The sequence below is a fragment of the Columba livia genome, chromosome 5 (genome assembly GCF_036013475.1).
Source record: "Columba livia isolate bColLiv1 breed racing homer chromosome 5, bColLiv1.pat.W.v2, whole genome shotgun sequence".
NCBI lineage: Eukaryota > Metazoa > Chordata > Aves > Columbiformes > Columbidae > Columba > Columba livia.
This window is the reverse complement of record NC_088606.1, coordinates 41070071-41646786: the sequence shown is the minus strand read 5'-3', so window position 1 is coordinate 41646786 and position 576716 is coordinate 41070071. Positions and strand designations below refer to the sequence as shown.

Sequence of the window (576716 nt, the reverse complement as noted above, 5' to 3'; positions counted from 1 at the left end):
AACAATGGAAATCTCCTGTAGAAAGAAGCTGGCAAGCTGTCAGTAAGGGAGGAATAGCTTCTACAGAAAATTCTTCCTTTTGCTTTTGATATAATAGACCATAGATGGTTGCACAATGGTAGCTCACACCCATCTAAGAGAAATCAAGTGACAACCCTCTTCCCAGTTGTGGCACTGAGAACAGGCCCCATGCTCTTCTGGCACTGCCAAGCCAAGTGGTTTGAAACAGTGGAGCTCTAGGTCCTGTGAGAACACCTAGACATCATGCCTAAATATATGGTCTTCATCACTGCACTCTTCTCAGGTCTGGATCCAGTCCTCTGAACTCTGCACAGTGTTCTGTTTTGGTGCCTCAGCAAATCTGCATGTGTTGCCATCTGGTTTGTTCCTATGCAGTACCTGAACTTCTTCCAGACCCCTGCTTTCCACCCTTTTTCCGTGTTGACTGGAAGAGCCTGCCCAAATGATCTGCCTCCATCTCCTGTGTTTCCCCTGGAAATATGTCTAGCCTGGATGAATTACTATTCCTTGTCCTTCCCATACATCTGTTTGAGATATGTCCAATTTCTTCTCCTCTGCCTTAAGGCAATGCCTTCTTTAGAAAGCGTGATGTCTTGGGAACACCCCAACACTTCAGCAGATCAAATGCAGCTTCTCTGTCACTGTGACCCTGGCAGCTCCCTCAGCTATTCTCCTGTTTCCAGTTTGAAGATTTTCTCTGTTCTCCACTTTGCATCCTTCCCAACCACACCATATATATAACCTCTTCTTCCAGCCCCACTTCTGAGATTCATGCACAATGATGAATGTCTGTAGATGTTCCTCCCCATTTCTCTTTGACCTGTCTTGTTTTGTTCTCCATCCAGCAGTCTCCTCCATGCACATGGATTTTATTGTGCAGTCTATCACATCCCAAATTTCATCACTTGTCATTCCTTGACATTGAGTCATTCCTGTTCCTGGATAAGGGAGGAAAAAGACTTGCCCTTACACTGAAGCATGGAAAGCTGGTCTCCTCAGCCTTTCAGGATGCTCAGAATACTCTCCCCTTTCAGGGAGGGAGGAAACCCCTCAGCGAGGCAGCAGATTAAGCCTTTCTCTGCAGTACCACAGCAAGATCTGGGAAAGCTACAACTATTCATAAAGTACTTAATTTTATAAAAAAAACCCATCATTTTTCATCCTCAGGAGCTTTAGATTCCTCACTGGGCTCAAAACTGAGTTTGTGACTAGTTGTGATACATGGGGTAAACTTTAGCATCCAGATAAAATGCGTTTTTTCTATAGAAACCACATATCTTCCGTACCATGGGGAAAACAGCAAAGAAGATAAAGTTTGTTTTTGAAATAAAGAAATTACGAAATGAACGGAGGGTCAAATTTGAAAATTGCTAATGCTATCATCCCCCTGCTGGACTTTTTCTTGATGATGGACTACTAGGAGAGAAATCCCAGCTCAAAATCTGCCAATGAATTGATTTTCTATCTAAAAGGTCAATCACTGTTTTCAGTCGTAGAGTAAAAATTCCTAAAAATTTCAGTACGAGATCCCCAGGCACAAAATCTTGAGAAACACATTTGTTCATGCCCTTTCCAGAACCCATCTGGGTTACATGGGAAGCGGTTTCTCTGGGAGGATCCCTTCGCCTTCTCAGCTGGCCAGGACAAATGGGAGCCTGTCCAGGCAGCCAGCTGGAAGCTGAGATTTTGATGTGGTTCTTCCAAGCAACATTTTGCACCTGGAAAGAGTACCTGTAATCTTGAGGGCCATGGCTTAAAAATTAAAAGTTAGATTTAGGAAAAAGACCCAGAAGGTCATGCTGGAATCCCTATGTAGTGCAAACCTGGATGCTTTTCTGCACCTTTGCATCAGCCCAGGTGCAATACTTCACTACTATGTTTATCTGTTTCTATAGATGTATGGATTTTTGTTTGTTTGTTTGTTTGTTTTCCTTTTGCTTTCGATATGTTGAATCCTAGTTCATGATGACCCTGTGCTGTTTGGCACATGTATCACTGGAAACCTAGCAGATTGAAATTATCATCTCTCAGCCTGACAACTTGACATCTCATTTCTGAAAGTGAAACTGGCACAGAGGTAAAATGTCAGTGACATTAGGCACAGTTCAAATGACTGTTCCTCCTTTATTTTCACAAAAAGACACGTGTTTTCTCTTAACAGCTACTTCTTCGCAATAGTAAAGACATGCAGTCAATAGAACAACTGCTTTATCAAACTCAAACAAATTCAGCTCTTGGCCTCCAACTAATCATTAATACAATGTTTATCCGTCCCGTGTTGCAAGAGCATAATATGTTCCAAATGGGAGTTCTTGAGAAAAAAAAGTCCTTCATTGCCAACCCTTCCCCCTCCTCATGGCGAATATTTTTGTTAAGAGCTTCAGGAACTGGAATTTCTCTAAGCAATATCCTATCAACATAATCTAGCTCTCCTTCCCACCCCCTGCCCCCACACACATTTCGATTAAAGTTACAGAAATTGTGTGTTGCACAATGCAAAGACACTTGACTTCTCTCCTTTATAGTATGTGCGGAGGAAAGCCCCTCTCCTGCTTCCCCTCATTCCAGCTTGAGCCTTAGACATTCCAGTAAATAAATCCAGTATTCATGCTGGAGAGAGATATCAAACATCTTCAAATCAAACACCCATTTCTTAATTATTTTGTCCCCAAAAGGTCAATGAACACGTTTTTTCTTCTATGGCTTGAGGGGGTGTTTGTTATTTAATGTTTATTGAGTAATACCACATTTCCTATTCCTGGAATCTTCCCATTCTTGCAATGCTTCTCTTAGTGCGAGGGAATGTGCCGCATTTCCTCAAATCTCTGTTGGGCATCCAGGCAGGAGATACACTGTGGGGTAAAAACCAGTGGGTGATGGTGAAAAATGAAATTTCAAGGTTGAAGCACCTGAGTGACAGAGAAACAGGACATAAGGCCATAGTTGTCCTCCTTCTGGTGGAAGGACTTATCTGGTGAAACAAAATGGACTTTTTGCTATTTTTTTCCATTGCTTCATGACACAGTGTTGAGCATGTGTTCCAGAGACAATGGGAGAGGGAACCTGCCGTGGGTCAGCTTTGCACAAGGTTTCATCTTCACCAAACCATGGAACAGCCTGAGGGGGAAAAAAATCCTTCACCATTTAATCTGCAAACTGCTGAAGGCTTCAGCTCAATATGTTTGTTGAAGAGGGAATGAAATGAAATGAAATGAAATGAAATGAAATGAAATGAAATGAAATGAAATGAAATGAAATGAAATGGAGAGAAGCAAAAGAGACATCTTGAGTCACAAAGTCTCATCCTCTGCAGGCACCAAGCACAGAATTATTTTCAAAACACGCATAAATCATCTGCTTTTGCTTGGGAGATAGGAATTACTACAATGTTGCTCTTAAAAAAAAAAAAAAGATTAATGATTTTTTTTTTTCTGTTGCAGAGAGGAATGTAATCTATGAATAACAGTGCAGTTCCCCAGATTGCTCAAATGAAGTGGATTGTTATGCTTATTCTTCAAAACGCAACCTTTATTCAAGCTTTAGATTCTTAAACCTCCAGCCAGCAGAGTGTATTAGTCTTGCTGACTAAATAAAAAAAAAAACACAATTATATCAGATACTTCCTTTTGACATATTGTCATAGGCAAATATAAAACACCTCTTAACTTTATTCAAGGAGTATATTATTTAATAAACTAAAAAGCAAGTTTTTGATATTGCAGATACTTTTGTTCTTCTAGTTCTTACATGACCCATCTGTAATATTTCAGCTTCCTTCAACCTCCCCAAGCACGGCTAGCAGAGCCAGACTCAGTATGCCCTTGGGGTTCCCACCACTGAAGTTCAGAGAAGTGCATCTTCTCTGTGACCTCCTGTGGCACCCTGATTTCCCCTTTTGAACACCACAAGGACCATACAGGCCTTTTTTTGCCAAGTTGCTACATTAGGTCATCATACCCAGAAGTTAATCTATAATTCCCATGTCTTTCCCAGATAATCGTCTTCCAAGATGCCATTGCCATGAAAGTAACAAGTTCAATAGGCAGTGAGCACAAATAAACGCCATACAAATAAGTTTTATCTTGGTGACTGAAAGAACCCACTGGATAAAGCAAAGAGTTACAGAGTGAACAAAGGAAATTCCAGATGAATCTCTACTTCCATCTATCTTGTCCAACAGCAGCACGCAAGAATATGCTAGGAGTCCCAGTCTTAAATCTTAACCTCAGCTTTTTCATGCTTTTGCAGAATTTATAGTTACTGTGATCTATTAGATCACTTTAAAACTCATGAACTTCTGCTAGAGATTGGAAAAACAACATTATTAAATCCAGAAGGTTCAGCAGTCAAGGGAAAAGATAAATCTGTTTCAGAGCTTTCTTCCTAATCGGCTTAGAGAAAGAGAGGGAGTTGTGTGGGACATGGCTTTCCAAAAGGTGCACCATGAGTCCTAGTAGTGGAAAAGGGAAGACTGTGACTTCTCTGGGTAGCACAAAATCACCCCTTTCCTCCAGGAAACAGCACAACTGTACAGGGGTGGTGTGCAGTGACCTGTTGTGCTTGCTATGAAAAGTACTGGGACACTGATCAAATTGTGCAGACACAAAGAGACTCACCCTAAACCACAATCTTCCTCTTGCAGACGACATGGACTTAGGCTTACCACACTGATATCTCTGTCCTCAACAGCCTGTCCGGGGAAAGGATGAACTTCTTAGTGCTGGCATCGTTGTCTGACAGGCAGTGGATGATGTTTATGGCCATAATATCGTGGTGCCAAGAAGCAGGAAGACATTGCCAGTTTAAAGTGGGTCCAACTCCAGTGTGAAGACCAGCTCTGTCCTGGATGAAAAGGTCTGGAAGAAGCACTCTGGCCCCAAGCCCACCAGGACATACATCAGCTCACTCCTCACTCAGCAGGGAGCTCATGGAGCACATGGGGCCAGCGTGCCATGCCTTGTCCTGCTCCCACATCTCCTCTCCACCTCCTGCTGCGGCAACAGCCCCAGTGACTCTGCCCACAGGTTTCCAGCCAGCCTCACATCCTCCAGCACAACCCGCCTGGGGACACAGAGAAGCCGGAGTGATCCTTCCAGGGGCCCCGGGGGAGCTGGGGAGCCTGGCCCCATGTCCCCTTGCTGACAGATGCCATGGTAGTCTTCTCACTAGATGGAGCTAGCGGATGGATGCTGGCAGGGCTGTCCTCCCTCCTGGAGTTACCCTGCAGCCATGGAGAGGGTACATGATCCCATGCAGAGCCCCTGGCTCCTCAGGGCTCCTCCATGGAAAAGGAGAGCTTTTCTTAAGTGTGGAGGAGAAGAGGTTTCGATGACTAACATGTTGGCTCGTGCAAATTCAGAAGAAGATGTGAATGAAGTTTTTACAGAATTCTGGGTTCAAATGAAATTGGGGAAAAAATAACACTGCTGCAAAGCCAGCTGTCTCTGGTACAGGAGGAGCCAGACAGAGGAAGAACCAGAACGATGCTGGAAACGCTGCTGCCCACAAATGTTCCAGCAGCGATGAGGTAAAGCTCTGGAGTAAATTTCCATTGTCTTCCAAAAGCAAAGTAAACATTTGGGGGATTGCTCAACACCAGTTCTGCATGGACAGGGGCAGAGCAGAGGTGCAGTACAGGCCTAAACTGATGCATCTGGGGTGTCCAGAGGTTGCTCCTGAGTTCAGTCACACTTAAACCTGTTGCATATTATGCACAAGAAGGTGCTGGACCCACAGGCTATCTCAGTCCCTGGCTCACAACAGTGTCTTGCAAGGCAGCCGGATTAAACACCACAGTACCACCTGGAGTACACCTCCCACACCTTCTTCTCTTAGTTACCCATGTCCCAGCCACCCTTGCTCAGCACCCTGCAGCCAGATGTCCCTCCCCAGCTGTCGGTTCCCTCCACCCCAGCTTCCTGCTCCCACTCCTGGCCCAACAATCTCCTCTCCATGCTGCAGCTGCAGCTGCTGCTGCAAATCCCTCACCAGCTGGGACACTTCCATGCTGCCACCCCCACCACTTCGGCATCCCCACCATCTCTGGGCCATTCTGAGGTTTCAGCCCTTCTGCTTTTGTAATGCTTTGGTGAATGCTGGACTTTTCACACATTTTCACAGCTTCTGTACATCATCTCATAACCTCAGTAATGCAGTCATGGTCACCACCACCAGTCATCACCATCTCATCTTTGTCAAAGTCTATTTGGAGAGGAAAAAATGGGAGTTAGGAGATATGTCTTAGCAGAAAGCCAGGTGAAAACCTACAGCATAACTTAGAAGGGTGAAACAGGTAATCAGCTCAGAGATATCCCACTTCCTATCCAAGAAATCTGTTCTGGACACTTTCTGACTCATTTGTTGCTGTGACCTCTGTATCTATTTTTTGATGATTTATGAGGAAATGTTAAAATTGGTCAGGGGGCATTAATTGGTGACTAGTACTAAAAATGAAACACCGACGCCTTTCTGAGCATGAAGGAGAGTACTCCAGGGACTGTTCATTCTCAGATATTCAAACACCCTTGAGCAGTTTCTGAAAGGAATCGGCATTTTATCAAGGACATGATATGTTGGGTGTTAGCCAGACTTCAGTGAAATGCACATTCAGATTTAATCATTATTTAACAGATTTTTTTTTGCCTATGAGCAGAATGGTGTTGACCCTGCTCAACACCAGAGTAGCAGCTTTGTTCTCAGGTATGGCTACCCTCCCTTCATGGACGTCTACAGGCTTTCTCCAACACAGGTCCACAGTGGAAAGCCCAGGTCACCCTTTGGACAAACTATCTTGGAAGCAGTGGAGCTTGGCTATAGGAGCCAGCGGCTCTTGTTCAGGTGCATCCTGCAGAGGAGATTATGGTGCAGTGACAGCGGGTTGGGAAGCACGGGATAATGATGTTTCTACACACTTCTCTCCCTCCCTGAGCTCCCCCAAAAGCTGTCACATGAGAGCCAAGACTTTCCAAGCAGTCACAAGCACCTGAAGATGGCTGCAGCACCCAGGGCAGTGCTGGGCGCCCACCACCTGCGCCAGCATAGGATCCCTGCATCCCCAGCCTCCCGCTGGGATGCAGCATTAGCTGAGCCCCGGTGCCTGCCCAGGCAAGGCGGGGGCTGGAGCAGGTGACACACTTCACGCTGCGCTGCCAGACGCTGGCAGGCCCATTACAGGCTGTCCCTTTCCACTTGTCCCCCTCTCCCTTTCTCGCCCATGGGCCAGCGTTGTTCCCTGAGCCCAGGTCTGTCACTATTAGTCCCCTGGCATATGGAAGCTGTGATGTCCCTGGGCACCACTGCCCACGCATGGGGCTTCCCTTCTGACACTCCTGCATTCAGCACAGCCCGTGCTGCAGTCGCAGGGGGATTTTTACAAAGGGCAGAATGCTTCCTTTCAGCAGCCTGGGGTCAGCGCAGGGCTGCTTCGCTCTCAGAGGTCAATCATTAGGATGCTCAGAGATGGCTGGGATGCTTGGGAAGGGCAGGGTACTCTCCACCCCCCTGCTTCTCCCAGCGCTGTGCGTTGTCACTATGATAAATGAGAGAGTGAGGTGGGGAAGCTCTTGACTGCGCGTGGCCTGGGCCCCTGGGGGTTCACAAACTACTGCAAAGCGGCAGCTGATAAAATGGTAACTAATTCAATTAGTGAAATCTAATTTAGGTGGGGAGCGGATGGTGACTTTGCCAAGACCATATGGGAAACCAGTGGTGTTTCCATATAGAAGAACTTAATTTAAACAATGAACTCATGGGTCTTCATAACCCAGCAGCCAAAGAGCCCCCAGGAAGCCCTGGAAGGAGTTGTGCTGATTAACCAGACAAAAGCCTGGCAAGTCCGGGCCGGGCGGGAGGAGGCGAGGGGGAGCGGGTAGCAAAAACGATCCAGGTTCAGGTTGTGAACGTGGCCGAGTTGAAAGAAATCCCACTGTCAGAAAACAGTGTTTATCTCCTCACATATCCCCTGCCTGCTTCCTCCCAGCAACATGAGCCACGGCCGAACCCCAGCAGCCCAGCGGGAGACGGCAAGAGGCTCGGACGTGCGAGGTGAGAAGGAAGAGCGGGATACGTGCTCCTCATCAGTGGGGAAACCGCTCCTAGGAGAAATGCCAAACTTCTGCAAAGACTAATTAGAGTAAAAGGCTTCCTGTCTGTCATTGCCCTGCTCCCTCCAAGCACACCAGGCACCTGCCTTCAGAGATCCTGACCTTTCGGGGCGGGAAAACGCTGGCTGAGTGGTGGAGCAAGAGGAAAAGGGGGAGCCTCAGGTCACAGGCATTTCTGGGAGAAGAAGGGAATGGCAGAGCCAGGGTGGAAAAATCTTCAGTTGAGGAAACTGAAATGGAGAGAGACCCTCTGCCTGCTCTAGGGGAATCATGCTGCAAAGTCCACAGGTCATAGCAAATCTCACCTTTCCTAACAGAAAATGGATACAAAAAAAAAGGATTTTAGTTTGTTTTATTGAGCCCCTGTGGAGTTTGGAGAGGGTCCTGTGATTGAGTCCTTCTAGCGAGAGTCTTCCCAGCACTGACACTGTGGGCGTAAACCTTCATAGAAATCGATTTCTAGGTCTGAAAACCTAGAAAGTCCTGCTGAAAAGGCTGGCTCACTCCTGTGGTTAAGGACCAGAAACAGCCCCATGTGATGAAAGCAACTGAGCACTGCAAACAGCAGACAACTCAGGTAGCAAATATCAGACACTTTGACAGAAAATACTTACAAAGAAATGCTCAAGTAGTTGCCCACGACTGTATCTCCAAGGCACCAACATCTGTTGGGAGCAATTAGGGTTCAGCAGCAGGCTGGGAAAACTCCGGGAGAAATTCCAGCTCAGTTTCTACTGCAGTTTAAGTCCATACAGAGAAAGCTCGTCCTGTTACAATACTGTTTCACCAAGCAGGCGTGCTCCAGCATACGGCTGAGGGCTGGTGAGACACGTCCCAAGCCAGGCAGGAGACCCGCACGTGTCCCAGCCAGTGGTGAGCTGGTGTCCACTGCTTCCTCGGATGGGGAGGGATCCGAACACTTGCATTGTGTGGAACGTGAGCCTGAGAAGGAAGCTTTCCACAGCTGAAAAGAGGGATCCAGGATTTTTTAATCTTTTTTGTCCAGTTTTGTCTATGAAAAGTTAAGAAGCAAAAGAGATCTGGGCTTGCTTGGTAAGCTGTGAGACAACGTGAGTGTTCCTGGTAACAACCACAAATCATGCATTCAGCACTAATTCGAGCCCACTGTACTCACTTCTAATGCTGTTCTCTTTGCGCTCGAAGGCAGTATTTTAACGAAAACATATACACTGAGAAGGTTTTCATAGGCTTTGTTGGTTGGGTTTTTTTTGGCAGGTGGGAATTAGAAAACACAGAAACTTCTACAAACCTTTAATATTTGCTGTTTACTCCCAAAATGGCCAAATTGAAAAGCTCTTCAGCAATGGTAGGGAGGAACGAAAAGAACACGAGAGATTCTGGCCTCAGACATGACACAGGGAAAGCTTAAGGGAGTCCTTGATCTGAGGAAGAGGTGCTGTGTCTTATGGGAGCTCAGTGGACAGGAGAGGACAACACGTCCTTAGTGCTGGCAGCACGCTTGGCCCCCAGAGGCTCCACTGTGTGCAAACTGCATCTGTCTTCTGCACCATTCAAGCAGTTCCCTCTGCCACCTGCCCACCCTGAATGGCTTCCTGAGGATATTTGCTCCCTCCTGACACGGAGCTGCAATGAGCCGGTGCCCAGAGGAAGCTGGTGGTGGCTGTGGCAGATCTCATGCATCAAGCATAGCCCAAGCGGGGTGAAGGGAGTCACTGCCCGTGCTGAGATATTCCTGCAAAGGAAGATGAAGCTCAGGAGAAAGGTCAGGAAAGAGGTCAAAGGCAGATACAAAGGGTGAAGAAAGGATTTGTTTGCTTTCCAATTCCCCACCTCCTCATTTATAGAAAACTCAAGACATTTCAACACTGGTGGTGTTGAAAGCTGTGGCAAGATCTGACCTTAAGTTGTGCCATGGGAGGTTTACACTGAATATCAGGAAAAATTTAATCATGGAAAAGGTTGTCAGGCACTGGGACAGGCTGCCCAGGGAAGTACTTGAAACACCATCCATGTAGGTGTTTAAAAGCCGGGTAGACGCAGTTCTTAGGGACATGGTTTAGTGACAGTGTTAACAGTTGGACTCAAGGATCTTGAGGACCTCTTCCAATGAAAATGATTCTATGATTCTATGAGGTGGCAGCAAAGGCATATTGGCCTCCACCTCAGCATGGCCTCCCCCAGTACTTCCATCCCCATTTGTCCCCCATGCACAAGTGTATCACTGGTGTGGCTCTTTCTGATACCATACTCCTTTGCCAGCCACATGTAGCTGCATTAACCCTCCCTGAGCTTCAGACTGGGCTGTTACAGCTTCTTCATCCACTGACTTAGTCCCAGGAGTCGTTAGTGCCAAGACAGCAAGGACATAGTAAGCAAGGTCTTCATTTGTGACACCTAACTTCACATATGCCATGGAGGACCTTCTATGGACCTCTTCCCCTAGGGAGACTGCAGAAGAAGATGCACTCCAGAAGAGCTAAGACGTGAAGTTGCGGAGAAGGACCTGGAGGTGCAATGGAAGAAGATACAGGCTAAAGATGTGGCACTAATGCCTATAAAACATTAGTGGCTGTTTTATACGAGCCCTCATGTGAGTGGGTACACAGCAGAATTGCAGAATTTGTGCTCATTCACACTTTGGGCCATTTAGGTACCAGACTGGTCACTATTTGTGCTGGCTACTCGTGTTCACAAGGGCCAATATGTCTAGTCAGTCATCAGGACACAAAGATATGGCTATCAGCTATATGCCAGAGGAGAGGAAGCTCTACATAGAGATTACATCCCCAAAGGATCCCTTGCCAGGAGGAGTCTTCCTTTGAGTGAGCTCGTTGGCATCAGAGATGTTTTATGCAGGCAGAAAGACACAATATACCTGCAAAGGCACATGGTAGGGTAAGGATAAGAGTTGTCCATCTTCAATATATAACTGATGAAGAGGCACCTCAGAAAACTGAATTGAGACAGAATGTAATGCGATCAACTCCTGCCATGTACAGAAGAAAAGAGAAATATGTCACTGCGATGGAACCCCTGGTGGCCTTTTAGTGCATCAGCAATTGAAAGGTGGGCAGCTCTTCTTGGACACCCGACAGAACCTGTGTAATAGCACGGACACTACTAATTAATAACATGATGGATTTAAGACTCACAAGAGAGCAAGGGAAAACCCAGAGCGGGGCTTTCTGTAGTTTGTTTCTTTTATGCACCACTGGAACCAGGAAATAGATCAATATGGAAGTTTAGAAATGGTCTAAGGCTTCGCGGAACTTGCATCAGAGTGGCCCAGTGCCTAATACTACCGTAAGTCGCAAAGGTCATACACTGAAGTGCTGGTTTCAGACAGCGGCTCTGGGAATTTCAGAAAGCTGTTTAAAGGAACACTCCAAGGGTTGGCCGAGGTACTGATCAGGCTGTGCTGGAATCTGAGTTCACCCCACAGATATATAACAATCAATTTCGTTGTTTGTGAACCATCTGCAACAAATGAACTTTGTTGGCCTATCTGAAGAGTCAGAAACTTTTTGAGATGGTTGTTGATGGAAAAATCTCAAGTTTTAATGGGGTTCACTAAGAATCGTAGAATCATAGCCTGGTTTGACTTGCAAGGGACCCTCGAAGGTCATCTAGGTCCAACCTCCACCTGCCACTAGACCAGATTGCTCAAAGCTCCATCCAGTCTGGCCTCGAACACTTCCAGGGCCTGGGCATCCACAGCTTCCCTGGGCAGCCTGTTTCAGTGCCTCACCACACTCATGGTGAAGAATTTCTTCCTTGTGTCTAATCTAAAACTACCCTCTTTCAGCTTAAAGCTCTTGCCCCTTGTCCAATCACTACATGCTCTTGTAAAAAGCCCCTCTCCAGCTTTCTTGTAGGTCACCTTTAGGTACTGGAAGGCTGTTATAAGGTCTCCCTGGAGCTTTCTCTTCTCCAGACTTCTTCTCCAGAAGTCCAATATGGGGAAAGTGAGTTGGTCCTTCTCCAGTGTGAGGTATTGACCAGTCACCTGCAACCACACCAAGGGCTCCCTGCATCAGACAGCTGCATTTTTATTGCATCATCACATAAGAAATGAGGTGACAGGGTGCTCAACTGCTGGTGCCTTTGTCAGCAGAAGGAACTTGCACTGCGGAAGTACGGAGAAGGCCAGTGCATTCACAGGGACAAGAATAAACTACGTTACAATAGGATTTGGCAACAAATGCAAAGCATTGTTCCTTTTGCTGTTGTTGAGGGTGCGGAGGAAGGCACAATTTCTCACAGAGAAGTGACATTTCAGCTCAATTCTCTGTTCCAGATGGAAAACGCAGAGACAAATAAGGCTGTATCTTAGCCTCTGGGTTTCTCCGAATTGGGTTGGCTTGGTTTTGTTTCCAACTACATCAGAGGCTGGTTTTGTTGTTGTTTAGCTTCATCATAACATATTTATTTTAGCTATAACTTGAAAGTGATGGGTTCTGATGGTCAAAGCCCTGCATTAGATGCCACCAGCAGCTCCATCCCACCCTACATGGCCATGGGCCTTGGTGTGTCTTGTGGGATGCAGCTCCTTGGGTGGCAATCCAGGTTCTGCCTGTTTGAACTGCAAATTTGAGCAGACAGGCTCAGATAAAGGCTATGGACCAAATTTTGAAAAGTATGTGCAACTGCAAATGTAATGTTTTAAACTGCTGAAACAAGGAAGAACATTTTCTGCCTGTCTCAGTGGCAGGAAATAATGTGTTCCTCTCTAGCAGATCTCATTAAATGCACTGTTCAATGTAGTCAAGGTTTAATATATACTCACATATCTCTAGTTTGATCTATCCATGTGCCTGTCTTGTTCATTGTTGGCAAAACCACGGTTTTTTTCGGAGCTCCACTCAGCCAGTGGGGCTGGTCACTCTTGCATGGTGCTTTACAGGACAAGCACCAGTTTGATAAAAACAAGTTTCCTTTCATGGGAACTGTGGGCTGGGTAAAAGTCACCATCACAGCAAATTCTGCACTTTTAATTGCCTGTGCAATTCAACAGCTTGTTTAAACTGCCCTGAAAGCCTGACTGCTACTGACAGAGGTGGGAGCTGAGCAGCCAGCATAGGCGGAGTGAATGCACAGGGGGAAGCAGAGGTCACAGTCTGGTGGGGCTTTCCCACAAATGCCCCACGGAAGACAGGAACCTTTCACGATGGGCCACCTGCGTGCGGTAACCTCCATGTTATGGGCAGGCTTGCATGCCATATATTTCCCCTATTAGTTTTGCCTTAAGATAACCTTCCTGAATGCAGAAGACAAGATCCCTGGCAGGCATACTGGTGGACCCAATGCTCACACCCTTGCTTTTATTGGGTTTAAAGAACAAGGATATTGCCAAGTCATTCCATTGTTTAAATAGCCATTGATGAAAGAAAGCAAGAATCAAACTCAGACATCTTAAGAAAATTTATCTTGATCATTGTATATTATTAAGACAATTGTTTCCTAGTGGGCAGGACTATGACTGCCCACAAAGCACAAGCTGCCTGTGCTCTGTGCTTTCCAGGTTATCTGGTTTTCTGTACCACACGTTCCTGAGGAATGCATCGACTCACTCTGCTTCCTGAGGGACTCTGCTCACTCCTCCTACTGAGGGGACTTTAGTACTGCACAGGTTCCACCAGCTTTTCCTGTGTGCCCTGTCTGGAGATCCCAGACCTGGCTGCCCATCCCCAGGGAAAAAAAAAACCCTTACACACATTGCAAAACCTTTCTCTCGAAATTACCTCACCACACTGCACAGCAACTGCTCTGGTTTGATGTTCAGAACATTTCCTGAAACAAAAGGACATTGTCATAACCAGGGACTTGTACAATGCGCTCTACAAAAGGAGGGAAGGAAAGTAAATATAGAAAATTGAGGAGATATTCAGCATTCTGAGAGACACAACGAAAGGAAAACTGCCAGGAAATGATTCTACAATGGGGCCAAATCCAGAGTCCTTGGTCCATGGTACTTATTCAGGCAACCCCCTCCACTAGCAGCTGAACTGTGAGTGCACAGCACTCCTGGAAATGGGGGCAACCCCAGCCAGAAGTTAGTGAGAACCTTTCCACTGAGTTTGAGAGCCAAGCTCTTGTTTTAATATCCAAATAAAGCTTTTAGGCTGCTAGCTATAGACTTTCAGTTTTGGTGGTCTGAGCCTGGCTGGGTGCATTAGTATCTCTGAAGATATTAACACATATATTTTAATTCACATATTCATATTCACTGCACACAGAACCAGAGGATGTCAGTACAATCCAAGCACATTCACCACCTTGTCATCTGGTGCAGGCCAGTCACCTTTGCAGTCTCTAAAGTCAATGGAGGGAGAAAGGGAAGTATTTCCAAAGGATAATTCATCCTATCCCAAGAGAAATGGTATTAGCAGGGGGAAGAGAGGTTAAACTGCCATTTAAAAATGCCTCAATGGTCTGCCAGAAAGCATAGACAGATGACTTAGACTAAACACCTATCTGCTAAATAAAAAAGGGATGATTCCCACCATCATGGTCTAATCCGATAATACAATACAGATGTGTAGAGCCCTAAGTGACCAGATGGTGAATTTATCATACTACAATGTAGTTTCTTATAATATAAATTCAGGCTGATGAAATAGTTGATTTGCTCAACAGACCATCTCAGCTTCATTACAAGAGCTAGTCTGGAGCCATCACAATTTGTCTCAGGGCCCCACTTTTATTTTTAGAAAATATGATGGTCTGGAAATGAAAGATTATGTGCAAGAAATAATTTTTGGTCAATTAATCTAAGGTTCTCTGTACTGAAAAAGAATCCTAGCATCCATTTTTTCCACACTATGTGCAGAAATTATATTTAATGCCAAATTTCATTTAAATGAACAAAACCACTACAAGACTACAATACATTAAGACTGCTAAAGATAGCCTCTCCCATCTATTCCCCTGTGCCTCAGAAGCAATAGTTTTGTTTAGAACTAGTAAAACAGATTTTGCTTCAAGCCTCTTTGGGTCAGGGAGCTACCAAAGTGCTCAAACAAAACTATTTTGGGTACTGTGGGGACTCTGAAAATAAAGAAGAGGGTGAATTTTTTTTTTTTTTTTTTTTTTAAAAAAAGGTCTGTGTGAATTATTCTACCTGGTGGAAGCAATTCCCTACAACTCGAGCATGGTCAGCGCACAGCTGGCTTCTCCCAGGGCAGGACACGAACTAGCTCCAGACTCATGACTTGTTGCATCTCCCTTGTTGCCCAAGGCAGATTCATGGCAGATGCCACTGTCTCCCAGTCCTGCAGTGCACAACTGTCCCATGTCCCTGGTTGCCCCACAACTCAGAGCAAGCAGGGTGGCGCCGAGACCTGCTCACCTCCCCATGATGCACACAGCAAGCACACATCTGTGATGCCACCTTCCCTGCTCAGATGCAGGACAGTGTGCAGGGCCAAGCCTGCTGGACAGCAAAGTCCCAGCGCAGATGATCCCAGGGGACAGAGCAACTTGACCTCACATAGCCTCAGGGAGATATTTTGGATAGGGGGCCAGTTGCCTCCAAAGCACCAAAGGAGATGTCCTTCAAGAGAAGTTGTGTTTTCAGTGGAAGATCCTCTGTGAACACAGTACCTGGCCACATGTAAGTGACTTTTGTTTCCAGCAAAGACCAACCCAGCTCTGCCCCACTATTTGCTGAGGACCCCTGGACAAGTGCTGCAGAGCCAGGTCACCCATAAATGCACCTTCACTAGGTCCAGTGTGCTTCTGAGAAAGGCTCTGAAGATGTGCATGCTCATATGGCATCCACAGAGGATCTTTTTTGATATATGCTGTCTGCCCAGGGACTTTTCCACTCAAGGAATTTTTTCCAGCTGTGTGGAAAACCAGTAAGAGCAGGCATTTGTCCAGCATTTTCAGAAGTTGTGCCTGTGTTAGTAGCTGGCATTGCTTCATAAAAGAAACATCGTGTTGAAAATAATGTAAAAATTCTTTGGTCTATTAATCATGTAGTTTACGTAGCTTTGTCACTTTTAAAGGTTATATGTAATGGCAGAGCTCAGAAAAGTGACTCTTTGAGGAGAAATGCAAATCAGTAATTCAGGTAACTGCTGATCACATTTCCTGAGTCATGACTTTCCACTGAGCCAGTGGCCTACTGCTCTTGCTTTGGATCTTGCTCATGAAATTGTCTGTCCATTCAAATTTGGTCATCCTTTCATCCATTTCTGTACCCCCATGGAGCTTTTCTTCATAATAGCCTAAAGGGGAAGAGCCTAGAGGACTGTCATGATGGTAAGAATGAAGATGCGTTGGAGATTTCAGAGATAATACTTGAAAAGCAGGGGACGTCTGGGCTACATAACATGACTGTCACAACTTACGTCCTCCAAAAGCCATCCTAGTCCTGAGGGCAGCTTCCACTGCTACTTCTGTTCAAACCGTCTCTCCATTAGCGCTGGTGTCCCATGCCTGACAGACCTGGGACACAGAGGAAAAGTCCCTTGGAAAGTACTTCATAGAATCATAGAGTGGTTTGGGTTGGAAGGGACCTTAAAGATCATCTAGTCCAACCTCCCTGCCATGGGCAGGGACACATTCCCCTAGACCAGGTTGTTCAAAGCCCCATCCAGCCTGGCCTTGAACACTGACAGGGATGAGGCATCCACAGTTTCTCTGGGCAACCTGTTCCTGTGCCTCACCACCCTCATGGTGAAGAATTTCTTCCTTGTATCTAATCTAAATCTACCCTTTCTCTGTTTATAGCCATTACCCCTGGCCCTACCACTACATGTCCTTGTACAAAGTCCCTCTTCAGCTTTACTTTGTGGACTTTGTTGCTGTGTGATGGCTGTTTTGTGGAAGCAATTTTCTTCTGGCCAGAGGATGCCTTGAAGGGTGAGATCTGATTGCTCTCTAGCCACAGGCATCACCAAACCAACAAAAGGACCTGGGGTTTGGTGGTTTTGCATGTGTGTGTGTTTGTGTTTGTTTCCATCTTGATCTGCAAATTTCTATGTGGCAGGAGGGCTGCTGAGGGCTGCTCTAAGAGGTGGAATTTGGATGGTGGGAGGAGGAGAAACGCAAAGAGAAGGCTGATGAAGAGCCAGAGTCCCCTGTTAAAAGCACAAAAGGAACATAAATGGCTGGTCTCAGTATTACTCAGTTCCTCCCCGATCTTTATCTGTCTTATGCACATTTAAATAGATGTCCACTCTCTCAATTACCTCCTGCTACCAATAATTTTATAAATTACAGACAGGATAGCTTGAGACACAGTGGCTTAGTCTCAACCCAGTAATAGTCCTTTGGACATTAGTTTTTTATATTTCCACCAGACCAGTTTTAAATGACACCAGCACCTTTCTCTGTCTGAGGCTGCCCCATACACTGCATGTCAGATGTCAGGAGGAAATATTCACCTCCATCACCCATCTCAATACATCGTCTTTGCAGTCTTACACAGTCCAGTCTATACTTACACATCATTTAGCTAATCTAACAGCAAAGTATACAAATTGTAGTTAATTCTTGCAATTATCTCTCTCATGGCTTCACTCCCTTTTTGACTTCTGCTGGAATAAATCTAGACAAATCTAGTCTCACTCAGGAGAAATAAATTGTTGGATAAAAGTGGAAAGTCAGGCAGTATTTGTCTCTACAGCTCCCTTATAATTTTTACTGGTTTTTTACCCTGGGTATTTTGCTTTACTTCATGCCCCTATTGGCAATAGCCTGTGTGCAGGGCCAAGCATGGGACAGGAGAAGTTTAGACATGCCATGGCAGAGAAACACTTCAGATGTGACTGTTTAACCTCATGCAACCTGCTGATACCCAGCTGCTTCCTGCAGGGAATGTGGGAAAAAGGAAATGCCTCCTCTTCTGGTCGGTTGGTGCTAGGGTTTCACCACGCAGCCGGCTGCTCTATTGGCTCTTGCATCCCCAAACAACAAGAGCGTGGTACCAAACCGGTTCCCCTGCGCAGTGTGCAGGAAGGCAAGTGAGGGCTGACACCATAGAGGCGGTTTCTCAACCAGTAGCATGCCCTGAGCAAGGCTGTGATTGTCCCTGGGGATCCCTTTTACTGATACACAGAGGCCGCTGAAACAGTCGAAAAGCATATCTTGCAGAGGAAGAAGCATGTTCTTCTCCACTTTGCTTACAGAGGCAGAGCCCAGTGACACCTCCAGGACATGAAGCAAAGCCACCATTCCTCAGGGCTGTCCTCCTGGGCTTGCTGTGCAGTGCCCAGGAAGAGACACCCCAGAGCATGGCAGTGCTGGATGAGTCCAGCCCAAGGCTGAAGAGGAAAGCTTCTTCTCTGGCCTGCTCACCCTTCTGTATTGCTGACCCTTCCCAAGCCCCGAAATGTAGTCTGTGCATTTCCCTTTTGAGATGGATCTCGTTTTTATTAATTTTACAGTAAATCGCTTCCCCATTTCCTTTGTTTATGCTAGGTGGATTCGGTGGTTTCCATCTCCGTGTGACGCAGAACTTGGCACATGAGCATAACCCATACCATCACTTCATCATATGCATTGCTGACACTCCAGCTCTAAGAAAAGAAGGTAAAAGGGCTGGCTCCACGCTGTCATTTCCCTTCACTCTTCTGTGTCAGGTTCAAATGGAAACTGCAGCCTTGTGTCCCTCAATCCCTTCCTCCTTCTAGCAGGACAATCCCGAATGTCAGTGCAGCACTGCCAGACAAGCACCGCAGCTTACCAAGTACAGCTGCTCTGCGTCTCATCTGTTTCTAATGCCATGAATCTTGCACTTCATCTGGAAGAACTCTGCAGCTTGGAAAGGACGAGTAGCTGGTGGCATCCCCCGCCTTCCTCAGGAAAAGTGGGGGTGAATAGCTGAACCCAAGGATGGTGGGTGTACCTGCAGTGTGCTGGCTGTGAGTAAGCTTGAGGGGTCTTCTCGCTGTGCAGACACCCTCTGAAACCCTAAAGTAAGCAGCCTGGGTCTTGCCCTTGAGCAAGCACAGCCTCAGACCCCTCTCCCCTTTGCAGAGCACAATAGTTAGAGGGTATTCTGGTGCAATAATCACAGAGGATTAACCCAAAGCATGAATGAGTGAAATACACACCACAGCACACATCCACACCTTCCCCAGGGCTGGAAAGGGAGGGGGGAACTTCAACTTCAGTGCCATAAAGCACAGTCATCAGAGCTTAGCCACAACTATGGGTCCAAGCCTTCCCCAGGGGCCTGGAGGAGACAGGGAGCAGGCAATGATCTTGCCCATATCCCAAGGCAGAGGAACAGGTGTTGTCCCTTCCTCCCAGTGAATCACAAAATTACCACCTAGTCCTTTATCATCTAGCAAAGTCTCTTTATTCTCACACCTCTCACACTCTCAAGTATTGCTGCAAAATAATAACTGCAAGAATAAATGCAGAGGATACTTTCTGCCACCTTCAGAGACGAGAAAAGCCACCACACTGTCAGCCCAGGCGAAGGCAGCATCCTCTCCCTGCCCTCACTCTCCTCTGCCCACTCCTGCTCCTCCCAGGGCTTTGAGCCCCTCACTGAGAGCAAACAGCTGGCCATCACTTTTATAATTTATTAGCTTTCTAGAGCTTGTGTCCCAGTCTTAATGTCATTTCAATGCCATTTTTATTGTGTGCTGAATAGCAGGCCTGTAAAGCTCCCCCTCGCAGCGACAATGCTGCCATGCCCGTGCCAGGCACTTTTCTTCCCAAGGACCTGGTCAGTCTCAATCCCTGAGGGCACCCATTGCTGCAGGTTAAGTGTCTCCATGGAGATCTCCCCAGCTCCCTCTCCACAGTCCTTCCCTCTTATAGCTGTTTTTTGTAAACAGCATCCCCATCTCAGCTGGAGCTGGTAACTGTCCGCTTCACCGTGGTCACCTGCCCACCCAAGTTGCCTCGCAGCCTGCTTGTTGCCTGGGAAAACCACAATGCCACCCTTTGAAAATAACCCACATGTGACAGAGGGCTCTTTTCATCCCTCGGTTGCTTTTTTTTCCTACACCGCTATTATCATGTTTGCCTGGATCTCTCAGGGCAGCTGCAGCATCACGCTGCCAATGAGGACTGTGCTTGTGCATGAAGGGAGTGTTCAGGGAGAGCTTGTAGGAGGGAGGCTGAGGGGCTGCAACTCCTAAACCCAACTCCTTCCTCCAGCCACATTGCCCCATCACTGGAAGGGCATTGTGTGCCCAAGGCTGGGCTATTGGGTAGTTGTACAGCCCTTCCCCTCACACACACCCACAGCATGTCTTGATCACGCCTGAGAAATCAGGAAACGGGTCAGAAATTTCCCCAGTTCCCCGGGATTCACCTGCTTCTTCAAGCTCCACATAGTCCAAAGGTCCCATCTCCTATCCATTATCTTACATACACCTTCTGATGTCCACCAAAGACAAGTGAGCCCTGTGGGGAAAATCACTTCTGTCATGCTTACCCAGCAGCAGTACAGCCCTGCCTTGCCTTAGTGCTGTCATGAAAAGCACCCATGCCTGGGAAAGAGTGTCCTCTCCCACAGGACATTTTTAAAGAGTTTGTGGAAAAAAATATGGAGGAGTAAATGCACCCATGTTCCTTACTAATCCATCACCTTGTCTCTAATGCAGACAGATGGCACGTCCCCAGCGTATCGCTACAGTTACTCTGCTCCTGACACTATTTTGGGGCTGTATCTTCACACCAGTGAACCATTCCAAAACAATTTCTCCGATGTATTTGGAACAAACAGACCTTTCTGTGACATGCCTGTGCAACAGCACCTACTGTTCATTGCCAGGGTATTTTATGTACTCAGCCCCAAGGAAACCTGCCTCTCCCTTTCTGCAGGAATGCCTCTGACAAGCTCAGCTCCCTGCCCCCTCTCTGAGCAGGAGGGAAGTACTGGGGTTTGCTGCATGAGGCTATGGGGGCCATGCTGGCATGAGTACATGCACCTAATGCTCAAGTTGCCGCTGGTCTTTAGGTGGCCTTGAATCCATCACTTCATTGCTCGAGGCCTCCATTTCCCTCAGCGGAACATGCAAATAACACTGGTCTCCTTTCAGAAGGATTTTGAAGCCTTTAGCTAAACACAAGCTAGATAAGCCTCTGTGAATGGATGAGAAATTGCATCTGTAGTTTCCTGTAACAGGCAAGACAGTACATCCTTGGAGTTTGCCACTGCTGTAGCAGAAAGCAAAAATATTTCTAAAGTTGCCCTGGGCAGAGTTTTGTCACCCAGCTGCTCTTAGAATAACTCAAACCAGTAATGGCAAGCATGACTTACCATCCTTCCAGGTTCACCCTGCTTTGCCTCATCCAGCTAGCTCCCAGAGGGTCCTTTCCTGTTTCTGATCCACAGACATGTTTATCTGACATGCACACAGGCCACAGAAGTGCAGATTCACAAAACATGGCTGTAGCGAGACCCGTGCAAACTCCTGTCCAGCAGCCCGCAGGAGTGGGACCCCTCCCAGACCCCTGGCACACACCCTGGCGCCTGGCACACACCACATCTGCCAGACACTGAGTGTCACAGGTGTGCAGGAAGTACCACATAAAACATGATTGTGATAAAATAAAATCTGTTTGACAGGGATGAAGCCACTCTGGTTGTTTCTGAACTGGGGTTTGCCCAGAAAGACAGACAGAAACTGAGATGGAGGAAGGAGGTCCTATAAAAAAGTTCTTCCTATAAAACAATTTCAGGACTGGAAGAGTCTATTTACCTTTAACAGCTGTCTCCAACTAAGCTAGACACAAACACTCCTGTTTATTTCATCTCTTTTGTGACCAAAAGGTTCAGGGGTAAGTTTACATGCTTTAGAGTTGCAGAGGCCCAAATGCTGTGGGTCCCACTGTGGTAGTGGTTGCAGATCGGAGCCTCCCAGATCACCATAATAGGCAGATGATCAGAGTCTCTCCCATCAATGACAAACCCGGGGGTAGCTCTCCCCTCCTGAAGCTTGAGCAGTCTTTGGGTACACACAAACAGCTCAGATACTCACACAGTGACTCCACACCCTCTGCCAGACCCGCATGTATCCCACTTGTCCCAGGATCATTGCATCTTGTCAGGTCTTCCGTAATATCTGCCCTACAAGAGCTAAAGGTGCTCCCATTTGATGCAAAAAAGGACAATCAAGAAGACACAGCACCAGCAACAAGTCATGTGGAGAAGGTCCTCCAGGTCTTTGGGGGAAACCCAACACTGCTTTTGGAAGAGTGACATGGGAAGGTCTCTCTTCCGTTCTCACATTCTTGCTCCTACAACATGGAGTGATCCCATCTGTTGAACATGGAGAACTATCACCCTTGGGTAGAGAAGAAAGCTAAAAGAATGGACATACAAGTGAAGCACAGGTACAAAAAATGGTGGAAACTTATGAAATCATATTGTCCTCCCCCCACACTTAGTCAATATAGGATTGTTCTCTGCTGTATTCCAGAACAATGCCACTTAACCTAGATGCAATCACACTGTAGGAACTGCCAAACACAATGCAATGAAGAGCAGAGAATGAGCTCACATGAGTTAATCCAATTCCTGCAATAAAACAATCCAGGGCTCTGGTCTCCGTCCTGCAACGTTTTCCCGAGCCAACCCTTCTGTACCTATGTGCTAACACTGAAACAAAAGCTGCTGAAATAACCCAGAGCTGGGAAAATGCAGCACAACAATATCAACAAATGTTCTTGCTACTAAAACCATTGCTTTGTTCAGGTGGAATCCATAAACCTTGTTATTCACAGATATTCAGGGAGCAGAGCTTTATTTCCAAGAATGCTCACAGAGAGGAAATCCATTGTGTAGGCCAACATGAATAGGCCCTAGCATGTGCAGTTTGTATGGGAAGCATCCAGGTGGCTAGTGAGAAAATAGCTTCTTATCAAATAAAGTAATGCATTACAAACAGCTACTGATGATTCCCAAGTAGTTAGAAGGCATCCCCATCTGTGAAGCATACATCACTCAAACAGTAGCCCAGCACAATGCCACAGGTCAAGGACACTGCAGGGACCGCCAGCCACAATGTGGCAAGCACTCTCCATGACCCACAAAATCCATCATCAACCAAAGTGTCCACGCTCACTATTTGCAAGACATGTCTAGAGCAACAGAAGGGTGAAAAGGAGTACCCCAAATATTCCTTGGACTGATATCTTACAGTTGCCATACATATAATAGACATTAAAAGGGTTAAAATGTCAGTGTAGGGTCCATCAAAACACGTTCCTAGTACTGACCCAGGTAGCAAACCCATTTCTTCCTCCTTCTTAAAATCATGTAGCTGATAAAAAGCAGAAAGACTTTCATCACTATTATGTATGCGTAATTAGGTTTAAATTGCAGAGCAATGAGTTCTCAGTTAGCAAGTGCACACACGCACACACAGAGCTTTTTCATCTATGTGACTGTTACCAAGAAACACAATTTCTCAGCCAGAGTTTGGGCAGCAAATACAAAAATGCTTTTAGATAATTTTGATACAGGAACGCAAAAGGATGCACAAAAATATGACCACCAAGCGCAACACATTGTAAACAGGAGCATAAGTAAAATAAACAAATACATGTCATTTCATCTGTCTCACAAGTTGACTCAACATGACATTTCCTCTTGTAGTGAAGAACATTGGAGAAAAGAGATCCTATTTATACATACTGGAATATATTTGGGTACTTTTTTTTTCTAGCTCTCTCGGCTATTTTTGCAGTTATCATGTCGAAGAGTTAGAGGCTTTTCCCCCTTTCAAGGTCAAGATTTTCTTTCTACTTGATCTCACAGGATCGTAAGGCAGAGTCTTACATCCTTAAAAATGACATCGCTGTACAGCTGTGATCACTGACCCAGCCATGTGATTTTACCACAAAATCAAACGGGAGACTAGGTTGAAAACAGTAGCTCTAAGTTCAATACTACCAGCTTTTTAAAAGCATCTGAGGCAACCTCCATTTCTCCCATGCTTGCTTTCTCCTCCTGAATGATGCTTTGCAGCTGTGTCTCTTCCAGCAGTGAGGCAGCCGGGGCTCCCTGGGGATCCCATTTACACTCTTGCTCTTGAATGGCTAAAGTGGGAACACGCGTCCTGTGTCTCCAAACACACATGCTCGCACACACAGCCCTGTGAAGCCCTGTGGGTGGTTTTCATGAAAGAGGAAATTTTGGCTAAAGCTTCTCTTGCTCAGCCTGCCTTGTAGAGAGCAAACACAGTGCTGATCCCAGCCGTGTCCCTCGTGCTCCCTGATGCTGTGGTCAGGACTGAATGCACACACAGGGACTGCTGTGCTGGAGGCTACCCACCCCAGAGCAGAAGGGAAACAGCAATAGCTGCTCACCCCCTTGTGCGTGTTTCCATCCAGAATACTTGAAGCACGATGCACACAGAATAAGAATCACAGGGAAGAAAAGAACTTGACCCGCTCATCTAGCAAGCCAGCTGAATGTACCTCCTGGGTGCAGGATATGTGTTTTGAGCACCAGGTCAAGCTAGAAGTGTCAGAGCATCCTGCACAAAGTCATTTGCCATGAGCAGCAGAGTATGCCAAGCACAAATAACACATGAAATCCTACTGAGAAAGCTGAGCTTGCTCTGAGCTAGGCACCATTCTGCGGCCCTTTGGGAAGGTGGCAATGTGAAGCCAAGGCTCACTGTGGAACACTGCATGTCTGTGTTGAGGGAGTTGGAGGAATCAAGAAATATTCTTTTTTTCTGACAAGGAGATCAGGGAACACTGGCCAAGGCCAGCAATTCCCCGTAGTTTCCTGTTCACAATGAGTGATGCTGCAGCACTGAGCAAATGAGATTATAGTCATCAACAGTTCATCAGCTCTGTGAGAAGGGTAAAAGTAATCACCTTTGCTCATCAAACAAGGGTCCTGAGACAGGTCAAGTGCAACTACAGCAGTGCTAGAAGCAGCACAGCAAATCTCTGCCCTGGGTCTCCAGGGTTCGCACTAGGCTGGGCCAGCAGCGTGGTCCATCAGCCGTGGTCCTCTGGGCAAAGCTGTCCCTTTGAGCCAGTCAGCTAGAGACAGCTAGTAGGGAAGGAGCCAGGAACAGGACCTGCACTTCAAAGCCATTGGCTGTGAATTACCAACTCAGCTGTTGTCCACACAACTCCCCACATCACCCTGGTGCTTCCTCTTGTGCCCCTGGCAAGGGGCTCCTCGGGCTCGCAGCTCACTGTGGCTGCAAGGTTGGCAGGAAAGGCTGACCTAACCCCGCACCAAGCGGGCCCTCAGACCTATTGTCTTGAAATCAGGGTAATGATGGATGCCTAGGATGTTTCATCATTTCCCAGCACTGTTACGAGGCCCACATTTAAACCTCATCAAAAACTTTTTGGTTTCCTTTCTGATTTTTTTGTGCCTGGAGTGCTGGCCATACCTTCCCGAACCTTTGTTCTCCTGTTATTAAACAAGCGGTACATTTTTTTGGAGGATGAGTAGTACTGTGAAGCAAACCCATTAATTAACCACTTGCATTAACTTTGAGACTCCAGTGGGGTGTTTGTTGCATGGGACATGTCTTTCGTGTCCTCTCTGTCCCTCTCCCCATCCACCAAGGCTCCATCACTCCTTTCTCAGCATTTTCCCACACTTGCTACAGGATCAAACAAATGAAAGCTGGATGAGTCAGCAATAGAAAACAGGGCAATGAGCTTTCAAATGCATTTGATGGAGCAGTTAAGACACAAAGGTAAGAGGCTGAGAGGCTGAGGACCCTGGGCTGATCTTACACAGAGCCCCTGGCCACAGCAAGGCTCCAGGTGAGGCTGGTCATGGTCACCACAGCCTGGTGGTGTCCTCAGGGCCTGGCATGGTCACTAGCTGGATCCTTCTTTGTACAGGAGTGGTGCATCTTCCTTGTGCAAGGGAAACACACATCTGTGCACACAGACAGGCACGGCATGATTTCAGTATTTGCCCCTCTTCATTTTCCATAATCCCCTTCTGTCAACATTTTTCCCCAGGTTTGTGCAGAAATTAATACCCTAGGTTTCCAGTCTTGACCAGGACTTTTCCATCAGTGCTGCAATAAGTGCTTATACAAATAGTAATAGCCATACCACCATCATTTGGAAAAGAGTTTGTGCGCAACAACTTGCATGTTTCAGTAGCTAACATAATAATGCAGCAAGTACAGCCCTCCTTTGGGTCCGGTCCAGGTGTTTGTCCAAGAGGTCTCTAGGTGCAGCTGTTCTCACCAACAGACCCAGATCCATTTAGTTATTGCTGAAATTGTGCCATAATCCTGCTTACAGATTTTGTTTTTCTTCCTTGAAAGCACCTGCTCGAGACGCATGGCCGGTTTTATTGTTAGATAGTCAGGAAAGGCAAAAGCTGAATTCTGCTTGCAGGCATTTCATGGAGTAAGGCCAGCTCTCACGCTGGAAGCCCCTCTCCTGCAAGTTCTGCAAAGAAATGCATCTATGTCTGCTCGCCAGACTTGCTTTCTACCCACAGTACATTTGAAATAGTACGAATTAACCTGTCTCATGCATATAGGCTGGCTTAAGAAAATGAAGATCACTGAAGCAGTGAGTGCAAGGTAGATATCTATAAGAGCTTTGGCAAGTAACTCAGATAGACCAGAAAGGGACAGGATGCGCTTCTCTTCAGAAAATGAGATTTTTCTCATCATCTCTGTGGTCTTGATCCATAGTACAAGTTCAAGTAATTATTTGCACAGGTTGTTAAAAGCGCGTGAAGGAGGTTAAAACCCGGTGACTCCATCATTGACAGGAGCAGTGCAATTTGGGAAGAATAACACCGTCATTCAGCATGAAAACAACCTACATGCAGACAATCCTGATGCAACCATCGGCACACGGGAGCAGCCGGGCCTCCTCTCTGGAGTGGGAGGAAACGCGCGGCAGCCGCCGGAGGAGGCAGCTGGCTGGGGTCAGGCGGCACGTGCAGGCCCGTAACGCTGGAGCTCCCAGAGCCAAGAAAAATATCTCAGCCATGCTTCCTCTGTGCGGTTGGTGGGCAGGACAGCCCCACTGGTTTCCTGTGGACTGGTGGGACAAATGGGGACATTTGTTGTGCTTGGAGGCAGCCGCCTGCCCACCAGCACCCACCTCACAGGACGGAGCTCTGTGGCCGTTGGCCGAGCAGCAGCCATCATGCTCACCAGCGGTGCTCGGGCTTACCAGGGACCTTCAAAGGTCATCTAGTCCAACACCCCTGCAATGAGGAGGGACATCTAAAACTAGATCAGGTTGCTCAGAACCACATCCAGCCTGACCTTGAATTTTTCCCGGAATGGGGCCTCTACCACGTCTCTGGGCAACCTGTTCCAGTGTTTCACCACCCCCATTGTAAACAATTTCTTCCTCATGTCTAGCCTGAATCTCCTTTCTTTTAGTTTAAAACTGTTACCCCTTGTCCTGTTGCAACAAGCCCTGCCGAAGTCTGTCCCCATCTTTCTTATAGGCCCCTTTTAAGTACTGAGAGGCCAAAATAAGGTCTTCCTGGAGCCCTCTCCAGGCTGAACAAACCCAACCCACAGCAGAGGTGTTCCAGCCCTCTGATCATTTTTTCCCCACAGATCTGCCCCACAGGCTGGTACGCTCCTCTGGCACCCACTCATGCCTCTGGGGTTTATACCCAGAATATATAGTTATTACTTTTCCCCCCCTCCTATCATCTTCATCATTCTGGCCTTTCTCCTTTAAAGCCCAACAAGCCAATTTCCCCTTGCCTTGCTCATACCCATGTAGGTGCAAAGTAGACCACCAGCCTGAAGGCACTGAGAGTCTTGCTGCCATCGAAGAGAACCGAATAACAACCTCAGCTGCCAAGAAGGGGACAATCAGGGTCAACATTCCCAAAAGTGAGCCTGGTCAGCTGTACCTCAGCTGCCCTTTTGCAGTTCTGCACCTGACTCACAGAGCCCATTTCGCTCCCATTCTTTTAAAAAAAGAACTGTAGTCATCTTGAACAATCTTCCTAATATTGGGGCTGGACGGACCTACCTTCTTAAAGGTAATTGCAACCCACTTAGAATAGGCAAAATTCTTCAAAACTACCAAATAAAGTCAGCCCTTCTCACCAATGTGGCTGTTGTTGTCCAGCAGACATTGATGTGCTGTGAAGAAAACTCTGTCATGCGCCACGGTTTCACAAAAGCATGAGAAAACATTCACAGCCTTCTCTTAGATAAGAAGCCACAAACAAATCAGAAACAACAAGCCAAAACTCAATTCAAGGTTTACTCCAGGATGGACGTCTTGCTACGATAAATTAAGGTGTTTTTCATTATTAAAAATAAACAAAGCAATGAAAGTGAACCATGTCACCATTCATATGCTTAAAAAACATCTTTAATCTGCTTGGGAAAATCTTTTTTTCCCCCTAACAGGAAAAAATATTAGTTGTCCAGATAACAAGCAAAACAAAATCAACCAAAGGGCATCAAGAGACTTCCTGAAATTGAAAAAACAATGTTTTGTGTAACAAGTTTAAAAAAAAAAAAAAACATACGCAGCAAGCAGAATGATTCCTCCAGCTTCTTCAGGTCGTCAGTGGTTTCAGGAACATGAGGAAGAACTACACAAGCAGTCGAATGTTTTATTTAACCTTGCAGCATTTTACAGCTGTCCTAAGCCTCTTCCTTTCTCCCTTCCCCCCCCCCGGAAACCATTTGTCTTTCTAATGCCTTATTTTTAACAGCTCAGCTCAGCCCCAAAGGGACATGTGTAAAAACAACAAAAGAACCTAATCTGGCAACTTTGGGGTTCCCAGGACTGAAATAGCAAGCCTGATGCAAATCAGGATTGAGGCTGGTTTGCAGGAGGGAGGGAGACCACCTCCTCCGGCAGAAGGGGGGATGGAAGGAGGCAGAGCCCCACGATGGGCAGCCCAGCCGCTCGCCTGCCCTGCGGCTGGGAGGTGTGGGCAATGCTAGGCCATGCTAGCAGGGAGGCTGGGGGACCCCATTCATCCTGTGGTAAATCAGCCCCTGGAGATGCGCGGGGAAGTTTGCACGATGTCTGCCCAAACTCTGCCTGGATCCCAGCCAGGACTGGGAAACTTTCATTCTCATGAGTTCACAAATTCCACCTACAAGCGCCTGATTAAAACAATACGGGAGACGGCGTGGCATTCTCCCCCACGTCCCTCTCCCTCGGCCGCTGCGCTGTGAAACCACAGGAAATCATTAGCTGTGCCTAGTAAGAACTTCTGGATCCCCAAAAATTATTCACATTTTATGTACTCAGAGCTTTTTCGGTTGTATAAAGTGATTTGTGGTTTCCACAGGTTCGTTTGTGATGCCGAGGTATGCAGTTTCTAATGTTTGGCCCTGTAGATATAGCTTAGCAACGCAGAGTTCGAAGGCCTCTTGTGTTACAGTTACCCCAGTTTTAAGTAGCATGCTTGGATGCAATCAGGCAATTAATTCAGGAAATTACATCTGCTCCCTAATAAATACACAGAGAAGCAGGTCCAACCGTAGCACATTTATGACCCAGTTTCGAATGCAGTATCTGAGATGCTGAAAGACACTTTCTGTGAATATTTACGGCAGGAGAAGTCAGTCCATTGAATGTTTGCAAAGAGTAATCCCTAGACAGGTGTAGTGCTAGCCAAAGCAAACTGATTTAGAAATGTCAACATATATTCATGGATTATTTCCCCAGCTCAAGCACTTATAGTAAACGTCAATAGATCTAGGAATAGGGTTCAACTTGCCGGTAAGGAAACCTCGAGCCTTGCAGCAAACACATGTATCACAACAGGAAAAAAATTCAAACCTGCTGACTGAAGGAAACCCCAAAAAGAGCGCAATGGGAGAGAAAACCGCAGTCAAATCCACATCCACATTTTCTGGTGCCATTCTGCCAAGGGAACATTGGCAATCTGTGGTGCTTTCAGCATATCTGATCCCCCTTGCCAGCACAAGGTTGCTTTGTTAGGCAAGGTGGTTCCTGGCAGCCTAGAACCAGCCCCCGCAGCAGCCACCAGCCACCAGGTGAAAGGGGCACATTTCCCTTCTGGACGCGCAGCACGTGGGTCTGGGAATGTTCCTAATGCTCACCTGCACCCTTTGGCAAGGTGACACTCCCACACCTTTCCTCCTCCACCAGACACAGGACTTGCCCATGTTCTACCAACAAACCGATCCATCACACCAGCCTGCTGGCCAGGAGCAAAAAACTCCTCAATGGATAAATCAAGCAAAATACGGCATGTCTGTGCTGCACACCATTCTAATGCCACGCTTCAGGCATGCAAACCAGAGTTCACCCCTACTACCTCTTAGAAGAAAACTGTCTTCAGGACAGAAAAGCAGCCCAGGGTTTGATTTCAAAAGCTGCCTAGCACAGAGATCCCTCCCAAGGCAGGGCACAGGCAGCAATGTGCAGCCCAAAGCAGCTCTGGGCTGGCTGTGAACTGCTTCATCCTCTCTCTAACCTCTCCCTCCCTAAGCAGCCTGTCCAGGGCAGGGTACAAGCCAAAACTGGGGACTCCTGTGCAGGAAATGGACACTCACTCGCTGCTGGTAGCAGAGGAGACAAGCTATCAGGGAGCTTCCATCTCAACTGAGGAGGCTCAGCCATATCCCCTCCTAGCTGACAGAAGCCTCTGCCCGAAGGAATAAGTTATATAAGGAGTCATCATTAATAAAAATTTATATAATTCCTTTTTTTTATTTTATGGATTTTGTAGACCTGATACACGTATCCTGCCCTTGGGGCCCATTCCCGGAGCACAGATCTACCTCAAGCCCACCCAGGGGGCACCAGAGCATGGCCACACACACAGTCCCTGCGGGGACTGGGCTGGAAGTTGCTCTCCACATAAACCTGAACAGCCAGTGGATGCCTCCATCTTTGTCCACCTAAGTTTTGGTACAGGATAAGAAACATGCCAGAGGCCACAAATCTCCATATTGGCCGCAATCTCTTCTGCGGTGTCATTCTCGGTGTAAGCCAGCCTGGTGCTGACTGCAAGTCTTCCCTGTCCACGTGGCTCAGCCACAGGAAAGCTAATTTTTAATGTGACTGACACCCTGTTTACACCAGGGAACCTGCTTTGATTGCAGCTGGCTTTTTGCTTCTCCCTGCCAGCCCTGTCCAGCACAGCACATAACCCCTCCTTGTATTCACTGCGGGAAGCACTGCCCTCTCCCCTGCCCACAGGGACAGGCCACCATGGAGCCATGAAGCACCTGGACAGCAAGGAGATAAATCCCCCAGCTCTGCTGCCTCTGTTCACTCCACATTCCCAATCAAGGGCTTCATCCTGAAAAGTCACCAGGCCCCTCTTGAGCCAAAATGCACTCACTCAGCTGCACCATATCCTGACAGGATGTCAGCAGTAAACAGTAGGTAAATACTCATGCTTCATCATCGGTCGGTATTTGTTGTTTTTAGAGACCTGGACTAAAATTCCCACTAAAAAAAAAAATATATGTATGACAAAAGTAGCTTCTATTTTCTGCCTATGGGAGAGCCATACAAAGAAAGCCATTTCCTTCATCATTATTGCCCCCACAAAAAGGTTTGATGATGTTTGTGCTGGCTTTTTAGATCTTTTGCATCCATCTACTTAATTCTTGGGAAAATATTTGATTTATTTACAAACATATTTTACAGATCAATAAAGAACTGTCCCTGTTCCCCACCAGTTTTTGCGTTTTTCAACGTGTGCCTTCACTGGGTGCAGTGAAATGAGTCAGGAAGACCCGTGACCATCACCAAAGTACAGAGCAGGCACCCACCCCTGGCATGACCAGTGCTCGCACAACTCAGATTTGGTTTTGGCAAATAACTGTGGGTGGCATTTGGAAGCGAGCTTTTTGCAAAAAGTTAATTCCTGCAAAACTGAAGGAGTAAGGGGGTACAGCAGGCAAAGCCTTACTCCAGCATGACTAAAACATCAACAGATACTTGCTGGGAATCGTTGGCAGCATTTGCTCAGAAAAGGTTATTGTTAGACAGTATAATTGATATTAATGTCTAGGGTTATTTCATCTGATTGTATCAGCAAAATATGGCATCACTGGGTAATTACTTTTAACATGATTTTCATGGGAGAGCAGTCGATGCTGGAGAACAGTTGTCTTTTTAAACACAGCAAAATACCGCCTAATTATGAATTAAACTCCAGGCTGAGGCGAGCTAGCCGCCTCCGTATTGAGTTTGAGCAAGCAGCACTTTCCCATTAAACTTTGGATGATTCTCATAATCATTTCTCTATGGAAGTAACACTTTTCTGAAAAAATAATGTTGTTAGCATGCAGAACATTGAAATGATACAATAGCTGCCTGCTCGGAGCTCACTCACCACCTGTTTTTCCTTGTTTTGTTTTCTAGCCTCTAATTACTGAGCAGAGTCAATTCCTAATGAGGCAGTTTGATTTCCTGTTTTTCGTACTTCTTGAGCCGCTTAAAGAGCCCGTCCAACATAAAAGGAACCCCTTTCTAAACAGGTTTTAAATTAATTATAATAACCTTAGTGGTGGTTGTTGTTGTTGCACTGCATGTGTGCATGTGTGTGTATGTGCGCATCTGAGTTTTCCGTGGCTGTGTTTCTCATTTAATGTTTCCACATGAAACAAGCCTTTTTTTTTTTTCCCTCTCCTGTTTCCCCCCCCAACAATGCAAACTTGAAATTCTTGTCCAGGAAATTGTAGCCACAGAAACACTGTGTCTGGGGCTGAGGAGGAAAAGGTGGTGATGTCATGAATAATTGGGCTGTGAGAAAAGATGGAGCATGAATAAGGAGGGAAATATTCTGACGTCTGTCTTTAAAGCTGGGAGATAAACACTTGTTGTGAATGGTACATGCTGGCTTCCAGAATGGCTGATAGGAAGAAGAACAGTATTAAATGACCACTCAGAAATATATGAATGATGCTAATGAGGTCTCTCAGCCCCCTCCTGGCCCCACCAAACACACGTTACGCCTCTCAGCTCATGTCTCGGTGCTTCCCCTGTTGATACCAGTGGCACTGGAGAGCTGCTGCCATTCCGGGAATTTACAGAGGTCTTAGTCCTCCTCCTGCCTCTGTCCCTGCCTGCTCCCAGGACCCTGCGGCACGACGAGGGGCTGCTGCAGACTCGGGCTGTGGGTATGGGGCAGTCATGAGCTCTGACCTTGCCCCAGAGGTGCCTCCAGATACTGCTTCTCTCTGGCTAGCCACGGGGAACTCATGGACGTGGTGCCTCGGTGCAAGGATGGTATGAAACTATGCCAGTCAGAGCCTCCTGGCACAGCAGCAGCCTTTGCCACCATCCACCTGCACTTTCCCAGCATCCCAACTCTCCTCATCCTGTCCCAGGGTGGCGTTTGCTGAGACCACTCGCAGAAGACACCTGAGGATTTTGCTACAGTGTCAACTCTCCCACCAACTTGCTCAATCCATTCTCCAGCCCAGAGCCTTCCCAGAGGAATTTCCCACGGGATGCTTTATGTGTAGCAGAGCCCTCTGCCATGCCTCAGTATCAGGGACCACAGCATCAAGAAGGTGGCCAACAACTGAATGACAGCTGCTCAGAGGGCATGCAGTTCAGCCCAGGACCATCATGCTGGGCCCCTCAACAAGCAGACAGGAGAAAGGCACTCTGTGTCCCAGAAGGTTTGGAGGAAAAAACAACAGGCTTGCACCAGTCAGCCCCTGGACCCGCTACATTCACAAGTGCTGGAGTTTCGCTGTAGAAATGGCGTATAAAGCTCATTGGAGGAAAAAAAGAAAAAAAAATAAAAGGCAACCTGCTGCTAGAAACATAGAGAAATCCAATCCATGCTATAGCTCCAAAAATTCAAGTGAGCCTTGGCTGGGGAGGGCTGCATTCCAACCCCACCCAAATCATAAAGCTGAGAAAACTTCAATGGGCTCCAGCTTCTGGATTATTATTATTATTATTATGACAGGGTTTTCCTCTCAGGATTCAGACTCTCTCTAAATGGTGGGAAAAAGGGTTTTACACAACCTCCAGTCTCCACATGACAAAGTGACTGCCTATTCCTACAGTCATCTAAACAGAATAGACGGAATAAGCTATTGTCTGTGCTCAGAAGTCAGCGACTGCACCGGCACTTGATTGGTCCAGGATGTAGAGGAACAAAAAGGTCATTGAATAAAAGAAGAACAATACTTTTCATTAAACAAATGAGCTTTTGCTAATTTATAACATGTTTGGTTTGGGTATCATATACATCAAAATGATGTAATTAGTAAATGTCATTTTCTGGAGAGAGAGAGCTCAACAGACCCTTAATGATGGGAATTTCCTGCCCCAGACTGGAATCTCTGGGCTACCAGGGCATCATAAAGATGCTGTATTTCACTAATAATTAGAATAGACACAAAGTGGAACCTAGATGTGTGACAAGGGAAAAAGGAAAAAGTTCACCTACTGCAAAGGTTAGTTGCACTGCAGGATTAATGAGAGAAATACAATGGACTGAAGGTTGATTAAAAACTGTCTTGCACATTCTATATCCATTGTTTGAAACATGGAATCTGAATTGGTCCTGCCTTCTAATATCAACATTGCTCAAACACATCACCATTTGGCTCCAGCCCTGACAACTCAGCTGATGATTTTTCTGTCATGGGCACAATCATAAATTCAGCTCCTAAAGCACCTCAGTCAGAGGGATGCCCAGACTGGGACAGAAGTTTTGCAGCACCTTGCTGAACAATTCAATTGCAAGGGTGATTTTCAACAAGAGACCTCCTACACTTCATGAAATTGCTCCGCTCCCCTACATGCACACAGATATACACAATCATGTTCACAATGCAAGGCTCACTCATGCCACTTTCCAGATCTGAGGCAAATTCTGCTCTCATGATGCTTTTCACTAAAAAGGGAGTCAGAAGTACTGGAGACTGCATAGGAGACCTTTCTCAAGCAGTGTCATTCCAGGTTGTGTAAAGCCGTATCTCAAGACTCCTGATACTAACAAAGCCAGATCTGCTGCAAGACATGAGGAAGCTAGGAACATACAGAACCTTCTTATTAAGGGAAACAATAAGTATTTTGCCCTTTCTATGCAAATTAGACTTGAAACTAAGCTGAGAGTAGATTTGTCCAAGCCCACCAGAAAGAGCAGCTGGCTGCAGCAGTGAAAGCCAAAATGTCTAAACCCCCTCCTCAGGTATGTGTCTGCCCTCTTCAAACAAACCTATCAGTTACATCTGATAGACACCCAAAGAACCTCCTTGCATCTCTTCCTCCAGATCCTGGAGCTAGTCCTGACACAAATGTTGTTATAATGACAGAAAAAATAATTGTTTCTGCTTGCATTGTAGAATCATAGAATAGTTTGCATTGGACCGGACTTTTAAAAGAGGTCATCTAGTCCAACCCCTCTGCAATGAGCATGGAGATCTTCTACTAGAGCAGGTTATAAGGGATGACAATACACAGCAAATAGCCAGCGGTCTACCAGACTCAAAGGGTCTACCAAAGAGGCTATGCCCTGACTGAGTTGTCCAGACTTGGGAGATGACAGAGATCCACAGATTTGTTTTAATTTCATTTGTTGTTGACCCCTTCAGAAGAAGTATTGCATCAATTTTTGGATCCAAAGCTCCAGCCGCAGCATGAAGATCCTCAGGATGCCCCAAGAGCAGCACAGCACACTCTGTTCCCCAGGGCTCACCAGAGCTCAGCTGCTGTCAAAGCAATGCCTGCAGGGCAGGGTTCTGAGCTCAGTTGCCACCTGTAAAATGATTTCTCACATGAAAAATCCAATAGGCAGGTTTATGAACAGAAATCTCCTCTGGCAACAGCTACGGCATTCTCTGAGCCATGTGATAAATATGTTATATTAGTTCATGTTTCCTTCATCGCAGGAATTACTCAGGCACATATGAAACAATAACACAATTTGGAAGAATGTCCTTGATCATTTGTACTACAACTTTGTTCTTTGTGGCAAATTAAGTGCATGTGGGAACTAAAGAAAAAGCCCAAAGGGCCAGTGAATACTAATCACAGAGCCTCTTCTGCCAGTAATGGACATGTCTGAGCTGGAAATGTTTAACTGTTAGGGATTTTCACCTCTGTATTAGCAAAGGAAGGACACCTCTAAATGTGACATTCTTCTCCCCAGGAAATACCCTTACATTCTCTGCTAGCTCAGAAAGGAAAACACTCCACTGCAAATAATTTACTTCACACCCGCTTCTTTCCTTTACTTTAATTTGCTTTTTCAAAAAATCTTTCTGCTGCCAATTTTTTTCATTTATGAAGATTAACCCAGCAATTCCCACATTTGTGAGCACCTTCAACGGAAATCTGCTAAATTAATAATCCTGAGCCAACAAAACTACATTCTGATGGGCCCTGGCCGAGCTGGCTGGGTTTGTGTGAGTGCAAAACAAAAGTATGTATTTTCTCATTGGAGGTAGAGCTAAAAAGCAGGAAAGGTTATCATGCATCCGTTGATTTGCTGTACTTGTGTCACCATTTCTGAGCTCCTAGCAAAGCTACATCAGCATGACTCTCTCTGTGTAGCTGATGTGCAGCTGCTCATTTCCCTCAGAAGCTCCATCATGACCTGGGCTGAGGATGCATCAGGTGGCAGCACCCAGCCTCTCTGGCTGGAGGACACATAACTGTTCCCAGAGACTGGAGAAAGCTGCACAATGTGGCTTTTCTCTGGCCACAGGACTGCGTTAGAGGACGTACATTGTGCAATCCTGCTTATGCACTGGGCTATTTCCCCAGGCGATTTTCAGGCAGGTACCTCCAGGTTAACACTCCTGATCTCAGGTGACGCAGGGAAGCCTGACACACCGGAGCAACCAGACCCCAGCAGCCCTGCAGGGAACAGGGAACTGCAAGACCCTCACTTGGCTCCTGCAACCCACCATAGACAGGGACACGGGCGAAAACCACAGCCAAGTGCAGGACATATTCCAGTGCTACCCTGCCTGCTGGCAGCTCTCCTGGTTATAAGGGGAGCAAGGATGCAGCCCATCCTGCACAGCCAGGCAGATACTAGCGTATGACACACCAGGACAGCAGGTAAAGGTGTTGACTCACCTTTTTCCAGCAGACTTCTCGTTTACGGTAAATGAGAGTGTACAGCCTGCTTTCAGTTCCTCTAAGTCACACTCCAGTTTAACTCTGCCTTGGGCTCACCAGGTGGCAAGAACACATCCATAATCTCAAGGTAATATCAGTTCTCTACAGCTACAGCTAATTTAATGCCACAAGAGTGATTCAAAGAAATCAGGTTAATGGGCTGAGTGACAAGGCTAATATCTGGGGAGTGAAAGGAAACTCGCTGTGAAGATGAATAGCCTATGACTGCTTGTGAGTATAGAGACATGTGGGTGGCTATGTACCAAAGGAGTGGGTGGCTCTTGTTTATTCCAGTTGTTTCCTACATTTTTCATGTCTGGATAGACAGAAGCAATAAAGATATAATTCTGGTTAAACATTTATTTAGTGTCTATTTCGAAAATATACCGCTAAGCTAACCAGCCTCTTCTCATTGTGTCAGTCCAAGGTCATCTGGATTTGGTAGAGTGCATGTTCTCACAGGTCCCTCACCCAGTCACCACTCCATGTCCTCAAACGTTTTGCGGCCCTTTCCTGTCACTTTCTTATGGATGAAGGGATTAGAAGCCTGTGCAGAGCTCCAGAGATTACAATATTGCAGACCTGAATTGCAGGCACATGAGTTTCATCCCCAGTTCCTGTCCTAAAATCTTCTGACACTCCACCCATCCATTCATAAAGGGAGGCATAAAAATAAGAGCAAGCATAAGAAAGCTAAGTCTATTGAGAACTTCACAGGTTCAGCAGGCAGAAATGACCACCTCCTGCATAACACGGGGCCATCAAATGTCACTTGAGATTCAGTCCCTGCCTGTGCACGTAGCAAGGGAGGGATTTTTATAACCATGCAATGTCCAGTAGGTATCCTGGAAGACCAGTAAGTTTTCAGCATGGATATGTATATGGCATTGGTGTGGTGTCGGTCTTTGCATGAGTTTGGAGCAAGAGATCATCAGGAACAGATTCTAAGTGTTAGCTGTTACCAGTAGGCTCACAACCAAACTCCACAGGAATCATCATATATCTATGAATTTCTGACAACTTATTAAAGCAACTCAGGTTTGGGGAGAAAGGAAGCATATGCTAATGATAGGTCTAATCAAGAAAGCTCATCTGAACAACTAGCACACATTCTCCCACATGTCCTCACACCCAATTTCCAGGGAAGTGACCACAGCAAAGAAGTCATTGCTCCCCCAAGTTTTCATACTTCAGTTTCCTCTGATTTGTGAGCTGCTTTCCTGATAAAGAGCTGGCACAAGCAGCCAACCATTATCTCATCTCCACAGAAACAGCTTCCTTCACCAGACTAGTTATCAGCAATTGCTCACAGACGCTGGAGAGCTAGGTCACTATGGAAAACCTCTTTCAAGCCTCAAAAAAACCCCAAAAAACTCTGATTGATGCAGAACATTAATGCACATTTGCATGTTTTAATTAGGCTTACACTCCGCTTGGTGCTACTCTGTTCCCCTAATGCCTTATCTTTGCAAATATCCCGTGGCAAAGGCCATCCAGCACCCCAAATGCAGTAAGATCTCACCCAGATGGAGGTGAGGAAAATAGGATCTAACAGGGCAAATCCTGATGGAGAATGGTGCCCTGAGCTTGGCCAAGGGACATGTTCCCATTAGCGTGGCACTACATTAGGACAGAATAGAGACAACAACACAGGAAAAGAAGTCAGGGACCTTCTGATTATCCCTACATGACTTTACCAGGTATAGACACAACCTTGGCACTCCAGTTTCAAGGACTTCTAACATGGCAATGACTTATGTCATTTACTAACCTTTAGGTCAATGAAAGTAAATTCATTTTCATCTGTTATCAGCTGAGAGCTCCGTGTTTCACCCACCCCTCAGGCCTTCTGGAGTACAACCCTCATGCCTAATGGCTGCTAGAAACCAACAATTTGGCAGTCTCTGGCAGAATCACCAGCAGAGCCTCTGGCTCAGGGAACTGGTTGTGACTTGTGTCATCTCTCCGGGTCACCACACATGTTAGTGACCAAAAGTCACTGCCATCTATACATACCACCCATCTCATCTACAATGAATTTGATGGTATCTGCGCCCCTGCCAATGGCTATCAATCCACATGCAAAGCCTGCAAGCATCTTTTCTGATGGGTGTAGTACAAACTTTCTAGCTCTACTGGCTACCTCTCCACATTGGCATGAATGAATATTAGAAGAGCAGTACAGAATAGCTTTCACTGCTGCTTCTTGTGCTGTAGTGAATCTGTTAGTAAGAGAAGGTATCAGCCTGTAAATCTGTGTGCCCAAAATCTCCCAGCAACATGGAAATCATGGAAAATAAGCTTGGAGCACTGCAGGAACCTGGCCTGAATTGCAACCCACTGGCACAGATTTCGGTGGACCCTTTCTTTGCTTTTACAGTATCTGATAGGATTACAGACAGCACAATTCCAGGCTCTACACAAAGCACTGAAAAAAGAAATAAATCTGTACCGAGTCTGTTGTTAGAGGTGCTTTGGAGTCCACAGCAGTATAAGGCTTGAACTCTTCAGCAGATTTCTAAGCAACAAAACTTATCAACCTCTGTTATTTTAGGAGTGAACTGAAACCACTTTGGTGTTGATACACCACAAACACCAACCATGTTGGGATTATCTCTATGTTTTGCTAAGAAAGCTCCTTTTCTTTAAGTATTCTACTTGTACAGCAGCTTTCGTTGGTATTTCCTCATTCAGGCTACAGTCACACAGAGTATGAAGATCTGTATGAATCACTTTTCTAACCATTCTTGTTGGCTGTTGAATGATTGCTCAGTTAGAAGCGATGTCAACGAAAGTAACATGACTAGCACTTTTAAGATGGAGCTCTATTTCACCAGTTTGCCTATCAGGTAAATAAGAAGAGAAACAAAAGTCAGGGCTGAGAACCTGTTCTAGGAGCTGACGACAACCAACACACAGCAGAGGCATGTAGTTGTTGGTTGCTTTTTTTCCCAAACTGTCGCTTTCAGAAGAGCAGATATACCCATGTCTGGGATATTACAGGTCTGTGTGCTCAAGCAGGCTTCCTGGACACCTCTTTAGAACCAGCCCCCTGCTCTACACCACACAAAAAAAGTACCTCCACACTTTTTCTCCTTTCCCACTGTTCTTATGTCCTTTGTCAGCTTTTCTTCATTCTTTGTGCTGAAATATTTACAGGCAACAGCACCTTACCTGTCCAGCACTTCTTCTCCCCTTAGACATCCAGCACATCCCACAATCTCTGACCCAAGCTGCAAACTCCAAGCAAAACTGTACCAGCAGCAGACCAAGGATAAGCTTCTTCCCTCTCACGCAGTTCATTTCTCTCCAACTCACTGCTCTTATCCTGTTATAGTGCTGGCTAACAACAGAACTCTGGCCAGTGCAGTATTTTCCATCATGAGGAACACCTGCACCTAGGTTTAGGAAGAGCTTCTTGGCAGGACTGTCTTGCCTTGAGTGAGCATAGTGATGCCTCCTTCATTAACAACCTTGCAAGAAACACAGAAGTACATTAGCAGATGGATGTATTTCCTACCTTTAACGATTTCCCCACTGTTTGCAGGATGAAGAGATATTTTGAAACAGGTCCATCATAGAGGATATTTTGAGAAATTACACAGCTCCTGTGCCATCTACCCCAAGTGTACCAGTGAACTGTGTCCCCCCAAGCAAGAACAGGCAGGAGGGAACAAGCAGAATTTGCACTAGCAGTCATATCCCTGCCAGAGTTTTATCTCCAGCATCTTCTGTCATTCCTTCTCTGCTAGAGCTCCACTGGTGGCAATCACTGCTGGAGAGCTAACACAAGGAAAGCTGTCCCTGGTGATTTTTCTGCCCTGTCATCTGCATGTCATCTGAGAAAAAGCAGATATCATCGTGGTTAAAATTCAAGGTGACAAAACATAGACTGCCCTTCCATTCCAACTGCTGCTACCATGTCTGATGGGAGAAGGAATGGGAAATAATGAGAAAAAAGACTCAAAGGCCTTGCCAAAAATCTCAAATAGAAAAGCTACATCTAGGAATACCTTAAAGCTGGAATTAGCTCTTGCAAATAAATGCTCACTGTTTTCATCAGTTTGAAGACTCAGCAAAAATTGATCAGCTGTGAATTGTTTCTAAAATGAGACAAGAAGCAGCACTCATCTGCAGGGGGGTTGCAGCAAGCGTGGAGTGAAATTAAATACAACATAAGACTGTGGCCAAAACTCTGAAATGGGAAAACAAGCAGGCACCAAAATAAGCAGTTGTACAATATATTGTGTGAAGTGCCTTCAGTGGGCAATTCATCATGAACAGAATAAAACATTTCCCAGTACATGAGATAAAGCATCCCAGTTTGGTGATATTCTCCAAAGACTTGAGCTGCCACTTATACGTTTCAAGACTGAAGTCGAAAGCCTCTGCTAGATCCTAGATAATAAACACACTGGACATCTAAATTATTATGTCTTGGCATTTGACCAGCAAAATGTCCACGCAAAACCGTTTGCCAGTAAATCTGCCTTCTGCTTTTAAAGCTGGTTATTCAAGGGTTAACAATCAGCTACCCTAATGAATTAATAAAACCCAGCTATTAAAAACCATTGATTCATCACAATATCTATTTTGGAGCATTTTGGATGTATAAAGAATAAGATGGAAATGCTTTGTAATCTACAAAGAGTTTTTTAGTTGTGGTATATGTCATTTTAAACATTCCTTCCTCTACTTTTGCTGCAACACTCCAGATTTTGTTACGAATAGGCCTAAACCAGAATTTTGCATTAGACTCTGCTTCTCCCACAGTTGAAAACGTGCTCAAAATCCAATCCTCAGTGCATAACCTGATTTTACCAATTTATCCATTCAGCATCATGATTGCGGTGCAGATCCCTGGCTTAATCCAGATATCCCAGCTTGCACCTTTTCTGGGTTGTAGCGATGCCTTTTACTCAGGTGCCCTGCTGTGGCATCAGGAAGGTTTCAATAGAAAGAGTGTCAAAATGCAAGCAACCTATGAGGCTGGATTTCTTTATGCCTTGTAGCTAGTTCTGCAAGTTTTGATCATAAGGATTGTGCTGCTAGCAGAACTGGGACACCCTGATCCTAATCTCAGCCAGCCATCTTGAGCACTGGTCAGTGGCTGATGCTCGGAAGTGCCACCCTTTGCTCCCAGCTCTGTCACAGGCTGCTGTGCATCAGGACAAAACACACCACCCCAGCTCTACTCAGGCATGAAGGAACAGATTAATTTCACCTCACTTTAGCTTTCTAAAAATTAGGGATCTCACATGATCTAGTCATGCAGGTTCCTCTGGAGCCGGTGGAGAGAAGGGTTTCTGAAGATGATGATTCACCCTGTGTTGCACAGAGTCCCCTCCTAGAATGAGCAATATGGTCCTGTCTCTCTCTGTTGACTCAAGAGGAAACGTAGATAATTCACGTAGCCTATACGCCTATTACACAGCTAAAGTAAGGTAACGCAAACCCCGTCCCACGCTCTGAGAAGAAGGGTTTTCCACCCTGGATTTGTGTGTGTACATACAGGAAGAGCCACACAGAATGGGCCTATGCCTCACCCCAGGCCTTTAAAAGAACCAGTACATCAGCCTTACCCAGCTGTTTGATCTGTCCATCATGGCAGCTACTTCGCCTCCAGGGTGGATGCTGCTGTCTGCCCTCCCACAGGGGAAACGGTCACCCTGGAAGACTTTAGTGGTTGCCCCCCATAAACAGCCTCTGGCAACAGGCACCCTGTGACAGACTTCCCCATTCCTCCCTGCCAGCAAAGGGTGCCAGCACAGCCCTACCTAAGAGCAGAAAAGAGCCTGATGGGGAGACCTCACAGTTTCTCAGCTCAATAAAGCCTTCTGTGTAAGCTGCGAAGGAGCATCTCCCTGACCAACCATGGGCACAGAGCAGGAAGGAGTTGGTACCCTCAGTGTACCATTGTTTTGCATCATTTAACACTCAGTGATGAAGCATTTATTTCTCATCCATTTGGGGCTCACTTTGTGGTCAAGTACCAGATTTCTTCAGTCTGCTAAATTACCTGATGAAACTTTTGATTTAAAGAATACAGCCGGGAGCCCAGGCAGGCACAGCTCTTGCCAGCCAGCTAGATCTGCTGTCACATATGACTGACAAGATATTTATGCTGATGGGTAAACAGACAGAGAGACAGATTCATTAATTTTCTTCTCCCTTGTCCCATTATCTAAGCCTCTGTGCCATCCACAACCACTGGAGTGAATGTTCATTTCTGTTCCATTGTCATACTAACTACTGCTCTAGTTTAAGTATTCTTTTGAACCCCAAGAACAATGTGCGCAAGGCGCAAATCCATCCCGCTCCTCCATGGCTAAGTAGGGCCATTAGACAGAAGAAACAATAGAAACGCAGCGGGTGCTCTGTGTTTGCTCCCTGCATGGCCGCACACAAAGACAAAAAGCGAGGAGGGCTGGATGGGCCAGGGACGGGTATTGGATACCCTGATGCACTCATTCTCCTAGCATCCCCAGATCACAAAGAAAAAGAGGTCTTGCTTGGGCCTGCAGAGGCTACATCAGTCACTGGGCACAGGACTTCATTGTCTGGTTTGTTTTGTTTCCCTGAACAATATGTCACATATTTACTTTCCTCTTGGAGGGCTGATACTGGCATAAAATAATCACCACGTTATGTCAAAATGTCAGCATGCCACATCGCCACATCTCCACATGAGGCTGCCTCATGGGCCCCCACTACGATTTCTGCATCCAATCATTTCCCATAAGCAGTGTTTGCAGAATGTGAGACCTTCTTAAAATAGGACAAACTCAGAAATCCTGGAGCCGGTGGCAGCCCTTGCTCATGACTCTGTCTTGAGTGACTCCATCTGGACAATCTAGGATTGCTTTTGATGGGCTGTGGAAGCAGCTGCTCCCGGTTAAAATCTTTTTTACTAGGAATAAATATAAATGCTGCGGATAAAAAGTCAATATGGTCTTTCTCTCTCTTCAGTCATTAGCAAGTTTTACCTCCAGTGAAGGGATTTTAAAATGGATTTTCTTACTTAAGTGGCCAGCTGTATTTTAAATACTTTTAACTTTTACCAGCGTGCAGCTTCAGAAGTTACAACTGCCTTGCTGCAGCTTATCCTGGTACATCAGCAGGTGCAACTCCACTGAGTCCCACAGACGTTCTGCTAGCGCTGGCCTCTACATCTCTCCAGAAACTCAGTCCTGGGCTTTCAACAGCTTCTGCCCAACACCAGGCTACCAGGAGAGTGAGGAAACCAGAAGAGCTCAGCAGGAACCTGGTGCAGCCACCATGTCTGATGGCAACACACCCCCTGCTACAAGGGACCAGCCTGGTGGAGGTAGATACCCTCGGGTGGGTGACAGTGTGTCACTGACCTCTGGTTGGGTGCAGGGTTGGATGCCATGCACCTCTGGCACCCTACTCACTCAGCACTCAGTCCTGCCCTGCTGGGGCACCCTGCACGGGGCTGTGCCGAGGCCGAATGCGTCTGACTGCAGGTCTTGCTCTGCCAAATCGCACATGCTGGAGTCCTGAGGCTTTTTCCTCTGACTGTCTGAAGTGAGAACCACAATGCTGGGCCCCTACCAAACATCCTGCGGGCTTGGTGTCGGGGACGGGAGAGGAGGGACTGGTCACGCAGACGGAGCGTAGATCCACACCACTTCCCCAGGGAAGGGTTAAAGCTGCCTTTTACTCTTTTTCTGTGACAGATCTCTTTACTCAGTGCTATATAATATAGCCCCAAACATATTCTAAGTAGCTAAAGGCTGTCCAGCCATCTGTCTGAAGACACAGACCTTCTGAGGCAGGAGTTCCCAAAACCCAGCCCATGGGAGCATGCAAAGGAAATTTTTCCCCTTTAACTGAAGCCAGTCTGTACTTGTTTTGTTATGCTGCTTCAGGACAGCATCCCATCCATGAACGTCAACACATACATGACATTTATATGAACAAAACCCTGAGAACCTCTGATCCAAGTGAGACATCTACATCAACTCCCACCTGCCATTCTCAACCAAAACTCTGAGGTTCAAAAAAAAAGAAAGATTCGGTCATCTCCCAGGTACCTACTCAGTTCCAGCCATAGGTTCTTTTTATGAGAAATCCCAATATTATCCAGCTATCTTAGGTAAAAATGCCAAATGACTGCATGACTTTCTTGCTGATTTTCAAAGGAAATTAGGCTTTTACAGACAGGTGCATTTGCAAATGGCATCCATGGCCTGCACTGAATTAAGGAAGAAACAGATCCATAGCTAAAATATGTACATATCTATAACTTTTTTTCGTATTACATGTTTCGTTTTATGTATTTATTCGGATTTAAAGCAATAAAGGTGCCTTTCAAAGGCACTCCCAGCACAATAAATTATACAACAAATGCAGTCAAACAAAATCCCAAAAGTACTGAAATTGCCTGCTCCGCAGGAAAGGGGCCAGCCCGACACTGCTCTCTTCCTCCGTGAGAGAACTGCCCTGTAACTTCCTCATGCTGTATTACTCATTCAATTTTCTCATACCCCAGTGATGCCATTTTCCCTCCCTGAGACCTGCGGAGTAATATCGAGAGAGATCCACTGTTCTCCCTCAGCTTGGCTCGGCATGTGGTGTGGTGGCCAGAGGGAAACCCACAGTTTGCCCTGGCGTGGGGCAGAGCAGCGTACGGGCAAGCACCCACGTTGCTTTGCTCTTGCTGCCAGGGACCGCAGCACTGCTGCAGCTCAGAGGCCAAGGGGAGTTGGCCCCAATGCCCAGCAAAGTGCCCCCACAAGGAGGGCTGTCCCCCGCAACAGGAAAGTAGAAGGATGGGGCCCCTCATCTCACAAGGTCCCTATGAGAGAGGCCCAAGCCAGCCTTGCCCCACGCCCTGCGGTAATAAACCATGCAGGCAGTGCCTTTGTGTCCTTAAAAGACAAAATCCCTTAAAACATGCAAAGTATCTGTTAGTGGGTAAAATAAAAGGAATCAAAAAATGCCACAAACAGGAATCTCAGGACCACATGTACAGCTGCCAGTGGGGCTGAGGGTCGGCCAGGTTGTCACTCCCCATGATGTTCAGAAACTGTGGCAGTAAAGAAGAAGGCGAGATTGGTGCAGTTAGTGTCTAAATAAATAAATAAATAAATAAGCGCTGTTTAATGTTTTATTTACTTTCCAGCTCTGCTCTGTGCCCCAGCAGAGGGTTTCTGCCGAGGTGAAGCCCCAAGCTGGGCGGCTGTGCTGGTGGGGCGCTGGGCTGGGGTAGAGGTTTGGAGCTGCTGTGGCATCTGGCACGAAAAAATGTCCCGGGAAGCTGTTACATTAAATGGCCAAATCGATTTATTGAATGGCAGGTGTTAGCTACAAACAGATGGAGAACATAAAGGCATAAGCGGGCATTTGTATGGAAAAGAAGCCATCGATTTGTAGAGGGAGACTCAATAGTGATCGTTACAGCCTTGAACAGAAATGTTCCCATTTCCAGGGCCCGGGCGCGGGGCCGCGCGGGCAGAGCGGGTGGCGGGAGCGGAGCGGGGCCAGTGCGGAGATGGGGGGGGCGCTGGGTCCGGGCCCGGCGCGGGGCGGGTGCGTGGCGCCGCGTGGCCCCTCGTGGGCGCCGCGCCCCTGGCCACGCGGCGTGGCCGGGCGGCTCGTGGCAGCGCCCGCGCGGCAGATGAGGCACGCGCCGGCCTCATTACAATGAGAATGGGCAGGCTGGAGGAGCCATGTGGCAGCAACAGTTTGCAAATCCCCCCTCCTTCTGTGCAAATCGGGAAACATTTCCAAACATTTGTACCCCAAATCGACCACATTAACACCCCTCGGAGCGGCGCTCCCTGGAGAGATGCTTTGCGCTATGGACATTTAGGCAGAAACAAAACAAGCAAGAGGGATTTTTTTCTTTTCTCTTCTTCTCTTTTTTTTTTTTCTTATAGGCTTCTCAGTGTGTGTCAGCGCTGAATCGATGCGCAACTTTCTAGCTAAAGGGTTTAAAAGCCATCGGGGAATCCGGCTTACAAAGTGAGGCTGTGCACATGGAGGGGCTGGCGAGCGCTGAATAAACGGGCGAGTTGCGAACTCGGGGATGAAAGAGGCGACCAGCGGAGCCAGCCCCAAAACGCAGAGCCAGCAAGCAGAAACGATACCGAGAAAAGCGCGCAAGGTGCATAACAAAACATATCACAGAACAGGCACTGGGGATGCTGTACTGAGCGACAAAATCAATTCGACAAATTTGACCAAACGCGGGGCAGCTCGCGGGGCTCTGGGATTGCCAGCAGCCGCTTTGCGAGGGGCGTCTCAGAGCCCCACGGCCTCGGGGGTGAGGCGGGGGTGGCTCCTGGGGGAAAGGCGGCTGCAGGGCACGGAGGTGCTGGTGCGCTGCTCCCCGCCCCTGCGGCCGCCCGACCCGCTCCGAAATCAGTGCGGAGAAGAGGAAGGCGGGCGGGCAGCGGCTGGCTCTGGGGGCCGGGTGGGGGTGTGAGCGGCGGCGCCCCCGCGGGACCGCGGCATCCGCACCGCTCCCCCAACACAGGGAAGGGCTGGGGCCGGAGGCTCTGGCCCCGCCAGGTTAGGGGGAAGCGGAAGACACAAGACGCCCCCAACCCAGTTTGACCCGGCCGGGAAGCCATGCCAGCCTGGCTGTGGCTTCGTGTTGCTTTAGGGGACAGCCTAGGACACCTCGTGTGCCCGACCGTGCGGGACGGGGAAGGCAGGGGCAGCGTCCAGTGTCCCCTTCCAGCTCCAGTGTCCCCTTCCAAAAGCCCCGGGTGGCACCATGGCATGGCCGGAGCACCTTGCAGGTTCTGCCCCCGCCGCACCTGGGTACAGGTGCTCTGTATCTGTAGGACCTTGAAAGCAGCCCAGCAGAAGCCATGTAGAAAGCCCCCGGTGGCCGCGGCATTACTTCATGCATGGACTCACCCCCGCGGGAGCTTCCCCCGTGAGGCGGTCGGGCAGATTAGAAAGCACGCAGCGATCAGAAAGAGAGAAAAGCGGGGCTGATGGCGGGGGGCGCGACACAGGTGCTCACGGCTGGGTTTGTTCTGGCGATACCGAGCCCTTCGCACTACACCCGCACCCCTTTCCTGAGGTCTGCAGCCTGGGAGCGGCGGGACACGGGTGGGAGAAAGGAGCCGTGGGAGTTCGGGCACGTCCCGGGTGGGGAGCGCTGGACAACCTCCCACTTGGACGGAAAAGGACTGGCTGGCATGGGTCTGGAGGGGGAGGGAAGGCTTGGGCGGGCTGGCAACTTTCACCCGCCCGGAATTAATTAACGTTGTCTCGTTAGCGAGATGCGTTTGGCCTGGCCACGCGTATGCTGAGACGGGACAGCCTGGAGATAAACCGACAGCAAATGGGGCGCCACAGGCCGGGGGGGAAGCGCCCTGACCTCCAGAAAGTGAGCTGGACGGTTGGGGAGCAGGGTGGAAAGACTGGGGAGGCGGCGATGACGATCGCAGGGCGAGTCCGACCACTGTCCAGCATCCTGGGCAGGGGCTGCTGGTAAAGCCAGGAGCTTCCCCCGCCCCGAGGACGTGCACCCCCTGAAATGAGCCGAGGCCCTTCAGAGAGGTCACTGGGCTGTTGCTCTCCAAACTGATCCGGGATGGGGCGCTGGGGACAGGAAAGGGTTTGCAGGAGTTGTGCTTCTAATCTGCTTTCGATCGACTTTCAGGCTCAGTTGTTTGATACTATTAATGCAATTTTTTTTTTTTTTTAATCTGAACTTCGTGTGCGTGTGTGTCAACATGCAGCAGGTGGTTTATTGTATACCCCGGTTATTATTTTATTACGAGCTCTTTTTATAGCTGCAATCATAATAATGCCCTGGAGTTTCAAGGAGGATTTTACATCTGTTTTGCACCACTCACTCGAGCTTCTGAAAATATTTGTTTTGGGAGGGGGACACGTGGGGAACGAGAGCGACTTTTGCTCCTGCCGGGAACGAGCGAAACTAGGTGCAAAGTTTGACTCGAAAAAATAGCGGCCCCCTAAGGGTGGCTGAGCGGGCTGGGGAGCACTTGGGGGGCTTGCACCCCTCTTGCCAGGTTTTGGGGAAGGTGGAGGTGGGAGCGCTTCCCCAGCCACCAAGGTGAACGCCGCCAGGATGGCAGAGAGGTTTGGCGGAGCTGTGAAAAGCAGAGATCAGCTTGTCTTGCTTTAACCTACATTAGCTCCGGGTCCATATGGTAGATGCTGCCTGTGGATCCTCAGCACCAAAGCGAGGCCCTATTCTTGCACGCCGCCCTGCTTGTGCCAGATGGTGCCTGGACCAAGTGGCCATGCGTGGGGTGGCTCTGGTTAGCCTAATAAACGTCCAATACAAGTCAAAAATCAAAACACACACATACTAACATCTGCTAGAGCCTGCAGTACCCAGCTAGCCTTTCAATACTGAATTAAAGAGCCCCACAGCCCTTCTGTTCCCCTAGGTTAGACACTCATTACCATTTATCAAGCACTGATGTTATCTGGCCTCTCATTTTATTTAGTACCGAAGCTATTAGCATCAGATTTGATTTTGACAGTTGACGCTGCTGCTGGTAAAGCCGGGATCTGGCCGGGCGGATCGCTGCAAAATTCCGAGTTCATCGGCGGCGACACATTCCTCCTTCTCATTTGTTTACGAGGCCGAGACAAAAGAGCTTCTCGCCTGTGCCTCTGCCTTGCGGTTTATCTCCATCACGGACACGGCACACGTCCGTGCCCGCCGTGGCCACGGACCCCCCAGGCGACAGTCGGGCCGCTCCGGACGGAGCCAAGACCAGGGCGCCCGGCCCCCTCTGCAGCCCCCCGACATTGCCAGCGCTTGTGCCCTCCGGCTCCGGCTTTGCCTGGCGCAGCCGGGACCAGGAGAAGTTTTAATCCCCCTTTGGCGACGACCCCGATTCCTGGCCTGCCCCCCGTTGGCCCGCCAGCCCTTCCACACCCACCCGCGTTGGTGGCTGCCGGTCGCGGCTGTGTCCGTGGCTTTTCCCCGCGGGAAGCTCAGCTATTTCTCCGCGGAAGTCGTGACGTGCCCTCCCTGCCCTCCCGGCCCGACCCCGGGCGTTTGGCTGCACATGGGCCGCATCCCGGACCACAGCTGGTTTCCAGGAAAAGCCACCGCTTTGTTGGAAGTGTACGGGGAAGCGGGACGGCAGGGGAAGTTTAGCTGAGCTGCACCCTCCCCACGCTGCCTCCAAATAAGCCAGATCCCCTGCTTTCATTCTTTATTTCTCCCTAAAATAGTCTGGACTGAGGAATTAACGCCACAAGAAAAGACCCTTCGGGAGAGCACAGGAGCTCAAGGGCGGCCTGCGTCGCTCTGCGCCTCAGTGCTGCTCCCCAGGTGATCCACGGCGGAAAGGTCTACAGCCTTGCGAGCCGGGCGCTGGCATAAAGGTGACAAGACCTCATTATCATACAGCTGAGGGTTTATCTCTCCCTCCCCCCCACTCCGGCCTCCCATCCATTTAACAAGCTGAAATAAAAAGCCACATGAAAGGCCTTCTCTGTGCTTGGCTTTAATGAGGGACACGCGACCCAACAATAAGCGCACGCTGCAATCAGGCCAAGGGCTTTACTGGCACACGCCAGACCGCAGCCCGGCACCGGCCACCGCCAAGCAGCTTGACACAGCCCCCGCGCCCGCCCCGCTTGCCTGCAAGTGCCCGAAGCTCCCCCTTGCTCGTCTTTTTGTGGGGCCGGGGCAGCAGCAGGAAAGTCAGGCTCCCTCCCCGCCGCCGGCCCGCCAGCCAGCCTCGGCCACCTCGCTTCAGCGCTCGTTTGCCGCCGATTTCGGCAGGGCGACTGCAGATCCCCGCCGTGCCCGTCTCCCTGCCACCACCCGCCCCTGTTTGCCCCCTTCCCCGGTGGGTTTGGGCGCCTCGCCATTAGCCGGGGTCGGGAACAGTGCCGGGCCTGCGGCAGGGGCGGCCCCCAAAGCAAGCTGCTGCGCCCCGGAGGCGGCGGCGGGGCCGTTCCGGGTGCCCGCCTGTCGGGCAAGCACCGTGTTACTTTTACTTTCCACCTGGGGCCAGCTCTCGCCAGGCAGAGCAGGTCATGCCCGCCGGCCCGGCCGCGGCTGCGGGGCGCAGCGCTGCCCCGTCCCACCGCCCCGGGAAGCGGCCGGAGAGAGGATGGGCGGGGGGGCCGTGAAGGGCGCACACACACGTAGCTATCGGGGGGAAAGGAGCAAACAAACAAACAAACTAACTAACAAGCGTGTTTTTTAAACATTTCATCCTCTTTTGTTCGGGCGCTGTGGAAAAAGCCGCTCTGCGGAGAGGCGTCTGATTTTCGAGGGAACTCTCCCAGTGTGGGCGCCGTAAATATCTCAACAGATGCTTGGCTTGTTCGTAATCAGCTCGGCTCCTCGGCGGTCAGAGCGGCAGCGGCGGCGGCGGCAGCAGGGTATTAATTCTGGATATGAGGGCTCTCCGCAACATTTGGTTCTTTTTTTCCAGAAAGGAAAGATGGAAAAGGGGAGGGATCGGCCGTGAGTCTGACTGACAGTTTACATAATGAGCTTGTGAGGATGCGAGGCAACTATATAAACAGCTCGAAGGGAAGCAAGTTTTCCATTTACTGAGCGCTGCTAGCACCGGTTAAAGGAGGAGCGGTTCCACACTAAGCACTCCCCTCCGCGTCTCTCACCAAACCCACCCGGCTTTGGAGTTTATAAAGGCGACGACAGCGACCAGAGGTCGGCGGTTGGCTGCAGGATTAATTCCCAGAAGGGGACGGATCGACACCTGGATTTTACCTTCCGATTTCTGCTGGTGCTCGGGGAATATTTGAAAGAGCAGGTTGCTCCAGAAGAATCGCCGTGACGCCTCTCTTTTCTCCTTCGACCGAGAAGCGGTTGCTTGGACCATCTGAGGAATACAGGAGGAAAACTAAACCTATTAAGAACTGGAAGCTTGAATTACACAAGGATGACAGCCTTGCGCATCTTTGGCTTGACGTTTCTGTTAATGATTTTGCAGCAGGTAATCGCACATCGAAAAAAAAAAAAAAGGGTTCGCGAAATGTAAAGTGGGTGATGGAAACAAGTTTGCATGGCAAAGCCGGGGTAAGGTCTGATTTGGCTATTTTGTGTGTCTCCCCTTTGTGTAGAGGGTGTCCAGCTCTGGCGTCTTCCAGCTGGAGCTGCACGAATTCGTGAACAGCCACGGGTCTCTGGCCAGCGGGAAGCCCTGCTTTCCCCACTGCAGGACCTTCTTTCGAGTTTGTTTGAAGCATTTTCAGGCAGTGGTCTCCCCGGGCTCCTGCACTTTCGGCAGCGTCATCACCCCGGTCCTGGGAATAAACTCCTTCAGCATCAAGGATACAGAGAGATTTGACAGTCCCATTAAGTTGCCCTTTAACTTCACGTGGCCGGTGAGATTCCACTTTAAACCCGATTGCGATGGTGGGGCAGGAGGGCGGCAAGGGAAGGCTAATCGCAGCGCGCTGTTAATCTGTAATGTAAACAAACTACTTTCGCCTTTAGACTTAGTTCCAGAACTTCCTTTAAAGAAGGGAAAAAAAAGGAGGGGGGTGGGGAGGGAAAGGGAAAAAAGATGCGATGTAAAAAGCGCATCCAGCGCACAAGCACTGGGGATAATAAGCGTTATTTGTTAAGAGAACTAACAGCACAGGGCGGGGGGACCCGCGGTCTGTCGGAGGGCGAGGGGGAAGCGCGTAGCCGCGGGGGGAGCGCCGGTGCGGGGCCCGGCGGGCCGGAGCGGGTGCCGGGGGGCTGGGCCGGGCCGGGGGCGGCGGGAGAGCCCCGGGGTGCCGGGCGGCCGGGCTGACGCTGGTTTCTCCCCTCCGCAGGGCACCTTCTCGCTCATCATCGAGGCCTGGCACGCACCCGCCAACTACCTGCCGGAAGGTGACTACAGCCGCGCGCCGCCGGCAGGGGGCGCCCGCGCGGCGGGAGCGCCCCTCGCGGTCCCTCTGTCCCCCCCGTCCCGCCCCCCATCCCGAAACGGTTAACGGCCGCCCCGGCTCAGCTGTTTATACTATAACTGCAAGGACGGCTTTATCCCACCATCAGGAGCCGGTCCCCCCACGATATCCATCAGGGGCCGCTTTGATTCTGCCCCGGCCTAATCTCCAACACAATTGCGTTTCCTCCGGTTTATTTTTGGCGTGGGAAAGCGAGGCGGGCTGCGGTGAGAAAGCCGGGAGGCTGCCAGCGAGCCCCGGCCGCCTTTTCCTGTATTTTACACCTTGCTCGAATTCCGCCCTTTGGAAAGGAATAATGGCTTTGGGATGTTTTTCTGAGCAGAGAGGAAAAGGATATTTCACGGCAGCCCTCGCTTTCAAAGGCCCCTCCGCTGAGCCCCCCTGGGCCGGGGTTAGCGCTCCCGCCCCGCACACCGCGGTGGCCACCTCTGTACGCGGGGCATACCCTTACGTACATACATACGCACACATACGTGTATATATATATATATATACACATATATATGTATATAATTGCCAGCTCCTCTCCGGCGGGGGCAAGGGGTGCCTCGCCGCTCGGGGCGGGTGGTTTTCGTGGCGCGGGGAAACGTTGCCGGCGATGTCCGGGGGCCGCTGACGCGGGGGCCGCTTCTCCCGTAGGCTCCCGGCCGCCGTCGGAGGACTGGCTCATCAGCCAGATGTCGATCCAGCGGTCGCTCTCGGTGGGCGAGGACTGGTCGCAGGACATGCAGAAAGGCCCGCTGACCCAGCTCCGCTACTCCTACCGGGTGGTCTGCAGCGAGAACTACTACGGCGAGAGCTGCTCTCGCCTCTGCAAGCGCCGCGACGACCGCTTCGGACACTACGTCTGCGAGGCGGACGGCAGCCTGGCCTGCCTGCCCGGCTGGACCGGCGAGTACTGCACCGACCGTAAGTGCCCCCCGCCGGGCGGCGGCTCTAGGGGGAGCGCGGCGGGGCTCCGGCGGCACCGGTGCCGCGGGAAGCGGAGTGGGGGGCGCCTCGCTGGCCCCTGCGCACCCTCGGGCCGTGGCGGGCATCAGCACATGAGGAACGTGTCCCGTTCTGGCTTCCCTAGGCCTGCCCTGCCCTCCTGGGGCGTGGGTGCCCATCAAGGGGCCTTGGAGCAAACGCAGCCCCCAAGGCAGCAGGGAGCCTGTTTGGCGGAGGGAGCCGGGACCCAAAAGCACATCCCCTTGTCTAACCCTGGCTGTAGCTGCCCTCAGTCCTTAAAACACGGTGGCTTCAACGCGGTGACAAAGCACCGTGCACGGTACTGGGAGCTGCTTGGGGCCGTGTTTTCATGCTGACCTTTCCACTCCCTGCCTGGAGAGAGAAAGCTCCACGCTGAGGACTTTGGCCCGTTTGGCTACAGCTGCCAATGCTGCGCTTCACCCCTGCAAGCGTGAGCAGCAAATAAAGGGCTAGCAGAGAAGGGATCTTGGCCAATAACCCTAAATCAGAGATATCTGTTCCAAGTTAAAATGCTAGCCCCTTGCCCACACAAACGCTTCCACTGTTCCTGCTGTCAGGGGAGATGAGACAGGTGTTGCGATGTGGTAGTGGGAAACTTTGCGGTGTGCTTGGAGTCCTGTTGGGTTCTTTTAGCCTTTCATTAGCACAAGGCAAACCTGCCTCCTCTTGTTCCTTTTCTAGCAAGAGTTCATGTTTGTTGTATAAACAGAAAAACTAAAGGACAAGTTGTCAAATGTTGGCTCTCCTTGTTCACTTCCTCCTGCCGCAGAGCTCCCCGCACTGAGAATTTTTAAAACAAACCTTTGAAAGTGCAAAACTGGTTTTCAAAGTATTTTTTGTTAAAGCTGGCATTTCCCCTTTTAAAAGCGTATTCTGTAGTGCCATGTTTATTTACCTAAAATTTCTGCTTTTTTATGTTCTCTTTACAGCCATCTGTCTGTCTGGATGTACTGAACAGAATGGATATTGCAACAAGCCCGGAGAGTGCATGTGAGTAGACGGAAATTGCAATCTGAACTTCAGTTAAGATGTCACCTTGTAATAGAAACTTAAACTGTTTTCCATGTCATTAATGTTTTAATTTGACTTTTATTCTAGCTGTCGTCCCGGTTGGCAAGGCCGCTACTGTGATGAATGCATTCCTCATATAGGCTGCCGCCACGGGACCTGTAAAACACAATGGCAGTGCATATGTGATGAAGGATGGGGTGGCCTCTTCTGTGATCAAGGTTAGTTTTGAAGGTTGTGCCTATGGCTCTAGACTGGGTATTCGTTGGCACTGGACTAAGGCATCTGACCCATCGGATCTAGAAATAAATTTCCACAAGGTAGATGTTCGTAGGCATCCGTTTGTACCGCGGCTGTCTTACCAATATTTATAGTAATTTTGGTTGCAAACAAGCAAACCTTTTTGGTAACTGCAGTTTTTATCTTGAAAAACAAACAAACAAAAACCCACAAAAAACAAACAAACAAATAAACAAAACAAAACCGAAAACATCTTGGATGATTGTTGAACAGGCAGGTTTTCTGCCTGATCCAGCTAAGTTTAACTTATTCCCTGTACAACTATAACAATTTACTAAACAGTTTCCAGCAGCAGTAAACACTATCATTTGGGCCTTCCTTATTTTGCATACAAGGAAGTTAACTCATGTGATAAGTCTGGAGCATGAGAGAAAAATCATGTAAGCAAGAATGAAAAGTACAGGTTCCATTTTAAGGTACACCAGACCACTTCCACCTATTCAACCCATTGAATCACTGAACCATAGCCAGCTGAGCAGTCATGTCCTCAAGGCCATATATGCAATGCTGGCACTGAAATCCTTAAGTGCTCAAAGCAAGCTAAGTGTTTTCAAGACAGTTATAGGATTAAGATGTAGAAGTCTGAATTAAGCAGGAAAAGTAAAGTTGCAGATTTCTTTTTCTGCTTGTAGTTATCTATTAACCAGCTATATTCCAATTACTCAATGGTATTTATAGAGTTTATAAAAATTTTCTACTTATATTCTATGAACTTGTGTGCTTAACCTCTGTCTCAAATTTAAATGGGGAAAAAAAAAAGGACCGTCAAGCTTGGCAGAGCAATTAGACAGTTTAAACTACTAACTTTCATAACAAGAGAGCATGGTAAATAAACAATAAAAGATTTATAGTGTTTGTTTAAATTTCCAAGCCTCAACATTTTTATTTCCACCCTGCCTCCCCAGAACAAGCCTTGAAGCACACCTTCTAGAGGTGGGGCTCACCGCTTTAGTATGTGACATGTTGTGCACAAAGTGTCTAATGCTGTGGTGAGTCTTTTGGAGAACATATATTTACCAAGTATGTTTTCTGATTTAGTATCTAAATCCCATTGCAGCTAATGGGTTTATGCACACAAAAAAGGGAGAGTGTACCAAAGTGCTAAGAAAGTTAAATTTTTGCCAGGTCTCTCAAAATGCAGAGCTCATGTATTACAGTAACAGATGTAGCGAAACATCTAAAATCAATGATAATCTGAAACGTCTGATGATTACTGATAATAACCTGGATCATCTCCAATATTCCAATTGCTAGAAAAATTAATTCATCAAAAATTCTGCCATTTTGTTGACTAAAACATTTTTGCATGAATGTCTTTTCACAGCTGTCAAAGATGTTTTCTCTAACTCCTGGTATCTTTGCAGATCTGAACTACTGCACTCACCACAGACCATGCAAAAACGGAGCAACTTGCATGAACACTGGCCAGGGCAGCTACACGTGTGCCTGCAAACCCGGCTTTACTGGTGTTGACTGCGAACATGAGATCAGCGAGTGTGACAGCAATCCCTGTAGGAATGGCGGCAGTTGCACAGTAAGGGCATTTTAAATGTAAAGTATGCGAAGCAAGGCCCGGTATCCCTTTTCAGAAATGGTTCTGTAACAACAGAACGGGAATTCGATAGTACACAGGTTCATTACTGACGCTCACCACTATCAAACTGAACCCTTCCCAAGAGGTGTCAGGGGAGGAAGTCTGTTACAGGAGGAGATGTATCATCTAGATTAGAATTAGTCAACTGATCCTTGGGTTTCTGTGGCAGCCATTATGAGAGCTTGGCAAGATCCAAGGTTGATGAGGGAGCAGATCTGTAAAAAATAAGCTTCTCAAACCAAGGTTCATACAGGAATGCCCTAAGTCTGTATTTTAATAACAAATAAAACTTCTGCTTTCTGCTATGGGAGTGTAGTGCCAGACAATATGAGGGCAATCAGCTGAAAAGCTTTCTGCGAAACAGGGTTCTGCACTTTTAGTTTCCTGCAGTCTAGTGTTTCAGGCTGGTTTTGGACCCAGTCAATGATTGATTCTATCTCTTGATAAAGACTGATTGATTATATATACCAAATGTAATCTGATGCAGATACCAAATGTAATCTGATGCATGTTTAGATTGAAGCTAATGTCGCAAGACCCTAGCTGCCTTCTCCCAAGGCCTTGGAGGTACACCACTTGAAAAGAACTAACAGTTTTGTTGTGATCTAAGTGGTGGGACTTATCCATGGCAAAGCAATGTAAGCCCTTGTAAAAAAAAAAAGAGCTCTTGTGCTGAGGATAAACAGCCTGATCACAGCTGCGTAGGTTGACAAATGCCATTCTGCTCTGGGAGGACCGCAGTGATCCCATTACACAGTAGTGGTGTTAGTAATGTTTTTGCCCAGTTGCCTGTAGGCTCCCTACAACTGCATCTGCTCTGCTTGTGTGGCTGCATGATTACTGCTACGCACAAGTATGGCCGGTTCACAGCTCCTACCCCTCGCAGTCCAGCCTGCAGTTATTTACTCCCCAAATATTGCTTTTGCCACATCAGAGTGTGGATGAGAAGGGACAGAACAGCGCTCACTGCTGACCAGAAAGAAGGGTGCAAGCAGCTATCATTTGGTGGCATCAAATAACAGTGCTCTCATGTTGTGTTTTGCAGGATATGGAGAACGGTTATCACTGCCTGTGCCCCCCTGGCTACTACGGCACTCACTGTGAGCACAGCGCTTTGACGTGTATAGATTCTCCGTGCTTTAACGGCGGCACATGCTTGGAAAAAGAACAGGGGGCCAGCTACGCTTGTGTTTGCCCTTTTGGCTTCACAGGGTCGAACTGTGAAAAGAAAGTAGACAGGTGCACAAGCAACCCCTGTGCAAATGGTGAGTTTTTTAATCAAAAAAATCTCATGTCTGACTCGTTTGTGCTTTTCAGTGCAGAAGTGATAGAAATCCAATCTGACCTCTACTCTTCCTCTAATACATTAGTCCCTGTCCCCCACTGTATTCCACATCTACCCTAATGTTGGTCTCCTGCTGAGGGCTGATTTCACTGGCATTTTCTGTGCAACACAGCAATGCATGAGGTTTATGATGTGATGGGGAAAAAAGTTAGTAATGAAATTAACTTCATTATGTATTTAGAAGGGGCATATTTTAAGGTATAATTAGGTAAACTAGAAGTAACTTTCAGATGTGCAGTTGTTTTGTAAAATAACCTGCCTTTTCTTGATATAGTATGAAATGTTTACCATGGAGAGGTTTAGGCTTCTGAGTGAAGTGCATTGCAGCCTAATTTTTTTTAATTTTACTTTTGTTTCCTCAGATGGTAATTGCTTTTACCTTGGCCAGATTCGTGTGTGTCGTTGTCGTCCTGGTTTCTCTGGTCAGAAATGTGAGATAAACATCAATGATTGTGCCAGAAACCCATGTTCCAATGGGGGAACTTGTCATGACCTGATCAACGATTACACCTGCACGTGCTTGCCAGGCTACAGTGGCAGGAACTGTGACATCAAAACCAGAGATGAATGTGCGTCTGGGCCATGTGAGAATGGAGGCACGTGCTACAGCGGACTCTATAGTGCCAACTTTGTCTGCTACTGTCCTTCCGGCTTCATGGGCAACCGTTGCGAATTGCCAGTGTATACCGTTCCTGTTACACTTCCTCCTAAACCAGTCCCCTGGATTGCTATATCCATGGGGGTGGGGCTGGTGGCGCTGCTCATACTGTTCTGCATGATAGCAATGGTCATCAGGCAGATGAGGATGCACCCAGAGCAGGACTTGGAGACAATGAACAACCTGTCTGACTTCCAGAAGGACAATCTCATCCCAGCTTCCCAGCTCAAAAACACCAATAAAAATAAAGACCTCGAAGTGGACTGTGGGCTGGAGAAATCAAACTACAAACCCAAGAATCATAAACTGGACTACAATCTGGTAAAAGACCTGACAAGTAGAGGGACACAGGAAGACAAATATTACAAAAGTGAAAAATGTTTAGGAGAAAAGTCTCCCCTCAGACTACACAGGTGAGAATGCAGTCTTCCTTCTAGTCTTTCTTAAGGCCTCTCATCTTCACACCAGTCTAGAAGCAGATGAGAAAATATGGGGAAAAACAAAACCTCGAGGAGGTAATATACAGAACCAACCAGAGCAAAGCCAGGAATCTTCATGCTGTGCTATGTATCTGACGGCCAAGTGGTATCCTTAGCCAGGTCAATTAGATAGTTTGTGCTGGGTGCTGCTCGTATGGGTACTGTGAAGGAGAATGAGAGTGGCTAGTCCGGTGGTGAAAGTACGAAGTGTCTTTCCTTCCTCAGCAGATATTGGAAGAAGAACAATAAAGGCATATAGTGATTAAAAATAAGCATTTTGCTTCTTAAGAAGGCAAAATGATTTGCTTACTGAGAAGAATGATAGAGTAAAAATAACTTTTCAAAAAAAGTAAAGGTCAGGTATTCACTGGCTCATCAGTCTTCTGATATGTTGTGTACTGAAAGTCTTGTGTGGGGTCTGCTTGTGGCTGTTTCACTGAGGGATCTGAGGAGCACACTATTAGGCTGGACATGGCAGAAGCGTAGGAAGACAGTAACTATTCTTTACCTCCACTTCTCTAGTATAATGTCCTGCCATCATATAGAACATGTGAAACTTCATCCTCTGCACTCCCTCCCACACCTCCATGGCTATCTCATTCCACTCCTCCATATTCATGGTAGGTTTTGAGAGTCAGGCTTGTTAGCAGACAAATAACATTCTTTCCTCTCTGCTCTGCCATAGTGAAAAGCCGGAATGTAGAATATCAGCGATATGCTCTCCAAGGGATTCAATGTACCAGTCCGTCTTTGTGATAACAGAAGAAAGGAATGAGTGCATCATAGCCACAGAGGTAAGTATGTACACAGGTGAACAGGCATAAATGCACAAAGGGGCAAATTTTCCTTTAGAATTGCATCTGAGAGGATTACTCTATTTCCAGGGACCCAAGATACTTCCCAGCATTCACCTCTTCTCTTCTGTGGCCCACAGGAGTGTCTAAGCAAACAGAGCATTCAGTGGGGAAAAATAGAGAAGTTAGCAGCTCTGATTTTATTAAACCAGAGATATTGAGTTTAGATAAGTCATTGTGAGATGAAAGCATGGAACATCAGCCCATAAAAATTCAGTACACTGTAGCATATTTCCTCTTAAATAGGTAGTCAGCAAAAATTGAAATAATAATAATTCATAGGCCCATTGATGTAAAGCCATGGGTTTTTTCCCATTACTACAATGGATAATCTGTGTTCTGGGAAAACAAGCAAAGCTATAGATTTCTAGCAGAAGATGGAAGGTAGCAAAATGTCTTAGTGGACAGGCATAACAGCAATTTAGGAAGTCTATAATAGGTTAATTTCAACTTCTTGGCGTTTACACTCCAGCTATATATTCTCTAACAGAAGTTAATTCTGTTTCATATGTTAATGATAAACCTGTCTAGATTTTAATGTTATTTTGAAAAGTCAGAGGACAAAATGTAGAAAAGGAAGGGCCGAGCATTGTACAATCCAAAGAATTTTAAAAGCAGCTATTGAGGAATTGACCAGTTCCTGAAGAATTACCGACCCGTTGGAAAAAGGCCTAATGGCAGTTAAAAGCAATTTAACATTATCCAATATCTGCCTTGTTCAGCGTAGCCATTTGTAGGACTAGTGTCGGGTAGTTTCAGACTCCAGGAAAGGTAAGCTCTCTGTACCATATAGCAGTGATCTGTGAAGTCAGATCTGCAGGATTCTCTCTCTATTGCCAGCTTGGATATCAGATTTCCTCTTGAAGGCAAGCTGGAACACAAGTCAACCAACAATATTAGAAGTTTAAGACTAACTGAAAGGATTTTCAAAGATATAAATGACAGCTAGACGCTTCATTCCCATTAACTGACCTAGATACTGTATCTTCCTTTGAAGATCTTGCTGATGAAAGCCAGACTCCCAGATTTATATCAGGCATCTCCAGCAGTATTTTTATTTTCATAGTGACAGCTCCTGAAACCTCTTTGCACATCATTCAGGCTTAATGCTTCTGAACACAAGCCATTTAACTATACCATATGCTTTTTTCAGAGACCTAATATTAAGCACTCAGATTTGTAAGCTTTACCCTAAGCATTCTTCCCTTCAGGCCGGGTAGAAAGGCCACTCGTTATACAGATGACTGGTTTCCTGGTGATTCTCTGTCTCTGGACCCAGGCAAAAGCATAGAATGCTGATAGTTAAACTCCAGTAATGTCTGGGTTAAATTACTTTGGTTTAACATACTTGAATCATAATGTGTTAATTCTGCAGTACTCTGTACGTTGTGCTTCCTTCTCATTCCTGATATTTTATCTCCTGACAGGTATAAGACTGAAGATCAGCCCATTTGCACCTCAGATTTGGTAATGCCAGTAGATGGACGTTCCTGCTGCATTGTTTACAATTCAGAACTGGAGTGGACTGTTTTTAATTACATGCAACTTGCTGCTCTCAGGCGGAGGATGGAACTGGGTGAACTGGACAGACTGTGAATTTACTGAAAGATGCAATACACCTTTTTGTTCTTACTGCCCTTGTTTGAAGTTTGATACCAGAAATCTGATTGGCTGTAAAAGAGGGGAGGCAGAGGGAAGAGAGAGGGGTTAAAATGTTGTTGTTTAAATTCGTTTTTAAAAGATACTGAGGCCAGTTCCTCATGGACAGACCCCTGGCTTTCCAGAACTCTGGTTATGGGATGTGCCAGTAGACGAGCAGGCACTTAACTATCACGGATGTTGCCATGGAAGGTGTAAAGAAAGACACATTGCTATGCAGATAATGGATACAGTATAAACGAGGTCTGATTTTTTTTCTGGGTTTAAAAGTGCCTAAAATGTGTCAAGAGAATCTAACAAGCCCAAACAGAGACTTGACTGCTCCTTTTGCAGTTACCTGAACAGTATTGGGCAGGGGTGGTTGATACTTCTGCCACACATCTATTTGGGTCTCCTCTCTCCTGCTGCATGTGCTGGAGACAGTGTAAGGGGCAAGAGAAGGAAGGAAAGAGGAATATTGAATTTATGTGTCATCTCATTTGGTGATGCTTTGGAGAACTGATCGACCCAAGCCACAATATGAGACAGAATTTTTGTGGATTTAAACATTCGAGAAGGAGAAGTTGTGATGAGGAATGTGTACTGCCTCTTCCCCATTGATAAGGAGGAGAGGCATGATCCCAGCTCTGTTTAAAGCCTTACAAATGCGTTTAAAATCAATCGGCTCCTAGAATCTATATGTGCTGAGCTGCATCAGCTGTTTTCATGCCCTTTGCACTACCAGTGATTGTGAATAGACATTACTATTTCTTCTCCTTCCTCATTCTCTCCCCACCCCTTATTTTGACATAAATCTGGGGGGTTATGTCGTGTTTTTGAATTAGGTGCCACCTTCTACTGCAAGTAGTCTCAAAGTTGCAGCTGTTATTTTCTGAAGAAGTGACACCCCCAATTTCGCCATCTCTTTGCAAAACTCCAGCTCCTGTCCTTCATCTCAGTTCCAAATGCCCAATAGCGAAGCACCCACTGAGATGCCCTCTGCCAAGACAGGTGGAGATTAGAGTTAGAAGGTTCAGGGCTCGTCCTGTTTCTTTCATACCCATCCACCACTACATGGAGAAGGGGAAGGCTCGCCCCTGGAAACCAGGGGTGTGCAGAAGCTCTTTTCGTATATACAGACTTACAACAATAATATCGGACACCCAATGGAAAGTGCTGTGACACTGATGAAATGAGACTGTGGCGTGGGGTAGAATGAGGAGGGAGGAAACAAGATCTCTTCGAAGAAACCTGGACCGTGCTCTCTCAGACAGCAATATTCCTGCCCTTGTAAATCCTGTTGTTGGACTAGCCCATCTACTGCCATGAACTGTGCAGACAAGACCCCTTCATAATGTCCGCTACTGACCTTCTGCTCTGACCACGTAGGACCATTGTGAAGATGACCTTCAGAAATCAATAATATGGGTTTTAGTTTGTCTGTTTGTAGTTTATTTTGAAGACTAGTATTTCAGTAATTTAAAAAAATCAGAAGCACTGAACTTTCTACTTTTTATAACATTATTTTGTATATAATGTATATTTATAATCAAAACAGAAGTGTAAATATGTTTATTACTTCTCATGTAATGTTTTTAATGTGATGACAAAGTTTGAATTTTATTTTTTTTTTCAAGCAATGAAAATACTTTCCTGCTACTACGACGTTTACTGTGGTTTGTCCTTTCACACTTCAGGTTCCATGATTCTGTGACAGCCAGGGTTATGTGAAGCCCCAGAAGTGAGCTTGTCTGCCTGCTCCCTGCAGTCAGCCTCACACTTACATTTTGCACACCAACTGCTGTCGGCTGCTTTTATAACCATTTACTGCGGTCAATTTGTTCAGATGAGTGGCATTCATCTGACGGAAAAGTTATACATACAGTGATATATTATATAATATTGAAATTGTATAAATACAAATATATATTCTCTTGCTATGGAGTGGGACTGAACTGCCAGGGCAGTTATTTTTATTAACTTTTTACTCTTCCATGGCAACTTGTGACATGGAAAATACTGATTTAATACCATTTCAAAGTGGCTTGTGGCTTAATAAATGTGCTGGCCTGGGGTTCACTTGTAGATGATTACTATTTTTGTAATCCCATTTCTTTAAACACTTTCAGTAAGACCCAGTCTTGCCCTACTCAGGTCAGCAGCTACATCAGCGCCTGCAAGATCGTGTCCTTGTTTGTTTGATTGCGATGGGTAAGACTTGTCTTTCACTTGTGGGATTAGGGGGAGTTCCAGGCTTTCTCCTCCCAAGTTCCCTACGCTGCACCAGCAGCCATGTCCTGCCAGGACATCGCAAAGTCATTGTCCTGCACAGCCCTCTGGGAGGACTTCTCCACCAAAAGAAGTGTAAAAAGCACACTTGCACAAAACACTCCCAGCAGGTTTAGTAGCCTTTGAAGTGTATACATGTACAGACAATTAAGTCTCTCACTAGATCAGTCAGGTGCAATACAACCAACATCTGAATGCACAAAAGCAGAAAACTATAAGAACAGGAAACCACTGCTGCTCTATTTTAAACCCAGGCTTTTTGTTGTTGTTGTTGCTGACAAAATGCCAGAAAAGCATCTTGGTGTTGGATGCCTTTCCTATCTTTCCCCAAAATGAAATCTAACCAAAATTTGCTGGTTTAAAAAAGAAAAAAAAAAAAAAAGCAAAACAAGGAACCAACCGCAAAACCAACAATGGCATTAAAAATGCACCATAACAAATTATTTTTACTTTGTTATTAAAATACCACAAATAATGGGTTATAAGGGTCCTTCCGAGTCTATTATAAAGATTACATAAAGACTATTTCCTTTAGATGGTTTTATTTCTCCCTCTTCAGTTCTTTTCTTAGCCAAATTAACTTTCAAATCCCAGCCAATTTCCCCAGCTACCATAAAAATAAATTTAAGATGAAACTCAGAAATAAAAAGCCACCTCCCCCTCCCCAAACATTCACCCTGTAGAGCAAATTATGAAAAACAAGCCATTGACAAAAAGCCGAGCAGATGCTCCCTGCTTGCAGTCCTTCCTCGGCAATGTGAAATAAACCCAACAGATGCCTCTCTTAATTGAGCACATGGATTACATACACACATGCACTCTGTCCTGCTTAAAACAAAACACACACAAAAATTAAACAGGAAAATAGCCAGAGAACTCTTCCCAAAGCCTAGGCAAGCAGGAATGCTAAGATCAAAAAAGACTCAGCTCTTCCTGCTCAAAACAAGACAGGAAACCGTATCGGTAGACAGAAGGGAGTTGAATCCATTAAAACCCGTGGACCTGATTATGTAGATCCCACGGGGTAAAGCAGGTACAACACATGCCTTTGTGTATCCACACAGGAGAGAGGAAAAAAAAAAAAGCATCAGCTTGCAAGGAAATCTGTGAATATTTACTGGAGGCAGGACCGCACTATGCAGCTACCAGAATAGATCACAGATCCTACACAGGAAAAACAGGAGCGGTGCCTGCTTCCACACAGGAGGAGATGGAAAGCATATGTGAATCTGTGCACGTGTGCACATCCCCAAGTCCTTGCCAAAGAAACTACAAGCAAATTAGCTGAACTCATAACATGACCTGGATCTAACCCACATCTTTGGCCAAATATTTCCTCACAGAGGGCTGCTGTGCACTGACCGCTCAGCGGTCTGCCCCACCTCCCCAGCAAGTGCATCTCAGAGCCACAGTGGACAAACTCACTAGGAGGAGCTCTGAGATCCTTCTGGGCTGTAAAGACTCAACCTGAATTTCATAGATTACTCTTGAGGACCACAGATAAGGTCAGGACCATAAATGTACTCACAAATCATTACTTTTCTCATTACAAGCTTATAGAGTTCTCAGACCCAACCGTACAACTAACTTCTCTCAGCATCATTTGCACCAGCTATGGCAAGATTACAGATTTGGCTCAAGGGCTGCACCTAAACTTGGCTTTCAGTTTGAAAAGATTGCACAAACTCACTTAAAAGCAATGTGAGAAAATAACAGTTTTAAGAATGGACTCCTGACCCTGAGAAACTCTTCGATGTTTCCTTGTGTTAGCACCTGACAGAAGATATTTCACAGCCACGCAGGGCACCTCAGTCTAAACAATTCTGAGCTGGATCGAGTGACAGGGGTGTTGCTCCGTGCAGTGCTTTGCTGGAGCCCGTCATCACTTACCTCTTTAAGCACTCCGCCGATTAGGGGAAGCGATGCCGGGATATACCCGTACCTACAGCACCCACTGGTGCTGAGACAACATGCAGCAGGACTGTGCTGATGCAAACACAGCACAGGGCACGGAGTTCAGTTAAATTAGTGGTGATGAGGGATGCTTGTAGAAATTAAGCTTGATACAGGACGAGCCTAAAATGGGTTACAATGCAGAGTAGATTTTATTATGCACAATACTTGTCCAGCAACAGCTCTCACTGTTGAAAGAGCTGATGAGAATGCCTAAATTAGTTACGGTGCAACTGCAACCATCTAGTCCAACAGATGAAACTATCTCTGTAAAAACACAGTTCAAGTATTTTCATTGCTCCTCAGTCTTTTTTTATGAGTTCATGCTAAAGTGTGTAAGGCACAGCAGGTCACTAGCAAGCCTGTACTGCAGCGGCTTAAGTGACAGTTACGTATCTATGTTTGCCGGTCATTCCCTTATCTCACATTCCTGATCCACAAATACATATTGATTTTACACAGTAGATACGACACTCCCAGCACATTCTGCTGACAATCCAAACTCCAGTTGTGGAGAACTGACATAATTCAGCGGCCCTGTGCCACCCTTCACTGTTTTCATAACTTCAATTTTACAGCCTCTCTGGAAAGTCAACATCAAGATTCCTCCCCTGCTCCATACTCTGTTTAGGTTGTGCCAGCTCAGCTCCCAGGGCTCACAGGCAGTGACTGCTGGATGGTAACACCCAAAGCAGTGACATTTCTTCTTGGTCACTCTTGCTCCTGCTCTGTCTCTGCCCACTCTGCTCTCAGACCTTGTCTGGACAACAGCATGACTCAGCACTGTAAAACTACCCTTTCTCTTTCTCCTCCCTCCCCTGGTCTTACCACCACTGCCATCCTCACTCTCCTTCCCCTGTGCAGCTTTGGGGCATATTTCTGCAGCACGGTGGTCTGTTATGCAGCAGGGTTAGGACAGGACTCTCTGATTCACCAGGTAAACGATCATGTACAGAGCAATAATTTCAGGTGCTAGAGCAATTGTTCCATGCACAGCATTTGATTCTGGGGACCAGCATGTACCTTTGCCATGAGGTGCTCCCTTCTCCACAGACCGATCAGCCATCTCCTTCAATGTGCTCTTCAGCCCTTAAGAGATGCAAAGAAGAAGAGACACAACATTGATCTCCTTACAAGACTCACCCAGCAATCACTGCCACCGGGAGGTCTTCATTGCCTTCCAGCAACCCACCATGCAGGTCGCTGAGGGACTCGGTGGTGACAGGCTCTGTGCAACTCTCCAAGCTGCTGGGCTGCACCCCTGGGCAGGAAGAAAAGCAGGTAAATTTGAAAAGTGCAGGGCATGGAGTGGGCTGGAAAATAACTGCTGCTCCCCAACTCTCCATCTCATCGTCCTCCCCTCTGACTGGGTCACTTGGGGCTTATGGTTCACATGTCATGTGAGAGGGAAGACTTGACAGCTAAGGCAAATTGAGTGGTCTGCATCTGGAGTTAACGTAACCCTGGATATTATGTGATCCAAGGATGACTTTATCTCTTCCATATGCTGTAGAATAGTGATGGACTTGCCTCTCACACAGATAGTAGTACAGTACATAACTAACACAGAGAGGCTTAATCCTTCTTCAGTACCTCTGTGGGCATCATGCCTTTCCTCCTGCCAAGCAGGATGGAGACAGTGCTCAGGCTCTATCTGCCCCTGCAGCTGACCCACCCTGCAGGCTGCTCTGCAGGACGACCAGATCATTCCTAGGAAGAGTCTCAAGGTACAAAACAGCACCTTGTCCATAGTCATGTTTTGCAAATACACAGATAAATGAGGAAAGCATGCAGTTGGAGGAGAGGCTGTTCGGTGATGGCATCTTTTATCTGTGCTTTATGGCTTATTGAGTTGTTGCTGGCTTCACGATGTTTTATTGATTATGTTTTTAGCTAACTGCCTAGAACGTCACAAAGGCACTATGTTTGTTTTTACAAATTAAATTAAAACAACTCTTATTTAACATCCAGACAGATCTGCTGATAGTTGGGTTTATAGCTGGAGAGGCCATCACCAACCAGAACAGGACGAACATTCCCGGCACATGCAAGAGCTCTGATGATCCCTGTGCTTGGGCACGTGGCTCCCATTGTGGTTTGTGAGCAGGGTCAAAATTCCTGGTGCAAATATGAAACACTGTGAATGTTAAATTCCTTTTCACTGTTTAATATTTGCCTTACATTTTCTGCTTTGGCAGAAAATGCCAAACTATTGCCAAAGCATTTTTGTTCCTGTCCATAAATTCATTTGCTCTCTGGAAGATTGTCAGCAAATAAACACAAGACAATCTCTACAAAATGTATTGGAGGAGCAGGATTGCAGAACACACACAGGACAAACGTGTGATAATTACAAAAGTAGTGGCCTTGCTCTAATCCATTCTTTTAGTTCAGCACACTGCGTCCTGGTGTTATTTGTTCATCAATAGCTTCTCCTCCTCTTCTGTCTCCTTACAGCACAGAAGCTCTTTTCTTCCTCCAGACCCCCTCCCTTCATTAAGATTACACTGATTTTTCACTCTGTCAATGGTATGTAAGTTTTGTCATAAGTTGCTTAGGAGGAGGTTTTTGAAGTTCTCCAAAACCCCAGATACAATCATAGCGCATGGCCAGGTTTCTGGAGACAGAGTTCGCACACAGGAACAGGTAGAAATGCCCATGTGCTTACCATTATGAAAATCGCCCTTTTTTTTTTTCATGGAGACAGCGAAGTTAAGAAGCCCTTACATCAGATACACATTTTTCATACGCAGCAAGGAAGGATTTCCTTGCTATTCTGGCAGTTGCTCCACAAACTGCTCTCAGTCATCTTCGGCAGATGCAGGTTCCTCTCACCTCACTGCAGCCATCCAAGCGTGAAGCATCTTGTTTAAGCCAACCACGCAGCTTATCTAGGGTTCACAGAGAAAGGCTGGCCCTTCCAGCATTCTCCCATGGAGAGGCACCTGACGTGACTGAGAGCAAAGGGTGACTCTTGGAAGGGCCAACACCACTAACTGAAACCTGACAACTACCTTTAAGATGGTTCGGGTTGTGCAAGAGGCATCCTTAGGTGTGAATGTGAGGAGCAAGCAATGGTCCTCTGAAGGGAGCGAGACATGGATGCTTAACCCCTACTTTTCCTTGAGACAGCCTCTCCTTCGACCGCTGCCTGTTCCCCTCTCCTGACACATGAGATGCCGTTAATAATCCAGGATGGCATTAATAATGCTAACGTGACTCAGAAGGATGTTGCAAGGGCTCATTCATCTCCTTCAGAGTCCTCGCAGCTGCAGAAGTGCAAATAAGCCTTTACCAGCCTGGTGTTACTGTTCAAATAGCCACTCAGCATAAACAGCACCTGGGCAAAGCAGGCAGCACGGAGGCAGACACGGCCTCGCCACCTCCCCTCACGGTGCAGCAGCGCTTTCCTTGAGTTTGCGCCCAAAGCGGCCACATCGTGCTGCCATCATCGCTTCCTGTTTGTTACCTCGTGACACCATTTCCTGCTTCCTGCCCGATTACGGCCATGCCAACTGTTTTTCCCAAGCCTGAACCAGCTTCCCAGCACCCCCCTTTTTGGCTCACACAAAAATACCACCATGGACACAGGCCTGGTGGCGGGTGTGCTGCTGGCTGCCATGTGAAGCACAGCTCCCTCCCTCCACCGGCACTTTCCATGCTTGGGTGTTCAGTCCCAGCCTAAAGGAGCAAATCTCACATACTCTGTAAAATAAATGAGGTGCTGGCAACTCCTGGGGTTTGACTACAAGTAAGCACATGGCAGCATGGTGCCCTGTAACATGGGAGGGAGGTGGACAGAGAAGGCGATGATCTGAGGGACATGTATGTCACAGGGCTTTCCATTTACTCAGCAACCCAGCGCTGTGCTGGCTAAAGCAAAGGCAGTGGGAAAACACATTAAGGCATCAAAGTACAGGGAATTAATGTGGTATCCAGTAGCTAGTCCCGGTTCATCACCGCCACAGCAGACACTTTCATAGCTCAGTTTGTTTTCAGCATCCAGCCACTTCTGGTTATGTCTTTCTGTGCTCTATTTAGGGCCTTTTAGCACGTGGTATTTTCTCTCAGTACTTGTACTGTTTCAGCACCTGAGGCAGCTGAGCTATTTCAGTCTCTCCCTGAACATCAGAATCTGTAACGCTGAGGTGAGTTCCCTGGTTCTGGTGGGAGGAACGACTTCTCCTCCTACTCTCTACACCCTTATTTAAGCACTCAAGGACCACATGGACCCACAAAAGGGTCCCTTTCCTAAACCCCTGGAAGACTGAGGTTTTCTTACCAGTCATGTGATGGTGTATCTGAAGTCCTAACAGGATCCCGTAGAGAAGGCTGGCAGAAAGCAAACACTCTGCATTTCGATTTTTAAAGGGCTGGGGGTGGGACACACAGAAGAGCAACCTGCATTTAATAGTTGTTCACAGTAAAGCACGCAGGAGCTTCCTAGGAGCTGTTACGTAGCTCCAGTCCGTGCTTTTACCTGCTCTCCTGCAGTCACCACCAAATAACCTGTCACAGCTAGATTAAGTGAATCCTCTTTAGCATCCAGTACCCATTTGAGGGCTTGACCCAGCTAATACATATTACCAGTTACTTACTGAGTCAGGTCACTACCTTTCAAATAAGGAGAAAAATAAATAGCCTTTCCAGACATATGCCAGAGTCACGTGCCTATTTAAGCTTAGCAGAATGCCAGTGAAACCATGAGCTGGCACTTTATTTCCTCACATCTCACGTACAGTAGGAAAAGAAAAAAATGTACCCCTGTTCCTTCACCTTTTGCCTGTCCTATTTAAATTGTAAACTATTCGAGGAAGGAAATGTCCTTTGCTGCAGCTTTCATAGTATTCAGGTGCTTCTGAGATGCAGCACAGGAAAGACCCTGGACATCCTGAACTGCAGAATGAAGACAGCAAAGTGGCAATAACTGAGCTATGACCAAAAAACAATGAAAGCTGATTTCCCTATCTGACCCTAAATGAACATGACATATGCATGCTTTGAACTAGCTGTTTTCTTACTAAAACACAAGGAAATGAGAGTATACCACTATTAGTGGTCTGATGATAGTACACAGCTTTATGACTTCCATTTGAGTGCATTTGTCAGAAATCTGAGCAAAGTAGCAGGGCATTTTCTGGACATTAACTTTGTTATGGACCCTACCTTGAGTAACTGTGGAGCATGAAGCTGGCAACAGGCTGGAGAGGAACAGATCATACCACGTGAATCCAAACTGGCAACATGTAAGAGTGGGTGAGAGCTCTGGTGGTTGAAGCAGCTCTTACCGTACATCAGCTATGGCTCTCACATTTTACCTTTGGAAAGCCAAGTACGTTCACCTGTGCCAGGGGACAGGGAGAGCAGCAGGAAAGGGGAGTAAGTATTTGCACCAGTTCCAAAAGCCTCACACACGCATGTGCACACACATTCCCTTGGAGCCAGAATTGAGCATCCCTGACCCGCGCTGCATAGCCAGCAGAGGTCTGTAGAGTAGCCGCAGGCTGAGACGGCAGCTCAGAGGCTGTGAGGACAGCTCAGAGGCTGTGAAGGTCCAGGATAGGCGGCAGACTGTGTCTGCCCATCACAAGAGGCATCTTAGCTGAATAGAGCTGTCAGAGAATCTTGTAAGTGAAGACACAACAGTGCTTTGTCATCGTGCACTCTGCTTGGTGAGGGATGGAGCTGTGAGGCAAATAGAGAGTAAATAGTCCTCTGCTGCATGGCCACAGGCTTGTACTGTTGCTGTGAGCAAGTTTCGTGGCAGCAGAGAAAGTTTACTAAGGTGGAGACTATGGGTGCATTATTGCATGGTCACAGATTGAAGATGTCTGGCCAAAATACTTTGTTAACAGAGTTAGAAGGTTTTGCACAGCTCTGGGACAGAAACAGCAACGTCACAAGTGTCCCTGTAAATAAGAAAACTGTATCACCATGGGAGGTGCACTGAGGCATTGCAAAATGCTGCCTGCAAGGACAGTTGCCAGGTTGGGGTCACCGGAAGAGGGTTGATGGCACTGAAACCCACTTCACAGTGTGGGTGAGGTACAAGAATGCGCCCCTGCAGCCAAAGGAGGCAACTTGGGCATTTTCAATGAGACTGTAACCTAATGCCCTTTCCCGCAGCTGTAAGAAATGGAAGAAACTCCACCCTTAGAGAAACCCACAGAGATCGGGAATTTATACCCTGGCCTTCAGTGACTTATTGTTGCATGGCACATGGTGCAGCACACCAGGTAACACACATCAACTCAGTGCCAGGGTTCAGTGCCAGGAAGGGCATCTCTCTGACAGTCACTGTTCACGTTTCAGCTTCAGACTGTGGCTCCGGACAAGGGGCAGCAGGAAACAGCATCATTTCCCCTCAGTATCAGATTTCCACCCCAGGACCCTCCTCCACTCTGCTCCCCCAGTCACAAGCAGGATTCCTGGGCTGCAGCTGTCACACCAGGAGGAGCTTTTCGGTGGCAACAGACAAGATAACAGAGAAAGAGGCCTGTGTGGAAGACAGCACATTGCATCTCTCCCCAGCCTGCTATAGCAAAACTGACTGAAAATAGCTGGACTACAAGGCTGTGGAGCAGCCACACTCTGGTCTGTGCTTTGAGGGGGCAGAAAGCTTTCTGGTTTTCTCAGTTGTCTCGTTGGTTTAGGAGACACCCGTACATGTAGCCATGTGGCTCAGCAGCATCAGTGGGGTCCCTGGTACCCAGCTCCAGCTGCCTGTGGCAGCCTCCACCTCGCAGCCTTGGGTTTCTTCCCATTCATTAACATGTCAATATTAATCACTGCCACAGGGCACAAAGGAAGAGGGGCCAGGGGTTTTGCAGGTTTCCAGGAGACGCAGCACGCGTGTCAGTGGGACCACAGGCTCAAAAGCCTGACTCCCAAGGCAGCCTGGAGGTGGGTGGGGAAAGCAGGCCATGTGCTTCTCTGGGTTTGCTTGAAGATGTCACCATGTCCCCTGAGACACCAGCATGGTCACTTCTGCAGCATTGATGTTTTGGGGTATGGCTGGTTGACTTTTGATTTATTTTTCTCAGGCTTGCACACACGTTGGAAATTATACCAGTGAAGGAGCAGTTAGAGTATTTTAAGGGATATTTGCAAGTCTACAGTACAAGGCATCAGCATGTCATGGCAAGCAGCTGCATTGTGCACGCTTACTTTGAAGAGGATTCCTCACTGTCCACCTCTGCTCTTCTTTCACTCCAGCTCCTATTTCATTTCTTCAGGCCATGCCACCTCCTTCCTGAGAATAATGAACTGCAGCTCTCCAAGATTTCACTTTCCAGAGAGGCAAGTGGCATGCAAGGAATGGATGTGCAACCACACAGGATACCACAGGCAAAGACCCCACACCAGACTCACAGAGATCAGCAATTTCCCAGAAAGGTGGATGCCACCCTTTATATCTTTCTCACCTAATTGTTCACTTCCATAAACACCACCTTCATCCCAATGCTGTTAGTCCAGCCACCTCGCTGTGTCCTGTGGCCGTTAATGCCGCAGGGCTGCAGTTGCCAAATGAAAGGGAACATGTCTTTATGCCAGCACACACCTGCCCTGAGGATGCTGAATAGCCCCAGCTGTAATTTTCTAGGGCTGGATGATTAGGTCCAAAATGCCTTTGCAGTAACCTGTGCAGTATTTGATGCACACATCTTGTGTTTTCCTCTTGTTCTCTGTTTTTTTATATATAAAAAGCATTGCTGAATAGTTGCAGAATGCAGTTTTCCTGTAACTGGGATGAAGCATGTTCTGGAGTGTGAAGAAAGCTTGTGCTAATAGTACAAAGAACAAGTGCTGATGAGACCTGGAGCTCATTTTTTATTTCTGAGCCAGCTTTCCTACTAATGTAACTGTACTGACTCCAACAGAGTTACATAGGCATAAATCCAGATCACAGGAATTCAGGGTAAGGCAGCTATTCCCTCCCTCCTCTCCCAGCTCCTATTGTTCTGGCTCTGCAAAACTTGCCCTTCCTCTGTCCCTCACATTCTCTATCAGGTATCATTATCCACTGTGGGTTACAGCAGGTGTTTGTACAGTGCTTTGGGATCCTCTGTCAGTGGAGGCCACGTTACCATTAAAGACAAACACCTCTCCTCAGTTCTGCCCCCCACCTTGCTGTCACTGTCACCTTGCAGGATGTGTCCAAGTGAATGGCACAGTTCCTAGACTGACACAAGCTGAGGGAAACACTGAGAGCCTCCTTCTGGCTGCAAAACCAGACTGCCAGAGCAGACTGCCTGTCCAAAGAGGTGCTACCACACCATGGCGCTGTGGGTCCTATGGGCACTCCAGTTCTCCCACTCTAGCTGAAAAACATTTATACTGAGGAGACAAAAGAATTAAGAGAAAATAAGAAGGGTTGGCCTTTACGTGGTGCTCCACGGGGTTCAAAAGGTTTCAGCATGGGTTCATTTTTTGCCTTTTCCTCCCTCCATCTCAAAAAAAAGGACTCAATATTCTCACACAGGTATTTTCACACGTAACACAGACATGTTCATAAAAGAGACACAAGCCATGCCATGGAGGACTGTTTCAGTGCATGGCCATTTCTGCTTGCCTGGCAGGTGAGACACACACACAGGTTTCCCACTCGCAACTACCTCCTTCAGGGAATAGTTAGGCTTTCACTGACATTTTCCTCTGGGGCTGTGGGGACTGCTCAGGGGATGAAACAATGTACAACTTAGCACTGCTAGGTGTCACATGAGTCTTTTGAATAAGTCTGTGAAGAATTCACTCCTCAGCTCATAATTAAGTGTATTATATCTTTATTACTGGTGTACTGTGGGTTTCCAACAGGCCATTGTCACTGCCACAGGACTTATGCTCTTCAAATCACTATGAATGCCGTACAGAGACAGCAAGGTCTCCTGCGCAGCTCCTACTGGGATTCTCCAAGCACAAGTCACTGCTCGGTACACGATCAGCTCTCTACTTCCAGTGTTCACTTAAACATTCATCTGCCATAAGGGATGTTCACAGGGTAAAGGGAGACACCATCTTTCCCAGCTACAACTTACCATGGACACGGTGCAATAAATAGGTATTTCTTGGAGAGCACTCCAAAGCTGGAGCAAGAAAAGTGGATGAGATGCACAGCAGAAGGATATTTTGTGGTTGTCATTGTTTTATGTTTTGTTTTTCTTTTTAATTAATATTTCATTACTTCCATGCTTCCTCTTTATATTCCAGGTCAGCAGCTGATCGTGAAGTTTGAGAACGACTATGAAGGATGAACTCTTATGCTTTTCAGACCACAGAGGAGTTCACTTTTGATCTCTTTAAACCTACTCACTGTCACTTTCTTGCAGAGAAATTCCTACTAGCTCATGATGACATTCCTGCCAGACTCTGAATGTCATCATATGGAGATCTGCTCCCACACAGAAGGGTGCAGAAAAGATGATGTGCTAATGAGCTACCTTCTTATCCCTGCTGTCAGTTCAGTGACTCTCCCTCCTCCTCTTCCCTTCCCCTGAACCGCAAATGTAATTGCTTTCCCGCAGCACTGCAAAGAGCCCAGTCCATCTGCAACTCTGGAATCCCTCCAGAGGGCAAAGTCTTGGTTTTGCACTTCAAATTATCTTGTCTTTTCTCTAGAGAAGAAGGCAGGAAATACCAACCAGGGCACTGATACAGCCAGACTGAGCAGTTGAAATGAGGCCAGCATGCCTTTTGCCATCAGACTACCCAGGCTGTCCTCCTGCCAGCGCCCAGCAGGCCAGGGCAGGCCTGTTGCCACCATGTCACTAATAGTGTCATTCTGCTTGGCAGTGCACCTTGTGCCTCTGAGCCTGCTCCCCTCATGCCTTTCTCAGTACATTACCCGGTGCCCAGCAAGCTGTGGAACATCTAATACTTAACTCATCTCCCATGCTCCATAAGGAACTTCACAATTTCTGCATGCACAGGGCTCAGATGCAGGCAAACAGGATACTCTGACAACACTCACACCAGTTGCCACTTAAATTTGGCGAAGCCACTTTCCCCTCCCACTCTTCCTAGGTGCAGAGTGGGGTTAACACTCATCTGCCTCTGAGAGGGATAGTTAGGCTCAATTAGCTGGAGTAAGATGAGTTCTGCTCACTACTAGAGGACACTGATGCAATGTCTGAGCCTGCTCAGGCAAGAGGTATGCTCAGGCTAGAGGCAATGAATACAGCGAGGTCGGTGCCATGGTTCCATGGTACTTGTGGTCTACTGAAGGCATAAAATCATTTCAGGTGTCATGGTTATCAGCATCTTTCACATCATCTCTCCATACACAGATTAGACTTGCTGAGAGGCAAATGGTTCTGCTTAGGGCCCTTGGAAATGAATGAGGAAAATTAAAGGTTAGCAGAGGAAAAAAAAACCTGGTAAGTGAGAACCCTGCATGGGAAGCAGAGCAATTTGCCAGCTCAGTTTTCTTAAACAATAGGTACAACATTTGACAAAGAACAGTATCTAAGCAGTTGTTTTAAATTCTCTCATATAGAGGCAACATACCAGGAAAAAGATTTGTCAATAAAAAATTGATGAAAACCAACAATGCTCTCAAACTGTGTTTGTCCCCAGCTCCCTTGTTTATGAAATCTATGCCAGCCTTTTTTAGCTTTTTCAGTTTAAAGGGTCATATTGAGAGCTCAATGCTGTTTTCTACCCTGCCATTGTTTCTCAGTTTCTCATTTATAGCTGCTTTTTTTGACTAGCCTGGTCACAGAGTATGAAATTATTTGTTTTCACATCTACTGCACTAGGTTCTCAGCAAACAGCACAAAAAACCAGAGGGATTCGGCTTGTAACTATTTTGATCCAATGCCTTCTGGGAAAAGGCACATGTAGCTACCAGCTGGCCTTCCCACATGGATTTCTCCCACTTTAGGGCTCTTTAAATGTTCTTCACTGCTAATGCTCAGCCATCTGATGCAACCTTTGCTACATATATCACCAATAGTGCAACATGCCACAATGACCCTTCCGCTCAGGTACTGAGTCCTCTCGCCTCACAGTGCATTCCAGCATGAGCAATATGGAAAACACGAAGTTATTGCACAACCATACCATGACACCTTTCTTCCATTACCGCCAGCACAGCGCCTTGCAATTCCTTTTTAATTGCTCTCATAATCTTCCTCTACCACATATATAACTAAAGAACATCCAAAAATAGCTCAAGGAAAATAGGCAAATTCTGTTATGGGAAAGTGGCTGAAGTTCAACAGAGAGTTTACCTCTCAGGCAGAAGGTTTCACAGGGGATGCTATGGAGTCTAGTTTTGACCCTTCTTTGGTGCAGAACTCATTATCATGACAGATCTAGAAGACCACACTTCAGCTGATGTTTGAAAGAAGACGCACAACAGAACTATGTTTATGTTCAACATGCACCAAATCACCCTGGCTTGAAGGGAGGAAGAGACCCAGTTCTTGGCTTAGATTTGCTCTCTCCTTCTTGTATCACTTGACTGCAAGAAGTGCAGTATGTAGGCTTTGCATTAGATGAATGGAGGTCTCATCAGCTACATCCACCACTGCTTTGGGCCACTTGATCACCTTGCAGCAAAATCTAAATCCTTCCTGCACTTGCATTTAACCTGCCTATCCATATATCCATCCACAATTACTTACTCATAGCCAAACCCTTGACATGAAGGAGCTGTCTGCTCCCCTCCCCTCTGTCTGCTCACCCATGGAAATCCGAGGGCTAAGAAATCCCAGGGCTCTGCTGTGCTGCTTTGCACTACGTGGCAGTACCAACTGGGAAAGACAGTTAAATGAGGCAGCTAAGGGGCAAGATGAATGCTTGGAGGTAAGTTTGCTTGCCCTGCTCATTTAAGCCAAAATGTATAAGCTCAACTCTTCCAGCAAGTCTGGAGAGGCAGTGAGTACAAGCTGAGACAGACTGAATGTGGTGAACTTTCCCACCAGCTTCATCTAGAAGACAACAGCCATCCACAGCCTTTGTTCAAAGAGATTTCATACTTATAGGCTCCCATTTCAGTACAGAAGGTAATGAAGCAGGGGATAGGAGTAGGTGGCCAAAGAGTTAACTAGAGATGCAACATTAAATGGTCCCTGGACAACAGTTTGATCACCTTGGCCATCTCCAGGATTGTCAAGAAAAGGCGCTGGCAGATTTGGAGGGATTCTTCATACCTCTGACTGTGAAGGCACCTGTTATGCATAGACTCACTCAAATTAAAGGAATCACTAACTGCTTGATCTGAAGCACATGATTAAGTTCAGCATTAACTGATTTAAACACATTCTTAACAGTCTTCACCCAGGAACCACTGATAATTTTGATCAAGTCTTGCTTTGGTAAGATCCTTATTTTCTTGTGTAAGCTTTAAAACATAGGGGGGTCTTATCTTGACAATATCTGCGCAGAAGGCCAGTCCATGAGTAGGCAGAACAGTGACTGTCCAGTCCTGTTGGAAGAAGGAGAATATGGAATAAAGCTAAAGATTTTGGCATTAGCATGCAGTAACAGAGTTTAGGAATAAGCCTCCACCCACCAAGATCCTAGAGAGCAGAACAGTCCTGTCCTCTCACCCTGCATCCACCTCCACACGAAGCCCCTCTTCCCTGGGCAGTGCCCAGGTGCTCCAGCTGACATGGCAAGCAACCTGCTGCCAGAGGCTGGGGCTCAACACATCCTGGGGTCTGGTAGCCAAGCGCTATGGGATTGGAGGCTGTGAGATTAGAGAGCAATTTTAAAAAGAGGAAACAATTATCCTAAAGAACCATTAGCCTCTTAAAGGGCTACAAGGCAATAGCCTTCATATCTTAGCTGGCATTGATTTCCTAAAATGGGACTTCTACTAGAGAAACCTAACATATATTGGAAAGCCCCCATTGTACTGCAACATGACATGTTGTAGGCCACAAAATTAAGAAGTGGTTGTGCATGTCCCAGCACTGTCGAGAGCAATTTCACATTCATCAGAACCTGGAATGCAAGCAGCCCTACAACCACTTTGTTATGATTGTCTGGGGGCTATGGGGTGAGAGTTTATTTATTTTCTTACATGGACTCAAGGAACTGGCTTCTATCCCATGCACACAGGTAACAGGACAGAGAGTCTCTCCTTAACAGTGCAATCTGTACCAAGGTGAGGTTCATGCATCTTTGAGGGTTTGAGATACATATGTTAGCTGAGAGTTCTGAAATCTTATATGAAGGATACCATCAAGGGAACATTTCAAGGCTTTTCCTTGAGACAAGAGGAGGAAAATACCTATAAAAAAAAGCTGACGTTGTCAGCTGCTGTCCTGGCACCAGTCTAGTGTTCCCAACTCACAAAAATCTGGCAGTGCTCCCCTTGGCCTGGTGTAACCTCAGGCTAAGTGTAACATCAGAGTTAGTAAACAGGTGGTGACGATGCCTCTGCTTGTGTGCAACATTCCAGTCCAATCACTACATCACGTACCAATCACTCAGGTTATGACTTTGATATTCCACTGACACCAGTCACCAGCCTCCAGCGTCCGTGCGAGCAGCGTGCCCGCAGCTTCAGCCTGCCACCGGAGAAGATACCCCATAGTCAGCACCACACACCTCCCTGCCAGATCCCATGCTGGCCATTAAACAGAGAGGGTGCCCTGGTAAAATCTGGATGCAGATTCATCCAAACTACATCACATTTCACCCTGTGTTGTTATGACTGCTGGGTGGCTCTGGGCAATGAGTGCTACAGATGAGCTACAGGTGAATTACTTATGCAGATTACTTGCAAAAAGCACATAAGCTATATGAACCTCTCTTCTCCCTCTTCTCCCCCTCCTCTCAAAAAAGTCTTGTTGCTTTTCAAGAGCCCAATAGGACCAGATGTCTGTATCCCACACTAGCCTTGACTCCAGACAAGGCATATAAACTGCACTTGCATTCCAATCTGGTGACATTGTCACTATCACCACGCACAGACAGACGTAACTAAGCAGAGTATTTGGCAATGGGAAGATACCACAGCACCTCAAACTACTGAAGAGCTGCTGACAGCTGACTTTAGAGGGGGAAGAGAAACGAGGAAAACTCTGTCCTTAGTATGAATAGATGAACTCCCAAATTCAGCATGGCTAAGTTTAGCTTCTGCTCTTAGGTCAGTTTCAAAAAGCTCAGTATGTAGGAGAGCCTGAGATAAGATAAAGTTAGGAGCATGAGAAGAATTAAAATCTGCAATGGAGAAATGTCATGGCAGAACTGGTTAAGGTTAGTGCCAGGTCAGGTTTAATAGCAAAACCAGAGCAGCTGAAGAAAAACAATCTCATAGGGAATATGGATGGATAAGAATCAGCCAAGAGAGAAGCAACACCAAGACATGGTCAGGGAATGCAGGAAAAAGTTCAGACTATGCCACTGCAGATACATGCATGGAGGAGTGACCCAAGCACACATGGGAATTGGCTAACAGTAAATACCTTGTTCTCTGAACACTGGATGCTGTTTTCACAGGAATTAAAACACTGGCAAAGCATGACAGTTCTTGTGGAGCAGAACTCTGTTTGCTGGTGCCCACAGACCATTGATAGCTGAGGAACTCCTAGGTGGAACTCAGTGCCTTCACTAGTGATCTTAACAAGCCAAGAGCTTGGTCACTGCCAACCTCTATCATTTTGCTGTCAATCTCACAGCTACTGTGTGGCCCAGTGCCTGTCCCTTGAGTCACCATGTTCCCTGCGCAATGTCACATGCGTCACTTTCCTGTTGACTCTCAATGAGGAGCACGGACCACAAATCTGAACTGTAAACACTTCTCACACATGGCTTACATGGGGAGGAGGTGCAGCAGGAACATGTTTGCTGCACCGAGGAAAGCTGTTGAGTTACCATTCCTTATCATACATTTGACCCAGAGTCTGGCAGTGGCCTTCTCCCATTTGCACTGGGAGCAGGAAGCTGTGACTGATTAAGGGGCTGGCTGCTCAGGCTGCAGGAGCCCTGCTTGCTCAGGCATTCAGACCCAGCATGGCAACACAGCTACCATTTCATGCAAAATGCACCTGTGCCTTATTATGCCCAGGCCAAAAAGGCAAAGGACACTGCCTCTGGGTAATGACTTTTTGTTTCTGCCTGGAGAAGGGAAGTGAAGACAGTGCCTCCAGGTGCAGGCACATCATGATGACACAAAGCTAGGGCAGCAACGCCAGTGATCACAGTAAGCCCAGCTGGTACAGCCACACAGGCCAAGGCTCTTTGCCCTGAATGTGCCGTGAGTCACAAGCAGTAGAGGTGGAACAGCCCAGCTGCTACCAGTCTTCATACGTGCCTGGAGTCACCTTCCCCGAAACACACCCCCTTGTGCAGTGTGGCCACAGGGAATTCACCCCAATTTATGACAATGTTCTGACTCACCCTGTTGATCAGCCTCTCTCTTTGCAGCCACTACAACAGCAGCCTTGGCCAGGCAGGCAAGTGCCTGAAGCCTGGCCATGGGTGTTCCTCCTACCTGCCTTCTGTTACCATCACAGCCTGTGACTTGATGCAATATGCCCTCACAAGCCTTCTGTTTCCATCTTAGTGCAGGACAGCACAACCATTCTGCCACATGGCCCAGGTTTTTCATACAGCACTGAAAGGAAACATTTCCTCCACAAAAAAGAGCACAGTAAGACACAAGTATGGCTATTTTTCTTTTCAAAGTCAAACCCAGACTTCAAAGAGGCTATGACCAGAGCCATTGCAAATCTGGTAAGAAACCACAAAAATCATGGCTTCTCTTAAAAAGAAAATAAATTTTATATCACTAGAAAAATTCTGTTCCCACATGGCCTGCACTCTCTGACCTCTCATTCCAGAGGGCTTGGAAGCATCATATCTCCTAAACTGAACTGAAAGAGGTTTATGTTGAAATCATTTTATCTTTAATAGCTTTTTAGTATTTGAGAGTCATGATACACCCCATGACGGAAGTGATAACGCCAAGCTTTCAAATGCTGCTACAGAGAACTGCCACAAAGGTTATGAAGCACAGAACAGACCAGGACCACCCAGAATGGGTCACAGCCAACATGTGCAAAAGCTCTGCCCAGGCTGATGCTTTTCCTGTTTTGATCTTGCATGTGGTTGAGCGTAGGAGGACAGTACCCATTACTGGCCATACAGAAAGTCCAACAACTACTGATTACTTTTGAATACTCTCAGCTGTCTAGCCGTACAAGTTCTTGCTGTCCCAGCATGCAAGAAGGTGGCAGGCACTTGAAGCACATGGAGCAGCATGACTGGCATGCAGGTTACAGGCAGGAGCATATCCAGCTTTGGAGAAATGCTCAAGAACTGACCACTGGCCCACAGCATGAAAAGGATGGTCTGGACAGACCGCTGAGCAGCACGTTACTTGTGCATTTTTGCTCCTGGCTGAACGAGAGCATTGCTATGGAACCTGTACGTATTCACACAAGTCCTCCATGCCTGTTATCCTGGCACTCAGTTTTGTCTTCTGGGGCAGAGAGGCAGCCTGATTTGACACACAGATGCTCTCTCTGAATTAAAGAGCTGGCAGAACTTGCTTATCATATTTGCCAGGGCACCACAAGGAAGACAGGCAATGCTTAGCAGGTGTGCAAGTTATTTTCTGGCTTATTAAGTGTTTTTTCCATAACATTTTGTTCTAAATAAATAGCATTATGCTTTAAGGAAAGTGGTGATCATTGGTGCGTTCTGCTCCTCGTCTTTGGGAAGAGCACCTGGAATTATTAACGGCAGATCTTCAGATCTGCTTGGCTAATCACAAAAAGATGCAGCAAAGGAAACTGCAGACCTAGGTTACCAAACTAAAGGGAGAAGAAAGCAGGGGTTTATTTTGTAACAGATGAGAACCAAGGGCCCAAAACCTAAGTCTTAATAATACTACAAAACCAAACATGTTAGCTCACATAAAAACACATCTATTTTTCAAACTTCAAACAGTTCTCTATACAGGTGCCAGAGGTACTAAAATATAAAGACAAACATTTTCAGCTGTTTATTGTAGGAATTCTCTCCAGGACTGCAAATTCCTTTCAGACAGGGGGACGGTTCTAACATCAGAACGCAAAATTCTGCCCAGTGTGGCCATCTTTAAAGCACAGTCTTTCAGTATTTGTCACTAACAATAAACTCTTTCATATAAGCCACAACTTCAGGACAATTTAGAGGCTTTTTCACAGCAACCAGACTTCTGATAATTTGAGAAATAAGCATATCTCATTTGCTGATACAACAGCATAAAACATTTTGTCTTCCTCTGTATTAAGCATCACGTTAACCAGCTCGGTTGCTTACAGCAACAATCAAATGTTCAAGAGAGTGAAGTGCAACATAAGAGAGGCATAGTTGCACATCAGAAACTGTAAAGGAGAAAGGATCTGGTGAAGGAGCAGCTTCTCATCAAGGTAGCTGCTTATGTCTCTCCACACTGATCCTCAAGACCCACATGGTGAGTGGTTGGTTTATTTCTCTGATGAGACAGGCAACACACACATCCTCCTGTCCTGTGGCAATCCAGAGTCTAAACACTGCTGCTGCCCTCCCTTTTTGCCTTGTTAAGGATTTGGATGAGACTGTAGCAGGTCTCTCTCAGATGAAGACTCTCAGTGGCTGCTGCAGGGGTAAATCCTTCCTTCTGGCTGTGGCAAGGAGGGACGGGGCTGCTGGGGACCAGCTGCTCTCTTTACAGCAGTGCTGGCTGGGAGAGGGACAATTTGGTTCCTCTTGGTGCTGCTCAGTCTCATTCCAGACTTTACCCTTCCTCTCTTGCTATGGGCCTTTCTCAGATTTTTTTAGATCTGTGGTTTATGGACTTTGTTCCCACAGAGAAGCCTCTTATGCTGTTGTTACACTTGGGAACCTGCTGCTTCTTGTCTTCAGAGTGTTCCAGCTATTTCTCATCCTTTTTTAAAGCTTGGTGACAGGTCTTGTTGTAGCTCATTTCTCTGCTGGCAGCTAGAATGTGAATTTCAGCCACCGTCGACCCTTCAAAATTCCAGAACATGCTGTAATGTCACTGGGTTTGGGCTTTCTCAGAGACAGGGGTTAAGATGGTGCTTCAGGGTTTGCATTGGTTCTGCAGCTTTTGCTTTGCTGTTAGCACATCAATCAGATATGTCAGGTCACTCAGTTTGTGCCTGTTTGGGGCTTTGTGGTCATTCTCTTGCTAGCTGTATTTTGGGCTTAGTAGAAAATGAATCTGTAACATCTAGGGCACAGAGGAGCAATGCTTGGTATTAAAAAGCTGTGACAATGTGGCCAAGAACAGCTGCAAGCAAGTCAGGACAAAATGTTATCATTGCCAACTGATGAACCCTTTCTGACACCACAAATCTGAAGAAATTCTGGGGCTTGGCTCCAGCTGACTGAGGCTACTCTCTAGTTATTTCCCGTGATGCTCTTTAAATGGAAACTTTCTGTTCTTCAAACAAGAGCATTGGGTGGAAAGGTACTGTAGGTAATAGATATAATTACATCACACAATCTCTGTTGCATCTAAGCCTACATAAAGTAGTTATTTGTCTGTTGTTGGTTCTTCCTCTGGAAGAATCAGGGGTGCAATTTTACAAACTTGCTGTTCTGCAAGTTAGGACATTCTTTTCAATCTCCAGCTATGCCACTCACGTCCAATTAATGCGCATGTGTTTTTGTGCCAGTTCAGTTTGAATAACAGTTCCCTTCTCCTTCTCTTTCCCCCGGTCACCAGAATAAACCCCATGATGTAAACCAGTCCTATCTCCGTGTTTACAAATGTCCAGACTAAGCAAGTCCAGCATCCTCCTGGAGGCAAGGCTCTTCATCCCCTTGATCAGCCTAATGGCTCTTCCCTGTTCTGTCCACACTTTTGTCTCTGTTTTGAACTGTAAACAGCCTTTCAGTTGTGCCTTCAGCACGGAATTGTGCAACAGCATTGACTGTTGTTGATTTGGCAGGTGTTCCCCTCATGAAGCCTGGAGCCACACTGGAGTGTCTCCAAATAACAGTACCAGTCATGTCCCCTTTGCAGTTCCTGTCTGCATCTTGCCTAATAACCTGTTGTACATTACACTAATAAACATTTCGCTGAAGCCTGGACAAACTGTATCTACTGCACATTCTCTTCTCTGCAAATGTCAACTATTGAAGACAGCTGTGAAGTCACTCTGCAGTGATGTGTTTTATTAAGCCCATTGTGTATTTCAACTATATTTGCATCCTGAGTTATTCTTTCTGTGAAAGCACATAATAGAATGATTTGTGTGTTGTTGAGGCCAGTCTAACAGGTCCTCAGTTTGCAACCTTGCATTTTATTCTTCATGTCTCAAAATACAGGCACTATTTGCTATTTTCCAGGCATGTGGTACCTGTCCCACTTAGATATATTTACATTCCTTGCTAAGAAACTCTTGGTTTGTGTCTGGTTTTTCACCTTCCTTGACACAAGCACCAGGGGGTTTTAGAACTGTGATTTTGCTTCAGATGTGGCAATTTTTTTTAAAGCCTCATAACAATCACCATCCTTGTATTGGTTTGCATCTAAGCTATCTTTATTCTTGAGTCATGTCACCGCCTGTTGTCTCACTTCTTTCTTGATGCTCTTTTTATTTGACTAGAGAGCTTCTTATTGAGTTTTCAACTCTTTGCAATGTGTAAATTACTCCTAACTTCCGCAGCTCTTCCTTCATTGCATAGCAAAGTGCCAAAACAGGTTTCTCTGTTGCATTATCCCTTTTCTATCCTGTATGAGCTCCCTGTTACTTCTTCAACCCGTTTTGAAATCAGCTGGTTACTTCCCTAAACACTTTTCCTTCTGTGCTTAAGATGCAAATCATAGGTTGCTTTCTACCTTCAACTTAAAATTCTGAAGGTCTTCCACATTTCCGTCTTTGGACTCTTCAGCCTACCTGCTGGCATCAAACAGTTCCTTCAGGTTTTTCTCAAATCCACTTTGTTAAAATTTTAGCTGTAAACCATTTTTCTTCTCTTTATACTGGAAGTGAAACTAAATCACCTCCTGAAGAGAAACTAAGTGACAATGTTAAATCAGCCCAGATAAGGTGCTGACATTTCCAGCGAAGGCTGAGGTTCCCAGCCCAAGCCATGGAAGCCCATGCCACCTCTGTCTATGTCTCACCCTGAAGATGCCAACATGGACATCCACATGACTCCTCAAAACACCCTTCCAGATGACAGCATGGTGTTGGGGCAGCAGCGTAAGGCCCTGGGGAGTGAACAGCAGAGACTCAGGCTGCACCGAAGGATGAGCCAAGCCAGTTTCACAGCTCACAGCCTGGCAAGCAGGTGAGCTCCTAGGACTGGGGTGCTGTGAGCTCACGCAGAAGGGGTTTCCAGCAGGTCTGTAGTCAGCTTTTATATTCAGTATCCAATTGGCTTAGCCCTCAAGTTGTGCTAGTAGAAAGTCTTTGAGCTTTCCTACTCTAAAAGAAGAAAAGACAAAATACCCTAAGCTCCTGCTAAAACCCTCCACACAGTCTCCTCAGTCTCTGCTCGCTGTATCTGCCTTTAACCAAGGTAAAATCCAGTCTGAAATTTGAGTTCTGATTCTTTATGGAGAAACTTTTTATGTGCCAGTGCTGGGGGGGCCTCAGTATCAGTCAGCAACATGGAATGTGACAGAGGGGTGGGGTGACCAGAGCACCAGAGACCAGCTCGTGCCAGCAGCATCAAAACTGCCCAACCATTTGAAGTGAGAATGGGAAGGGAAGCTGGCAAAAAGTATAGTGCAGCAGATCACTTTGGTGGACAAGACTCAAAAGACAAAGAGATAATGCTGAGTTTTCTTCAAACAACTTCTCAGTTGACTACCAGGCCACTAGAGATTGATGTTCTTTGGATCTATGGTTACCTTTTTTGCCCCTTATGTAACGAGTTCAAATACAAATCAAATTTGTCATGGCTCAAGTCAAGTTTGTCATTCGCATCTGTGGGCACTCAGTAGTCATTGGGATATGAATTGGGCACACTGCAAAAACTGACAGCACAGCTGACAGCACTCAGAACTGCAGCAGCCATAGGGACAAACAGACTGAACCTGCAGTGGGGCAGCAGCAGCCAACGTTCTGTCTTGCAGAAGGACCTCCCAAATTATTAAACCTATTATTAGTGTTGACGGGCAGGCCACCTAAACATGGAGACTGTTTTCACTGCTTTGTTTGATTTCCATGTGAATGGTCCTTTGTATGCACAGTTTCCATGTTGTCCTAGATATGCAGGCTTTTGTTTTTCAGCCTGGTGTCCTTACAGCACTGCACCCTTAGCATTAGTGTTTAGGGTCATTCTCCTTAAACTGCCGGAATGTCCTTTGGCATTTTCTCTCTTTTGTTTGCTTGGGACTTTATTTAACCCAATGAATTAAAATGCTTAACAACAAAATGCATTCCCTTTGGATGTAGCAAACAATGCCAAATATATCCCTGCCTACTCTTCCACGCATTATTCCCAATCCCCACGCTTTGACAATGCTACTTCTATAATTCCACGTTTGAAACAACGGTGACTGCATATTTATATGAGAGATTTGTAAATGCCACAAGGATTGGATTCATCAAACATGAGTAAGAAAGACCCTTGGTGATGCACATGGATATGGCATCATGAATAGCAGGGGCATTGTACTGATTAACATCACTTTAAAATATCTGTGGCATTGTTTGACCTTCACCTCCAATTGCAGTAGCTGTAATTTTTACTGAAGTCTTAGGGAAAAGGGGCAGATTTATTTTTTAGATTCTCCTGTCTGCTCGCTATCGAGAGAGAAAAGCAGTGCCAAGCTTTTGGAGTAAGATGTGGCAGTACCTGGAAACGGACTGGCAATCCTCCTCTCCCCGGTCAGTATTTTCTGAATAGAACAACTTTTGCTAAAAGCCAGTGTGTACCCTCAGCTTACTGAAGCAAGAGCCTGAAACGCACGATGAAGCTACCGACAGTTTCAACCCACTGCTACGTGTCATGCCAGGCCTGGTGATGGGGTGACGGAGTGATGGCTCTGGGGTGATTCACCACTATCCTGAAAAACAGGCAGCTCTGGCAATGGGTTAGTCACCCAGCACTGAAACGGGAACACTCATCTGGGGAAGCAGAGCACCTACAGCCGGAGAGAAACTAGCTCCTCCTCTTCCAGGAACCTGGAAAAACTACTTTCAGGATGTAACAAATAAAGCTACAGTAGTCTTTTCTCCTTCCTAAAGGTTTCCAGGTCGAAAGAAATATTCCTACCGCTGCTAAGCATTTTGTTTTTAAATTGTAATTAACAGAGCATGACCATTATCTTCCATTCCTTTTCACCTTTGTCACTTTTAAACTGTTGAAGTCCTATGTTTGTTTGTTTGGGGTTTTTTTTGTTGTTTTGTTTTGTTTTGTTGTTTTGTTTGTTTGTTCGCTTTTTAATCTTGTTGTGTAATACTCCTGAATCTACATCATGTTCCTTAACAGTTAAATCCGTTGCTGCTCCACATCCTCCCTCACACCTATTTGAACATGTCCTGCGGTTTAGTTTGGCAGACTGTTCTCCTTGCCTTATGAACACCAGCTCCAACACCACTAACAGACACTAAATCCTCTCCTTGGTATCCACCTGCTTTACCTGTGTAGCCACATCTATAGCATCTGTCAGACACTTCCTCTGCTCAGTCCTTCACCCCTGGTGATCTTCATGCCCTTTGGTTTATTTAACTGAAGTACAATAAAGGTACAGTCAGAAACAAGAAATGGATTAATGAAAGCTTGAAACTGAAGAAAATTCCTAACCTCTTGCTGTGTATGTCACAACTTCAGTAACAGCCTTCCCCCAGGCTGTGCTCCTAATGATGGAGCAACATCCCAATGCCTTTACATAAGAAAAATGGCGCTTGACTTCAAAAGGAGTTTCTAACCTCGTACCTAATTGATCTGGGTGTAACAGCACTGAAGGGACCAGAGATCTGCCATGTTTAACTGGTGTGGGATCTGAAGCTGGTCCCCTAAGGCTTTTTCCTTTTGGCATTGGCTCTCCACTGCAAATCTGGCCTAGCCGTGTAGCAGAGTGCTTTGGCCAGGTAAGATGTACAGCCCAGACAGCTCTGCAACAGAAAGGGGCAATTTTTCTCCCCCATCAGCCACTTTCCAGTACTCTATTCTTTATTTTTTTATCCAGTTTTCCTTAGCTTGAACCAGCAGATGTCTAGTTCTTCATTCGTAAGACATGCATAATCCAGTGCATTTCTCAGATAAAGGAAATTCACATCCTGGGGAAAGCTGAAGAAAGAGGCTACAGTAGATTTCTTTACTGGTATCACAAAGACCAGGATCTAGCAAAGGCTTCTTCAGCTTATTTCTTAGACACCGATTTGTCTGTCACTGTTTGTGCCCTTGCCCGATAAGGATGATGCAGTTACAGCCAAATGTTTAAATGCTTTTAACACCTACATACTGGGGTTTTGTTCAGATGGCCTTGATTTTAGCAGGAAAAAAATAAAGAACTAAATATGAAAAATATAAGCTTGCTGCAATGAGACACAGAGGACTGGCTTAATTCCCAGATTGAACTGGTTTCATTTGATTGAAAGGCCACATTATTTTAGCATTGACACACCACACAGATAAGGCAGGAGTCTTGTATCTTAGTAGCCAGGATCCGCAAGACTGAAAATGTAAGACAAGAGATTTATTTCTTATTTTGCCAAGAAGAGCTTTGATACAGACAGCTGCTATGAAGAACACTTTCTAGAGCACTTTCTTGTCTGTGACTAAGGCCTCCGAGTACGGCAGCTGTACAAAGAGGGGATGGATTCACATTCCGCCCGTGGAAAGGGACTGGTGGGGAAGGAGCAAGAGGCTGTGAGCCTGTAATAGGATGGGTGTGTGGTGTGAAGGGCTGGGAGGATGCAGAGCTGACCTTTGAGCCTGAGTAAGACAGACAAGGTGACTGGGAAAAGTGCAAGTGGAGAGGAAAATTAAGGAGCTCTGTTAAGGCTGACCTTGTGAAGGGTCATCCAAGGCAACAAGTCAGAGAGTCCGTCACACAGGGAAGGAGAGACAGGCATGCAGGGCAGAAGTGAGAGCCATGCAGGCTGTTGATATCACTGTGGTGATCGCGCCAAAGTACAGGGAGCACCCACCGTACTCTGTGTGCACTGCAGCTGGAATGCCCAGTCAAGTGAAATGGAGAGGTGGGTGCTGGTTGGATGGGACCCAATAGGAAACTAAAGAAAACACTGTAAATAGATTGTTTGGAGCGATTAGATGCAGAGGACAAGAACAATAATGAGAAATACTTCTATAAAAATATCTCAATGGCTTTGCTTCTCATTCTTTCCCCCTCTTCTTTCTCCTGCTACCAAAATGAACAACTTTGTAATCTGAGCCCACCTCTTTAGATGGCTCTTTAGCGGACACAACCTGCTTAAAGTTGATTTACAGATGAGTTTCCATCTCATACACAGACAGCTCTTGGACCCATGTACATAAAAAATGTTGTGTATTACAAGCTCGCACTCCAGCCTGGCTTTAGTACCAGGGGAAATTCACTCAGCTGGCTGGATGCAGCACCATTTCCTTGCATTTGTGTGGATTTTTATTGCTCTGTTTTGCCTATGTGCCTCACGCCTCAGCCCTGTTGACGTCAGGAGCTGCCGCTTCACCCAGTTTAATATGAACTGCTTGGTTTTCCAGCGCAGCAGTTCACGTTCTCGGATGAAGCCTGACCCGGGAGCGTGGGGCAGGCTCCCGAGGCGGGGTTGCCCGCGCATTCCACCCGCTTCGGGCACGGTGCGGTCTGCTCCGTCCACCCCAGCACCGCGGCGCTGGCCGGGCCGGGGACGAGCAGCCGCTGCCCCCTGTGCACAGGGATCTGACAGCGGCTGGATCCCTGGCTGGTCCCCTGGGGTCACCGGCGGGAATCCCGCGGGGTTCCCCGAGCGCTGACAGGACCGACCGACCGACCCCTCGGCTGCCACCGCGGGCCCTCCCGCCCTGTCCCCGACCAGGGGCCGGGGTCTCCTCACGCCGCGCGCGCCCGCCTGACGCAACCCGCGCCCGCTCTGCCCCACGCGCGGCGAAACATCCCGCCCGCCTTGCATCACCCGGCGCGAGCCGCGCCCCCCGCGCCGGGCGGGGGCGGGGCCGGCGGCCCGGGCGCCCTTTAAAGCGACCCGCCATCCCCCGGCCCGGCACCGAGCGCGCCATGAAGCGAGACCCGCTGCCCCTGGAGGAACGGCCTGAGCCGCCCGCCCCGCTCCTCTCCGCCACGGTCCCGGGGGAGCCGGGCGGCGCGGAGCTGGCGCAGCCGGTGTGGATCTTCGGGTACGGCTCGCTGGTGTGGAGGCCGGGCTTCGAGTTCACGTCGCGCAAGGTGGGCTTCATCCGCGGGTACAGCCGGCGCTTCTGGCAGGGAGACACGTTCCACCGCGGCAGCGAGAGGATGGTAAGCGCGGGGGCGGCCGCTGGGGGGGCGCGGGCTGGCGCGGGCTCGGCCTCTAACGGGTGTCCCCTTGTCTCCCGCACAGCCCGGCCGGGTGGTGACGCTGCTGGAGGATCGCGGGGTGAGTGCGGGGACCGGGGCGGGGGCGTCCGCATCAGCAGCTGCACACGGGTCTGAGCAGCCGAGCGCTCTGCTGCCCGCCGGGGTCGTGGGGGCGCGCGTTGCCCCCCTCTGCCCTGTCACCAGCTGTGCAGAGACCCCAAAGCGGGGCAGGTGGCTTTGAAATACCGCTGGACTCGTCCCCTGCAGCTACAGCATCTGGTAACCACCTTGCTCTTTTATTTTTAGGCATGCACGTGGGGTGTAGCCTACGAAGTCCGTGGGGAACAGATTGCTGCATCACTCGAGTATCTCAACATGCGAGAAGCTGTCCTGGGAGGCTATGACACCAAATTGGTGAAGTTCCACCCTCAGGAGAAAGATGCAGAGGAACCCATCCTGGCTCTTGTTTACATTGCAACACCCCAGAACCCTTCTTACCTTGGCCCAGCGTCTGAAGAAGACATTGCAGCTCAAATCATTGTCTCAAGTGGTTGTGCTGGTCATAACATTGAGTACTTGCTGAGACTGGCAGACTTTATGCGTTACTTTTGTCCTCAAGCAGAGGATAAACATCTCTTCTCCATTGAAGAGGCTCTTATTTCCATCCTTCCATGCCTATACTGCACAGAGGAGTCTCCAGAAGAAACTGAAAGTGTCCCTCAGAAGTCTAAGGGTTGAAGCAGAAAGCTGTTTTTGCAGGATCCCAGTAGAAGGGACATAAGGGAGAAAGCAAGGGGGACAGTCAACTCTGATAAAATATACTGGACTGAGCAAATAAAGGGAGAATTAGCAAGTAGTAGGGGAGGGAGGAAGTGGAGTAAAATGCACTTGCTGTAGAACTTGATTAGTACCTGTTACGCTACTTACCTGTAGTACCATGATAGCCGTCACCGCTTTCCAGATGGGGAGCGGGGATCTTCACTGGAACTTTGCTCTGTAAGACTTGCTTCCAGGGGTCAAACCTGAAGCACTAATTTTCTTTAGAGAAGAAAGAGGCTCATCTATTCTGTGCACTTTTTTTTTTAATAATTTGAAAGCTAGTTGAGCAGGACTTGACTGGGTTTAAGCAGTATGTATGTAATTCTACCTCAGACTGGCAAAAAGTTGTTTGTGTGGTGCTGGAGACTTGGGCAGGGTCTGCCAAATAAGACCTTTTTTCCCCTGCCATGTCTCACCTCCAGTACAATGACTGAAAAAAGTATAAAACTGTAGAACCTGACACTAAATTTCAGGACTTCTGTGCAATATGAAGTGAACCAGTCTCTGTAGGCTCTTTAGATCCTACTTCCTTATGTTGTGAAGGATCACAGTAATGCACTTATTTTCTAAAATGTTGTATTTATTGTGTGTTGTATTTCCTTTTAGGAGGGGTAGCAGAACTGCTCACATGCCACAGTGGTATGTAGCCCATATTCAACCTTGCATTTGTGCCTTCTAGTTTTAAATTAGTTTTCTGAGGAGTTAAGCCTGCTTTAATGACAGAAGCTTTTCTCCAAGCTTCCCTGACCTTGTGCTGCTACAGACTCGACTGACTCCATAAGAAATGGCCCTGCCTGTGTGGGCAGCCTGTGCTGTCTGCAGGGAGGCTGCCTGGATGCAGCAGCACTTTAACTAGCCCTGTGCTGGACGAATGTCTGGTGCTTCAGGATGATGTGGGTTTCTGCAGAAGTGTTGGAGGGTTCCAGTTCCACACCTGGGAGTCTGTCACGCTTTTATTTGGCTGCAAAGGACCATGACTGAGCATATTTGCAAGCCTTTGAGCTACTGCAAAGCCTGCCTTGATTGTACTAGGCAGAGCCACTGCTGCAACCTCCGACTCTTCAGCTTCACATATTAACAGCATGAAAACCCATAGTATTTAGTAAGAAAACTGCTGCTACTGCAACTGCAGCAAAATAGCTCTTGAGAGCTGACCCTTGGGACATTTACCTTCTCCCAAATATCGTGTCTTTTTTACTATTAAAAACAAAAAAAGGATAGGGACTGTTTCTATTACTGCGGCTTGTATGTGTATGAAGTGGTACTGTGCTGTGCCCAGTAATAAACTGACAAAGTTAGTCTTCTGTACTTTGGTCTTTTTTGTTACTGACTTAATTAAAAAAGAATCAGTTTGAACTTTATTTTTTTTAAAGCAAAAACAAACAAAAACCTTACTAGATAATGCTGTTCTAGTTTTTGTGTGTTTTGTGGCCAAAAATAAAAAGGCAACCTCACTGCTGTGCTACTGGAAGATACTCACTGACTCTCTCCCTTTGAGACTTGTCTCTTCCCAGTTTCCTGCTCTTGTTGATTCTGGAGCGCTGGTGCTGGCAGCAGAGACGAGCCGGCCATCCTGACTGTACAGGGCAGGCACAGAAATGTAATTCTCCCTTGGCAGGTGGAAGGATTCTTGTTCTGAGTGTAACTTGGCGTTGCTGGTTCCAAGAAGTAATAGTGAAAGGACAGGAAGGTGCCACCCCCAGCCAGACATGCTGACTGCAGCATGGGGGATGGTGATTTCTCTTCTGCCTGGTGCACCGGGCACTGTGCTGCTGCCTTTCTGAGTCCTCTGGTTACCAGCTGCCTCCGCACTGGCAGATCACTGTACCTATCTGTATTACCTGCCTCACGACCTGAGTGATGAAGTGAAAACTAACTGAAACAACTGAATTTACCACTAATTAAAGGTGGGTCCATGTTTCAAGGATAATAGACTAGAGAAAACCACACTTTCCCTGTTCTGTGATGGCTCTTGCTGCAAATGAGCAGCTGCATCTCCCCATGGGGAGATTCCCTCGGCTGGAAAATCAAAGGGTTAAAGAATCAACTTACCTGTAGGGGAACATGCCCTTACTAATGTGGCTGGGGTCAGGTACCAAAATATCCCCAGATAACACCTTCACGCCTTTCAAATATACAAAGGTACAAAGATGCCACTGACAGGAATTAACAGCAGATGCCCCCTCACATGGAGGGCCCCTCGCTTTGCCCATCCTGGTTACTCTGGGCTGGCCCCATGATCTTTCAGAATTGCAGTGAGTACTTGTGAAAAAACCATCAGCACTAGGGATGTTCCTGCAGCTGCTCTTTCTTCTTCCCTTGATAAACTAAGTATTTTAAGCACAGATAGACTTCACTAAACCATCATTTTCTTCCCAATGGGTTCTTTGCAGTGGACTTCCAAAGCCCATGCTTGTACTACTACTCAAAGACAGGACCACGGTGGCTTGTCTCTGAGGAACCAAATGTGAGGAACATGCTGCTTGGCGGCAGCCATACAGCCATGGCGCTTGGGAGTGATGGGCCAATGGTGGCACACAAGGACAGTGTGCTACCCCACAAATATTTCACTACAGGCTTCCCCTCGCTGTGTAACAACTCGCCAGCCCAGGGGAAGCAGCTGGCTGTGGACACAGCTCCAGCTTCTGGCAGCTCCACCACCGACCTGATGGCTGACCTGGGAAAGAGCACTCACCTCATCAAAGGGTGAGACAACCGCCCTCATTTGAAAAGTGCTGCCAGACATTTCTGAAGATGCTTCCCTATCTAGTGGCTTCCTCTTGCATATGCAGTTTTCTCTGATTTCCCTGTGACAAGCTCGTGTCTATCAGGTCACCTCACATTAGAAACTACTTGCAACAGAAACGTTTACAATCACTATCAATCACAAACTTTCCAAGTCTAAAATCAGCACAATTCATGTGATTTCAATCCCTTCTTCAGCCTTTTCCATTTTCCTTCCCAGCAGTTCCCACACAGCCCCCAGAACAAGGGCCTGAGTCATCATTCCCTTGAGTATATTAGGACACGACCAACCCAGCTGCTTTGCAGTGGCACAAACAGCTAAATAAAGATGACAACAGTTAATCCAGCTCTGGCCTTCATATGTAGAAAGTGCTCCTGAGGGTACATAGTCCTTAATAGGAGGAGAAAGGATAAAAAAACTCAGAAATTGTAAAAATATTCCAGACAAAACCAGAAGAAAAAAATCTCTGGTTCTTAGGTGCTACAGTATGATCTCAGTTTCAAGGTGGAGTGTTGAGAACTGAAGAGACTTCACAGCAGTAAATCTCTACCAAGGTGATTCCAGCTTTAGTAAAATGTAGTTTAAACACAGCATCGCCAGAGTGTGAACTTACCCATGCTTGGTCTACTTTTCTAGATGAGATGCCAGGTCAGAAAATTAGTGATCCCAAACTCTTATTTATGGTTGATGGCCACACAGGCACACAGCTCAGTGAGGGCAGGAGGTGGTAGAAGAGGATGGTGGCCTAGGAGAAGGGTAGGGAACAGACCAGCATTTCTCAGCTGGGCGCAAAAGCAGCTAATGGCTTAGCTGAGTCTACTTGAGGGTACATCTGAGCATCCAGCACAGATTTTGAAGGCAATGGTGGAGCCAGCGTGGGATTTCAGTCCCGGAAGGAGCCGAAGGGCAGAGGCACAGCTCTGCATGTGGGCCCACAGTCTCTTGAGGGTCCCTGGGGCTCTGCCATGTGCGGCAGGGAGAGGCTTGCAGGTGGTGTGCAAGTCACAGGGAATCAATGCCACACACTGGATTTAGCAGCTGTTACGGGAGCTGCAGCTGGTTGTGTGTAGGACACGTGTTGTTCCATATGTGTCTGCTTGCCGCTCAAGAGACAGGCTGAAATGTGGATTTAATTACCTATAGATGTTTCACAGGCAAAGGAAAAGCAAAAGGTAAAAAAACCCAAAGAATGTTTTTCTCTGCTCCTGGACAGCATCCACAGCCCCAGACGGGCTGACAGGCAGGTGCAACAAGCAAGCAGCCGGTGAGCCTCTGTTCCCGAGTCTGCAAAGGCTGCGCTGACAAGCGCTCCTGTCTGCAGCAGGGGCTGGGCAGCGCTGGCTGATCACCACATACAGAACACGTGTCCAGAAACGGCCTCTGGCTGGGTTACAGCCTGTTCTTCTGCTCCTGCTACCAGGAAAAGATTGGATAGTGAAGCAGGGGAAAGAAAGGAGGTCTACTGGCTGTAAGGCTGTGCCAGGTCAAGTGAAACTGACTTTGCATAAAATACCCAGCACAAAACATTCAGATGTGGTCACCTGTGCACTTCTCCATATAACATGTTCCAGATAGTTCAGTGACAGAATGGTAGCACTGCCAACATGTCCCAAAACCTGGGAAGGAATCTAGGCCTGGAAATCCTTTGTGAAACTTTAAATTGGCTTATATCACATTCAGCTCAATAACCTCATCCCAAAAGCAGAGGGGAAAATGAATGAGCAGTATTTGGTTGAGAGATTTTCTCCAAGTTGGACTTCTTGCTTTGGCACTGCCGGTGTTCCTGACATGCCACATACTGCAGTACACTAAATCCAAAGGGTTTTTTCAGAACTCAAGGACAGATGCAACATAAAAACGTGCAGTCCCAGCACCTGACTGGGCAGCGACGTGTCCCCGGCACGCTGCCCAGCCCAGCCCAGCCCAGCCCGGCGCGGCACGGCATGCTTCCCTGCGCTCAGGAGGAACAGGAAGGGATACAAAGTAGATTTACAGTGAGGATATGGAAAAGCTACACTTGCAGAAAAACCAGCAGCCACTCAGCGAACTTTGGAATTTACTACTAACTGGTTGCCTTGGCTTAAGTGAAAACCTCTCTAATTTATATGCTGTATTAAGTTATGAGAGAAGCCCCATATGGCTTTGAAAGAGCCTCAGGCCCGGGCGGGCAGGGAAGGTGGAAGGAAGTGGGCATTCTGGACAGCACTGGGGAAGCTCTACATGCTTTGTTTACAAACCCTGTACACTTTTTGTTTGGCTTTTGGATGTGTTTTGTTCTTTCCCAACTCCCTTTTCATAGTACCATAGTGCCAGCCACACTGATGAGTGTTTATGCTTGTGAATTCCTGAAGCACAGCCAGTACCTTGAACTCCAGAGAATGAGACTGAAATAACGTAAAAGGTCAGGGAAGTTCAAAGCTGCCGTTTTCCTAGCTGGGGACACCACACTGTTCCCAGACCATGCTGGGCTGCTCTGGGGACACAAAAACAAAGACTCCTCTCTTATGTCCTCCTGTTTACGCTGCTTTTTGACTCCCTCACCTCGGTGTTCTAACAGGACTCATTTCCATGAAGCTTCAGTTAAAACCACCAGAGATCAGTTTGGCCTGAACCTGACAACTGAAGAGACACCTGATGGCCACTGGCACTTTAAACTCCTGTCACGAAAGGAAAGGGGAGATTTTTATCCCAACTGCTCAGCCCCGGTGGCTCACATGGTAGCAGCGAGCCCCAGAGTTCTGCTTCGTCCACAAACATCTACCAGCTGTTGCAGCACCTGGACATCTGCAAGCGCTTCACCCATGGGAAGACAAGTCAGAGGATGACTTCTGGAGAAGAGAGGTCTCATTCAGCCTTGCTGGCTAGCAAGCCTGTCCTTCAGAAACATGACGAATGTGCACTTGGGCTGACAGGCGGGGTACACACAGGTCAGCTGTGCCGTGCAAGCAGACAGTGTGCAGAGCGGCCGCAGCAGCCCCCAGCGCATCGGGCACACCATCCCCCGCTCTGCACCAAGCCCTTGCTTGTACATGCTCAGAGCTGCAGATTTCTGCGGAGCAGGGTTCGGGAGCACGTGCACACACACCACGCAATGTGCTCACTTGCGTGGCATGGCCCCTGCCCCACGCACCCTCACTCACCAGTGCAGGGGGGCTGGGAACGGCCAGGCGAACGTGAGCACTGGGTTTCACCAGCTGATGGCCTCAGAACTGGAGCTACGGACTGAGCGACACCAACAACACAGACAATATCGAAGTAATTTCACAGACTCACATCCAGCCCACTTGCAGCAATTATAACCTCATCTACAAACAATCCACCCCGGGGGCAACCGCAGCCAGCTTGCTGATATTAAACTCTCTCTACACAAAGCCATATGTGACATTTGAAAACATTTACAAAACAAACTAAAAAAGCAGCCTTCTGTGCCCTCCTTGTGTAGACGGCACACCAGCCTCCCCAAACTGGAAGCTGGCACCAATGAAGTATGTGATGCCAAGGCAGGGAGGGCGCAGGCGCTGCTCTGGCCCTGAGGACAGTGAGTGAGAACAGGGGCTGCCCGGGGATGCGTTTACATTACCTCTGCTCACCCCGTGAGCACCTCACACCGAGGCAGCGCTGGCCTGTGTCCTTTCATGTGTCACCAGCGCCGCAAGTGACCTCCCAGGACTGCGGCTGACACGGCGCTGATGGGCTGCGCAGTGTGGGAGGTCCTGTGACAGACAGCTGGGGTCAGCAGCTTTGTCCTCAAGGTGCTCCTGCAGACACCGGGGGCTGAAACCTCTCACTTATGTTTGGTTTCCAGTGGGGTGCTCATTTATTTAAGTAAAATTGAGCCAAAAGAAACAGCAAGCAGATTGGTGGATTATACAGAAATTCATTTTAGATTTTACATACATTAATTCTTTTGGTCTGCTGTATAAAAGTATGTTTTTCTCCAAGATGTTCCTCTCCACAACACACAATCCCATTTTTAGAGGGAAAAGAGCAGGAAAGCCCAGCTCGCTGTGGCCATGACACTGCTGTTCATCTTCCCTCTGACAGTGCTTGTTAAGAGACTCGATTACCTCCGGACCTGTTAGGCAGGAGCCGTATGAAACCGTGTCTCTTGTTGCTGCACAGCACAGTCAATTCTGGCAGCATTTGTGTCTATTGCTAGAAATACATCCTATAATTTGAGGGCAGACGAGTTCAGGACTGAGGATGAAAATTAACTGTGGGACTAGCCTCATTCAGGATAAATATCCACCTTTTTTTTTTCTCCCCCCCCCCCCCCCCCGGAGGATTCTTGCCTCATTTCATGGATGGGAGAATGATAAACATGAACAGCCGTTCAATTCCTTTTTCTCCTGTATGGTCCTATATTTGGTTATGCACACCTTGCTCCAAATGCAGGGGAACTGTTTCCCATTTTGACTTTTCTCTGGCAAATCACTAGAGCAACCTTTGCACTTCACTGTAGCACCTTTGCAAGCTTTAATTCCTCTTTGCAAGACCTTTGTGAAGATGTATTATTTCCATTATAAGATAGGGAACTGACACATCAAGAACATGGTTTCAAAAGCATTCAGTGACTCCAAATGCACAATGTGAAACATTGAGGGATGATGTTTTTCAGTGTACTGGGAACTGTACGTTAGATACTCAGAGATACCATTTCAGAAAAAAGATAATGTGTGCTTATGTAAGCATCATGATACATCATGATACAAACATGCCAGAGTCATCTGAAATTTTCATGGACACCCTTATGTTAGTCATTGCCCAATGAGGATCTGTGTGGTTGCAAGTCTGGTCATTTGCTCTCGGTGTTCTTAGACCGACACATATGTAAGCTTGCATAATATTTATTTCCCAACTAAAAATTAAGCTCAGAGTAACATCTTTATATAGCTTGGGGCATTTTTCTTTTCTATACATCACTCGAATTTGTGGCAGTCCCTCAAGCTTTTTCAGTTCATGGCTGAGGCTCACAGCTGCTGGCGGTTCCAACCTTCTCACGTGTTTATTCCTGTAACATCTCAGACACAAGATCTGTTTTAAATTAAAAAATGTAAATGACATTACTTTTCTCATTTGCTATCAATTATATCGCTGCAAGGAAGAGCTGGACTCCTCTAATCTGTCTGCAAATATTCTACCAAACCAGCTCTCACTCTTAACATTTAGCTATTTGATTCCAGACGGACACAATGATCCATAGCTAAGGACAGCAAACCGCAGGGTAACCAAATTACATTAATTATACAATACATACCTCTGATTGCACATGCTAATAACAAGTTATCAAAGCCGGGGAAGCAAGTCGCCTGGAAAACTCATCATGGTGTGTTTCAAAAACACATAAATCACTTGGGGTTATAGCAGCCCATAAAAAGAAATCGCCGTGACTTCCAGTCTCAAATTAACACCAGGTTTAAAAAGCTACTTGCACTTTGCAGACTCAGCATCACGATGTCAGTAGGTTTTCAACTAGTTGATAGGAACTGCGCTGAGTGACAACTTAGCAAAAAGTTAGACAGCAATTATGTTTTTCTTGTTAACTAGATTAAATACATATCACAATAAAATTTTGACTATAAGTTAACAGCAAAACAAGGAATACAAATTATAGACAATAACTTTTCCCAAACTCTGAACATGACAGAGAATGACGAAAGACTGCAATCACCTGGACAAGCACACATCATGAAGCCAAATTGCTTTTTTAGCAACACTTCAAATACAGAGATTGAAATTGTACCATTATGCATCTTTACATCTATTTCGGGTGTTAACCATTTCAAAGGAGAACTGTAGTACTATGGCTGTAACTAAGATTAAAACTAATAAAAGTCTGGATTAATCATCAAGAGAGGTCTGAAGGAATGCATAAGTTGTCCACAAGTGTTCATGTGAACTCTATGGAAGGAGCAGGAGCAACAAGACGCAGAAGAGTCCTCACATCTAGACCTGCCAGACGCAGAGTGACCAAAAAAAAAGAGATTTTTTAATGTTAGTTTTCAAGATTCCCCAGAAGTTCATGCAGTCTGAACATCCCTTCTGCTTCCTCTGCTTGCCCTGGAGCTTTGTCACAGGCGATGAAGAGGCACACAGGGGCGTGCCTGGTGACGTGCCATTGTGTTGACTGGGCAGCAGCAGCTGGCTCATCAGCACGCAGCTCACTGCAGTCATGTGCCACAAGCCAAAGGCAGTTTAAAAAAAATAGCAGCAGCGTTCAGCCAACTACCTGTGAAATTTGCTGACTACTCCATTCTTAGAAAGCCCAGCAACCTTCTCTTGGCTGGGTGAAGCACAGGAACACCCCGTGCACTGCCATTCCAGGTGTCAGGTCACTATGGACCAATGCATCCACACTCTCTGAGGAAGTCAGACAGTTTCTAGTGCTACTTTGATACTAGTTTAGGCTCATTTATGGAGAAAAGATATTTGAATTCAAGAATGATGTGAATCAGGTAATAGTTTTTCCCAATTAACCCTTAATGCAAATGCTCTTTTTCCACAAGGAGCCCGCCTAGGAGGGGAGTTATTCGGGAACATCGTTGTAGAGTAAGCGTCATAAAACCGCATGTCCACACGGCAGGTGTAGGATTCCGAAACATACCCACTATCCTGAATACAAACTCTACTATGATATCGGGGGGAAATCGTAACATCAGAATTAAAAGAAACCAGAAAGACAGACACCTTGAAGACAGACATCATCTTCTCATGGTATGGAGAGAGGGCTCCTGCCTGTGATTCCTAGAGGAAAGCCCAGGTGGGAAGTTAAGGTGTAGGGATACATCGGAGGAACTAAAAGAATAGATGAGGGGTGAGATAAACAGGAATGGCTTCTCATAGTAGGACCACATTTGTTAAACACATCTTGAGAAGAAATCCACTAGGTTCCTTGTTATTAATAAGAAAATTCGAATAAATTTAACAAATAGTCTGATCCTACACATCAGTTTTGTGTGCCAGTCCAAACCAGTAGTAAATTTCCAAATAGGTTCTTCTAATCTTTGAGCAACAGTAAGTGTGTTTCTTGATTTTTAAAAACTTGGTGAACATTCACAGTAGCAATGCCCACAAAACACACTTAATGCTTAATCTTAGCAGTTCACATAGTGCTGAGATGCAAGGATATGAGGGTCATGTGTTTAAAAATTGACACCTTTAAACAGGAACATTTCTCCTGCAAACCTGAAAGCCTGGAAAGACAACACATGGGTCTTGAGAAGAGTTAGGTAAGGCAAGGAGCAGGTAGGCAAAACCAGGTGCTTGCAAACAAAGGTCACAGAGCCAACAAGGGGCCCTGTCATCGCCGAGTGCCTGGAAGGTCACATCACACTTGTGTCCTGCTACGTACAGCCGACTTAACACAACAAGCGATACTGTCGAAGAAGGAAGAGACAGCCCATGGGGGAAGCTCGAGAAGGCATAAAAGTGGCGTTTCAATGTTTTCCTCCCCTACCTCATTCTATCAGTAATGCTCATCAGGGAAGGAAGGAAGGAAGGAGTCATTGTGTCATACCTGAAGAATGAAACACTTCCTCATGCCTGAGGTGCAAAAGAATTCCCTCAAATGCCCCTAGAAGAACATGATGTAAATAAAGGTTGGTACTAAATGACTGGAAGACCCATTAGCTTTGGAGTTACTTCACTTTCTTGAGGGAAGAGAGGCAGGAGCTAAGAGGAGGGTGAAGCTGGAGGAAACCCAACTCACCATGCATTCCTCCATTTAATAAGGCGTTTGTTGCTGGCTTTTCAGAGCAGCAACTGCTAATCTGAGTGCTACAAGACAGACTTGTTTACAATACAGACCTGCTGGTTGAATCTGAGAGCTGAGCTACCTGTATCATCCTAATAACGATACTCCAGAGGGAAAGAACGAATCGCCCTGTCCCATCTCTCATTCAGTGCTACGCACTTGGTGCAGGCTGCAAATAAAAAAATCCTTCACAATTCAGTGATTCCTTACACCTAGGAGTGTAAGATGTGATTGCCTTCATTTTAGCATGTATGTCTCAGTTACACTTCACATGCGAGTAGCAGCACTTTGGGTAGTGAGTTACAAATTGTCTTCTCTGGCCACTTGAGCAGAAATTTGCCCAGGACAGCAGGGAGCGCATCGCGGAGCAGGAAGGGGAGCACCCGACACGCTCGTAAGGCCCCTTCAGAATTAGAATGAGTGTTTCAGACTGAACAGTCAACAGAAAGTAAAGACAGAGGCTGAAGTGAGAAGCTGAGGAGCCTGTAGGTGCATCTGGGAGCAGAAGCAGGCCAGCTCGCTCCACCGAGATGAGGACTGGCAGTGCAGTGGTCACAGGGCAGCGCTTCCCAAATGACACCGATCCACATCCTGCCCCCAAGTGATTATATCAATTGTGCTCAGCTGTTCCTGAGCTATGATCAAAGCATTGCTGATCCCTGTCCGTTCTGCGCAGAGCTTTTCCCACTGAGTTTTGTGTGCCTCCCCCCTGGGAAATGCTGCTAAAGGAAATACTTTGGGAATATGGGAATAAAGCAAGATAGAGCCCCAAGGCAGATAGGCAGCTTTCCACAAAAAGAGCATGAGACAGCAAAGAGCAGACACCCGGTGGTGGGGACAGCACGTGACAGAACGGGGAATGGGCACAGAAATAACACTACATTTGTACAGAGCAGTATTAATAACCTGAAGGCAAGAATTAAAGCAGTTTTGGGTGAAAACCCTCCTGCAGCAACCTGTTTAACTCTTTGCAGAATGACGACAGCTGATAAGGACAAGAGACTTGACCCATGACAGAAAATGGCTTGCAGGCTAATCTAAATCAAGTGCAGATTAATTAAATGGACTTCAGTCGATCACAGAACAATTAAAAACAGAAGTCAGAAGAATTATTGAAGACACCATGCCATTACAGAGCCAATTTTTAGGCAGCAGTAAGAGGTTGTTTGGAAGGGACTGCACAGTGACTGTACAGCTAAGAAGAATTTCTGAGGACAGTGTGATGTGAGTGCCTGGCTGATACAAGTGACACTGAAGAGGAGTTGAAAGGATACTGCAGAGCTCTGTTTTTACGTGATAATCGTACACCTTGGCTTTCATAGCCTGTAGTGAGGAAGGAGTTCTTCTCTCACTCCTTTGAAGCATCACTGCTTCTGGTTTTTTGTTTGTATTTTCTTCCCCAGCTTTTTTGGTTTGCCATCCTCTAGGGTGCTGATGATTAACCACATCCAGAGAGGCAAACATCATCAGTGCTTGTAATGTTGCATGGTACCAGTGGCCTGGCTGGTGTGTCCTGGCCACATGCTCAAAGGGTTAAATTCGGCACTGGAGGCCACAAGGAAATCCCTTTCTCTGGTCCAACTTCCCTGTAATATTTTTTGATAGAAGGTGATGGTTTCAGCCACTCTTGCTCTCTTCCAAAGGAATATTGCAGTTGCAGTTTTTGGTCTTTAAGACTTAATTTTGTCATTGCTTGGGAAAACTCTGTTGACCATGTGTGGCAGTGGGAAGAACAGGTGTTCTGAACTAAATCCCTTGTGGGCTAAACTACAACATTGTGTATGAGGGTGGGACACAGCAGCACCTCTTAGTCTTCATGTCTTCAACAGTAGTATTCATCAGTGAACTGTAGATAACAGTTTTGTAGTAACTGGTGAGTGAAATGCTATAACGAATTGCATGAGGAATACTCAGCATTCCCAACATCCCTCAAAACATACTGGTATCTGTTTCACCATTCCAGCTTAAAACACAAACTTGGTTCATTTAGTATTCTGTTTCTGCCACTAGCAAATACCTTGGTCCCTCAAATGAAAGTGTCTTTCTCTGCCATTAAACTACAAGACAAGTGGACAATACACGACTGGAGTAAAAATGTGCTCAGACTTCAAAGAACAAAGCTCCAGTGTGAACGCCCATTTGAAGTGTTCCCCACAGCGCTGAACACAAAACTACCTCCACCTCCATAGAAAAAATTCCCAATCTTTGTCTTTCTAGCACTACTTCCTTCCCCAAATCAAGAAATTAAAATACAACAGCCATCACATGAATTCATCCTTGATTAATATCACAGAATCTCAGCTCTTCTGCGATGCACAATACAAAGAATGCAGAGGTTTCAATTTAACTTTTTGCAGATGTTGAACTGGATATGATCTAGCAGTTCATTTACTTCTCCACTACATTAGATCTTCCTGAATTTGTTAGCCTGACACAAGTTCTGCAAGCAGCCAGGCTACTCCTTTTGCCACACCTTGTGATGTCATTTGGTATTTCTTTTGAAGATTAAATTACTTTAAATATTTTTTGTATTATCAGTTCTTAAAATATCCATAACTTAATATTCCCAAACTATAGCATGCAACAGTACATATTACATTCTTGCAATCTTTTCAAGTTACGAATTTATTTTTTTCTCTCCACTTGGATTACAAATTGATGCAACTGGCCGGCAGTTTGAAAATCAAGCCTGCACACAAAAAAGTCTTTTCCCACTGGGGAAAAAAAAGGGGGAATGGGGGGAGAAAAACTGTACAGAATGATGTTCCAAAAATGATCAACTGTATTGAATTCAACTATCATAGTTCACGTACTATGTAACTATGCATATTAGGCTTGCTTCTGTTTTCTTGCGATTTGCTGCATACCTACGCCAAAACAGATTACAAGAGAATTGGTGAATACAGACATGTGGTTAAGTGTACAGTGGAAACTGGAAAAGGTTACAAACATGATACCTGTCAGAGTGCAGACATTCTAGAGCATTACACTGAGCAGCACGTGTCTCTGGATGCGTTTCCAGATGCACTCCCTCCATGTTTCCTTTCATAATCCTCTCATTCATGCAGCTATTTGCATTAAAAACACAAAGACACTCATTTACATAAAATTATCTCACTCCATTTTATTTAAGATTTTCTTCTCCAGTTAGTAAAAGAAAGATGTGTCTCTCTTTATACATATGTACAAGTTCAGTTATAAAAATAGACAGCACATTCAAAGAGAAAAAAAGGCTTGGCATTTGTCTGATTCCCTCTAAATATCATATATACATGTGAATAGGAGGGGAAGGGGGAAGTCTTCATGAGTTAATTAAACACTACCTCCCCCTCAATTATCCCCTGCAAATCTGTTTAAAAATCAATCTAACTAAGCTCAGTTCTGCTATTTTCAGGTGTGCAAATTAGAGGCAGAGCCAACAGGAAGCACTTGCTCCACACTGTAGGACGCCAGGCAAAGGATTTGGGGTTGGAAAAAAATTATAGTAATAAAAAAAGTCATCTTCTGCTGTCACAGCCCAGACCTGCAACTCAACTCGCTTCTCTCTCACGGGATGAAAGTGCCCCAGCAGAACAGCCTTTTAATTCAACGTGTCAGGCAGAAGAACTGCCCCACACCTGAATCTCAGTGCAATGCAGACAACGCTCACAGCAAAGCAAGGGGCTACGGGGGGGTTGTGCATTGAGAATGGGGAAGGTGGGACCAAAGACTGAGAACACAGATGGACGCTGGCAGCGCTGCCCTTACCAGCCTGACGGGACACGGCTACTGGGACCTGCACAGCGCGGTGTACTCGGCCACGCTCATATGTGTGATGGTCACAGAGGTGAAGAGAAAACACATTGGAAGGACAGTCAGCGGATGGCTGGGGTACGAGACAAGTTTTTTCCCAGGATTTGGCTGGAAGGGGGAACGGCACAGTTCTCTCTGTCTCTCTCAGGACTGGTTTTCGTGGCTCTCCTCGCAGCGCTGCAAGCTGCAGAACCATGCTCTGCTGTGGCACAGGGAGAGGAGCAGCAGCACACTCTTCCTCGGCACTTCAGCTTCCCCTCTTCTTGAGATTTGTACAAATAGAGCCTCACTTTGTTTCTAAGCTTCTAAGAGTTTTGTGCATCTCAAAAGTGAGAGAAGTAATTCTGAACACAGCCAGTGTTCACGCTGATGGGAAGTCTGAAATGCAAACCAGACCACTGGCTTGTGGCTTCTTCCACTGCGTGAAGCAGGGGCAGCACTCCTGCTCTCACGAGGCCCATCAGTGCTCTCTGTGTTCTGTGGCTCTGAACCTGTTCCTGACAGATGGTGCTGGAAACAGTCCATTCCCTGGAAACCACCTGAGATACCTTCCTTTGCGTTTCAAGCCTTTAGAGAACCCAGAGGCCCACATGAAAAGAATCCAAGATTTTTTTGATCACACGACATCTTCAGCTTAGCCCCCATTACCCCTGCACGTACACTGACCAGCTGCCAGCATGGAAATGACATGGATCCTCCTGGGGTTCAGATACTGATTTCTTAGGATAAAACTAACGCTGGGTTCCACCTCAAGCTACAGGAAAGAAAGTACATGGGTGTGACTTGAAGCACACACAGGTGCAGGATATTGCATGGAGTAGCTGGATGCTTTCTTGGGAATCTTTGTCAGATGTGTCAATAGAACACAAACTGACACTCCCCCCCAGTTACCCCAGACTTCCGTCCCTCCTTCTTGCAGTGTCTGCAAAGACAGTTTTTTGGAATACACATAGTCAAAGTGCTCACATAAACCACCCACTCCCATTGTGCTTTGATTTTCTGTTCACACACGTGCTGGGCAGCAACAAGGCATGGTTTGAATGCCTTCAGCTGGCAGGGTGGTCTACTCTGAAAGCCAACGCGGTTCAGACAAGCTTTGGGGGTTCAAAATTACTACCGACCACCTGAGGTGTGGGCACCTTTGCTTTGCTTCCGAATTGGAGTCTCTGATATGAGACTGCTGGTCAGGTTTAAGCTTTTGGGGGTCCCACAAACACTGTTTCCTTTGCTCAAAGGGGAGCTCAAGGGAGAAGAGGCGCTTGAAGGTCCAAAATCTGCAAGTCCAGAAGGCCGAATAATTGCTGTTTGTAGAGGGCTACTTGCAGACATGCCTAGCAATGGAAAAGAGAAATCAAATGCCATATATTATTTCACTTGTGACTCTTCAACGACAAACAGTATACTAACAATCAGTCCTAAGAGCACCCTGTATTCATGATTTATCAGAGTCTAATGGAGAGGGATGTCCCTAAGATACAAATCATCTTGCAGTTATGCCCTGGCCACCTTCAACTGTTGTAAAGCTGAAGCTCTATCACCACCAGTTTAGCAGATTTTGGAGCCTGATACTGTAACTTAAATGTGACAGCAATACAGGAAAACCAAAGCCATGGGATAAACAACACTATCCATTTTGTCTGGGCACCAAAATAAAAAACAAGAGGAAAAATACATGGTATGGGACAATTCAAAGGGCAGGTGAAACTTCTGCAGGACTAGCCTCTCAATGTCATTTGCAGTGCAACTGGCTATCCTCTCACACTTTTACCATGTCACATTGTGTATTGACTGGATCTCAGAATATAACAGACAAGCAATACCAAAATACACATTTTTTCTATTTTTTGACAGGCTGTAAACAACAACCACCCAAACTCATGTGGCTGGTTCTGCTCCGGGTAGTCTGCTGCCTCCCCTTCCCCACATACCTTTAGAGACGTTGTACCCGTACGCTGCGTACGCCGCTGCTGAGGCTGCTGCTGCCCCTGCTTTGGCACCTGCCATCGCAGCTGCGCTTCCCGCTATTGATTTCCGGCTTCTGCCTTTCCCAGTGCCGCCTTTTGATCCACCGCCCGCACCTTTGGGACGACCCCGGCTTCGACATGACTGGCCTCTCCCAGTGAGAGATGTATCTTGCATTGAAATACCTTAACAAAAAAGGAATGTTAAAACAATAACTGCTGTAGTATTTCTGGTGACTCACAGCATCATAACTACCTCCCATTTACATTACTACTGTTCCTATTAACTGATTCTGTTCATCTATATTAATGTGGACACTGCTGGCAAACAGTGAACCCATGAAAACAAATTACGTATACAAAACTTCACTCTTCATTAACCACAACTTATGAACTCCAACTACTTATTATTATGAATCCAATCCACATATAGGTGGAGGATTCTGGGTTCTGCTTCAAGATGAAGCATTTTCTTACCTGAAGATAGCAAATGGAAGAAAATACCTATTTCTAAAGAAACTGGTCAAGAACTATAGCTCTACTTATTTCAGTATAGAAAACTATGGTAGTTAAAAACATTCACCATTATTTAAAATTTCAGCTGCTCCAATCATCCACGGGCAATACAGAACTGTTTATTAGCCCAGCAGCAAATTCAAGGAAGAGCTTAGAGAGATTAATTGTTCTGTGGTTGTCTGTAATTTGGTAATATTCATATAACGGGAGGAGAGTCCTCTATAACACAGGAACAACAGACAAAACTTCTAAGAGTAACTAACACAGAAAAGAGGAAAAGTGTGGTGAATGAGACATTACAAACAGATTTCCTATCAAATCCAAAGTAATTTCTCAATGAAAAGGCATTTTTGTCCCCCAAATCTCACCAACCATGCATTTACTCCAAAAATGTACCACCTAGCCATACAAAGTCAATGTTTAATAGATGTTAGTAAGTCAAGGCAAAAGTACTGACCGTTGATGGTATCTGACACTGAGCCAGTAATGGAAGCAGGAGAGTTTGTTGCCCTTGACTGAGGTGCTGAAGAAGCTGGATCATCCACAATCACAAGCATATCACTGCTGCTCTCATCAGGAGGGATTGAGCCCATATGCAATTCACTGCTGATGGATATCTAAATGTGACAGAAAACAAAGCCGTTAGCTTTTCAGGTTAGGAAAGGGATGGGTACAAACATTGTAAGCTCCTTAAAAGACATACGATCATAAGTGATTAATTAGTACTTGTTCTGTTCTCTCTCATTTTCTCTGTGTGAGACTAGCAGCAAGATACATAATCTGCCTAATCACAGCACAACCTCTATTTACACACTGAGCAGCAGTAAAGACCTCCAGGAGCTACTTAATTTCAATTCATGAAAATAGATGTTGAATTAAGAAGCAGGAGACTAATGGGCTCAGCAGAGACTTAAGAAAACTGCTGTCCAGCTGTGCATCTTCAACTGCATGACAGAAAACAGAACTCTTAACCTACTACTACTGGTAATAAAAATCTTTGTCAGTACAATACAACATAGAAATCTATAGAACAGAATATATTTGCTGCCAAAACTGGTTTGCAATTCTTTATAAAAATATGAAGGAAAATAAGATGTGTGCCACTGAGAATGTACAATTTAAATTCCAAAATAAAAAACATTCAGAATCAGAAGCAAGGAAGGAAGGAGGGAAGGATGTAGATAAGACTAGTGAGGAGTACTTGTAAAGAAACTGAATGTCAAGGAGCTATGTGAGGGATACTGTTTGGTTCACGAACTGAAAGACCCTGTTCTTGCTATGGAAGGTGTTGGTAGGGAAGAAGGCACATGGTTATAAATGTGAGCATGACAAAGGCAGGAAAAAGGGAGAAAACAGTAGGAAGAAAATAAGTGGGACAGCAGGCAGGAATGGAAAAATTTCAGGGGCTGAAAGGCATGAGAGTCAGGGCATGAACTTGCTGTAAGAAAAGGGAGACAGAGAGCAAATGAAGAGGGGAATAATGGAATGTCAAAGAACACGAGGAGCTGTAAGGCAGCTTATTGGCAGCTGTTATGTTTTCAATAAATAATTTTCCTTTCCATGGTTCACCTTTACGACATCTCACTTTCCCACAGACCCAAAGTTCAACACGAGCTATAATAACAGAAGGCAAGAATCCTACAGCATGTAAGGCTAGAACTGAAGTAGTGTATTTTGAAGCAGCAGCGAGTCTTACCTCACTGAAAGGGCTGGGCATGGCGGAGTCTACACTAATGAAAGAGTCGTCTCCATCAGCGGACAGGTTGGAGTTATCAGCTGAGGGGACAAATGGGATCACAAGGTTCATGCCCTCTTTCTTTCTCTTCCCATCCAATTCATCTTCCTTCTTCTTCTGCAATAAATAAAATAATACCATTCATTATTTTTTCTTCTAAAACATATAACTTAGCTAGGAGTCAGTAACCCTTCATTTACATTCCCTTTTTGTCCTTGCAGAACAAAATCTTCATTAAGTCACCATTTTATATCTCATAGAATGATCAGTTGATGATGTTGGTATTTTTTCAAGCCTAAGTCCTCAAATTGTTGCCTGTTGACTACTGATGATCTACAGTGTTGTTTGGGTATGCAGTACTTCCTTATTTTTCAAGTTGCTAATGATATTAAAATACAGATAACTACACATTACATATTTGTAATATTCTTCTTCTGTGTATGGAAGTGCCACAGATTGAGGTTCAATGCTGAAGAGAAGAAGGCTTTTCTCACTAGAATGCCTTTGCAAAACATGTTTCCACATCATGTAATAGCGAGCCTGAAGCTCTTCCAGCTTTATTGCTGACACAGGCAACCTCTTTGCATCAAAGTACCTTTTCAGCATATTTTTCCCTTTTACGTTTACGTTCTTTCACACGATTTGTTTCTTCTTGCTGTCGCTTCTCTTCTTGACGCTGACGCACTGTTGGAAAAGAAACACAAAGTTGTCACCACTGGAAAGATGTTTCATATCCTTTCGCGAATCTTACAAAAAATTCTAGTTCTAACAGAACTGTGAAGAAAAGTCAAATGTATTAAAACCAAAACACTGAAAACACTATTGTATTAAAATTATTTGTATCTAAATTACTAAAAAGTCTTACAGAGAAATTATTCTTTCAAGCAACATAAAAGTGTATAACTCTAATACAGGAAAAAAAAGGTATGATGAAACACAGCATTTTTACTAAGACTTTCTTGTCACGACCCACATAATTCTTGTCAAAGCTCTGTCATTCAGGAACAATGCAATGATCCTGAATGAGTGCCAATAAAATCTTTATCACATCATTGTGTCTCTCTTGCACAACTTCATCTTTCAGCTCAGCAATGATATGAAACCAGCTTGTACTAACAAGAGTTGGCAACACAAAAAGAGCCAGGAAACAGAAGTTGTTATCAGCAACACATGTGTTTGTAGAGATAAAAACACAGATTTCACAAGCTAATGAAGTGGAACATGGGGAAAATGCTGCAACATGAATTTAACATACATTTCTTTTCTAGTTCCTCATCATCCAGGAGAAGGCTGACCACCTCTTTTGGCTTCAAGGTGTCGGGTTTGAAATTGCCACCTGAAATCACCATTCGTTGGATCTACAAGGGAAAAAAGAAGACAGAAAAAATGAAGAAGTTACTCAAAGCAGCCACGAACCATTTTCTCAATACCCATCACTGAAAGCCAGCCAAAATAAGATGCCAGCGCATCTGTGTAAATCAGAATTGACTCAACTTCTCTGTCATACCAAAGTTAGTAGCAAAATTTCAGGAAGGATTTATTAAGAGTATAATATACGAGAAGCAACTGAGCTAGAAAGCAGGAAATTGCCAGCCCTTGTGCAAAGTTGCACTTCTTCTAAACCACCATGAAATAAACAACAAATGATAATAGTGTTAATAGACTGCTGAATAAAAAGGAACAATACCACAGTACTCCTGTCTGGTATAAACCACCAGTCAAATTTTTCAAGTAATCTGCACAGAGGATCACGCAGATCACATTCTGAAAGGTCACAACATTTTTAGTCTCCTTGACTGAAAACTGTATTTCCATATTGAGTCAGTGTGCCAGTTTAAGCAATTCACTCAACCTCCTACTGCAACTATATTAAAACAAGCAAAGACAGATACAAAAAACAACAAAGAAGTTGTAACTTAGCAAAAGAGAACAAGCTTTAGCGTAAGCCCATTTCACAGATTTGGATCACTAGCAAAAACACTACACTTTATTTTCACGTTGATATCAGGTAACTCGAGTGCAGCGTCCTGGAGAAAATGGGTAAGTTTCAACAAGGGAAATGTGAATACATTCAGCTGGAGATGCTTCAGTTGCTGCAGCACCATGATCAGCATCTAATTAGGACAAAGGCTAAAAGAAACCCTTAGTACACAAAACATCTGAATGCTGTATATAGTATACCTACTGCTACCAAAGAAAGTGAATCTGCTTATTTTTTTCTTGCCGATAAAGTGTCACGAGGTTTGACGTTTCTAATACACTTATTGCTTGATGCTACAGGACACTGAGCTCTTCTGGCAACCCTCACACCTCCAATCATTTTCACTTGATGACCGTCCAAATTTCTATAAAATAAAATTCCACTGTGGTATAACAATATACATGAGAGGAGTCAGTAGCCCTGACACAGCAAAGACAGAAGCTCTAGTCTTACAGAAGCCTGAGTAGTTACACTGCACCGTAAGAAATAGTTTTCACAAAGTTACAGTGTAAATATCAGCTTTTGGCTCATTCTTGTAACGCAGCTGTAATGCGGCTGTGTTAGGGACACAGATTTGTTTATTTGAACAAAGATATTCCCTTTTGGTTTCTCTTCTGCCTCCCTGCAGATACTTTTTCTTTCTTTACTGATTTGGATACGTCTTCTGGTACTGTTTCTGTCACTTCTTGTTCCAGGTGATTTCTTTATTCTCACCTCACTCTTTTCCTTAGCCCTTTGTAAGATGCGCTCCTCAATGGTGCCTTTACAGATCAACCGGTAGACAGTGACTTGTTTTGTCTGACCCAGCCTGTGTGCCCGGTCCATGGCTTGCTGGTCTACTGTTGGGTTCCAATCACTGTCATAGAAAATTACCTGCAAAAGAACACCAGAACAGAAAGGATTAAATAAAAACATACGTTTAGAGCACCTGGTGACTGAACAAACAAAAATCCAATATACTAATGAAAATTAAACTTCTGCTACACACCCCAGAGCTTTACTGCCCCACTGCAGGCTGTATTAACCCAGCTTTGCCCTATCTGAAGTTTTTTCTGCCACGCTTCAGATGAAATCAAACTAATTTGCACCGTGGATGTTTCAACTGCCACAGAATGTCTTTAATATTTTCTTCAACAAATCTGCTTCGGAGGCACAAAATTCCTAAGTTTGTTAGCTCATTAAATCACTGACATGTAATTAATCATAGGCTAAGCACATCATGAATGCATTTAAGTGTTACTTACCTTTAGAAGAAAAGGACCATCAAATTAGAGTTATCACACAAAAAGTAATACTCATCTGTTGGTTTTTTTTCAAAACTGGATAAAGACTAGTCTAATCAAACACTTCCGGTGCTTTTACTACAGAAAACTGAAACACCACATTATATTCATATTCCTTATCATTCCAACAGTACTTATGTAAAGTAGACATACGAAACAAAACCACTGAAACAAATTTTAGACAACAAATTGTTCAGAAAGTTACAAAACCACAGAACAAAAAATGCTTAAGCAACGAGCCTGCAGGAGCCTCCAAGGAGCCTGTGCTTCTGCCTGTTTATTTCCTCTGTTGAAGCAACTTCAATCAACAGAACTTTTCAACTCTGAATATCCTCCAGATACTCGCTTTCTTCTGATTTCTTTCAAGTAACAGCAAGATATGGGATATATATTTTTTTATTTATGTACTATTTTTGATTCGAAGATCTTTGGTTTTGTGTGGCTAAGGATTACAGCCCGTCTGCATGCAAGGTACTGGGTTAGAAGCACAAGAATAGCTGTTGTTGAAGAGATAAATGGTTCGGCTAGGTCAGTATTCCATCCCTGGTGATTAGTGGCAACTGCTCCAGAGTGCAAATCCTTGCAATTCATTTAGATCTGTATGTCTTTACACCGTGGGTGAGTAGAGGGGAAGCCATTTATCCTTCCTGACTATCTGATATTCAACTATAAATGACTTTGAACTTTTAGAGGCATTGCTTCGTTCTTCTGCGCACAGAAAACAGGGTAACCTCTACCTGTCCTACCGATTCCTTTGCAGCTGAACCTCAAGAACGAACACTCATACAGGAAACAGCATTCACTGTATGGAAGTGTCATTTGCACCTGTAGACCCCTTCAGGCATCCAACTCCATTCTTGACTCTGGTACTAAAGTATGTGCAGAGAAGGAAGATATTTCCAACTGTGACCAAAAACTGTGTACCAAGTGTCCAACACTCTACAACTTCATAATCAAGATAATACTACCTTGTAAACAGGAACAAAGTAAACAAGGTTATGAAATTTCATGATGTGAATGGCAGTACCATGGCTAAGAGAGTGCCAATTTCACACAGAAAGACCAATTTTCCTACATAAATTGTGAGGCTGGGAGGCAGGAAATGAGCAGCTTGGGAAAAACAGTGGTTGGAGGCATATGAGGCAGGAAAAGCAATGAAACATTTATGCTGAAAACTAAATACCAGTAAGTCAAGTTTTTTATTCTGTATTACTTTACCAAACTTCACCTACCGTATCTGCAGCTGTAAGGTTAATGCCCAAGCCTCCAGCTCTTGTGCTTAACAGGAACACAAAAATATCATTCCTATAGAGGAAAGAGATTAAAACATCCTTATTTTGTGCATGGTTAACAAGAACCAACCACAGAAGTAGATATTTTTTTTGGACCCATACAACGTGATCAGGGCTACTTCTATTACTTGAACACTTCAGAACATTTTGTGCTGTTCATTCATGGTCAAGGAAAAAAAATCAATGAATGAGTGAGAGAAGTTAATCTACAAATCAGTACTGTCGGAACACACAAACAGTCAGTGTGCAATAGCAGCTTATTAATCTCTATCAAAACAAATCAGGGTTTGTTTATCTTGCTCACATTAGAAATTAAGATTTCATATGGACAAAGAACAATTTATTGTTTCACAGAACTGATGCTAAAAAAATCTTGCCTTTAACAATGCTCAATTGATAAAGAAAGACAAATAAATATTGAAACTGCGTACATGGAAGTTTTATTCAAAATTTGGTGCTTAGAATAGAGCAAATAAGGAGACAGGTCTGTAAGCAGGATGACCAAGAACTGATGAAAACTCAAGTAGTAACGCATGTGCTAGTACAACTCAACAAATGCAAAGAAATAAGGGGTTTGGAATCCATATCCTTGAAGGTCAAGTAGAACCGACTGTTTTGGCAGGACTCAAACTTCAAGACATTCACAAGTACCTGGCAATGCTGGGATCATAAAAACCAGACTCTCAAAGAAGCCGTGCTGGTTCAAGACAAGACTTTCCCCCCTCCCACTCCTAAAGAAATTGCCAATAGACAACAGAAATAATTATGAAAACTATGAATTAACACCAACAGAAAAAGGACCAAAACCTCTAAAATTAGAAACAGACGGTTGGCAGTACAAAATCTAAGAGTGCAAAAATCCACCCCGAGCCATGGACAGCTGGGAGAAGCTGAAGCCGAGCTGTCAATCTCTAGACTTTATCTTGCAGGTAACAAAGCCAAAGAAGTCAACAGGTGCCTGTTTGCAATGCAGGTAAATCCTTGGCCAGGAAATATTTTCACTCTTGTAACAACAGTGGAATGTGTGTATAGACAGTCACCTGAACATCCAGCTGTGAAATGCTTCTGGAAACGCCATATGGCAAGGAAAGAAAGTAGACAGTGCCACAGACTACAGGAACAAATTATGACTCCGTAGCTATATATTTTCAGCACCCTGCTAGGATATCCTGTAGGATAGTTTAGTCTCAGTCAGGCTTTTTTCCCTGGAAGTATTTCTCATAAGTTAATAGTGTATAAGAGGAACTCAATCAACATTTTAATAGCAATTCTTGTTTAGACTGACTGACCTATATATTTCAAAGGGACTTCCTGCTGAAACGGTTATTTTTCTTCAGTTTTTCTATTAATTAATAAAACCAAATCCTGTTCATTAATAAAAACAAACTATTTCACTTCTTTTGGTTAAAGCACCTTATAGAAAGAACAGTCAGGATTCCAAGAGGACAACATAACCCGTAAGGAACCTGTTTCTGACACCTGGAAGTGGGCAGAAAGGTACTGCACGGTCATCTCACTTCAGGTATTTGCACATGCTCTTTTCAAGTTTATTGCTCTGAGGAGTTCAATAGAAGACTCATCATTGCAACACAGTCCTTCAGGTCTTTAAGCCTCATGAACCAGAGGCCTGAAAGGCTCCATGTGGCTTCCCCTCCTGTCTTCAGCTATGATACCTTGGCACTGCTAACGCAAGGACTGTTCTCTAGTCTAGAATGTTGCTTTCACCTCACAGAAAACAACCATCTATGAACCTATCTCCTCAGAAGAGGAAAAGTGACATTCTTACAAGCTCATGCCAATATCCAGGAATGATAACCTTACTGTGAACCAGCACACCAAACTGACACCATATCAAGCCATATCCCAAGATTAAAAGGAAATTTAATAACCATAAACTCAATCATTATAAATAATATACCCTAGTAGAGACAAACTTATACTAAAAGATATTAACTTACGATAAGATCACATACTCTCCTTTCCTACTGTGCTTGTAAAAATTGCAGAATCCATTTTGCTTTACTAAATGAAATGGGTTAGCATATCTTACTATCTAATTAAAATACTCATTTTATCACTTGTATGTTAGTTTAAGCTTTCTAGATAGAACATGCTTAGATTGTTTGTTTTGCAGAAAACAAGGTCACTTGCAAAGCTCTAGCATATGCAAGATTTTGAATCTCATCTTCACAGTGTCAGTTGTCAGAGTATGTAACAACCAATGAACACTTGCTGCCTTTCTACTGAGCTTCTTTATAAGCAAGTGTATTTGTAATGGCAAGAAGCACAATAGGTGGGCACACTAAAGTTGCTTGCAATACTGTTTCACAGATGACAAATTCCTAAATACAACTGTGTTCAGTATCTACACCAGTAATTCCTGGTCAGCAAACCACCTAGAAATTGCTTCAGAGAAATGAGGTGCATTTCTATCAGGAATTTAAGATATTTCCATTACATCTTATACCAACTCTCTATGTACACAGAATTTAGCACAGAAACATCTTGTAAAATGTAATACCTGTTCTGAAAATCTGCTACCATGTCCCTTCGTTCAGAAATCTTCGAAGAACCATCCAATCTCATGTAGGTATGCTTCCTATAAACCATGTATTCCTGCAAAGAACACACATCAGAAAAATACAGTTGCTCTTGAAATTGTTCAATCTCGATTCTTCCAGAAAAAAAACAATAAAAGCAGAATTGCTACTTACCAAAAGAAAAGCCCTAAATGTTATCGACAAATATGCTATAAGCAATCTTACGTAAGCAATACATTACAGAAATTGAGGAATTTAAGCTACTCAATCATATGTCAGGTTTTGCTTTTCATATAACAGATAAATGATAATGTCCGTTCAGAGCTGGGATGCATTTGCTGCACTGCAGACAGTGTTATGGTATGTGCCTTTTTTTCTATAAGTAAATAGGTAAATCACTAAAATAGGAAGTTTGCTTTCACAAAGTCTAAATTTTTACTAAATCCTGAGCTTTCACTGTGGAAGCAAACCTTGCCTAACAAACCAACTGTATCTGCTCTCTGTCAATTTTAAACCATTTGACTAGTGGTTTTTAAAACCTGGTACTGTATGCTGATGTCTGTTCGGGCTTTATCTCGCTCCTAAAGAGCCTGTGAATCTGACTGCATACAAGAACACTTTAAACATTACATTGGTGTGTCAGCCCACAGCTCATGACAAGCAACAGAACCGAAACCATTGCCTGGGACACAAATCAAATGGCATCAACCAGGAACGCTGCAGGCCAAGGCTTTTTACAATGAGCCATTTTCCAGGCATTAAGGTACTCAGCATTTTCTAATACCTGTGCAACTACCAACAGAAACTGAATTACACAGAAAGCTCTCCAGGCTTTACAGATGTCCATAGAGTTTCTCTGGAAAGATACCTCCTGATACTCTAACAATGTGATCCTTGGCTGAGAAGATGCAAATCCTATGGGTTACGCTTGTTAGATCTAACCCTACTGGTGCACGTGTCTTTTTGAGATGCCGTGACTGTAAACGAAGACAGATGGTGCTTCAGCAGCAAGAACTATCGGATTCATCTTGCTCCAAGCTGCAGCATTCAGCAGATACAGCACTGATGTGCTGTGAGAAGACATGGCAGCACTTGCACTCTAATGAACCTCCTGACAGCACCAAGCTCAGTTTTGCTTTTCACCTGCACTTCAGGGCTCCTGCTCCTTTTTTCGTTCTGCTTTGCTAGCGCAGACGAGGTGAAAGAGCTGCCATACTATAAGGAACCTGGGAAAAAGACTGCTGTAGTGGAAAGAAGCTTCAACATATGGCAGATGACAAATAAGCAAATAATGTGGAAATGGCCAAAGTGACACTTGGTCTGCCTTCACAAAACAGAACTCACGGCTAGTATGATTTGTGGAGTACAATAACAGAAGTTCAAAGCAAGGAACAGCTACTTCACACAGACACTCAAGCCCTAATTTACTATTGATTTATTCCATTTCTATGACAAGTTTCTGTCACCAACTAAGACCAGAGAGATACAGTTGTCAATTGGGCACTATATGACCTTTTCTCCAGAATTGAGCAATCTTTTTTCTATTATCACAAGGGCTTTTTCCTTCCATTTCTTTATTACTGTTGTTATCTGTCTTTATGATGACTCAACCTTTCAACATCTTGATTTAGTCTTCCCTCACCTCAGTATTGACCATCTCTTCACTAGTGTCCTCTAAACAAACTTCAGCATGAATAGAAAACAACTTCTTTCATTCCATCAGGTGCACTTATCCTGACCCCAGACCTCAGACATTTCCACTAAGGCACAAATTACAAAAGAATGAACTATTTTACATCTGTAATACGGGCATTCATGGGTCGTTCCCCCCAGCCCTGCAAACTAGGTGAGTACACTGGCCTTCAGCTAATCATCTGATCCACACTCTGCTCAGCAGGTTCCGGTCTGCCTCCATCCACCTTCCTTTGGTCACAGTGTAACAGCGCTCATATGAAGCATCCTTTTTTTGTGAACTGTTTTTAACCAATATTTTTCCAAATATTAACATTACACTCTTTCAATTCAGTAAGAAAAAAAAAATTGCAACTTATACCACACTTGTCAGCAGTTTAGTGCTTTGATCACTTGCAGAAACAGCACATTTTCAGCTAAAAAAAAAAAAGAAAGAAAAGCACTCTGATAGCAAACAAACTATTTAATTGTGGAAGGTACTTTATGACTGCTCATTTTTATAGTTCCCACAAGTAGTGATGGGGTGGGGGAAGCTTCATGGGGAGGCTTTAATCTCATATAGACTTAGAGCAGACCTGCTTGAAAAATCTACCTGCCAATGTTCTTTAGTGTAAGGAGTCACCAAGCCACCAGAAGTATCAATCTAGGGAAAATAATGAAAGTGGCACTGGCAACACAGCACCCGTGCAGGAAACAAGCAACACAGAATGACTCAAGTACAGCACTAATGCAGTGCCGTTAAAGTCAGAGCTCTTCTGGGCTTTGCCATTGATCCTTTCTCAAAAAACTATCATGTGTTTTCCGTTCATGTTATTTCATAGTCCAAACTGAGTACTCTTATGTTTTAACACAACTAGTAAACTTTTGGTAGAATATAACTAAGACATTTTACTTCATGCAGAATATATTTGACCAGTCATCACACAAATGCAATGTGATTCCCACTGAAATGAGGGACGATTACTCTTCCGTATAAGAGAAGGCAATAATTGAGAAAAACAAATGTGACAATCTTAAAAAGTATGAAATACATATCTGCATGAAATAACAGTACTGAAATTATACTTTATCTCCTTCCGTTGAAAGAAGATAGTTTTCCTCTTTGTATATATATGTGCCATTTTATAATGGCTGAATTAAACAGCAGTTCTTTACCTCAGCACCATCAAACAAACATGGTTTTGTAACTTTGTGAGCAATGTGTTTTGTGCTCTCTGCCCTGTGTAGATTAGGTTAGTATGATACCATAGCAGTTACACTGACACAGTCAAAATACTGTGAAAAAAAACACCTGATGTTCTTTCATATTCAAGTAGGCAGAGGGGATGTATTTTGGTATCTCAGGTCAAAAGAAAAATCTACTGATACACAACTTTTGCAGGGATTTTCTTACAAACTGAGTCCTTGCTTGATTTTTAGCTTGCTCAGCTCCAGGTTGTGTTACATGGGTGAGGAGAAGGATAAACAGAGGACTTGGTAGGTGGCTTATTTTGTAATAATAAAACTCAACAAGTAAAGTTGAGCATTTAGGAGGTGGAAGAGCAAAATGGTGTGCTCCCAAGTCTTTAGAATGGAATGCTAACAGAAAATACAGAAGTACTGAGCACGCCACTTTAGGAGCTTCATGGTGTAATGTAGGGTTGTCAACAAACCTGCTCCATGTCTAATATTTGCCAAAAAAGCACCATAGGAAGCAATGCTGGGCAAAGAGCCAAAATACAGAATTGCAACCATGCAAATTCTGTTTTCCATCATAACAGCAAAAATAAAAATTCAGCTTGTGATTTGCAATTGAACTATTAACTGCTGACCTTAAAATGCACTTCTGTTCATACAGGGCTCATGATTCAGTCAGCTACTGATTCAGGCTTCTCACTTTTCGTCTTTATTGTGGAGACGACAGTATCCCACATCAAACACCTCTGAGAGAGCCCATGTACACCTAGGACTAATAGCTGAAGGATCACAGGATCTTGAGGTTTTAGCAGTACTGAAATTATACTGCCAAATGCAAATATTTTCCCACCTACTATCTATTCACAGTCAGAAAACTCTATCAGGATTGCCTCTTTGAAACTAACATACATCAAATCTCCTATTTTCCTACTCAGAATTAGATAGTCGTAGAAGTTATTACTACCAATCCTTCACTGATAAGGGACAGAGGCATTGTGACAGAAGATACTCCTTTGTTCAGATCCAGATGAAAACTCAAACTTTGCCGTCTTCAGCAGAAGCCCAGAGAAATAAAAATAGTTATTTCTAAGCATTGTAAGTATTACCAATAGGAAACCACATTAATAGTTCTGCTAACGTCTCTTCAGACAAGCTCTTTGGTGGCATGGTTGCTCATCAAATACTGATTTTTCTTTTCTTCTTCTGAGGCAGCCAGACTGTATTTAAACAACAAATAATGACTTGACTCCTAATTTCTTTCTCATCATATATGCCAGGGAACCTCTTATTATTAATGTCTACCAAGCTTCTAGTACAGGAATAAGACGATAGAGGGAAACAGTAAGAGTCTGTGAAATTACAAGCAACATAAGCCATGTAAAATGAATCACTGTTTTCTCTCTTTCTCCCAATAAAAGAGACACATGGGCACCAAATGAAAAGAGAAGGAAGTAGTTCAAAACCAGCAAAAAGGATAATTAAGACATGCAACCCCTTGCCACAGGGCATTGTAAATGACAAAAATTTATACAGACTCAAGATGCAACTGAACAATTTCACAGAAGAAGAAGCCATTGAGGATTCCTGAATCTACAGAACGCACATCTGGCTCAGACAGCCCTTGAGCTGCAAACTGCTGGACACAGAGACTAATTGCGAAATATCACTATTCTTGTACATTCTCCTCATACCATCTGCTGTTGTACACTGGTGGAAGCATGACACTAGGCTGGACCTTAATTCTAACTTTGTATGGCAGCTCTTACAATCTCATATTGATGCATTTACTGGGTAGCCTTCAGTATAATAATTTTATGTCAGGTTTGCTGCACCCAAATTGTAGTATTTTCTCCAAAACATCGTTGCAAAATCTGCATCTTCAGAATTTGTCTTCTGTAGGCTATAGATCTCCTACCTCCAGTAAGTCAATCATCCGTGTCATCTGGGAGTAGATGAGAACTCTGTGTCCTTGAGACTTCAGCCGTGTCAACAACAGATCAAGCGCATGAAGCTTCCCACTGTCAGTGATCAGACTCTCCTTGTCTGAAAAGAAATGGAAGAAAAGCAGGTAACTAATAAGGCCAAAACAGCTACATGCAACAAGTTGACTTCTAAGTTTTCTGAGCATTTCACTGCATTATGATCCCTAAAGTAACACATTGTGATGGAAGAAGCTGCAACATCCCTTCAGACTGACACTTACAATGACACTGCACGGCTCACAATAACTTCTGTTTGCAGGGACAGGTGTATATGAGTATAGCCAGTTCACAAAATCTCATCCCAGATTGACCTCCCCACGCGTATGGACTCAGTCCTTTTGTGGACAGCCATTTCCCTTGCCTAAGGATTCGCTCTGACCAGATCAACAACCACAAGATGCTTTTGGAGCTGAACAAGCTTTACCCCACTTCACACATCAAAATGCTGTCCCTCTGGACATTTGCTGCTATGCTTTAGACTTATCCTCCACAGATCTAGTTTCATGATCAAACCCCTCACCGACACAGAAAACAGGGAACTGTAAAATAACAGCCCCTTCACAGCACTGCCATCTTTTTCTTCCCTGTCCTCTCCTCTTTTTTCTTGTTGTTTAAGAAATGTTTCCAGATTGCAATCTCTTAAGTCACTTCAGGTTTTATACTTCACGTCCTCTGTATTTCGACCATGCTCGTGAAGTATTTTTCAGGAAGGAGGCCTTCCTGTTTGTACATTCTGTACATAAACTTCAGTAAACAATACATTACTGTTGAAAGGATGAAGAGAAATTTTCTTCCAAAAATATTATCAGTTGGAAAGGCCAGCGATGATTCTTTATTCTTTGAGATGTCTGAAATTAGGTTTACAGCCAAAACGGAAAGTTGACAACTGCAGATGGTGCAGGCTAGTACAGAACCCAAATATTTTTGACATGTCTAGCAGGTACCATTCTCTAATGTCTAGGAGGTAACACTTCCGCACGCTTCCCATGGAACAGAATGAATTAACTGACGGGCTGAAGAAAATCCAGCTTTCTGTAAGACAGTTAGCTGTCTTGCACAATATTCCAATTAAAAAGGAAAAGGTATATACTAAAATTAATTAATTCATCTGAGCACTACGCATTTTAATACAGCTAAACCCAAGTTCATACTAGTGGAACAGAAGACTGCAGATCACAAAATGGGGCTTCTAAAAAGATCTTATAAGCATGGCAGGCAACACAGCCCATGAGTGCCCAAGTGCAGTGATGTGGCAGAAAGGGCCAAGTTTGATTCTTGCACATGGAACCAGGGGTTTACTGAGAAAAGAAAAAATGTGGTTATTCTTCTATGCTTAATTTAAAAGATCACTGTGAAATAACATGCCTGGGTTTAGTACATCTTTCAGAAGGGCTGTAGAAAACAGAAAGTGTTCAGGAAAAATCTCCAAGATTTTAGTGTGTTAAAAAACTTCTCCTGCAGAGAGGAAATTCGGAAACTTGATGCATTTCATTTTTTCAAAGAGCAATTGGCACTACTCAAGATTCTTCTTTTGGACAAAAGTTTTTAAGAACAGAAGAGAACTTCATACTAGCAGAGAAAGGCACAGTATCCAGCGAGTTGTTAAAATTGTAAAAGTAAGGCACGCTTCCCTCTTACCCTTCCAACACTGAGGAAAAACTATTCAGAAACACTTTTATCCAGAAACATGGGGGATTATTAATCACTTCAGTATTTCTATCAAAATCTCTTTCAAAAAATCCTTTAGCTTAAATATAAATAATGAACTTGATGCAGGAATTAGTGAGATCTACATTAGGACAGCAGAAGATGCAACCAACAGTCCTGTTTTCTGCAATCCAAAAAACTGTCAGTTGTCAATACTGATCAAAATTATTAGTTATTATATTTGGACTTCAAGCCAATGCTGTGAACACACTCTCTTCTGGAAAGTTTAGAGCCACGGTCCTGCAATGCACCAGCCCAGAATCCAAGACAAGAGAGCTCTTCTTGTTCTTGCTTCTCTGCCTATCTAGACAGTCACTGTTTTCCTCCAGCTTGCTCTCCCTTTTGATGGTCATCTTGTTGCTTTGCCAGGAGCAAGTGCCACATTATTGCTTGAATCATTAGCAACTACCTTAGGGAACCTCCCAACTAGAGAGCCAAGCCAAGGAGATACTGTAAGGAAAACTCAGGAACACAGCTCAGGCTGGTGTTTTTTCTAAGTGCAACATAATACATGACGACACATCTCTAGAACAGAACTCAATTACATACAAATAGTTTATAATTTCATGCATTCTTCCAAGGAAACCAGAAACTTTGGAAAACGAAACCTTGAACTTAGGAAATTAGGTAAAAATGGAAATGACTTATGGTTATGTGGTTTTAAAATACATTTATGTAGGCCAAAAACTTTGCACAGTAGGAATGCTTACTCTTTTAAAAAATGCTATTATTTCCTTTAAATTCACACAGCCATGACATTCTGCTTTTATTCTAATTGGTCAGTTCGCTATTTCAGAATGAACTGAGTGAACAAACATGAGGAACCTAGATATGCATAACAAAATAATATGACTATTATCCAAAAGCCACGTGACTGGAAGGAAGCGGAGAGAAAAAACAGGGTCTCTTCAAAAGCCAATCTTGACTGACTCAGATTCAAAGAAAGGCCATGAAGCTGGTGAGGGGCCTGGAGCACAAGGCTGATGAGGAGTGGTTGAGGGAACTGGGGCTGTTTGGCCTGGAGAAAAGGAGGCCGAGGGGAGACCTTATCACTGTCTACAACTACCTGAAAGGAGGTTGTAGCATGGAGGGGGTTGGTCTCTTCTCCCAAGTAGCAAGTGACAGGACAAGAGGAAATGGCCTCAAGATGTGCCAGGGGAGGTTTAGATTGGATATTAGGAAAAATTTGTTCACGGAAAGGATTGTCAGGTATTGGAAGAGGCTGCCCAGGGGAGTGGTGGAGTCACCATCCCTGGAGGTGTTTAAGATGCGTACATGAGGTTCTTAGGGATATGGTTTAGAGGTAGACTTGGCAGTGCTAGATCAACGGTTGAATGTGATGACCTTAAAGGTCTTTTCCAACCAAAAAGATTCTACAAATAGAAAGTTTCCAAAAGCAAAATCCTACCGTTTTTCTCATACAGGCATGAATAGGTAGAATAAGTTTTGGTAACTGGAAATGATGCGCATCCTTTGCTGCTGTTCCTTAGGTCACCATTGTGTAAGCTACTACTTTAAAACAGCAATAGAATGCAAATTACAAGTAAAGAACTTATTTGCAGATGGTCTTGAGAAATAAGAATAAGAAAAAGTTGCCTGAAAATTTAGCAACTTGTTAATCTGTCCAATATCTCAGCATCAGAACAGAATGCACTGCTGAGAAAGTTGGGTTTTTTTAGGAAAGAAAAACAGAACTAGCAAAAAACGATCTATCATCTCTGGAAGAGAAAGCTATTTGACTTTAACCTGGCATCTTTAAGGATGCTATGTTGATATCATTGTGTCTACCAAGATCAAATATATTTTTGCATGCTTGAAGTCTGCCACCTAGTGCTTCAAAGGACAAATTCTGGAAAGTGGTAACAGAAAATGCAGTTTTCTATCCATGCCACCTTCAAAAAACATCACAATTATTCAAAAGAGAAAAAACAAAGTCTTCCACCTCTAGTTTCTCTCACTTCTGTTTCACAGTCCGTTTTACCTTGAGAGCAGAAAAAGGCAGTTGCTTATTTTAAAATGGGATTTCCAAAATATGTACATTTTGTATTTTTAATGATTGGTGAAAACTTCCAATGATAATATCTTTGGAATTTTTTTTTAATAGCATCAAAGGAACTTTTTTAAAGGCAATCGGGAGATAGCAGTCCTCGCCTGCAAGTCAAAAAATTCCCCTTAGGATGCAATTTTTGGGTTCTTCAGCACCGTACGAAGTAAACAAGAAAAAAGAACCAGACCAAATATAATATAAGTGCAAAATCATATTGTATGGCTTATGGATTTCAGTCTGAAAAAAAAAAAGTCCCTGCCTCCTGCCACGCAGGCATATGGACACAAATTACCTACAGGGGATACAGTGGGATCCTACGGCCTGGGAAGAATAGTTGCAAATAATCATGACTCAAAATAACCCCAGTCAGGAGCTTTGGCTGATGGCGGTAGCTGGGCTCACCGCTCTCTGGAGAATGAGAAACAGTGCCTCTGGACATGCAAAAAGCAGAGGAAAGAGAGATAAAGTGTGGGTTCGAGTTGACACCCCTGGTTCCCCTCCCGACAGTCTGCACGGCACAATGGGGTCAGTGAGGAGCTAGCTGGCTCTCACAGTAAACAGCCAGCGAGGCCGGTGCTTTTTATCGATGCTGAAAGGACTCAGACACTTCCTGCCATTTAATCCAGGACCATTTTTCTTTCAAAGAACAGGAAAAGCCTCAAGAGATTCCCACAGTGATCGCAGCTGAGCCTACTGCTAGGGCACTGGGAACACCGAGTCTGGGAAAGGACAGACCAGGGTGAGGAGGGAGAGGGATCCCCTTTTCTTCTCATCACCTATTTACCGCAGACCTTCACACCTACTGTTTGTTCCATTTGACACTTGCTAAACTCCAGCCTTGCAAATGGCTCCTTTGGCATGTCAGTCACTTTCTGCAACGCGCCATACCTGCTCCTGCATGTATGAACACAGCTGGCTTGTTGTGACACATGCCCTCGCCTTTTAGAATAAGTTCAGGTTAGAATGCTACTTTTCACCTAATTAAAACACGTATGTATGAAACTATTATTTCTTTAATCCCCTTTTAGCTCCAATGCCTCCTAAATTAAGCCAGCTTTACGTAACGCCCTGCACTCATCCCAATCACCTTCTCAAGCAAATTCTTTGTTGTACATTGACAACAATTTGCCTAACCTTACACCTATTCACTCACTCCTGTAAGCTTCTTGTACCCCATCTTTACTCCTCTACAAATTTTTATTGATGACAAAGTCATCAGCTTAAAATGGAAGTATTTTCAAGAGAATGCAGACCTCTCTGTGTTCTACATCAACTACTTCATTTCTCTGCCCATGCCTTCTACCTTCATTTATCCCTTCACTATTTCCCTCATTTCTGCTACAGCGATTCATTTTCTGTTTCCAAATAATTAATAAACAATTCAATGAATGCCTGAAGAAACAATAAAAATCACCATCTGTCACTGAACATAAATCTAGTGCAAGCTCATGAAAAATGTTTCCTCCGTTACATAGGTACAAACGTGCATGGGCTTCAAATGACTCCAAGTACTTATGAGGAACTTCTTAAACCGGACTGTAGCAAGCAAAAGGCCATTTTCCTCTTACTGACTAACTTCCCCTGCCAAACATCCTTGACCCAAAAGGGTCTGGGAATAAGTTAGCATCTGGCAGTGTAAGCTGTTTTTCCTTTTGGCTATCTCTCAGATCTCTAGTACTTTCTGCAGAACTCTGTTCACTGCTCAGGACCATCTTCTGACAGCTAGAGTGTGCCTGGCCTAGGAAAGTCACTGCAAATTGGCAATCAAATTCTAGCAGATCTTGGATAACTTTAGTTTAAGTCCAGGAAAAAAATAAGCGCATTTATTTTACTAGTACACTGGTATTGCCTTCTCACTTCACCAGGAAATATGAACAAGTCTTTATTCCAATCGGAACTCAGTAAATCCCTCATGCCTTGTTTTCCAGGCCAACCTCCTCTGAACCTGGTCCACAAACCCATCCTTCTCATGGCAGACTGCTAAAAGTAATGTTTTTCCTTTCACCAGGAAGACCAACCAAAAATCTTTTATGTCAATACGAAGGTCTTTCAACACACTACAAGGCAAGGAGGTCTGACTGCTATTTTTCCTGCAATCTTCCTATCTCCAATCTCGAAATAGTATTTGGTTGTGAGACTAGACTGAGCTTTAGTAAGCAAGTCCATTTCTTTACAGTCATCTTGAGGGCTGACATGCTAAGAGAGGTTTGTAAGCATTAGAAAAGTTTATATTAGTCTTATTCAGTATCCATTGACAGCTTTATTTCACACAGAGAATGTGAAATCACAGCATGTTTTAAGATACCAGGGTTAACTTTCACTCAGAAGGAAAACCAAACACATACCCATCCCCATCCCCTTGGAAAGCCCACAACCAAGCTTAATTAACACCAAAGAGCAAGTGTCCTTACTCATGTCATCTCTGTTCCATGACAACCCCCAAACCTACCTGGTATCCTGATGAAAGACCAGCCGTTCTGAGGCCTGATCCCTAACAGCCCTCCTGGATGCCCTGGGAAGAACTGGGAGCTTTGCTTCAGCCAGGCAGCTGCAAGCTCCGGGGCTCCATGGAGCACACACTGCTTTGCTTCCAGACTCCCTCCTTCCTTCAGTGCCCTGCGCTCGTATTCTGCGCTCCGGTCATTGCAGTAGAACTCCAGTGGCACAGCTGTTACCTACAAGTAAAATAATAATCAATAGTCTTGTTCAGAATTCTCCTCATCCACACTTCAGGTACCTTCCCATAGGATCAAATTTTAAAAGTCAAATCATTACTGACATTTGCAAACAGAAAACAACCTTAGGCAGGGCTTAAAATAAGCAAAGATGCAACATCTCCCCACACCACAAAAAACACCCTGTTAACAACCAGACACGGACTATGTGCCTTTTGATAAGCAATGCCTTCTGCCAATTGCTACACAACTAATAGCAAGGCTGAGAGTAAAAGAATAACATCCTTGCCACACTGCTCATTTTACCTAGATTTCTTTAAAAATTTTTTTTAATTTTATTTTTTCAGTTCACAATGAAGTATCTCCCTAGCAGAGATGAGATTTGCACATCATATGTAACAGAAATTCATGTGATAATTTGAAATTAGGGAGATACAAAAATTAAAAAGGAAAAAAATGAACAGGAAAACAGCCCTACTTTGGAACAGTACATTTCCTGGGCTTGACAGCCGATTTGAACAGAAGTGAGCCACAGAAATAGTGCAAGTGAGCACAGGACGAACTTTTTTTCTGGCCACACCATGAATTCCTCGCCCTATTACCTGCTTCAGTACATACAATACAGCCAGACAGACCAGCGCTGCCAACACAGGAACTCTGATCTCATGCCATGTGAGCTATTCTGGAAGGGATCCATCACTTTAACTCCCCCTGCTCTGCGCCATCCCCCCAAATCTGGGCAGAGTGGACAGTCCACGTTGGCCAAACTGCTGTGTGCCCAGTGTCTGCACGGGCCTCCAGCAGAGTTCGTTCCAGCAGCCACGGCTGTCCGTCATACCTTCTATCACTTTCTCTTGTCTCTCCCTTAGCAGGGTATGGGACAACTTCAAGATACTCAAGTAAGAAAACCCAAAAGCATTAACTGAGCCACGGTGTGTGTACCGGGACAGCCCACTCTGCTGGGTTTTTCTTTAGATACTTGACTGAGAGTTAAACTACATGATGCAAAGCAAGCACAACAACTACAACACTTAAACACACATCAATTCACTACTTAGCACAAAATTTTTTCCAATAAAATGCAGATCGCCAACCTCTTCCTTTCTTTTCTGAACGTAAGTCTGCTCTGGGCCAACATTCTGGGGTGTTTCCAAAGCTATTTATAACCAAATTGACAAAGGAAAGCTAGGAGAAAACTTTCACATACTATCTGGAGGCTTAGTAACATGTTGTAAACTCACTTAAAAATGAAACTAAAATTTAATATTAAACAATTAACCTTATAGTATGGGCCTATAACAAAGAAAAGGTATAAATTTGCAGTGTTTTGTACGTTTCTTCACCAATATATCAAATATAGCAAATATAGCAATATAGCATATATATAGCAAATATATAATTGATCTAGAAATTGTTGCTTTTATTTCAGAAGTACAATAAAAAAAAAATCATCCATGTAAATTCACACAAGTTAAAAACATTGTAATGAATCCTAACACTGTGCAAAATGACATTACCCATGGGACTACAGAAAGCAATGTAACAAATAAAAATGAACACAGAAGAAATCAAACTTGTAAAAGATTTCACGTTTTAAAAAAGAGGCAGAGCTGCACAGGAAAAAGTGCACTAGCATGACATAATTAACTGCTATGTATTGAGAATAATACGTATAGCAATATATCATGCAAATTAAAATATTTTAATGGCTTAACTAAATGATAAGCAGTAAAATAGTTTAAACAGCAACAGTTTTAAACGTTGTATTTTAGAACTGTAATGTGAGGGGAGCAACCTGTACCTCAGGACAGGCTGTCTGACACCTTAGATGCCGGCTGCTCCTCTGAACAGTTACCACCACCTAACTCAAAGTAACAGGTATTAAGCAAGACCTTCTGGGTGGGAACCTGTGGTCCGCTCCTGTTTTACAGGAGCTCTTCTTATAGGAATAAATTCATCTCACAAACTGAGACTTCTCTTTGCAAGGGCCAAACTATTGTTTAAACAAATTCATGAGCACAATTATAGTACACATCAAAATAAAGAAAAAGAACATACAAACCCTTAGCAATAGCGGTAAAGCCATTGTTTTGCAAGATGCCAAGAGCTATTTTTAAACCAGACTGGTTTACTGGCCTATACACAAAGCCACATAGAATCAAAGAATCATTTTGGTTGGAAGAAACCCTCAGGATCACTGAGTCCAACCATAACCCAACTCTGCCACTAAACCATGTCCCTAAGAACTTTGTCTAAATGCCTTTTAAACACCTCCAGGGATCACAGAATCACAGAATGTTAGGGATGGTGACTCCACCACTCCCCTGGGCAGCCTGTTCCAATGCCTGACAACCTCTTCCATGATAAAACATTGCAAAGTAAAAGGGACTGTGTTAAGACTTTGTACACATTTCTACTACTTAAAAAACACTGTTAAGGTTGGTGCAGGTCTTGTACTGCCATCTGCGGTCAAAACACAGGACTGACTTTTGTGGGAGAGGACAAAACCTCCTAATTCAAAACACAAGCAAGTCTTGTTACCCCAACACTGATGTACACCACAAACGATAGTACAGACTTAGGTTTTTTTAAGGGACACTATTAACCATCACATTTCAGTTCATATTTCTACACTGGACAGACTGGAACAAATGCTCTTTCCAAGTACAGACAACTTTCGCTATTTATTTCCAGGACACCTAGGAAAGATAGACACTGTACATGAAACCACGCAAAATAATTTCTGACACAGAAACATGGCTTATCTACTGAAATCAATATGGAAATTTGTATACTAGGATTTTTAAAAGAAAAAAAAAGTCACATCATAAAAATCTACAAGCTACTACATTTCAGTAACACCTCACCTAAAAGAAGAGCTAGTAGGATACAATCTTGAAACGAACGCTGTGTGTGCCTCACCTTCAATTTCTACATTAACAAGAACTGATTTTCCCATGTAGCCTGTGTAACACTCACTGACACCCGAGGGCATGAGCCTATCTTGACTGTCAGCTCCACACTTTTTGAAATGTACTTCTAGGGTAAAGCTCTGCATCTTGTACAGGGCCATACAAGAAAAAACAGTACATTTCTGAAACAGATTAAAAAAATCTTCCATTCAAGCTTGTTTGTGATCCTCCTCTCTCCTTTTTGTCATGATGCAGTTTTCATTTTTTTTTTTCCGTGTTTCTTTTTGTGGTTTTATTCATAAGAAAAGGTAGTATAGTCCTTAGTACTAAATCCTCCCATGTCAACACAATTGTCAAACTGATTGAATGTAACAGTCATAGTTCAGAAATACACCAAAAAATATCAGAATAGGGATATATGAATGCATTGCCACTTTAAATTCAGTAACTTAGTTTAGTTAACTGTTAAAGATCTTCCTGCATTTATCTCCACACAAAGTCAACCCTTCAAACGTCATGAGATGCCCAAAACCACTTCTCAGCTCTGTACCTCTGATACACTGGGGTCTACTGAAACTAAACCAAACAATATTACACTAGACTGAATTAATCAGTTTCTTAATGAGAATACAGGATCCATCCTCCAAGCCACTTTTTTTTGTGACTGAGACCTATCTGTACTCAAGAAAATTGCGTGCTTAGAAAGAAAACTACAACACTAACCCCCCTCACCGATCCATTGCTGCTACATAAACATACACTCCTATTTCTATCATTCGCTCCATTAACTTCCAAAATTCATCACAGGTCAAACAACAACAGAAGGCTATCGTTTCTGAGAACATATGTGCTCTTTCTGCTGTTTCAGGTCTTTTACACTCCTGTCAAAAGTTTCTAACAAGCGTAAAATTAAGTCTTTGTATTCCTAGAAGCAAAAAGCCGTGCCTCCACTTAATCACTTTTATACACCAGCCAAGCGAAACCAAGTAACTTTTATTCACTAGCATAAATGTCAGATAAAATCTTGCCTTTCCCTTCCCCTGCCTAAGTAGCCTTCTAAGCCCCTCTCCTCCTTTCCTGACGTGGGAAAGTATTCAATATATTCTTCATCGATAATGCAAAGAGTGACAAAGGAATCTGAAGGAGAAGTGTTTTTCACAATCTACTCTCGGAGTAGCTGCTTGTTCTTGAACCAGGTACATTGTGACTGGGAGGGGATATGTGGCTTGGAGAAGCTCAGTTGGATTTCTGGCCCCTAGAGCTGCAGGCCCAGAGGGATTCAGCTCAAGCAGCAGCAGGTAGGTAATAAGCAGGAAGTCCCACTTGCCAGCCACCCTTCTCCAGATGCAAATCTATAATTGCACGTGTGGCCCCATTTGATCAAGCCTACAGCAATAACATCAACAGTGACTCAAGACTGCACCATCTCGATGGTCTGGTAATAAAAGAACATTTTGTGCAGCTTTGTCAAGATCCAGCAACGTGGAATATAATAGCCACAGACTTAGGAAGGTCTCTTGTGTCAGCCCAGGAAACTTCAGCTAAGGTAATTTCAAACTTCAGTTACTAGATGATGGACAATCCCAAGTAGTGCCTCTTAATATCCAAAAGATTTAGAAAATGCCAACTTGAGTATCCTTATATATTGCAATTTGGTGTTTCCTTTTTGGAGCATAGCTGAGGCAATGAGAGAAAATGAACATTCTTTTGAAGAAAGCATTGCTCCTCAGCCCCCTTTTGTCATCAGAGTTGACCAAACAATCACCCCATTCTTTTTGTATCATACCTACAGGTCCCCCTTAGATTATTGGGGAATAAACTACTTGCCAATCTCCTCTAGAAATTTACTGCTTTTGGTATTAGGAGAGAAAGTGAAATCTACGTATCTCAGAACAACTCTTCTTGGGTCCATCTTAGAACTTTCCTTTTCCCTTCAGTACACATTACAGTCACTTCCCCTATGAAAAAACCCACGATTGAATACGGTAGCAAAAGGATATCCTCACAACAGTTTTACACAACCAAAAGAAAGTAATAGATCATCCTGTTCCTAAGACACAATTCTAACGAGATTTAAAACACAATAGAAAATACGTAATTTACAACTTAACTTGGACTTACCCGTGGACTGGCTATGCACAGGAAGGACGGCAGCTCAGTCACCTGGCAGCACCGGACACATGAGGTAGCTGATCTCCTTCGATGGATGACATGATCTGAATAGCCAGTGACTGCCTTACAGTGGCTACTGAACACAAGGTTCTGAAAACAGAATTAAAATTAAGAAGTTACTACGTCTTTAAAGAACTCCTCTTAAATCTCTTAACCACCCACAAGAAAGATAGACAAAGGACATTCACCAAGTATTTATCTTTGAAAAAGAAAACTCTGCACACCTTCTGCAGTGACAACACAGAAGATCTTTGTGTAATTATCAGAACATTCAAATCCCAAAATGGTTGAAATCAGAATCGCTCGTATCAATACTTGTCTTTATGTTCTGCTGGAACCAGAAACAAGTTTTTCCTTCTTTGAACCTTTTGACCTTAGCTTTTATAATGAAGGAAGTACAAGAATTTTTTAGTAGGTCTTATCCTCGAGCTGTTTTGTAGCTACTCCTTTAGGTATTCTGAAGATAGGATGAAATTTGGTAGAAAATAAAAAAAATAAGACTCTAAATGAGACTTTCATCTTTCCAACCTTTTCTTCATTTCCTGTGGAAAATGCCTCTGACTTTTATCCTGAAGACTTTCAAGGTGCTAGCGTGGTTAGTCACACACATACCCATGTGTAAACCTTGGCACTTGCCAGAAGTGTACCAATGTCCTTTTGATACAGAAAAAACTGATGACTCAAAAGTGGGGGCACTGAGACGACACCGCAGTTGGACATGCTCAACTTTACACTGAAAAATAAAACTAAATTTTCTTTGCTTGCATCAGCTATTGTATTTCCTTTTTATTGTAAATATGTGCATCACACAATGCAATAAACTGCTTATATCCTTATATACTATGCCAATTTTGCTATTTAGTTTTTTTTTTGACTCTTCTATATTCATAGCAATCAATAATTATACACTGCTATGTAAAATTGTTTCCTATAGTACGTAGGGCATTATTCTGCATATTATAGGAACAAAGTAACAAAAAAACTTCAAGAGGTGTACCTCTCACTGCCATAGGATCCCAAGATGCATCCTCCTGACAATTCTAGCAGTTCACTTAAATGTAAACAGTGCCTAAAGCTTTGGCATTGTTCTGCCCCAGTTACTAATGCATCAAAATCAACTGCATGCTACCTTTATTTTACATAGCCTCCCAATTTTCTAGAAGTGCAGTATTTGAAGTTCTAAACATCAGACCTTGTTATACGCCTTGTGTGTCATGTCATACACTGGATATATGCATTCCTACATATGTAAAAAATGCAAGAAAGTATCCACAGCAGTAGTCTGTTATGGATCATGCATTATTTCCAGATGTAGATGCACTGGGCAAGATGCAGATGGCTAGCACATATAATTTGGAACCTGCTGACAAGGGAGAAAAATAGTCTTACTGTACACATATGCAAGCACCACCTAAGAAATACAAGTCAATCCTAGCATGTAAGTGGGTGTTTCAGCTGTTATCAGCGTGACTTGTGGTCTGGAGCTGGCAAGAATAAAGTTCATACTTTCTGACGGAACATCTGCTCCTCTATATAAAAGGCAAAGCAGAAAGAGCTGACAATAACCTTTTACTGACACTCAGCAGGGCTAAAAAGCACAGGTCAAAGCTTGGGCCACAGTGGATAACGTGAAGTGATTCCACAATCAGGCTCTTACTCAGCTGGCAATTCTTTACCAGTAACACTATCTTAAGCAACCACTGCTTCACGTGTTCACCCCTGTCCCCACAGAGCCCCTTCTGGTTGGCCTGGCTGTCTGCACTCTTTAAGATGCTGATCCGGATCAAAACGAACCCTCCACTCCAAGTGAGTTTTGTGATCTGTTCCACCACCTGGTAAAACAGGCCATGTGCTGAAGCAGCAGAGCAGGCAATGCAAGGCTGGGAGGACACGGCTGTGGACAGCAGGTGTGAATGCCAGCTCACTCATCTGAGGGCCAGGCACAGCGGCACAAAGCACCAGCACTGCTGCCGAAAAGAGGGAGTCCCTTCCTGTGACACAGTTGTGCCACTTTTGTGCTAGTTTTATCACCTGTCACAACCCTCCATAAAGTTATTTATAATAGCTACACATCTAATCAGAGGATAAACTCAACAGACACAAAAATAGGAAGTTTTCTGTGGGTGGCTCATGCAGGGATGTCCCAGTGCAGGCCCACATCAGCAGAGGCAGGATTCAGAGGCTGTCGGCAAAGGTCAGAGAGGAAGAGTGACTCCTGTGGGTAACAGCAGGCTGCCAGAAGGACCCAGAACCACTGCTGGAGCTTACAATCCACCTTCCCCACCCCTGGCCCAGACACTGGGGGTGGAGCTCGTTTTATGATGAGGAATCAGCATTGCCTGCAGTCACAAGAGGTTTCCAGCCAGTTTTATGACAGCAAGCACTGGCATACTGATCGTGGCCTGGTTGTTGGAGGGGTTTCTTTATTTCCTGGAGAGTACAAGAAATGGATAGAGAGGAAGCTACCAAACTGTAATTCCAAACCTATGGAAGTCTATTAATTAATTATCTTTTGGATGCCAATATCAAAGAACCATTAAAAATGGCTTTAGACCAATTACAAGTACCCAGGAAGAAACATAAAAGGTGGTGTTCAAAATAAGAGAAAAACACTATTTTTGTATACACACAGCATTAGAAGTCTGTCTTGTACATGGGCATTAATCTGGTTTTCAGCGCCATGCTTCCTGTGTAGAAATTATAAGCAGGTCACAGAAGAAACATCCCCTCAGAATTCCCTGACACACTCAGCCATTAAGTATTCACGAACAGGGCAGACACCAGATACAAGAGGCACAGTGGAAAGCAGCGTCCCATCACCCACATACACGGAAAAGAGTGGGGTAAGGTTACAGAGCTGACCACAGCCATGGCTCTGAAATGGACTGTACACCTCAGTACAAAGCCAAGAACCGAACAGGAGGATTGTTAAAAAAATAAGAGCGTACACATCTGTTGCAAGCATGCAATCCAAAGTAGGTGTTGAAAAAGATTTTTCTCTATTGCAAACAGAGCAGCACATAAATGTGGGTGATTGCTACCAGGATTTTAAGCTCACTCACACTCCTAGTTTTTTCTAGAAAGAAAATTAAATTAGGAAAGCAAAGAAGATAAGGATTCATCTCAACAGATCAAACTTTATATCAATTTAAATCAATGTATACAAATTAATACACATGCTGTGGAGGTGCTGAGTAAGAAGAATGAAGAAACCTCACTGCAAGGGAATTCTGTGTTTACATGAAGAAACTCACACTACCTTCAGATAGACGTTACCTCCATTTCAGAAAGATCCATTAAAAATAAACGTGTTTTTTGTCTACTGACTTATTTTCATAGTTTGTCTCTTATATCGGAAATGCTGATCTGAGCAGTTAAGAAAAGCCATTCCAGATTTATACCATTTCCTTTTTCCTCTGCTTCTTCCCCTCCTCACTCCCCACACGTTACTATCTGACAGAGCCCTAGAGAAAGCCTTGGGGAATTTTACATTGGAAGTTTCTCGTAATAGGGATATATGCTAAGATAAAAAAAAAAGTGAGTTCATTTTCACTCACCATGATGCATGCTACTAAAGGACAGTTTGTTTTTCAACTCTCCCTTTGGTTTTACATATAAAACATCTTTAAAAAAAGGGTGCAAGCTGTGCAAACAACATTCTGCAAGCACAGCTTATTTTAAAGTGACTTCAGGTGGTAATTTGTCTAACATGCAGTTTAGAAAACAGATCTGAAGAACCTGTCACAACTGTAGGGCTAAATTTCCTTCATATTTACTGTGGTTATCACAAATGCACTATACTGCACACTCCAATGAACTGTGCTCCTCAGCTGGCTGTTTTCTATGTAAAGGTACTAGTTACACAGAGTCACAGCACCGAGATCTCTGAGACGCAAGTAATGACTTCCTCAAATAACAGAAATTATTTGGAGAAACCAAATTATATGTTTAGGTATTGCAAAGCTGTGGTATAGGTGGGCCTACAGCCTAACCAAATGCTTTACATTTAGTTGTTAATATTAAAATCTACATGTGCATATTCCACATCTCATATTTAATATTTACCATGTGAACTCACGTTCTGTTGAGAAAATATAACTAGTTTTATTTTAATATTTACACATACTAACTCAAAGGCCAAGTAAAGATCTAGATTGCCTTTCTACATATGTGAAAATGAATGCTACGTTCTGTGTGTACAACTTCTGACACCACCTTCTACTCCTTTACTGTTACGCTGCAACATTTATGACACTGTTCAAGTTTTCCTTAACCATATCGATGAGAGGACAGAGCTACAATACAGTTTCAGAGACAAGCGTTATACAGTCAGTATACAAACGGCTGCAAGTAATCTCAAAAAAGCTAACTGAAAACAAATCCATTTAGCGTAGACATTTTAGCAAGCTAGACATGGAAACACAGAATATTTAAACACCAGCACAGCCGGAGTTAACTGGCATACACGCTCAGTTGGCTTGCTCTTTGTTTGATAACTAGGAGGACTCATTTTGTTGGCTTTGCTGTTAACGTGGCAAAACATGACACCAAGCCCAAGGTTGGTTTCCTACTGCTTACGCGTCTTCAATTTCAACTTCCTCTACACGCTATTCAATTGAATTCTGGCTATCTCCTTTCCCCTTCCAGACTCATGAACAGAAGCAATATTCCCTAGAGAAATTTGGCACGATCTCACTGTTTCAGAAAAGATCTTTTACTGCATATCTGCTAAGTGCCCCAGATGCCTTCCTGACGATGCTAACGCTTTTGTGAACTTATTTCCCAGTGAAACGAATCAATGGAGCTATAACCTAACTCAGGAAATCAACGGCAATTTAGTCATAAAAAGACAAAACCTTCCAAAACCAAAAACATCCCAGGTAAAAAATTAGAGAAAATGGCCTTGCATTACACTGTAAGATGAAGATGTTTAGAGTCTACCAAGACAGCAGCAAAAGCAAATTTCAGCGTAGAAAGACAGTACTGGCAAGTCAGAAAACAAATATCTTACATGTAGAAAAAATTACAAAACTCTAAAGCTTACATGTGAATCTATCCTTAACAAATCATGAGTCTAGTTCTGTTGCTCCAGTAATCTTTCTAAGACTTCTAATTAAACTGATTTATTTTTTACAGCAAGTTTTGAAATGTATTATCACATGGGAAGAAGACAGCAGCCAAACTATTTTTCTGTTCAGCACGCTGATGTTAACCACACCTAATAAAGCAGGTAAGAAAGTCATCCTGTTTCCAAGTTTGTTTTCCTGTGTTTCATGAGGATAAAAAGGTTTTCATCATTTCTTACTCACAAGGATTTGCTGCTGTGTCCACATCACAGAAATGTCGCTTACCTGCAGCAAAGTGCAGCTGTGCAAGTTCGGGAAAGACAGTGGGAAATTCACATCAAGCAAGAAATCCCTGCTCCTCAGACAATGTGACACCTGCTGTTTCTCCCCTTCTGTCTCCACCCAGGAGCGCATGTGATGGAGCCTGTAGGATGCTTTCAGAGACAGGAAAAGAGCTAACCATCTGAAACAAAACACAGCAGACACATTCATTGACTCTTTGTGAAAGAAAGGCTTGAGTATCTTTACAACATAACTCTTATTTGAGAGGTTTTTTTTTCAGAATTTCAGGCTTATAGCATCCCAACTTAAAGGAAATAATTTTTGCTAGACATCTTCCAAATATATTTTCTCTTATTTTCATTTTTTTCTAAGGTTGCTTAACTGAATCTAAATTATTAAATCAGAACAGACTTTGAAGCACTCCATTTAAAAAGGTCTAGTTCAAGTTAGCCACTACTACTTAGAATTGCACTCTGACTTCCTTGTAAATTGCTCCATATATAAATCATTCATAACAACTTGCATAATAAATGCAGAATTTATCATAAAGGATCATTCAGACAGATTAAAAGAAATTTGTATTACATTACTGAAACACAGACAAGAAACAGTAGTCCAAAATAACCACAACAATAACAACAAAAATTATAAAGCCCTAGGCAAAACACCTTAATTTATTTATAAAGACTTGCTTTTAATCTCAAATTTCTTACAGTAACTAACTTCCATCAGAATACGGTCCTTTGCAGAATACACTGTAACTTAAACAGATCTCCTCCCTTTCCATAATACAGTTCACAATGCTAAAAAAGTCCATTATCCTAAACCTACACCTTGGAATTCCATTACATATTAAAAACAAGACACATGGAAAGTCGACAGTATGGCTCAGAGCTGAAGAACAACTATCACAGCACAAGCTTATTCCCAGTGAGCTAAAACATACGCTCAAGTGCAATTGGTAAGTATAGCAACAAAGTGGCCTTCAAAAGTCTGAATTTTTTGCTTGATAATGCCAGCAACCAACTCTGTTGCCCTTTCACCATCTTGTGTACTTACGTCAAGTCTTTGTAACAGAGGTTTTCTTTTGACAGAGGCATAAAAATTGTCTTGCATAATGGTACTGTATACCTTGAGGAACACTCCAGAAGTGGCTATAATATTTGATAACGATAGACAAATTATAATATTGGCAGGCACAGAAAACACGGTTTTACAGAGAGATGCCTCTAACATCACCTGTACTTTTCCTATAACTACTAAAAGAAACAAAAAAAAAAGTTGTCCTCACCTGGCTAAATGTCCCTGATTCATGAGGTTTGCCATTTCTGCTGGAGAGACATCAATAAACCGGAGGAAAGAAAAACAGCTTTCTTCATTGATGCCTGTGTCACAGAAATACTGAAGTTAGGCCAACATGTTTCACAGGCACCCATGGCTGAAAACAAGAAACTTACTTCATCAGTTCAAGATACACACTCTCTGACATATGACAAATGTATGTGAATAAACAGGAGATCCTAATTTAACCTAGATCTTTTAGAAATACTGAAAGTTTAACCTTAGTTGCTGCTGCCTGACTCAAAAGTTCTAGTTCATGTTCCAGCCTGGGCAAGAGAAGAGCATTTCCCAGGAAAGACAAATACGTTCTCGGCCAGAAAAGCCATGCGGCCAGTAAGGACACCAATTTCGCCTGCTAAGAATCAACAGGCAGCACATTTGTGTATTCAAACCCGTATCTGCCAGGCAGCTGACCAGAACACACACACCTCAGGATGCCTGCCAAACACGCTCCCTCACACCCGGCCAGTCAGTCAAACCAGCGGAAAGGAGATGTAGGAACTGTAAGGGAATTTGAGCAGGGGCATAAGGATACAACAGCTGTGGTGAGGATCATGGGGTACACTGCAGTGATGCTGGGGAACAGAAGAGGGACGTTCCACTTTTAATGAAGAAAGTACTTCAGGCCCACTCACATGCTGTGCGTATCCCCCATACCATTCATATTTTTTTTTTTTAACTTCTACACAAAATTCCCCAAATTATTTTCCTTTTTATGGTATGCCAAAAATGGTCCCCAGGAAAAGGCCTATTATGAATGCCAAAGCCAGCAGAAACCAGGATAAACAGCAAGACAAACAGAAGATAGAGGGTTACAGATTAGAGCAGACTCCTGCAGCTGCATCTGGTTCGCTCACTTGAAAAGGGTTTTGCACAGCTGAACAGGCGTGTGCTAACAGAGTTCAGCACAGTAATGCAGCCAGTATCTCTCCTGCTGTTTTCTCCCAAAGTTTTTCCCACCACAGCAGCTGAGCAATCTAGTTAGCTCCTTTTCATGAAAAAAAAAATAAAAATCAACCATCTATAATAATAAACTCTATTTGTCAATATAATCACCTTATATGGATTCTTTGTTCACTGATTATACCCTGAGTCACTTGCACCTCACGTCTACTTTTTCCTTGAAAGACAAGTTGGAAATTTAACATACAGTACAGAACGTACTGAAACGAATCCAAGATTTCTCTGAATTGAATCTGTGAAAAATTCACATTAGACTAAAAAGGCAGTATTAGTCCCTTGAAGCAAGCTAAAACAAGATAGGAGAAATGGAACAAGAGACTGCAGTAGCATTAAGCAGTGACTAAATAACAAGTTGTCCAGAGATAATTCTTCTAGTTGCTTCCATCCTTTCCTAATTGAGCAAATGAAATACATGTGTAAATGAAATACATGTACAAATGCTAACAGAACTCTAACAAGTTTTAATCAGATTATCTCAGATGACTAACTGACCTGGCCTCTCAGCCTACCCCACAAATAAGATATGTAAGATATAATATTACAACATCACATGTTTCCCAGGACTGTAAACCTACCCTTCCTATGGAAGAGAGACTGCTGGATGTGGTCTGGTGCAAACGGCGAAAGTAAGACCCGTAACCACCTGAAAATGAAAGTGACAAAACCAAACAAAATCACTAAGAAGGTGTTAACACGTATAATGTTCCATCACACAATCAACAGAAAATGCAGAGTAACCATTCAGTTCTTCATTGTAAGTATTTCAGCACTCTAGATATCTGGAACTGCACAGAAAAAGGCATCATCAGTCCACATGCACTATTGTTAATTCGACACCGAGACACAGCATTGTTCTGGAATTGTATTTTATACTGTAGAAGAGTCTTATCTTCAAACATGGCTTTCTCATCTCTGCCCTGAGCATTTGCCATAACTGAATGCAAACCAAATTAATCAGGAATTGCCACAGTCAAAAAAAAAACCACCAAAAACCAAACTGCATTTGGGCAGCTTCAATTCATCCAAGGCAAGCAGTAAGCATTATCAGCTGTCACAGCACTAGTAGATGCTCATGATATACTATGTCACAACGGAGAGACACAAAGAGCTTCCTTAAACATGAAAACTCACTGAAGGGAAACCAGGGGTGCTTGTGTCTTTTTTTTTTTTGTTAGTTGGTTGTTTTGTTTGTTTGTGGTTTTTGTTTAAGAATTCCTTTAAAGCTTAATTCTATTACATATCATTAGCAACAAATATAAATTCCTTTTCCTGACTTTCTTATTCAATCAAACGGATATTTGGTGATCAGAATTCCACCAAGAAAGAGCATCAGATATCAGATGCTTAGCAGCTGGATGAATGAAAGAAAACTAGGAATGCATCACTTGGCCAATGTCATTTAAGTACATCAGGTAAAGGAGTTAATTAGCACTTACAAAGCTAAATATAAGTCTAAGTAATAATACTAAATATGCTAAGCTGGAGAGGAAGTGGAGTAGGCTTGCCTGTCCCGTGAGTGGTTGAAGACCCTGATCTGTCCATGACGGTAGATGAACTTTGAAATCTGGTATGGCTTTAGGGAGATGTGAAATGGAGACCAAGTTTCTTGCCGCTCAAACAGCTCTGGGTGGTTGCACACCTATAACAAAGAGCACATGTCAGATACCCGGGAGGAACTGATCTAGTGCAATGCAGCATTTACATCCCAAATGAACTACAACTATTCATCAGAGAAACTTTAATATTGCTTAGTATGTCACAGCTGTTTTAGAATATCTAGTCAAAACCGAACACTGCATCACATCTTTTTCTACTCATGTAGCAGCTATCGCCGATACCTCCCAAATGAATTATTTCCTTCAACAATCAATTTGGAACCAAACCGGTCAGCAGATGTATGCACCATTTGGCTAAAGCTCTTCTACCTCAACATCACACTACACTGCATGCAATTTTGCTTCCCAAGGCAGAACTTTTTTAATATGGTGTTTTCTAGAAGCCATATTTTAGCTCTGTGATAATGAATGATTATACTTTTCAAAAATTACTTTTAAAAATAGCCCTACCTTCCTGAACTGCATTACTAGATTCATGAGACTACTAGTGGTGGTCTGTGCTTGCTGAGTAGTGCCCATTGAGGACTGCAGGAGGTCATCGATAGAGATTTTGTTTTTCAGAGCTTGGTACAACAGCTTCTGTCGACTTGTCTGCTGGCAGTACATAAGAATTTCGATCTGCAAAATAGTAATGAAGATTAGCCTTTTCTTTCTCTGAAATGGGGAATGACCACATCAGTACACACGAAGCAGAGAGAAACATATCTTAACGGAAACATAACTTTCTAAAAACATACATATATAGACAGTTGCATTCATATCTGTATTTCAGGATCTGACCTGGGAAGGACTTCACCAAAAAGTGTTTTTTTGAAAGCTTAGGTAATGATGTTGGAGACCGACCTTTATATGTGCATGAGCACAACTAAGTAAACATTACATCTGCAGCTGATCAGCTTAAAATCTGACCTCAGTTCTAATATCCTACTGCTAAAATGATAGCCATTTAGTCGTCTTAAACACAGGTCAGGAGCCCACGATAACAGGTTTGTCACATAACAACAGTGTCTCTGGGAAGTTGTAGTTTTGACAATAATGAGCACATCAGAACAAAGCAGATGTCTCTTTGCCAGCGGTTCCAAAACCTGGAGACATGCTGACCACAAGATCTTCCAGTATTGTTAAGATCCACATGAAATTAAGAGACTAACAAGACAGCAGAGTATGATGTTGCCGTGAGGCATTTCTTGCTTTTTACAAGCAAGCCAAAAGAATTCTAAATACACGTCAAATCCTTCACAAAGGAAATGGAAGACATTTATTATGCAATCATTCCTGTACCAACCTCCTTCACTTCAACTAGTGATATTTCTGTCAAGTTAATCAGGCTTAAAGATTTTTTTATTTGTAACTGTTAACAAAATGTTTTCCCTACAGGAGAAGTTTATTAGTTAGGGGTTCTCCAGTTATATTCACATCTGATGAGATTGCTACAACATGGTGCCAGAAATCAAAGGTCTGTGTAAAGTGTGCAACCAAATTTCAGGTATGCAGCCTGACAAATGAGTTTGCAAAAACCAGATTAGAGAACAGAGCTGTGACAATCATGTTGAAATACTGGTACAAGAACAGTACTTTTTCTCACCTTATCTGACAGCTCATTTTCTACATCCTTCTTGATTCTTCTCAACATGAAAGGTTTCAGGATCATGTGCAAGCGGGAGAGCTGATCTGAAGTACAGGGAATAGAGAAGAAGGAACAATTTCTTCATCAAATACAAAAAAACTATATGGTGTCCCACCACAAATTAAGTCCCTTACTGCTCAGCCATTTCCCGCCATATGAGATCTTACAGCACGGAGCTGGCATTTCTCTGCTGATTTTTTTAAAATGAGTGATAAGCTACACTGTTTAACTTCTGAATCTAGAGATCTGCTTCAAAGAATTAACTTCTGAAGCATTTTATGTGTTCTATATTTCCCTAGGCTGAACGGTATGGGCTTAAATTTATCACTCACTATTAGTGAAGAATGAAGTTTCAGATGAGACATGGCTACTTCATGAAAAGAAATCATTAAAGTTTTAAGTCTCACCCCCGCAAATCACAGCACCACAAAAGCAGGGCATACTACATTGACAGAAAACTGCAGCCTTTATAATACCCTGTAAAAACAAAGTTCTGTGTATTTGAACTCCTGAAACTTTTACTTTTGTGACACATTCCAACAATGCTGTGCTCTACTCCAGTTACAAATCAGCTATTTTACCTAGCTAGATTTTTCTACATAATTATGCCCTAAAATTTACTGTGAAGGTTGTAATTTTTTTAAAGAGTTATTATGCTTTTCTTCTGCTGCTCAAGAGTTTAGTGCTTTGTGTAATAATTTTTATATCTACAGCTTGTAACACCCCCAGGAGATCTCCAAGATGATGTGCTCTGAAGAAATGTATAAATATTTAAACCATTTGTTCTCCTGTGTTTGTGAAGGAGGAAAACTGGAGACAAGTAGCAAATCAACATTTTCACTACGTGTTTTTCTATTCATCGCACATGCTACATTACAGTCGGAAATTTTGACATAAACTGTGGAAAACAATCCATAACATTCCAATCCTATTATGCACCCTCTGCTTAGATTGCATTTCTCATACAAAAAATTTGAGATAAAGTTTATTCATTATTAGTTGGAAAAGACAAGAGGTTTTTAATGTAGAAACTACTGCAGCTACACACTGCACTCACTCTCATCAATGGCGGATTTGTTCTCTGCATGGCTCTCTATGTCCTTAGAAAACCACTCATTGAACTCTTCATGGGAATCAAACAGTGTTGGCATGATAAAATGCAGCAGGGCCCACAACTAAAAGGAGAGGAGAAAGGAGATCAGCAAAAGCCACCCTACCGTGGACAAGGTAACTGTGGATCCTAAACCCTTGCAGCTCTTTATGAGCAAAATCACTTTACTATATCATGAGACACTGTGAAATTAAACAAAACGCAGCCACATCCTCTTCCTGCCCCTCCAACCCCCAAAAATGCCAGATATGTCAACAAAACACCACTAGAAAGCAGTGACAAAGACAGCACAACAATTTCAGCCAACAGAAAGAAAAGACACAAGAATTAGATTTCATCATGTAATCTAGGTATTACTAACCACCAGGTATCTTCAGTTATATTTTTATTTGAATGTGTGCCACATTTGCAATATTTCCCCTCCCAGAGCTGATTCCATGTTTGTTTGCCAGTGGTTTGCTACACGCACAATCCCACAACCACACAAACACAACAGGTTTCTCAACTGTCCACATATATTTAGGATATATTCTGGTAATAAAGAAAAGTCCACTCTTGCCAGCTCAAAAATACCTCAGCCATCGTGTTCTGAATTGGGGTCCCAGTCAACAATAACCTGTTTCGACACTGGAACTGTAGTAGGATCTTCCAACGAACACTGATGGATGAATAAGAAAAACCATTAAAACTGTCATTTGTGGAAGGATATGAAACGTAAGGTATTTTAAGACCAACTGCTTCCAGTGACCTTCCCAAATGATTTTTTGGAGGTCACTGTGTAAAACTACCACAGCTACTCCGCAGTCTTTCAAAAGACAATTACAGGAAGTAGTAGCTGTTTACAAATTACAAAGAAACGTGCATAATTTATTTTTCTAAGTATCTTTTTACTCATTTCTAATACAACTGCTTGGATACTAATAAAATCTCATCAGCAGCATAATTAACTTCCCAAAAGAAACAGTTATTGTGAATCAGAATGTCATGTATTTTTCAGACTTTGCTACACTAAATGTATGGGCCACTGTGGCAGGAGCGCTGAGCTGTGCGGCACAATCCTCTGAGGGGGCAGTTTCCAAAGAATGCTGAAGAGACAGACTTGGGTCAGAGTAAGTCTGCATCTAAAGCATTCTTTAATTTACTGTGTACAGTAGCAACTTGGGCAAAGGTTATGGGAAAGCAATTACACAAGCAAAGATGGACAAATCTATTACTCAAAAACAACCAGAGAACTTTCTGGCACAGGGTCTTATGACAAAGATTGCGCTCAATTGCAGCCAAGAGCATTCTCAGGGTTCTGACCTTCATTTGTGCCTGGAAGTGCCACTGAAGAAGGAATCAAAATAATGCATTTAACGAAGCCAATATAAGCAGTACGCACTAAAAACTACATGCTGTTCGTGAGGCAAAATTCTGTGAGTAGTCAGAAAAGAAGGTGAACAGCATTTCACATTGCTTTGTTTAACTGTCCCGTACTTTGTATAAGTTTCTGCTTCACAATTACTTTTAAATTGGATTTTACATATTTGGAGAAGGAAAATGTAAACGCAAAAAACTAGTGCATCAACCCATCGTCACAGAGTTGTACAGATACCTAACCTGCTTAGATACTTCAAGGGTTTTATGTGTGTCAATTTTAACTCCCATCCATTCGTGTAATCTTGATGTTTTCTCTAGATCCCTTCAAGAGGTTGATACAGAAGGAAGATTTTGTTTCCAGTTAATTTATTACCTGGAGCTACTCTTGAGCGCTTGTGCTTCATCCAGCACCATATATTGCCACTTCACTCGCTGGAAATACTTCACATCCTGTACTACGAGCTGATAACTGGTAATTACCACATGGAAAGGAGCATCCTGAGTATACAATGTCTTCTAGAACCACAAAATAAGAAACAAACATCCGCATAATGTCAATACATTGTGAAGAGTTCGCTTGTCTATACCGTAACTTCAGACGGTTTCATAATCTTTTCTCATTATTACTGCATTCTTCCCCAGCTGACTTTAATTACAGTATGGTTATTCAGCTGGTGGATCTGGACTTCAGCCCATTAGTCCCTGAACAATTTCAGATGCTTCTTAATGTGCCAGACAAGATCCAGGCACTGAACCCAACAAAATGCTGTTGTTAAATTGGGAACAATCTGACAGGCCTGCAGGGATGCTAGGCTTAGGCATCCTGAGTTATGTTACTCAAACAGAATAAACAGTCCTTGATGCTGAAACTTCCCACTTTATTTACAGATCTCCAGTTTCTTCAACTGAACCCCATAATGCCGTGACTGCACTGTACTGTATTGCTCTCCAGCACAAGAGAAGCCTTTTGTTTCATTATGCTAACGAAAATGCTACTACATTGACAAAGAAACAGGACTCTGTATTCACACATAGTTCAGCTTGGTGGGGTGCAGCAACAGTTTCTGGTTTACAAATAACAAATAAGGTTGAAGCACATGGGCACGCTGGCATTACCTGACTCCAGAACTTCCTGATCACCTTTCTGTCATGGGGATTTCCCCAATAAGGTAGCACCTGGAACAGCACAAAAGCAGAAAAGCTTTTGAAGAAAAAAAGTACATATGTGCTCTAGAATTTTATACTATGCATTCTACAAAATGAGAAAGACAGACCTCTTTCTCCAAAACAACAAAAAGGGAAATTATGTTTCTTAACACAGAGAAAAATTAGAAAGCCCTTAAAAATACTTCAGAGTACTCCAGGCAAAGGTATCAAGCAAATTATGCCTAGTACAACGACTAGATCAAACCATGCTGAGGATCTCAAAAAGCCCAGTAGCACATTAGACCTAGGCACGTTTTTCTAAAAATTAAAAATGATACTTCGCTTACAGCAGAAAGAGGTCTGCCCTCAACTGCCAAAGTTAACCCTACAGGCCTAGTGGGCTCATTCTCCTGTTTAATCTTCCCTGTTGTCCAGTTGTTCTTTTTCTATTTCAGAACTATCCCCCCAAATTGTAGATGAAGTTAAAACATCTGGTCTGGCCATACTTAATACAAGAATTTTAAAAAGTAAGCACTACTATCAGAGAAATCCATGAATCCATTTACAGCTCAGTATTTCATAGGTCCCATTACTCAGAACAGATCTTTGCAGCGCAGCAAAACCAGAGTTACTGGTTAATAATATTGTACTGCCATCTTCTGACCGGTGAAAGGACTACACTGAGACTGAAACTGAGAAACCTGGTTTCTGAGGGTGTTAAAGGTCTTAAACATCTCCATCCTTCAACAGACAAGCTCCAAATTTTAAAGTGCCTTTCGCTGAATACTCTTCCAATTGTTTTGAATCAAGGTTGGAAGTTAAAAAACATCAGACTAACCAAAAAGTGATTTGCCTTTTAGTTTACATATTCTGCCATGGACCTGCAGAAATTAATTCACCGTGATTTACTACAGGCAGAATTCACCACACACTTCTGTATTATTAGAAGCAGGAACAAAACTGGTTGAAAAAGACTGATCGAAGTCATAAACATGTAACAATCACTGGTTTAGAAAACTTATTTTTAAAACACGTTGCCCTGTGGACAAGCTATATAAAATGACAGAAACAGTTTTGTTTTTTTTTTTAATCAAAAAAGGGTAAATATATTTTCATAAGCATCCTGACTGCATTTTTGAAATGTGTGCTGCATATCATTCATGAGAAGCAGCATGAACAGTTGCTCGTCTCTTCTATACAATGAACTGATTAAAGGAAATGGGAGAAATTAAGTAGGTCAAATGACCAACTGCTTTAAAGTTTTCTACACCAGGGTTTTTAGTCAGGGTCCCTCTATTGTTTTGGGTTATGCAAATATATACAAGGGTTATTTTTTATTTTTGTTTCTTTGTTTGTGGAAGCAACTCCTCATTAACTTAAGCATTTCTATTTCTTCATCAGTAACCCCAGTTTATACCAAAATATAAGCCACTTGAATGATCCAGTATTAAACTATATTCCAACAAAACTTCTCCTCAAACTATACAACACCATAACCAACATATGGTCTCATCAAGAACCTGCAGAGCAAGTTATACGATACCAGGTAAGTCCTTTAATACTGCCCTACCCCAGATCAAGAAATCAAATACTGCTTACAGTAACACTTCCAAGTCTTTTATTTCATCTATTAAGTAGCCAAGACATTAAAACAATTAGCCTGGATGTTACTGGTATACTTGTTATTTATAACGAGGTGTCTTTTACTGTTCTTACATGTTCTCTATAAAAAATAAAAGCAGATGTTTAAAAAAAAAAGCTGATTAAGACCTCTCCACATGAAAGGTTTACTGTGTTAACAACTCAAATATTTAAACTATAATCTATTCTTCTTTGCAGATGTAACTGCAAGCTTCTGACACTTTTATCTATCTTTAATTCTAAAATTTCAGCACTGTTTCAGCAGTACAAGTTCTTTTCAAATCTTCCTTTGCAACTCTCCAATGTTTTCCACTAGGGAACAGATAAGCACCTTGTTTTTCAGTAACTGATCATTCCTTGCTTCTACCTTACTGTGTTTTCACATCCACAATATACCCAAAGAACTTAATTCTTATAATCTTTTTGTTCTTATCTATTTGTGCTTAATTTCTCTCCTTTTTCTTGATTACTAGTTGTATGTCTATGGTTCTCCTATTTTTTTCTGTAGTAACAACTGAATTCTCCCTCCCTCTAATCTGTTTAGAGTTGTTTTGTTCACATACAATATTTTACCCAAATTCATATGAATGACTGAAAACACTTCTCTGACCTTAGAGACAGTATGTAAGAGTGAAATATTGTTCCTGTATCTGCTGGTAGGCCTACGCATATTAGAACTAAACCTCCACTCCCTGCCCCGCTTCAATTCCTCACTGAAAAGGTGTCCTTAAGCTGCTGCAAAAGTAACATCATATGATTAAAATAAGAGCATTTTAAACACTAGATAATTGAATGCTCCAGAAAAAAAAACAAACAGGATGCTAGAAAAAAAAATAAATCAGAATCAAGTCCATTACAGGGTTTCATATTCCAAGGTAATTAGGCATCCATATGTGACAAAGAATTCAGAAGAAAAAAGAGTTTGCTTTTGAGAAAAGAGAAAGAACTTTCTTGCACATGCTTATTACCTTAAATTTAGGTACAAATCTTGCAAACTCCTGGTGCCAGTTGTTAAGAGTAGAGGCAGGTGAAATTATTAAAAAAGGTCCCCAGATGTTCTCTCTCTGGAATATACACATCAAGGACAAAAAAAAAAAGAAAAAAGAAAAAAAGGGACACAGAGACAGTTTGATACAGCTTCACAACTAGTAAATGACAGTGACTACATTAAGAGAAGGAACTATATGCAACAAAACAAAACTTCCTTCCAGCACAGCAGGGTGATAAACAGAGCAGATCTAATGTTTACCTAAGCCTTTAGTTTGTAACAGCAAACCAGAACCACCAAAAACATTTCCATCTGGCTCACTCCTCTGTTTCTGAAAGTTGCCACCTTCACGCTACTAACAGTCCCTGTCATTTTGGGTAGGAAAACTTCAGGTGTCATTGGCAAGCTTTGCTCCACTACGTCACATCAGAATGCCCTCTGGTGAGTAACAGAGTTGTGCCATTAGGATACTGGTAGTTAAAAGCTGGCCCACTGAGGGAGAGCCAGAAGAAGTAAAATCCCTGCATAGGCTTTCAAAAATCCCCAGTTGAAGTGCAATGGGGAGACAAGCCAATCTGTTCTCCCTTCCATACAGACGAGCTCGAGAGCCTTTGGCTCTGCACACCCATCCACTATTGGGGCTGACAGTGCCAGCAAACCGGTATCAAAAGGAACACAAACAAATGCACATAATTGTCATTTGGTCACTAGTGCAGCCAGTTCTGCTCTCAGTATCACTTGTTGGTATCTCCTACTTAAGGAAAGTGACTCGATGCCAATCAAGATTTTTTTTTAAATTAAGGTATCTATTTCTGCATAAAGAAGTAAGCTCCCATCGCTTTTTCTGTTTTGTTTGTCTGCCCTGGCACAGAAGAATAACTGTGCTTCCTGAAAAAAAACCCCACAAATATGGGAATCCACACTGATTGCCATGAAGCTCAGAATTTGGTCTTCATTTCTACATGTTTCTCTGATTTGTAGAAGTCAGTGAACCATGAAGTCAACAACTTATTCTGTTATCAGACTTTTACATTAAGAGCAAGTGAAGATACTACTCTGTGAATAAAATAAGTATATATATATATATATAAATAAAAATGGAATCTTCAATCTACATACACACACCTATCGACATACACAAACCATTTCAGAGGTGTAGCATTAAAACAATGGGAAATGCCATAGCTAAAATGCCTTGTAAGACATTTAAGCTTTCTAATCTAGAATTTATTTCAAACATGTGAGAAGTGTGCATCTGCTATCAAACACACCGACCAGAAATAAGCTATAATCCACCCACCTCAGCCAGATGTGCAAGGAGAGCAATGCTCTGCACTGTTTTACCCAGACCCATTTCATCTGCCAGGATTCCATTGATGCCCTGCAAAAGATCCATAAATGAACACCTTTACCTTACTACTTTTTATCCACACAGGACTAGCAGCACAATTGCAACTGAATTTAGGGGGACCTGCCCCAGTGTAAAAACTCTGAAACAACTTGGTGTTTCCTACATCTTCTACTAAGAGACAAGTTATCTCAACTGCACTCGGGCTGATTTTTTTTCTCAGCCCATCTGCACTTTGCTATCACAACCCCAGCTGGGTTTGCGCACCAGGTCGAGGCTGCCTCCAGTTTACCAAGCCTGAAACAGTACGCGGTTCCGAGCAGTGTAAGTTTTCTCAGTGTGTAATCTAAGTGATAAACAGCTGTATAAACATCCACATGAAGAATCCTGATCTTAATGTCCCATTCAAAGTTCTTATTTCCTTAATAATCAAGAATACTGATAGGTGGCCTACATGATCGCTTCCTTTCTTTTAAAGACTTTACAGATTTAGTATACACAATCTACTTTTAAAAACATTAAATGTCTTTAACCAATTTTACTCTAGAAGTCTTAAAAACTAAACAGTAACTAAGATACCTGCTCATATAGGTTGGCCAGCCAATTCATGCCTTTCAGTTGGTAACCTTTCAGTTTTCCATTGAAAATAGTAGGCTGTGGAATATCTTCTCCTGCCCGGATAGATGGGTTTGCTAAACTGTAGCTCTCTCCAAAGCCAGTACCGGATTTGTTAGCAGCCCGCAGAGCAGCTGCCCGACTCTCCTTTGCATCTTCATCAAACGATCTCGTCTAAACAGGAAGAGGAAAGTATGCGTAAGATGATGAACATATTAATTTACAAAGAAACTATATAGTAAAAGGTTTTTCACTTCACATTGAGACACAGGATGTCTGCCAGAAACTAACAGAAAATATGCCTGTTGCTATAGCCCAAATCTTTATAAGGTCCTTTTCTGCCTAATTACCACAGAAAGTGGCAATGGGATTAGATTCAAATACTGCACTCAGCATTAAACAACCCTACTTGACTTGGCTGCTGTGAAAGATCCTGGTTCTGTGGCCTCTACCTATTACTCTGCTTTCTCTTCTACTTTATGGATCCAAAAAATACATACCCGGGCCTGATGAATCTGGTAAGCATCCTCGGCATTCTTCAGAGCTTGGGCCTTGTAATAGTTACTATCTGAAAACGACATCTCCACGTTAGAGCTCTGCAGCAGTAATCACCCAAATTAACACACAGATAAATACCAGTAATCGTAGCAGTTTCTTAAACAGAAGGATTTTGTGTTTGAAACTGTAAGTTTCACACGATAACGTGTGGAGTACAGTAAATTTCAGAGTGCACAGAAGGACTGTAGATCAATCACCTACCATAATCTTCTTGGGTGATGTTGACCACTACTCCTCCACCAATATCAATCTGCCTTTGGGTAGAGCTGTCTTCCAGTTTGCGTAGGATTTCCTCCTGTATTCCATCATGTCCAATATCTCGTTTACGACTCATAAAATGGGCATATAATTCAGTTTGTGTGATCAGGAAGTTAAGTTTTCGCTGCTGTCTCTTAGCCTAAGAAAAGAGCATTTACAAAAAATGGATGAAGGGAAAAAAAAGGACAAAGGTTTAATGATTAAAATATTAATATAATTAAAGGAAAAGAAATAATTTAATAAGATATCAGCAACCAATCTATCTAGATGATATTATGTACATCACAGTGATAGCAAAATGCTAGACTACTATTTGCATATAAGAATATTGACCAGCACCATAAACATCTATATTAAAATATAAAATTGTTGTAAAGTTCTTTCAAATTCAGTAATCAAGGCAAAGAACACCATAATCTAATAAAAGAAAGTTTATGAATTTTGTTTACACTTAAGAATTAAGAGACTGCAAAAATAAACAGGATTTTAAAAGAACTGAACAGCAAAAAAACCCTCTCATAGCAACCGAACTCCAACATTCTCTTACTTACTAGTAAAAAGAATTATGGTAAAATACATGAAATAGATCACTAGGTAATACAGTTGAGATACTGTAACTGTTTGGGGTTCAGCAAGATGTTGCAGAAACTCTTCATTCTTAGGTTCTGGTTAAAAATGCTACAGTTAGAAGTTGTCTATTAATCTAAGCTGAAACCTTCACAAAATGCTTATGAATTTCAAAAATTAGAGAAACACATTAAATAAAGCACAATTTGAGCCTAAAACTAAACATCAGGTATCCTAAAGATTCAACCTTAGCTATTTACGACACTTGTAAGGTAATAACCATAAATCCACTAGAGAGCTTTGACAAGGAAGCTGCTTCTTAAATTCAACCCCTGTTCCACTGTAAGGGAGTCCATGAAGCTGTCACTTGGCCAACAAAAAAGCTATCACAGAAAAATTCTGTGCCTCATACATAAATTACAGTATCAGTTCACAGTGAGGGAAAAAAGCCAACCAACCAACCAACAGGAAAAAAAAGACACAAAAACTCAATGTGAATGGAAAGGCAGCTTGCTTTCTGGACCCAGAACGATGTACAAGCCATCACAAAAGGTCCTTACCAACATTGAGTTAGGTATGTCTGTGAGACACATGCTGCTTGTTCCACCTCTTCCTCCATTTCACTCACTTGTAAAGAATTTATGCAGTTCAAAAGCTTTTTTTATCACCTCTAGCTAACATTAGAAGGATTATGTAAAGAGTTCGAAGACAGCAAAAGAAATGCATGGAATACTGCTGAAACAGAACAAATAACTGAATTTCATAGCCTGGATTTAGAAGCTCAAATTATCCAGTCCCTTCTGTGTCTCCTCAACAGATTAATTATCAGCAATCTGTATTTTAGCTGTACCTCTCTCATCTCCTCATCCAGCTTGCGTTGCTCCAGAGCCTCTTTCTCAGCTCGTTTACGATGTTCTTTTTCTACCTTTTCGTATTTTTTCCAATAGAGAAGCATCTCCTTGGTAAGGCGACGTGCCCGTGGTAGAGTTTCCTTACAGTTTTTCTGGGCCTGCAGAGCAGCTCGACGTACCTCCCTCATGCACTGATGGGCAAGCTAGAGAGCAATAAGGTTTTGGAAACTGTGGTAAAATGCGCAGATTTTAAAGAAAGCTGGTAATAAACACCACCAAATTTAATTATAACCAAGTGTGAACCTTCAGAAGATAAAAAACTATGATACTTTACTTAGTAGTAATGCTTTTGAAACAGCATGAGAGAATGTGAACTTCCAAAAACCTCCTGAGATGGTGGAGAATTCAAAACCTGAGGACAGTTTCAGCATGGCAAGGTACTTAAAGGACTGAGCCACTAGGTAGGTGCCTGAAAGGAGCTCAAGGCCCACCTGCAACTCTGACTCACCTATTCTACACACTTTTCTGTGGTTCTTTTCTGTTCTAACAAGGCTGCTCCAACAGCAGCGTTGGTGGAACACAATCCCATCCACATGTTAATATACTAAAAGGTTGGGGGAGTATCCTACAATTCTCCTACCATCTCATGAAGAAGCATAATACATTGTATTTTTTCGTTCTAGTATAAATAAATTAATGCCATTGTCATAATGGTCAAAATTGCTGGGTCTGATGTTTGTGACAGGCTTTTTTTCCTCCAATAAAATTTGCACATCAACAATTCTAACACGTTTCAAATGATCAAACAAAAGGAAAACAAAGAAACAAAAGCAGACTTCCAAACTCTCTAAGTCTGCTGCATCACTCACTTGCTAAAATGCAATCTGTCGTACCTACAAATGCAATAGTTGCAGGGTATTTGCCCAGACACCACAGAGAAAACCACTCTCTGCTAGCTAAGGAAGACCATAGGCGAGAATGTAACTACAGCAAAGTTTCTTAAATACATACGTGCAGGTCCTGATTTCCACATCCCTTACACAGAAAACACTCCCTTTCTTGATAATGTATGCACAGAATGGAAAATTTCCTACGTTGTCTTCTCTGTGATGACTCTCAGCCATACACTTGATTACCTTTTTAATTAGCCATACAAATGAATCAGACAGTTGAGTGTAACACTTGAATAATGCTCAGAAAGGCATTACCAAGTGTTTCTAAGGTAAAGCATTCCAGGTATAAACAATGACACTTCTCTGAGAAGATGAGGAGATAAATTCCTTTTGCAATCACTTAACGCAGAAGACTGTTCTATTTTCAACCTCAGCACCTATGTATATTTATGTAAATTAATCCATTTAATATTCCTGAGCCCCTTTGATTTAAACAAGAATGCTTACATGAGCAAATTCTAGCTAACAGATAGTTGGGCAGTTCAAAAGCTGAAGTGTACTGAAGTCATTCATGTATTGTATCAAAAATCAGTAAATTAAAAATGTAAAATTAAATCTTATGAAAGCCAGAAAGATCTCATGAAAGAAATTAATGTTGCTCGTTTCATGTCTTGCTTATGATACATGCCAAAATGATACATCTAAAAAATGAAGTGCCTTATATCAAATCACAAATTACTTACAAAATTCAGTGCTTTCTCTTGTACTACCCTGCTAGTATAGCCAGTTTTGTAAGAGGCAGATGAAACATAATGAGGTTACAGTTGGGTTATTAAATCTAGTACAAGTAACAGTACAAAGCTAAACACCACTTACCTTTTTACTGTTGGTGAGGAAAAGGTTGCGGGCCGAGGCTTTCTGTTTGTATGCCTATAAAAGAATACCATACTAAAATCAGGTAAAGGATAATTGCTTTACAGTATTTTAAAAGATCACTATTGAGTCTTCAGCAGATCCACATGCCAACTTCAGACATGCACACTGTTGAATAATTGGGTACAGCTACTGTAAATATTTTTTGTTTTGACTGAAACAGCTTTTCATCCTTAGTTACTGAAGGCATACCTAAATGTATTCCAACTCCTGAAGGAAGCATGTAAAACACCTTTTTCAGGATTGTTTTTTAATTGCTACTATTACAAAGCAGGGTTCTCCTTCTGTTATCACTGAAGTAAACAACAAAAATTTCCATTGTTTCCCAAAGATGGTAAGAATTAATGTAGATCCTGTTTGTCATGTGAGCAAAATCAGTCTTTTGAAAAAATGAGATCTATCATACTGCATATATCCTTTGCCTAGCTTCTAAGTTCATAAAGAATTATACAGCCATCATTCATATTCAGCTTCCTAGAATTCAAAGTCTAACAGATGTGAACTCCGAAAAGCACGTTTTAAGGTCCCCTCTGATCACATCTCAGAAAATCCAGCTTTCTAATTCAATGTGCCTGAAGCTTATCCTGTAAACAGTACAAACACTTTTCCCTAGACTGTTTCTGAAATAAGTTTCCAAAACCATGCACGCTACAATGACTAAAACACTCCTTTCCTGAACTTTAGGTAAAACCTAGATATCGGTTTGCGCTACATTGCTATCCTGCGGCTGAGCAGGAGCAGCTGCTGGAGTTTACTGTACTATTCCTAGAAAGGGGGTGGGCAGCCAAATAAAAGCAGAGGCAAAGCAGCGCAAGGTCCACTTAGGTACCACTGGTGATAAGAAATTCAAACTACACTTTGCTTAGAGATTGCAGAACATCAGTTTGGCCACTAGTGACCACCAGAAAAATCAGGTCTTACTTCACTCTGTATTTCCAAGTGTCAACTCCCCACTACGTTAATTATCTGTTTCACTTTCTTGCCATCACCACTGACCTACTGCCATTAGCCAGCTCACCTTTGGCAGCTCCTTTTTAACGATGCTAAGCCACACTTTCCGCCGACGCGCGTTAAGTTGCTCAACAGTCATATGCTTTTTCTTGGACCCAGGTGGTGGCGTATCATGAGAAAACTTGGCAAAAACTTTGGTCTGGTGATGGTGGCGTCGTGGTGACTCCTCTGAGGAGAGTTCTTCATCCCGTCTCCTCTTTTTCTTTACTTTTTTCAACTTGCCTGCATGGGAACAATGATCACAAAAATCCATTTTTGGGATACATGTTATCAGGTATCTCTCCTGAGTAAACTATCCTAGTCAATTTATATGCAGAACCAACAAAAAGTCAAATGTATCTATGTTTGTAAATTCTGGTAACATCCATTTATCATGTTAAGAGATTTCCTCATTAGTTTACAGCGCAAAGATTTTTCCTGTTTAATAAATGGAGTGGTGAAACACAGCTTTTCTCCCCACGGAAGCATACCGTAGGAGTTAAAATGTCTGGGGCCTGGTACAATGTGTCTTAGTTTGTGGTAAAATTCTACTTAAAGACATGTAAAGGTAACAACATTAGCATTTGGTAGGATAATCTTAAATCGATCCTCTCAGTAGCTGAAAGAGATCGGCATGTTATCATGTATTAGAGATACTAGCTTTCAGAGGAAATTGATTTGGGTATTGGATATTAAAAATATTCTTCCTGAGTATGCAAAATCATGGATGCTGCAAGATTAGTAGAGGAAAAAATATGTATTTAAAGGAACTTGCAGAAAGATAGGAAGGAAGGATGCCCAAAATAGCCCCCTTAAAACAGCTCAAATCGAAGTACTTGCACTAGAGCAAATTCACCTTCTACTGACAGTTCAGAGCCTTCTCTTCCTGCTTCCTTACAGCTTTACAGCTGCTGCCAGCTCAAGTGAGAAAGGAAACTGTACTTCCTGGCAAATGTGTATCTGAGAAACTGCAGCTGAGAGGTTACAGGAGTAATTCTACTTTAACTCACACTAAACATCAGTTCTGAGCTCGCTTCCTCTGATTTTCACAAAACACTCTCCCTATCATCTCTTGTTCATGGGAATTGCATATTCAGGAATAGCTGCATCAAGTACTGGATAAGTTCTTAAATTTTTCAAGGAACTATAGCATTTTCAAAAAGCTCTGAGTATGTAGACCACGATATGCAACAGTGTTTATGGATGTAAGTAATGAATAAAGCTATCAGGTTCTTACTGCATAACTCTCCCATTCTGGATTCAGAGGTCCACAAAGAAAATCTAAAGCCATGAACTCAGTTCACACTGCTTTTTATCACTCTAGCTTTTTAGAAGCCAGAGAGAAAGCACAGTATTTTCTGAAGATTTTCTTCTGGAACAGAACCAGATATTTCCAAGCAAAACCCAAAAGTTTTGAACATTTGTGCTTATTCAAAGGAAACAACGTAAGAAAAGAGTTTAATCACAGGAGCCATTTAAAAACATAAGATTAGTGACTTTACCTTTTAACTTTTTCTCTTCTTTAAACTTCTTTTTCTTGGGCCCTAGCAGGTGGCGCTGCTGCTCGTAGTAAGGGTCATGCGTAGACAGCAGCCCCGCGCTGTAGTACTGATACTGCTGCAACTGAAGTGGATGCAAATGAGCACAGGAGTGGGAAACAGATAGAGCACGCAACCTATTTCAGACCTCTATCATAAATATAAGACAACAGAAAACATGCCTTTCTGCATAGTCAGCATTATTATCAAGGGCTGTACAGTGTCCAAAGTGAAACCACTGCTCCAAAGGTGGACCCCAAGTTGTACACAGGGAACCAAACCCACCCAGTTAAGTGCGACAGAAGGAGGGGGAAGCGCAGCTCACGCTTTCAAAACACACCACTTTAGTTTTATTCCACACGGCTGCTGCCCAGCAAAGGCATCCCATTACATGGAGGGGTCCCATCACGGGCCCCTGATTTGTTTTGCTTACATTCCCAAATCACATACGTGTTCTACTTTATCATTGCAAGGGATGATAAGGTAAAGGTTTAGGTAAAAGGCATTTAAAAGATTTCCACAAGGAGAAACAAATTGAACATTCAGATTATCAAGTAAAAATAGAGCTGCCTCAGCATTTTTTTCAAATTATCAAAAAAGTCAGTCTATTCCAAGCATTATTCAACTAGAATATTGAAGAACTATACACAGGTTAGGCATAAACAGGAAAACGAAAGACAGTACAGGTCAGAAATTATTTTTTTAAAGCCTAACCATCCTATTAACTTAATAAAAGATTTCTGAAAGTTGAGAACATCCGCATAAACTTTTTTGGACAGACGTGTTTCCCTCCCTGCCCCTCCATCGGGTACTGTATCTGTACTGCTGATCTGACAATACCCTGGTTGCTTTCACTGGTATTATTTCTTACTAGGCTGGAAATAAGTATTTAAGTAAAATCTAACAGAAGGGATGACCTGTGTGAAAATTTGGTGTATGAATTTTTGTGTAGTTATGTAATATTTCAAGTAACTAACACAATCGGCATTTAAAACTTCACAAATAAACACAGGAAAGAGGTGGACAGAAGCAAGGACTTGGGTATTAAAGTTATTTTTTCACTCTGCTGGAGAAATTTCAGAAGAATATGAAATAAGTCAACAAGTTTTCACATCAGGCACATCATCTGATAGCAGAATAGGATGACTTCCTTCATCTGAGACCTACTTTCTAGTGCAACTCAAAACAGCAATGTAAATAATTTGTGCAAAAGTCCTTATAATTTGAAGAAATATATTACTAGTTCATAACAGTCATAAAACTTGGCCTGCTACTAAAAAAAAAGGTAGACTACTTTCTTCTAAGGAATAGAAAAAAAGAGAGTATGAGAAGAAAGTCTTAAAGAAAATACGGGTAAAAAAGCAAACGAGTAAACACCCCAAAATGACAAAACAAGGGAGAAAACTAGGAATTCCCTTTTAAAAGGTAAACATCACCTTACTACTTGCTCAGTGATGATACAAGAACACTGCTTTGGATTTAAATAGGCAACTTTAGTCTTGAGCAGCAGCTACTACCTGTATTATAATCTAACCCACAGCACCTCAGTTTTCATATATATTATCCAAGTCTTGCACTCTAGCACCCTGTATTTGCTGTAGTGAATAAAAGCTATATATACACATGTAACTGCACTAGCTACATAAATTATTGAGAGATTCTGAGCATCAGGCATTAACATCTTTTTAGTCTGTACATAATTAAATAACCCTTGTCTGAAACTGATGTTAGACTGTTCTAGTCTACCAAACCAGATATTTTCCAGTCCACAAAACACTATGTTTCTTTGGGTTTTAATTTTTTTTTTCCCAGAAAAATGGAAGAGAAGTTAAAGCAATGCAGCTAAAGGAAAGAATAAAAATCAAGGACATGTAAAAATTGGGGATTTTTACCTCTTTGTCTTTGCTATATTTACTTTGATGCAGTTTCTTGTATTTGTGTAATCGCAGCATATTGTGAAGTTCCTCCCTTGAAAGAGAAAATTCTTCTTCATCTTCTCCATCCTCATCACTTGGTGAATCTGTGTCACTGGAGTCATCACTCAGAAGGATACTCTAACAAGAATAAATGGAAACTAATTTAACAATCACAAGTTCCTGTACTGAATTGTTTATTTATACAAAGCACTCTGGAGCCTTTACCTAATAAAGGGCTACAGGCCTGGCCCAACAACAATACTGCGCATTTACAAAGTGTCTTCCATCTGAAACACCTCAAACGGAAAAGTTTTCAGAGGTACAGAACTGGGTAGCAGTGAATCCAATGCTCATTTTCCAATTTTGCGGGAGGTGGTTTTCTGTTAGTTCGGTGATAGGCAAGTCATTTTAGAATGCACTTTGCCTGTTTGTGGCCTCAGAAGGCTCTTTTCAGCAGTGAAGAAATCCAGGATACCAGTAGGGGCCTCTTGTGATCTATGGTTGCAGGCACTTTCCTACCCCGTTCCTGCTATTCTGTCACTTCCACCTGCATCAGCTGCAGCACATTCAGCCCTTGTCTGACCTCTCAACAACCCGCCTTTGCAAACTACAGAAGGCTACAGCACAATGAAAATGCAAAGACAGCATAAAGCCACCATTCCACTCTCTCCTTCCACCCTCATTTGGACCTTGTACTGAGTTCCTGTTAAAAACAAATTTTCAGCTGAGTCCCAAATGTCCATTTAATATCTTTCACAACAGCTCATTTGAATTTGGACAGTGTACTAAAATTATTTCAAGCTTCTCAATGTATACTCACTATGCAATTTAACTAAAATGCTGCTGCTCACCAAAACCAAAATGCCTACTGTCCATTTTGCTGCACAATTAAAATGAAAGCCTCAAATCTACAGAGACCATAATTTTATTTTGTTCTACCAAGGTCTCATACAATATTTATTGTCAACCATCACATACTCTTCTTTCCATTTCCAGGATGAGAAGCCTCTGTAGAATCTATTTTTTGCTTTGGTAAATGTTTTTTCTTAATGTAAAAAAACCCAACCAACCAACCAAAAAAAAACAACCAAAACCAACCAACCAACCAAATAGTGCAGCAAATAAGTAAATACAGAACAAGACTAAGACTAAATAATTCATTTGGAGCCCTCTTTTCAGCAATGCAAAATATTACCACATCTCTAGGCCATCTTATGTCTCTTTCTCAGTGTACAATTTTGCATCAATTAAATTGCATCACATGAATTAGGGCAGCTCTTAAAACACACTAGTCAACTTTCTGAGCTCTCAGTAGCATATGTAAAGTAAAATTAAAAGGACTACTGAGATGAGAACAAACTTACTGTAAACTTACTGTATTTGGAAATCATATTTGTGATAATTTGCGATAATGCTTTGACCAGTGTTCAACTTATTTTCTTGTTTCTGTCTGCTTGCTTACATGTTTCTACACCATGACCTATGCTGGATGACAAGATGGAACCAGTCACCACTGTCCACAGGGTGTGGACTGGAACTCTACTCACAGATTCCATAACAGCTGCATTTGTTCCCAACACTCTTACCTTCAGCCACTTTCTGCTTTTCTTCAGTTTGGAAAAGTTATACAGGCTCCCTTTTTCAGACTTTGGTTCTGTTTAGAGAAAAAATTAAAATAAATTTCTTAAGAAATAACCCTTTTCCCAGCTTATCGCAAAGAAAGCAGAGACTCAATCTAGAGCATGCCCACCTGGCTGCAGTACTCCGTTCAGGGAATGCGTGTTCAGCATCCCGGAATTCCCTGCTCCAGAAGACTCCCCAAGCAAAGAGTTTGGAGGCTCTTCCTTAACTTGCATCAGGGGATCCCCAGACTGAGGCAGCAAAGGATTGTCATCCAATCCATCTTCACTTTCATCGCTGCAAGAAGATCCGTAATATGATGACAATGACGGGAAAATATTCAAAAGAGATGCCCATGCAACATCCTTACATGTGGCCATTTGTCTTAAGGCCTGAGAATTGGAACAGCTTCAGATGTAATTTTACGTGTTAGAAATATTGCTGTTAATAGTTTCCCATTAATCCCTCAGCAGCAGTTAATCAGACCAGCCTGGCTGTGCTATCAACTTGCACCTTCAGTCTTTAAATGGGTATCTTAATTTGAGAAGCATGAATGAAGTAAGAAAACAATATCAAGTCAAACCAGAGCACAACATTGTCATCCCCAGCACTACTGTACCTGTAACAAATCTAAAGCTGTACTTTTTCTCTTTGTGTGGGTTTCAGTACATGCATTTAGGTATACCTGTTATCTATTACTCAGACAGTTATCAGTTCTGTAACACTACAATTCCAAAACACTGATGAAATTAAACGTAGTAAATTATTTTGGGACAGAAATGCATCTTGATGACTCACTTCTCATTGCTACAATCCACATACAAATTCTGCATCTGACAACAGTCTTTGTATTTCACTTACGGCTACAGGCCATCTCCCTGAGAAATCAACTTAGTGCTTGTTCAACCTACTTTTTGCAGACAAAGAAAGTTTTGGCCACTCGGCTACAAAAATGAGCTTTAAAACATCGTGCTAATTTGTACCTGGGCTGACAACACACTGAATTATCAGTGTGAGCTAAGAGAAGCACAGTACAAGCTCTCTAAAGGCGAAGAGTTTATAATGAACAAGCCGCTACTAAACCCATAATATGGTGTTGTCCAGAAACAATGTAATAGAAATGTTTGTCTTTCCTTGGTATTCCCAACAGAAAAGGTTTTGGTACCTGGATATACTCCTGTTAAAGATGGCAGAGGTCTGTCGTAAAAACTGATCCAGTCGCAGAGCTTTCTCCAGATATTGCAGATAAAGGGGTTTTGCCAGCTCTGAGCAGCTGCCATCCTCCCCAGCACCCAGCTCCGAGGCCATAGAACAAACTTCTCCTCATGCACAGGAGCCTCTGGACACACGGCTGTCAATGAGCAACAACAGGCACTGTCACCACCACCTCCTTGGAGAGGAAGGAATTGGGTGAGCAGGAGAATGTACTGCAGGGTACTCCAAACGCTCACATTTCACAGCACACACCACCAAGGTAGTTCTGGGCAAAAAGTTTAGGTGGCAGTTAATAGGTATATTAAACAAACAAACAAACAGAAACTCACACTGAACCTTCCACCACAATGTTACCATAGCCAAAAACCAGATTCTTAGTTTTCTGTTTGATGACGTCGTGGACACCATTTGAGAGCAGCCAGCGCTGCACTGACCTAGTGCGGTAGTCCAAGTGCTGACATAGAAATGCAAAGTACAATGAAGCCCGTCCTTGAACATCTAAAGTAAATTTTCATCACTATTAAAGATAACACGTTTAACTCTGCAGAGGACAGCTATTATTAAAGTTGAATTAAAGCAATTAAATTAATGCCAAGTTGAATCACATACATAAACTTACTCCAAAAAGGAGTAAGTATGGAAAACATTGTTCTTCTCTTGTTTTTATCATTCAGTTCACACAGAATACCTGTAAGACTTTTCCTTTAATGTCACTCTTACAGCACTAACAACATCGCTGGTACCTGTTGACAATCTACAAATACTTGACCAAAAACCCCTCCAAAGTAAAATTCAAGTGTTATCATTATTAAAGTAACACATAATTAGCAATTTACTACATACTTCTGTTTATTTACAAATGTATAACATACTATAGCTCTGTTTTTCCAACTAGTAAAAATAGTCTGATTTTCATTTATTTGTTCTCAGGATTTTAGATTCTCAAAAAAACACACCACCCCTGCAATATTTCCATCATACATACTTTAAAAACAAAGCTATACAAATATTTTATTGCTCTGTCAACTGCAGTTTTATTTTACTTCAGCTACAAAAGATGTCATAACAACTGTTACAGTAATAGCTCTGTCAACTGGAATTTTATTTTTCTTTTGCTACAAAAGATGTCATCATTGTTATAATAATAGAGAAAAAGATAATTTTAAATTATTTCCTAAGTCACAGTTCTTACCGTATAAATGAAAGTGCTGTCAATACCCTAAATATGATACCATTTACTAATAAATAAATGTCTTAAGCTCTTGCTTCTGGTAGAGTATAAAAATAAGACCAGTCAGCTTTTGAAAGACTTAGATTAATTGCTCTTCTGAAGGGTTTTTCTGGTTTCTGAACTTCTAAAAAATATTACAAAACCTGAAGCAAACTTCACAATTTCCTGCAAAACACCCTATGTTTGTTCAATTATTAAATTGTTAATGACTAAACTGTTTCAAGCTTACATAAGTGAAAACACAGATAGAGTATCTGGTCTTCAAATTATTCTCTCTTTGTGTATACAGTCCAAAAAAACAGCATCTCACTTTTTCCACATTTTTTATCCTCAAAAAATACAGAACAGATTCAGAACAACCAACATTACAAAAAAGCATGATGTGATTACCATCTTGATACTAATTGCTGTGTTTGAGCAAGAGCAAAATTTATTATTTCTTAATAAAAACCTAGACTTGATTTAACATCTTTACCCACAGAGAATACACAAGAGCATGCCAGAAATTGTTAGACAGTATAACAGCCCTAATTTTAAAATTATTTTTAGACTGAAGCCATCTAGGTTTAGCTTCCTATATGCTAGATCTTTGTACACCTGACAGCAACAGAATGAACAACCTCTGCTATCAAATACCCATTTCCAGCAGAGGATAACAGACAGACCAAAGCACCTGAAAGCTTTCCCTTTGGTAAGTGCATTACGATTCATGTCTTCCAAGAAACTTTCATCTACATATATCATATTCCTTAACAGTCATTTGGAAAAAACAAACAAACATACAAACACCCCCAAACAAACCCAAAACACACAAAAAAACCCCCCAACCAATCAAAACCCCAACCAAACTAAAATTAAAAACGGTCTTGCAAGAGACAAGGTCCTGAAGAAAGTAATGAGGTTAGAAAATGAGAGGAAATATGAAAGTTGTGTCTGATGGATTAAATCATTATGGGAGGGGATAGAAAAGGACATTAAGAAGATGAAAATGGTGTTCCTTCTCATCACCAATAAAAATGGTATCTATTATAGAAGCAAGATTCAATCCTTAGTATCACACCAGAAGAAGTACGGTGATCCCATTTATCACCCCATCACAAAATGTATCCGTCAACAAGAGCATGTGTTATGTGAACATGGCATTATTTTATCTTCCCAGGCAAAACATCATGTGCAACCACTGCTTAATGATTTTGCTCAGAACCAAAGGGCATCTTTCACCTGTCTGCTCTCTCCAGAAAACCTCCTTCCCAAAACTCAACATTTGGTAGCGCTGCCTGTGCTCAAGACATGTCAAGAAAGAAACATGCCCCACGTGGCATAAAGCACACAGGACTTTTCTTGGATTCACTGCCTCCAAATAAGCTACCAAACCCAATGGGCTCTTCTGCACTCCAGTGAGCACTGTCCTCAGAAAACCATACAAACTGAACAGCAAAATAAAGGGATAGATTTGATGATTTAACTGCAGGACGGCAAGCAGGCCAGAGGCAAACCAAACACAATCATATTCCTGATCTCAAATTAGTAAGTGGATGCTTTTCTGGCTGCCCAGACACCTGCCTACGTGCTGTTCTCAGCAGATGCCCCAGCTCGGATCGCTGTCCCTGCTCCGACCAGCACTGGTGCTCGCCCAGCTCCACACTCACGCTGCTCAGGAGATAACCCCGCAGAAGACTATTTCTTCATTTGTTAGATATAAATGACCCTATGAAAAGAAGACGCTATCAGATGCATTTAGTAATTAGCAAAATAAGATGTTTTCTCAGGAGCGGCTCACTGCTGCTGCACAGAGTTCCCAGGCAAATTTGAAAGTAATAACACCCTTCGTCTGCAATCGCTGCAGTAACTGCAGAGGTAGGTTTCATTCCATATTTTAACACATTAAATCCTTGTTGTGCACACTATGCCAAGCACGTGCTCACATCCGTACTTTTTTCAGATACCTATGTTCTTAAATATTACCTCCCAGATCAGGAAACCTTTTATTTCCGAATTTAAGTCCTCCCCGTGCTGACATAGTATAAGTACTCTGCATTTCACTTGTAGAAAGAGACATGTTTCTGCTTGTCTTCTAACTGTCCCAAGAAGCTCCTGTATGTCCAAAGTTAATTACTCTTGTCCTCAAAACAGTTACTTGCCTGTATCCCGGGTGGATATAGGACAGCTTAAAAATATTCTTCGATGTATTAATAATACCCAAACCAAATGTAATAAGTGCTAGGCAGGAATACTGAATAGAGAATAGCTCAGCCATTGAATACGGCCTCTCATTTATTTATATGCTAACAGTTGCACAGTACTTCTCTCTTGATCAAAGTAATAATATCGGAAGCTAATTGAGAGGTACTTCTTTATTCTCTGTGCTTTTGTTCCCACATAGATTTTAAGAAACAAAGATTTCCAATGGTAAGAATTGCCTGAATACTGAAGTGAGAAAAGACGGAAACAAACAAGTGAGAGTCACACTGCAGCCTGATCCCCTAAACCAGAACATCACCCAGACATTGCTTCAGTGGATTCACATGGTGGTGACACTCACTCAATTTCTCTTTGCCATTTTTGAAACAAAATATATCCTTTTGCCTTCTCAGTTTAAGGAAAATTACAGAAATACAGATTTTCGAAACATTTTCATGACTGATGGTAATATTTAAGTAAATACTCATATGTTACAGGTAGTAAAATGACTGGATGCTGCAGAGTAATCCTCTGCCATCACTGATAAACATCAATTTAATGTTAAGTTTCAGCCTCAAATTCAGTGGTTTTTTGCTTTCTCCCTTTACCTCCGCTATAGTTATAAAGGTTTAGAAAATCAGCATTTGGAAATAAATAGCTGCTGCACTGCCTGGCTGGCACTTGGAATCCTGTAACATTCTTACTCAATCAGAAGCCCACACTGAAACCATTTAATTGTATCATGTGGCCTTTTGAATCATTAAAATCACAAGTAAAACATCAGCAGGATCTGGGTTTAGTTATGTATTAGGTTGGTGCAAAAGGAACTGCGGTTTTTGCATTGCTGAAATTTGCTGTTTGGTATGGAACACATTCTTAAATAAATGTGGTTACGTTATACATCATTTTTATGGGCTTTTCTAGGTTTATTTTTTTTTGCTAATGCCTTATTACTTGATGTTTATTTTATATTTATTTTAGACTATCGAAATGATGTTAGACAAAAAGCAAATTTGAGCCGTTTTCTTATTCAGGTTCAAAATGGGTCATAAGGCAGCGGAGGCAACTCACAACATCAACAACTCATTTGGCCCAGGAACTGCAAACAAACATACAGTGCAGTGGTGGCTCAAGAAGCTTCACAAAGGACACAAGAGCCTCGCAGATGACAAGCGTGGTGTCCGTCCATCGGAAGGTGACAACGACCAACTGACAGCAATCATCCAAGCTGATCCTCTTACAGCTACACGACAAGTTGCTGAAGAACTCAAATGCTGACCGTTTTACAGTTGTTCGGCATTTGAAGCGAACGGGAAAGGTGAAAAAGCTCGGTGAGTGGGTGCCTCATGAGCTGACCGAAAATTTTTAAAAATCATTGTTTTGAAGCGTCACCTTCTCTTATTCTACACAACAACAAATCATTTCTCGATCAAATTGTGACGTGCGATTAAAAGTGGATTTTATACAACAACAGGTGATGTCCAGCTCTGGGGCTGGACCAGGAGGAACTTCCAAAGCACTTCCCAAAGCCAAACTTGCACCAAAAAAAGCCTTGGTCACTGTTTGGTGGTTTGGTGCTGGTCTGATCCACTGCTGCTTTCTGAATCCTGGCCAGACCACGACACCTGAGAAGGAAGCTCAGCAAATTGATGAGATGCACCGAAAACTGCGGTGCCTGCAGCTGGCATTGGTCAACAGAAAGAGCCCCATTCTTCTCTACAACAATGCCCCACCGCACATCATACGGCCAACGCTTCAAAAGTTGAACAAACTGGGCTACAAAGTTTTGCCTCATGCACTACATTCACCTGACCTCTTGCCAACCAACTACCACTTCTTCAAGCATGGATTTTTACGCTACAGGAATAAACGAACTTATTTCTTGCTGTCAAAAATGTGTTGACTGTAACGGTTCATACTTTGATTAATAAAGGTGTGTTTGAGGCTAATGATTTAAAATTCACGATCCAAAATCACAATTACTTTTGCACCAACCTAATATATACCAACTTCATAAAAATAATCTTCATAATCATACATATTAAGATTGAAATTCAGTTCTGAAGTACCCTGTTTTAAATCACGTTGCTTAGTTCAATGTTAACATAGGCGCGGGATTTCTTCACCCTGTTTTTTCAAGATTGCCCATTACAATGTCTAGTCAGTAAGTAAACACCCAGCATTGGAGAAGAATCTTCCAAGGAGATCCTCAGAGAGCTGAGTTATGTTCTAAAACAAGGTTTCCTAAGTCCTCTACCCCTTGACCCACACCAACCAAACAGGAAAACCACCACTCTCACAAAGCAGCGTTTAAACAAACATCCACTGGCTATTTCTGAATGAAATACAAGCTTTTGCTACGGATATTAATTTAAAGCAGGAGCCCCATAAGTGGCAAGTACACGGCTCAGCACTTGTGCCTAGCTGTGAGTTAGAAAGGCTGTTTGAAATAGTACTTTTTCCTCCTGGAGTCTCTTGTTTTCTTCTTTTTTTTTCTTTTCTCTTTTTCCTCCAGTTTGTGGCATCTCTTCACCTTCAGGTAGGGCCCAGAGGATTACTTTTTCTTCTCGTTATGCCTAGCACTCACTTGAAACATTATAGTAAATAATGATAACAACTAGACTCTTAGTTGAGGGCACATCCACAAACACAAGCTGCCATGGAGGCATAACGTGCAACACAGCACCTAATCCACAGCAGCCCTTCTTAGCCTATGGCAAACGCAAGGCAAATCAGGGAGGTAAAACTAATTGAAGCTGCCTGGCCTGCCACACACTAAGTGCGTGTACATGAAGCGCTGCCAGCCTGCAGGTGAGCACACTTATTAGTTCAAACACTTCCGTCTGCAAAAGCAGAGTTTCTTACCTCTCCTCCGTCCAACTGGAATAAACACACCAACAAAACATTCAAGTGGACAAAAAGCTGAAATCCCAGTCTGTGTACGGAAATATGCACCTATTGACAGTATTGAAAGATTGACCCATTAAGCAGGATTAAAAACTAGGAACAAGAATACAACCTTCTATGCTTAATTCCTTTACAATTTTAGTAGTTTTCTGGGTTTTTTCCACACACAGTCTTTTTGTGCTCTGCATTTTGACATCAACTTACTAAGACAGATTTTTCGAAATTGATATGAACACCTAAGATACTTTGTTTTCTTGAATAAATTTATAATTAAACCATACAACTCTCATCAGAATAGCAGAATACTTTAAGAATTTCCTGCAGTAACATCTCCAGAATAACTCCTGACACAAACATAGATATCCACACAGAAAATTGAGTCAAGATCTATATGAAAAACTTACATTACTACAGTAATATCACTTAGGTATATTTTTGTCAGATGTCTTTATAAGTGTAAAATCTCTACTACAGAAATTGTGGCGTCATAAAAAAAGCCTGAAAAGGTATTTTTCTTGGAGAATAACATATTCTTTTTCCTCCTCTCACATTTTAGCTCGCTTTGATAGAACTTACAGTTACACTGAGAACTATTTTCCAGAGTACACTATATGTCAGGTATTAAAGCAAAACAAACTCCATATAGTCTTTTATGGCAGTGTCTTAAATAGAACCTTGATACACAAGTGATTATTGCCTTAAAAAAAGCAGACAGGAGGTTATTTTGTATGAACCTAATGCCCTTAGTCTCCACTGAACTCAAGCTGAGTGAATAAGAGACACATACATACAACTGAAGTGTGAGTTCACACCATTTCAGTTTGAAATTACAAAAAAGCCGTTTTAACTAATTTTCTGAGTAATGAAATATAGTTAAAACTAGATACTGTCCTATATAAAGTACTTTACTTCACTGTTCTGCTTTTGTAGTAAGGTTTTATACTGTTCTCCAAGGAATGAGACAGCATTGCGTTCATCGCTGTTCCACCTTTTAATTGCTTTTAAACACAGAGAAGTGTCAGTGAGGCACAGGCTCTGAGCTTTCTAACTGCTGAAATAACAGTCACAAATAGGACCTAATTTATTATTATTATTAAAAACATTTAAAAAGCTATACAGCTCTATAAAATATTGTCAGAAGCATACACATAAGTGAAAGACGCAATACCTTAGAACACACTGAACACAAAAGTTGGCATGTCACAGCTCTGCTTCCACATTTAAACCAGCATGTCACAGCACCAACTCTTACCCTCACAATTGCCATTGCTTCGCTCCTCCTCCCTCTGCGTGCACGAAACACAAACTGCAGGGCTGGTGTCAGTGTGGTTTGGTTTTTACTCCCTCCACCCCAGACCACGAAAAGGGAACTACGTCCAAGAAAGCTCTAAGAGGATCTTTTTCATCTAAAACAATCCCTAGCATGTAATTCAGCTTGTCAAATATCATGCTTATTACAGAATTTACAGCATATTACGCTATACTCAAGTAGAAAAAAACTTGCTCATTTAAACAGTAAAGAAATAAAGTTGCATATAGGACTGCTCTGTAACAATATACAAGTGAGAGACGGACTAGAAGTCAATTACAGTGAATAACCTTGAACATTGGGAAAAGGTTCAAGCTACAGTCCTGTTTCTTATGCTCTTCCCTTACTGTCTTACCAACACGGTAAGACATACCAACACATGTCACGATGTACTCTTATACATACACATTAAAGGAATAACAACACAAATACATAATTCCTGATTAATGTAAGTTAAAAAAAAGAAGTGTTGGTCACATACAGGCATATCAGACATGCTGTACAAATCCATAAAGTATATTTCTTCATGTATGAGAAAAGTAAAATTCTAATAATGTATATAAGTACATTTCACTATAAAAAAAGGAACTTGACTTGCACCATTTTCTTCATGTGAAGAAGAAAATAATCTAAGGCTGAGAAGGAAACTTGCCACTCAAGATTAACTACAGGGTAACAAAAAGAATGCACAATAATAAATACTACTAATCACAGCAGAAATTTTATTAGGTTATGTGTTTGCAGCGAAACAGGGTTGGACTTTACACCACAGCTATAAGGAGGTTATTTCCTAGTGTTTGGGTTCACCACTGAACTGTGTTCTACGCACGCCTGGTAGGTACTTTCTATCACGAGAGGCGCCGGTTGGCACGAACACGTTCCTGCGGCCGCTGTTCGGACCGGGCCGGTTACACCCCGGGCGCTGCCGGGAAGCAGCTGGCGCTGGGAACTCCCCGAGTTTCACAGGGGGACGCCGCGCACACACCGCCCTTCCCGCGGCAGCCGGAGCGGCCACGGGCCGAGGGCCCCGCTCTGACACCCCCACAGCCCGGGGAGCCGGCGGGACCTGCCCCGTGGCGGGGCGGGCGGCGCCTGTGAACCCCGCGGCGCCGCTCCCCGGGGGCCGGCGAGCCCCAGCCCCGCGCTGCGCCGCCCGCCGGTCCCGCAGGCAGGGGCGCGCTCCCGCAGGCAGGGGCGCGCTCCCGCCGCCGCCCGCGCTGCCCGGGACGTGACGCGGCGCTGCCGGCGGCTCCTGCCCGGCCCGGCCCGGCCGCGCCACCGCCCTCGCCGCGCGGCGCCCCCTCCCCCCCGCGCACGCGCCACCGCCCCCCGTGCGCACGTGCGGCCGCAGGTGCACGGCGGCGCCCCCGCCCCCCCCCCCGGGCCCGCCGCCGCGCGCACCTCTCCCCTTCCCCCCCCGCCCCGCGCGTGTGGCGGGGCCCGGCGGCCGCTCCGCGCCGGGCGGGGGAGGGGCGGCTCCCGAGCCGGTATATCGGGGCGCATCCGGCGGGCAGGGCGGGGAAGGGGCCTGTCCCTTTAAGAAGAGGCCCGGCTGCTGCGGCCGCCGCTTAGCGGGGGGAGTGAAGCCGCGGCCTGCCCGGGCGGGACCCCGCTACGGCCTCTCGTAGCCCCGGCCCGGCGTGTCCTTGCTCGGTCACCGCGGTGGCTCACCTGGTAGCGGGCCCGGCTCCGGCCCGGTGGCCGCGGCGGCAGGGGGCTGGGGGTGTCTCCTGGGCTCGCTCCCCCGTTCGCTCCACCCGGCCTCTCGTCCCGCGTTGCCGGGGCTGGCGCTGCCTGTCTCCTGCCGCGGGGCGCTCTCGACTCCTGCCTCGCCAAGATGGCGCCCGCGCTGCTGCTGAGGAGGAGGCGGCGGCTGCTGGCGCTGGGACGGCGGCGGCGGCCACTTTCGCTCACTGAGAGGAGAGGAGCAGGGACACGGGGAGCCATGGCGGGGGGGAGGAGAGGCGCCATGGCCAGGCCTGAACAATCGAGCTCCGCATACCACCCCGCCACCCCGGTCCCGCGCCTCGGGCCCGCCGCCCCGCTGGCGTTCCCACGGCTGCCGTACGGCCCCCGCGCCCACACCGCGGCCACCGTCCGCACACGCAACGCTCGGGGGGCCCGCTCCCATCGATACGCTCCGGCGGCGGATTGGTAGAGTCTGGCAGTGACGGAAATTGCCGAAGGGACTCGGCCGAAGCGGCCGGGTGAGTTATCGAGTCTCGCGTGAGGCGGGGTGGGATCTCGCGATGCTTGCGCGGGGAGGCGGATGTGGACCGGAAGTGACGCACTCTCGCCCTTGAGCCGCCGGAAGGGCGGTGGGGCCTCTCACAGCCCCGGGGGACCCAGCAGCCGCCCGGGCCGGAGCGGAGCGGGGCGGGCAGGGACCCGGGACCGGGACCGGCCCCCGCGCCCGGCAGCGCGGCGAGACCTCCCTTCAAAACGGGCAGAAGCGAGCAGGAGGACGGCCGGCCCCGCCACTGACTGGAGCGCTGAGGTGCAGATGGCGCTGGGGCTGGGCGGCGTCACGGGTAACGGCAACGGGGGCACAACGCGGGGACTTGAAGGAGCTACGTGCGCTTTACCACATTCCCTCCGTCTCGCATTAAGAATTGCATCACGGAAGCTCGGGACAAAGTGGGCCACAAGGTTAAGTGCGAGGATGCTCGGCAACATCTTCCACAACCTATAAATAGTACATTTACAGTAAATCATTAAATCAGTGATTACTCCAGAGCACTTACTGCCTGGAGATACAAATTTGTACTTCATGACTAAGCTCTGTGTCATCCTGGCACACAGGAGGCACCCGGGATACTAGGAAATAAAAATCACACCATTGCTCCTGCTCAAGTAAAACATCCCAAGAGTTGTCCGTAACAAGTTACAGTACTTAACCCCCAGCTACAACCAGCCATTATACTGTTCAGAAATGCACATGATTTTGTCACATTATTACTAAACTTAGCAGCATGACAAGGTCTTATGAATCACCTAAAAACATCCCAAAAGCCAACGCCAAAACTTTTGTCCTTTAAGAAGACTGTCATTTTCAATCTTGTGTGTGAAGGAGTGATGATTCCCAATCTGCTGCAGTTCCCAAAAGAGAACAGGGAAAAGCTGCTGCCGTGTTTACCCAGAAAGGTTTTGTTACTTGAAGCAATATAGTGGCACAGGTGTAGTTACAGCTGTCTGGAAGTCCTTATTCCATCATCATACAGTTCCAGAGATTGGCATCTTAGAAGAGGTCAAGAATGTAGCTCAGCCTCTCACTGAGCAGGGCGCCTTTCACATTTAGTTTGTATCCTACAGAGAGATGTTCCAGGCCGCTCCATTATGTCCCAGACTTGATGCCTTCATATCACGCTCCCTCCTCCTCCCATCCTCCTTTTTGCCATTTGCTCTCTCCTAATGGGACTGGATAAACCCAGACGATGTCAATTGTGGAAGTATAATGTATGTGCTCCTGAACTGTCTCGGGTTCCGAAGAGCTGCACATTCCATGTTATACCCTCACTGATTTGTGAAAACTCACCACTGCTTGGAAGAATTTTGTTCCAGATGAAATGACAAGAGCTCCATTGGTGGAGAGTCCATTGCCAGCAACTCCTAGCAGACCAAATGAAACAGACTCCATTTCCAAATTAAAAGTTGTAAGACAAACTTGTTCCAAACCTGTTTTATTTTTCTAAAGTGAACCAAGACAAAAGAACTATACAGTTTAATTACAGAATACTTTTAAGGATTTTTAAAAAAAGCAAGTACTGATGAAGACCAAACCTTGCAAGTTTTTCTGCCACTCCCAGAAGTAAGCAAATCCTATCTATAGTTTCAAAGAAGAGACCTGTTTAAATACTGCTGAGCTACTCTTTGTGAAGAGGAAAAAAAACCACCAACAATCCCCCCAACAACACAGACTTTCCCCAGCAATATTTAGAATAAACACACACATACCTCATAAACATCTAGTCAGACCCATTTACATCCAAAGAAACTCGGCTCCAACAGGAGTTGGTAGGTGCTCAAATGCAGACATCATGACTCTTGCAGCCTGGCACCATTGCCATTAAACCATGTGCACCCTGATGCCCAGATGGTTCCTGGGCTGCAGTTGGATTGGGACAGTGACTGTGACCTCTTCCCTTCCTCCCTATTTCACATTGCTCAGAGTTCACCAATGCTCATAGCCACAACCCTGGGAACAAAACCTTCCTGTTACTTGATTAAAGTATTCCCCACCCGTTTTGAAGCATTTGAATGCTAAAACATCAGTATTTATATATCTAAATATATGAATGTGTATAAATTCTGAATTTCAAAAGCAAAGTAATTTTCAGCAATCCTGTGCCTGCAAGTCAAATATACTGATGTTCCAAAAAAAGTTTTCCAAGACTCAGGCACAGCCTGCATTAATGTTGTCGTGGGGTAGAATAGTACTATCCATTAGAGGAGCTTTATTTTTATTAGATACCAGCCACAGCAAGTATACTGGAAATAATCTGGTTTTGTCTTTGTATCTTATTTTGCTTGGCAGGGAGGAGAATTTTTTTGTCTTTTGAACTAATTTAAACTGCTTTTAAATTAACTCTTCATCTTTTAAAATAATTTAACTGCTTCTCCCCTGCCCCCTTTATACACACTTGTCTATATACACACCACACCAGTGTCACAGCCTCATCTACACAAGTTTGATGCAGTAGTGCTGGCAAACAATGGTGCTGTGCAACTTTCAGCAGGAAACCTCTTTTCTCAGTCTAAACTGACTTGGCAGAAAAGTCCTTTTCATTAGCAAACCTCTTTGCTGGTTTTGCCAGCATTGTGGTTCAGTAGAGTGTGATCTGTTTCTCCTACGAAACACTGTTGTGTAGCTATGCCAAGAGATTTATCTGTATATAAGCCAAGCCCATGTGGGTTGGCCAGAAGGTATTTTAATTTTTCCAAGCAAACTCTTTCTAATCTCAGTGAACAGGCATCTTATAAGTTCCCCTGTTTACATATCTGGATTGGATGAGAGTTTTACATGCCTGCAACAGCTAACAAGAGAACCAATACAATTTCAGACATTGGTCTGGTAACAAAGCAAGAAAGAAAGTCACTGTTTTAAAATAAAAAATAGCTCTTGAAGGAAAAAAAAACCAAAACACAAAAACCACTTCAAAATCAAACCTCAAGAACAACAGCCAGGCACAGAAGGAATTTCCTTCAAAAGAAAGGCCATCATTATTTCCATTCAACAATGGTTTACCTGTAATTGTAAAGAAAGGAGCTTTTGTTTGATACTTCTGCATGGGGAATAGCCTCTTTTTTCATTTGGATATCTTCAATACCCAGTCTAAGCTCACCAAGTCACCTTTACCAGGAATTAGATTCATACAGCCAGCTTGAGGGCAGTTGAAGATTCTTCCACAGATTTACCACTTGCTTTTGATTTTCAAGCTTTTCTGGACAAAAGTAAACCTTCATTAAAAAAGGGTGTAATTTGAGACACCACTTTGTTTGTGGGAAAGCAATCTCCATCATCTCTGTAGTTTCCATCCTTCTGAAGATCATCTCTCTCTTTTAATTCCATGGCTGGTCTGATCAAAAGACCATCCTCATTCATTCTGTACTCTTTTATTGCTTTCTCCCTTCGCAGCTTCTGGATGTCTGCCAGCTGACGCAGCTCCTCTGGTAGCTCCATGCAAATGGGCTGATAAGGAAAAAAAAGACACAGAAAAGAAATCAAAACAATACATATGCATACATATGCTCTACTTTTGTTAGTACCAGATAAGAGCTCCGTCTGTAATTAGCCAATGTAACAACAGAACAATCATCTCATTAGGTGTATGGAATGCATCAGCTACCTGCTTACACAAATTATACATCAGGGGAAAAAAGTCCCCCCACACTCTTTCTTTCAAAAGCAACCCAAAGGGAAAAATATTAGACTTGCATTTATTGTTTACTTCTTTATTATGAAGAGCTTAAGGGTTTAAGTAATAACTTCACATATGGGATTTAGATGTGTCCTCAAAAACCTTCTGCACTCTGACATTGCTGTTGTTATCCCCAAAAGAGTCATAACCAGTTCACATTTTCTTTTAGGAGCCACTGCAAAGGCAGCTTTCCCAGCTTTTCATTTAAACTCATGGTATTCTATCCTATGGGTAAAAATACCAAACCAACCAAACAAAAAAACCCAAACAAACCAACCAACCACAAACCAAACAACAACAAACCCCAACCCTTATGTGGAAAAAGCCAACATAATTAGCAAATCAATGAAACAGCTGCTTAGGAAGTGCATGAAAGGAGACACACTCCTTGTTTTGGACCTGAGCAGTGCATGGGTCACTGTTCAAAACATTACATTTAAGGATCTGCTCCTTAACAAGGACTGCAGTGCTCACCATCTTTATAGGAACAACAACAAAAAATCCACAGTTGCATTCAGCTGTAGAAAGGGGAATTACACAAATAAGGAAGCTTGATTAAAAAGCAGTAAGAGGCAGCCAAGCAAATTCAATCCTGTGCAGGTAGCATAGAGACAACTTCAAGACAACGCACAAGCAGCACAGAGTAAGCATTACCTAACAGCAAAAGAGTGAAAGGAAACTGGCAGGACTACAGGTTAGGTGATGGAGACCACGAAGTAAGAACCCTTCAGGAAAGCAAAGTGACATCCTAGTGAAGGAAACAGTAAGGTTGAACTCACAGGAAAAAACACCGGGCAGGCCAGAATAATATTATTAATATTTAACAAAAATATAACAGAACTAATAAAAACATTTCTTTAAACATGAGAGGAGCACAAAATGTCAAACATGCTGCAGGGCCAAGTGATGATCAGAATACAAAAGCAGCACAGTAAAAAACACATTTTCTCCTCTATATTCAGCATTAAAAAAGGTGGAGATTCCAATACCAAAAACATTCATTATGTACCCAGAACCTGTTTCAGATTGTCCCATAAACAGTTAATAGCGATACCTGAAATACAAACAGCAAGGTGGATTTCACCCACAATTCCTGAACAGTGGAAGGTAAAAAAGCTGAACTAGTACCTACAGCATCTTGTTTAAAACCTGCCTTGATACTTGGGGATTAGAAGATAGTAAATGTTTATAAAGAAGGTCCTGGGAAGGACACAGGAAGCAACAGTCTGTATGAACACACTGGTAGAAATATTAAGAACAGAATGAGTGCATATGCAGATGTGATGCACTGGAAAAGAGTTACCATGGCTTTTGTAAAAGGAAGCCACGCCTCACACAGCCTACATCTAGACGTTTGCACAGATCCAGAGGAAGGCTAAATAATTCAGATGGGATTATTGGGGGGGAAACAAACAAACAAAGAGCAAGCACTTGCTTTAAAACACCCTACATTCAACTCTGTTTAGCCAGAAGAATTTACATCCAGCTTCCTACCTGCTACAGTATCCTACAGTTAGTTGTAACCCACACCCTAAACCACTTAAAGCCAAGCTACACAAAAATTCAGGCTGTATGTTCATAATGATTAATATGCATTGTGTGCAGTCCCAGTTCACCTGCCAATAAGGAAATTGTCTGGCTCAGGCATGCAATTGCCATCATGAGTCATGAATGTGTTATCTGGTGTTACAGACTGCACTGCACTTTATCCACTTGTCATGGTTTAGCCCCAGCTGGCAGCCAGGACCACATGGCTGCTCACTCACTCCTCCCTGCCCCCAGTGGGATGGGGAGGAGAATTGGCAGGGGGAAAGGTAAAACTCATGGGTTGGCGTGAAAATAGTTTAACAGGACAGCAAAGGGAAGAGATAAGCAATACAATAAATGTATAAAAAGAAAGGGATACACTGCTCACCACACAGAAAACCAAACTCCAGCCCTCTCCCAAGCAGCAGTTCCCTTCCCCAATTTATATACTGAACTTGACATCATATGGTATCAAATATCCCTTGGGCTAGTTTGGGTCAGCTGTCCTGGCCACGTCCCCTCCCAGTTTCCTCTGAAAATTAACTATCCCAGCCAAACCCAGCACACTACTGCAGCTTTACCCTAAGTGCACTAGGAAATCAATTCTGTTGCGCAGGGGTGTGGAACTCCCCTAGGGTACCACAGCTCTGCTTGTGAGCTAACACTTCTTAAATGACAAAGCACTGCACTTCTAGGACAACATTTGCTTCTTTACAGTGATGGGTTCTCAGGCTGCCTTTGCTTCTCTGAATCTGACTTCTAAACATCAGAATGCAGTTGCATTTCCAAGCACCTAACACCACACAATATGAACCTACAAGGTGAATTAAAAACATAGTACATACAGCTTCTCTACTAGCTCTTTTCTAGAGACGGAGCTACAGAGGCACAAAAACCCATTGTACTTGTTGTTTGCATCCACAAGAAGAACAATTACTCCTGGCAGACAGTTATGCTGAAAAAGCAGGAAACTGCAGAGACCTTCAGGGTGGGAAGTTTGTGCTCTCCCCTCAGTGGTAAGGAAGATTATCAGTTTGAGAAAGATGCTGAAGAGGGAAGCTGTGGATTTTGATAATGAAGGGCTGGGGATCAGAGGTTGCTGTTGTGTATTTGGTTTCTGGAGAGTCAGTTGCTTAGGAGGGAGCGTCTACTGTACAGAAGACTCCACTACTACTTGCAGGTGATCACACAAGAAAACACAAAGTGTCAACATACATTTCCAAAACTGTCAGGATCAATGAGATGCCTTTGTTTTTATTAAAAATAAAAAAAAAAATTCCTCCGTTTTCCTGTTCATTCTGTTTTCCCAGGACTACATCAGAAAGGGTGTTGCATTATAGTATTTGGGTGCTGTGGACCACTGGCAATACTTACTGTTGCTGGCAACTGCCAGGGTGCCTGACACCCATCTTTTCCACAACCCTTTCTGAAAGAAGCTGTGATCCATTGAGTTGCATCCTGCCACCTTGGCAGCATGTCTCCCACCTGGCATACCAGCTCATGGGCCATCTCCTCAGTACCTCTTCTGTTACTGCTGAAACAATTACCAACTGACAAAAGAGTGTGTTTGGCTGTCCAGGAGCAAGGTAGAAGCCTTACTGGAAGGGCTGCCCACTGGCTAACGATAAGGACTCAGTTTCTTTGCCATTTCTAGCAAAACATCTTAAAGATCAAGGGAAAGAAAAGATGGCTCAAACCTCAGGTGAAACCAGGATTACTGCCAGTGACTGCTGCAATTGCTCACGAGAATTATGGCATCCAAGTCAAAGAGACTCAAACATAATGTTTGCACAAAATACGTAACTGCTGCTTGCTTTGCTCTTACCAGTTTACTGTTGTGAAAGCAATAAACTGTCATTAATCTCAATTTCTATCAGTTTATGGATGACCTCTGATAACCTATGGCTTTGTCCCTATCAAATTATTTATGAAAACTTAAGGGAAAGTACAAGCTTCTGTCAAAATAAGCTGGAACAAAACAAAACCCGCAGTCAAGCATGTTCGAGAAACAAGGCAAAATTGGATACAGGTACATGCACTTATGTGTAAGTCTGAAACCAAGTGCTCCTGAGCATGTTGAAGGCCACAAGGATGATATGACCCTAGCAGGAGTTGTGCATTTAGCCAGAAAGTGATTCTTGTATTCTGCCACTAACGAGGGCCTGAGAGAGCACACACAAACTTCTCACTGAGGAACAAGAGATGCATGTGAAAAACTGACTGCAGAGACTGGGCATACAGAGCCCAAGGAAGGGTGGTAACAATTACATTTATCAGTCTTATTCACACTTGTCTTTCCTCAGCTCTCAGTGGATGCAGTGATCCATAAGGACAAGTGAACAGGCTTGGCTTTTATTCCATGATTATGCATTTTCACTTTTCCATGCTGCTGTTTCCAAGAGGAAAAAAAAAAAAAACCAAACAACGAAACACAGGGTCTGGTTGAGATCTGCTCCCAGAGGCTGAAGCCCCTGATCCAACAGGAGAAGGAGAGAGTAGGTAACTGCCTCAGTAGTCATCATTCAATATTACTGGTCATTACTCAGCATTATTCAATCTACAGGCAACCTCAGACTGTAAAGCCAAAACATCTTTCTCACCAAGTATATCCTGCTATTGTTATTACACACAAAAACCATTGGCATGATGAACTTCCAGATGTGACAGTGACGCAGGGAAGATTAGAAGGATGCTCCCATGCTAGTCCAAACTGAAGTTCAATGTTGTAAACCCTGATCCAGGAGCTGAGATTCAACATATGACAGCTGGAAAAAGGAAGGAATGTGGCTCCGCTCTGTATTCCATCCAGCTTCAGTACTTCATTTTTAATGACACCTCATGATTGAAACCGTGTCTGTATCTGTGTACTTGTTTTGCAAGTATAGTTTCCATGGGAGTGTCATAAATTTGGGTGAATGGCAGAAGGTAAAACAGCATTATTCTGTGTGACATGATGTCTGTCACTCAGTAAGATCAGAGGAAACAGGAGCAGGTCAGGGAAGCACGACTCTGTTCATTGTTCTAGTCAGGTACAACATATTCAAACACCTTTGTAAGCCCAGAGGCACAACAGAAGGCATATTATAACAACTAACTGTATCAAAAGGCTGAAGACCTGGTGGTTCTGTTCAGAGTGCACAATGCAAGAACTAGAATGGAACAGAGAACGGCCCAGAAGAGGATTCCTTACCTGGAGTGATAAAAGTTAATTTCCAGATCTGGTCATCTTCTCCAAGTGCCTGCAAACTTTCAAGTAAAGGTTTGATGTACCACAGATGGTTCCTGTTCACTCAGGAATTATGTCCACCTACCAACATCAAAGCTGAAGAGGTGCAAGGTATCTTTATGGCCCTGGAGCCTATATTATCTTTGGCTTTGCAGCAGTCCTGCTTCAGCAGAGGCCTGTCTTCCAGTCCTCTGGCATGGAGCAGGCATAGCAGATAACATACTTTAGGTTTCCTAAATGATTCCCCGGCATGGGTATTTACTTCAGAATCCAAGGAGATCCATTACTTCTGCTGACGTAGTCTTGGAATTGCACCAGACCATGTCTGGAGAATAAAGTCATCAAGCACAGGGACTCCAGCATTGCTGTTGTTGGAGACTGGCTCCAAGATGAAGTCAAGCCCATTGTACCACACTGCTGTTGACCAAGGCTCCAACGGGGACCACAAGTGTAAATTGCAGCTGGTCAGTGTAAAAAGTAAATAGTCCAACAAAAGCATTTTCCAGGTAATTTTCAACTGTAGCTCCACAAAGTGCACAGAAGGCATAACACAGAACTTAGCGATGGATAAACTTCTAAATATCCATGAAAATTCACTAGAATAAATATGGAGCCTAAGTATCCTCACTATTACTTCAGTCTGAGAATCAAATCTGAATAAAGACTTCTTGATTCAAATAATTAATACGGACTTAGCCAGAAAAGTCTAGAAGCTGCACAAGCAAAGTTGTGGTTTCTTGTTTTTGTCTTTTTTTTCCTGGTTTTGGTTGGTTGGTTGGTTTTGAGGGGGGCGAGGTGTGGTTTTTTTGTGTTGGGTTTTTTTTTTGTGTGTGTGGAGGTTTTTTGGTTTGTGTTTTTTATTTCCCCATAAATCAGATTTAGCTGCACTCCTCAACTTGCAAAGTATTCCCTTAAAGTGAACTTTATTTACTTTACTTTTAGAAACTGAAATAACAGACCAGATTTAACTAAACCAAACTCCATATTTCAAGTTTATCTAAAATGTGCTTGCCAGACATATGTAAAGTAGAAGAAACTATCATTTGTATTATCTTCTTGCAAGATATAAAAACAAGAGAAAATTAACAACAGTGAAACAAAGGTCAAAACTTTTACTATCCATACTACAAAATTTCTAAAGCAACCGCAAGACGTATGATTCTCAGATGTGATACTAAACAGACCTTCAAAGTGTCATGTGAAATGCACAGGATCAGATTAATTCCTTGGCTTTTTTTTGAATAAACGATTTATGAAAGTATTGGCTTCAGTGACATGAGTACCGCTTTAAAAAAAAATAAATCTACAAATAGCCCAATGCAAAACAGAATTTGTGCTCTTTTTCACTTAAAAAGACTTATTTTCCCTTGTGTTTTACCTACATTTGCACACATTTCACATTGGAAATTCAGATGTCAAGTTCATTTTTTTCCATGAACTATGATCAACCTTCTTTTTTTGACAGTTTTCCTCTACAAAGAAAAGTTTTTCAGATATGACCTCTTCTCTTCCATCTGTGAAGCCACTGTGACCTCTTGTGGTTATCTAAACTAATCTCCTTCTAAATCCTCAATAATGGGATTTACTGCTCTGAGCCCTGAGGTAATTCTCAAAGGATTCAAGTCTGTGCTTGAGTGCTTTGTTAAACCAGGGCAAAGAAAAAGACAAGTTTTTCCATTAAGAGAGACCTGCATTCTTTTTTCCTAATAAATATTTCAGGGCTTTTACAGCTGCAAAAGTGATGCAGTAACAGGATTTAATCATGCTAATTCAGTTTCTTTGTGATGAATGAGGATGTTTGACCATTCACTTTTCACTCGAATTTAATACCAGAAAGATCTTACAAAGTTATTGCAAACCCTCCTAAGACTATTTCATTGAGAAGACAGAAAAAGACCACACCAGTACCACTGCTTGTTTGGTTTGTGTGGACTTGTTCCTTCCATTAGTGCAGGAAGTCAAGCTCCTTATCCAAAAATCTCCTTTTCTCCCACTTTAAAAGTTAACAAGGAATTATAGAAGTATCCACACCATACAAGAGCCACTGCAAGGTATCTGGGCATGCAGTACTACTGGTTCTGTGTAACCAAAGATGAAAAGTGTTCCTTTTTTTTTTTTTTTAGATAGCACAGGTGAGAATAAATTAGGCAGACAAGATAACTCAGAAACATTTTTACAGAAATAAAAATCTTTGGCCAACAGAAGACAACATTTCTCAGAAACAGACAGTATGATCAGACAGCTCAGCACTAAAGATGACAGGAAAAAAATAGAACAAGATTTGGGGGGTAAATGCTTGTACCAAAATAAAGCAACTTTGTCAACTCCAGGTACCAACACCTCTCAACTGCTGGTCCCTCTCCATGCCCTCACACATACACAGCCCTGTTGAGCCCAGAGGTTCTCAGCCTCAGGTCAGTGAGCAGAAGGCACATGTGCCTGTGCCTGTACAGCTGCAGCTCAGCATTCACAACACTAACTCAAGGTGGATTTGTGCTAATAGACTAACACAAAATGCAGCTAAGGGAGATAGAGGCACCACTACTTCTGCTGCTGCACACAAGGAACAAGGTATGTGACAAAGTTGGGTGTACAGTTGTAGAGAAGGAAGCTGCTGTATCTAGGTTCTCCAAAGTTTATCCATTGGAGCCTTATATCAAATCTCTAACCAGAGAAAGAAGCAAGGAGATACCTACCTTTGTGCTCCCAAGGTGATCTCTAGACCCAGTCCGGTAAACATTTAAATAGTCATGTACTACAGCTGTTAGGTCAGACATCAAGCTATCCATTAGAGACGAGTGGAGCAGCAGCAGCAACATCGCCTTCAGAGCAAGTGCTTCAAGTAGAGAAGCTGGAAAAGGTCTCAAGAACCACATGTCAGGATTCTCCTGTGTATTCCAATGCAAATGAAAACAGTTACTTAAGAAACAAAAATTATAACAAAGCTTTCCATCACATTCTTCTGCAGTTTACAACGTATCTCCCGATCCTGATCTCTATTTTCAGTGCTACTGACTGCTTGCAGCTTCTAAGGCCACCTATGTACAAGCCTGTGGATATTAGCAAAGATGGAGTTTGGGAGGAGGGATTGATTCTTTAAAAACAAAACAAGTGAAGAACAACAACAAACCAAAACCAAACACACGCGTATTCCAGCATTTAATACTAGGTTTTCTCTCACCCACCCCTGAAAATAGGTAGGTTGGATTCCTAAGGGCTGAGCTGAAAGATCTAAAGGAAAAAAAACAAAACACCACCACAATCCCATCAAAGGAGCTGGGGAAGCATCTGGGGATACCAACACCTTCAGCCATTACAACTAGAACCAGAAGAAATGTGAAAATTAGCCCCAGTTAAGCAGCATGACCATGATACCCTGAGCAAAACTGGCACTAGAGTGGGTCACTCTGATACACTTCCTACGTATATATATTACACAGTCATTTTCCACTTGTAGTCTTCAGACCAATAGGAGGATTTGGTTTGGTAAACTAAGGAAGGCATCTTGTCATTTGGCTTAGATTTGCCATACTGAATTCTCTAAATTGAAATTTTGAGACACTATTAGAATTCAAAAACTTATATAAAAATAAAGCTGTGTTCAAATTAGAGGTTTCACTGAGTAGCTATTATAGCAATGTCAAATAACATTTAATCGAGATTTTCAATAAAGATTATAAGTCTATGAATAGGCAGTGCAAAACCACCCAGATTTACTCAGGAAGTTACAAGACTACTATAAAAGGAGAGAAAACACTCTGGTAGGAAAGAAGACTCTGTTCAGTAAAGAAATCCTATCTATACAGTGAGATCTCATTAAGTATCTAGTTTCCATAGTTAGTAGCTTCTTTGGAAGTCTTCTCCACCACCCACCCAAAAAAGCAACGTCAGGTGATTAAAAATACAGCAAAAAGATGCAAGAACTGGCACTAGCTTATTTATATACTATTTAAGTAATCTGGTATCCTTCTGTAAGGTCACCCACCTAGTGGATGAAGGGAAGGCAGTGGATGTGGTTTTTCTGGATTTTAGTAAGGCTGCTGATACTGTCCCTCACAGCACCCTTCTGAACAAACTGTCTGACGGGGGTGAGCAGCTTAATGGTGCGCTAGGTGAAGAATTGGCTGAAGGGCAGAGCACAAAGGATTGTAGTGAATTGGGCTACAATTGGCTGGTGACCAGTCACCAGTGGTGTTCCTCAGGGTTCAATTCGAGGGCCAGTTCTGCTCCGTATAACACAGTGTTTCAAAAAGATGGACCCAATTTGAAATCACTGTTTCTGCAACTGGGTCCATCTTTTTGAAACACCTTGTATTTATCAACAATCTGGATGCAGGAATCAAATACACCATTAGCAAGTCTGATTATGATACCAAACAGGGAAGTTCTGTTGACTCTCTTGAGGGACAAGAGGCCTTTCAGAAGGATAGATTGGACCACTGGGCTATAATTAATGGGATAAAATTTACAAGTCCAAATGCCATATTCTGCACCTAGGATGGAGTACCAGCAGGCACAAGTATAAATGGGGAGAGGAGTGGCTGGAGAGCAGCCCTATAGGAAGGGATCTGGGGAGGCTGGTCTGCAGCACTCTCTAGGAGTCAGCAGTGAGCCCTGGCAGCCCAGAGGGCAGACTGCATCCTGAGGTGCATCAAACACAACAGAACCAGCTGGTCAGAAGAGGTGAATATCCCACTGTATTCAGCCTTGGTGCAGCCTCACCTCGAGTACCATGTACAGTTCTAGGCCCCAAAATTCAAGGATTTGAAGGTCCTCAAATGTATCCAGAGGATGGCAACAAAGCTGGTAACAGGGCTGGAAGGAATGGCCTTGAAGGAGCAGCTGAGGACTTTCGGCTTGTCTAGTTTGGAGAAAAGGAGGCTGAGAGGAGATCTCATGGTTCTCTCCAGCTTCATGAAGAGGGGAAGCAGGGAGGGAGGTGCTGAGTTCTGACCCCTGGTATCCAGTGACAGGACATGTGGGAATGGTTGAGAGCTGCACCAGAGAACGTTCAGCCTGGACATCAGGAAGCATTTCTTTACAGAGAGGGTGGTCAAACACTGGAAAAGGCTTCCTAGAGAGGTGGTTGATGCCCCAAGCCTGTCAGTGTTTACAGGCATTTGGGACCATGCTTTGGCTTTTGGTCAGCCCTGAAGTGGTCAGGCAGCTGGAGTAGATGATCATCGTAGGTCCCTTCCAACTGAAACACTCTTCCATTCTATTCTATTTTTCAAGTTTATGTTCCTCAAGTCTTAGGAGCTCCTGGCTCATTAAGTTTTCCCTTGCTTGTCCTCATATGAAAGATTAACCAAAACAAGGACAATAGAGAATAATGATTTGGCAAATGCTGTTGAACTGCACAAGTAAGAAGAAAATTGACACACTAATTTTTTAATTCTAATAGTGCTGGCAGTAAAAGTTACCTCTTTCCCTACTTGTTTCAGGATTCATTTTAACCAACTTGTTCTGTTGGAACTAGGTTTAAGAATTAGTCAAATATATTAAGATATCCAGAACATTTTTTACCCAAGTTATATATATCCTCTATCGTACAAGCTTTGTGGCTCTTCAAAACCTCAATTTCAAATGAGCTGTTAGGAAACACCAGCATAAGCCCTGATGCCAACTAAAGCTTACATCCATCTCTCAAGTCAGTGTTACAAAATGTCCTTAACTATAGCAATTTGACCACTGCATAGTACCATGCTCTTAAAAAAAAATGTCAGAAACATCTCAAGACAGGCAAAGCACAGCTCACAACTGAGTCTTCAAAAGGTACCTCACTGAATCACTCACTGAAGCCATCTGCTGCGTGCACTTCATGATGGCACCCCATTTGGAAGGTATCTTCAAGTGCTGCACCAAGCACTCATGTAACGTGCAGACACGGTGTGGAAGGAAGCCGCCTGTTGCCATTGAGAACTGCAGAGCATCAGCAACCTGCGATGGAAGGGATAAATATGCCATGACCCGCATCCATTAACCCAGGGCAAACAATGTGGAGGTTTGACAGCAGGGATGCATAATACAAGTATGCTGCAAACAAATTAATCCTCATTTTGACTGCATGCAGTTGCAGAGCTAGTAATATGACTCTTTAAAGCTGTTAAGTTAAAGTATAAATTAAATTTGAAGAATGACTTATAAGTTACATGTTGTATTAGTCTAGGGCTCCTAGCCCAGTACTCATCTCCAGGCAGCAGGTGTTTAGGAGCAATATCAGGAGAGAGTAAACATACAGTGATACTCCCCCAGGATACTTATGGTTTTGCTTTTTATCCCGAACCTGAAATAGTGATGCAATGTAAGGAAAACAGGATATTCAAGTTGTTCAAAACCTTTTGTTTAAAACCTGATTTTGCCAGTAACATTAATCATTGACAGCAGACAGAGCCAGAAGGGAAGCAGACAACAGCCTCCAGCAGTAACTGCATGGCACAGCATTTGCTTGCCTCTCGTGCTGGTTTCAACCCTTTTACCCTTTTGCAGTAAGAGAAGGAACAGCCCTGACTCTTGCTGCTAAATAGCAAACACAAAGACGAGTAAGACTGTTGCAACAGGTGCAGAGAGAAGACAAAGGAAAAAGGAAGCCTGGAAGAGAATCCAGGGGAATGGAGAGGAAAAAACAAAAAAGCCCTCACCCACACTCAAAATCTGAGACTGAGCCTGTTGTTAGAACAACCTACCCTTCAGGCTTCCTCACCTACTCAGAAGCCCCCACTGACATCACAGCCCTTTGCTCCTTACTATGGTCTCCTGAAAAACCTTGAGTCAACACAAGCATCCACAATCCCACCAACCAAACTATGAGCTTACAGGGCAGCCCAGTTTTACTGCAAGGGTTACACCTGAAGCCACTGTTTGAGCTGTTCTACCACATGCTGCCCATGTGCTAAAACCAGACCATGTAGGGCCTGGCAGCACCAGCTCAGCCCCTGCAACAGTGACCTCTTCTGGCCTCTTACAGTGAGGGTAAATTCCAAGACCAAACCCCCATTCCTAACTTATCTATAAAGTCTTGCGGGGGGGGGGAAATCTTCCTGTTCAATAGCAAACGCAAACAAGCTGGTACGATTTATTAGTGACTAAAGCTGCCTGTAAGGCATCATCTAAATAGCTAATTGTTGCCTTCTCTGGGAAAGAAGCCATATATTTGCTAAGTCTACCAGAAGAAAGAGCTAAGCCAATCCATTTACTGAATTTCCAAGGAATAAAAGATTGCATGAAGGTATTATGAAGAAAATGCACAATGTCAGAGCACCACAAGTAGAACAAGCAATCGTGGACTGCCCAAAGAAATGTGAGACCTCCTATGCTCTGTGATAGGACAAAGAATCCAGGACTGCCTATATTTCTGCTAGGCTGACTATTACTACATTGTTGAAGTCCAAAGAAGTCTACAACCACCAGCTGAAAAGTGGCAGGAGACACACCTGAAGAAAGGAACTGCAACAATTCAAAATGATGAGAAGAAAATGGAGAAGACCCAGGTGAGGCTGACCTTCACTGGATTGTAAGCACAAATCACCAGGTAGAGAAGTTTCCATCACTGAGCAGTCCTTTGTATTGTGCTTCTGACCACTAAAACCTTCTCCAGCTTTTCATTCTCAAGTGGCCAAATGCAGATGAAGAAGAATCTTGGGAAAGACCTCCAGAGGCAATCAGTTACTTTTACTCAAACTCAAAATAAGATGATTATCAAAATCTATGGAAATATATTCCATCCTTCTAGATGGTTAGAGAGAGAGAGAGTTTCTAGTAAAAGGCTTCAATGCTTTCCAAACAAGGAGAGAAAAAAACTTAAAGATTTAAACAAAAATGAAAGCATTTTTGTGATCAATGTTCATAAGAAGTCTAATCTGAATGAACAGGGTTATAGAATAAACTCACCCACAATTAATATATTTCAGCTTTCACTTTGAAAATCTTTGTTCAAAGCCATTGCATGCTAATGGCTTGGCTTCAAGGACAGAAAAACTACAACATGTTAAGAGTAGCATATGTGCATCGATCTACGGAACCAGACAGCAACAGTGGCTTCCTCACTTGTACCTTTTATGATTAAGCCTTGCACTGGCCTCTGCCTTATGGAAAATCTCAAGCTATCAAATTTTTCTTATTCTTTCAGCACACACCTCTAGGAAGAATAGTATTATTTCCTTTGATAGTACACAGATATGCAACCAACAACATTTTACAACAGGCAGTAGTTTCAGAGCGTGAGCATGCTCTAGCCTCATAATGCAGCGCAGAAGTGTCCCAGAAGGCAAAGTTAGGGCCATAAGAACTGACAACAGCCAGTTGCTGGCTCACTATGCAGCTTTTTAGGCTGCTACAGCCCAACCGGGACACACATACACACCCCAAGGCAGTCAAATGGGCAACAGGAGAATCAGACTTCCACAAACATTTCAACAGGTGATGCTTAAGTACTGTAAGAACATCAATGGGGAAGAGAGTCAGTGAACATCAGAAACCTTTCACTGCCTTTGCATGTTGTGTTAATTATATTAGGTTACTTATTGCAAGGAATAAACAGTTAAAGCAACTGGCAAAAACCACAGATAAATTTTTCAAATTGTGCAGGCAGAATCCCCTCTAACTCAGAGTTCTTCATTCCGTTGCTGTTTTTAAGTAGAGTCTCACTTGCGCACACAGCCTGTTCCAATTTTAACCACACTGAGAAGCTGTCTCTAAGAAGTGCTTCACAAAAAGCATCCACGACAGTTTGCTCAGAGGAATTTCCCAGTTATTTGCTCCAGCAGTACAGAGTAAAAGACGAGAGTTCAATTCCACAGTATCTGGTACACTACAGGGTTGCCAAAACCAGGATACTTCTCTAGCTTAGTTACATTAGAAGTAGTATTCCATCCAACAAATCAAAGTAATTGAATCTAAGCCTAGAGATATATCAGTGCAAGGAAAGCAGTCATGTTAGTTCATACCAAGACAACAGAACAATGAATGCAATTGTGGATAGTTCTGGTAATTTCCACTGTACCAGTTAGCTTTTTTAGCCAGCACAGTTGGGAGCACTGGTGGGAATTTTCAACCCTGCCTTTTTAATGCAGTCAAGACTTAACAATGACACTGACTAGTATTTCACCTGTAATGGATTAACATATTTTTAGGAGTGAAAGGCCAAACTAAGATGAGAAAAGGACTGAGAGAAACCTCTGCTTTATAAAGCTTACTAGGTAGCCCAGGCTAGGGCTTTGAAGAGTTACTATAGACAGTCATATCTATGGCATGAAAAGCCAGTATACACGCAAGGACAAATCATAGGTTAACTATGCATAACATATCCATGCCCACTATGAAAGATTACAGACATTATGTAATTTTCTTCTCTCTCAAAAGGCTCTAATTCTCCTGTTAGTCATGCAACACTAACTACCACAACTACCAGGGCCAGCAGCAGCAAAAACAGATCTTTTGTAATAACCTGGCCTGTTCTATCATTTCCACCACTGCTTTTATTAGCAGGTGCTCTGCAGTGCTGGATACCCATAGCCTGAATTTGCTTCTATACTCATGAAAGGGGCAAAAAACAAAACAAATAATATAAAGCAAGGGCCAACCTGGCTCCTGTTTAAGTCACTGCAGCTTCAGGTTGTGCCAAGTTTGACCAAGACCAGCTAATACACCTTAAAAAAAACCCACACCACCACCACTAAACAAAAAAAATTATACATGCTGCTAATATCAGATATTAACTACCCTTTTAAAATAAGTCTACCCAAGACTCTAAATAACACTATCAGCCTTGCCTGCTAGTTGTTCTAAGCTAGAACAAAACCACTAGATTTCCATGGTTCAACAACTGTCACATTCTAGTGATGTTAAACCTTCTCTGAGAGAATGCCCTGAACAAGGCTGAAGTTTCTCTTGTTGAAACTTCTGTTCTCACCCCGAATATTTGAAGGGTACCTGTGTATCAAAGACATTGAAGAGGAGGACACCGTACTGGTGAAAGAGGCAGTCTGAGATCCAGCGGCAGTCATGCATGACCTGAGGCAAGAAAGAGCTGTCAAACTTGTGTCCAACTGCAACTTTTTGGTGCAGCTAGATCATTATTTATGTATATGACCTCTGCCACCACTAATGTCCTCACATATCCCGTACCCTTACCTTCAAGATGTTTTTATCTTCCAGTACCATTTGCAATCCATTTTTGAAAGCCCGAGGTCCCAGAAGGAAGATATCAAATAGAAAAATACAGCTCTTTGTTGCCACCTACAACAAATTCAGTTGCAGAGAAAAGGAGTGATGGACAGAAGAACAGAGGATTTGAAAGTAGGAGAGAGTGCACTGCCACCCACAAACCATTCTCTCCTATGTACAGGCTTATGTTGTGGAGAGCAGGTTTAGCTTCCTTACCACTAATTCATAAACAAATTTTGTTTTTTCCAGGGATGCTCAGAGACTCTCACAGTAATTAGAAAGAATGACCCAGTAGTTTACTAGACAGAGTTAAATACAGCATTTTGAGGCATATCAAAAGCAAACCCTATGCATAGTACTTAAAATAAATTCCTGTACCTCTTATGGTGACACTTCTAACCAACTACTTCCAACAAAATTCTTGTGCCCATGACATTCCTTTAATTGTTAAAGACCACTCCCCAGAAAATAAAGGACACAGTTTTCCATCCCAGGATTTCAAACAGGATATAAAATTCAAGTTTTGCCTATTTTCAATTTCATAATGGTTTAACAAAAGCTGCTTTTTGAAAGCAATTTAGCCATACCAAAGCAAACATTTTGTGGGCACTACTTCTGCATGAGTAAGTTTGAAGTATGAACTCCAACACAAGTTTTGCTTTGGATAAATACCTTCACTTTTAAACCTACTTAAACTGATTTTGAGCGAAAACATTAAGCTATTCTCCATTCCTTTTCAGATGCTGTTAATACCAGAGCTAATTAGATACTGTATCATCTTTAGACAGATTTTACTCCTTCAATTAAATTTAAATTGTGATTAGGTCTTGCAGTTTTTCAATAGGTAACAGCTGTACTAGTACAATACACCTCTCTCTACCTGTATACAAGTATACAAAGATGGCTAACCAAATGTTACATTGCTATATACATATGTAGATATTACATACAAGTTATTATTGTATTGCCTTATAATGGCATAATTCTTTCCATAACAGGTCTTCTATGAAATATATGACTTGTCTTGAAGAAAATCATACCCCTTACCAAAACAGTTACACGAGTCAGTCTTAAACATGGGATAATCCCCAAATGTTTCCAGTTTAGTGGAACATTAGTGGCACATTTTGGAAAATACCTGCCTCTTACCTCAAGCCATGAAAGTTTTCCATAACGACTCAAATTAACACCTTCTCCTGCTACACTGACAACATGCTGCTGTTTTAGCTGCAGCACCTAATGAAAAAAATAGGGATAAAATAAATAGTGCCAGAGAATGATGGGCAGAGGGACAAATAGCAAATGCAATTTTTCTCGTCATCATCCATATTTAAAAACAAATACTGATCAAAACCATAATGATTCTCAGATATATTAGTGATCCAAGAGAAACAGACACAGTATCAGTCCAGTTACAGTACAACAGCTGGAAACTCTGCAAGCAGAAATATCAATGATTAATTCAGCAGAGATTACAGGTAACTAAAGAATACAGACTCCCTTGATCTCCTCCCAGGAAATTCTCCTAAGTAGGTTTTAGGAACTTCCTTAAGATCACTTAAAGAAAATGTTCCTTTTAGTTAAAAAGGAGAACTTATTTTCTGACTATAAAAGAAAAACCTGCTACTCTCAGACAGAAAAAGTTTTCAGATGATGAAGATAAAGCAACCTGTAGTGTGCATGTAACACAAGAGTAGAAGACAAAATTTTTTAAAAAGAGCTCTTTTTTTCAAGGAACACTTAAGATTTCTCTGTAAGCAGGGAAATCTCTTCCTGTGGGGAAGAGCTTTTTCTTCTCTATGTGCAATAGATTTACCATAATAAGAGTCCAAATCACAACGGATGTTACTGCAAGACAAAACAGAATGGAGGGCCTACAGTATTGCTGATCTAATTCAGGATCTAAAAAATAGCACTAAATTTAATCATAGAATCATTTCAGTTGGAAGAGACCCTCAGGATCATCGAGTCCAACCATAAGCTAACCTAACTCTAGCACTAAAACATGTCCCTAAGAACCTTGTCTAAATGCATTTTAAACACCTTCAGAGATGGTGACTCCATCACTTCCCTGGGCAGCCTGTTTCAATGCCTGACAACCCCTTCCGTGAAGAATTTTTTCCTAACATTCCATCTAAACCTCCCATGGTGCAACTTGAGGCCATTTCCTCTTGCCCTATCACTTGCTACTTGGGAGAAGAGACCAACACCCTCCATGTTACAACCTCCTTTCAGGTAGTTGTAGATAGCAGTAAGGTCTCCCCTCAGCCTACTTTTCTCCAGGCTAAACAGCCCCAGTTCCTTCAACTGCTTCTCATCAGACTTGTGCTCCAGACCCCCTCACCAGCTTCATCACCCTCCTCTGCACTCTCTCTAGTATTTCAATGTTCTTCTTATGACAATGGGCCCAAAACTGAACACAGGATTCAAGGTGCAGCCTCACCAGTGCTGAGAACAGTGGCACAATCACTTCTCTAGTCCTGTTGGCCACACTATTCCTGATACAAGCCAGGATGGCATTGGCCTTTCTGGTCACCTGGGCACAACTGCTGGCTGATATTCAGCCGGCTGTCAATCAACACTCCCAGATCCCTCTCTGCCAGGCAGCTTTCCAGCCACTCTTCCCCAAGTCTGTAGCACTGCCTGGGGTTGTTATGAACCAAGTGCAGGACCTAGCACCTGGCCTTGTTGAACCTCATATAATTGGCCTCAGCCCAACAATCCAGCTGGTCCAGATCCCTCCGTATGGCCTTCCTACCCTTCAGCAGATCAACACTCCCACCCAACTTGGTGTCATCTGCAAACTTATGAAGGGTACACTCAATCCCTTCATCCAGATCATTGATAAAGAGATTCAACAGAACTGGCCCCAATACTATCTCTGGCTCTGAGTTCTGAAACAAAACCTTTCTACCAAATTGCTTATGTTGTTATAAATTATTTAAGATTAAAAGGTCCAAACATGTCTGGGGCTCCAAGCACCTCCAAAACACAATCAATTTATTCTCCAAATGCCAACAAATCTTCATGTTATTCCCTTCCTAAACAAAGTAATTGGTCACTAAATAGTGATACTGACCCTTCAGCTCAGTTACTGGTACTACAGTCTGAAAATGGCAGCCAATACACACTGATGCAGCTTCGCATCTACCTGCTGCAAACTCACATGCACTGCATTTTTTCCCTGTATGTATGCACACTTCAAACATCTTTTAATGCCAGAGATACCATATTTCTACTTGACTTAAAGAAGTCAGTTACCACCTATTAGTCAAAATTCACTACAGTCTGCAAAAGTGATTTCCAGTGTAAGATGTCATGAACCAGTGCTAACAATCTTGCCACCTAATGGATCTATTGACAGTCAGAATAGAACAGGCTTAGAAGTCATATATACTGCATAAGAGCTTTCAGTAGTACTTACTGCTGGACCAAATTTCTGCTGGAGACAATCAACAACTATGTATTCCACAGTCTCCCCTTTCTTCTTCTCTAAAAGGAAGGAAAAAACCCACCTCATTAGATGCTCCCACTACTCAAAATTTGCACAACATACGTATTCTAGTTGTACAATCACACTGCTTTTTTGGTTCAGTTGGTTTACTTCTTCCCTCTCTACTTCCTGAACACACCCAAATCACTGAATGGTCTGATTTGGATGTGTACAGTCTAGAGCATGAGCCAAAGTTACGGTTTTTGACAGAAAAACTGTCTGTTGGAAAGTGAGTTGCAGTGTTATGGTGTATAAAGGAAATAAAAATATTTGTTTAAAAAATTACATTAATTAAAAAAAGAAAGCCCCCTAATTTCCAGGCTTGTCCAAGAAAGGAAAAAGACAAAACTAACAGACAGTGACACCACAGAACACAGACAACTTAAGTGATCAAGGGGGCAAAGAGAATTTAAGCCAGATTTTAATATTTTTAACACCAGCTTTATAATTTTTAACACCTGCTTAACAATGTCTAATGAACAGGTAAATAAGGGTTCTCTTAAAGATTCTCCCTTCTTTTTAGGTAAGATGCAAATGTTAATAATATGCATCCATGACAACATAAGGACTTCTAAACTCTAAAATAATAAGTCAGCTGATCATAAGAACAAATTTTGAAAGGCTCTCCCAGATCACATCAACCTGTGCTCATTTTCTCCCCCACTACTCAGGTAAATGCAGATAACCTTCTGTTAGCCTGCACAGGTCTTGCACTCTGGTCACAGCTCTGAGAGCTGAACGAGCTGATCCCATTTTAGATCTGTACCTGTGTATGTGTTTACAGCAGGAACCACAGAACCAAATTAATGCAAGCGCGTGACAGCCAGCATAGAACCAAACCACCATAGTCTTACTGAGCTCTGATCATGCTATGTACACATCAGGAATAAGTGTAAGATTAAAGCAATCACCAGACAAGAATGCTCACTGGTGGAAGCACTTTGCTTTCTCCAGAAGATCAGTCATGCTGCTCAGCTACTTTTAGTATTGACAAGAGCTACAAGATGATACACTCTGGAAAGCAGATGAGTTTCCTTCTGAAGTTGTGAACCTATCTGAAGATAACAAGCTCTGTACCTACCTTTCTGTGACCACTGTTCTTTCAGTGTACATCCTGTTCTGCTAGAGACAAATCAAGAGGTCATAACCTCTGGGAAAGACTTTGTCTCACAAAGACAAACTAACTACATTCTTTGACTAATATCTGCATTACCTGAGAGGGAGTATTTTAAGCTATTTGTGTCTCTGAACAGACTTTCTAGGGAAATACAAGGAGAACTCCATGGTCCACAATCCGCTGGTTCCAAGTCTGCTTGTTTGTTCCCTTCAACAGCTGAAGTGCACCTGCATGAGCAAGGTAACCATACATAACACAGAAGTAAAAACATTACATATTCCATCAGCACAAACATTTTAATAAAGAAAATTATTTTAGCCAATGACATCTACCTGCATCCCGGCAATAAACTGCTGTACACAAAGCAACTTCCCAATCCAATGTGCATGGTTCCTAGCAGATCTTGAAACTACCCAACAATAAGCTTGTTTTGCACAAAAGGACCTTTATTTCATATAAAATTTCACATTTATTCTTAAAGGTGAAAGCAGAACCTGAACTGATGTTCACTGTAAAGCTCAGCTATGGTTTCAAGGGAAGAAAGAGTTCAAAGTACAAGGAATGAAGCACCTGACCTGAGCACAAGAACCACACAATTTAAATATCTAAGTCTTTACGCTGAATGGTTATTTGATCCATTAGTTAGTACAGTAATTGGAAGGCAATTTTACAAGTTCACTGTGGCAGCTGCACACACCCCAATGAGATCTGGAGTCTTCAAGACAGCAATGGATGGCTCTTTAGCACCTTTTGTGTGCCACTGTGCCTGACCTCCCACACCTTGGTCTGTCACATCACTACGCCCACACCCACGGGGCACAGTGACTCCTCACATTCACCTCCCCTGCCTGAAGGAGCAGGAGGTGCAGGACCTTCAGGTCAACAGGCAGGGTCCTCAGCCAAGGAGGTGCACAGGCCCAGAGAAGCTTCTGGACTGTGCTTGTAGAGACTACAGCCAGATCTGACCAGGCTATAGAACAACATCCCTGCCAAAGTTCCCATTTGAATGGTTTTCTTGGAGCAGCGCGTCTGCAAACAGAGACCTCCCCTCAGATTGTGACACCATCTAAGGAGACTTCCCGGGACCGAGTGCTCTCACCTTCTCCTTAGTGAGTGATTTGCTTCTGGATAAATCCTTGAGTGAGCCCTTGCTCCTGTCAGGCAAGTGATTATTTCTTTTGGGTATCCTTGAATGAAAGAGGTCTCTTCTTTTTGCAAGTGGGTGTATGCACAGTGTGGATCATTGTTCTTGGGTGGTCGAACAGTAATAATATCTCCATGTGGTTTATTGAACCTGCAATTTATTAAATGTTGCTGGAGTGCTGAATAATTCTGGATAAACCCAGTTTCTAGGTGGTTTTCTTTGCTAAACAGTTCTGGTTAGAATAAAGTCTGTTTAGAGCTTATCACCTGCCTAAATTGATTTCTGAGGTGCCTCCATGTCATTTACCAACATGTAAAACAACTATAGCCATTGTAATCAAATACAAGTTCTCAAATCATATAAAATGATAGCTTCTCAGGACCGAAAGATGTCACAAATAAGACAATTTCTATGACAGAACAGTCTGAGGTCAAGAATACTTCACTGCAAAATATAACTACTTAGTATAAATTTCCTTATACTGATATAAAACCATCCCATTATTATTACAGAGCTCCAATCATGTACCTCTCTATCTCAACAGAACATCGAAAAACCTTTCTGGTCAGCCTTTATACGTAGCTGAAGAATCTCATATTAAAATTGTATATTTAAAGTATTAACACAGGAATCTGTTATCGAGGTGAACATATTCACATACATGTAAACACAGGCTTACTTAACAAGGAGAAAGAAGACAAGACAGCAGCAAGGAACAAGACTGCTGGTAATCTCAATTCTATGTGTTTTTAAGGATATTTCAAGGACTGTTCAGTAGACAACACTTCATTCCTACTTCTCTTAAGACTAAACTATTCAAATGTAAGAAGACTTAAAGCAAAGCCATTCAAAATACGTTTGAAACATATTTTTACCAGCTTATCCAAGTCACATTTATCTATGTTTTGAGAGCATCTGTATAAACCTAACCTTCTCAGTGCAATTGTCCTGAAACTGTTCCACCACAGACGACACGCTCATGGGAAATGGCCCCTGAAACAAGCGGCTGACAAGGAAACAAACCAAGCAAATTATTCTACCTAAGAACACTTGTGTGAAGGAGGAGAAGAAAAAAAAAGGGGGGGGGGGGGCGCAAAAAGCAACAGAGGGAAATGGAAAGCAATAGCCTGAAAGAACCTTTTACACAGCTGAAGACTTCTACTTAGCACCTGGCTCACCTCTTTAGAGCAGAGAAATACAAACTTGGTACAGCTGAGTCTAACATCAGTATTATACTAAATGTAAGCTGTGACTTCCCTAGCAAGTGCATCCCACCCCTTCTCATACCGTGAAAGAAACATTTCAACATACTCAGAGAGCAGTGCTGTTCCTTTCCCTGAATCCAGTTCATCTAGCAATTCCACTGCAATTAAAAAAACCCAAATTATACTGTAGTGCTGATCAGCAACTTTCTGACACTTGCTATCTCTCAAAAAAGAACCATAACTAATAGCAACATGATAGGACATGGCCATACATTAAAAAAAAATTGAACTCAAAGTATAATTTAAACAATTTAAAATCCACTCTGAAATACAATTCCATATAAAATAACTTACATCAACAGCCTAGCTAAGGTATTTCAGAACTCTAGCATTTAAACAAGACTAATTACTTAGCATCCCACCAAACCTAAAGTCAGTATCAAACCACAATTGATTACTTTATGGACTATTACATATACAGTAAAGTATGCACAAGGAAAAAGGCAGGATGGAGTCAGTTAATCACTTGGTAAGTCCGAAAGCTGCCTTCTAGCTATTTCCCCCTCACCACTTTGCTCCTTATCCCCAAAGCAAAGCAGATGCCAATGGAAAAGCACAGGGCCTTTATATACTACCCCGGGCGTGTCAAACTCATTTTCACTGGGGGCCACATCAGCCTTGCAGTTGCCTTCAGAGGGCCAAATGTAATTTTAGGACTGTACAACTGTAACTATTCCTGCACTACCCCATATGCTTATCACTAGTGAATGACAGAAAGGGGCTCGGCTAAAGAGACTATTTAATAGAGGTGCTTTTGCCTGTGTCAGTAAAAGCAAAATCAAGTTAACTAGAACTTTAAGCAATTTAACTTCCCAGCAGAGTCCATTAGTAAAAGTCTTGCTTATGTAAGAACATAAACAATGAATGTAACTTGCCTCCAAGACATAAACAGGAGGCACACTTAACTCAACTGATTACCTTCAGAGTGGTTGCTTTCATCAGTGGCCTTATTGGACTTTATTCATTATTTAAATAATAAACTTTAAAGCAGTACAATCACAAGACCTTCAAAAACAGGGAATTTTTATTATTCCACAGATAGATAACTGGGGAACAAAAGTTGTGTGATTTATACAACATTCTAATTCCTACTAGTTTTAAAAGAAAGGATTTTAGAAGAAAGATGTGCAACCAAAAAATTCAGCAGACCAAAAGCTGGATTTAAAATGCTGAAAGAGCGGGCATGATCCCTGTGCCCCACAATGTGGTATGAAAAGCCTCACCATTGACTATTTCATGGTCAAAGAACATCTTTACTCCTCGAGTGCTTCTGCCAGTTTCCAAGTTCTTCACTGAAAAGAGGGAGAGAAAAAAACAAACAAACCAACCAACCACCATGATATACATCAAGTTTCACTGTTTGGGGTAAAAGCTTATCATTTGCAGAACAAAATGAGACCATAAAACTAGGTAGTATTATCAACTAGGGAAAAAAAATTAAACAGGTTATTTTAAGTGACAGATTTCACTCTACAGAAGAGGGTTTCTGTGAGATGTGGGACTCAGGGCTGCGACACCTACACAGTCCCACAGCTGAAGCTACGGGCAGGTGCTGCTAACTCCAGGGGCATGTTTCATTCACCCCCACTTTGGCTCCCGGGAAGCACCCACGAGCGCCCTGGAATCACAGCGGGCCGCCCACGCCACCCGTGGATCAGCGCCCCGGCTGGCGGGCTGGCCTACCCCTCCCGCTGCCCTCACACACGCTGAGGCGGGCACAGCCCGGCCCCGCCCGCCCGCCCGCCACGGAGGGCCTCAACCTGTCCGCAGGAGGAGGCTCCGGTCGCGATTCACGTGCTGCAGCACCCCCTGGAAGACGCCGCATTTTAACGTGACTCTAACGGTTCTCCCCACGAGGGAAGCGAAGCGCTCGCTGTTGAGGGCCATGCAGCAGTCCGGAGCGCAGCGAGACTCCACTCGTCCAGGGGGACACCAGCGGCACAGAACTGAGGGGTTGCGGCGGGACACCGAGGCTCCGCCCGCGGCCCAGGGGGCGGAACCACCAGAACCCACACCCAATCACGGCGGGAGAACTCAGCACAGTGGCGCTAGAGGGGCGGGGCGGGGCAGCGACAGTCGCCCCACGCGCCGCCTCCACCGCAGCTTTAACTGCCGCCGGAGGGTGGCGCCTGCGCCTTGGCTGGTTGTGCCGTACGCATGCGCGGGTGTCCCCGCGGCCGGCGGGCGGCTGAGGGGCGGGGTGAGGCGGCAACGACGGCTGGGCCGGGGCGGACGCGGCAGGCGGGGCGATAAGAGTCGGTGCGGGCTCATCTTCTGCCTCAGTACAGTGGGTGGCCGTGGTTGGGCCTGTGCTGGGGTAGCTGTGGTACCGCCGTTGCTGTTTGTCCGCGTACCTCGGCCCTTCGCTTCCTCAGGCCTAGCGGCGGCGATGGGTTCCCGGGCATCCACTCTGCTGCGGGACGAGGAGATCGAGGAGATCAAGAAGGAGACGGGCTGTGAGTGCGGGGCGAGGAGGGCCGGGAAGTGCCGTGGGGGCTGGGTGCCGGAGTGGGGCAGCGCCCCGTTCCTTAAGCCGAGGAGGTGCCTTGGCCGCCCCGCCGTCCGTCTGCTGGCGGCTGCGCCCTGAGCGGTCCCCGGGGCGCCGGCCCTACCTGGCGTGGGGAGCTGAGGGCGATTGTTGCTTTCCCGGCTGGGCTGTGCCTCATCTTAGCCGGCCCCAGGCCGAGACCCCGCTGTCCCCAGCGGCCAGGGGCGGACATGTCGCGTAGGCCTGTCGAAACCTTGCAAGCGTCTCTTGGTCCGGTCGCGGCGCAGGAATGGCCCGGGGCTGGCAGGAATCCGCGGGCAACGCGTCCCCTCTGGGACTCTGCCGGTCTGCTGCTCGCTGTGGGCTGGCAGCAGCCGCCGGCTGTAACTGTAGCTGCTGGGAGTTGCAGTGCTCCCTGCGCTGGCCTGAACGCGGCAGGGACAGCGGGGCTTGGTGTTTGCTTGGTGCACTAGAAAGCAAAGGCTACCATCCCGCCAGCCGGGGGTGTGGGTCTCTGGCAGTGCTGGGTCTGCGGGGGACTCCTCTCCTGGGAGCCGTTACTGGGGCTCGAGGAGGCGAAGAACGGCTGTGTAGAGCAGCGCGGAGCGAGCGGGCGGGAGCCGGCGCTCTTGGTACCTGTGCGATTGCGTTCCATCACAGAGAACTCGGTGGACTTCCAGTTGTCTGTTTCTGGAGTTTTCCAGCAGCTGTTTATAGCCCGAAAGAGCTCTCATTGTATAGTATTTTCTTTTTTTTCAAAATGTTTTCTGTTACATAAGCTATCGCTGAAGTTGCTTTAAGGGTATTCAGAATTAGTGGCATTTAGAAGATAGAGGAGGTAACAAAACTCGTGGAAATTGGGTATGGTTAACTAAAGTGAAAATTCCTGCATTAGTTAGCAATCATGAGAGCATTATTCAAGCTGGACTGTGGTATATATCGTATAGTATTTGATTGAGTTATTTTCCCTAAACATAAATAAACATAAAGTACTTTAGAAAAGCACAAACTCAGTGTTGTTAATTTACTTGATAAAATGTAGTCCATCTGAGAATTCTAGCAAATACTGAATGGTAGTAAATAGAGGATGGGTGCCCTTCTAACTAGTTGAAGAGTGGAGGTATTAACATCATATTTATCACTTTGATGTTTTGTTTGGTGTGGGTTTTTTTTGTTTCTTTGGTGGGGTTTTTTTGCTGTTGTTATTTTTGTTTTGTTGGTTTTTGTTTGTGTGTGTTTGTTTTTTTCCTTCGGGGAAGCAAGGTCTTCCCAGACCATGTTTTTTTCCTGCTTATGCTTGCTCGTCTGCTTTTGCCTTATGAAAATACTTTCCTCAGTTTTCTTTCAAATAGAAATGTTATCATATGTTCATTTTAGGTGATAGTTTATTTGCTTCAGGAAAAGGAGATGAAGACAGTACTGACTGGCATAATCAACAGCTGAGTTAACATGCTTTCCATGATCCTTTTGCCATCTGTCAAGAGAACCTTCTACTGGAGGGCTACGATAAACAAATAGGAATTTCAAAGTCTACTTATACAGCAAGAACTTGCTGTTTGTGTTTTGTTGTAGGTTTGTTCTGTTTGTGTTTTGTTGTTTTTTTGTTTTGTTGTTGTTGTTGTTTTTTTTTTTTGTTTTGTTTTTTTGGTTTTTTTTTGTGTGTGTTTTGTGTTTTTTTTTTTGTTTTTGTGTTTTTTGTTTTGTTTAGTTTTGTTTTTGTTTTTTTGTTGTTGTTTGTTTGTTTGTTTGTTTGTTTGTTTTTCTTTCCTGATCGTAAAGGTAGCCTCGCCTCATTTTTAAAGGTACTTTAAAAAAACAAACCCTAAATCTGGAATGTTTTTCCGAAAGGTTTTTTACTTTTTTCGTCCCTGTCAATATTTGATTTATTGTCACTGGTGTTTCATTCCTAGAATTTTCCTTGTGGTCCCTTCCAACCTGGTATTCTATGAACTTTATATAGCACAAAACTGAATTGTTAATGATACTAACATGAGTGATAAACCATATGTTGATGTTCTGTAGCTGAACAGACTAAAAGGTTATCTTTTATGGAACTTGAAGCATACTCTTTAAAAAGCCATACAATTATACTTAATTTCTTGAATGAAATTTAAGTTAGGATTAAAGTTCTATGTTACTTTTTCATGTGGCGAAAAAAACTTCGTAGCATAGTAAGTTTAGAAAAATCTGCGAAGGTAATGTTTCCAAGAACTGGATAATAACATGTCCACTAAAACATCTACTTAGTGATGGAAGAGTTCCAGTAACAGGCGTTAAGCCTAAAGTTGACAGTCATAAATCTTATATAATGTAAGAAAGTTGTTTGCTTTGCATATAAACATTTTGAAATTTGAGTTTGAAAAAAACCTTCAAGTAGTTTTAATTGCTTTTGTATTGCAGTAACAACTAGAAGAAACAGACGAGAGGTTGGAGATGTTGCTTGTCTGCATTCTGTTCCAAGTTTTTGGAAAACCATTGGAATGTAACAGTATTCAGACAATTTGGTTCACACCGTTTGTTCCCATGCTTTGAAGCAGTCTACCTAAGGATTAATAATAAACTAGTGCTCATATCAGAGCTTAGGAGGAAAAAAATATTTTAGTGTTAACAAGGGCCGGATATCCTGATAGACATTAATGTATTTAAGTATATAAATATCATGTATTTATATGGCTTTCTGCTAATATTTTAGACAAGTGTCAGAATGTTTAATTGCAAAAAAACTTTCTAATGACTTACTAGAAGTAAAATAGAGGGTACAGCTCCTATACTAGAGGTTTTGACTTAATTTTTAGAAGGGCCTTAGTGGATAGATTAAGTTGTGTTTCAACTAGCGTTAAGCCTTAGCCTTTGATTTTAAGAGTTGGTCATAAAGTGCAGGTCTTGTTTCTGTTCCTCCTATGATAAGCAGGTGTAGGAAACAATTCTTTTGCAAATATAATCGGCCCAGGCAGGATCTCTCAGCAAAGCATATTTTAATAACGATTTTGTAAGACCAGGTGTTTTACCTAAAGGCAGGCACACCTAATAGGGCAAAAAGCCCCTGCCCCAAAATCCTGGCCACAATTTCCCTCCCCTGTCCCCATTGGTTGGGTATTGCAGGGTTTACAGATTATCCCGACGCACACAATACCCTTCCCCTTATCAGTCTATTTAAGATATGGATTCCTGGTACTTTGGCTACATTCCCCCCTAAATTAACTTATCAATACAGGTATCGGTATGTTTACAGGCGTCAGTACATATTCCAGGAAGAGACTGTGTATTACATTAAGAATTCATAGTCCGATGTCTCTCAGTCCTTCCTCCCTAAATTAACTTGTAAATACAGGTATCAGTATATATTCCGGGAAGCAACTGTGTATTAAGGATTCATAGTCTGATGTCTCTTGGTCCTTCCCCACTGCTGGGGTCAGGCGCCAGGTCCTCGGTTATGTAAAAACAACAGTTCTTCGTTAAATGTTCCTTACACAGAGAATGTCAGATTCTTTATTTTGAATGAGAAGGCAAAAAAGTGTCTAGTGATGCAGCTTTCTTGAGGCCTGAGAGCCAAAAGGGAAATTAGGAAAAAATACGGTGGTGGACCTGATTCATCTTTGTTTCTTTTGTAGCTATGACATGCTTTTTGTCTAGTGTGATGATAAAAAAACCACATTTCTGCTCCTGTCAATAGCTACATACTATTTATCACACTCGCTGTGAGTTACTGACATTAGTTTGGAAATAGTAGCTACTGAATAGAATTCTCTTTACTTTCTTTCCAGGGAGGAGTGGTGTACAGGGCTTCTTATTGGAGGTGTAACTCCAGGCTATTCTTTTTTTATTATCAGCTGTTGTTATTGCATATCATATCTAAAACACTGAATCAGAAATGCAAAATTTGAAGGCTTTAAAGCTCTGATGCTTGCTTTCTATGTGTGTGTTGCTAACTTGAAATTGAGCAAGATGCCAAATCTGATTGTAGAGAAGTTGCCTTAGGTGGAACTGAGCAAATTGCCCAACCCTATGTAAAGAATGAAAGTTGCCTGGGAGACAAGGGGCGGTGGGGGTGGGGAGGGAAAAGCTTCTGGCAGGTCCTCCTAAAGGAGGGAACAGTTGAACCTAAACGAATAGCCTGGAGAAAGAACAAATGTGGAAAAAAAAAAAATGACTCTGTCACAGATCAAACAACTGTTGTGCAACCTGTTCCCAAATAAGTTTTAGCAAGTAACAAAAGTATAGAAAGTATTGTACACATGCTGGTGAAGGCTTTTAAAACAATTGAATCTGAAAATGACACGAAGTCCTAGTTGAACATTGTAGAAAAATCGCATCTTTACCAAGTAAACATTAGAATTCAATTCAGTCTTATTTAATGTATTTATTAACTTTATCTGAAGGGGCTCTGAAAAGACAGGATCTTTTATAGGGCATTCTTTCAGTGTTAAAAGAGCTGCTATTCTAGATAGGTTTAACCCGCTCCCATCATGGACTGTTCGTGGGTGGTCTGAGACTTTGGTAATCTTGATAGCATAATGGTAAAATTAACACTGGATCTGCAATTTCTTGTTCAAATTGCTGATTTTAAAAGTCTGCAATAACTTGCTGCTTGCTTTATGTTCCAACTCCTTCCTGAACTTATTTACAAATAGGCTTTTTATCTTTTAACTTGATGCCCTGGAAGTCTGAACGTGACCTTAGTGAACTGCAAAATGAAAAACCTGTTTAGATTCAGGCAGTCTTATAAAAGAAGAAAAGTGGTCAGGTGTAAAATCTCTCTAACAGTTTTCCACATGCAGAGAAACTGAGTACACTTCCCATCTTTAGATGTAAATGACAAAAGAGAAGGAAAGATGCAGCAGCAAAGGTCTGCAGTGTCGCAAATGATGTAGAGGTCATCAGTGGAGGCTGTTTCTGGGTTATTTCTTGTTGTAAAGGAAATATGGGAACTGTGAATCAAATATTTTTTCTTTTTAATTGCCATTTACTGAATCAGATAACCAAAGGATGTTAGAGATCAAAAATATAAGGGGGTAAAAATCAAAATTAGCCAAATTTTTGAAGAATAGGCTTATTTGTGGATTCTTGAATATTAAGATACAATATACAGCTCAAGAAGTCCCTCAGCTGCTGATTGCTGTGTGATTCCAAAGTATCTTGTGTAATTTTTTTTTCATAACGCTGCTTCTGGCAATAGAGTAGTTTGGTGTCATGAGTTCTTCCTATGAGTAAACATGCTAATTTTTTCTTCTTTTTTTCTTCAGTCTCCCACAGTCAAATTACTCGCTTGTACAGTCGCTTCACCAGCCTAGACAAAGGAGAAAATGGCACTCTTAGGTGGGTATCATCACTAATTTGGCTGTCCTTGTGTTGACACGTATCTGTAATGGTACCTTGCTGTTGTGGGGTGTCTGCCTGTTTTCCTCACAGTGAATCAGTGAGGCTATTATAACAGGTTCTTTCAAACGTAACGTGTACATGGATATTCAAGTTTGTTTTCTTCTATGAAAGGCCAGGAGAAATCTGATTGTTGAACTAAGATGCGCTAACTACCCATTGTCTGTACCATAGTGCTGAAGTTTTGTGGCAGTTAATAAAAGAAAGGTCAGATGTGGTATTCAGGGCCTTAAAACAACTGTTCAGAAATGTTCAACCACATTTATAGATTATTTTTTACCTTTATATGTTACTTCTAGTAATTATTACAAGAATGGTTCCATTATATCTTCTTCATCCTGACTTTCATAACAAAAAGATCATTTCTGTTTTTGGGAGCATGGACACTTAATTTTTTTCTGATGCACAGCGTCTTTTAACACTACTTTGATCTGCAAGCCCTTTACTATTCTTAACTTTACACTTCCTGTTGAACGAACATGTCTGTTAACAAGCTCAAAAATAAAGAGTGAGCTGGAACCAAGTCACTGTGACTAAACAAATATACATTTTATTCTTTAAAGTGCTAGTCAGGGATATTCCAAGACTTTTAAAGTGTTTGTTTTCTGTCTACAATTTGAAATCTATGAAAGTGAGCCAGTTTCTTACACCTTAATCAATTATGTAAAGATGAGGCTTAAACTTTATCTGCAAAACATTGTTCACTTTGGACTGAGTCTGCTGGAAAGAATATTCTCAACTGAAAGGTAAACTCTAGTGGGATGATTGTCTGTTAAAATAGGTCTTTGCCTGCTGCCTTTTTTTCTCTAGCCTTCCCCACTCTGGTTATTGTATTGCATGTTGGTATTGGTTTGCTCTTTATTTACTGAACTAATTATGCATTTTGATTTTATTAAGTTTATTATTAATCTCTTCTGATGTTTCCTACAGATTAATATTAGGGAAACATGACAAATAAGAGCTGTCCATGATTGCACCAGGGCTGCAATTTTGTGACCTAGTTGGTCTGAGATCATATTGCCAGTGCAAGTCTGTTGTTTTTCTGTGTTGATGCTGATAGTTGGGACTCATCTTTGGAAACTAACTTACAGCTTTGAAAACTTGCTGGGCAAAGCAACAAGAAAAGAATCTGATGAGTTTTCACGTGGATTTTTTTTCCCATTTACCATATAGCTGTGTATGCTGGAACCAGCGTGCAGGGAATTTGGAGAGAATGCAGTAGAGAGTAGGAAGGGGAGAGGGACCTTATTGTAGCATAGCAGATGGGGTCTGGCTGGGATGGATTTGATTTCTTTCATAGCAACTCTATCCCAGTCAAACCCAGTAAACACAGATTTAGGGATTGCCTGGGGTTTTGTATGTGATCATGCAAAATGTGATTGTAGGATGCACTATGAACCTATAAAAGCTAGACATACCTGTAAACCAATCAATCTGTAAAGCTATATATAATAGAATCACTGCTTAGAAGATGGTGACAAGTTGTAAGATAGACTGGCTTTGGCAGCGCTACCAGCTTACTACCGTTTCCTTTCTTGAAGGAAATATGCAGTTCCTTCTGGTGCCACAAATTGCTGAGTTCTCAGTTAACATTTAATTGGTTGTGGAGTTGTACTGTACACAGGACCACTGAGTGATTATTTTTGGTTAAAAATACTCTTTCCCCTTTTGGCTTGTATAAGTATTTTCAAGCTGACTGACTCCAGTGATTTGGACTGTGGCTGTACTGTAAATATCTGGACTTGCACAACTGAAGAAATGACAAAATGGATTGTGGGTGTGGAAACAATTGGCTTGGGATGGGCAGGAACTTCTTAAGGCCACTCTGTCACCAAAGCCAATGTATCATATAAATTGTAGCACAGGCTAATTGGCCATTGTGACATACAGGTCAGCTGATGATATTGTAGGTAAGGTTAATAGTATGTATGTCTCAAACTTAAATTACTTAAATAAGAAGAACATTAACAGCCTCTTCAGACCTTGCATGTGGGTTTAGTCTTCACTGATTAATAAAGGTGATGGCTGCCAGACCAGTCTAGCACAACTTGAACCTATTATAGAACACATTCTTCCTCTGCTCTTCCTTCCCTCCAACTTCACATTCACCTATTGAGTCCATAAAGTTTATACAAACTTTAAAGTGATTGTACTCAGTTTACGTAAGAGAAGTAATTAATTAAATATGCTAAGAACGTCTGTTACACAATGGGTAGTTTCATAGTATTATGTATCAGGAGGAGTTTGACTTTCATTGTCAATAATCACATGGTACTTCAGAAAGGAAATGAAGTTTGTTTGGAAAATCCCAGCAACTGTGCAAATGGTGATCCCTTAACTTCCAGTCTTGACCTCAAAGCATAGCCTCCTCCCAAATGTGCCTGACTTAGAGTGGCATTCAAATTTTGAAAGCTGTCCTGGCACCTACAATATGTGGAAACCATTAAGTCTAAGTAGGGGAAAGCTACTTCCTGAAAAAACAATGAGGGGAGAGTAAGAACTACAGCTTGGAAGCTCCTAAGTGTTGGTTTCTGAAATACCGATGGAAGAGAACTTGCTAGTTTGAGACAAGCAAGATGAAGTTGTCACTTGCTTACTACTGCCAAACGGTTCAGAAGGCGTGTCTTCTGCTTGTTTCCTGTGAGCAAGAATGACTTTTTCCGTAGGGATGACTTACACGTTTGACTTACAAAGCAGACATGACAGAAATTGCTTATGTGACTATGATGAGGAAAAGAAGTGTTAGGCAGTTTTTTATGGCATGAAATCTTTAAATGTGTACCACCCTTCTGAAGAAGGGGAAGAGCTGTGCTATCCTTCTTAACTATGTATTAAAAATGTGCAATGTAAAGAGCACTTGATACAGAAGATCTGGTAGATGATGATTAATCCTAGTGGTTATAAAAGAGACAAGTAATTAATTCTGGAACTGTAATCAAAAGCTGAAATCTTTCCTAGCCTAATGTTTCTATCCAGTGTACCTATGTGCAGTTTCAAGGAACTTTCTTTTTAGAGTTACATAAATGAGACCTAAGAGAAGGTTATTGGAGACAAAACTTCATATGTCTTGTTTGAGCTCTTCCCCCCCTTTTCATCCTTATCATCTAAATGGCTATAGCCATAGTTACTCATTAGCTCTTATCAAATCTTCAAAAGTGTAGAAAAATTTTGTACTTTTCTTTAGTTTCACTTATCCTAAACAAAATGAATAAGCTCCCTCAAACTTGTGCCATCTGAATGAAAACAGATCATGGAAACCAGGAAAAAAACTGTTAGTTTGAAAATTCTTTTGTCACCTTTTATTTCAGTATTGTGACATGCTGAGCTGCTAAAACAAAAGGATGATACCTGTGGATGTCCACAGTGAAATCTGAAACATACTTGTTCTGCCTACATCCTAACTATAGCTCACGAGGAGACCAGTATGCATGTTTTCTTCTTTACATTCTGATTTCTAGGATGAGGCAACTGAAGCATATGACCAGAATAAGTATGTGCTTGCTTCAGTGAGTCTCCTTGTTGGGCTGGTGCTGAAGTGTACACCACACAATAATACATCTGTTATAAAACTTATCTACTAATAAATAGCTCCAGACAGATATATATGGAGCTATAAAAAAGGAGAGACTTGTCTAAACTGCTACTCTTCCATGTAACACTTGCATGGAGCCTCCCCCTTATGGCATTTTCTTAACTGGGGAAATGGCAAGTTAACTAATTCAGAAGTATTTTTTTATTGCATGGCAATTGGTATAGTGTGGTGAGAGTGGAAAAAGTAAGGTAGGGCAAGTGTTCTGAAAGCTGATAAATGAGGAGAATAGACACACTGAGCATATCTCATGCCTATGAAAGCTGTTCACAGGATGGTGTCTCCTGAAGAACTTCAGAAAGCTGGTCCTAAGAGTAGGGTAACAAGAGCTAGCTGGACCATCTGTTAATCTCTGTCAGGGAACTGAATCATTTCACTCTGGAAAGATGTCAGGCTTGTTCTTATTAGTTCAAATGGATATTGCAAGATTTCAAGGTCAAACATAAAAGCTAGCTCTCTGAACATGGCATTCTTTACCTTTGCTCAAGAAAATTCAAAGGATTTTTAGCTTTGTCTAAAACAGAGAGGACAGGCAGGATATGGGTATGGATTGCAAATTCCATCCTCAACCACACTTTATTCACACTGCCTTTCCCTTTCTTCCCCTCTCCCCGTTGCTCATGTAAAGATCACCTTACTTCCAGTGTATTTCTTGGCCTAGTATTTATAAACTGCTCTGATAGCTAACCAACTTTTAAAATTTGTGTAGAGCATGTGTAAGGATGAAGTTAGATGAGATAGCTGACTCGGCTGTGGAAGAGGATGGTGTCCCTTCTCTTTCCCTATTATTTCTCCAAGCTCCCAGCGCCTCTTTCTCAGCTATGGTGCTCTTAGATTTTTTTTTTAAGTTTTTTGGACTGCTTCGAGTTGCTAATTCAACGGAAAGATAATTGGGAGGATGAAGAAGAGAAAGGTGGGAAGCTTTTCTGGGGGTTAGTGAGATAAATCAGATGACCAAAAGGTTTGATGAATGAGCCAGACAACATTAGCAAGGGAAGGGAGCAATGAAACCCTTTCAGTAGTGACCTGTTAAATCTGTTTGACCATCTTGCATGATATACCTTGCTAAATTATTTCCCTTTTTCAAGTGATTTCTTGTTATCTGTATCTTCTGGACATTTTTCCTTTGTTCTACCACTTCTGTTTTGCATATGGTTTTTCTCTCTATTGTTTTACTTTCCCTCAGCTCTGGATAGCCCTACCCTCCTCATCTCTGTTGTGGAAACAGTACTCTGCTACTATCTAGAAGTAAAAAGAACAGGAACAGCCAGAAATAATGAAAGAAAGAAAGGGTCTAGTAGTTTTTTGCAGCCTTTGGGGTAAGGCAGAAACAACTTTAGAGTAAGGATCTGCTGTGTGCCTTGGAGGGTATACTCACGCTTAGAAATACTTGTCTTACTTAGAATCTACAAATTCCTTACTGCAAAGTATGTCTAGGTGTAAATGCACTGGTGTATATATTAAATGGTTGACCTGCATAATGATAACACACAGTTGAAAGTTGCTTTGCATGTTACTTTTAGGAAAGGATTTAACAGAAGACAGGTTCCTGGAAAGATACTTAGAAGAGCCTTGTTGCCATGGCTCATGACCACAGAAGAACTAGAGGGCATAAAATTTCCTGTAAGCTCCAGCCTCAGCCAGGTGAACTTGGTTCCTAATGGCTGCAGGAAGCCTTCATTTATAAAGTAGAGAATAACTTACCTCATGCATTCGTTAACTTTTATGGCTGTTACAGCTATTTCAATTATAACACTCACTCAGTAATGTGCTCTTAATAAGCAAAAATTGTCAACTGCAATCCTGATAATGACAGGACAAATAGGTTTGAAACCTGGGGAGTTATTTGTGGTTAATTGTTAATCTCCTGCTAGAAAGCAGAGTAGCTGGAGGCTGAAATGCCGGCTGTAAATTGAGGCTGTATGCTAAAATGTAGTGATATGCAAGTAAAAAATTATGAAGCATTAGAATTTTGCTCTAAATGAAAGAGAGGGCAGTTGCTACTTTTAGTTTGTAAATGTTGGCATTGACACTGAAGTCCTGTTGTTAAAATATAGTTACTAGGACATAGGTTTTCTACATCACTGCATCTCCTGCCTAAATTGCTAATGCATACTTTGCCCTTCAGCTATAGCCTGAAATGCAGCAGTCCTGAAGGGTCTGTTAACGAGTTGATCATGTTATATGGATCTTAACTCTGCCTATTAAAAATAATTCAGACCTGGTCAGAGCAGAAGTTTGCTGGGATAGCTTAAAAATATGGTCAGGTCTCTCTATTAGAAGGTCAAACAGTTTAACCGTGCTGTCAAAATATATTACAATTGGCACTCTTTAACAGTGCTGTGGGGTGACTGGGTACAAGGAGTGCTTTAGAACGCATTTAAAACTAGAATGTCTTGCTTCTGTGCCTTACCCAGGTTAGACTAGTAATAAAGTTAGGCAGTTCCTTGTTCCCGGTCTCTAAGATCACAGTGTTATAAAGGCCAGTGTAATTAATCTCAAAATCTGTTTGTGTTTACCCTGCCAGTTTTTTGGTTCAGTGACATAATGAATCAAACTTTGTTGCTGATTCATTTCCTGAGCATAGTTTCCAAAAGTAGCAAACATTTAGTAACCAAGTTTGAAACTTTGACCCAAACTTCAAAACCATCAGGACTGTATCTGACTTGAAGGGAATTTCCGATATTTCTGGAGACTGAGCAGGAAATGTCAAGTTATGCACCCAGACAGAACAGGTTGTATTTACAGCCTTACCCCATTGCTGGTATCTTTGCATTTGAAACCTAAATGATTATGAACTACATCTTGTATTGAGAAATTGTCATGCCCTGTTGTAGTAGGGGAGAAGACAGAGCAAGATAATAAACCAAACCCTGTTGGCTGAAGAATTCACTAAGACACACTTGTTGTATCTGCCTTGGTCACACCAAGATTATCCTGCTTTCCTGTCAGTGGCGTTATATTAGGTTAAAAGAAAAGAAAAATTATTAGTGCAATTCTAATAATAGAATGAGCCCTGTGTTCATGTCATACTGATCTAAAATGTGTTTAGGTCAGTGCAGCTCATGATGTCTTCCAGATCAGAGAAAGCTATAATAATGTAAGCACAGCGATGCTTATTCTATACTGTGTACCTATAATCATGACCAGAAAAGAGAATGGCTGGCAAGAGCAGTGAGTATTTGCAGTGTGCTGCTGGGGTTACATCTGGTGTACAGGCCCCTGTCCAAGTCTAAATTTACTGCTTTAAAATACAAGTACTGCTTGATTGAAGGTAAAATGATCTGAAATTTGGCATTAATAATAAGATATAAAATCGTTGCATAAACAACAACAAAAAAATCTGTTAGAATATGCAGATCACCTATGGTATATTTGGAGGAGTGTGGTATTGTCTGAGAATCTGGAATGAGGTAATCTGGAAAAATCGTGCCAACTTAAATGATTCAGTACCAAAATAATTATTTAAAAAAAAAAAATCATTTGGATGCCATATTTTCCTTCAAAGCCATTTCAGAAGCTTTCCTCTCCTTAAATTGCAAACTAGTTGGCAAAATTACAGGAGAGTTTATAGCACAGCATTGGCATCTGAGAAGTGCCATTAACATGACAAAAGCACAGTCTGTAATGTAATATAGGCTTGGCATTGACTTTGGCTTTGTTTTGTGCCATTAGTCATAGGGAAAACCTGATTTAGAATTACATTTTAAAAATCACCAAGTGTCTTGCTGAAGAAATAGAACACAATGGATGTTTTACTATTAATTCTTTTAAAGCAGCTTTTTCTCCTCAGACTTCTTGTGTTCTTGCTTTACTTAGCCGTGAAGACTTCCAGCGGATTCCAGAGCTTGCCATCAATCCTCTGGGAGACAGAATTATCAATGCCTTCTTTCCAGAAGGGTGAGTTACGACGGGCTGAATTTGCAAGCAGGCACAAAATTTGTAGTTCATCAGAAATTTTGGTAGGAGTGAAATGCTGATAATTCAAGCGTGAAATTTGAATTTACTAATAGTGGAACACCTGAAACTTGTAATGAAATGTGTGTGGGTACATTATTTCTTCAGCATGTTTTTGTTCTGTAATAAGAAATACTTCACGATCTTACAAGACTTTTGTGTGCTTCATTCATTGGCAAACTCGGGCTTCACGTCACTGTTTTCCATTCTTCTTGCTGCGCTGCTGAACACTTCTAAAGAAAGTCAAGGACATGTATGGACTTCGGTTCTTAAAGCAAACCTGTAGCAATACTATTTTATGCAAAGTAGGATTGAAATTAACTAATTAAGTCTTGGTTTTCACCTTTTAGTCTCTAAGTGTACCTTATTTAGATGAGCTTGCTTTGTTTCGTTTTAGGGGTTTCTTATCACACTTAAGACATGGCTTATGGCATTTCTAACATAGACCCGAAGAGATTATCAAATTTGCAGTACTGTCTGTTATCATTACACGTCTCTAGATTGTTCTATGGAATCTGCTGCTGTTCTTGAAGACATTTGTCATTACTAATTGATGAAAAACTGGTTGTCTAATCAAGTCATAATATCGCCTAATACCAAGCAGGGTTTCCTGAGCAGAAAGCAGGAGTCCTGGGAAGTAGTTACGTAGGTGGTTCCCACAGAAACCCTAGAGAAGAGAGCTGTTTATTGGGGAGCGGTGGGCTGTGGCTGCCTCACAAGCAGGAGTCAAGGCTGATGGCAGAGTTGGCAGGGGTAATGTCCTTGCTGACAAAGGGCACAGAGAGCAGGTCCAGTGACTGTTGTCTTACGAGTGGCTGCCAGACAAGTTGGCAGTGGTGGAACAAGACTCGTGTCAATCAGAGAACTGGGGTCTGGATCAGCATGATGCATTTTCAGGTTCAGGCAGAGCTGCAGGATGCTCAGGCAAGGACCAAGGGTGAGGGCTTGAAGTTAAATAGAGCTTGCAGGCAAGGGGCTCCTCACAGCTGCTTTTTTTTGTTTGTTTGTTTTTTTCATATCATATTCACAATAGTGTGATCCGAGGTTGCACCTGCTCTGTATCCCAGCTGGGTTTGAGCGTAGACAGCCAAACCATGGGGAGGTGGGCATGGAAGAGTCTGTATGGTCTTGATGCTTTAGAGATTCATATTCTTCTTTACTGAAATAAAGAATCTGCATAAGCTGTGCTAAGACTGACCTGCTTAAATGCTTACACAGAGAGGACCAGGTGAATTTCCGTGGATTCATGAGAACACTAGCCCACTTCAGACCGATAGAAGATAATGAAAAGAGCAAAGATCAGAATGGACCGGAACCACTGAACAGCCGAAGTAACAAGCTCCACTGTAAGAAATGCAAGCCTTCCTACAGAAGCAATTTTTTCTTTTCTGGGAAGGGAGTGAAGGGCTTGGGATATTGTGTACAGTTGTTCCCTGTGGAATGATATCTTTATAATACCTGGTTTTTCTAAAAATTAATTTGCAAGCTTACCTTCAGAATGTCAACAATTGACTCATTCATGTATTGGAATTTGGTGGAATTGGTTGAATATTGAGTAATGTCTATGTTTTTTCCAAATGTCTCAGAACAGAAGTATTTCAAAATGGTTTGCATCCAAAGTTATTTCAGATTGAGAAGCCACATCCCATACATGAATGGGCTTTTCCACATCTTTCTGCGGTCTTCCATATAATATAGTGCTTTTTTTCCTACCTTCAGATGAGTACTCTCTTGAGTGCATGTCTACCTACAGTATATGAGCAGAATGCTCTTGCTTGCTAATCAATGTTGGCAACAGTCCTCAGAGCACTTAAAATTTCTGTCGTATCTCATCCAAAATATAGTCAAAGAGAATGAATGGTAATGTAAAAATGGTTGGCTCTGAAGTTAAAGGATTGATCTCAGTGATAATTATACTTCCACGACTCGGGGCTTTGAGGAAATACCTCTGCAAACAGAGTGCTTCTGGAAGTACTCATGCAGAGTACTTTTAAGTTTTTTCACTTCTTGGCAATGTTATTCCTGTATGCAGTAATAACACTTTATGGAACTGAACATTAATTGTAAGATGAATTAGAATTCTAAGCTAATTATATTTAAATGATTTATGAATACTTACAATTTTTTAATATAAATTTATTGTTATGAAGTAAATGAATTGCACTTGAATTCAACTGCTCATTCTTTTCTTTCCTGTAGTTGCTTTTCGGTTATATGATCTAGATAAAGATGACAAGATTTCCAGAGATGAGCTTCTTCAGGTAAATAGCACAGGGCTGCTTTGAATCACTCCATCGTGACTTTCTCTGTGACTTCATACCCGTTAGAATGAAGAGAGGAGTTATAACCGTCTTCTCAAAAGAACCCCTGAAGGAATTTGGTGGCTAATTGCTTAGCTCTGGTTTAAAGCTTTAGATATGGTATGAGACTTTAATCTCATTTGGTAGCTGAGGCTGTTCTATCAGACTGGGAATACTAGATTCAAGTTTAAACCAGAGCATTAGGCTAAGCAGATCCTATTGGAAGTGATACCTAAATATACAACAAATACATTAAGCCTCTCAGGAACTACCTTGATAACTTTCAAAGGTGCTTCTAATAATCCTTAATGGGGATTAGGTTGTTTGCCTGATCCTTTGTGCGTCTTCTCAATAGAATAACACTTCTTGAAATTGCAGCAAATGTAATCAAAGTTTATCAGTGCTGCATATATATGAAACTAGGCTTGAGCTAGGGGTAATTACATACTACTAATCCTGGGAAGTAGACATGGCAATTTGTGGTTCCCGATGTATGACAAGGATTTACTTTTGAGTGAAACTGCCTTCTATCTGCACAGAAAATGCTTTACTAACTGTAGACAGTAATGACAGCTATCATTTGACCATACACTTACAAGATTCCTCTAGGCAGTCATCTCAAACAGCAGATATTCAGCATACCAAATATTGGTATGTTTTGTGGGAAAAAAAAGAGACAGAAGCATTGGAACAAAACATACGCATTCCTACTTCCAAAAGCTTTCTCATACTTCCACCTCTTCTTGCAGCCTAGTGAAAATGCAGGATTCTTTGTGAAAGGAGGCTACAAAAGGAAGCTCTCTTTCTTGAAAGCTTTGACATACAAAGGATAAACACAAGTCTGTCTAGAAATTATTTCCATGGAAATCTTCCAAGGTTGTTCTTGTATAGTGTTATTTTGACAGTGTACACCTGAAAAACAGCACTAAGAATACTTCTGTTCCTATGTCAATAATGGTTATTTTGTTTTCTTATTTAAAAAAAAAAAAAAAAAAATGGGGATTTCTGTATATTACAGGTATTACGGATGATGGTTGGTGTAAACATTTCAGATGAGCAGCTGGGCAGCATTGCTGACAGGACAATCCAGGAAGCTGACCAAGATGGAGACAGTGCTATCTCTTTTGCAGAGTTTGTAAAGGTTGGTAAACTATATTTTTAATGACTAAATTAAACTGCTTAGTAATGGGCAAGTCATTCAGACAATGCAAATGGAAACAGAGAGGAAGTTGTTCAAATAGTCCTGCCTGCATGTGGGCAAAGCAAGCCTCTGCTTCCTCTTTTTCTTCCCTTCTTTATCAGGGCTTTTTTAATACTGTCATGGTACTATTAATTAGTCCATATTAGTATTCAAGTTCCTAGCTTTTAGTCCTTTGAATTACATGTTTCGTTAGTCACAAATAGGTAATAGTAAAGAGCCCTTATATAGTCAGTGGAGAAAGTTGTCCTATAGCAGACAATTTCAACTAACTGATGGGAACCAGACCCATCTTGGAAGTGGATAAAGACAGGACAAGAGGCAACAAACAAGCTGCAGTTCTAGTTAGGGAGCAAGGGAAATTCTAGTTAGCTGTAAGAAACTTTTTTACTAATGGCATGGTCATAGCTGCTGAAGATGTAGGGCCTCCCTCCTTGGATATACTTAACTGGATAATGCCATGAACAACCTGATCTCAGCTAGCCTGGCTTGAAGTAGGAGTTGAGGGAGTTGGAATAGAAGACCTCCAGAAGCCTCTTCAGACTTAAATTATTCTGATCTTGGAACACTGAAGTCTACTGCCTGAAAGCCTGGAGCAGACTAATGTCTTTGTACCTCAGTGTTAATAGCAATTCGTTGAATGTATTATAGTTATCACCCCAGTTTTACAACAATCTGCATTAGTGATGCTGTGGTCTTGATTTTAGCTCTTCAGTGACTGCTCGTGCCACTTCCCCCACACTGTTCTCTGTTCTGTTTCCTGGCCATGCCTTCCCACACAGTGTAATTTTGGGAATCCCAGCCTTTCTAGGCTGTTGGCAGACTGAAACTGCATTAGTTACATTTTGGTTGACAGCCTTCTTTCAGCTTTAATGGCTGAAGTTTCTTTCCTTGGAAGGACCTTAGTCCAGAATGAAAAATAGTCTCTAGATGAAAGGCTGGCATGCCAAATTGAAGGAACGCATCCTGTGTTCCTGCCCATTTCCTCTACACTGGAGTAAGAAACCTTGTATGAGAGAAGTATGTACAGTAATTTCAGTAGCTCTTTCTGAATTTCATTGCAGGTTTTGGAGAAGGTGGATGTGGAGCAGAAAATGAGCATTCGATTTCTTCACTGATGCATGGAGAACCTACTCCTTTCTGCCCCTACTATATAATAAATAGAACTTCATTTTCTCCTTGGCACCTTCCCCCAGAGCATTGCTACTGGTGCATATACAATACATCTCCAACCCTTCCCTGATTTGTTCTACCATGTGAACATTCCTTGTGCATCAGGAACAAAGGGAAATGGCTGCCATGCAACTTGGAAAGGAGCATTTTTTAAAAAAAAAATCTTTGCCTTTCATATTTTTACCCTTTATCCCATATCTCCTTCTGCACTACTGTTTCAGCAAAAATGTCTCTCCTTATGTACTGCTGTTTAATCTACAAACTGATTCTTCTGGGCTCTGAATCAGAATGGAAAAATGAGAACACATGAGAGAAGCACCCTCTGAAACACTTTGGAGACAAGCATCTACTCAAATACTAGGTCACTTTTGCTCCAGTAGCAACACTACAAGAGCTGCCTTTTTTTTTTTTCCCCCCATTTGGCTCTATGTGCACGTATGTTTCTTCCCCGATTCCAAATCTGCCTCTTACTTGAGGACTTCTCAATTTCTATGGCTTTATTGTAAAACTGGCACTGAATGCATGATGATAACCTGGAGTACCTTAAAGTACTGTGTATAAATCTTATTATTTGTGGGAGAGATTCACAGATACAACAGGAGAATCTGTGGTGGAGACAGGCTGTGGTGTCCTCAGATGGAACAGGAATTCTGCAGTAAGTAACATAAATTGTTCCAGTAGCAAATGCAGAAACTTGTTTCTTTCCTTTGAGTAGCTTGCAGGCTTGACAGCCAGTGGACCGTAAGTGCCCTCTCCAGGTTGCTTTGCTGTAGGATCCCTCATCAGAGTGGTTTCATCCCTGGAAGTGTGAATTTGTTTGCTGGTGTACATAATGCAAGAAAACTAGTCATGCCAAAATCTGAATTTGTAGATCTGTCACTGCCCTCCGGTAATAGTGTCATGAAACAAAGTACTTTTTTTTTGTTTGTTTGTTTGTTAACATCACAGTGGCCTGGATGATCAGTAATTACTTATGTTTTCCAGTATGGAAATCCTGGTCTGTCAGATTTGCATTGGGGGTGGTAGCTGTATTTATGAAAGCTCTGGCATAAGAATGTAATTTGGGGAAGTACGTATTATCCGAAATATTTCAGAATACATTTCTAAACAAATTTCTTTGCAAGGGTAAGATGATTAATACCATTAACATAATGCTGATAAATTCAAGAGATCAAAATTATTGAAGGTTCAATAGTAACATTTTCTGTGGCTAGATTGGCAAGTGATTAATCTAGTTCAGCTGGAGCATCCTGTAGTCTGCAAGGTCCTTCCAATAAAACAAAAAAAATCCCTTGGGAGCTTCTTTATTGAAGAATCAGTGTTATAACTCCTTCTCTATGATGTCGTGTTAACATTTCTATAAATACTTACCAGTCTCAAACTACCCTCAAACGTCCATTTCCCTTTTTCTTGGTTCCTGTAATTGTCACTTGTGTTAAAAAATAACATGCAAGTCTCTGAAGGATTTTTGGTTTGTTTTTAAATTAAGGAATTGTAAAGTGAAATGCTGCACTTCATTGTTTTGCAGAGTGTGGCACAATTCCAGAAAGAAATGTAAATTAAAAACTCAATATGAGAAACATCATAGTTTTATGATCATGTCATGTAAAATAGGAATGTAACAATGGTAACAGAAAAGTAAAAAAAGCGCTTGTAGGCTTTGTGATCTGCTTAAAAGTAGGTGTTGCTTTCTTCTGGCTATATAGTTGTAACCTACAGTTGTGCCTTATTGTCCCAGTGAGACTGGATATTTTATTTATCAATCCATAAATAAACCCTCAACTGTATTTAAAACAAACAAACCAACCCCACACTATTCCTTTATGGTAATTGACTATCCTTCGGTGATGGGAAAGGTTAAATACCAGTAGAGTGGTGCTAGCAGACTGTACAGATCATTTGTTTTTTTGATACCTGAGCTTGCTTTCAGAGTATTAACAATCCTTCATTCTGCTGGTGAAGTGGAGGCAACTAGTGCAAAACATGAGCTACAGGAGAGGACATGCACTCAGTGCACTATGGATCCCATAATGTAAGCTTTACACCTCCCTGTGGTTCCAAACTAGGGTATTTGTTTTTGCCTCCCCATAGTCTTGTAGCATTGTTCTAATTAAATGGTATATAATAACAATACTACTTTGTGATGTCTGTGCCTATAAGCCCCCACCTTAGAAATCAGTTATTTTTGCTAATGTGCTTTAAGGTGAACATAAATACAAGGAAAACAAACAAAACACCAAAAACCACAATGCACCACCCTCTTCTGCAATAAATCAATACATAAAACAAACCTCAACTATCAGAACCTAACTTTGCTATTAGCTGTATAAATCACGTGGAAGGCACAGTGTTCTGAAATCTACATATTTAACATGGGACTTAAAAGATGGATAACAGTAAGAGAAGGAGTTACAGAGCAAAGATCTTAAATTTATGTTAAATTTTAAAACGTTGAAAACCAAGATGTAGAGATACAAGCAGATCTCCACAAAAGTAATATTTTTAGCATACCTGATTGCTTGTAAAAATCATCTTAGATCTTTTTGAGAACAAAGGTCATTTGTGAAGGTTAAAGTCTGGAAGAGGGATAAGATCATCAGCTCAAGGGTAGTACTAGTTAATATTTCATCTTTGTCTTTTGAAAAAGCAGTATAAGGGATAGGTATTTAAATACAGAAACGTGTTCCAGGCTACTGGGCAGTAGGAAGTAAAGCCTGTTTTCAAGTCGGCAGGCTCACGTTTGTTACATTGAGAATCTCTGGGTGTTTGGCTGCAGAAGTCTATGGTTAAAATGAGCTGTTAAGAGTATTATGGAGACGACAGAAAGCAGAAATAGATTTGATAGCTGATCAATACTGAAAGGAGGGAAATCAGTTGACTTAAACAGCTGTAGACCCTTTAGCTTGGCATCAAGTATGGGCAGAACAAAGGAATCCGAACACACGAGTTGACTCGTGAGAAGCAGGAGTGCAAAACAAAGTAACTTTGGAATGGAAAATTATTTACAGGTCTGATTTCAGTTCTTTGAAACTACATCTTTGGTAGATATTTAAGTTGGCAAAAGTGTTTAGTTTAAGCTGACAATCTGCATTAAAACACTACATAGTAGAAAAACGCGGATTACGTGGATTCAGATTTCCACTGAAACGGCTCGTAGCAGTCTGTGACGAGTCACGGTCGAAGGGGGGTGTTTCTCGGGAGTTTCTGAATGGGTAGGTGCTCCTCCTCACACTGCTCAATACTCTCACCCGTCAGCCTGAAGTGTGAATTACTGCTTTTGACACAAAAGCCGACAGAGTGAATGAAGGTTGGAGCAACCGGGTCGCTCGGTAACCGCGGCTGGTGCAGCGGCCGGCCCGGCCCGGCCCAGCGGGGCTTTCGCACCCGCGGGCCGGGCCGGGGCGGGCGTTGCTGCGGTGAAATGGACGACGGCGCAGCGGCAGCGCCGCCCCGAGCGGTCACTGACGGTCACACCCCGGGGCTCTTCAGAGGAATCCCCGGCCGAGCGGGCCGTGCCTGGGGGTACGAGTGCAGGGGCAGCCCTGAGGCCCCCGTGACGGCCACACGGGGCTGGCCCCGTTCCCCACGGCCGGCTCGGGCCGTGCTGCGGCCAGCCGCCAGCCCCGCGGCAGCTGCTGGCTGGGATGCCGGAGCGGGTCCCGCGCTGGCCCCTCTGCCCTCTTCCCTGGCGAGTGGATCGCCAGGGCTGCCGGGCCGGGGCACCTCACTCCGCGGGCGGGCGGGTGGACGCCCGCTCTCCGGCAGTGCGGGAGAGCCGTTCCCGCCACCGGCCCCTCCCCGTTTGCGAACGGCTCCTTTAAATTCCTGTGGAGGTCACCGGAGGATTCGCCCCAGGCCAGCCCAGCTCGCGCGGCTTGAGCCAATCCTTCTCCAGGCGTGTGCCTCCCCGGGGCCAATCAGAAAGAAAAGCCGTGGAGGCGGGAGGCCAGCGTTCGTGATGGACGGCGCTATGACCAATCACCGCTAAAACTGGACGCCTGATGCATAGAAGTGGCACCCAATAGGGTTACGACGAGTGGGCGGGCCCGGCGTCGCCGGGCGCTGCGAGCGCCCCGCCGGGTGGCCAAGGTAAGGAGGGGAAGATGGCGGAGTGAGAGGAAGAGGCGGAGAGACCGGGGCCGGCCTCGGCCCGGCCTCGGCCCGGCGGCCTTGGCCGCGCTCAGGTGAGTGCGGTACGGAACAACGGCCTCCGGCGCGGGACCGCACCCAGCCCGGTGCCTGGTGTCTCGCACCCTGATTGGGCTGGGCCCGGGCTCCCGCGCGCCCGCCTCCCGCTCCTGCTCCGTGATTGGGCTGGGCCCGGGCACGTTCGCGCCCGCCGCTTTCTGAGGCGCGCGCCGCCCGCCGCCGCTTCCCGGGTCTGGGTCGGGCCGGAGCGGCGAGCGCCACCGGGCGACCCCCGCCCGCCTCAGCCGGCTGAGCGGCCTCCACGCGGGGGTGGCCCCGAGCGTGGCCGGGGAGTGTCCGCGTGGAGGTGGCCGCCTGCCGGGGACACCTGCCGGGGCGCGGGCGGGGAGGTGGGAACGGGCCGGTTCGACCCACCCGCCGCCCTGAAAAGTCCGGGTAACTCGGAAGTGGGGGGCGAGGGCGGGCGGCAGCAGATGGCGGGGGGGGAGCCTGCGCCCCCCGCAGCGGTACCGGCAGCCCGATTGGGAACAGCTGCTGCCGACTGCGGCCGCGGCGAGGAGCAACCGAAATGTGTCATCCCAAATTAGGCTTTCCATCTCCGGCTACGAAAATAGCACCGGTGATAGTTACTGCCCTGTTGTCGTTGTTATGCATGGAATCTGTGTGTTGGAAGGATTTTGCTGACCTGGTAATCGGAGTAGTTACATCCTTCTCTGGTCTCTTTATGTCATACCGACGCAGGAGTGCGCGAAGGGGATGGCTTCCAGGTCACTGGACAAAACCAGAACATACGACTAGTCTGCAGTGCAAAATAAGTTTCATGGAGAATGGGAAGATTATATTGATAGTGGAATTGATTGTAGCCTTATGAATTAACGTGATTGTTGATAGTAAGGTGAAAAGGACTTTAGACATGATGAAACTTACTAAAATCACTGTTTCTTTTTTCCGCGTTACTAACATGCAGGTCAGATATGCCCTAATTTTTCAACTTTGAAGGTATTTTTGTACTATAGAATGCTGCTTGTTTAAGTTAAAAAAAAAAATGTGGAGAGGTGCTTCTTACTGAAAGCAAAAGGATTACTGGCGCTGGCATGAGATTCCTAATATTCTGTATTTTATAACAATTCTTTAAATCTCAAGTTTGTCATAGAATTTTAAGTGACTATGTTTTCAATGTTCATGTCAGATAAAAATAAAAAATTGAAGTGGTTAAATGAGAAGCATAGCTTTAGATCTTGTGGAGACGTGACATGTTGTGTTACACGATCAGATATTGAAGTAATTGTTTGTAACTAGTGAAATAACTCAAAAGAAATATGATAAATGTGTTTGTAGCAACTTGTTCTGAAAGCAGTAGCTGTTCATGAGAAAAATTTCCCAGGGAACATTTTACCAATTTCATGTGCTCTGTTATTCATGTACTAACAGTAATAACAGCTTATGAGCAACATAACATTAAGGCATAGTATGCTGCTACTGATGAATATTCCTATTTATACACCTCTATGTATGAATTGTTAAAATATGCCAGAGGATTTGCCTTTGGCATATTACACATAACCATAACCCTGCTTTATATTAATAAGCTAATAATAAGCAATCAGCTTTCTTTCACGTGAAATTGTACACTGTTTTGGCGGTAAGGAAATTCATCTGGATTAATATTTATTCTTAATTGCTTTGAATGCACAAGAACAGTGAAAAGTAGTATATTAAAAAAAAATATCAGTTTTCTGTTGCCATGGTATATGCCAGATCAGCTCTATGCGCTGCTTTACATTCTTGCCCACAGCGCTGTGAGTCTGCAGTGTGACGGTTTGCACACGCTGTGCATCTTACACTGGTGACCTGGCATTCAGGGGCGTCAAAAACCGTGGGCTAATGAAGGCTAAAAATTCTGACTGAGTGTGAAGAGTTGAGTATTTCTTGAACACCTCCCACCTTCATTCTTCAAAACTAGAAAAGGAACAGTGTTTGAAACAAGTCCTAACATTCTGGAGGTTATATGAATACAAAATGCAAGGGCCTGCACAGACTTTGGAGGATTAAAAAAAAAAACAACAGATAATTTCTCTAAAATAGGATGCAGGGGAGAGGATGTTTCTTTACCTAAACAGCATTCAAGTAACATATGACTAGGGTGTACGTATCATGGAACAGAAAGCTCAGCTGGAAAATAGTCTTCCCTGTTTTCTCTGCTGCTGTAGGAAGTACCAACGATGTGGTAAATATCTGTTGGAGGCCTTTAGTTTATTTTTAATTTTTAAGATAAGCGAAAGAAACCGCAACTTTTCAAAGGTTGGCGTTGGGAACTTTTTCCATTGTGATAAGTGGAGAGTTCCTGATAACTGTTCCTTATCAAATGAATTGTTTTGCGAATCGTTTGCTGTTTGTTCCTCAATCTCTGAAAGTCACATAGTGCTTGGCAGGTTCTTGAGGGAGGACTCGACTGGGAAGGGTCAGAATTGGCAACATGAGAATGGTATAACTACCCTGAAGTAGAGGGCTGGGGATCACCCGTGGACTGCAGTTTTTTGGAAGGTGTGGGTCCCTGGAGCTTGCAGAACTGTGATGTGGTGTGGGAAGGTGGAAGCTCATCATGTGTTGGTGATACTGGGAGTTTTTAATAATGTAAGTTCTGTGTGATGAGATAGTTCTGCTTACAGCAATCCATTATTCTTGGATGTCAGCTCCATTTCCTTGAGAAGGGGCATTATGCTTCATTGCTACAGTGGTTTGTTGTTAGCATGAAAGAGTTTCTTGCCGTACCGGAGGCTGAAATTGTGTCCACCTCAGTTCCTGTGAGGCTGAAACCTGTGTCTGTTGGTGATAGCTCACCGTAACAAGGGCATTAATCTTCAAAACATGCACAATTAAAAAGTAGTTTGGGTAGTGGTATACTTAATGTTCCAGGTGTAGGCAGTCGAGCATGAGCTGTAGGCTCTTCTCAGTAAAGTAGAAAAAAACAGGGAAAAAGGGAATTCAGTACTGTGTAAACTACATTCTCTGGAATGATAACACACGTGATTTTACTCCAGACTTGTTTGTGAACAAAAGCCTTCCAGGCATGTTTTGTGTATATGCTTCTCCTCCCCAGCCTGTTCTTAGTTGGAGTTTGCCTGTCCTGGGTCTTCCATCCTTGGGCCCAATTCACTTCACCATCCTGTCCCTAAACTAAAGGAAGGGGTGGCTGTGATCATTTGAAAAGTGACTTCAGTGTGTTATGCAGAATGTTTAAAGATGTTGACTAGTTCCTAGAGGGTACAGCTCAGCTTTTGTGTCCTGGACAGATAATCGTGTATGATCTGAATAGCTTCCTAGATGCAAATTTAATTTCATGTGTTCATCTCTTTCTCTCTAGGCTCGCTGAGAGAATGTGGATTGAAAAAAATGGTGAGTGAAGCCATGAGGTTATTTAGGTACTAAATATCAGTTACTAAACTTGTCAGGTTTGTTGGCTGATTAAGGTGTTGTGGGTTGGTGGGTTATTTTGGTTGTGTTGGTGTGGGTTTTTTGTTTTTTGTTTTTGTGTGGGGTGGTTTGGTTGTTTTTTTTGGTCCCCGTCTAAATAAATCAGATTTGTGGGATACATTCAGAGGACTGGAATGTTGCCACAGTGTGAGCTTTCAGCTTGGGCTGTGCTTGAAAAAAACTTCGATTTAACTATATATTCTAGTAAGAATAAATGCTTTTAAAGTTGTAAAATTCCTGTCTCATTATGTCATTTTCTCTGCTAAGAGACACTAATTGTGTAATTATATTAACTTGGAGTAGTTATCTTAAAAGTTGTATTTGTTAAACAGTAGAATTGGAAGAAAGATAACCAAATGTCAGTTATCAAATGGAAAAAAGTACATTCAATTTTTTTTTTTTCCAGTGAATGAAATAAAAATAATCTGGTAGTTAAGATGTGTAAGAGGATTGTATATTTTGTTCTAAGCTCTGCTACAAATCTTTGTTTTGTTGCAGCTCTCCAGGTCTCTTTTTTCCCCTTCTTCATAACAAGGATAAGACTTTCCCAACAGTATGAACACGGATGGCCAAGCTCATGATCAGCTGAAATATTTGAGTGCCTCAGAGAGAAAGCGACGGTGATGTGTGCTGTATTTCAGTTTTCACGATCTACTCGCTACTTCTAGCATAGGAATTGAAAACTGTCACCACAAGATTATTTCTGAACTTGATCAACTGAAGTGTTAAGGTAATTAGAATAGGATGAGAAATACAGAGCAAATAGAAGGGGCTAGAAAATATGATGTACCCTCATGTTCTTGTATGTAAGAAAATGAAACCGAAGGAAAAAATAGTCTTTCACATCTCTCATTGTAGTACAGGAGGATGTTAACAAATGCTTCTGGCGCCAGCTATGCAGGAGTGCACCCACGTTACCTTCTGGTGCAGGCTGGCATCAAACTTAAAGCACAAAATTTCTGTCTTAGCAGCTCTTGTGAATAGGTGATACCGGGGAGTGTCACTAATGAAAGACCAGGAGATCAGTGACAAGATGACAGTTGTTGGAGTATGTCTGCACTGTGGATAAGTGGGGAGAGAGGAGTGAAAGTAAGTACCTAGTCTGTGTGATCTCACAACTGTCAGAGGTGCTTTTTTTCCTCTACAGTGGTGACAGTTTTGTAGTTAATTAGGTGATGGTTTATGGTGTCTCTTTGAATTGTAACCTGCTGTAGCAGGATATACTCTCTCTGTGTGCAACGTGCATTCTAGTGCTACCTCAGCGTTGTCATGCTACATGTTTGAGCCCTATAGCTATTATAATTAACACTGGTATATTTATGGATACATTGCTTCTGAGTAAGTGTTTAGTTCAGCATTTCTGTAGTTATTCCTTAGCCAGTTTATGGACATTAAAAGATAGAAAATCTTATAGAGCAGGGGACTATTGCAGTTTGTGAAGCCAGCTAATTTTATCAGGCAGTAGAGTCAGGCTTTTGAAGTAATGAACCTGTGGGCATGTTAATGTCAAATGTATTTTTAGTCTGTTTTCTAAACTACCTCTCTTGCTCTCTTGGTGGTTTTGTTTGTTTGTTGGTTTGGTTTGTTTCTTTGTTTGTGTTGGTTTTTTTTTTTTTGGGGGGGGGGTGGGCGGGTGTTTTTGGTTTTTTTGTGTGGTGGTGGTATTTTGTTGGGGATTTTTATTGTTTGTTTGTTTTAATTTGGGGATTCTATACTCTCTCCTGATATTTGAAAAGGTGATCCTGTTGCTTGCTCATAGGCTGTGAGAGGTGGATGTTTCTCTTCTAGCAAGCAGAACCCTGTCCTTCACTTCCATGGAGCTGAACGAACGAAGATCTCTCCACTTGCTGTTTCAACCATCTCACCCAACATTTGATTCCCCAGATGACTTCTCCCACAGAAGTACACCACCATTTTATCAAAACTCAAAAGCAGAGTAACAGAAATCACCATTTGTTTCCCTGAAGAAACATCTTCTGTGCCAGCTCTTCATCCAGCTTTCGGCATTCTGTTCTGAAATGAGAAATACTTGGTAATCAGATTCAAGTGGAAGCTGGTGTTCTGCACTGACATCTCCTCCTTCATTTTAGGAAGGTTAAGTACTTCACTGTGTCATATTGGAATTCCTAGCAGATGAAGAGTCTGCATGCATTGCCATGACAAACTGTCTTGAAAATCGGCAGCAGGAAGACCAGAACATATTTTCTGCTCTGACATGAGGAAGAAACTTCCCGAACAACTGGGGACATCCCATACAGGTATTTTCTAGTCCAGGACCCAGACTTTGTAGATAGATGTCTTGTTGTCAACTCACATAAAGCAGCTAATGCACAGGAACAAATGCAGAATCACCTTGCGCATAAGTGCATAATCTCAGTCTGCGATCAAAATGTATATTTGCATGTGTAACCCTAAGTAAGTGCTGGATATGAAGAGCTTTCACCAGAAGGATAAGTTACTCTGCACCATTTCAATTTTAGCAAAGAAATATGAAGCTTTAAAGGCCTCTGGGTTGACAGGATGATGATGATGATTAGGTTTATGTTAAATCACTCTCTCCCTCTGGCTTTCTGTGAATCCTTAGCAGCAAAAGGAACAAAAACATTCTATGGTAGAAGAAATGGGGCAGAACTTCTTTCTTTATTAAAGATACTAACTTCTGGTGGGATGGAAGACACCAGAGGTGTGAAGTTGTAGTTTATCCACTCAGCTTCCTTGGCACATTTTCAGCTTTTCATACCACTGACAGAATCAGTTTTTTGATTCTTCCGTGACTGAGAACTGAGATGACCTGTATGTTTCCATCATCTACGTAGAAACAGGCCCAAGAGAGAATGGACTGTTACCCACACAAAAGTAGTTGAGAGTGAGCAGAAACACTTAGGACAGGCCTTTTACTGGTTCCTCATATTCCTTCCCAAACTGAGGCACAATCTGTTGTTCTTATGTTTACACAAGATTCTTTGTCTCCATCATTTGTGATTATATAGGATGTTTTCTGTCATTCTGATACGGGAGAATGTATTGTTTACATGCTCCCTGCTATGGTGTTGTACATGGCAAGTAAGATTTCTTGGCAAAAAAATCACCCAGAACTGGGATATGTATTCAGTTCCACTTCAAATCTGGAACTCTTCTTACTGCACCTTATTCCAAGCTTGTGATTTAGAAGATGTGACTTGCTAGCTTAAAATAGTATTTTCAAATCTGGATCAAATAAAGGTATATAGGTTCTGTTAATAGGTTTTGGAAGATAATAGCATGTTTTGGGGGGTGTTTTAGATTTTATGGTTTGTTCTGTTTTTCCTTTTAGAAAACTCCTGGAGAGAGCCAGACAGCCTGAAAATGGCTGAAAAAGGCAGCAATTGAAATCCTTCTTAAATTTTAATGATAGATTGCAAAGGCAACATTCTGATATTTAAAATGTGGTAACATTTTATGGGACCAAGTTCTGTAGCAGAGTAAAGACAAGTGTTGATGTTGATCCCCATCTTCAGAGCAGTCTTAGCTCTGTGTTTATTTAGACTTGCATTGTAACAGTAAGATTTAATGACAACTTTACCCATTTTTTGTTTCTATGAAGATGAGACATGTAAGTTAAAAGACACTGTGTATCAAAATAATGCCAACTGTAATGAGCAGAGAGGTGCACTAAAATCCTGTGTAATATTGTGATGAGCTGTGCTGCTTTTATTAGTTTAGTTAAGAGTTACGTTGATCTTGATGAGGCAACCACCAGCTTGGTCTGACTTCTGAAATGAACATAGGATTTCTTTGCTGAATACGGTCTGAATTTTCTGGAATTTGAGGCAGGTGCAAAAGCACATTTCCTTGTAGGGCCTCCTTATGTTGAAACTGTTGGGATTTGATGTAGATGTCTGTAGAAGCAGGATCCATCTCTAAGTGATGGAAAATACTGTCAGGATCCTAGGATTGTAAGTGGTTGGGAGGTATCTGGCATAAGCAACATCTGATTTTTTAAATCTTGGAATTTCCTTTTCTTCTTCTGCCTGTAGTTGTCCTGATGTTAGAGCTTGCATAGATTGATGACAAAATACTTGCGGGACAAAAAGGTATTTTTGTTTCTGTGGACATGTACAAAACCTAAGAATTTGGCTAACTAGAGAGTAGACGCTTCAACCTCTTTGAGGTTACAGGAGTAACTCTCAAGGTTTTGAAACCCTGCATTGTAACAAAAAAAATAGAACTGCTGATTTTTCCTGACTCCTATCCATGACGTTAGTTTTTTCAAGTTTAATTTCAGAATGTAATATTTTTAGCAGGGGTAAGGATCTGTGTCTTTCACAGAAGTAATACTCCAATAGTGTGTGCCCAGAAGACCCCCACTGCTGTACCTTTCTGGCCAGCACCTTTCTAAAACTGCTGTGTTAGGAAATGCTGCCTCAGCCTCATTACTTTGTCTTGCTCTACTTCTTCTCTGTTGGTTGGAAATCTTCCTGTGTGAAAGATTACAAAAACAAGGGGCATGTGCAATAGATCATATATATATACACATATATATATTTTAATACTTGTGGACAAAATGATGTTACAAGTTGTTTGAAAACAACAAAATCACCAATGTCTTCCATTTTGAGATGTGTATAGTTCCATAAGCATTAGTGCTTTGTAGCAAACTGTAGTGCCATGTTAGGATCAGTGCATGAGCCTAGTAGTATTTTTGCAATTTCAGAGTGACAAATTTATTAATAAACAGTGATTATAATGTAATTAAGAATAGAAAGGATACAATAGAAATGTCGCAAACATGGTCTCAACATGCAGTATCCTCCCTTTGACAATGGCAACGCTATCTTTAGAAATGAAATGCATTCACTTAATGGGCTTCATAGAACCACAGTTGACTTTTTGTTTTTAGTCTGTCTGTCCAGCTACAGTAGTAAGCTAGTGTATGTAAGCATCCAGAATTCTCGTCTCCATCAGTGGGATTCTTTTCTCTTTAGTCTTTGTTGAAGATGTTTTCTTCCATGTGCAGCATTTTCGATTTTGTTATTATCCATCCTGTGATATACTCAGAAAAGTATGAATATGCTAAGGAGTTTGTATGCATTTTGTACACGGCTCTGCTACCTTAAAATAATTTACAAAATCTGTTAATTAAGTATTTCTTTTTTTTGTTCAGATCAGACTATGTAATTGTTATAACTAGTTAAACATTATCCCCATTATATAATAAGTTAATGGTTGCAAAATGTTATCCGCCAATTATGCGTAGAAGACTTTTATCCATTATTGCAGGAACAGGGAAAACCTTTTTTTGCTGAAGTCCTACTGAATCTTTTAAAACCATCGGTGGATCCTGCATTTACATACATCTTAATGTTAATAATAAGGAAAGAATATAGTAAGGTCAAGGGCTGTTGAAAAACAATATTGCAGACTGTAGCTGAAAAACAACATAGCAGACTGTATCTGTGCAGCAGGCTGTCTTGAGCCTGTGGATCAGAGATTCCCCACTCCTGTATTATTGAGAATTCAATATCCTGTATTTTAGGGAATTGCCAGTATTGCTTTCCAGCTCTAAGCTCAATTGGAATAATTTCTTTTTCTCCCTCTGCTTCTTTAGAAAGAGAGTTTAGACCAGGGGAAGTCCAAATGATTTAGCACTCAATGGGCAGCTTGGACTGATCAAATAAGAGACTGGCATGGTTCTTCAGACGTGCAATGCTCTGTGGATGTCATCCTCTGATTTCCTAGGAAAAAGTCTTTTATTTGGTGCCAGTGTTGCTCTTCACATATTTCTCTCTTTTGCAAGAAAAAAAATATTTTTCAACTGAAGAGAGGATACTGCATCTTTCTTTTCCTGAGACCTGCCTGTAAATGGCCGTTAGGGGGAGGGAGGGAGGGAACGGGCAGCTTGATTTTGATATGATGCGTCTCTAAAGTAATTAATCAAGAAGCATGTACTTTGGTGCAAAACCAGTAATCTGTGCAGAGTTAATGTGTGTAACGGAAACAAACAAACAATCCTCTGCATTGAATACTTTTCCAAAAAATTGGACAGGGGGGCCATTTACAGCAGAGCTCTAGGGGACCTGTGCTGAGATTTCTGTTCAGTTCTAAATGGAAGTAGCTGTACCATTGAATAACGTAGTTTAGTGCTTGGGAGAATCAATTGAAAAATACCTCTGAAACTGGAATGCAAAATAGCACAGTATGTAGGGGGAAGAATCCCTGATGCAAACAAAGCCATAAGATGATTTAATAAGAAAATAGAACTTTAGTAGCAATAACTGTTTTGCATGTGATAGTAAATAACTTGCATTAGCAAGACTGTACAGTAGAGTAAGTGGGTAATAACCAAATAAGTTTGTGGCGCTCTGTGCTGCAGGGAGTTGTGTGTAGAGTCTCTTCCTGAGAAGATAGGTGAATTCCTCTTATGTTCTTCTCCTTGGAGGGAATTTGGCACTTGAATAATTAGTTAATGAACCTGATATATAAAAACCCCCACTTAGCTTTGTCAGATGTCTGAAGCACTGTCAATGAGTGCTGGGGGAAGGGCAGTCAGTTCTTTTTGAAAGGATAGCTGAAGTTTCTGTATTTTTTCTTTTTTGTAGTCTAGCACTTACTCTGTTTCTCTGAGAAGAAACCAAACCCTTCCAAATACAGGACTGTGAAGAGAACCTGATTCTGAAGTTAGAAGCTTTTATTGTGGGAAGTAATTTTTTCTTTGTTTGAAAAGACCAGTCTGAAATGGTCTAAAAATAAAAAAATTAAGCACACTTGACGCTCAAAACATTTGTGCATCCCAAGCACAGCTGTACAATTCTAAAAATGTTACTTTACAGCAAAAAATAATTTCAGCCTTGCTCAACACTGTTTCAGACTGTAATTGATTTCTGTTGATGCCTGAAGTTCTGCAGAGGCAAGTACTGTGAAGCCTCTGGTAACACAAAGGGTTATTGATCTACAGCTGTAGCCTCTGCACCCAGCAAAGTATTTGCTATCAAAGGGTTACATAAAAGAGCTGCAGGACTTCTAAAATGTCCATAGGTGACAATAGTTCCAGTGCAGAAATGTAGTCAATAGAGACAATATGGCCCAACAGAAAATACTGTATTCTGAACAGAATTATTACATCAGAGGTTTAGATCTGGCTGGCTGGATTTCTTCTAGAAAGCTGAAGTAATTTGGACTGTAAGTTACAGCTGAAGGGAGGCTTCTAATGTTCCAAAATTACGGAGGTGAAGCCCTTTGGTTCTTCATAAGTTGATAATGGGACTGTGAGGGCTGTGAGCATTTTTACAAAATAAAGTAACCAAGATAAGCATGAGGATGTCTGAATTAAATGTGCGCTAATTTGTAATATGTGTATGAAAAGCTGGAAGGTTGTAATCAGCTTAAATTCCAGCTTTTGAATTATTGATAGAATTGGAAGCTGGCCATAGGGGACCTTAATTTGATTGTTATCTGATTACATCAGAGAAATTATAAATCTATTCTAGTCTGTGGTCAGCAAGTACATTTACACAATAATGAAATAATAGTAATGAAAACACGGTTGTGTTCGTACTTCAGAAGTATGAACTTTGTGGCTAAATAGAATTCTTCAAGGGTTTACTTATTCAGGGGAGGGAGGGTGGTAAATGAAGACTGGTGTAGCCAGGCGAGCTATCTGCATATTCTTCCTGGTTCAGACTTTTTATAATTATCTGTATTCTGTACCAGACTAGAAATTACTATTCACAGCAACAGAAGGAATACCTTTGCCTTTCAGCTCTTGTACTGTGGCATGACTTTTGCTTCAAACCCCTTGATTTCACTGCTTCTGAAACAAAGTGGAAGTGTGAGATGCTACTACATTTCAGTGTGGGATATCAAAGGTGTAGTGCCCCGTACTGAGATGCCGTTCTTTAGCAGGACTAGACCTGGATAATACAAGTACATGGGGTTTTGACACCCTGTTGTGCTGCTGCAGAAGGTCTAGCCGGTACTTATCTTGGGAATTGCACCTTCAGGAACTGCACCTTCTGCAACTGAGGATAATTGTCAAGTTTAGGACAAAAAGAAAGTCTTTCAAGCACTGACACTTTACACAAGGATTACATTGTCAAGAGCTGGCAGTGTGGTTTTTGGGCAGAGAGGGCAAAGATACGGAAGAGAAGAAAAGTTTTTGATGGATAACCAATCTTAGAAATAACTGCTTCCTGCATCCCTAGGAAACTGCCTGGTCTTCCTCCAAAACTAATAATCCTGCTTGCTGTTCAGGTACAGAGCTGCGTAATGGTAGTTCCAGTTGGATTCCATTGGGTTTCTTTTGCAGAATGATCCAGCATTTTGCCCCCTGTAGCACTTTGGCTGGCACACAAAAGCCAGCAGCTGAACCAGGTTGTCTCATTTAACGGAGTAGAACTCCAGCCATGGATTCTCATGTCTGTTCCCTTTCAGTCTGTTCTACACTTCCTTCCAAGTTCTAGATAGTGTTGGTGTTCATGATATAGCAGAGCGTATTTCTGGCACTGAGCCTATGTACCAGGTTATAATATAGACAGATTCCCTAAGGTTTTAAAACATTTAAGGTTAAAGATAAAAGGTGACTTACCGTTAAAACTCACTGTTTAGTGTGTCCTATGTAAATCCTGGCTGCTGTTCCACTTCCCCTCCAGATGAGTGTGTTTGCAGGTCAAATAAAAAGCAGCTAGTTTGTAATGCCTCAGGCATGGAGGAACTGAAGGAAAGCGGCACAGACCCACAAACCAAATCTTAGAGCTAGTATTCTAGTTATGCATGATTCAAAATGTCTAGTGTAACATAGTTATTACCAGTAAATTGAGATATGCATTTATACATAATGAAGCAATAGGAATTAATATACCAATAGCTTGAACTTCCTGCTTTGATTCTCAAATTTTTGGGGTTTTTTTCTTTCTTTTTTTTTTTTCTTTTCTTTTTTTAGAGAATGTGCTGCCTCTGTAGAGAAAGAGGCAGAATGTATAGATAAGGACAGAAGCATGGCACCAAAACTGTAAATTAGGAACCAGGATCAGCAGAACTCGCCTTTATAACCTCTTGTCTGGTTCATCTTAGTGCCCTGAGCATGTGAAAAGCAGGGCATGAACTAAGCATGTTTAGGGGCGAGATGGGGTTTCTCACCTGCTGCAGCTGTAGCAAGGAAAAGGGTGCAGAGTTTCTTACTTACAAGGTGCAGGGGAGAGCAACTAGTTGGGGGGGAAAAAGAAAACAAACACAAAACACACAAAAATCACGTAATGAAAACCACAGACTCAAATTGACTGTGGTATTTGCCAGACAGCAGGTAATACGCTTGTGTGTGGTGAGAAAAATTATTTGGAGAAGACTGAATTTAATAAGCACAGTACATATATTTCAGGTGTTGAATAGCTTTTTAAGACAGTATTTTCAGGTAACTCTCTAGCCACATAGGCAGCTGTACTGAAGCATACTGGTACTAGCCAGCAATAATGGCACCTGCAGGAATGAACCTGAAAATACTGGTAATCTTGTATATTTTTTAAGTTCTTTAAAGAGATTTTTAAAAACAGAAAATGAGATTTGATCGCTGAAGGTCTTTTATCTTCTGCAACACAGGTTGCAATAGTCTTTTTTCTTTATTTCACTTATTACATAAAAGGGAATTTGGGTGCCATCTTTCTGTAAACTTTTAGTGTGTTCTCTGTAATATTTCCCAAGTCTTTTAGTGGATAATGCAGTGAATTTTTGCTGGCAGTTTGAAAATAACAGAATATGTGGCAAAGCCTGCGTCACTAATACTTTCCAAGCTTAAACTTGTATTCAAGGATGTTGAATACTAGCTTGTTACTGCAGAATTCCATACTTCTACCTTAGCTTAACTTTGTAGGTGGGCTTAACTTGTGCAGAACACTTCTCCATGTACAGAGGCTCCATCCTCTTCCTTAAATAGACAGAGGAATTGTCTTGGAGGAAGAAATTGTGTGTCAAGTTAACTCCTGTTCATACTTCATAGCAAACCATCCATAAAGCACCATAACTTGGGTTTAGAATGGAGGTTGCATTTTTGTCATGAATGTTCTTTCCAGACATACAAGAACTGCCAAATGAAATAGGAATATTGTAAAAGAAAATAACTATTTTATGGTATCAGAAGTTAGACTAAATGAAATCCTTTGAGCCAACTTCTTCAAGCAAGAAGGGAATTTGTAAAACAAGTTTAGCCAAACGGTTAACCATGGCCACCTAACTCTCAGTGGGTATTTTTTAGAACACTTCACATAGTTTTAAACCCTGTTAAATATATTTTCCTTTGTGTGATGATTAAGCAGTTATGTCCTTTGTTAATGCTTCTTCCCTTCAGTGTAAAACCTGGGGAATGAGCTACTTCAGGATGTCAAAAAATAACAGCAAAGGAGAAGTATTAGTTACGGATTCTTTAAAATTATCTTAGTACTTGAAAACAGGCTAGAAAATACTTCTTGTACTGAATTTCTGATGGCGTGCTCACATGGATTAGTGGATGAAATTATTGGTGTTACTGGAACTATGTACTCCCATTGCACACGTTTTACATGGTAACAGTGAAAGAATGTCTCCCTGCAAATTCTGATGTTTTTTCCAAAAGGCAGCTTGCTTTGATATCTATGCATCTTTGAGGATTTCAAGATAAGATTTTATTCTTTTGACGCTGTAAAGAGGAACTGTTTAAAAATGAACTTGGAAACTCTGCACCTGTATACAAATTTTTTTAGCAATAAAGCAGCACAGGCTGAGAATGCACTAAAACTGGATGTGTCATTTGTTCAGAAGACAAATTAACCAACTTACTATACACTTGATTTCCAAGATGTGTTCGTACTTACTGCACCTTTGTCAAAACTTAAGGATTTGAGCTAAGCTCACATATGCTGGATATGTGCTTCGGGCCCAGCTGTTCCAGCAGACCTCAGGCACAAGAGTCTCTGACTTCTTGGAAGGCAACTAAGAAAAATTGTTACTCCAGTCATAATAAGGTCATCAACTTACCAGATAAACGCTTCCAGGGTTGTTTTATGTGGTAGCAGAAAGCTTCTGCTTCTTGTATTGATTGCTTGAAAGTAATAAGTCCTTCAGAAAACTGTTTCATATATGCGGACTGTTTATTGTTTTAGCCGCTATGTTTCTGAAAAACTTCTTTGGCCTGCAGGGAGGCACAACTTTCCTTGCAGTTGCTGCTGCAGTTTTGGGAAACGCTGTAACGTGGCAGCATGACACCACCTGGCGAGGACTGTGCTGAAGGAGCCACAGCTCCCAGCCCTGCTGCGAGCTTTTCAAACTCTGTTACGGATTGCTAGCTTATGCTGGCTTACCAAAGATTCACTGTATGATTGTTACTTCAGTAACCTGTTCAGCCACCTTAATTTGTTTCATTTTCTAGTTGTTTTTGTCTTTATGTTCCAAAGAAGACAGCTGCTGGTTAGCTAACATAAGCAGACATGACCTTGAGACTTGCTTGCTAAGTGGTTGGTGTTCTTTAAATAGAGAATCCATCCTTGCCAAGCCAGCCTGGCCCTGGCTGCACTTAAAGCTAGAACACGTCTCTCAAGATGCCTATTTAGAGGAGATTGGGTTCTGCACTAGAATAAGAAAAACAAATAATCACTGATCAGTTACAGATTAAGAGGAATTTGAACCCAGCACAGGCTGTGTGATCAAAAGCTGAATCTTCAGGAATAAAATTTTATAAGCATCACTTAAAACGCACCCATAGGTTTAAGTTGATATCTCAGTAAATGTTCATCTCAAATAACTGAAGATAACAAATTTATGTTTTGTAAATTGAAGTGGCTTGCTTCTTAAAACAGAATCTGTCTGGAACGCTGTACTGCTGTGAGCGTCAGCCTGTACATCAGGCAATAATGCCAAGAAAAAACATGATTTGATGAATAGACATGAGGGACTCAACAGAGCAGCAGACCTCCCAGTTTGAAATATTAGAGAAATGTAGTTAAAAATTTACCAGCTATTATTTAGCACACATTCATTTGGTTAAATTCATGCTACATGATATGAGGAACCATTAATTTAATGCTTCATTATGAACCAGGACCTAAACAAGATAAACTGATTTTTTTTTTGTGCAAACATAATCTAAGGAAAAGTGGGTTTATGACTCACATGATATTATCAGTGATTCACACAATATATATTTCTGAATTTTCAGCTTTTTTAATTTAAAAAGTTTCTTCTTTACAACTGTAAAACTAATATAAAAACATGACTGACAGCTTTCTTTCATTAGTTAAATGAAACAAGACAATTTAACACTATTACACACATATAGATGCAAAGTCCATAGCAAGAAACAGCCTCAATGCAGAAACCAGAATGAAAAAGCAAAAATGAGTAGTCCCATTATCATATTTCTTAAGACAGATGCAAAACCAAAAGGGCTGTAACTTAGAAAGTAGCACAAAGGTGAAGTTATGCAGTGGAAAACATTTACCTGAGATGGGAGGATGCCTGCACAAATTGAGCTTAGTCACAAGACCCCAGTTAAAGACTAACAGGTCCTTCAACGTAATGCAGAGTCACTGCACAAAACAACCTTAAAAACGCCTTTTTCTTAAGAATGAAGTAATCAAATACAGCAGCTTCAAACTTCACATGAATATACAGTGACAACTGTGATGAACAGCCTTCCAGCATTTTAGAGATGGTAACATTTATCATTACAGGCAATTAAACAGATCTTAACAAGAGTGTAACATTTACTTCAGGTAATTACTTTCCATATCCTTAATTTAGCTGCACTGCATTTTCACACTTAGGCCTGTCAAATTTGTAAAACATGAACAACAAAAATAATTTAGATAGTATTAGAATTTAACAGAGAGCACCCCTCCTCTCCCTGCAGAATGGCTGTTGAGATTTTATGTTATTGCTTAACCAGAACAAACTGAGACAACCCAGAACTCTTAAAAAGCAGCACAGCAGAAACAAATAGTATAAATATCAGCTCCCTACCTAAAGCCTCTGAGGTGCCTTGCACTAAGTTTTGTCCCCTCTGCTCCTTGCCCATTATGAGAGTTATTTTACAGATAAAACAATTAAGACTGTGAAATAGAGGGAGTACTGGCATTGGCAGCAACAGGGAACACAATCTGCCAACCATATACAGAAGGGAACGTGGCAAATAGCATCACTGGAATTCAGTTGATCAAGTAAATACAACCCTCTCTAGACTACTACAGACTACTAAACTTTATGGAAGGTTTAAAACATCAGCCTTTTAGGCAGCAAAAGACCCTTATCTTCCAGTAACAAGAATCAGGGATATTCTGCCCCAGTAACAAGGGGTAAGTAGTGCTCTGCCATCAGATTACTTTCTAGATGTTTGGAAAGAAGCAGAACCCATTCAAAACAGCAATGCAAATGAATAGCCATTAGGTATTTTCTCTGGAACGACTGCCCAAGTGAGGGCAGCAGGCAGATCATCACAACTTCAGCAGAGCATTGTTCCCATGATTGAGCAGAAGCAAAGGAGAAGACCATCCCTTGGTTCCACAGCATCAGCCCCAGAAGGAAAGGTTCAGATCTATTAAAGGCAGTTGCTCACAGCCTAAGGTTCCTGGGGCAGCAAGAGCTTGACTCAGTCCTGTGTAGCCACGGGGCTGCATTTCCAGAGGACCTGGCAGGCACGTGGGTTGCCCTTGAATTTGAAATGCAAAACCTTTTGCTTCAGCCAGCATCATGCCATCCAGATTCATGCACTAAGCACACACTGCATCTTTTGTGACATGCTGGCTTGCTCCTTTTGCAGGCCACATACACCAGCAAATCTAAAAGAACTCATCAGGAGCCCATTTAGCAGTGCCTCACATACCAGCTAAAGAGCCCCTTGACCAACAGCTGGCTGCCATTAACACTGCATTTATATGAAAATATGAGAACTGTAGTTCTAAGAACATTCAGTTTATAATAGCTCCTCTTGAATATCATCATCTTAGTATGTTTTGTATAGTTCCAGAAACCCGTTTTTAGTATTTAAAAGGCTGTTTTTTCCCCGGAAGTCATTAGAGGGAATCAAAGTCATAGCTACGCTGTCTCAGAAGGTGACACACTCCATGGGTGAGCTATTCATCTTTCCAAGCTTAACTTCAGTATGTCAGGTTTCAGGTGTTCCTCTTAGGTCAAAGGGATGCACTTATGTATCACTTCTTCCTATAAAGTGACAGATCAGTACTCAGACCTGTTCTGGTGCAGTATTTCACCATAATGAACAAGCTCTGCACAGAAACAGAAACAACTCCAGCAGTTCTTGAAAATGGCACATCATTAGTTGACCCTGCCTATTGCATATCCTGGCAGGAGGCCAACTGCATCTGATGCAGAGTTTTGCCTTTCTGCCACATCATTCTTCTATGCCAGCTCCTCCAGCTGTTTCATCACCAATTCTATGCGAGCGTGGACTTCTACAAGCTTTTCTTTCAGCTAGAAAAGAAGAGAAACATTAGTATTAAAACTAGAGAAAAATGTCCTAACACTGGATCTTTGAACAATCTGCACTCCACTTTTCAGTGGCTAAAGAGCAGCTGACTTTCAAGATGGAATATTATACTGGCTTTAATCTGTATACTGCATGTCTAGTACAGCCAAAACTGGCACCCAAATCAGAATCCTGCACTGCAAAGAGGAGCTAGATCAACGTGTGCCAGGAGAACCCCTTTCACACGTGTATGGAAATGCACTACTTAAGGAGCAAGAGTTGATGGAGCCTTACTATGATCCATCCAATCTTTCCTAGTCAACTCATTACAAGTCTTTACGCAGCCAGAGACCTTTTTTGACAATATCTGAAAAGACTGTTTCATCATTAGCTAAGGAAAACATGTGGACAGTCCCTCAGAAATGCCATTTCCAGAGTCTGTGGTTTAAGTTAACACATCAAAAGCACAAGAGTAAAATTCTGCTCATGTTATGTCTCAAAAAGCAAAAATCAGATTCCTGCGCTGCTTCTAACCAAGAAGCAAACTCTCCACAGTCACATCATTTGTGTTTGCAATGAACTACTACCATATTTTTACTTCAGGAAAATGCATCTCAACTTTAGAAGTCTTGCCTGGATAAGACTTTTGCATTTTAGCCTCACTTGACCTATAAAAACACTCTGATCTTTATCATTGATAAGACACTAGAAGATGACAAAACTTAAGAAGTGTCATGGGCCCATTTCCATGCTTGGAACAGAAACTCAAATAAAAAGCAAGGAACAAGTAAGCACATACATACTCAATATACTGGCTATTTCCTACACACAGCAACTGTAATTTACTAAGTTAATGACTAACCAAGTTACGGAAAAGAACACCCAACTTAAACACCAAAAAAGGAAGGAGGTTCTAGTGTTGTCTCTAAAACTACAAGTATATACTACCATGCTGTGGTGAGCTTACATAGCTGTAAATACAACTGTACTAGAATCCCTTTCAAATTTACAAATTGCTATTTTTTTAAACTCTTCAACAGTAACTTATCAATTCTAGGGACAAGTATTACTAGCAATACTTAGGTGAAGTCTGTCTATAGGATATTTTTTTCTTTTCAAGATGCAGCAATAAGAGAATAACTCAGTTTTGCCAGAAAATTAGCTAGAACTGGATATGTTTTGCACATAAGGGGTTCTAAAAAATATTTTGCATTTCTTACAAATTTAAGTCATTTACTGTATTCTAAGTCAGTCTTATGCCTTTAAAAGAAGTATTAGCATTTAAAAAACATTTTCCATACAAATTAATGTAGAAACCTTACTTGCTGCAGTTGTTGCTTTAAGGTCACAACAGGAAAATTCACCTTAGAAGCTTCTATTATCATTTGGTCTTTTAAGAAATAACTGGAAAACAAAAAGAGAAAGGGAAGAAAGGAAAAAAAAAACACACCAAAAAAACCAAACCAGTTAAACATACCATAATTGCATTCACTGTTTACAAGGTAATATATAAGATGATTTTAAAGCAGATACAAATTTGTTGCCAAAAGCAGCAAGCACATTGTAAAAATACTAAAATCCTAACAATGGTTTTGCTTTGAAATCATAAGATCCTCTCATCACCAGCTGCAAGTAATTATTTACAGTTTCTATAGTCAACTCCTCAGCCTATCATGGAACTACTTTGATATCTCACATTAGCTAAGTGAATCTGGGACTGAAGGAGATTTCAGTAGTGCAAACAACTACATTTAAACCTTGACATTATATGAGGGCGCTCAAAGAGTAAAAGGCAAATCAAATGGAGTCACGCCAACATGAACAACTGAAACACGGCGGATATTGAAATCCCACACCAATGTGCTCAGACAAAAGTAAAAAAGCTGCTTTTTTTAGCTGTAGATTAATTGTATACCGTGTTGTAATAAGTTGCAAATTCCTGTGAAATCACTGACCGTAAGAATACAGTATACTCACCAGTTGATGCTGTTTTTGAAGAAACAGAATAAGCCTCGGAGATAGGCCAGGGCACTGGAGGCAGAATAAAGAATTAAGCCCACAATTGAGCCACATGACTGACAGGATAATGAAGTGTAAGCACTAAGAGAGAAAAGGAAAAACATTATTAAAAAGAGGGTTCTGAAACCACAGATAATGCATGCTTGTCAGAGGACATCAAGTAATTGTTCTATCAGAACAAGACATAATAATGCCTCCTCCTTAAAGAAGTAATACACACAGAGAAAACATGAACATAAAAAGTTGGGCATGTAAGAGATAATATTTGTAATAAGTGAAGTTGCAATTAGGGGAGAAAATGCACAACTTATTACCACAGAGTGCTTTAGGTTGTACTACTCAAATATGATTTAACTGGTAAAACAATGCCTGTGCCCACACCTATGACAGGTCATAGATGCGACATTTCCTCCTGATAGAACAGCCTATTGCCTCAGAGACCTTCTCCCCTCAAAAAACAAAATAATACCCAGCAACAAATGAAACAAAAACCCAGGAAAAAGCAAATCCCAACAAACAAAAAAACAACAACAAAGGTATTTTATTTTAAAAGTTCCCAGCCCTTCTAGATCATGGAGTAGACTTTAAACAAGCTATTGGTTCTGTAAACCCTCAGGTGGTATTTACATCTGTAACACCAGACTAATCCCAGAGTTACCCAGCCTGCTACTAGCTGTAGAGCAGAAGTTACTGCTTTTTAGTATTAAAAACCAACAACAACAAACCACAACCCCCCCCCCCAAACAGAGATGCTTTAATTTAGGCAATACACCTTTTGGGTAAGGAGCAGAAGAGAACTGAAGGCCAGGCCGCCTTCTGTCTTTTACTGCATCACCCAAATGTTCATCCCCACCAACAAAGGCTGGGGCAGCAAAACTTTTTGACAAAAATGAAGCCTAAATACCTACAAAAGGCTTCTCCATGCGAAATGACGAAGCATGGGTACGAAAAGCACTCTGGAGCTTACCGAGCCCCGAGTTGCCCCCAGCGCCCTCCCCAGCGGAGCTCCCGGCTCGGCCCGGCAGGTACCGCGGCGGCCGCTCCCCGCAGCCCCGATGCCGAAAGCGAGACCCTGCCGAGCTACGCACCAGCCCAGGAGCGGTCCCTCGAGGCCGACGAGGAGCGAATCCTCCCAGGCCACACCGCTGGTGACTTCTGAAGAGAACACGTGAGGCACTGAAAACAAGATCTACACCCGGCCCAGCCCCACCCGCGTCCTTCCGCCCCGTGGCCTCAGGACACCCGACACGAAGCCCGGACCAGCCCTCGGGCCCGAGGAAGGTCGGGGTGCAGCACGGCTCAGCCCCCGTCCTCCCCGCGGAGCCCAGCCTAACCGAGCTCAGCCCAGCCCAGCCCAGCCCAGCCCAGCCCAGCCCAGCCCAGCGGCAGGCGGGCCCGGACCACCCCTGCCCCAGGGCCGCCGGGAGAGCACTGACTGAAGCAGACGAGGAGGCCGAGCTGCCGCTCCTCCTGCGCGCACAGGTGCAGCGAGTCCCCCAGCACCGCCCAGCAGCTGCGGCAGTGGAACACGGCGCAGTCCTGCGGCAGCGGCCCCTGCTGCCGCGGTAGCGAGGCCACGGCCGGCGGCGAGGAAGGTGGCGATGAAAGCGGCGACGGCAAGACCCGCGCGGCAACAGCAGAGGTCGCCGGCTGCTCCAGAACGATGGTCCCGCCGATCTGCGGCTCCTGGAGAAGCTCCAGCAGCTTCCGCCGCACCGCCATCTTCTCCCGCTCCGCGTTCGAGCGCGGCGCCCGCCTTCCCAGCCTCACAACTAGAGCGCGCTTCACAGATTTGAGTTTCCATTGGGCAACGGACGCATCAATCTTCATCTCCCGAGACTATTGGGAAGTGGGCCGCACCGAGTCATTCCGTTGCCCAATCAGCAGGAGAAGGCAGAGCTGCCCTTACCGTGTTCGAAAAAAGAAGAATAGCACGCCTCGGCGGCCGCACCGCCATTGGTAGTTTCCGTGTCCCAGACCCGACCCCTTTGCCTCGTCCAGCCAATAGCCTGGCGCGGCGGGCGAGTTCGAACGGTGGGGCGGGGATAAGGGACACCGTGTCAGTTGAGCGCGAGGTTCGAAGCGCGGCCGTTGATAAGCCTGCGCAGCTATGGCGCTCACCTCGCTCCAGCAGCTGGACTCGCTGAAATACATCGAGCTCCAGCAGATGGCGAAGGCTGCCGGCCTGAAGGCCAATCTCCGGGTGAGGCGGGGGAAGCTGCTGCGCTCGGGAGGGAGAAGCGCTGCGCACCTGAGCGAGGGGCGGGTGCGGGAAGTTCCGGCTGCCCGCCCTCCGAAGAGCAGTCCTGGCTTTGGGGCTTCCCCTGGGCCCAGCCAGGAGCTGACGGAGTGGGTGTCGTGAAGGGAACATGCCCTGTCCGTCCCTGTGGCGGTCGTTCTCATGTTGGGTACCGCGCTGATGGAGCCTCAGGCCGGTCCCTTTCCCGGGGCTGGAGGCGGTGTTGGCGGGGACACAGCTGGGCCTGGGGGTGGCGGCGGCAGCTTTCCGCTGCAGCGTCCGTCCGTTAGCTCCCGGCCGTGCCGCGAGGAGCTGCGTCCGTCCAGCTTCGTGACGGGCGGACACTCAAGGGAGCAAGGCTGACGGTACCAGGCTCCGTTTTCCCGGGGGCACCAAGGAGGGAGGCGGGGGCTGCCCCGCGGGGCCCGCCCGCAGCTCTGCGGGCCCGTCCCTGCCGTGCTCAGGGCTGCGGTACCGGCTGCTCCTCTGGCCGCGGCGGGTTACCACGCCGGCTGCTCTCAGCGCGCACAGCTGCGGGGTGTTTTTTACGGCTAGGTGTCAGAAAAATAGTCAATAGGGTGCCTTAAGTGGTGTGAGTGCGTTTGCTTGTTTGCCAGTCGTGGTTAAGAACGAGAAAGGTCTGCCGAGAGCTCCAGATCTCTGGCAGCTGCCGGTCTCCCGCCGTGGGCGCAGTGAGTGAGTGACGGGGCAGCAGCCAGGCTCCTGCACGGCTGCCGGGAGAAAGGCGTAAACCCCTAAAAGCAGGAAGATCCACGACTTAAGTGAACAAAGGAACTCGTTGTCCTTACAGGACTAAGACGTTTGCTTAGGGTTTTAGTTCTGGGTTATTTTATTCTTAAACTTCTAGTTCGGGCTCGATTTTATTTATTTATTTTTCCCATTAGGTATTGAGTGTTTCACAGCCTAAAATATCAACGATGTGGTTTCGTTGTTGTTATTCTGTTGCTACTGTTGAATATATACAAGGTATAAGAAAAAAGCTTTGCATGTATTATGGGCAAGACAGAAGTTATTGCAGAAATTTCACAGAATTTTAATTCACGTTCAGCTAGGCAGTGCTGCTGAAAACAGTCTCTCTCATTCATCCTTGCATAATTTCTGGAAAACAGATGGACCAGGAGAAACCTAGTCACACAGAAATTTGTCTTTGTACCACTGTGGGGAACATGCTACATGTTTATCTGCAGCCTTAAGCACTTTGTGTAATGTGACTGACCTGAACAAAGGCATGCCTTATTTTGTTAGATTCAGGAAATGTTCTGCTAGTTCACTGCATCAATTTACACGATATTAATTTGGTTTATGCAGTTTTTTGTTTGATGACTTAATACAATATTTGACTCGTATGTTGTTTGTTTTCTCTCCAGGCAGACAAATTGTTGAAAGCTCTGAAGCAACATTTTCATGGTACAAACCAAGGAAATGAAAATATGGTAACAGATGAATCAGCCATTCTTTTTAAGAGCGATAGATCTAACGTTGTAACTAGTAGAGCAGAGCATGTACTGAAAGTTGTCTTTTACCATGATGCATACTGTAACAAAAATACTTTTTTCTTAATAGTGCCTTTGGTTTAATCCACTCATGTACTGATAGAAACAGATGTGCTAGTATTAGCTTTGAAGTGGTTTCCTATATGACCCAAAGCTGATCTCCTTTCAGCTTATAAAGCTATAAATGTTTTTCAGCATCAGTACAAAATTATTGTTTGCAAACACTAACATTTAAATTCCATCGAACAGATATTTATTCTTGCCTGTTTAGCTCTAGACACTAGTCAAAACCAAATATAAAAATATTTTATTATCTTTGCATACCTAGATGAAAGATACTAGATACTTATTAGTAAACAGTTTTAATCTACTACAATATACTTGCGCTTTCTTGACTTTAAAAAAAAGCCTTATCTTCTGTAAGCTGAGTTACTTTGTTTGGCATGGCAATGTATTTTACATTTTGATAGAAAGTAAATTGGGGTATGTTTTTTCTAAAATATATATCCCTTTAAATGCTTCCTTTAAAATATTCTTTAAAGGCTTGAAGAACTGGTGTAACCCTTGTCAGCTTACTTTTGGTTTTAACAAGCATGGAAGAGGCTCTGCTTTTTTTTGTTTGTTTTGGTGAAGAGCATTCTATGCACAAATCTGGGAGAGTCACAGCATCGTGCAAGTCAGATTTCAAATATGAAGTATTAGTTTTTTTAATAATCTTATTACAATACTATACAATAAACTGTAGGGCTTTTCAAAGTTTTCAGATTATGAGCTGTGATGTTTAGGGAAATCCAAATATTGCCAATTTCTTGATTACTATGCTGCTAAATGCTAGTGGTTTTCCTTTGTGTGAAATATTTTTTCCCATAATAAAATTGAAACTGTCTCTTTGGAGTATCTAATTTATGTTTGTGTCAGATATGTTCCACATTACAGTATTTTTCTGCTACAGGACTCTGAAAAAAGTGCATCATCTTCCACCGAATCAAATGAAATGAGGAGTCAGGAGGAAATTATGCCTCCTTCAATGTCATTTGTTACAAAAAGATGTGGTAAAGAAAAGAAAATAGTGAGAAAAAAGAGTAACTCCAAAGAGGAAACTAATACCAGTGATGAAGGCCTTTCTGATGAGAAAGAGGTGATTTGTGTTGCTTGGTTTAGTGTGGCCACCTCCTCTTCCCCCAAGTTTAATTTAAACACACTTTATCTGGATGTAAGACTGCTTTCACTAGTTCATCATAGTGTTCTGAATATTAGACTAGTTTCAGAATTTATCTAAAATAAGGCTGTTTTCACTTTCTTTATATGGACAAAATTAATGATTTAGATGATTGCTTAATCCTCACAATTTAATTCCCACTCCTCTTGCTGAGTTCTTTATTCATGGGTTGTATATAGCAGAGGGAGGGGAAGTTTCAAAGTGAGATCGGGTAGAATTATTTTTCTCTAGAATTACATAAAAATAGTGTGTGAATTAAGAACTGTGTGAAAAACTTTTACTGATTTAGAGGAGGGAAATGAGAAGATGAGTGTTAGTCTGGTAGTGCTGGAGAATCATGCAGTAACCAGGGCTACAATAGTGCAAAGAGCAAATCAATATACTTTTACTTGCAAGTAATTAACTTCTGTCAATAAAGGCAATTTTATACTAAAATGTTAGAGCTGAGCAGATAAAAGCTTTCTAAAATAGATCTGTTTGTGAAATAACAGGATAAGTATTTTGCGAGTTAATTCAGGTTGGACTTGAGAAAGTCTGCTGCTCAGTCTTCCAGCCAAAACAGGGTCAACTATGAGGTGAGAATACAATGCTTAAGGCTTTATCTGATCTGATGTTGTGAAGCTCTAAGGGTGGAGGCTATGCAACCTCTCTGGGCAACCTGTTCCACTGGCTGACTGTTCTCAGAACAACAGCCTTTGTTTATACCCAGTTGTAACAAACTGTTTAAATTATGTTTCAACTGCAGGAGCATTCTGATATGAAAGAAAATGAAGTGCCTCAGGGTGAGCATGGAAAGGGACAGAAGGTATTCCAAAATGAGGAATTCCAAAATGAGGAACAAGTAACTAAACAGAGAGCTATTGAAAGTCCAGGGATGGCTGCTGGTCAGAGTGAACAACCAAAGGCAGCTTCTGCTAAAAGTGGCAGAGATGAATGTAAGTAGAAAATTCCAAAAGTAGGCTTAGTAACTTGTACTACTTAAAATGTACCATTTGGTCATTTAATTGTGTCTGCAAAGATTTTTGTGGCATCTCTGGTAATCAGTACCTTGTTTGGGGATACCAGAGGGGGAAAAAAAAAAAAAAATCTGTGTTTGGTTTGTTTAATGTATTGTAACACAATTTCACAAATTCAGGAATGTAGGAATTCTGCTGGCTTTGACTTAGAGCTCTGGACCTGATGTTTTTAGGGAAGCAGTTCTTCAAGGTCTGAATCTATTTTGGTCATGCACCTTGATTAGGATCAGTGCCTTCTGGAATACTGAAATGTTACTCGGCTCCTTTAAAAAGTGTCAAGAAAGGGAGAGCTTCCTCCCTCATGCTTCATTTTTCTTTTTTCACAGATGAATGGGTTTTGTCATTTTCTTCCCAGGAGTAAAATTAGTAAAGGAGGAGATACAGACAGAATCCTTTATAATTTGCCTAAACTCCCTAACAATATCTGAATGTATTACAGTGAATCATTCTTCCATCTGGTGGCTTTTTTAGACCTTCAAACATGTTGTTGCTGAGAATATTAACTCATTTCTTCCCTCTTTATGCATGTAGCTGACATGAAGAAATGAGTTTGCCCAATCTGATAATTAATGAATATTGTGAGTCTCTCAAATGGGGTAGATACTATTACTTGTTCCTCTTAGACTCAGTGTACGTAGTCCTTGAGCTATACTATGGATATTCTTGCTGTTCAGTAGAATTTACAAGGTCATTCTTATTGGAGGCGATCTATAGTTTTGAAACTGTTTCAGAAAATGAGGATTTTCAATGGAAGTTCTTTTAGAAACAGAAGCAATAGAATATGTAGAAGATGCTTTGAGGCAGCATTCATCCTGACAGCTGGCACAGTACTTATTTCTTCCTATAACTGCAGTTATAAGTGTCTGTACTGCTTTCTGGTTTTGTGTTTTTCTTTCAGTAATTTCAAACAGCAAGAGCTGTGTGACAGAAAAGTACTACGCCTGCATTTAGTGTTGAAAAGTTTATTTTCAACAACCAACCATTATTTGCTTCCATTGGGGATTTCTTTCAATATATTTAGGTTATCCAAGTTTACTTTAAAGGAGGTGTGAATTAATAAAAAAGCAAATGTTTGGTTTTAATATGCAAATATTGAACTTGATGTTTTTACCTGATATTTTTTCTCAAGAAAATGAAATTCATCACTAAACTGTGAGCATGAGCTTAATACCATACCTGAGAGCAGAGATGATAGAATGAACTTAGACTCTGTGTATGTATATAAGACAGTGGCAGAAAAGCTGCCCAAAAGCTCTTTCTTCTTTATCAACATTTTATAAAACTCTAGCTTATTAAGCATATCAAGACCTGTGAATTTAAAGTTACTTTTGCTACCACAAGCATAATTCTCTTGTAACTTTCCCTGTAAAATACTTTACTATCAAAGAAAATAACCTCGTATAACTGTAAGGTTCATGCTGAGCTTGTAGTTTGTCAAGGCATTCTGTTACTGATCTACCACTAAAAGGCTTTTTGAGAGGCTTAGGACATACCTATTTCAGCTGATGTATTTCTCAAAACCTAAACCCACTTTGAGGAGGTAAGATCTGTTTTAGAATAAATACTTTTTGAGTGGTTATGATATTAAAATATTTTCCAGGAGCTCTAATTATTTTGTCTAATCTTACTGTACCAGGTGATGCTCATCATGCAGGAGGGAAGATCCCTGTACCTGTAGGCCGTGCATCTAGGTCTAGGAAAACAGCAATGAAAGCTACTACACCAAGTAAGCTAACCTACCAGCTAGATGTATTGTTTGTGTGTGAAGGGAGACTTGACTTATAGTTTTTAACAACTCAAATTTCTGTTTTTGCTTGAAGAAGGGAACATCCTCTCTTTAAAAAGCAAGCAAACAAAAGAGTTCTCAGAGGGTACATTTTAAGGTATATCTTCCAACCTGTAAGTTCATAGTAGCAAATGACTCATATTATGTTAGAAAAGTGATTTATTGAATGCTTTGCCTTTTGGATATAATACTTGCGTTCATGATATTTCAAAATAACAAAGAGCAGAAAGATATGCTACAATTCCTGCTTGTTTAGCTTTGACTTTATAATACTACTGTTGTACTGCATTACTATGTATTAGCTCATTTTTATCACTCTGTAAAACACATTCATTCATTTAAAATTTGGAAGTGTTTATTCTTTAACTGCAGAACTTGGGCGTGGGACTAGATGATCCTTAAAGTTCCCTTCCAAGCCAAACCATTCTATAACTCTCCAGAGCATGCACCATGTAACTGGTCATGTAGCTGGTAAAGTAGATCCTAGTAACTGTTTGGTTACCTGTGTATACAGTCTTTAATTAGAGGGATATGTCATATTTTCTTTGAGGCCATAGCTATAGGTGTTGCAAGATTTTCTATTAAGCAGTAAACTTCCTTAGGAACTTATCAGATATGTGACTTTTATTTTTGGATCTTTTTAGACTTTAAAAAGTTGCATGAGGCTCACTTCAACAAAATGGAATCTATTGCTGAATACATTGAGAGGAAAAAAAGAATGATTGAAAACTGTAGCAGTTCTCTCAATGAAGTCAAGGTAAGTGGTAACACAGAAAGATACCCGTTGTTGCTGGATTCATTTATCTCCAGAGCCTCTCTGTAAAAGTCCCATAGAGTCTCTTTAAAGCAGTAAATATAACAGTTGGTCAGGTACACATGTAGTGGAATATTATGATCAGTGAAATATAACTGCAGTCCTCTAACTAGTTATACATTTGTATATGCCTTGTATAGTTACAGAAGTTTTTATATATTAACAGTGTATGGCTATAAACAGCTACAGGAACCAACAAATAACTTGTCAGTTTTGAGTTAAAATAATTGTCACAATCACTTTTGTGAAGGATCTCCTGGAACTTTTGCCTGCAACTGTTTGAATTGCTTAACCAAGGGTATGGGTTATCTTTTCAAAGAGTGGGAATTAAATATTAAGTTTCTCTTTTGTGCCTTGAACTATCGTGCAATAACTGAATGTGGCTCCTTTAAAATGTATGCAATGTATGTTCTCAGTAGCCTCAATTCTCAGTTTTTGTATTTCACACTTGCATGGGTGAAAGCTGCAAACAGGGCCTCTTTCAGAGCATGGCAGACCTTAGAAAAGTGACAGTAATGTGTCAATAAATATATGAAAACATATGTCAATGGACACATGAAAACAGTAACACTGAAACTCCTGTGTTATGAATGTATACTCAAAACCAATTACTTATGGCAGGTGCTGGCCAAAAAATCAAATCACTTAAGAGGGTCAGAAAAAGGTACTCCACGTAATAATTCTAAGGTATGTGTTTTCAGATAAACTTAATAATAAAACTACTTATGTTTAAAATATGCTTTTAAAGAAAAAAGAAAAACTGAAGAGACTGTCTGCTTGTGATTCACGGTGTATTTTCCCTTCCTCTTAGCTGCTCTTCTGATACATTTTTAGCAGAGTATGCTAACTCATTATTTGCTTTTCCCTAGAAACAATCCAGTGCCAAAACACTTTTATTCAGCCCAAATCTGGAAAGAGGTATATTCTCTGCCACCTGCACTCCTAGCAACCCCAGGCGCTCACCACGCAATTCTCTGAACACTGCCAGTCGGAATATTTTATCTAGGAAATCTTCATTTAATCCTTCTGTCATTTCAACAACCAAAATGAATGTCAGGTAAAAAGAACAAACCAAAACTACCAGTGAGCAACTGAATGTGATACACGTGAAATAGCCAAATCTAAGTGTTGATTGTGTTACTTCTGTTCCAAACATGAACTACATGAGACTAATTCTGATTACTAACTTGCAGTCTATCTTTGACTGGTTTGAAGCCTTACTGTCCTGCTACTACCTTGATTCTTCATTTTGATGTCTGATGGTGAAGGAATCTTTCCTCTTTTACTCTCTCTCATCTTGCTCAACCAACCAAGCCAAATTATTTTTCTTCTCTTGCTGTGCTAGGTTTCCTCTTTTGTCAGGCAACTTAATCTCTGTTATACCTGAATTAGTTTTTCTTTGAGATGACTTATCCAGAACTGTATGCAATATTCCAGATGAGTCTCGCAATGGACTCATCATTTTCTTCATCCCCCATGTCACAGCAGGGGCTCGTTTTGTGATTGACTACTATAAGCAGATTGTCATGTTAACTGGATTCCCATCTGCTAGAAACAAAGTTGTGATGAATTGCTAAATAAATGAACTCATACTCAATACTATTAAACCTCATCTCATTTCCTTTTAAAACATCAGGTGCACTTTGTTATTCCTATGCAGTAATCTAATTTTCTATGGTAGTATTTCCTGAACTTTAGTTGTCGGTAAATTCTATTAGCTTATTACTAATTTTTCTGAAGTCTTGAACAAATACTTTTAGGAGGAATCAAAAGGATAGTCCATATAGTATTCCGCTGATAAATGCCCTTTTATCCTGTTTCTTTTCAGTGAAAGTCCTTGTCTCTACTATTGGTTTCTAAGTATTGTATTAATTCCAGTTTTATTCAGTTTATTTAACCGTCCACAGTGACTGTTCAGATTTAGACATTATCCTTATTTAATTTAGCCTTATCCTTCTTCCCCTACTAACAATATCTGGTTAATCTTAGGCTCAGCTGTGTTACTTCCCATTTTTCTGATAATTTTCACTTCTCAGCTTTTACATGTCAAGATTATAGCTGCTGATGCTTTTTTTTTGTCCCTGAATAAAGTGCGTGTGTGCGTGCGCACATGTGTTATTATTAAATCAGTGCAAGTTCTAATTCTGACAACAACTAATAAATAATCATGGGACTTGTAGTTTTTGTATGTAGTTCTTTTGCCACTCAAATGTCAAGATTACAGGCTCCTTGTAAAACCAAGCTTAATCTTACTGGCTTTTTCCTACTTCGAAGGTGCTATCTTTGATTTTGATAGACAACAAATGGAAATCATAGTCATTCTGCCTCTAGCTGGATGATTTTTGTCTTCACTGCAGCCATACCTGATTCTTAGCAATATATACACCAAAACAACACTTGGAATTTGCTTCCACTCTATTTGTCCAAAGATGTGATGAGGTGGATCTAGAAGCTGCACTTCATTCATAAACTTGCTTGCCCTCAAAACAAAGCTTTCTTCCAACATGTACCCCCTGTCTTTACACATCTTGCAGGTTTTCAGCTTATTCTCAGTAGCTTTTTGATAAGGCTATTACTTCATGCAAGATTTTGAATTTTTTCCTATATTTATATATACACATCTATACACAAACAAATGCATTAAAAATGTGTGTACATATTCACATACAGCATGTGTGTGTGGTATGCAGGTAATGTGTTTTGACTAAAATTTGTCTTCTTCCTCTGTAGATCTTTGAGTTATAGAGTTCTGTCAGTAATTTTTCTTTTTTCTTTATTTGAATTTTAAAATTAACAATATTTATATATAATGTTTAGAATGTTTTACTACGGAATCCAAATCTAAAGTAAATCATATCTGTTGGTGAAGAAATCTACAAGCTTATTGCATCCAAATAAGAAAGTCTGTTCTTTGTCATTCCTATTATAAAGGAATATTACTTACTGCAATTAATGATGGCTCACAACTTGAAAGCTGCCAGTGAGGGTATATTTAGTGCAGTTTATGCATAAGCTGTGAACATTGTATACACAGTAAAACTTCCTATCTGTGAGAAAAGTAGAATGCAGAACCTTCTGTGTTCTATCATGTTGCTTACATTCCTTGTAGATGACTAATTTTGTCTTCATATTTCTAATAATTCCCAGGTTCTCAGAAGCCACAAAAGATAATGAGCATAAACGTTCTCTTACTAAGACTCCATCTAGAATGTCTCCATACTTGGAGGAGATCACACCTAATAGCCAAAAGAGCTGTAAACCAATAAGTCAGAAAAACAGCAAGGGAAATACAAGAAATAACGATCCGACTGCACCGAAGGGTAAGGTGGATGCTAAATATTTGGCTCTTTGTTTAGGACTGACTCTTTAAAAACTGCAGTAGTTTCTTGGTTTCCTTTGGTTCTGAGTGTTTTGTCTAAAATGGTTCGGTGCTAAGACTTAAACATATGGCACCTAGCTACAGAAAAGGAGATAGAAAATCTTCTAGACCTTTAAGGACTACATATAGCAAAAGATTCATGTAACAGGTACAGGGATCCCCTGTCTGTGGTGGTAGGAATTCCTGATGTGTTCTCAGAGGTCTCATTCTTCTCACAGGACCAGGTCATTTGATTGCTAATGATCTCTGCACCAGCACAGCTCTGCTCTCTAACTGTTGATAACCTAGTGTCACAGGTACATTAGCACGGGCCAAGAACCCAGAGTTGCCAGTCTTGCTGTGTGGCAATACTGATGTGTTTTAGGGGGAAAGAAAAGCTCCACTGCTGATGGGAAGCTGGAGTGTTCTGGAAGAATGCTGCCTTTTTTTTTTAAATCTAAAAATCCATTGCTTCCAAATAAGCACAGGGACTAGGAACTACAACTTTTTCTGAAGGACTAGAAAAAATAATGGAGCTATTTATGCTATTGCATAGCATAATCAGCACAAATTGCCTAGTAATCTACAACTCTTGCTCTCTCCGGACCTGAAAGCTTTCTATTTGAAGTGATCTGTGTTTGTGCAATTCTGTCTTAAGAGCTATGAGAGGTATAATGGCTCTTTAGTCTTGATAGTTGCAAGGTGGTCTTCACAGGCACCTTCCAACTTGCTACATACAGTCATGTTCTTACTACTATAACTAAGTAGGATATCTTGATGCCTTTTGTAGTTATGACCCCCTTCAAGTTTGCAGCTCACTCTGCAGAGCCCACAAGTGCAAAGAAGACATTTGATCTCAAAGCAAGTCTCTCGAGGCCACTTCGGTATCAGCCACACAAAGGTACCGTGATCCTGTGCAGTTTGTGTCAGTCCTGTTACTGAACTACCTCATCAAGTGAGGCATTGATACAAACCACAACAGTAAAGTTTGCAGTCTTTTTTCCTGTCCCTTTCTCTATGGATTTCCATACAGTCTGTGAACTGATGTCAAATTACTGCATAACACATGCTTTAAGTGCATCCGTACTTAAGAATAAGTCCTTAGGAACAAAAGGCCATAAATATGAGAATAAACATTCTTGTATTCCACTGCATAGATGTATATGCAGGAAATATGAGATGGTCCTTACACAATGAGGCTTATTTTTTAGTTTTTTAAAATGCTCTATTGTGTGAAAAGCAGAACTCTGTAGTGTTACTTATAAGTGCAGTCACCTGTTACTGCTTATAGGAAAACTACTTGTAGGGAATGGGCTGGTGAAATTGGTAATATAGCTGGAGAGGCATTTCCTCTTAAAGTCAACCAGCAAAAACAGGCTAGCTAGTATAAAAAATTAGTAAACTACTTAGAAGTAGTAAACTAGTTTCTCTTTTTACCCCTAAATTGTAGGACCACTAAAACCTTGGGGAGAATCTAAAGAAAATACTGTCCTCAATAAGTCTGCTGGTAGCAACATCTCTTCACGTAAGAAAGATTACAAACAGCCACATCTCCAGACAAGGTTAGTATGTCATTAGCTTTTTATTAATAGTGTTATTTAAAATAATGTGGTGACTTATTTGTCTTTTTAAGATTAAAATACACAGTTCAGGAAATAATACTTTAATATATGAGCAGTTTTTGCCTCCAATAGTCTGCAGTCAGGAAGGCAGAATCAGACAGACTTTGTTGTAGGAATGCCGTCAGTTCTGGCATTTGGAGATTTACCTTCACCTTGGAAGAAGCTGTGAATATTGACATGTTGTTAGAATGTTAGACCTCTACATCTAAGCAGAAGTATTTACCTAAGATTCAGTCCAAAATAGAACTGTTCTCTCTACTATGGCAAATGCAGCACACTGCATAAAAAAATGCAGCACACTGGATAAATAGATGTTGAACCTTGGTCAGCTTCAGGTTCCTTTGGTTGCTTGTCTCTCTATCTCTAGTATAACTTGATATGGTCTGTGTCTCTTTTTCCACTTCAGGGAAGAAAGGCGTGAGAAACATGAGCAAGAGAGGAAAAAGAAAAAGGATCGGGTTCTTGGAAACCGCAGAGGACTATCTGTGGGTTAGGAGGAACAAGAAATACCTAAGGAATCACTGTAAATATTGTTCATGTCATGTAAATATTTGTGCTGTCTGTGTATGGTTCAGTTTGCTGTTAGGTAGTGGAATCCAGAGAGCATTGAATGCAACCCTATCTGAGTGTAGTGTTTTAGTGATTAGCTTCTCCAACAAGATAGGGGTCTTAAACTTTTAGGAGCTTAGAACTATCTCTATTTGCTTAATATTTAACTGATTTCACTAAAATATGTTAAATGAGAAAATGTAAATGAAAAAAAAAAGATGCTCAAGAAGCCTCCTTGCAACTTAGGACAGACTTCTCCACCAGAATGCATTTGTTACCCACTAGAATGCATGCTTTGGACAGCAAGCTTCAAAAACCTTCTGGTAAATTCCAGGAGCTGGGGATGTCTGCTTGCCTTGTTCTCCAGTCCTTAAATTCTTTTACAGCTGTTACAGCAATTAGGCAGCATTTCTAATTGCATGTCTATGAAGCTGTAGGGAATTTACAGAAGAAAAAATATGCAAGCTCTCTGGAAAACTAAAAGCTTACAGCATAATTGTAAAATACTATATTTTTAAAAAGTTACCACTGAAAAAGTGGCTTTACCAATTAGCAACTGGATGCTTTGAACAGTTAAGGTTGGTTTGGTTTTTTTATGGTAAATACCAGATGTTAACAGAATTATTCTACTTTTCAGCTCGGCTTAAAAGAGGTTACAGTAGAGTTTAAGCACATTTGATATCTTATATTTAAAATCTGTTGTTGTTAGTTTTTAAAAAATAAAAGCTGTCTGAATTTGACTGATGAAACTGGAAAGGTAATTTAGCAGTTGTAACCTCAGCTAGAATTGTGAGCAAATAATTATTTCAGTGAATTTAGTGTCCTGTCAAATATGATGAAATGTCAAGAACAAGCAATTTTTTAAATATAAACTTAATGAAAGGAGAATAAATATTTTGTATATATCTTGTTTATCACTGGCTCTGTCATTGGATGTACAAGGTATATGTAACTTCTTGGAAGTGTGAACAAAACTAGTGCTATGCTATTTCCTACTGTGTCTTTTGTGTTAAGTTTTCCTTACTGATTAGCCTCCCTGTCACTTTATGAAAGCATGTCTGTTCTGCTGCCTTTAGAAACAAAAACCATCCCCTCTTTTGAGCTATTTAATTCTGTGCAAGAGGAAAATGATAGTGTAAGACCCTGTTCCAGCTTGCTTTGTGGCCTCTTCCACATAAAATATAGGTACACTTAATATTTGTGAAGTATACTTAAGGTCACTGGAGAGGAGGTCAGTGCTCTGATTAGACTAGGTTTGTGACATTCAGCACTTGTTCTTTAAAATGTTTCCCAGCTTACTGGAAATCAGACTTTTCTGAAAAAGGGAAGTATTGAGCTTCAGTGCCACCAGCTGAGGCTGTGACTTCTTGCAGTACACCAGAGTTAAGCTAATAGCACACAGCAGAAAAGCATGATCTGACCTGCCCTCTAATGGTGCTCATCAGGCTGAGCTGTGCCTCTTCAGGGAGTAGAGAGATTGGTGGGGGTATGCCCCCCCTCTTGGAGCATTGCTTCTTTTCAACAGCCTTAGCTCTGTGAAGCTGTAGGGCTATCAGCAGCAGCTCTAGGGAAAAGCTAAGCCTACTGCATAGCTGCTCTTTCACTTTTGGCAGTGGCAGCTTTTTCTTTTTTTAGTTATTCAGAGAAGCCAGAGCTAAAGGTTAAAATAGTCTGGCCTTTTCCACTTCTCAGGCTGCTCTGAGTAAATTTCAGTGGCTGAGTCACACCACAGCACCATTCCTCAGGGTATTAATTCCCATCCTACTTTTTCAAGTTTAAAATTAGCAGATGTGTTTTACAGCTAGTCTACAAACCATATACTGTAGAAAATGAAATTGTCATACAAAAAAGAACTACACCATGCTCATGAAGTACCTTTATTTCTGTAAAGGTCAGGGCAGAAGCCAAAGCTTAGTCAACAGTTCCTACTTTGTAGGAGTGTACTGCAAGTCTCAGGCTCTGTCCCAGTCCATGTATGTGTAGTATCTCCAGGATTCTGTGTTTGGTGGCTTGAAGATGGCAATGGTGTCACTCTAGTCAGATCACTACAGTCAACACTTCATGCACTTACCTCAATGTTTACATAGAATCTTCAAGTTGTTACAAGTCACATGGTAAAGTGTTTTATTACAATGAACCAAGCATCTGAAGAACCAGTCCAACTTAGACTCGAGGATTCTTTTCATACATTTCATAGGCAAATTCTTCTGTATGAGCTCTATCATTTAGCAAGCCAATAAAATCAATCTCCAGCTGGAATGGACCATCTACTTTATCTCCAATGGTGAAGCCAAGGGTACTAACCTAATTAAAAGATACCTATATTAGAACAGTATTTATGTTACAGTAAAACAATTCTATCTACTATTTCCACATTTTACAAACAACTTATGGTCATCCACTGTTTACAGTGGTATTTGTTTAAAGTGCAGTGTTATTTCTGAAAGCTTGAACACTACTACATTTTTGATACAGACCCTAGCAGAAACTACTTCCCATTTGCCTTTCTACCACAGTGTTGAGCCCTTTATTAGAAATAGCTGAGGCAACACTCTAATTTCTATCCTTCAAGGTCTGTGTAGTGCCAGTTTCATTATGATTCTGCATATAAACATATTTTCATAGAGTCTGTTACAATTCTTATGTGAGTAGCAAACACAAAGTAATTAAGGATGGAAGTGAACTTTTATTCTAGATTGTCATACACTGGGTATAGGGGGAAAGCGCACCAAAACAGATGTTTTAGAAAGGCATGAAACTTTGTAACTGAGTTTTATATTAAGGCAAATTCTTGGCTGCTGTTTCCCAACTCAAATAATGTTCTTATAAGAATGTTCCTCATTCCTCTCCCATAATGTTCTCCACTATTCCTTTTTTTTTTTTTTTAAATATAATTATGATTCTGGCTGATAAAGTCCATACAAACTCAGGTGGCTCAGGCATGTTTCCTATCAGCCTGTGGCTTGCCTGAAAGCTCTCCCAGTTCTTAACAATCACCCTTCAGAGACTCCAGCAGCTCTTGAACCAGCTGTGCCACCAGTGCTAGAGCCACCAGTGCCACACCACCTGTTAAGCTCCAGCTGCTTCCAAGCCCTGCTACAAGTGCAGGTCTGAGCTGTACCCACAATTTTACAGAGCGCTGCACTTACAGGAAAGTAATGCCCAGGATGTGTCAGACAAAGTTAAATAATTGGAGGCTGAGGCTAAATATATGTCCTAAGTGTATGCTAAATAAATAATAGAACAAAGCTAAAGAAGTTAAATGCACTAACGTGACTCTCAGATCATTCCAATGTTTTAAATGCTGTTTCTTCCCCCGAAGCAAGCTCCTACAATCAGCCCCTTGGCTTGTGGAGCCTGGAGAACCTTTAAAGCTCTATCTTTCTGGTTCATACTGACTACAGGAGTCACCTAAACTCTCTGCTCTGAAGAATCCATTCCTTTGCAAGCCCTAGATACACTGGCTATTTCCTGCCTTTTTATTCTGGTTTAACACCTTTCCTGGCTCCTGGGAAAACACATAATAGTACCATGAGGGACCAAGACATTTTATCCGATTTGTTTAATTGCCTTCACACTGCTTTCCCTATTTTTAGGTTTCTTTAAAATACATTTGTAAAACTACACTCTGTATTATATACAAGTGCATAATTTCTACTATGAAATACTAAGTGTAAGATAACAAAGAAAGAAAATGAATGCTTACATCAGTGGAGGATGCTTACATCAGTATCATTTTGTCCCTTCAACTCCTCATAAATATTTTTTAAACACCCCATATACAACTTTATGTTCTCATTTACCATTTTTTAATGACTGTATATTCCAAATCCGGATAAATTCTTCAGTGTGTATTTAAATATAGGCTTTTTATAACAGCTTTATTCCAGGAAGCTTGTTTTTTCTTCCTCCTTAGTATCTTTCATACTTGCTTTCTACAGCTTCAACTTGTTTTAAAACAGACTGGCAGCATGAAAACAATCACTCAATTGCCCTATTTTATTTTTTTTTTCATTAACGCAATCAGGAACTGAATGTAGCACTCCAGGTGACTAATATTGATTCAAGTAATGGGCCCTTTATTTTCTCCACATATGTACTGCTAACATTGTTTTCCTTTTGGTAGTCATTGAGTATTAAGCGGCCCTCAATTACATACAGGAGGGTCACTGAAATCTAAAAGAAAAAAAAGACACAGAAACAACTTTTTCCAACAGGTCTCCTCCACTAAATCAGTGAATTAGTCTACTTATTTGTAGAAACAAAATTAAAAATGCTCAACACATTTACTTAATGCTGCCTATAAATACACCAGTTTACTGCTCACCATTAAGGTCACCGATACAGTATATCCTCAAATAAAATCTCAAAATATTATATCCCTTACAGTCTTCTGTTAGGAAGGAAGTTTATGATACTTTTATTACTTTGGACAGCACTGTGCCAGCTGGCACTTCAGATTTTAGTCACTTTGATTACACCTAAAAAAAAAAAAATCATTCTTTGAAAGGCTGCATAAGTTGTGAGTTGTTTCTTGGTTTTCTAAATCTCTTAAAAATATTTTTGGAGCTACTTTGAAGTAAACTAGCACTGCTATCACAAAGTAGGATAATTTAAAGGCAAAACCACAAGAATAAGTACCCTTATAACACAAAGAGGCCCTTTAATTTCAAATCCATAAACATTAAAGGATTTGTAAATTATCTATATAATCAAAATATAATCTTAAAGGATATTTCAGATAAAACCTATAGAAAACTTGCCTTGTCTAGCCAGATAGGATGTTGGTCATCCTGGATTCTTCCCCGACTGGAGAGAAAGAATTTGGAGAACGGAATCTGAGAGGAAAAACCAAACCAGGCTTTAGTGTCACCAGTACATAGAATAAAAAAATAAAGAAAACCCTCCCTTAGCACATTAAATCTGGTACCAGCACTAGCTGGGTACATAGAACTGGCACAGAGAAATGGGCCACATTAACCCTTTCATTGACCACTGGCAGCCACTTCCAGCCTCACACTGTTCTGTGGAGGCTGTTTGTAGCTGTTGTGCAGGATCATTACCCTGTTAGGATACAATGAAAAGCTGCAGCACAGAAAGCAGTTGTTCACATCTACAACAGAACCTTCCAGTAATTTGTCAGCATAAAACAGAAGTTAATGAAGAGTCTAAAGTCTAGCATGCATGTATATTGACAGCTCATCTATACACACGCTGTGTCTTTCACAGTGCAAACTTCATAGAGACATAGATACTCTAGCAAAGCAGTTCAGAATAATGTAAAAATGGCTTTGAATGCAGTGGGAGCAAGAAAGAGGAGGGGCTGTGATAAGAGGTAGGACACAGGAGGGTTGGCAGGTATGGATTAGGGGAAATCATACAAGCCAGCAATGACTCTCTGCTTTTCATCCTCCTGACTCCTCAGCCATGAAACGGTGAGCTGCTCTCATATGACTGGAGAACAATATTATGAAGCACTGAACAGCAATTCATAAGGACATACAAACCTCCTTAATGTTGTCATCAGCGAATTACAAAAGTTCCCCAAGTTTCATCAGAAAAGAGCTGAAACTCCCACTTCTTACAAATACTTTGCGTCACAGATTCAAAGGCCATAAACGACAAACTACATCTTCGAGTCTCTAACCAACTCTAGCAAGTCAGCAGGTTAAGCAAATCCTGTCACAGGGTACAAATCCTACACCAACCTCCATCACGTTGTATTACAGATAAAACAGTTATCACAGAACATTCCTGACAACACCTGCTAAGCTTCAATCGCTGTATCCATTTGATTACTCTAGCAAGAGCTAACAGCAGATCTTAAAGTGAAAGTATGGTGGATAAAATCTTTTAACACAACTGACGCAGTGTGCCCTCCCACAATCCAGTGACTGACAGTTTTGGGAACTCCCAAGCTAAATGCAGGTCTGTTGTGTAAGTACAGGTAAGAGAGACATTGCTGAATGGACAACAAAACCACCAAACTATGACTGTTGAAAGAATTTCCTTCCACAGAGCTGTGGCCAGGACCCCCAGCCAGCCTCCTTAGTTTGAAAGACTCCTTAGTTCACCTTTATCTCCTCCCAGTACGGGCCTCCTCGGGTGAACATGAAGTAGTTGTAGAGGTCATCCTTTTGATGAGAGAAGTAAGGGTCTGTATAAATGTTTATCATCCAAGGTCTGCCATCTCCACGGACACGTAAATACAGACTGTTGAAGTTTGACCAGTCATAGTACTTCTTCCTAAAAAAAGATCCCTACAAATCATTAATAAATACAATTATTCCTCACTGACAGGGGGAAATTGCCATTATGAAGAACAGAGCACTATTGCTTTGATCAGCACCCTCACTACTATGACAATGTCTAGTGCAATATAGTGAAAACTGGGTTGCTCTTTTATCATACCAGCTGCTGATCTCACTGAATTTCCTTCAGCACTGTATTCGAGCCTACAAACTGCAGTATTGCCGCTCTGAAGGCTCACGCTCTAATAATAAACCACAATCTTTTAACTGTCAGAAACCAGATCTCCTTCCCCACCAGGCAAGTACACAAACCCTAGAGTGATGGATCACTAGTTATGTAACTCATTAAGTTTAACATTCTGTGGTGAGTACTACCTTATTCAGAGGTGATTACAAGAAACTGAAGAAGTGGGATAATTTTTTAATTAACTTCCCTGTTGAAGGCTGACATAAGCACTGGAAGCATTTAATGTTTCCCAACACTTTTTGTCATTAACTGTGCATAATGGTATGGATTGAAAGTGTATCTAATTCTCAACCGCATTTTTTCCTAAATATCTTAGAAGTCCAAGTGTTGCGATTCACATATAGGAAGATCAAAGAGTCTTCAGAGAGTTACACTGAGGTCACTTGGAGTGATGGGGGGGCAGGGGTCGGGGCTATTCTTGGCCAGAATTGCTTAAACCAGGTCAGAATTAGCACAAAAAAAGTCATAAGTTTCCCTGTTATCTTACTGCACTACTACGGTTACCTACCAACTGTCCTACCAATTCATCTTACAAGTAATAGGAGGAGTAGATCATTAATACATTAATACAATGGCTGTGGCTACTTGATTTTATGGTTTTGCCAGTTTTGAGCCTTTTTTCTTAAATAAAAAAGAGCCTTTGTATCTATGTTTTCACCCTCTGATTTCAAACTGCAATATAAAGCTGGACTGCTACACTCCTCTACTTCAGAATTAGGAGGTGAAAGTTTGAGTCACATCTGCACGAGTCAGCAGCAGTCCTGGGAATTTAACTCAGGTGAAATGCAACATATTGTTCCGTTGCCCTCACCCAGTGTCACCACTTTAATCCGTATTTATCTGCCTCTCATTTGCCCATTGATTTTGCTTGCTCATGTTCTCTGCTCTTCAAGTTTCTGGCCCAGAACAGATCTTACCTGTGTACTTGTGCCAAGTCACAGACAACAAAATGGACTAAAAAGTTAAGCATTTTATACACTGGATCAAAATATTCCCTTGCTTCTAAAGGTGCTTAAAAATAAGGGTGGAAACAAGAAGTATCAATAATAAGAACATCCCCTTCTGGTTCTGTTTTGCTCAATTCTGAGCTTATCAAAGATTTGTGTCTTGCTTTCTCTGATGTACAATAGGAGTCAGACCGTTAAAAATAAATTTCAAAACATTATTTTCTGTTCCTGTGAGAAAAAAGATGAGCACATTCACCTAAACCAAGTTTGATAAACAGGCCAAGTAAAAGCCCAGAAAATTTGTCCTTATGACGCATCCAATTGACTTCAAATTTAGACAGACATCTATTTTAATCATACCAATTTTTGATATAAAGGCTCCTTCATTTGCAAGGAGGCTGCAAACAGGGCTGTCTTAATGAGTGGATGCCCTATTGTGCATAAGTAAATGATCAAACATACATCATTCCTTCTTTAAGAAAGGAAAACAAAATCCAAGAAAAAGTTGAAGTTCCTTCCAGGTCAAAGGATACAGCAGCAATTACATCCGTGAAGGAATATCTCATACTCCTGGAAGCGATCCGCTTCAACCACTGTAAATAACAGCCCACTACTTGTCACTGGGATCACACACTATCTGATTAAATAACAGAAATTATGCAAACACGAAGCTGTACTTACCATGGGCGGTTTCGCTCTCATACTGCAATATCCGCTGTATTGCGTCTCCCCATCACGAGGCACTTCTGTATTGAGGGTTCCATAGAGCAGAGCAGCCTGGTTATTCCTGCCCAACTGGAGGTAAACTTCACTTTTGCCTCCAATCTCCACATCAGAGGAAATAACCCATTTATTCAAATCTTCTTGGCTCCGAAACTCCCACACCACCTTTGTCTGTTCCAACAGGTACTGATCCAATCGATGGCCTCCAGGCCCTACTAAGTAATCCTTGGTCTCCTTCTTCAGCATGCTTAGCTGAGTCTTTAAGACATCAAAGCCCTTCTTAAAACTGAAATCAATATCTTGCCAAGACATTTTTTTCTCAGGCTGTGACCCTGGCCTCCTGTAGCTGCTATACGATTTTGACACAGAATCGCTGAGGAGAGGTCCAAGTAAGGGGTGCAAAACTTTGTGCCTGTAGCATCTACCACGTAAGTAAGCACTGCTCAGCAACGTAGTAGTCAGAGCCATCACGGTAAACTTGAAGAGTTCACTTCCAGTAAGGCAACTAACAGGTTTGAAATTAATTTAACAATACCAATATCCAGAGGAAGTTACCGTAGTTTATCTCCACCTTTAATGAAAGGGAATATATTAAAAAAAAAAACAAAACACAACAACACGTATAGGATGCCTGTAAAACTGTTTAATTTTTAAAACAGATATTAACTAGAAATCTAAGCCATTGGAAAGAGGAATAAAAAATAACATCAAGTATGACACTTTCTCAGACTTGTAGTTTACTTAATGGTTTGTAGAAACCCCTCCACCAGGATGCAAAATACCCATGTATATAAGAAAAGATAAGTAAAATACTTCAAATAAAACTGAAAATAGAAAAAAGCAATTCCTGTTCATCCCCTTCACTGTAAGTTTAGGTATTATGAGCAACACCAGCAAAAAACAACCTCAAGAAGAATGTTTCTAAAAGATGGCATCTATACAACTATAAAGTATTATCCCCTGCAAGAAAATCACAAATTGACAACAGGTAGACCCTGCTGCCATATGGACCAGAATGACAATCTCATCTGACATGACAGATGACAAGACTTCAGATATGAAGTCCTACAGCAGCCATAATACATGTTTCTTTCATAAGTCACAGAATCACAGAATGTTATGGACTGGAAAGGACCTCGGAAGATCATCTAGTTCAATCCCCCTGCCGGAGCAGCCACCAGACCCTTGACCCCTCTGCTCATCTGGTTTAAGATTAGAGGTTTGAAAAGACCAAAGGATTTAACAAGAAAGACTGAAATTCAACAGGCTTTTGTGGTTATTTTTTGTTTTTTAAGTTTTGGGGAAAAAAAAAATCTAAAAATCTTTTTTTCACTTCTCTCTGCATCACTGCAAGTAAGAAGAATTGTGCCACTCCATTATTCTCTAATTTGTAACGGAGAGCCTTAATGTTCAATACTTCTTACAAAGGCTATTATCTCCGATGCATAAGATTAAACAGACTAGTTGCCTGGTTTGTTGGTTTGGTTTTGGGTTGTTGGTTTTGTTTGTTTGTTTTTCACAGAATAAATTGTAAAATTATGTCAAATCAGTTCATCATCTCTGAGCTTTTAAGAATGTAGCAAACCAAAACAAACTTATGGAAGTGCCATACTGGACCATTCAGCCTATTAAATTCCTCTAAGAATTTTTTAATTAAATTTTTATTGGAAGGCCCACATAACTCAGTTACAAACTCCCACAGAGCACCAGTAGGATAGTCCTTTTTCCATGGTTTAAACACCTTCATTCCCTCTTTCTCCTGCAACATGACCTGACATGCAGATGCTTGCTTTACACACCGTAACACCTTATCAGCAAACTAGTCTTCATCTTTAAACAGCTGTAGTGATAGCACTTGCAAACCATCTTACTGCACTCTGTCACCCAAACACAATATACATAAACAGATAATAACCTGTATTAGCCAACACTGCGGAGAGACTCGTGGTGAGCGCCACTCTCTTCCCTACACGCCACATACCTCCCATAACTCATGGTGAAACTCACTCCTATTATTCTCATACTCCAATTTAAGTTATCCACCGTAGACTAAAACCACATTGGAAGAACTCACATTTTCTGTCACACGCTCAGCAAGGAAGCAAGTCCCAAAAAAGCAAACCCACGCGCAAGGTGCCAATGCCCCCTGGAACAGAGATGCAGCACGCACCATGACAGCAGGGACAGCGTCAACGTGACCGGCCGCTGCTGGCAAACCTGCCCCAAACCAACACATACCTCGTAGAACAGGAAAGGCACAGAAAAGCTGCGGCCCGCGGTCAGGCTGAATCCCGCTCGGCAGTCTCGTCCTTGTTCCCTCGAAGTACCAAAAAAGAGAAAATGGGAAATTCTAATAGACGTTACTTCTGCATGGTTTTTGACCCCACGCACCGTTTTACCAGCACGCCGATTTAACGCTGGCGCCGATTCACCGCGCCGCAGTTACCGAACCTAGGCTGCCGGCTGCCAGCCGCGGCCCCGCCGGCACCTCACCGCCCCGCAGCGCCCAGATCCCGCCCGCCTTCCCCGAGCCCGGAGGGCAGAGGCGAGGCCGGGACGCGGCGACAGGCGGCAGCGGCTTCTCTGCAAAAGCGGCCGCCTCGACACCCCTCACTCCCTGACCGCCACCCGCGCCCTAAGGCGCCGCCTCACCTTCCCGCCGTTACCGGGGGTCCCACCGCTTCCGGCCCGGCGGGGGAACACACACCGCGGCACTCAGGTTCCGCCAACGGTAGCCATGGAGCTCCCACCCTCACCGACGGCGGAGGCGAAATCTTCCCTTCGCTCTGCGGGCGTAGAGAAGCTGCTATACTACGCCGAGCGGCTTACTCGCAAATATCTTTGCGTTTAGAGGCTGAGGGGGGAGACGCCTGTTTGTGAGGGACACATAACGGGATAGCTCGAATAAACGCTGATGGGGGCCGATAAACCGCTCTCAGCATGGGGCCGGCGCCCGTAAGGGCAAGTAAGGGGAGTAGAGAGGGACGAGGAGCACACAGCTCCCTCCGCTGCCGCTGCCACCTCCTCCTCCTCCTCCTCCTCGCCCCTCTCCCCTCACGGCTGCTGGCCCCGCCCCCCTTCCCGCCCCGGCGCGCTGCGCATGCGCGGTGCCCTTTGTGTACCGGTCGGGCGGGCGGCGCGGGGCAGGCCGGGCCGCTGTGAGCGCCGCGCCGCCGCCGCCGTCGGCGCCGGGGTGGGGAGGGAGGGGGGAAAAAAAAAAAGCCGGCCCCGCCATGGTGAAGAAGCGGAAAGGCCGCGTCCTTATCGACTCCGATACCGAGGATAGCGGTAGTGAAGAGAACCTAGATCAGGTGCGCGGGGAGGCCCAGCCCGGACGCGGGGCCTGGGATCCCCAGCCCGCGTAGGGCTCGGCGCCGCCATCCCCCTCGTTCCCTCACTCCCGCCTGGGCGCCGCGCGCCGCCGTCGCTCCCCTCAGACCCACGGGGACTCCCGCGGCCTCTGTGCAGAGAGCCCGCTCCCCTCCGGCGGGTCCCCGGCCTGCCCGTGGCAGGCGGCCCGCGTTGGCGGGCTTTGGGGGCTCTTTGCAGCGGGCCCGGTGGTTGCAGGAGGGCGGCACTCGGAGGGGCGATGCTCCGGGGCGGTTTGGCCCTGAGGAGGGAGGAGCGGGGCCCGGCTGCCGGGGGTCGTCACCCCTGGGGCAGCGGGGGTAGAAGCCCGAAGGGCTGGACAACTTCTCTGTGCTGGTTTCTCACGCGGGGAGAGCAGCGTGTCAGGTCCCTGCCCCCCGCCGGCCCAGGGAGCCCTTCGGGGCAGGCGGCTCCAGAAGGGGCGGTTAATGCGTGTGTAATGCGCTCTCCTCAGTCTTGGCGACTGAGCTGGAGGAGCTCTCTTGATGGGAAACTGCAAAGAGCTAGGAGCCTGTAGGTGCAACAAGGGGAACTGTTTATTTATCAGGGCATCTCCTGGGACTGGAAGTGCAGGGGTGTTGTGGAGTCTCCTACCCTGGAGACATTCAAGATCCACCTGGACACATTCCTGTGTAGCCTCATCTAAGTGTTCCTGCTCCGGCAGGGGGATTGGACTAGGTGATCTCTTGAGGTCCCTTCCAGTCCCTAACATTCTGTGGTTCTGTCTGGCACCAGTTTAACCCTGTCAGGGCTGCAAAGGGGACATCTTCCTCTGTGGAGGAGGCTGCTTTCAAAGACTCATCTTTTGGTGTTGCTAGGTGTTGATGATGTGATTCAAATGGTACATAAAGACATTGTAGGTCAAGTGTGTTGCAGCTTGTATGGTAGTGCTGGGGAGAGGTTTGGTTGGTTAACTATGCTGAAGCCTACAGGTCTGGTGTAATTTACATGCTGGACCTTCAGAGTTTTTAATACCAAAGCTGTTGCTGTGTTGCAATAAAAAGCCTTCCCAAACACTCAAAAATAATTTTGCAGCTTGGCGCTTCAGAAAGATCAGAGGCTCCGTTACACAAGTATACTGGAGCAGAGTATGCCCTGATCTTGCATGCCTCTAGAGTCCTTAGAGCTGCCAACACTCACCGCTCATACATTAGTTTGGTAGTTTCTTCAGAGCTTGAAAATAGAAGGAGTTGGACTAGCTCTAGCACAGATCAGGCACTCAGAGTGATGGTGGTAGGAATAACTGCATGGTTCTGCATCTGTTCCATCATTCCTTGGAAGAATGCACCTGTAGCTGACCAATAGGTGCTTCTGCCTCCACTGAGCTGTTTGTAGCAACTATAACAGCAGGGATATGTATGCGCAGGGATAAAGATTAGGTAGCAGGGAAGCAGTGTATTTGTTGTGTGCTTTAAGGATGAGAGTATGCTGAGGCCCCTGTAGGTTCAATGTTTGACAGCTTCCCTTGGCAATCTAGGCTTGTTGAATCAAAGGAGTAGAAGTCTTACTAATATAGTATCTTGGAAAAAAGAATGAGGAAAGAAAGAAAGAAAGAAAATTGCTTGGCATAAAAATAGTGGTAAATACGCCAAGATACCATCCAGGAAGGTAATCTGGCTTGAAGGACTACTTAGAGACAGTTGAGAGAGAGAAATTCTGGAAAAGATTGTAGAAAACATTAGGAGCTAAAGAGAATCGTTGATTGTACAAATGTGCTCTGATGATATTGCATGCCTTCTTCAGAGCAAGGTTTGTAAAATGCCCTTACTAATGGAAGGTTTCTTTGTTGATAACTAGTCTGGCCCATCCATTTCTGCACTGTTTATGTTCTCATTTGAGGTACTAAATTGTAATCCATTTGCTGTGGAGATAATCTTCCAGTTGTAAAGCTGATGCAAACCAATCTAGTATTGGCTTCCCAAGACTGCAGAATTTGGTATGACTGTATTTCTACTCATAGCTGAGGTTCATCAGCCCCAGAGCAATGTTTTTAAGAATAAGTTATGTGTCACAGACTACAAAGACAGTAATGCAGCTTCCGAAATGTTTGTTTTATGATACCACTTCTATGATCTGAACAAGCTATGAACAGCAGATGATGAGATTATTTGAGAGCCATTTAGTTCTTTGTGCTGGTATGTGTTGCCTTTGCAAATGCTTCCTTTGGAGAAACAGCTCTACTTAGTTTCACAGACTTTATGCTCAGTGCCTGATCTGTGTCCATCCAAAGCTTTAATTGCATTCTGTGGTATGTAGGGACAGTGAAAAGGAATTGAACAAGCTGACTAAATATTGTCAGACATGACATTGTGATACTGTGTGATACTGTGAGGCCTGAAGTATTTCCCTTTTGAAGTGTATAATTGCAAACATCTATTTTGCTTGGAAGAAGGAGGTGCTCTCTAGTGGCATTTGGCTTTTGGGGTTAGTGCTACAGATTGTAGTTAGGATGTTTTTGAATTATTACCTAGTCCAAATAAAACAGACCTGGACATGTCTCTGAAAATAATTTGTCTTATGTCATTTATACTAAGAAAGTAATGGTAGTTGTGTTTACTACTTCTAGCTTGTTATCCTCAAAATCCGTTTGTAGTATCCTGTTGTATTAAAATTGTGTGTGTGTATATGTATTTATGAAACACAAGCAGACTTTGTTCTTTAATCAGTGGGAATAATCATATTACTGGAATATGCTCAGGTGTCACAGAGAAGGTGCATGTACAGTGACCTGGGTTGGTAAAACTAATTATGACATTTTAAAATAAATGTTTTATTTTTCACACCAGGAGCTCTTGTCATTGGCCAAACGGAAACGCAGTGACTCAGAAGAAAAGGAGCCACCCGTGAGCAAACCTACAGCATCTTCAGACTCTGAGACGTCAGACAGTGACGATGAGGTGAGTTGTCGTATTGTCAGTGAACTTACTATGGGTTATTTGTCTGATGCTACCTAAGCAGCGAAAGTGTATTTGTCATGCAGTATATTTAGCCTGTTGACTTCATAAAGCGGGACTGGCCATCCATGACACAGATGGATACGCGTTAAGCCCAGAAGATGTATAATCAAATATTTTTTTTCTTGTAATTAATATGCTTTGAATTGTAACTCCATACAAAAATAGTCTGAAGGTCTGTAGAAAAGGTGACTGCGTGTTTAATCCCATGTTCATGTGGTCTGAATGGTCTGGTTATCTGCCTACTTAAAACTAGTGTTTTTCCTGTGTAGTGCTTGTGATTGAAGTAGCTGTGAAGCTGCTAAACCTGGACTCTGCATTCAAGGGAGGGAGGTTTTCAGCTTCAGAAAAGAGCTTCCTTCCCCAGAGAGGAAAAGGGTCAAGGCTGGGGATACTATTTTACAGGTGGTAAAACTGTTCTGTTTAGCTACTTTGATTCTCCGGGAACTCTTCTCTGAACTAGCTTGTCAGGTCATTTGAACATGCAACAGAGTATGTTTTTATAGACAGTTTTGAAGAAAGCCAGGCAAGGAAGAATTTAGAATTACTTTGTCCTGGGATTTTGTCAATTTCTTGTACAGCAGTTCTTACCTGCTAGATTTGGTTTTATTGTTTGTTCTCGTACTACATTGTAAAACTGGTTAAAATCTCTGCTTTCATCTATAAATGAAAATTGAAATCAACTTACGAAAACAGAGGAACTGACAAACAGGTCAGTCAGATATTTGAATAAAAACATTTTCTTGAAAGGTTACAGATAACTTTTGCAAGCTTCCCATGCAATTTAGAGAGGTTCTTTATTAATTCTTAAAAATTTAACAGGGAGCTGTTTGGCGTGGCTTTTGCTGAAAGTACAGGAAGGATTATTCACTGTGACAACTTGAAGACCAATAGGGTAGGCAAATGATAAACTATTAGCTGTTAAGTCTTTGGTAGTGTAGCAGAGTTCTTCCAGTAAGTGTAAAGAACATGTGGTTTAGTTTTCTTTCTGAGACATTTTTTAAATAAATATGCTTGGAACTCTACTTCAATCCTGTTCTTTAAAAAATAAATAATAAAAAGACTCTCATATCTAATATATGCTTAAAATATAAGGAGAGAGAAAATTATGAATGGACTAGATATTAGGTTTGATATTGGGTGACTGCTCTGTTTGTCACTGTGTGTTCTGATCTGCTGGCATGCAGCTTATTTATTCTAAGCTGTGTGGAGACCAGCTTGTCTGGAAAAGTAGACTTAAGTGTGGAGAGCAATGATGAAATTTTCTATCTGTTTTATCTAGAATATGACATATTTGCACAGACCTTGTAGATGGCAGTAGTTATCTTTGCACTATGAGCATTTGATACTTTCTAATCTGTGTCATTTCTAATTGATACTATGTTCTTTCTGACCTCCATGCAGCAAGAGGGAAAAGATTTAGAGAGGAGGTAATTAGGACATTTGCTTCTATTCCTGTGCCTGAAATATGCATTTGGAACTGCTGCTTGTCACAGCAGGGGGAGACAGGCTGAAGTTATGACGGTTCTGCTTCTGCCAGTCGTTCAGTTCTGTGCATCCCTAGGCTTGACTACACTACTGCTCAAACAACTGCAGTTTGATCAGTGTTCTTGTGGTTAGTTTGACCTTTGCTCAACCTTGAGTGCTGGGAGAGGGGGTCTAGATGTTGAAATTGTCTTACTGGTCTTCCTGCAAGATGAGGACCTTGAGGCAAAAGCATGGAAACTGTTGCCCTGGGCAAATGAGCTTAATCATACCCATTTGTTTCCATGCAGGTTTTGTAGTGTGTAGATCCTGTGTGATTCCTGACAAGTGCTAAATGTTATGGGATTGTCACTATGTCCTGTGTACAGGAAAGGAGCCTCAAGCTCTGCCTCAGAGTCTAACACTGCATTCTGCCTTTTTCAAAAGGAGGGAAGTTTGGGGAGCATTGGGAAGAGAAGGACAATGTATTTTTGAATTATAGAGTAACAGCATGTACAAATCATGCCACAGTGGTGCCCAAGGGATTTCAGTAGATCTTTAATGATATATTTTATGTGCCTTTCTGAGAATGTGCTTCTGTGAAAGCTCATAGCCACAGCGGGTGTTCATGGTGTAGATGCTGGGTTCTGTAACATTTTAAGTACCTGTGTGGGCTGAATCAAATTACCCAGCCAAGGGACTGAAGATGAGTTGCAGGCAATGAAATAGGAAGGATGCTCTGAGCAGTCTTCTGGTGGGTCTGTGGAACACGCATGACTCAATTAAATATGAACTGTTGTTCTGACAACTAATAAATAGCAATGACTGCAGGGCTTTGCAATAAAAAGTACCATCTTCACAAAGAGATGTACTAAGCTGGATACAGATGTGGAGACAGACAGTTCCTTTAGCTGTGGAGCGATGTGTGGCCATGACTACCCAAGAGCTCACCATCCCATGAAACCAGTTTGGTGTTAGCCAAGTTACTGGTGGGGCTAGAGGTATCTCCTTTTGCCATACATTTTTCAGGCCTAAGAGATTTGAAATGGGCTGTACTTCAGTCTTCCTATACACAGCCATATAGGCAGTATGCTTTGTAATTTTGACTTTCCTTAGAGGCAGTTTCCTTTAGCTGTTAAAGAGAAGAATAGTAAAGCTTTTCTTAAAGAGGAGAGATGCTGTTACTCTTCCCACACCCAAGAAAGTGCAAGTGCAGATCTGGATAGCTCAGGCTAATTGTATGGAGGCTGGCATGTCCAAAGATGTAATGTGAACCAGTTGTGGACAAAACAGGTATAAAAGTTGGTCTCCAAGTAGGTTCTTTAAATTGCAAACTAGCATGGGGATAAATCAGGTCCCCCGAAGTTACACGGTATGAGAGTCTACACGAGTTCTGAAGTGGAGAAAGTTGCTCCGGAAGTATACATTCAATTCCAGTACCTCCATGAGTCTGATTTTATTTAAATTTTTTTCACTGAATGAAATTTTCCTTTGTACCCAGGGAGCAGTTTTTGGTGACAACAATTCGGTTATAAGGTACTATCTAGTGTCTAGAGAAGTTATTAAACTTTTGTTAGTCTGGATTATGCTTGCTGGCTGGTGATGCTACAGCTATGCAAGACGCTTGTTGACTAAGTGCTTTATAGCTATTGCCATCTCCAGCAGTTTGGCCCAGGCTTCTGAAATAAAACATTGCAGGTTTTCAGAGCCAGTACCATGCCCAAGTTTGTTTTGATTACAGAGAGTGTGTCTTCATTGCCATTTGGTAACTACCATCTCAATGTTGAATGTTGTCACTCAGAGGTTCTTGCCATTTTTCAACACATGGACCCCTCAAAGTACTGTTAGAACAAATTTTAACTTGCTGCTTAAACTGAATTTCAACCTACTATAGGTAGTTTTTTTGTTGTTGTTTTTTGTTTTGTTTTTTTTGTTTGTTTGTTTGTTTTTGTTGTTTTTTTTTTCAGTTACCTTTCTATGAGCTCTTTTGAGCTGTACTCAGAAGATGAGGGTGGATCAGGTGTCTGGTGATATTTTGGTCCGTGAAGCCTTCTTTTTCAGCCGTTTCCTGGGAAAGCCCCTTTTGTGGCTTTAGAAGGTGTTTGTTTATCTCCTTTTCATTTTGTTATTGACACCTTCAGTCTCCTTATGTCTAAAATGGTCCTTTAAGTTTTCTAATTGTTAGTCTTGTCATTGTGAAAGTGTTTGATACATCTGAATGGCAAGTGCAGACTTCAAAAAGCAAGAAAGGTAACAGGCTTTTTATTTACTAGTTAAACAGTAGTGATAGGTAAGATTTTCTTCCTTGAAGCTCTTGGAGTGCTGTCTCAAGAGTTCTGGCTTTGAGAAACCCTGAAGACAGTAAATGCTGCCTTATCTTCATATCCGCACTGCCTGCTGTTGTCTTCAGACAGGCTGAAACTGCAGTTTTGATGACTTGCCTGGAGGGCTGCCTTTTGTTTCCCTATATGAATGGAGGAGAATGGATGAAAGTTTATAAACTGGGCTAATGTTATGTACCTTGGCACTCTTAAGCTGTCATGTTGTCATGGCATTTAAGTTTATGTGGCCTAGGAAAGGAGCACATTGGTAAGGGACTGGTTTTGCTTTGATATTGTGGCTTGTAATTTTGCCTTTTGCTTATAAAAGCCCTATCTAGGAGGGAAGGATATGGCAAGGAGAGGCTGGTAACCTTGCTTTTGCATCTCTGTTTGGTGTGATGTAAAAAAAACCCAAACAAACAAACAAACACACAAAACAAACAAACGAACAAACAAAAAACAAACAAAAAACACAAAAAACCACACAAAACAAACAAAAAAACAAACAAAAACCAACCAAAAAGCAGGGAGAATACCTATTTGCAAAATAAAATCTGTGAATAACATGTTTAGGTACTGCGAGAATAGAAGAAAACAGTGACTGTCTGAGCAGTGAGGGTAAGACAATTAGTATGCTTACTGCACTCTCAGAGATCACTTTTTTCTTAGGTTTTTTTTTTTTTTTTTTCTCCTCAATCTCATTTCATCTCCCTAGTGGAAATATGTTCCAGGTTTGCTGAGCTAAAAATGGTTTTCTTCAGTCATTTTGTGTGTTTGCTTTTGTAGAAGCTGACTTCTAAATCTGGCTGATTTCTAATGTGTTAGGTTTCTTTTTTTTTGGGGGGGGGGGGAGGAGGGGTGAGGGCATTGGTGTTTGTTTTGTTTTGTTGGGTTTTTTGTTATTGGCAGCCCATTCTGGGTATGATGGCTTAAGTTGGACTTGGGGGAAACATGCGAACTAGTAGCACTGTGAACCTTTGAAGCAAGAGGAAAAATTGAAATGCTCTTCTGGCTACTTCCTGTGAATGAACCATAAAGCTCTCTTGTGTGACAGTACTAAACAATAAGCAGAAAGCCATGTGGCAGCTTACTTCTGCATGAGTTTACTAACTTGCTGTGTCTGGAACCATGGAGGGTTCCAGATGGTGGCTGAGGAGGAAGGAGTAAATTAAGGGGCTGTTTAGAGAAGATGTTATAGTCATGGAAAGTGTGTGAGAAGTGTTGACTGGCTCTGCCTGACTGGACATGGAAAAGGGAACCTGGAGAAGCTGCAGCAGAGGACAGATTTTGGAAAATACGGTTATCGTTTGCTGTTTGAGGTGCGTGGGGATGAGGGAAAGAGAACAAACATTTCTGACTATACCTGTGTGTGCATTTTTACTTGATGTTATGTGCAGACATGTTGTTTCCTTTCTGATCTCCACGGGTGAGCTAAAGCATGAGGAAGGGGCTCAAGACTCTGGTTGGGACTGCAGGTTGCCGTGGCTTTCCAGCATTGTCTCCCCCTCTCTCCTTGCACCAGACCTGCTAAGAAGACCTCTGTTAGGTCTTCCTTTGGTGTAAGAAGAAATGTGATGTTGGCTAGTCTCTCTCTGAACAGTACAAAATGGTCATTCAGTGTCCAAATGACAGCTGATGGTCCCTGAGCCTGCAGAGCAATCTGTGAGCCTGGAAGAGCCTCATGCTGACTATGTCCTGGTTTTGATGATTTATTTGTGCTTAAGGCTTGTTCAAACCACTGTATTGTCCTGTAGTGGTACCAAGAATGACCAGGCATTTATGAGAGATTGGGGTAGCTGAATAACCCCTGAAGCACCTGAGTTGGATGAGGAAGAATTTGTCTTCATGACAGCACTGAAACCGGAAGGTGAAAAGCAGTTATTATGGCTTAAAAGATATAGAGGTCACTTGCATAAACAAAAATGAGACCAAGTGTAATGTCCAGCGGTACCTAAAAAAAACAAAGCAAAATTTCCTAGTTTAGGACAGATTTTTTTAATTACCTTTTCGTTGTTGCTCGAGAGGTTGTCACACAGCTTTCTCTTCAGTCCCATCTTCCCTGACCCAGGTTTTTTCCACAATTCTGCTTGTGAATCAAAGGTTGAGAACAGTGATCTGTAATGTAGGTGTCTACAGCTATTAAACATTTTATTACCAGCTGAAGTCCTGCTGGTTTTGTCTGATCTTAACTTCTTTCATCCTGGCATGACCTCTCAAGGTCTTGATATAACTGTGGTGTATACTATGGCTTTCTCTGTGCTTCTTTGCTATACAGCATGCTGATGTAAGGTATAATTCAGTGTTAGAACGTGGAAAAGAAGTGGCAGAGCTCTGGGCAGGAGGCACCTCTGCATCCCTGGTTCCGGGGGCTCTGCTGGTCTCTGCTAAATGCTCGGTTTCACTTTGTCACTGTTGTGTTTTCACTGGTGTGCTGGCAGTAGGTGAGCTCTTAAACAAATAGCAAAAATGCACTTTTCTGTGATACCTAGGAGGTGAGTCCTTAACATTAAGGTTTGAGCAGGTTCAGACAGAATAGAAGCTTGTTCTTAACTCATTTACATGGACATAGTTAACCAGGAATATTATTAGACAGCAGTATTGAAACATTGAACAAGTAAAACCTTAATGTGTAAGCCAATAAAGACTTCAGTGCAAGCACAGGCTGATACAGAGTCAGATGCTTTCTGTGCAGTTTCTCATCTGTCCTATAGACCATAACAGACTGGGCTAACTGCATGGGGCATGGACTGCAATTGGAGGCTCACCACTAAAGAGCTGTACTTTTACCTCAGGAGAGAAAACTTCTGCCTGGCCTTTGACAGATACTTTTGAATATACGGGTGGTAATATGGAAGGTACAAAGCTGGATGTGAGAGCAATCAAAACCTAGGAAATTCTAAAGATATTAGCAGATATCAGGTAGGAGCTTTTAAGTACTCCATTGAGTTTAATTTAGAGTATTTGAACGCCAGGGTTCTCTGAAGATGGTTCCTAATCAGGCAGAAGTCATCATCAAATTTGATGGAATTATTACTGCCTGCAGGAATGGACTTAATTTGTACCCCAGAAAGGGTTGTTTGGGTGAGAAGCCTGAAGTTTGTGTGCACCTGAAGTCAAATCTAGTTTTCCGGTTGGAATAGTTCTGAGCACAGTATCTCCATTATGAAATAAGTGTTTGCTCATTTGAGTTAGGCATATATTTTTTAGTAGACTGCGTGCTTGAACAGGGGGTGATGTGCATGAAGGCTGAGTAATGTACAAGTATTAAGAGGATAACAGTCCAAATATATGTATTTATTTAGAGAGAAACTGTCTTACGCATGAAGGTCTTGCGCCTGGGGAGGTGAGGTGGTGAAGTGGAAAATATTGTAAAGCCTTAAAATAATACACAGGCAATCATTATCAGTTCTGTTCTGTGGCTTTACACGGGACAATGCAAAAATGCTAATAAGCAATCACACTCTAAATACTAGCTAAATACTTCTCCTGGGATGTTGGGATTTAAGTTGTTACCTGTCTGTGTGGTGGTGTAAGTCCTGTACATGGAAAGTGCAGTCTAAGTAAATTGAGGGTATGATGTTAAGAGAAAATTAAAATTAAGACTTGACATTTGAGGGGATTTTTCCAGACCTCTGCAATTCCGATTCTATTCTACTTATGTACATAGATGCAGGCAGTGGCATTACTGTCTCTGAGCGAGTACGCTATTGTTTTGTTGCATAAAAATGCACATGCCATGTACTCCTGGTAGAACTGAGATGCTGGAAAGACTGTCATGTGTAATTGGTGTGCCTTCAAGAAATCTAAAATCTGCCGTTGAATTAACTAGTTTTGTAAACACATCTCTTGCTTTTTCTGTTTAAGAGTAGTAAACTGAAGCTAAGCTTTACAAATGCAGTTGGACAGTAGTTTAAAATTATTTTACTGGCGAATATTGCAGACTCTGAAGTCTTCATTGTTTTTGAAAGAACTATCCCACCAATTGTTGTCTTGCACTGATAACCGATATTTTTTATTAAGAAATAGCCCGAAACAACCACAAAACATTCCAGCCCACCAAGCCCAAAAAACCTTGTAAAATGTTTAAACGTTTTCATTTAATAAATTTCATATTGGCTTCCTTTATTTTTTTTTTTTTTTTTTTTTTTTTTTTTTTTTTTTTTTTTTTTCCCAAACCTTGTATGATTGTTTTGTTGCTGTCAGGTATTAGGCTGTTTCTCAGTTGTTTTAACTCCAGTGTTTTGTGTGAGGGGAAAAAAGTGATGTTTGTGTCTCATGATCCCTTTCTTGGTTCTTTCCTTGCAGTGGACTGTTGGAGGTTCTAAAAACAAAAAAAAGGGAAAAGCGAGTAAGGCAGAGAAGAAAGGAGCCATGAAGAAACAGATGAACAAAGCTGCCTCTTCAGGCAGCTCAGATAAAGACAGCTCAGCTGAGAGCTCAGCACCTGAAGAGGGTAAGATAACACATGTGCCTCTGTTTACAGTGTAATTCCCAGTGAAGTTACCCGTTTGTGCACACTGAAGAGTAATATGTAGACGGTGCTGTTAAAGACTGCCTTCAAAGAGTTCCTTTGTGTAACCAGTACTCTGGATGACTATTAAACTTGCCCTGGCTTGAAGTGCATGTAATTCAGTATAGCATTGCTGTAGGCACTCCATTACAAATGCAACGAGTACTGTTTCAACTGAAGAAAGTATGGCATGTTTCATTACTTGATTTTCTCCTGGAAAATTATTTTCTTCCTTCGAGCATGTCCCATCTGCAGTGTGGGTAACACTTGCTTTTATTTCCATTGATGTATTTTCCCTTCACAAACTTCTTGTGATGACAAAAGGAGAGGTGTGTAGTGTTGTGTGATTGTAAATAGGATCTCACCTTGCATGCATTTTCTCTGAATTGGAATTCTTGCACATTTATAGTGACATGGAAGAAGAAAAATCATTACTGTAACTTCATCAGAACTTTTTTACATGAATATTGAATCTGTTCCAATGCTGGGCAAACTTCTTGTGTTCTTTCCTGTTTTCATCATGCCTATGGAGGTTTGCAGGTTGTGATTTCAGTTGATACTAAAAAAAGTTAAGAAAGAATAGGAAGGAGCCTACAGTTTTAAGTATATTCAGCACAGCAGAGGCAGACAAAGCATGAAATGACTGAACCTTTATGAATCGGTGCACACAAATCAAGGTTTTCCATGATGTAAGCTTGCAATGCTGGAAGTTTCCAGAATTACTGAGAGGAGAATGAAAGTCAAAGAAAGAATCCTAATGTCTGCTTTTGTGATTTGCTGTAACATAGTCAATTAGGTGAAATAATCAAAGCACTTGGACTTAGATCAAGTTTAAAGGTGGTGTTACCCAATATTTTTGGGGAACCAGCTGTTCCCTAAGCCCATGTGTAACTGGGAGGGCTTGTTACAGTAATGGAGCTAGCATCACGCCCTTGCCAGTCTTGAGGGTAGTGTGTTCCAACTTTATCTTGTGATGTGACAATTTGTAGTGTTGCAGTCTTCAAATAACGAATTTTGTTTCTTTGAGTTGCTATAATGAGGAGTATTGGTGGCAGATAACAGCGGCATTTGAGGTGTTTTTTTTGTTTGTTCTCCTGAGAACTTTTTCTTATAACCCAATTTGTTTTTACATGTAGTACCACTCATTTTATAATTTTTTAGCATGCGTATCTTACAGTAATAAAGTATTTACTCCTGGGTTTAGTTTACATTATATGTATGCTTTTAGTAGAGTGGAAGAGGAGTGTAAAATTCATTCTTGATATCCTTTGCTAACATGCTACAATGAAGTGTTTGGGCTCTGCCCAAAGTGAATCTCACTGCTGTGTGTTCTTGTTTCAGGAGAAGTCTCTGACTCGGAAAGCAACAGCTCCTCATCTAGCTCAGATTCAGATTCTTCCTCTGAAGATGAGGAATTCCATGATGGCTATGGAGAAGATCTTATGGGAGATGAAGAAGACAGAGCTCGACTGGAACAAATGACAGAAAAGGAGAGAGAACAGGAGCTGTTTAACCGGATAGAGAAGAGAGAAGTGCTAAAGAGAAGGTGAATTTCATATCTGTTGATGTTTGGTAGCAAATTCATTATAGGCTGTGTGGAGAAATGTTAACCATGCTCTCATGTTTGGGATCCAAGCACTGAGCACTATAAAGTGAATTAAGTCTTTGCATAAACGATCCTTGGAGCTAGTTGAGAAGCGCGCCACAGGAATTCTGCATATTCTTGTAAAAGTCAGTTTCTCAAAGTTTCTCAGCTGTTGAATACATGTGGTTCTGTCAGCTACTGTTGTAGCCATAGTACTACTTTGCACACTGGATGCCAGGCTGTCAGAAGGACTGCTTTCTCTTCTGTCTTTTTTGTATTAGCTGTCACATGTTGATACTTTGGAAAAAAGCAAATGAAGTGTAAGATGTGTATGAGGTGCTGTAATTTTTCAGAAAACAGTGGGGAAGTACAGAGCAGTGTTAGGGTTGCCTCTATATGCATGTGAAGCTGCTTGGGGTCCTAATAGAAGAGAGATACTGAAATAATGAGGAGTGGTGTTGTATCTGTCATTCATGGATTTCTACATTAGTTGATGTGGGTTGGTTTGTTACTGTAACACTGTCCTGTCAGGCGGCTTTCTAGTAGTAAAGGTATTTTTCTTGTCATGTGTCTAACAGAAACATTTAGCATGTGTGGGTCAAGTTTTCTCCAGTCTCTTCCATCTTCAGTGACCTCTCTTTTCTCACTTACTGACAAATTTCTCTAGAGGACTGACATGCGTTGAGTAAATCCTGTCAATACAAACTGCTGTCAGACTGTCTATTTGTCCAAGCCACAGTTAGAGCACTGCCTGTCTGTGGTGTTAATACTACTTTCAGTGTCTTCTATAGTTTGCTGTTCTCCTCAAAGGGATCAAAATGAGTGAAAGACCTGGATTTAGATCAGATGGAAGGACACCATATTTTAAATCTCTTTCACTGTTTCATGGTAACTGAATGTCTGTCTTTTAGAATGAATGCTGGAGAATACTTGATAAAAACAAGCTGAACAATCTAAGCTTGAGTTACTGTTTCAATATTAAACGGGTTTATCCTGTTTTATGGAAAGGTGTTGGCAGGTAGAACTAAGGGGGTGGTGGTGAGGGGTAGTTATTTAACTTCATGGTAAGCTGAATCTTTTGAAATGCTGTCTTGTTCTTTGTGTGTACATTGTGCTGTGAGTTTATTTGGTTACAAGTGACATTGCATGTGATACAATGCCTGTGCCCTGTGTGTTATACTTCATATTAAAGTCATAAAGGGCAACAAGCTCATCAGGCACTTCAGCTTCTTGTCTACAAAATCCAGGTGTAAAGGACTGAAGAAAAATGGACTGTGTAATATGGATGTGGATAACACATCTTGAATTTCAGTTTTTGGAAGTTAAATAATTTTTTTTTCTTGTGTTTGTCCATATGCACCCTTCACTAAAGCATTGACCAGTCTATAGTGCAGTGGAATCTCAGTCACAGGACAATTCCAGCGAAATCACTATTCTTCTGAATACAGTGGCTGAAAATAAGATTTCAGGGTGACATATTTCCTGAAAGTAGCAATGGAAGTGCCTAAATTGGACTGCAGAAACTACTCGAGTCTAACTGGAATGTAGCTGCTGAAGGAGGACTCACTGGGACTTCTTTGCAGTTGTTCTTATTACAGACCAGTGCTGGTAGAAAGGTGGAGTTTAAGCATAAAAAAGTTAGCATTACAGTGGCTTTAAACAACCAAATTTTTCAGCTGTTGAGATTCAAATGATGTGAAATAGCCAATTGTTTTTAGAGTTGGAGGCAGCATGCAATGGTCACTACACTGGGCAAAGATGAAGGTGGAGTAAGGACAGATTTCTGGGGAACAGCCATTCCCGTGTGATCTCCTCAGCCCTTTAGGTTAGCTCTCTGTAAGCCTGCACTTTTCTGTGCTTCACCTTATTTTCCTTGAAGAAGGTAGGGGATGGGAATAGGGGACAGGATAGCATTAAAGGGTTATCTGTCTGGGGCAAGCAGTGGACGTGCTTCTTACAGCCTACTAACAAGTTAAGCCAAGATAGCATGTGATGGGTACTTTGCTCACTCAGGTGGAGAGCATTCTTTCATACATTGTTTTGATTTCTGCTACTAGATTTGAAATCAAGAAGAAACTAAAAACAGCAAAAAAGAAGGAAAAGAAAGAGAAAAAGAAAAAGCAAGAGGAAGAGCAGGAGAAGAAAAAACTCACACAGATCCAGGAATCCCAGGTAGGAAGTGGAACTGTCCTTAGTAATAAACCCTTTTCCCTTGGCAATAGGAGATAGGATGCTCCTTCTCTCTGCCCCTCATGTTTTTCCTTAATGTCAAACAGTGTGATAAGCAGGTCAGAATTTAGTTCATTTATATGTTCAAGTTATCTTTAGCCTTTCCAGTTCATTTAAAGAAATTAACATATTTGGCCTTCTGAGTGGTGCACTGGTAACTCTTTTTAATGAAAAATGCAAGGTTGCAGCAATATCTAGAGCTGCTGTGATAGTCCTCCCATATGAGAACAGGAAAGCAACCTTTTACAATTCCTTTAGCCAAACTTATGTCATTCAGTCTGAAACATTACATACATGGTCTTTCTTGCAAGTGAAAGTTTGAAAGAGCGAGCCAGAAACTGCTCAGCTGTTGTCTTAATTATTTTGCATGCACATGCAATGGAAAGAATGCTTAGTTTCTGCTGGTGGGGGTGTGAATAAAAAGTGTGAATGCTAGGAGGAGCAGAAGTAGTACTATAGTTTTTTCCACCTCCAGTAGAAAGAGGATAGTACCAGTTTTGGGGGTGAGGCCTCTGTAATTGAACTGTAGTTTCGAATCACAGAAGGTTAGGGCTTGGAAGGGACCTCAGAAGATCATCTAGTCCAATCCCCTTGCCAGAGCAGGAACAGCTAGATGAGGTTGCACAGGAATGTGTCCAAGCGGGTTTTGAATGTCTCCAGAGGAGGAGACTCCGCAACCTCCCTGGGCAGCCTGTTCCAGTGTTCTGTTACCCTCACTGAGAAGAAGTTTCTTCTCAAATTTAAGTGGAACCTCTTGTGTTCCAGATTGAGCCCATTACCCCTTGTCCTACCATTGGCTGTCACTGAGAAGAGCCTGGCTCCATCTTCATGACACTCACCCTTTATATATTTGTAAACATTCATGAGGTCACCCCTCAGTCTCTTCTTCTCCAAGGCTAAAGAGCCCCAGCTCCCTCAGCCTTTCCTCACAGGGGAGATGCTCCACTCCCTTCATCATCTTTGTTGCCCTGCGCTGGACTCTCTCCAGCAGTTCCCTGTCCTTCTTGAACTGAGGGGCCCAGAACTGGACACAATATTCCAGATGTGGTCTCACCAGGGCAGAGTAGAGGGGAAGGAGAACGTCTCTAGACCTACTAACCACAGTGCTTCTAATACACCCCAGGATGCCATTGGCTCATGGTCATCCTGCTGTCCACCAGGACCCCCAGGTCCCTTTCCCCTACACTGCTCTCTAAATAGGTCGTTCCCCAACTTACACTGGAACTTGGTGTTGTTCCTGCCCAGATGCAAGACTCTACACTTGCCCTTGTTATATTTCATTAATTTTTTCCCCACCTGACTCTCCAGCCTGTCCAGGTCTCACTGGATGGCAGCACAGCCTTCTGGCTTGTCAGCCACTCCTCCCAGCTTGGTGTCATCAGCAAACTTGCTGACAGTGCACTCTATTCCCTCATCCAAGTTGTTGATGAATATATTGAATAGCACTGGTCGCAGTACTGACCCTTGAGGCACTCCACTAGATACAGGCCTCCAATTAGACTCTGCCCGATTGACCACAACTCTCTGGCTTCTTTCCTTCAGCCAGTTCGCAGTCCACCTCACTATGTGATCCTCCAGACCAGCTTCCTCAGTTTAGCTGTGAGGATGCTGTGGAAGACTGTCAAATGCTTTACTGAAATCAAGGTACACCACATCTGCCATCATCTATCCACCTCGTTACATCTTCATAAAAGGCTATAAGGTTGGTCAAGCTTGACTTCGCCTTGGTGAAGCCATGTTGACTGCCCCTAATGGCCCTCTTATCTTTGATATGCCTTGAGATGGCACTTCCCAGGGATGGAGGTGAGGCTGACTGGTCTGTAGTTACCTGGGTCCTCCTTCTTGCCCTTTTTGAAGACTGGAGTGACATTTGCTTTCCTCCAGTCCTCAGGCACCTCTCCCGTTTCCCAAGACTCAGCAAAGATGATGGAGAGCGGTCCAGCAATGATCTCAGCCAGCTCCCTCAGCACCCGTGGGTGCATCCCATCTGGACCCATGGATTTATGGATGTCCAGATTGCTTAGTTGCTCCTTAACCCAGTCCTCATCAACTAAGGCAGACTCCTCCATTGTTCTGACTTCATCTAGGGCTTCAGGGGTACGGGGCTCCTCAGGACAGCCTCCGGCAGAGTAGACAGAGACAAAGGCGGCATTCAGTAACTCTGCCTTCTCTGTATCTTCTGTCCCCAGGGCACCCACCTCGTACATCAGTGCACCTACATTGCCTCTAGTGTTAGTTTTATCTGCCATGTATTTGAAAAAGCTTTTTCTGTTGTCTTTGACCCCTTTCGTCAGGTTTAATTCTAAGGAGGCCTTAGCTTTCCTAGTTGCCTCCCTATACCTTCTGACAACAGCCTTATATTCTTCCCAAGTGGCCAGCCCCTCCGTCCATGGTCTGTAAACTCTCCTCTTCCACTTGAGCTTGCACAGCAGTTCCCTGTTTAACCACACAGGTCTCCTGGCTCCTTTCCTTGACTTCCTGCCTGTCGGGATGCTCCGATCTTGAGCTTGGATGAAGCAGTCCCTGAAGGCTAACCAACTATCTTGGGCCCCTTTACCTTCAGGCAGCCTTGCCCATGGGATTTCCTCTAGCAATTGTTTGAAAAGGCCAAAGTTGGTCCTACTGAAGTCCAGGGTTGTGATTCTGCTTGGTATTCTGTTCCTGCCACATGAGATCCTGAACTCAACCATTTCATGGTGGCTGCAACCAAGGCAGCCCTCGACCTTTACTGCTTCAACCAGACCCTCCTTGTTAGTGAGGGTGAGGTCCAGCAGTGCTCCTCACCTAGTCGTCTGTAGTTTCAAATAGACCTTGCCCTTAACTGTTTATAGAGTCTGGGCAGATGGGCTTCCAGAATGGGGTGGGATTCATCTTGCCTATTGTTTGCATTTGTTCCTTCTGTCTTTTTGCAATGGAAGAGAGCATCTCCAGCATGCAATTCACTCCTTGTTATCTTCCAGTGAAATAAATGTTTAACACCTAAATCTTATCTCCCAACCCCTCCCAACTCTGTGTGTATATGAACTTATATAGTCCATATGTAAAATACATAATGTGTAGACTAATGTACATATATGTATATATAAAAGGATCTTATGTGGAGTTCTTTTACAGTGCCTTCTAGAAATTACTTCTACTTACTTCAAGTGACTGTCTATTATGATTATTATAGAAGTTGCATTCTGTGCTACCTGATATTCCAGATAGACCTGAAATGTAAAATATCAGAAGACTTACAGCATTTAAGATTTGGAACTATATTGCAGACTTCACACTCAACTTTATTTTTGCTTTAAGTATCTTCTAACATAACTTTTCTCTTTGCTAATGAATGAGAACAAGTGCCTTGTTTTGGCCTTGCAGAAGGAGAAGCAAATGAGAATAATATTGATGCAATTTGTCCTTGTTACTTAGTAGTTGCAGAATTACTTCAATTTTATTTCTCTAGTGCTTTTTTTAAGGAGGAGTTTTGAGACTAAAACTTGGTGGCAGAAATGTTGAGGTGTAAATACGTTCATTATTTTTGATATGATTTAGAAAAAATAAATATACTTCAGCTTGATTTCCCTCTCCCTAGCCTCTGTAAAAGTGAACTTGAAAAAAACTGTTTTCAAAATCAAGTTTGTTAGTAGTTTATATTTGAAAAGCTTTCAAAGTGCGCAAGCAATCTTTGTTTAATGCATTCAATTTATGGATTGCAGTTAATGTTGAGGGTCTTTCTGTGCATGTTTTTAGGTCATGTCACATAACAAAGAGCGACGATCAAAGCGGGATGAGAAGCTTGACAAGAAATCTCAGGCAATGGAGGAGCTAAAAGCAGAAAGAGAGAAAAGGAAGAACAGAACAGGTATGAAAGCATGTTGCTATTGCTACAATATCTGAGGCATTATTACAGCTTTTGGAAAGTGCTACTTTCTGTTTGGAATCAATGCCACAACCCTACACCTTGGAGTGAATGAATTCCCCGTTTGTGTTTTCCTCAGACCGTTGCCCAATATGACCACCTAGGGTATTGTTTGATGCCACTAATGCTCTATTCCTTCCCCCTGCCTTCCCCAGAATGGTCTGAAAACAAAGCAAACTTTGATTCCAGCCCCTTGAATGGCATTTAGTAATGTTTAGTTTGTGTATTGGTCGCTTAAATTATGTTCTTTAATCTCTGAACCATCCAAACTGTATTTATTGTGCTTGTGCTACCTTCTCTACATTTGTATGTTTCTTCATCATCTTGTCCATTTTGCCACAGACTTATCACATCATAATAGCTTTATCTTGTACATCCAGTTGTTATGCCCATCTTGTATTGCTATGTGCAGTCAAGTTGGGAGACTGAAGATAAGTGTAACTGAGATTTAAGATCCTTTTAAATACTTGGATTTCTCTTTGAATATATACAATGGAGATCTTAGCTTACTGGTGTTTTTGAACATGTGGCACTTTTATCCAGTCTAAAATTCACGCATGTCTGCCTCTTCTATTTTTTTCCCAAACAATAAAGTTTCAGCTCTAGAAGGAAACTTCCATAAAAGATTTACAGCTTACTTTTCCTTATTCTCTCTCCTCCTTCCCACAGCTGAATTGCTTGCAAAAAAACAGCCATTAAAAACTAGTGAAGTATACTCTGATGATGAAGAGGAGGAGGAGGATGATAAGTCTAGTGAGAAAAGTGATCGCTCATCCAGATCCTCATCCTCTGATGAAGAGGAAGAGTAAGTAGTAAACATTAGACTATGATTACTTGTAAGTGTATGTTCAAAACCAGAGATCTACTTTATGTAGACACATGCCATTTTAGAGGATTGTTTGGGTGTAGTTAAGTGTCTCTGAAGTTGTTTTGCCTCTGGGCACACTTGCACTTGCTCAAATTTGAGTCCTTGGCTTTTATATCATGGTGCATGGAAGTGATTTATCTTGGATGGTTTTGCAGCTTTAGTTCCCTGCTGTTACCTTTAGCCCCATTTACACAATTGTTCAGAGATTTGTTTAGTCCTACAGTTTAGCAGCTGCAGCACCCTGGCATGTTAGCAGGGCAGAGGTATGTGCTGTCTTATCTTAAAGCACTGGCCTACAAACTGCCTTGGTGTGTGGGTCTCTCTGCTTTTTTGGTAGCAGGGGCAGTGGGTCACAAGTCTAGGACTTCGCATTAAGCCTTTCTCATGAACACTGGATCTACAGTCAACTGGGGCATGATGAATCATTCCTTTTACTAGTAGTATAAATAGCCAGCACTCGTGCTGCACCTTGCTGAGAACCCCTTTTCTGGTGATTATGTCTCTACATTTTTCTTTATTCCTTCTCACCTTTCCCAAATCAGGAAAGAAGAAATTCCCCCTAAATCCCAGCCAGTTTCCTTGCCTGAAGAACTGAACCGAGTACGGTTATCGCGACACAAGCTGGAACGCTGGTGTCATATGCCCTTCTTTGCCAAGACAGTCACTGGCTGCTTTGTCCGGATTGGCATTGGAAATCACAACAGCAAACCCGTTTATCGGGTGAGTTTAGTTCCAAGGGATCTAGTTCTTTTTATAATGCTGTAGTATAATATTTGCGGCTTAGCAATTCTTAAGTACCTGTGATTGTTTGAGTGATTAACATAAAAAGATTGCTTATATTTAGAAAAAGTAATTGCTAGCAAAGAAATGGAAGAGACTGGTTTAAAAATAAATAAATCTATGGGACCAGCTAGGTTAAGAGATATATTTAGTAAGAGAGAGGGAGCACTAACAAAGCATGTTCTTCCAGCTTTGGTTCGTACTCTCTTGTCTCATAATTTGTATTGCAAACTAGAGTTCAGGACTCTGCTTTGACCAAGTAAGGATGAGTAACATTCACTCCTTATTTCTGGGAATGTTCCCAAGTTATTGTGTTGTCGTGTTGTCTCTTTTTTTTTTTTTTTTTTTTTTTTTTTTTTTTTACAGATTGTTTCTAGTACCTCTAGTGTGCCTCAAAAGAGAAGGTGATTGAGACCACAGTTTTGTATTTGTATTTCTGTTTCATTGCTGTAACTGCACAATCATAGGGTGCAATAATATTCTCTAAAATGCATTAAAAAGGTCCCCAGAGGGGCTGTGTTTAGCATGTGAGCAGCACTGGTGTATTTCATTTGAGACGTAATGTTAACCCAAACCAATGTTAATTGAAAAGGAAATAGGAAAAGTAAGAAAGTGTATGCCATTTGGTCAGGAAGGTTGAACTGAGACGATAGAAAAACTGCATCAAGTGTTCAAATGATATAATTTGTCAGCTCAAAGGTGATGCATGAAGCAACTAATTCTTTAGAATTGTTAGGTTAAGGTTTTTGGTTTCTAGTAAAAAGGCTTGAATAGGCCAGATATATTCCAGGAACACAAAAAAACCCCTCTTGCATCCTTTCTCTTGTGTATTTCACCCTTTGATGTAGGTTGCTGAGATAACAGGTGTGGTAGAGACTGCAAAGGTTTACCAGCTTGGTGGTACGCGGACAAACAAAGGATTGCAGTTGCGGTAAGTTACCAAAGTAATTCTCATGAGTTTGTGAGTTGATGTCCTTTTCATAGCAAATAGGGTTCTGTGTGTGGTTTGGAGATGAGAGCTAAAAAGCAAACCGAGCCTTGCCATGTCACATATTGCTGGAATGTTGAGATTGAGTTTGGTATTGTTGGTTTTGTTTTGGTTTGGTTTTTTGCCTCCTTGGGCATAATGGAAATTATTAAAAAAAATCTCATGCTGGGTCTTGTGATTGTGTTGACATCTGAGAAATTCATTTGTGTTGGTAACTTGTGATTGTTTTTATATGCCTCTTGAGCTTTGCAATATTCTTTTAAATCTTTTCTCTGTTGCTGCTATAATCAGATGTTAGAAATATGTATCATTTTAAAGGCATACATGATTGGGTTTGGCATATGTGTTACAACATAAAATGGTATTTTGGAGGGAAGAAGCTGAATGTAGTATTGGATTTCTCAGTTCTTACAGCCTTTGGGTCATGAGGTGAAGATTGTTACAGTGCAAAACATCCTGGTGAGATAGGACAAGAACATATTAACTATTTGGGAGAAACAAGAAGACGTGGAGAATGCATGTGGGTACAAGTGTGAAGTAAAAAAGAAGTCTTACCTGAATCAGTTGTGACATTCAATAACTTCTTAGGCTTCCTCTGGAGAGAGCTCCATGCTTTGAGTGAAATTCGCACCATGGCAACTCTTTTTAGTACTGTTTAGTAGCAGTATAGTAGTTTAGCTGGTAGTGTGAAAGGTAATGCTCTGCAGAAAATGTTTAGGGATTTCTGGCTTTGACTGGCCAACAAAATAAAAATTAGATTGTGGTTGGCTCCAGCATTGTATAATTCATTACTGCTTAAAAGTTACTTCTGCTGATCCAAGTGTGAAGGAGCTTTGTGTTTCTGAAGATCATGCCATGGGTCACCAAATGGGGTGTGTTAGGTTTAGGTATGAGAGAGGCCTGTTTCCGTTTCCTCCTCAGGGTTTTACAGCCACAGCTCAGTGACTATGTCTGGCAGACTCTCTGTCTAGTGTTCCTTTGCATTACTACTGGTAGCTCTTGTAGGCACCTGAACTATAGCTGACCTGACTGAATTTAGGAATACAGATAACCACAAGAGTAGCCAGAAGCGTCTGATTTTGGGCTTCTTGAATCAGTTTACACGTGTAGATCGAAGACCACAACTCTGTACTGTCAGAGAGGGATGTTGTTACACTTTCTTGTTGCAGGCATGGCAGTGATTCACGTGTGTTTCGTTTGGAGTTTGTCTCGAATCAGGAATTTACTGAAAGTGAGTTTATGAAGTGGAAGGAAGCGGTAAGTTCGCCAGACTTTAGTTTCTTCGTAGCAGCTTTCTGCCAAGGATACTTTGAATGGAAGGTAACCTCTCTGTCTCTTGTGTTTAGATGTTCTCTGCTGGGATGCAGCTACCCACACTAGATGAGATAAACAAGAAGGAAGTGTCCATCAAAGAAGCCCTCAACTACAAGTTTAATGACCAGGACATTGAGGAGGTAAACTGTGTTGTAGCGAGGCCGTGACAGTGCTTAAAGGTGACAGGAACTCGTGGAGTAGAGCACTTGCTGTTACAAAGCAAAATGATAATGTTATTTGCTTCTTAAGAAGAAAATAAAAGGCTCAAAACTGGATAGAGTAGGCTGGTGATCCAGCTGTTGCTTGGTGCTCAGTCCTGATTAACTTCATCCTTTGTGCCCCATGACCCCTTCTTGAACACGTGTTGCAGAGCTCTGAACTCCAAACCTGAGTAGGGTAACTTGGTTCTCAAGTTCCAAAAAGCTAACAGCATCATGATAGATGTATTATATTTTCTGCAGTTTAATGCTTGCTTAATGCTGACCAAATGTGATTAGCGTCAGATTTTTGTAGGTCATAAGTGAGGGGAATGGAGCTGTAACTCATTACCAAGTCACAAATTTAAAAATGCAGCAGAGAAAGAGCATGAGTAAAATTCTGTATAAGTAAGTACATTTCTTAGGTGATGTTGATCTGATGTCCAAGTGTCCAAGCGTTGAAATCAACATTTCATATCTGCATGTTCTTGTTTCCTTTGCATCTTCCAGATTGTGAAAGAGAAGGAAAGGTTCAGAAAAGCACCTCCAAATTATGCTATGAAGAAAACTCAGCTGTTAAAGGAGAAGGTGAGAGATGAGATGATGCCTGCAAGCTTAATGCAGTCTTTGATTTTGAAGAAGTGGAGCTCATCTGGATTTTGGCGGTAGTCAGCAGTAAGCTTGACTTTAACTATGCAGCTAAAAGGTGGATCTCGAGGTTCATTGCTGGGTTTAGTACAGTTAGAACCCAGTTAAAGCTGTTCCATTCTTTTTCTAAAGGCATCTGCCAACATTTATAGCTATTGCTTTTTGTGTCATTTAAACAAGAAGGTCTTAAGTTTTTCTGTTTTAGAAACCCTTTTTTTTTTTTCCCTAGGGTACCCCATAATAGTGTTTGAAAGTTTATTTCCTATACTTTTTAAAATAGGGGAAAAAAAGGTCAAACTGTCTTTTACTAAGGGGGTGACTGTATTGTCACTTTATGGCCAGTCACTTACATTGAAAAGAATATGTTGCTGAAGGATTTACTTGCCACTGAACTGCTTTACACGTAGACCTCCTGGAACAAACAGTTTACAAGTGCTGAGAAGTCAAGTAAACAAGCAGTCTTAAGTATTTCTGAAGATAGACGTAACATGTTTTTATTTGTGCAGTCCTTTTTCAAGACATTTTTGCTTCATATACAGTAAAAACAAAGAGGTTGTATTAATCTTTAGTTCTACATTCTTTGGCTTAACTGTATTGTTTGGCCACATGCATGAATATGTAAATTATTAGTTTTCCATTGTAGAAGGGTGCAGTTGCTTGTTGTTGTCACCAGGTGGCATCATAAGCCACTGTTGTTGGCCTGGTGGTATGGTAGGGAACTTCCAAACTCGTGGAAATAAGTGACAACTGACGGTTGCAGAAATAATAACTTCTTTCTTGAGCTGGTAAATAGTAGTATGAAATTTAGTTTAAGGGTTTTCAAAGGTTTTCAGAGCTCTTCAGAGTAAGTAGTCCTGGTTTGCCTTGAGTTGTAAGCAGAGTTTAGCGCTTTGTTGTATTCCTTACTGTGCGGGATTGCTTATTTGCAGGGGGAAGAGGGTTATTTGGCTGATTCATGGGTTTGTCCTTCATTTCTCTGGCTGGCTCTGTGGTAGAGAGTAGTGCCTAATGAGTTATTGTTTGGTTCAAGGCTATGGCTGAGGACTTGGGGGACCAAGATAAGGCCAAACAGATTCAAGATCAGCTTAATGAACTTGAAGAGAGAGCAGAGGCCCTGGATCGTCAACGAACAAAAAACATTTCTGCAATCAGGTAAGAAGCAGATATTGGGAATTTTCTTTCTTAAATAGTATCAATCAAAATATACAGAGAAGAGAAACTAATGTAGTAGTAAATTAACAGCAAGATTTTTTCTCTTCTTTCCTGTACAATATATTGATGAAATGTGTATCTTGATGGCTTTGTTAGTATTGTGTGGGGATTGATAAGTGACAGTCACTCTCTTTTTCTTTCTCTCACCTCCTTTTTTTTTTTCTTTCTGCAGTTACATCAACCAGAGAAATAGAGAATGGAATATCGTTGAGTCTGAAAAGGCTCTTGTGGTAAATTGTGCTGAATTAATACTTCTGTACCAGTAGAGATGAAATTATGCGAAGGGGAATAATTGTATGGTGAAATTATTCAATTTTTTTAATGATCTGCAAAGTCTTTCATACAGGCAAATTACATTATTTTAAAGCAGAATGCTTTATCCTTTTGATCAACTTGATTATCAGCAGAGTACTGACTGTAATAGTGACTTAGTGCATTTTGTATGGGAAAGAAATTGGAAAGGAGACTTCAGAGAATGAAATAGTAAAGGAAATACTTGATTCTCTGCAGTAACACTTCCATTAAGGAAAAGTTAAGCTTGTTAACAAATGGTTAAGCCTTAACTCTCCTGAGACTTGTGCACCTATTTTCTGTGTTCTATTCAATAAGGACAGTTTTGCCTTGTGAGGCATAAGACTGTGGGTGTGTCAAAATCTTTTTATGTGTAATGCTGTTGCTGGTTTTCCTCTGATCTCGATATTATATATAGCTGAATGCTTGCACGGACGGGGTGCTGTGGGAGGATTTCCAAGGGTACAAGTAACTAACTCTGGAAAACCATCTGCTTTTTCTTTTTCAGGCTGAAAGTCACAGCATGAAAAACCAACAAATGGACCCCTTTACTAGGCGACAGTGCAAGCCCACAATAGTGTCTAATGTGAGTGTAATACTGAAGTTCAGTTGAGGCAATTTGCAGAGAAACAGCAACCAATGTAATTCAAGAGTAGGAAGGAAAATGTTTGTATTCATTCCCAACTGTGCCATTTGCTGTTAGCACTCCAGGTGCCAGGGTGAAATGTAGTTGAGTGAGATCCTGGTCTCACTATCCCAAGAGAAGGAAAAAGCAGTATTTTTTTTAGTGCAAAGTGTGAAGGACATAAGCGATGTGGATATATACTGTGGTTTAGACTTCTGTAGTGAATTCTGCTATGTAGAATTACTCAGATTTAGTTAGCTCTGGGAAGACAGTTTGCTTTAGATGCGAGTTTCGGTTCTGTTTAGTTGCAACTTTCCTGAAAGGTCTCTGGAAGGGGAGAGGAGACCAGATATTCTGGGCTTGTGATGGATAGTTTAACGCAAACTTCCCGTCATACTGTGGCAAAAGCTGCTACTGCTGTACCTAGCTGTATAAATGATGATAGCAAGGTGATCAGCTCCTACTTCTAGGCAATCTGGCTTGTTCTAGAGTAGTGTATAGTTTGGTATCTAAGAAAACCTTGTCAGGTTGGCTCTCATCCATCTCCACAAACTGGCAAGGATATATACAAAAGGAACTTTATTGTAGGGCTTGAATTAAGTAATTATTTTTGACATAATTCTTTATTAGAAAATAATCATAACTGAGTGGCTTTATTATGGTAAACAGCTATGATGTAAAGAAAATAGTCTCCTAAAGATTTTTTTTTTTCTAGTAGAGTGTTTCAGCCAGTACTGTAAGCTGAAAGCAAATACATCTAACAGAAGTGTTAAGACTGGTCATGGGAGCAAACCGTATAATCAAGAAACATATTTCTCATTTTTTCAGAGAAAGACTTTCTGAAGGATAACTTTTAGTCTGTAACTTTCAGGTGCATTACAGAGGTATCAGGACGATTTCAGTTGTCTCTGAGATACTGAAGACTGGGATAACCAATATACAGCTTTTTCTGGTTTTATATTCATGGATATGAGGACTGTTTTAACAAAACGGCAGTATAGTTATTACTAATTTAAATACAGTGTGTGTGTATATTTTATTTATTTATTTATTTACTTATTTACTTATTTCTCCTCTGCAGTCCAGAGATCCTGCTGTCCAAGCTGCCATCCTTGCCCAGCTAAATGCAAAATACGGGTCTGGTGTATTACCAGATGCTCCAAAGGACATGAGCAAGGCAAGTTTCCATTTCTGTCTCTGTTATGTTCCTCCCATTGTTCACTGTCTTGCTCTAGAAGCTTATGACTAATAGTAGAAGTGCCTACTTCAGTTAAAGAAATAGGTATCCTGTAGAGCATTATCGTAGAAAAAAGCAGGTTTTTTTTCTTGGGGAAATAAATTTAAGTTTCTCTGGCAGTATGAATGCTAAATTAAGTATGTTTGTGACAGAAGTGAGGAAAAAGCATTTTTATCTGTGTTTATCTGGACAGATAAAGATTGGAGACTTACCTGTAGTTTTTATTTCAGGGTCAAGGGAAGGATAAAGATGTGAACTCTAAATCAGCCAGTGACCTCTCAGAAGATCTTTTCAAAGTGCATGACTTTGATGTAAAAATTGATCTTCAGGTACCCAGTTCAGGTAGGTGTTCCAGCCGAGTTTGGGAATGTGATTGTCCAGCTCATTATGGTACAGCTCACTTCTTCCAGAGTAGTTCTTTTAAAAGCATTGGTGGGCTTTTGAAAATGGGAGCAGGGAGTTCCTGTTTGTAGTTTCCTTAAGCAACTTGAGTATACTTGTTGGCAGAAACCTGGATTAACGAACAGAGTCAAAATTACACGTGTTTTATTTATGAAGATAAGCTACCAGATACTGCCTGTATTAACAGAAGTCCTAACCTGGTGTATACTGGAGAAGTTAAATGTGATTTTGTGGTGAAGTCAGTAAAAGCAACAAGTGAAAATCTGTAGTTTTCATGTCTTTCAGTCCTCACTCTTTTCTTATCCCCAACAGAATCTAAGGCACTGGCCATCACCTCCAAGGCTCCACCAGCAAAAGATGGTGCCCCTCGGCGATCATTGAACTTGGAGGACTACAAAAAGAGGCGGGGGCTTATTTGAGCGTACCCACTCTGCTGCTTCTGATCCTGCATGCTCCATGATGATGTCCTACCTTTTCTTCCTCCCTTTTCAGTTCTCCCTTCTGGGTTGGAGCAGCAATGGAGCTGGGAAGAGACTCTAAAACTGCCAGTCATCTGTAACATAAACCATTCAACTATTTACTGTATAGACCTCCCTTCTTGCCCTTTCTTCCTGCCCCTCTCACAAATGTGGATCTGTGCTATTTGGGGTTTTCCCATTTCTTTTAGTTTGAGTTTTGTTTTTATTTTGTTGATGCAGCTCGTTGGTCCACTCTGTGTTCAGTATTAGCCTGAGGTCTGGATTTCCATAGGAACCTCTTGGTGGTTGCAGAATCAGCACTTGGTGATCTCCCCTTACACACCACCACAGGCACAGTGATTGGCACAAGACCTTTGTGGCTGGAAGGTCATCTGCACTTTCTTCCTCCTCTTCTTCCTCCTTCATCCTAGCTTTGGAGAAGGGAATCTTCAAAAACTGGCTTAGGTTCAAAGTGTAAATTTTTTTGGGAGGGTTGTGTGACTTTTTTTCAGGTGTTTTTTATCATTTTTAAGCTGCAGTACTATTTGTATCCGTCTGTCACAGTTCTTTACGGCTGTTATGAATTTCTACCAGCTGTACTTGAGCATCTGAAATTGCAAGAAAGAAACTCATTAAATGTGATTCTTCTTACTAAAACGGCTTGGCTGATATAGCTGTTTAACTTCATGTTCCATTTTTACTTACTCTTAACTGATGAGAGAGAGGTACACAGCTCTTGATGTGAGATTTGTCATCTGTGGCACATCCGGAGTCTCCAGCTGTCACTGGGTGGAATAGCTTTTTCTGGAATGGCCTTGGGCTGCTCATTGGTTGGGCTTTGATTTCTTCTCCAAGCCTCTAGTATTATATGTTTGTTAAGTCATCGTGTCTTCTCTGGGCTCCAGCTCACTTCATTTCTTGCTTTGTGAACCATTTAAACAGGGCTTCTGTAAAGAATTTTTTTTTAAAATCACTTTGTGTGGAAGGGGAAGGACAGAGTAAGGACATAGTAGAAAGGTCAGTGGGTGATGTACAAGAGATGGGTGATGCACATTTTTCATATATAAGCTGGTACAAGCAGAGTGCAAAACTAGCACAAGAATTGTTTGGCTTTATGGAATATTTGACTGGACACAAGTTGACGGCTAAATTATCACTCAGGTGTTAAAAAAATCAAAGTGTAAATATACGCGACATTAAACAAAGAACTTTTCCAAACAAGATACAACTGAACATATGGAGCTAAGAACTAAATTAAAAGAGAATTGGAAGTCTGAAAGGTTAGAGGCCCTCGTTCAGGTAAGCGTGCAAGCACATGTGTGTTCCTATTCAGGCCAGTACGTACATAATAACTTAAGCACTGAACTGGATAGGAATGTTTCCGGGGGACCCTGAAGGGGGAAAATGCTGATGCTCTTCTTGTGTCAGAGCATTACTGTTTTTCTGAAATCATACACTGGTTATGTTTAAACCTGTGCTTGATATGGTCTTGTTGGATTCTTAATGAAACTTTAATCTAGTTCTTATTTAACTTTCTCTTCCTTTTTTAACAGTAGCTTTAAAGAAACATCATGTAATTGTGTGCAGATTGATACTATGAACTGTGTATAAAAAATCGACCTATGAAGCAGCTCTTAATTATCATGTAAACAAATAATTAGGAATCATTGATACTTATTTACAGAATAGCCCATAGTTCTAGGACACATGTAGGTTATTCTGTAAATATATAATTGTTGACTGCTTTATTTGATGGCCTATTTTACCAGCTACTCTGGAGTTGAAGTAGGCTCTCACATCTATGTACTTCTAACTTTTTAAGGGCGGCTTTGTGGAATCCACCATGATAACTTCATAGGAGACATTGTGATTCACTGTGTAGATATGCATTTGATATGATTTTGGTCTTTTTCAACAGCTTCAATGATGTTACAGATTTGTAATAAAAAAAATTAAACTTATTTTGCAATAGCCAGTTTTCAAAATAATCACTCTCCAATGCTTTACAGAAACAATAGCAAAATCAAGCAATTCAGAATCTGATTTTTCCACAGAAATGCCTCCGAGCTCTGAGGCTCAGTGACAAGTGGTTTCTAAAGGTAAAGTTAACTCAAATTCAGTGTTTTTAATATGCTTGCTCTTAATGTATTTGGTTTAGGTAACTTCTACATTTGGTTAAACAAGAATAGTCTGTAGTACAGCCAAAACGTTGACAAGACCCGTACAGTGTCGCCAGTAACTTTTGGTGGAGATGACCGAAAGAGAGGAAATGCAGTGAGCTTAGAATGCAGATCTGAATGATGGACTATGCCATAGTTATCTGCAACTATGAAACTGCCATTACCCTCTCAAAGTCTCTGGATTCTGCTGAAATACTGTTTTTTAAGAGAGGCAACAATCAGTAAATTACCATGCAGACCTCTTATATTGAGAATAGTACATCAAGAAAGTACTCTTGAATAGTTACAGAACTGTGTATGAAAGCTGTAATCTTTTTTCCTTTAAGTGCATGTAAAGGTGAGTGACTACACCTCCCACTTGTCAGAGAGGGGGAGATTTGTTTGCTTTGTTCCATTGGTGTCCTAGCATAGTTCATCACAATTGTACAGCCTTCTATAAATAAACTTGGTTTGTTGGTTTAATAAGGTTGATTGTTTATCCCTTGATCTGAGATGCTAAGGGCTTCCTGTCTGGAATTCTCTTTTCTGAAATTGACACTTCATTTATCAGTCTGGATGATTTTATTTTAAATGCTAATACTATAAAATAATTAATGAAAAGTAAGCCCCCTCTTTTGCAAGAGCAGCTGTTGACTTATGATCATTCTCTTAACAACTGGAGTTACTACTTATCACTGTCTCTGTAGATTTATCACTGAACAGGCCAGAAGATTCAGCCTGTTACACTGCAGAGTGAGGGGCTGTAACTGAGATTTGATTAGCAAAGTGTTCCTTTGGTGCACTTTGAACAGGAAAATACGTTTTGAGTTTTCCACCTCCTTATGATCCTTTATAAATGCATATGTTTTTAAACTGCTGTGCCAGGTCACATATTTTCAAAGAATCTTTAGGACAAAGGGTCTTGAGGATGGGTTACCATTTTTTCCTTTGGTTCACTATCCTTCCCAAAGCCAGCTAAAAACTGTTATGTCTCAAAGGAAAAGGAATAAACCAGCTGTGAAGAAAGTGCTTCACAGCTGCTTCGTTCCTAGCAGATGTGGAAACAGAAGGTGAGACTGGAAATGAGGAGTCTGCACAAATGCTTCACAATACTGGGGAATAAAAAGGCACATGGATGTCATCTCAAATTTGGGTTTGGGCAGCTTTGTTTTTTCCCCGCATCTTAGCTAGAAGATCATTAAGCTTCCCCAGACCACTGTAAGTTTTGAATTTGGGGGTTCTTAATTGTGAAGAAAAAATGCTGTAAATTCGATAGTTAAACTACTGATACATATACAGTCTTACTACCTTCAGCACAGTAACTTAGTCTTTTAGAGGGAGATACTGAAGTAGCTAAATAAATGAGTGAATTTTCTTTTTTTATTTTTAGCTGGAATGGTTAAGCATTCACTGGTTCTACCTTACACCACCATCAAACACTTGAGATTTTAGCCCCCACCTATTCAGCAGCTGAAGGAATATTGTATGAGCGCTTTCTTTAGTCTCATACCATGTGGAGTTATCTGGGTAAAAAAAAAAGGGCAAGCTATGTTTTTCCTGCCTTATCAGTTGGACTGCAGAGTAGCAAACATGAAGAGACTTGTGGTAACATTTTAAAACTTTTCCAGCTGTTTGGAAAGCCAGCCATTAGATATTTGCGTGGGGTTCTTTATGCCTTGACATCTATTTAGATGTTAAAGGCTCCTTTGGCCCAGCTGTGTCAGGCCATGACAGGTAGGTGTCCCTCCTGTGCCAGCCTTTGCACACTTTGACTATTTTTCCTTAGTGTTTCTCCTTTCAGCTGAGAAGCATCAGTACCCAGTTGAAAGTATGAGCAGTTAAAGTAGGAGTTTCCCTAGAATAGCTAATAAATTGCAATTACCTGTGAGCAACATAAGGCAGGGTGAGTACTACTAGTACTTACAATGGTATTTCTGGCATTTTGTGTTAGACCACATGTGGAATACTGTGTTCGGCTTTTGGGTTCCCCAATTCAAGGCAGATTTCAACCACCCTGAGCAAGTTTAGTGAAGGCCACTGAAATGCTCAGGGGCTGGGGCTTGTTCAGCTGGGAGAAGGTGATGGTGTAGCACCGTAATACCATTTGCTGTTGTTGGTAGCAGGCCATGAGCTTAGTGCTGCATCTGCAAGGCCTCAGGAATGAGGCGTACCAGGCTTCCTTTTCTGGATTTTTCTTGACCTGCCTGTACCCTTAGTTTACTTAGCTACAACAAGGGTTTCTCTAACTGGCCAGATGTCTGTGGTTGGTTTGTTTTACTTCTGTTTATCTCTGCGTGGTGCAACCATAGCTTTACACATGTAAGAGCAACAAGCAACTGTTTTATGTAGAATGAGATATTCATGACCAAAACAATGACATGGTGGAGAGAAAGGCAGGCATGATATGACAACAGAGACCTTTAGAAGTGGAAGCAACGGATGTAACATAGAGAAGTACATATGGATGATGGGACTGGAGACTCTATAATCATATATTGGTGAGTGGTTGCTCACCAGTGGTCAAGTATGTGTGTGGTGGTGGGGGAGGATGTTTGTTGTTTATTTGGTTGGGGTTTCATTGTTGTTACTTTTTTTTTTTTAAAAAAAAAGGGCAGAACCAGAATTGAGCAAAACTCTGCTGTCGACCAATGAGAAAAGAGAAAGATGCAAAAGCATGTTAGCTAACGTAAAAAGAACCATAAGTGGATCCTAGAGGGATGAGGAAGCAAGCAGCAGCATATTCTTCCCAACAAAGGACTCCAGATGCTGACAGCTTTGCATTATCCTTTCCAGCAGTCTGGAGCTATTGACCTTGAGACCCAGAGGAGCAACAGAAGGGTGAAAATAACCCTTAGGAAAGGGATAGAAATGGAGAAATGTGTGTTATGATTTTAACTGTATTACTGCAATTACTTCTGTATAAAAGTTCTCTAACCGCATTTTTAGTCTTTCTTTTCCTGTAATAATTAGATATAGCTTAACCTAATTCAAGGATTGCTATTACGTTTTCCATATGCTAACAATAAATTCTTAGCTTTACTTTTATGTTATGCTTCCTCTTTGCCTATAAACAATATCTTCAGTGTAGCAGAAGAGGCAACTTCAGGAGGAGCCAATAGCAGCCATCCAGTAAATGTGGAGAAGTTGTCAGGAAAGCAGTCTGCTTTTTGCAGTTGTGTGTGGTGGGAGGATGAGACACAACAGCATAATTGCAAACTAGAGGTTCCGATTAAGGGTAGAGAAATTCCTCTGTGAGGCCAGTGAATCAGTGGAACAGGCTGCCTGGAGCTTGTGCTGCTTGTCCTTGCGAGGTTTTCAGCCTTCAGCAATGTGGCCTTGCAGCTGACCCTGCTGGCTCAGGAGGTTAATCTTTGGTACCTCCTGAGGTCCCTTTCCATCTAAATTAGTCTATGGACCTATTTACAGTAAATTCTAAATGAAACCCAAGTTTACTTTGCTGTAACTTGACTGCTTCATAGTCAAGCTTTTTGAAGACAACAAATAGGAGTTACCCAGGCTGTCAAACACAGCACTTAGCTATTTGCAAATGAGGATTATAGGCTTTTGATTTAGTTACAGTCTGTCTTCTTTAAATATATAGGCCATTAATTTATATTTCTTTTTAATTTATATCTTTGAATTGAATGGAAAATGTAAAGACTAGTTCTGTCACCATAGCCCACTGCTAGGGGGAGAGTGGCTCTCCTGAGGAAGAACCTGGAATTTAACAACTTGTTCTTCTGAAATTCTCAGCATCCTGCGTCACAGTAGTCTCTTGGTGACAAAGTGTATTTTCTGTAGAGCAAATAACTAATCTGAGTGTGATTAGGTTGAGCAGAACATATTTTGGGTAGGATGTATTCTTTATCATTGACTTTGCACTTGATCTTCAGTATTGAAACATGAAAGGAATTATTTGAAATGGAAAAAGGACTGTTTTCTCTCTAGAACTGCTCATACTTAGTGTCAAAAAGTGAGCTGAATGCTTTAAGAGACTTAATACCTTCATGTAGTATCAAGTAAGACAGTGAAATTTCCTTTCTTAAAGAGTAATAGTTATGGAGACGTTTTCTTTGTGGTTGCTTTTTGGTGGGGTTTCTTGGTTGGTTGGTTTTTCCTCCCTCTCAAGCTGAAAAAAAAAAGTTGACTGACTTTCTTTATATCCTGACAATAGCTGGTGTCTTTCTAGTTCCTGAAAGCTAGCTGCAGGCTGTCTGCTCTACTAAACCTATTTATTTGCCATTCTGAGCTTCTGTTTTTCCACACATTTGTGAGAACAGAAGAAACACTGAGCCCTAATGAGGGTGGGAAAGAGTGGTCATAGTCTGGAAGATACTGAGAACCTCTGGTCTCTGAGAATGAACACTGTACAATCTTCAAGGCATAATACATGCTGCTTTCTGCTAGCAAGCCTTCCACCTGTGCCAAATGTGGCGCCTGGTTTGGGTGAACCATGTTATTTCCACCCATGTTGTAGAAAGCCATCAGGCAGTAAATAGTTTCCTGAAATTACTTTTAAGGAACACTAGAATTTTGATATAGGTTAATTGGGGAATCGGCGGCTACTCACACAAACATTTGCAAGCAACATCTCTGACTTAACTGCATGTGCGTAAATTATCATGGGTCCTGCACAAGTTTGTTTGGTTTTAGTAAATACATAAAATTTTGCTATATGCCAGCTATGTTTTTGAATACAGTTCTGGAGAAATTACAGTAGGTCAGTGCAGAAACCTATGACCTCAAAAAAGGAGAGGGGAAAGAAAGCCATTGGAAAAACAACTTCCTGAAAGTCTCAGTCCTAAATCTCACGTTAATTCTCAAGTAAAATATACTATATTTCCTCAGTCTTCAGGTTTTTGGTTTGTTAGTAATTCTCTGTCAGCTTGTTCTGCAGAAAATACAAGGGTGGATTGGGTAATAAATTGCACTGCAGATGATTAACTGCCAAGTTATTCAAGCCTATTTTAGATAAGATTCATAAATACAGCTTAATGTTAAATAATGTACATGGAAGCAAAGAATACAGGTTGTTTTCTGTCGTGAGTTTATATATGTGCAATGACCAAAATACATGAAGTCTTTTGGGAGTTTGGATTTGTGGTTCAGGGGGTTGGAGGAAGGGGCAGCGCTGGTTAGAAGTGGGGAGTGAGCTGCCTTTGTCAACAGCAGGAACAAGATCAGCACGGTGTTTATCACTGCGCCTGCTGCAGGAAAGAAACTCAAAAGATCTTCTCTTTAAGCGCAGGGAGGGGGAAATCTCAAGAGCTGTAAAACATGCTGCTAAATCAAACAGATACCATTTTATTTGAAATCCATGATGAGTGTGACCTTGTGCTTTATGAAGGACAATTCTCAAATTGTTTGCTCTCCACGGTGACTATCGTCAAATCTGCAATTGGGGCTCAGGAGTATTTGCCTTGAGTGCAACAGCCCAAACAGTGGCTACTTCATCCCTCCCTGTAGTCCTTTCTGGTGGTGTGTTTGCCAACACCTAACTCGCTTCCATTTTTTTTTTTAAGGTGAAATTGCAGTGTAAAAGATCAGCTCCTGAAATCAGATGTGTGGCGATGAGTTTTTAGGTGAGGAAGCCACCTGAACACCAGTGGCTCAGCAACCGATGTGTGGACATTTTCTGAGGTGGCAGTTCTAGTGCACCCTCTGCTGCTTACCTATACCTGCAATTTCTCATCTTACTCAAGTAACAACTGAATCTTTGAATTGTGACAGAACAAAATTTTTGCATGTATCCCAATGTGTTGTAGAAGATTACTATGAAAAATTGCATCTTCTCCCAAGAGTGGCCCTAACGCCAGTGGTTTTCCTGGTTGCAGTTATTAACAGCACAAACCCAAGTTCAACAGTTGGTTTGATACTGTATGCTGCTTTGATTTAGGGGGAAAAAATGACCAATGCGACTAGAAAAGCAGGTTGTACACAGCATAAACACCAAGAAGGACAAAGGCAAATTTTCTGTTTCATACTTTGCTCTTGAAGACTTACCAGTCATGAAAAAGTGAGAGCAGCTATTCTTCGAGTAATGAAGCTCTTGCCTCAGAAGTAGTGTAACAGAGTAGGGAGCCAAGCTGCTTTTCCACTATTAAGGTAAACTTGAAATGCTATCTTCCTCTGAAAAGAATCTAGATGAATTTCAGATACAAAGCAGCCATTTTCAATTTTGAATCAGGATTATTTGGTTGTTAAGTGATTGGTTTTTTTCATTTCCATTGCAGACTTCCACAGTATTTTCCCAAATTATCAAAGACAGGATGTTGAAGATAGCAATGTATGATGGCAAAATCTGAAATTAAAAGTAAGCTGAGAACAATTTTAGCATTTTGTAACATTTTTAGCTCTGCTCCTAGTACTGTGAAGAGTTCAGCCATTTAGCTTAGCAAGCAAAGTCTGGGAGTGGAAATGAACTATTGTAACTGTGTGGGATATATGGTCTTCAACAAAAACTTTCATCCTAAGCTAAAATCCCTTTATGGCTTAGCATGGAAGAGTTCTTAATATTACAGAATGCTGGGTTTCCTGTCATTGAGTGGTCTGTTTTAAGACGCACAATCCATTCTCAGCGGCTAGTGCTCTTCCGGAGGTAGATAAGAGTACTGAGGAGGGGGAAATTATGTTAATAAATTGTATCTTGAAACACTTTAGGGATGAATGTCCAGAAGCCTGAAAACATACAATCCCACATGTTATGTAATGGTGCAGTGGACGGGAAGACTCTGTGGGGGGCACTGGGAATTGGACAGAATCCTCCTGAAGAAAAAATTTTTAACTTGCAGGTGACCTGAATTGCAAAGTCACAGACTGTTCCCATGGTGATTATTTTGTCTTATTTACTGAAAGCTAAGACTGAGGCCTTTGTAGACTGGCAAACACTAATGTTTTGAATGCTGGGCAGAGACGGCCTGGTTATTTGCTCTGGTCTTTCTCTCTTCACAAAGTGATGCATAATGGCATCCACTGTAATCCACCATAAAGTGAGTCACCACTTATGACAAGTTTTTTGTTACCTGCTTACTAGCCATAAGTCATGACTATAACGTTAGAGACCATTTAAATTCTGAAGGCTGCTTGCTGCCTGTTTTCCTGTGTTCCTGCTCATTAACTTCCACCTTGAAGTAAATTCATTTAATCACAGCTTGCATATTTATATGGTATATGAGTTCCCTTTGCTGAAGTCCCTTTTGAAAAGGATCAGTGGTGCTATAATAACTTATGTTGGAGGTGGAAACCAGGTCCTTCCCATTCGTTCATAAAAGGTTTTAAGATATCCCATTTTCCAGGCTCTCTTTACACATATTAGCTCTCAGATAACACTGTTCTTTAAAGTACCTGGGTATTTTTGGCCTGATTTCTTGGGGATGGTAGTAGATGGCCACAGCAGAACAATGCATATTTTCTTTTTCAGGTGTTAAAATATGGCCAGACTAAAGTGAGAGTTTGTCTGGAACGTAACTAGATACCAAATGTGATCTGAACTTCCCCTTTGAAAGGAGAGGCTGGCTGAAGGAACGAGTGGGCTGTCAGAGGACAGAGCAAGTGGTCCACGCTGCATGAAAGCACTTCTAACCCTTTGAGTATGGGCTTTCTCAAACACTGAGGATGAAGAGGTCTGGGGTGAGGGGATCTAGTGATGCTGGGGCTGCGCTGCCTGAGGAGCAAGCAGAATGAAAGGCAGCGCTGCGAAGGCTGACTGAGACTAACCTGGAAACTGTTCTCCTGAAACAGGACCTGGCTTCACTTGCTCCACTGGTCCCTTCACTTGATTTCCCAGTGCCCTGAGCTCAGGAGAGCAGGAGGCAGTGTTGCTACTGAGCATGCTGAACAACTCCTGCAGCTCAGCCGTGGCTCATAAGCACCCTCCTCCAAATGCCTACACCATTTTTTTTTGGCACAAGTTGGTAATAACACAGCTGTATTTGATTAGGTTCTAGAAAAAAAATGTGCCTGGAGTTTACTACTGCCTTTGGTTTCTTTATAAAACAATATACATATATACGTGTTTTCCTACTGTTAATTTATTACTGTGGCTGAAAATCCTGGGAAAACACCAACATGGTATTGTCGAAAGTCATTCGGTATTAAAAAGAACTGATCTGTCAAGTTCGGAGAGGCAAAGCACCATTCAGCCATGGCAGGGAGCTATGGTAACCATCCACTTGGGCAAGCACATTCAAAACATCACCTTGAGGAGCACACCGGGTGAGTTTGATCTCTCTTAAAAAAAAAAAAAAAGTAATAACACGTTCCTACCCAGCCCCTTCTTGTTGGTGAGAATGAGGTCCAGCATAGCACCTCTCTTCATTGTCTCCTTTACCACTTGGAGAAGGAAGTTACCATCACTTCTTTTCAGGAGCCTGCTGGATTGCTTATGGTCTGCTGTGTTGCACAGGTATCAGAGTGCCTGAATTTCTCCATGAGGACCAGGACTTGTGAATGTAAGGCTCCTCCTGTCCGTCTATAGATGGCTTCATCCACTTAGTCTTCCTGGTTGGGTGGCCTGTAGCAGAACCCCACTATAATGTCACCTGTCCCTGCCCTCCCTTTAATACTGACCCATAAGCTCTCCGTCAGCTCCTCATCCATCCCCAAGTGGAGCTCCATGAACTCCAGACAGCCATTGATGCAGGGGGTGACACCCCCTCCTCATGTCTGCTGCCTGTCCCTCCTCAGGAGCCTCTCTGCTTCCATCCCGGCACATCTCTGTGATGCCAATAAGATCACAGCCCTGCAGGCACACGTACATCTCTAACTCTTGTTTGTTCCCCCTGCTACATGTGTTTCATAGAGATATTTCAGTTGGGCTCCAGTGAAGCTGACTTACTGGCTGGAGTGGCTGGAATTCCTTTGTGCTTCTCTTAGGGTTCTCTCCTGCCGACCTGTGGTCCTTCTCCAGGCATCTGTTGCTGGCTCCGGTGTCAAACTGGTAGGAGTTGGATGGACTGAGGCTTCCTCTCCCCTGGTATATTCCTTTTGATGTCTTCTCCCAGCTTCTCAACATCCCCAGTTCAGGGCCATCCTGAGCCAGAGGTTGTTTTGAAACTATGATACTTGGTAACCACGAGCAGACCTACCCTCTTTGGGTTTGTCCGTGGTCTCTTTTGGAGCCAAGAGAAGAGCAAAGTCACAGAAACCACTACATTTTTCACAAGCGATAGAAACCGAGAGACATGGAGAGGAGCAGTCTCTGGGATTCACTAGTAAGTGTCTCTTGGAGCAGGAGCAAGGGTCAGGGAGAAATTATGATGGTCTTCATCGCATCCGATATTTGCAGAGGAATTGTGTATTGTGGGTGTGATTGCAGATTTTCAAGTAGCTGCCTTGCAGCTCAAGATCTTGATTTTTTTTTTCTTTTTTTTTTTCTTTTTTTTTTTTTTTTTTTTTAAATTTTCCCGAGCAATTAATAGGTGAAGAGGAGCCAAGAGAAAAAGTGGTAGTGGTGGAAACGGATGTTCAAGTACTTTTCAGTTTGGGGTGGTACAAGTATGTTTGTGGTGAGCATATGCAGATCTCAGCAGTACATTTCAAAGCCTCCACTTCTTATTCGGAACAAGAGAGCGAAGTGCAACCTGTGTGTCGTCGGAGCAGAGCACCTGCCCAGCCATCACCCCTCCAAGCTGGCTGGCTGCTGGCGGGTGCTCCCTGCTGGGGCTGAGCAGAACCAGTACAGGGGTGTTGCTGGTGTGGGGGAATGAGCAGCATTCCTCTGTGAGGCAGCTGTGCTCACACTCTCCTCTGCTGCTGGGGCTCAGCTGGCTGAACGGTGCTGTCCTGAGAAAAGATTGTGGAGAAATTGATACGTGCTGACCCCATGACTTTCTTAATTTAATTGCAAGATAACTGTTGAGGACCTGTCCTAAAATCTTATTTCCTGCAGTTGGGTTGACAACATATGACCCACTCTCTCTTTCTTTTGATCCCTTTTCTGGCATATACTTTTCTAATTACATCAAGCATTGGCTATATGCCTTCATTTGCAAGGCTCTCTGTTGTTTATTCCCACCCTGCTAATTATCTTTCACCATTAATGAGATGCTAACTCCTGCATCTAATCTCTATGGCCAACTTAAACCTCTTTCAGACAAGCTCCTTCATGCTTTCTACCACGCTGCTTCTCAGGTTTGGGAGGCAGTTTGTGCAAACACTCTCAAGGGTCTCAAATCATCCTTCCCTTTCCTCTGCAGACCCCCGGCTCCCCTCTACCCCCGACTAGTTCCAGCCACATGTCCCCCCTCTCCTGTTCCCCTCCCAGCCTGCCAGGCTCAGCCTTGTCCCCAGCTCTGCCCTGGGCAGCACATCTTGGCACCAGGAGCTGCAGCCACCCAGAAGGAGTGAGTAGCAGAGATTTCTCCATGATGTCCTGGTGCCCACGCTCAGTGGCAGCTGCCGGTGGTGCTGCTGCAGTGCCAGCACCGCCTCCTGAAGCCTTATTTTGGGCTGCAAGTCACTGACAGATTTTTCCAACAGGCTGTTTAAAGGAAAACTGTGTTCCAGGCTGGGACAGGGGTACGGACTCAGTGCCATTTGGTTCTTCGTCCTGCCAGCTGGCGAGCATTGCTGTTCAGCTGCCACTTCAGTTTGTTAATACCTCGTGCAGCTTTTTTTTTTGCTTTAGTTTTCTGGTTTAAGATATGGTCAGAAGAAGAGATTAGTCACAAATTAGCTAGGTGAGCATTGCTTGAGTGCAGAAGGGAAGGTAACACAGAGTAAACAAAGCACAGACGTGTCTTGAGGAGCAGATACAGGGGAAAAGGCAGAAAACTTCACCCTGTGACAAACCGTGGTAAGCAAAGCAGAGAGAAAAGATTTTTCAAATCCAGCATTTCCTAATCCATTAGTGCCTGTGGAGTCACTGGCACAGCCTGTATATAAAGGGCTGAAGGCTGAGAAGAAAAAGAAGCCAGCTTTTTTTTTGTTGCCAGCTCAGCTGTTTGTCTGTTCATTAGAAACTCATGTCCCCCCTTCTGTGATCACCGTAATATTCACTGAGCCATCCAAGGCAAATATGGGGCCTTGGGACAAGCCGCCAGGTGTGCCTCAGGCAGGCTGTGTGGAAGCAAACGGGGACATCTCGGAGGAGAGAAGAAGGGGTTGCTGCTCCCCATCATGCAGCGCCTTAAGCAGCTCAGTTCTGTGGAAATGCAGAAGGGTAAGAAAATGTTCACAAGTGGTATTTTTTTATTTAACTATTATTTGAATGTGTTTGAAAAGGAAATTAAACCATGAGCCTGAAGGGTGTTTAAGTGTTCCAGGTTAAAAGCTTATATCCATATACTGGGTATTCAGAATATTTATTTTCTCACCTTCCACAAAGATAATAATTGTATTGCCTTCTGCATATTTTCTCCTTTCACAAAACCTTTCTTCAAACCTGTCTGAAATTTTTGTAAGGGTGCGTCCTGGTTTTGTTAAAAACAAGACCAGTTCTCTTTTAGTCACTAAAATCTTTTAACAAATCAGGATGGGGCTCTAAACATTTAACTTGATGGTGAAAGATGGGAGAAATAAATCACAATTTTTTGTCATTCCTGTACAGCTTTATAATAATCTTGTCCTCTCTCCCTATCACATACTTTTTACACTTCAAAATGAAACAAAGCACACATTATCTTTTCATTCAGTCTTTTCCTCTTATGAGTAACTAAGTACAAATATCAACTGCATAAATGTTATTTTTTTCCAAAATCTCAGGATGTTTTTAAAGGAGATACAAGGAAAAAAAAATGTATAACTGCAGGATCTGCTTGGCTTAGAAACTGGTATTGTTAATCAAGAGAGTTCATTTTTCAAACACCACTCAAATAGGTAACAAACATGGGTTACTTTCAAAGATACCGATCTCTTGTCTGCTCATGTCAGTCCAGTTTGGAGCAAACAAATATTTCCACCTCTCAACTTACCAGCACAAACAAGCCTGCAGAGAAACTCCTGTAAAAAGTGTCAGATCAGTATCACAGAAAAAAGCACGTGATCTCTTTACTCTGTTCGACATCTGAGAATTTTTACCGATGTATTTATCATCTGAACGAACAAAGCAAATGTTTTATGTGAATGTATTTTATGTAAAACCAATCTGTGGGTTGTTTGATGCCTCTTAACTCACAAGAATTCATTCCAGTACTTCCATGCATTAATGACGGGGCTTTTGTGAAAACTTTTGTCTTAAAACATTGCTGCTTTTATGTTTGTGCCCACTTCCGGCACCCTGTCCTGAATAGGCATCTTTGTGCGGGCAGAGGACACTGTCCAATGCGGTAACTAAACCTAACTGTGGCATTCTGTGGCCTTGAAAGACATTGCTTTCTGTTCAAACTCCAGGTGCTATGTTTCAGTAATGCTTTAACATTTCCATTAGAAGTATTAAACAGTTAAAAAGTTGATATTAAGTTGTTATGATTAGTGGTCAGAGATTGCTCCTATAATGAAGAAAAGCAGTTCGTTGCCCATTGTATCTCCAGACTGTACGGGATGCAGCTGCACACAGACCCCTAATTCCTCGTGTCTGTTCCCTGCGCTGCGTGCAGGAGTGCACAGGTACCCCAGCGGGGCACGCTGCCATGCTGCTGCGTTTGCCCTTAATGGTGCCTGGTGGGCACTCCCCTGCTTACATGCAATTGCTTGTAAGGAATTGAGGTGACCTTGCTTAACTTTGTGTTCCCTTTCATCCACATCATCCCGGTCCCTTTGCTTGTCAACCCTGTCCATCACTCCCTCACGGGGCTGCTGGTAACTCTCTCCTTTCCACATCATAATGCACACAGCTTTCTGTTCCATGCTCTAGAATAGCTGTTCTGCAGAATTGCTTGTGCCTCCTGGAAAAACAGAAACAAAATCAAAACGGGTTTGTTTTAATAGTGTATGACAGGGACAGAAAATTCTGTTCTGTCCTCGAATATTTATGCTCCCTAGAGTTGTTGTTTCTCTTCATGCTCTACAGGAAAGACTACACAATGTGTGCACTGGTGCTAAGTAAAGGTAGCTAGGAAGAATTGTCTTTTATCTTTGACACAAAAAAAATGCTACAGAAGTCTCTTCCAAAAACCTGAACCACACAATAAGCTTTCAAAGAAGAGAAACGGTTCACTATGTTCACAGGTTTATTAATATTTCTCAATAAAATCAAAGGTCATACAGTTCTCAAGTGGTCAAACAATGGTGTACCACAATGGCTGTTTCATCATCTCTCTCCCCCCTCAAGCCTGAACATGCTTTCAGCTTCTCACCAGGGTCTAAATGAAGACATTAAATGCATTAGGGTTAGGGCTGAATATTTCTCACACACAGTGTGGATTTCACAGAAAAATTAGGAATAAATAGAACTACGACTGTCCTCTGCAGAAATCTGTCCTTTGGGGTTCAAAAGAGTCTGTTGTCCAGGCTCACAATGATGGATTTAAACTGGTGAACAGTTTGATCCAGATAGAAGGAAGATGGTGTTACAGAAAGATTTAAATTTCACTCAGGAGAAGCTAAAATCATGGTGCTAAAATACAACAATAACCTGATCTGGTAATGTTATAATCTGCAATATCTTGGCAATATCTGTTTACTCTGGGCAAACATGGTGCTGGTGAATGGTGCTCGTTTTGCAGCCCTGTAGGAGAAAGTCCTTTGTCTATTTAGGGGGCACGTCCTGTGCTCCCACGGTTGCTTCATCGCCTCAGCTCCACTGCAGGGCCCTCCTGCCTGCCCTGCCAAGAGGAAACCTCAGGGAAAGAGGCGGTGAGACAGGGGTTGCCCAGCCAGGGGAGTGGATGTTTCTTACTAAGGGCTCCTCTTAATTCTAAGCCACCAACTCTGACTGAATCCTCCTACCACAAAAAAGCACTGTCTGCTACCAGGAGCATTGTCTTCATTGTCAGCCAAGCAGAGGCAGTTGTGCCAGGAGCAGGGTAGGAAAAAGAGCGTGTCAAGAAGCCACACAAAGAGCTTGTGTACGAGGAGAAGGAATCAAAACCTGGGAGACCCGAAACTCCGCGGGAGCGTGGCAGACAGACTGGAGATGCTCTGTTGTGAGGTGTGTCTCACGCTAAGTGCCTGGAGAGCCACGTGGAAGGGAAGTAAAGCAGCTGTTGAAACAGTTGCTGGATCAGAGGCTAGATATCTGCCAAAATACAGGGTAAGTTAAGGAAAGTCAATCAGGTACCAAAGAACACTGAATTTCCAGAAATAAAGCAATACAGTTACCGTCCTTACGATAAAATTGAGTAAAAAGCTGTCGGGAAGAGGCTATCTGATCCAAGGCCATCTTGTAATAGGACGCTGACATCCAAAACTGAGGAGAGCACAGATGGAATTTTCCAATTTGAACTTAGAAAACAACAATCAAACTGCACCAGGATGCAAAATAAAACCACCAAGCGCTGAAAGGGCAAAAGCCTCTATTATCTGGGATGATATTAAACAAACACCAGAAAGAACAGCAATAAAAATGGGCAGAGAATAGAAGTTGAAAGGTTCAAGGAGTCTTCACAAGGAAATAACAGGCTGAAGCAGCTGCCATTTTTTGTAAAGAAACTGTATACCTGTCAGGAGCAAAACCATTTTACAGAAGCTCAAAGACAAGGACTGAAAATGCTTGCCAAGAAACCAAGTAAATGTATTTTGTGCAACACAAAATAATTATTTTGAAGACATTAAACGGAAAGCTGTGTCAAGAGACTAGGATTTCTCCTTCTTGGATGACATCTTAATACACATTTTTCAAGCAGTGAGGTATTAAATTCATGTGCAGTTAGAAAATAGATGAGAAAAATGTATTCATGTTAAACATGATTGAGAATGTACGGCACAGAAATAATTTCCCAGGTGTAAGTAATTTAAAGATAAAATAATACATTGGAAATAAATAGCTTAAAATTGTTTTAAGAGAAAAGAATATTTATTCCATGCTTGTAAACATGCCAGGGCTTGTTAGGAGGATGTGTACATTAGGTAGACATATACTCACAGATATGATGATCGATTTAGAAATATTTTAAAGATGTGAGAAGGAAACTGCTGTAATAGAAGATGTACTGGGAAAAACAAAACACAAAACAAAACAAAACAACCCCAGCAAAACTAGTAATGTTTCTTTAGTGTTTCAGTAAAAACAGAGAGAGGAATTTGATAAATAGAACACCAAATAAAGCCTATTAAATGGCTTAATTCTGTAGTAGTTATGGAAAATGAAAGTGTACAATTTGCTTAGCTTTAGCTCCAGGGACTAGTGCAATATAAAAATGGCTAAAATTGTGTACTGTTAGCCCCAAATGAATGTAGATGTAGAAGTATATCAAAGAATGTGAAACATAAAAAACCAAACCAAAACAGAAATGCCCAAGAAAAGTTTGTAATGATAACTGCAGAAACTTAAGATCTGCAGTGGAAAGTGGCCTAGATTTGTTGTGTGTGCTTGAAAGAAATTCTGTACCAGTTTGGATTATTTTCTGAATTCACAGAAATAGTACTGTTGAAGCACTAAATATGTAATCTCATTAAAAAAATAAGATAAACAATATCTGGTACATTTGTGATACCATACTACATGCAATGACTGCTTATAAATAGTACCCAATTTGATTACTATAAACTCAAATATTTTCCAAAAGGATATGGCTGTACCCATTTTCTGTTGTGTATTGAGTATCCACAATCCAATATTCCTATGGACAAAAGTACAGACATTTTAAATGACTAGATAGTCAAACCCAAACTCTTAATTGGCCTAGCTAAAAATATTTGAAACTAGGAAGTTTTAGTAAAAAGCAGAGAACTGGACTTCCTTACAATATAACGGGCAGTATTAAAAATGGGAATATTGTGACCTGTTACTTGCACAAGGGAAAAACAAAACTGAAAATATTTAAGAAAAAGCAGACTTGATATAGTGACAAACAAGGTGGAAAAGACTGGAGGCTGTTCTAAATTTTCATTTGGTTCCTGAAAGAAGATTATTGAACATGATCAGGCATATAAAAGGAATAGTGAACATTTGAATTCTTACACAAAAAGGGGAAGGGGGGAATAAAAAGAGAAATAGGAGTTTCTAAGTTAAAATACAGGACAGGCTGTTAAAATTTGATGGCTTTGAGGGACAGGAGTGAGCCAAACATTGTAGAGAGCAAATCCTAGGAGCTGTTTTGGAGAGTCACGAAATGACATTTGAAAAGACCTTGTGTCATCTCTTTTTCTTGTGGTAGACAGAGTTGTAAAGATAATTGTCCCTTTCCAAAACTGGCACGATCCGCCCAGATCAGCTGTTGATGGGAGGCAAGGCAAGATGCACCAGGTTTCCGTCAATACCTCGTTCTGTTCTAAGATCCTGTTTTGCCTCCTCCAGTCTTTTAACTATGTTAAAAATACGCCTTTCTTATAAGTTTTTGATTCAGTGTTCAGAGGTTTTGGTGTGATAGATTTGAGGGTCCCATGATTTAAACAGAAAATAAATTCAGAAAAACAGAGTTTTAAATTAGCCTGTGTTAGTCTAATTGGATTATCCATGAACTGGTGGATTGATAGTAGCAGCTTAGTTCACGCATTATTTCTGGCTTAGTTACTCACACTCCTCTTTTCCAGTAGAACAGGGGGAGTGAGGCACTGAACAAACAAGACAAGGAACAATGACAAAAAAAAATAAACCTGAATTGTGAACTGAACATTTCAGAGGATTAACTAATGGTCTTTTAGAAGGTTATTGAAAAGAAAATATGCAGTTCTGGCACAGCAGTATTATTTCCATTCACCATTTATCTTGCTTTCTCCAGTAAATGAGATTAAAGCTTCAGCAGCAGATATGAAATTTTGTTGGGAAGGTTGCTTTTCAAAAATGATTGGCTCCATGCACACAGGAGAACAAGGATTTGTGGGCACCTCATGGGGAACCAAAGGCCTGTAAGCCTCATGAACGCAACAGTTGCTGTGGCGCTGCAGGGAAGCCGGGAGCTTGTGCTGAGCACCTTGTGAACCCTCCAGCCGCAGGGAGTTGGTGTTAACTCAGGTTTAGATGGGAGGAATTGTTCACCCCCAAAGCGTGTAGGGCGCTTGTGGAGAATAGAGTCCATAAATTGTTGTCAGCCAGAGATTTAAGGAAGCTGTGGCTGCTGCAGGTGAGTGGGATCCTGCTGCTTTGAAGGGACAACCTGAGCAAAAGGGTTGAGTTTAACGAACACTATTGAAAATGTTTTTCACAAAATGCAGTGAACAAATTAAAATAATGCAAAATAAGCACTGCATAAGATAAATACAACAGCATAACGAGCAGAAAGATAAGAACCTTAACACTGACATTTTTTGAGTCGCAAGGCTGTCAGGGAGCTTGCTTTGGGCACCCATGGCAGGCTAAGGCTCCACCTGGGACCCAGAGTGCCCAGCCCTGGGAGCACCACCGGGCCCTGACCAGCCTCAGGCGGGGCCTGCCTAAACCCACAGGCCCCAGGCTCTGCTTAAACTCAGCCCAGGGCTCTCAGCCCCTGCCTGGCCCGGTGTGGTGCTGGTCTCCAGCTCAGCTGTGCCTGCCAAGCAGCTTGCTCTGGGCCTCCACCCATGGCCTGATGTCCTGGCATGGCCTGTCCCCACAGACCTGCCCACCTGTGCCTGGAGCTGACCCCAGCCCTGCAGGTTGGCTTTTTGGGCACCATGAGCCTGGGCCCTCTCAGCCGGACCCAGCTGCCATCTCTGGCTGCAGGCGTCAAGACAGGCCCTGCCACCCACCCTGGGGACCCCCTGTGCCTGGCCCTGCAGGAGCAGCCGCCATTGCTGCTCCCCAGCACAGAGGCAGGAGAACCTCCACGCATGCAGGCTTTCTTTGAGGAGCACTGCTCTGAGGAAGGGTCATGGTTTTAATCTCTAATCATTAGTCCAGAGCCATGCTATGAAAAATGAGTAAGCAGGTGAGTAGGTATTTAATTTGACTCCCTGTTTCTAACTTGGTGTGCGGTTGTGTTTTGTGGTACCTGAACCCTGCAGCTCTGTCCTGCTGTCAGCTCTGACTGCAGAAGATAAAAGGCTGGAGCCTGTGGTGATCACTTGCTTGCCTCTTAACTCTCCCCCTCCTTCTTTTGGCCTAGCTTAGGTTAAATGCCTTGGTTTGCAAAAATTGGTGTGTATACTGTGTTTGAAAGATTGTGTGTTTCTTTCCTGCCTCTTCTTTAAGTGACATGTTTTAGTGGTGGTTCCCAAGACGCTACAGAGTCTGCTTTACCTGAAATTCTTCTGTTCCTCTTAACAGGAAACTTGTTTTCTTCTCCAAAGAGTATCTGATAACCCCCAGATTAATAAGGGAAGCTTTAAATCTCATACTTTATACTCTGCAAAAAATCTCCATCCTTGGTTAGTCTTACACCAGAAGATCCAGCTCTGGCTATTTATAGAAGACCTTGGTGAAATGACTGCCTGGCATTAGTGATCAGCAGAAAGGCCTCACGGGACTGTAACAACTGCTTCTCTAGTTCACTCTCCTAAAAATACAGTGCAGAGCTCTGCATGACTGGAAAAACACACTGTATTCACTGTCCCATTGGTCAGCTCTGGCCCATCTTTGTCTACTGGTTCAAACGATTACGTACAGTACAAAACTTTTTAACAGCTTCTGAACACGAAACAAATTCAGAAGAGCGAGATGCCTGAAATTCTCCCTTTTCTGCTCCAGGCAGCTGCCAGTTGAGTCATGTAGGAGGAGGAAAAACTGGTAGAATATCCAGATATGAGGATTGCCTGGTTCTGTGAGTAAAGATCTTGCATTCCTGAGTACGGGAAGGCTGTCAGCTAATATTTTGCCAGCTACCATCTTTTCAGTAGGCACTTGCAGTGTTTGACTACAGGATTTTGCATAGGACCTAGGATGAGGGCCTAGGTTTGGGTCAGACCTTCTCATCTCATTGCTTCTGTATTTTTCATCTGCCATCCCAAATCAATATTCAGCCAAATCTCTGTGAACAGAGTCTGAAATCTCAGTCAGGCGTCCTACCACTTTTTTTCTGGTTGGAAACTTCTTAGATGTCTGGTATCTATCTTAAGGAAGGATCAGGGATTAAAATCAGCAGTGTTTAGCCTGGCTTACAGTTATTGTCCCACTGCTTCCCAACTATTGAGACACTTAAATATCTGTTGGTTGCTCAGATCCTCCTCGGTTGTTTGTTTCTATTAGATACGTTGCTTCAAATTAGGATAGTATAGAGACAGTGCTTAATATCAGATACAGTGATCAGTGTGTTATCTTGCTTTTTTGGAGTCCCAACCTTCACATTCTGGTCTTGAAGCCAAAATAAATATCTTGTTTTCCTCCTTTAGGATTACCTCTGGCACTAGTTCTTGAATTTTTACTGAGGTTTCTGGCAGGAAAATTAGGAGTACTTTCTGTAACAAAAACACAGTGAGGCACCTTTACCAAGAATATATATAGCAGAAGGAATCTGGATATCCTTGCATGCTTGCAGTAGTGATGTCAAGGAGAAAAATGAGGCAAAATGGGATCTGTTCTTGCAGAGGCCATTAGGTCCCTTATAGTAGTACTTGACATTGTCAGCTACACAGAGTGGTGAAACTCATACTGGGCTGCGTACACCAGACCACAGCAGGCACCTTGAGTTCAGAATGCTTCTCAGCGGCACAGTCCTACAGATTTTGTTGTAAGCATTAGAGTAGAAATGATGGACTTCTAAATGTTGCTTTAGTTGGGGGAATGTTAACGTTTTGGAAGGCCATTCTTGGATTTCTCTTAGCATAATCTGGAGATGCATCTAGAGGGCTATTTCTTAATCTTCTTACAGTATGTTATGTTTAAAAAGCAAAAACAGGTTGCAGGAAGAAAGAACCAGCAGTTTTTGAAGAGAAGCCTCTGCTCTTTTGAAAGAAAAAGGAGGTGATATTGAGTCAAAATGACAGAAGAAGCACACAGCTACGGTGCTCTGCCTGCCAGCAAAAGAAGGAATTTGGACCAAGCAAGTCAAGTATCTGATGCACAAAACTAAAGCACACAAACATCTAATACTAATGGTGCTGCATCCATAACCCTTAGAATGATCATGCTGGCTGACACCAAAGCTCGTGTAGCTGTGTCATGCCTAAGAGGACCAACAACTGATCTTTGAAAAAAAAGCCAAAAGAAACAGAGCTGCTTCAAAAGCTGCTTGTGCAGTATAGCACCCTGGGTTTCCAAAAAATCAAAGGTTAGGAACTTCTTAAGCTGAAGATGGTGCTACTTTCTACTTCAGGAAAGGGCTTTGTTTTTTGCATCAAAGCAACAGCAGATGAAAGCCATGCTTAATCACCTTCCTTATGGAAGAAAAGCTTCACCTTTAAAAAGCTGAAAAAAACCCAAATCACTAGTGATTTTAGGGTTTTTTTTTGCAAAGCTTATTTGGGCATCTGCAAGAATGTTATGCTGGCAGTAGCCTGAGACTCTGTCTGCAAAATGAAAAATACCCCCTGCCTTGGTCATCTTAATTCAGTTTGTAGTCTTTGAAACTTCCCCCAAATGGCTCTTCCTTAGGATGTTTCTCAAACAGTTTCGAGTAACAAAAATGACATTAAATATTAGAACAGTTAATAGTTTCATGCACAGCATTCAGTGGTGTGTTTGTCTCTAGCAGATTAAAACAAATCATGCAGTGCTAGATGCTTCCACCCATTTGAGCAATGTCCTAGTGCCTCCTGTATGTTACAGAAAAACATGCTGGAGTAAGTAATTTGATATTTCTGTAGGCTCCAGTTTCCCATTTCATTTAACAAGTCTTTAAAAGTTACACATTGCTTTTTTAAGCACATTAAGCACAAAAGTTACACATTGCTTTTTTAAGCAGCAGTAAGGATTGCCCCAAGCACTCATATACAGGTAAATTTTGTGGTTTAATGATCAACAAATCTTCAAAACATCAAATATATCCTTGTCAAATTTTGGGCAAGCCCAGCCTATTCTGTTTTATGATGAGATACTCGATTATTGATGTAGGAGGATGCCTTTAAATAAAATAATAAACTTTCTTCTACCCCAGTTTTTCAGATGGTTGCATAAGTATTAGGCTGCACAGTGCTTGCACACCTTCCCCACTCTTCTGTAAAGGCTGGAGTCTCCTGTGGGGCAGAATAAAACCCAAACAAACCACAAACAAAACAAAAAACAACCCCCAAACCTACTTTTGTGAAACTTTTGGTGAGGAAAGAAGAGGAAATGCTTTCTCTGTCTCTTTGAAGGGATTCTTGCAGTCCCTCCTCCCTATAACATGCTGGCTTCCAGGGCAGCTCTGAGGTGATAGCCCAAAATATATTACCCTGTCTTCTCCTCAGAACTGGCCTGCCTAGAGCCCTTTCCCTTTCTCCTCAGAAAGCTCCCTCCTCATGCCATTGCCAGCTTCCGTTGGGAACGCTGGCTGGGGATACCCAACCTAGTGCTTCAAGAAATCTCTGCGCTCATCCCACACAGGAGGCCATGGCTCTAGATTTTGCCGTTTCCCCTTTCTATCTCCAGTGGGGATGTAGCAGTGCAAGTAGCAGAACCAAACTCCATGTAGGTCCTCTTAATTAGCTTCCTGGTGATCCAGCCCTTAGGGGTGCAGCACATGGTCCACAGCAGTCTCTCCAATTAGGCTGTAGCTTACTTAGGGGGACATGCTGTGGCACAGTGGCTCACTCCTCCCAGGAGGAGACAAAAGACTGATGAGGAAGAGCCACTTCAACCACAAACATCAGCTGCAGAGTAGTCAAGGGATGCTCCCTGGACATGGCAGTGGAAGGCTCACTGTTGTAGCAGACTGTCACACGGGATGATCTGGGCTGCTTAGCACAAGCCAGCAGGAAGGGTTTAACTTGTATGGCAGGTGCTGACAGGCCTGAGCTGTTAGCGTACACTTTCAGAGCTGTTTAAACACTGCTTAAGGTTATAAAACAATACCACTCTTGGCAGGATGTGGTTAAGAGAAATAACTTAATACAAATAACTTTCCAAGTTATCAAAAATGTTAATTGTAAATGTATAGTGCAATCTGATAATAGGTTGCACAGTGGCTATATTGTACATTATAGTACTGAGATATTACCATCAGAAATCTGGCAGTAAACTTACTCTCACTACAAAGGAGAGGAAAAGAATCAAGACACTGTATCAAAACCAGTCAGCATAGCTGACCATAAGTGCTAGCACCGCACAATTTAAATATGATTTGATTTAACCCATTAGTTTGGTCTCAGCTGTACAGCAAGAGGCTATGGAAAAGGTTCCAGAAAAGTCAGATACACAGATACTCCACTGCCTCTGAAATGGATGTAATGACCATGACGGCCTTAAGGAAAGTACAGGGACTTTCTGAGGAGGTGTCTCTAGAAAAGAACTGTCCTCATATGGCGACAGGTAGAGATAGCAATAAATGCCTGGATGACTGCTACCAGAAATAGTATGGGTGCACTACTTTCCTTTTGTCCTGGGGTTATCAGAAAGACTTCATTAGATCAGGTTCTGAGCAACCTGATCTAGTTGAAGATGTCTCTGCTTGTTGCAGGGGGGTTAGATGAGATGACCTTTAAAGGTCCTTTCCAACACAAACCATTCTATGATTCGTTAGGCACAATCCCTTCCTGAACTTGCCTGAATCTAGTGAATGTGCACGGATCCCTTCTCAATGGGATAACTGACTCTGAGTGGCAGGGGAAACTTCCCATTAGAAGTTTCCAAACCCTCTAGATGACAGCCCTGTCTTTGATTTCACTTCCAACCCCACTATCCTGTTTTCACAGCTAACACTTCTGCTAGCACTGAAACATCATCTGTGACCCTTAATTAGGCTTTAACTCTTACCCTGGAACAATTGTTTAGGTGCAAACTTTATTATGAAACATAGAATGAGATTTATTATGGAGGCACCCCAAAAGTCAATTTGGGCAAGCAACAAGCTCTAAACAGACTTTATTCTAGCCATAACTGTTTAGCAAAGAAAACCAACAAGAAATGGGGTTTACTGAAAATTACTCAGCACTCTGACAATATGATAAGCCACGGGTTTGGATACTAGTTGATATTATTACTGTGCAACCACTTAAGAATAATGAGGGTCCACAGTGTGCATGCATTCACTCACAAAAACAAGAGGCCTCTTTCACTCAGGTGTACCCAGAAGAAATAATCATTTGCCCTGTGGGAGAAAGGACTTACTCAAGGATATATCAGAAGGAAATCACTCACCAAGGAGAAGGTGAGAGCACTCAGTCGCAGGAAGTCTCCTTAGACGATGTCTCAATCTAAGGGGAGGGCTCTGTTCACACACCCATTGCTCCAAGAAGGCCACTCGAAGGGGGGCTTTGGCAGGGACCCCGTTTTATAGCCTAGTCAGGTCTGGCTATGGTCACTACAAGCATGGTCCAGAAGCTGCTCAGCTTCTCTGGGCCCGGGCACCTCCTTGGCTGAGGACTGTCTATTGACTGAGGGTCACAGAATCACAGAATCACAGAATGTTAGGGATTGAAAGGGACCTCAAAAGGTCATCTAGTCCAATCCCCCTGCCAGAGCAGGAACACTTAGATGAGGCTACACAGGAAGGCGTCCAGGCGGGTTTTGAATGTCTCCAGAGGAGGAGACTCCACAACCACCCTGAGTAGCCTGTTCCAGTGTTCCGTTACCCTTACTGAGAAGAAGTTTCTTCTCAAATTTAAGTGAAACCTCTTGTGTTCCAGTTTGAACCCATTACCCCTCCAGGGTCCCACCTCTCCTGCTCCCCACCCAGGGGAGGTGAACCTGAGGGGTCACCATACCCCAGGGTGGGGAAGATATGACTGTCAGCACCTTGGAACCTACTGAGGTGTGTAGGTGAGGACACAAAAGGTGCCAAAGACCCATCAGCTGCCCTATTGAAAGCTCTGGATCTCATCAGAGGATGTGTAACTGGCACACTATTATTTAATATTGTTTGTCTTAATACGTGTTGTTCATGTCTGATTTGTATTGAATGACCACCTTTGTTCTGGGATTTTAGCAAATGGCCATTCTGTATTGCAAAAGATTAAATAGATAAACAGAGATTGTTTCCCTCAGCTGTCTTCGAACACCCTCATGTTGTATTACAAAGACTAGAGTAGAGATACGTGGATTCAGTGCAGTGTCCAAAGGTTTTTGTCTTCCTACCATTAACACATCTCAGTGAAATGTTACCAGTAAATGAACACAAACACTGTACACACTGTTGTAGTACCCTCCTATGGTACCTTCTAACTCAATGAGGAAGCTTGTTTTTTTAAAACAATGAACCAGTTTTGTGGGTAGATAAAGAATTATGGTCTGAAGGCTGGGATCCAAGTATTGTTCACCTATGCTATATCCGTACTAAACAAGTAAAATGAGGGAATAAAAGATTACACTGACTTCTGACAACCACACTCTTGATTACCACATTTCTGTCACAGCTTGTAGAGTACTGTCAGGAGCTTTCTAAAATTATTACACTGACTCGTGTTAGCACTATTTTAATTGTTGCAGTTGAGCCACAGCTGATTGAACTTTAAGAATTGAGCTGCATCCATACCTTTCTAAAAAAACTCTCCTCCCTTTGAATTGGAGGCCAGGGAATTTCAGAGTGGTCTAATTTCTTAGCAACAAGAGAAACCAAATTATTCATTATTGTAACTTCACTACAGTGGACTCAGCCTAAGCTTTCTGTGAAGTCTGAAGAGGTGGATGCAAGGCAGTTACAGAGTATTTATCACTCTTTCTGTGGCATCCATATCTTGCCTGTGCTAAATCTTTTGCCCGGGTGATAAATGCATTTTCTTCACCTGTTGCATAATACACACCTGGTAGTGTATTCACATCTGTAGAGGTATGTGACAAGATAATAATCTTACTGTGCTGACATGTGATCTTTGACATAATTATGACCCCTGACTTGATTGAGAAACGCTCATAAAGCTCGAAAAAAGTAAAGCTTTCTTTTTCTGAGAGTTCAACGTGTGTGCTTCAGGCTTTTAGAAGCACATTCTACCAGTTGTTTGCATTAAAGATGAAAGTCATTGTTCTTGTCTGTCCCTGGACACCAATGTGCATATTGTGTGGTATTCACCGTCAAGCATGAAAAAGCAGCAACCCTAGTGTGTGTGGGTCTGCATAGACTTCCCACAACAGAACAGGATTTTGGTCCCTGTGGTAGCTTACCAGGGCTGAACAAGTTTCCTTTGTGTGGGGAAGTGATGACGGTTCTCCAGAGGCAGCTCTGATGCTGCTGTCCTGCAGCTACACGGCTGCGTAGGCCGGGGCTGAGAACAGCACACGCTGCAAAAAGAACCCCTTTCTCCCTCAGGAAAGTGAAAACCAGGGTTGCAAAGGGTTGAGTCTCAGTAACTCTGGTCCTAGTGGAGCGGGGGCATTGAGAATCAAGAAAACTGTATCATGAGAGTCACAGAAAGACTTGCAGATCAGCCAGCAAATCTCCAGCCCAGTAGGCTGAGAATCTGCAGCTTGAACGGTCTCTTGCTGGGGTTTAGCTACATTATCACTAGAAGTTTCTTTCCAATATCTAACTGAAGTGCTTCACTTTAGTACAGACACATTATTTATCATTATTTCCAAAGGCAAGAGATTATTTCCTTTTCTTTGCAGAAGTACCTTTTAAATATTTGAAGACTGTTGTGCTTCATCTGAGTCTTCTCTTCTTCAAGCCTAATAACCTTAGCTTTTACATTTCTTTATCAAAGGTCGTAGTCTTTGGATATCTAATCGTTTCCACCTCTCTCCTGAGTCGTCTTTGGTTTGATGGTGTCTTTCCTGAAGTGCTCTGTCCAAAATTGAACAAAATATATGAGAATCTTGGCAGATCATGTCTTTGTTTTTGTTTGGGAAACAGCTTAAAATTCTTTTCCTCAGCACCTTTCTTGATTTTCAACCACAACAAGGATAAACACCTTGTTGCCCCAAACATTGCAGTCCAGGAATATTGTATCAGGTTCTCTCTATTATAATGCAAACCCTTCAGTGTATAGTCTAATAATGTGACACTAATATCTCCTCTCCGTCCTGGTTTGTTTGTGATACAGTTGCCAAACATAAAACTATTCTGCAACTGAACGTGGCTCACTTGGCCCATCTAGACAGAGGAAATTGGGTCTAGAAAAGAGCCATCTATAACATCCAGCAAATACACTGAGATTATCATGGGTGATTATTAAACAAGATGAATTTTGTAATTAATGAGAACTACTTGGAGTATGAAATTTTGGAGAACTGACCATTATTTCAATAGTCCTTTCCTGTCTCCTCCCTTTTTTGATGCATAACAACACATGATGATACGGATGAACATCCGTATTGTTGATTTATCTGAACAACAGTGAGAGCACTTGTGCTAATATTGACACAGCAGCTTAAGCACAGTAGCTGTTCTTAACTAATTTTCTCTCCTTAAGTGAAGGTTGTTCCTATTACAGTGTCACTGCTAAGATTTTACGTGACTAGAAGTAATGTATCATGTATGCTAATGAAGATTTCAGTTAGCATGCTTTGTCTTTGAATGTCCTTTGTCATAAAATCCGTGTTCTTTGCAACGTTAGTCGAAGTGTATTGTAATGTTCTTTTTGGTGACAGCTGAGAAATCACTTTTTTGGAACCTCAGATTTACATTTGAGAAAGTGTCCCACAGTTCCCCAGTGTGGAAGGAGCCATTGCAGAGCAAGAAGTGGTCTTACTAATCCAGAGAAAGTATCATAAAATTTCTAGGTATTAGACTCAGTGTACAAAATATTTCCACAATGATAGCCCACAGAATGAACCTGTCCAGAAAAAAAAAATCATTGAGGAAAAAACTACTCCTTAGCTTGACCAACTCTGAAATTTAACCAAACTTCATTGCTTTATCAGCCTTTTAGTAGAAATGTCTGGCTATTACTGAATAGTATGGACACTTCAGTGGAACAGTGACTTCTCCTGGGAATGCGGTCTGGCACTTGTAATCCAGGGAAACTGAGTAGAGCCCCATGTGGATGTGAATGTCTTTCAGGTACACTGGAAAGTTATGTGGAAGAAACAGGAAACTATTTCTGCCAAAGATCACCAACCCCATATGGGAATAACAGACCATTGTGTGTTCTTTCACCACTTCAATGAATAATCCTGAGAAGCATGATAAAGGAACCCACGGAGTGAAATACATTAATGTAAAATATGTCTCACTTTTCAACTAAGCCACTGAAAATATCACATTTTGAACGAAGACAAACTATTAAATTATTGCAAGACTACTCTGACAAACTTCAAAGGGTTTCAGCATGTATTTGTAGATGCTGGTGGAATTTAATAAGTAAGCTGTGTGCTCCAACCTAAATCAGGAGTCAGCAGTCAGAAAAGTGTTGCCTATGGAAATAATACAGTTGCTCATTAATTGCCAGAGTGCTATTTGAACTGAGAGCCTGCAGAGAAACACTTTGTCTTGTGTTGCTAGTTCCCCAAGATAATTGTGTCTTGTATTTCTTAGGTTTTATTTAGCTCATTTTTTCAATTTAAGATTACTGACTACCAAGTCTCAGAATTTAGACAGTAGAAGAAAGACAGTAAAAAAAGTACTGAAATTTCTCTGTACAAAGTCCTTCTTTAATCGGTAGGATGTCCCTTGTGCCATGACCCCACGAGAAAGAGTAAACAAAGAACAGGTAGAATTTTTAATTTAGAAATGTCAAAGTATAACTGAACTGTAAAAAAAAAAAAAAATTGGAGTACACATAAATATGTATATATAGTTAAAAACTAACAGAAAAGGTACAGGAGCAAATTCATTTCTCCCTAGTTGCAAGTAAACATGAAAAATGCATAATCTTTAAAACAATGCCAGAATATAAAACAAAGTCTTTATTGAGTGATCCCATGTGGAGGCTTACCGTTCTTCTCTTTGTAGAAAAATGAATAAAACGCAGATTTGATCAAGTTTGCTTAGCCTTTTAATCAAGAACTTCTTGAAGCATATCACTCTTGGTCTTTTCTCTGAAACAAACCCGAGCATAACAGTAAGCTTATCTGATACTTCCTGCTATGTATTTGGCACCATTTCTTGCTCTGCCTGTTTGTTGGCTACCCTATAATGTATGAATCCTGTAAGGAATAGCATTTTGGATACAGACTAAAACACAGAAACATTCCTCTAACACGATGGTGTTAAGCATATCCTAGAGGAAACTCGAATATAATAGGTTGTTATTTATCTAGAAAGGGTTTATCAAATGAATGTTGGAAAGTATATATTAAGAAGCACAAATAAAGCAGAGTCATAGCTGAGTATATGACCGTGATATAAATATCCAGAAAGGCAGAACCAAAATTTACATGTGAACTTCTGAAGTTTGTTGGAAATTTCTATTCAGAACATAGTTTTAGTAAGTTGGCGATATCCAGGCTTGAACAAGATGCTTATGCATTTACATGCCAATTAATAAATACCCTTTCTGTATAGGTAAGCAAGCAAAGCATTTCATAAATGTTATTTTGGAAAACTATGACATTCAGCTGTATCCATTGATTGCTGATGCTGTTTTGGTCTCTGTCAGCATGCAGCAGAGGAGAAAACAGGCCACAGAGACTGCAGTTGCCCCATATCCAGAGGGTTAATTCTTCCAGAGAAAGGAAACTGTATTTAGGAGGTTTTTAGCTATGCCTGCCAAGGCTGGACTCTTTGGTGCCATTCATTTGTTAGTGCTCGAAGATATGAACTGCTCTGAGATCCACAGCCGTACCCTGTTCTGCCTCTCTCTTGGAGCTGGAACAAAAAAATGCATTTTGTTCCTTTTTGGTAATATATTCATGTATTTTAGCCTCTATTAAAGAAGACTAAATTCAAATTCCATGTCAGGAGAAAGAACCCTAATTGATCAAGTGTACGTGCCAATTCCTTTAATATGTGTACACAGGGAATGGTGGTATTTTGGGTATAGTGATATTACCCCTAAGAGAATTCAGCACTGAATAAACCCACACACCAAATTGTTTGGAAGATCAGTAAAGCAGAAAATCAGAAATGGAAGCCTCTATGATTATACTAAGTAGTTCAAACAAGAAGAATGGTTTTTTTTTTTGCCTTTTTTTTTTCTTTTCAAGCCAGCCAAAACACTTCAAGCATTTGATTGTGAGTCTGGGGAATGCAGGCATTTTGCCCACATTGAAAATAAAGTTATAGTGAATTTTCTTTGAACAGCTGTAGTACTATCAAGGCTTAGGAGAATGATTTGACTTTTTTTTTTTATGAATGGAACCTGCTCACTTTGATCAAACACGCCTTTGAAAAACTGCAGCTTACTTACGAGCATGATTGTGAGATACCCAGATCCTAGCACACAAATTCTTTCAGTGCTTGTGGGGAGTGGGCCATGCTCAATGCACTGCAGCTCTGGGCTGCTTCAGATCATGCATTTTACAGGACTATCAGTTACTCTTCTAGCAGATACTGTACCCACATTAAAGAAGGACCAGGAGTGGCAGTAAAACTGATTGAGGCAACAATAGGGCCATTAGTCTGACTCAACAGCGTACAAAGCTTTAGAACAGATTTTAAAGGAAAAAAATAATTAAGGCAGGACAATAAAATGGCACAGATATTTTTCCAAAGGTAGATCATGATGTACTGATCTGATAACTTTGATAAAAGAAATGGTCTATTTAAGAGGACTGCTGTTGGTTTAATTTACCTGGACTTCAGGAGAACTTTTTATACGGTTTTGGTTTGAAAATCTTGAAGCTGAGGAAGCTGCACTTCTGATGAATGCAGTGAAGACATTCAGGGTCTTCAGAGCACAGACAAGCAATTGATGTGTGGTGTGATTGAAATGTAGGATGGAAAGGAGATGTAGAGAGTGGATGGGACATGACAGACTATGGAATTAGTGGTTACAGCAGGGTAAGACTGCCTTTATTAAGGCCTGAGAAGAGGCAGTACTAATAACTCGTGTGTGAAGGGCAACAATCTAATTATGACTTTTATTTCTTTGAGCCATATTAACCAAGGGACTGTGGAGGTTTCTCTGTATATTCTCTTTTCCTTTTTATGTTCTTTAGTCAACTTTGCTTTTTCTTGTGTAGGACATGTATGTTACTTTCCCTCCTTTCCCCTGTCAGGAGAGAAAATGCAACACTTCCAAACCCAGATCAGAGCATCAACAATGGCTTTTTTTGTTTGTTTGGTTGGTTTTTTTAAGACTATTGGAGGAATTTTTTTATAAAGTACCCCAAACAAACTTTATTTTGTATTGATTATTTAAATAACCAAATTTTAACAGATTTGAATTATGGAAAAGCGGGGTGGCAAATCAATCATCCAGAGATTAACAGAGTTTATGCAGAGAATGCAGTCCAATCACTAATCCTGCTATCTGCTTCCAGAGGTCTTGCTGGCCTTTTATTAGGTAACCCTGTCACTTCAACTGTTTGCCTCGGGCACTCAAACGTATCAGTAACATATACGGGTATTATTGTCATTTTATTTCTTGCATGGAAAAATCTTATCCCCAGATCAAGTGCTGAAGATCACCCTGTTTGACTGTGAATGAGATTTCTCCCTGCCAAGTGTTTGTTTGAGACACACCTGCACTTACAAATTTATCTCCAGGAGATTTAAACACATATCACCCATTTTTGTTAGTTCACTTGGGACAAATAATACACAGATATTATTCTGTTTCTGAACAACCATGTAAGTATATATGCTAATGTTTATCCACGTATGTAGGTAAAGGGTGTCATATACAGATACTCCTACATTTCAAGTTGTACAACTTTTTTCCACTATAATAATTTATTACTTATAATCTTTCCCAAATTTAGTTGTTCAGATTGAAAATGTGCAAGTTTGATTTTTACTCGTTACTTTTTGCAATTATAACTATATTTTACTGGGTATATTCCAAAGCAAGATCAGTGTATTATGTTGTGGGTCACTGTTTTAAAAGGATAAAAGACAGTAATAACTAATGCCTGCTACATCACATGACTAGAGAGCAAGAAGCCAGCCCTTTAGGCTCATGTATGTCACATTTGAGAAAATACTGCATTTCAAACACTGACCTATTGAGGCTGAATGTTTGTGTTACTGAGATGTGCTCTTTCCTGGTACCAGCTCCAGCACTTTTTATACTTTATGGATGATATTTAAGATTGGGGAGGGTCATAAGAATAACCAAAATACCTGAAATGTGTTTATGATGAGTACATTTTGAAGTCACTGGCTGCTCTTGGCTTATTTTTATTCCTGTCTTTGTCTCGCTTTGCAGACCAAAGCTTCATGGAAGAAACCTGTTCAGCCTGGCTGGAGAAATATTTAATAAGATTCTGGGGCTAGTGACTGAGTTTAGGAAAATTCAGGCTCGGAATAAGGTGAAAATTTTTATTAGGAAAAACACAAGTAGTGGTGAGTCAAGATAGAATATCTGAGTGTGGATTCCTTATAATTAAAAACATTTTAGTCAAGATTTGTGCTTTTATGAAAAGTGTGTTTTAGCCCAAACCCACGTATTTAGTTTCAAGCAGTAACTAAATCAGGTGTGAGTTCCGCAAGGGACTAGTCTAGATAACCAGAGTCTCTTGCCCCTTTAGATCTAGGGATGTTTTTCACAGCACTGAAGCTCTCTGTCATTTCAGTAAGAAACTCTCACACATCTGTGATTTGAACCATGAGGGTATCAGTGTGGTTCCAGGAATGGGAATAGAACATCATGGTCATCATTCTGTTATACACGCAGATAAGAACAACAGTCTTCTGATTCTTCTCTAGGTATTGCTGTCTTAGAAACAGTCAGAACTGATGACTGTCGCCCGTAGGTCATACTTTTGTCACAGTTGTTTTTCTTGGTAGTTTATCATCTATATAGGTAATGTATAACTGAAGAGATTGTGGTTTTAGCTGATAAGATGTTGCTCTGTCTAACGGTACAGTACAAAGAATATCTGAAATCATTCAGTCTTGAAAGCTCATTCAGTTGTGATTTGCCAAAACAGTCAATAACCGCCCATCATCCAGCAGAGTACATATAATTCATAGATAACAAACAAATGTATTGGGGAACAACTTTCAGTAAGCTTCTGTGGCTTTTCTTCGTTTTTGTTCAAATGGACAGCAGTTAACACAGTGCTGTTCCTGCAGAAAGCATAAAATCAGCAACTTTATCAAGAAAACAAATTGCACTTTTGCATTTTTTAATACAAACCATACCACTTTTAGGCTTTACAGGAACTGAACCCATCAGGCTCGTGCTGTGGACATGGTTGCCCTGCTCTTTGGATAGGTGAGTACCAGTGATACGCATCTTCGGGCTGTCAGTGTGCTCTGGTGATACGGTCTGATTTTCACCTCTCAAACTAAAGACCTAACACTATTGCAGACTGTAGAGTCTATTTTGGAGCATGAATGAGGATGTGAGATGAACTAAAAGACAAGCCTAGGCAGAGCTGCTAATGCAGAACTACAGGGAGCCAGCGTGTCACATATCAGATGCAAAGCGTTCGTGCGCTCAACTTGCTGTTAGCGTCAGCAGGTGAGTCAGGCTCCCAAGTCCACCTTACCTCATATAATTCTCCTCCTGCTCATGACAAACGTGCAGACACAGTACACTGGGTGCTATGTGAGGGATGGGCCCATTTTCTATTTAAATATGTTAGGGTTGAACATCTTTTTTTCATAATATCATCATCAGTGGGCTGTAAGACAGTTGAGGACACATATTGAAAAAAGATTTCCAAAGGTCTTGAATTACTTTTTCTGCCTTTATAGATCCCATGCTCCTTCTATAAACATGAAACTGAGGCTTAATCCAACACATAGGTTTTCATACACATCCCTTTAAATACTTCAAATAAATGCTTTTTTCCATCCTTAGGTCACCAAACAGCTCTGGGCACACAGACAAGCTAGAAGTGAAATGATTGCATACCACTCCGGAATAGGTAGAAATCAATGTATTTGACATCAGTGTCTGAAACATCTCAAAGAGATTTCTCTGAGCTTTGAATCAGACATTTTTTGAAGTAGAAATCGTCAGGTTGCATAGTGCAGGGTTAGCGCATCGCTGAAGGAAAACATTTAAAATCAAAGAAAATGTTAAAAATGGAAGTAAAGGTCACTCAGTCCAAAAATTTTCTTCCATTTTTGCCTAGGGTCTAATATTGCTAAGAAAAAAATTCGAACTCTCTTGCTGAAGAAAGACCACAATGTGTTATACTATACATATAATACTCAAGGATACACCTTCTTTTACTGTGACCTAAGGCATTAAGTAAACAGAAAGCAAACTGACACCAGAGTTGTGCAAAGCTCTATACAGACAAGGAACCTCCAGAGGCAGAAAGAAATGTAGAGGTACTCTCTCTTCTTTTTTTTTCTATTTCACTTCAAATAGGATTTTTTTTTTCTTCTACGTGTTTCGCTAGTAAAGCGAAGCATTTGTGTTCTCTATTTGCATTTTAAATGATACTGAGTTCTTACTTTAGATTTAGTGATGTCTAAGACAATTGGCTTTTCAATTTATCTCTTCAGACGCAGAAATAATTTTGCATTTATTAATGCTTTGATGTGGTTTGCTGATTTTTTTTTTCTTTACATTAACTTAACTGCAGTGAAAAGAAAACAATAAATACACAAAATTTTAGCTAGATATTCAGTGACTAATTCTTATTACCTGAGAAATATTGTGTGTATTTACTAGGGCAAAGGATATGTATGGATCAGATAAAATGCTAAATATTTTGTAGACAATAGATTGAAAGTATTAATATGAATAAATGTTTATGTTATTTATAGACTATTTTAAACTTAATGGGATATTACATTCCATGTTTTCTGTATTTTTTTTCTGTCTGCTCTGATTAAAAACCAGGACACAATCATATTTAGCATCTTCAGTTTCTTCTTTGATATCTAAAACTTTTAGCTGCAAAACCCTAGAAAATCCTCTTCGGGCACAAGAATTTTTGCCCTTTCAAACTTAGGAATTTTTTTAGCTACCAATGTGATGTTTTATACCTATTTTTATACTAGTGCAAGGACTCTTATTCGTTAAAACATGCAGAGAATACAAAAGTGCACACAGGTTTCTTCTTTCACTGTCATTTCATTATTGAGAATATTTCCAGAATACTCTTTCTTTTTGCATTCTTGTGTGTCAGAGCTTGAAGCTGCTTTGGTAACCATTCCACAATAAAACTTCGGAACTCTCGAGCACTTTTACCTGTAGGATGGGTTCTACTACACTATTTTGGAAGCAGTAAGCTGCCTTCATTTTTCAGCTCTCACAGCATTTGAAGGAAGGTTGCCAGTGCTTATCGAAAATACAATTTAATTACTAGCTTCTAATTCTATTTCACAGTCTTTATTTTTTTTTTTTTTTAATTTTAGCCTTTTAAAATATATTAATAGTTCTAAATTTGAAACAAAGAAAATTGAAACAAAGGTTCACCTTGGTTTTTTTCCCCTCAGACTTCACTAGTTACAAAACCTCAACTGTACTGGCAGATTTTCTGAGTAAGCACATAATTGTAGAACTCCCCTCTCATTCATATAGTAATTCTTGTTTCTACTGTGGTGAGTGAGCCCCTGGTCATAGCTGGGCATGTGTATGTTCAGTCAGCTTTGCACTACTGTGTTGTGGTTATACAGCATGATACCTTATCATGTTTTTTAAATAATTGTAAAAATGGCCATTAAAAGCCTTATTTTCATTGTATTACTATATTCAACCTGAACTAGGATCTATGGGGAGAAAGAAAAGTCAGTGAAGAGTCAATTATTTTAAAAGTGATGGTCTTCCCAGAGGGTATCATTACAGGGCTTCATGCAGATGTGTTTTGCAAGGCTACATTAATTATCCTAAATCCAGATGCTGCTATTGCTTATTTTATTTTTGGAGGGGTAGAAGTTGTGGGAAAGCTGTGGTTTAGCTTAATTATTACATAGTTTTAGATAATGTTGCTACTAATGAAAATAGTTTAAATTAACTTATCTTTGCAGCCTGATTAGAATATTGATATTATGAAGTAATTCAACAATGTCATGAAAATCTACCTCACAACTGAAAATATCACTGGCATCTTTTTATGTTTTCCCTTGCGTCAGCTACTGCTTCATGGACTGGAAGATGGACCTTGGGACTTTTTAGTTGATCAGTTGTTTTGTTCCATCGTCCACTTAATTGCAGTTGAAGACGGGCTCAGGAGCACAGCCATTGATGTTTACTTTTGGGGCTCAGTCACTGATATGGCGCAGTGGGTTTAGTTGGGTGTGGTTATAGCTGGGAGGTCTGTGCCCAGACAGGAAGACAGCCATTGCCTTGAGGTGTGGGTTTAGTCCCTATTTATAAAAAGTTTCAAAATTCTGGTAGAATAAATGGACACTTCATTTTATTTGTTCCTTTGAATAACTTTCTTCTCAGACTTATTTGAGGTGAAATACCTAGCCCTCACCAAAACCGTTCTTCAGCAAAGTCTGAAAAGTTTAGCCAAGCATAAATCATAGGATAGTGAATTTGTGAAAACAATATTTGTTGTATGACTCCTGTAGTATTCTATACTAGGTGAACTATGAATATTACTCTGAGTTTAAAGAGTATATCTCACAGAAACAGGCTATCTTGTGTATTTTAGACAAATGCAGTGTGCAATGGAAATTCAGAAGCCGGGAGACAGTAACAAATGGACTTTTCCTGGTTCAAATAGTTTACACAATGTAAAAAATGTGATTTTTCTGGAAGGTTAAAACTGCTTTACGGAGTTGGCGTTTGTTGGGTTTTGTTGTTGCTGTTTGGTTTGGTGGGGGTTTTTTCTTTGTTTTGGTTTGGGCGTTTGGTTTTGTTTTTCTCTATAAAATCACCTGACTTGTCTACGTAAACAAATTGCAGAGGCAATAAAGGTAATAATGAACACTGGTATTTGCTGACAATGGAGTAATGTGTTCTAGAAACTTGTGTAATGCTTTAGGACAATAAACACACCTCTATGAGATCTTTATTCACATGGCCTTCCATATGATACACTTCTTTTGCCAAGAATGTCTATACATTGACAGAATTGGTTCTTCGGTGGAAGGCAAACAAAAGGAATTTAATCTTTTTTTTGCCCAGTGAGGATACTTTATTAAATTAATATGATCTTGAAGTTTGATTAATACAAAGAACAAACACATGTAAAAACGCTGAGGTGAAACAACCTGATTCTGCAGCCCTCTAATAAAGCATGTCTCCGTATTTTCTGCCTGCATCTCACTTCACTCAGTGTAGTGCTCATCCTTCTCTCATCATAATAAGTGCCCAGAGGCAAATGAGCTCCATGTCTTATTAGTGGTTTGTGGAGTAGCTCACCAGAAGGGCAGACTTCAGCAGATCACAGAATCACAGAATAGTCTCGGTTGGAAGGGACCTTCAAAGGTCATCTAGTCCAACCCCCTGCAATGAACAGGGACATCTTCGACTGGATCAGGCTGCTCAGAGCAAGAATACTTCTCTAGCAGACTCCATTAGGAATCCCCAGGAAAGAGACAGACACGTTTCTGACACTTGGAAGAGCAGTGTGCAGCCATCAAACATCAGGTACACTAGTCCCTGGAAAACAAGCATCCTTTTGCCACAACTCTTCACGTTTCTTATGAGAGCTGAAAGGATATACAGCAGGGGAAAAAAAAAAAAAGTGGCATTCTGTCAATCTGGGCAGTGGTAAAGCCCTGTAGTGGCTTCACTGGTTCCCAGCCCCTACATTGAAACAATCTGGCTTTGTATAATGTAGCATGAAAACTTTCATAAATGTAGCTTCTCTAGAGAGGTAAGATGGGGCTTCTAAATTATACTACAGCATGAAGCATAAACAGAAAACAAGACTAGAAAAGAGCTCAAGATATTATCTTGTGCATTCTGAGGCTCCAAGAGAGAATCAGCTGCATCTCAGAAATGAAAATTATTTAATTATCTTTATTGTTACTAAGATTTTCTTAATATGCAATATAAACTTCAGTGTCATAGTTTAAACCCATCACTTTATATCCACGACAGGTAAAAAAAATTACTCCCTTCTTACCTCTTTACAGGTAAATTATGTAGATGATAGTTTTCATGTGTTCAGTTGTCCTTCTCTTCTATAGACTGAGAAACCCCAATTCTTTCAATCTTTCTTCTGTGTCTTTTGTTGTTGTTGGTTTGGTTTTGTTGGTTTGGTTTGGTTTGGTTTGTGGGGTTTTGGTTTTATTTTTCCCTCTCTCCCAGGCAACTGACCATTTTCTCTGTTATTCTCTGGACTCTCTCCAGTTGTTCCACCTTCTCTTTGAACAGGACACAGTGCCGCTGCGCCGGTTGCTGTACTAGCCAGGAATACAATAGGACGTATTCCTTAACGTATCGTACAAGCAAAACAGGTGTTTTCTCCTACAGCTAACTTCTCTTGTTTGTCAGAACATTCTGAATTTAATGTATCATGCAATGTGTTTGCTGTTTGTCTGGGCTTATTGTTATCTACAAAGACAAAAGATTGTTCCTTTCTCCAAGTCAATAGTGACTTGGGCCGTTACCTCGCCCAGAACAGACCCATCTGGAATCTCACTGATTATATTTTAGAGTTTGATTGTGAATGATAAAAAACTAATCTTAATGTCTGTCTTGGTCTTGGTTGTTGTTGTTTGTTTGTTTGTCCCACCCTGGTAGTTTTGCACTCTCCCTTAAGCAGTTTCACACTCTCCCTTAAGTAGTTTCACTTTAATTTTCTTTTGAAAATGTTATGAGTTAATGTCAATAACGTTGTTAAAGTTAAATCATATTACATGACCTGCTGCTTCTCTATTTATGAAACTTGTTGCCCTGATGCAGAAATTATATTGCTTTATATTTTTAGCATGTTGGCTATTAGCTTTTTAAACTATCTCTAAACTTTATGAATAATTTATTGTTTCATTTATTCTAGTATTTTTGTAGAACTGGTCTCCCTCATTTCTTGGCTTTTTAAAGGTGAGCACTGTTTTCACCTCTTCATAGATTTCTTGCACAACTTCTGAGTTTCCAGAGGAAGGTAACAGCACTGAGCTTGCTTCACTCTCTTCTCAAGGTGTCTTCATGTGCACTTCCTTGGGCCCAGCTCTCGCTATGGATAGGCCTCATTTCACCTAATTGTAGCTGTCTATAACATAGCCATCTATATCTGTGTGGGGCTGTAGGTTCCTGTCACAGTCAAGGGAGACTTAGTACAGTCAATGACTAACAGAGAGCTCTTCTGGAGATACGCTGTGGAGGCATACTTGAGGATGAGGTGAACTGCACTATTTCCAAATTATTTTCAGATGTGTTCTTTTCCTATTTTAGATGATTTCTTTCTTGCTGAATTTAGTTATTAGTCATGTAATTACAGATCACCCTTTTATGAAGAATGATGGAAAATGTATTTCTGCCTTCTGTTGTTACTGGGTTTTTCTTTTCCTTACAGATTCGTTTCTTGCTTATGTCCATTTTGTTTTGCAGTCAAATTTGTGCTTTACCCTTTCTGACTTGGTTCCAGCATCTTGTGCTGTTCTTTCACACTTGTCCTTAGGAGTGTGACCCCGTTTCCACTTTCTGTACATTTCCTTCTTGTGTTTCAGGTCACTGAAGACCACGTTGCTTAGCCAAGTGGATCGCTGACCATACTTCCTATCCTCCTACTGTGTGGGATTGTTTGAGTTTGTACCCTAAACATCATTTCTTTAAGGAACTGCCAACTCTACTGAATTCCTTCTGCTTTAGCCATGTTTCCCATGAGAACTTACCTTCCAGTTCCCAGGGTCTTCTTGTATAGAGTCCATTTGGTTTGAATTGATCTTTCCTCTAGTTCCTCATCTGAAAATAATGTACATTATCACATCACACTTGCTCTCAACCAAATTACCTTTACCCTCATATTCTCAACCATCCTTCTTCTTGGTTGCTTAGCAGGCAGCCTCTTGGCAGGCTGGTGTTGAAGCACTTGGCAGGCTCTGACAGCTGCTGTAGACCATACGCAGGGTGTGGTTAAATGCTGCTCATTATACCCAGAGACAGACACAGCACTTTGATTTGTAACGTGCAACTTACCTAAACATTCAGAGGGAAACACTTGCGTCTTTCAGCTGGGCATTTAATCAAAACAAAGACGAATAATACGTATGCAGAGTGTTTCAGATGCTCTCCTGGGAAAGCATCTGTGTGGATGCAGGAACACTTTGCCCAACCTTGAAGTCCAGGTAAGGAGAAGACAAAAATCTCTGCCTTGTTTCCTTTGCAGACCTAGGCATAAAATAAAAATAATGTGTCTCTTTGGACCGGTCTTTCTTTGTCTGAATCTTTATTTTCTGTTTACCACAACTCAGAGGATGGGAAATCTCCACTGAGGTTGTCTGGTGAGTAAAATTGGATTGTTAGCAGCTTTTCATGTTACAGTTATTTTCATAGTGTTGTCGAATCTCCACAAAGACAGGTTCCTTTGTCACAGAGTTGTGTTTGTGTTTGGTTGTTGGTTGTTTTTTTTTGTTTGGTTGGTTGTGTGGGGTTTGTTTGTTCATTTGTTTGTTAAATATATTTAGAAATTACCATCAAATCTCTCAAGAAATAACCTGAGACATTATTTAGCTTTTGAAATCATGCCATGATGAAGAGAATCTACAGAGGATTTTTTTGGCAGTCTATTGTTCATTACTATAGCTCTCCCCAGTTAAGAACAGAGGAGTTAACATACAGCTGAAAGTTGATGCTACGATTCTTGTGCTTGAAATGAAAAGACAGATACTTTCATTCACTTTCTGGCTTTGCTAAGAGTAATATGCATTTTGACTCTTCTCATTTCAATACAGTTTGCAGCTGCAGAGGATTTTGTCAAATTTCAAGTGTTTGGGTAGAAATTTTCCATGTTAGATATCTACTTTGGGATCATTTTTAAAAGCCTTTGAGCAAAAATGATTTATAGCTTTTTATACAGGGTGTTTTGGAAACCGTGCTCTTTCTTCTCATCTTAGATGGCTCTGGTGATCTTTCCTCTAAGAAGTTCAGGTACTTGGCCAGCTTTGGAAAAAGCATTTGAAAAATGAGGTTAAGGGGATTCCTCTTGTGTATTCTCTGTGAAACCCCTGCTGTACTGAGGTGGCACAATGGAGTTAACCACCCATTTTAAAGAACAAGGCAAGCATGAGGAAGATTTTTGGGGGGAAGTGTTGGGGATCACTGGCAAAATAGACTCAAAGAATGAAATAATCAGGAAGAAACTGTGCCTTGATGAGTAGTGTGAAATTTAATGTGGGAGGGAAAGGAAAATGTGTCAGTATAGTTTGGGAGGTACTAAAATAGCTAGAGGAGCTGAAGTGCAGAGCCTGCAACTAGCTGAGTGCGGAGCTGAGAGCGAGAAGCAGTGGGGCTGTGTGGGAGGCTTGCAAAAGGAGAGACAGATCCGACAAGCTGGGCTCGGAAGTGTGGTTGTGTGGGGGGCTGTGAGGCTGCCCGAGGAGACCAAGGGAGGAGTTTGGCAGCGGGAGCCAGCAAAGAGCTGGCTTGTGCCTAGGGAACGCTGAACAGCAGCATCGGGGTGAGATCTGATGGGCATTTGGGAAGCTGGAAAACAGGATTTGCTGGCCAAGTGGTCTGGGAACGATGGCTTTTGGATGTGAGGTGAGGATTTGCTGGAGACGGGGTTAAAATTTTACTTGAAGAGTAGAAGTAGGGACTGGGGAAAAAGTGGTCACACCAAAGGTGGGGGCGAAGGGAAAAGCACTGGTGCCTGTGCAAATGTATGTCCAGCAGGAGGGGAACTCAGTGTTGAGAGCTGCCGGGGAGTGGGGTGCAAGGAGGTGGAGCTGTGGGTAGTGGGAGTGGAAGATTCGGGGCAGGCAGTGCTGGTGGTGGGCACGGGGGAAGCAGGGACAATCTGTGCTGGGGATCATTCTCCTCCAGTGCCAGGAATGGCATCCTTAATGCCCAAGGCTCTCCATTTTGCTGCTGTCAGCAGGTAAGTCTGACAAGCTTGGGTCTTGTCATTGTTGATGCTGGGTTTGTTCAGAAGATAGCAACCCACTGCCACTATTGCTTATTCCATTTGAGTGAATGTCATACAATTGGTCAAGGGAGCTAAATGATTCACCACTGACAATGATTTGGGTGCATGTTATGATGTCACATTGAATACATTTTTCTGGTAGTTTTTCAACACTTGTTTTTTAAATAAACAAGTTATTTCACACAAAATGACTCACTGGATTCACAGGATGGACATGCTGTTGAGATGCTCTAGGGCTGTGCAGTAGGATCCCCACCTTCTACAGCAGGTGAGGGAAGGTGTGCAGTGAATCAAGCAAGAGCTTTTAGGATGACAGTTTCTTTGTCTGTTACAATAATCCCACATGGTGTGGGGTGCCCACCTTTTCAGATACTCTCATTGAGTGTCCGTTCTCCATTTTCTGGGTACTTGAGCAGGCTCTGAAAAACAGATTTGCAGATTTTGAGCATTCATGTCTGTAACTGAATCAGTAAGACTATCTAGAGTGCACTGTAGTGTTAAATACTCTGAAATGTCAGGTCTTTTGTTTCAAGACTATGCTGCCAAAAGCTAGGAGATACTTCATTCTATGCTCTCTATAATTTAGCTTACACACCACTTTGATCCCACTGTTTCCCAGCTTCTTAATATTTGATACTGCATGTGCTGTAGTGTGAGGTAAAAACATGTTTCATTAAAACAGATTTTAAACATAGCATTTCTGCTGAACATCTTGTCCTGCAATACAAAGGAGACCAGAAAGGAAAGGAAAAATAGGTCTAGATTCATGTAAGATAGCAGAATGCATTCACACAGTTTGTCAGTAAGTGTCAAGATGTTCCAGGAAAAAAGGTTATTTCTGTAAAAGAACAGGCACCAAAACACCAGTGTAATGACTTGTACATGATTCCTGTACAGGAGTCTTTGAAAGAGTGTATATACACACACACACACACACATATATATATATATATAAAAGAGTTGGGGGAATGAGAGTAGAGGTATGATTTTGAACAAAACAGTGTTGGATCCTGAAAATGAGGGTCAAAAGCTAGACTAGAATGACAGAAAAAGTTGGAGGAGGTGTGAACAGAAAGGAAAATAGTTTAAGCATAGACATTTTGTATGCACTGAAGTATAAAATGGGAAAGAGAGATCATGGCTGTCATCAGTTATGGCAGAGGTGTGTTAGTGGAGGGAATACAAGAAGGATATAATGAGGTAAACAGCAGCCAGGAGGTTGCCTGAGGGCTGTGTGCTAAGCAACTGGGACTGCTTCTGATGGTTCTGGCTGTGCTATCTGGTGTGCAATGGCAGGCATGAATGAATCAAGTTTACACAGGGAGGTGAAAAGTAGGAGGGGACAGGGAGGATCTATGGTTAAGACAACGTGGGTAGACCTGAATGGCAAGGACAACGATGTTAGTACCAACATTAACTGAGAAGACAAGTTTGGGATGGTACTGTAAGACACATGAAAAGCCAGAGACCAATTTATCAATATAATGAGAAAAGCAGAGGGATTTGTGAGGCCCCATCTCCTATGAAATAAGCCTAGAAGTCATTCATTGCCACCATAGTAGGTGTGTGTCACGTTCTAGGCTTTTCTTCTGTGCTTCCTCTTCTCCCTTTCTTCTTTCTTTCCAAGTTTCTCAGGCTCATCTAGATTCACTAAAAGGTGGTGGTGAAGGTTGCTCTCCTGTGATTGGTTTTGCAGTAGATTAAATGGCAGTTGAAATGCGTGTGGGATTTAGAATTGAGTGTTTAGATGAGAAGGCTTCACAGCCCTTTACCAGGTAGCCATGCAGAGGAGGTGGACTTTGTTCTCATATTATCTGTTGTTATCATATTATCTGTTCTTCTCATATTACCTGTTCTCATCTGGGAGTTTGTTCTCGTATTATCTGTCAGGCCACAAAAGCACTAGCAGGGCACTGACTGTCCCTGCCCTGGGGCTTCCCTCACCCTGCCCATAGCCCAGGATCCCATGGCCCCTGGGGCCACTAGTCCCTGTCCCAGCGATGCTGTAGCAGGGCTGGTCTTCAGCTCCCCACGGCCCAGCTGAGCTGAGTCCACCCATGAGCCGACGTCACCATGGCTCTGCCTGATGATCTGGTCTCTTGGCTGTACCTGGCCACCATCTCCAGGTCTTTACCCTTCAGGGCTGGTGATGGATCCAGGCTGGTGAGGCCCCTGCCACACTGTCCATGTGGTTATTGTACTTGGCTCCCAGCTCCCCTTCCTGAAGGGAAGAGCTGTCCTGCACTGCTCACTGACAGTATCACTTGGAAGTGGCTGTACTTAAAAAAAATCAAGTCCGCGGCCTTTCTGGCTACAACTATGGGAAGGAAAACAGAGAGAGGTTTGATCACCTAGTAAGGGTTGGGTTCCAGTGCATGGGTGACTGCGGTACATCTAGTCTCATTCCACTTTAAATGTCTATGGTAATTTATTGGATAATTTTGCATATTCCTTTCTATATTATTTCCCTTGAATTTGTTCTTCTCACATTGTAAGGTTTGGGTTCCAGTGCATGAGTGACTGAAGTACACTTAAGCTTTTTCCTCTTCAAATGTCTGTGGTAAGTTATTGGATAGTTTTGCATATTTACTTCTATACTAATTTCCTGAATTTGTTCTTCTCCATCTTTACTTTGCTGAATTATACTTTGTGTCTTTTCCACTCCCATTCTCAACCTCCCTTTCCCACAGCATTGTTTGAGCAGGCTACACAGCCTTTCTATAATATTTCCCATGGCCCTGGCTCTGCCACTTTTCTTCAGGTTGCTGCTCCCTGCCTCTCTGGGAGTTTTTCTGTCAGACTCTGTGCTGTCTTTTCCCATGTACTCTTTTTTTTCTCCTTACTTTGGTTCTTTTCATTCCCAAATTGGCTCTTCCTTTTGCACGCTCCTTTGTGGGCTGGTTGGTAGCAGTTTTAGTACACTGGCAGCCTAACTGGTGTTGGCATCCCTGAAAAGGAGGATTTTAAGGAGTGGTTTTAGGTGAAAAATGTAATAGCTCTGTAGGTGTTTCAGGAATTTCTTCTGAAAAGGGGGGCAGCAGAGAAGAAAGCAGAGGCTATTTGTTTGTTAGAAGGGTTCTTCTAGCTCTTGGCTGTCTGCAGCCTGCTGGAGGTTCCTAATCCACTAATGATTTTCCGCTTCACAGAGCAGGACAGCCTGCCTGCTGAGACTCCAGTTTCTGGGGTCTCCCTCCCTCCTGCCCATCCACAGCAAGTTGTACGGGAAGAAGGGGACTGCAGGATTGGGTGAACAAGGGTCTTGATTCTAAGGGCGCAATTCACCCTGTTAGAACATCACACTCAGAACTGCGTCCAGCAAAGCTTGTTTTTCCTGTTTCTTTTTCATTCTGGCTGTTCCTGGGGGGTTTCTGCACATCAGCCCCTCCTCACCTTGTATGTACCCATGTACATATCAGTATCAGTATGTATGTATTTGCAGTTGTCTTTCTGAAGGGATTAACAGGGCTTAAGTACAGAGTGGGGCTCAGTAACCAAGAATGTTATCTGTTTCCAGCGATTTTCCCTGCCTTGCACTTGTTAGCAATCAGGACACATAACCATGGACATAGTTATATGCGGTGCTTTTATTTCAGCGCTGGGAAGCCAGGGGTTCGCACTCAAAGCTGGCTTCAACCACTGATTCGAACTCCACTACATCTATACAATTTAGTTACATACATATTCATTAGAGTTACAACGTATATATTGCATATTCATTAGTTACACAATTATTTCACAATATCAGTTGCAACATCTTGGAACTACCCTAAGCATGTGCAGTGTCCTCTGGTGGTCGTTTTGGGGTCTTCAGGATGAAGTAAGTACTCTTCATCACTAGTGTACTTTTCACCTTTCATCACAGCACATGCGCACTTTTCATAAAATTATATAAATTCTTGGATGATAGCAAATGTACCTTCTCAGCACATCTTATTCTCTCGAGATAAGTACTAACTTTCAGTTCTCTAAAATATGAACTCGTATACAACCTGCATAGCTTTTAAGATAAGGTAAGAATCTTGGATATGGTCTGCAGAATCAAAACGCAGCCCACAAAACCCAATTCAACTATAACACGCTGAGCTGCCCTACTGGTACCTTTTTAAAATTCTGGCTTCAAATGTATCAGGAACACAAATAAGCATTGTTGTAATTTCATTCTTTTAATCTAGAAAGTCCCACTTAGCATCAAGCAAGGTGCAGAGGAGCAGGATCACTCCATATGCTCAGTTGTGGCCACAGTCTGTCTTTGCAAAAAGTTAGCTTGAGGCACGCCTTCGTAAGTTTATCACCAGAAGACTTTAAATCCTTATCAACCTACTTAATTTACTTGAAGCAAATAATATGCCAGTGTAACTGACATTAATGTGTTTCTGAACTACACAGATATGTGTGTGTGTGTATATATACACATGCATATAGTTGAGAAATATATACATACACACATACGAGTGTGTGTACAGGTATTTCCATACTTGGGTAATAGATGCCATACATAAAGACATAACATTATTCAACATTTCCAGTTGTAGAACTTCTGATTGTTTGTAAAAGTATCAAAATATTGCTTTTTCAGACGGATTTTTTCAATACTTCTTTTAAAAGTCAGATTTTCATTTGCAGTGGTTCAGCAGTTCCAGGAGAAGGGTTGGGGAATGCTATATTAGGAATCATTGTTTTAGCAGTTGAAGGACAGAACGATGTACCAGTAATACCTGTTAAAGGCAACACAATCTGCTCCTTTGGTGCCTTTGCTGGGAGTAAACCTGCAGGGCAGGAGGAGAGCTTCAGTCTGAGTGTGATGTGCTAGGTCATGTTCTCACATGACTTTATCATTAAAACATCTTTGGACTGTCTAAATATTTCCTAATTGAAAGAGTACTAGAGATTCTATATCAGACCTTGCTTTGGTTGGCGGAGAAGAAACTCATCACAACACCAAAGCTGGTGGTTAGATTAGTGTGAGTGGTTGTGGAGTGGCTGCCTATGGTACTTGCAGTTAAAGTCCAGACCGCTGACAGACGTATGGGATAGTTGCAGAAGGCCTAGTATCACAAAATGGGAAGCAAGTGTGAGACAAGTGAACCAAGAGGAAGCAATTTAACCGAAAAAATCTCTAACTCAGGCATATGACAATTTTGTGTGAGCTCTGGAAAAGTACCATCTCATCACTGAGGCAAAGAGCTCTTCTAGGTCAAATGATATATCCTGACAAACAGGGGATGTGCAAGTAGGTTGCCAACGACTCCTCCATACCCAGCATAGCATTTAGAAAAGGGGGATGTTGAAAGTAATTAAAAGCAGAAAATTATTGTAAATTTCTTGAAGGAAACAGAAGGATGGAAAAACCATTTTATGGTCAGCAATCTTGAGAACAAAGATATTAACAACATGATACAACTCTTTTTGTTCTTGTTATGAGGAGTGCGTACACCAGGGAGAAAAGAATCTTAACAATGGATTAGTAGAAGGAGATGATAGAATTATCAGCAGTGCAAAGAAGGTCAGAATTCAATAAATATTTCTCATTTTATGAGGACTTCAAGACTATTTCCCATCTCACATGCGCATGAGATGATTGGCATTGCTTTCTCCAATAATCTGTTCCCTGTTTGCTACCACTCTTGGTTTGAGCAATTGCTCTGGTTGCTCTCACAGAGATACTTTGGATTATGTTGTAGGACGTGGATCTCACCAAGCTGACTTACTGTTTTTGTTTGTGTTTGGGTGATTAAGGTAATAACATTGATATAGTGGTTTTAGAATTGTATAAAGCATTTGACTTGATACTGCAACATGCTTTGTCTAAGAAGTTAGAAAACCATTGAATCGGCTGGACACAACACTGAAGGGATTAAACACTCTCTAAATGGCAGGCCTCAAAAAATCTCATCACCTGATAGAAATCCTTCTGAAAGGGTTCTGCAAGAAAGGATTCTATGAGAATCATTCCTCTTACTGCCTGGTTTACTGTTTAGTAATGTCCAAGAGTCGTAAAATGATTTCTGATGAAATCTGCAGAATCCAGTAAGACATGCAGAGCTGAAAATATTAAGCTGTAGCTCCATATGGTTGATCTATAACAATGTGATCTGAAGAACAAGCGAAAACCAACAGTGCAGTGTAAGACTGTTATCTAGAAGATTTTATGCTTCATTAAAAATAAAAACAAACAAATAAATCCACAAAACTCCCACAACTATGTGTAACAAGAACAAACCTGTTTAATGCCCTATATTAAGATTTTAGTATTTTCTCCCCTTTTTGGGCATATGTTAATTCCAAATAGACATTTATATCTGTGAATCCTGCTGTGTTACTTTTCACTACGAGACATTCGTGCCCTATTTTTGAGTCCTATGATTCTGTCTTTCCACCTTACCTGTGGGAGCCCATTCTGCTGCCCTTTGGTTACAGCAGAACTAGATTATTTACTATGGAGTTGTTGTGTTAATAGATTCACCACACCTTGACTGAGGAATGCCTTGTAGTTACCCAGTCACCTTAAATCACACTTAATTCAAGGTAGAACGAGGTAAAATGCAAATAGAAGTATTAATTCATTACATCTAAAATAGATCTGATCTACTGACACTGAATGTATTACAAAGGTATATTTTGTTTTGGATTTTTTTTTCCCCCTTTTTCATTTCCAGGTGACCTGTCCCTCTTATGACAAAATGGTTCTCAGTATTTTCTTTCCTCTTTTTCTTCAGGTTGTTCATAGGTGATTGTCATTGTTGGAGACCTTGCATTACACAGAACTCTCTATCCCGAGTCTCTCATCAGAAAATATCTTCAGAAGAAGCCTTTGGTCTTCACCTTCAGGTAGCTTCTCTGAATCATCATGTTGACCTCACTTGTTGATGGAAAATTTTAGCTCTCACAGCCACTCTGCATTTTCATGTTTTTTGAGGGGTCCATACAGATTTCACCTGTCACCTTGGAGCTCATTCTATCCATCCTTATAGTCTTACCATTCTGAATTAGAACAAGGACTCTTTTGCTTTGACAAATATGCAAATATATCTTAGAAGAGGAGTTGTCTCCTTTGTTTGACTAGCTCACAAACAGCTTCTTTTCCTCAAGGAGGCAAGTCGTTTCCGTTTCCCCTTGGTGACTCATTGACATGTTTCAACATGAAATGTGTCTTACAGCAGACCCTATATTCTGTACCAGTAATTAAATTAACAAATATATGTGATACAAGTATCTAAATAGGCTAAACTAATCTAGATAATTTTTTGTTTCCTGAGACAGGTATGATAACAGTAATTGTCCTGATGTGATAGCATTTAGGGTGAATTACGTCCAACCTCTTTAACAGAATCACAGAATATTAGGGATTGGAAGGGATCTCGAAAGATCATCTAGTCCAGTCCCCTGCTGGAGCAGGAACACCTAGATGAGGTTACACAGGAAGGTGTCCAGGCGGGTTTTGAATGTCTCCAGAGAAGGAGACTCCACAACCTCCCTGGGCAGCCTGTTCCAGTGTTCTGTTACCCTTACTGAGAAGAAGTTTCTACTCGCATTCAAGTGGAGCCTCCTGTGTTCCAGTTTGCACCCATTGCCCCCTGTCCTATCATTGGTTGTCACCGAGAAGAACCTGGCTCCATCCTCGTGACACTCATCCTTTGCATATTTGTAAACATTCATGAGGTCACCCCTCAGTCTCCTCTTCTCCAAGCTAAAGAGCCCCAGCTCCCTCAGCCTTTCCTCATACAGGAGATGCTCCACTCCCTTCATCATCTTTGTTGCCCTGCGCTGGACTCTCTCCAGCAGTTCCCTGTCCTTCTGGAACTGAGGGGCCCAGAACTGGACACAATATTCCAGATGCAGTCTCACCAGGGCAGAGTAGAGGGGGAGGAGAACCTCTCTCGACCTACTAACCACCCCCTTTGTAATACACCCCAGGATGCCATTGGCCTTCTTGGCCACAAGGGCACAGTGCTGGCTCATGGTCACCCTGTTGTCCACCAGACCAGGTCCCTTTTCCCTACACTGCTCTCTAATAGGTCATTCCCCAACTTACACTGGAACCTGGGGTTGTTCTTTCTCCCAAGCATGCTCTAACAAGGAGTCTCTGCACAGAATTATTTAATGTCATATTTATTTTAATTGCTACACCATGTGAAATTGTGTCTTCAAACCACTTCTAAAAATAATAAAAAGGGATCATTCAATCTTGGACCTTGTGAGATCAATGAACAGTCTGACTGACTTTAGCTGGCCTTGGGAACAGCCTTTGATGCATTAGAAGTCAATAGATGACACAGTGAAGGGAGAATTGACGTGCAGTGAAGAAAAAGTTAAAGGCGAAGATCAACTCCTATTTTTTCTTGCAGCCTTTATAATAGTCTTACGCAGCCAAGAAAATGCAAAAACATCGGCTAAATGCCATCGTGTGTAAAAATACTGCATTCATTTGAATATTGTAAAAGTTTAATGTAAACACAGGTAAATTGTTAATATATGTGACTGCAGATTTGTTCATAATGATGTTCACAGGTCAGAGACAGTGAACAGTCATCCTCTCCATTTCTCAGGTCATGCCTACACTAAGAGAGATATAAAGTGCCAAAGAAAGCCAACAGGATTCTGGGGTGCATTAACAAGGACATCACCATCAGAGATGTAGTCATTATCTCACTCTGTTCAGTGCTTATCAGGCCACATCTGGAATCTTGTGTTCAGTTTTGGTGCCCACTATACAAAAAATGATATGGACAGGCTGGAGACGGCCCAGAGAAGGGCCACAAAGATACTCAAAGGACTGGGAAGCCACCAAATGAGGAAAGGCTGAGGGAACTGGTTTTGTTCAGCCTTGAGAAAAGAAGGCTGAAGGGAGACCTTATCACCATGTTCCAGTACTTAAAGGGTGGCAACAAAGAAGACAGAGACTCCCTTTTTACAAGGAGTCACGTGGAAAAGACAAGAGCTAATGGGTACAAGTTACTGCTGGGGAGATTCCACTTGGACACAAGAGAGAGATTTTTTACAATGAGAACAACCAGCCATTGAAATGACCTCCCCAGGGAAGTGGTGGATTCCACAGCATTGGACACTTTGAGATTCAGCTGGACAGGGTGCTGGGCCCTCTTGTCCAAACTGTGCTTTTGCCAAGAAAGTTTGGACCAGGTGATCCTTGTGGTCGCTTCCAACCTGGTATTCTGTGATTTTATGAACAATCACCTTAACTGTGTGAATTTGAAGATATGCTGGCAAGGTTGTATGATATAATAATCACTCCTCAGCCCTGAAAGGAAGAAGCCTTGTATGTAAGTACATTTTCAGCAATTTAACTAGTGCTGCCTCTGTTGTTGTCTCAGAACACCCAGGAAACCAGTTTCCATTATAGCAGCTGGGGTTTATGTACGTACATCCACACTTGGGAGGGGTGGGGGCAGGAGGCACCACAAATAATTTCAAGAGTGGTCCTGTAAAAACAAAATCATTGTAAAAACAATCAAACATTCATTGTAAAAACGAAACAAAAAAGTGTTTAAGTTACATCATCAAGAAACCCAGGCACTGATGGGTTTTTTGCCAGCAGGTTCAGGGTGAAAAACTGAAAAGCAGAACACAGTGCTGTTTGACTTTTTTTGATGGTGCAGAGTTTATGGGACAGAAATAGAATTTCATGTTTGCCAGTAGCTATGGTTTTGCACTTAATTTTGCTACTTCAAATTAAAAGTGATGAAAAGTATGCTGGCGAAGAGCCTTTCTAATGGAGGCAATGCAGTAGGGTTGAACAAAGGGCTTAGAGAGCTCTCTCTAGGAAGTGCAAAGGAACAGAACAAGTGAGCACAGGAGAGGGAATACCTTGACTTTTGGACTCCGTTGGCCTTCTCTCCTTCTATCAGTGAACATGGAACATCTCTTTTTCTGTTGTTTCCTCTGCTGCTTCTATACGCCCCCTGCCATAGTGAACCATTGTGGGGCTCTTACGCTGCAGCAGTGATGGCAGCAACCATATATACACTGCAGTGTCTTTGGGAAAGGTAGAATGGGAGAATTAATCTATCATTAGTAGTTAGGATTCTCTGCTGGAATGTGGAAGAGTCTCTCCTGCAGTGAATATTGATTTATTTGTACAAAGTGGAAAGCTTCAGGGCAAGAGATGGGATAGGTCTGTTGAAGGTTACAGAAAACTTTGTATGCCCAGACTCCAAAAAATAAGGTTATTGTAATCCTAAATGAGGTTATTGTTACACAACACAAAGGGATAGTGAGTTTTCTTGACCGGAACATCAGCTTTAAATGAGAAGAGAGAAGTATTCGGTCAGTGTTACACAGTTCATTGTTCTGAGAAAGGGGGGAATTCTGTAATAATTTGAAATGGTTGAATTATTTGTTTGTTTGGTTTAACAGTATAATTGTGGTGAGCCTTCTTCATAGGAGAATTTTTACTTACAGCAAAGCCTGGGTTTATGGGACTTAGAAGATCTTTCTGCTATCATAAATTCTCTAAGAGAATACCATATTATCTCTGTTGTATCAGTCATACAAAGTATAACTTGTGTTATCTTTCCTTGTTGACAGGCAGATTTCTACTTTAGAGATCGCGTCATCCCCCTTCCTGTGAAAATAACATGAACCAGAAAGTGTTAGTTTTCCTTCTCCCAAATTTTTTTTTTGGGATATTTCTTTTTGGGTTTTTCTGTAAGAGACAAAAAAATCTAACAGGTGGGTAAAGAATTTATCAACAGAAAGTCTTAATGTTTTCTAGAACCAGGGACGCCTTTACCAAACGTCTTATAAAGTAACTACAGAGCCTAAGTGATAAACAATACCATGAAAATATCCAAGGCCCTGTCACTGTGGTAGCTATCTTACCAGTGTATGAGAGGAAGAATGACATTAGAAGTGTTAGAACATGCATCTTGCTTAGAGTAATATTGCTAATGTGTTGAAAGCGTTAATATTAACAAACCTTTCACTAAGCAGGATACTTCATTGCATGGTTGTCATGGTGGAGTCCAGTGACACTAAACAAAAAATTGATTTTAGCATCTTCATTAGCTTTGTATGTAGGGAGATAGATTGAGTGCTATGATTGTCACAAAGAAAGACGCTTATATGAGTCTATTTCATACCAATGGTGTAAATTTCTTCCTTGGTTGCAGGTGTTTTTCCTGATCCCACTGCAGAGTGGCTGGCAATTCAAAATGATCGCAAAAGCACACTGGCTTCCGTCTGCCTGAAGAACAACTTTCGTAAATTAAGCAGCAAATTGGATTCTTATGTTGCAAGCCGGCTCTTTGTGGAGCACAAACATAAGTTTATCTACTGTGAGGTGCCCAAGGTAGGCTGCTCCAACTGGAAGAGAACTATTTTTATTCTCCAAGAAGACTTGAATACAGAAGCTTCTGAAATTGAGCATGACCAGATCCACCAAACCTCGGTGATCAAAAAGCTAGACAGTTATCCTCCTGCCAGGCAAAAGGAATTTCTGAACAATTACACCAAAGTGATGTTCACCAGACATCCCTTGGAACGGCTGGTTTCAGCTTACAGGGACAAACTTCTGCACTCAGAGCCATATTACAGTATCACTATTGCTAATGAGATGAAGGCAATGTTCAGGAAAAACAAAAATTCTTCTGAAAAAGTGAGCTTCCAGGAGTTTGTCAGCTTCATTATATCAAGAAGGCCAGAGAGTCTTGACATTCACTGGAAACCCATGTTTCTGCTCTGTGATCCTTGCAACATTCACTATGATATTCTGGGTAAGTATGAAACTTTGGGGATAGATTCTGAGCATGTTTTGAGGGCCATTGGAGCACCAGAGAACCTGCAATACCCCAGCTTGAAGAGGTATAGCTCAGAGAAGCGAACTAGTGGTGCCATCACCTTGGAGTATCTCAGACAATTGAACTCAGAACAAATTGAGAAGATAATGAAAATGTATCAAATGGATTTTTTCATGTTCAACTACACTATGGAATACAAGGATTATTTTTCCCTGCATGACTAACATAGGTTAAACAAAGAACAATTTCCTTTGTACAAAATGGGCTGAACTTGGCCTCACAGCTGCTTGATAGGTGGGTTGGCAACTGACTGATGCTGAGATTTTACTGGTGTTTGGAGACATGGTTCATCATCCTAAGCACTCTTATAACAAATCTTTGCCGTGACCTGTTGTATGGTACAGTACTTTACCTAGATGAAATTATCATCTTCTTGTTGGTCATTAATGGTATATGCTTGTTTCATGATGACTGTTTAAAAATGATAGATTTTGGTCTGTTGTTAAGAGATAGGGGAAGTATGAAGAATGTTTTCCACGATGAATATTTGCAGAGCACCATTTTTTATATAAACAATTTTGATTTTTTATTAGAAAAGGTTATACGAAGCAATAAATAATCCGCTTTAGACTCAAACCACTCTTCATCTGCGAAAGCCTCAATCATGAATCTTGTAGGAAATAAGCAAAAATCTTCAGATGCTTGAAGCTGCATTACACAGAACTTAATGCCTCATTATATTTCCCTCTGGCAGTGCTCTCACCACAGCCCACCAGCCTCGTCCCTCAAGCAGTATAGTTGTCAGCAATCCAGCCAGGGTTTCCCTTATATCTCTTCAAAACCTTCTGAAGGGCAGATCTAGTGTTCACAGTGAATTTGCGAACTCTTTTCACCACCTTTGTGAGCATTATGGTCTGATTTAAGAGAGAAGATCTAAAAAATGTCTCTTTTAGGGAAGCAGTTAGAGGTACCTTCTGAACTGTACACCTGGGGTGGTGCAGGATCTAAAATCTCAGTGGAAAGGTGACTCTTATCTATTCTCCAAAAGCGTTTACCACCCAGCCAACTGGCTGGCCAGTCAGCACAGGGAGGACAATGTTTGGTCTTTCCCCATTTGTGCCTGCTGGAGCCCATGAGCCCTTGGGACTTACCAGAGCATGGCACTTGGGTAAAGCTGGGTAACCTCGGATAACACATTTGTTCTAGCTGTTGCTTTCTCACTTCACAGGGGACTGAGTGCATATAGATTGTAGAATTATGATGAGGGGAGCAATGAAGCATGTGGGAGAAGCAACTCAAATCTTCATTCACTTCCTATATTCCTAGGTGGCTTTGTTTTTTGATCACTGAGGGGTCTATAACTGCTACTATATTTAGTATGAGACTTGTCCCATTTTTTTTTTTTTAATCTATAGCCTAGTCACACTGAAAATCAATTTGTGAGCATATTAATAGAAGCAGGTTTTAGAAACTAATTGTGAGTATTAGCACCACCTTCAGGGGATGTCAGTCTCTCAGGACCTAACTTGAAAATCTCTCAAATACACTTAGTTTCTATCAGCTATATCTGCAAATGTACAAAGGCTGGCAGGCTAGTCTTGGATCCAAAGTTGGCTCACAGCTTCTCACTACATGGAAAAGGATAAGGACAAAATAACTTAATCACACTGCAGCCACTGATCTGTATAACCATTGCTGCCAGCAGCATCGCCAAGGGAGAGTGAAAAGGAAACTGGGAAAAATGGATGGGATGGGATTTGAGTCATGAGGGTTGTGAGGAGAGCTCCCAGTGCAGGGGGTGGGATGCAGGGGTGGTCCACCCCAAAGGGAAGATACAGTGACATTGTCTGGAGACAGTGGTGAAACCATGGTGACAGGAGGAGGCAGAGGAAGAAGTTCTCTGTGTTCCTCCTTGATGGCAGATGGTACACAAAGCCAGGACTACCATTCAGTTCATCTGGCAGCTCTTGCATGGCTGACTATCCCATAAATGGGCCAGCTTTGGCACAGGGAGGATCCAAAGCAAGAAGACCAAGCAAGAACAGCAAAACACTTTTTTTTTAAATAGCTTGTGATTTTATGCAGAGTGATTAATGGTTCTGGATCTTACGCTCACCATCACCATATTTGGTGTCTCTACAGTGCTACTATGCTCCAGTACTGGATTGCTCACACTGCCCTGGAAGCCCTGTAGTTCATGTTGAATTTTTTTAATTTATTAATTATGCTGAGGCAGAGGGAGCCAGAAATTACTCCCATCAAAGTTAAGACTATGCAGAGGGATGCAGTCTCTCTCTCTCTCTCTCTTTCCTGAATCAGAGCCATTGCCAGCTACGTGCTTCTCTTACTTTCTTTGCCAGATCATGCAGAGGAATAAGGGAATAAGATTTGCTTCATAACTTGCTTTTACATGATAGATCCCTCCAGACCTATAAGTTTCAGCAAAGATACTTTAACTTCCTGGCACCATCAGCCAGTCTTGTAAAACTGTGACAGAGTTTGATAGGTGTCTTCACTATCAGCACTCTAGTGTTAGCATTCCCCTCCAGCTGCTTGCTGGTAGATGTGCATGGCTTTCTATTCTTATTTCCTTTTTCACACAGGATCATATATTCTTCCTACAATGTTGACAGAAAAAGGGATGGCTAATTCATTCATCACAACCACTAGTGAGTAACAGCAGGCTCTCTATTGATGCAAAAAGGTGTCTATAACTGTTCACAATGGACTTTCAGATTTTACATTTGCCTATATGGAGCTGTAAGTAGCACATTGCCCAGAACCACTGGCTGCTGTAATGCTGTTTAGCTAGTGTGGGTCTCAACAGAAAAAAAACTGCAGAGAACATGTGTGCTCTTATAACAGCAGCTCAGGATCCACTGTCATACACAAACAGTGTAAGTTGTGCATTACCGACACTAACAAAAGGAGAATAAAGCGTTGATATCTGTTGGAAGATAGAAAAAAAGGACATTACCCTATAAAGGATCTGGTAACATTCCCTGCAGGCATCTTATAATGTTCAACCCAATTTAATGCATTTCCATTTCTGTGAACTTGAGAGTACTTCCTAACACCCGCACCCAAGAGCTGCTGTGAAGTGGCACAGGAGTACATGAGAGCTCTGCAGTATGTTTCAGAGTTAATTAAAACAATGGTGACTTCGTAAAAAGATTTCACAGCTTGTGAAGATGGGCATGGAAGTTTGGGCTGAGTTCAAAAAATGAGTCTGTGGGAGAAAATTGCAAGGTGTTCAGTAGCTGCATTGAGTTGGCTGTATTTTTTAGTGATAGTCAAGTGGCAATGTTTGTGGAAAACTCTGGTCTATAATATTTCCTGATGTGTGAGCAACTGCTCATTGCCCAGAGCAGAGTGAGGACCACATCACCTTGTTTATTCCCCAGTTGACCCCCAAGGCACATTCTACTGGACAGCATTGTAAATTTGCCAGTAGAAAGGGCTTACTGTTACTTTGTTCTTGATATTGTAATGTAAAAAAGTTGATGAAAGCTCTGCACCTTGTTCTAGTCAGCCCACAAGAATTGCAATATACCTGTAAACTTTATGGTGAAAATGGTAAGATGACTGCCTCTTCATGGCCTGGGAGAAAGATTCCCCCTACTGTCTTCACTGCATGCGTGCTGTCCACAACAACAGCTCTACGCTGAGCTCACCTCTCTCCTGCTTTGGCCTAGAGAAGAACCTCCAGTGGAGCTTCTTTCCTTTGGGTGATAGCTCTAGGAGATGTTTTCCTGGGAGGAATGCGCGTGCTTGCAGCTGGGAGCAGGGGTGGAGTCAGCATGATGTGGCTCAAGGCTCAGGCGCAAGGGTGGATTCGAAGGTGTAGGGCATGCCATAACTCTGATTTATTGTTAGATACCTGTGATATGACCATTGCTATGTTTCATTTCTGATTACCTTAATAAACTGTAGTGAGTTAACACATTAATCTATTTGTTCATCATTCACAATAACATCCATTTAACAAAAAACTCAAGACTTGGAGCTGTTCCATGAAAGCATAACAGAGGCCACACACTATTAGGCAACAACAAATACAAAGGCATTTGGCTCTGTTTTGGTACATTAATATAAAGCTGTCTCACAGGACATTTAAAGAATGGAAAGAATTAGCAAATACTAATTTCTAATTAGCAAATACTAAGTTCTAATTTCTAGTTTGGAGAAAAGATGGAACCAAGCAGGGAAAGGCAGAGAAACAAAAAAATCTTGTAAAATCAAGTGTGTATCTTTCCTACAAATTGATTCATCAGCAGAGAGGAAATAAGAGAGAATTTTCCCATTCTCATGCATATCCTCACACACACCCTTTCAGGATAGGCATCCAGAAACCTGACATCACACTTTCTTTGTGAAAGTGTAACAGATCTGATAGTTGACCAGTGTGTGTCAGCAATGGAGATCATGTTACCAGTTGTTTCTTGAAGCAGGCGTTTCCTCCACTTAAAAGTTCATGGTTCTGCCCTTAAGCAGTCCTAATTTTTCATACAGTTTCGAATGTGAATCTTAACAGGTAAACTATGATTAGTGCTTTCTTGTTTCAGAGAACTTCCCAAAGCAGGACAGCTGTGAACAGAATAAAAGGTGTCTGCAGACAAACAGCATGAGCAACAAAACTTTGAGTGTTTGCTGCTCCACAAAAGTGTCCTCTGACCAAGGGGAAGAAGAGGTAACACCACCCATGCAAGTCATTGCACATCAAACAAAATGCAGCTCTCATGGCTCACAGCTAGAAGGTGATTCTATTTCTGCATTCAGACTGTTAATATGTCAAAATCTTTTAGCTCTATGATCTCCCGTTTTCTTAGCTTGTCTATCACAGAGCTAGAACAAGAAAAGGAAGAGGGAAACAGGAGAAGAATATGACACATGCTCTGTGACTGTGGTGTAGGCCTGGCATGATCTCTCCCTGTCACAGCACTTATCTCCCTTCCTTCCAGAATTATATGCAAGGTCATGCTTTAGTATAAAACAAAAAGTTATTGAATTATATAACTTAGATAAATTAATGTAAAACAACCAAAATCAAAACAGCCAGAGAATTAAGCTGATAGATATGTCTGAAATTTCAGGAAGTCCTCTTGGAAGTTTTCACTGGGTATTGAATGTACCCAAGTATGCAGTTACAATGTTGCTTCTAGTAAGAATTGTTTTTGAAGAAAGAGGTCAAGTGATAACAAATCTCAGTCAGTAAACTGAGAATAGAGTTCCAACGAATCAGCAGACTTGGATGAGGGAATAGAGTGCACTGTCAGCAAGTTTACTGATGGCACCAAGCTGGGAGGAGTGGCTGACACACCAGAAGGCTGTGCTGCCATCCAGTGGGACCTGGACAGGCTGGAGAGCTGGGTGGGGAAAAATGTAATGAAATGTAACAAGGGCAAGTGTAGAGTCTTGCATCTGGGCAGGAACAACCCCAGGTTCCAGTGTAAGTTGGGGAACAACCTGTTAGAGAGCAGTGTAGGGGAAAGGGACCTGGAGGTCCTGGTGGACAGCAGGATGACCATGAGCCAGCACTGTACCCTTGTGGCCGAGAAGGCCAATGGCATCCTGGGGTGTATTAGAAGGGGGGTGGTTAGTAGATCGAGAGAGGTTCTCCTTCCCCTCTACTCTGCCCTGGTGAGACCACACCTGGAATATTGTGTCCAGTTCTGGGCCCCTCAGTTCAAGAAGGACAGGGAACTGCTGGAGAGAGTCCAGCGCAGGGCAACAAAGATGATGAAGGGAGTGGAGCATCTCCCTTACGAGGAAAGGCTGAGGGAGCTGGGGCTCTTTAGCTTGGAGAAGAGGAGACTGAGGAGTGACCTCATGAATGTTTACAAATATGTAAGGGTGAGTGTCACGAGGATGGAGCCAGGCTCTTCTCAGTGACAGCCAATGGTAAGACACGGGGCAATGGGTACAAACTGGAACACAGGAGGTTCCACTTGAATGTGAGAAGAAACTTCTTCACAGTGAGGGTAACAGAGCACTGGAACAGGCTGCCCAGGGGAGCTGTGGAGTCTCCTTCTCTGGAGACATTCAAAACCCACCTGGACGCACTCTTGTGTAACCTCATCTAGGTGTTCCTGCTCCAGCAGTGGGACTGGACCAGATGATCTTTTGAGGTCCCTTCCAATCCCTAACATCCTGTGATTCTGTGTGATTTTCACTTCCATGATCCTTCTTGTAGCTTTTTCTGGTGACGTACCAAAGCTTAGCTTTCTCAAAAATTTCTATTATCCCACACTGTGGAGACATTGTTAATGAGATTATACATCTTTCTGGGTGTCCCACCAAAGGTAGAACCATTCAGCCACTCCTGGAGCCAGGAGCAGAAGTTAGCACGAGTACCCAAAGCCAGGTGGGCACACTCCAGTGTATATTTCAATGATCTAGCGGAAGTATGGAGAAAGCTTTTTACCTACAAGACTACGACAAATATCGCAACTCCCACCTCACTTGATTGCATCATTCCTCCTTTTTTCCCAGATCCCTTCCTCAGTATTCACCTGAACTGCATGTATGGACTCCTGCTCAATTTCCACAGTCAGGGGCCACCAAACAGGTGCTGCAGATGTTGACTTATTCAGACACAGGTTGTTGCCAGGTGCATGTTGCTGGTTGTATTGCAAGTGTTGCAAGGAGGCTTTTTGTGTGAAAAAGTTGTTCAAGCACCTGCTCCGCAAGTGAGATATTACTACAAGGTGAGGTGTGAATTTAAAGTGAAGGAATTTTTGAAGGCATTTCTGCCCTAAAACCAAACTCAGCTTTCATTCGGATAGATTTAGTGGGTAAGGGAGAAAGCTAATTTTGGGATCATCAACATCAAGTCTCAGAGGCCTCTGTTAATTATAAACCAAAAGAGACAGGAAATCCTCTCTCATGAAAGGCCATCATTCTCTGCAGGATTAAATTTTGTTTACCCAGAGATTTGTCCCCAGGGCTGCCTGCATAATAAAGCAGCTCCTTGAGACTTCTAACATTTGACAAGCACGAAAAAGTAGAGTGACAGTTAGGAGAGAATCAACCTGACATCTAAACATTAAACAATTGGTCCCGGATGCGTTCCGTTCCAGAAAGACTGCACAAGTGAGAAGCAAAAATTGGAAAAATCCATCAAATTAATATAAACAAATTATTATCCTGAAGATTTTTGGTATTCAGTAACTGAATAATACATTTTTGGAAGGTTGAGATTGTGGCTTTGGCTTTTTGGGGTTCTTGCTGCACAGCAACTATTGCTACAGGTAAGCCCTTTAGGTTTTTAATTTTTTTTTTTTAAAAAGGTCACAGCTTTAATTTGTAGTGATATTCGTTGTTGCTGTGCAGAGCCACACACCCACTTAGCTGTATACCATGTCAGAATTTGGATTTGTTCACTAAATTCCTGTTGCTGTGCTATACACGCTGTGGAACTCTCTGTCTCACTGCTGGCAGCTGACTGTGCCCTATGTGTTTGGCATTTGTTACAGCCTCTGCCAAGGGTTTTCAGTCTGCTCTGTTTTTCAGGTGTTTTTGTCTGACACAGATTTGGCCCCTAGATTCTGTAAACTGCAGGTTTAGGAATCTCTCTAAAGTTGTAATAATACATATGTTAAAAAAAGCTCTGAAATAGATGTTCTAACTGCCTGTTTCTTATATAAACTGCTTTTAAAGTCTTTATATGAATTTAAGTCTTGCAGCCTTAGTAAATATCATGTATTGTAATTCCTGTTTGCTTTGCCTTATTTTTTTCTAATTTTTGTTCTAATAAACCATAGATGTTATGAGTTTAGCATACTTTTCTGTCTCTCATGGCAGTACACTGTAAGGCAAAGGTGTAATCTGGTCCACCTAAAAGGGCCCCTAAATTGGGTACACAGTACTACACTCTGCAGTAAAAATTAACAATTTAAATTTATCATTGAAGGGGAAGGTGTCTATATTGATTATAATGTAGTGTTTGAAGAGTAAAATATATAAACAAATCAGTACATAAATGACTATTTCTTGCTGTGTCCCTCAGGATAAGGCATAGCCAATGTGTGCATCTCTATCTGGAAGCAGGGGAAGGATGCACTGTTCAGTTATTGGTAATATTTTACAGGGCTGGACTGCAGTGCTTTGTATTCTTGTCTGGCTATGCAGATTTCCATAGGACATTCCTCCAGGGTGGGAGACATATGAACACTGAAAAGCACAGCAACACTTTTTGATACAGGTATAGAGTAGCAAGGTGATTTGGATGCTTACACAGCATTACATCAGCCTGTCAGAGGAGTGAAGATGGCTTATCCTACAGCTATGGATGTGGAGTGCTTTCCACATTAGAATTTAGGCCAAAGAGGACATACACCAAAATTTTTTGCTTCCAGGGTTAATACTCTCATCTGAAAAATAGGATTTGCTTGCTGTGGCTGTTGTGTGTTAGGAAAATCAGAGTCCTTTATCTGTGGGTCAGTGTGCTGTGCACACTGACCAGAAAGAATGCCTCGCAGGCTGTGAGCTTAGGACTGTCCAGCCCAGGAATTTCAAGTGATCATAGGCGAGATAATACAGATCTTGGAAAGTACCACTGTAGTAATTCAAGCATCTATGAGAATATATTCATGAAATGCTTAGCTCCAACAGTGTAGGTGAGAGATAAGAAGAATTGCACTTTTGACCTCTAGTGCTTAACTACTGAGTGCTCGCCTCTCTTTAAGAAATGAAGAGCTAGCAGAGGTCCCCACAACACCTTGCACCTGGAAGAAGTGAACAGGAAAGTCTGAGTTGAATCCTCTTTCCAAAGTGTGCAAGAACCTTTGGGACACCACTGAGGGCTAGAAATTAAGGTCTCCTTGTCTCTTAAACTCTGCTCTGTAATTAAGCTTACATTTGTATGACCTACCAGTGTCGAAAGGCCTGGGCTGCCTGAAAACAATGTACTTCACCTTTTCTAGAAAAGTTTTTGGTGGAATTCCTGAAGGTGTTGGAATTAGCATTGAGTGCTTTTCCCCTGATATGTGTAACTGTTAATTCCCCAACAAAGGAATCTCCTAGACATCTTAGAAAATGAACCTGAAGGGGACCTCAAGAGACTGCCCGTTCCAGGATTTGTTATCTCTCATTCTCTGGCTCATGGCACCAACGTCCTACCTACTCCTCACCACTAAACTTGCAGATTTTAACTCAGGGCTCTGCCCACAATGCCAGCTGCTTTCTACAACTGGTCAACAAAGCTCTTCATCGAGCAGCTTCACAAGCCACTTTTTCAGGCTTTGCATGCTGGTTATGTTTTGCAGAACTTTTGTTCATCTTTGCTTTTCTCCTTTGAATTCTCTTCAATTCCATGTGGTCTCCACCTCTCCTGAAGCATGATACCCAAAGCTGCATGTGATATTGTGACTTTGCAAGTGCCAAATAGAATGAAAGGATGAACTCAGGCATGTCACATAATACATTCCCATTTCTACTGTGAATTCTATATCACCCTTGTATTAGTGCATCATCTTTTGTGGTTTTATACTGAACCATGATACTGCATCCAAACATCCTAGGACTCGAGATGTGGATTCTAATCCAAGCATTTGTACCTGGAGCTGTTCAAGCTCTCCAGCCTCATACACCTAGACTTTTGGACGTGGGTTTTTGTTTTGTTTTGTTTTGTGTTTTTTGTTTGTTTGTTTCTTTGTGGGGGGGGTTGTTAGTTTCTGGTTTTGTGTTTTGTTTTGGTTTTTGTTGTTGTTGGAATTTTTTGCTTGTTTGTTTCTGTTGTTGTTGTGGGCTTTTTTTTTGCTGGTGTTTGTGTTTCTTTGGGTTTTGGTTTTGGTTGTTGTTTTGTTTTTTTTTTTTTTTTTTTTTTTTTGGCAGCTGGCACCCTTGGAAATTAGACAGATTACAGCTTCAAACGCCCATCTACCTTCGAAGCCAGTGACCAGTTCTTCATCCGAGTTCCTACGGGGCCATCTGGTGGTGATGTGTGAGCCAGGCAAGAGAGGATCACCCCAAGAGGTATTTGATGGCTGGTGTATTTCAGTTCTCTTATCTCAAGACTCTTTCTCTCCCTGTGTTTCTCTCTCCCTCTCCCTCTGATCATCTCCCTCCTTCCCTGGAACAAGTTTCAATTTGGCCACTAGTGGTTTTCTTGTGCCAGTAATTGGGTGGTTGGTTGTTGTTGTTTTTTTCTTTTGGCCTGCAACTGGGCAGGACAACATGGCCTTATAGATTTGATTTATCAGCATCCTTGTTAAGCTATAAATGAACTTTATGGTTCAATGTTATATACATATGAATTATGAAGACAGTTAATTTTCAGTTGCCTACCTTTGAAAAGGTGTGCTTTGATTAATCTCTGTCATTGTTTCAGGGAGACCTTTATCCATTCACCCTCTTTGAATAGCTCTTTGTGAGTTTGATCTTCATGTGACAATCTGAAAAACAGGGTGGCATATATGATTATGTATGAACACCTAACCAGCCGTTAGGCATTTTCTGTGTGAAGTGCAGCTCAATTCCCCTATTATTACTCTCAGCCAAAATTCTGCCAATCTATTTAGATGACGAAACCTACAGATAACATTGTTTTCAAGGAATCCATATGCTTGTGTGTGTATCAAAGGGAAAAAGATTTTCAGGAGAATTACCAAAAACTTCCTGTGAGGGAAATGCAGTTCCTAGAATTAAAAGGAAATCCAGCAAACAAACACCCTAGACACCTCATGTCATTGTCCCTGGATCATCTCAGCTTAAGAGTTTCCACTTCTAAAGGTGCATATGTCCTCATGAGGCAACTTCTCAAACTCTTTGGCAAGTATTTTGATAACATTATAAGAGAAATAGGATTTATTTTTCCTCCAGCTGATACACAGAAGTTAGTAAACATCACAACTAATGTCACTATTGCCACCTTAAAAAACAAAAAACAAAACAACACACAAACAAAACAAAATGAAATGAAACAAACAAAAAAAACCCAACCAAACCAAACCAAACCAAACCAAACCAAACCAAACCAAACCAAACCAAACCAAACCATAGCTGAAAGCAAAGAGTCTTTTTTCAAGCTGATAACAACCCCACTAGGGAAACAAAGGTCTTCTCCTCACAGTTTCAAAGAGCCTGCTGTTTTCCTTGCTTCCTGTCTCGTCATTATGCAGCTTGCAAAATGGTACTTACCTAAGGCAACAATGTGTTGTATGCATGAGTAAAATACCCATGACATTTTTTTCTTTTTTTTTTCTCTATTTTTTCCATTATGTTAATTCTATGTTAATAGTTTTTTATGCCAGTAAAAGCATGGAGTATTTTTCCCCTAGTACTTTTGCAGGGCTATTTTGTTTATCACCATTTGTGAGGATAAAGTGTGCAACTAGTCCCATAGGAAAGATGAAACAGTGGAAAACACCGTATGTTCAGGAAGTTGGAGGAATACTTGATTGCTGAGCCACCTATTCTGTCAGAGGCATCAGAAGCATCTGCTGAAAGATTGACTACCTCTGGCTTACACTATAGTAATGTAGTTCCTTATGAGGAAGAATGGATGGTTTAACTCTGTCTTGCTTTCAGTGTCTTTTTCAACCAATCTGCTGTATTGGAAACAGAAACAGAGAAGGAAAACAAATCTAATGATCTGCAATCCCAGTTCAGCTACTGAAGAGAACTCTTTGTGCTCTCAGCAATGGCAGGAACACCAAAGACAAATGCCAGATATTAGCTCAGCGAATGGATATGTCAGCATTAACTTTTGCAGTAGGGTCCTGGGTAGTTTATTCATGTACAGAATTGAAGAAACCCATAATAAGAATGGTGTAGGAAATCTCAGAATTTATCCACTAGGCTGAAAGAGAAGACAGAGCAATTTATATTCTGATAAAAAAAAAAAAAAGAAAAAAGAAATTAAAGAGACAGATACACAGTCCTAGGGAAAGCAGAACTTCTTATGGTACCCATTATTGATTTACTTCAGCAGAAATTGAGAGTTAATATTTCTTTAATGCAAAAACCAGAGATTAATTTCCATGCAGTCTACTACCCGCTTCACTTTTAAAGTAATGTAAAAAAATGTAATTAAAACTTCATGCATATTACCACAGAAAAACCTTGGAAGAACCAGGCCTTAAGCATATATTTTATATGTTATTTTATCTACTTTTTATACGGATTTCCTCTTGCAACATCTAGTACAATAGGCTGTCCATTGTGATTGGCTACACAGCATGAATGGTTATGTCATGCTTGCATTAGCAGCATCATTACGGTTACAGTGTTATCACTGCTTAACTGTTTAAGAATCTTAACAGACACTTTTCAGAGGCTTTACTGGTGGTGGTAGTTTTGGGAACCTCTAGATGATGACAAAATATGGGTTCTCTGGTTTGAAGACAGAACCGCTGACCTAACAGTACAAACATGAAGCTTTGTTTTGGTCTTAAACACTGCCTGGGCACCAATAGCCTGACAAGGATTGGCACTACCAAAGCAAGCTATCCGGAGCTTGTGTGGACACACCAAAGTCCAGCTCCACTGGGGCCGGGGTGGGTTTGGCCGGGGTGGGTTCAGCCGGGGTGGGTTCGGCAGAGGTGAGCTTGGCAGAGGTGAGCTCGGCAGGGGTGGGTTCGGCAGGGGTGGGTTCAGCCGTGGGGGGGTCAGCCGTGGTGGGTTCGGCAGGGGTGAGCTCGGCAGGAGTGAGCTCGGCAGGGGTGGGTTCGGCAGGGGTGGGTTCAGCCGGGGTGGGTTCGGCAGGGGTGAGCTCCTCGGGGGGGGTTCGGCCAGGGCGGGTTCGGCCGGGGAGGGTTTGGTTTCTCGGCGGTGGAACGACCCGGCGGTCCCCGGCGCTCGGGAGCTGTCCGCGGTTCTGGAACGCGGCGCCCAGGCCAGATGGACGGGCCGGTACAGAGGTACAACCCTACGGTACAGCGCGCACCTGAGCAGTGAGGCTGGAAATGTTCTTCTCATGCTATATTTTAATTCTGCTGCACTTCTTTTGATGTTCATAGATCACTCTTTTCCCTCACACGCTTATGATCGGCTGGAGGAAGTCATTACACAACATGCTCCTTTGCAACACTCTCCGCCTAAAAAACATGCCACCTGCAGGTAGTGAAAACCCTTTGAAGACAGTGACAGTAAGCATGTAGTTATACTAGTGATCAATTTGTTCCTATGATTTCAAGTAAATAAAACATGCGTAAGTACTTCTCAGAGGCAAATAAATAAAAACAATGCAAAAAAAATTATGAAACAACAACAAAACAGATAAAACATTTCCTGAATATTTTTGCAAATTATTTTAATTTTTTTCTATCTTGTATTCCAGTTTTTATTCTATATTTCAGTTTATTCCAGAGGACAAACAATCAAGTCTTCTGAATAAAAATCTGTGTCAAGTTCTTCATCATACTGTGATTTAGTTTAAAAAGCTGGGCACATGTGTGTGTCAACAGACATGCTGGGAATATGCAGGAAAAAGTGAACATTATTGTAAACATATTGGCACTAATTTGCAATTATCTCATGCTAAGGAGCATCTATATATCCTAGAAATGCTAAAAGACATTCTGAGTAATTTTGCACAAGTGCAAACTAGATCTTCATATTAAAGCACAGCTGCTTGCACATTGCTTAGTAATTACTCCTTCTTACCTTTTCCTTAAAATACACCCATATGGCATCAGTAATACCACTATACTGTGCCTATGACTTTTCAGGTTCTATTTGATTTTTGATGCAGCACTCTCAAATGAACTGGCAAAGCAAACTGTGTGGACAAAGAAATATTTTATGGACTAAACCTCCCCCCTGCCCTGACCCAGCTATGAAATTGTTCCGTAAGAAATTACTATTGGGATATAAATTTTTTTACCATATTTGTGTAGTAACATATCATTGTTATGATAAAAGCTGCTAGGGACGCTTTCTGTGGAAAACATTAGTTTCTCCTTTAATCTTTGTAAAAATCTAATTATTTCACATTTTCAGCTTTTCTCCATAATCTGGAAGGGGGAGTTATAATTTATACTTTTCAATGTGTTAAAAGTGGAATAGCCTCTTGCTGAGATATCTTTTAATCAATTCTGACAGTGAAGAACCATGATTTGTTCTTTAAGTACACCCCTGAGTTGCAGGGTGAACATGTGAAATTAAACTTCTAGAAACAGTCTGCCTGTGTACACCATGAGACATATACCCTGCTCTTCTTTACACTATTATAAACCAGAAGTAAATCCACAGAATTTAAAGTGAGCGTTACTGTAAGCACAGACCAATGTGTCATGATGCTCTGAGGATGCTATAAATGGCTAGCCAAAAATAACAGCTGTGCTTACTGTCCTGGGTTTGTCTAGGACAGAGTTAACATTCACCGGAAGCTGGGAGGGGACACAGGCAGGACAGCTGACCCAAACTAGCCCAAGGGATATTCAATACCATGTGGTGCCATGCTCAGTATATGAACTGTGGGAGCTCTCCTGGGGGGGGGCAGGTATTGCTGCTCAGGAGTGGGCTGTGTGTTGTTTTTCTGGGTGGTGAGTAACTGCGTTGTGTACCCCTCACTTTCTATATGCTTTTATTGTTATTATTGTTGTTGTTTATTTCTTCGTTTGCTGTCCTGTTAAACTGTTTTTATCCCAACCTGCAAGTTTTTGGTTTTTTTTGGGTTTTTTTTGTGTTTTTTTTTTTTCCCCTTGATTCTTGTCCCCATCCCGCTGTGGGTGGGGGAGGAATGAGTGAGTGACTGCGTGGTATTTAGTTGCTGGCTGGTGTTAAACCACAACACTTACTTAAACTGTAAAGTTAATAAGTGGTTTCACTGGAGTAATTATCTTTAAATTAAATCTTCATACTGAAGCTCTCACAGTCAGCTCACAGGGAACTATGAGGAACATGGTTGTTAGGGTGAAGTGTTACCTGTAATCATCTCAATCACAAGACAGCGAAACTTCCTCTTGTTTTGTTATGACATTTTTGTGTGGATTTTCTGCTAAAATGACAGTTATGGAAGATTATTTATTTAAGCTGAGAGTAGGCAAAATACAAGCAGAAACCATGAGAGTATCTCAGATGCTCTTCCACAAAGGTGCAGCCATGCCAGGGAGGAAGTGCATGGTTCACACATCAGACTAACAAGCCTGCAGCCAGCAATGCTGCTACTTGGCTGCTCCTTTCAGCACATGGTTCTTATCATGGAATAGTACACTCGGGCCGCTTCTCCTCCCCCATTTTATTCTATCCCCTGGATGTGTTTGCCCCCAGGCCAACAGTAAGAGTGCTAGGGAGAACAGTGGTGACAGGCTGAGAGGGAAGTGGGAAGGAAAGGCCTTATTCTCCCCCTTTCACAAGGAAGAACAGTAACTGTCTGCTGCACGAGATGGGGCAGATGTGGGAGAAATTTGTATTTCTTCCTGGGTGTTTTCCACTCAGTTGTGACCTTTCCTTTCTTCACCTCCCATGTAGCTCTTACTTCCCATAGTATTTCCCCACTCTTGTCTATAGAGCAATCATATAGATCTCTATATATGAGTAGACAACTGTGAGTCATTTTGATAACAGGGGTGCTGTATTATCCTCTTTCCTTGCTCCTGGCCTTATCCTTTTGTCTTTTCTCACCCTCATGACTGTTACCTTATGATCTCAAACACTTGCAACCCCTTTTCCCAGGGAGCAGTGGCTTTTGGCTGTGCTTGAGGTATTAATATATTGTCTCCCCTGCTAGCTTGCCCTCTTGCATCTGAGTTTGTGAGGGAGCTAAATAGTTCTAGGGACTTCTGTTCATTGACTTGATTTGGAAATGTAATTTTAATTCCAGCCACGAGGGGACCTCCACAGATTATTGTCTCTTGCAGGTTCATCTGGTCCATACACTGAGATCTATATAATCACGCTCACTTGTACACTACATCTCCCTCCTAGCTGAGGATCTGTTTAAATCCCAGTATCCCTGCTAAGTCATCTCTCATATCCTTGGAATCTGCATCCAATTTATTCCACTGTTTAAACCAAACAGCATCTTTCCCATCTTTACCCAGCAGCTTCAGATTTTCCTTTCAGGTCAACAACTTCCTACAGACCCTGGGTTGCTCAGGACTAATACTACACAGTACTAGTAGCTGAGCAGGGCTGGAGAACAGAAAAAGTTATTTCTGCATGTGCTGATCCACAGATTCTGGGCCAGAGACCCAGGGCAGGGGACAGCTGAAGCACTGTTTGTGTCACTTCACATCTTAATAATCCAGCCACAGTATGATTTTTAAAATTGCTGCCTCAGTTACAGCTATGCTGCTTGTTAGGTAAAAGCAGATTCCTAAATCCTTTCTTTTTATATGTCTTTCATTGAGCAGATGTCCAGAGTTTATATAAAAATTCTCTAAGCCTTCAGCATAGGGGAATTTGGCAAATAGCCTACAAAAATTTATTTAAAAAATTAAAGAGCTCACATTTCTTGCAGCAATTGCTTTCATATCATATAAGCTAGGTTTGGAGACTCATTCTCCTCTTGCATGCAGTAGCTGTGTACTTGGATAATTTGTTCTGGTTATGTTTGCATGACAAATAGAGGTTGTGATTGTAACATGCACTAACCTGCTCACTTAATCTATCAAGCAGCAGAGACAGCAACTAAAGCACCCAACCAGGGTTCCCAGCCCATTTGTAGTTGGTGACTAGCCGATGAAGCTGTCCACCCTCACTGCTACCGTGACTCTGACAGCTACACCAGGCTTGCCAACCAGCCCAGTCCAGAACCTGCTCTGCTCCCACCTCATCTGTGCAGAGAAGCATCATCTTTCTGCAGAGTTGCTCCTGACAGCCCATTCATACCCACGGTTTTCCTTTTTCACTCTCCAGGTGGAGCTGTGATCTTCATTTCAGTCACTGGGGGGAACCTTAGTCACGAAAGGCCTGTGGGTGAGGTGGAATCTTCCCTTAGGCCTGACCAGCTCTCAGGCCCATGTATTAATACCCTTCTCAAAGTTCTGAAAAAGGGTCTTCCTATACAAAAATGTAATAATTTTTTTTTTTCTCCCACAGTTAGATCCTGAAATAGATATTATAACTTCTTATAAAGGTTATCTTGCTTGTTCCGTTGCATCCAAGAGAGACATATAAATCACAACTCTCAATTACTTTTCAGGTCTTAGGTCATGCTCAGGTTGGAACTGAGGGAACTGTTTCTCAGCATCACACTCTAAGCCCTCTCAAAAGTCTCATGTGGGTAATGAAGTATTTTATTTGTGCTAAGCAGACCAAGCTAAAATTCAAGTCTCCCCTCTAGATCATATCTAAACTGTTGTCTACATGAATCTTTCATATCTCTCATAAGTGTCCATAGCATATTCTTTGCCTTTGTATTTTCAAGGCTTAGACACCCTGTGGGAATGCAAACCAAAAAGAAGTAAAATTAAGCCAAATATTAACAATAACAATGTTTAGAAAGGGATTTAATGGAAATTAAATAGCCTTTTTTTTTTTCTTCCCATTTGTTGTTGTTGTTGTTGCTTTTTTCCCCCCAATATAAATAAAGGCAGAAAGTTCTTTTTGCAGCAGGAGTGTGTGAAATGTGAAACCCTGGCAGTGAGACAGTGAGAAGCAATACCAATATGAATCAGAATGAAAGAAACAAAACGTTTTACCTCTGGAGGTGAGAACGTGATCTGGTGGTTACAGCAGCAGAGAGCAAATCTGAAGTGCCTGTTTCTGCCCCTGACTCTATATGTCTGTAGTCAACCCATTCATGGTCTGTACATCAGCTTACCCATCTGTAAGGGACACACATCTATATCTTATCAGATCCAGCTCTTGCCAAGTGCATTGCTGACAGCCCTTTTCTGTCAGGAATGCAGGATTTCACAAGTGGAAAGTACAAGTCATTAGCACTTTGCCAGGACGCCAGCACCACTTCTTTCAGTTGTACACTTACAAGCAGATGGTGGTGATATCCGGCTGACTGAAGAATCTCTTTATTCTCCTGGTAGCATCGAAAGACTTTGAGTTAAACTTACACAATCTTCCGAGATCAGTAGCTCCCTAAAGCTGATATGCTATAAAAGCTGTCAACTAAACCTATCTAATCTTATCCAATCACCACTAATTGATATTAAAATGGCATTTTTCTATTTTTATACATGTGTTATGTAAATTACATGTATTGCATATATTTTTTCTATCTTCATTATTGAAATTAAAACATTTTACATTATATTTTATAACAGAACTATTATCTTAGCCCTATGTGGAGAGAGTTGGTGGTCTCAGAATTGCTGCTGAGGTTAAGTTTTACTAAATACGGAAACCTTTAAAATGTTTCCTAATCACAGACCACACATAATCCTGTAATTGCAGAATCAGCAGATAGAGTAACGGCTAAAAGAGGCTGAAAACTGAACTGTCCTGCCATGTGCAGCAGGGCTCCATTAAGGGCTCCTGTTTGGCCTGTGAAAGCTCGCACTTGACCATTCTGCTGTGATTAAACCTCTTTTCTGTCTTGCTTGTCTGCAGAAGGAAGCTGTCACAGCTACAACCTGTGTGTGTGGAATCTTGGATACCCATTTAAAACTGGCCTCTGCATTTTGTGCTGTTAGCTATAAATTTATCACGGCGAGTCTTCTAATAAAGTCCTCAATTATAAAATCATGCTTTTGATTAAACTATTATGACTTTACGTATGTATTAGGCCTTATCAGTTTTAATGTTTTGATATTGCCTCTCTGCATTATAAAATTTGAAACTAATTACAAAGTTAGTAAGAAAAGCAGTGACTCTGTATCTTATTTCAGAAAGAACTTAAAACCATTCCAGTCTATCATGAAGGAATACCCATGTATGGGTCCTTTGGTTTTCTCTTTGTTAGTAAAAAGCTGCACTGCCAACCATTTTCTTTGGCACTTTACTGCTAGTGCTTTTATGTAATTTGGCAGTAGCTATCACCCCTGCCTGCCCCATCACAAAAATCTTGGCAGCTCCTTGGGAGAACTCCCACAACTGCTTCTACACAAAGAACTAAATCTGCCACAAGACTTGGCCATCTAGGCTGGAAATTCAGATTGTCCAAATTCCTGGCTAGGTACAACCTAATTCTAGCAGAGCATCTGAAGATACCTGAATTCTTCCTTACAAAGTTCCCCAGCCACCTTCCCGTCTGCTCCTGACCATTTCCAAGCTGTGGGCTTTGCGAGTAGCACGGCAGTTGCCTCAGGAGAAGGTAAGTTGTGTGGTTCCTATTGAAACACACTTTTCCAAAGACTACCTGCAAGACTGGGCTGTTACACAGTAAACTGCAATCAAATAATCTGAATTAACTGAGACAGGTTAACAAATTATTTATAGTACCTCAGGGCCCAGGAGTCCCAGCCACAGCCTGGGCTGCGCTGCATTCTGTGTTGCAGGAGCGCAGCCCCTTTCACGAGCAGCTCGCAGCCCAAGTACCAGGCAAGAGACAACAGATGGTGAGAGACAGATGGGAGAGTACAAGGAAACAATGAGATAAATGAGCAAAAACTAAGTTGAAGACTTTAGCATTTGGTTCCAAAATTATTAATTTTACTAATCATCTCAGCTGATGTAACCCTACAGTAGGACGCTTTTTTCTGTTCCAAAGGTCTTACTGGCTACAATGACAACACATGCTGCAGCCCAGCATGGGTTACGTTTTCGGTAGAGTGGGAGTTAAGCAGAGAAGTACCGAGCTGGGGGGTGTTATTTGCTGAAATTCATTCAGTAAAGGGGGCTGGGGTATCTCAGCAGCCTGGGGCTTAAGGCGACCTGATTAAGCACAGCTCAGTAGGTAAAGCGCTGACTGATGGAAAATTCAGGTTTTAGGAGGACGGCTCTGCCCTGCAGCCTCTGTCACACGCAGGCAAACCGCCGGAGGATGTTACACGCGAGACGTGAAACCCGACCAGCGCGGTCGGTGGGAACCTCCCGCTCGGAGGCAGCAGCCCGGCCCACGCAGCCCGGCGGGGCTCACTCAACAGATAGGTCACTCGCGCACAACGACCCAATGACCCAGTCCCCGCGGGCTGGTGACAACTCAGCCAGCCCCTTGCCCCCTCGCCACTTCCAGGGCTGCCGAGGTCCCGCCATGGCAGCCCTCGCACCGGGGCCAGGCGGCGCCATGGGGGCCGGGGCGTGCGCCGAGGTACGTCCCGCGGGCAGCGCCCCCCGGGGGACACACACGAACCCCAAACCACCAATGGCAGGCCTGAGGGGGTCGGAGTCCCGGCAGGGCGACAAAGCCGCCCCCACCGCTGGGAGGGGGCTCGGGCGGGACGGGCGGCCGGGGCGCTCCCGCGCTGCGCAGCCGCCGTGCCCGGAGAGCCGTTACCCGGCGCGGGGCGGCGGGCGCGAGGCAGCGGCCGTTGGAGCGGGCGGCGGCGCGCGCAGCTGTACGGCGGGAGGCGCCCCGCCGGGACAGCCCGAGGGCTCCGCCGCTCCCCGGGGGCCACCTCAGGGAAAGCGAAACCAAAAGGGCGGAGGCAGCGGCGGGGAAGGGGCGGGCAGGGTCTCCCCGCGGCGCTGCTCGGCTCGCTCCTCCCCTCACGCCGAGGCGGAGCGGCGCGGGGGCGGTGGGCGAGCGGGCGGGCTCAGCGCGCCCCCATGGCCCTGGCGCCGGGTCAGCGGGCACGGTAGCCGGCTCCGGCTGTCGCCGCGGGTGAGTCAGAGCTGCCCAGGGAGGGCGGGCTGGACATGAGCCTCGCCGCCGGGCTCCGAGCAGCGACCGGAGACTGAGCCACAAAGAACTTTTCCCTGCGGCGCGGCGCTCCCCTATGCACGCCCCGGGCCGTCCGCCCTGGGACGCTGCCCGGCAGGCGCCCGGCGCTGACCCCGCCATGGAGCCCCGCGCGGCGCTGCACAGCAGCCCGGACCTCAGCCGGGCCAAGCGTCTGAGCGTGGTGGAGCTCCGCTCCCTCTTCGAGGCTCGCTGCGCCGCCGTCGCTGCCGCCGCCGCCCGGCAGCTGCCCGACCCGGCGAAGAGGGGCTGCCGGCGCCCCAACGGGGTGCTGCCGCCCGTCATCCCCCGGCTCACCGTCACCACCGAGGAGAGCGAAGAAGCGCAGGGCAGCCTCCAGGCACAGCCACCGCACCCGGACAGCGGCTGGCTGAGGACGGACAGCTCGCAGCACCTGCAGTCCCGCAGGCTTTCTACCTCCTCGCTCTCCTCTACGGGCTCGTCGTCCCTCCTGGAGGACTCGGAGGACGACGTGCTGAGCGACACGGAGGGCAGGAGCCAGGGCATCGTGCACTTGGAGCACGGCGAGGACACCAACCAGGTAGGGGGGCGCTGGGGGGGCGGTTGGCCCGGGACGCCCTGCCCCCCTCCCCGGGCCGGCGCCTCCTGCCGGCAGCCGGCGCTCCGCGGGGTTGGCCGGGCGGGCCTGCTGGGTGTCCCCCCGGCTGCCTCGGGGTCACCACGCGCTCCCGTTTGGAGTGGGGTTTCTGTGACCCAGCTCCACGTAAACTCCGGGAGGCTCCTGTCTGGGGGCCAGCAGCAGTGTGAAATGGTGTACAGGTTGCTGAGCCTGTTCGAAAAACGCTGCTGCACGTTGGCTCTTCTAAAAACCAGCTAGGTTTGTGCCGTTTCCTTTCTGTAGTGAAATTGTGTTTGATGTCCCAAGAACATGGGGGGGACGCCTTTGATCATAAGTGTTGGGTTGTTTTTTTTTTGTTTGTTTGTTTGTTTTTTTTTCCAGTCTCCTTCATCAGATCTTCAGAATAAAATTTTTCCAGGCATTTGCCAGCAGGTATTTTTTCTTTCTTCCAGTCCTGGAGTCTGTGGTTGTCAGTTTTTGAGCTGCTTCTTGCTGTGAGCATGACAGGAGATGGGGAGGAGCTTGGAATGGTTAGAATGCATGCTTTTGTCCGTTCTGGCAATAACGCATTCTTCTCAGTAAATCCCCTCCGTAATTTGGCAGCTTTCATGCATGAAGTGCACTTTTAAAGGCATATAGTTAGATGCATTTTAATGCTCTTTAATATATATTGCCTGACTCCTTTTAATCTGCTTCTTGGGGTTTTGTAACTGAAATATGTTGCTTAAGTGAATTCCCCCTCCTGTCTTTATTGAGACCGCAACTTAAATTGTTAGTCTGCTGCCAGCTCATTTGCACTGAATTATTTTCAAACAAAACATATGTTCTGAAAAAATGTATAAGCAAGAAGTAATGCGACTTGTAGGTGATACCTCCAGCTGGACTTTTCTCATGGTAATTGTGGGTTTATTACTTTAGAGGACACATAATACAGGAGTTAAGATGCTGTGCACGATACTGGTTTTGTTTGCATCAGCTTGTGGCCTGGTTATGGAAAAAGAAAGAGGGTTTGTGCTTTGTCAGATTGCATATCAAGAAACCAATAATAATACTACTTAACTTGTAGTTTTGATCCTGAGATAGAATCTGATGTGTGGGGCAAACAATTACTACTGTAATTTGACTTTCTTTTCTAAAATACATGCTATGCTAGTCGTGATTTTGTGAAAGAACAGAAGAATGAAAATTAAAGGCGGAAAAGGGCTATTGGACACTTTGGTTCAGTATTCCTGCTGTTGCAGTGGGCTGTATGCGTGGTTAATACGGAACAAGAAGTTACTGATGAAACTTTAGCAATACAGAGAACTCTGAGATGGCATTGTGACATCTGGTTAACTTGTCTGTGAATATAGGCTGAAGCAAAAACTATTCTTCAGGCAAGAAGCCATGCTGCCTTCAAGGTTTTGTTTCTGCATCTTTGCAATAATTGGTATTGTATGCAATATTGAGTCTTAAACAGTTCAGTAGAACTGTATGAAACATAGAGTGTAAGTGGATGTGAGTGGTTACTTTCTTTTAAATTACCTGAAGTTTCTAGGCACTGCAAAATTGGAAAAGGCTTTAGTCACCTTTTAATGATGAGAAGAAAATTTTAAATGCAAAGAAGGTGGTCTTTAACAATGATTTATAGTAAAAATAGTTGTATTTTAAGTATTTTAAACTCTAAGAGAATGTCCTATTCATTTAAGTGTGTGGGAAACTTAGGTAGTATTATGAAAATTCAGCTTTTGGAAAAAGTTTCTGCAGACGTCCTAAGTTTAGTAGGGCTGCAAGATTTTTTTAAATATCTAATTGGTAAAGTAAGTATTCACTCAACTGGTAAAATACTTAATGCTTTTAATGAATGAGTTACTTTTCTGTACCTGCAGTGTAGGGGTAGATGGGGCAAACTGCCCACTAGGAGCTGCATTCTGACTGGTGTCCCTTATCTTCTTGTCCCTTCTGTGGCAGGCTGGCAAACCGGAGCTGAGACTCCAAAACAGCAGAAGTATCACCAGCTTTATGACACTGCTTCATAAATTAAATGGGCCAAATCTTTTATCTGCTTAATGCATACTCATGTAGTTCTTCCCTGCTTTCCTTGTGGCATTACCCACTGAGAGCTCGAATCCCAGAAGTCTGTCGTTTTCGCTTTGATTGGGCACACTGCCTTTCATCTCAGGTGGCTGCACTGTGGGCTGGCTGATACCTGGAGGTGACCAGGACCGTCTTGTTCTTGTGTTTGATGTGTTCCAGTACCGGTCAATGCTGCAGTACCAGCAATCTCTATGCTTGGATGTCTAGTCTTCACAGACACTGCTTCTTTAGTGAAGCAGTGAGTACATAGCATGTCAAAGGAGAAGTCTGCTTTGAACCTCTATGGGTTCAACTTTACAGGATGTGTCCTTTCCACTAATTAATATTGAGGCAGGTTGAATAAGTGCGTTTTAGAACCAAAGGCTTTGGGTTCATGGCAGGCACGTACATGTGGAAATAACTAGAAATTTTAGGATAACCGGAGGAATGTTTTTATATTTTGAAGATGCTATTTAGAGGTAAACTGGCACATTTTGTTCATATTTATTGTTCTCAGTGTATGTATTTTAGTAGTTGAAGGCCTATTCCCAGAGTGGAACACAAGGGATAGAGATTTTTCTCAAAGAAACTGAAATCAGAAGTGGGCCAAAGTTGGTGTACCTCAATTCTTGGGAAACGGTAACATTTTATAATTTACTTTGTATTAGAATTTCCTTAGACTTTTCTTTGGAAATGTTAGAAATTAATTCGGAGCCTGGCACCTTATGAGTAAGCTCAGACCAGCGCTGAGGACTGCTGGACTGTCAAGCCTACTAGGCTCCGCAGTGCTCAGCAAGGACCTTGGAAACTTGCCCAGGTCTTCAACTGCAGCAGCAGAAGTTCTGATAACGTTCCTGTTATCAGGGCTTCAAGGCTTCCATCTGCAGACCCAGGAACTTGAGACCTAAGATGAAGAAGGCCCTCCCAGGCCTCTCAGCTGGAGGTCTCTCTACTATTGACTTGGAAATCAAGGCCTCTTTGGACCTTTGAAGTATTGTGGGCTCTCAAGCTACCTGTGTAGACCCATGCGAGAGACAGGAAAATCTGGAGCCCTTCCTCTGTGTCCAGGGTTTGCCACCCCAGAGTTACTAGGCCTTAAATCCTGGGATGGTGAGCCTGGGAGTGCTGTCCCAAACTTTGCACCTTGGAGGATGGTTCTCCATTGTAGCTTACGAGGTGAACAGAGAGTTCTCCAACAGCGTGAGTGATTCAGTTAAGCATTTCACAGAGCATTCTGGGTTGGATGAATTGGCACATCACGACAACGTTAAAATTTTATTTCTTAGCGCAGTATGTGGGAATGTCCCTGGAGCCTTAGGGCCCCTGTTGCGGGGAGTGACTGATGACTGCAGTACAGTTACAGCCTGGCTCAGCAGGGACAAAATGCCTTTTGCATCTAGGCAGGCCCACTTCTGAGAGAAGCACAGTGGGTAGCTGTTCCCTCAGCACAAGTTCCGCATTTCATTTTGCAGTAATTAACAGAGGCTTTGGAAACTGGGCTGCCCTGGCTTTCCTGGAGGAAGACCCAGCAACGAAGAGTTGGAAGTGTGAGAGAAGCCTGTTCTTCTGCTGTCCTGTCAGCTGAACTTGTGGTTCTGTGAAAACCAATTGCACGTAGCTGTGTTAATGTAATTTGCATAATGCTGTAGCTGGAGCTTCGCAAATCTTGGCAGTTAACTTTATCAAAAAATATTGGTTATTTTAAAAATAACCAGTTGACAGAAGAGATTTTACCTTATGACAGCAGTTAACATTCCTTCATTCCCTTGCATGAGAAGCATGCTTTTCTACCATTGCTTCACGGCATCTGGAAAGTGCGTATACACAGTTGAAGCTTGTGAAAGCACCACAGTGAAAGCACCAGTGGTCCATTTATAGTAATAGAGTGCAAGATTTATGTATTTTTGTCTTCATTCTGTGAATGAGCAATTTTAAGAAATACATACATCTGGTTAGCATCTTCTTTGTTGGGACAGAGACTTTAAAAAGTGGTTTTCACAGTGAATAAACACCATGATAATGTACAGCAGTCTTTTGTCCTCTTCATAGGAGAATGTTGTTTACTAGATAGAAACATGCCAAATCTACTAGTTTTCATAACAGTGACCTGTCATTCCAAATTTCTAGATCTGTAACCATGAGAACAGCTGACAGCTTGCTAGAAAAGAAGTTCAGTTCTTGCTTGCAATGATACCAGTCCAGAAACTTTGGGGGACAGCCATTAGTGAAGCTTATTTGGTTTCACTGATCTTCTCACTAATATTTTTCATAATACCAATCATGTTAAACTGGGCAAACATATAGAGGGCACACACAATAAATACAGACCAAAAGTTTTGACTACTTTGGCTCAGGGGTGGGTTACATAAGCTAATGCAGTAGAATAGAATTTTTATTTTTAAATGAAGAATGGCAGAGAAGGGATGACATAAGTAAGACTGTTAATGGGTTTTTAGCCTACTTTCCAAAGGAAAAAGCTTGTGTAATCACTCTATCAATTCCATTTTAATGAGTTTAGTAGATTTTAGCCAAGTTTGGCAGTGGGATAGACATCTCAAGGTTTCATCAGGAGCTCTTTAAAGTTCCACAAAGATCCTCCTCTGGGTAGAAGAGAGGAATCCAAAACAAGTGCAATCCTTTTCTCAAGGGGAGAAGGTGCAAGATGAGTTCAATGGTTGTCTTCTGTGTTGCTTATTAACTAGCGAATCAGCACGTTCACTGACCAGTGCTTCTGTGCTTGAGCCAGCCACAGCAGGTAGTGCCCCTTGTCCTGAGGGTAATTAGGAGAAAGTATGGGAGGGAGCATACAGTGCCGTGGGCTGATGAGGTTTAGGAATGTGGAAGGCGCTAGTTGAGGGACAGGGGAACAAGGTGATGTGGAAATACAAGAGGGATTGGTGTTTTTTGTTGGCACAAGCTTTGTAGAGGACAGTGACAAGCTGCAGTTACTCTGATAAGGGTGCAGGACAGTAGATACCAGTCAAATAGACACCAGGCTTCATTAGTTTGCTGCTCATGGAAAAGCTTATTTTAATGGGACATATTTCATAGTTCTAAAAAAATGCTAATTTATAATGACGGTCTTGTATACTGAAATATTTATATTGTTTACTGAACAAATGTCAGGGGAACAGCAGTAGAATTAGTTCTACATTTCCACATTGCACAGTTATTGGGCCAAAACTCTGAACTGGAGCCTTTCTCAGTTTGAGGATGTTTTCTTCTCCACTTTACGCTCACATAGTGGAGTATATCACAACATCAGCAGTTATCAGTTCTAGTAGTGACTGTTGATTAGTAATGTGGATTCTTGGCTAGTAGGAAATGAGTTAGCTCTTACCAAATCAGTTGAGAGAGAGGCAGTTAAATGTCTTACCTGCTAAGAGTTTCTCATCCTAGGTATATATGAAGTGATGACTTACTGGTTACAAGATTCTTCTCTTTTGAATCAATTTACCTTTGATAGTTTTCACTTTTCATATGTTAAAGAACATCTTGTTGCTTGGGTGTACAGTTTAAAATTGGAAGAGCTCTGTTATATTTTTTTCTTATGAACCTATTGGATTAGGTATGTTATAGAAGTTTCTGTGTTTGTGCACTTCTACATTTCAAGCCTCCTTATAATGCTTATTACATCTGGAAAGAGGGAAAGAAAGTGACAGCAACTCCTCATCAGATTTGAAGAGGTTATACCTAAGCAGATTTTTCTCAGGCTATCATCGACTTAGCAGAGTTGAAGATTATTTTGTGAAAACCCATGCCATTCTGAAAAGGAATAAGGGTAGTGGCTGGAGCAATAGTTTGGAAACTATTTTTGGGTTCTGACACTTTTATCCAATTGGACTGGTTTGATGAGGGTGAACATTTTTTTTTGTAATTGAATGTGTGGTAGTTAACATAGACAAAAATAACCTCTCTACTCACATCTGAGGTTTATTATAAATGGAATGTGTTAAAGTGAATCAGTTTGATTAAATGCTCACAATGATGCAATTTAATACAGCTAGTATTTCTAGAGGCTGAGAATGCATGTTGTATTTATGTGGTAGATAGCTGTTTTGTTTAGCAGTGACTGAGGAAGAAGTAAAGATCATCATACCACATTTTGTGGTGATTACTTATAAAATGTGTTTGCAGAAAAGGTAATATTATTCTTGCACATCTTGGAAGGGAAAAGTGATCTTCTGTTATGTACAGCACCAGAAGAGTCACTGTATCTGTTCTTCCTTCTCTGTCAGTGTAGTTTTTGCAGAGAAAGGGGGCTGAGGCAGAAAGAATTGGCTTGTCAGTCCATGTTAATTTGAATCTTGCGTAGTGTAGGTTTAGATTGCATTTTATGTACTCTTCTCAGCCTCCTTTACCAACCAAGCTTCCTCTAAAAATCTCCTGATTTGGGTAAGGTGGAGTTGTCTGTCCACAGCATAGCATACCTGGGGAAAATGATAATTTTTTATTTTTTTAAAGCAGGTGTTAGTCTCCATCAGCTCATTCTGAGTGAAAGTGTCAGGAAGTGGGAAAGCCTACCTGTTCATCCAGTGTCACAACAAACACATTGGTATACTGCTTCTAGTGCTTAACTGATCCATCCTGTCAGTAATGAAGAATGTTTTCTGGGACAACACATAGCCAGCATCATTTGGGTATGTTTTTGTATTGACAGACACTGAGATTCCAACAAGGGATGGAATTTTTCTTTCCATTTTGAAACACAGAAGAGTGAGACTGATGCCATAGAAACCTACCCTGAACCCATCAGGCCTGGCTACTATTGCCTGTTGCCCAACCTCCTGTTCCTTGGGAAACTCAGGAAGAAGTTAGCCAAAGACCAGTTGGCAGCTCATTTGAAGCAATATTGTAGACTTAGCACAATCCAGAATTAGAGCTTGGGACAGAATCTCCAAGCCAGTTGGTGACTATAGCAAGCATGACACAGACGCTGCTTTGTGGGAGCTTGGCATTAACCCAGAATCCAGGAGTACTCCTTATCTACAGGCTGAAATATCCAAGTAAAGTGGCTCAATGAATCCAAACTCTGAACCATTTACCCCAGCCCACCTATATAACCTTTATTTTACTCACATTCACTTCTGCTGTTCTCCATCAGCCTTCTGACCTCGCCCATACTTGAGCTACGTTGATAACAGAGATGCGTTTACAGGTGATAAAGAATAGATACAGATACATATTATGTCTGCTTGTAACTGGCACTGAAATGTGTGTGATTCATCTCTCCACCAAATGATCACCTGTTCAACAGGAAGCTGGGATGCCACAGAACTGTGTGAGAAAGCTGATGGCAATGGCACAGTTCACTTGTGATGTGTCAGAGGAGAATGCAAACTGCTATACAACTTTCATATGATAATGGCAATATCTCTTGGTAAATTACATTAAGTGCTGCATAGAAAGAGAATGCCTTTGTTTTCCAGTGATGGTAGGAAACCATTGTTCACTGTTTATATAACTGATTCTTGTCTCTACTACATCCTTATGTAAAAATGATTCAGTCTTAGTTATGGCTGCCTTCACTACTCTGAGCTGCTACAGAGAACACAGCTCTCTTTGTCTTACCTTTTCTCAAGCAGCTCGGTATAGTTGAGTACACTGCAGTGTTTTTTCTCAGTGATGTTCACTGTGGTCAGCATGTCATTTCTGTCCTCTACTTTCTTTGCTTCTTGTGGTGGAGTACTGAATCAAATGCATACTTCACCTTTGAGGTAGCAGTGCTCCTGGATGTCTGTACTTAGTGCACATAAAGGCTTGATGGAGCTCAGCTGTGAAGGGTGTGTTCAACCAACCCACTCTTCAGACACAGGTGAGCTTGGGGAGGCTCAGCTGTGCATGAGGCAACTGTGATCCAGGTTTGCCGGATGCAAGAGGGCGATCTTCCATAGGCCCTGAAGGTCCTCTCCAAGTACAGCACTGCTTTGAATGTCCCCTTTAGCATGGGCATGTTGAACAGGCCAGCCAGCTCTAGTGCACTGAGCAGCATGTGCTTTGGGAAGGAAGAGCTGTTGGAACACTGATGCCGTGTGTCAACACCTTACACTACTGGAACATGTTCAGATGCTCTGAAAGCACTGCCTCTGCTGAAAATCTTCAAAGATCCTCTGAGCATGTGGCACAGGTAGTGGTCTTCTCTTGTGCTTTCAAATGACCAGCCTTATGGGCAGACACACTGTAATAGGAAGCTGTGCGATTCTAATGCAGGCTAGTCAAGAGCAAAACTTTGGAGATGGTGGATGTAAGAGGGTTGTGATAGGTATGGACTAGATACAGTCAAACAGGAAGGGAGTGATTTGGAATGGTTGGAAATGGCACTGGGAATATGAGGGGAAAGACTGGACTGAAGATCAAAACTCAATAGGCAGGCAGACTATTGCTTTAAAAAACAAGGACAATACATTCTCAGAAAAAACACATCAGGAAAATGTGAGACAACTATATTATTAAAAAGTCATCGTTCAGGCAAGCATTGAAAATATGTGAAATAAAATAACTAAAGTGACTGCATTATGGGTGTATTAATATGCTACAGTCTTTAATTACAAGCAGGCATAGTACTTGATGCATAGAATGCACAACTCTCAACTAATAAGTAGCTGTTTTATATTTCAAATCTACTGAAAGGACAAGTTCCAGTTCCGTGGTGACCGATGCCACATGTTGCAGGGCCTCTGTTTCCTCATAGATAGGCATGCAATGAATCAGGCAGATCACAGGAAGAATAAGACTGATGTCCAGATTTAACACTGCTGAATGGTGATGTGGAGAACTGCTTGCCTTTCACAGTGTACCTGGGAGACACTAGGTAAGTTATTTATGCAGACTGTCACCATGGTCACTAATAGTATTTTTCTCATTCTCTTATTGACAGACTTGAGAGTATGGGTCTTATTGGCATAAATGCTGAATGTTTGTACCTGGAACCAAGGTAATGGCAGCTGTTTGCTCTATGGTATTGTATAAACACTAGGTATTAGGAAAAGCAAAAATTGACACCTCAAATTGGGCTTTCAAAATTAGAGGGTACTTTTCATGTTAGCTTATCTTTCCATCAGTATTTTAGCTAGAAGATATGAATAAAACAGTTTGCATAACAGAGATTGTGAAGACATTAATTGACATTGGGAAAGCACTCTACTGCAGCAGTGATGGCTCTCTTATAACTACTGCACAAAACTCAGTAACTATGTTTACAGCAGGTTTCTAGTAAGTGAAATAAAAATGGTAAAGCCAATGAGAACAGAATTGAAAAATAGTTGTTTTTATAGAGTTGTAAATTGTTTGTTTACACTGAATGAGTAGGAACTACAATATGTTATTATATAAAGACTGTTATCGTAAATTCTGCAGAAAAGGGAAAGCATTGACATAAAAAGGAGAACTTAAGATTGCACACAAAACTTCAATTCTGAGAATTTCTAACTTTTGGGTGCTCAGTTTTACATTTAAGACATCATTAAAGTTCCAGTGCAAACAATTCTGCAACTGAAAACATTCCAGTAGTGGAAGGTGTTGACACATGGAAATAGTGTTTTGTCCACCTTTCCTTCCCAAAGCATGTGCTGCTCAGTGTACTAGAGCTGGCTGGCCTGTTCAACATGCCCATGCTAAAGGGGACACTCAAAGGGGTGCTGTACTTGGAGAGGACCTTCAGAGCCTATAGGAGATGGCCCTCTTGCATCTGGCAAACCTGGATCACAGTTGCCTCATGCACAGCTGAGCCTCCCCAAGCTCACCTGTGTCTGAAGAGTGGGTTGGTTGAACACACCCTTCACAGCTGAGCTCCATCAGTCTGTTGTGTGTGCTTTGCCCAGCAATCTCCACATAAGGTAATGTGAGAAGACTAATGAGCATCTACTGCAAATGAACCTCAGGTTCTTACAATTTGCCAGATTTGGTCAAGTTGGCTTTTGCTCTTGCTTTGAAAATTTTCCTCTTGCCATTTTCAGGCTCCTTCCTCGAAATTCAAGGTTAAAATGTCTTCAGAGGATTCATCAGAAATTTTCTAATGAGATCACTATGTATCTTTTTTTAGCCTTGGAAGCAGCTGAAGTTTTGTTGGAGTTGTTCAGTCTGAAACAAACAGGTTTTGCCCTTCTTTAAGGTAACAGAGCAATTCTGAGGAGAATGAGACACAGAAACAGACTTCTTGTGTGTTGGTGCTTTAGTGGCTGTACAGGAAATCTGGGGTTTGAGACCCTGATCTTCTGAAAGAGGCAGAGCTAGAGCAAGTCCTAAAAGGTGGCTTCTCTGTTTTTCTCCATTGCTGTGTGTTTGTGTGATGCAATGATAGAAAGGATAAAAATCTGTGTGAACAGTGTTTGTGTGTGCAGATTGGCTGTTTGTTATCATTTATGGGGTTTGAGTGGGTTGTTGGCTACGTGCACTTGACCCAAATGTTCTAATCACGATAAGCTTTGCCTGCTGTGGTCTCCTTCCTCAGCCGTTCCCACTCATGCATGTTCTGTAGGAACAGTGATGCTGATTCCACAAAGGGTCAGTTTTGTTCAGAAGAGAATCTAATTGGAAGAAACTAGGAAACCTTCCTACACTCTGGTTTTCACTTTTCATAGGGCAAAATGCTGAGAAATGCTGAGTGTCAGAATTTCGGGCTCATAATTTGATCTAGTTTTTATTGTCTTTCTCTGTGGATTTTAGATAACGAACTTTTTGCCTTATTTGTACTAAGGCAGAAGGAGTAAGCAATTAAGTCCTGAGGTACTCCTTTTAGAACAGATCCTTCTATTCTGCTTAAAATGTGGAGAGAATTTGAAAGTAGAGATTCCTGACTTTCAGATGCTTTTGCCTCTCACTTGCTTATGATGCCATCATGGCTACCAAAGGCATTCAGTAGAAAAAACAATGAAGCCATATTTTAAATATGTTAGGAAGAAGTGAGTTTCTGGAGTTCCCTCTGGCCTGATCATCTACATGCATTTGGGCACTAACCAGGCCCCTATAATAGTTTCATGACTTGTTTTCCCAAAGTTTATAGCATGACCAAAGATAATACGTGGCAATGAGCCTAGAGAGAGAGAAAGTCTTATATGCTCTAATAGCCCCGTACTTGTTAATTACTATGCCACCAGTCTCCAACTGGTTTTCCAGCAGTAGGACTTGCTGTTGACCTGAGCATGGCTTCCCGTTCCAATATTAAAACTGGAGTGACAGAAAACTAATAATCTTTTTTCCATCCCTATTCACCCATTGGGATTTTCTGCATTATCTCTCCCATTGTCATATGTGCTCTCCCATTGTCGTAGCTGTGTGTCTTGATCCCAGCCTGCCTTTTCAGTGCTCTGATTGTATAGGCAGCAGTCCTGTTTGGGACAGGGGATGGCTATAGGATGAAGGTAGCCAAGTTACCAATTTTCTTTTTACATTGTGTTCTTCAAGAAAAAGAGCAGACAGGGCAGCAAAATCAGCTTTCCCTTGTGAAGTAACTCCTCTGCATGGCTTGTTCCCCTGTGTGCAGTGTAAGCCATAAACCACCTGCAAATGACATTTCAAACATCTGGTCTTTGTCTGCTGAGTCCTGCTGTATTGATGTTGGTCACTTGTGGGTTCTGCTACCTATGTCCAATCTGGCACAGAAGCTGCTGCTTGCTCCATATTTCAGGAGGCTAGTGTAGGTGGTTGTGCAAGATATGGGAGTATGCCTTGCAGTTCTGTTGCTAGGAACCAACAGTATGAAATTCTTCTAAGTTTTACGGAGGGTTTTTTTTTTTTCTCTTTTAATATGAAATGAAAGTTTTGGTAGATAAATGGTCTATGTAGAAACTACGCCCTGTTTATTTTATTTTTAGGCAGATTCGCATCTTAATAAGTGGCAGTTGATGCTTGTGTTTCTATAAAGGTGGAATCTCCAGGATCTCAATTGTAAACACGTTTGTTTACCTTCAGGGCAGAGGAAACATATTCTGTACAACACATTCACTATTGTTCAAACACCCACAACTCTTCAGGAAGGCAGATGCCTTGTTTCAGTTTCAGTCTTCTGTTGAGTCACTCCTGCTTATGTAAGGTCTGAATTTGACTCTCTTAAGGCTACATTATGGAAATCAAAATCTTAAATAATCCCTTGTCTGCTGGGACTATCTGCTTTTGATAGGGAGGAGGAATTCTACTTGCCTTTCTGATGTTATTCTGTTAAGAGAAATTCTCTTTTGATCCTGTAGTTTTGCTCAAGGGAGAAGTAATCTTTTCTCCAGATTCCTTACATAGTTCCTAGTGCTGACTTGGGGCAGGAAGAGTTTCTCTGCTTTTAGGTTTGCTCCAAAACCAAACAACTGCATCATGAGTCAGAGGGTCCTCTCACTCCTATGGGAGAAGGTGAAGGGTCCTCGTTTCCATTTAATTCTGGGTTTCTTGTACATTGCCATGTTCCATTTGTGGGCTCCCGTCCTGTCTGGGACACTGGCCTTGCTTGTTCTGTTCTCATGCTGACCCAAGTAGGCATGTGTTTGTTGTTTGGTGGTGGTGGTTTGTTTTTTGATGTTTGTTTTTGTGTGTGTGTGTGTTTTGTTTTTTAATCCTTTCAACACAGTGGATTGGAATAATCGCATGGTTACTGTGTTAAAGCTCAGACTTATTAAAGTGGTTGCTGAAGGATGTGGCTTTCCCCTAGGTAAATACCACACCCCGCTAAGTAACAGTACATATTGCATGTTGACACTTGCATTCCATTGCAAAGGGTGGGCCGTATTTGAACAGTGGAATGCGTGATAGGTGAAGCAGTAACTTCTGATGATTCTTTAGAGGAAAATGGAGGTGTGCGTTTGGAGGAGACAGAGGAGGGGAGATGAGAGTACTGGACTTTGTCTTGTGATAGATTAGAAGAGCAGATGGTGAACTGTTACCAGTGTATCTGATCCGTTTTTTACATGACATATTTTTAGACTTTAATAATCCTTTTCACTTAACGTTACCGTGCTGCTTATTTGAGAACTTGAATACCTTATTTGAGTGCCTCTAATTTAGTTTACAAGCATTAATTTCTTAAATTGTTCAACAGTTCTGAAGTGGAGTTATTACAGCCTGCAGCTGTGGCAACTGGAGCAGAGAAAGAGCAGTTGTCTGGACCTAGATCCCATACTGAGGCAGTGGAGTTAGATCTTAGATCTAACTTAGATCATCTTAAAGCTTAGATCTTTTGCAAATGAGCGTCCAACATTTTAGGATATCAAAAGCTGAATTACCATGGTAGGAAATAAAAAAGTTATGTAAGTACATTTTAAAAATAAATGCCCGCCAATAGCCTCTTTATATGTGTGTACATATACACATGCATGCATATAATAATTTCAGAAATCCTCATATGCAGAAAAGTGTTGGTCTGAGGGACTTATTTTTTTCTATGAATGTTTCAATACATTTTAGGAATGGAAATAAAGCACAAAAAGGGATCATGTAACTTTATTCACTGTCCTGCAGGACATAAGTATATTGAGACCAGTGATGATGAACTGTCTTGGTACTTGTGACTAGAACTCTTTTAAAAGTATTGCAATGCACTGACACTGGGATCAGCCCAGTTCTGTCTTGGTGGCAGGTGTCCCCTGTGACTGAGCTAGACCACGATTTTATAGGCATTTGTCAAGCCCATTTGAAAACTCACTGAGACCCTGGCAAAACCTTTTCTGATATCTCACCTGAATGTTTTAGTTTTGTTGCAAATTAAGGCGATTTGTTCTTGTCCTTCCCTGTGGACATGGAGAGCAATTGACTGCACTCATCGTTATGAAAACTTGTTGCATACTAGAAGGCAGTTGCCATGCTTTGTCCTCTAAGGATAAACAAACACAATTCATTCAGCCTCAGCAATAGGATGTTTGTTATTTGTCCCTGAACTTTCCTCCAGTTTATCAAAACTTACATGGAGTAATGACCAAAATGGAGCACAATAATTGCAGATAACCAGTGGGTTCTTACAGCAACCTTAACTCTATCCTTGTGCTTCCTAGCCTTTCCTACAGGAAGAATTGAATCATAGCTCAATAGCCTTCCACTCTTACATTCCTTTGAGGCAGAATCTCAAAATTATATGGGATACGGCTTCTGGAGCCCTTACACAAGGATATAAGGAAAGCACGGTAAGCTTTCGATACCTATTCACTAACCCAAGCTTCCAGTGATAGGAAGAGAGAAGTCTTTGACCAGTTAATAGAAGACAATTTTGCAATTTCTGACTGATGTTAGTGATTTGTGGCAAGTGGGGAAGTGTAATAAAGAATAAGCATTAAAGTTTCCTTCATTTATTTTTATCCGTTCAGACTGGAGGTTCTCCTGTGGCTGCGGCATCGCTGCGGTGTTAAATTGGTGGTGAGCCTAGCCCTGAACTGCTGGGCAGGCAGGATTGAGCTGTGTATCTAGGTAACTGTCTGCACCGCCTTAGCAAATAAGATAAAGTGCATGCTCAGCTTCCTTCCCAAGTGCCTGGAGTTCACTCGGGGGAGATTAACTTCTTCAAGTTATTTCCTAGCTTGTTGCCAGAACACAGCCTCTCTTGATGCTATGCAGAAACCACACCTCATTTAAATGGATTGACACTTCTTGTGGTACATTTGGATTCAAGGTCATATGCAGTTCACAAATTACATGCCTTAACAAATAGTGCATATGTTTTAGGCTGAACTTATTTATTGGTCTATGTATAGAGAAGTGTGGATGTGTTTGGGTTTTAAGTATTCCCAAATATTCATCCTGTTTGGAACTGGTAATTCTGTGTCCTGTGTAGCAGGATATTAAGCTCATTTTTTCATCTAAAGACTGTCGCCTTTCTAGATGTCCCTTTTTCATGACTGGTATTGTCAATCAGTGACCCATGACAAGTGGAGGATAAATGGAGGATGGGCAGAGAATTCTACAACTGCCAAACAGTGGCATAGGAAGTTTTTGAAGACCTAAACTGCAATTGTTTTGGAGGTTAAGAATGATTTATTTCCTTCTGCCTCACCATCTGTTATAGTGATGTTTGTTTTACCACAAAATTGTTCTGGGTGATGGACAGCCTGCATAAATTTCAAATGTCTGGGATCTGAAAGTGAGTCTGAGTCAACTTTCCTATAGTGAGGACCTTTCCATTTACTTCTTGGATAATAACATTTCAGTTTCCAGCAAGATTGATGTTCTGGCAGAACCCTGGTGGAGAAGAACTTCTTTGGTTCCATTTTCTTGAGTTCAGTATAGAGACAGGTGGCAGAGCTCCATCCTGTTAGAGACTGTGTCTTTCAGAACAGAGCACAAGTGCGAAGGTAGAGATAATGGCCATACTTAATGCTTGCTATTAAAGGTAGACATTTCAGTATCCCTAATGCCAAAGTTGATTTATACAGAATAGCAGACTGCGGCTCTTGATGCTGTTTGCAGAAAGGCAAGCAATGCTTTCACTTCTTTGCAATTCATTTTACTCTGATTTAGAGAGGGACTGCTTCTGGAATTACATGTAGAATCCAACTGTGGAGCAAGACATGGGATTTTGTGCCTCTAGTAATTCAGTCCGATGCCGACCATCTGTTTCTCTTTCCTTCTCTTCTTCACCATACATCGTGAATATCCCGCAAGCTTACCAAGTATCCTGAAAGGCAGCGAGGCAAACTATGTATGCATCTCACCGCATGGTGAGACATGACAGAGGAGAAAACACAGGAACCTGAGGCTTCTGTCTTGCAGTGTTGTTTCTGCTTATTGCATTAAGTGTTTCTTCTGACTCTGAAGGTTTAGCCCAGCCCATGTTGAGTGCGGTGCAAACAGGAAATGAAAGCCCTGCAGTTGGAGGATACACCTGCCACACACGGGCTGAGCAGCTGTGGCCCTCACCCATGGTTGAGTGCAAAGCCGGAAGTGTCAAGGGCTGAGTACAGGCTGAGCACCATTTCTTCTGAAAGCTTTGGAGGCTGGATGGTGAAAGAGAGGGAGGGACAGATGAAGGTATAGTCACAGTTTGCCTGGCAGTCTGATGAGAGGGGATCAGGAAGTTGCTCATGGGCGTGCAAACTGCCAGTTTTCTTTAGGAGTATGTGTTCTCCCTTGCTGTTGTCAGTCTTACAGCTCCAGCTGGCACTCGTACACTATAGGAAGGTGAACTGTGTGACAAAGCAGCGAGTGTTAGTTCCCTGGGGGACTGAAACAGGTACAAGGAAGGTCAAGGCTCCCAAGGCATCTGGCATGTGGAGATTGCTCAGTGATTTCCTTGATGGGGGACAGGGTTACACTGTTTGTATTCCCTGAGTGACAGCTGACAGCATTTGAAGTAATACAGCTGCCCTGGCAGAAGGCCAGTTGCAGTGATTTGGATGAGTTATCAGTTGATGTTGGTTGGCATAGCACCTCTGACATTCTGAAGAATGATGTTGTGCGTATCAGGTCAGGGCACAGGCTTCTTAAAGCAGGTGCTCAGATCCCCAGACCCTGGGCTGGCCTATCCATTGATCTAAGTTATCATAGAGCAACATTTCAATTCTGACCCTAAGTACCTTTTCTAGCAATGAAGGATCACTACTGTGCAGATTAGTGTTTGTGTGCATCAGGAACCTGTTCACTGCCCGGTAACAAGAGGAGATGAAATGTGGTAATACCAGGGCTAAGTTACTTGCTGTGAGAGCCTTACCCTGTCTTGGGAGCTGAATCAAGTGTTGTGCTCAGAAACTTAGCTATAAAGGTTTGTGTGACTGTTCGCTCACGTATTCCTGTCGGAGCTTGCTTGGGGAGCGTTCTTTTTGTTGACTTGCTCTTTCACCTCCCACCCATTGAGATCTTTGTCTCAATTTGTGATTCATGTCTGATTCAGCCAAGTGGGTAGTAGACTTGGCAGCAAGAATCTCCTTAGTTTGAGGATTCCAGAAACCTTTACTAAGGGGCAAAAGCACAGAAACCAGCTGTTGAAAGTATGAAGAGCCTTATATGACAAGTTTAGGTGTGGGGTTTTTTTGTTGTTTTTGTTATTTTGGATAGTTTTTGTTTTAGCTGTGGGCAAATCTTGCACCTTGCTTCCCTACACAGAGCCTTTGTGCATATTTTAAGTTACGTTTCTCCTGACAAATAAGGGGAAAATGACATCTGTACCTCACTTTCTCCGTTGCAGTACAGTGCCTTGTTAGGTCTTCTAAGTTTCTTCAAATACCGAATGATCCCAAGCCTAAGAGTTGTTGCAGTCTGGAAATTTTTATTATTGTGGTATTTTGATTGACTGCAATTAAAAGCTTTTACTAACTGCTTTAGATATTTTAAAAGTATGCACATATGTGCGTATAAATATATCTCTGTATGTATTATTAGAAGAAAAAACAAGAGTAATTGTAATTTACCTATATTGGGCATAAAAATGCCTGCTGCTCTAGGATCTGGATCTGACCAAGTCACCGGCTTACCTCTTTTGTGTCTTCAAAGACAACTATAATGCACCAAGTATCAACCTGAAAGAACTCAAAACCAGAATTCATCAGCAGGCAAATTTTGTGACTGTAACCAGAAAGAACCACGTTGCTCAGCAACTCTCACTATCATTTAATTTTTTAATTTTCTTATATAACATCACTCAAATCCCCAGATCTCTCTATGACATGAAACCATGTGGTTGACTGTCCCAGAGCTGCACTCTCTTGAAAAAAATGAAATCTCTAATAACCCTTGAAGCTGGCTGCTGTGAAGCTGCACCCATGCAAAACTCATTGGTTTGGTGGGAATTACACTGATACCAACTTGTCCTAATAGAATATTGTGATTTTGACAAAGCAGTAGTTTCTTTGTTAAAATGTTTGTGATTTTATTTTGTCTTTAATAGGTAGTCATTTTAGTACTGCAGTTATTGCTTACATTAACACACAGAGAGAAACATGTCTAATTACAGGGTAATTAAATTAGACTAGCAATTGTCTCGGTTATGATCCACCCAAAATGATTTCTCATGGATGCTTTTTATGGTAACGACAGGTAGTGGCTGCATTGAGACAGATGACAGCAAAGTTTTATTCATGCTGGTCTTAGAGCATTAAAATAATATGGTTAGTAGCTTTGGACCTACACCTGCAGGTCCTGCACATCAGGTCAAAGCCAATTGAAATAAAGTGTCAAAAAATACAGAAAATGGAGAACAAATCTGAATATGTTAATTTCATTTTCCAAATAACATAATTGTGTAAAATGGCATATAGAATTAGGAAATTGGCATATAGAATTAGGAAATGGCATATAGAATTAGGAAAACAAACTAGCTTTCAAGCTGGTTTACTTCAGTTTTAATAAACTAAGGTAAATATAACAGTCAAGGATTTTGTGGATAAAATTAATTTGTAGGGATTTAGAAACATTTTAAGAAGTAAGTGTACATACTATAAAAAGTAAAACTTAAACAATAAAACTGGAAAACATACACAGATTTTTAGGAGAAACAAATATTAAGAGAGAGAGTTGCAGGACTCTACCTTACCACCTGGTCATACTGATACTTTGAAGAGCTCTGTGGTTAATGTTACAGACCTCATCAGTATTTGTTTTCTCACTCCAAGAGAGTACTGTGGGTGCTAGTGTGTGACCTGGGAGGGAAGAAGGAAAAGAAGGAAAAAAAAACAGCAGAAAGGTGAGCCACTGGAGAATGACTAATAGTGTACATGGATAAGTCATAACTGATACCTGTCTTAGTAAAGCTCAGTGTTAGTTTACGTCCCCCTTGTAGAAAGCAGTTCCAGCTCATTGTCTGACGGGTTCCCAAGTGTTACTTTTCCAATCAGTATTGTTACGGTTACCGTGTCCCTAAAGAGGCCAACACCCATCCCCTTCTCACTGCTCGCTCATTTGCACTGCGTTGGCTCTGATTGTCAGGTAAAGCATTGCTCCGTACTTTTGTGTTTCAGGCACATGCCTCTTACAGAATTATTTTGAAATACATGTAGTAACTTTCTGATAATTATAGTTTTCTGTACTCCTTGCAGGTCTCTGTGGAGGAACTTTGTTCTTTCTAGGAGTTAGTGAGACACTGAGTAGGCAGAGGCAACCAGCATTACAGATCAGATTTCAGCCCCCATGTCCCTGAGTGGCAGAATTTAGCCTAACTGATGTAAAGACTTTAAGAGAACAGTAGATTATGATGACTGACAATTAAGTACTCTTTCTTAAAGCCTTTTAGGGTGAAAAAAAAATCACAAAGAAATTTCTCACTATCCTTTTGTTTCTTGCTGTCATAATAGCTCTATGTAGGCTTGCGTAGGCTTTGTACTAGTGCACATAAAAGAAGACAACAGCATCTTGGATAAAGAAACTGCTGAAATTTTCCTGGAAAAAAAGATTCAAGGGTCATTGTTTACTACAGTCTAGCAGAATTTCTATGAAAATTTACCAGCTCAGGCAAGGAACTACTCCACTCTGCTGATGACAGAAGAATGAACTTTTTTTAGGGACTCTGTTGGTTTATGTTACATTTTGGTGTAGTTTCGAGTAACATGTTAGGATTATTGAAACTAATGTTTTGTGGTTTGTTTGTTTTTTTTTTTGTTTTTTTTTTTTTTTTTTCCTGAATAAAAGCATTTTGTTATTTCCTCCCTCCAATAGCTGAGACATGACTGGTGTTTTTAATTATTGTAATCGCTTCATTTAGGACTCAATTCTTCAAATTCTTGTGTATGTTAACTGTTTGTTAGTGCTTGACTGAGGGTAGTTACTTGTGTTTAAGGTGTTCACAGAACTGAGATCTTCATTCTCCTTTTACCTTTAAATAAGGGAGAGATTTTATTTTTGCACAGAATAGCAGAGGAAGGTTCAGGTCCCTGTCTTCTGTTGCCCTTAGGAGTCAGAGGATCTCATCTGTCTCTGAGGGATTCAACATACATTCAGAGATTTAAGTTGTTCTGTTATGCTCGTAAAACAGGAACAACTAATAAAAGCTCACCCAGTTCAGGTAGTCTGCACTGATCTGTTCAGTGAGCTTACTAGGATGTTAGAGCCCTTGTCCTGAGATGGTGGGAGCGTTTCAGGAAGGCTGGTTAGTTCCTGTGGATTAATTCTTGGGGACAGTGAGGCCTGAGCCAAACGCCCTTCAAAAGGATGAAATGCGTCCCAGTGAGTTTAGTGGGTTTTGCTCAGCCAAGTCCTACTGGTGTATTTGGGCAGGGTCATCATGGCTGTGCTTCTGCATACTAGTAACATACAAAGTTGTGCTCTCATCATGAGAAAAGGCCTGGAGAAAGCTGTACTCACAGTAGCCTGTGGCTCTTGGTTGCTGCTCATCTTTGTCTCTTAATGGGAAAGGCGTGATGGCAACAGCTACCTGTATCCAGGATTGAATAGACTGGGAATATTTTATCTGGCCATCATCTTGTCTGCGTATGCCAGTGCTAACACCGAGCAAGCCTGCCACATCTGCTGCATGGATGTGTGCTTCTCTTCAGTGCTGTGCTTCAAATCCAGAAGAGTAATCCAGATAACACAAAGCAATGTCAGAAACCAAGCCACAATCCTTTGCATGTATTGTAGCTGCATTGTGGGGATTGGTTCTCCCATTATCTTCGCTGGAATTTTTTTTCGTTTGCTACCAGGGCCACTGTTCCAGTGGCACAGCCTGTCATGCAGGCTGACCCGTTGGCAGGAAACTAGCTTTTCCACTCTTTAGCATCCCACACCTTTTATTGCTTGGGGTTGTATACAGTGTGTCAGTTAGAGTTCACATTGAGTAACTTAAATGCTGAATCTAAGAATGTTAATATTTCTCATGTTTGCCTCTTGGCCATTTTGGAATGGTTTCCTTTTTCCTATTGGAAAACTCTTGAGTATATGGATCTCAAGAGCCATATATAATGGCATCGGTGATATCAAAGGCATCTGATTCAGGCAGTGTTGATACAGAGAGATCTGAATTTTCCCTGAAGGTGTGTAAATAGCATACACTGGCTGGGAATCTAGGAGAAAGGAGGGCTTGGAGAAACCCAGGCAGAGCAAAAGGTCAGGGAAGGCTAAGCGGGAATCTAGAAGAAACAAGGACTGAAGGACATATGGATTGCAAACACATATGGGCAGTGGTTGCAGTCCGCTTTGCCATTGCAGCATGAAGCAGTGATTTGAAAAGCATGTAATTCCATTGCTAAAAAAGAGGAAGAGATCTTGCTTTAGAAATAGAAGCGAGAAAGATTCCTCCCACAGCAGACACACAAAGTTTTCATCTTCCCACTCACACCACTGCTCCAACAGCATGCAGCCCTGTTTGCAGCCTGGCAATTTGCATCCTGGGTTGAGCAAACTGGGAGACTGAAGTTGCAGTAGAGGGAAATGCAACTACTGAACCCCTGCTGAAGGCAGCATACCTCTTGGGCTCCTAGTTTGAGCGTCATGCTTTCCCCATCTTGAGTGGGAAAAGGTTTGTGAAGAGATTATTTAAAATTATAATAATAATAAAAAATTGTCAGTGTCTGCTTATTGGATGAGTAGCTTAAACATACTCATCAAAAGCAGCTGTAACCTAAGCAGCCAAAGTCCACTTCAACTGGGGCTGAATTTGGCTGATTGTCTCTCTGTCACACCCACAATACAAATAAAAGCCAAAGCTTCTCAGAGCTAGGTGGGAGGGAGGAGGTGGGAAAGCCACTGCAGTGTGGTGCTGCATTGACAGTTGATGTGCATTCCTTGAAAACCTGAGCTGCTCATCATGTCTGGATGTAGCAGTATGGAAGTCACTGGGAGACAGGCTGCAGTTTGTTAGGAGTGGGACATTATGACGAGCATAGCACCTTATAAGAGGGTTATGGAGCAATGCTGACTTCTGATTAAGGGATGGGGGAAAAAGCAGCGTTACCCTGAAAACTGGGCTGTAATATTAAAAAATGAAATCTTTGGCAGGAATTACATTCAAAGGGGTCATTTTAATTTAGGGTGGTGTTTACTTTCAACTGTTCTTTAAATAGCTTAGGGCTGTATCCCTCTGGAATAGAAACAGCAGAGTAGACTGAAGGGCTTCTGCTCTCAGTTACATCTGGCAAATAAATTATACAGAAGTAATTTATCTTTACTACTTGAATAACAATATTTACATTTCGCTTTCCTCCAGAAGGAGGCTATGGACATTTATAAGTGGTGTACAAGAGTCTCTCTCATCCTTACTAAATAGCAGCTAGCTCTATGATAGAGCCAAGCTGCTGTTTAGCACTGCAAGGCTGCAGTTTGGAATGACTTAGGGCAAATAATATAGGCTATGAAATTCAAATAATATAGAATATGAAAGGGTCATTTAAATCTGCAGAAAGTATTTGTGAAACTGGAGATTAGCTAGAGCTAGTAACATCTGTGGAGTTGCAATAAGTGCTACGGTCTTCTCGATTCTCAAACATGTTGGATTTTCTTTGGATGCTTCCTTTCACTGGCACACTATGTTTTCAAAAGTATTACTGCTACATGGGGTGCTTATATCAGATCTAGAGTGACTTTATTTCAGCTTGAACTGCTTTCAAAACCAAAAGAAGTTAAATAGGAAGAAGCAATAAGTATGCCCATATGGTGATTATTTTGTTATGTCAGTTAATTTGCAGCATAACTTAACTTTATTGCGAAGACAAATCCCTAAAAGCAAGATCACTTGTCTGTGAGTTCATATATCCTCTTGATATGTTTGAAGATAGCCACAGGGTTTTGCCCTCTTGCGGTGACCAACATTGCTAGAGGATACCTTATAAGAAATGTAGCATAAGTGAACAAGTTTGGGGAAGGTTGGCCAGGTCAGAGTGTGATGTGGAGAGCTACATTTTGCATGTGTATCATTGCCTGCAATTTTACTTCTTGTATTTTTGCACTTCTGTAGAAGACAACAAAAATCAGGTATCCTAAGCAGCTAAGTCATTAGAGCACTATCCCTGCTAGAGTAGACATGGTTGTTTTGAAGGTGGATTTTTCAGGTCTTGAACAATGTCCTACTCTTGTTTTCAGTGAAATCACTGCCTCCCATTGATTTTAGTGAATCCCAGTTAGACCATTGATAAGCACTTCTGTAGAAGCAGCCTAATCCCCAACTACATTTGATCTCAGCAAAAAACCCTCATCACTAAATTGTCGTGCACAAGTATTGTGCAGCTCTGCTGGTGGTTGATGTTTTGTTTTGGTTTGTGGTTTTTTTTTTTTTTTTGGTTTGTTTTTTTTTTTTTTGTTTGTTTGTTTGGTTTTTTTTTGTTTTTTTGTTTTTTTTTACCCAACAGGTTATCATGTTCTAGTGACAGAAGAAATGTGCCTTTGGCATCCCTCTGAGTATAATGTGAATGCCAGTGGGCTGTGGTTTTCTCCCACCTGGGTTTCAGTTCCAGAGCACAAAACTTTTTTTTTTTTAATTTTCCTTTCTACCTTTGTGACAGAGCCCTCAGCTGCTGTTTGTGAGCAGCTGTTCGTTTCCCTGTCTGCCTGCAGCCATATCCAGACAGCTGCACTGAGTGGCAGCCAAAGGTGGTCAGAGCAATGCCCAGCTTTGTTAAAAAGTAACAAGATTGGGAAAGACGGGAGGGAGCAGGAAAATTTGTGACCTGGAGTAGGTTTCTTCAGCACACTGTCAATGGATGCTGAGGGATCTGGGTGACCTCCATGTCTAACTATAAATGCGTTTTCTTTACAACTGTCATAGTAAGACTCACCTGCTGACTTGGAGAAAGCCATTAATCACAAAGTGATACTGAAGTTTTCTGGGAAAGGAAGTATTGCTAACTGTGGCAAACAGCTTATGTTAGTTTCTCATGGAAACTTAAATGTGCATAAGTGTGTGTTCAGTATCTGTTCCACGCACACTGCATGACTCAGACACAGAGAGGGTCAGGTGTGGCTAAGAACAGGCCTGTGATGTGCAGCATGACTTTTTTTTTTATTTCTTGCAGGCAGCTTTCTTGTGGATGGTAGGGCATTATATTAATATTTAAGTATTTGTCCATTCTTGGTTTTATGTACATATTTTTCCACTTATGATCATAGCGTCTGTTTTGTGGTTCCACCTTTGAGCACTTACAGATTAGTGGGGAACAATTCAATGTGCATGAAGCTATGTGGTAGGTTTGTGGCATGTCAGGATTTCAGCTTTTGCCCAACTTAACATTTCTTTTCTTTGTGTTCCAGAAAAAGGCATGGCATACAATTAAAACCATGGTTAACTTACCAGTCATCAGCCCCTTCAAGAAACGCTACTCATGGGTGCAGCTGGCTGGGCATACAGGTAAGATGGATATCTTCAGTGCATTTCTCTCTAGAGTGGAATGGCAGCAGGAAGGAAAACCATGTTCCTGTGTTTCTCTGTTTCCTTCCTTCAGGTAAAAAGGAAGCAGGCAATATCACATGAATCTGTGAACTGGAACATCTTTTTTTCAGTTGTGGTGGGGATAGGGAAGGGGAAGTGATATACCTGAATGAGCAAAGCAGCAATGGTCAGACGCTGAGGAAGGGCCAGGCTCTGGATGCATCCTTGTAAGGTGATATATATAAAATACATGTTAGAGGGAAACAAGAGGGATGGGAGAGTTGAAGCCCTAGTCCATCTGTTGCTGTTGGTTGTGGTATGGGATCATTTTTCTTGACTGATTAGCCAGTATGTTAGTTCCCTAGTGGGAAGGATTACTGTCCGTGCCTGTATGAATCTCAACCCTGGCAAGGACAGTGTTTCTAATACCAACCCCAAACTCCTCATCTGAATGTAAGCACTTAGGTGCAAAACAGATCTGATGAAAGTTGAATTGCTGGCCAGGTGTTTGTATTGCAAGTCTGTCATTGTTCACTGTATGAGTGCAAGGAGCAGCTCAGTTGGCTGGTTCTACAGACGTTTCAAAAAGATCGACCTAATTTGAAATCACTATATCTTTGAAATTGGGTCCATCTTTTTGAAACACCCTGCAGTTTTGCGTCTGTAGAAGTTGGTGAGTGTGCCTTTGTAGGCTTTCATTGGTAAGACAAAAAAAGGGGGGAAAAAAAAAAAAAAAGGAAGTCATAAGGTTTGCTTTTCTTGTGCTTCATTTAATTCCTATGTAGCCCTTGTTCCTAAAGTGCTAGTGTGGGGTTTATTAGTACACATGTGGGCAGGCACTTATGCTGCATCGTGCTTTAATGCAGTACCTGAAACACCTCTTTATATGCTAATGCACTAATATGATGCGCTTCAAAGCTGTGCAGAGAAATTTATTTAGTCCTAGAAATGGAGTAGCTGCATTTTGCACAGTGCTCTTGGTGGGGCTGACTTACAAGGCACAGAGTGCCAAGATGACCAGTCTTATTGCAGTTTTTATCACCATGTGTATGGGGTTGGCTTGATCTATGTGGGGTGATGCACTGGTTGTGTAATCATAACCCTTCTGGAGGCTTGTGTATGTAGTGACGTGGAAGAGGGGGGTTAAGAGTTTCTGCAGTTTGCTTTAGATGGTTTTCTGTGGTTCCATTTAGTCCATCCTTTTGGCAGCTTTTTTTCTGATACAACAAGCTCTTTCTAAATTAAAACCTGGGCCATCACCACCCTTGCCTTTGTGCTGTGGCAATGCCAGTTCTAGGATTTGTCAAAGAAGAGCCACTTTGCAATGGCTGAAGGACCCTGCTGTGATGCAAGTTCAGTGTTAGCCACAGGATTAATGAGGCTCCTACTTTGGCGCCTATTTTATGTCATGTAGATTAAAGGATACCTTGGAATGAAACATGTACTTTTCTCAGATTTATTGGCAGATTGCAGGACAGGAGAACATCTGGACAGGAGACTCAGACAGCTGGAGTCTAATTACTGCCAGTCTTGGCCTATGCAGGCTGTCATTTGTACTGGATACCATTCAGTTACAGAGTTGTAAAAAGCAGTTGCACCACATGCTGTGCCTGCAGATTAGCTGAGCTCCAGAGCAGAGGCAGAACCTGGAGGTTACACACGTGTGCGGTCACAGAGTGTGTGCACAGCAAGGGCAGTGCTTGGCTCTGGCCTGCTTGTGGCTGTTGAACAATGACTGATTGACCAGGCTGCCTCGGTTACGTACGCACTCAGCAGGTATACCCTATGTGAGGATTAAGGACAAAGCCAACACTGGCAGTGTTATACAGCTTTAAAATAGCCTGTCAGAGGATTAATCAGTTCTGGCTTGTGGCTTCTTCCTGTGCATTTTAATAAGTATAGTAGTGTTTAATATCGTAACAAAGAGTTTAGCATGGAAAAAAAAACAATGGCCTGGAGCAGCTGCACTCCTTAAAGCTATAAACTCTGACATGGGAATGTATCCAAACAGCCTTTCACTGCCAATGGCTGTGTTTGTCCTGGGTGCTTTGTTTTTTTATGAAAAGCATGTTGTCTTTTCTGTTTGGAGAAATCTTTAACTGGTGTCAAGAGGCTGAGGTAGATGAAACTGAAGTGGTGGGAAAAGGTGTTTTTCTTTTTTGCAGTTCAGTCTTGTCAGCATGTGTTTGATTTTCTTTTTTAGGGAGTTTCAAGGCAGCTGATAGTGGGAAGATTCTGAAACGCTTCTCAGAGAATGAAAAGGAGTGTTTTGAGCGATTGATGAAAGACCCGCTACGCTCCTGTGTCCCTTGCTTCCATGGTGTGGTGGAGAGAGATGGCGAGAGCTACATTCAGCTGGATGACTTGCTTACTGATTTTGAAGGGCCTTGTGTGATGGACTGCAAGATGGGGATCAGGTGGGGAATATAAAAGAGAAAGTGCCTTTGTAGGAAGGGGTGGGGGCGATGTGGTCATGCTCTGTCTGGAGGAGTTTGGTAACATTTTTGGAGCGTTGGGATTCAGTCCAGACAACCTGTTGTTGGTTTGGCAATCACCTTGGACAACCTGAGGAGACTCTGTCCCATTGTTGACTGCTTGTACATGGATTCTGGAAACTAACTGATGTATAGCTTCAAAAACTGTCCACATCAAGAAATTTCCAGAGGTGATTTAAAACAAAGTTTCCCTGCAGTGGCCTGATAATACATGGGAGAAAAATTACGTGTTACATTCGCCTCTAATTCATTTAATCTTTGTGGATGCGGTGATTCTAAAAACCCCACAAAGAGTAAAATTCCCGTCTCCAAATGTGAATGACTGAATAGCAGTATGAAAGCCCATTTCCAGTACTTGAATGAGTCTTCACTGGTATTGATTTTTTTCTGTAAAGAAAATAATTGACCATTTGCTCATGACTGATCTGTGTTTTTCTCTACTATGACATCTCTATGATGCTATCATCTTGTTCTCCAGATTCTCACTTCCTTTTCTTAACTGTGATTAAGAGAAAAGCCTCAAAAATGTTATTTAAGCATAACAAAAAGATAAGGAATCTGTTGAGAGCCTGCAGTAGCAGTGCAGAGAGGTCTGAACTCTCATAGTAATCTTTTGGGTGCCAGCTGAGATGCTGAAAAGTCATTGTCATAAACGAGTTATTCAGCTTAAAGGAGTGCAGAGAAGCCTGTTCACATAGGTGCAAAATCTTTACATGAATTGTCAGCTAAATCAGAGTAGAAATTTGTAGCACTAGTATGCCCAGAAGAAAGAAGAGAAGCATTTGCAGCAGTACATATTTTATTCAAAGTAGGTGGCATTCTGGTAATGAATGACAGCCTCGCCTAAATGCCAGCCCGGTTTATTACACTGTGATGAAGGTGGTGCACTCCAGGTGCCTAACAAAGTGCAAGCTTTGTGGAGGGAGACAAGCTCTATGAGTCCAGTGGCATGTAGAGAACGTGGATAGTGTCTTTCTAATGGTGACCAGGTTAATGTGTGGAGTGATAACAGCAAAGTGTGGAAGATTTGTCACCATTCACCTTTCCATTCTTAGTTACCTCTTCTGTTTTGGAACTGCTCAGATAATCTGCTTTACTCTTTAATTTTTAGTATATGAAGAGTGATTCTGTCTTTCACTGTCTGATGCATTAAGTAAAACCTTAAGTGCTTTCTGAGGCCTAAAACCATCACACATGACTGATGTTAGGTTTTTTTTTGAGGAGAGACAGTAGCACTTCAGCAGCCCTATTTGATTTTGATTTCATTTTAAATTATCTCTCATAACTGTCCCCTCAAAATACAGCTCTGTTTCATGGCATGGTAGGGATTCAGCTTTCTACCATTGTGTAAGCAGGAAATAACAATAACATTTAACAGTACTCTAAAGATATGGTTAGAACAAGAAGTGAATGACAATTCCTGATTCATGCAACTGTTTCATTAAATATGCCTATACAGTCATTAGTCTGTGTTCTTTAGTTTCCCCATATACAAAACTGGGGTAATGATAACACTCTCCTGGTTGACATTTCTTGAGGCCAGTTTGTAAGTTGTAAATAGAAATCTTTGGGGAATCCTTATGGTTTTGTTGGGATGTGATATTTTTGCAGGACATACCTGGAGGAAGAGTTGACTAAGGCCCGTGAGAAACCAAAGCTGCGTAAGGACATGTACAAGAAAATGATTGAAGTGGATCCTCTTGCCCCCACAGCTGAAGAGAATGCCCAACACGCTGTCACCAAACCCCGATACATGCAGTGGAGGGAAACCATCAGCTCTAGTGCCAACCTGGGCTTCAGGATTGAAGGGATTAAGGTAATAGTTTCACTTACGCCTGTTCTTGGAGACCAAACTTTGTTTGATTTGTTAGTTAATCAAAAAAGCTAGTGTGCATCTGTAGCCAGGTTTTCCAAAGGATTATGTGAAAATGCGCTAATTGAAACCACAAAGTTCAGCATATTGTGGTTTTAAAGCATCTATTGTACTTAAAACAGTAGAGTCAGTGAAGTTAAGCATCACATGCACATCAACAATACTTGGTTCAACCACAGAGACGTTGCAGGAAGCACTTGAGCATGTACACAGTGTTGACAGAATGAAAATGAGACTGTTATAAGGGATAATTCAGAACTGAAGAAATAACCATCTCTCTTCATGCTATTGCCTTTTTTTAAAATCCAGGAACTATACATATTTATCCCAAGTGAATCATAGCAAAGTGGTTTTGTTCCAATTATGTTTATTTGCAAGGTATGTTAAAAGGCATTAGCTTAGATATTCATGGGATTGAGGAAACCCCTTTTCCTTTCAAGTACATTACAATAATGGTATAAATGGAGCTGGAATAAAGCCAAAACAACCAAAAATAAAATTTATCCATCAACAAAGTCCATCTACTCTTCTCAATTGATAACTTTGTGCCTCTCTACCATTCCTAGGATACCTTACAGCCATAGAAGAACCCTGGCAATTTTCTTTCCTACCCATTAATTCTTTATATTTGTTGTGCCCCATGGCAATGTTGGATACCTACCTAGAAACCCATTAGGACCTACTCTGAGAATATCAGCCACCTGACACAGCTACTTGAATGTTAACACTTGCTGGAATCCAGAAGGCTGCTTTCTGCTTGCACAGGCCTGTCACAACTGGCCTTAAACTAGTTTGCTTGAGTTTAGATGGTGAGGTACCTGTACCAGCACAGAGCATGGTGAGGGCTGCCCAAACCCACCTGGACCCTGGATGAGTACTTGTCCACTGAAGCCCATGATGGGACAGCTATGGAGAAGTTAGCATGGGTTAACCTGTGTGATTTCAGGATGTTCCCGGAGCATATACATTTAATTTTGCTATGTTAGGACATGGTAAATTGTAATCTGGATTAGTTTTGCTTCCTTTTCATTGTTCAAGCGCAGAGGAAGAAGAAAGAGATTAAAGAGGATGACACTGAAAAGCAGAGGCTCTCTAAATACCCCTTTCTTTTTTCTCTGCTTCCATGTATTTTCTTCTCCCTTCCTCATTTGCAGATTCTCCTGCTGTGAGACAGGAACCAGGGCTTCCAGCTCATGCTGTGTTGGCCCCCTGTATGCAGTGCCATCCACTCCTGGCTGTTAGACACCAGCATTTTAATGCAAGAAGTGTCTGGATGGTAGATGATTTGGCTCCAGTCCAGCCAAGACACCTTCTGTCTTACCCTTTAGGCATCTAATGATGTTATCAAGATACCTGTTTTATTCCTAAACCACTTAGGTCTTTGGATGCTCTGTGTAATGGAGTCAGAAACCCAAATGATCTCAAGACCTTTTACATGTGTTCTCAGAATGATAGTTGGTCAGTGTAGAAGACTCACAGATTTATGTCAAGTCCTGGAGAGTGACTGCTGAGCTAAGGGAGCACAGGGGAGCTCCAGTAAAACCTCCTGGCCTGTTCTTTGTGGTTTGGCTGGTTATCAGAGGTGGGTAGGACCCACATGGCACACAGACTGTGTGCTGTTTCCCTCCACTGAGACAATGCGGTACATGTGCAAAACTGGACATGAATACTTTATCTTTTATTAAGCACAGGAAATGCTTTGGAGCACTCCAGTACATTACCTTTTCCTCTGTCTCCCTGTGCTGTTATAAGGGATGTAGGGGTCATTCTCTTATTTACATGGAGAAATGGTGGCAAAAGTGAAGCTGTTCAAGCAATACAGTTAGTCTGTACTCATCACACTGTTTCCCTGTAGCTGAACTGTACATCCCATTCTGTGTATTTGCAGAGGAGTGAAGCTGTGCTGCAGAGATGCCCATTTTGAGAGGAGAGCCTGTAAGGATCAGTGGTGCCAGCTAGTGGTTGATAGGAAAAAGGGGTTGTTCTTGAGTACGCTGATAACTCCTGGAGTTAGCTGCACAGAAATGTTGGGTTTGGTAATTCAGAAATACTCCTGCCCTGTGGCTGCTGGAGTAAGAAGCAGAAGCAAAGCAACTGAAATCACAGAAGCCCTTCGGTGAAGTGGCTACTGATAAGTGATTCACCATTTGCACGCTTTCATCATTAGGGTGCCTTTTCTCTTTAGTTTGATCCATCTCTTTTCCTTGCCTTGCTTCTGTATCTCTGAAGTAAAGACACGTTCATTTATGAGATTTGTCCCTCTTCCTCTTATCAAAAATAGTTTGAACTGTTTGGTTTTCTTGCAGCTGGCATGTGACACTCAGTCTCTTGTGCCGGCTAGGTTCAGAATGCAGGTTTCCTCTCTGAAAGAGGCGCACTGAAGGCTCAGCATCACAAATGCTGTCTCTACAACACTAAGGCAATAGTTTTGCAGACCAGAGGTGCATGGGAGTGAGAACCAGGAGTTGTGGCTTCCCATTCTGTCCCTGAATCTCTGTGCAGTTTGGGAAGCTACTTCTGTTGGTACCATTCCTTTAGCTGTAGATCAGGGATAGCCATTTTCCCCAGAGGACATCAGATTTAATTAGTAAATCTTTGTGAATCCTTTGAGGTCATGACCTTAACCCAGAGCCCTGTAAGGGAAATCTGCAGAGGAATATGAGCAAGACCACACAGGTTATGATAGGTATCAGTATTTTAAGGAGCTGCCAAACCTGCCTTCCTGCTAGCCATGTCACTGTCACATCTAATGAGAAGTACTGGAAGTGGCCCATTAGCTGCACTGTGAACAGACTTCTCTGCTGCACGGGAATGTATATGGGGGCCCTGACAAAGGTATGACTTCAAGGACTGAGTCAGCTGAGCACCTCCTGGGGATTTTGTACATCCAGAGTTGTTGTGAGGACCTGGTACAGAATACAGAGGATGGTGTCATTCAAAATCTGGATATTGTTTACAGCAAGCAGACAGGCAGCAGTTACATTCCCTGCCAACCACTGCAAAGGAATATACCCATAAAAGTGTTTCTAAATAGCAGGGAAGGAAGCAACTGGTTTGTCCAGACAGAAAAGGATGAAAAGCAAAAATGTAGCAACTATTCCAGGCTTTGCTCTGGGATTGGGGCATGGAGAGAAATTATTTTTAAAATAACTTTACTCCAGTGAAGAGGTACAAGGCATCAGGCTGAATTCCAAATTTCTATGTGCTGTTGAGTATTATCATACGTCAGATCAGATGGCTCCTAACTTTCACTGCCTACCTGCTGAACTTCACTTGCGTAACTTACACATCTCATCAGGCTGACACACCATGCTTGTATCTGGCCCACAGCCTTGGAATAAAACTCTTTATTCTACTGCTAGAAAGTCTGGTAGGTGGGAGGCTGCTCTGCATGACTTTGCCATTCAGTCAGTTAATTCTCTTACATGGTAGATCTGGAAATTTGGCATTATCAGTGTTTAGGGATTTTTTTTTGTGTGTGTGTGTATGTTATAGCAGGGGCTGAGTTCTGCTCTGGAGTAAATAGTGTTTCACCTGCTGAGACTGGAGCTGAATTTACCCAGTTTTGGTGCAGTGACATTTTAATGACCTGTTGATTCATGCTTATAATGGAAATGGGGGATTTCACTGGACTGATACAATGGAGAGGAACACAGTTTGATAATCCTGCAGGCTTTTAGTGGATACAGCTTACCAACTGCAGTAATTGCTGTACTATAAATGCATGTCCTAAAAGCTCAGATTTCTGTCTCTTGAAGCAACAGGGATGTTCTTGGAGAAATGCATATTCATATAGTCTGTGTTGACAGACATCTCCAATTCATGCAGTGCTCTTACTTACTCGTAGCTCCACAAGCACAAACTGGTACACAAAACCAGCACATAAAAATACTTGTTTTTTTTCCGTAGCAAGATGCTTCTGGACTGAGCCCTACTGATGGCACAAAAATACTCTGAATTTCTCCAGGACCCAGTTGGATACAAGCATTCCTCCACTGTCCCTTGCCCAAATTCACACACCTGCTTTGTCACTGCATTTGTGTCATTGCCAGCATTGCAAATACCAACTTGTTCTTGTCTCCAACTAGCTTTCTGTTCTGTGACTTCTGGGTCACGATAATGTGCAAAGGTATATTGAGAACTGAGTTTTAACCACAGTTCTTTGATTTCTCCATTGAAAAACAAAACCAAACAAAAATCACCCAAGCAAAAAGGACTAGTAAAGTTGTGTTTCAAAATGTCCTCTTACACACCCCCAGCCAGGGCTTGATGACACCAGGCTAGATGAGAGGACAGCCAAAGAGGTCATCATGGTTTGCCCCACTGAACTTTGCACTGCTAGTACTGATCAGTGAGAAAACCCTCCTGCAGGCTCATAATATCGTGATTTGATTTGTTGTTCGTTTTTTTTTTCTTTTTTCTTTTTTTTTTTTTCAAACTGCACTCAACAGGAAGAAAGGGCCATTTAAAGTTATCCAATCAGCTTTTATAGATTTTTCTCCTCCACCTCTTGCTTGGTTTATCTGCTCTCTTCCTGTTCACCTACTCACTTTCATCTGGTTAGCAGGAGCTAAGCTGTTGATGGTTCAAGAGTGGATGGCTGATGAGTGGAATGATATCTGTGTAGTACGGATCTGTGTCTGTGTGTTTTTGTGCAGAAGGCGGATGGAACATGTAACACAAACTTCAAAACTACGAAGACACGGGAGCAAGTTCTACAGGTTTTTGTGGAATTCATTGAGGGCAACACAACTATTCTGGTGAGTTTAAACTTTCATGTTCACTTATCTTTTACCCAGTGAACTTGCTTCAGGTCTACGCTTCCTCTGATACAAGAAACACAAATTAAACCACCAAGGAAGAAAATGGTTTTGACTTCTAGTCCCTCTCAGCAGATGGAGTGGATGTGGGGACTTGGTGGGCTGTGAGAAGTAGTTGGCTGAGACCAGTTTTGTCAGCACTTGCCATGAGTTCACCCCAAGTTCCTTGTGCTAGCAAAACGTCAGTCAAGCTAACTTGTGGCTTGCTGTCATCTTCAGCCATGGGTGTTGGGTGCATTGGAGGGATGATGATGTCTGAGCAAGGACTGTGTTGGCAGGAAAACTTGTGATTTGGGAATTCAGTCTGGCGAGGATAAAAACAGAGCATGGGGGCAGGAAGTGCGATTGGTGGCTGGCTGTGCTGCTACGTGTGAGACTCGCCTCAAAGAGCAATTCCGGTGTGCTGCTTCACGGGTTGCACAGCAGGCATGTGGTAGATCGTATAACATGTCTCTCATCTTTAGAACTTCAAAGGGTGCTGTAGGGCTTTGCTGCAGTGTAGAAGCTGTGATGAAGGCAGATTAGCCCTCCAGGAGGAGAATGCTTTGTGTAACGCAAGGGAGCATTAAAAATGTAGACTAGAGCTTCATGCATTTTTTTATTTCCCTCCCCGCCATGGGTGGAGCTCCTTGTCTCTTTAAGAGAATTTCATTCTCTTTTTAGTATGGAGAATGGAAAGATTTTTAATTGCTTGAAACATTTTTCTCTTTATTAAAACAAAAACAAGGATGCAGAAAGTCTTACTGCATCCAAAGACAGATAAGTGTGCCTGATGCAAGACATGCAGCAGAGGAACTGTTCATTCATTATGAAAGCCTGTTGCAGTGTGTTTTCAGATTGATTTTTAAATTACGAACCTGTTGCTTTGAAGGACCTCTAGCCTAAAATTAACATCATCTCTTCATTCTGTTGACTCTTGTAAACAGTATCTTCATTCATTCTTTACTTAAACGTTTGTTCAGGCGTTTTTGTTTTTGTTGTTTTGTTTGTTTGTTTTCTCTACTTCCTCCAGAAAAAATACCTCAAGCGTCTGCAGGAAATTCATATCATTCTTGAATCCTCAGACTTCTTCAAGCGACATGAGGTAAGAAGTGAGTGTAACGCTGTGGAGGTGCATTGCTGCTTTGTTTGGTCATTCAGACGTACTTCAGAATAGCCTGCTGCATTCGTAGAAAGGAGTTTGTAGTAGAAGAAAACTAATGTATGTTGACAACACAGGTACCACAAAGTCTCCATCACAACAATACAGAAGATTAAACCAGTTGAGGAGTAATAAATCTTCCCATCTTTATAACATCCCAGCACTTATAGCGCTGGGCCACTGCAGGGAATGGTTTATTAGTACCAGTTTCCTGTGGTTACTCTAATCTTGGTGTGTTCCAGTGGGAATCTTTACAGGGGAATGGTGATGTGGGAGCTTGCATTTGGTACAGCAGCATTCAGTTGTAGTTTAACAATGAAGGATTTATTAGTTATATTAGATTTTTGTTGAAACACGGTATAAATTCTGCTATGTATGTTCTCCTCGTACGCTTTGCTGTGGAGAAGGCATCGTTAGCATTGTAAGTTCTGCTTGTTACAGCTCAAGATTTTGAGATCAGACATTTTATTTTACTGTATTGACTTCCTCTTGTCACTGGAGGCATTTTTGTTACACATTACTGATTGATATAGTTTTGCAAAAGGGGCATGTAAATTGTCAGGGTCTAAGTGCAGCCCAAAAGTCTGTTGGGCTAGATGGACATCTGAGGAGGTCACCTTCTTAGTGGGAGGTGTCAAGTGATGGAGGAGAGCTAAAGATGCATTTTTAACCACATCATCTCAATCTGTCTTCCAGGTCGTTGGAAGTTCACTACTTTTTGTACATGATGGCAGTGGGAATGCCAATGTGTGGCTGATCGATTTTGGAAAGACCACCCTTCTTCCTGATGGGCAGACACTGGATCACAGGATCCCCTGGCAAGAAGGCAACCGGGAGGATGGGTACTTGTTGGGATTGGACAATTTGATTGACATCTTGGAAAGCATCACTGAAAGATGAGTTGAGAAAGAATGGCACAAAACTTGCAGGGCTGCTCTGAACTGTCTGCTCTATTGGGATCACTCAGTTAGAAGGAAACCTTTACTCTCTCCAGACTCCTGAGGTCATCAGTGCAGAGGGAGCTGCATCCAGAACCCAGCAGTTAGTGATCAAAATGACTTTGCATCGGCCCTCTATGAACCTAAATAACTCCAGGTTGGTCTGTATTGCACCAGCCTGACTCCAGACTGGTCCTCAGAGAGTGAAGATCTCTATACTCAGGAATCACACCAGCATGAGTCAAGAGGTCTGTATGGTAAACCAAACAATTCTGACTTCTGGCAAACAGATGGGACTCCAGATTTACCTCTTAGTGAAGCAGAGCAAGTACTTGGGGATTCAGGGTAGGAATAACAGTTTTTCAGAGAACTATGTAGTTTTGAAACCAGCAAGAGTGTTGTTCTTTTTTTTTTTGCCCCTTAATTCCAAGTCTCCTTGCTCCTGTGTACACTATGGGTTGGACCAACAACTTCTGTGTTGTGTAACAGTGTGTGCAGAAGGTGGAAATGGATGAACATCACAAGAAACCTGGAGCAAAGGAAGACAGCAGTTTGTAGTGGCTGGATGTGGTAACTGCTGTTGACCATTCCTACTCTTCCCTACCCATCCCTGGATTCGCTTCTATCCAAGAACAGCCTTTGCTTTTTATGTAGCCTCTCAGGAGATTACAGATACTCTAAGGAGAGAATAGCAGCCTATTGTCTCCGAAAACATTTGGCTTTCAGACTGGGTGGGCTGTTGGATAAGTGCCTAGCTTGGAAAGTTTGGCCTCTTGCAGCTGAACTGCAGTTCTGAAAATCAATAATGATTCTTTAGTACACAGACCAGGGAAAAGGGTTTTTTCAAGGCTTGTTTATTTTTAAAGATAAAACCTCTGTACACATGCACGCATGCACTAGTAACCAGCAAACAGTATGATCTCTCTTAAGAACATGGTTTGCCTGTCTCCTAATGCATGTGACTTCTTGGCCATGTTCTTGTTCCCAGATATGATGCTGCCTCTTAAGAGTGTAGACTAGTGCAGCGAGCAGTAAGGTCATGTTTCTGTATTCGCAGAATTACACTAATGATGGGGTAATTCCCAGGCATCCTTCCTCCAAGGTAGCAGCTGTTAACTCAGGGCAGTTTGGGGGAAGGAATGTCAATATACCGCATCCCCTAGTCCCTGTCTGGAATCGCAGGGCCATCTGTGATTCATTCTTCTTTTGCTGTGGCCCAGGCACAGCCACAGAAAATTCGCAGTGTTTAGGTTAAAGTCAAGAAAGACTGAAGTGATTTCTTGTAATAGCTTCACGTACCTTCTCTGTTGGTTGCATCTAGTCACTTATCAGTTCTTTAAATACTAGCAGTATAAATACTATCAGTATTCACATGTTCACTCACATTCCAGGTTTTAATGTTAATAATGTGATGATGTAGTTTTCAAAATGAGGACAAGACTTATATAACTATTTGATTGTTAATCCCCTTTCATCTAACATCTAAAGCTAGTAATGCATTGATGAGAAATGGCTGTCTTGGTGTCCTGTGCTTAGGAGAGATGCTGAGAACTTTGGGATATATGAAGGTGACTCTATGCTTTGGGAAACTGCTGTTTCAAGAAAAACAGTGATCATGAGCAAAAGACGACTGTGGAGTCCAGATCTGGAACAAAATCTGTCTGTGACATTTGTAATTAGAATTGAAGAGTCTAAAATAGGTTCTAAAAATAATTGCTTTAGATAAGACACTAGTGTACTTAAAGAGATCAGTCAGATTTAATGATTTTTTTTTTTCATCACCTCTAAACAAAACAGCAGTATTAAAAATTCAAGTTCAGTTGTGACCTAAAAGTTAGATTACATGGAGTGGGTATTCTCTAGGAAGTAATGACATATGGAAACATTTCATCCTAAATCAAGAGTTATTTGAAATTGGTAATTATTTTTGCAGTTCACTGCAAATTCAGAATTTTTCTGTGGCCTCTGAGTCCCTCTCTGTTTTATTTTTATGGTAATGAATTAATTAATTTTCCATTAATGAATTTTCTACTTAAAGTAGAAATGCTCTGAAACTTCTAAGTGACAGTGAACCATCAATAGAGAACACAAATATTATAATTCCAGATGCCTCCTAACTTCTGAACTGCTATGAGATGATGAATTACTTTGTGGTGAATTTCATACAACTTTTAAAAAAAAGTCTTTCTCCGTTCTTGCAGCCAACAGATAAAGAGTGTGTAAGGAGAACAGGAAGTAGATAGGTTTCACAAGGGAGGACGACTTTAATAACAATGCCTTTCCTGTGAGACTGCAATTGCAAGCAGTCCTATCAAAATTTAAAAAAAAAAAATTAGAAGAATTAGAAGTGAGACTGTTAAGGCGATAGAATTCATTAGTGGTTTGCCTAATTAATCTTCAGAGTTAAATTTCTTCCTTTTGCTATCACATATGTGAAACCAGTGTCGTTTATTTTCTAGAGGGGAGATTCAGAGGTTTAAAGTTTATGCTCAAATGTCAGTTGAGAATTTGAGACAAACTGTTAGAATGACTGTCCACTTTCAGAGGAGAACTATCAGCAATATGGTAATAGCAGCTTCAAAAAAACCCAACTGCTGCAAGCACCTGGATTTGCAGTGTGTGGTCTTGGGGAAACATGGAGAAAGATTCATTCCTCTGCAATAGCTGAAAACATCAGGGCAAAAATGACTTCTGCTATAGCAGACCCTGGTCTGGAAGCTCATTCTAGGTGATAAGTAGTTCTAGCAAGTTAGTTCTGAAATGGCTCTTTGGCTTACTAAGGGATTAGAAGGGAAGAAGCCACAATCTTCTGCTGCTGTTGTGGGAAATGAGAAAAAGAAGGAGCTTTTCATTAGCAAACTGCAAGTGTAGGACTGCAAATGAGCACTGGAGCTCTGAGGGGCTGGGGTTATGAGCTCACGAGCAAACCACCACAGGATCAGATACCCTAATTCACATCGGATGGCCCACAGTGCCTGTGTACACGCACCTGCTGGTGTGAGGAAGCAGCAGACTTCTTTCACTATGGGGGAAGTTGCCTTGAATAAGCTTATATTTACCAGAGGGTCAACGTGATGCCTTTGCACAGGCATGTAACATAGAAGAGCTGATATGTGATAACTGAGGTACGTGCTCACGTGCAAGTGCAGAGTGTCGTTCTGTAATGCCTCTGCTGAGATATTGCCTCACTTTGGGAGACACCGGGAGCAAGTGTTTCTGCAGCATGGGAAGACATGCTGGCCCAGAAGCGCTTAGGTGCTGAACAGCCAGCCTGTCACTTAGACTCCAAGGTCTTTAAACTCACTAGTTAGATGCAGTAATGCTCAGTGCTCTAGCTGCTGCATTCTTGTGTGAATTTAGCAGTAGGACTTCTTTCCCTCAGCTTCAACAGTGACTTGGTTTTTTTTGGCCTTGGCCAACTTATGCTGGGCCTCAGTTTTGTTCCATTTTCACAGGTGGGAATAATACCTACTTACCCCACAGGCATGGTGTGAGGCTGTCCTTCATTATTGCTTGCAAGATGCTGTGAGATTCTTTGGAGGAAGATGCAGTATGGAAAGAAATGCACAAAGAAATACATCAGCTAAGTTTAAAAATCAGGGATGTTGAGGCCCCACAAGGATGTAAATTTGGATGAAATTTAACCAAAGTGGTAAAAATGGAATCCCTCTTAGTTTTATATGGGGGGGGGGGGGGGGGGGTGTGAATTGCTTAAAATCTGATCCAGTTCCTATTATAGGGAAAGATTTAAGTGGGAGTTGGACCAAACACTTAAGTATCTCAGAGGGCTCTTGCTATTTTTTTTTGGTATTGCTGTTGTTATTATTTGTTATTCTTAAGGTACTGAGATCAAAAGGCCTGTACCATCCATGGTGCATCCGTTCTGAACACTACAATGCAATGCTGACCATGGTCACATTTGACATTGACTGTATTGGTTGAGTGTTTGTTACTCTGAAGTGTGTATGCTACTAAATAAATGAGACTGAAGGAAAAAAGACATCCACTGTGATTTGGTCACAGGACAGTACTATCTCTTCTTGAATAATTTCTTTTGTGAAGGGACAAAAACCTATTTCTTTCAGTGTTTCTGTGCCTTTAGCATTTAATATTTTCCAAACCAAAACTGGTTCTAAGACATCTAGAAGCTAACGTTGCAGTTTGGCTCCAAAACCCATTAGTTACATTTGTTTTAGACCTGTGCCACACAAAGCTTGACAGCTTCCTTCAAGGTAAGCTCTGTCTCAAATATCTCAGCTCATAGCCTACGGTCTATCAAAAAATTGTGCACCCAAAGGTACTTGGCAGACTCAGAGCAGTTAACTGTTCCACAGGGTGGTTTTGTGGGGCATCAGGGAACGAGCAGTAAACCCCCCTGTACTGGCAACACTTCTCAGCAAGAGACTGTCTTCTTACCTGTGTGCAAAGAGTATTTAGCAGAGAGGGAAACACGTAACCACCATTAGTGTCTCTTTATTTTGTGTTTCAAATATAGAATTTACACTTATCCAGCTTTAAATTCTGTAGAAACAGGTTTGTCATCTACGTAAGTACAGTAGTCACCCAGAAAGGTAAGTTGGTGAGAAGTGCTGCAATGGTCAGAGGGCAAATCAAACCCAACACAATTAAATGAAAAAGTCATGCGACGAGACAGGAGGATGTTAATGATGTCATGCCTAAGGGCTTTGTGTGACACTTGAAAAGAGCAGGCAGCCAGGAGAGTGAGCAAGGCCATGTCTACAGGAGAAACTGTCTCACAGAGCTCTGCTGCTCCAGGGGCCAGAAAGTGTGGTACCTGTCCAACACACCTGTGGAGATGCAAATACACAGGGGAAAACCATACACCCAGTGGGAACATTTTCTTCTCTTTTGGGTAAGTAGGGGGGGAGGTATTGGATATGGAATAAGTTACGCTTGCGAAAGCCCATAACTATTTCATTAGACTTGCAAAGATTTCTTAGTGCACACCTGCCTGTGGGCAAATGAGTGGAGAACTTGCCTCAGGAAAAGGGTTGGTAGGAGGGGGACACTTTAAATCTGTTCAGTTAAAAGTTCTGTTTCTTTAAAAGGAAAAGGAAGATACAAAATACTTAAATTGAGGAGGGGAAGAGATAACAAAGAAATCCAAAGCGAGAATATCAACCAATGTGAAAGAAAACAGGCAAAGACAAATAGAAGTTTGCATTATTATTTCATCTTTTGTTATTTGGTCCCCTCTTTAAAATGTAGCTATGAGGTTGTATGAAGCAACATAAAGTACTAATGCCAAGTCCCGAAGAAAAAAAACAACTGCTATATACTCAGAAAGCTAAAATGAAGTTGGTAACATGTTAAAAGACAGACACCTATCAGAAAGAGCAATTTATAATAATCCTAGAAATGGCTGATTCTCCAGTGAGGAAGCGTTGGAAGACTTGACATATGGATTACAGGACTGAATTAATCCCAGGTCTCCAGCTCATGTCATTCCTCTAGGAAACAAAATCAGGTTTTGGCTTTCAACTGCCAAAGTAATCTAACTTTGACACTATGGGTTCAACTCATTGGTTATGCACTAAAAGTGTCTCCTTAAAAATAGTTTCAAAGAAGTTCTACTTTAAAGTGGTAGCAATTGAGCACTATGAAATCTGTGATTGTATGAACAGGAAGTTTCAGTCTCAGAATTGTAGGTTGTACTATACATCATTGTGATTATTATTTCTTTTTTACATAATATGGTTTGGACAGCATCACAGGAGGAGCAATATTAGCATTATTTCCTCTGGGATATTAATTAAAAACAGCTAAGAGGTCAGATATGCACAGGTCAAAAAGATTCATGGCAACTGTGCTGACAGAAGACTGTTTACATTGGGTTCTATTTGAGAGACTTAAGAACTTACATTAAATTTAGTTTACTAATGCAGATTCTTTTGAAATTCCTGGCTCTTAGTGCCCATTTGGGATGTGGAACTCCATGTTATGTCCTGTTACAAGACACTGCATCTGGCTCAGCACATCCCTGAGCATGTGGTTGTTGTAAAGCAGCAAAGAATGTTTAGGAATAAATAATTACATGCTCACTCTACTCTTTAGAGTTGCTCTTCCACCCCTCCACTGTTGGTCACTGTAAAACACAAGATACTGGTCAGGATGGAGTTTTATTCTGGCTTAGTGCAGCTTTATCAATGCTTTTCCTGTAGATAAGTACCTTGACACAGCTATTCAGTTAAAACAGGTATTTGTCTAAAGTTCTGAACTGAAGAACTTGCATTTTATTAATAAAATGCAGGCAGAGCTGCAGCCAAGACTGCCTGTGGCAATGGTGACAGAGCTCTGCTCTTCTCTCACTTCACTTTTCAATGGCTTAGCTGGTTTTATCACTATTGACCTTTCTAAATTTGTGAGTTAAGCTGGGGTAAGTGCTGTGTGTGGGGAAAACAGTGGTAGCTCAAGCTGGGTCATCATACAGACAGCAGGGATCCTACCTGCATCTCACTGGAATCTTAGGGTACTGTGTGATCATTTGCATACAAAAAAAAAAAATGAAGAACAGCCTTGTGCCTGCTACTTCATAAAAAGTCTAGAGGAAGAAAAGGTGGCATAGTTACCTTCCCATGACTTCCGAACAAGGTGGTATTTTGCTCCTCACCACAAGTTTCCCACCCATGCTGGTGGCTAAGGAGAACTGAAAGCAGTCTTATAATGGGCCTGTAAAAGCATGGTCGTAACAGCAGGGCTTGCTCAGGATAGTGCCTGTTACAAACAGGGGTTGGAAAGTGATCCAGAGTCACGTCCACTGCAGCTGAACCGGGACCACTACACGCTGCTGGGGCTTTACCATGTACACAGGGAGGGAAGGGCTGAGAGGCCAGAGAGCTAAAGCAAAGGTGGAAGGGAAAGAAGGGCATGAGGCAAGGGCAACAATCTCCCTAGGTCACTGAGCTCATGAGTCCCCACAGCACTTGTGGCATTTGCCCATGCACAGAGGGACCTCTCTGTTCTGACTATCTGTCATTTCCCAACACAGATTTGGAATTATTTCCATACCAGGTCATACAGGTCATTACTGAAAGGTGGCCATCATCACCACTCAGGTCTGGAAACGATGGTATATAAAACTATTCATTCTAACCCAAAGGCCTAATACTATTGGAAGCTTGGAACAGCTATAAAGTCAGACCAACAAAGCACAAACTTGAACTGAAGATGTATTTCACTCAAATGGATTCAGACTCTTCATTCTATGTTTTTCTGTACCACACCTCAGTGGTGTCCGTCCCTGAATGAGACAGGAAGATTCTGTGGTCAAAGCAAACGCTCTCCTGCCAGCCCACATCTTCAGACTATACAAGCAGCTGATCACTAAGCATGAAGCTTGTAACAGGGCACCTCTTCCTGCAGAAAGGAACCAGAGGCTATGACTGACAGCTCACCATACAACTCAATTGCACGTGAAGGCAGTGTGTATTTTGCCACTGACGGCAGTGCATCATTCGGGAGTGTGACAAGGACAAAATGCTTCTGAGACTGTCCAGGCTTAATCCAAATTATCTACTTTTTCAGTCTCCTTATTTTGTAGGCTTTAACCAGTAAACATCAGTTTAGACCACAAGAAACAGAAGAAAAGCCTTAGAAATTAACTCTCTTCAAAACAGACAACTACCTTTACCAGCAAGTCTGTATGCTTGGAAGGCGAGAAGAAATGAAGACCTGCACAGGTGTGTGAAGCCAGCTCATGATTTTAGCTTTCACAAATGGTTGAGCTATTCTACCATCCCCTGTAAAGGGCACTGCAAGATAGTGTTTGTGGTTGGCTCCCTTTCATGCTGCCCCTGCCTTGCATTACTTTGTTTTTACCTCAGAGGAGCAGGTATTAAACCCAAGAAGAACTCCAGTGTTTCAAATGCTAGACAGTTACCAGAGAACCTCAGCTCAATGCTTAGCACAGGAAATTACTTCTGGATATCAAAGTACTTACAAAAATGAAGGTCATCCCAAGTAAAGTCCACTGAAAGAAAAAGACAATCCATTTCTCATTACCCATGCAGCTCACCCTTTCTGGGAAAATCACCAGCCCCTTCCACAACAGGGGCTGTGAGGAGAGAGACACCATGAGGCAAGCAGCAGATTTCCTTCACTGCTCAAAGGGATACTATCGGCTCCACCAACTAGTTTTTTTTCCGGTGGTAAATTTGTTTTTCCTCTTCATTGCTTGTTTTCAAAGTACATGCTCAGAGGAGACTGGATTTCTTTTTTTCATCCTTCCTACTGCTTGCAATTTAAGCAGTAGCTGCTTTTCCATGTTTTTCCACAGGGTCTGTTAATGAAACAGATGCAAATGCAGCTGCTATTTACTTACTTCCCTTAGAGTGCATGAACATCACTAGTAAGTCACCAGGACTGTAAAAAGCCCTCAGGAACACAGCAGCCTTTGCAAGTCAGTTGCTGCCGGCACAGTGTGTATTTTTGGTTTCTTCAGTCAGAAAGAAGCACAACCTGTGTTGGTCATTATTTCCATCCAAATGCTGCAGTTGGATGGCAGGTCCATTTCTTTTCACCTGAGCAGATTGAGGAGGAGTCCTTTTATGAAGTATTCTGGATCAGAGCAGCAATGCCATTGTTCTCCACCTCTAAGCTGGTTCAGTGGAACACATTTTACAGACAGAGATAGAAATGCAACTGTCTTTAATGACCTGGGGATCTGGCAGGTAGAAGGAGGAAGAAGAACATTGCTGATGTTGAAACATCACCCATCTGAAGGAACCTAAATGGAGGAAGTGAGTGAAGTAGGAAGAAGTCCTTCCAGACACACACATTCCCTGATCTTTGGAAGAACCATTTCTGTTACACTGGAGTAACGCTCAGGTCATCTGACAAAGACAGACCAGAGTCCCTCTCTCTTGATGTTTTTTCTGTTTTATAAAAAGGTTCTTCATCTCTGTGGAGACTGGAGCTCCTTAGCACAGCTGCTCTAACCTCTGACAAAGCTGATGGCTGCTGGTCAGCGCTATAGCACAGGTCATCGTAAGCATAATTTACATTGCCGCAGGGGAAATTCTGGAGTTTCACCAGTTCAATCCCACCGATATCCAGGTGAGGGCAGTTGCTTCGACTTGGAGATGCTGGAGATGCCCGAGAGCTGGGAGAAGAACTGCAATTCCCATCAAAGCCTGAATCTTCCCGCTCTGGAGCTGCTTTGAGCTTGCAGCTGGGGCTGAAGTGACAGATGTTCTCTAGCACCCATGATCCATAGGTTGGGTTCCAAAGATTTTTTGTTTTGTTTTTAAGTCTGTGGGTTGGTGGATTGCTGAGCTCTAGCTTCTGGTTTGAGGTCTGCTGGAACCAGGACCCACTGTTGAAATCGCTGAGGCATGGCAGGCTGGGCCCTCGAGCAGTCCGGTTGCTCAGGTTCTCCACCAGTAGCTCTTGTGGACACTGTACGAATTTGTGCCCACCATGGGGGGACTCCAGTGTTCTCGGCGTTGTCTGGGGTGTGAGAGAGGGGCTCACCAGCAGGGGCACTATCCCACTGGAAATGTTTGGGCGCATGACTGTGCTCCCTTCATCCTCTGGTGATGGGCTACACTCCATGGGCAGCTCAGTGTTTATCACATCAGGGTCCTGAAAAAGAGAGACAAGAATCTGTTACACTCTGAGCACCTCCAGGGTGACCGTCACACCTGCATTTTAAGAGAAATAGCTGTGAGAGCGAACAAGCTTTTGGCAGAGGCTGACATCAGGTTTGGGCAGTGTTCCTGCACGTCATACAAGGTGCGATGTGCCATCTGGGTGTCACATGCTGTTAGGACTTGCAAAGATGTTCTCTCATTTCCATGCTTCCTTTGAGCAGAGGCTGTGCTTTACTGAAACCAGTGGTTATACTGGGGGTCTCTGGTGTACAGTTTCTCCCTCAGGAGGCTGGATCCAGGCCTGTAGCTGTGAAATGCTACCAGATGGTGAACTCACCGTGTCATCTCATTCCTTCCTGCACTCCATGCCAATTCAGCTGTGGCTTTCAAGCAACATTAGTTAAGGTCAGAATATGGACCTGAAAGAGATTCTAAATATCTTTCCATCACAAAGTGAAGGATATTTTGCTACTGAACAAGCTGAGAGCTGAAAGCATCCACTTGCACAAGAACAGTGTAATCTCCTTTTGGGTGGGCTGAAGATGGGAGAGTGAGAATGGATACTAGAAAACCCAAGTGAAAAGAGCAGTTGAGCCAATAGCACCACCACAATTGGGAAAGTAATTAGATCTGTCTGTCAGGACTCTTGACTTGTTTTGGGCACTCAAGCCATTGGATAGCTGGCATTCCATGGACTACCATCCACTTGGTTTCCAAAGACCAATACCTGTGTGCAATACTTGATTCTTTCCAGGATGGTGGAGAAGTTTGGCCGATACTCTGGGCTGTGCTGCCAGCACTGTGTCATGATCCGGTACCTTAAAAAAAAAAAAAAGTATCAATGAAGAAAGATAATTGTGTGGGCCAAAGGAAGCGCACTCGGTACATGGCCCAAAGAAAGAGAGCAAAAACGGAGATGTTGTTTCTGCATCCTTGGATCCTGAGCCATGAGGGGACCACTACTTAAAGCAAACCCTATAGTGCTCCAAGCTGCCTCCAAGAGGCAGTGGCTCAAGAAACATTCAATAATACCCACCCAACACCGGTGGCAATCACACTGTCCCCTGACTAAAGATGTCTAGTTGCCTTTGTCCAACCAGTTTGACACCCACTATCCTTTGGCAAGTGGAGGTAAAGAAATACTTACACAGGTCCCGGGCAGTTTTTTGGTGGGTCCATTCTTCCTCCACTGGTGACAAATTCCAGCACTTCCTGATTGGTTTTGCAAGGGTAGGGCATGTAGCCTAGAGAGAAAATTTCCCAAAGAAGCACACCAAAGGACCTGCATCAGAACAACCATACAAATTACACTTCATTTGTGTTCCACAAACCTGGCACGAAGCTGTGTAGGTAACACCACAGCAACAACCTTTTGAAGCTGTAGGCCAACCACACTAATGTGCAATTAGCGTGAATACGAATCAATTTTGACATAAAATACCAATCAAACAAAACCTTTGTTCAAGCTCTAAAACTAGCTTTGCAGAGCTTGTTGTTCTTTTTGCTGCCTTCATTATTTCTAGAGCAGGAAATGCCAGAGCAGCCTTTGCTATGTATGGTCTGACTGAAAAGAACTGTTAGATCTGGCATGGAAATTCTTACCTTACTCGGGAAGACCTGAGATGTTTGAGTCAGTGTTTGGGACCAGGATGCTCAAGAATAAAATCAAGTAAGAGACATCCAGTGAAACTGGAAGGCAGCAGCATTTATTATCATCTTTTTTTGTCACAATACAGTTGCTCTCCTTTTTTACATCCCCTGGGTCAGTTAGGCAGTGCCACTGAAGATAACACATAACTCAGACCCATGGGAGTCAAGACGGTTCTGCCAGGACTTCAGCAGTGTCAGATTTTTAGGAGTTGCTATTTGCTGCAGAGGTGGAAGAAATTTCCAGTACATGCATGTTACTTATAATAGCGTATTACAGGAAATGTAGCACTTTCCTTCAAAATATTTAGTACCAGCTGCTCACAGTTTGGCACTGATAAGCAATCCCTTGTATTCCGGCATCACTAACAACTTCAGGAAACTGGGTCAGTGTGGCATTTAAGGCAATGTCTCAGTACAGTTTATTGAAGAATCTACTGTACAGGGAGAGAGGCATTCTTAAGCACCTGGAAAGCTTCCACTCCCCAGCACCTGTGCATGAATGTGCTATTGTTGAGGGGGTGCTTATTGTGAAAAAAGATCAAGTTACCTGAGGAATCCATATATAAATATTGTTTCCTCAACAACCAGCAAGGAATTCTTATTAAATCTGCTGTCATTTTATATACTATACAACAGAAAAAAAGTACACAAAACAGTAATCCTGGGTGGTACGGAGAAAATAATTTACAAGACAGGTAAGCAGGGCTTGTCACTGACAGAAACTGAGTGGCAGATACTGAGGGTTGAGAGAAATGTCTGATGGTATTTGGTTTTTGAACTGAGACTTCTTGGGAATCTAAACTGCTTTCTCTTTTCACTTCTTGATTGCCCTTATATGATACTCTACATTTATGTGTAGCAAATTTTTATTACCCTCATTTACATTAGATTTTAAAATTCTTATTCAGAATTCTTTAGCTGTGCTTCTACTAAAAGCAGAGGGAAGATTTCTAATGTTTTTCTGGGCAATTCTGACATTTTTTAAGGTTCTTGCTGAGCAGACTTTTTTTTTTTTCTTGAGCAGCACATTTCTTGACCCCCATCACCGCGTAGCAGAAGTGATTAAAAGACATTTGTTACCAGGTATCAGTCTTGGAGGTGAAAATGCCCTCTAGAAAAGCTTCTGGTGGCATCCACTTGACAGGAAGCATGGCTCTTCCTCCCTTGCGGTAGTAACTTGCTCTGGGAAAGATAAAATGCATGGAGACTGTCACACAGCCTGCAAGGGCTCAGATATACACGTGGAGGTTTTTTGGTCTTTATTTTATTTTATTTTATTTTATTTTATGTAATTTTGTTTTATTTTATTTTTTTTATTCTTTATGATCAACTAACTAATAAATTTGCCTATGCTTGGTTTATTGTCCATATGTGTTTGCAGCATTCCCTGGGGCCCAGCCTGGAATAAACCCAGTTGAAGTGTATTCGCTAGTAGGCATAGATGTGTTAATTTACAGTCTGTTAACTCCAGTTAGTTAACTGGTAATCAAATTCAGACACATAATGGAAGGTTTCACTGCTTCAGATTCCATGAGACAGTTCAAACCAGTTAAAGTGATACAGATTCCTGAGTTATTCACAGGACTGAAATGGCCGTTTACTTACCTGTAAATATCCCTGGCCATTCCGAAGTCACCAATCTTGGCTATTCGTCCTGCTCCAGTGCAGGTCAAGAGGCAATTCCTTGCAGCTATATCTCTTTAAAAAAAAAAAAAAAATAGATAGATAGATAGATAGATAGATAGATAGATAGATAGACAGATAATAATTCTAAAGGAGCTAAAAGAATAAAGAAAGAATATTAGACCCAGTACTGCAAATCTTAGTTGGATCATCTGTACACAAGTGAGGAGAAAAGCCTTATTAAAACCAATAATGTCAGCTACATTATCATTTTCATTATCCACAGGCAATGCACTTACATTACATTTCCTACCCAGTGTTTTCCAAGCATTCCCCACTCCCATCTCCCTTCTCTAGAGCAGAAAACAGGGTTAATGTCAGATCAGAGACAGATCCAACCTCTTTTGTTTCAACCACATTAAGACAGATTGCTTTCTTGCTCTCTTTTTTTAAAGAGTGGCACCTCATCATTGCATCCATCACTTACAGAAGCTATTGCGTAGTCTTAGTACAGTGCTTGAAAAGTCAGTGTAGAACCAGATTCAGTAAACTGTTGCTTTGTTGCTTCTGAATATCTCCCGTGGAACCAAGCAAAGCTACACACGTGAGCAGCCGTTTGCCGGGTGCAGGTTTAGCTTGTGACAAATGGTAGTGACGACTGCATGGCCAAGACTGAAGAATTTGTGTTCATTTTAAATACACTTTCTGAAAAGGAACTCATTAAAAATCATAGCACTGTGGGGGTCTTGTTGACTGCCAAGAAAAATGAGCTCCTTGAACAACTCATATGTTTCTTCTCACTGCCAGCCTTGAAAAATCCCTCAGAATTTGGAAGTCAAGCTCAGCTTTCTCTTCCATCATCAGCTGTGACTCTGAGATGACAAGATCTGCCCCTAGTGACATTTCCACAATCCCACTACACTTCTGTTTTCCCCTAGGATACCCGTTATCTGTAATGATAACCTTCTTCCCTCCCCTACTGACTCGTAAGTAATACTGACATCGGTAACAAATACCAATACACAACCTGAATTAAATTCCTCCTCTACTGATTTCCTGAATTATTGGCTGAAACAAAGCGAGTCCATTCCCAGGCTGCTCATACAAGAGATCTAACAGTGCAAAAACTGACCCAGAGAGTCTGTTTTAAAAGTGATATACTGCTGTTAAAAGAGCCAAGCACTAGTTTCTTCCATTTCTCTCCTGATTTGGAGAATGGTTGGGAGCAATAACAGCTGGCCTGTGCATTTGTTGACATTAATGTTAGAAGCTTTATTTGATGACCACTGGGCTCAGTGACACACTATAAGAAAACCAGGGAACAACTATCTGACAGGAGAAATTAAAACTGGTTTTATAAAACACTTGTGGAGAAAATTTCTGTTGAGTTTCTGTTGGACTCTTGCAGCACAAGTAAAAATTTGCCCTTATTGTAAATTCAATAGATCAGAGTGGGTGGAGGCTGATGAAGGTTTTTACTATTACATTAAATACTAAAAAAAAAAAGCTGTAGTGATTCACTCTGAAGTTTCCAATTAGAATCCTAATCCTCTCATGTACTTATTAAGAGATCCAAGAGCCAAAACTTGTTGCATGCTGTTACTGCTCTTTTTTTAATGACAGAAAACTCTAATCCTTTTTTTCAAAGGAACTTACTTATTGTTCCAGTATAAAGCAGGCTGAAAATTGCCTCATATGCTCTAATCATAAAGCCATAACACATCCCGTATCTCAACCTCATGGCTTTTTGCTCTGATTGCTGTTTGCCACTTGTTTCCCTCGGTTTCTCCAGTCTACCCACTCTTGCTTAGCTCTGCCTCTTTGTTCTCTGCAATGTCACGGGTACGTACGCGTGCTTGTGCGTGTGGGTGAATTAGTTGTCTCCTTGCATAACTCCAGGCTGCATGTCAGTTTAGTTAGAGCCTGCATGACCCTCTTGTGTGCAGGATTCTCCTTTCCCTTACACACGAGGGCTCAACTCAGCATGCTCAGGGCAGAATTCAGTTGCACACTCTGTCTGGGAACATTACGAGCTGAAATAACGCTTAATCGTTTCTCTCCTGATTTGGAGATTGGTCGGGAGCAATAACAGCTGGCCTGTGCCAAGTAGTCTAATATCCAACTGGGAATTTTAAAAGGCTACCTATAATAACCTCTACCTCTTCTATAATATTTTATTTTTATTTGAAGCCTGCCAAATCACCACTTCCTTGCTCTACAAAAAAGGAAAAAGAGGTGTGAATAGACAAATACGGGCTTCCCAAGACCACATCACAGGTCAGCCGCTGAGCTGAGAAGGAAGCCTTAGAGTTGTGGTTTTCCTCCTGTTAGCCCTGCCCTACCTCTCTCTAGTCAATGGCTCAAATATTATGGGCTGTCCTGTGCTGATGGTGCAGGGAAAACATGAAGTCGAGATGAGGAGATAAGAAAGAGAAATCATACCTTATTGTCTGACAAGCAAATACAGTGTGACACTACCATCTAGTGGACTACAAGGCTAACCTCAAATGTGTCTGCATCACAGGCACCTGAAAATGTTCACTCTGAGCAGAAGATTCCTTTCTACCTAGCAGTGCAGAGCCCAACTCCTACCAAAAACCAGTGAGACCAGCCCGGACATCTGATCACAAGCCTGGACTGGTAGAGGAAATCTCTGCCTTCCCCGTGGAGACAAGTTCTGTCTGGTCCACTATAAACAGAAACCCTGTGAGCTTCACGCACCTTGAGATACATCAGAGGGGACTGTTTTTCCTCACCTGTGGATGAAATGATTCTCTTCCAGATATTTGCAGCCACAGGCAATGTCCCTAGCTATGTTCAGCAGGTCCTGCATTGTTAGCGTGGATGGTTGATTCTGAAAAAGGACACACAGAAAATGGTAAGGGAAGAATAGTGGAGTAGAAAACTATGGTACAGACGGGATAATCAGAAAGGGGTAGAAGAAGGGAAAGGGAGAGATGTACGTACAGGGTAGGGGGAGCGTTAAATGAGTCAGGAGCAAAGAGAAACATAAGTAGATCACAGTAGCGTCAGAAAATGCGTGAACTCTTATTTAAGCCAAAAACTTTCAGAATACTTCACTTCTCTTGAGCACACTGCAAGACTGCAAGCTGGTGAGAGATTTATGGCCTGGCCTGAACAGCGTGGTAAAGGGAATGGGAGAGAATGATTCCCTGATGGTGTTGGACTTTGAGAAATCAAACGACAGGCAGGTTTAAAAGATAAGATGGGAGAGAAAAAAAACCCACCCATTTTTAAAGAGTTAATGAATTATCAACAGAAATTAGCCCGTGAACTCAGAGCAAAAATGCACAAGTGCACATCTCTGTACCAGCAGTCAGCATTCATCAACTTATCCGCTCCTGCGGAAGGACAGATGCATGCGGGACCAGCATGCAAAAAAGGGACGCTTTACCACAGGACACCGGGACTGGCACTTGCCCTTCACCATCTGCACTTCCCTAACCCAGAACAATAAAGAAGTCTTTCTCCCGGAGCCCTGCTTATTTTCATCCCGTCATTTATTTCCCCATGGGGAAATTTCCTTGCTGTTTCTCCAGTAACTTCTGCATTGCTCTTGGGAAGGCTGGGGAAAAACTACTACAATGCTGATCAAAAGCCCAAGAGATATCAAATAAATCATTTTTTATTTCTGCTTTTGTTTCTGGATGCTGTTATCGCTGTAATTTCTCATGCTCAAACCACATAACATACACTACAGCCATTGAGCACTATTTTTATTGGCTAGGTAAATTATTGTACAAAGTTCTTGGATATCTGCCAGGGAGAATTATTATAGTTATAAAATAGGCATTTCTGGAGAGGAAATGAAGAGCAAGGAGGAGAAATAGAACCACAGACTGCCAGACCTCCTCACTGCTCTGCTACGCCTCTGTCAGAAGACTGTGATGGACACGATTTTCTCTGCAGCCAGGGAAACTTGTCATGAAATACACTAATGACGAGGCTAGTTCTGTTTTCAGAAAAGCTGAAAAGCAGAAAAGCGGGACGTTTCTTTGAGTACTAAGGGGACTTCAGCTATTGTATTTGCTGTCTGCTAACGTAACAGCTAATACAGCAGCAGGTTTGTATTCACATGATTTTAAAAAATAACTGTTCTTTATATTACAACTATACATAATATTCAAATAAGAGTGTTTATTATTCTCTGCTGCCCACAGACTTTATCTACTCAAAGAAGTTGTACCAGTTTCACTATATATACCAAAAATAAAGATATACAGACTCCTCTATCTGGGTGCTGTTACACCACTGTAAGTGCATTTAATTAGTATATTTACTCCTGTATAAGGAAGAGATTAAGCTCGATCTTTTAACAACATGTTAACTCCAGCATAGGAGTATACACACACGAAGCTATATAGTCAGAACTATTTGGGGTGCATGTGTGTGTGTGGGAGAAGCTCTGCAGCTGCATCATGTGGCGTAGGAGTACATGAGGCACCAGTCAGCCCCCTCCTGCCCCTGTACACAGCCAACATAGGCACCTCAATACAACAAGAAATAACACAGAATCAGGCCTAACTCTTCTTTTTCTTGAAGTCTCCACTCAAGCAGAGATATATACTTATTTAACAAAGGTGCCTAAGATCATAGTTAAGAAGCAAGAACACTTATCTTGAATCAGCTGTTTATCATAAGAACATTGAAACTGAGTAATTCCAAATATTCACTGTTCTTGGTTGGTATCAACACGGTATTAGAAATCAGAGAATCTTCAAAACCACTCATGACAGCTTTTTATAAAGGCGGGGGTTTTTTAAGCAAAATGTTTTACTTGATAATTTCATTTGCACTGATTTAGATCCTTATTACAGTGTCACAAGCAGGCTCAGCTCTTCAACTAGGATAAATTTGTGCATCTCTATATGGTGCTGATGCACACCTGCTGAGGACCTAGAGCTACAAATTCCCACTACTGCATATCAGTGTTATAACTTCAGCTCCTCACACACCATCACGGTGCAGAGAAAACAAGGCAAACATTGAGGAAAGAAAGCCACTTAATTTGTAATCCAGTTGGCAGAGAACTCTGGAATGGCAGGACAGGATTTTTACTCTTTCCTTCTCAGTTACTAATAGACTGGAGTTCTGGCACTGCTTTCATTTTCTCTCACTGACATCTGCTTACATCAAGCAAACAGATACGTACCAGAATTTTGTAGGAGCTTGGAAATGTACACAGAGCAGCTTGATTTCAGTGCCATTATCCAGTTCATAAAAATAAGTACTAAAATAAAACAGAAGCATATCATAGAAGTTATCTCACCGCCCTGGGTCGATTCTGCCGAAGAAAGCTCTTCATATCTCCTCCAGCCATGAGCTCAAGCAGAATGAAGCGAGGCAGTGTCTGCAGGCTAACACCGATGCACTGCACGATATTTTGGTGATTGAACTTACTGAAAGCCAAGATCACAGCAACATGGAAGAGAAAGACAGCATCAGTACCTGGCCAACATCCATCACACTCGCTGTGCCTTGAGCTTTGACAACCTGGATTGAAGCAAATTCTGATGCAGTGCAAGTTATCAAGCAAATTCCTACTTCAGCCACATCAAAATGCCTCTCTGATTATGATAACCCAAAGATCAGGGTTATGCCTGCCTTTATCCTTGAAAAGCTTTCAACAGAAGGTATGAAAACCTGAAATAAAGTAAAGCATTCTGTCTGTGAAGAGAGAATTTAATGGACACATTGACTGAAAGACAGGGGTGGTGTGAGAGGAAAAGAAAAGGTAAGGACTTCAAATACACAAATATTATTGGTGTTTGTGAAACAAAATCCTGACTGGTTGGGATTTTAATTCAGCATTGGATATTACAAATATACTGCTGTCTGGTTTGGTGGACTCAGTTCAGTATCTAGTCTGCCAAAGAGGGGCTCAGCTAATACCTACTGCAGCAGCTGCTTATGTGATGGCATTCCACCTTTTACAAAAGAAAGCTGAGATTGTCAAGAAGCTCAGTAAGACTCAGCCATTCAAAAACAGCATCTTACATTGGATAGTGAATACCTGCATAATACAGGAGCTAAAAATGGAAAGGAAGCTGAAGAAGAGAAAGAGTCGTGCTACTAAATGAATCAAAGTACTCCGTAATTGATTGAAACTGAAAAAAGCGTACATCAGTGTTACCTCCCATTCAGCTGCCAAAGTTCTTGCAGACCTTAGGAAGTGACACTATGTCATGAGATTCATGCTTTAATAGCAGAAAAACAGCATCCATGTATGAGCTGGGCCAGACAATGAGAGGAAGAACTTTGTGATGCACAGACTAGAACTGCATGAATTTTAACCACTTACAACAAAACTCGACTATACTATTATTTTAAAGTCACCCTTGACTATGCTATCGTTTTAAGGTTATGGATTTGGGGTAATGAAGTAAATTCCAAGACTGGAATACTTAAAGTGCAGGTGGTAATAGGAATGGCTGTCTGTTATATTGTCTGGGCAGGTTTTATAGATCTCATAGTTCACTGTCACTAGGTCATGCACATGAGACCTTATAAATGATCTGTAAAGCTTGCAAAGACACCAAAAGCCAGAAGACATCTAAGAAAAGTGGCCACGCTTGGAGGAGGGCTGTGTTCTATCTGTGCAAGCTACACACACAGAGCCATACTCGCTACCTTATCCCCACAGAGGTTTCAGAATGTTTGAGCTACTTTTGGGCAAAGAAAGGGTAAAAGCCCAGGATCTTCACTACAAAAAGAGCTTACTTACGGCAAACAGTTCTACAGATAGGAAAGGCAAAATGGCTGTGCATACACTCAGCTACTAACTGAAAGTCACAATGGGAAAAGCTTTCCACACTTTCTCCTTCTTCGGCTGACAAACCTTCTCTTCTAAAACTCTTATTTGCAAGAGATAATCTAGTTTGAGCCTCAGCATCCAAGCCTAAAACCTCACCTCCTTGGCACACAGGCTGTGTTGTAGCACCCTGGTGCTGGTTTTGCAGAGGCTGAACTTCTGAGTCACTGCACAGGTGGCTCTAATCTTTAGCTTTTCTATTGCTTTCCATTTTATCTTCAAAAATTTTAGCAAGGACTTCAGGATATGACTTATACTTAGTAAAAGGGGCAACGGGATTCTTTGAAAAGGAAAACATTTCAAACACAGAATGTGTTTGTACAAAAATGTTGTGCCTTCTTACTCCTCTGAACATGACCAGCAGAACCAACCAGCAGAATTTTTTGTTCAGGTATACTGGTTATGGGTAGGATAGAGTTAATTTTCATCACAGTAACTCATGTGGTGCTATGGTTTGGATTTGTGATCAAAACAGTGTTGGTAACACATTGATATTTTAGCGATTGTTGAGCAGCGCTTACACAGCGTTAAGGCTTCTCACACCGCCCCACCAGTGAGGGGGCCAGGGGTACACAAGAGGCTGGGAGGTGACATGGCCAGGAGAGCTGACCCCAACTGGCCAAAGGGCTATTGCACACCACGTGACCTCATGCTCAGCAATAAAAGCTGAGGGAAGGAGGAGGAAGGGGGTGACATTCAGAGTTTGGTATTTGTCTTCCCAAGTCACTGTTATGTGTGATGAAGGCATTAATTCTTTATGTTGCTTTGCTTGCACACACAGATTTTGCTTTACCTATTGGGCTGTTTTATCTCAACCCATGAGTTTTCTTGCCCTGCTGATTCTCTCCCCATCCCACTGCTTTGTGGGGCTGAGTTGCCTACTGGAACTAAACCACAACAGATGTGCAACAAAAGAACCTCGGTTACTTTGTTTGAGATGAATAAGTAGCTGAAATCAGTAACTCATATGCTACTAAAATGCCACCTGGTGAAAAATAAGGCTGGATTTCTTTTCCAAACTCAAGCAGGTGAATTAATGATTCTTATTACCTGCATCACTTTTTCCCCCCTGCCCACCATCAATACAAAAACCTTAAACTATACCTGATAATCAATGCTTCCATCAGGAAATCCATCTCATCTTGCTCAGAGCAGACTTCTGGCAGGGTCTGTTGAGAGGTAAAGACAGTGAGGACCATCCCATCAAAGAACTGAAAACATTTAGATGACCAGCAAAGCAAAAAGCAAAAAAAAAACAAAACAAACTAGAATGTTTTGAAAGACAGGAGAAATAACAATAGAAATTATTTTTATGAACAAAGACCACATTTTGGGCTGAACTCATAGAAGTAGATTTGATTATCTGAGTCACAAGCTTATAAAGCAACTAAAGCAGGCTATGAGCATCCCTAACTTCAGGGTTGAGTAGTGACAAATCCTGAACCAACAGCAGTAATTTCACAGAAAAAGAGCCTGTTATCACTTGCCATTGATGACATAGAAATTAGTATGATGTCACAACATATATTCACAGCAGCATATATTTAAAGCTGTGCAATATTAAGAGACTACCTGAAAGTTTTACATATGGTAGACAAACATTACTCTTAGTATAAAGGAAATGTAACTGAGAAAAAATACAGTAATGTCATGTGAAAAACGTAGGAGAAAGCAGTCAAAACTGCTGAAATGCAGAAGTAATAATGTATCAGCATTACTATAAATGTTTACTGTTTGCTGTCACATAAATGTTTCATGATAATTTTTGACATGGCTTTCTTTTCTTTGTACAAGATTTAGAAATCCTGTTCTAGTCTGCAATATCCCCAACGCATCTGTTTGTTGCTATTTTTTTTCCCTTAAGTTTCTTTTTTTCTTGGCTACTCAGATCTCTAAATCATTGTCACAAAAAAAAATTGTGGTAGATTCTCTTCTGCAGTGAACTGACTGTTCTGTGTTGATTTCAAGGAAGCTGTATTTATTTATGTTGATTTAGAATTTGTTCTTTTATTTCAACTAATTGTATTATGCAGTCTCCAGGTCACTAATTCATACAATTTCCCATCTGAGGGCACTGATTCTGTCTCTCCTGAGTTAACAGGAACGGAGCTTACAAGACAGTCCTTTTCAGATTCTCCTCCTAGTTAGATCACAATTTACAGCCATTAGGCATGTGGCAGACCAGACAGAAGCTTTGCTTTCAACCTGCTGCTTGTACCATACAGCTTAAAAATCAAAGTTTATCATTCCCAGGTGCAGCAATGTATGGAGGCCTGCATCACACACATGCATATGCCATTATGCACGTGACGAGCATGGATATCCAACTGGAATAGTATAATATATAGATAGTATAGATATATAGATAGTATAATATATAGATAATATAGCTTTTATGGGTAATTACTGGTGTATAAGAAACTTGTGTGCACTGACCTTGATAGCTACTTGAAGAGGGTTGGGATCCCCTGCAATGCCTACCACAGTTCCCTCATAAACCTCCCCAAATGCACCATGTCCTAGCGCCCTGGAAGAGAAAAAGGAGAGAGAACAGATGTTGCTATGCCCATGGATCCAGCATTGGCTGAGCTCTTATTTTCATCCTGTCCAAGAACAGGAATAGAATCTGCTGTAAGAGATGGCATCAACAACAGAGCTTTGTTTTCATCTCAAACCTTCTAAACATAACTTCTCAGTATTTTCTGTCACTGTCACTAAAGCAGGGAGGTTGGATCCTTATGGTTCTGAACAAATAAAACAACCTACTCAGTTCTGGGACCCTATCACCAAGGATGGCAATAGCAAGGCAGGAAATAACTGGAGAACAACAGAATAAGGTAGCTGCAAGCTCATGTCTTTAGGAGATGGTGTAAGACAGCATATAAGCACGATCAAGTTTTTCCTTCTAAAGTTTATGTAGCTTTGATTAATACCATCTGGATAGCATGCAGCCAAAGAGCAATCTAGCATGTATTTCCTTGTGACAGGACATTTCCTTGTGACAGGTAATGCTGGAAAAAAAACACCGCTATAGATTTAGAGGGGAGTTCTCAGGTGGGAAGCATAATCCAGGACATCACATAAAAACACAGAGGTCAAATACCCTGCTCTGTGTGGGAACATGGAACAGAAGACTCATGAACTTATACTTCTGCTTGAGAACATTATGGAATCAAAGTATCTTTGAGAACACAGTAAGTGTCACATCCATTGTATTTTGGCTGGCTTGGACCAGGTGCTTCCCAGTTAGTCAGATAGGTGGCCCTTGTTTTCTTGTCCTGGATCCTTGATGATGAGTAAAACAAGCATGTGAGCCCTACCTCCGCCTTTGCTTCAGGCTGCCTTTCCTCTCCTGTGCCAGAGAACAACCCATGCAGCGAGCCTTACCGAAGCAGAGAGATGTTCTTCCGTGGGATCTCCTTCAGCTCGCTCAGAGTGGCGGCCTTCCCTGCGAAGCAGTAGTTGGGGTTGTAATCTGTCATGATGGCTGATGTGCGGATTTTGCTCAGTTTATATTCTGGGCTCTGCAGTCGTGCTCTGGCTCCTTCCAGTTGCTGCTTCTTAAGGTGATAAACTGGGGGATGGGTGACAAATAAAAAAGCACAAACAAGATCAACACCTGGAGAGAAAAGGCAATGCTGGCCACACAGAACAGAAAGAAACCAACTTCATAATTATAAATGCTCAAGAAGCATCTGTAGCTCACCAATATCACTCTCCTCTCCATGCTTTGTAGTGATTTAATGCTGGATATGCAAAGAGTCTTATTCCTGTAGACTCCTAATCACCTGGAAGCAACTTCGTTTTCCTAAGCTTCTTTGCACATTGGTTGAGGAAAGGCTGCTTCCCAAAACACCTTTCTGGCATCGAGTCCCAAAAAGCATACCATCTCCCTGAATTAATTATATGTTTAATTACAGATGGTGACTTCAGCCTATATAGCAGTGGCTGCTAAAGAAATGCCTGCTAAGAGGGCTTCCCAAGCTCTTTTCTGTGTAGCAAATGCCAGGAGAGAGCAGTTCTTACCCTTTGAGACTGTGCCTGTGCCTACCTGTGGGGTGGAGATGTTTTCTATCACTTCTTTCTCCCTGTCCCTCTCATCCACCTGGGAGACCACAACACTCTGGCTCCAGGTATTAAAAGTAGTAGCGTGTGGTTGCGTGGTCTCCTTTTGTCTAATTTAATTGCGAAAAGCCAAGTCAAAGGGTGATAAGGAGTGTTTCTTACGAATAGATAGGCTGCCACAAGTGAGGATCATTCCAAGCACCACAATCACAGCCACCACAGCGAGGAGGAGTGGGAGAGGCAGGTGTCCCTCTGGGATAGGACCCTGGGGCACTGGAAAAAGAAAATAGAGATAATAAGAAAACAACCAGAGGTGCTGTAAAGCATCCCTCTGCATGTTGCTCCTATTTCAGAAAACAATACAGAGATCACAGCCAAACCACCTTATAAAAATTACTGCAAATCCCTCTACAGCCCCGGAGGCTGAAAAAATACCTAAGTAACGAAAAAAATAATAAAAAAAAAGTAAAAATAGAAAACTAACTGATAAAGCACAGATTTCTTATCCATTCTTCAGATTTTTATTAATGGGTAACATCACTACTCATCAGTTGAAACTCTCTGCAGCCTTGATGCTTTGTAGTTCCAAAAGACTGTGTCAGGAAATTACAGTGAATACCAGGCATCAGCTGAACAGGCACAGGGGGAAACTGTTGTGGAGGGAAGTAATTTATGGCTTAAATAACTCAGTGGTAGCTGGTATGTTACACCAGATGGGTATTTACACTTAAATATCTGATACACTGTGCCCATTCAGGAAATTTACACTGTGTCTCTTTACAGATATTTACCTTTTACCTAATCCAAACCTGAATGTTGGAGGCAGTGACAGAGATGCAGCTCAGCATGTAGGAAAGTACATCTAGAATTTTCAGTCCTATGTTTGACTGACATTTCTCATAACACTGTGTTCACCGGAGCCACTAGCTGTAATGTGGGGGACTGACCATCAAAAAAAACAGGAGGAGAGATGATACAAAGAATGCAGACTTTATCCAGCCAGGGTAAAACCACACATCTTACCAGTGCAGGTGACATTGTCATTGGCCAGCACAGCCCCCATTTCACATTGGCAGACCGGCAGGTTCGTGTCAGGGTCCCGCTTACAGTTGTCCGAGTGGCAGTGGCTGCAGTTAAGATAGATCTGGACCTCCACCTCACCGTGACTTTCCATGGCTGAACAAGGAATCAGACACAACAGGTGGCCTTAGTTCAGCTTTTCCCATCTTGCTCCCATAAGGGAAAAATCAAACCAAACCAAACCAAACCAAACCAAACAAACCAACAAGCACCTACAACTTCTTCTCTGCAGGAGAGCAAATAATGCAACACGGTGTGGACACACATCAGAAACCTGATGAGGGCCAGGAGGGAAGAAGGTATTGGGTGCCTCAGGCAAACAGAGAGGTCTTGAAGTGAATTGACCTGGAAATGTCTGGGACTGAGGATGTGTAGTTGAACTTGATGACTGGTGTCTCTCCTGGCTTAGAGATTGACAGGAAAAAGGTCCCAGAGCACTACAGTTGTATTTAAACAAATAATCAGAGCCAAAGGTCTGGCCTGCAGAGTGAAATATGTCTGAATTAAATGCATAAAAAGCAAAGACAGGAGGAGAGGGAACAGAAAAGAGGAAGTAGAAAGGAAGAAGGAAAAAGGAGGACAAGAAGAACTAAGAGGAAAAAGTAGTATATTATACCTGCCAGGGGATGCAAGAAGATCTCTCCAATGGGGTTCACAAAAGAGATGCCATCCTGCCCACCAGCTGTGATATCATCACTATCAGAGGCATGTCCTCCTGGGGAAAGAAGAGTATGGCAGCTGATCAGTGCTATATGCTGCAAAAATGTGATACCTCTGAAGGGCTGCATTTGTTCCTGGCTCTTTTCACCTGCAGTCACTCTGCAACCTTCCAGTGATATATTAATATGTAAAATGTCCTTGATAGATAAATGTTCACTTGACACAGCCAGGCCAGTACCCACACTAGTGAAGTGACTTATTCCACTGTAGGTTTCTCAGTTCAGCAAGGTAAAAATGTATTTGCACTAAACAGAAAAAAAGACATGGAACATTTTCCCTGGGCAAATTGAGGATGAACAAAGGGGTGATTCAGCACGCTTTCCAAATACTTAATCATGTAGGAACACTTCCATAACCTTGATTTCCCAAATTAAAACAAGATGGTGAAGAGTAGGTCAGGTTTCACACCATTCAGTGTGAAGTATCTGTGAATCACCTTCTGCAGCAGAGCACCTCTGTGCTGAGAGCTCTAGCCCTTAACTGCAGCTGCTCTGAAGTGCATAAAATTAGACAGCGTGACTATCCTTCCAGCAGACCTACCTCTGTAGCCTCCGCCTCCGCCACCAGAAGTACAAGCTCCTCCTCCCCCACCAAAGCCACCAGATGTGTCCCACTGGAGCTTGGCTAGTGCTTGGGGACAAGCTTGACCCCCTTCTCCACCTTCCAGAAGTGACTTTCCAGCCTGAGGAAGGAGAGTCTCATCTTGCCAGCCACCACCTCCACCTTCACAGTCACAGAGTGAGAGAACAAAACAAGAACAGGTGAGTGAAGGACAAGCAGAGGAAAAAAGACAGAGACGGGCCCTTATTAATTTCTTCTTTATGAATAAGATAATATACAGACAAGCTCCTTGTTGCCACGGATGATAACAAAGTGGAAATCTAATGCACAGCCTGTGGTATGTGCTGCGTAACTAGCAGTTTAGCACCAATTCCTAGCTGCATTAGGGAATTAAGGAGCCCACCACTCCCCTTTGGGATAACTGGTTAGGACTTTCAGCCATGTGAGACGGTGAGTTCCCAGGGAAATAAAAATAAACTTGATTTCCTCATGTCAATCTAGTGGCTCCTCTCTAGGGCTATTACAGCAGGAGATGGAGAGCACTGGATTTTTTTTGTTTCTTAGGAGTGGATTCTAGGCAGAGCCGTGACATGATTATAAATAAGCTTCTATTTCTGGTATAATTCCCATAATAAAATTCTTGTTGTTAGGGCTTCAGCGGAATAAGAAGGGAAAAGTCTTCACTTGAAAGGCCATTGTTACAGTGTGGAGGAGTGGGCTCCACCCCCAAACATCATTTTCACTGAGTCATTTCATAGAAGAGAGGAGTCCTCCTATGGAACAGCCTCTACGGAGCACTTATCATCTCTCCTATGCATTCTCTTTTATCTGGTGACACACGAGAAGACATCTTTTATAGACTACCAGCATATTTCTAACAACTACTGCCACAGAAAAATTTCAAAAGATCAAAAAGAAGCCCCTCACTTTGTGCCTACAAGACAACATGTGCATTTAGCCATTTGGTTCAGACCTAGTGTCTCACCTGCTGCCCCAGTCCTGCCACTGACTCCAGGTACTGCAGTGCTGTTCTCAAATTGCTCCAGAGGTACGTCAACCAGGGAGCTGTCCTGAGCCTTCAGGTAGGATTTTCCTCCTCCTCCTGCTGCGATGAGCAAAGGTTCGAAAATCCCATCCTTCTGCTGGAAAACCCCCCATTAAACATCAGAAAAACTTCACATCCCTTGGATATGTCAACTCATAAAGTCATCAAAAAACATGAAAAAATCCCAACGCAGAGTGGCCCGAGGCCACAGCAATGCTACTGATTGTTTCCTAACTGCACTACAAAAATGTTTCACATGGTGTTTCTGCATACAAAAATAACTGTTTAACTGAACACTAGGGTTTTGGGTTTGGTTTTTATTGGTAGGACTGCTGCCAGCATTAAAGTGGTATCTTGGTGTGATTCCCAGGCCTGAGCTATCAAGAACTGAGGACCCAGTTCAGCTAGCTTAGCGACAGTGACAAGTATGGTTAAGAATATGAAAAGAGAGAAAGAATTTAAATGAAAAATACAAAAAGACAAGGAGAGGCAGGAGAGGTAGACTACTTTTTCATCACCTTTTTTTTAAGAACAGAGTATCATTTGCCATGATTGACAGTGAAAGCTAGTTGTTCGGCTGGACACTGCTCAGGCAGGATGCAAAGGGGAAATACTTACTCTAAAGATGTAGGTTGCTCCTCCTCCACCCCCACCTCCTCCAGCCCAGTCCTTCAGGTCCTTTTTTTTTCTGTAATCTTCTTCAATAAGAGAAGACTCCCCTAAGCAGATATTCTGGGTTTCAGGATTGCTCTGAAAGCAGACACACAGAGATATCAGCAAAGTCCAACTATTGAGAGCTTCTGTGCATCTCAATAATAATATTTCATTGTTTGTGATGTATATCAGACATACAAAGATCAGGATACGTTAACTGTGTGGAAAATGAACTCTTCTACAAGGACCAACAGCTAAGGGATGTATTTGTCTTTTACCTCTGATTTGCAAACTTGGTGTGAAAATACAAATGCTCACAGAAAAAAAACCCAAAGCAATACAGCAATAACTCACTATTCATATCATGTAATATTTTGCATATTTAGAACTTCTTATACCCACAAATGTGTTGAATTATGGACTAATTCTCAGAACTTCCTTACTGCTGTATTCATGAACTATTTCTCAAGGCCATAAAAACATAAAGCAGACAGAGATGATCCACATAGTTAAGAGTGAACTACTGACACATCTTGGAAGAGAAATCTGGAGTCTCAGCTCCCTATTCCTGCTAAATGCTAGAGAACATTGAAAAGGCTGAAAAAGCAAAGATTATTTGGCTATCTTAGGGTTTTTTTGCTGTTCTTTTGTTTGTTTGTTGTTTTGTTTGGTTTGATTGGTTTTTTGTTGGGTTTTGGTTTTGTTGTGGTGACACTGAGTTCCACGAGTTTCAATGACTTTGTAAATTAGCTCAGCTTCACTCAGATGACGAAGTCTGAATGATTTCAGAAATTGCTATGTTGTCTCAGTGCAGGTGAAATCCCTGCTTGTGTGGGTCATGTCACACATCTAGGCCAGAAGCGTGGTGCCAGTTTTACCGTGTCCTCTCATTCAAAGATGAGGACAAAAGATGGCAATGTAGATGACGGCCAGGAAAAAGCAACTGGGCTAATTCTAAGGAGAGAGAATGAAGGTTTGGAACTGCAGAATTTCTTCAGGGAAGGGAAAACAAACATTAGTTACCCAACATATAGATTCAGCAGGATTTCCAAAGCCAAAGGAAGCTGGGCTTTGTAAGTGGGAAAAATGAATGGCAACCTTTTCCAACAGAGTCTGTCAAAGGGAGATAGTTAGTGCTGGATTATACTTTGCAATTTGGAGAACAAGCCATGAAATGAGAGGGAATAATGGACAGCTTTGCAGATTATGGCCTAAGCCTGGAGAGTGCACTTGAGAGGGAACTGCAGATACACAAATGTGTGTTTTATTTAGATAGATATAATTCTTGTACTATCTAAAGTGTAAAAAGGCTGCTTTGAGAATCTGTTGCAGTATCTGGATGAGGCATCATATGCTCTGGGCAAAGTAAAGGGTAACTTTGAGTGCCTACAGCAATAGTGTACGCATCCCAAAACTCAGCAGTCTATCTGTGGGGACAAGACAAAACAGCTTCATTCCTGGGCACGAGCTGACAGGTCACATTTCTGGAAAGAGGCAACATCAAAGAATTCATGATGCAAAGAGGCAACTTTTAAGCCTAAGTGACAAAAGTACTTTCAAATCATTTGGTCTAGCATCAGGGGACACATATATAAGCATTCACATCATCCGTTTCTGTTTTTCTTCATGGTTTTTTTTTGTCTTTACAAATACCTAATCCAGGGGCCACTGAAGTTAGTGGGAATATTCCCACTGGTTTTGATAGGCTTTAGATTCAAGGCCTCAGTCTCTACGCTTAGAGAGTACACAACACAGTGCAGCCACAACACTGCTGGATGCCCCCATAAATAATAGTAAATCATCTGAAATCCTGGCAGACAGAAGGAAACCAAAGCTGTGGAAAAGTAAGAAAGGGAGCACACAACTCTCGCCTACTAGCTCCCTGCTTAAAATAAGCAGAAGAAAGCTGATGAACAACTTAGTTTGAACACCAGGAGCTTAAAGCAAAGTTCCTGTGGGCTTCATATTTGTTTGTGCATTTTGGGATTGTTTTTCTTTTCAGAGTTCTTTATATTTGTTTTGAGATTCTTTCTAACTTGGTTTATTGGTTCTTCTCAGTCTCCTGACTGGATTGTATTGCTGAATTCTGTGATTTTTATCTTTCATCATCAAACTCCAAGCCACCCACTGCATCATAAGTGCAAAGTTTTTGCCCATATGTGCTTGTGCAACCCTCACCCCAGGGCAGGCGTCCTCCCCCTGCTGCCCCACTAAGATGTATAGCAGCTCATCTTTCTCCAGCTGGAAGGTGGCCGAAATGAAGACCCCGTGGGACCTCTTATTGTGGTTTTTGGCTCCCTTTCCCCCGGCTGCTCCATAGGCAGAAATCCTGGAAGAAAAAGGAAGTAGTTAAAGAGACGAATCTCACACTTGTCATCTCCAAAGCAACTTTATCTGCAAGCTCTCCCCAGACTGCACCTCCAAACAGTCATTGCTTCAGAGAAGGCTCCCCTGCTGCCACATTTCATGGCTATTTGTTCTCTGAGACTCATGTAGCTGAGGCTGCTCAAGAGGATAGAGCAGTTCTAAACTAGAGCACTGGAGACAGAGACTTCAGGAACAAACAGCAGCAGTTGATATAGCCAAATCTAGAAGACCAAGGCTTCAGGACTGAAATGATGACAGCACTTCCACTTGACCACATGCCCACAGTCACTCCTGTTCTGATTTCTCCTAAGTCACCGTTCTACCCTTCCATGCTTTGCAGTAGCTCACAGACACAGATCCTTACAGCCAGAGCTCCTATTTCTCTCTTACTTCACTGCCCCATCCACCCACTCAGCACAGATGCTCCTACACTTACTCTTGTGGAGGCTTCACAAACAAAAAGTAGCTAAATGTGGCTGCCTTACCACTGATACCCACCGGTATCGGTTTGTGGCTGGTACTCTCCAGACTTGCACTCCTCGGAGCCTGCCCTCTTTCTCCACTGTCACCGACACGTTGCTGTTCTTATAGGCACTGTCGCACTGAGCTTGAGTTGGCCCATGTGGACCACTGGCACCACAGGTTGTGAACCACCAGAGAACAATAGATGTGTCTTCTGTGACCAAAACAGCAAGAGTTGGGGCAGATGTGAGTTTTTCTTTATTTCTCAGACATGTACAATAACTCACAGAACTAGGTAACCAAAGGGAAAGTATGACTGAAACAAATTGTTTCTGTTGATACGTTTCTTTATTGATCCCCCAATAATAAAATTCACATTATTGTTATTCACAAAGAATGTTAATGATTTTTATATAAAAACTAGGTGATCATGAGAAAGACCATGTTCCAGCAGCATATGCTATCTACAGGTCCTTAAAACTCAATGTGTCTATTTGATCACATGCTTATGGATTATAAGCATGGATTAATCCTACAAAAAATGCTTAAACTTGCATTTACAATATTGAGAACTTGAAAGCAAGCACATGGTAAGTTAAATTTATCTATTCAACTTTAATGCAGCTCCCTCATAATGCAACCCACTAAGACACCACTCTTCATTATATTATCACAGAGTACTTATATTATCCCACATTTATACTAGTCAAAGTACAACTAATGCTCTGTATATAGTCACTGTTTGCTTTTTACCCCTCTCACCTTATTTCCTGCACACTATTTAATAACTTATGGACTGTAGATTAATGCATCATTTGGGGGCGGGGGAGGGCTTCTGAGGGAGTTTATCCAAGTGTCTCAAAGACATTATCAAATTTCTCAATGTCAGTATGAAGCAAGGAGATATTATTCAACTATCCACATGGGAAATGAAGTATATACGTAGAAATAAAGGCTGAAAACATCTGCCATTACAACTAGTGGCCATCTGTAAAAGGTTTTGAAAGTTTTAAGTGACTTGTCTCAGGCTTGCGCAAGAACCCTGTGCCAGTAGCAACAGTCAGGAGGGCAACCTCTGCTACTTTCAGTAGGGTCCCTTTTTGTCCAAGCAAATGTTTTCCTGGCTCTCATTAAGCATTATTCTTTTGTTCCTACAACAATGTAGCAGATGACCATCTCCTCCATTTCATGACATTTATCCAAGAGCCAGACATATCTATCCTGTCCAGTGAATGAGATGGGGCCTGAGAACTATTCAAAAATATACCTAAAAACCGTACAAGGCAGTGCATGTAGAAGGGCCAGGGTCAGAAGTAGAACTAAGAGCTGAATGATTAAAACAGCAGTAAAAATCACAAACTTAAAAAAAAAAAATTATCTAATCTTGTTTAAAGGAAAAGCCAAGTAAAACCATCCCCAACAGACACCATCCTTCAAACACGCAGATTAATCATGAGGATAAGAGTGCTGGCTAACTACATTAGCTCCAGCTCTGGAGCCCTCAGTACAGGAAAGACATGGACCTGTTTGAGAGGGAGGCCACAAAAATGATCAGAGGAGTGGAACAGCTCTGCTGTGAGGACAGGCTGGGAGTAGGGCTTGTTCAGCCTGGAGAAGAGAAGGGTCCAGGGAGACCTTATTGTGACCTTTCAATACTTAAAAGAGGCCTGTAAGAAAGATGGGGACAGACTTTTCAGCAGGGTCTGTTGTGTTAGGACAAGGGGTAATGGTTTTAAACCGAAAGAGGGGAGATTCAGGCTAGACATGAGGAAGAATTTTTTTACAATGAGGGTGGTAAAACACCAGAACAGGTTGCCCAGAGAGGTGGTAGATGCCCCATCCCTGGAAACATTCAAGGTCAGGCTGGATGGGGCCCTGAGCAACCTGATCCAGTTGAAGATGTCCCTCCTCATTGTACGGGGGTGGGACTAGATGAGCTTTGAAGGTCCCTTCCAACCCAAACTATTCTATGATTCTATGATTACAGAAATCTCTGCCCCTTGAGCTAACAGAGGAACTGACAGCAGGACAGATTGTCTCACTTCAGGTGGACACAGTTTTCAGCAGGTGGTGCAGTCATGCACAGGTATTTGTGCACAGCAAAGCAGCCTCAAGCACAACCTCCTCTCCTCAGGCCCTCTAGGCAGCTCTTCTCACCCACACAGTTGTCATCTGTCCCTCAGAGTGGCATTCTCTTCTGGTATCAGTAAACTGGTCCCTATTGTCCCCTGTCCTCCTAGTTCTTAATCCAGTCTTTCTCCTCAATGGATTTACAGATCTTCATTTACTTCTGCTCCCTGGACCTTCATCTTTACACCCCTATTCTCCACCTGTTATGTTCAGCTTCACCACTCACCAAGTCCCAGTAAAACTGTCTATCCCCAGCTTCCTGTAGTGGTCTACATCTTTCTCTCCTGGGCCAGATGTTGTGCACTCTGAATTTGACTCAGGCAGCTTCTGCTTTTACTTAAAGCTTCTTTACTTAGAGATTTTGCTTTTCTTTAAAGAAGTTCTGCTCTTTAAGAACCAGTGAGGGGCTCCAACAAACTGCTGCCCTGTCGCCAGAGACTACCTGACATGGTCTCCACATTTTTGGGACAGTTTATATTTAATTGTGCTGTTGCTATAGGGCAGGCAGATCACAAACAAAGGATGGGAAGGGAGACACCTCTTATCATCAAGAAATAGGTTTTCAGTACTGAAAGATCTACCTGGGAGGGAGGGCTCTTCCAGGGGGTTCAGAAGATGCTCATCCAGGATACTAATCTCCCGTGGGTATTGGCTCTTCCCACCAAAATGATTTGGTTGTCTTCCTGTAGTAGTTTGTAGAACGGACGAGAGAGGTGGGAGGATGGTAGAAAAGAGAGATGCAAAATATAAAGATCACATGAATGAAGCAAGTACAACAATTTTGTTAAAATAAGTAAATAATACTTTTGTCATAAAAGGTGTTATAAAAAGTAATATTTTTTTATTATTCTTTTAGGCCTGTCTCTTGGGTTAGCTACTTGCATCTGTGCTGAAGTCAGTGGGATTTCACGTGAACACAAACTCCCTGTGTGATCCCATGCAGGCTCACCAGCAGGATAAGCTCCTTGGCCAGCAAATTGCACTGAGACTTTGGGGGAAGCATAGTGTGTGAGAACAGGTACTAGGTATTGATGCTCTGCTGGTGAAAGGGGTAGGTGACAATTCTGGACAGCTAAATGAATGGAGGTGTAAAGGAAAGTGAAAGCAAAAATTGTTATCTTTGGTTCTGAATGGTGTCATGGTAGGTAAACCAGCCTAACTGCTACCCTCTCAGCAATCAATTTTGAGCACCTCCAACCTTTCTTAGAGAATAAAATACTAAACAAAATTGCAAGTCTCAGTAATACACACAGTTAAGAAACTGCAGTATACCCTTGACACAAGCTGTAAATCTTTGGACAAACGTTTTTGGAAAACACACAGCAAACACTACATTTCTGACCAGCGGAACAGGCCTTTAAAAATTAGGGCTTTCTGAGAGAGGAGGGATTTCAAGGCAATTGCTGATCTAAAGCATCTGAATGCATCAAGAACACCACACATAACCAAAGCTGCCTTACAACAGGAGAAAGTAATAACCGATCCCTTGCCTTATAATCTGCAAGCATCTTGTTTCAATAGTTAAATTACCCATTTTTATGCAGATCTTTGATTGGAAAATATCTATAAGAAAAAGGAGAGTCTTCTTTCCATTTAAGAGCCCTCTGTTAATTTAATACTGAACATTTTTATCAGTTGAAAAACATTACAAATATTTCAATTTGTTCCAGTTGTGCGAATCTAACAGCTGTTTGATGCTCCATTCAAAAGAGGCGCACTCAGTTCCAGCTGGACAATTATCTCTGCCATGAAGCCACTGCTCTAAATAGCAATAATTAGCACCCTTGTTAGCTGTGTCAGAAAGGCCAAATAACTAATTGAAGCATGGAGACCTTGCTGAGCTTTTACTCCTGAGAATATTCCCTCAGGCCTGACTGAAAGCACATTGATGCATGGAAGTAAAAGGGAGCTTTGTCCTGACACATTTTGGTCATGCTGAGACAGAGAACTTCAATGGATGGAGTTCTCAAGCCAGAAAAAAAAATGAAATTAACCTCAAACAACTGATCTGGATCAAAGACAAGAAGGAAAACCAAATGAAAAAGCCAATGTATGGCCAGAAGAGATGCTTGATCTCCCAAGGCCTGCACTGAATTATGAATCCCAAAGGTCGCAACGGTTTAAGATACTTAGAGATGTACAAGAAACCTAGGTATATTTGCCAGAGCCAATGAATGTAAATCAGTCTCTACAATAGAATCTGTGTGCCTGCATGGATTTTTTTGCAGCATTCCAATGGAGTGTCCTAAGGCAATCCTGTTTCTAAACAAACAATCTTTCCTCCTTCTTGAAACAGTCTCAAAACTTTACACACTGGAAGAAAGTTTCTGTCTCCTTCGTGTTCAGCAGTAGATAAGCTGCAAGACAAGATGAACATCACCCTGTCCGCATGTGCCATTAACTCTTAGAAGGCTGATATTTCATGCGCTGTCAGACATGAATTTGTAAGGTGGCGTTTTCTACAAATATAACGTAGCCCAGGGATCCAGGGGCTGGTGCTTCTGCCTGTTTTAGCTTCCATTTCCTCCTCTGACAGCCAACATGTTGACTGTAAGTGGACTGAATGGAACAAGACCTAATTCACCTTAAGGTGTACCTATATCAGAACCATATGAAGAGCACAGAAGTCCTTTCTCCAAGATTTAGCTAATTCTGTTGTTTTCCACACTGAAAAGGGACAGAGGCAAGTGTAAAAGAGATACAGGGTATCTCCTGTAGGAAAAGAGCTAAAGTAACTCACTCCTACTTATCTGCCTCTGGGACTGTAATAAAAAAATATATATAGTGGGCCTGGAGCCAGGATTTCATCAGCGTAAGGTGCCACACAGGATCCTCAAAGTATGCATGGTCTCAGACATCCCACCTTACCGATGCAGGTTGGAGTATTCCTGGAAGCCTCTCCAGATCATCCTGGAGCAGGACAGAGAACAAGGAAGCTGCACCAGCTTCCCCCTTCCCCATCCCTTTGGTTGATCTATTGCATTTCTAGTCAACACCTTCTTAAATCAGTTAAATGAGGCAGTAATGAGACTTGAACCACCCCCCACCATCCACCTCAATCAAGGAGACTGGTAGGTCAACAGAACCAGAATTTGCTGGGTAGGGGACTCCAAAGTCAAGAACTAGAGGTATGCTACAAAAAAGCTCTCTTTGGACAGCTTTGCCATTTATAAACCAGTATTCTGGGAGATTGTAAATGATGCACAGAACAAAATGTAATCCCTAGTAGAGTGCACTTTGATAGATCACAGACCTGTGATATTAATTGGAACAATATAATGCTAGGAGCACCAAAAGGTAATAGTAAAAGCAGTGATCACATAAACACTGAGGAGCACAACATTCAGCATTCTATATGACGTGCCAGGCCATGTTTCCATATTTAGACACTCAAAATTCAGGCCTCTTCCTATGAAAGTTCACTAAAATGATAAAACATCTTTATGCCTTTCCCTTAAAAGTTCTCACAACAAACAAGACCCATGTCATCTGCTTTGTGACCCCGACTTACAATGTGATTCAATGAACCAGAATGTGGTTTCATCTCACCTTTTTCACAGGGAAAACATCTGTCACTGCCCAGCAGCTGCCATCCAAACAACGGCTGGTTTGGTTTTCGTGCTTGTTGATGTCCCTGAGCTGCCCTCACTACCCACTTGTTTTCCTCATAAATCTTACTGATTCTTTCCTCTCGGTTTTGAGATAGATGGAAAACTTCACCTTCTTTCCCAGACTGCATACAGACAAGCAGTGCTTTCAGAGTCTGCACTGGATTTGGTAGAGCATTTGAACTACAGGATTGAAACAGATGGAGAAAATAATATTTACATACTAGCAAGCAGCAAATTCTTCCTTCCTGCCATACATCCTTCCTGCTGCCCTCATGCGAAGAATTCACTGCTTGGAACTTAATTGGCTCCATCTCTGACATCTGAAACCTCTCCTTGTCAGGGAAAAATAATTTAATTACTGAAAACACAGCAGAGCTCTTGGGCTTCTCTGCAACATAACTGAATTAAAGTCATGAGAAGACAAATGCAAGGGGGTTGCTTTCAGAGGCGAGAAAATGTCAGTTTGCGAAGAGGATTCAAGGAACAGTGGCAAGTGTAAGGCTTCCAAGAAACATGTTTCCTTCACAATGTCTGTCTTGTGCATGAGTCACACATCTCAGATGGGGTAGGTGGCAGCTGCTCCTGGACATCAGTGCAATTTATACTGAGTCATTCAGGCAGTCTAATAGACAAGCTCTGATAATATTGCTGCAGTGGCAACTAGACCCCACCTATTTCCTGGAGGATACGTCCCCATACCAGAGCCAGCAAAGTGTCTGTGTGTAAACTGAAGGCTGTATTTGCTCTCAGGAGGGCAGTAAACTCCAGCAGCTGGGCACACATCAGCTGGCACAAGAGCATCTGGAATCACTCCCTTCAGTTTCCTCATAAGATTTCAAAACAAAGTGTTAACACGGAGGACTCAAAGGGTTTGGGAGCCAGGGGTTTTATGGAGCTGGAGTAAGCAAACTACATTACCATCAAGGAACATCTCTTCCTCTTAATTTCAAATGAAAATGTGCATGCTCAGCATTTTATAGAAGCATGGTTTCAGTGCCCACAGAACAAAGAGATGGAGAACAGGAGACTGAATCACAGAAAGGTGAGAAGGGAAAAGGGCTTTTGTTGATGAAGAACTTTTAACACGTCTGTTTTGACATAAGCCTTCCCACGTTATGTTAGGCTACAGCTAGTCTCTGCAGGGATGTGTTATTACTTTAAATGCTGGCATACTGGGGGTGATGACACATGAAAGGTAGCACAGGACCACTGATGCACATTTTGTCTGCAACAGAAGCCACAATTCAAGTGCGGCATATTCTCCAGTTCCTTTACAACAGAGCATATAGGTCTTTTCTCCAGGATCAAAAAGAAGGCAGTTTCTAATGTTCGCAAGTGGTCCAAGTATCCAACCTCCTTCCACTTCTTTGCTTCAGAGGGTAACAGTGGTTCCATTTTTCAGTGGAATACATTATGGTCAGCCGCATTTGCAGTAACAAAGCAAAGGAAAGCACACCTGTTGTATATCTGGCAGTGACAGCTGATGTACCTCCTTGAAGGGCAAAAAAACCTTGTTGCAATAATCTAAGCTCTGCTGTCAGAGAGCAACTTAATTCCTCCATTTTCTTCCTCTCCTCCACTAAAATGCGGTGACTTTCCCCTTTGATTTCAGCAAATTCCCTTCAGCTATCAATTGCCAGGGTGCATAGGTCAACGGGGACTGCTGAAGAACAATGTGATGTAATCCTTCCACTTAGGGGCTAAGGAATAAGGCTAGTGTTTCTTGCCAAGACACACAGCAACAGATCTCAACTATGTGATACAGTATATCCCAGATTAGAGAAAAAAAGAGCATGAGGAGACTCTGACACACAATAAAATTGCCTCTCCTTCCAGTCTTCAGTAGGTCTGAGATAAAATGGCATTGTGCTGCAAAAGCTAACATAAATGATCCATGTGCACTCTGTGGGGGGAACAAAGTATGTGTGTCCTAAATTTGTGGAATGCTGATTACACTACTCAAATTCCTTAAGGGATTCTACGACATTTGTGGCTCACCCTCAGTGAAGCAGTCCAGTCCAAATGTAATATTGTCGATAGCAATGTCAGCGTGGGAATTCCAGCCCCAGGTTGCCAGGAGTTGCAGCTGAAACCTTTGCAATAAGACAGAAGTTTTAGAGAAGACAGACAAAGGGGCAGAGGGAAAACAAAACAAAACAAAACCACCCTAAAAATAGAATGTTCCCTTATCATCGCATTATGATCATCACTATTTAGAATGTTTCCTCCAGACAAGCCCTCCTCGGCAGCCAAAAGGGCTTGCTAGAAATCTTAACCACACATCAACAGTTAGTAAAGACCAATCAACATTCATAAAATGCCAGATTTCACAGGGAAACAAGAATGAGACCCCTACTTGCCCTACTATCTGCACACATATGTAGAAAAACAAGTTACTGTCCCTTACTAATAGTTATACACAAACATCCTTATTCAACTGTTATAAACAGTCAGGGAATTAGACATGTATAAAAGGGGAGGGAAAAGAGAATGTCCTTCTTTCCATTCCCAAAGAGATAGCCAGAATAAAAACTGAACAGAACAACAATATCCAAACAGACAGGAAACAGGCCTGAAACTCAGTCAATGTAACATAACGAGGTGACATGAGTTCATTTCAGCTGAAGGTCAGGACATTTTAAATTTCATCCATAACTCCCTGAAGTGTTTGCTTTCTGGGCTGTCTCATCTTTTCCACCATGACCAGGTGTTTAGTTATTTATCTGGGAGGTCTGTCATATCCCACGTGTATTGCCATGTTCTGAATTCACAAACAGGAAAGAAAATGGTCTGAAGGATCTCCTTCTAATGGACAGTACTGAATTGTTTTTCATTACATTTCAGAAATAAACAGGTGCCTGATGTCCAGTCCATTATTAAATGCATATGGAGAGGATCCCTACTGCTGTCACAGGTGAAGCTCAACGATGATTTATGAGAGATCAAGCACTAACCTGCCTAACACATTAATCATTCAGTCTAGGAACACACTCATCCCAGATTAGTGGCAATAAAGCATGTGTGCGTATTCCACCCACCAGCCAAATGTTGATCTATATCCAGAGTTAATAAAATGTTGCATAGCTGCATCAAAATCTTTAGGGATAAACTGTTTTTACTCCACTCAAGAATGACCCCTTGTGCTAAATGAAAGCATTCACACCTCCAGAATCTGAGCACTCTGGGAATAAGTGTTGGTGGAGCAAATGCAAATCAAGGGTCTCTTGAATAACCACTCTCTTAGCTGTGGGGTCAGCAGGGGAATTTGCCATTAGATCTCTTTCCTACAAAAACCTGCCTCTTTATAAGTAGGTTTAGCAACACTTTCGCATTTTCAGTCCTTGTACATAATTCCACTGACACAAGACAGTAACTCCCCCAGCCATTTGATGGAAGAGAAAGTCACAGCAGCCTGAGCCCAGGACTAGGGCTCTTCCAAGACCCAGAGCAACAGAGCCTACCCCTTACTTAAAGAACCCACATGGTAGGGTACCCTTGGCCAGGTCAACCTGCTGCGTCTGGTCCATGGAGTCAGAGCAGGAGAGGGTCCATGGTGCTGTGTCACTAGGTAGATTTCTGCTCCAGATGTGTACAAGTGGGAGCCTGGGGAATGACATCCCCCATCCCCTCCCAGTGCATGGGACTAGACATCTCATAAGCTCTGGGCTCTGCATGTCTCCCCTTCCTCATAACTTGAGAAAATAGGAGGAATTTGCCTTTTGAACTCTGTGCTCTGTTAGCCAGAGGGGTTTCCAGTGTTCCTGTTCATTCAGCTCGTTTTGCTGAGGCCAGCATATTATACTCTTCAGCTCCATGATGTCTGGTCTTCTGCCTGTCTGATTTTCTTCTGATAGCAGCCTTTTTCCCTGTGTCTGTGAACTCAGTGAGTGAATTTGCCAGCTGATCATCAGAAGCAGTTTTCCAAGTAGCTAGATGCCCAACTGGGAGGGTGATCGGCAAACTGTGTAGTTTGTCTTCCTTCTCTCCTAACAAATAAATTCACTGGAGGAAGCTGCTGCTAAAAGCTACTTATACATCCACTCCAAGGTCTCCTCTTTCTATATGCTAAGGCTTCTCTCCTTCTGGCCCCATCAAGCCATTCATGTCCTGCTACAGCAACTATTTGTGTTGCAATTCATGTTTCCCCTTTCTCCTTGTGTGATCTGTACCCGCCCACCCATTTTGCTGCTGGCTATCATCCCTTTGAGGAACCAGGATAAAATACAGCCCTTTCATACAGCAAGAGAAGGACAGGAGTTTGCTGAAGATTCAGGATACAGGAAAAAGACATGCCAGCCCAAACTCTGGACTAAAAAATTCCCTAAGAGCAGCATTTCTGGAGTTTTCATTACCAATGAAAGCTACCAGCACCCACAAATATACAGAAAAATAATTCATGAAGATTTATACTTAGCTGTGCTAGGATTGTACAGCCATGTTCATTGTATACTTCCACTTACAACTGTTTGTAACTTTACCAACCTTAGACCAATTTAGGCTGAACTTATCTGTTTTGGTATGACTTGCCCAGTAGTCAAAATGTTTTGCCAGTGCTGAGCATGAGGCAATGCAGGGATTTATCATTCTGGATGTGCTTGAAACTGCTGACATCGTTTTAAGTGCTCTGCGCTAGCCGGTACTGGAAGTGGGATCTGAACTTCGCAAGGACGCATCACATGGCAGGGATGAGCTTTTTTCCATGTGAATAAGAATCTATTCAAATTTTAGTAAAACGTCCTTGAAGATTTAAAATCCCTGACACTTGATGCTTGGTAGATTATTTTTTTTAATCCTGCAGTCTCTTCACCCCTGTATATCTTCAAGTCTGGGGTTAAATCGTACTATCCATGGCCATGCTGTTATGAGATGTGTCGGGTCCTGCTTCAGCTATGTGAAGTGAGAACTGCCCTTCCAAATTAATGAATACACTTTTTCTTCCCCAACCCTTCTTTCTTTTGCTGATCCTGGCCAAATGTAGAAAAAAGCTGCCTACACGGAATACAGAGAGAACAAGGTGGCCTCAAGGTGCGCCGGGGAGGTTTAGATTGGATATTAGGAAAAATTGCTTCATCGAAAGGGTTGTCAGGCATTGGAACAGGCTGCCCAGGGAAGTGGTGGAGTCACCATCCCTGCAGGTGTTTAGAAGACATAGAGATGAGGTTCTTAGGGACATGGTTCAGTGTCAGAGTTAGGTTAATGGCTGGACTCTCTGATCTTGAGGGTGCCTTCCAACCAAAACGATTCTATGATTCTAAGGTGGCATATCAGAGAGGCTGGGGAGATCCCTGGTAAAGATCCCAGGGGAGCTTGGACTTGGTGTGCAGGGGGTTTGGATCCGAGATCTATGGACAGAGAAAAACAGCCAGTCAAACAAGAAGACTGGGAATAAATCTTTACTGTAGGTCTGGGAGAAGTTCAGAGAGGGTAGTTATGACTGGAAGCATGAGACAGATACAATGGGTTCATAAATGGAAGCCTAAAAGAGAAAAGAGACCAAATATGTGAAAACAAGGAAGAAAGGCACTGAGTGCTCATAGAAGCAGGTGAGAGGGGAAACAAGAAGCAGAGCATGGACAGAACAAGGCAAGAGGCCTGGAATGGAGCCCGTGTCCTGGGAGGGTCAAAGACCAGGGTTTTCCTCAGTTGGGGCAAATAGCTACACCACCTTCCAGCAAAGTGTGTGCTGCTTCTGTTTCTGTTCTAGATCAGTGCAGTGAATGACAACGTGCTACTTCTGTTAGTCACAGGTAGCACAGGTCTCCTTGCTAGACCGAACAGTTCCAGCCTCACCCCCAGTGATTGTCACTGTTGTGCCACATCAGTTTTAAATTTGTTTGAAAATGGCATACAAAACGCTACATGAAGTCAAACAAGGCAGAACTACTGGAAACAGACTGTCGTAATACACACATGCATGGCCTACCTACTCCTTTCATTTTGTCTAAGTGATCAACTCTTTCAACCATTATAGTATTAGAACACCAATTTTTTTTCATGCAGTGCTGGCTAGTGCTCCTTAAACCCTCTTGCTGTCCCTTCCCTGCTGACACAGAACATCCATTTCCCTTCAGAATGGAGGGCTGGTGCAGAAATTGGAGGCTTCGGAAAACAAGCATAAGGGACTGTATTAACAGAGGAGGCAGAAGGTCTTAAATACCTCAGAAGAGCCCCTAGGACTCTGCAGTGGTTAGGTCCACATGAAAGTGCCTGGGGAAAAGAGGTGTTCTGGACAAATTCGCTGGTCATACTGTACATAGGCAGAACTAAACAGATGCTAATTCACAGGGCTCTAGACTGTGTCAGACTAGAACACTAAATACATAGCTAGCATGCAAACTTCTCCTAACCTAAAGGAATAATTCATGGCAAAGGGGCTTATGGTGAACACATGATAATGCTAAGACCAAAGATAATAAATAAATTAAACTAGAAAGAGGGTGGAACAACATTCTCTCTCTCTGAATTTTACTGCTGCTTGGGTCTGAATTGCTATGACTTTCAGATCCACATCCTTTAGCCTTTTACACAAAGATGCAGAGAATCTTTGAAGTTAAAAGTAATCCACTCACACCCCCTATTTCCTGCAGTTTGAGACACTATTTATTGCCGATATTAGGTAGATATTTTTCCATTTATAGTATTCTCTGTATAGACTTTGAAATTTTTTTTGTCTTAAGTGTCATGTGAAACTGGTGTTCCTGAGGAAGATGCAGAAAACCAGATTGAAGCAATTTAAAATCATTTGTCTTGTGCAAAATAACCAGCTGCCAATACCAGCTACATGGTTTGAGATGGAGTGACAGTGGGTAAGGTAGGGAAAGTACCTGATCAAAATTAGATTTGAAAACCAATGTCATGCTGTATTTTTACATCTAAAACTGTGACAACTTTTGTGCAAGGCTGATTTGGGCAACGGTCTTTTCCCAAGATTGTTGCATCAGTGATGTGGCCATGAATGATCTCCAGCTGCCTTGGCTGCACTGACAGCAGGTCCTAGGCTTGTACTGGTGCAGCTGTGATTTTACCACTCCTTTGACTCACGTGGTTGTTTTTACTGTGAGAGTACAAAGTGCAGCTATGCTAATAGAGCTGTTTCTCTACTGGGAGCACTTTGCCACTGTGACTATACTGGCTTTCTCAAATTGGTAGAAGTTTCTAGTATAGACATTTGCTATTGCCAACACCTGAGCACTGTCTGAGGCTGCGTGGAAGTGCAGACACACCATGAGGGCTTGTGCTGAGCTAGGCTCTGTATGTGCACAAAGATATGCATGTGTGACAGAATACTTGCTCAGCAAGAAGAATTGCAGTGCTCCTGTAATCTTTTCCATAGAAACAGCTCTGGAAGAAGGTAAGAATGAAAGAGATGCTTCACAACAAAGACAGTCACAAATTCCTAAATCTCCAGAGATAGCCCTGGACACTGCTGGTAGAGGTCTTACCGGTTCTGAAGTACTGGCATTGGTAAGGTGATGAGAAACCAGTGGTCACTCCAGCTCCCTGCTCTTTCCCACATTGGCAAAGTAACTGGAGCTCCCTTTATCTCTTCCCTGACAGAGAAGGAGATGGTACCATTGTAGCTGCCAAAAACATACACTGAGAATTGGATCTGTAACAGAAAAGAAGAGAAAAAGAATGGTAATCTGTGAAAAAAAGGGAAAGGTACTTACTTCTCCCCTACTTGGGTACTTGATCCTGGGTCAAACTGTTTAATCATGCACACCACTAAGGCCCCCATTGCTTGTGTATGGCTCATCATTTCCTAGCACAGAATTTTCTTAGTGGAGACCCTGACTGGCACCACTGTTTGGCAGCTGTTCTCCAGCCACTGACAGCAATATCCATGGCCTCAGACACCATCTGGGTGAGAGAAGACTAGTTTCCTTGTTATCTCTGCAGTAAAGCAGAGGAACACAGGGTTAAACTCCAGAAATGTTTTATCATTAAATGCTTCCACTAGTGTTAGGTTATTGCAGAAAAACAGTCCTAAATGCATTCCTCTTCAGTGTTCTCACCAGCTTAAAGATTCCTGTGAAAGGGTTTGAACCACAGTATAAATCTTTGAAGGATTCCCATCGTAACCACCCAGGTCAGTGTGTTGCACTGATACGGCTCAATCTGCATTCAGGCGCCAACTACATAGGACACAAAAGCACTCCAAAGGGAGAGCTGCCCTGCCCCAAATGCTCTTGAAATGAGGAATTAGGCTGTGTCTAGAGGCAGGAAGCCTCCATCCACATACTTGCTCCAAGTCATAGGCAACACCCATACGACAGGTGAGCAACCCTATCACCAGACCAAAAAGTATTTTGAAGCAGGACTCGTTCCTCTTTCTTTGGAGCAACCACTTCCATTTTGCCACAGAGCAAGAGAGAACTTCTATTTCCACTACAGCTTTGAGCCCTCAGCTGGTCTTTATATTACAGAGAGCATCAGCAGGAAAGGGAGCACACACAGGCACGTGCTGGAAAGAACAACCACAGGAAGGTTCCTTGCTCCTGAAATGTGGGTTCAAACCCTTGCCAGTGTGACCTGTACACTACAGCCAACAGCTACTGCTTCCCCTCCTCCTGGTTTTGTGAACCTAGCTCCAAGCACGTTTTATTTTGTTGGAACTACCCAGCAAACCTGGCCTGGATTTATAAATAAATATAAATGCTCAAGTTACATTTTTGGCAACTGCACTATATTTTTTTGCCAGCTTTGATTAGGAGGCATCAAAGCTTTCTATTTTCTTCTAGCAGGGCTGGACCCCAGCTCAAACTTGTAGCTTAATTTTCCTAAGTGCTGTGAGTACAATATTATTTAATATTTTTAATTCAAGCATCTTGGAGCTCCCCTTATTCTTTGTAGAGATTTGAGCTGAAGGCAGGTTATGTGATTTTATACAGACCAAATTGCCCTCACCTTTTGAAATCCCCGAAGAATGTGAACAGAAGTCTATTATCTTCATATTTTCCTGGAAAATCTTATGTCTACTAACTTCACACTCCTGTTCTCAGTAAATCTGTCAAGTTTGTTAACTCCTACAAAAGTACTGCAGACTTTTTGTAGAGAAGTCTCAGCAGCAGGTATACTGAATGGCTCAACAATCCAGAGAGCCAGCTCCCTTTCCTACAAACCAAAGCCACCCCATACAATTCAGGTGCTGGGTACTTTTCAGAGGAATAGTCGGTGCAGTTAGACAGGGGAGATTTTCATACAGAGGAGTTGATTTGGGGCTCCTGCTTTCTCTTACTGGAGATGTACTTCATGTCTCTTTTGCAGTTTTCAACAAGTAGCTAGCTAGGCAGTCTAGCCAACTCTTCTGCTTTTCAGTGTTTTGCAGAGTGTGGAGAATGAGCTGGTTGTGCATCCAGTGCCTACAGCCTGAAGATTAACTCCACAAAGGTGCTAAGACAGAGCAATATACCTGGTAGTCTTCAGTGGCAATACTGGCTGGCAGGCTGGTACTGTAAGCCTTGGCTGTAGCCCTCGTCTGAGTGTTGTCTGCTCGCAGATAGAGGAAGTGTCCTGTGAACAGAAAAGTGAGTCAGAAAAGGCAAGATGATGGTTTGCTTTTTTTTAATGGTCTCTTGAAATAATTTAACATCAGTGTGCTGAAGCACAGTGTAAGTAAGATGACAAGCACGGCTCGAGAGCAAATCTATTAGTGAGGATATAATAATCACTCTGGCAGATTTCAGCAGCACAAAAGTCAATATCCCAAACCTGTTCCTGGAACATAAACCCATAAACCTCAGACATCACTCAAGTATTTTCCCATACAGGAGCTCACATCAGTCTACAGTGAACTCCTAATCAGCCCTAATTCTTACAATATTAGTATCAATGACTCTTCGTGAGACAAACACTGAGCTGGAAGAGCTTATTTGTAGTCTTTGTTCCCAAGGACAAGCTCTCAAGAGACAAAGAGGACACTCATATGGACACCCTTCACTTTGACAGGGAATTGTGAGGAAAGACTCATCTGTGCTAACACTTCTGACTTTCAACCTGAACACATGAGGGTCTGGCCTCCCTCCTTATTTACCAAGCTGACAGTTCTGGGAATTATCTGACTCTTTTTATTGTAGTATTCTATGGCACAGAAAGTGTATGATCACTTGGACTTCAGATACGCTTACACGTGATGCTCTTCCAAACCCACTGGCGGAGTCTGGCAGAAGTCTCCAAAAATTTGTTTCTACAAAGGTTCTGCTTAGTTGTGTTGGGCAATTTTTTCTTTGTGATGCAACAGTTATCATGCTGCTACTGCAGTACTCTGCAGTTGCACAGCTCGTAAGAGGAAGAAGAAGGGAAAAAGTACACACAGAGGAAAGAAAATTCATTATAGATATATATATATTTTTAAGGTGAAGGAGAATCAGTGTCTTTGATAGTTTCATGTTAACTTTGTTGTAGAAGTTGTTTCATATAAAGTTTTGAATCACGTTCAGAAGTTAATTTTAGCTGCATCTGAAGTTCTTATAGGTAGCACTGATGTTAAAGTTCTTTTGGCAATGCCAAAAAATTTAAAACCTTTTTAAAAACCTAGGTTCAAGGCTCTTGTATACATATACATACACACACGCACACATATACACACAGAGAGTAAGAGAGAACTATGAGGAACCTACCACCAGCGGCTTGCAAGGTAGATCCTACAAAGGAGTCATGTGGAATCATTTCACTAAAACCCTGAATAGACCAAGGAGATGCTGCAGTTTCATTCAGTGTCCAGCCACATGGACCCTCTTCAAAAGAGCAATGTGAACCCTCCGGGAGACTGTCTACCATGGAGAACAAGAAAAAGCAGAAAAATATGAGAAACTTGATTACAGAAGAACATGAATGGCAGCAACAACTCATTGTGGTTGCCTAAGCTAACCAAACTATGCTACAAAGTTTTTTAACATTGAAATATTTATACATCTCATTTCTTTATTTTCAGAGCCACCCTCACAAAGCCAACACTTTGCTCTTGGAAATATTTGAGATTTTTCAGTTCTGTCCTGCTCTAGATACTATGCAAAACTGCAGCTCCCAAAGTGTAAAGAATGGTAAATCACTGCCATATGTTTGTAAAGGCCTTGCTGTATATGAAATTAGAGACATCAAAAAGTTTTCTGTGTTCACTTAAAGAAAGGTGAATCAACGGGTTATTTCAGATCTTTGCCACTGTTCTTGCAACAAAGCTACATAATGCCTCTTAGCACCACATGTACTGAATCAGGGGATTTCCCTGTCATGTCGTGCAAGAAACATTCTGAACTGGGATCTTGGAGGGACAGATTTATGACCGTGTTTTTGGCTGGCACTAGAAAGATGATCAGCACCTTCCACTGAAGGGAGGTTCAGACCTTGAGTCCAGAAGGAATTTCTCACCCAGCTGCAAACATGTACGTAAGATTTTGCCTTTCTGTGAAGTAGCAGAACCTATGAAAGCCAGGTCATTGAGGTCCTTATTGCCATATTGAAAAAACAAACAAACAAACACCAAAACAAACAAACAAACCCAACAAAAAAAACACAACAAAACAAAAAAAAACCCAAATCCACTTTATCCTATATAGGGTGAATTTTCAAAGAGAATCTTGGTTTCCAAACAATGTAAATAACATAAAATAATTCAGGAGGCAAAATACTGAATTAATCTAGAGATGGAATCAATTTAACCTATTTTTCAGTCTAAGTTATCTCTTCTAATGGGGTGAATGTTCCCACAAAGTGCCATGCCACATACTCACCACACCTCAGTCCTTCCTGTTCTTTGGCAGGGCAATCACTGATGAATTCACAGATTTGTAGGTGGCTGACACAGCCTCCATGAAGGCAGGGGAAGGTGGAGCCTTTATCATATATGGAAAGATCTTGGTTTTCTTTATCTAAAGGAAAAAAAGAAAAAGAAGCCCAGAGATGAGTTGGCAGAATGTGTATGATCCTTCATGAGCATCAGCCTTCATGTGTTGCACCTCAGAAAGTGTCCTTTGGGTGGTAAATGATACTCACCTCTGCTTTTTGCCATGTAGGTTTCTGTCCAGAATGACATTCCTGCAGATCACCTCAGCTCTCACTGAGACCAAATCTATTGCTCCTTTCTCTCTCACGCATTATCTTCTGCTGTGTTTGTGCTATCTTCAGTTATTTATTTTAATGAAGGATCATGCAGTTTCCTACCGTGCTGTGCTCCTCAGTTCCACACACGACTGTGCAGCTGTGACACGCTGCACGACACTCTGCTGCTGGAGGCAGAGATAGCCACTTAGCTCCAGTCCTGACAGACACATTGCTCTGCCCTACTGAGGCTCAGGCTTAACTAACACTCCTGCTGCTGAAACACTGTGCCAGCTCTGTGGCATCCAGTCTGTGAAAAGATCTGCTGTCCCAGCAAGTCGGCTCACTGTGCAGGAACTTTACTACCTAGTCTAGTCAGCTGCATTTTGGGAGCATTTCACTGACTGTACAGGTACCCAGCAACCAGGCTGAACACAATTTTAAAGTCTGATATTTACCAAAAGCAGGACTGCTAATGCACCCAACCTGTCCTGTGGATGTGTGTGTGTGCACCAGTCTGTTACGGACCTGAGGGTGCCCGTACATCTCTTCTCAACCTGCTCCCCTCTAGCAGAACTCTGTAAAGAAGTTCCACTGGGACTATTACTGCTCTGGAAAAAATGAAAAAGTTAGGGAATCAGCTCCAGAAGAATGAGAAAAGGACACCTCTGCAGCAATCCAGGTACAGTCTGAAACCGGTATTTCTTTATGGCACTGTGTTGTGCTGGGTACATGCATAAGCTTATGCAGGGACTGAGTGTTTAGCACAGGGCTCCAAGCTGCATGCATCCCCTTAAAACTCTGTGACTGTCAAAAAACACATTGCATTAAAAATAAAACATTTGTTAAATTAAAAGACTAATGACTGCAATAAAATTAAATCTCTAATATGATCAAAAGTAGCCTCATGAAACCGCTCTGTGAAACCAGAATTCTCTTTTTTACACTTGAAGCTTTTTACATTACATTCGAAGCTATTTCTACAGTGTCTGCAAAGTGGAGGCAATGGCATTATATTGATGCATAAAAACCAGGAAGTGAAGATGATTATGTCTCCAACTTGCTGGCTGCCTGTGCTGACAGATTCTTGTACTTCCAGGAAGCCTAAATGACATTAACAAGGTTCTGCACAGCTACTGAGATATCATTTGCATGACATTCACAACAGGACTGTAAGAGCCAGGTAAAACTGAGGATTTCTGAGCTGAGCACTCAGTACTTTGGAGATAATAATAACATTTCAACTAATTTCATTTTAGACAGAAGTTATCAGCCTGGCAGTAGCAAATATACCCCATGGAGCGCAGATCAATATTTTTCTTTATAGATTTGGAAGATAGAGCCCCAGTATGGAAAAAGCCTTGGTGACACAGGGTAGTCTTTTTTTCTTGATTATTTAAGAAAGAAAAATATTAAATGCCACAATAATCTAGGCAAAGACTTTTTTCCATCCCTCTTGCTGGATGAAGCATAAGCCCTGTTTTCTCATAGAAAGATCAAGCAAAGCAGATCTGGAAAGCAGAGAGGATCACTGAAATCAATTCTATAACTCTGAGCTTCAACCCTGTCTTCAGAGCCCATACACATGTGTGCACACACATAAAACACATGCAGATATGACTATGACAGGTAAGTACTGCCAGAAATGCCAGAGGAGACTCAGCTTTCATTTAACTCATATCTAACTGACTCCCTTATCACACTCATCAATTCTGGCGAGAATACTGCTCTCTTTTCTGACTGCATTTGGTTATTCCAGACCTGACTGTATTGCCACATACCATGAAAGCAGTTCCTGAGTTGCAAGGAGCCCACTGCCAGCACTTCAACCTCTTGTGCTCCACAGTTTGAATACAGCAAGGTGATTTTAAAAGGTCTTTCTATTCGGCCAATATGGGCCATCAGGTATTTCCATTTCATCCTAGAAGACAACAAAGAACTATCAGACATACACACAGCACACTGGAATCCATGGGGTCTCTAGCATGAAGTTTCTGCACTGTACCAAATAGGAGTAATAGCCTCGGCAAGGGGGACAGATCAATGAATGTAAACTCCAACATAACAAACAGGTGTTAATATAAAACAAGTGATGCTCAGCCCAACCAGCTCATTTTCGGTTATCTTTGCAGCAGATCCTATTGCTAATGCTGAAAAGATCGCGCCATTCCGGATGACTCTAAAGTTAAAATGGGGCTTAATTTATCACCAGTTTTGGACACTCCCCCCGATATGTGCCTTCCACATATTAGGTTATGTTCTGTTCACTCTCTGGATCTCCTCAAGCTAACACCGACATTGTATGTCCTGGAAGGAAGTGTCTGGCCCTGAACATTTCTTAGTTGTGTCAAGTGTGAGAATCTTTTTCTCTGTGCATTTTCTACCTAATCTCCCATCTTAAGAAGCTAGAGTATGTCTACAAAGCAAGAGGAAGAAAAGAAGGAATATTATAGAAAATACAGATTGCTCTGGTACATTACATTACACCACAAAAAGAAGTCATCACCATTAGGCAGCAAAGGTTTCTCAACTGCAGCACTTGTGGCCGTTCAGAGAAAGACAAATAGTTCTATGTAATTTTAACGAAGCTTGTTAGGCATCAAAAGTTGGAGATACCAAATGGAAATTTTCAAAGTACCTTTCTCAAATCAGTCTGACGAAAGGCAGGGTATTCAGGTGTTGTTAAAAAAATTCAGCACACACATAAACACCTGCAGATTCCCTAAACTCATCTGAAGTTGAGCTCCTCTTACCAAGGTGATCCTATTTCTGCTGTTTCCTGTTCCATCATACCATATTCAACAGCTCAATATAATTTATTTTAGCTTCAGAAATGTCCAGCCCTGAATTACAACTGCATCATCTCCACTACCCAACAAAGGACAATGACTGCTTTACTTTCATTCTGTATTACAGCGCAGCTTCAGGAATGTCCAGCACGTAAATATACATCATATAAATACACTTGCAAATATATTCCCCCTGCCACACTGTGGCGCAACAGCCGAGACTATTCAGCACTGCCCCAGAACTGAACCACTTCTGCTACATGACAGAGCTCTGTTCATCACTCCATTGCAAAAATCAATGGTCCTTAACCAAATTGGTTCAATGAAGGTAAGGACAGCCTTTAAACCTTTTGAATCTACCTATTAAGCATACTAGACCTTCCAAGCACTGAGACATAGTTCTAGTACCTTCACCAAGTTGCAATCTACCCCACAGCTGAGACATCACCACATCACCAGTGTTATCACACCCCTGAGTGCAGGACCCTGTAGCACACAGCTGCTGATTCACAAACAGTGGTACATTTAGCAGTAAGAACTAAAGAGATTACTGCTCCACAGTTGAAAACAATGACTAGTTCAGCTGCTGCACCTTAATCCTACATGGTTTATGAGCTAGATACTTTCGAATTTGCCATTTATAGCCTTGTACATAAAAATAAATTAAAACCACCAGTGATCTAAGTTAATAAACCAACCTCTGAAATGTCACAGCTGAGAAAGACGTGCTGTCCCTTCTGCCATCTCTGCTGGGAGAATTGTGGTGTCTTGTAGAAGAGCAAGGCCACTGTCTTAACCACTTGTGTGAACTGGCAGCTCTTCTGAGTCAGAGCCCTAAGGCACCATGACACATCCTAGTTGTGCACTCTAGTACTGAAATTTGACTCCATTTATAACACCACAGGAAAAGCTGGCAAGCATCCAGAGACTGTAAAAATGACAAGCAGCTTTGCGTCATCCAGAATGCCTTTGTATACGGAGTCTCATCATCATCAAGGTATTCCCCTTCAGAGAAGGCCTCGCCCCAAAGATCCAGCTGCAGCAAGATTTCTAATGCTGTAAATAATTACACTTTCTTTGCTTCATCTCACTATCCAGACAGAAGCCAGTTAGAGCCAGTTTAATTTTTTTAATGGAACCAGGAATGCAGCCCATTGTCAATCTCGCAGCAGATGGATCATTGCAGCAGGCTTCCAGATCAGCCCAACTTGGCAATACCTTTACTATTGATTTTATGTCAAACTAGATCTCAAGTAATGAGGTAATATTACTCTTCTTCTAAATAGAGATGTGAAAATTTATCAGCATGTATGGGAGGGCTATCAGATTCTGACTTGATTTTAAGAAATTTGCATGGATAGAAAGTTCAGCGTTGCAAGCAACCTGATGCTTAAGGCAAGAGAATTCAAGATTCACTCTGCAAACCTATAATTTCAACCCTTGGTTTGTAATTTCAACTTTTTATTTTTATTAACCTCCCAAAACCTCCTCTGCAGAGCAAAAGTTTTCTTCTTCTCCTTCCCAATTCTTTCTATGTCATGCCTTTCCATATCCAACAAGCGTAACTGTTTGTTAGTTTTAAGAAAGACTATCTTAACATTAAGAACAATTTCTTCATTAAGAATGAAAAATCTAATGCATCCGAACAGGAAAGCTGAAACCTTTTCTGAATCAGGGGAACTCACTGCATGGGTTATTGCACAAAGGTATGTATACTAAATGCTTCTAGGGTCAATCAATGAACATACAAATCAGAAACTTTATATTACTTTTCTACAGATAGAAGGTTGTTCTCTGCAAGTCTTCACAAACATCCAGTTCTAGCCATTGGGCTTAAAAGGAAATAGAAGAGAGAGCAGAACACATGCCCCCCCTTCCTGCATTCACCAGCCAGTTAGACCCAGTGTATTTTTGGGTGCGATTTCAACAGAAGCACAAGGGGCAGTAAATCATACTCCCAGATTAGTATTCAAAAATTAGAGTCCTATATAACAGCTGGACAACCTCTCCTTTTCTAGCCACATTTTTTTAAATCAAAATGGCTGTGCTTATTGTTGTCAGTATATATTAGGCATTTTCTGAGGACACTTACCAGACTACTCCCTTTCAAAAGCTCATGTAGTTTGATACCTCATTTGTGAAACCCAAATGACCCTACCTGTTTCTAGACATTGAGATTAGCTACATGGCAATGTTTCCATCTTTGACAGTAGAAGTTAAGTAACTTTTGCAGATAAAAACAACCACATTAGTGGAACAGAAGTGTCAAAACCAGTTTCTACAAGTGTCTTAGAAGCTGGTAGGGCATTTTAGCACTGCCACCCCCGCCTTGTCTCCTCCCCCTCCCACCCCCAAAGAAAGGGACACACACACACATACAAAACTAAGCTGTAATTGTTTTGTGAGGTTAGATGACTGAAAACCCATGTGTGCACATGGCTGTGAACTTTTTGCTCTTTGACCTGCCAAGACTATCATGACCAGTGTCTTGTACTTCAGAAAGAAAGAAGATCAAGATCAATTTGGCTTACTGACCATGGAAAGGGAAAATATCATCCCTGCCCCAAGTGATGCATTTTTGTTTTCACTGGAGTGGGATTACTGAGACTTGAAAGAAACTAGCCCCTTACTGAACCAGTTTCGGCTGACAATACTGGAATAATTTTGGTCAACAACAAACACAAGCATGTGACGCCATTCACAATAAAAGTACACAGGACTCAGAAGAATTTTCAGCTGTGACTGCTCCTGAGTCTGCATGATAAAGAGAGAAAAGGCGAGATAAACAAAATAGTAAAAAAGACATTAGATGTGACCTGAGCCAGCACTGTAACTGTAACCCTGAGAAAGTGAAGACAGCTTTCTGAGCCAAGTGCCAGATGAAGAAGGCTTGGACTTTCAAGAAAAGCTACAGGCTCTTGATGATTGAGCTCTGCTGAGATAATGAGAAATATAATTTTATATATTTTTTTGTAAATATATAGAATTTTGAACACCTCACTTCCTCAGTAATTCTCCCTCTACTGGTAATAACTCGGAATACCCACACCTTATAGAGTGGTATATAGTAATAAATATCGTGACTTCGCCCTACTTGTTAAGAAGACACTGTGTCTCAAGTTCCATCTGTTTCTTTGTTCTTTCACTAAGATATATGTGTGAAAAAATGAGTGGCAGGTTCAATACTACAAATTTAATGATAAATCCTAGCAGCCAGTAAAGTAGACAGCACAACTTTCTCTCATGCATGACACATATCCAAGCTTTTGGGAACTGTGTAGCTAGCTGATGGATCCTGAAGAAAGAAACACCATCAGGAGAATATTTCCAGGTCCAGAAAGGGGACAGTTCACTGAAGTGGTCTGGTACAGCTGGAATTTATGGAAAAGTACAGCTTGATCCTGGAATTGAGGCGTGATAAAAGGGACTGAAGCAGGATTTTCTGGAGTGCCAGATTATCTGGAAAAGTGCCATCTAGCCTTTTTTCTATATCTAAGTTTCTACTTTGATCTCACAACAGTCCCTTGGTAGTAACTGTCAATGGTTAAACTATGTACTACACATAGGCATCTATCTCAAGGTCATTTGCTCTTTCTCCTCCTCGTTCTGCTCTAAATTGTATGTCAGTGTTTGGTTAAAACAAAAACCTGTAGAACTTCCACTCCCATGGAAAGCCCCTGGAAAGCAGGAACGCTTCAGGATGGTCTCTCTTCGTAACAACCAATGCTGTTAAAATCTTACTTGTGGAGGGAATGTTCATTTCAGACTATCTGCCTAATGAGAAGCAGCTAAATCACTCTGTTAGAAATAATTTTTTGTCCTACCTGCACACTCAGATTTTTCTGGAACTGTACAGAGATTTTAAATATTTTCCACATAATGAGGGAGAAAAGGAAGGTTATTTGACCTAAAATGGCTCTTAACTCTGCTTCTATCTGTTCCTTCCCCTCCCTTCTGTCTTGATTTAGAACAGGACTCAGCCACCTTCCATCTTTAAAACCTTAATACTAAACCCTCTGATCTTACCAGTGTTTAATTTCATTCACTAAGAAAAAGTAATACCAATGTCTGTGACAACTTCCAGTAAAGCTTACTCCATTCTAATGTCATCACTTTTAGATAGATGATAATCTTGATTTCAGGTAGAATTGTTTTGCAGTGCTCAAACAAACTGTTGAACAACATCTATGATCCATTCCAGAGACACTGCACTGATTGTGATCAAAGCCTGGTCTGGCCAGTTAGGCAAATCAAAAGTGTGTTTTATGTGCTTATTAGAGGGGAATGGAGCTTTGGCTGCAGTTGCAGAGGCTTGTTGAACACTCAAAAGCAGCAATGGCAGCTATAGGTAAAAAAAGGACATTAGAAATTGATCCCATAAAATGCAAGAGTTACCTTGTGAAATTAACAAGAAGGGGAAGGAGTAGCCAGGAAGGAAGTGAGCAACAGCTAAAAGCAGGAGAGAGAGAGAGAGGGATCTGAAGGAAAATAAATACTTTTTTTAGTCAAACTCTGTTATCTTTGGCTGACCAGAAGTCTTGGCTACAGACATCTATGGCAGTCTGGGGAGTGCCAAAGAATCCAAAGAAAACAAGAACTGGGATCTATTGCTTAAGTTCTCCATGGGAGTCAGTCAGGTGATGGAAATAAAAAGCTGTGTTGTGAGTCTGATCCAGGTTCTTAAAAGGCAGATCACAGCAAAGGAAAAACTAGCACATGGAAAATGGCAAAATCTGATGACATGGACTTTTCCCCTTCTTTTCCTGCTGTAATTAATTCATTTTGCCCATTTCTTCTCCTAGCTGCATTCTGCTACACACTGGAATGAAAAAGGAAAGAAGTGGGAAGATCAAAGAGGAGAGAATACAGGACAAGACCCAGGGTTGCTGCACTTCCTTTTTTCATCTTCACCTTTTCTCACCTCTAGCCTCTGTTTTTCCCCTCCCTGAGCTCTGCAAATGAAGCAGAAGAGGATGCTCCTGAACTTAGCAGACAGGGAGAAATTAGAAAACAGGCAAAGATAACCCTACCTCAAAATGACAAATGTGACCCTTGTAACAATGATAGGACCCCTCAAATACTTGGAGGATATCAGTCATGTTGCCAATTCAGTCTTTGGACTGAGTGCATATTACAGCTATGTTCCCAGCATCAGTGAGAGAGTCTCTTGACCCTTCCAAATGTGAGGAGACAAGAGTGAGTCCCAAGCAAGTGTGTTCTTTGCAAAAGCAACACATAAGACCTGGGTCTGTTACAGACATCCTGTCAGGAAGCTGCACACTTTAGTCCTGAGAATTCTACCTTCATTTTCTGCTATAACAGCAGCACTGATCTCAAGAAGGGTAAAAATGCTGATAAACAGTGGTCTGGAGGGGCTTTGCCCTACCCTGCAATTCAAAGTCTAAACAGCTGCAAATCAATGGTCTTACCTGGCATCCTCCTCATGGCCAGCTCTCAGAGAAATTATTATACTTCTGTTTGTCTCCACATATCTGATTTCAACTGTGAACCTCTGGAGGAGAGGAACAGCATCCTGTGAATATATGGCCAGTTCCAGCAAGCAAGAGTCCAAGCTCCCAGGCAGGATGGGGCTATGCAGGCTGAACTCACATCTATCTGGGAGCCTACTGGTGTTCAGGAGGAAAATGTCCCCTGTGAGGAAATAAAAACAAAACAAAACAAAAAAAAAAGAGACACACAGTGTGGATGGAAGAGAGATAATAAGATCAAAAATGGATAAGGAATTTGAAGAAAGGAATCGTGAGAAGAAAGGAGAGGACTATGCACCAAAAGAAAAAAAAAAAAAAAAAAAGAGTAGAGAAAGGATAATAAAATAAAAATTATGGAAATAAGAAGTGATAGAAGGAATGACAAGAGAAGAAACCAAACAAAGCAGAGTGAAGATGTTCAACAAAACAACAAAACGAAAGCAAAAGACTTTGCGATTCAGACAGCAGACATGTGGAGCCAGCCCTGGCTTGTAAATGATTGAGCTTCCTAAGAAAAATCCAGTCTCTGTAAGCAAAGAACAGGGACATACAAAAGGAACATATAAAGGGGCTGGCTGTATACGGGGTACATACACACACAACTCGGGCAGTACACACACATTATGTGGCTCTTAGTGACTCCTGGGCACTGACAGCGCGCTTATGAGTTGTGCATATGGCAGCATTTTCAGTGGCAAGTGCTGGAGGCCTCAGCCTGCTGCCTCCTGCTGCTGCACCCACAGCTGCTACCAGTGCTGGGACAAAGCACGTGTCCACTTGAAGGGAACTGTAGCTCTGCCTACCTTCAACATCCCCACGGGAGGAACTGTTTTCCAGAAGCAGTTGCTGCCTCTCCTGAGACACCAGGACATCAAGTGAAGATAACACCCAGTCCGGGTTTCCAAAATTGTCTGTAGACGTCACCCATGAACAGCTTGAGCCGATGATACAAGAGATTTCTGTTATGAGAAACCAAAGGTTTCACTGAGGTCTTCCCCAGTTCAAAGGGCAGGGGTAATGCAAGCACATGAATGAGCAGATCTACAGTGTATGGGGCCATGTCTCCCAAGAAATGGATGAGTTGAATGGGAACAAGGAAGTTTGTCTCATGCAATAACAACAGAGTCTCTCCCAGGGTGGTTGCAGGAACATGCCAGAAAGAAAAACAACCCTGCAAATTCTTGGCAGGTGTAAATCAGTATCCTCCCACTGGTATTACCAGTGAATTTGCAGCACTGGAAAGTCTAGCATACACGTACATAAATGAGAGTAATACCTGGTGCAGCAAGGATATTGAAACTGAATAGATTTAGCATTTTGGCAGAAAGGAAGAAATGAAACTCTAAGATCAACCCTCTCTCAGCAACAGAAAGAGCTTGACAGGGTCTCAAGCAAAATAGCCAAGCAATGCAATTTTACATATTTTTTATTTATTTATGTTTTTAAAACAGCTTTGCTTTCCTCTGGCAGAATGGACAAGAACACCATAACAAACCCCAGACCCCATTCGCATCATTGAGAACACTAGATCATCCTGGTCAGAATTTTTCATAATCAGCATATTATAAACCAGACAAGAAGTAATTCACTGTTCTCTCATCAATCCACTATAAAGTCCCTGAAGGGATGTTAGCTGCACAAAGCTCTCCCACACAGAGGGGGATGAATAGACATGGTAAGCTGATATTAACTTCATGATATTTATTTTCAGTAGTAATAATAATATTACAGTAATAACTGGAGGACCTCCAGGCCATATGAGAAATAATAAGAGACTGAACATTTGTATTTGGGATCCTGACACTCATAGGGTATTCAGACCTTGCAAATATGAGTGATATAATTTATCCCTTTGGTAGTTCTGTTTCTGGGGAGGAGAAAAGACAGGTATGAAGAACAGAATTAAGGTCAGGGATATAACAAGGATAGTTGGTTGCACAGGCAACATAGGTGGGGCAGAAATAAAAACATAAGAGCCTCCAGAAGATTGGCTATACTTTAACTAAACTTTCAAAAAAGAAGAAATGGAAGCATCTTCTGAGTGCAACAGCCAAAGCAGACAAATGTTTTCCTAATTTTTAAAGTTGGCTGTAACTATATTTTTATAAAACAGCACCTAGCATGCAGGGGTAAGAGAAATGCAGATGTTGCAGATCACTGTGGCTTGAGACAGGCTTTGAACTCCCACCCTTGCAGCCCTGCCTGAAACTGGAGGTCACTGCCTCTCTCAACCTACCAGCTGGGCCAACCACCTGAAGAGCTTCTGAGCCCACCTCCTCAAATCCATATGGCTTAGTAAAGGCGTACTGCACCGTTCAGTCCATCAATTTCAAATGGAAGCCACAAGCAGGTGAACTGTCAAGGTGTGCGTGTGCATATGCAACGCCACCTTCCAGCCAGGCACAGGAGGGAGGACACCAGCCACTCTCCTGGTTCTGCAGATCCAGGGAAAGATGTTTGTGCACAGCTCCAGGCGATGGTTTGATGATCCAGTAAAACAGCTTTAGGGATCTCAACAGCTCAGAAACTCCATGGCTGTGTGACACAAAGCAGAGGCCTGATCCAGACCTGCTGTGCTGTTTCAAATCTATTGAAGTTTGACAGGTTAAATCAGTACCCACAGACTTACTGCCAGTAGCAGTAATATTTTTATCAGGTAAAAATTTAGTTGGTCATAAAACCCAGAAAGCAATTTCTCTCACAACAACACGACAGTCCAAGAGAGCAAAGTGACTGCTCAGGAAAGAAAAAAATTCCCTTTCTTTCTTATATAGAGGATTACTTGAAACTAATATTTATGACAAAATCATTTCATTAAATCTTACAAATACCCCTGCGTGCAGTAGCAATGCAGATTTAATCCTTAGAACATGCCTGACATAACAAAAGCAGTTTGCAGCTCATGTGAGTGAATACAATGTTCTCCTTCAGAAGCACCTAATTCCCATACTTTCTGGGCTATATAAAGCCTGTCTGCCACAACCTGAGACCTGGGAGGATCTGAATGCCTGGAAGAAGAGTCTGAAATAGATGGGACAAGTTGTTGACAACTGGTAAGAAAAAGGCCTCTGAGCTTTCTGGCAACAGATCACGTGCATCGCGTTGTGGTGGAAAGATCAATCAACAAGAAGCTGTTGTTCAGCATAAATTGCAGGGCAGGAGAACTGGGTACACCTGTGTGGTCACAGTGCAAGAAAATACTGAAAGCTGCAACCTCTGACACTACTGTGTACCGCCTTACAGATGCTTCATATCCAGCTTTGCTTAGTACTTATGAACCTGGAGAACCTCAAGTGTAGGTCCCCAGAAAGGCAAAGTGTGGCAGACATGAAAAGGAAAAAAAGTAAATTAGAGAGATAAATAGATCTATTTTACTACAATCAGAAAAGGACATTTTAAGGTGTTACAGAAGTGCTCTGAAGAAAAGCTCATGGACAGTCATAGGGCATGTCAGAAAGGAGGTTCTCACTTTAAATAACTAGATACCATCTGCAAAATGTTACTATAAGGAACGCCTCTCTAGCAAGTCCAGGTCACATTGCCATCTCCTGTAAAGAACGTGTGTGACTTTTCTAGCATGCACAGGCCTTTCTTTCTTGTTTAGCATCTTCATTAATGACCTGGATTGAAGGGGGAGATTGCACCCTCAGCAGGTTCATAGAGGCACAAAACCAGGAGGAGCAGCTGACATACCAGATGGCTGTGCTGCCATTCAGAGCAGCCTGGACAGGCTGGAGATGGGGTTGATAGCTACCTTTTGAAGTTTGACAGAAGGAAATGCCAAGCCCTGCACCAGGGGAGGAATAACCCCTGGCACCAGTACATGCTGGGGGCTGACTGGCTGCAAAACAGCTCTGAAGGACTTTGGGGTCCTGATGGAGAAGCAGCTGTCCAGAAGCCAGCAATGCACTCTTATAACAAAGGTGGCCAACAGCCTTCTGGGCTGCATTAGGAAAAGCACTGCCAGCAGATGGGAGAGAGGTGATCTTCCCCTCTACTCAGCACTGCTGAGACCACATCTGGAGTACTGTGCCCAGCTCTGGGCTCCCCCACACAAGAAAGAAATGGACTTACTGGAGTAAGTCCAGCATGGGTCCACAAAGATGACTGAGGGACTGGAACATCTTTCATAAGAGGAGATGCTGACAGAGCTGGGAATGTTCAGCATGTTGAAGAGAATGCTCAAGGAGATTTTATCAATGTGTACAAACACTTGATAGAAGGGAATGAAGAGGAATCCAGACACTTCTCAGTAGTGTCCACTTGACGTAACAAGAGGAAAAGGGCACAAATAAAACAAACAAACAAACAAAAAATCAGGAAATTCAATCTGAACACAAGAAAATACTTTTTTTGCTGTAAGAGTGGTCAAACACTGGAACAGGCCATCCAGAGAATTTGTGCAGTTTCCATTTGCGGAGATATATTTGGATACTGTCATGGGCAACCAGGTCTAGCTGCCTCTACTTGAGCTGGGAGAGTGGGGCTTGGACTAGATCCTCTGAAGAGGTTCCTTCCAGCCTCAACCATTCTGTGATTATTTCACTAAATGAAAAGGTATCATTTCAATTTCCAAGATTCCACACCACTGACAGCAAGTGGTTCATTCTCTTAGGCATTTATAAAGTATTGTATTTCCTATGTCTGTCCTGGAATCACAGTAAGGTCAAATTCATCCTACCTATCTCACAAGCATTTTGTCCTGCTTACTGGGCTTTTACAATGACTAGAAAAAGAAAACCACGGTTGAAAAAAAACTTCATTTGGCATTGTCACTGTTTATTGCAGGACAACAATGAGCATGGCAGATGCTCTCTGTTAACCCTTCTCTGCCCTCCCCCAAGGGAAGAGAAAAGGAGAAAAAGGTATGAAGAAAGGTGGTTTGTTCTATAGTTGCTGGAAAGCAGCTCCACAAATTAGCTTTTATTTCAAGAACTCCCAAAGCCAAATCCGGTGGATTTCACTGTGCTGATGGAGATTAAAAAAAAATATATATATATATATATTTATATATATATATATATATATAAATAAATAAATAAATAAATAAATATATATAAATAAATATTATATATATATATATATATATAAAATATTTTTTTTTACTGCTTCTTTGTTTTTATAAGGAACTAGGGATTCCCTTAAGGTTATGCTGGCCTTTTTGGATCATTGCTCCATTTTCTGTCAGAAAGCCAGGGGCACATCCTTCTGCCAAAGGGTCCTTGTGACTACCAGCATCTACCTTGTATTTACATTCTGAAGTAGAAATAAGGAAGAGGACTTGTAGTACCTGGTTTAGAAGGCTGATGCAATGACACCATCCTGTTTTTTATCTGGGACAGGTTCTGAGGTGAATTTGGTGAAGAAGAATTTTCTTCATGTGATCCAGAAGAGGAGACAATAACTGTGACAAAACAAAAAGAACAAGGGAAGAGTTTGGCGTTTCTATACAAAACTATGCTCTCATATTGTTAAACGTGAACATATATTCAACAAAGCCCTGTCATATTACATCCACCCTCCTTAGCGTGTAGTGGTGCAACGCTGTCCTGATAGTGTTTCAAAATACCCTACCGCTTCCCGGAAAGCATAACTATAACAAAATACTTTACTTATTAATGTCATCTTTCCTATTCTTTATCCACCCCAATTTTTACCAGTAAATAACTTCTAAAGAGACACTGTATATTCCAGTAGTTCCTATGTTGCAGTAACAGTAGCTGTACCTATAAAGCATTCATGTTGGATGGGGCTTTGAGCAAGCTGATGCAGTGAAAGATGTCCCTGCCTATGGCAGGGGGATTGGACTAGATGATCTTTAAAGGTCCCTTTTGACCCAAACCATTCTATGATTAGAAGAGGAGTTCAACGGTTAAGATACATGTTAGCCATACAATACACAACATGGATTTATCAGCAGTCTTTTGGGAGCACCTGCACAAGTGCTCTCCTCTTCACCACACAAGAACAACGCCCCGTCTGAAACTAACGCGAATTAAACCTTTGCATTATTGCACATATCCAGAGAACAGATGCATTTCTTACCGCCAGACAAGAAGCACGGATTTTCAAAGGAATCAGGTAACTTTCTTGTGTCTAATATCTAATAATACATGGTCTCTCCAATACCCTTCTTATTAATCTGCCTGCACTGCTCTATCTCAGGGATCCATTTGCCATATATCTATATAAACCTTCATCAATAACTGTGACCTTTGATCATAATTATGACACCAATACGTATACATTTGTGCATTTTTATTCAGATAAAATCCTAAGAGTCTTGATGTAAAGTTTGGTTATGCTGGAAAAAAGATGCACATCTCAGAAGATATAAAAGGCCTTAGAAATTGTTTTCTACTTCACTAGCGTGAATATTAAATTCAGCATGCTAAGATTAGCTGGTTTTAAATAGGGATGTCCTTCTTGATTTAATTTTTGTTATTCAAAGTAAAACAAGTTTACCAAATTATTATTCATTGTAGTACTTCTGACAATTTAGTTTCCCTTACCTTCTGACTTCTCTTTGGAACAGCTCATACCAACAATGGCTTTTTTATTTATCTAATCTGTGCACGTGAAAATACACACGTCCTAAACTAAACATGCAGTAATTTTTATTTAAGGTTGTCCCTGCTGTTTTCTTTTATAGAAATCACAAACAAGTTGACCAGAACAAATATATTTCTTTGCAAAAGGTGTTCAAAGACAGAAAGATGTAAAATGAGTTGCTTTCAAACCTCAGCCATGTGTGTTATCAATTCAGCAATATAAAAATGTGAAATCGTGTCAAAGGAGATAGGAATCCTATTCACATGAATTGCAGCTGAGACAAAGATGTAGATACATGCCATTGATAACAGCCAAGGAATTCTCAACAGAACTAATTTGAACAGTAATATTATGAAAATATACAGAAGGATCTAGGAAACAAAAAGAAACCCCAAAACTCAGAGCATATGTTCAGCTTTTTTAAACTTATCACTGCTTTTAGTTTTTCAGCAATATCTGCTCTGATTTTAAACTGCTAAAACGATTTTCATTCTAATATATATGACAATGTGGATCACACAGTGAGTTAAATGTTGTGGAATGTTTCATTGCATGAGAAAGCTGTATCCTTCCATCTTTTATTATAGTACTGAAGACAGCCATCAGTCTTTATGGGGTTCCAAGGAAAGGATAACTTTAGAACAGAACAGCATCATGCTGCAGCAGACACAGGCTGATCTGTGGTCTCCACAGCCCAGCTGTTAAACATCACACTTCCTCCTGCCTCTGTGTTCAAATATGTAGAGGCAGGAGTGTTTGAAAAGATGATTCTGCACTGTAGATAAGACACTGACACTGGTCTGCTAAGTAAGGTATCTTCAATAATTGGATTAAATCCTCAAAAAGAATGTGAATTCTTGTTTGGCCAGCCTTAGGAAAGGCTTGCCTTTCTTGGCTTGCCTTATGAAAAGAATGGGGAAATCGCCTCATAAAACTGTCCAGAAATCCATGCTAAAAATCAATCACATATTTCAAACAAATCTATTTCACCATATTAAAAGAAATTCTGCTGGAATAGAACAAAACCTCTTGACAACTTGAGTCTGCTCCTCCCAAATTAAGTTCTGTGCCTGTTGAGGTGTTGTTGAGTTCTATATCTCTTCATCTTTGTTAAGTGCTGCTGTAGCTTCAGTATTTACTTCCCCCGGGGCTTTCTGTAAAGTCTGTTCCACCCACTCATCTCCTCACATGCCCCAAGTTGTTAATGTATTTTGGAAACAGTCTGAATATCATGGACGCACAAAACACAGTACAGCCACAGCAGAAGTTCCACTAAAACTTAATCAAAATATTTGACTTGTGCTCCCCCCACCCCCAATTACATAAACATCTTTGGGATTTTCCCCTTCTTTCTCATTAGCAAATACAAGTTCCAGTGGCAGAATACCATGAACAGAGGCCTAAGCTACTTGAAACACGAATTTACTGCTTTAGTGTGAAAAAAAAATTCCATTACCATTGGTGATGGCTGAAACAAACAGGATAAAAACATTTTTTGTACCATTGAGATAAATGTCTAAAAAAGTTTGCTTGTCTGGTATTATGATATACAAAAACTTAGTGACAGCTTTGTCACAAAGAGCACTGCATAAAACTTAATCTGCTAATTACATTACCCACTGCACAGACTGTCGGTAACATCCTGTTCAATTTTGGCAAATAGCCAAGAGGGTTCATTCAAATGCCTCATAGTAACACTACTCACCTACTCGGGGAAGATGCCACTTACTGAATTTGGCATATAAGAGGAAGGAAAATCAGTCACTACAGCCAAGTTCACTGAGAGACAAAATATACTTGGACAGAACACCCTATACCCAGTGGTATAGGGAATTTGTTCATATGCATCCACAGAAATATACCCCCATTCATTTCTTTCCTCGTGGCACGGAATTTCTGGCTATGACTAAACAGAAGGGGACTCACAGTATGATGAATCTATGCATGAGATCTGGATAGTGGTTTTGTAACATTCCAGTCCAGCCTACACTCTTACTTGATGTCTCCAATATTTTTCTCACTCATTCAACACCTCTGATTGAACTGAAAATCAAGTGAACACAATCACTAACATAAACTATTCTTCACTTTTCTTCGAAACTGGGAACTCTAGGGATGCTTCCAATAACCCACATCATATCCTCTCATACATGCTGTATATAATTCTCGCATTACATGAACTTCAGCATTAAACAAGTAATAAAGGCTGTCTCTTAATAACTACATAATTTCTCTGTCTTGAACAGCAAAAGACAATGATTTAAGTGAAAAGAAATAAAAGGTGGAGAGAGAGGAGATCTGTGATTTTAAGCTAAGTCTGCCATCAAGGAACATAAGGTGATTAGGAGGAAACAGTACATGTAACAATATTCAACTGTCATGGCAAAAATATGGGATCTTTTCAGAGCACAGCACAAATCCATCGCTTTTTCTGTAATCAAACACAGTAAAACCAGAAGCCTCCAGCACTCAGAAGGTAATTCCATTTCTTTCACTATCTTACAGAAAAAAAAGCATTCAGACACCTCCAGGGCTGAAATTTTTCCCGAATCTTTATGTTACTTTGCAGAAAAGAAGAAAATTACAGAAAATACTTAGAGAACTCATGATGGGAAATCAATTCCAGGTCAGCCAAGCCATCTTCCTGCCAAAACAGAAATTTCCTTCAGAGCATTTTCTAGTGTTTTTCCCCATCTAATATAAAAATAGCTACTCAATATTTCTCTTTGCCTCTCTGAGTAGATAAACTAATATATAAATAGATCTGACTGTCAGGAAGTCAGACTAGACAAAAAGAAGACTCTCTGTCTACTACCTATCCCAGTACTTTTCAATTACTCCTAAACCTTCCACTTTCATCTCAATAAATAATCTCTCTCCTTCATGAATTTTTACAACTTTAAGTTTGGAAATGTCACTGTTAAACCACACACAGCCTAGAATTTACTCTTACAGGAAACTTAACAGACAGAGTTAATCAACAATGATTCCTATTTATACTTTTGCTCTAAACCTACATGTGACATAGTGATTTGTACCAGCACAAGCATGCATTGAAGTATATATCAAACATTACCAGTTCAGGTACATGACCAAAGTTGGAATGTCCTACATACACACTGAATTTCACAAAACTTCTAAACTCATTAAAAAAATGACACTGCAACAAGAACTCTTTCCAAATGAGCCCTTTAGACTGACATGCAATTATAAATAATTTTCTAGCTCTTTGATCCTATAGCAAGGGTTCTGATATTCTTATTCAGACTGATGTTAAGGCAACAATCTTTATATTACCAAGTAGTCTTATTCACATGAGTAGAGTGCATTTCAACACATCTAATTAAATACAGCCATTCAACACATTCTATTTATCCTTTTTACATACTAATGCAACATTAATTTTTTTGCAGTTCTCAACAGTTTCTTCAGTATCGCAACAGTTACTGAAAAATTCAACACGGATGTCTTTCAAAGCTCCTTAGCTAGTTCTTTCAAAATTCTTGAACACAAGTTGCCTTGATGCCTTTTAAAAACCAGGCATTTAAATAACTGCTTTTTTGTAACATCTTTGTGTTGTAATGAAAACTATTACATTATTTCTATAAGACAGTGAAGTATCAATTATTGGTTTTTGCTTTTTCCTAGAATTTTTTATTGAACTCTTTTTCTTTTTGACTCTGTTATTGACAAACCTACTACACACATGTATGACAGATTCATTTGGTTGCTAAGATGCAAGTAATGTACTTTATTCCTTATTTTATACCAGCATAGCCTGCCCTTTCAGGTATATGTTTGTGGCTTTCCAGCTGTTTACACAACCAATTGTTATCTGCATTTTTATGTCCACAGCCTTTCTTTCAACTGAGTTAGTGTGATGTTGTTTTAAACTTTGGGAGATTTGTCTCTCCTGAAGTAGCAAGATAAAACACTTCAGATGTTATTTAGGCACCAAAGTCAAAATACATATCAGACCACTTCAGATTTTACTCTGTTTCAAAGAAGTGTGTATTCAAGCCACAATCATTTGTATAAGTTTAGTTCTCAGCTAAGTTCCTACCTCAATTCTTCATTTGCTGAGAATAGGTCTAAGACAATATCCTAACATCTGATATGAGGATTTGCATTCAGATGTTGTCATCTACTCAACATTTGCAAAGGTGGTCTCATGCTAGCAGAATGAAAACTCCCAATATGCCACTTGTATTCAGGGATTCACACACACACACACAAAAGCTTTTTTTCCTCACTTACACACAGCAGGCTAGTTAGTATTTCTTCCAGGTCTTTAGTTGGATTTGACAGTCTATAGCAGTCATAAGAAAGCACATCAATATTTATTTTAGGTATTAGCTGATCTTTTGGCCTTTGAGATAATCTGGTTCAATGGCTGGGGAAACAGGAGATGTCATTTCTGCCACGCGATGCTGTTCTCAGCCTACTTCTGTCCTTTGATTCCAATCACAAGAATCCTCCCTTCTAATCAGAGAAATTTCATCTTATCAGCATTTAGGTTTAGAAATTAGTAAGTCCATTCTGTTACCACTTATTTATTAGCCAGCCTCATCACGTTGGCAGTAGGCAATTAAGTAACTCGCCTTTCAGACCTTGGTGTGTCGATTTATTTTATTCTCAACACCTTCACTCTCTGTTAAACAAGTGATTTTTATTCCTCACTTTTCTATAATTTCCCTTGGTAGCTAATATAATACCATCCAAACAAATCCGTCTTAACAAGTCTAGCAGGTTGCTTCCCCTCCAGTGAGCTGAAGGCCAGGCAAACCACACAGCCGCTTTTGCCCAGGGGACACAGACATGCATTTCATAGATCCAAGTCGCATACAACATGTCAGGCTAACAGAATACTTACAGACTTGTTTTAACTTTCTGTATTGTTTTATGGGCAGAACATGAATGGCATCCAAGAACATACCTTGTAGGTCCTTCTTTGGCACCATTAGAAAATTTCTAAAAATCAATTGCATTCTACAAAACTGAAACCGGTAATTTATGCTAGTACAGACTATCCTTGGTAGCTCCTTGCTTATTTACTTCAGAGAACCTACTCAGCTGCTGCAATCCTATCTGGTTTCCCATCCACAAAAGACAGAACACCACTTCCTTGCCCACCTACTGACTGCTGACAAGAATCTTCCTTGAAGGGTAGTAAGTGGATCAATCTGAAGAGCTTTTCACAACCAGGCACTGAGCAACTCCCTGTTATAACATTCACTTGGATTGCCAAAGGTCATCTGCAGTTTCCATGACACACAGAATGATCAGACATTTACAGTTGTATGAAATTCCTCCAGTCCTCTTTCCTGCTGCTCACAGCAAGCCTGCTTCCCGGCTGCCCCTGGTGACACAAAATGCTGCTTTGTCTCTCGTCTCCTCGCTTTCTCTGTGCAGTCACTCAGTGGCCAGTTCCTTCCCTGGACAGCGATGTTTCCCGAATCACATTGTCCAACCACTCTTTATCCTCTCCAATGCTTTGTAGAGTGTGTACTCACCCTTTCAAGCCTCAAATTTTTGCTCATAATAAAATCACTACGCTGCAATTAAAAAAGACTCTTCAAGCTCTGGCACCAAAGACAGCACATTGCAGTTTTCCACCACTGTGCTACAGCTATCAGACAGAACTCACCCAGAAAAAGTTTGCCCTGTGCCATCTACATTTTTTCTCACTATGCTATCCTAGTGGATAAGATGCAAGATGGAATTCTTGGGTCCTCCTCTTGATACTACTTCCCTAACTTGGCATATTGCCTTTGAATAGCCACTTGCTAATTGTGATGTCTTATTCAGTTTTCAGTGTACGTGTACATTTACTGAAATAGATCTGAATGACTATTTGAATTACAGATAAGAAGTAGCATGCCAAAATCACTTCTCAAAATAAAAAAATATGCCATCTACTGCATCCTCCTAATCTATTAATTGCACAGTTCATACATTCACATACCAATGTGTGTACATATTGTCATATTAACTTAGAAAGATGTCTCCTTCTATAGCACAGCTGCTCATTACTCATGTGTCTTTTTTTATAATACTAACTGCGTATTACTCACAGATAATAAGGCCTGGAATTTGCATTGTGTTTCACCTTTATTAAAGCTGCCAGGAATCAATTATATACTACCAAACTGCCTGAAGGTTTTTCAAGGACCTTTGAGCTGCACTGGTCAGTGGAGGTCCATTCTTCTTCTCTTTCTTTCTCTTTCTCCTCTGTCTGTTCAGGCAGGGGTGACTGCTAGCAGAAGAGGTATCTGCTCCATTTCTGCGAGCTGTGCACAAACACGATACGGACAGCTGACACAGGTTGTACTAATGTTGGTTCTGAATAAGAGCAATTTGTCCATATGACCTAAAGCTTCACTTGGCAATCAACTTCTGTTTTTCTTGGTAGAATTTCACTGGTCTGAGCTACAGCCTTGCATCTGAAAGTTTGCTGTTCCTGGGGTGATGGTATGTAAAACCACATTTGCTGCTTATATGACATCTGTGTTGGAGAGAGTGGAATTTCCAAATCCTGAACTCTTAATCTGGTGTATTTTCTTCCCTTGCTCCTCCATGCACATCAATGGGGAAAGAAACATTTAAAATAAATTGAGAGGCATAACTGTTCTTCTCATAGGGAATGTGGATCATCTTGGGTTCATAAGACCTGGCCAAAAGAGAGGTGGAAAAAAGAAGGGGGGTGTGGAGTAATATCAGAATTGTTCAATTAAAAAAAAGTGGGAAAAAAAAGTGAAAAAAAAAAAGTTTTGATTCTTTGAAACCTTTTATTCCCATTTCAAACCTTAAAACAGTTATTCATTCTTCTGCAATAAAACCACTGTCCATTCTTAAGGAAAATTTCCCTTTCTCATTGGTTAATTTTTTTAGGTTAAACCTTCAATATTTTCAATCTAGTTAACAGCCATGTCACACAAACGGTTGCATTGTCAAAACTAGAAGGATGACAAGCCTGGGGAAGAGGAAGGATCCAAGCCTTTCAAGCTGGCTTTGTGATTAGAGGAAAGGGATGTGAAATTGCACTCTAGATACCTGTTTTAAAACAAAGCAACGAGGAACCATCATCACAGATGGAGCATAACTTTGATGACTGGCTTATATTAGATGCACAACTCTGAGATTAATAAAATTGAGGGGGGGTGGGGGGGTGCTGTGTCCAACTCTTAACAGAAGTTTTCAAGCAGCTCCAAAGAAGAACCAAGAAGAAATACAAGACAGAAATATATTTTGCCTTCTAAGGGAACAGCACTTCAAAAATGTTGTGCTCTTGTGCATATATTTAGAGGAAGAAATATAATTGTTTTATTCTCTCAAAACAGCACTCATTATAGGTTTTTTCCAATTGTATCTTAAAAGGAGATATGCATGTGTGAATTCACACACATAGGTGTGACAGGCATAATTAGTCACAAGGGAAGATGAAGGGAGATATAAAGGCTGTAGGTGCAGAGAGAGTTAGAAAGAGGAAGAGAGGGGCTCCCTCAAAAGATGGTCCATAGCCTCACCCTTTGCTGATGACTGTTGAATGCTGAGCAGTGACTATTTTCTCATGGCATGTTTTTATATGAAAATGCCAGTTCCATTATGTAATGGGAATTAATAATATCTTCCAAATATTCACAAGGAAATTATTTTGTTAAGGTTGAAACGTGTCATCTTTACTCTGTATTCTGCTCCGAGTTCAGAGTTTGTAACATAAATGCAGTAAAATGGTGTAATAGCTAGCTAGAGGAAAATATTTTAACACTTTCAAAACAGACTGTTTGCCATACTGAATTACTCATTTTCATTAAGTCAAAGCATAAATTTGGAATACTTTGGCTTATGAAAAATATTAAGATTTGGAGTTTTCGTCATGATTTGAAATCAAACAAGATTTCCAAAATCAGTTTCCCATGAGACAGAATATTCAGTATTCATCAAAGTCTATGCTAAGATGCCAAAAAAACTCCTCCGTGAACTGCTCTGAGAGACCAATAAAACTAGGCAAAAGAGAAATGGGAGACATAATTGTTAGACAGCTGCCTTCTAGGAGGTGTTCAGCTAACAGCTTTCCAAAGCCTCTGCATTTCGTGGCCTGTGGCAGGAGCTCTCTGTCTCCATCCTTCAGCTTTTAAGGCACAGCAGTGCAACATTTTGCAGCAAAAGAGAAATTGTGTGCCAGCAAGAAAGTGAAAGAAATATAATTTTCAGATCCAGGTTTTGATTGAATTATTACAATGAATGTGGAATTGATCCTGCAGAATTCAATTTAGTAAAAAGAAAATTATTTTCCATTACTTAATTTCACACAACGTAACTCTAGTGGAGAGGACAAAAGTGACTTTAAGCTGTCCTTGAGCTCCCTTGGTCTTTGGGGTTCCTTAATACTCCTTTCCAATCTTGTTTTACTAGGAACAAACTTAGGAATGCTTTAAACATATGCACTGCTCCAAGAATCCCTCAGGGGCTGCTCTGCTCACAGAGGCTATCCAAGCACAAAGGCACAGTATCCCGCACTTCTCTTTTCTTTGATCTACTTTTGACACAAGGATGACTGCCAAAGGCTCTTCATTATCTAAGGATTCCCCTTTGAGAACTTAACCCTTGCACAGCAGCATCAGTCAGCTATAAGGACACTACGTACATCATTAAAATAAATTTTATTAGGTACACACCTTTCTTTGGTAACTCCTCCCAGATTGGAACAGGGGCTGTCACACCGCAGCATCATGTCTGGCAGAGACACTACTCATGAGCAGTGTTCCCGCTCTGCTTTAGCCCTCAGCCTTCTGAGTCACTACATGTAACACATATGGTGGGATCAGCCTCTTGGGGATGGTGCTTTTAGTAAAATGAAGGAAAAGTCTGATGCAAAGACTTGGTTATTGGTGTCTTATCAACACTTCTGGTTCATCTGAAGGAGAAGAACTATCAGAGCCAACACTAATTTCCTTCTCCAGGACTCCTGGCTGTGGAATGCTACAAGCTTTCCTCCAATATTCAGCTTCCATATGAATCCGTTGGGAGACTATCAAGGCGTAAGAAACTAACCCATACATTGCAGAAATTTCCAGCCTTTTCCAGTTTCTTATCAGAAACAATACAATCTCCTAGCTTCATTAAAACATAGCAAAATCTACACTCTGCTGAAGAGCATATGACTACCAGTGAATTCTGCAACGCTGAGAGGATAATGGCAGAGATAAATGCCTAAAGACTTGCATGCTCCCAGATAGTTTCCCTGCTAGTACTCAAAGTCCTGTGCACAAACTGTGTGCAAAATCCTTCTCAATACAGTTTTTCTTTGAAGAGAGCACGCACAGTTGTGCACTGTGCCCTCACACACGTGATACTAACACACACAAAGCCATTTGCACAACAGTCTGCCCAGCAATGAAACAAGAAAAATATTTCACCACATTTATTTTTAATAATGAGAAAACACTCACGTATTAAATTCAATAGAGGATTTATAAACCAACCAGTTCAATATACACAGATGTTTCCAAGATGTGGCAGTGACAAATGCATCAGAAAAAAAAAATGAAACTACCCATTGGGGAAAGCACAAGATGCCATCTTTTAAGCTGAAAAATTTGTGTTTAATTAGAAAAAGGGCATTCTAACATGCAAAATGTCATTCGTGAAGCATAAGTGTTCATTTCATTTGACCACACCAACCTTTAGAAACATTCTTTATGATTTTCTGCTATTGGACATACCGTATTTCCCTTCTAAATCACAAGGTCCTCCTTGTGGAATCAGTAGTAAAAATATAACGCTGTGAATTTCTTCTAGCTTCTTTTCTTTCAACAACCTTACTAGTGACTGACTGTTTTATTAAGAAGATTAGGCTATCCTTGCCTTTACCTATTATCTTTAAAATGAGCTCTGCCTTCAGTTTCCTTTTAATGAAAAACAAAGAGAGGAGTTACATCCCTATAGAAAAAGACTGAAAGAGCCTGCTAATTAGTTTCTACTGCTACAAAAGCCTATATGTGTCCCTTCTGAGACTGCCCCAGACATGACATTCATCTCAGCCCAAGGAAGAACATGGGATTAGGAAAAGTCTAAATAAATCTATCAAAAAGAAAACTCATAGGTATTGCAAATTCACCATTAAAAAAAAAACAAAATCAAACCCAAGAAGCTGCTCCCATCCCAATAACAACTTAAAACAAACCCAGCCAACCAATACACAACTGAGCGGAGGAGTAATTAAGAAGGGGGGAAAGATGCAGAGATACCAGGTATTTGATCTTTTTCCCAGGAGACTGTGGAAAACGCAGTTAAACTATCAATTATATAAGGATGCTTACAGCTACAAGGCCACTTCTAATGTTGTGCTGGTGCACAAAGAGCCTCTGTAAAGGCAGCAAAAATTCTTGCAGAAGAAAAAGCTCCCAGTTATTGTCCTCCTAGTATTGAAATGCAGTCTGATATCAGAAACATGATGTGTCATTTAAAGTACTTATTAGAGTACAAAAGCGTAAGAACGAGGCTGAAATCTGATTATAACATAGCACAAATACTTTGTTGGAAAAAAAGCATCCAGAGGAGGAGTCAGCAGTAGGTACAGAGCATAGAGAGTAGAGAGATTTGCTAGAATAATTATATTCCTGGTTATCCTTGGTCTGATGCTGATATAGACCCATTCAGAAATGGTACTGACTATTACTGAGCAACTGCTATTAACATTTCTTCTGAAATGGAGTTTCACAGTAATAGCGCAGCAAAACACTAAACTGCATTTTGATTACTTTACTTATGTCTACAGTTCTCATTTTTGTTAATTAATTTGAAAAAAGTTCAAGTATATCAAGCTAAGTGAGCTGGACAAGTAGTGAGTAATTTGACCTGATAGTTATTGCAAAATACCATTTAGAACTTACCAACTCAGACTCACAAAAGAGAGGAGAATGCAGTTGTTACTGCCTATGCTTGATGTCTTTACATGTAGAGACAAATGACCTGGGAAATACCTAAAACACGGGCATGCTGGGAAAACAGAACAGCAAGACTCTGCCAATAATGTCACCCAGTTACCCAGCTAACAGAGGTGAACATCAGAATTTCCAAGAGACAGCAACCTTCAATGGGTAGCAACTGTACAAGCTGCATGAAGAGCGAGTGCCTGGAATCCTTAAAACAGAGTTCAGAACCAAAAAAATCCAAAGTAAACTCTAGAACAAAACAGATTTGGGGGTTGTTTTGTCACATCTAGAATGCTAAATACATTGTGATATATTGTGATAGAGACGGCCAGTCAGCAGCTGCCAAAGAAAACCCTGTCAGCAGAGATATAGCCCCCAACTGAGCTGGAAGGGGTCAGGGCACAAGAAACTATGATCACAAAGTCCACAGATAGTTGTTGGCACAAATATGGAATGAGGCAGACTCAGATTCTGCTTCGTGAAGTCACTTTCCTGACTTCCCATCTTGACCATCCAGTCCTGCATTCTACAAAGAGCTAGAGTGCTAGTCTATGAGGAAGAAGTTTTATTTGCACTGTTTTAAAAAGAAGAAAAACAGTAATAATCAGCAGGACTACTTGCTAGCAGTCTCATCTAATAGGTTTGTTACCTAGGACTAGGACAAAAATTGGCCTTTTCTCAGCTCTTTTCATGAAACTTCTCCTTTATCTCAGTTAGGTTCACTGGCAAGCTTCCTACTCTTTCTCGCAACAGCATCAACGAGAGTTTGAATAGAATGTCTGACTTCAAAATGTTTCACAAACGTAGAGCTGCAATGCTAGCCTTTCTTGTCAATATGGAGAGGCATACCAGGAAGGTAACATATCCTAGAAAACAAGTACAAAATAAGGGGTGTTAAAGTTCAGGGAAAGAAAAATATGTGGGTAACAATAAGCTTGTTATCCAAACACGTGTGTTTCTATAACCAGGAGAGGAATGTGACAAACAACCAACCTTACTGTTTTGTTTACTTTTTCCCTTTTTCCTACTTGGTCACCCTCATGTGAAAATCACTCTGGGCTCTATGACTTCAAAGGATAGTATCTTGTACACAAAGAAAGATACCTTCACCATTTGACTTGTAATTTAATATTATGATAATGTTTTCTTTTAATGAAAGAGCGGAGAGTGTTTATTTGAAAGTTGGCTTCTGGCCACCTCTTTTTAAGCTATATGAGGCTGTGGTTTCTTAGAGCTGTGTGAAGCATATTTTATGAAATTCAGAAGGAGAAGAAAAACCCTCAAGACATTAAGAACTTGGTCCCATTTTCAGCTATTCCATTGATTATTAACAGTTTAGGTATGGGGAGAAGCCTAGCCTAGAAGACCTCACATTCTCAGATGAGAGACAACGAAGAAACGTCGCAGCAAATAAAGATGCATGGAGAGAAGTGGAATAAACATGTATGCTAGGACGGAAGAGATAAACACAACTCAGTAACTCAATTTGTGCTGCCAATTCCACCTTCACTGGGCAGAAGACTAGATATGGTACCTCCTGGGAGCTACAGAACATGACTCTGAGTGGTAAAGGACACTTAACAAAATTTAGTACTACATTGTAGCAAAGCTACTTCTTTAGGTTTTCATTCAGGAGGAGCCAAAGGCTACAGGTAGATCTTGGGTTAGTCACGTAAGGGAGTACAAGACCTACGCCTTTTTAGAGGAGCAGCACTTGTGTTTTGCCATAAAATACTGACTTCCTCAGAATTATTTTTCTCAGGAGCCCCAAACACCATTCTTTATTAAATCCACTGTCAGGGAAAAACATACCACACCATAATTATGGTGAACTTTTACATAAGAAGGCAGTATCTCAGTATAATATTGAAACTTACAGTTCACATGTTACCACAGCCTTTATCTAGAGGTATCATTAAACATGCACGTGTGTCCTTGCACATATTAGTGACTGAGATTTGATGACATTTGTTTTGTGAAAAAGAGAAAGTCGTGAAAATCTGCAGATATGCAGAGGCTAATATTGGTCATGTGATCAATCCTTCCCTAATAAAACTGACTTTTCTTGTGCCAGTGCAATGCTTTTTATTGGAGTAAGGAAAGCCTTACTGATAGTTTTTTTTTAAACTCAAAAAGGCATTTTTATGGCCATAAGCTTAGACCTTGAACATGTGTCACTACGACCTAAGTCCTTCTAGGAGTTCAGGTAACAGCTTCAGTTCTGTCTCAGCCATTTTCATGCCACCCTCATGCAATCCCCACATATTCTTGCTAGCTCTTCTACCCACCATGCAGCCGCAACGTGCCTGACGGGCAGGCTGTTGAATCTGCTAAGAAAAAAAAGCCTACTTCTGTGACAGAAATAAGCAAAGGTGGGAAAAAAGCAGAAAAAAATTCTAAGTAGAAATGGCAAGAGGTAATCAAAGGACTGAATTCCAGATTGTTTGTATCCTTATAGGTGAGATAAATTTTGATGTTGCAAAATCATATTTTAGAAGTTGTAAATACACAAGGTGGAGAGAATAACTCTTTTTCTACTGCATATTCTCCTTACCACTTGCTCTTGTCTGCTGCAAAGAACTTACCTGCTCTTCTCAAAGAGTCAGAGACTGCAACACTTCCTTATATGAATTAGTATGCCCCCTCCAAAAAAAAGTGTCTCTACCAAAGGCTTGTCCAGATACTACTAAATGTAAGAAATGAAGCAGGAATTTGAATAGCACAGTCCAAAAGAACTATGCAGGGGGAAAGACAAAAGGGGAGTTTTGATAGCAATACAAACTTTCAGGGTGTGACAGACTTGCCCTTGCTTGGGATACTTCACCCTAGTTCTGAGAAAAGGATGTATCATTACCAGGAATCCTAGGAAAAATCATGTGCATGCAAAGTACAGTGGTCCTAGGTACAAACAACATTTCTCTTCTTGACTGAAGTCATGACCAAAGACATTCAGAATTTGCCCAACATTCTGTACTGAAAATGCTCCCCTAGGAATACAAAAGGGGAATGAATACGCAGGATACACTCCCCTACATTACATGAGAAAATGTCTCCCAACTTTACACCCAGTTGTGAAAGTTTGGCCACAAACACAAAAAAAGATGAAAGCTACTTGACTTGCTTGAACTTTGGAGGAAAAAAACAGTTATTTTTGTTAAAGGAAAGGATATACATTTTACACCCTTCTTTAATAGACAATTTGATTTTTTCTTCAGGGCACTGTCTGTAATTCCTGCCACTAATGTCTATCACATGTCTGACAGGCCAAGAAGCTCTCTCCTTCTCCTGAAAAGGGCAGCCCTTGTTCTGCCCACATTCCCTGAAGCCATAAAGCCTTTAATTGATTGCTTTCTCTTGCATCCCTTAAGTATTTTTTAAAGTCGCTTTACAGTCTACATACACTCAACAACCACTTCAGTTACCTTTCCCACCATGTGCTTGTGAAAACCCAGCGCTTTAATTCCTAGGCTGAAAAATCCTCAAGCAAGATAGAAAAACCTTAAAAGCTTTATTTCTCTATTAGATTTTTGTTTGTTGGTTTGTTTTGGGGTTTTGTTTGTTTGCTTTTTCCAGAAGACAGGGAAAGGTTGCAGGTGTTGCAAAAGAAAGAAATTAAAAACTGAGTCAACTCTGTATCTTCTCAAAAAGATGTCCTCTCCCACCTAGCCTGTGAGCTCTGTTATGGTGGATCAAGAGAGGAGGCAAGGCAATGACCATAGAAGAAGGTCCTGGAGCCCACGATGGAGAGCTTTCTGCACACCTGTTTCATTCATGAATTGCTCACTGTTAGCTGAACTAGAAACAAGGGAGGCCCCTGCCTTAAGACAAAACAGGGAAAGCCCCAGTCTGTTGCCGTCTGTGAGACTTTGTGGACAATGACCTGCCTTGATGGTTTTTGCACTCAACACATAAGCCAAGACTGAACAAAGTGTTTTCTGCCTATGCTGCTTCTGAAATTCCCAGTAATATGGCTATTTGAGGCTGGGAGAGAAAGAGGCAGATCAGTGAACATCTAACTGAACTTGCAGCTTGTATGAAGGGGATCAGAAAATACCCTAAAAGCACATCTTACTTCTGCACTGCATTACACCATTAGCAGAGACATCCATGTGAAATAGCATTTTGTGTTAGTTACTAACTTCACTCTTTCTTTAGTAAACAGTCTAACAGCTGAGTTACAGAGGGGCAAGGAATTTCTTTATTACTTTGAAAAATCAGGGCAGCAGGCATGCTGCACGGTCACTACTTAATTTCTTTGCTGGTAGGACAACTTCCTTGGAAAATTTAAAACCAACATTTTAGAAATTAAGCAAAGCAATTTCCTTTCAGCATATTCCATTGAACAGGAAGAATCTTAGCATGTGGGACACTGTTATTTAAGCTGTCCAAAATTGGTTTCAGATGTTTAGAAAGACCAAGCTAGTTAAAAGGACCTATACTATTACTTTTTGCTGCTCCCACAAACATGAGACAGAACACGTGTTCAGTTACCCACTTTAGTTTGACACTCCTGCAATACTGCAGCAGTCTTTGTGATAGCTGGCTAAAGCCGAGCCATCATTTAATGAGGCAACTATCTTTTTCAGGTGGAATGATGTAATTGGCACACGGAAATAGAGATCAGACTTAATCCTTGGCTCCTACACTTGGCCTGGGTCAGAAAACCCGTAAGACAGCTCTGCTCTGTTGCCACAGTTTTGAGAGTTCAGCATCACAGTCAGCTCTTGCATTTTTAGTTTCTGGCACTCCTAGCACAGGGTGAACGTTTTGTGGTCCTTTTTCATCTAAATTTCTGTGACAGGGCTGCCAGGGACTGCAACAGTCTGTACCAAATAACACAAGGTACCCAACAGCTCCTATAATCCTCTGTTTCTTGCAGTGTGCTGGGCTGCTCAAGCGAATCCACTGTCAGTAAGCCACACACTGACTCTTCCTTGCCTTGGCAGGTTCCACTACCATTACATAAGTTCAAGTGGTCTGGCATGAACACCAGACCAGACAAAAAGCCATGAAGAAACCAGGCTGCAAGTCTGCTTTAGCAGCAGTGATGCAGCAACATTTTTCAACACTATTCTGGATATTCTCAAGCAATAGAGAGTCAAAGTATCCTCTGGGGCTGTGTTTAGATATTTCACATATTTCTGCTTCCTGCAGAATGAACCTCCAACTGTAGGAGCCTTTTACCTCTCTACTGAAATCCAGTCGTGATTCCCACCCACAGTTTGAAGTTACTGTGTTTTCCCCTCTGTTCTAGCTCGTTAGCACACTGTACTCACTCCCAACCGTTTCAGGATTAACTGACTTTCATTGAAGCAGCTTGTTGAAATATAAAAGCTTTTGGCCCCCAACCAGGTCTTTGAATACGTGAATTTGATGAGTCATTTTGACCAACACCACGATATTTCAGTGGAGCTAAATGTCGGGGCTTTAGATGGGTTTTCTTTTGCTACTTATACGGACATTTCTGCTAACTCAGTTCACAGTAAGTACGGATCTGGTTTTATGTGTGTGAACAGATGTATTGAAAAGATTTGCCAAAATGAGCAACTAGCAGTTTGTGTATAATTACCTGTTATTAGTTAATTTTGGATCTTCTAATGAGCAAACTGCAACTTACAGGGTATTACTTCGCTGCTGCTTGAAGTACTGTGCAATATGTGAAAACAAATGATTTAATTTAAAGAGAGCCTTTCAAACACCAAAGCTATATTACTTTTTTGCCCCCTCAAGACTTCTTGGTTTAAAAGAACAAAGAAAATACAAAACATAGATCTATGCACTTGGAATAGATTTTCTTTCTAAAAATTAGCAAGGAAATATTAAGAACAAACCAACATATCATTAGGCCAAAACTGGTCTAAATTCTCTAAATTAAAACCAACTATAGCCAAGTTTTGGTCACAAAGAATTTGGATCAATAAATCAAATTGGTTAATGTTGATGTCTTAAATAATCAGATTCTGAAATCATCAAATGAATGCATCAGCTAATCAAATCTAATCACAAGGTTAACACAGACAAAATTGCATTTCATCAATCCTCTACAAAGAGATTGAAAGTGATGGCTGTTTTCCTTTGATCTGAAGTTGCACCTCAGTTCCCGTTTAGTGTAGTGATCATGGTGCAGCTGTTGTGTGACATGACATTCCAGGTTGACTTTAAACCCTTAAACAAGTTTAAAGAGAATGCAGGAAGCTTCTTTCTTGCATTACGTTGTTGTTAAATGAACTATTATTACTCTGCTAGTCTTACTTCTGATTTCGCATACAAAACCCTGAATGTTTAACGGAAGTCATGACTGAAACAGGCTAGTAACACACAGTACTAGCCCTGAATAACACTTTTTCGCCTGCTTACTAGTTTCAAAAAGTCCTATCCTGTTCCTCTTTACATGCAGGGAACTATTAACAGCATCATTTCCCATAATTTCAACCATGCCCACACTCTACATATTCTGCAGAGTAATGAGCAAGGAAGTTTCCCTCCTGAAAGGTGAAAAGAAAAGAGAATGAGATTTAGGTTTGTGGGGGTTTTTTGTTTGGTTGGGGTTTTTGTGTGTGGGTTTGGTTTTGTGCGGGTTTCTTTGTTTGGTTGGTTTGTGTTTTGTTTTGTTGTTTTGTTTGTTTGTTTTGGGGCGGGGGTTGTTTCTTTGCTTTGTTTTCCCATTTGGAAGCTTTGATGTAGATGACTGCAATTACTGGCACCAAACAATGCAGTAGCTTGTTAAGAAAATAAAAAGTACTAGTAAAATGAGATTACTCTTCTCTAAATGGAGTGGTGTCCAGATGACATGGTCTAGGGGCTCCCTGTACAGACACTGGGAAGACAAAAGTACTTCTAGACAGCAGTTCACCACATGTCTGCCAGTCACAGATTTATGACAGAATTGAATCCTCCCTGGACAGCCTAGGTGGAATGAATCCCAGTGTTTCAGGACTGAACTGTGATACTGATAAAGACAAGGATGAGTGTCTTTACTTTGCAGCCACTCAAAAGTAAACTGGAGATAATTTTCTGCTCAAAAGGACTGGAGAATCTTGAGAAAGAGCTCAACTTCCTAATAAACATATTTTTTCTTTTTAAAATAAAAATAAATTTAAAATGTCAGGACTGGGATGGATTTCCACCTACCAGGGATTCAGGAACCCTGTTACATCAGAAATCCAGGGACAGCTAAGTGACTTCTACATCCTAGAAATAGCTGGTGTGGTCCAATTGTCCTGTAAGGCACATGATTTTGGCAACCTTAGCCAGAGTTTTTAAATCCAGTGAAAGTTACAAAAACATTACTCAGTTGGGGTGAACAGGAGACAATGTCAAGGATGCCCCTTTCCTCCCTTCTTTGGGGTAGCAATTGGACAGTCTGGGCAGTATCAATTTCATTTAAAAGGATATCAGAATCCTCACAGCTGTAACTCACAGCTGAAGCGTTGCTTTCCATTCCTCACCCAAACTCATACAGTCTACTAGCAGCTCCGAAAATAAACGAAAAAAAACCCTCAAACCCCACATATGTGTGTTCACAAACCTCTTAACTACTGTCCTATCACTGAACCCTGAGAAAATAAGGGAAGCAGGGAAAGTCTCACAGAATCATAGAATAGTTTGGGTTGGAAGGGACCTTTAAAGCACATCTAGTCCAGCCTCCCTACAATGAGCAGGGACATCTTCAACTAGCTCAGGTTGCTCAGAGCCCCGTCCAGCCTGACCTTGAATGTTTCCAGGGACTAGGCATCCACCACCAATCTGGACAACCTGTGCCTGTGATTTATTGCCCTCATTGTGAAAAATTTCTCCTTTGTGTCTAGCTGAATTTCCCCTCTTTTAGTTTGAAACCATTACCCCTGGTCCTGTCGCAACAGACCCTGCTAAAAAGTCTGTCCCCATCTTTCTTACAGGCCCCTTTTAAATACTGAAAGGTCACAATAAGGTGTTCCCAGAGTCTTCTCTTCTCCAGGCTGAACAAGCCCAACTCTCTCAGTCTGTCCTCACAGCAGAGCTGTTTCAGCCCTCTGATCATTTCTGTGGCTCCTCTGGCTCCTCTCCAGCAGGTCCATGTCTGTCCTGTGCTGAGGGCTCCAGAGCTGGACACAGGACTCCAGGTGGGGTCTCACCAGAGCAGAGCAGAGGGGCAGAATCACCTCCCTCCACCTGCTGGCCACGTTCCTTTTGATGCATTGCCAGCTCATATGAAGTACGTGAGAATAAATTTTGCCCTCAACTTTTTCAGTGTGAGTGTCATTTAATTTATGAAAATGAAAGTTTACCCAGATGCATTTGAATAGGAGTTATTCCAATTCAGTTGCGAATAAACTGGAATAACAGCTAATAAAAGGAAATATTTCCTGTTCATTTCAAGTAGACTAAGACCCACTATGCGCTAACACTGTTAGGAATTAATGTAGCTTCCTGAATTGGCCACATATTTCTTAACCTTGATGTTTACTTATAATGGCAACAGCTACACTAACAAAAGTTAGAAGTTTCTGGTTTTTTTCTCAGTAATAACTTGGGCACTGAAGCCGAGAGATGAGATTTCTGGTTGCATGCTGTATTGTATTTTCATACAGTCACATGTATATTGTCATTAAATATTCAGCAACTTAATAGTGCTAGGTATATTACATTTTTATGCTTGGAAGTTTGGCCAGTTGCATAAAATACTATCTTAAACTTCTTTATTAGATAATTTTGTGGTTCTCATGTTGCTGTTTTCTCCAGAAATGGGTACTGCTGGAAATAACCTTATTTCCAAGTCTTCTATTTAAACCTCTTATTTCCATCATTTAGGCACAGATTTATTTTGGGAGGGAGGGGCAGGAGAGGATGGGGCACTCCTCATTACATGATGCTTTTAGAGCACCTCTCTAAGAAAACTTAAAATCTCTACTCTCGGCAAGCACTTTTGCAACACTGTGTTCATTTTCTGAAGTGTAGATGCTGCTACAGCATTTTTAACACAGGTTTTGAGTGTTTACTGCTATGTGATTTCTACCCATAAACAAACTCCTATCAATTAGTCTCTAAAGTTCTCTTTCCTCAGTCTGGCCACAATCCTGTTTTGTTCTTGTCAATGCTTAAAAAATCTACCCTCTTAAAGAAGTAAACAGCTAATACTCTATCATCCATTCAATGCTTTTCACTAATTTCAAAATTATCCTATTCTACAGTTTTTGTGAAAAATAATAAAAAGGTGACTTATTTTTTTCATTAATCAGTCACATCAAAGCCCTCCTGTGCTGTAAGAGGTCCTTCTTTATGGAATTTTGATTACGGCAACCTAAGAATGAACATGCTTAGATATGTTGACATGCACTGCATTGTTGCCTCCTTCTCTTAAGGTCTTTCTGCTAATCTAACTGCTTCCATGTAAACTCTTTTGTTGCAACATCACTGTCACAAAGAATAGCAGGTGCTGTCTAACCACTCCTGGTCACTTTAAAGCTTTTTTACTGGCATGCTGCAGAGTAGAACTCAACATTCATCCTCTTCACATCAGTCAAGAATCAACATTCATTTCCTTGTCGCATACCTGCAGTGGTGAGACACCTGGTGTTTTGGTGCACCTCAGTGGCTGACACAATTCCAATGTCGATTTGATCACATACCTAACAGCTGTAAGCACTATCTGTCCAATCTACCAGCATTTTTTATTAACCCTTCACACTTTGCTGGGGTATGTACAAAACTTTCTCAAACCATTTTAAGAAGTCATGGTTGATGCTTTCATTCTCATATGACAGTGATACATATCAGATAACCACAAGGGTATAGATGAGCAATAAAATAACCACAGTACAGAAATAAAAGAAGTGAATGGTTGTTCTCTAATACAGAGAAGAAAGAGAATCTGAGGTCATTCAGCGAGGTTAGAAGTATCAAATTATTAACAGATATCCAGTGAACCAGCAACTGGTGTATCTGTCTCTGTAATTAGCTTCTGAGTACACACCTTTCCAGAACCCTTGACATATGAGGGAAGCTGCTATGAGATTATAAATCTGCTTAGGAAGGATAGGCTGTGTAAGAGAAAAGAAGAGATGAATCAGTGACACGCTAAATTATACCACTGTTGCCTCAGTCCTGCAGGATTTGAATGCACATGGCCACATGGCTCAATATTAGGTAACGCAGAGCACAACAGGGAATAAAAACAAGACCATTTACTAAATAGAAATCATAAGGCTCTCAATAACTATGCTGAAAAGGCAAATTGTTCCATCAACAGTAGATTCTGTATTTATGAGGGAGAAAAAGCCCCACAGTACAGTATGCCATATAAGAATGTAAGAGCACGACTTCCTCAAGCACAAACAATTTAAAAATCAAGAGCCCTAGAGAGCTTGAATCCAAAAGCCCTTAAGAAACTGGCTGGTCGTACCTTTGCCATAACACTCATTTTAGAAAGTCTCAGAAAGCATCTCAGTATGAAAAGAAAGTGTTTTCTTGATACTGAGAAAGGGTAAATGTGGAACCAAATGATATGCTGAATCCCAATTACAAACTTGAGCAAAATAATGGAAAAATGTATTAAGTTGGATTAATTAACAAAAGGAACACAGTTGAAAAGACAATTTTTCATGGAATAAAAGGTCGTCTTAAACCCACCTTATTCTTTAGAGCCTATAATGGCATTGTCTACATGAACAGCCCCTACAGATCCTGAACTCTTTTTAGTCTTTCAACATTCTAAAGTTGCAACAAACCCACCAACTTAAAACCACACCTGCAGCTCGCAATTTTCTAATGACAAGGGCATAATCCAACAGCTTTCCGAAACATTGCAAAAATTACTTCTGAGATATTTTTTGCTAAATACGTGTGAAAATGCACCCTTTCTTCCTTCATGGATTTTTCCTTTTAATGGCTTTCATTAGTTTATTTGCTGGTATTGCATTCTTTATGATCCACTGTGTGGTACAGATATTAGAGAACACACCGGGTCTGCAGGGAACAGAGCAGGAAGCGTTAGGGCAGCAAGCTCCTGGCTTCCACAGCGATATTCAGCTGTTTTGCATGTAATAGAAAAGAATAAGTAACGGCTGTACTTTGTCAGGGACCTTCTAGGTCTGTTCATGGAGAGCAGGTTGTAGAAGCATACAACCTGTGCATTTTCTGTTTCTTCTTTTGAGAGGGCTCTTTGCCATCATATCTGCAACACTCTGTGATCACTGACATTTGTGTACTCTTGTTTACAGCTTGTATGCCAGGCACAGGTTATTAATAGGTGTGCCATTAATTCTAATATCAGGGAAAGGCAGCTCATACCCACCTTACAAACAGCTGACTTTCCTTCTAGTGCCCTGCCTATTTTTCACAGTAACTCGCTTCATCTTACTTTGCACTTACACCATGAGTGTTTCAATTTTTAATTTAGCTCTCCAGTTAACAGATCATATTTATGCAGTTGTATCAGAGCTTGTGGTCTAGTGGTTTTCCTTTGTCAGAAAAGGCCATCTTTATCAAATTCTGTTTTCATATGAGCCTTTGAATACAGGAACTTTCAGCTAAACCTCTTCTAGCTGTATGCCTGCACTACTAGCACCTTGGCAGCAGCTATATGGAGCAGCATGGAAGATTCCATCCTCTACAACTTCACTTCAATACTGCCAGGAAAATATGGAAGTACTGCCACAAGTCTCCTCTCAATATCTGCCAAATTCCTTTCCAGAAAGACCGATTCCAATTGCACCATGCCAAAATTTAGTTTTCATAGGCATAAGCTGTGAAAAGGTGGGATTCACAAGAGTACTGTTTATAGATTAAACTATTACTTACCACAAATTGTCCAGTAAATACATAAAAGTGGGATTTATTACTTCAACCACCTAGTACTTAGGTGTTAAATCTAAGTTAGTTAACAGAGAGAAAAAAGCATTACAGGAAGAGACTAGAAGACCAGCTTAAATTTCTCACCTCCTAAATAGCTTAAGTTAGCCAAAATGAATCCTCCCGTGAGTGCCACACAGTGAACTTCTTTGTCATGAATTCACTTTGTACCTCTTAACATGTGCTAAAAATCTCTGACATGACAGTAAAAGACTGCTGTCTGGATTGGCCCTTCAGTGGCTACACTAGGGTGGAGAAAAGCACAAGATTAAAAACTGTCTTCTGGCAGTATGCCTTGCATTCTTCATGATAAAGACCCTGGATTAAATATCCCAGTGCACTACCAACACACTGTGTTACCTGGGGTTTGTTCTGTTAGTGCCCAGGCTAAAAATCGGGACATGGAAAATGGACAGAATGTTCACATTATGCTGTGGAGAACTTTGGCATCAACAAGCAGCTTTGAAGAATAATCCTGAAGATTAAAGATGCAGGTGAAGGAACAGACCCTCTCCAGCACTTGCATGGCATAAAAAGAATGGTTTCCAAGGAAATGGGTGTCTAGGAAGAAATAAGAAGTTATAAAAAGATTTCTACATGCAACCCAGGAAATTGCAGAATTTTATCAGCACTGGTACAGCCTCCAGTGAAGGAATTAGCAAACCTGGAAGAAAAAGAGCTCATACAACATCCACTGAACTATGAGTAGGTAGATTGCTAGTTTAACTGCAGCGAGAAGTGTTTCCAGTTAATCTGCACTGTCCCCTAACTACATTCTAACCACATTCCTGCTTCATGAAGGAAGAAAGGGGATAAAAATTATGTCAAGGAAGAGACAAACCAGGATCATGAAACCCAGTCATGACAAGTAACAAAGAGACATGTAAAAACAAATGCTAAGCACACGTGCACAAGATGAAGATCAGAACAGAGACTCCGTAGATCAGATATCTATTGATTTCTGAAGGAATCCTGCAAGGTAGGCCATGACTAAACCAAAACATGTGAATTAAGAAGAGGGATGGAAAGAAGGGTTGAAATTGGAAAGAGAGATGATTGAAGTTAAATAGCAATGACTAATTTTCAAATTTAGTGCGTATATCAACACACATTTATTTAAAGATACAAATAGAACAATGTAAGACACAAATAATATAATTGTTAAACAAGAGGAGAGTTCACAATAGCATTAAATCCCAACCCAATACTTGGAAAATCGATTATTTCTTTTTAACTGCAGAAATTGTGATAGCACCATAGGCTGCTACGCCAGCTTCTCTCCAGAATTGGCCATGTTTACACGAGCTATATTTAAGAAATTGGAGGAATGTTTTGCAAAGTCTAGCACAACTGGCAAAAAAGCACCACAAATCAATTACAAACATACCACATTAGTCCTAAATGTCACATATTTAACTGTAAGAGAGAATTAGATAAAAATACTCCAAAAGCAACAGATAACTAGAGATAAGAAACCAATGACCAAAAGGCAAAAAGACACATGAGGATGACAGGAAGCTACTAGTTGGTAGTTTTGTACCATCACAGCACACCCTTTTAGAAGCAGAGAGCAGAAATCAGTGGCCCCAAAGTATTAAGACTGCTTCCCATGGACATGGTGTGCTGTAGCCCAGAGGGGAAAAGAGAGGGGCCCATGAGAAGTCAAAAAAGAAAAGTACCAGCGTACATAAGCTGCCTGCATCCAGGCTAAAAGGGCCTTTTTGTGGACCCAAGTACAATGTGTGCAGGCGAGCAAGTCTGTGCACAGCTACACAATGGGCTATAGAATGCAGCAGGGAGAGGCAGCAACTGTGGGAGCACCAAGCTGCAACGTAACCTTGGACTCCAAAGAGCAATGCAGACAAAACTGAAGACAATGACAGAGATAGGGCAGGTAGGCACCACCTCCAGGCTGAGGAGGTCAAAAATCAGGAAGGCAAAGCAAAGGTCTCAGCCAGAGGGAAGAGTGGCTGAGGGAAGGACAGCAGTGACCAAGAGGAAGTCCGTCCTCAACAGCAACAGGACAAACAAAAAAGTGGGAGACTGGTTTAGAGATCATAGTTGACGCCCTTTGTCAATGAGGCCTGACAGGCATGGCAAGAAGGGCCCTTTGTAGGGTATAGAATGTATTAAGCTGGCAAAAGCTCTGTGTCATGGTTTAACCCAAGCTAGCAATACAACCATGATAGCTGCTCACTCACTCCCTGCACCCCCTGCAGCCCCCTAATATCGGAGAAAATCAAAAGGGAAGGAAGAAACTTGGATTGAGATAAACACAGTTTAATAAAATAATGAAATACTAATACATTACTAGTAATTATATATATAATAAAAATAGAATATCAAATAAAAGATAATGTAATTCCTCACGAACTTTGTCCACACTGAGCAGCCAGTCCCAGGAAGCAGTACCCTGGTCCCAAACAGCGATCCTGGAGAGAAAAGAGAGAAAAAGGCAGAAAGGCCCAGAGGCCTCTGCAAAATGGCAGGATGGCAAAAGGCTGAACTAAAGAAAGTCCTGAACAGAACTCCCCTGAACAGGTCTCTGTCCCACCTCTAACAAAGAGAGAGAGACCATAAGATCCCGACTCTCCTTAAATACGAAGCATGAAATACGAAATATGAAACACTAATGGGATGGAATACTCTTATTGATCAGCCTGGATGTCAGCCAAGCTCTGCCCCATCCATGTCCCCCTTACTAGCCACCTCACACCTGTGGGCAGAGTGCTGAGAACTTCCTTGTCTCTCAGATCAGAGCAATTAAAAACATTCACTCTGTCCTGGGTGTTATCTCAATTCAAGTGACTGTGCCAGCTACAAAAAAGAAAGGTTTCTAACTGCATGAAGAAAATTAACTTATTTTCGGCCAAACCAGCAAACTGTGAACTATCAGGGACCTGGAGATAAAAAAGGACAGAGTTGGAGTTGTAACCAGGAAATCAATCTGTCTAGAGAGGGCTAGGATGCTAACTCAAATCACAGCACCAATATAAACAGTCTTCTTAGTAACGAGACAATTTAATAAGCATGGAGCCCTGATGGTATGCTGAATGTTAAAAAGAGTGATGTTTTCATTGCTTACTGTTTCAGATTACCATGAGAGCCAAGCCTTCAGAGGAAGGCGAGTCTGGATAGTCTCCTAAGGTCTGCATGTTTCTCTTATGAAAAGGATTAGGACTAAGCTTATTCATGCTGTCCAAAATATTTGCCACCTGAGAGGTGACTCTCCAGTATGAATACCTTAACTTACAGCCAGCACAATGTAAAAGGTGCGGAATCTTTTTTCAAATTTCAACTGGAATTACTGTTGTGAGCAATGAGCTTCGTGTAACAGATTCTCAGTGGGTGGGAAAGCCCTAGTATCCAGGACTTCCTGAATGGACTAAAAGTCAGGGATGACTTAGTCTACCTTACGGCTGTTTGGAAAATCGGTTCTTTATTTTCAAAGACACGTCAGTCATTTTTGCCAAGATCTGAACTTTATTTTTGGATCCAAAAAAATCAGCTCTGGGTTGAAAAAACACGACACTGTTTTGCTCGTATCCTAAACCAACATAATCAAGATTTATTAATTGCACCAGTCCACTTTTGGTAGGAAACTGACTTTGCAAACAGAAGAGTGGACTTATTTTCCTCTCCAGTAAAGAAACATAGAAGAAAGGATGATAGCCAGATGATCACACTGTTCTCAGAACACATTAATCAGAAGACAGTCAATCATGTTGTAAAGAATTACTATGATTAGAAGGATACTTCCTTATTTTGGCTTTTAATTTTATCTTATTTTATGCTTCCAAGAGCGTAAAGTGTGATTTGGAGAGTGAAGTAAGCTTTAGAGAGGAGGGCTTTGGGCTACTATACCACGCTTCCAACCGGAAAGCAGCTAAGGGGGAATATTTCATATGAAGACTTTTATTTTACTTCTGACAGGAAGTCCTTAAATAAAATGAGCCCTTCTGTTCCTTTAAGGGACCACTTCAGGATCAGTGCCAAAATAGAAATGGTGAAATTAGGAATTTCTTTCCTCCCAAGGAAAAGGGCCTCAAATAACCATCTCTCATTACTGCAAGGATGAGCTTCAGGGTTTGACAACTTTATGAATTACCCTAGAGCACTGGCACAGCCAACACTATCATGGCTATTCTGATTTTCTTAACACCCACAAAGTGTGCTCTGAAAATACCCACCAGCTCTCATATTCTGACAGCTTTATGGAAGGGAATGGGTAGTAGAAAACCCAAATGCCTGATAGCTAGACCGTACCAGCACTGAACTGATCCATTTTAAGACAAGGGGGCCGCCCTCATCCATTCCTTTCAGAGATGTTTCGGCCTGTCTTAAGCTTCATGCTTAATGTCACAAAAATGTCACAAAAAACCCATCACACCAGTGTGAAATCAGCGCAAGGACATCAAAGCACAAGAAAAAAGAACGAGTGTCTGTAAAAAAACAAAGATTCTTGGGAAAATTTCTGACTTCCTTTCAGACCACGGATAAATTGATTAAATACTAATTTTAAAAAATAGTGCCTGAAAGAAAATGACTGGGCACTGTCCCTCCCACCAGTTCTGAATTATTTCATTTGTGGGCAGCAGGGAAACACAACTGGATGCATTTCTGGGTATATCTGGAAAGTGTCTATATGCACAAGAAATAATCACATGAAAACCACTAGATGCAAACAAACAGACCATATGAATGTTGAATTCTCTGGATATCTCAACTAAAACTCTTTCATTTGTTCAAGAGAAAATAAAGCCATCATCAATCAGAGTGAATTCATGAAACACTGTGGCTGCTGGAGTCCAGACCTGCTCTACCACCACTTACCTTCTGAAGTACTAAGTTCTTTTGGAATCATGAGAAAGGCAGTCACTCTCTGGACGTGGTCAGTGGGGAAATGGTATGAGACCATCAGCTCCTTTCAGTAATTACTTGTAATTTAACCAGGCCTTTACCAGAGAATAGTGAGACTACATATCCCAGTAGAGTCTCCCTAAAGATCACTGTCTGACTACTGTTGGCCTGCAGCTTGAGTTTCTTCCCTGGCAAGAGGTCACTTCGGACCTGTCCGCACAAGGTAGAAAAATGAGGTTTCTATTCCTCAGCCCTCAAACGAATGAGCTAAGATGAACAGCAGAGAGCCTTAGCTCTTTGCTACAAGACACCAGCCAGCATGCATGAGCCAGCAGAATGAGGAAAACAAACAACATAAGGTCAAGAGCTTGTGCAGTTTTCTTCTCTGTTGGCCACCAGCAAAAGTCTGAATCATGACAAGTCCTAAAGCAAACCTGGCTCTGCCCTCCATACAGTATATCACTGTGGAGTCTCTTACATAAGGCAGCTTGCAAGGTGATAAAATGCCTCGCTGTGGCACATAGCGTTAAATGGTTAACACAGGCATGTCCTGAAAGGTTCTTTAATGCCATACACTTCCTAAATCTTCAGTGCACATTCTTCTGACATCCAGAAATGAGCTACCAGACCAAGCAAGCATGGGTTTCTTGACTCATTGTGCCCACCAAACGCAGCATACCTGGCGCAGTTTCTGTACATTTAGATCATGTTTGGACTGCTCATCCACCATCTCATTTTACCTTTTCAGGTGTAAACAGCCTGAAATTGTAGCCATGATTAGTAAATACATATTTGAGTAGTACTGTTCTTTTCTATATCTGATTGTCAAGAGTTTCAACTGCCCACCTGGTACTCCACTAGGTATCATACCAGTGGAGGAGAGAGTAACATGGAAAAATCATTCGTGTCATTTCAGTCTCCCATCATTGCTCAACAAAGCTTCTTCCAGCACTCTCCCAGAATCACACATCTCAAAATGTCCTTTCTGTGCCAGCTTGGTCTGAAGAATGCTCAACCCCCCAGCATCAGGAAGTTGCAAATTACACTGAATACGAGCAGTGCCTCAAGCACTTCCAAGAATCCCTATCACCACAACAGCCAGCTACCAGGTCAATAAAAGTCACTCCTTCTTTGCAAGCAGAAGACGAACTCCACTTCATCTACAGTAATGAGAAAGGGTGACAGAGCATGCACAACACATGCAGTCTGAGGGAATAGTATATTCTTTTGGAAACAGATGTTGAAGCATTTGCATTGCCGTCCACCTAGGAATGGCTTCAACAAGAATTCATTTAATCTTGTGTTAGGAAAAAGAGACCCATGGAACCTTTCATAGTGCCACAACCACATCTGAAGTATCCAAGCCAGAATCTGTTAATGTACCCTTCTATATTACAATATTTTGGGAGGGCTGGGTAGAGAGTAGTTGCTGTTGGGGCACTGAATTCCTACTTTATTGTCCTCTACTCAGAGCAAGACTGGGTTTTAAAGTTACTGTGAGGCATGACGGAAAGCCAGTTCAGTTCCCAGGACACTAGTAAGGCAGGCCTTATTGACAGAGCTCCACCAGGGAGCAGGCTCCAGCATGCTGGGCACAGGGAGCCTGTGCTTGGCTTTGAAGGCAGTCACGGCCACTGCTGTACCTCCACATGAACATATCAAGGGCAGAGTGCAGTGCCCAAGCCTGTGTCTCTGAGGAAAAGATGCAGTTACTGTGCCAGTGAAGGTGAACAAACACCCCTACCATCACATCCCCAGCCTGGCTGTCAGCTCTAGGCAAGAGTCAACCATCTTTCAGACATCTCCCTCACAGCCTCAGCTAGGAATTGTTGCCAGCTTCCAAGGTAGGAACCACAACTTTGCCAGCAAGTGTTCCAGCAGCGTGTGGAGGCTGCCAGTGCCAGATGAGACTCCCAAATGGGCTTCCTAACAGCTGAGCCTCTCAACGCCAGCTGGACTCCAGAAGAGGAAAGCAGTCAAACAAACACTCAGAGGAGGCAAAGAAGGTGGAATGTGGTACTGAGCACAAATTTCAGTAGGGCACTTAACAGTTCGGCAGCCAAGATTTCAAAGGTCTTCCTTGCGTCACGGTTAGTGTTCTCTGCCACTGTAAGCAATGCTCCCCTCCGAAGGACTCTCACTCTGAGAAACATGTACTTTATTCTTTGCATACACTTATTTCTTCTTCTTTATGCATCTGAGAATCTGGGCTTTGAAACTAGAGACATAAGAGACACCAAGTTACTGCTTTGCATTCTTTTAAAGCTCATGCCAGGTGCAAATAATGGAAGCAGAGAAACAAGCTATGTACTTCTAACAGGACCTAAAGGCACCAGTGTGTTCTTCACTGAGCTCAACCTGCCAGGCGCTCCTACCCCGTGTGTGTAAGAGATACCAAGCTACAGCAGAAAGAGCAAGACACAATGGCAGGGCTGACGGAGCGCAGGGGATCAGGAATAGCTGTGCACCACAGGAAAAGTTGTCAGAAAGGTCCCAAGACCCATGAAAGCAAATTTGACTTGATAAAATTAACAATATTCAGCACACAGCTCTGTCAAAAACATGAGGGAGATGGAGAAAGGGAAGCTGATTGCTGTACTTTAGTTAGCATTCACAAAATGTGTTACTTTCGAAAATCACCAGCATTTTGGTTACACCTAGAAACCCAAACCCAGCAATTATAGCTATATTCTCTCCTCTCTTCCTAAGATGAAACTGTACTCTGAAAATTCAGTCACTGCCACACATGGCCGAGCTGGCGTGAAGAACATCAATCATCTCAACAAAGAAACAAGAGGGAATTTTACATCTATTCATCAGTTCTGTGCCTTCTCAGGAGCAGATAAGGACACATTATGGAAAAGCAATACAAACACACACCTTTAAGGAGAACACTTTTGTTTCCTCCATCAATAGAAAAGCCAATGCTGTCAGAAAGCTCTTATCAGTAACCCAACATCCAGTGTGAAAGAATAAACATACTTTTTTTTGTTTTCAAAGCAATACACTTAAATTTCCACTGAAACGGAGTTATAGATTCTCCTTCATTACATTTCATTTTTAAAAGGCCAAAAAATAAAAATAATTCTGTGCATTGGATCTGTTTCAAGGAACTAGAACATACTGGTTTATGTCTCATAACATTTGAATAATGGAGATAAAATATGTAAATTGAGAAAAGGATTAAGGCACCAAGACTTAGTAGCCTTCCCCAAATCACACAGAAAGCTTGTGGCAGAGCTGGAAACTAGACCTAGGAAATTTGACTCCCTTTACCATATTGTAAAAGAGCTCGATAATACAACCTTCCAGTTCACATCGCCTAACTTAAATTCAAAATCACACTAAAAGGATAAATGAATTTATTCTGTACATTTACTTTTAGTAGTATGTTAGGATGACTGGAAGAACGACAAATGTCTTTGGTGCTGCCAGTGCTTATAATTCTATTTTGAATTCACTTCTTTATGGTGTTTTTCTTAAACATTAGTTTCTGGAGCCATGTAATGACATGAAAATTACAGCAACAAAAATTGCTTAATAGTTACCCAGGATAGTAAACACAAACTGGAAAGACTCAGAAACCAGATGGCTCATAAATATGTTTGGTTTAATTTGATGATTTTTAACCCTATTTTGTGATGTGAAACCTGTGCTTGGAGAGTTTAGGTACCAGAGAAACGACACCTGCTATATGTACATTTACCTTTTGCCAAGCTCAGAAAGACTAAGCAAGGTACTTTTACCTGTCACTTTTCACCAGCTTCTTTTCTTGCTCCTTTGGGTCACCAAGAATAAAAGAATATACTTAAGAGTAGTCTTAATGTAGATGACCTTTTTTTGAAAACTCATGGGATCACTTCTATGCATGGTAGAGCTTATAAAACATTTTGTGTATAAAATTTAAGCCTGGGCCCAGAACTGTTTTCCTCTCTTGCTTTTAGATGATAAATGTAAAGTTCAGCTCCTCCACTTTCAGAACAGACTCAGTCCTGTCCCTAATTGTTTCAGAGCACCTCCTCAAACAACTGTGTGCAGTATGGGTCAAAGCTGAAAACAGACCATTTTGGCTGAAAGGCTAAGGGGAGCCTTGAAGGGCAAACAACAACATGGTGTAGCTCTTGTTCCTCAGTACTGTAGCGTCAACTATAGGATTCAAACTACTAGTCTGAATTTTGTGTCCCCTAAAACTGTTAAAAGTTTTGATAACCACATGCCAAAAGCTAACAAAGTTCAAAAATGAGAAATTGCCATAAACAGAACTAGATAGCTAACAATGTTTTTCTATTTAGTAAAACAAGATTGTAGGTATTTTCACAGTGATACAAATTCATACAGGGGTTGTCAGCTCACTGACATCAAGCTGACAGGGCTGACATCAAGCACTTGCTTCCTTGCAAGAGAATGGGAAGTGGACATCACTAAGCTCAGTAAGGGTATATCCACACAGCCCAAGTTCAGGTATCTAACCCTACAGGTGAGTTTCACAAAACACTTATTTAAATGACTGGAGGAAGAGATTCAGGGAAAAAAAAAACAGTTGAAGAGTTTCTCAAATAATTTCCACCCCTGCCAGCCTTTCCTCTGGCCCCACCAGGAGACTGACTTCCCTCTTGCCCTTGCTCAGCAATCACCATCTCTTCAACTGTATCTACACAAGCTCTGTAGGGTCACACTGTAACTGGACCATTAAAATGATTTACAAAAAAAGCCAAAGCTAGCCTTTAACCTAAATAATTTCAAAGTGTCCCTACAGTCTGACTGACATAGCTAAAATGACACTGTGCTGCTGCTTGGGGGCTGGCAGAAGAGGTCAACGTGGGCATGAATGCTGGAGAACTGAGTTAAACATCATCTGAACATTGACCCTCTTTGTGTTGACCCAGTCTCAAGAGCCCTGAGAAATCGAGCGGAAGAATCAGCACTTCTATGTTTGAAATTCTACATTTACTTGAGCTGAGGCACCCTCCACCATTCTCAGTGGAAGAATGTCAGTAACATTATTAATTGGGCTGTTGCTTCTTGCCATCCTTCCTGCAGCCACAAAGCAGTTTCTATCAGTAATGAAATCACTTCTCTAGCTTTCTCCACAGGTACTCTGGTACTGCAGTGAATGTAGAGTCTACTGAAGCTTAATTAAAAGTAACCATTACCTAGATTTACCACAGCTGATAGCCTGTACAGTCACATGCCACATAAAACCCTGTGAAATCTCTAATCTATATATTCATCGAATCACAGAATTCTATAACACAGAATCATATAATTCTATAACATTATAACAGTCATGAGCAACCCCTGAGTATTGTACAGTTTTGGCTAACTTCATCCCCAGAGGAAAGTGTGGAAGACAGTTTGTTTAAAGCAAAGCTTTTTTCTGTATCTTTTCTGCCCCTAAAATTAGCAGAAAAAAATATTCTCCATCAGGAAGAAAAACCCAGATTTTTCCTTTCATTAATTTTCATGCATATTTATGCAGGAAGGCACACAAGAGAGGAAAAAAATGTTTGGGAATTACAACGGTGAGGGAAGAAATAAAAAAATGAAATTAAAAAAACACACACAAACCCCCAACACTATGCCCTATAAATAGGAAACAAAAAATGAAAATATGTTTTAGAGTGGAAACTAAATATTTGTGTCTAATCAAACCAACCTAGCACAGCTCTAGATGGGGTAAAAAGAGCCAGATCTGCAAAAGTCTTTCCTTTTTCTGTGCACCTGAATAGCCAAAATACAAGTTCTTTTGAAATAACTAAATAAAAGCCAGTTTGGTTTATTCACTTCATTTTGCTTATAATTAATTAACAAGGTTATTTTTTGCAAATTTTACTGACTTTAAAAACTATTCGCTAGGATTGCAATGGACTGACAAACACAATCTGTCAAACTCTGGGAAAATTCAAACTCTTCTAAGAACTTGACAGATCTTGAAGGGCCAGGATGCATGTGGGACTTCAGGACAGCTGAAAAATAAATGGTGATAGCAAGTATTCTGTGATGACTGCGCCATCAGGGCTTACAAGATTCAGAGAGTCCAGTGTTTCATTAAAACCTGGGCTGAACTGTCAGCCTGCATGGGGTTAAAGAAAGCTGATTTCAGAGGTTTTAAATACTATTTGGGCTCCTGTAGTGCCTGTAAACACAGAAAATGCTCCTGTTGTGAATTACATACTTTAAAAGTGTTACTCATGTAAAGTGATCTGGACTCCAGCACAGAGTACATCAAAATGCCATAGAGCAAACTCTAAAAACATCTTAAAGACCAAGGAAATTTCAAACAGTCATGCTTTTCTATGATTCTATTTGCTGAAGTCAAAGTAGCAAATATGTATTAATCACTCAGAGCTCAGTAGGCAAGAAAAAAATATCTAGCAGATACTCAGAAAATTAAAACTGTAGTTAGATATGACAACAGAAACAGGACATTTTAAAAAAATCAAGACGTCTAAGGTAGTAGAAATGTGTAAATATAATCACCCATGCTCCTTACATCGTCTAAAATATTAGTCAAGACACCAAGGTCTGCAAAACTGCCAAACAAACTATGCAGTGAAGCAAACCAGTATTTCAGTTCAGTTCCAGTTTGAATTCATTTTTGCCTGAAGTTGCTCAGGTTCAGGCTGACAGCTGCTAACCCTTTTTTTTGGTAATCCCAACCCACACAGGCTGGGCTCATGGTCTCCACTGGAAAAGATCTCCTCCATCCTGCTCCTCTGCCCAGCCCTGGACCCCTCCCATCCTCTCCATGTATCCCCAGTTTCCTCCTGCCTGCCTAAGGCCAGGAAAGCGGAACAAAAGTTGCAAGGCAGAGCTACAAAGGGGGTTGTCGAAGCACTGAGGGTTTACCCGCAGCATATTGGAAAATGTCTTGGTCCCAGTCACAGAGCCACACAAACCTGCTCTGCATCGCTGTGTGGATGCAGGCGCTTGTGAGAGTGCCATGGGGAGGTGGAAGATGGACGTGAAACTCCTCAGAAGCCCACCACAGTTAGAGGTTGCTCCCATGCTGATGGCATTTCTGCTGTGGGAAGCAAGATTTCAGCAGACTGTGACTCAGAACCAGTAACCTCTTGGGTTCATTTCCCATTGGGGTTCCAATACAACTGCCATTATTGGGTCAGCTCTGATTCAAGGTGGGGAAAAAAGTTCCAGTTTGGGTTTTGTTCGGTTCCTGGATACAACAAAACCTCTTCACCATGACAATGCAGGAACAGACACTTCCCACCTCCTGTGCACCAAAACACTGTCATATCCCTCCAGGTCACTTCCTAGTGTGGTTCTCATTCAGTTACTTTATCACTCCTATGTTTTAATACATAAATATGCATCTCCTTAAACACTGATACCAGGGAAAGGTTTGGATGCTTCAACTCTAGAAAGTTTGGTTATTTATGCCCTCAAACATTTGCTGTGCTACGGACTAGGGAAAGAGAGGAAAAAAAACCACCAATATAAAAAAAAAACACCCCTAAGTGAGCAACTGAAATGCATGAAAAAATGCATCATTCTTGGCTGATGTGCCAAAGCTTATGGGATTTCAGACACCAATTAGCTGAAAATCTGTGATGTCTTATTAACAGACATGGCTCTCCCACTACATAGGGCAAAAGTTAAGCTGAGTTGCAAGGACAGATCTGTGCTTTTTGGAAAGACATCAGCTTTTAATTCTGTACTTCAGTTTCATTCTTGATTACCTTTACCTCTGATGAGCCTGCTGCGTCAACAGGTGTCTTTTCTGTGTTTTTAAACTCAGTCAGTGGTTTTGGCAGGGAGTTTCTTTCCTTCATATAGAATAGAATAGTTATGTTGAAAGGAAACTACAATTATTGTGTCGTCCAACTGCCTAAAATAAATATAAAGCCAGTTAGAAATCTTAACAAGTTTTTCACCAACAAGTGGAAGAAAAGGTTGTACAGAATTGTGTAGTTTCTTGTTTTTCCAGCCAGTTTTATATTAAGGAGCACATATAGAAAACAAACCTGAAATTCTCCTAAAAAGATAAAGCCTGGTGTGCAGATGAGCATCTTACTGAAATTCTGAGTTCTTTATTTCCCCAGTACATACAGCAGAGTTGCTTTTTCTAGATGAGGAAGACTGGAAGGTCATCTCTGTTCTCTTTCATGTAGTTACTCTCTTTTTTCATCACTCCTCATGGGCCCAGTTGTTCTGGTATGTACTGGGAGAAGCTGCAGTGTGGAAGTACACTGCCTTGAGGAAAGCTCTTAGGAACAGCACACCTGAAGGAGGCAAAATGCTTCAGTGACACCCTGACACTTAATTGGGAGCTGTAGTCCTTCAGGCAGCGCAGAGACCTGGGGAGGTCCTGACGCCACATTTGCTCAGTGGTAAAGGCCCTGCACGCTTAGCTCCCCTCTTGCACACTAGGCATAAAAAGGCAGGAACCTGGCATTCCTCAGGCATAGCCCCTCTGACACCTAACGCTGAACCAGTCACAATCTGAACCAAAGGCTTTACACATTCCCCTACACACATATAACCCATCAGTGTGATCTGTCACCGCTCTCATAAGATATCTCAGTTCACCCTGTTCACTCAAAGCACATCTGTCAGACTAGCTGCAAGTCCCCTCTTATCAAACACCCCAAGTCATCACTTCTCCAAGCTGTCCTGCTGTCCTACCTTCCACAGGTTTCATCTTTGTGCCCACCCGGTCCTGCTGATAGCAAGCCATATCAAAGCACCGGGTTTGTTACATGCCAGGAGAGGAGAGAAGTGGGGGAGCAATTACAGTGGAATGAGAGGAAGAGGAATTGTAAGAGGAAGGACTGATGCTGAGAGACAGGAAAAGACTATAAGCCTGATCCAATTAATTAACATAATTAATGTCATTATTTTCCTGCTCTGATTTAAGCATTCAATACAGAAATCATGCTTACTCGTAAAAGTCTCAGATAAAAGTCTCCAGATACAGAAGGCAAGATGTTGCACTGCTCTAACTGTATTCCTATAAAGGTCCATCAATTTGTCTTAGCCATGGATTCCTTCCTCTCCATTTATTTCTGGAAAGAGTTCACCTGTCTCTCCTCTCAGCAGCTGCTTTGTCCTTCTGCTTTTACTAAAAGTTTGTAAAATGTTCAGGTTATCTCTGCTTCCTTTATTTCTGAGGAATTCAACCCAATAGCAAGCAATAAATGACAGTACCAGCCACCGTGCATATGTGCAGTAACTAATATCAGCCTGAGGACAACCACTAGCATGCACACATCCAGGTACGTACCGGTATGTGCTATTACAAGATAACTGAGCATCTTTGATACAGGATTTTCCAAGTTACTGGCAAGGCCAAATAAATAAAAATAAAAACCAAACCAACAAACCAAACAAAAACACCTGTCACAGGTCAGCCTCAACATTTTTGAGAAGTTTTATAAAATTGCAAAGGCCAACACTTTTAAGGGAGCGTTGAACAATAACATTTGATACAAAATCATATTTTAAGATTTTTTAATAAAGATTTAAGATTTTTTAATAAAAGACTTTTCTAAGGAGAAGTTTGAATTTTAAACAAACAAACAAAAAACACCAGCTAGACTCATTTGAATGTCTCAATACGAACTGGTGCACACACCAAGAAACTGTCATATATAACAGCTGAAAACCTAGACCACTTTATAAAGCATTTTAGTGTCACTACATCAGCGTTTTTCACTAAAATTAATTCAAGGTGAAAATGTCTCTGCACTCTGTTCACAGACACCACAGAAGCACTGCTGCACACCAGCGCAGCCAGTGTGCGCCCCATCACACACACAAGCAGGCTGAAGACAGGGACCCTCCTGCCCATCGGTTTAGCACTTGGGGCGGGAGAGGAATGCTTGTGAGACATCACTGGGAGGGGCATCTTCTTCTCCAACTTTGATCTCATGGACCAATTAGGAAATGTGAAACTACGTAAGACTGACAGAAAGGTGGATATCTCCTATGGCTGATGACCAGACATTGTCTCTAAACTAAAGGTACACGCAGTTCCCTAATTTCCTCCTCCTACACCTTAATTCTCCCTCTTGATGTAGTTTACAAACCCCCAGTGTTTGTCTGCATGTGCCTCCTTTACTATGGGATTCCTATATATCTATCATATCCTTTTCCACTGTATTTCAAAGGGTCTTCAACTTTATAATGTCTGTGACTTAAAAAGAATTGTTTTTTTTTTCTTTTTTAATTCAAGGCACCCTCCCAATGTTTAACTTTCAGTGACAGTCATTGTGCCTTAAATTGCATATCTGGACTGGGCACAGTATCTGTAGATACACTGTCATTTGCACAGTAAAGGACGGTGGACCTGACCCCTAAGACTGATTTCAAGGATCATCTGTGCTGTCTTGGTTGGAACTATTTAAGTGAAAATACTGAAACCACTACTGTACCTGTATGCTACTTTAACTGAGCAGCAATAGGGTCAAGAAAAAGAAAATGAGAAGCTCTTGAATGAAGAGGCAAAAGAGAATGCAGGGCCCCAGCTCTTCCACTCTTGGCATGCTCTGCTCTAGACAGACAAAGGGATACATGGAGCAGTTAAGGTTTCTCTAAGTGAGACAGATGCAGTGGTATATTTTAAGTTGGCTTACAACAAAATGAGGTACTCCTATGTAAGCATCTTCATGCATCTATGGACTAATTAAACTTAAACCACCTTGTTCTCGCTCTATAAAACAGGCCAGCTCAATTCTGAGAGGCAGACAAACACAGGGAGAGGAATAAAACCTTCCAGGCTCTGACAACAGTTTGTTAGACAAATGCAAAGAGGATGTAGCATCAAGGAACGGGGCGTTCACCGTTGCCATGCTGATACACCATTCCACAAACAAAAGGCTGGCTGTCTTATTCCTAAACCTGCCATCAACCTCCCCATGCCTGAGAAAGGATTAAACAAAACCCCAAACCATAACTATTCCTCAGGCTGAAACTAAACACAAGAGATTCTATTATGTTCTGTGACAGCTCCACTACAAGTATTGGAAAGGGCTGTAAAGAAAGGCTTGACAAAATGCCTCTACTAATATTATCTCAAGAACTGTGGTTATACCCAATAGCTAAACTCTGAGCAATAACATAAACATGACTGCACTTTTTGAAAGGTGTTTGAGGTTTGCCCAGGACGTATGCTGCGCTGTAATTTTTCAGATAGTTTTCCCTCCACACCCAGAGGCGAGAGCACAAGTGTCAGCCAAGCACAACCCAGTTCTTTTGTAGAGGAGAAAAGGACTGACCTACCTTCTCCACCAAGCTCAAGTAATGAAAGGAAATTGATTCAATATGAAGACTCAAAGCAAGGCTGGTGCATAAGATAAAGAGAAAATTCTCCCATATATTCATCTGGTGGCTTTTTTCACCTCTTCCTAGCAAATTCCTGAGATCTGAGGCTAGTGTGCAACCTCAGTCTCCAAATGACTGTGAAGCTGCTTTAGCACGGAACAAGGCACATTTGTGCACTGAGTCCTTTCCTGGTTTTGTTCCTGTTGTTTTGGAGGTTCTTTTTCTGACTTCTTTTTTTTTTTTTTTTTTTTTTTTCTGCTGTTGTTCTCTGCAACTTTCTGAATGTTCTCATACAGTCTTATTTTTTGCACCAAAAGGGGTTCTGACCTCCTCCAGTGTTCTGGTGTGCCAAAAATTTTCAATGGATGGGAACTCTGAAATTACCCTTTTAGGATACAGCTCATTAGAAGCACATATGCCAGCCAGTAAAACGAGAGAAAAGTGAACCTGTAAATTCCCTCATCATCAAGATCTTGGGCTTTCTAAATGAAGTAGGAAATATGAACCCACTCTGAGAACATACTCCCAGAAAACTTTCTCAATGGAAACACAAGTGGTTTTTGAAATAATGTGACAGCAGCTACACAGTTAAATGCTCATGCATCCAAGCCTCTCCCTGGGTGACTGAGATTATGTTTGGCAGAAGATTGGACAGAGATTGTAAAATTTACATTTGTTCTAATTTAGCTCTTTACGTGCTCTCTCTGAAACACACCTTTTAAAATCTCTGTCTTAATACAGTCATGCTTCAAATCACAGACTTAGAGATACAGCAAATATGATGACTATTCCTTACACTAACCTTACTTGCATGTTGACAGTCACTCCACCAAAACTACTGGGATGATACTGAGCAGCTGTTGATGAGACCACACGCCATGAGAACTGAGGCGGTGGGGACACACAGCTCTGCTCGCACGGGGTACACTTGCCCTGGGACCCTCTGACAGTAAAACAACCTCCTCCCAATAGGAGTAACAGGCCAGAAAATTCTTGAAGTCAAAAACTCTGTGCTATGCCTTGACATAGAACTAAATTATGAAACCTGCTTTAAAAATGATGTCCCAGCATGTCTTCATATAAAAGAATATTTATATAGGTTCAGCATTTAGCCAGAGACAGAATTTCACTGCGCTAACAAGAGCAAGCTGCAGTGCCCAGCAACCTGTTTGCCTTACCTCCTTCCCTGCCTGGAAGTAATATGATTTGTCACGCTAAGAAATACAGAAGTGTCTTCTGATCCTTGTCTAAGGGTCAAGATTATGTCCCTGTCTCTGCCTTGGAGCTACTGTTGTAACTTCAGCTCACTGAAAAGTTTGACATGTCCTGATACAGGTTTTTCTCCCCTAATTTTCATAATGAGTTTGCTTGCCACTGTGCACATAAAGTAAATGTGTCCCACACCTACCTTCTTCTCCCATTGTTGCTTGTGTGCATGCTGCCACTTCCCAACTTCTCTCCTATTACTGCAGCTTCCTTCCTAATATCTCCCTCTTTCTCTCTTACTGTTAATTCATTCTTCTTGCTGCATTTCAGAACCAAAGCTGACAATGACAACCAGAACAGCACAAAGATTCCTCTCAAAACTCAGCCTGAGCATTGCTTTCTAGGTGGGATCTCACAACTCCATCTTTCATAGTCCCAGTACCTTCCACTCCTTTATTCTGTCTCCTTCATCTCTCTCCTTAGACAAAGCATCTTTTTCAAAATGCACCTTTTCCTGTAAGCAACCTTCACTCATCTCCTGAAGCATCACTTTCTCCCGCCTCTCCAAAACAGTCCCAGAGATAGCAATCTAGCAATCAGAGAAGCATAATGGTCCTGGAGTACAGCTGTTAATCCCACGCTGAACCCTTGTACAATGACAGCAACTGCTTGCAGCCCAAGTGCCTCGGTCAGCAGCAGCCTTTCTAAAACCTATTCATTTCAGTGAATAGAATTTACTTCAAATCAATAACCATCAAGATTTATATTCCCACATGTCACCTACTTTATACATGTTTCATGCCAGTACTTTCTCCCTCCTCTCCTTTTTCTCCCCATTATTTGGAAAATAAAGCTTTCCTGGTTTCAAAGGTAAAAGAGAACAGGCAATGAAATGAGTCTGAGTCTCTGAGCATAAGACGGAGTTTGCACCCTAAGGCCATGGGGGAAAGAAACCTAAGTTACTTACCCAGTGCGGTGACCCCCAGCAGCAGCCGTGGGAGCCGGCCCATGGCTCCGCGGGCGCGGCAGGTCCCGCCGGGTGCGCGGCTCCGGAGGGGACGCGCCGGCTCCTCCTGCGGGCTCCGCGGAGCTGCGAGCCTGGGCCCGGGCTCCTGCTGCCGCGGAGGAGAACTCCCACCTCCTGCTCAGCCAGGCTCGCTTGGGTCCTAGAGCCACCCCCTTCCTCCCCTCCTCCCCCTCCTCCTCCTCCTCCTCCTCCTTTTCGCATACGGCTCCTGCACGATCAGCAAAAGGCAGTTGCTTCAGACGTGAACACATGTATCTATAAATTTTTTAGGCATTAGCATTCACGAGGAAAAGCTGAATTCAGCACCTTACTGGGTTGTTCCCCCTTCTCGGTCTTCCCTTGCAGCTGCTTCAATGACACACATGAGACACATGGACTGCCTGGATCAAACTCAGCTCATATTAAAGACGAGAGAGAAGATTCCCTTGGCCTGGAAGCCCCCTCACAGACTGCCCTGACAGGGAAATCAGACCTATTGACACAGAGTGGACATCTGACTTTCTTTCCTGAACTTCACATACACTGAGCTCCTGAGCAAGGCAGTCTCAGTTGGTGAGACATACAACAGGGACCTGCACCCCAGTAAGGCAAAGGCACTGCCTTTGAGCTTGTGCATTTGCTCTTTAATCAGTTTACTTGTTAAACTCCTTTTACTTCTGGTCCATCAGCATTTGTATTACATTAGTTTACTCTGCCTTCAGTATGTTTCCATGTGGGTTTTTCCTTCACAAGCTGTTTATTTTAAAACAACTATTATTTTTGTAATCACAATACTCTAGCACTAAACCATGTCCCTAAGATCCTCATATATATGTCTTTTAAACACCTCCAGGGATGGTGAATCCACCACTCCCCTGGGCAGCCTCTTCCAGTGCCTGACAACCCTTTCTGTGAAGAACTTTTTCCTAATATACAATCTAAACCTCCCCTAGCGCAACTTGAGGCCATTTCCTCTTGTCCTATCACTTGCTTCTTGGGAGAAGAGACGAACAGTCTCCATGCTACAACCTTCTTTCAGGTAGTTGTAGACAGCGATAAGGTCTCCCCTCAGCCTCCTTCTGTGAATCTTCCACTGATATCTATGAAAAGTATGCATTGCTCCAGGGTAGAATTTGCTTTTTAGATCTCCATATTTGCTCTTTGTCCAGCAACATACTGCCATTTTCAACAGATTTACAGAGGCATATATCTGGACACAACCTCGATAATTTGGACAAAAATATCATTCTGAGGCTTTCCTCTATGGCCACATCAATTGCAGAAGTGTGGTAGCAAGACAGACAGACATTATTGGTTGCTTATTAACTAAGTTCATATAAACTGTCCCTCAAGCAAAGTAATATACCAAGAACAGTGTGTATTCCTACCTAAGAGAAAAAAAAAAAAAGCCTGCCAGCTTTCCATGTCTTCATAAATAACTTTCTTGGCTGAGGCTTGTGGACTGCAAAGCGGGTAATTTTTTACTCAAATTGGTAAAAATGTAGAGGCACCTTCGGAATTCCTACACTTGCCTAAACCCTCCTATGAACAGAAATGTAAAAAATCGATGTCTGCAAGGAACTGGTAGCAGGCGCAGAGACAGACGAAGTAACAGTATTTCTGACACTAATCAGTTTTAAAGCAGTTCAGATTTTCCTTGGTTTTCAGTTAGTTTGGCCAAGACAGATGAATTCTGAGGCTCATTACAGAAATGTGAAGCATTCTGTAAAAAATGAAATAGATGCATGTGATGCTTTTAAGCAGAAGTTAAAGCAGAGAAGAAGGTGACCAATCTCTGACCAACTGGCTCAGCCAATTGTGAGGGTAAAGTAAACCTTTGTCTAGCAGAAGGTCCACAGTTAATCCTCAACAAGTTAATCCACATCTGCCCAGCAAACAAAGTCACCCAGTCCAGACAAAAGCTGATATTCTAGGGAATCAAAGATGTTAAAGATAAATGACAGGAAAAACAAATGCTTCACAATGAAAAATGCAAGAAGATATGCAGAGTATGAAACCAACAGACGTCAGAACAATTAGAAATAGGTGCATGAACTACAAGCAAATGCAACTCACCAGTAGCTTGTAAGTGCACAAGAGCACACACAGCAAGAAACAAACCCCGAGAAAAAGAGAATGACAGCAACACCACTAATTCAGAAAAAGTCTCTGTAGAAGTAATTAGGAGCAATGGACAATGCTGCATCAGCAGAGAACTGAACTGTCAGTCTGGAAGCAACTGTGACAATTACATGCTTTTAAATTGGGCACTGATGCACTGCTAGAGCACTGCCAGAATTTTGATACCAACAATTGAAAAAACATGCTGGTCTTAAATAATGATACCATCTCTGGCTCAGCAACTCAGGAACAACCTACTGGAGCCCAGGAGAGGGAAGTAGATATACTTGTCCTATTCCCAAATTTTTCTGAAGGCATCCATGATTGTCCACTGTTGCAAACACAACACAGAGGGCAGCACAGGACTTTGATCTAACCCTGTAACACCTCAAAACATTCAGATCAGGGTTGCAAGACAAGTTTCCACCATGCTACCAAGAAAATTTCTCAGGACTGAAGGGAGATGATGTGGAAGCACTTATTGGCAGAGCAAACAGAGCTCCAACAACAGGGTCTAGTCACTGCCAGAAAAAAAGGTGGAGCTTTCACTTATGTGTATACTCAGGAGACAAAAATTTTAAACAGTGGAAAATACTCCCCTTATACAAAAAGTAAGCATTGGAGAGATCATTGATAACAAATGCATTTCTGCATAGAACACAAACAAAGCAAGTGTACACCTAGCTTCAACACCTTCTTTGGGACATACTGTTCCCTTTTGGAGTGTGCACTTCCTGGAATGATACAGCACATTTGTAGTAGCATATATAGTACAAAAGTCTGTATCATGACATTTTGATCTAAGAAAAATATGAGAAAAATGCAGTCAGAGACTTCATAACCTTGCATGGAAAACAAGCTGTATGGCAAAAGTTAAAGAAATACCATGCAAATTCCTTATGATGGAAACAATATTCAGCAAAGCAAGTTGAATGTGGCAAGATGATATAGACTGGCCACACGAAGATGAAGGAGTACAACAACATTCATTTGAAACACTAAGTGTGTGAAGAAATGTGTGCTTAGTCAACCTGCCCCAGCATTCGTGAATGGTGCTTTACGAAACTGTCTAACAGACATAGTATTTAACTGTTACAAAAACATCTGGAAATCTGAAGGCATTAACCAAAGATGGCCCAATGGTATCTAAGGGCAAAATTTACTTGCCATCGCATTCTGCTACTGAAAACATTGCTAATTTTTTCAAAGTTGTGTAGTCAGATTTGGAGAGGAGTCATTTATCCATAAAATAAATTGGGTGTTAGTGTACATAAATAAAGAAGCTTTGGCTTTATTCCAGAGCCATTAAAGCTTCACGTCTTCATGTATGGAAGAATTGTGTTAGCTAAAACTGATCATAAAACTCTTTACAACCTAAGGGACCTGGCAATTCTCAGCCTAACCTTTCCCACAAGCAAAAAGACTACAGAAGTATTTTGGTTTCAAATATATGATTGCAATGTTGCATAAAAACTAAGCAAGACCTGGTGATGGTTAGACACATGGTCTCTGGAGTACTTGACAAAAGATCTATGAAGCAAAAATATCCAGAACTAGATTTTATATCTGTTACACATGCAAGCTCTTTAAAAAAGAGTATCTATCTGGTGTTAGACAGAATGTGAATTTTGATTGCTGCAGACATCGCTGAGGGCAGAACGGAATTGTGACCAGTGCCACAGATAACACTCATTGCTCCAAATGGTTCATGATAGTTAACAGAGTGGCTTTACCCCTTAAAGCTATGCTAAGTAATAAAGGGTTCAATTCAATTGTTAAATGTTACTTTCTTTCAATGCATATGAAAATCTCAAATATCAGAGAAAAAAGTGTTTAAAAGGACATGTACAGAATCACTTAGGGATTTAAAATCTTAAAGCAGGACCAATGATATTTTACACCAGCCTCAGATAAGCTGAGGAAACTGTTGTTATGCCTGTCACATAGGTCAGAAGGAGTGGCAAAGATGCAGGTGATATGGGGGTGGGGATGGGAAGTAATCCCCCAGAACAAAGTAAGTATAGATTTGTCACTGCTGGTTGAAAGAAAAATTACTTTTTTTGTGTGTCCCAGACTATCAAATTCATTCCCACATAGAAAAGAAAAGAGAATAGACTATTTCAGTTGGAAGGGACATACAATGACCATCTAGTCCAACTGCCTGACCAGTTCAGGAATGACCAAAAGTTAAACGTGGTATTAAGGGCATTGTCCAAATGCCTCTTAAACACTGACAGGTTTGGGGCATCAACCACTTCTCTAGGAAGCCTGTTCACATGCTTGACCACCCTCCCTGTAACTAAATGCTTCCTTGTGTCCAGTCTGTGCAGCTCTGAACCATTCCCACATGTCCTGTCACTGGACACGAGGGGTCAAAGCTCAGCACCTCCCTCCACATGTCCCCTCCTCAGGAAGCTGGTGAGAGCCATGAGATGGCCCCTCAGCCTCCTGTTCTCCAAACTAGACAAGCCCAATGTCCTCAGCTGCTCCTTACAGGACATTCTTTCCAGCCCCATTACCAGCTTTGTTACCCTCCACTGGATGCATTTGAGGACCTTGACAGCCTCCTTAAATTGTGGGGCCCAGAAATGCACACAGTGCTTGAGGTGAGACTGCACCAAGACTGAATACAGTGGGATATTCACCTCTTCTGACCAGTTGGTGATGCTGTGTTTGATGCACCCCAGGATGCAGTTTGCCCTCTTGGCTGCCAGGGCACAGGAGTCGTTTGTGCATGTCAGTACTACTCCTGCTGTGTTTAGAATACCTGCATTAGTAATGTCTGACAATAGGACACCTGTAATGAACATGGGTTATAGCAGCTTGCAGTGAAGTACATACAAGGCATGTCACTATAAGTTCCCATTATTTCCCATACAACAGCTCAGTAGAAAGCAGCGTCAAAATAATAAAGCACCTGCTAATGAAAAATTATAGAGTCCATATTCAGCACTGTCAAATCAGAGCATGGCACCAGCAAAGCCTGGCTTGTTATATGCTGATGTTTAATTCAGTGGAAATTTGAAAACGTGAGTACTTGCACTACTAGAAACGGATGTCAAGAGCCTTTGGGGACTTGCAGATATCTAAGGAGACAGATGAGGAAAAACAGCAATCAAAAAATGGCTTGGAGTACCTGGAGCTCCTGCTATTTGCTCAAGACAGCTCATAACCAAATGCAAAACAGTAGGAAAGCAGCTGAGACCATTCCAAAGCCGTAGGAGTGTGTCACACAAGAAAACCAATGAAGAAAAGGGCCACTCCGTGAGTCAGTTGCTGTGTAACAATCCCAGGAAACTGTACTTTCTGACATGCCTGGTGTGTACACTTAGAATTAATGAGCCCATCAGCATCTGACATCACCTATGAGCACAACTCACAAAGAGCCTACAGGTGCAGAAGTACTCTTTTTCAACAACACCTTAAGCTCACAGATCACCTGAATGACACACAATTTCTTTTTGAGATGCTGGGTTTAAGTCGCACATCATATCCCATGGCAGTGGCTGGACCATCTGCTCTAGCAACAACACTATGAGACTGATATGGGAATAAAGGTGACACTCATTTCCTATAAAGGGCCCCAATGTCACCCAGTGCAGGAAACCAGTGTGAGGGATGGCCTGAGTTCAGTGAGGTACCAAAGCCTGGCCGCAGAATTACTTTCATTGAGCTGTCAGGGGTTGAAAGAGTGGCATGGAAATCAGTATTTACCTTTCTCTTAAACCAGGACACGACTTCTCCTGGTGTTTTTACTACCTGCCTCTTTTTCCCCCCTGCTCTGTGGTCCGTTTCAGGTGCTCCATTTCTGCTTGCATCCTGCTAAGTCTTTGCTTCCAGCTGTTATTTCTGACACTCCAGGTCAGGGCTGAGAAACTGGACCTTTTCAATAATCCCACAGCCACAGACAGGCCTGATTTATGCGCTATTCCTTATTCATCCTTTCTATAATGCCTCTTAAAAATGTTTCTATGCTCCTCTGATTACTGGCTTTCACCTTGCTTATTTTTACTTCACTTTTTGGATGCACTTCTTTAGAAGATGGGAAACTCTCCTGTCATGTCAGTTTTCTGCCTTGCAGTACTAGACACCACATCTCCTTTAGAAGCCAAAGGAAACTGTAGTTCCACCACTCTGAGAGAAATGCTTTAAATAGCTTAATTTCTCAGTGTGACATCCCACATAAGTCCAAAATCTTGAATTTCTTCTAGAGGCTACAACCTTTTAGGAGTTACATGATTACTTGATGTTTATAAAACAGTGTCTTAGGAGTTAGGAAAACAGTTTAAGGTACTTAGACCCATACAAACTTGATCTGTAACCATGAGGCAACATAAACTGTGTTCTGGTTCCTGAACATCCTTTACCTTCCCCACACAGGGCAGCAGAGTGCTAATCCTGTGTCTAGACATCTCACTTCTTTCTCTCAAAAGTACATTTTTATTTGTTTTCACGGAATACTCTCCCGCATGGCATAGGTCCTTTCTGCTGCTCCGAGGCTAACTGGCTCACCCAAGTAGAAGGTATCACAGTATGTTTGGGATTGGAAGGGACCTCAAAAGATCATCCAGTCCAATCCCCCTGCTGGAGCAGGAACACCTAGGTGAGGTCGCACAGGAACATGTCCAGGCGGGTTTTGAATGTCTCCAGAGAAGGAGACTCCACAACCTCCCTGGGCAGCCTGTTCCAGTGTCTGTCACCCTCACTGAGAAGAAGTTTCTTCTCAAATTTAAGTGGAACGTCTTGTGTTCCAGCTTGATCCCATTACCCCTTGTCCTATCATTGTTTGCCACCGAGAAGAGCCTGGCTCCATCCTCATGGCACTCACCCTTTATATATTTATAAACATTAATAAGATCACCCCTCAGTCTCCCCCAAACTAAAGAGACCCAGCTCCCTCAGCCTTTCCTCATAAGGGAGATGCTCCTCTCCCTTAATCATATTTGTTGCCCTACGCTGGACTCTCTCCAGCAGTTCCCTGTCCTTCTTGAACTGAGGGGCCCAGAACTGGACACGATATTCTAGATGGGGTCTCACCAGGGCAGAGTAGAGGGGAAGGAGAACCTCTCTGGACCTACTAACCACCCCCCTTGTAATACACCCCAGGATGCCATTGGCTTTCCTGGCCACAATGGCACGGTGCTGGCTCATGGTCATCCTGCTGTCTACCAGGACCCCCAGGTCCATTTCCCCTACGCTGCTCTCCAACAGGTTGTTCCCCAACTTATACTGGAACCTGGGTTTGTTCCTGCCCAGATGCAAGGCTCTACCCTTGTCCTTGTTACATTTCATTACATTTTTCCCCACCCAACTCTCCAGCCTGTCCAGGTCCCGCTGGATGGCAGCACAGCCTTCTGGCATGTCAGCCACTCCTCCCAGCTTGGTGTCATCAGTAAACTTGCTGACAGTACACTCAATTCCCTCGTCCAAATCGTTAATAAATATATTGAATAATATTCGCCCCAGTACTGACCCCTGAGGCACTCCACTAGATACTGGCCTCCAACTAGACTCCGCACCATTGACTACCACTCTCTGGCTTCTCTCCTTCAGCCAGTTTGCAACCCACCTCACTACTCTATTGTCTACACCACACCTCCTCAACTTAGCTGTGAGGATGCTGTGGGAGACTGTGTCAAAGGCTTTACTGAAGTCAAGGTAGACCACATCCACCGCTCTGCCATCATACATCCACCTTGTTACATTCTCATAAAAGGCTATGAGGTTGGTCAAGCATGACTTACCCTTGGTAAAGCCATACTGACTGCCCCTAATAATCCTCTTATCCTTGATATGCCTTGAGATAGCACCAAGGATAAGCTGTTCCATTACTTTCCCAGGGACAGAGGTGAGGCTGACCAGTCTATAATTACCTGGGTCCTCCTTCTTGCCCTTTTTGAAGACTGGAGTGACATTTGCTTTCCTCCAGTCCTCAGGCACCTCTCCCGTTTCCTAAGACTTGGCAAAGATGATGGAGAGCGGTCCAGCAATGACTTCAGCTGTGATTGTGATCTTCATGTTGAGACTCTGCCTGTTCAAACATTGTTTTTGGTATATGCTGCGAGGATGAGCTTCCCTGGTAGGATTCTGAATAATTGGATTTCAGGTGTCTGCAGTTTAGTTTATCTAAACCACCTCATGTGACACCTCCCAAACAAAAATAGTATATATTTAAGCCATATCTTTAAAACCAAAGGATCCTAACTTTCTCTACAAACTTTACACATAAATGATGTCACTCTTCAGTGCAATGTATCAGTCAAAGCTTTAAAATTCCTACAGATTACTGAAAGTCCCTTATACACCTCTTCTTTTTAATGGATATTCTCTATGAAGTTAATTTATGCTCACCGTGACAGTGTCTCAGTGCGCCATTCAGTTATATGGGGTGGGAGGTTGAGATTTGACATTTTCTGTAAGAAGTGATGAAATAATTTTTCAAGGACTGGTTAAGATAGCAAGAAATCTCACAGGCCACATGAAAACAACTTTTTGGTTGCTTCTAGTGGATTGTCAGATGAAAGTGGGTCATGACACTAACTTCTGCACAGCTGCAAAGCAAAGATTTCCTGAAGGTTTTTTGGGAGCCACTTCAAAGTAAAGGAAGTTTACCATAAAATAATCTCTAATAAGACATACAGTTTATTGTAGCAGGAAAATATATGTCTTTTCCCCGAGATTAATCAATAACAGATATTAGATGTCTGATAGATCAAAACCTTCATATATTAGAGACAGTAGCTTGACTCTCTTTCTGCTGTTAATTAAACAATTATAGAATTTGCATAAAAGAAGTATTTTACTCTTTAGCCTCTGATCTCTCAAGGGACAGTCTCAAAATATTTCTACTAATTGTTTTGACAGCACACAGCTGAAATAGAGCAATCCACTGTCTCCTTGAGTGTTATAAGACAGCAAGAGAACTGCATCAAGAACATAGGAAAATGTAAAGAATATGCCAAAATAAAATGGTATTGATGCTTTAAATGAATTAGTGCTTATACTGATAGATGTTAATTCTACCTGTGGAAGATCCAACATTTACAAATTAATGGAAACTGAGAATTAATAGTTACTTGCAGCTTACTGCCTAGGCCATACATGCAAAGCAAGCAACAGGTAAGCCATCATTTTATCTTGAAGGTTGTGCAGCTAGATAATAAATCGTATCGCCTCGGTTACTGAAAGACAGTCAGAGGAGATTTCAATTTGCCAGCCTTACATACATGAAGAAACTGAGGCATGTCCCTGAAGATGGTAACCTTTATACTCTGCAGTTTAAAAGATACTGAAGTACTGCTCAGCATTTCATTAGCAACATTGGCCAAGTGGTTGTGTTGACTGATGGTGTTTATTAGGCACATCAAATGAGCTCAGAGATAATTTATATTATATCTTTTTCGCTATGATGTAGTCACAAAGTTTCATGTATATTCAGAGTGAGTAATTTCTATAACGAGTTGTATTACTGTTCAAGTATTTCACATACCTCTTAGTTTCAGATGATGTGGTGCCATCACCCTCCTATGTTAATAGTTTATTGGGGTTTTATGCATATTTCCCACATTCCAGCATGCTTATCTTATCTATTTTTCCAGCTTTAGGTATTACTGAATTGATTCCATATGTTACTACTTAAGCAGGTAAGTGTCATTACTTTCCACTAAATTCCAGGCTCGTAAATGTTAACACTGTGCTAACTTGTTCTATTTTTCTTTCACAGTGTGCTAAAAACATTTTGAGATAACCCTAAAATTAGGAAAAAAGGATCTTGTAGACACTGAAGTTTATGACATAATGCATTCTTATACACAGAAAGTAGATGAAAGGTTAATGGCAAATTTGTGGGTTTGTCTGCTTTTAAATAGTTTAATAGTCTGCTTTCAAATTCTAGTTCTGTTAAATTTCAGTAATTTCTTTCTAAAAAGTTATATAATAAAAACATATTCAAGCTGATATTTACTAGTGAAAGGAATAAAATTAAGATTATATTTTAATTTAGATGTTCAATATTTATACCTGAAGGCAATAAAAATAAAGTACCTGAAAAATAAATGCTATGCTGCAGGAATCAGTATTTCCTTTGAATGCTCTTCACAGTATAGCACTGTCTTTCCTTTATTGCTCATTCTTTCCATCAAAAAATCATGTCAGTCCTCTATCCTTCAGTAGACTGCTAACTCAGACTTTAAGTCCCTTAATTGTCTTATTAAAATCCCTGGTTTTAGGCTCAATCTATTCCCTTATGGCTAACAACACATATGAGATTCACTGTCTGTACTGAAAAGCCCACAAAATTCTGCTTATTCACAAGTGGATAGCATTAAAAAAAAAAAAGTCTAAGCAGTAGATCACAACAAACTTTATCAGTTCAGACTTTCTCAGTGGAAACATAAAATAGCAAAGAGTAAGCAGAAATGCAGATATACAGTAGCTGTGTGCCTGGGTTCATGGTACCATGGAAGGCTGAGGTCCTAAGGGTGTACAAGCCCAACCTGGAGGGAGCAAACAGAAAGTCTTTGCTCTTTCTTCCTCTTGTGACTGAAAAAAACAACTGGGTGTGACTGACCCATTCACATTAGGGTCCAAGGAAAAGCTGTTCTCACTTGCATTTGGCGATCATGGACCAAAAGTCAGAAAAGGACTTCCCAATGACGGTTGTAAAAAGGGGAGGGAAAGAGGATTTCATATACATGCTGGTTTGAACTGATCACGTGGCTAAGTGGCTTGTAACTGCACACTCTTCTAAGAAATCAAGGCTGATATCACGTTTTTCTTAAAGAATAGCTATTAAACTTTGTCATGTCTGAATTCCTACAGAAATTCTTCTGGTATTTAATTTCTGGGCTATGAGTAAGCAACTAAGCACTTTATTTGTAGGTGTGTGGCTCCATGTTTGTAACTGAGTCATTAACACTCAAGCTGCTGCAATGTCACTGTGTGCACAGTTGTGCCAGGAGGCAGATGTGGCAGATGATCGTCATTCACAGCTTGCTTTGCTGAGGATCAACATAAAGCAGCCCAACAGAAAGCAGTGAGCCCTTGCCAGCTCCTAGTCACTCCTGCTTTTGAGCTAGAGCAAAATGTCTAGCAGTGATGCCTGCTTGTTACTATTGTGACTTTCAAGGGCACCTTTCAGGTGGCTCCTGGAGATCTCTAGAACATCCTGTCTCAAACAGGTTGTTTCACACATCCCTCTCAGCCCTTACAAGCTTTTTCTTCTAGAGTTTGTTAATGCACCTGTTATTATAACAAATTAAGTACCCATCATAACATTTTCTACTCAGACTGCTCCTTTAGTCGCCTCCTAATGACATGATAGAGCCCACTCTCTGCTCAGACATAAAAATAAGCATTTTTAAATATTTCATTTCTAGTCTGAGTCTTTCAAAATCTTTTATTTTCTCTTTTGTTTGCTTTCCTCCCCATTCTACCAAAAAGGACACATCTCGATAACTTTGATGTTTGAATATATGGCAGAAAAGTGCTTTTTGTTCTTTCTTGCCCCTTAGAAGAAAGCGGAACCTGAAGCGCAGAGAGATGAACAACCAAGTTTTAAAGGCATTTAGACACCTAGACAAACAGATGACTTTATAGAAGCAGTCCCATTAATATCAGTAGGATTTAGGGCTTAGAAAAGGCAAGCAATGTAATTAGACCCTTCAGATGCTGCTGTCAGTTAATGGAAGGGCTCCTTAGATTTCTTCCAACTTCTGCCACATCTTGAACTGAAGGGTGTTGGATTGGTAGCCTGGGAGAAGGCAGCTCTCTACAGATGCTAGGACTGGAAAAGGATTTACCCTGTTCGACACACTTGAACACCACTAGCATCTTATACCTTGTTGGCTCCCGTGATAATAAGGCACGCTGTTAGAGTGACTGTCAGGGTTACTCTTTAGGTCCATTCAGCCGCTTGCCTCTCTGCCCACTCCATAAATCTGTAGGCTTTTGTAATATATTGGATTGTTACTGTGGTATTTAATCAGTCATAGATATATTTTACAATTTCCATTCTAAATGCAAGGCACAGCTCTGTAACCTGAAATTAAATGCAGGGAAATATGCACATTTAGGGGTGGGTAATAAACGTCTGTCTAGCCATGCCATAACTTGACGTGTCCTTTTCTTCTCCTAGGACAGGATAAAGGATGGAAAAATGAGCATCTGTCTGCACTGAGCAGACATCAGATGTCAATGGATTTCAGCCACTCTTCAAGTAAGTTCAAAACCATCTTCTATACTAATCCTTTAAGCTGTTTGCATTCCCTCTGAGGGAAAAATTATAGATATGTATACACACACAGACAGACCTAAGCACAGAGAATACATCTAATCTCCTTCAGAATTTCCATAAAATAAGACTGGACATAGGGCTATTTTTGCAGTCTATGAGTGCAGCCTTATGCTTGATTCTTAGCACGATGTCACCTTTAAAACAAGTTATTTTTATCAGTGTACTCTCTTTCACACTTTTTGTAGCTCTGACTTGCCTTTTGGTTCCTAAACTGTCTGCTTTAACTACAACAATCACATGCAGCATTAGAAGGGCTATAGAGGTTTCTGGTGACCTTCACAGCTTGGTATGGTCATGAAAATGTTCTCATCTACTCTGAGAATTAATTCTTTGCAGAGATGGTCTTGGATCTTGCTATCTGTGGTCTTGGCCTCATGAGATGTCCTTGGGCTCAGCTAAGTATCCAGGCTATGTGAGAAGGTAAGCAATAATTAATAAAATGCATTTGCAACATTAGAAGGTTGTTTTCCATTTCTAACTGATAGAAACAATAAATCTCAGAATATCACTGGGTGAGATTAATCCAAATACCAAGAATGCAAGAATAACTGACCTTATCCTGCTGACTTGTATTTTATTTTATAGAGAGAAGAGGAAAGAGGCAATCCTGATACTATTTTTGAAAAAAATTAACACAATCCCAAGAGAGAAACATTTACTAAGGATTTATCTGGTCCAATCATTCCTATTTCATTTAACATGCTTTTAGTTAATTAGCTCAGAAAGTCTAGTCACCTAATGGAAATTATTGAACCAGTCAGTATGAAATGAGTTGGAAATTATCTACACCACGATGGAATCCCACACAATCTAGTTGATGCATGTTTGTCTGTGTCTTGTTTGTTTTTATTCATAGTGCCTCTCCTGATTGTTTTTCCCTTCTTCCTGTATTTTATTATTTAATTCTTATCACAATCTTATGAACTGGTATCGTAGAGTATAGGTTGGCAGTCTTTGCCCTTGACTTTGGAATGTCCCAATTTTGAGCACTGAAAATGTTGCCGCGTGAAGTACCTTCAAAGTAACAAGAGTCTTGGTGATTGTAGAACTAATTCAACTTCTCATAGTCTTGGGTAAGTCCCAAGACACTTTGATAACCAGAACTACATTCCACGTTCTTTACAATTCCAAGAACTGATGCCTGGAGTGCTTTTGCTCTTCTTTTTTCAGGTAGAGGTTCATACAGCAATGTCTATTACTTTCTTCTTGAAGTTTTACAATTAAAAGGATGTCTACTTAGCTTCACCTCAGGACCAAACAGACCAAAGGAAATCTCTAAAAATCATATAAATGTAGAAAAGGTGCCTAATAATGTTTTATACAGACTGACTTCATTTCAAGAGAGTGCACAATGGCCGGACTCAAACAACAAAAAAGTTGTGTTACAGAAGCCTATCTATGCATAAGCTTACATCTCAGCTGGATATAAAGGGGACTAGGCTGATAATGAATACCGAGATATGACTTTCCCATGACTATTGTTAAAGCTGTAAAAACAGTAATTCTATTTGCAATGCAATATATTTTCAGTGCTTTCCATATCCTTGAGTTTGGGAATGATTCAAAGGCTGCCTGCACAATCCCTAGGTTTTATGCACTCAGAATTCCTCTTAATCAGTAAAAAAAGAAAAAAAAATTAGACTTAGCTGGTTTGCACGGCAAAAAAAAATCGATAACCTGCTCAGTTCATTTCCCTACATATTTTTTTGGTCTACTGTTCCCTTCCCTTTTCTAATTTGTAATTTCTCTCCCATGTATTTTTTTATCTTCTTGTGTTTTACCACAGTGTCGAGGAACCCTAGGCTTCTGCTGTGTTACTTGCTGTACACCAAGCTTTTTCCTACCTTTTTCCTTTTGGCATTTTTTGTATAACTTTATATCTCCTAGTTCCTCTTAAGCTTTTATCATTGGTTCTCTCTTATATGTGTTTCCTAACCTCTTCTACATTCCTTCATTTTTCTTTCGAAATATTTTAAAGAAATTATTACAAAGCAACCTTCTGCCATCTATCTTGGTTTTGGTACTTTCTACTCAGGGAGCTCAAAACACTTGGCAAGTATTTATCTTCTCAAGTCTCCCCTACTTGCCATATGGGGAAATTTAGGCAAAACCACTGCTGTTTTCTTACCAGCCTAGAAGGATTTAAGCATTAAAAGATTCCTACTGGTCTTTATTTGGAGTAGGACACCTAATGTCTAGCCAGAAGCAGCCTGGAAGCCAGTTCTGTATTTTCACCATTATATCTTTCCTTCTTCACAAATGGCTAATGATTATTTTTCACAAAGGAAAGCCAACTTTGGAATAAGCATTTCAGACAATGTAGTCTAACGTCTTCAGCTGGTACTGGCTGACATTGCTGCACCAACAAGCATCATGATGATTTACACCAAACCTTTGATGATCCAATCCCAATACTGTGGCACCTGCAACCCTGACTAGGCTTTGGAAAAACACCAGACAGAATATTTTGTGTTAAAAGGGTGAAGACTTTCAAGAACTGCAGAAAAAAGTGTGACACAGAGAGAAGCCCTTGTTTTGGACACTGTGCTTTACAAGCATAAAAGTGCATATAGAGAAACAGATTAAAGAAATGTTCTACAGAATGAAATGATGCAGGGCAACATGACAAATTCAAGCTAAGGAAGGCAGCCAAAAGCAATAACAGCGGCTGCCATTCCCCCTGTCCATGTTCCCTACAATACACAGGTAGGCTGAAACAGTTTGCTTGTAGAGGTAAAAGTCGCAAGGCAGACAATGCTGTGCTGAATCACAAGGGTGGGGAAATCCCAGCTATATAAATGAAAGCCTGGAGTATCCACCACAGATGTGGTGCAGCTTGTCTTGTATGCCTCCACTGCCTTGAGCTGCACCACATTTGTGGTGTTTGGTTGTTACAGAGCTGCCAGTGTTTCAGTGACATTACACTGAATGACGTAGAACTCCAGTCTGACATACGACAGTTGTTCTCATGGAGTGACACAGAACTTCAGTGTGACATACAATAGGTGTTTTCATGGTTACTGAGGACACTCATTTTTCCTTTGATGAGGAACAATATTACTTCAGCATACAGTCTCAGTATACATAGCTAGTGAATTACAGGCTGAATTTCTAGTAATCTAGAGGCTCTATCACATGACTCTATGGTAAACATGCTGACAAGGAAGAGCAAGGTACTCAGTTTCAAGACTCAAACCCTTAGTCTTTTCTCAGCTGATCCTTACTTGAGTGTTGTCAAAGCTCTCCCAAAGCATCATGTTGTGTTAGAGACCCACTCGTGGTCCTGTTACTCTGGTTGGGAGAAACAGCCCTAAGTGAGCACACATTCCCTGTGGATCCTGATTCTTGAGTTTGAGCATCCATAATACAAGATAGACATTCTTGAAAATAAATACAAAAATAAATATTGGAATGCAATATAAATGACCGACAGTTGATGAACTGGCCTTTGTTTACACAAACAATCCAGTGGAAACTTTCAGAGACCCACCTTCTGCTCCATGATCATTCTGTACTACAGCAACTTTCCGTTTTGTCAAAGGCTAATTGCCAGGATTCTTCCCATGAGCTGCAAACACTGAGCATTGTTGTCCTCCATTGTAGGCCTCCAGTCTTCAGAGATAACGACATTGCCTGTATATCTGTCCTAAACCAGTGGAGAAGCCTGAAAATGCATAGAAAATTGGATATTAGTACAGATTATTATAACATATTCTTATGGAAAGTCATTACAACAACCTGGCAACCCCCATGAATTCCAGGAGACACCAGTAATTACTCTTATATTTCAAGTGCTTGGGGAACATAACCTCATATGTTTATATTTTACATGCTTATTTTATCAAAATGAGATGCTCAAGCTCATTAAATAAATTCCAGAATTTTCCATCATGCCAGGAAAAGACTTAAGTGTCAAAAAGAAAACATAACTGGCCATAAGGCCAACTTCTGCTGTAGCTTCTGTTTTTTCATGATTTTCTATTCAGCTTCATTTTCAGATATACTGTAGAAAATGTCTGGGTAAGACCAGTTTGTTCTTTGCACAGAATAATCAGCCACAGTCTTTCTCAAAAGCTGTGAATATAAAGTGAGAAATCATTTGGCCGAGAGTCAAATACTCAACAGGTCTATCTCTGAGGAGAGCAGGATGCCTTGCACAAGACATGCTTTGGCACAGATTCCAGCTGTATCTAACAAAAATTGTTTTTCCAATTTGCATAATCCTGACTTTGTAATAGAGTTACTGTGTGTTCTTTTTTGAAGACCAGAAGAATGCAAGGCCATACACCATTGCCGCCCCTACCTCCTTTGAATTTTCTCATAAAGCAAAGCCTACTCCATCTTTTAAAAAACAATTTCTGCATACCCACAGACATTACAAGGGTCTGTATCACAAGCTTAGTTTCACGGCATTTACGCGTGCACTGATAATACTTGCTAAAGGTGACCTTCGGATTAGCAGGAAGTAACAGACCATCATTAATGGAGGGAAACCACAAACAACAGCTCTACCTCAAAAACTATCTGGTATAGGTAAGTTAGGTGGGGAAGCATATGTGTTAATAATCAAATACAGTGCTGTCTTCCAACTCTTCAAATGCTAGGAAAAGGAATAGTGGTTGGGAAATGTCCTCAGAAACTCCATTTATCTGTTTAAATTATATTTCCTCTCAATTTTATAATACCCTGGGCTAAACGTTTCCTTAAATGCTTGGGATTATATCTTCTTCAGCATTTCAATCACAAGCGCCATGCACTCACACCCTTGATGACCTCATCATGTGCCACTGCCAGTAGTTTAGATACAGTATAGGTACTAAAGTTAGAAGATACTTAAGTACACTGTATTGCAGGCCAATTAGGAAAATAATTATTCAGCACCACTTAGGCAATCACTTACGAAGGCCAAACCCTCGTGAGACTTTAGTTTGTCCGGAAGACACTGGTCCACAGTGAACAGTGGTAGACAAGAAATACAGACCAAAAAAATAGAAAGTATTTCCTACAGAAAAGACATGTGGCTGTGGCACCCAAATATGTAGCATATGCACATGTCTCGAGCAATGCCAAATGTTCTCCTGTATACTCCAGCTGCAAGTTAAAGCATCTGAAGCTACAACAGTCTGAGGGGTCGTATGAGATGCTGTCTGGACATAAACCACTGAAGACCATCTCCCAAGTGAGGTCTGAGGAAGAAAGATGCAGGAACATACTAAAGTGATATCAACTCGGTCAAGTAACAAAGACAAGAGAAGGGTGATAGTGCAGAGAATAATGCAGAAACCACTAGGGAGCTGGTACAGCAAACCTTCTTTCAACAATGACTAGCTGAAATGAGATGGCTTTGCTGAACTTTTCTGATCTTGCATAATCAAGGACTAACTGAAACAAGAGTGATGTTTCCCATCAGCTCTAAAGATTCTTGATGCTTCACCGCGTAAGGCTATAGGTACTCCTGCAATCCCTTAACACTTAGTGTAGAAGGCTACCACAGTGGATAATGCTTACAGAATTTAAAAAGTTAATTATCTGATTCAGCATACAAAAATAAAGGTTCCTTGTTGCTGCAAACAATTCCCTTTAGCAAGGTGTTTAAATGCATGTTTGGGATGGATTGCATCTCGTTTTGTACAGACTGCTCATATTGTATAGGTTTATTCATACTAAAGACCTCTATTTTGAGACTGACTTTGGTATATTTTTTCTGTCCCCATAAATCTAATTATTGTATGGTCCCAAAAAACTGGCTTCAACAGCTGGTCATGTTTCTTCCCCAACTCTTTCTTATAGCTTCTACATCTGTAAGTTTTTCTCACGTTATAGTCTCACGTCTTTGGCAACGGCTCTTGCAATAATGCATCCAAATGTCACTTACCACTTAGAATGAAGCTCCAGAATTCTGGACTCCTGATACTCACTTCAGTCTCAGGCTGCTGGTGGTGGTTGTGTGTGCATCTGTGTCTGTGAGTAAATAAATCAAAGAAGGCAAATCAAGATTATAATACAAGTTTGTACAAACTCACATTGCAGCTTTTACTCCCCATGCTCCTGAGTTCCTTAAGTCCAAATTTCTTTCTAAAGCAATTTCTCTACAGCTGACAAAAAAAAAATCCCACCAGAGATGTAACAAACCTGCCTTCTTTTTACTCTTTTGAGCAGGCTTTGTCAGAAGTAAGGGGAAGCAATCAGACTGTGGGTTGTTTTGTTTCACATCAGTAGAGGCAGAAAGGAAGAAGTTCTCTTGCAGGAGTACACCAAATAACCCATGTAACTACAATGCAATATAAGTGTATTATCTGCAAATTATTAAACTTCTCACTTCATGGAAGCTTTGCACTAGTAGAAAATGTGAGTAGACAGTTTTAATGCATCTATATAGACAAGCACAAAACCACACAGAGATCATAAACAACTTTTCCCAGCTCAAATAGCCATTGACAAAAAGATGGTGAAGAGAACACAGAAGCAGAGACTTCCCAAATCTCAAATTTGGTTTGGGCATCTGGCTCCAGCCCACCACTGCTGAATGGATCCCATGCAAAAGCAGTGATAACAGGAAGGCTCCTGTCAGATCTTTGGTCTTCCATAATTTTCTAACAGGAAGGAAAACTTATGCTTCAGGAAATATTTTGAGGTTTGAGGTTTTTTTATTAGGAGTGCAAAGCATTGTTTTTAGGTGAGAAAGGTGATCCAACCATTTATTTCTTGGTCATTTTCCACTTAATACTCAAAATTATAACCACATGTTCTGAATGTTTAGCATATGTCAGATGGTTTTACTTTAGCTGAATCCAACTAAGTTTTATCTAGCAAGGAAGAAAAAATTACCAGTGTTTTATGTATGTGCATGTTTTGGTTGGTTTGTTTTGGTTTTTACCTCTCCACTGTTTACAGCTTTCTTTTCATTTCCTATTGTTGAACAAGAGGAACACAATAAATTCCCAAATTATCACTGTTTAAGAAATGCTTGGCCGTAGTAAGAACCTAAGGTGTTTATTCACCCAAAGCCTAAATGAAACTTTTTAGCGGTTCTGATGAGTTCCATTAAACTTTGCAAATGAGCTACTTTTATTTGTACATGCTTTTGCACTTAGAAGCAAAAATGCCAAAATACTGTGAGAAAGTTCTACTTGTGATAGTTCCCATTTTACGTGCATCAAGGATACCTCCCTGGAAAACCTGTTTTTACAGTCAGGCCAGCTGACTTTACATCTAAGAGATTCACCTGTGACAGATAGGATTCCAATGCCACTGGAGAGTAACAAGCCAGCAGATTGTCTCCTTTGCAACTGGATTCTCAGGTGTAACAAGTCCACAAATGCACCCTTCTGCTAGACCAAGGGTTTTCATTGCTACAGCATTCAGATGCAACTATCTGTATTTTCCCAGACTGCAGAAGAGTCTGGGTTGGCACCTAGGGCTGGCCATGCAGATGGAAGGACTCCAGCTCTGAGCTTCCAATCTAGCATCAAGCTTTCCCAAACATCACTGGGGGTCAAAAACAGAGCACTAACATAGTCCAGAAAGTTAGTGCAGTGCAGTAGTAATACAGACATATAAAGGCTGTTGGTTCTAAGAGTGCACCACAGTGACTTAACTTTATTCAAAATAATATCCCTCCATTCTTCCTTGCTTCCCATCAAAAAAAGCATTGGTTCTGGACAGCACTGAATTTAACCATTCTTTGTTTTATGAAGAATAAAACATTTGTTGCAACTAGTTCCAAAAGTGTTTTGCTTCGATTTTGGGAATCCCTTAACTTTTTGTGTTATCCTCAGCAACAACCACAGAACCTGTGAGGAGGAGGCAACAGTCTATGTCCTCCCAGTAACATTATCAGAGAAACAAGGAGAGAAACAAAATCAAATATTATTTAGTACAGTTGTCACAGCACTTCTGCAGCAGACACAGACTCACATTTTCAAACGCAAATACAGGATTTGAACTCAGGTCTCCAATATCTCAAAAGCTGGGAGAGACAATACCATCATCTCCAGCATCTCTTTCTTTTCCCAGGCTATCTGGCTTAATTTTTTATTTATATGTTTATGAGTGGTCCTATCCTTGGTTTTCAATATTTCTTTATAGACTCAAGATAGTTAGTGAATAGAGCTGAAATTTATGGAAACCTAAGCCATATTCCCTGTTGAATAAAATATTTGCTGAAAAATAAAATCACTCCAACTAATGAAAGAAGAGGAAATGAACTAGAGGCAATTTTTAAAAAATGGGAAGGAGGGAACAGCCCTGAGAAAGGATATGGAAAACTTTCATCCTGATTCAATAAGTTACTAATGAGCATAATTAAAAAGTAGTTAACATTCAAGTGTACAGAAACATAAACAGTCTTGTATGGGTTTTTTTAGTGCACAGATGAAGTAAAACGTGATAGTGGAGATACTGTAGAGAAATTTCACCATGGAATTAGCATGAGTCTATAGCCTATTAAAAAAAAAAAAAAAAAAAGCTTTAAAATTCTTCAGACCAAACATACAATATTTCTTCTTGAGGACGGCAAAAACACCCTGAAAGGGTTGGTGTTAAAGCTGATCAATACTTCTGGGAATGGTCCCCTGACAACATCCCCCTTTTCCCCCTCCAGACTCCCCTTCTGTAAAGTTCAGGGCATAGATAAGTGTGCTTGTGCCTCAGACCTACGGAAAACTTTTATCACCTTTAATGGTACTCAAATAGGCATAAAATAATACAGTAGCATAATGGAAAGAATAGGGAAAATCCGTTTAGAGAGCTTAAGCTTGTATTTGAAAACACACCTGCTACCTGATTCCTAAGAGCACTACGCTGGCAGCTTTCACCCAGTGGCACACAGGCACTGGAGCCTGTACCCTTTCCTATGATCCACGGCGTAATCCCCAGACCACAGAGTTTGGTTTGACCATTTCTTACAATGAATTATTGTGGCAAACACAAGGCAAGCAAGTGCAACCATCCAATGCTACAGTGAGATTACAGAAGCAGTCTCAAAGAAGATTCTGCAAAAAAGGACTATGGTTCACATAGGTGATGAAGGATTTAACAGATCACTTCAACATCAATAGACTCTGAAAAATACACTAGAAAGACAATTATCACTTTATGGATGTCGGAACTGTCACCAGTCCTTCAGCCGATTTCCTACATCCTTTCTCGGTTTCAAATGAAAGCTCACATTTGAAGCCAAGACCCAGGAAATTGGGCTCTGAGACCTGAAGTTAGAGCAGAATCCCTGAAGGCTTTGAGCCCTGGCTCAAATAAGCAGCTTCCAGACTTCTGGCTACCAAAAAAAAAAAAAAAGGTGAAACCAAAACGATGTCAAAATAAGGAAGGTCTTCAATTCATGGGAAGCGCCTCAGAAATCTGTAGCATGCCATAGCATGCAAGCATTCATGAATCACATAAACTGGATGCTGTGGAGTTTCCCAAGTCAAAGCTTGATAGTGTGCTTGAGAAACTGAGAAAGCTTCACTATGGCCACTGAAAGTTATGGCCACTGAAAGTTACAGCCACTGAAAGCCCAGGCTGCCTAGCAGCCTGTCAAGAAACTCAACACACCTGGCCTATGATCTTACTAGTTGATGGGCAAAGTCAAGGTGAGGAGTGAAGCCCAGTGCACACTGGAGCTGGGCAGGCCTACCAGGATGGGCTTCACACAAGCAACTGCTGAAACCAGCTACCCAAGAAAGGAGGCTGAGGTGACAGTAGCACTAGGTTCATCACCTCTGAGACACAAAAGTAACAGCTATGGATGTTGTGTGTGCTGCAAGCATGGTGGCAAACACTGTGGTTGCAGCCCTAAGTGGCAGAGGTCTAGGGATGGTATGAGGAAAAACTGCTTGGGCCAAAAGGCTGTGGACTGTGCTAAAAACTGTATTCAAGGAGCCATTCAAGCCTCTGGGAATAGGTGGAGTGTCAGCACCACAGGTCCCTCATTCACCTCCAGACAACCCTCCCTCTGCCAAGTGCATGTGCAGAGCCAGCACCAGGTTTGGGGGGAAAAAAAAACAAGATAAAATAAAATAGTGCCATCCTGTGACAAGGAACCACCAGAGCCCTCACTGACTGGGGCTTAATATGACCATATTAAGGTCATATATACCATTATTTAAAGGTACTAAAAGTATTTAAGGTATTTAAATCAACTTTTGCAATCCAGGTTTGAAGATTTGGCTTTACCCTGGCTTTAACTTCAGGTATTTCTTTCCTTTCAGTGTCTTAGTCTGCTTTACAGATAGGAGGACACAGGCAGGTGAAAAGCATTATCATTTGCAGTAAGTAGGAGAGAAGACAAAAATTTAATAAATTATTCTAAATAATCCTCCCACCTTTTTCATTTAATGCATACCTTTCCAGTGACTTTTGCTGTGAGGTAGTATTTGCATATGAAATGTGCAATTTTGAGCTCAGAACAGACAACTGAAACCATCTACCAACTTTGTGAACATTTCTTGAAAATGTAGCTCTCAGAAATGCATTATTATTAGTATAAGGTACATCCAGATTGTCCAACACCATTATAGAACAATTTCCTTCATTGAACATTATCTTTTTTTAAAAGTCAGTTAAATTGCAAAGAATTTGTGAAACTGATATCACTGCTATCCCACTGGTCCTCATTTTAGTAGGAATTTGTCTCTAAAGCAGAAGGGATGCAGATTCAGAGATCTCATCACTATGAAGAAGCTTAATGGATCTTTAACAATGTACTGACATGGTTTCTCATGAAAAAAAATGCTTCTTTTTCACTCCAGTATCAGTCTGCATTAAATGTTAGTTCCTAAAACTGCAGCCATGAAACATTTAAATTATTAGCAGGTTTGCACAACAAATATCCCAGGGGAATACCTTACAGAGATTCTGTGCTCTAGAGACAGCCAGCCAGTTCATGTGTGACTTTTTCAGAATCTATGAGTGTTCAACATCAGACTAAATTACAAACTAAGTTTGTGAGCTGAAAAACAAAGTTTGTAACTGAAGACACTTTTTCAGCCATAGATACCTTAGACATGATTGCAACTCCCTACCGACAAAAGCAGTCCTGATTAAATCAGATCCTTTCATTCGAACAACTGTAGGGAATTAGGACTTGAATTTAAAAACTATTGTTATCTTCAGAACAACTGTTAATAGTGGACCACTTGCTCACCTGGTGAAACGACAAAAATCAATAAAACCTATTCTTACTGCTAGCATTTAAAAATCCAGTTAACCACATTTAATCAAAGAGAGATGCATACTGTCACTTTACCAAAATATGGCCAGCCAGTTTTGAAATTGTGGCATTGCTTGTTTCCTTAGGAAACACTTGTGACAACAGCTAATTAACTTTTAACATTATATTTGCATCAACATTTTATAAAATATGCACTAAAAAAAAAGTTCATCATGCCCAAGTGAAAAAAGAAAAAAAGCTACATATAATATAGAAAATCTAAGCCTTCCCACAAGGCACTAGCTTCCAATGTCAACTGCAGTTAAGGCAGTTATGACAAAACAGCTGCTCTGGCACACTACGGAGTGGTGAGCACAGTGGCTGCTATTCCAAAGCCAGAAACCAGTCATCATTCAAAATACATGGAAGTAGGGGAGGGGGGCTCACTAAATTATTTTCCAGTAATATTTATGTCAGTAGAAGAGGCTGAAATAGCAGACAGATCGATAGCTTACAGACATCAAATAAAGCACACCACATTGAACAAAAAAAAAAAAGCACACAAATGGAACAAATACAATAACCAGTCCCCAAAAATACCCTTAAGAGTGTTCCAGCAGTGGAAGGCTGCCTGCAGAAAGTTACCCTTAAACTCTGATATTTGCCTGATGCTCAGTAATATCAGCTTCTGAATTGGAAATGGAGTGCTTTATCTGGTATAAAGTGAAGCTCAACTCAGAGCATTGGACATGTTCAGCCACCACAGTTTGACATTTGTCCCAAAGGCATACAGTAAATTGGTGTCCAGAAGACAAATAAATTAGGTCTTCCATCTTCTAAGCTGCTGCACAGTCTACCATGATGATATTTACTCCTAGATGCCCCTAATCAAACAATTAATCATAGGATTCTCATCTAAAGCAAACATTTTCCAGACAGATACTTTTTAAGCTTCTTATCATGCTGACTACTACATCTTTTGCATATTTTACATATAAGGCAATACCATGGACCTTTGAAAAATATTGCTGAAAGTACTTGTTACACACAGCAGAGATTTGCTATGAAGGGTGCATATCTCAAATGCACTTCCAGGAAGGAAAATTCTTCTACTCCTATGCTAAATAAAGAAGACCTTTTCAGTCTGTGACCTGTTTAGCATTTTGAGACTGAAACAGTTAGCTCTACACACTCCTGCTGCAATGCTGGCTAAAATGGATATATTATCCTGTACACAGAGTTTCATGCCTGGTTTGACAGTGGAGATATACACATAAAAAAAGGCAAAAGATGTTATGAAAGACTGGTTCTCCCTAAAACAGCATTTCTAAGACAACGCTCTGCTCAATTAGCTTGTTACCTGAAAGGTTATGCATGCTGTTATTTTAGCTCTTAATAGTAAAACACTGTCTCCCATGGCCTTGCAATGTCAGCTCTTCCTAGCAAATACGAAAATATTATTTCTGTCATACACTCATTTAAGAGTCACTCTTTAGCAAGGTTTAAAATTAACCAGTTACTACACACTGCAATTAAGACAGCCTTCAGAGAGACACATTCTCATAGGCATGTGTATGACTTCACCCTTGAGAAGATCTTTCTGCTATTTGTCCAAATCCCTAAAGGCATCTTCAGGACAAATAGTGATGAGCAGTGACATTTCTCAGTGGTTTTATTCAATTATAAGGAATGGAGCTTTCCTCAAACCTAGGTTTTATTTAATACTGGCTGTATCAATTGTCAGATTCTTCACAGAGATCTTTAACCCATTAAGTAACAGTCCAAACTGCACACAAACTACTAAGCAACTGTATCACCCAGGCACAAACTAGCTTCCTTTATTTTCTTGGCAACTGAACAATTTTAGGAAACTGTAATGAGGAAAGCTGAAAAACTTAAACAAGCCTCAGCTCAGCTTACCTACTGACCCTTTTTCTGTCCATATAGATTCCCCTGCAAAAAGCAGTTAAGCTCAAATTAGGCTTGAAAGTACATAAAGAATCACAGTGGAGCTTAATGAGTTAGAAGAAAATCACAGTATCTGATGACCTTTTAACAATAAAATTAAATAAAAGTTAAAATTGATATAACTTCTATGAAACTTTGTGGAAGGTCTTGCTGAATCGGAATGTTTCTGATGATCACATTAAAGAGACATTGATTCTAAAGCCAATGTTTGCGTTACCTGCGGGCTTTAGTTTTAATCATGTACGTTATTTTAGGATCAGTGCTTGATGCAATTGTTCAATTGCAGTACAATGCAATTAAGGCAGGAATACTTTCCAAATACTCATCCAATGCTACCAGTTACAGACAAAGGTAGGCAGGACAATCAACAGCATCAGATCAGACTAAACAGACAATGCTTCTTGGGTGGGAGGCACAAATTTCCCTCTCATGCCAAACTTGGTCTCAGTGCAAGCAGAGAGGCAGCTTCATGTGTAAGATGGAGTACAGCGAGGTATATGACCACGCCGGTGACACAAAGGTTGAAGGCAGAAAGCATCATCACTGCAATCAGCTGAGCTTGGGGAAAACTTCTGTGGACCATGTTCTATATAGATGTGGAGACATCAATTATCTGGAGTCCTTTCTCTGAGATGAATGCATCCAGAAAACATGAGAAAGAATAGTTTCTGGTCTCCATTCTACTATTTCTGCATTTGCTGTGTTGTTAGGGGAAAACATATCCTGTAAAGAGCGATTTTTAACTGGCCTCAGTCACGCAAGCATCATGTGCTGCTATTCTCTAGAGCAAGAGGCTCAGTACATGGAAGAGAATAGACAGGTTGTCAAGGTAAACACTTAGCACATAATCCAAGCTGTAACAACAGCTGGCAGAGAAGCTGGAGGCAGCAGCTGAGGTGTAGAGCTATGCTTTACATGTGCTGTGCTATTTCTCAAATTCCCTTGGCTTGAGAAGTTAGCCCAGACTGGAGGGTATAAATTAGCAATTCTAATAGGGAGCTACTCTTTCTGATGTTTTCTTATTAATACTTGCAGAACACCATCCTGTTTTGTATTGCTTTCCCTGACATGCAAGTGAAAACATCTGGGTTGGAAAGCTTGCTCACAGGAAATATTTTGAAAACAAGTTATCAGGATCAGTAGCATCAATCTTTGAATTTAATGAAATAGAACTTCTCAGCCTAAATTGAGATGAACGCTCACACTCTGCCTTTCATATGCTTATGATGATTCTAATCTTGCTGATCAACTTTTGCTATTAGCATTAATGGGAGCTAGACCTGGTTTATTCCTAGACTTTGTGAACAGAAATATCCACACAGCAGCCTATGGGAAGAAAAGATGCGTGTCCTGAATTCATCCCTGTAGCAATATAGCCTACACATGGCAAACAAAGCAGTGGCTTGATGGACTTGGCCAACTTGGAGGGTCCCTCTTGTCTCCAGGCAGTACAATGTCACCCAGACAGGCAGGTTCCCTGTCATCCTGACGTCCTGCCCATCCACGCAGCCACCTCCGTGCTCGCAGCACATCCAATGGCACTTTCAGCAGTAGCCTGCATGGCATCATGGGCTTAATTAGTTTACATAAGCAACTCTAGAGTAGAATTGAATATGCTGTTTGTCCACAAAAGGCTCAAGGCCTAGCTGCATTTTTTGGCATACCAAGAAGCAGAAATGCTTAAATAGAGGTGCTAGCTCTCTGCAGGGGCTGAACTGAGTTACCCTTTTGCTATCTTCTGCACAACACTGGTGATACAACTAAAGAAGTGTTACCAACTTTGTTTTTTTTCTCCTTATTTTTGGGGTGCTAATACTGATCCATCATTTTCCAGGCAGCTGAAACCATTCCAGAGAGTTACACATTTTCCTGCACCTGGGAGTGGATATGTTTTCAGCCCTCAGGCTGGATTGTTGTAAGAGGCTGAGGAAGACTATAGGTAAAGACAAACCTCTTCAGCTAAAGGTTTCTCTCCCTGTTCTCATCAGAACATTCTCTACTTATCACAAAACAAAACCAAGACTTATGGATACTCTATGACTTCTCATCCTCATACACCAGAGAGGGGGACAATAAAAACAGAGGTCATATCAAAATTCAGTAGCATATTTCAAGATCCTTACTTACTTTAAACACGTCTATTAAATGGATCACTATTAAATAAAGCACAGGGAAAGAAGACTGGGTTAAATCAATCCTCTATCACATTAGAATTTAAATTAACCCTTAGCAGTTGGGACATTTTCCACACACTGCTGCTCCAGAGGATACCACAGCTCTAAGGTAATGTGTCCTGCATGAGCAGATAAGCGTGCCAAAACGATGAGAAGTAAATCCTAGAAAGCTCTGCACGTTGCAATGTTCAGGCCAGTTCCCACAAGTCATCAGCTACATTTCCTGCTTCATTCTCTCTTGGCTCTCCATGAAGAACCACAAGAGAAGAAAAGAAGAGGTGCAATAGGAAGCATACAGAGCAGCCAGCCTAATTTTCTCACTCTCTGTCTCACATTCTTGCTGCTTCCACTCTATTTATCATTCTTTCCTTCTTGACTTTTTTTTTTTCTTTTTGGTGTGTGTGTGCGTGTTAAGAGCTCTCTCTTCTGCATTTCCAGCTATAGGAAACAGATCTTTTATATATTCATGCTTCATGATGTTTGTCCCATTCACTGATAATCACAGTGGGAAATCATTCTTTTCTATTCCAAACCTCTTTTTTTATAATATGAAGCCTTTATTTAAATCTGAAACTATTACTGATTTAAATAATCCTATTGATGTAGATAACTCATGTAGATAACTCCTGAAAATGTGAGGATATTTCCTAATAATTTAACACTTAAGTTAACAAATTCTATAATGTTCCTCTTTTTGGACAATCCATCAAATAGAAAGAAAATACAAAGACAAGTGAACCACCTCTAACATAGTCTCTAAATTATAATCACCTTTAAGCTGTTAGAGAAGGAGCTAGGAGCAGTTAGGGTAAGGTACCCCAGTTCAAAAGTTTCTCTAGGATTTCAGCCAGGTTTTCCACACCTTAGTTCACCAGCAGTTGAGAACTATAAATAAGAATAACCTAATTTAAAGAAAATAATATTGCTAAGTTTCTGGCTGCTGTCAGAATCCTAAAGAGGAATTTTCTCTAAGGTACGGAAGAGTTTCTTCTACAGTTGGGACACAAGGTGCCATTAAGTTAGAGTGGCCAAAATAATATCTAAGGGACCTACAGCAGCTCCAGCTCAGCCTAAAGCCATGTTCAGTTCAACACCAGCGCCAGTCCACAGCATCCATGCAGTCCTGGTGCACTCTATAAGGTTCTTGGAATTAATGAGAGAATTTTATTCCAATACCTGTGCTCTCTCTAGAAAGCACTTTTCATGCTAATTGGAAAAAATATTAAATCTGTTATTTGTAAAAACTAGTACAATCAAAAGACCCCAACAAAAAGTAGCATGATTTGTCTTTGGATAGACAACTTTTAGGCTGTCCTATGCTGAACATGGAAAAAAAACAGCTAATAGTAATAATAAAATAGCTGGTTAGCACTATTTACACATGCCTGCCCTAAAGGAAGGCAGCCTCTAGAAAAAGCCTTCTTTCCAGGCTCTAAGACCTTGAAAATATTTTCTGAACATTCCTGACCACCCATTTAAGAGAAGTGGAGATTCATTTGTCATGAGGAATATAATCTAGAAATGGTGCATGCTAAGGCAGAAGTTTTAGTTACCTCCAGGCTGATAACAATGAGGTGTATTAAATATGCTTTAGTTCTTTAATACCAATTCTTAATTAAAGACTTCTGGCTTTAACTATTTATTTCGCAACATGAATGCCTTACCATCCCTACTGCAGTCATCTTCAAAACATTTCTACAAGGCAGCTCAGAGGAACACACCTTACAGCAGAGTACATGACAGAGTTTAAGGTCTCTGAAATCCTAGATAGCTGCCACATCCTTAGATCACCTGTGCTCTCTGACTACTAGACATCCAGCAAGTCACTGTATGATGTCTGTGAGAAACACATGCCCGTTATATGTGCTTAAAAGTTGGCACCATCAGACAAAGTTTCTTTGCTTTGTGTTAAAACACCTCAGTCCTTAGCAGGGGAAAGAACTTCAGAAACTGAACTTCACTGGGTTTTCAGAGAGGGAAATTTATTACTCAAGAAATAACATAGCTCTGCTTGCTTTGTTGCTAAACAATTCTCTCCTGCCTGCTTCCCTAATCAAAGTGTAGCTTCCCTCTTGCATTAAAAGGAACAGCTTCTTGAAAACTAACCTTTGAAATATACACAGAAAAAGAATTTCATTCTGCCACAGATCAGTGGAATTCTGCTTTTTATTTTCTTTAAGCTACCTCCCTTTTTTTCTGGCTGCAGAGATCTTCCAGTCTGACTTTTGTCCTCTTCTCAGCTCTTAGTCACACATCCAGTACTGCAAACATTAGCTGCTCTCATCCAATTGCACATGCTGGTTTATTTTTTTTTCAGACCTTAAATGCAACACTGATGCATAATTACTCAGCCTTTTGTATTTGCTGCAGTTTTCGCTGTAGTGGAAGAAGATTTAACAAAGCAGGAAAAAAAAACCCCAATGTTAAACCGAAGAAGTGGCATCCAGCATTTCAATATCATGTTCACATTTTACAGTCCCTTACAGCTGAAATTCTGTTCTTCAATTGTTATGAAAGACCCTAAAAAAGGGAAACCGGTACTATCTGGCCAGGAAAAGGGAATTGCTCTTGAGCAGCAGCACCTCTGCCCTCAATATCCTCTTTTGCTTGACGTCTGTGCTGAAGGAGGTGAATACACCATACGTAAAATTAGAAACCAAGAGCAACATTTCAATCATTTTTTGTTGGAGTAATTTGAATGGTATCATTGAGTTATGTTGATGTATTTGGAGGATGTAATGATGGGGCAGACCGGATAGTGAGGGCATAAACTGCAGATGACATCTCCATTAAAATGATTCATGTTATCATGGGATTAGGTCACAATAACAGCACTTCAAATGCCACGGTACCAGTACTTGTCTGAACCATCTCTTGCTGCACCCTCTCTGAGTGGTGGGAGTGACACATTCAGGACTTGTTCTACGCTACTCCAAGTTTTTAAGGACTAGAAAAATGTCACACCGGATAAATGGACATCTCAGGGGATCATTAACAGGCTATCAGGCCTTCACTTTTCATTTTGAGCTGACATCCACGATAGGCCAATGACAACCACGAGCCCTTTCTATCTGGCCTTGAGGGAACAGGCTGGTACTGCTGGTGGGTTACCCCAAGTACAAGAAGTTACAACACAAAAAAGGCATTTTAAATGGCAAGCACAGTAGAATCCAAATCCTAAATAAGCCAGCTCATGCTCCAGACTTTCAGCTATGAAAGCTTTTGCCATGCACCATACACTGGCAGCAGCAGGGGATTCTTAGAGAGACCGGGGGCTACAACTGAAGGAGTATCATTCACCACATGAGATGTAGTATCTTGGTCCTATATTACCCTGATCCATCCCTTCCATTTGCCATCCTAGATACTCTCCAGCTTTTACAGAAAGGAAGCTCTGCTCCCTAACAATGCACACATCACTCTATGGCTCATTCAAGCCATGGTGCAGATGTGTAGGGTCTTAGCTGGCTTCTGCTACATGACAAATTAGTAGAGGTAAAAAGTCTCCACAGACACCTTTGACTTTTCCACCAGCATGTTAATATCACTAAAATCCCTCCCTTGCACAGCTGTAATATGAATCTAAATAACTTCAAGAAACATAAATGAAAGTGAGAAAGAGGCCTAGAGTTATTGATTTTTGTCCCTTTCCTTATGCCCATATGCCTTTAAAGCAGAACACTTCTTTGGCCACCTTTGTCCCAATGGTTGTGCTGTCTTCCTTTACTGAATCCATGGATTATTTTGAACAATTATTAAAATCAGGTATACATAGCATCATGGATTCACACAGTGGGTTATAAATGCAAACATATTTTCCACCTTGAATAGAATTACAGACTAAAACACTTCTGGCAAACACAACATAAATCCAAAGCAAATCCATAAAAAATACTAATCAAGAGATTAAGACAAAATTATTTGGGGGAGAGGTTATTTTTCAGTTAAAATCACTGGAGAAAAGCAGTCAGGTGGGCAGAAAGGTGAGTGACTTTCAAGAGTAGGGGAAACCGACTGGAAAGAAAACTGATGGAAAACTGTGCAAAAGAAGCAGGTATGGAAGAACACAAGGTGGAATGAGGGGCCGAAGGGAGCACTACTGCAGAAATTACATTAAAAAAAAGAAAACTCAAGCAAAGTTAGGCATAAGAAATATGCAAGCACACACTTCTCTCTAATCAGTGTACTTGCAGGCAATATAGAAGGATACGTATAAGCACAACAAAACCAGTCCAGGGAAATCCACTCTTGCAAAGCCAGAACTCTTGTTCATGAACTCTTGTATGTGCCACACACACACAAATCTGTGGGTTTTGGTGTTTTTTTGGTTTGTTTTGATTTTTATTTATTTATTTATTTAAAGATAGCCCTCAAAATTACACACAGAATAACAATGACAGGACAGAAGAGTACACACCAGACACTCACATGAAATGAGCAATCAAAACATAGCCTGGAAAGGAAAGAACCAGTAAACTCATCTCTTGAGGATGAAGTTACTTATTCTGTTTCTCTGTGACCTGCAGGAGAAGCTGCTATTACATCTCCATAACATGAGCTGCTGGTGGCAAGGTCAAGCATCAATAATTCAGTCAGCTTGCCCTCAAGAAGAAAATGAAAATTGTTAACATTGTGGATTTCTTCTGCAAGCACTTCTATTGTTGTGAGGTACGTGGTAACATGTACTTGCCCATATACCAGCCTTGCAACTGGCCTAAGCAAGTTATTTCTTCTATCATTCAAATACTCGATGCACATACATGTACTTACATACATTCTATGCTTTTTTTTTTTTAAACATATGGGAGTCTCCATAATATATCCAAACATTTCATTCTACACGCAGGGTTTCTCTCTGCAAACAGTTGTCCTAGTGGTGCCTAGAGGCATATGCAGAGCTGCCCTCCCAAGGCAGGAAAGTTTCCTTGTTTCTTGTCCATTTGGTTTTAACGACTTGATATGGGGTATCAGGGTAGCTGCAGTGAGGCTGTTTGGAATTACTATTTGTTTTTTTAAAGTAGATTAACAATGACAGGGTATTCCTTCACTCTTCCTCAATCACTTTACATTAACATTGCTCTGATTTGAGCTTCACTGAAGACAGCAGGGAAACTGTTCCTGATTGACTCATCTATAAGGCAGAGCACTGCATGGTTTTAATCAGCCATTAGGATGGGGTCAGCAAGCCTCTTCACAGCACAGGTCATGCTTGAATGAAGAGGAGACTCCCAGTCAAAGTTTTGAAGCACAGCAATAGTAACTCAGAGGAACTTAGAAACACAGTACTGGGGAGAGAGGCAGAGAGTGTAATTTTGGGTCCAGATCTCTCTCTCACATATGTATTCTGGAAAAATACCAGAACAATCCAGACACCAGATATGAAAAAAACTGATATCAGGTGATTCTATGACATATCAAGTTTATACTTCACTGGCTTTTACTGTAATTATCTGAAAATACTTCGTTGTAAATGAAACATTACATTGAAGCCAAATAAACAATTTTCTGTTTCTAACTTTGGGGTGTGGCAGGAATTAAAAATAAAAGTTTCTTCAGTCCAGTGGTTGGCTTTATGACACTTAGGGTTTGAAAACAGTGTTAATCAATAGGCCAATTTCTGTACATCACTTCATAGAATTGTACAGGGTCATCAATGAAGCAGCACAGACGTCCTGCTGCCCCTGTACAAATGATGGGCAAACTACACTATTTTGGCACAAGTTACATAGGCACCAACTAAATGACCAAAAGTAACACAGGAAGAAAAATATGTGAAGTCTAGTATTTCTTCTGTTACTGCTGTAACTAAATGTTATCAGGACAAGGGTTACTCTGCAGTCAGTTTGTGTATTCAATGCCTCATTCAATGCCCCACACATGCTTATTATTTATGGACTACCTGACGGCTAGGTAGGTGGATATTTGGGTAGCTAGTGCTGCCCACATACAGGCTGGAGAGCCAAGGAGCAGATATCACTTCTACCTGTTACCCATTGGGAAGAGAATTTGTAATCAGTCTTGCCTGCTGATAGTAGCATCACTACCATTTTTTAAAATCTCTGACAGATAATCACAGAAGACCAGAAGTTGCTGGGAGAGACTCAGAGCATAGGTAGGTACAGTTGCCAGAAGTTCTGCGGTAAGGGCAGAGGTGTGATGGCAGCACCCTGCTGTGGCACAATCAACAACATTATCTGCCCACATACAGGTGTGCCCTTTCGTCCCAGGCTCCACAAAAGGCAGCACAATTCAAAATGTTATGAAAGAGTCCATATACCACCAAATAACCCACCAAGTTGGTGTTGGTTTTGGTCCTGGCAAGAATACAATGGGAGGGTAAAAAGGAAGAAGCATGAAGGCTCAGGAACGTGCTGGTGTTTGGCATGAGCAGGATTTGGCTTCCACTTTGCTGCCACCTGGAATGCACAGAAATTGCTTCCACTTCACCTCAGGATTTGCCATAAACAAAACACAATTATATATGAAACAGGCTAGAAGAAACAAAGGCAGCACTAATGGGGCTCTAAAAGGATTTTGTTAAAGTGGAAAGCATGAGCTTAGCTGTTAATGGCAAAGCCACAGGGAAACAAAATGTCAGCAGATTCACACCTGCCATTTGCTCTCCCATCCCCTGTCCCCCTGGAGCCTTGATCCTGGGGAGGCACAGAGTCAGCAATACTTGTGCAGGCACCGTGCTTAATTCCCTGAGGCAGCTGGGACCATACACTTCCACAAGTCCTTCTCTCTCCCTGCCATTTTCTCCACTAAGCAATGATGCCACCGGTGAATGCAAACACTTCCGCAGGAGAAAAGCTCTTCTCTACTTGCTCTCCCAGAGCGAAGAGGAGAGCCTGAACAGCAAGAGCTGTCAGCTCCTGTCTTTCTTTGCCACTCAGCTTATTTCCTGATTCCTAAAATGAAGCTGCAGCTGCACTGGATGGATGTGCTTAAATGCAAGCCTCCGGAGATGAGGAAGTGCTGACTGGTGAATTGCCTTCTTTCACCTTGTTCTGATGCTATCCTCTGTCAACTTCTCTGGTCCATCCCACACCCCCTCTTTTCTAAAGGGGAATCAGCAACCTCTTTAATTTTTTTGTACAAGTTGTCCCAGGTGAATGCTCCCCCATATGCTTCTCTAAAATGAAATTTGCTCCAGCTTTCTTGAGCTTAAGCAATTTGAAAGTTCAAGAACTGGGGCCTTATATGTATGCAGTTAACTGTTTCCATCATTTCCACCCTACACCAAAGAAACACAGCCTAATTAATTATTTTATGTTTTCTATAGGCAGCAGTCCTACTGCAGCCACAGTCCTTCAGGGCTCCAGCCTTGAGACCAGAGTCTAGCTCTCATACTGGGCTCCCAAGTAGTATCTAAAGTGATAGAGATTTCTAGAATGACATCAGACCTTCCAAGTAACCTGACTTACATCTTTATCTGTCATTTTACAATCACACAAAGGGATAATATTAGGCACTTATTTTTAAACATAACCTGAACATTTTTTCGGGGATTGCTGAAAAAAAAAATAAGATTATCTATGAAAAGGATGTCAAAACCAATAAAATAATGAATAAATATTGAGAACCTAAAAGAAGAAGAAAAAAGAGAAATTTGGTCAAATCTACAGTCTTTAAATGAAACCTTATGAAAGTCTGGAGTTTTAGAACACCTCCTTCTCCTGCCACTTTCCTACATGATTAAAATCATACATATAAACAATCTGTTCTTCCCTCTTTCCTCCCCTCTGCCAAAAGATGTAATTTAGAGATTTTTGACTCCTAACTGTCCAAACAAAATGTTGCACAGCAACAGCCCCTACTGCTATCACTTGATGAAAATAGACCTGGGCCATGAAATCTCAAATTTGAGCTTTTCCCTGGTTTTGCATTGTATGGGTGTGAAATTCAGAGTCCACTGCATTTCGGACAGACATAGTATCAATGCACTAACAGTGAGTCCCAGTAACTTCATGTATTTTAATGAGAACCACTAAGTCTGTTACATGTGTTACACCTTAGGTATCCAAAAGGTCTATATGGACTTCAGTAAGAAGCAATCTACCATCCTGATCAAATAATCACTCCTCTATCCTTATTAAATGCACACAGCAAAGCAAACTTTACAGTTTTCCAGTCCTAGAACCAGTTCAGTCTCCAAAAGCCAAATGCTGTTCTAGTTCCAGCACCAAGTTATCCTAGCCCAAAGAAACAGTGAAGCTTCCCGCTACCAAAAGCAACACCCAACACCATGGTTAATGTAGCTAATGAACATGCACATGAGCAAGCAACAGCTTGGACATCCTGTGCTGCTTCCTAAGCCTGAAAACAGCCTGAAACCAAAGGATTTACAGAACCAGCCCCTCTCCAGTCCGTCCTGCGCTGGGCTGTCCCTGGAGAGGGCTGGTCATTGTGTCCTGTCAAACACACCATGAATTCATGTCCGATCAGTCTTTTGACTTGAAACTGTGGGGCGCCAGTCTCTTTTCTTTAGAGCACTGAGAGGGACATCATTTTCTGTGAGTCACACTGGTAAATTTATGTCATCTTAAGCTCAACAATGAGAGGTTAATTCATGAAAAAAAAAAAAGAAGAAGAAGAAAAGGAAGAAACAAGTGGGTGACAGGAGCAAAGATGACAGTAAAACTGAACCTTGCACTCATGAAGCAATGCTGGGACAGAAGGGGGACTCCTTGCATTACATGCTGGGAACTGTTCAGCTACAGAAGACAAAACTCCCTGGTACCTCTGTGTCCTTCTCTGAGGATCTTGAAGGTGGCAGACCCTCTCAGAAACATCTCAGAACCTCCTTCTCCTCCCACCCACAGTTAAAAGCTCCCATTCTGCTTCTGGCTAAATCAGCCCCTTTGCACAAGCACACATGTGCATGCGCATGGCCCCTACACAGCTTTCCTCTCTTTTATGGGCTTAAGTTTAGGAGCAACCAATCGTACTGTGAAAGGGCAAAACATTCTGGTTTTCCTCTTTTCCTACTTGGCTTTTCAACTGTAAGATTATACCAGGATTTTCAAAATGGCTCAAAAAAATCTTTTTACTCTCAGCGTAAATCTGAAAACTTGAAAAAACTTTATTTTAATTTTCACGTTTAAAAAATCCTGTTATGAAAAAGTACAAAGCCATAATCATTCAAATTTTCTTCAGCTTTGATTCACTTTATAATGAAACAGAGGAGTCTGGCTTGGCAAAAACAAAACAGGTAGAAGCATTAAAGTATAGAAAATAAAAAAGGCTTACACATTCAAAATTCTTACGTACTCTCAACAGAGGGTGGCATAAGAGCTAGAACAGCTGACATATGAAGTGTCCTAAATAGCCTTCTAGGAGAGAGACTACTGTACCCAACTCTTAGATACACAGACCCAAACCAGAGTAAACCAAAATGGAATAGTCTTGCTTTGAGAACCAAGTCTCCATTAAGGCTTGGTTGCTTTAACTGAACCCAAATGCCTGGAAAACCACTTTGAAGTTAGTATTATTGCTGGTGATACTGGCAAAAGTACACGACTGTGCTAACAAGTTGAAATTCAGAGTTTTTTCCTCCAACTTTCGTGCAAGCCAATACTAACCACACTGTAGCAACACCAAATGGAGATCTAACAAAATCGTTATGTAGATGAGTACACAGCTAGTTTCAAGCAAATTACTGGAAAAATATATTTGATTGCTACGGGTACCACTCGAACTTCTCAGAATTTTCAATCACTGTGCAAAGATATTGAAAGAAAATACTGAAGTGTCCAACTCTCATAATCACGGTCAGACTTCTCACAAAACTGACACTCCATATTCATATACTGAAGCATCCACACAAGAGTACAATTCACAGCCAGAAGTTAAAGCCTAGGAATCTTCATGAATATATATGAAAGAAAACTGACACATTCAAAATCAAGAAGGAAAAACTGCTCTCAATACCTTTTGGATATAGGGGAAGCTGTCATTCTGTGTAGGGCAGATTTTGTGGTTTAGGTGATGATGGTGGGAAAAAAGGTAGATACTGTAAACAGAAGCACAGACCATATGACTCGAGACCTCAGAGTCTGACCGAAGCAAGCCAATCTGGTACGCACGCCATGCATTATCAGAAGGAAATTCTCTGAATCTCATTTCCGAGGCCTTTCTCACAGAAAGTCATTAAGCTCTAATTAATGGCTCTGTGAGGTGGAGGGATCCGCTTTGGCATCCATTAGGATGAAGACTCAAATGTCAGAGCAGCAACGGCATTAGGCATATTCTGGCATTTTGCCCAATGCAGGATTAGCATTGACGCATTCAGCACCATTTAAAGTCTTTAGCCCTGTAAGAAAACCGTCAGTTTTTCTCTCTGCCTGTGTGATGGATAACATCTCTAAGTGATCTTCTGGTCCATGACCAGACACCACCTCTCCACCCCAAATGAGCGGGAAGAAAAGACTCAGCATGGCCCAGTTTCACAGTCCTTCTCCAAAATAAAGTTAAAACCAGCCACAACCTGAACCCTGGAGATGCCACAGGCTTAGAAAGAGCAAGACCTTTACGGGAAGCACCTCTCACAGTTTGAGACCTGGCCAAGGAAGTAACAGAGGAGACAGGGCAGAAAATGGCCTAAAGAGCTGAGACTGAAGAGCTGCACTGTCAGCCGGGGCCAGAGGTGGTAAACACCTGTCTGCAGGCAAGGTGAGGAAACAGAGAGACCACAGCTCTCCCCATATGGCAGCTAGAGGCAAGTAGACTGTTTTAAAAGGCACTGGCTATGAATCATCAATTTGATGTTCACTTCCACTGAAACCAGCCAGCCTGCCAAAAATCGCTGTTCAGCAAGGTACTAAGCCAGAGAGCAGCATGCTGACAGCCTGCCCGCTGCAAAACCAACCATGGTCCCGCACTTCCTAGCTTCTTTGGCTGTCTGTCTTTGGGTCTAGCTCCCATGATTCTTCCTACTTCCCAGTTGTAGAATTTCATTTCAAAGCCACTTTTAATGAGAAGGCCCATTCAAAGTTGCATATCAGACTAACCTATGTGAAAGATATCAAGCTACCAGTTCACTTCTGTTCTCTTGAGTAGCAATGCAATGGTGATGTTCAATGTACTTTCCCCTACAGCTAAGATACATCACTAAGAGATGTTCAAAATAACTTTTGTAACCTCTGTCCAACCATGTTTCACTCCTAGGTCTGCCTGTCCTATTCCCCCACCTGTAAAAATGCGGGTCTACTGAATGAAGTCTAATAGTACACTGGAATTCCGGAGGAAGAGTTAGGAAAGATGCTGGAACCTCATGCTGCTGATCCAGCTGGACTGTCACCAACTAAACCCCAAGGGGAGTTCTGACCAGTCATCCCGAGGCAGTGATAAAACAAAAAATAGCCCCTGTGAAAGTTAAAATACATGACTTTGCATCCCTCTCCCTTCGATGACCTCGAAGTACTTCCTAAATACAACCACAAAGGAACTCAGAAATACCACAGAAATGAATAGTAACATGCCAGTTTTCTACATGGAAACAAGGCACAGGATAAGTGAGAGGTTTTTTTCTCCAGATAAAGAATACCAATAGTATTTCCAATACAAGCTCTAGACAGAGTTGCATGTAATCCATTTTTCAAAAAATGATGGTCAAAGCAGGAGCACAATTCCTGTCTCTTGAGCCTAGGTATTATCTTTTAAGTCTTAAACTTCCTTCAGGGCTGCAAATTCAAATTATTATTTTAAAATTCATAACAGAAACATTTGAGAGTGAGTTCTGCTTGCTTCCAGGTTTCTAATTTCAGTTCATGGTCCTCATGGAATCTTTGAAAGAAAACTCTTTCTTCATCCCTTTGTTTTTTTCACCTGTAGAAGTTACATTATAGTATATCCCCTGTGCTTCATAGGACAGCTATAAGAAAACAGCATCTTTATTCAAATGTGAGGAGTCACTAAGAAAGATGCCTATGGCAGCAAGTACAACTACTAGCCTCTTCTAAACTGGTTTCTTCCTCAGGGAAGCTGAGCACCCAAGTTGTCTATCCGTGATACAGAATCTGAGAAATTGAAGGACTCACTGGCAGCAGGGAAAAAAAAAAACCATCTTCTTTCCACCATCATGGGAAAGCAGCAAAGTAACTGCATGGACATTGTGAAATTCAGTACAGTCAGTCTGACAGCTTCGCTCAGTCTGTTGTTTCTACATAATACTTAACAACTGCAGAATCAGTTAAGTGCATTACCAAGTTAAACACCAGTCAAGTACACAGTGTTACAGACCTAGCAAGCAAGAAAACAGCAACAACAAAAACAACCAGTCAAAAAAAAAAATATATATATGTATTTTTTTTTTTCTCCACTGTTCATACTCTCTGCTACCACATAGGCCTCTTCCTTGCAAGTGTGACCATCACAGCTTATGGAAGAGTTTTAGCCCTGCAAACAGGACACTGAGCAGCCAAAACGAGGCATCATCCAGCTTCATTTATTTAAATTGTCCTCCCCTCATTCACCACCACTGAAAATAAGCATAGGAGACTAGACCAGGCCAGCAGTGAAATTAGACAACTGGCCCTCAGATATGCATTTGCAAATGCCAAGCTCTGCTGGCTGGTTAAGCAAATATATGTTGGCTAAAAAAAGGTCTATGAGGAACAGGCAGAACGATGACTATTGCACTTGGAGCCAGCAATGCAGCCAGAGCAAGGTCCGATGCCAACAGCCCCTCATTCAGCTGGATGCCAGTCTACACAGAGATGTAAAGTTTAACCTGGCAGGAAGTAGAGCAGATTTGTCAACTGAATTTTTGGTGACTACTGTTACAGCCATGGGAGAGAGGCAGCAAAGAACTAAGACAGCCAGTGAGCTGGGCATTGTTTTCAAAGGCCCAGATAGAGCTATGATCATGATGACAGTGGTAAACACAAACCCACACTGACACCTCTGTTACCTGACACACAGTAACTCTCTTCCACATCAAAAAACACCAAACAAAAATCAAGATATAAAAATATCTGCATGTGGTGAAAGCTGGAAGAAGGACAGATGGGATGCAGCCAAGGGTACTAAGGGAACCAGTAGAAGTGCTCACCAAGCCACTTTCTATTATTTATCAGTGATCCTGGCTAACTGAGCAGGTCCCAGTTGACTGGAAGTTTGCAAATGTGACACCCATCTACAAGAAGGGTCGGAAGGAGGATCTGGGGAATCACAGGCCTGTTGGTCTGACCTCAGTACCGGGGAAGGTCATGGAATAGATTAACCTGAGTTCTATCATGCAGCACATACAAGCCCAGTCAAGCATGAATTTATGAAAGGAAGGTCCTGATTGACCAGCCTGATCTCCTTCTATGACAAGGTGACCTGTTTAGTGGATAAGGGAAAGGCTGTGGATGTTGTATACTTAGACTTCAGTAAAGCCTTTGACACCATATCCCACAGCGTTCTCCTGAAGAAGCTGGCAGCTCATGGCTTGGATGAGTGTATTCTGCGATGGATAAAGAACTAGCTGGATCGCTGGACCCAAAGAGTTACGGTGAGCAGAGCCAAATCCAGTTGGCAGCCGGTCACCAGTGGTGTTCCCCAGGGTTCAGTATTGGGGCCACTTCTGTTCAATCTCTTTATCAATGATCTGGATGAGGGGATTGAGTCCACCCTCACTAAGTTTGCAGAATACAGCAAATTGGGTAGGAGTATTGATCTGCTGGAGGGTAGGAAGGCCATACAGAGGGATCTGGACCGGCTGAATCATTGGCCTGAGGCCAATTGTATGAGGTCAAACAAGACCAAGTGCCAGACCCTGCATTTGGGTCACATCAACCCCAGGCAGCGCTACAGACTCGGGGAAGAGTGGCTGGAAAGCTGCCTGGTGGAAAAGGACCTGGGGGTGTTGATTGACAGCCAGCTGAACATGAGCCAGAAGGAGCCCAGGTGGCCAAAAAGGTCAACAGCATCCCGGTTTCTATAAGGAATAGTGTGGCCAGCAGGACTAGAGAAGCAATTGTGCCACTGTACTCAGCACTGGCGAAGCCACAGCTCGAATGCTGTGTTCAGTTTTTGGCCCCTCACTACAGGAAAGACACTGAGGTGCTGGAGAGAGTGCAGAGAAGGGCAACGAAGCTGGTGAGGGGTCTGATGAGGAACAGCTGAGGGAACTGGGGCTGTTTAGCCTGGAGAAAAGGAGGCTGAGAAGAGACCTTATCACCCCCTACAACTACCTGAAAGGAGGTTGTAGTATGGAGGGTGTTGATCTCTTCTCCCAAGTGGAAAGTGATAGGATGAGAGGAAATGGCCTCAGATTGTGTCAGGGAAGGTTCAGATTGGATATTAGGAAAAAATTTCTTCATGGAAAAGGTTGTGAAGTGGTGGAGTCACCATCCCTGAAGGTGTTTAAAAGACCTATGTATGAGGTTCTTAGGGACATGGTCCAGTGCTAGAGGTAGGTTATAGTTGGACTCGATGATCTCAAGGGTCTCTTCCAATGTAAGTGATTTTATGAAAACTAGACTGAACTGTTTTAGAGCTGTTCTTTAAAAATAGAGGAACACTGTCTTGAGGTACAACAAAACCCAGACTGAAACATCACACAAAATTGAAGCCAAGTTTGTGGAATGGTCCCACAGAGTTTGGCTTTATGTGGTAGAAGGAATAACCTCAGGGCCAGAAGCAAAACAGAGCTACACATCAGCCCAGGCATTTGTTAGCTTGTTTTGGTCCTGCTTGTTTCAGTCCTGCTTGTTTCTTATGTCCTTTGACTTCTTCCCTTTTTCATTCCCCGTCTTTATACCCATGCCTGGAAGCTGCAGCAGAAAGAGGCTGACAAATTTAGCTATGAAAAAGTTTCCATGTTGCTTTGTGAAGCTAAATAGAAGCAGAGAAGTACAGAAAAAAAAACAATATTATCTAGCTGGAATTTTGAAATATATTTGCTACTAGTTTGAGCAGCCATCAGGTTGTGATACTATGTGCACATTGACATGTAAAGCTGGAAAGCAGATGGGTAATGAACAGCAGTGAGACACAAAGCCAGGAAGAACACAAGAAGTCAAATCATATTAGAAAGAATCAACTTGAAATGCAACAGCTAAACAAACAGAACAGACAGACAATGGAAGGCATGGAAACAGCAGCTTGGTTGTACAGCTTTAAAAAGCAGACACAGTGAGTTTACATGACATACCAGAGACTGCACAGCCAGCAGCAAAGCTGAGAACTCAGATACCTGCAGCAGTCTCAGCACTTTGATAGCAAATTACTTCACCATTCAGCACTTTTTTCCCCTTTCCCATAGAAAATGGGTTTCAAACTTAAAGGGGTGGATACAAGACAAACCATTTTGGCATCCAGTGCTCTCCAGTTTGTCCTATTATACAAGGGCAGTGTCACAACAGCATTTCACCTTCAGTAGGCACTAAAAAACAACCAACCATATCAACAACCAAAAAAACCCCACCCTATTTTAGCTGAGTTCCAGTCAGAATCATTGATAATACATGTCGGGACCTAGTCTTTGAGAGACAAGTCATATTTTGCTTGTTCCTGCAAAGCAGCAATGTATGCGTGTGAATGCAATCTGTGTTTACAACTACTGGAGGCTGCGGTACAACACGTTCTGTATAGGGTAATCAGGCAATTGATGAACCAAAGTTTCCCATATGCTTGAGGCTGTGTAGTAAGAAGACAGACTTAAGTCTTGTTTGTGTGTGTAAAATACAGTGAATTAGCAAATACAACAGTGGATTCAGTTTGCTGCAGTGAACACCTTCACATCAGCTTAAAGCAGAGCTGTCAAACTCATTTTCACCGGGGCCCACATCAGCCTTGATGTTGCCTTCAAAGGGTTGAATGTAATTTTAGGACTGTATAAATATAAATAGCTATATCCTACATATATTCTATATAACCAACTATATATATATATATGTATATACACGTATCCTACATTTATACAGTCCTAAAATTACATCACAAACATGCCTTTAAGCAAGCAGTCCTTCGGGTTCTGCTACACAAGAAAACTGCACTAGCTTTAAGCTGACCCAGGGTTTTAATTCACAAATGCATGTTGATTTAGCTGTAGTGATAAGGACAGGAGTCCCAGCTTGCTACCATACCTCCCTACCCATGCTTACCTTTTCCATAGCAGATCCCACAAAATGTTTAGTGCATCCCTCTCCTAATCACCGTAGTTCACAGGCCAGCCAGTGAAGCCACCAGCTTACCACATGCAAACAGTAGCAAAGATAAAAGGGAGATAGATAGACACTCTGCAAACTTACTGTCAGGTGGCAGACTGCAGGATGGATGGATGGATTGCCTTCAAACCATGAAGGCAATGTCTTTCTCATAACATTGAGTCCTTAAGCTGGGGCAAACCCCTGTTTTTCAGTGCTAGTGGTTTATTATTGTTGTCTTTATGTTGGACACAATGCACAATATTTGTGAAATCAATAAAGAGATGCTTGTAGCTGCTTGCAAAAACAATACAAAGAGGCTGTCTGTGACCTCAATAAGTCAAAGTCTGGATTGATTAACCACGCTAACACGAGTTACATCAGCATGTCAGGATGAAGGAAGCTTTGCAAGTTTTTGGAAGTGGACCAGCATACTAAAGAAATACACAGCCCTCTCACCATTTTTTACAGATGTTTAACTTCTTCAGCGTGCATTGTACATGCCTGTTCCACAGTCCACATTTAACAGACATTTAGAGCAGAACAACTGAAGGATGATGAAGATTGTCTTATAGGCCAGCCATGCATGCAGAAAATGAAGGACCCATGCATTGTCCTGCTTGCTGTAGTTTAAATAAAGGTTCCATGGAGCACTGGAGCAGGAAATATCATACAAAGACAGAGGAATCTACAGTCAGGGAAAAGTAGTGCTTGAATAAAACTCATGTAGGAAGGTTGCTTTCAGTTTCCCTTCTCACGATGCATAATAAAGATTCAGTCATATCCTGCTTGAAAATGTCTTCATGGACCTATAATTTGCCTTGAAGGAAACAAGATGAGGTGGGAGAAGAAACTAGTGGTAGTTACATATGATAAGACAAACACAACTTTCCAACGTTCCTGTGGGCCATATTCTCTCTACTTTGCAGTCTGCCTTGCATTCCCAGCCACACTGTTCTTTCACGCTGTGGTCTCTACCAGCATGCAGAAGCTGTAACTCCTTTGCTTGGAGACAACAGAATTCATTAAGTCTCTCATTTGCCTGTGGTTAGGAGGCTGTGCACCTGGGTGCATAGTCCACTAACTGGTGCGTTCATACCAGTTCTAGTCCCCACTTCACAAAAAAATATGAGGACAGGATGGAAAGGACCCAGAGAAGGACCACAAAGATCATCAAAGGACTGGGAAGCCACCAAATGAGGAAAGGCTGAGAGAACTGGGCTTGTTCAGCCTTGAGAAAAGAAGACTGAGGGGAAATCTCATCACCATGTTCCAGTACTTAAAGAGTAGCTGCAAAGAAGATGGAGACTCCATTTTTACAAGGAGTTGCATGAAAAATGTAAGGGCTAATGGGTACAAGTTACTCCTGGGAAGATTCTGATTGGACACAAGAGGGAAATTTTTCACAGTGAGAACAATCAGCCATTGGAATAATCTCCCCAGATTTCCCACCACTGGACACTTTTGAGATTCAGCTGGACAGGGTGCTGGGCCATCTTATCCAAACTATGCTTTTGCCAAGAAAGGCAGGACCAGATGATTCTTGGGGTCCCTTCCAACCCAGTATTCTATGATTCCTGAGGATCAGAAATGCTATCCAAGATCTGAAATTCCCCAAGGAACTAAAATGCAGCTTCCCCAATGAAAACTGCAATGGTGGGGGTGAGCAGAAGGGCATTCTGTATCACAAGACAAGCACCCCATGATTCATTGTTCAGAACTGCAAACTCCTAAGCATCTATTATCAACATGCTAATAAACCTGTAACAGTTGTGCACTGGTAAGAACCAGAGATGTCACAGAAGTCTGGGGACTATCGAAGAAATCAGCCAGTTGCCACAGCAGAGGACCCTTCTACACAGCCAGTGGATCGGTGTGAGAATGCACAACACACAGGTCACCAAGCAACTCAATTTTTCTTTTGAAGTGATAAGCAAAGATACAGTATTACTGGTTCAAGCAGCTCCATGAAATAGTTTTTAGAAACAAAGGCATTTTTCACAAATGTTTCAAGCTTCACCAGCTGTATGCTAAGCATGAAGATCATCCCATCACACATTTTGTGCTGTCTCTTGACCTTCAGGCTATTCATGCATTGCCTCGCTCTGACTCATGATGGGGTACTGTGCCATATCCTGCTGTAAATTTTATCTCCATATTTACATTTGAATGGGAGACATTTAGCTGTCCACCAACACAGCAATATACGTGCTCTTGTTTTGAGGTCAGCTCCAAGTCATTAAATGGAAAAGGTTGGTTGCAAAGTACAACCATTTTAATTTAGTTGTCATAGTTGGTGCGTGAATACCATGACATTTCTTACAACTGCAAGTAAGCATGCTTTCTGCATACTATCCACTGCCATTTTCTTTCTATACTGGCACAGTTACCAGATCTTTCAAACAACTCTGAATTAATTTGAACCTTACAATTTTAATGCAAATACAGCTTCTGATGATGATATTCAAAGAATGTTTGTCATGCTTTCCTAATGGAATTAGTTACATATTTTAAAATACATCAGTTTAGCATACAGTACAAAGGAAATAAACATTAGGCACCCATTTATCTGTCTCTTGCTCAAGCAAGATCAGCCTTTTAAAAAGTTGATATATATTTGAAAGTAGAAACTAAGATATTTTTCCTCACGATTTTGGCAGCAAGAACTCTGGTAGATCTTGGGCCACCTAAAACAGATTCACAGAATAACTGAGTCTGAAAGGGACTTCTGGAGTCAACTAGTCCAACCTGCTCAAAGCAGAAATAACTCCGAAGCTAAACAGGGTTGCTCAGGGTCTTTCCCGAATTATTTGGAGACCACAGACACGAGACAGCCTCCTGTGAGGAACAGCATGAAAGAAAAGGTGAAACTACGCTAGGAGACAAACAGATACTTCATTTTTTTACCCATTCATCCCTAGACACCCATTCCCATTACACCCCTGCCCAGAATAGATTAATTGAAGATCATCCGCCCAATCCATCCCCTCACAGGGAGGCAGAACTGGTATGAAAAACACACTGTAGACAGATGTTCACCTCACAGATACTTAAAAACCTCAGATTTTGTAACTTCCCAAGGCAGCTCTTCTAGTGCTATCTTCCTAACTGTACAAACAGCTTTCCCTTAAAATCTAATCCAAATCTCTCCTTGCAAATACAACTCATCACATTCTCACCTTGTTAGTTACTGAGAGTCTCTGATCAGTATCTTGACTGCAACCACATGGCATATATTAATATATTTTAAATCATACTCTTTTCTTTTTCATCTTTCTACATAGCTTATATTTTCTAGAACTTTAATCACTCCCATTTGTCTATTACTCTCAAAACGTGGTGGCAAAACAGGATACTTTTGTATTTGTGTATTTGATTTTTCTCTTTTCTAGCCACTTGTCTTTATTGAATTTCATCTTATTGGATTTTATATTATTTCTTCAATTTACCAAGTTCATTACGAATTCTAATTTTGTCCTCAAAAGGCTGACAATACTTTCTAGCTTGGTGTTATCTACAAATCCTATAAGCTTGCTTGCCCTCTCATTGTCAAAAAAACAGATGAAAGTATCGAATAGTACTGGACCCAGGACAGATTTGTGATGACCATACTTGAATGTTCTCTCAGCTCGACAAAGAACTATTGATAGATAACTCAGCTTGTTTTTTTCCACTGGTTGTGCCAATCTTATGTGGATTTTGCTTCCCAAGATTGAGTACGAGAGTGTTATGCAGCACTGTGCCAAACCTTACTTAAAATCAAGACACATCACAGCTGCCATATCTACTCATCCATTAGGCCGACAACATGCATATGGCTGGTTCAAGCTTTAATACTAATTAATATATAACAGATACCAATTTGAATGTCGCGTTTAGAAGTTGATCAGAAATGGTTATTCACACAGGTACACCTGGGTTCAGCTGCACACAGTGATGTACTGAAACATTTCTGACAGAATTTCAGCCTATGCCTAGTATGGAGGAGTCCTGCATCAAACTCATTTGCCTTCCCCTAAGCTGGACACTTGACAGCTTTTGGGCAACCTCTGCATTGCATCCCAAATGCTCCAGTTTGGTGGCAGTGGGCAAAGTCCAGACTCCCATCTCTTCCTACTTAAAAACATGGTAATTTGGAACTAGGTGCCCATGAAGCTTGATTAGTTGGCAAAATTCTGCAGGGATTTTGTTATTTGTGAGGGTTTGGTTCTTTTAAAGGAATTCTATCATGTTTCTCATGTCTCCTGATTTCTCCTCTCTGACCTGTTGTGCAAGTCTGTTACTATTCACATATATCAAAAATATGGTTTTTGTCCTTACTGCTATGACTGCTCTCTCCTCTTCCTTCTACCTCTTGTTGCTCTTCCAGCAATGAGCTTATCTCTCAACATTTTAGTCAATTATCCCCTGCCTGTACTAGTTCCATCCCTTGCTCTGTTCTGCACATCACCTTCCTGTTTCAAACCTCACCAAAACTCCTGTCCCCAGCACACCAGCTCGCTCCCACTGCCTTCCTGTTCACTCTCTCCCCAGTGCCCATCAGAAACACATGAGTTATCACAACAGGCACTGTCTATAGCTTTGGGGCTTTAAGGATGACCTTCAGTGCAGAATACCTGCTGCATCCTGAGATGCGGACTGAATGATGCTGTGATTCAAATTCTTAAGCTCTCAAATATGCCCCGTGAAAATTAATAAGTCACTTCACAACAGTTCACCTTCCTGGAGAGTATTTGTGTGCAGATAAGCAGAAAAGCCTTCACTTATCAGGGTCCTGCTAGGGAGCTCTCAGCCACTTCCACAGGAAAAGCTGAGAGAAAGGTAGAATAGCTTCTTCCCCAGGGTAACCACAGACCCTGCCTTGAGGCCCTTCCCCTGCCATAGGTGGAGCCAGCCTACTGTCTAGGACAGCACAGTTTCAGTGAGAGAATACCAAAATTCACCACCTCTGCACTACTGTCTCGGAGGTACAGTCCAACAGAGAAAGAGAGAAGGGTGAAAGAGAAGGCAAAGAAACCCAGTGTTCAAATTGAGTCAGGTAATCCACATGCACGCAACAAAAAGAATCCGACACCAAAGAGGAGTAAACAGATAGCAGAAGTGAACGGATACAGGCAGATTCCCAAGCTGGTGCAAGTTGATATGGATGCTCTGAGGTCAGTGGACGTCTGCCATGCGGGTGTCATTTCAACAAATATTCACAGCACTCCACACAGAGGAGCAGCTAAAACCAAAGATACTTAGGAGGCTAAAAATCAAGAGTTTCCACAAATGCATAGCCTCAAAAAAAAAAGAAAAAAAAAGAAAAGGAATATTCCTTCCACTGTAGAGCCCACACTACTTCAACATGGAATAACCTTGAAAGCATAACCTTAAATCTCACTCTTACATATACATTTCTATTTGCCCACTTCACAGTCATATGAGGCACCAAAGACAGCTAAATGAAACTTCAGTGATTTCTAAATACAAGGCATACACTCAATCTTTCTGACCTCTGTCAGATTCTGCTGGGGTTTTGCTTCAGAATTGTATGCAGATAGTATTTGCATGTATCATGGTACAACATCCTAAAATAGGACTGCATTGAAAACTGGGTCTAGGACTCTCCAGAGATGGCTTAAATTTAAGTGAGCATTCAAATGCATTTTACAGATGGCCTGAAAAAATGTCAAATGTCTTAAGCATATCAGATAATATTTGCAATTATGCACCCCTAGTATCTGCTTTATTTGCACTATTTCCCATTGCAATTCTGCAAACACAGCTGTAACCTGACATTTTTGTATACGAAACTGGCAAGATTAAACCAGTGGGTAATATGATTTGTAACAAAATACAGAGCCAGCCAAACTGGCTCTGGGTTCAGATTTCTCTGTAAATATTGCATGTGTCTGGTTATAACTTAAATTGTGATGTGAGGACAGTCACATGGCATCACCTGTCCCTTGTTACCTGCACCAGTTCTCTGGGTGGAACTGAACGGTGAGCTGTGTGCCCGGTCTCCGTGTCTCATTCTTGGTTTCTATGGAAACTGTTGTAAAGCCATGAATTCTACATCAAAACTTAATTGTTTCCTCTGAAACTAATGATCTGGTGCATTTCAAAACAGGAGAAAAAAGGCAGAAAAATACTAGAGGACAGATTTACATTCAGGTCGTTATGTATCCGAATATCTTTTTAACCTTAAATGTGGTAAACAGTAGTGATGGCATAGTTTTGAAAGAAATCAAAGATCTAAAATAATAAATGGCTTAAGCTAGCTGGATCATTACTGGCAATCATTGCCCTAGGATATACTTTAGAAAACTGATTTGTCAACATTGTAAAGCGACTAATCCTTTGAAGAGCAAGTTGTGGAGATCACATATTTGCACTCATATCTAAATGCTTAAATACTAAAGAACAGACAGGAACAAATTAAGACCATAACTGGTGTTGATGCACTAATTGATGTTAAATTTCAAAATCATATTCCTAATACTCACACTGGCACCAAAACCAAACACTAATCCAAAACCACTAGTACGATGTACTAAAAATACGCCTTTTAAATACAGGCGTTACTCAAGGGTGAGAAAACCTCTAAAAAGTAAAGTATGAAGGCATTAAAATGCCTTAGCAAAAGCATCAGAGACCGAAATAAAGAAGCACATATTGATACCAGTGAATAGAGCTACCCTATTTCTCACAAAAAGTGTGATCACACTCTTGTCCTGATCCATCCAAACCTGTTTAGGAACCACCTTGTTCTACAGGCATTGCCCCATGCAAGAGCTCCCCCGACCCGGACTCTTTCCAAACTTATTTCTTTAAGCCCTCTTTCACTTACCCCTCTCTCTATCTCCCCTTTCCAAGCCTCCTTCCTAGAAAGCCCCCGTACCTCTTTAGCTCTCCCACCCAGAAATCCCTCCTTCCTTTCACCTATTTGAACTTTCCAACCCAACCAAGCAGATGCTTCTCAAAAGTGTCTCACATCTCAATATTTCTCTACCCCACCCCACAACCAGCCTGTCCTCTTTTCGCTCTCCAAGTGATAAGACTGCTACCCTCACTTCGGACATAATCGTCTCCTCCTGGCAACTCCTACCTGCCACTGGCAGTCCATGTTGTGTTTCTCTGGCCACAGCAGCCAGTCAAGCTCTCCTCATCCCCGGCTCTCCTGCAGGCTCCTGCCTGGAAAACGTTTCACTCCTCGAAAACACACACACAGCCCCCTGACTGCCTCAAAAGGCAAGAAAACCAAAGTTAACAGACAGAGGAGATACTAAAAACAAGCCTTAAAAAGTTTTGCTGTATACATAAATAACAAAGCATCTATTAAATAAGGAAAAGGAGGGAAGGAGGGAAAGAATCTCCCAGCCTGGCTTGAAATGGGATGGGGGCAGACATTGGATGCTTCTAAATCTTCTGCTGATTGCAGACCCAGTGTGACACTTGCACCCTCCATAAACTCCTGTGAAAATGTTTCCACTCAGCCTAATGAAGCTTGCCATGCTTCCTCTTCAGCCTCTGTCTTCAGCTGCTGCCTTGTATGGGAACTGATGAGATAACCAGCCACATTTCCTATGCATGTTTGCATAGGAAAGCTTAAGCACCTAAAGCACTTGCATACAGATGCTCTGCCAGAGCAGAACATCTTTGAGTGGCTCAGAGGCACCTGAGACTAGCGTATCTATATATGCTGGAATTGTACATCTGTGTCTCCAAGGTACCCACATACTAGCTTGTATTTGTATTGGGATATATGGGGAGGAGTACCATGCATTCTCTCCCCTTTGTTTTGCTACTTCCATTTGCCACCCCAAACCCCCCTCTCTGAATTTCCGCAGAACGTAATAAGAGGCATGTTACTGCCAGAGGACTTCTCCCATGGACACATCTAAAACACAACACAATTAAGGGCTAGTGGCAAGTCAGCTACACATTTGGTGGAATAAGGAACCTTCCTTTCTACAAGCCTTGCCTCTGCCTGCTAGGCAGGGACCAGGCAGTAAGGTGGGTGAACCTTTGTGAAAGTGCTGGGAAGGAGCCGGGGAAGAGCATTAGAATTTTTGCTTGTTATTGCTCTAAATCTCCTTTTGCAGCTCCAGAGAGACTCCATGGGAAATTACTTCATGGAAGTGACTGTGTTTGTTTGAAAACTCTCCCAGTGAAAGATAATTGTTTCCGGAGCCTGAAAAAGGCAATGTAAATTAGTCAGGCATACCACTACTTAATCCTCAATAGATGCTGGTGCAGAGGGAAAAAAAAAAAAAAAAAACAAACAACCCACACTCTTAAATCACTGTGCTCATGACACAAGACTATAGAAGTGCCCCATACTGCAGCTAATTAGATATGGCACTGGATCAGTGCTAATTAATTTAATTTCTTCCTTCTTCCAAATGAAGATATGAACAACAACAAAAAAAAAGGCAAATAGGGGGGATACTGCAGGGGGAGGAAGATGTATTTCCAGCTACGGAGCTACTGTTTATTCCTGTAGTCTATTTCTCCAACACCAGAATAACATTATTTATTATTCTTATGATATTTTCCAGCAATCTCTTTAAACTCTTCTAATTTCTTAAGCAAAAGGGAAGGTTGCAAGTTCAACTTGAGGACATGGCAATTGAGCCAATATCCATTTCAAGACCCAAATACAACCTATCCACCCAGGAAAGTAGGACCTCCATGGGTCTGAAGTGACAGACACGTGGTCCTACATGAATATCATCTGCAAAGGTACTGACATGACTTGCACACATCATACTGGCAATTCTAACTGGACTTGTGAGAGGAAACCTTTTGAATATGATCAGTAGGCTGATAAGAGTTTTGACGGGGGCATTCAGGTACTGTGCAGATACTCCTGAACGGTGCATATAAATGGGGTACATTCAATAAAAAGACAGAATACTGAAAACACACCCCGTATTACACGTATGTATCACTTTGTTCATCCAGATGGATGTCACCATGCCAAAAGTAGATAGCTATTATTGAATCACAGGCAGACTAAAAGCTTCCCTCACAATTAAATGAGAAAAGGAATTTCTTTTAATTAAGCCAGACTTTGCATTGATCAGTGTAAGCTTATAGTTTATACATGTCCTTTTACACAGTTACATCCTATCAAATAATCTGTGCTTGGGATTCACCTATTCCAAATGGTCTCTGCCATGGTCCCATGTTTACTGCTGACCATCCAAATTCTTAAAAAGGAATAGCAGCATTCCATCTCTGGAATAAAAATTTGGAGCTATAGCCCTGAAGAGAACTGTCTATCAGAACCATGTCTGAGTGACAGTCAAGACTGGGGCAAAAGTGAAACAGAATGAGATGGTAAAGTTAAAATTCTTCAAAATTCTTAACTTGGGTTATTTGGACACTACTGAGAATCCTTTCAAATATATGTTCCCTTTCTCCCCTGCCTTTATTTGCCAGTACTGACCTGTCCTGCTAGTGACAACCCTTTCTAAGGTATGGGTATATTTTATTAATCCCTTCCCTTCAATAATTTTTCTTCATGGTGGTCTCAGTTCAAACATGACAAAAATAACTGATGTGTCAGGGCCTCATGAGGATAAGTAGGAAACCCCGTTTTCTCCAGTGAAAATAGGGCTTTTGTAAGCATCTGCACATGCCTGCAAATCAGGCTGCACAGGAAAACATAAGGTTGACATTTGGGCAATCTTTGTTTTCACTCCCTTCTACTGTCTACCACCATCAATTTGGAAAGAGTTTGGGTTTTTGTTTTCTTCCCCCTCCTTTTAGCACAAATGGGTCAGTGAACTTCACAGCTTGAAACCTTGACAGAACCATCTGTTCTTCATTAAAAGCCATTAATGACAATGATAATGGCACTAATTAGGCTGCGTGCAAACATACACACGCTTCAACAGCTCCAGAGCTACAGGCAATCAAAGGTCCAAATTGAACCAGCTGCTGTATGGTATCGATGAGCACTAACACCTGACTACCCTCGCCTCGTCCCAAAGTACAAGGACATGCAGTCAGCAACCAGCTGGACACGTGCAGCAGATACTTCTGAAACACACGTGGGTCAGGGTCTTTTGCCTTCATTTCCATTGTCCTTCCACCATTTCCTCTCTGTTGAGTATTAAAAATTACTGGGAAACACCATCACAGCCTGTGAGCATATGTGCTCCATCACCATCTGCCATTTTGAGTTCTCTTATGGGTAGAAGAGAGTATGCATGCGGGGCTTGAAGAAGCACATCCTTGTTCCACACCTGGAAACTATACCCAGCAAATGCCACTGACATGCTACTTCCTCCAAACCTGACTTCTGGAAGTTACTTTGTTGTTCCCTGCCTTGGTTTTGTAGAGATAGCACTACTGCACAGGCCCGCATCTGTCAGAGCTTCTTCAGAAAGGTCAGCGCTATTAAATCCTTGATGTGAAGAACATCTGGAACTTGGAGCTATACTAATAAGAGTTTCCTTTAAATATAACAACTAGATCACAGTAATCAAATTATCAAGATTCTCCAAAAGATTGATCCATAGAAACACCATCCCTTGCAGCAAGGCCTGCTGGATCAAGTGGTGGACTTGCATGTCGACGATTGGAAATGTAGGCCTGCCTCTGATCTCAGTTTCCTCTGTAACTCTAGGCAGGTCTCTTCCCTGCTCTTACCTTTGGAAATAAACATCTGTAAAAGAGGGATGATGAAACTGAACACCTTTGTAAAATGCCTTGAAATACATTCAAAACCAATATTTTATAATAAGAGTCCAATAACTGTGCTCCTGGGAAATATATCCAATACGCTTTCTTAACAGACATATAGCATTGCTCACGTAGACATTCTTAGGGTATAATGTTCTGGCATGCATAGTAGCAAACAAGGAACACACTAGTTGAAGCGTAACCATCCACTCAGCACTTTATGCATTCAGAGTCAGTGCAGTTGCTGAGACCCTCGGCCAACAGTTACTAAAGATGCAGAATTGGCAGGGAGAATAAACCAAAGCAGCGCTGCTATGCAACTGGTAGGAAACCTGAGATTACAAACTGGGCTAAGCCCAGGCAATCAATACCAGGTTTTAATATTAGTCCAAAATGTGAAACAACCAAGTGTCTTGATAAGGCTTTGAGCCAGAACTCACAGAAGAGAGACCTACTCATTCTCCTGTAGTGTGTGTTTCTCAGAAATGGCCATTTCAGACTGACCACACTAATTCTTTGCTAATACCAAAAGCTTGAGTAAGGTCCCAACATTTATGGTCCACTGAGATCAGCCAGCTTCTGGCCACCTTCCTGTCTTGGTTTGTCAAGAGAACAGCACCACATTGTTACCCTGTTGATAATGAACTCATAACTCCAAAGAGAGAAAGGTCAGGAGATTTTAACTGCTGAATCTTCAGCATGAAGGACAAGGACTTCTTGGAAAAATAAAGATTCTGAGAGCAAATCTGATAATGTGCCAGCTATGAAGACAAGAATCATCATCTTCAAAGATTAGAAGTGTCCTCCATTACTTGTATTGCCATTCACCTTACACTCCAGGGATTATCGTCTCACCTGAACCAGCTTTCTCAGAGGCAGTGTCTGCAGCTTTTGCTGCTTAGTCTGTAGTCTCCTACCCTCCAGATGGGAAGTCTTAAATAGACTGATCCCTTCCTACCATTCTTCCTAGATCATAACATTATATCGGCCAGGCTCCCAAAACTCCATTTCCAATTTCAGAGAAGGAATAACTGCATCAGAAGTGGCTTCTTGATGTTATGGTATCTGATAAGCAAGATTAGAAAGCCATAAAACACCACCTAGCTGGCCTGCATAAATATCTAGTAATGAGACACCTCTCCTGTATAACACCAATTTGTAGGACACATGCATTAGTGCAGCTATTAAAAAATAAATTTAAAAAAAAAGTAACTAGGCAATTTCAAAAGCAATATACAGCTACATTCTTTCTGCTTTATAGAAGGTAAAGATTTGTTTTGTTTTTACAATGAGTTTTAAAACAAACAAAGTGCAGCATAAACCACATGACAACTCAGCATGCACAGGCTTGTGATGCTAGAGGACAACACTGTGTGACATTTTCACACAGCTGAGTACAGATTATATCAACTAGAATCACGCCTGCTTAAATGTGAAGTGAATTAGAAAGCTCAAATAAAACTGATTGCTTTGGTTTGGAAATCATCATATTCTGACCTCCAGGCAATGCAAAATAGAATATTTTTTTAAAAACCATTCCTTCAGAAGGCAGGAGCCAGACACTGTCACAGTATCATGTTTTAACAACCCGGGTTTCCCAAAATGTGTCAGCACCATTTATTCCAGTGGTAATTTTGTACGTTCTGGGCTTTTTTGAAAAACACATCCATAAGCCTACTGAATCCTTTTCCACCACACACCATTGCCCCTGCACCCTCAGCCCTGCCCAAACCCACAGCAATATTTCTTTACGGTCAGATGTTAATAAAATGATGTTCCTCTCTAGAAGCAACTCATTACCCAAGCAAGTTGAAGGAGGTTATCAGGAAGACGGCATTACTGCACAGTGACCTGTGAAGGTTATTACTCCATGATGAGAGATCACGTGAAGGGAGCACACGAGGAGGTAGCAGAGCAGCATCCGGTCACTATGCAGCCAACACCTGCTTCTGAATCCTTTTGCTCCTCAGTTCCCTTTCTTGCCTTGAGGGTCATGATGAAAGGACCTGCCCATCTGTGAGGGATGCCTCCCAGCACATGGCACCAGGGCACGGAAGGGCCAGTTCCCCATGGCAGAGAGACAGGCAGCCCCTTGCTGACAACATTCAGGTATCAGGAGCAGCAGGGAACACCTGTGTGCCAGGTCAGGCAGGCTGAGCAGAGCGAGCTCTGTGAGCAGACCACAAACCATCCCAATGCTTTGTGGTGAAAGGAAGTAACCTCTGTTCTGTCCCCGTGGGGCTGGGGTCTCAGTGCAAGAGGGTCAGGCCCAGAGGAGCCAGTACTGCTGAGAGCTGGTTATTCTAGGCCAGAGGCATTGTCACAGGGCTGCCTATGCATGAATTGTAGTGATAAACTCTTGTCTTGGGCCCTGCATGCCGATGTTGAGAACACACAGAGAAACAGACAGGGAACAGGACTTACAGCTGCCACGGGACAACCGCGCTGTCAGACAGGAGAGCACTGAGGAGCAAGCCCTTGATCTCACCACTGTCAGTTATTTGTGAATTTAGGGCTTTCAAACAACAAATCTAGTCAAAACACTAGCAAACTCAGACCAGCTGGCTAATGAATATATTATGAAAACTCCATAGGTTTTTTTGTCAATTGATTCATTATTTACAAAAAGGTTGCACACAGTTGAACTTGGGTCTCAGTTTATCAAATACCTCCTCTCTCCTGTTCCTATGCTCTTTTGTTTTGTCTAGACCGCAAAATCTTTAGAACAAAAGCTGCCACTTCCCAGCTTTCTCCACAATACCACGCGCATTCACCATGCTTAACCTGGAGGGTGCCTAATTCTGACAAGAGTCCCCAGGCACCTCTCTAATTGAAGTAACTTTGTTAAGCCAGATAAATTAAAAGGAAACAAAACAACTCCCATTCATGTTGCAGAGGTTTAAACACACTGAAAGTATAGATCAGAAGGTTTTAATATTCCTGTGGCAGAAGAGACTCAATGATCGCCTCTTACAATTTATATGTAGACTTCATCTTTAACAGGAAAAGTATGGATATGAACCACAGCATAAGCCTAGGGTTCCTTTCAAGTCTAGAGGAAAGGGACAAGCCTGTGACACCACCCTAAACTCAGGTGACACTGGGAAACAGCTCACCCAGGGGATGCCTCAACCAAGTACATCTGGCAGATGTTGAGCTCATTTTTACCTGTACTCTGAGACTACCCAAAAATCTAGTAACTTCAGTAGCACAGCACTGAGCTTGAATTAATTACCCAAATTCTGGCTTTTAATACAGGTTTCAAACAGCAATACAGGAAACCTGAACTTTTGATTCCTCAAAGCAGGTTAGTAGTGGCACAACTGCATAATGCAAAATCCTGCAGTGGTATGATATCACTCTTCTGGTTCATATTTTATACTGCTGGGGCCCAGCAGGGTATGAGGCATAGACTGCTCAATGGGGAACCACAGATTCAGGCTCATAATACAGAGACATAATTAATTCAGCTTAGAGGATGGGGAGCATGTACTCATTTCAGTCTGAACGCTGTACAGATATTCCCCCAAGTAGCAAAATGCCCAGCCTGCTCACATTGGAAAACTTTCCTCCTCCTGGCGGGACAGTGTAACCATCCTTATTGAGTTTAACGACACTAAGAAGGGAAGGCTCCTGACAGGAGAAAGGACTGCAAAGTCTAATCTGCTGTAATGGATTAATGCTGTCCTGAAAAACACGCTGGGCTGAGCTTTCAGCCCCTTTCCTTTTAAATATCTAGGACAGTGTTGAAAAATGCATATGCCACCATGGCTGAGAAATGCACAGCTTCTTTCCATTCCTCTTCCATTTGCCGTGTAAACAGACCAATCATAGAGTCAGCAGCCATGGCAATTTCTGAATCAATATTTATCAAGCCCTTCTCCAACTGCTATTTCATGCCTCATTGGTCAGAGAGCATCCTCTCCAAGTGAGCCAGAAAATCCTGACCTTGCAAACAGCAGAGGAGCTGCCTGAAGATTGTGAAGTAGAGCAGTTCCTCTAGCTTACAAAAAAAAAAAAAAAAAAAAAAAAAAAAAAAAAAAAAAAAAAAAAAAAATTTAAAAAAAATCGTAATTCATGTGAGTGTCCTCATGGCGTTACACATTCTTCTTTCACTCCTTTTCTTTCTCACATCCCTTCTTCCAGTGGCTACCCTTGAAGATAAAGCTTCATTTAAGAGCTCTAAACAAACAACTTGTTCATTAGAAAAAAATCAAGCTACATGAAAAGGACATTAAACCCATGGATACCCGCAAGGGAATCTGTTTTGGGTTGTTGTGTTTTTTTTTTTTTTTTTCTGTACTTTTAATGACATAGAAGATTGATTTCTTCCTGCCCCTCCCCCTCTCCCGGGGACAATAAGTGAGTTCACAATTATTCCATGTAACAAAAACAATGGCAGGCAGTACAGACTGACAGAAAAGGAAGTTTCTTGGGGCACAAAGATACTATCCTCCATCCTGGCACTCTGCAGAGAAGACTACAGAGGGCAGAGAAACATTAGAGATGCTAAGTGCCTTGACATCACCTCTGTAAAACAGATTGCCAAAAATCAACCAACAGCTCTGGGACTTTTGAAAGGAAAGAAAGCATTGCCCTTCCTAGCGAGAGAAAATAACTTGTTATAAAACCAAATTTGTCTAAGAGTCTTTGAAGAGATGAAGTGGTGTTACTTACCAGCACACCCTCTGACGTCTATAGATTGCCTCCAGGACCCAGTCAGGCAAATTAGTATTAAATGTGTACTTTAGTCCAGAAAGGATTCGCAGTGCCACACAGTCTGGTACCACAGCATGTCCCTCTGCTGCAGCTTGAAATGCCTGAGGTTTTCTGGGAAAATAAATGCATACCTGAACACCCCATCAAAATATACGCTGAAGGCTGAAGGTGAGGAAATTTCCTGCCAGAAAATGACTGAAAACCAACACAGTCAAAGCGCAAATGTGGAAGATCAGGAGGAGTCATCGCTCACTTACTTCCTCAAGCAGAAGAGGAGAATGCCTCCAAGCAAAAATTGGGTCTTCAGGTTTCCTCTGAGTCCCAAGCTAAGCAGAGAGTTTCTAGATTTTTGACCACTGCAGTGTAGATGCCTTAGGCCTTTTCTGTACAAGTCCATTATCTAGAAGAAAACAACAAATAATAGGGATTATTTCTGTGCACATTTTCCTCCTATTAAACCCCATGATTCTTCTGAGAACACTTCTCCCAAAACAGCTTCTCTCTTTACTGTTTTTACCTCTCTTATGCTTACAGACTAATATAAAGCTGATCTTATTTTATTTTAATTATTTTTGTAAAGTCTAGCAGTAGCCTGCTTTGTTCTTTTCAGCTTTCCTAAACAGGTCATCCCACTTCTTCAGTCTCTCTGACTCTTTTCTGAGCTCTAAGCAAAAGATCACACCATCACATATCAAATATTACACTGCACTCTGCCCTTGAACCTCTCTTAACTCATTCAGAGTGGACTCTTGTTCAGGGGAGTTTTGCCATGGGATGTCACTTGGACGTCAGCTCCAAATTACATTAAGTAACACAGTTTATCACCACCTTGATCCCCCAGAAGAGGCTGCTGTCTGTGCCCACCCAAACCCAACCACTCCGATTGGCACTTTGCTCCTAAGGAGCCCAAGCTGACCTCTCTCAACCTCTTTGTACAGGTTTATTTCTCCAGTTAAGCCACGTTTCATATGATTTCCCTTGTTTGAATTTTGCTGTATTGACTTGTGTCCAGATTTCAAGACTAGTAATTGCCTTTGTATTTATCTGGTACTCACAATGCTTTCCACATTAGCAGCATCAGTGAACTAATGGACCATTTGTTATTTCCCAAACCATTACTCAAGACCTTAAACAGAACAAGCCCTTCAGCAACACTCATCTCTGCCCAGCATGCTGCTCTTCAGTTTCATTGCTACCATTTACCATTTCCATACATATGCAGCCCTCCTGCTCACTCACAGACCACTTGATGGTGCCTTCATGCATACCAATGCAAATACATTTTTCATCACTTCCACTGTGCTTGGGATTCTTTCCGCATTTCTGTCAGCCAATCAATTAGCACCATATTTTTCCCAAGATATATTTATGCCACAGATATAGCAGTTACTGCAGTGGAAAACAATAATAACTAAAAAAATCTTGTTCCATAAACAACGAGATGGAGGAAGCTCAGTTTCCCGTGTATTGTCTCCAGCTACACTCTCATCTGCATCTCCTACACCTGACTTAGCAGTTTCAGGCTTCCATGCCTTTCTCTGTTTTACAGCACACCAGAAGGGGAAGATGCTCCGTGGCCAGACTGGACCCACAGAGCTGCTGAGTGGCCTGCCAGTAGATGTGTTAACTGGCCAGCTGGCTCCTACCAGATTGAGCAGACATGGGCAGAAGTAGTCAAGCTCTTCTCCCAGCAGAGGCGCTAACAGATGTCTAGTTCTCTTCTAGTCAGCCATCAGTTCCCATGAAACACACAGGGGCTTGATATATTTGCTTTCTGTTCTGTTACACTGGTTTCAAACTGACCTATGGGTACAAATGCTACTAGAGAAGGTCTGATGGGTAGCAGGATTCCCCAGACCTCATTCCTGAAGCCTAAAAACATTTGTGTTGGTCTGCACACGTGCATACTTGCAGCAACAGTCATTTGGGAGTCAGTCATGGTGACAGATTCACCTCACCAGCATCCTTAAGCCTCAGCAAGAGCAGTTCCTGCAGTCAAGCTCTGTGCACAATCAGGGACTAAAGTTTGAAATTGCTTGGGATAAAGAATAAATTTTTAAAGGTGAACGTCTGTTGAGGTTGGGCTTCCCAGCCAAATACTCAGTGGCAAATTCAAAGGCTGTGAAGGCTGATCCTCCACAAAAGCAGTGAAGGGGACTTGGTCATGGTCACAAGGCTGGAAAAGAAGGAAAGACATGCACAGGGATTATTTTCCCTTTGTCACAGACTTCCAGTGAGACCTTGTGCAACTAGCTTAGTAGTCTGTGCTGTATTTTCCCATCTGCCAAACACAAAAGAGAAATAGGCCATTTCAAGCAGGCATCAGGCTGCTTAGTGCATTAGTGTTTATAGACTGCTCTAAGATGTACTGATGGGGTGGAAAAAAAATGGGGCAGGGAAGGAGGGTTGATGATCAAATTTTGAGGCATCAGCTTCAAAGGTGTTCATCAGAATTCAATTCTAAAGCCTGTTCTGTTCAAAGTATTTGTCAACAACCTGAGTTGATACGCACCATTACAAGTTTGATGATTATACCAAACTGGGAGGTGCTGTTGACTCTCCTGAGGTACAAGATGTCTCGCAGAGGCATCCAGATAGATTGGAGCATTGGGCTATGATTCAGGCTATAAAATCTAACAAGTCCAAATGCCATATTCTGCACCTAGGATGGAGTACCAGCAGGCACAAGTATAAATGGGGAGAGGAGTGACTGGAAAGCAGCCCTGCAGAAAGGGATCTGCGGAGGCTGGTCTGCAGCACTCTCTAGGAGTCAGCAGTGAGCCCTGGCAGCCCAGAGGGCAGACCACATCCTGAGGTGCATCAAACACAGCATCACCAACTGGTCAGAAGAGGTGAATATCCCACTGTATTCAGCCTTGGTGCAGCCTCACCTCAAGCACTGCGTGCAGTTCTAGGCCCCACAATTCAAGGAGGATGTGAAGGTCCTCAAATGCATCTAGCGGAGGGTAACAAAGCTGGTGAATGGGCTGGGAGGAATGGCCTGTGAGGAGCAGCTGAGGACTTTGTGCTTGTCTAGTTTAGAGAACAGGAGGCTGAGGGGCCACCTCATGGCTCTCTACAGTTTCCTGAGGAGGGGACATGTGGAGGGAGGTGCTGAGCTCTGACCTCTGGTATCCAGTGACAGGACATGTGGGAATGGTTCAGAGCTGAACCAGAGAAGGTTTAGAGTGGACATCAGGTTCCAGTATAAGCTGGGGAACAACCGGTTGGAGAGCAGCATAAGGGAAAGGGACCTGGGGGTCCTGGTGGACAGCAGAATGATCATGAGCCAGCACTGTGCCCTTGTGGCCAGGAAGGCCAATGGCATCCTGGGGTGTATTGGAAGCGAGGTGGTTAGTAGGTTGAGAGAGGTTCTCCTTCCCCTCTACTCTGCCCTGGTGAGACCACATCTGGAATATTGTGTCCAGTTCTGGGCCCC

General features: G+C 42.1%; 12 protein-coding genes across 38 annotated transcripts; 7 read left to right on the top strand and 5 right to left on the bottom strand.

Annotated features, from left to right (window-relative positions):
• The first annotated feature begins 51640 nt into the window (after nucleotides 1–51640).
• On the top strand, nucleotides 51641–63525 carry DLL4 (delta like canonical Notch ligand 4). 2 transcript variants are annotated; one of them, XM_065064617.1, is made up of 11 exons: nucleotides 51641–52054; nucleotides 52182–52445; nucleotides 52884–52941; nucleotides 53658–53927; nucleotides 54920–54980; nucleotides 55089–55219; nucleotides 56663–56832; nucleotides 57938–58157; nucleotides 58600–59308; nucleotides 60060–60168; nucleotides 61656–63525. In XM_065064617.1, the coding sequence occupies exons 1-11, from the start codon at nucleotides 52001–52003 to the stop codon at nucleotides 61659–61661; spliced, it is 2052 nt and encodes a 683-aa protein (XP_064920689.1). In that variant the 5' UTR covers nucleotides 51641–52000; the 3' UTR covers nucleotides 61662–63525. The 2 variants fall into 2 exon arrangements, with proteins under 2 accessions (XP_064920689.1, XP_064920687.1); XM_065064615.1 differs by lacking the exon at nucleotides 61656–63525 and having other exon boundaries at nucleotides 51643–52054; nucleotides 60060–60344.
• Nucleotides 63526–91159: 27634 nt separating this feature from the next.
• On the top strand, nucleotides 91160–93804 carry CHAC1 (ChaC glutathione specific gamma-glutamylcyclotransferase 1). Of its 2 annotated transcripts, XM_065064613.1 has the most exons (3): nucleotides 91164–91471; nucleotides 91554–91589; nucleotides 91817–93804. In XM_065064613.1, the coding sequence occupies exons 1-3, from the start codon at nucleotides 91232–91234 to the stop codon at nucleotides 92246–92248; spliced, it is 708 nt and encodes a 235-aa protein (XP_064920685.1). In that variant the 5' UTR covers nucleotides 91164–91231; the 3' UTR covers nucleotides 92249–93804. The 2 variants fall into 2 exon arrangements, with proteins under 2 accessions (XP_064920686.1, XP_064920685.1); XM_065064614.1 differs by lacking the exon at nucleotides 91554–91589 and having other exon boundaries at nucleotides 91160–91471.
• Nucleotides 93805–105926: 12122 nt separating this feature from the next.
• INO80 (INO80 complex ATPase subunit) lies at nucleotides 105927–174262 on the bottom strand. The gene is made up of 36 exons (XM_065064597.1): nucleotides 174033–174262; nucleotides 164684–164869; nucleotides 163649–163815; nucleotides 163485–163552; nucleotides 161875–162036; nucleotides 159947–160067; nucleotides 158473–158687; nucleotides 157398–157451; nucleotides 155628–155831; nucleotides 154154–154349; nucleotides 153895–153962; nucleotides 153359–153568; nucleotides 152732–152812; nucleotides 151412–151507; nucleotides 148773–148832; nucleotides 148030–148172; nucleotides 146871–146955; nucleotides 146244–146361; nucleotides 145145–145230; nucleotides 144010–144177; nucleotides 143449–143582; nucleotides 142519–142586; nucleotides 140931–141024; nucleotides 139643–139820; nucleotides 134241–134381; nucleotides 128982–129207; nucleotides 122712–122839; nucleotides 117910–118004; nucleotides 115329–115401; nucleotides 113528–113686; nucleotides 112088–112190; nucleotides 111428–111516; nucleotides 110794–110949; nucleotides 109555–109714; nucleotides 108549–108767; nucleotides 105927–107951 (listed from the first exon to the last, which is right to left on the bottom strand). The coding sequence occupies exons 2-36, from the start codon at nucleotides 164824–164826 to the stop codon at nucleotides 107734–107736; spliced, it is 4686 nt and encodes a 1561-aa protein (XP_064920669.1). The 5' UTR covers nucleotides 164827–164869; nucleotides 174033–174262; the 3' UTR covers nucleotides 105927–107733.
• A 1763-nt stretch (nucleotides 174263–176025) lies between these two features.
• On the bottom strand, nucleotides 176026–202284 carry EXD1 (exonuclease 3'-5' domain containing 1). Of its 5 annotated transcripts, XR_010473015.1 has the most exons (13): nucleotides 201976–202284; nucleotides 201439–201507; nucleotides 200262–200313; nucleotides 198906–199100; nucleotides 197903–198033; nucleotides 196621–196688; nucleotides 194346–194432; nucleotides 193164–193268; nucleotides 192963–193043; nucleotides 188829–188972; nucleotides 185729–185920; nucleotides 178934–179027; nucleotides 177914–178050 (listed from the first exon to the last, which is right to left on the bottom strand). XR_010473015.1 is itself a non-coding variant. In XM_013366888.3 (12 exons), exons 1-12 carry the CDS (start codon nucleotides 202100–202102, stop codon nucleotides 177793–177795), a joined length of 1509 nt encoding a protein of 502 aa, XP_013222342.1. In that variant the 5' UTR covers nucleotides 202103–202263; the 3' UTR covers nucleotides 176026–177792. The 5 variants fall into 5 exon arrangements, 4 of the variants coding, with proteins under 4 accessions (XP_013222342.1, XP_021142874.1, XP_021142873.1 ...); XM_013366888.3 differs by lacking the exon at nucleotides 178934–179027 and having other exon boundaries at nucleotides 176026–178050; nucleotides 201976–202263; XM_021287199.2 differs by lacking the exons at nucleotides 178934–179027; nucleotides 192963–193043; nucleotides 193164–193268 and having other exon boundaries at nucleotides 176026–178050; nucleotides 201976–202271.
• Nucleotides 202285–202390: 106 nt separating this feature from the next.
• Nucleotides 202391–222098, top strand: CHP1 (calcineurin like EF-hand protein 1). The gene is made up of 7 exons (XM_005502402.3): nucleotides 202391–202671; nucleotides 207947–208019; nucleotides 215488–215568; nucleotides 216844–216971; nucleotides 217825–217886; nucleotides 218944–219066; nucleotides 220188–222098. The coding sequence occupies exons 1-7, from the start codon at nucleotides 202605–202607 to the stop codon at nucleotides 220239–220241; spliced, it is 588 nt and encodes a 195-aa protein (XP_005502459.3). The 5' UTR covers nucleotides 202391–202604; the 3' UTR covers nucleotides 220242–222098.
• Nucleotides 222099–224325: 2227 nt separating this feature from the next.
• Nucleotides 224326–259465, top strand: NUSAP1 (nucleolar and spindle associated protein 1). 5 transcript variants are annotated; one of them, XM_065064601.1, is made up of 15 exons: nucleotides 224326–224385; nucleotides 227810–227841; nucleotides 228418–228649; nucleotides 229679–230177; nucleotides 247988–248053; nucleotides 249066–249251; nucleotides 250078–250267; nucleotides 251985–252074; nucleotides 252779–252891; nucleotides 253570–253635; nucleotides 253818–254005; nucleotides 256096–256268; nucleotides 257097–257207; nucleotides 257757–257868; nucleotides 258335–259465. In XM_065064601.1, exons 5-15 carry the CDS (start codon nucleotides 248051–248053, stop codon nucleotides 258420–258422), a joined length of 1320 nt encoding a protein of 439 aa, XP_064920673.1. In that variant the 5' UTR covers nucleotides 224326–224385; nucleotides 227810–227841; nucleotides 228418–228649; nucleotides 229679–230177; nucleotides 247988–248050; the 3' UTR covers nucleotides 258423–259465. The 5 variants fall into 5 exon arrangements, with proteins under 5 accessions (XP_064920673.1, XP_064920672.1, XP_064920674.1 ...); XM_065064600.1 differs by having other exon boundaries at nucleotides 224340–224480; XM_065064602.1 differs by lacking the exon at nucleotides 253570–253635 and having other exon boundaries at nucleotides 224340–224480.
• OIP5 (Opa interacting protein 5) lies at nucleotides 240062–246190 on the bottom strand. Its single transcript, XM_021287527.2, has 5 exons — nucleotides 245797–246190; nucleotides 245449–245515; nucleotides 244319–244441; nucleotides 243664–243745; nucleotides 240062–242346 (listed from the first exon to the last, which is right to left on the bottom strand). Exons 1-5 carry the CDS (start codon nucleotides 246188–246190, stop codon nucleotides 242275–242277), a joined length of 738 nt encoding a protein of 245 aa, XP_021143202.2. The 3' UTR covers nucleotides 240062–242274.
• An 873-nt stretch (nucleotides 259466–260338) lies between the features above and the next one.
• On the bottom strand, nucleotides 260339–269723 carry NDUFAF1 (NADH:ubiquinone oxidoreductase complex assembly factor 1). Of its 2 annotated transcripts, XM_005502202.3 has the most exons (6): nucleotides 269298–269723; nucleotides 268884–268962; nucleotides 266604–267216; nucleotides 264552–264737; nucleotides 263241–263315; nucleotides 260339–260781 (listed from the first exon to the last, which is right to left on the bottom strand). In XM_005502202.3, the coding sequence occupies exons 3-6, from the start codon at nucleotides 267111–267113 to the stop codon at nucleotides 260641–260643; spliced, it is 912 nt and encodes a 303-aa protein (XP_005502259.1). In that variant the 5' UTR covers nucleotides 267114–267216; nucleotides 268884–268962; nucleotides 269298–269723; the 3' UTR covers nucleotides 260339–260640. The 2 variants fall into 2 exon arrangements, with proteins under 2 accessions (XP_005502259.1, XP_064920684.1); XM_065064612.1 differs by lacking the exon at nucleotides 269298–269723 and having other exon boundaries at nucleotides 268884–269153.
• A 36-nt stretch (nucleotides 269724–269759) lies between these two features.
• RTF1 (RTF1 homolog, Paf1/RNA polymerase II complex component) lies at nucleotides 269760–300646 on the top strand. Its single transcript, XM_005502204.3, has 18 exons — nucleotides 269760–269956; nucleotides 272801–272911; nucleotides 281059–281206; nucleotides 282605–282809; nucleotides 284906–285020; nucleotides 288813–288924; nucleotides 289651–289786; nucleotides 290392–290569; nucleotides 291478–291560; nucleotides 292787–292874; nucleotides 292964–293071; nucleotides 293639–293716; nucleotides 294807–294928; nucleotides 295161–295218; nucleotides 295788–295865; nucleotides 296986–297081; nucleotides 297372–297483; nucleotides 297856–300646. Exons 1-18 carry the CDS (start codon nucleotides 269879–269881, stop codon nucleotides 297960–297962), a joined length of 2013 nt encoding a protein of 670 aa, XP_005502261.1. The 5' UTR covers nucleotides 269760–269878; the 3' UTR covers nucleotides 297963–300646.
• A 10406-nt stretch (nucleotides 300647–311052) lies between these two features.
• On the top strand, nucleotides 311053–353287 carry LOC102097638 (carbohydrate sulfotransferase 9). Of its 14 annotated transcripts, none has more exons than XM_021287212.2 (5): nucleotides 311197–311321; nucleotides 332320–332383; nucleotides 347834–347945; nucleotides 351660–351803; nucleotides 352244–353287. In XM_021287212.2, exons 4-5 carry the CDS (start codon nucleotides 351710–351712, stop codon nucleotides 353092–353094), a joined length of 945 nt encoding a protein of 314 aa, XP_021142887.1. In that variant the 5' UTR covers nucleotides 311197–311321; nucleotides 332320–332383; nucleotides 347834–347945; nucleotides 351660–351709; the 3' UTR covers nucleotides 353095–353287. The 14 variants fall into 14 exon arrangements, with proteins under 14 accessions (XP_064920683.1, XP_021142887.1, XP_064920682.1 ...); XM_065064606.1 differs by lacking the exons at nucleotides 311197–311321; nucleotides 332320–332383 and adding exons at nucleotides 339247–339318; nucleotides 343614–343677; XM_065064609.1 differs by lacking the exons at nucleotides 311197–311321; nucleotides 332320–332383 and adding exons at nucleotides 340606–340732; nucleotides 343614–343677 and having other exon boundaries at nucleotides 351664–351803.
• A 19838-nt stretch (nucleotides 353288–373125) lies between these two features.
• ITPKA (inositol-trisphosphate 3-kinase A) lies at nucleotides 373126–413642 on the top strand. Of its 3 annotated transcripts, none has more exons than XM_021287529.2 (8): nucleotides 373370–374094; nucleotides 374515–374565; nucleotides 398260–398356; nucleotides 400581–400794; nucleotides 402484–402688; nucleotides 407404–407505; nucleotides 408578–408649; nucleotides 409403–413642. In XM_021287529.2, the coding sequence occupies exons 1-8, from the start codon at nucleotides 373591–373593 to the stop codon at nucleotides 409604–409606; spliced, it is 1449 nt and encodes a 482-aa protein (XP_021143204.2). In that variant the 5' UTR covers nucleotides 373370–373590; the 3' UTR covers nucleotides 409607–413642. The 3 variants fall into 3 exon arrangements, with proteins under 3 accessions (XP_064920675.1, XP_021143204.2, XP_064920676.1); XM_065064604.1 differs by having other exon boundaries at nucleotides 408528–408649; nucleotides 409403–412071; XM_065064603.1 differs by lacking the exon at nucleotides 374515–374565 and having other exon boundaries at nucleotides 373126–374094.
• Nucleotides 413643–417872: 4230 nt separating this feature from the next.
• LTK (leukocyte receptor tyrosine kinase) lies at nucleotides 417873–514169 on the bottom strand. The gene is made up of 29 exons (XM_065064598.1): nucleotides 514001–514169; nucleotides 471660–471773; nucleotides 467173–467328; nucleotides 466310–466532; nucleotides 459873–460012; nucleotides 457785–457922; nucleotides 456675–456827; nucleotides 455468–455568; nucleotides 453498–453664; nucleotides 448054–448148; nucleotides 443026–443127; nucleotides 440351–440528; nucleotides 439664–439814; nucleotides 437450–437581; nucleotides 436772–436928; nucleotides 435766–435948; nucleotides 435122–435220; nucleotides 434449–434601; nucleotides 433588–433698; nucleotides 432748–432934; nucleotides 431797–431887; nucleotides 430465–430529; nucleotides 427819–427948; nucleotides 425285–425382; nucleotides 422511–422603; nucleotides 421986–422087; nucleotides 420403–420537; nucleotides 419983–420073; nucleotides 417873–419247 (listed from the first exon to the last, which is right to left on the bottom strand). Exons 1-29 carry the CDS (start codon nucleotides 514041–514043, stop codon nucleotides 418471–418473), a joined length of 4365 nt encoding a protein of 1454 aa, XP_064920670.1. The 5' UTR covers nucleotides 514044–514169; the 3' UTR covers nucleotides 417873–418470.
• Nucleotides 514170–576716: the final 62547 nt, after the last annotated feature.

What these genes read in the sequence shown, in the direction of transcription:
- OIP5 (XM_021287527.2), bottom strand. Translation starts at nt 246,190, where the DNA reads ATGAAGATTGATGCGTCCGTTGCCCAATGGAAACTCAAATCTGTGAAG. An exon ending in CGGCCTCCTCGTCTGCTTCA is followed by an intron (nt 245,516 to 245,796) that starts GTCAGTGCTCTC and finishes TGTTCTCTTCAG; the next exon opens with AAGTCACCAGCGGTGTGGCC. An exon ending in GAGGGACCGCTCCTGGGCTG is followed by an intron (nt 244,442 to 245,448) that starts GTGCGTAGCTCG and finishes TTTCTCTCTTAG; the next exon opens with TGCTTACACTTCATTATCCT.
- RTF1 (XM_005502204.3), top strand. Translation starts at nt 269,879, where the DNA reads ATGGTGAAGAAGCGGAAAGGCCGCGTCCTTATCGACTCCGATACCGAG. An exon ending in AAAAACATTTCTGCAATCAG is followed by an intron (nt 294,929 to 295,160) that starts GTAAGAAGCAGA and finishes TTCTTTCTGCAG; the next exon opens with TTACATCAACCAGAGAAATA. An exon ending in TCTTCAGGTACCCAGTTCAG is followed by an intron (nt 297,484 to 297,855) that starts GTAGGTGTTCCA and finishes TATCCCCAACAG; the next exon opens with AATCTAAGGCACTGGCCATC.
- CHAC1 (XM_065064613.1), top strand. Translation starts at nt 91,232, where the DNA reads ATGAAGCGAGACCCGCTGCCCCTGGAGGAACGGCCTGAGCCGCCCGCC. An exon ending in ACCGCGGCAGCGAGAGGATG is followed by an intron (nt 91,472 to 91,553) that starts GTAAGCGCGGGG and finishes TCTCCCGCACAG; the next exon opens with CCCGGCCGGGTGGTGACGCT. An exon ending in CGCTGCTGGAGGATCGCGGG is followed by an intron (nt 91,590 to 91,816) that starts GTGAGTGCGGGG and finishes TTTTATTTTTAG; the next exon opens with GCATGCACGTGGGGTGTAGC.
- ITPKA (XM_021287529.2), top strand. Translation starts at nt 373,591, where the DNA reads ATGCACGCCCCGGGCCGTCCGCCCTGGGACGCTGCCCGGCAGGCGCCC. An exon ending in GCAGCTGGCTGGGCATACAG is followed by an intron (nt 398,357 to 400,580) that starts GTAAGATGGATA and finishes TTTCTTTTTTAG; the next exon opens with GGAGTTTCAAGGCAGCTGAT. An exon ending in ACTTCTTCAAGCGACATGAG is followed by an intron (nt 408,650 to 409,402) that starts GTAAGAAGTGAG and finishes TCTGTCTTCCAG; the next exon opens with GTCGTTGGAAGTTCACTACT.
- LTK (XM_065064598.1), bottom strand. Translation starts at nt 514,043, where the DNA reads ATGGGCCGGCTCCCACGGCTGCTGCTGGGGGTCACCGCACTGG. An exon ending in TGGCAGGACTGGGGCAGCAG is followed by an intron (nt 435,949 to 436,771) that starts GTGAGACACTAG and finishes GTGACTGTGAAG; the next exon opens with GTGGAGGTGGTGGCTGGCAA. An exon ending in CGGAGGCGGAGGCTACAGAG is followed by an intron (nt 435,221 to 435,765) that starts GTAGGTCTGCTG and finishes TTCTTTCCCCAG; the next exon opens with GAGGACATGCCTCTGATAGT.
- EXD1 (XM_013366888.3), bottom strand. Translation starts at nt 202,102, where the DNA reads ATGGCCCTCAACAGCGAGCGCTTCGCTTCCCTCGTGGGGAGAACCGTT. An exon ending in GGAACAGCACTGCTCTCTGA is followed by an intron (nt 199,101 to 200,261) that starts GTATGTTGAAAT and finishes AATAAATTGCAG; the next exon opens with GTTCAATAAACCACATGGAG. An exon ending in TCAATGTCTTTGATACACAG is followed by an intron (nt 188,973 to 192,962) that starts GTACCCTTCAAA and finishes CTTCCATCGCAG; the next exon opens with GTTGCTGATGCTCTGCAGTT.
- CHP1 (XM_005502402.3), top strand. Translation starts at nt 202,605, where the DNA reads ATGGGTTCCCGGGCATCCACTCTGCTGCGGGACGAGGAGATCGAGGAG. An exon ending in CCGAAGTAACAAGCTCCACT is followed by an intron (nt 216,972 to 217,824) that starts GTAAGAAATGCA and finishes TCTTTCCTGTAG; the next exon opens with TTGCTTTTCGGTTATATGAT. An exon ending in CCAGAGATGAGCTTCTTCAG is followed by an intron (nt 217,887 to 218,943) that starts GTAAATAGCACA and finishes TGTATATTACAG; the next exon opens with GTATTACGGATGATGGTTGG.
- NDUFAF1 (XM_005502202.3), bottom strand. Translation starts at nt 267,113, where the DNA reads ATGGCTCTGACTACTACGTTGCTGAGCAGTGCTTACTTACGTGGTAGA. An exon ending in TGAGAGCGAAACCGCCCATG is followed by an intron (nt 264,738 to 266,603) that starts GTAAGTACAGCT and finishes AATGATTTGTAG; the next exon opens with GGATCTTTTTTTAGGAAGAA. An exon ending in ATCCTATCTGGCTAGACAAG is followed by an intron (nt 260,782 to 263,240) that starts GCAAGTTTTCTA and finishes TCTTTTAATTAG; the next exon opens with GTTAGTACCCTTGGCTTCAC.
- DLL4 (XM_065064615.1), top strand. Translation starts at nt 52,001, where the DNA reads ATGACAGCCTTGCGCATCTTTGGCTTGACGTTTCTGTTAATGATTTTG. An exon ending in CGCCAACTACCTGCCGGAAG is followed by an intron (nt 52,942 to 53,657) that starts GTGACTACAGCC and finishes CTTCTCCCGTAG; the next exon opens with GCTCCCGGCCGCCGTCGGAG. An exon ending in AACAAGCCCGGAGAGTGCAT is followed by an intron (nt 54,981 to 55,088) that starts GTGAGTAGACGG and finishes CTTTTATTCTAG; the next exon opens with CTGTCGTCCCGGTTGGCAAG.
- INO80 (XM_065064597.1), bottom strand. Translation starts at nt 164,826, where the DNA reads ATGGCCTCGGAGCTGGGTGCTGGGGAGGATGGCAGCTGCTCAGAGCTG. An exon ending in TCCTCACCAACAGTAAAAAG is followed by an intron (nt 155,832 to 157,397) that starts GTAAGTGGTGTT and finishes ATTGCTCTCTAG; the next exon opens with CTTGCCCATCAGTGCATGAG. An exon ending in CGGGTACAACGTCTCTAAAG is followed by an intron (nt 107,952 to 108,548) that starts GTATGTGGGGAA and finishes TTCCATTGCTAG; the next exon opens with GCATGTCTGCAAGTAGCCCT.
- LOC102097638 (XM_021287212.2), top strand. Translation starts at nt 351,710, where the DNA reads ATGAACCAGAAAGTGTTAGTTTTCCTTCTCCCAAATTTTTTTTTTGGG. An exon ending in GAGACAAAAAAATCTAACAG is followed by an intron (nt 351,804 to 352,243) that starts GTGGGTAAAGAA and finishes CCTTGGTTGCAG; the next exon opens with GTGTTTTTCCTGATCCCACT.
- NUSAP1 (XM_013366935.3), top strand. Translation starts at nt 246,471, where the DNA reads ATGGCGCTCACCTCGCTCCAGCAGCTGGACTCGCTGAAATACATCGAG. An exon ending in GTTCTCTCAATGAAGTCAAG is followed by an intron (nt 252,892 to 253,569) that starts GTAAGTGGTAAC and finishes TACTTATGGCAG; the next exon opens with GTGCTGGCCAAAAAATCAAA. An exon ending in CGATCCGACTGCACCGAAGG is followed by an intron (nt 256,269 to 257,096) that starts GTAAGGTGGATG and finishes TGCCTTTTGTAG; the next exon opens with TTATGACCCCCTTCAAGTTT.